The sequence below is a fragment of the Cervus canadensis genome, chromosome 1 (genome assembly GCF_019320065.1).
Source record: "Cervus canadensis isolate Bull #8, Minnesota chromosome 1, ASM1932006v1, whole genome shotgun sequence".
Taxonomy (NCBI): Eukaryota; Metazoa; Chordata; class Mammalia; order Artiodactyla; family Cervidae; genus Cervus; species Cervus canadensis.
Genome location: NC_057386.1, coordinates 71,043,143 through 71,618,957, shown reverse-complemented (window position 1 = coordinate 71,618,957; position 575,815 = coordinate 71,043,143). Strand labels below are relative to the sequence as shown.

General features: G+C 42.4%; 4 protein-coding genes, 3 long non-coding RNA genes and 3 other non-coding genes across 30 annotated transcripts in view; 6 read left to right on the top strand and 4 right to left on the bottom strand.

Annotated features, from left to right (window-relative positions):
- Positions 1 to 64,412, top strand: part of SMAD1 (SMAD family member 1) — an 88,125-nt gene extending 23,713 nt beyond the window's left edge. For 5 of the 7 annotated variants that reach the window (XM_043485288.1, XM_043485243.1, XM_043485294.1 and 2 more), the window contains exons 2-7: positions 18,246 to 18,824; positions 47,034 to 47,291; positions 50,049 to 50,165; positions 53,043 to 53,264; positions 58,670 to 58,926; positions 63,039 to 64,412. In XM_043485288.1, coding sequence (XP_043341223.1) covers positions 18,425 to 18,824; positions 47,034 to 47,291; positions 50,049 to 50,165; positions 53,043 to 53,264; positions 58,670 to 58,926; positions 63,039 to 63,182 — 1,398 coding nt within the window. In that variant the 5' untranslated portion in view covers positions 18,246 to 18,424 and the 3' untranslated portion in view covers positions 63,183 to 64,412. Of the gene's footprint in view, positions 1 to 2,071; positions 2,092 to 12,818; positions 12,838 to 18,245; positions 18,825 to 47,033; positions 47,292 to 50,048; positions 50,166 to 53,042; positions 53,265 to 58,669; positions 58,927 to 63,038 lie in introns of those variants that run through there. The other 2 variants (XM_043485279.1, XM_043485260.1) reach the window with 2 other exon arrangements.
- A 24,636-nt stretch (positions 64,413 to 89,048) lies between these two features.
- On the top strand, positions 89,049 to 143,368 carry MMAA (metabolism of cobalamin associated A). Of its 6 annotated transcripts, XM_043485210.1 has the most exons (9): positions 117,833 to 117,852; positions 118,465 to 118,617; positions 120,451 to 120,616; positions 130,851 to 131,354; positions 134,230 to 134,352; positions 137,485 to 137,655; positions 139,819 to 139,904; positions 141,840 to 141,989; positions 143,016 to 143,368. In XM_043485210.1, exons 4-9 carry the CDS (start codon positions 130,910 to 130,912, stop codon positions 143,301 to 143,303), a joined length of 1,263 nt encoding a protein of 420 aa, XP_043341145.1. In that variant the 5' UTR covers positions 117,833 to 117,852; positions 118,465 to 118,617; positions 120,451 to 120,616; positions 130,851 to 130,909; the 3' UTR covers positions 143,304 to 143,368. The 6 variants fall into 6 exon arrangements, with proteins under 6 accessions (XP_043341135.1, XP_043341164.1, XP_043341153.1 ...); XM_043485200.1 differs by lacking the exons at positions 117,833 to 117,852; positions 118,465 to 118,617; positions 120,451 to 120,616 and adding exons at positions 89,049 to 89,132; positions 111,459 to 111,592; XM_043485183.1 differs by having other exon boundaries at positions 117,812 to 118,617.
- TRNAW-CCA lies at positions 131,616 to 131,687 on the top strand. The gene has a single exon. It is a non-coding gene; the product is annotated as a tRNA-Trp (tRNA).
- Positions 143,369 to 147,094: 3,726 nt separating the features above from the next.
- On the bottom strand, positions 147,095 to 160,767 carry LOC122453794. Its single transcript, XR_006273184.1, has 3 exons — positions 160,681 to 160,767; positions 151,594 to 151,752; positions 147,095 to 147,212 (listed from the first exon to the last, which is right to left on the bottom strand). It is a non-coding gene; the product is annotated as an uncharacterized LOC122453794 (long non-coding RNA).
- On the top strand, positions 157,937 to 205,615 carry C1H4orf51 (chromosome 1 C4orf51 homolog). 2 transcript variants are annotated; one of them, XM_043487806.1, is made up of 7 exons: positions 157,937 to 158,486; positions 163,643 to 163,704; positions 180,769 to 180,827; positions 183,075 to 183,138; positions 183,713 to 183,786; positions 186,133 to 186,300; positions 205,405 to 205,615. In XM_043487806.1, exons 1-6 carry the CDS (start codon positions 158,260 to 158,262, stop codon positions 186,235 to 186,237), a joined length of 591 nt encoding a protein of 196 aa, XP_043343741.1. In that variant the 5' UTR covers positions 157,937 to 158,259; the 3' UTR covers positions 186,238 to 186,300; positions 205,405 to 205,615. The 2 variants fall into 2 exon arrangements, 1 of the variants encoding a protein (XP_043343741.1); XR_006273150.1 differs by lacking the exons at positions 157,937 to 158,486; positions 163,643 to 163,704; positions 180,769 to 180,827; ... (1 more) ...; positions 183,713 to 183,786; positions 186,133 to 186,300 and adding exons at positions 187,002 to 187,401; positions 200,455 to 200,570.
- On the bottom strand, positions 173,384 to 186,651 carry LOC122453761. Its single transcript, XR_006273173.1, has 3 exons — positions 186,359 to 186,651; positions 184,489 to 184,529; positions 173,384 to 173,400 (listed from the first exon to the last, which is right to left on the bottom strand). It is a non-coding gene; the product is annotated as an uncharacterized LOC122453761 (long non-coding RNA).
- A 2,286-nt stretch (positions 205,616 to 207,901) lies between the features above and the next one.
- Positions 207,902 to 394,421, bottom strand: ZNF827 (zinc finger protein 827). 9 transcript variants are annotated; one of them, XM_043485114.1, is made up of 15 exons: positions 393,759 to 394,421; positions 357,149 to 358,198; positions 346,082 to 346,254; positions 339,775 to 340,255; positions 322,428 to 322,661; positions 294,638 to 294,877; positions 292,169 to 292,223; positions 274,472 to 274,575; positions 229,019 to 229,156; positions 225,132 to 225,303; positions 224,109 to 224,275; positions 215,879 to 216,070; positions 215,340 to 215,517; positions 213,344 to 213,355; positions 207,902 to 211,831 (listed from the first exon to the last, which is right to left on the bottom strand). In XM_043485114.1, the coding sequence occupies exons 1-15, from the start codon at positions 393,799 to 393,801 to the stop codon at positions 211,003 to 211,005; spliced, it is 4,068 nt and encodes a 1,355-aa protein (XP_043341049.1). In that variant the 5' UTR covers positions 393,802 to 394,421; the 3' UTR covers positions 207,902 to 211,002. The 9 variants fall into 9 exon arrangements, with proteins under 9 accessions (XP_043341049.1, XP_043341042.1, XP_043341067.1 ...); XM_043485107.1 differs by lacking the exon at positions 393,759 to 394,421 and adding an exon at positions 391,397 to 391,549; XM_043485132.1 differs by lacking the exon at positions 393,759 to 394,421 and adding an exon at positions 369,996 to 370,019.
- Positions 394,422 to 402,456: 8,035 nt separating this feature from the next.
- Positions 402,457 to 406,069, top strand: LOC122437672. The gene is made up of 3 exons (XR_006268386.1): positions 402,457 to 402,575; positions 404,927 to 405,088; positions 406,010 to 406,069. It is a non-coding gene; the product is annotated as an uncharacterized LOC122437672 (long non-coding RNA).
- A 116,292-nt stretch (positions 406,070 to 522,361) lies between these two features.
- Positions 522,362 to 522,465, top strand: LOC122425265. Its single transcript, XR_006264806.1, has one exon. It is a non-coding gene; the product is annotated as a U6 spliceosomal RNA (small nuclear RNA).
- Positions 522,466 to 571,614: 49,149 nt separating this feature from the next.
- Positions 571,615 to 571,805, bottom strand: LOC122425840. Its single transcript, XR_006265022.1, has one exon. It is a non-coding gene; the product is annotated as a U2 spliceosomal RNA (small nuclear RNA).
- Between the last annotated feature and the right edge of the window lie 4,010 nt (positions 571,806 to 575,815).

Here is a 575,815-nt window from a genome sequence, read left to right as displayed (position 1 = left end):
AGAGCGGGGGTCGTCGGCAGAGTAGCCTGGAGAGGTCGTCGGCAGAGCCTGAAGGAGAGCGGGGGTCGTCGGCAAAGCCTGGAGGAGAGCGGGGGTCGTCGGCAGAGCCTGGAGGGGTCGTCGGCAGAGCCTGGAGGAGAGCGGGGGTCGTTGGCAGAGCCTGGAGGAGAGCGGGGGTCGTCGGCAGAGTAGCTGGAGAGGTCGTCGGCAGAGCACTGAAGGAGAGCGGGGTCGTCGGCAAAGCCTGCTGGAGGAGAGCGGGGGATGTCGGCAGAGCTGGAAGGAGAGCGGGGGTCGTTCGCAGAAGCCTGGAGGTGGTCGTCGGGCAGAGCCTGGAGGAGAGCGGGGTCGTCGGCAGAGTAGCCTGGAGAGGTCGTCGGCAGAGCCTGAAGGAGAGCGGGGGTCGTCGGCAAAGCCTGGAGGAGAGCGGGGGTCGTCGGCAGAGCCTGGAGGAGAGCGGGGGTCGTCGGCAGAGCCTGGAGGAGAGCGGGGGTCGTCGGCAGAGCCTGGAGGAGAGCGGGGGTCCTCCGCAGAGTCTGGAGTAGCGCTTGGGCGTCACAGCTGTGGGGAGGGCAGCGCTGTTACCACCAGCATCTCATGGGGAGAGGCTAGGGATTGGCCAGATGTCCTGTGACGCCGAGGGTGAGAAGCCCTGGGCCAGGGGAGAACCAAGGGGACCAGGAGCAGATAGGACCCAGACGTGGCTGTGTCCCTGGCCGCTGCCGCCGCCGCACCTGTCTGCCTTTGGCTGTGTCGTTGTCCTTCCCCCAGATCCTCCGAGTTGAGAGCACTGCGTTTTGCCCCGTCTCTCCATAGCATTGTGACTGCCAGCTATGTAGGAGCCATTAAAATGCATGTCTTAATATTTTCTAGAATAAAATGTGATAGTTGGCAGAGTCCTTTAGTTATTTTCCATCTCTCCATTTACTTGAATGGAACAGTGTTAACCTCGTGGAAAAAAAAAGAGCCAGTAATTTTTGTCCTGTTTTGTGTATATTTTCAGTAAAGGACCTGAAGTAAAACTGGAAGAAAACATTAAAAAAAAAAATCTAGTCAGTCAATCTCTGAGGAAATCAGAATGAAAGGAAACTTTACAATCTTAACAGAGGCTGGCTACTAAAAACTTATTTTTTAAAATATTATTTCTTAGTGAGTTAAAGTTGCTCAGTCATGTCCGACTCTTTGTGACCCCATGGACTGGAATTCCTGGGGGTTCCTGGAATTCACCAGGCCAAAATAGTGGAATGGGTAGCCTTTCCCTTCTCCAGGCGATTTTCCCAACCCAAGGATTGAACCCAGGTCCCCTGCATTGCATGCGAATCCTTAACCAGCTGAGCCACCAGGGAAGCCCAGGATTACTGGAGTGGGTAGCCTGTCTGTTCTTTAGCAGATCTTCCTGATCCAGGAATTGAACTGGGGTCTCCTGCATTGTAGGTAGATTCTTTACCAGCTGAGCTACCAGGGAAGCCCAAGTTGTTTCTTAGAGCATCATTTATAAAGGAAAGGTTTGAGATAGCCCAAGTGTTTCCCTTTTAGGAGTGGATAAGAAAATACAGCCTGTGCTTCTACTTTTTTAAAAAAGAAAAAACCTTGAAAAATTCTGGAGATGATGATTGTGATGCTTGCTTAATGGGGTGAACATACTTAATGCTACTAAAGTGCACACTTAAAATGGTTAAAATGAAAATTTATGTTTTGTATATTTTCACACAATAAAAAGTGGCATATGAAAGAGGAAAAAAACCACTACACAGTAATTGGTAAAAATAAACTAGATTTCAAACAAAAAAGAATAATCAGTGAGAATGTAAAGAAAATGAATTTCTTTAGAGGAGTATAATTGTAATGTTCCACAGACTCATCACAAGAAAAGAATATTAGTACTCAAACACATATGTGGGCTGTTAGTGTGAAGTAATGGTGCTAATTGCCTTGTGTCTTTGTTGAGTTATAACTTTTTATCCCTGTTTTAGGCTCTTTAGATGAAAATGGACTTAATCTCATACTTGCTGCCCTGGTAGAACTCTTGGTTTTTCCATATTCTAGGAAAGTGGCAAGGTACCAAGAAGGAAAACACCACCAAAAACAAAAGTAAGTTGGGGCGGGAAGGAGCTAGAGGGATTAAAATAAAACTAAGCAAATCCTTGCTTGTCAGTCCCTCTTCTTTATGCATGAGACAAAGGAGGAGGTTATTCAGGAGAAGCAGGATGGTAGACGGGTTGCCTTGGCAAGCCCTTAACCTTGCTGCACTTTGGTTTCATCATCTCTAAAACAGTCTTTACGTCATGAGATTCCTGTAAGGATTAAGAGAGTTAATAGGTATAAGTGCTTGGGGCTTCATTGTGGCGGCGGTGGTGGTGATAGCAGAATGATTTTCTTGCTCTCTCTGCATGCTTGAGCTGTTTTGGAAATTGACGGCAACCATGGATACACTCTTGCGTGGTGTTCCCCATAGAACCACCGGCATGACAGTCCTTTGAAGTGGGTGGTGAGAGTTTATGGAGTCTTCGAACTGGGATATTTCAGATATTCTGTTAAGACTGCTGCCAATAGGATGAATTCGAGAGGAGGATTAGAGTGATTCCTGTGACAAAATAGGTTTTTAAGTTTTTATAATATAATAAAATCACTATAGTTAACTCTGTCGTCTACGTATTTTCCACAGCAATATTAGAATCTTGAACAGGCATTTCTTTAGAATTTGCTGTATTCTCAGAGTATAGAATAGTTTTATGATTAGTGTAATTAAGCAAAGTGTGCTAAGGAATGAAAAGCTTCTTTGGTAAAAGCATAATACCTATTTGAGAAGCAATGGTTAATTTTTATTAAGGCTGCTTTGGATTATCCATTCTGTAATTCATCCCCACTGATGCACATGGTTGATAGCTGAAGCTCGTTTGGATTTCTGCATCAGGGTAAGTAACAGAAAGCCCGGGGTGCACAGGAGATGGAGTTGTGGTGAAGAATTGGCCTAGGTTTTTGTCCACCCTCCCTTAGATAATTACAGAGCCTGAACACGTCCTGCGACTCTTATCACAGTCAGCCTGACGATGTGGTTCTTCCACCCTTCACGCCTCCCCTCCTCTTAACAGCTCTGAGCCTGGTGATGCTGCGAACTGCAGCCTCCCCAGTTTTTCCTGCTGTACCTTTATGTAAGCACTTACAGAATTGTTCAGTTAAATAGTGAATTAGTGGAGAATAAAAGTTTCTTAGAAAGTTGAGCATACAGAGGAGGAGAACTTGCATTCGGAAGCCTTCTAAGTGCACTCTGTTTATTGGGTTTTTCCATCCCCATTGGTAAATAACTGACTCTGGGGAGGCTACTAGGTAGAACTGGACTAAATAACTGATCTGAGGCGAAAGAGGCCTAGGTTTATGGTGCAGGTCTCACCTAATCTGTAGGTGACGCCTGCTCGTACCCACAGCTTTATTTCCCTAACCCGATGAAAGACAAGCGCCTCTGCTGCTGTTTTGCTCTTAGCTGGAGGGAGCTCTTGCTGTGGGGTAAAGCGGGCGGCCGCTCTTTGCTCAGTTTCTCCTCTGTGAAGGCCTATGAAGTCCAGCTTGGGTTTTTGGCAGATTGAAAACAAGATGTCATTGATTGTGAAGGGGAGTGAAATCTGGCCGATCTCAATGTTTGTCTTAGCGGTTATGTAAACTTAGATTTTAAGGAGTTATTTTATTCTTCCAAACAACAGACTGACACACTGGGAAAGGACAGGACTGAATTGCTTTTGAGGTATCTGATTAATGCAGAACATTTCTTTGGTAAAAAAGTTCATGCATTGAAAAATGTGAAGGAGATTTGAATTATTAATGGGAAGGGGACTAGAACGGGGAGGAAACTTATTTTTTGTTATAATATGCCATTTTGTAAAATTGAGTTTTTTGATCATGTGGTTGAATTGCTTAATAAAAAAGTACATTCCCATCAAATATCCTGTTCACCCAGAATTAGGTCATATATCCCAAATCCATAAATAGGAATACATTTCTGTGAAAATCCTACTTCAGTGATAATTCTCTTCTATACAGAAACACTTTCAATGATTTTTTTTTTCTTTATAAAAAGATAAATCTTGCCACCTGTTAGTCATAATATTGTCTTCTGGGGCCATGTAGAACAAATCTGTTAACCTACTTTGAGTTTTTATTTGTTTTTATTATTGGGGCTTTAAAATTGGAAACAGTTATTGGTTGTAAGTAAAAATGGTCTGCTCTCCTGCTCTCCTCTCCACCAGCTCACTCCCTAAAGTAACTGCTTGTTCAGATTTGTTTCCTTCCTGGCTTTTCAAGGTACACATATATTTTACATGTACAGGTTTTGTTTCTGTTCGAGTTTTTAAAATGAGATTGTACTGTGTGTAGTGTTCTGCAGCTTTTTTTTAACTGAACAATTATCATATGTTTTTTTTTTCCATGTTAGACATGAAAGGCTGTCCTTCCCCCACTTTTTTAACAGTTAACATCTTTGTCGGATGTACTATAAGTTAATCATTCCATTATTGTTAGACCTCTGGGTTATTTGTTACGTGAATGGTCTTGAACATAGATCAGGCTCATCTGAGGATGTTGCTTCCCTGGGAGCTGTTTCTCCGGCTGTTTTCTCTCATAACCCTCATACCACAGAGTCTACAGGAGTGGGGGTCTCCCCACTGCCCGCTTCAGACCATTCTTCCAGCATCCTCCATAAAAACACCTAGCTGTGACTGTCATGGCAGACTGTGCCACACTCCCCACCCTCCTCCCTCATTACTACAGGATTTACTGTCCTTATTCCCTTCATTGGGGCTACCTTGGTGGCACAGACAGTAAAGAATCTGCCTGCAGTGTGGGAGACACAAGAGACATGGGTTCAATCCCTGGGTCGGGAAGATCCCCTGGAGAAGGAAGTGGCAACCCACTCCAGTATTGTTGCCTGGAGAATCCCATGGATAGGAGCCTGGTGGGCTACAGTCCATGGAGTCACACAGAATCAGACCTGACTGAGTGACTAACACACACACACTCTCTCTCTCTCCCCCGCTCCCTTTCTGCCTCCCATGATCATTCTTGAGAGAAGCCTGGTGGGCTCCAGTTCATGGGGTCGCACAGAGTCAGACATGACTGACTCACACACACCCACTTCCTTTCTGCCTCCCATGATCATTCTTGAGCTACTTCTCTGGTGACCTTTGACCCCCACCTCAGGTACCCCATCTCATAGGGCTATGATATGGGATTTTAAGACCCCAGAATTAAAAATTAAACAGACATCACCAACTTTATGGTTAGGTATTTTCTTCATAAAATGTATTTGTTCATAGCCATAACTTCAGAATGTGTTAATCATTCAGTCATGTGACCCCATGGACTGGATAGCTCTCCAGGCTCCCCGGTCCATGGGATTTTCCAGGCAAGAATACTGGAATCGGTTGCCATTTCCTCTTCCAGGGGGTCTTCATGACCCAGGGATTGAATCCCGACCTTTTGCATCTCAGGCAGATTCTTTACCATTTGAGCCACCACAGTGGCCAAGGCCTGACCCTTTCTGCTGGACTAATGCCAGCCTTTATCATCTTGCACTACAACTGCTGTAGCTTCCTCACTGGTCTCCTTACTGCTTCCTCCGCTATATCAGTCCTCTTCCTCCTGCTCCCCCACCTTCAGCCTGTTCTCAGCCCACCCACACCATAGTCACCCCGTGAAGCTGGCGGTGGGACCACGCTGGCATCTCTGCCCCCAGCTCAGTTCAGAGGGAAAGCTCCAGAGTCCCAGTGGCTCTCCTGTCTGCTCCTCCCTCTTTCCTCTCTCCATCCGGGCTGTGTTGGACTCCGTGCTGCCCCTGGAACAGTTCAGGCACATTCTTGCCTCTTGGCCTCTGCCCTTCCTTGCTCCCACTCTGCTTGATATGTGCATCCTCAGATTGGCTCCATCCCTCACCTTTTTAGGCTTCTGTGGGAAGATCACCTTCTCAGTGAGATGACCTGACCACTAGAATGTAGGTCTCATGAAGGCATGAACTTTTTTTTTTTTAAACTGTTTTTTTTCCCTCTTGTTCAGTGCTGTGACCCAGTGCTTAGAATAGTGTCTAATATAGGGGGCCTAGGTTTGATTCCTGGCCAGGGAACTAGATCCCATATGCCGCAACTAAGACCCGGAGCAACCAAATAAATAAATATTTAAAAATAAAGAATAGTATCTCATATATTCTGGGGGTTTGTCAAATGAGCTGAATGACTGCAGTGGTTATCAGCTTTTCTTTTTATCATTTTCTTTGTACAAAGTTCAAACTTCACTGGACAGATAAAAACTAGGACACAAACTTTCTTTGTGTGTAAACAGAATATTAAAATTAGCTTACTGTGAACCCGCTCTGTAAATATGTTACATTTCTCAGCATGTTAGAATTTTCAAATCAATTTTACGTATTCCTATTTAAGGCTGGTAACAACCCAGTGGGGTAGGTGGTGAAATCAAAATTTCATGGAAAAGCAAATTGAGGCTCAGAGGTGTTTTATTCAAAGAACAGCTGCTAAGTGGAAAGCTTCCATTTAGACCTGCCTTTTTTCATTCCAAGTGAAGCTCCTGTTTTCTCACTTAGAAACATCTTAAAATGACAGAAACATGGTGGGGATCTGATCTGAAAGTCTGGAGACGGGGTCCTGATTTTGCCTGCCTTTTGTGTCCATTTCGCAAGCGCATAAAATAAATGGTTCGCTTTAAAATTCCTGACAATGACAGAGCAACAAGTTTTATTTCTCTCACCTGTGGAGGAAGTGGCCTCCACCCAGTTTTACTGAATTAGGAGGGAAGTGATTTTTTCAAGTGATAAAAAGAAATAAAATTCCACGTTCTTCCCAGAGGAGGAGTTAACAATTGGGAGAGTGGCGTGAGACCGCATGTTGGTTTGTAAAAGGATATAACTTGTAAAGATGTTTCCTTTGATGCCTGTGATGAATATGGATGTGTTTCCCTTTTAGAGGGTTCTGATTAAATGACTCAATTAAGAGCAGAGCTGGAGGATCTAAATATAGGGAGAGGGCGCAGGCGGCCTGCCCCGCGTATGTCACTCACCCCTGCAGATGTGCGTGTTTGTGGTCATAAACAGCACCTGTGAGATTGGTGCAGGAGCAGCAGTGTTCCAAACACTGAAATACAGCAGGATTGGTGGGTTGTTGTTTAAGTACAAAGGATAGTTTTTTTCCTCCTCTGGCCTATTCTGTTTTCATCTGTGAATTTAGTATTTGAATTACTTATTGTTTTAACCTGATGAATAGACTTCAGTATCTGTTCTGGTTTAAACTGTAGAACTACCGCTTACTAGAAAATGATCTGGAAAAAAAGAAACTCAACCTCTGATCCTCAGGTTTATTAGTAAAATGGAGATAATGATATGCATCTTGAAAAGTTGGTATAAAAAGTCAGTATGAGTGTGAAAACTACCAATACAATCCTTCCAATAAGGTAATAGCCCAACTAAAATAGTTTCTTCCATTTGTTAATGATTGAATCATTCATAACTGGTCACTTAATGGAAATTTACCACATTTAGCATTCTTTGCAAGCTATAAAATTGCTCTTTTATGATAACTTAAAAGACTCAAAAGAAATTTTTTTCTGAGAGACAACTACTGCAGACCTTTTCCTCTTGTAGACAGACAGTAAAGTTTGAAAATGCCTCTGCTCTTCCAGTGTTTGAGTAAGCAGTTGCAAGCCAGTAACTTTACAGTTCTTGAGTTGAGGTGACTACAGAGAGATTTATCAGAGTGAGGTTGTTACGACCTGGATATCTTGGAAGGCTTACCACGTACAGAAGGACAGTTTTCCATTATAAGCATAAAAGAGGAGGGACATTCAGGGGGAATAAAGAGTGCTATACAGCTTTTAGGAACTTCCCTGTAACTCATACGGTAAGGAACCTGCTTGCAATGTCGGAGAGCCGGGTTCGATCCCTGGGTCAGGAAGATCCTCTGGAGAAGGGAAGTGGCAAGGAGATGTAGAAATAAGCCAAGTTTCTTGAAGTTGAGGACAGTGAGGAAACTCTACTTTAAGCATCTACCTAACTAATAAACAAGTATCATCTGGTGAAACAAAACCAAACTGACACTATTCTGCAGGGAATATCTGTGACTAAGAAAAATTGATCAGGTGCCCTGTCAGCAGCCTGAATTTGTCAGGATGGAAGGACTTGTGTATGCAGAGCAGAACCAGAAAGAGTTCTTGTCTTGAAGAATTTTCCAACACAATGAACATATATTGAAGAGCATACTTAGTGTAATTGAATATGTAAACTACAGCGCTATCGTTAGAGACACATCTAAGTGTGACATCCATAAATCCTTGATTCCTTTTCATTGAGAGGATGGTGCTTTTGAAATCATTTGGCTGATATATTACAGCTTGCAGTGAACTTCCAAGTGGCAGGTGGTAAGCTCGTCCTTTTCTTTTTGATTCCTGCTATTCCCGCTCACTTCACACTCCTTTGAGAGAGACCGCATCTCGGCAGCTCTGGCTGGCTTGTCCCTCAGATAACACCTAAGAGACTGGAAGAGAGGCTGTTGGTGCCTGTGTCCGGTACCTGCATGATTGCATGATGAAAATCAGCTTTCAAGAGCTGGTCCTCTCTTCCACCTTCACCCCCTAGTTTCTCCAGATTTGGAAAATTAATCTCTGAAAAAAAAATTTTAATGAAAAAGAGGCAGACTAGCTATTCTTTGTCATCAATCTCACATTTAGAAAGTGGGAAAAGGTTTGGAAGTAACTGAAACAGGCTTAATAGTAAGAAACTCAGGAAAGTTAAATCTGTCCTCTGGGTGTTTGGGCTTCCCTGGTGGCTCAGCTGGTAAAGAATCTGCCTGCAATGCAGGAGACCTGGGTTTGATCCCTGGGTTTGAAAGATCCCCTGGAGAAGGGAAAGGCTACCCACTCTGGTATTCTGGCCTGGAGAATTCCATGGACTGTATAGTCCATGGGGTTGCAAAGAGTTGGACACGACTGAGCAACTTTCACTTTTCTGGGTGTTTGTGACAACAGGACATTGCTGCTGTTCCAAGACCAGCGGAATTCCTCTGTGGTCTACAGTGGATGTTCATATTACTTTCTTGTATAGGAGCTATAAATATGTATATTTATAGCTTTTATATATATATATACATGTATATATATACACACACGTATATATATTTCCCCCCTAAGGACTCAGTCAAAGTAGAGTTCCTTTTAGCCCAGCTTGCGAGCAGAGAAATAGGCGGTTTAAAAAGTGCCTTCAAGTCTGCCAAAAAGATAGAGATTTTAGTCATCTGCACTTTCTTCTTGTTCTAGGATTTTTTTCCCCTTCATTTTGATTAGTGGCAAGCTTTATTTAGCTGCGTTTGACCTGTTTGGAATTGGGAAATGTTGAATGGAAGTTGAGGTCTAACTGCTGCTTGTTTGATATAAGAAAAAGAAATGCAGAGGGACTTCACCTATTTTCTCCTACAGGACAAGTATCTCAAAAGTGAGTTCCTAGTTGGAGTAACCGGGAAAAGGAAACATTTGAACAGATGATTTGTTGAAATCAAATCATAGACGATTTTTACTTTGGGGTCTTTTCTGAGACTGAGATGGCTAGAGAAAACCCGTCTCTCTCTCTCTCTCTTTTTTTTTCCTCATTGGGATGGCATTGTACTTGTGTAGCAATTTTAAGTTTTTTTTTCCTCCCCTGTTTGCCTGGATGGTGGATAATGGTGTAACATTTTCCTTAAGGAACTGTGTGATCAATAATCTATGGTGCTTTCATGCAGAGCTGTTTGGAGTTGGCACCATTCCTATTGTGTCCTCTGTGTTTCCGGGGTACTCTCTCTGCCTGTCTTCACTACTGGTTTTCCTTGGTACCCTTCCTAGGGTTGGTTTTCCAGCTGGAAATGTGAGCATGTGTGGCTTCAGCCTTCCTATTCAGGCAGTCTGTGGGGTGTCCTTGGTTCTTCTTTTCAGTAATAGGTATTTTAGCTTTATCCAAAGCTTGGTAGTTTCCCAGTTCTTCATAACTTTTCATTAATTCTGTAGCCTAATTTTATTTAGGCCTGTTTGGTATGGTTCTCCCCTTCTTTCTGTGAATTTGCCATTGTACTCTTCCCAGGAAAGCTCATGGCAGTTCTTGGATTCTTGGCTTAAATGGGTTGCTCTTTCTGATTTAAAATATATTCTAGCATTGAGTCTCTGGAATATTTTTCTTTGTGGGTCTTCATCTTTTTAGGCATTTTCAACCCAAATCTGTAGTGTCTCGTCTGTGATTCTGTGGTTTCTATGAGTGTCAGGAATGTTTGGGTGTCTGTTTTATCCTTCTTGAAAATCATGATTTGTTTTGAGGCATTTGCTCTTGGTTAGGAGTATATATGGAGAAGGAAATGGCAACTCACTCCAGTGTTGCTGCCTGGAAAATCCCATGGAGTACTATGGGGTCACGAAGAGCCAGACGCAGCTGAGCAGGAGTATGTGGCTGACGTTAGTAAATGAAATAAAGCAGGTTAAGAAAGAAAAAATAGTCCATTTTGGAGTAATGAAAAGTTATATTACAGATTTCCTGGTATGTTCACTTTTTGACCCTTTTTGATGTTTTAATTCAAGCATCTCAGGGGAGGTAAGAGTTCTCATCAGGCCTTGAATCCTGTCTAAAATTGGATGTTAGGGTAGAGACACCTTTCCACAGTACTAACTAATATAGCTGCCAGTCACTTCATGCAGTACGCTTCTGAGGGACTTCCCGTTTCCATGGCATTCTAGGGAGGTGTGTGGTGAAATAATTTAGACTTGACAACTACTAGACTGCAGGAATCGTATAGTTTGCTGATGATTTCTCAAAAGCCCCACGGTAGCTCTTTGAGAACTGGAGTCTTTTTCTGTTTCTTCACAAGGTCATCTGGAAAAGGCAATGGCAGCCCACTCCAGTGTTCTTGCCTGGAAAATCCTATGGACGGGGGAGCCTGGTGGGCTGCCGTCTATGTGGTCGCACAGAGTCTGACACGACTGAAGCGACTTAGCAGCAGCACAAGCTCATCAGTTTAAGAAGAGCTGGTGCTATATGTCAGGAAATACGAATGCAGTTTATTTAGTTACTTGGAAATACTTTCTCCAGCAAAATGGATCAGACTTTTTCATAGAAAGACAGTCTTTACAAAGTTGTCTTCTTTCTCAAGTAACTTATCCAACGGTTAAACAGTTCGAAAGCGAAGTTAATCAATATCCCATACTTTTAGTTCCTTGATTCTTTTGATCTTTATGCCTTGATGTTTTACCATTAGAGTTAAGACAGTAATGAACCAAAGAACAAGAAGTTGGGGGCTGGGGTGAGTCGCTTGCTTCACTGACAATAGACCATTTATCTGCTTTTTTTAAGGTACCTGGAAGGAGTCTTTGATACTTCTGCCCCAGTAGCTTTTGGAACCTATATTTTATGCTGATTTTGTTGAATAATTTAGTTATTCTCCAGTATTTAAAGGGATCATTTATTTTGTCTAGTGCACTGAATTCCAGCCAGTGCACGAATTGTAATAGCACTAGTCTGAAGCTGCAGAGGGCGACTGGCCGTCATCTGTCCCCCCTTCTCGTGCTTTCCTTGATTTGTAGTGCTTGGAACCCCCCACCCCACCCCACCCCCATGTCTTTTTATCGTATCTTCTGATACAAACTAGAATAATTTTCCTTTGAAACTTTCAGTGGGAATCTGGGATCTGAGGTATTGCCTGGCAGAGAGTGTATTTTGTTGATATTCACACAGTTGGATAATTACATGTTTCTTTACTAGATGAGGCAGAGATGAAGAAAATGCCCCTTGTGCAATTGGCTAATGAGGGTTCCTTTCAATATAGAGCAAGTTCACACAGCAGTTAAAGTTATTTTACAGCTTTTTTCTTTTTTTCTTTTAACGTTTAGAAATACCACATAAGTTGCAGAATTCAATAGCCATGTCAAAAGGAGCATTATAAGAGTATTTTTCGCATTTGGTTCTGATAGTGCTAACAGAAATCCTTTCCATGAGTGAGACTCCGTAGGGAAAGGTACTGACTTTAGAACCCTGTCTTAAACTGCATTTTTATTACATCCCAAATTGGGTCACACTGTAAGTCTAATCTGATTTATAAGCAGACTTTGTATGTGGCTTGAATTAATGAATTGAGGTGTTTTTTTTTTTTGTCATTTGGAAATATTTGTGTATAGAGGCTTTTAAAATTTTTTAAAGTTATAGATTTTCATTAAAGAATGTTTGAGAAGTTTTAACAAGTAGGAACGAGAGGGCCTTAACCTTCCAGACCCAGACACTGTTAATACTTTTATATATTTACATAGTTGTTCAAGCTATATACACAGTTTTATATTCTGCTTAAGGTTTTTTCCAAGTTACCATTTTTATGAAAATAATTTTTAAGGACTACATAACATTCTTTTGAGTGGGCTATACTACAGCTTCCTTAACTATTTTCCAATTTTTAGATATTTAGTTTTTCCCTTACAGTAAAGAATACTCTGATGAAAATCATTGTGCAAAAACAGTTTTACGTTTTCAGTGCAGAATATTTCCTTAGTGTAAATTTCTAGAAGTGAAGCTACTGGAACGAATCTTGCCCTTTTTTAAAGACTTCTTGGGGGTTCTTTACGAGTTGAGTGCTTTTTCTTCTTTGTCAGTGTGAAATGTTTGTATTTGGAGAAGAGGGAAGGAAATCTCTGTTTGCTGACTCATGTTTTTATTTTGCGCTTTAAACTGATAAGGCCACTTAGCTCTTGACATAAACTAAAGCAGGAAGTACCAAAAGGGGCAGAAAAAAATGAGTTGTCTTGCCAAGGCCATCGTGTCATGGACTCTTGAGTTCCTGATGGGAGGTAGGTTACTTGTTCGACTTGAATATAAAAAAAATGCTTAACCCAAGGAGGCAAAAATCAGTCATCAACCTGTGTTTTGTTCCATATGCACATTTATATGCAAGAGTTTGTGATCATCTTCTCATTTTAATATTTTTAGTGGCATCAACCCCCCCCGCCCCACAATTGGCCCTAACTGTTTGGAGACAGTATTATTATTTTGTTGTTGTTGTTTTTACTTTACAGGGAGGCCTGGCGTGCTGTGGTTCATGGGGTCGCAAACAGTCAGACTGAGAGAGTCAACTGAACTGAACTGATTAAGAATGTTGTGATTCAGTTTTTTGATGTTGTTGTTTTTGTTCCCTGGGTGGAGAAGCCTTCTACATTGAGGATATCACCTTAGCTGTCTTTCTAAAAGATGAATCTAATCACAGTGATGCTCTGATTTAAAACCTTCCATTTGTCCACAGGATAATAGGTATCACAGGCCCTTCACGGTCTTGCCCTGCCCTTATCAGCCTTGTATCATCTACATCAACCTTGAACCCTAGCATTTCCCTGATGTCTGTTAGAACTAGCTATTTAGAAAAGTGGTTTAAAAAATTGAGCCTCTAGAGCCAGAAACATGGGTTCCCACTCTAGCCGCACCACTTACAACCTTGTGCATAAACCTTGGACAAGCTAATTAACTTTTCTGTATTTCACTGTCCTTACCTGTATAGTAAGGAAAACAAAATGCTCACTAAAAGGGGTTGTCACCAAGTTTAAACTCGGTAATAAAGGGAGCAGTGTCTCTCCTATAACGATCACTCCAAATATTAGTTGTATTGTTTTGCAAAATTCTGCTCATCCTGTAATGATATTTCCTCTTTGGGAAAGCTTCCTGAAATCCCTGGAATTAATTGTTCCTTCCTTTTCTTCTCTCCTTTTCTGCTTTTACACGTCGGCAGCGTTTTTCCCTGCGGTAGAGCTTTTGTGACTCAGTGTTGTGGTTGGTTCACGGTTGGCACACGCGCCATCCGGGGCCGCCTCTCCCGTTCCTGCGCTCAGAGCTCACTTGGTCCACTCGGGGAACTCCATTCCCACTGAGACCTGCTCCGCACGGTCCTTGAACTTGGCGTGCGGGGGGCCCGTCTGCCTCCGGTGAGCTCGCTGTGGACACCCTGGCTCTTCAGGTGGAGCCGTCTTCATCTCCGGCTTCAGAGGGGTAGCTCAGTGCAACTTCGGTGAATGAATGTCCATTTGAATAGTTAAAGCAAAGGTCTGAAATTGTGGTCCTCAATCTCCCCAACTCCCCCACCCCCCACCCCCCCCACACACCTTCTGTGATAAATCCATCAGTTCTGGAGTTTAAAATAGCCCCAAGTGATTTTGATAGAAACTCACCCCTTCAATTTGAAAACCATCAACTGAAATATAAAAACGCAGTTTTTGGAGTTGAAGAAAGGACATACAGGATAAGAAGAAATGTATTCCGTTGATAAATTGTTACTAGAGGACAAGGAAAAAAAAGTTGTCTTTCTTGTTCTTTTGTACGATTAACCTTTAGTAACAGTAAATAATCGTTTCAGGAGGTACACCCTGACCAAGTGTGAGTCTTGATGGTAGCTTAGTCGTTTATTTTCTCTTAGTGTTAGGCATAAATAATGCCACTTTCAAAGGATTGGTAAATCTGAGTAAAACTCTTCACAGAAGGGAACAGCTGAGCCCCTATAGCCTATTGAGTAAGTAAAGCTCCACCTGGGCCTTCTGATTCCTTCAGGGAGCTAAATCAGTCATCAGACATTTATTGAGACTCTGATATGTGCCAGGTACAGGGCTCCGCTCCAAAGACAGGAAGACAGTCAGATAGAACTCCTTTCTCCTCTAGTGAGGAAGTAACTGTCGGCATGTACAATTTGCTGTGACAGCAGTCCATCATTATTATCCCTTTCAGTTCTCAGAATCAGTAATGATTTCCCCCTTTTATTCCTGTTACTGGTAATCTGTGCCTTTTCTTTTATTGAGTAGTTTTGCTAGAGGTTTTATTAGTATTTTCAAAAAGCCAACTTTGATTTTGTTTTCCTATTTTTTATATATATATATATTTAATTTTTGCTCTCATTTCCTTTTACTGTCTTTGGGTTTAATTTGCTGTTCCTTTTTTTTTTTCTTTTGGTAGATACATAGAAAATTAGTTTTCAGCTGCTTTTCTTTTCTAATATATGCACTTAAGATTATAAATTTCCCTGGATGAGCATGGATTGAGCCACATCCTATAAGTTTGATGTGTCAGATTTTTATAACCATGCCATTTAAAATACTTTGTAATTTCCCCTATATTTTCTTCTTTGACTCACAGGTTATTTAAAAGTGTAATTATTTTCAATAACAATATTTATTCTTAGTTGTACTATGATCAAAGGGTGAATTCTGTGTAGTTTGGTTCCTTTGACATTTGTCGAGATTTGCTTAACGGCCCATTATATGGTCAATTTGGATAAGTGTTCATGTGTTTTTTAAAGTACTATGTATGCTGCAGTTGCTGGATGCATACATGAATTGAGTCAAGTTTTTAAACATACAGTCTCCTATACCTGTCAATTTTTATTTTCTTGTTTTGTCATTTACTACGTTGATCTCCCGCTAAGACTGTTTGTCATTTTAATTATGTCAGTTTCTACTTTATGTATTTTGAAACCGTTACTGCTTGGATAAAAAATTAGGATTGTGATATGTTCATGGTAGAGCACCTCTTTTAACATTATGAAATGTCCCTCTTTTATCCTTGGTGATACTTCTTTGAAGTCTCTTTTGTCTGATTTATAGCTATGTGAACTTTTTTGGTTAGAATATGCACAGTACAGTTCTTTCCATTCTTTTTCTTTCAACTTTTCTCTGTCCTTATATTTGATGTGTGTCTCTTGTAAGTACACTCTATGTTTTCATTTGGCTTATTTAGTCTCTTGATTTGTAAGTAATTCTCGAGACTTTGAGGATTATATCTGAATCTTACTGTTTTCTATTTGACTCACCTATTATGTACTCCTTTTTGTTCTCAAGTTTTTTTGGTTAATCATATTTTTAAATAGAATTTCATATTTTTAACTCCTCTATTACCTTTTTATCGCTTTTAAATTATTCTTTCAGTGGTTGCTTTATTATGACATGAATTCATAATTTATATCAATAATAATTTAATGCTTTAGCATGGCCTGGGTAGTATAAGGACCTTAGAACTCTGAATTCATTTATCCCTTCTGCTTTTTTGTTATGCATTTTAACTCTGTATTTTAAACACCACGAGGTATTCCTATAATTGTTTTGTAAAGTCAGTACCCTTATGGAACTCTTCATTCTTTCCTGCAGTTTCTTGCCTTTCCCTTGTGCTTGAGAATTCCTCCTGGAATCCAGTTATTTCAGATTTTGTTTGTTATAAAGCATTTTTATTTCACAGTCATTTTTGAATGATTTTTTCCCACCAAGTATAGTGTTCTGAGTTACCAGCTATTTATTGCATTTGGCATGCTAAAGATATCATTTTACTATCGTTTTGTTTTCATTGTTCCTGTTGAAATGTCAGCTGTTATTCTTATTGAACTCATTTGAAAGTATTGTGTCTTTTTAAAGATTTTTGTTGTAGGTTTTCAGCAATTATACCATGATATGACACATTAAAACTTGTGTATTTCTTTCTATTTCTCCTTCTTGGGATTTGTAGGGCTTCATGAATCTGTGGCTAGATGTCTGTTGGCAGTTTTGGAAAGTCTTTGGCCAGTAACTTTCAATATACATACATCCTCTCTCACAGTTTTTCTCTCCTCCTTCCTTTCATCTTGATCTAGTCTAGCATTAAGATTCTAGGCTGTGTTTCTAAACACTGTCCATTTCAGTTTAGCCCGTGCACTAGGGCATACCTCTTCAAGGGTCTCAACAGAAAACCTGGTATGTTCACCAGTTTCTCCTTCTTGGCAGGCCCTCAATGCTGGTTTTTTTTTTGGTGGGGGGTGGTACTCCTCAACACCATGAGACTCCTGAAATCTCTGCTTGGTCCTTTAGCTTCTTTTGTCTTGGCTTCTTACAACGTAGCTTTGGCAAATGCCTTGAGAAGAAAAGCGGTGAAGATTGTTCAGCTTATAACTTCATCATTTTTCACGTCTTTCCAGATGTGGCCCCTGATGTCCTTAGTACTTTGATTGCTTGTTGATACCTTTAAAAAGTTGGGCTTCCCCCCCACCTCGATTTATTTATTTGTGTTTTATTCAACTTTTATAGTTGTTTTGGGGAGGAGATTGTTTTGATACCTGCTAGTCAATCTTAGCTGGAGTTGGTGCAGAGTTATCATCTTTAATCTTTTTAACCATTTGCGTTTTTATCTAGTGAAGAGTAACTGGAAGGTTTAAATGAAACAACTTGACTAAAGTATTTGGTACAGTATGTGTTCATGTGCTTCATTCATTTCACATCAGTAAAAAGCATATTTGAAGAAGCAGGGAGTGAATTTCCTACCTTAATTGCCTAACAGTCCAAAGGCATAGATTTATTTACTGAATAAAGACCCTAAAATGTTGCTACATTTATCTAGTATAAATATAACTACCTTTTCTTTTAGCATGAGATAATTGAGCAAACCAAAAACAAATGCTAAGACTGTTGTGCTTTTAGTTTTTCCTGTTGCTTTTAATTTTTGTTGATTGAGGTGTGTTTCGAAATAAATATTTTAGAGCCCATGAGTGACCCTAAATATAAAATATCACAGTATCTGTTGAGAACTTGAACTTTTTTTGCACTAAGGGGTATATTGCTTCTACCTCATAACTCATATAAACAGTAGCATACTTCTTTTTAAATTGCATCTCAGTTTATTCATCTATAAAATTGCAATGATTGTATTACCAAGTGGAAATAATTATTTAAAGGATTAAATACTGTGCTAGTCTGCTGCCATAACAGAATACCACTGACGGAGTGGCTTAAACAATGGAAATGTATTTCTTACAGTTCTGGAGTCTGTGAAGTCCAAGATGAAGGGTCCAGCCAGGGTGGTTTCTGGTGAGAGCCATCTTCCAGGCTTGTAGGCAGCAGCCTTCTCTCTGTGTCTGCAGGTGGCCTTTCCTCAGTGGGTGCACATGTAGGGCAGGGGAGAAATCTCTCCCTTCTTCTTATGAGGCCACTAATCCTCTCAGGTTAGGACCCCACCCTCATGACCACATTTGACCTGAATTACTTCCTTGAAGGCTCCAGGTTCCATCTCCAAATATAGTCACACTGAGGCTTCAATATGAGTTTGGGCGGGGTGGGGGGGGGGCTTGCATAATTCAGTCCATAGCATACTGTAATACATAAAAGCACTTAAAATAGTACCTGGCCCATGGAAATTGTTTAATAAATTGTGATTTTGTGGTAGAGATGATTTTAAACATCTTCTTCCCCTTTTTTTTCTTTTCTAGGTGCTCACTTTGGGTTCCTTTTGGAAACACCAGGAATGGTCATTTCTACTTTTCAGGACCTCGGCATGAAGAAGCTAAAGAGAATCTTATGTAGATAAAGTGAAGCCTCTTTCTCTGTCCTTTCACATTTGGGGACGTCTGTATTTCTCCCTCCACAAGGAGTTGTGCACAGCACCATCATGAACGTGACAAGTTTATTTTCCTTCACAAGTCCAGCTGTGAAGAGACTTCTTGGCTGGAAGCAGGGTGATGAGGAAGAAAAGTGGGCAGAGAAAGCCGTTGATGCCCTGGTGAAAAAACTGAAGAAAAAGAAGGGTGCCATGGAGGAACTGGAAAAGGCCTTGAGCTGCCCGGGCCAGCCCAGTAACTGCGTCACCATTCCCCGCTCCCTGGACGGCAGGCTGCAGGTCTCCCACCGGAAGGGGCTGCCGCATGTCATCTACTGCCGCGTGTGGCGCTGGCCCGACCTGCAGAGCCACCATGAACTGAAACCCCTGGAATGCTGCGAGTTTCCCTTCGGCTCCAAGCAGAAGGAGGTGTGCATCAACCCCTACCACTATAAGCGCGTAGAAAGCCCTGGTAAGTGAGTCCTTTCCTGTAGATGCATTTAGCAGATTTGTGTTGTTTCTCAAAATCTTCCCTTTCCATGTTTTTTTGTTGTTGTTGTAATTTTTAAGTATTAGGGGAAAAGTCATGTCTGTCAGTCCTTGAAAGGGTCATACGTTCTAACAGCACAGTCTCTAGTTAACTTTACTTCTTAGGAGCTGCTGCTGCTGCTCAGTCGCTTCAGTCGTGTCCGACTCTGTGCGACCCCACAGACGGCAGCCCACCAGGCTCCGCTGTCCCTGGGATTCTCCAGGCAAGATTCTTAGGAGCAGGGCTGTGAAAACTGTCATGGAGGTATTGTTGATACCTCTACCTTTTCATAAATTGTTTTCTTGCTAAATTTATTCTTTATGTTTCCCTTTGGTTCTATGCATTTCTTGAGACAGAGTTACCTATGATTTTATTGCAAGGAAAGAAGATCAGGAGAGAAGCATGGTGTTGCTGTCTACATACTTGAGGGTGGTAGCCAGTGACTTATATCACTTTATCCTTAAAAATAGCACTTTTTATCCTCTCCAGTAGATTTTTGCTACTGCATACTCCCTGTGGAGGATATGAAGGAATTATGTTCTGCTGTGGAATCATTTGATACTATTACTTTATATGAGATACTCCTAGTTTTTACATGTGTGACCTTGGAGGGGGTGGAGGAAGCATAATAAAGGAAATACTTTTAACATTTACTTGGTTTTGACTTAAATTAGAGTCCACATTCTAGACAGTGGCATCAGTTGGAAAGTGATTAGGCAATCTCAGGCACTTAAATATCTCAGTGTCAGATTGGAATCAAATTTGTTGATGGATTAGTTATTAATAGCTAATGGTTATGAGGGGTTCCCAAATGAGGCTGTGTGTTAGATTCATGTGGCTGCCTTCCAGAAATTCTGATTCTGGCAGAGCCCAGTTATCCGTGGTTTTTTTTTTTCTTCCTGCTCCATGTTTAACATGTACTCCAGGTAGTGTTGATGGGGGCTATTGGATTGGTGTTTGGAAACTATGCTATATCCCATAATAACCTGGTTGTCAAAAGGCATTCTGGTTTCTTATGGTTTCTAAATATGGTTACTAATATTTATGACATTTAAAAAGGGAATAATAAACATCTTTGTATCCACCACCCAGTTGCCTTCAGTAACTACTGTTCTGAATTTGATGGTTAGATTTGATGAACATCATTGCCAGGCATGCTTTTTACTGTTGTTTTATATGTATGAATCCTTGACAGTATGTATGTCATTCAACAGACAGTATGTTGTGTATTTAAAGGTATTGTATAGTGATATTAGAGTATCCTTTTACAACTTGCTGTATTCATTCAACATCATGGTTTTGTGATTTCAGTATTAACACACTTTAGGGTTATCTTGTCAAGGCCTGTGAAAAATCCTTAGGAGGTTTATTAGAATTTCATTGATTTCATTTGGGGAAGGATTGACATAGTTCTGCTCTTGAGCACAATATTTTTCTAAATTTATCTAGGTTTTTAAGTTTTCTCCATGAAAGTTCTTGCACATCTTTTCTTAGATTTATCAGTATTTCTAGATAACCAGGTTTTATTGTATCCTTTTAAAAGTTACATTTTGTTACAGTTGTTCATGGCTAGAACTGTACTTAATTTTTTCCAACAAGCTTGATGAATTCTCCTTGTTCTAATATAGACATTCTTTTACTGCTTGTTATACCCACTGTGATGTAAATTTTAATGTATAATATATACAACAGGGTCATTCAGGTACATGGCTTTTTGATTCCCATAGTAACTTTAAGAGGTACAGAGGGAAGATTCTAATCCCACTTTACAAACGGTGAAACTGAGGTCCCTATAAATTAAGTGACCTGTGTGTCAGACAACTAAGAACTGTATTGAGGAAACATTGTGGATCGGTTTTCTCCAGCCCTCTCCCTCCATCCTGACAGCTCATTCTGTGCAGCGGCACTTGCCTCCTGACTGGCGCCCCCTGCAGGGGGACGCGTGCACTTCAGAGAGTGTTCTTTCAGGATGCACGCCCTAGCCATGTAACCTTCCTGCTTCCCATTCCCTTACACACAGCTTTGTGTTCTGGTCCCCACCTACCTTGCCAGCTTCTTTTCCCACCTTGCTTCTTTGATGTACTTCCCTGGTGATGCAAGTGGTAAAGAACCCGCCTGTCAGTGCTGGAGATGCAAGAGAGGCAGGTTTGACCCCTGTGTTGGGAAGACCCCACAGAGAAGGAAATGGCAACTGGCTCTAGTATTCTTCTTGCCTAGAGAATCCCATGGACAGAGGGTCCTAATGGGCTACAGTCCATGGGGTCACAATGAACTGAGCTGACTGAGCACACACACGCTTCGTGTGGTTGAGTCACATGGGAACACTTGGATGCACTCCGCCTATGCACCTCATTTCTTCTCCTTTGCCTCATTCACTCTTACATAAGACACACTTTTATTTACCATTTTGTTGGTCTTCCTTGCAAGATAGTAAATCAAGCTCCAAGATGGCAGGAACCATGTGTATAATTAACATCTTTACTTTTAATAGTGAGCACAATTCAATACATTTCTGATGTTAAAGGCAAAAACTGCTTTTAATTTCTGTTTGGCCATTTTTTTTTTTTCTTGAGAGATGAGTTTTTGGTTTGTTTGTACCCTCTGACCATTATCTTCCCTGTTGTTTCATTTCATCGCCATTACTGTCGGACGTTAGATGAATATTAAAACATTAAAAGTTAATACAGAAATGATTTTGTTACTCTTAATAATTTAAAGACCCTGATCCTGGGAAAGATTGAGGGCAGGAGGAGAAGGGGACAATAGAGGATGAGATGGTTGGATGGCATCACCAACTCAATGGACATGGGTTTGGGTAGACTCCGGGAGTTGGTGATGGACAGGGAGGCCTGGCGTGCTGCGGTTCATGGGGTTGCAAAGAGTTGGACACAACTGAGCAACTGAACTGAATAATTTACATGTAATTTTAATATATGTGCTGCCAAAGTGAGCACTAATTTACGTGTAAAAGGCTTGACAGGTAGGAGTTGGAAAACCAGCTAAAATAAGGCATTTTGAGACTCCACGGATATCACTTCATCCTCCCCTTTAGCCAAGAATCTGGGGAGCCATGTGTAGGCCAGTTCTCAAAAACTATGAGGCCAAGATTTGGTGAATTTGAACATGTCAGGATTTTCCTTATGTTTTTTATACTGTGAAGAGGATTGAGAACAAATGGACTTTCTCAGAGACCACCATGAAGCACTGCCTGCACTTTGAGGGGGGGGAGCTCCACTAAATAAAGTGTCTGGGGGGCCTCAGCCCCGCACACTCCCAGTTACACAGGCATGCGGCAGGGCACACTCGTGGCTGTTGTGTGAACTGGGAAACAAGGGGGAGTTCTACGCTGCAGAGGCACCACTCAGCACTGCATTCCTTTGAACTTTGTTTTTACCTTTGAACTGGTTTACCTCAGATACAGTATTTCAAAGAGCAATTTAGCAGTTGAACCATAAGTTAGGTCTCCCAAATTTGTTTTCTGCCAAAGCCCCTGTTGAGACTTCAGGAGGAAAATCCAGGAGAAACTGCAAGTGTCTGGAAGGTTTAGAGCAGTGGGTTTTCAAAGTGTGTGGTCCCCAGACTAGCAGCGTTGGCATCACCTGGGAACTTGGTTGAAATGCATATTTTTAGATCCTTGCACAGACCTACTGAATCAGACTCTGGGGATGGGGCCAGGAGTCTGTGTTTGGACAGGCTTTCCAGGTGATCCTGATTCAGGCTCAGAGTGTGAGAACCACTGGTTTCCAGGCAAGTCATCAAGTCCAGTTGACAAGATGAGGTCTCTTATTGAAAAGAGATGCTAATGAGTTAGAGTTTGAAATCCCTCTTTATTTAGAAAGTTGCATCTTGTTACGGGTATAAAATTGACTTGCTCTCTCCAGAATGTCCCTTCCTGCTGATATTTATTGAGATTAGCATTCTGATGCAATGTGTCTCTAAGGGGGTGGGAGAGTAGAGGAGGAGAAGGGAATGCTTTGTTATTTGATCCAGTAGACATTTTCTAGTTGTTCTTTTGGGTATCTTACTATCTCTGTTTCTTTGACCAAAAATAATTTTAATAGATTTAAGTAACTGCTGTTTTTCTTTAACCTATGCCATTTGTTTTGATTTTTTTAGACACAAAAGAGTCTAAAAATTGTAGTGGAGGGGGCAGGAAACCAAAAGTTATAGAAACATTTGTACTCATCACAGTTAACAGTGGGATTTACCTATGGCTGATTTATGTTGTGGTTTGACTTCCCTGGTGGCTCAGACGGTAAAGTGTCTGCCTACAATGCGAGAGACCCGGGTTCAATCCCTGGGTCGGGAGGATCTCCTGGAGAAGGAAATGGCAACCCACTCCAGTATTCTTGCCTGGAAAATCACATGGATGGAGAAGCCTGGTAGGCTATAGAGTCCATGGAGTCGCAGAGAGTCGGACACGACTGAGCCACTTCACTTCACTTGACAGAAAATAGCAAAATTCTGTAAAGCAATTATCCTTCAATAAAAAAATAAATAAATTTTAAAAGCCCCAAAAAACAATGGGATAGAGTGTGAGAGGCAAGAACCTTTCTTTTGGGCTTCCCTGGTGGCTCAGACAATAAAGAATCCACCTGCATTGCAGGAGACCCGGGTTCAGTCCCTGGGTCAGGAAGATCCCCTGGAGGAGAGCATGGCAACCCACTGCAGTATTCTTGCCTTGGAGAATCCCATGGACAGAGGAGTCTGGCGGGCTGGTAGTCCATGGTGTCACAAAGAGTCCGACACAACTGAGCGACTAATTTCTTCTGTTCTTTTTTTGTAAGTACTTACCAGAGGTAGTACCAAGGTCCAGAGTAACTTGGCCATTAGTGAAACATGCATCTTTGGGAAAAGTATTGATAGAAAGCAATAAGACTTGTCTGCAAGTGTGTGGACAGTTATAGGAAAGAGGAAGTTCTTGCAGCTTCTGAAGACTAAGACCCTGCTGATGAGGTAACAGGTGACTGTTTACTTGGACTTTTGGTAGTCTTTAGAGTCCAGGCTACTTATTAGTGGTTGGGTTAAATGGCGGTCTTCTTTTTCTTGACCAAAGAAAATGCTGATGTGATGAAGTCAGTCGTCTGGCTGTGAGGTGAGAAGCCATTCCGTCGCTATCTGCTGCCATTAAAATGCCTTCGTGGAGATTTCCTGTCATTTTTTTTTCTTTTTTTTAAATGTTTTTCACATGGTTCCTGAGAATTATCTTCCGTAGTTTGAACTTCAAAGGCCATATTGAATCTGAGCTTGAAATTCTGACATTTCAATTTTGATTCTGATCTCTAAAGTAACACCCTGGTGTTCACTTCCTAGTGTTCCTTTCATTTTCAGCATCATAGCTCCCAGCTGTTTAAAATTCACCTGAAATCCTCTTCAGAATTCACCTGAAATCTTCTTCACCTGTGGACTGAATGCAGCTTTTGCCCCTTTGGCTGCCTCAGTCAGCGGGTGGTTCCTAGCTCCGTAAATTTTGCCTTAAAATCTTAGAAATGGACACCGAGTCGGTGGTTACTGGGGTCTGAAGGGGAGTGTGCGTGGCTGTAGAAGGCAGCATGGGGGAGGGACCCTCGGGTGGACGGAAGTGCTCTGTGTCTCGGCTGTATCTGTGTCCGTGGCATGACTACCTGTTCTAGTTTTGCAGGATGTTACCATTGGAGGATACCGGGCACAGGGTAGGCAGGATTTCTCTGCTATTTCTTACAGCTGCATGTGAACCTGCCATTATCTGAATCTAAAAATGGTGATCCCTGAAAGCAGCAGCTAGTCTCGAATCAGTCACCTGAGTGCCCCTCCTCAAGACAGACCGTTGTGTCTGGCAGGCAGCTGAGGTGCTGTGTGTGAACTTTCATTTTGTCACACAGAGTATACTGAAGGCTCAAGATTTAATAAAGTTAATGTTCAAAAATAGAATCAAAAATTTTAATGTGTTCCTTCACGTTGTAAATGTGGTTTTTCTTGAGCCAATGATGACAAAAACCTCTATGTAATTAAAGTGTCTTTTTTTTACAGTCTTGTATTAGTATATCCATTTGGAGGATGGGGAAGGGTGGGAGGGAAGTATTGACTTTTCCTCCAAGTTTATCTGAGTAATGTGGATATCTTGGAGTCTGGTAACTGAGGCTGTAAGCCAGATACCAAGATACAGCAGTTAGAAGCGTTGTGAAGATTTGGGATTAACCATCAACAAATCAACTATAAAAATTAAAGCTTTATGACCTGTGTATTATAGTCAGTGTTCTCCAGAGAATCAGAACCAATAGGATAGATATGGATCCTATGTATTTATAAGACCCTATTAAATTTAAAAATTTATTAATTATCCTACTAATAAGTCTACTGTTGGTGCTTCCCTGGTGGTCCAGTGGTTAGGATTCAGTTCTTGGTGCTGAGGGCCTGGGTTCAGTCCCTGGTCGGGGAACCTAAGATCCCACAGGCTGAATGGCATGCCCCCCTCCAAATAGATTTTAATAAGTTTAAAAAGAAGTCTTAATATCTATTATAGATTTATTATGGAAGCTGGCTCACATGAGCGTGCAGGCCGAGAAGTCCCACAATCCGCTGTCTGCAAGCTGAGCAACCAGGCAGGCTGGTAGTGCAATCCCAGCCTTAGTCCAAAGGCCTGGGAACCAGGAGCACTAGTGTCCAAGGGCAGGAGAAGACAGATGCTCCAGGCTTTTGTTGGCAATCAGCATTTGGGTGCAGTCCACCCACATTGGCAAGGGTGATCTCCCTGACTCAGTTTGTCATTTCAAATGCTTCTGTCCTCTGGAGACACCCTCAAAGACACGGCAAGAAGTACTGTTTCACCAGTTCTCTGATCATCCTTTAGCCCAGTCAAGGTAACACACAAAATTAACCATCACACCCCATGAAAAAAAAAAAAAAACAAATAAAATAGAAGCAATATTGTAACAAATACAATAAAGACCTTTAAGATGGTCCATATTAAAAAAAAAGAAAATTTCTTTTCACTCAAACATCTACAATTCATGTACAACTGCCCATGAACTGAGTCTGCCCCAGAAAGACAGTAAGGAATCTGCCGGCAGTGCAGGAGAGCCAGGTTCAATCCCCCGGGCCCTGGAGAAGAGAATGGCAACCCACTCCAGTATCCTTGCCTGGAGCATTCCACGGGAAGAGGAGCTTGGAGGGCTACAGTCCATGGGGTTGCAAAGAGTCAGACACGAATGAGCGGCTAACACACACACAGGAAATACAGGCACGTGAGTACAGCCGTGTGCTAAATTGAGTGATACAAGTGTGTATGGGGGACACAACCAACGCTTACAGGCCTGAGAGTGGCCACAGAACTCAGCTCGCCTGACTCTAATGCGTCGGACGTTGTGTTCCAGTCTGTGTGGTGGTTCAGATATACGTCTTAATGTGTATCTGTATATTTCATTGTACAAAGGATTTAAATCAGTTTACAAGGAGACTTATAGTAAAGTAGAAAGTATTACTAATAAAGTAGGCCAGGGGAAAAAAAAACTTCATAAGGAAGGTCAAGACTAAGGAAAATCAGCACATGTGTGTCCAGGAATCACTTGATACAGATGTAGTGATACAGATGTAGTGCCGTGCAGAGTTCCTGTGTGTGTGCGGTCCTGGGCTGGATGGTTGGCTCCTGCCTTTGGTGTGGGAGAGAGGTGTGTTTGACCCTGAGATGAAGGAAAAATGTTCTGAAGGTTGTAGAGCATTTGTGCCTGAGGGTGGATGGTGGGTTAGAGCCACTGAGGCAGTTTGCAGAGAATTCCTGCTGGAGGGGGTCCTTGGGGCAAGAACGGTGTCCTCAGACTACAGTTCCTTTTCCATCGTCCACTCAGGGCTCTATTCTCCCATCCACGTGGAAGTTTTGTTTTGCAAAAGCATTTTGCTACTACTTTTGCTTCCGTCCATGCTGGAGGCACAGCCAAGTGGACGTGTACTTTAGATGGTAAACTTTTTTCCCCTATATTATCATTGGCATTTGGCTTGTATCTGATAATTCATCACTGTCATCTGCAGTTTTATTAGAAACAGATGAAGTAATGTAATTGTGCGTGGGATTTTATACCCAGATCTCTTAGTGGATTCCTTTATCTTAAATCCAAGACAAAATATGAAGCTTATTATTTTGCTCTTCTTTCCTTGAGCAGCTGTTCTTTGTGCATGATTTGGGGCACTGGTTTTGTGCTATTTATGAATGGATGAACTCATGGTAAGCTTTAGCAGTTACTATGTATTATTTGTACATAAAATAGAAAAGTACATAAACTACAGAAGTTGAAGCAGATATCTAGATAATTATTATGTGACTTGTTTCTCGGTAGAGTTTTTTTTTATTGCCAGATCTTTCCCAACTTGAAATTTTAAGACTGTGATCCAAGATACGAAGTATCTTGCTCATACTTTTGTTTTCCTGACCATTATCCTCTACTTCATTCCTTTTCTGTCTCTGCAACAGTTAGGTGGACTAGAGAAGATATTTTCAGACCTTTTGGATTCACTTAAGGTTCATCGCCGTTGCATGGCCGTTCCTACAGTTCATAAGGCTGTAGGAAAACTAGCCAGCCAGCAGCTGTTAAAACCCAAGCACACACACAAAGAACCATAGCTGATGGAAAAGCAGTTTTGAAAACCACAGAGAAACACTTGTGATAAAGTAGTTCACTGATTGCAGTTGTGAGGTCGTAATGTTTTCAGTCAAAAGGAAAAGCCTGGCTAATAACTTCCGAGATTAGCTTGGGGTGAACTAACATTGAGACCTGTGAGTTGTGTGCTGGGGCTTTTGATTCCCACATGTGGCTACTCCTGAAACAGCAATTTCTTGTGGGTCTGGGAGTGTTTTGTGTGGTTGTGGTGGGGACGGCTGCAGGTGACTTGCCCTGGGTTGGTGCAGTGCCTTAGGCTCTGGATGGACACTTGAAAAGAGAGAGAGATAAGGGTTGGCTTTTGTAATGATCTCAGGCTGATTCTCTTGGTTTTACTTTCAGCCTCCTTGGTATTAGCTGTTCAAAGCTTCAAAGAAAAGACTGGACATGTCTTTCTCCCGAAACTGTCCCATCTCCTTGTCTTTTTCTACTTTGAAATGCAGTACTCTCTCAAATGACCCAGCCTCATGCCTGACAACCCTGAGTTAGCCAGATCATCAGACCTCAGCCCTGATATTTGGAAAAACGAGATTTGTTTGGGGAGGAGGTAGGGAAGGAAAGAGTGGAGGTTTACAGAGCAGGACTGAGGGACTTCTGGCAGCTGGAAGCTACCCTGACTACTGTGTTAAAAATCTCAAGAGGGCCTGGAGAATAGGAGAACTAAAAAACAAATTTTGTTAATTTGCTAGCTTGGCACTGTTAGATGCTGGTCTCAGGACTGGTTTGAAAGGCTGCAGTCTCGTTTGCCCTGCGTTTAGGCTGGTCTAGGCACTCACGACGCCAACAGCAATTCTTCCCTGTGGGTGAAGATGTGTTCAGGGACTGAAACGGTCCCTTAACCCATTTCACCTTCTGAATTACCAGCGCCCTCAACTGAACCATTGTCGTGACCTTCAGCACCGAAGCCTGCCCTTTAACATCCATTCCATTCAGTTTGCTCTTCATGATACTGGTATAGGCCACATGGGTTGTACCACTAGAAGTAATGTTAGCCTCTCTGAGAAAGAAAGAAATCTGGAAACAGACTTTGTTTAAATAAAGAGATTGAGATCCACAAAGGACTGTTTGGCATTTTTCTCCCCTGGTTATTTCTTTATTTTTCTTTTGTTTTTTGAGAGAATCTAGTTTCCAAAATTAGTAAGCTTTGATTTATTAGCTATGAGGAGTAGACTTTTTTTTTAATTAAAAAATTTTTTTTAAATTATTTATTTATTTTTGACCTCACCAGTGGGCATGTAGGATCTTAGTTCCCTATGTGCATGCTAAGTTGCTTTAGTCATGTCCAACCCTTTGCAACCCTCTGGACTGTAGCCCACCAGGCTCCTCTGTCCATGGGATTCTCCAGGCAAGAATACTGGAGTGGGTTGCCATGCCCTCCTCCAGGGATCAAACCCGCATCTCTTATGTCTCCTGCATTGACAGGTGGGTTTTCTACCACTAGCGCCACCTGAGAAGCCCTCAAACCCATTCCTTGCATTGGAAGCGCAGTCTCCCCACCACAGAAGTTCTGCCCTCCGCCCCCACCCCATTCTTTAAATGCTTGTTTTTATGCTCTGGAATCCATTTAGCAGACCTTACAATGAAAGATGAGGTGTCCGTCCTACTACCTCATGACGTCATTTCCAAAGCAGCTCTCAGAGATGCTGCTGCTCTCAGCTCCCTGCTCTCTCACCAAGCAGCCGTTCCTTATCTGAGTTAAGAGTGTGGCTCATATGGTCGCACATCACCTGCCCACCTGCCCACTTGCCTGGGTGGGATCTTCAGTCAGGAAACGGCAAAAGGAGAGACTGTGCCTCTTTGAGTATTATTCGGGCAGCTTCTTGTAAACTGAAGGTAAACATATATAGGACAACAGGGTGAAATTAATTGTCTTGTATGTTTTTTCCTGTGTGTTTCCCTATAATTCCATCTAGCTAGCTCTGTAGCAGACTCAGCATGATCTTTTCTGTGATAGTATTGTTTCTTCAAGCATGTAAAAAGTGTCTCCAGGGTATGGTGCTGTACTGGACGGGTTTTTTTGTTTGTTTGTTTGTTTTAAAGAAAACATTTTTTAAATTTATTTTTTAAATTGTCGGGAAATTGCTTTACAATGTCGTGTTGGTTTCCGGGCAGGTATTTAGGTACAGTGGTTAAGTTAGGAAAGAGTTGTGTGCGAGTGCTTTTGAGACACCTGACTACAGCTCTTCAATAGGAAAAAGAACAGCTGATGTTAAAATGAGTTATTTTTCAGAGAGAAAACTGATGGGAGCATGTCCTAAGGACTCAGGTCAGCTTGAAGGGGCTGTTCCTGTCTAAAGCAGATAGTATGACCAACAAGATGATTAAGGTCAGAAATGAATTATCAGCCACTGGAGGATAAAAACAGGGATCCAAGCTGATAATGAATGAGGGAGAGGGCTTCCCAGGTGACTTGTGGTAAAGAATCCACCTGCCAATGCAGGAGATGCAGGTTCGATCCCTGGGTCAGGAAGATCTCCTCGGGGAGGAAGTGGCAACCTGCTCCAGTATTCCTGCCTGGGAAATCTCATGGACAGAGGAGCCTGGCAGGCTATAGTCCATGGGGTCGCAAAGAGTCGGACATGACTCAGTCACTAAACAACAGTAAATGAGAGAGGAGGGTTGTTGCTTACAGTAGAATGCTGACTGGTAGATGTGGAGTTCTCTAGGAAATTCAGGACAAATGGGAACTATTAAAGGAGATGCTTCTCTGTCGTTGTAGGGTTAAAATGTGGTGGGGCAGAAGCTCAGGTCAGAAGGCTTGGACTAAAATTTGGCACTTGGTATTTTTGACCTTGGGCTGGTTCCTTCTCTGCTTTGAGCTTGTGTTTGCTAACCTGTGAAATGAGGAGTGATAATATCTACCTTCCAAGGTCATGCTGAGGATTGAATCATGCACGTGAACAGGCTTTCTGCACTCTTGGGAACATTAAATGTGGCTGAAACAGTGATACAAAGAGCATAACTTCTATGCCCATCTTCTTCAGAATAAGAACAAAATTCATAATGTTAAGTTTTCACCAAACACATCTTCAGAAAACTATACTACAGTTGATTAATGAACAACTCCAAGTTTAGAGCCCTCCACACTGTGGAAAATCCATGTATGAATTTAAAGTCAGCCCTCCGTATCCACGGTTTTGCATCCTGGGTTTCAACCACCTGAAGATCATGTAGTACATATTTAGTGAAAAAAAAAATCCATGATTGTGGATCTGTGCAATTCAGATCTATGTTATTCCAAGGGAATATTTATGGTATTAATAACAGTAGCAATAAAAATTAAAATAGCTACTTTTTATGTGCCAGACACCATGCTCATGGATTCATGTGCATGCTCATTTCCTCCTGACCTCAGCTATAAGAGGTTCAGAGAGATGCCAAGCAGCTGGGCCTCTGAGCTGCTATTTGTGTCACATGGCTTTAAGGGGAGAGGCGGCATTCAAACTTCTACTTCGTAGTTGAAGTCTAACCACAAAATCCATGCTGCCACTCACCACACTACTGCTTCCCTAAAGGAGTCATTCCCCACACTTAGTTTTCTTTCTTTGACAAAGGAGAAAGGGATCCAAAATTTTCAGTAGCAGAGGATTTAATCTAAAATACATATGTGCACCAGCAGGTTGATTTTGGGATTGATAGGAGATCAAATCAGTCAATTCTAAAGGAAACAACCCTGAGTATTCATTAGAAGAACTCATGCTGAACTCAGATACTTTGGCCACCTGTTGGAAAGAGTTGATTCATTGGAGAAGACCCTGATGCTGGGAAAGATTGAAGGCAGGAGAAGGGAATGACAAAGGATGAGATGGTTGGATGGCATCACCGACTCAGTGGACATGAGTTTGAGCAAGCTCCAGGCGATGGTGAAGGACAGGGAAGCCTGGCGTGCTGTAGTCCATGGGGTCAAAAAGAGTCGGACACAACTGAGCGACTAAACAAAAAATGATAAATTGAGGGTCTACACCTGTGCTTCAGATGTTTCTGGAGGTTTTATTGGTATTTAGTTTGCATCAGTCGGTCTTCATCATTAGATAACAAGTGTCTGTTTCCTGGAATATATTTAACAGAATCAAATTTGATCTCAGAATGAGAACTAATTGCAGGCTGCTGCAATGACAAATGACTGCCTGGTGTGACACCTGGGGAATGACCATTTCCGTCCGTATCAGTAGCAGCCAATAGATGCTTAGGCCCACTAGGCTGGGTCTGACCAGAGCCCAGGAACTTGTTAAAACTGACCTGTGTAATATCAGGGGACACCTGTCTCCACTGCTGCCTGGTTGTATTCGTGGGCAAGTGAGGTAGTCTCTACCTCAGTATTCACCCTCGATCAGAGTTGTCATGAGGATTGTTACTGTTCTGCAGTCGATAAATTGTGTCTGACTCTCTGCGACCCCATGGACTGCAGCATGCCAGGCTTCCCTGTCCTTCACCATCTCCTGGAGTTTGCTCAAACTCATGTCCATTGAGTCAGTGATGCCATCCAGCCATCTCATCCTTTGCCTCCCCCTTCTCTTGCCCTCAATCTTTCCCAGCATAGATTAGTTAACATTTGGTACAGCACCTGACATAAGTCAGCAAAATATAAATGATGAAATACAGAGAAACTTGTGAGAAGTACTCATGTTCCCATTTTACTAGTAAGAAATAGGTGTAAAGAGTAAATTCCCCATCAGTTGGCTCCTAAGTAACTGAACAAGACTTCCATCCAGAAGTCCAAAGCTAAAGCCTGCTTCTTCCTTTTAAACTTCCTGTGAACTTTATGAAGGACCTTTTCCTCTCCTGATATTTTAAGCTGACACCCTGACTTTTTTTTTTTTATCTCTAACAAGCTATGAAGTCTCTGATAACATAGCACCTTCCTTCTGTGGGACTTAAGCAAATAAATATTGGGCAGAGGAAAGGAACCTGGGGTAAGGATGGAAGAGGAACTGGAGAGAGGAGCCGGCCACAGTCGGCCTCCCAGAACAGGGTCTCTAGCCCTGCGGGGAAACGGAGGCTCCTGCATCTGAATTCACCCTGCCAGGACCCTGGGCTTCTTGATCTGAAGCCATTGCTTTTTCTGTGGCTCTAAGCCTTCTGACCAAAAAACCTGGACACTGAATTTTCTTGTCAGCTTAGTATACAGCTATGCTGGTCTTCTCTGTATCATTCTAACTTAATCTTCATACTTGAGGATTGAGACTTGCTGTGTCGGGTTTTAGAGGTGGAAGGGATGCTGCTTAGACATCTAACAAGGTGAGAAAATTGCAGTCCAAGTTCCACAGCTAGTTAGAGAGAGACAGGACAGGAAGTGTGGGGCTGCGTTGCCAATAAATACGGTAACCACTCACCTTCCCCACCCAGGCTGCGTTCACTCAGACACCAGAAGGTCTCATCTGTTGTGGGCGGTGAGGTAGAGGAATCTGCCTCAAAACAAGTGTCTTCCTAATTGACTGAGGACTATGCTTCGAGCAAGGTCTATATTAGTCAGCTTATAATAGCCAATCCAAAAATAGTAATATAATTCACAAACATAAATTAATTGAAAAAAAAATTTATTAGTGACCTGTTATATACCAGGTGCTGGATGATGCAGAAGAAAAAAACTCCATTCTCCCCTCCAAGGGGCTGATTGTCTGAGTGACGTAAAGTCAAATTAGCAGTAAAATGTTGCTGATGCCATGATAGCCTAAGCCGCAGTGGGCCACAAAGAAAAGAGAAATTCATTTCTTCTGGGGGTGGGTAGAAAGAACAGGAAAGATACCCTAAAGGAAATGACACCGAACCTGAGATTTGGAAGTATATCAAGTGAGCACAAATACAGGAGCATGAAACGAGCAGGTGGAAACTGCTGGCAGCCTGGGGTGGTTGGGTGAGGAGCAGGGGGAGAGAGTGACCCCAGAGGGTGGGTTGGAGCCTGTGTCTGAGTCTTAGAGGACATCCTGTGGGCGCACATCTTGCAGATAAGATGTTTCAAGGGGATCCCCTTTGGTGTTTGGAAAGAGGGAATCCCCTATTACTTAGGAAATTGGGTTCTCAGAAGTTGATTTCAATTTAGGCCCTTTTAAACACATTACTGACTGGAGAATTTTTGCAGAAACTTAATGCCTGTTATGTGTCTGATCAATAAGGTGTTAAGTAAATTTAACCTTTTTTCGCAGATACTTTTATTGAATACAGTTCATTTCTTTGTTTATATTTAAGTTTTATTCACATGTTCATCTTCTGTTCATGTATGTGTCCTCAAGACTGACTCAGTTCTAATGAGGTAGATGAAACTGGAGCCTATTATACAGAGTGAACTAAGTCAGAAAGAAAAACACCAATACAGTATATTAATGCATATATATGGAATTTAGAAAGATGGTAATGACAACCCTATGTGCAAGACAGCAAAAGAGACACAGATGTAAAGAACAGACTTTTGGACTCTGGGAGAAGCCGAGGGTGGGATGATTTGAGAGAATAGCATTGAAGCGTGTATATTACCATAGGTGAAATAGACTGCCAGTCTAAGTTTGATGTATGAAACAGATCACTCAGAGCCAGTGCACTGGCACAACCCAGAGGGATGGGATGGGGATGGAGGGACACGTGTACACCTGTGGCTGATTCATGTCAATGTATGGCAAAGCCCACCATAATATTGTAAAGTAGTTAGCCTCCAATTAAAATAAATTAATAAAAAAAAAGAGTAATTGATACATTCCTCAAAAGTAAATAGTACAAAGTGAAGGAAGTAAAGTTGCTCAGTCGTGTCTGACTCTGTGCGACCCCATGGACTGTAGCCTACCAGGCTCTTCCGTCCGTGGGATTTTCCAGACAAGGGTAATGGAGGGGGTTGCCATTTCCTTCTCCAGGGGATCTTCCCGGCCCAGGGATCGAACCCCAGTCTCCCACATTGCAGGCAGACGTTTTACCGTCTGAGCCACCAGGGAAGCAAATACTACAAAGTTGCTCTCTTTAGACAAAAATCATCTTAACTTTTAAAAAGATGTTCTCTCCAAAAACTAAGCAGAAGAATGAAAAGAGAATGTTAAATACACAATCTCTTTCCAGTCTTACAGTACTGAGTACAGTCATCTGGTGGTTATTATAAGCAGACATTGATTCAAACCCTGGCCCTCCGCTTAGCAGCTGTGTGACCTCGGAAGTGTCCCAGAGCTGGGCTGAGCCAGCTTCTGCATCTGCCATAAGGATTCGGGATCTGTTATAAACTCCGGGTGGGCGGGGACAGTGACTGTACCCGCCGCATCCTGCCCAGAGCCTGGCCCCGGGGTTCGGTGAGCGTATATGGAGTGCCCAGCTTCACACCCTCCCTTCTGCCACATCACTACCAATACACACAGAAGATAAAGTGCCCCCATTCAGGGACTTGGGGCTCTATTTGCGTTAAAATTTAACCTCAATTAAGTGTCCTGAGAATCTTTTCTTCAGTGTAGTTTCCCTGACATATCCTGAGATCAGGAATTTTATTTCATAATTGCATATACTATTAACTTTTAAGTAGTTTTACCCTCTCCACCACTCTTTCCTGGAAATGTTTCTATTGAGGAGGTCACGAACACACACCGAATCGAGGGACATCTGCTTGGTACAGTTGTGATCCTGGGCACAGCTGCTCTGGCAGGTTGACTACCCTCCCCCCCCCCCCCCCCCCCCCCCCCCCCCCCGCCACCTGTTTTCAGGAGAGAATTGAGGCCGTGGGACCTGATCCCAGGGACCTAAGCTCCCATTAGCCCTGGACCACCATCCTGCTCGCGGGTGACCTCGCTGACTGTCCTGAGCAAGGTATGGTCTGGCACTTGGGCACCATGATGCTCCGGATGAGCAGCAGCAGCAGACTTGCCCAGTTCACGACTAGAAGGGCCCTGGGCCTTCAGACCCCTTGCTCTGCTGAGTGAGGAAAATTGAGACCCTGGGAAATAAGTGACTTTCTCAGAGTCACAGAACTAATAATTATCATCATCAGGCTAGAACTTGGGCATCTCCAGTGTAACCTGAAGTCTGTTTCCAAGTCTTCAGAACTAAAGGGTGTTTATGTACTGCTGGGTTGCAGTCAGCTTATTTGCCATCCTGTCTGTGTGGACAGCCTGGCAGCTTGGTTATCAGAACTCTCTTGTGTGTGAAAAAAAAATTTTTGTCCATGAACATTTGGCCAGTCGTAGCCTCATCTGCCTTCATCTGGTTACAAGACTACTTTATGCAGATGACTTAGTGATAGAATTTCAAATACTTCAAAATCTTAAAAACGTTCACAAATCTGGAGGGTATACAAGAATACCTTCCACAGCCCAGCCCCCGTCTCCGGTGTTAACTGTTGTTGTTTCTTTTTCATTCCTTTTGCCTATGCCCTGGTAACTCAGAGAAGCTGAGTCCAGTGGCAGAATCACAAATGTCTCCTGCATCTTGGTTCCTGAAACAAAAATACATCCTGAAACTTTCTTAGTTTGGTTTCCCTATTGACTAGAAAAGGGATTTTATTTCATTTTTTAACTGAATGGTGGTGGTGGTTTTAGTTGCTCAGTTGTGTCCAGCTCTTGCACCCCATGGACTGTAGCCCACCAGGCTCCTCTGTCCATGGGAATTTCCCAGGCAACAATACTGGAGTGGGTTTCCATTTCCTTCTCCAGGGGATCTTCCCGACCCAGGGATTGAACCCACATCTCCTGCCACTGGGGAAGCCCCAACTGAAATAGATGCATAAATACTTTGAAAGGCAGAAATTTGACTTTTTTTTCTCACGAGCGATTAGGAAAAGATACATACAGCAGTTAACTAGGAATTTTTGAGTCGGTGGAGGGAGGTGTAGTGAAATTATCTAGGAGCCTTCCCCCTCACCCCTCAAACTAGAATCCACCTGAAGAGATGGTGTGAAAACAGCTCAGGTTTTTTGTTTGTTTTACCCAGGGTTAGGACTTCTGAAATATAAGGATGTTACAACACATTCTGATTTTTAAATGATTTAATTCAAAAAGAAATTTATGTGCGTAAAGAAAGTGTTTAAACATTGGGCCCCTCTTCCAGAGGAGATTCGCAATTCAAATGAACCAGCGGGAACGGTCCTTAAAGGGAAGCTGCAGACTTGAGCCGTTCTCTCAAGTTGCCAAGTAGGAGTAATTTTATCAGTGTGCCGAGGAAAAGGGTTCCCGGAAGAGCCAGTGCTCCCCTGTTTCTCTTTTCCCTAAAATAGAAATAGACTGAAACCTGGAAAGAAATACTAAGGAAGATATTCCTCACTCTTTCCCTTCCTATTTCTGACCTGAGTCAGATGTAGACTTTGCACATCTCACTCCTCTCACCTGGCTCATCAGCCTCTCACCCAAGAAATAAGAATTTCATAGAGGTTTGTTTACACGTAGATAATTGGTCTGAGTATTTTTTCTTTGCTCTTCCCCCAGTAGCAAACATAGCTTCATACTGAAATATTGGCTGAAATGAAAGGAAGAGGAACTGGAAGTCAGGGAGACTCTGGGTCAGAGCATGCATCTCCTGTCCTTCAGGAGTCAGCGCAGGCGAGGCGCCTGGGCCTTGGTTTAGAGCAGCTTGTGTGTGTAGACCTAACCCTGCCTAGCTTGCTCCCCCCCCATCTCTTCTCTTTCACATTAATACTTCATTCCAGGACTAGCAGCTGTTTCAGACCCCCATACCATTCCTAAATTTAGTCAGTTATTGTTTATAATTTGGATGACCATAAAATTTGCTGTCCAAACTAGAACACTTTGGAGAGTGATGTGCTAAGTCGCTTCAGTCGTGTCCAGCTCTTTGCGACCCCGTGGACTGTAGCCCACCAGGCTTCTCTGTCCATGGGATTCTCCAGGCAAGAATACTGGAGTGGGTTGCCACTTCCTTCTCCAGGGGGTCCTCCCAACCCAGGGATTGAACCCGTGTCTCTCACGTTTCCTGTATTGACAGAGGGGTTCCTCACCACTAGCGCCACCTGGGAAGCCCTTTTGAGAGTGACATTGGGTCCCCTATTAATAATTCCATCAGAAAACAGCTACAGGCTGGGACTGTCCCAGGCAAGCCAGAATATACAGATATCTTATTTATAATTTTCAAGCTACACGAATCAGATTTGATAGTGATTCACCTATTAGCATCATCAAGGAGTTAGAAATGTTTCATAATTGAACTTACTCAACTAGACTGGAGTTTTCTCCTGTGAGTTGTGTGACCTTAACTTTAATTTGTCCAGAAGCACTGCTAGAATTTATTCTACTCACTTATCCCTTAAACAGACTGCATCAGACAGAATTTAACATTCTTGGAAAGTTAGTCATCAAGACAGCAGAACCTCAGGGGTTGAGAGTGCCTGTTGCCTTTGTTTGATCCCAACTCTCCACCCTTTCTCTGGGACCTTAGGTAAGTTATCCCCTCCAGCTTTCTTATTTGCAGGGTGTGATAATGTGCCCAGCGTGGTTCCAGGCTTAAAGTAAATATCAGTGGTGGTAATCTGAACTTTGTAGATTTTAGTGATCGCCTGAAAACCAATTTGATGAACGTCTCCTTGCTTCTACGTAAATACTCTTAGTTCTAGAATCTAGCTTTATATCTACCTCCCTCCTTGCTGTTACTTTTTACTGTAATTTTCTGAGAAATTGTAACTTGCTAGTATTATGACGACGAGTAAATAGGAAACCCGTACATTCACACCACCCCAGCACAGCATGCCTTGCCAGGTACTCAGAGCCACAGGTAACATGGCAGGAGCGTCTTCCCAGAGGCCAGTTATACTGCCTTGTAAGTGGTTTAAGACACCACTTTCATGTTTGATAAATAATGAAGAGTAGAGTGTAAGCTGTATATGGATTGATTCAGATCAATCAAAATGTCAGTGTAATTTCAATTCCAGTGGTGCTGCTGGGACCCCAGCTGGATCCACTGTCCTCTGTCACTGAGGCGTACTTTGGTGGAAAATGTTGAGAAATCCTGGGGAGATGGATCTCAGAAACATCCTAAGGGTATTTTAAGAGGGTTTGAAGCACTGGTTGCTGCTGTTATTGGAGGGTTAAATTGAACTTTTGGTAAATTGGACAAAAATGTCCTCTTCCTAGAGTGTATAGGAGGATATCCATTTATTTTTTTACCTTGAAGTTCTGCTTAGTAACTTTGAACAGCCCACAGAAGACGTTGCATGCTTTAAATGTTAATCGCCACTTTAGCGTGAGACTTCTTGCAGCTCTTTACTTTTGGTATCTTCAGTTGGATTTCACTGTAGGAGCTAGTGTATCTGTGGTAGCAAACTAAAGTTCCTTTCCTGAATGGGGATTCTGAATTGGGAGATGTACATCTTACAGCCCCAGAAGAAGACTCGGTAGGATACAACTGTCTTATTTGAAAATGTAGTAGAATTTGAGAACTCCAAGGAATGGTTACCAAACCTTGAACATAGGGTTGGAAAAGGAATAGATAATGGAACATTTTAACCGTTTATTTTTTTAACTCGCAAAAGATGGTTTTGAATTGCCTCTTTACATTTATTTTTTGACCAGCTTTATTGAGGAATAATTGGCTCAGAATAAACTATACATGTTTCAAATGTACAGTATGATTAGTTTTAACATGTCTGTGAGAGCATCAGCACAGTCGAGACAATGAACTGACTCCTTGCCTGCAGCAGTTTGCTCCTGCTCCTTTTCAGTCTCTCCCCCCAGCCCCAACCCTCCTCCACAGACCGCTGCTGTGTTTTCTGTCCCCATACACTGTTTTGCATGTTCTAGATTTTATATGCGTGGGATCACACAGTATATAGTCTTTTTCTATCTCCCTTCGCTCAGCATATTATTTTGAGATTGACCCATGTTGCTATGTGAATCAGTATTTCATTCCTTTTTATTACTGAGTTGTTACTTCATTTCTAAGTCCAGCTCTTTTTGTGACCCCGTGGACAGTAGCCAGCCAGGCTCCTCTGTCCGTGGGATTCTCCAGGCAAGAATGCTGGAGTGGGTTGCCATTTCCTGCTCCAGGGGATCTTCCTGACCCAGGGACTCTTGGGTCTCCTGCATTAGCTGGTGGATTCTTTACCACTGAGCCACCAGTTGTTCAGTCACTAAGTCACGTCCGACTCTCTGCGACCCCGTGGACTGCAGCACGCCAGGCTTCCCTGTCCTTCACCATCTCCCGGAGTTTGCTCAGGTTCGTGTCCATTGAGTCGGTGATGCTGTCTAACCATCTTACTCTTTGCTGCCCTCTTCTCCTTTTGCCTTCAATCTTTCCCAGCTTGAGGGTCTTTTCCAGAGTTGGCTCTTCACATCGGGTGGCCAGAGTATTGGAGCTTCAGCTTCAGCATCAGTCCTTCCAGTGAGTTTTCAGGGAGCCACCAAGAAAGTCCCTTATTATTGAGTAGTGCTCAATATGGGCTTCTCTGGTGACTCCGCTGGTGAAGAATCCCCTGCCATGTGGGAGACCTGGATTCGATCCCTGCATTGGGAAGATCCCCTGGAGAAGGGAAAGGCTACGCACTCCAGTTTTATGGACTGCATAGTCCATAGGGTCACAAAGAGTCAGATGATAATTAGAAGGTACTGTTTAAAACTGACCCACCAGACAGTGTAAGGTTAAGTAAGGAAAAAATGGAAGACATTAAAAGATACAAATAGAAAAATCATCATATAACAGCAATATAAAACCATCTTTAGAGTTTCCTTTTTAAAAAACACAAAGACAAATAATTACATCACATAGAGAAATATAGTAAATATAATACAATAACTAACAAAAAATAACATGACAGAGTTGATACCAAGCATGAGTCATATCAATAAATAGGCTTAATCACCTATTAAAATTAAGAGATTTTCAAGTTGGTTCATAAAGCAAAACTTTATGCTGTATTCAAGAGACCCATCCCTCCCCCCACCCAAGAAAAGTGATTAAAAAGCTAAAAATCACGGAATTGGTAAAGATATATCAGGCACCTGTAAACAACAAGTGGAGGGTTGTGATTGTGACGTCACACAAAACAATTCAGAAGCCCAAAAGGCACTGACGCAGACACTTCAGCTCATTATTGACTGGGGCGTTTTTGCAGAAACTGACATGGTGGGTGATTGTTTTGTAAGTGAATATTGAAATACCCTCGTTTGAGTAAATAACTTTTTTTGCACTTAATGTATTTATTTGAAACTTTGTATGTCTCACTAAAGCATTCTCATGTTTCATTGGAGTGTGATAGCAATATAGCTGACATCTCTGTGCAGAACAGAACGTCTGTTACACATACACCACGTGTCACTGCACTTTCTCTTAGAAGAGCAGACTCTACACTTTTGGGCAGCATTTTTCTTTTAGTCTTCTGGGTATTATTTCCTCTGGAATATGTTCATTTATTTTACCTGATAGTTGAGAAGGTGGATTTCTTCAGGGGCTCTTTTAGAAATGAGAGATTTCGTGATGTGTCATTTTTTAAGATGTAAAGTTGCATTTACAATCTACACAGGTTGGAACAAAGACCTAACAGAGTGAAATGTGAATGATTATGACAATCATGAGTTGTGTAATGAACGCTGAATCAGTTTTAAGCTCTAAAACTTCATGATACGTATGGTCAATGATATGTTACAGTGAACATATATGCACCAAATATCACAGCAACCTCCTGTATAGAGTATGGGAGGAAAAACAAATAGAAACACCCCAATAATAGGAACTTTAATACACCAGTCTAAGTATATGACAGGTTATGTGGGAAAAACCTAAGTAATCAGAGCAGCCAGAGGTTGGAAAACTGCCCACAGGCCACGTCAAGTCTGTTGGTTGTTTTTAGAAGTAGAGCTTTTTAACGCAGCCACACCCAGCTGCTCTCCAGGTGCAGTGCCCAGACTTCTCCCTGCAGTGACTTCTGGTGCCGGGCACAGGCTCTAGGGCTCATGGACTTCAGTAGTTGTGGCACACGGGCATCGTTGCTCTGCAGCGTGGGGAATCCTTCTAGATCAGGGACTGAACCTGTGTCTTCTGCATTGGCAGGCGATTCTTTACCCCTGGGCCACCAAAGAAGCCCCATTTCCATTACTTTTGAACGTTGTATTGACACTACCAATCAGTTCCGTTAGGCACAAGAAAATAATTCGAAAGGAAGAAGTAAAATTAGCTGTGGGAGACATGATCATTTGCTGGAGAACTAACTCTACAGTGAGTCAATGATAAAAATGACTGAGACAACAAAAGAATTCATCCAGACAGTTACATATAAAATAACATAGAAACGTCAATAACCAATATAGAAATAATTACCAGATAGAAGGTATAAGTGAAAGTGAAAGGTATAAGGTAAAAGTGAAAGCTCCATTTAAAATAGCAACAGAAAAGATAAAATACTTAATAAACTTAATAATACTTAATAAACATAATACAGTGTTATAGATTAAATTCTGTCCCCTGCAAAATGTATCTGTTGAAGCCCCAATCAGAAGTACCTAAGAATGTGACTGTATGTGGAAACAGGGCCTTTAAAAAGTTAAAATGAGGCCATTGGGCTGGACTCAAAACCGACTGGTATTCTTGTAAGAAGAGGAGAGAGGGACATACATACAGAGAGACACCAGGGAAGTAATATGGAAGAAGCACGGCAGGCAAGTGGCCGTCTGCAAGCCAAGAAGACAGGTTTCAGAAGAATCCAACTTGCCAACACCTTACTGGTAGACTTCCAGCCGCCAGAACTTTGAGTAAGTAACTTTCTGTGGTTTAAGCCCCACGGTCTGTGGTATTTTGTTACGGGCAGGCCTAGCAAACTAATACAGATAGTAGCTATGGAATAATCCTGAAAGATGCAAAAGTAGACCTAACCTCCCCAGTTCTTGAATAGAATATTTTGACATTATAAGATATTAATTCTTACTAAGTTAATGTTTAAACGTAATGTGATCCCAGTAAAAGGACCAATAATCTTTTTTTCTGGAGGTCGACAAGGTGACCATCAAAGTTCATGTGAAAAAGTAAGCATGTGAGTAAAACTGTGAAGTGGACTGTGAGAGGGGACCAGCCCTACAGATATTAGCATATACTGTAGTCTCTGCGGGGCTTCCCAGGTGGCTCAGTGGTTAGAATCCGCCTGCAGCACAGGTGATGCAAGAGACATGGGTTCAATCCCTGGGTCGGGAAGATCCCTTGGAAGAGGAAATGGCAACCCACTGCAGTATTTTTGCCTGTAAAATTCTATGGATAGAGGAGCCTTGCAGGCTACAGTCTGTGGGGTTGCATAGCATCAAACTCGACTGAGCACACATGCACACATAAAGTCGCTATAATTAAACCAGTGTGATACAGGGCAGTGGACTAGAATGGAATGGGATGGAATGTCTGAAAAACACACCCCAATATACGTGGAAGTTTATGAGAAAGGTGGTACCTCTGACCACTAGGACAGAGGTGGGCTTTTTAATAAATGGTATTGGGGCAGCTGGCTAGCCATTTGGAAAGATAAAATTAGATCTGTTTCTTATGGTATAAATAAACTGGGCTCCAGATGAATCAGAGATTTAAATAAATATGATACCTTACATGCATTGGAAGAATGCTTGGATGAATTCCTCCTTACAACCTGGGTGTAGAAAAAGACTTTCTATGACTCAAAATCCACATGCAATTAAAAAAAAAAAATTTGATTACCAAAAAATAAACTTGCACATAAGCAAAATCAAGAGGCAAACTGACAGACTGTGATAAGTTATTTGGAACATAATATATCATGGGCTGATATCTCTAATATATATAAGATATATATATATAAGATATTATATAGATAATAATGTATCTTATATAAGATATTATTATATCTTATATAGATGAGATACAATATCTATAATATGGATAAGATATTATATATTTGTCTATATGTTTATATGATTTATCTTTAATGAAAAATGGAAAGACCAAAAATGAGCAAAAGATACAAGCAGACATTTCACAAAAGAAGACTAAAATAGGTCTTCTGAAGTACATGAAAAGATGATCAACATGAAAAGATATATATAGAAATATAAAAGGGCACCAAAATGCCTACCATTTTTTCACCCATCCAATTGTCAAAAACGTAAAAAACCTGACAAAATAGTCTGTTCAGGAGACTTTGGGGGAAAAATCATTTTCATTTGTTGCTTGTAGCTATGCAAAATGGTACAACCCCTATGCATAGATACTTGATGATAACCAAATTATATCTGTATTTACCCTTTCACACAGTATTTCCACTTTGAGGATACACCTTTAACAGTACTACAGTACATGCATGGAGTTACTCATTGCAGTATTGTATATAATGGTTAAAATATTGCAAACTACCTAAATGCCCAGATATAGGAAACAGGTTGAATAAACTATGGTGCTGTTAGCTATAAAAACAAATTAGGAAGATCTCTATAGGTAGTATGAAGTTAATTCTAGAATATGCTAAGAGCCATGTCACTGGTAAAGATGCTGGGAAAGATTGAAGGCCAAAGGAGAAGAGGATGAAATGGTTAGATAGCATCACAGACTCAATGGATGCGAATCTGAGCAAACCCCGGGAGATAGTGAAGGACGGGAAAGCCAAGCGCAAGTCCATAGGGTCTCAAAGAGTAGGACACGACTTAGCGACTAAACAACAGCAAACAGCTGAAAAAAGCGAAGTGCAGGGGCTGCCTTTCTTCTTAGTAATAAAGATGAAATAAGAAAGCAAACATTTATCTTCTGATTTCCTCAAGAAGATGCACAGGAACCAGAAAAAAAAAATGAAATAGATTATGCTCTGAGGAGATTAGATGGGCAGACTGAGTGAATTGTAATATATGCATATAATGAGGTGTTGCACACAGCACTGGCTGGATCATGCAAGCAGCATGTTGAGCTAAAGCCAGACACAAGGGTGTATATGATTCCAGTTATATGATTACATTTTACTATAGATGTGTGATACCCCAGTACCTTTTTTAAGTTCATTAAAATATACCTGTACCTACATCAGGAGTGGCAAAATCATCTCACCTTTTAATTATGAGAAGTGAGGAAAAGGGTATTGATCTTGTCAAGTTCATCTGTAGAGTGCTGCTTTGTTATAGCTGGTGGTTCACTTCCGAGGTCACAAAAGCTGATTGATCTCACCTGTGGTGTACACCAAGGGCAGACCTGTGCTTTAGAGCCAGACAACAGACAACAGGCACGTACGCAGAGCATCCACCGGAGGTGCAGAAATACATGGCCTTCCCCTGCCACTGTCGTCTGCAGGCAACGGGGACGAAGGAAACGCCCAGTTCTAAAACCCTTAGGCAATAGGAGTTGCTAAAACAGGAGCCCAAGTAAGGTGGGAAGGGGAGGGTGAGAGAAGAGAGATGGAGAGCTGAGTTTTCTGTTGCTGTCTGGTGCTCCTGTTGGTAGGAGGGTTTAGAGGCCAGTATTTTCTGGCTGTTAAAGGTAAGCATCAGAATGGTGACTATAAAGGCAAATTGGGAAGCGGTAATTCAAGTTGTAACAGCTGAAAGAAAAAGGGAAAGTGATTGTGTGGGTAGTTTAAAGATATTGCACTAGTTCAGGGCATGTGTCTTATTTTAGAATATATTGGGTTGACCAAAATGTTCATCTTATGGAAAAACTCGAACCTTCTAACCAACCCAATAGATTTCTATTGGTGTTGGGAAAGTGCTTATGACTATTGGAAACTTTTTCTTCAACCAAAGTAGTTTACATTTCAAGTGATTACTGAAAGGTAAAAGGAAGAATTATGTCTTTTCATCTTACTTTTTTCTCTTCATGGGTTGTTTTTTTCTCTTAATTGTAGTATAGTTGATTTCAGTGTTGTGCTCGTTTCAGATATACAGCAAAGTGATTCTGCTATATACATACATACACACACACACATTCTTTTTCAGATTCTTTTCCATTATAAGTAACAATTATGCTTTTGATTCAAACTCCGTCACTGTGTGAAAAAGGAAATACATTTATTACACTAAAAAGATTTGTTTCTAAGGGATAAAATTGTAGGGAAATCAGTGAATCTTATGGAGAATTGTGGAGACCTTTAAGATACAGCATATGAGACCTTTTAACACCTTCAGAAACCGATTTTTACTTAAACAATTTTCAGCTCATGAATCAGTTACAATCCAAGTGTTAAGAGCACTTTTTCCTGTAGAAATGGTATAAGCCATGGGTAGATTGACTGGAAGGTCCTCAAAAATCTGCTTAATTCCTAATGCCACTAAACACGATTTCTTGGGGGAAATGCATTCTGAGTCCTAACTCCCAACAACATTAACAGATTTTAAATCTCCCGCTTTCCCTCTCATGCAGCTTACCAGATGGACTGTTCTCCTTCTAACCATGGCCACAAGAGCAGTAGGGATTCCGGGGACCTGTGTTATTGGGGAGGAGCCGTCTGGTGACCCTGGCAAGAAGCTTGGGAAAACCCAGTTAGGGTTCTGGTAGCTGGCCCGTCCCTTCCCTTCTCATCGCCCTGGTGGTGGCTTTGCCTCTGGAGTTTTCTGGAGATTGAGAACCACCATACTAGTTATTGACTCCTTAGGTTCCTAACACATGGAGCTTTGGGGAGTGATTTGACTTGTCTTATTTCCTTCTCTACTAGTGCATACATTTTTTGGACCTTTGTACCTTGGGCATTCAGTAGGGAAAATGCAGATTGTATTGCTTCCTTTGCCTATCAGGTAGTGATAAGGATTGCTGAGAAGTGGCAAATACATTCAGATCCTCAGAGGAAGGTGTTCATAAAGTGTGACTACTAGGACACGCTATGAAGTCTTTTCCCACAAAACATCATATTTTATCTAATTAATTCTCTTCATTGGCGTTTGGATTTTATACTGCTCATTGTATGGATCCTCTCAACTTTAGTTACTATTAGCACACTTTCTGTGGTTTAAAGTGAGCTGATGTGTCCATTTAAAACATCTGTGGTGAGTAGGGACCACCCTGCTGGTCCAGTGGCTGGGATTTTGCCTTCAAATGCAGGGGGCACGGGGTCAGTCCCTGGTGAGGGATCAAGATCCCACGTGCCTCGCAGCCAAAAAAATCAAAACAGAAGCAATATTGTAACAAATTCAATAAAGACTTAATTTTAAAATGTTTGTGATGACTAATTCACAGCATTCAATAAATATTATTAACTCCTAAGTGTGAAAGAGTTAAGAGTTACCTCCCTTTTCCATCGGGGAGGTAAACTGGAATTGTCGATGGCAATGAGTGTTCTTAGTTGTGCCTTGGTTTTTAGTGGGTGAGAAAATTAAGAATCAGGAAACTTTTAACATTTTTCACGTAAAAGAATGTATTTTGCGGACTTTGCCTGGGCACTCTGTGATGCTGCAGCTCTCTGGCTAGGCCATCAATGATTCTGAGCAGACCATCGTTTTTACCGCATTTGTTCCCGAGTGGGAAATGGCTTTTCATTTGAATGGTGCTTTTGAGTTGGCAGTGCAACAAGGTTCAGATAACTTGTGACTTACAGATGATGTTTCAACTTTGTTGTGTTTTAGTGTGACCTTATTAAAAGCTTTTCATCATTCTGATTTTGTACCCTCTTTTTTTGTTTTTGCCCTTTCCCCCTTTCCAGTTCTTCCTCCAGTACTGGTTCCAAGACACAGCGAATACAACCCTCAGCACAGCCTCTTAGCGCAGTTCCGCAACTTAGGGCAGAACGAGCCTCACATGCCACTCAACGCCACTTTCCCGGACTCTTTCCAGCAGCCCAACAGCCATCCGTTTCCTCATTCTCCCAACAGCAGTTACCCCAACTCTCCTGGAAGCAGCAGCAGCACGTATCCTCACTCTCCGACCAGCTCAGACCCAGGAAGCCCCTTCCAGATGCCAGGTAGGTCGCCGCGTTCGGTGATGTTCTGTGGTCAGTGAGACGCGTCATCACAGTGCCGTGGAGAAGCCGGGTTTCCTGGAACGGGGAGAGCTCGCAAGCCTTGGGCCATGGCACCGTGCTCTAAAACGCAGGATACAACTTTGAATGAAAGGAGACACCTCGTAGCCAAGCAAGGCGGTGTTTTATTTGTCCAGCACAGATGCTTGAATATGTTTTCGTGTTTGATTTTTGGAAGGTTTTGAAACAGCTGCATCCTTCTGGGAGTGGCATGGTTGTTCCAGCCTTTGCTCTTGATAAAAGCGAGCGGAAAAAAAATAGCACGCCACACACATTTGCTGTTTTCATGCAAGGGGAAAAAAAAACCCTGTCATAAGTGCAACCTCAGAAAAGATATTTCCTGGGGGATCTAACACACACACACCCCCACACACTTAATTAAATTCGTTTAAGTGGTGATGTAATCCTGAGAAACATACACTTGAACAACAAAGGACTTGCAACAGAAGTACTGGAAACCATCTGCTTGTTTAACTTAGCAAAGACAAAAGACCATTATCCTTTTGTAGCCTTCTCTGAGGGTGTAATGTCTGTCAATTAAATGATTAATTAGGACATTATATTTTTCGAGTTATAGGTTAATAAGCCAGCATCTCAGAACAATAAAAATGATTAGTGCCAGATTTCTAGCCAGTCAGCCTCACAGGGGGTGCATTAAGCAAAGATACACTTGACATCTATTAACATTTCAAGAAGGGAAAAGGAGTGGGCAAGCATGTTTAACATATTGAAATGTTTGGGGGCAAATTTGAATCCAATAGCAGAGCTAGTGTCTTCTCAAAAATTGAAAAGTGGCCCATACTTGATATTCGTGTCTTTTATTTATGTATTTAGTGCTTTTTTACATTTTAAGCCTGTTTATATTGAACTTGCTTGTTTTTCAATCAGAAACTGTTTAAGATGAGGATGGGAGATAGATTTCTTTCAAAATCCAACTCATATCATCTGGTGATTTCCTGTCCCCTCCTGGACCCACTGAGTTTGAGGAACAGGTTGGAGGCAAGGAGATTGTTTGGGGCAGCTTTGAAGCAGTGGCAGACTCAGGGTAGCCCCAAGAGTGGAAAATACTGAAGATTATTGCTTGAATTTACACCTTGTCCCTGGCTGTCAGGGATTAAGGCCCAGGCCAAGTAGAGAAAACTTGGAGCAGAGAAAGCTGAAGGGGTGGGAGGAGGGCCTCATGGAGAGAGCAGAGCATCACCCATAGTATCCGGTCCTTCCCACCGGAGCTGATGCCACAGGGGGTTGATGAAGTTTTCACCAGCCTGCTTGCAGAAATTTATTGGATTTGGTCTCAGAGGAGGCTCTTTGTCTTCGTTTTTGGCTGGAAATAAAACAGAGGCAGTGTTACAGCTGCAGGGAAGAAGCTGAATTTTAAAAAGCTGTAGAAAGGGTAGAAAAGGCATCCGGATCAGGTCCCCGGGGTCCTGTCTCTGTGCTCTGGGGCCTAGCTCATAGCAGCTGGGGGCTCAGAGGGTGGGGGTTGGGGGAGACGGTGGAAGTGGCCAGGGTGTGATTCAGCAGGAGAGTCATTCTGGGAAATCACTGAGAAACTCTGCAAGAGCCGTGTTGGCTTTTTCTCTTTGACGGTTGCCCTGAGTGGTGTCAAGTACTCATCCAGGCTACGGGTTAAGGTAAAACTCTCTCCTGCTCTGTCGTATGTGCTAGATGGTACCATGGGCTCGCCATGGCCCTTGAGGAGTTTGTTTTTCCATCACAGAGGATTATTTGTGGGAAAGCCATACCCTTTATTTTACTTAAGAAAGTACAAGGCTGGGACTTCCCTGGGGGTCCAGTGGTTAAAACTGCCTTCCTGTGCAGGGGCTGCAGGTTCAATACCTGATGGGGAGCTGAGATCCCACATCCCCCTCATGGCCAAAAAAAACCAAAACATGAAACAGCAGCAGTATTGTAACAAATTCAGTAAAGACTTAAAAATTGGTCCACATCAAAAAAAATTAAAAGTGAAAAATGTGAAAGCACAAGACTTGTGTTAGTGTTGTTTCAAAAATCACGTTGTTTGCGTCTTATTTGCCAGTTGATTGTGAACTTTCCAGAAGAAATGTACGCAAAAATTCTGAAATAGATGATTGTCTGACAAACTGATTTATTTCCTCTTATTCTGCTGCTAGAGGCTAGTGATAGGAGTGGATAGGAAGTTAGGTGGTCCTAGCAGACTTCTTGAAGTCATGGAAATTCACAGTTTGAGTCAGTAAGTTGGCTGTCATGAAACTCAGTTGGTAAATTCCTAAGAGCCCATAGATTTAATGCATGAGACCCTGAAGCTCCTTTTCTGAAGAAGTCCTGTGTAGCTTTCAAAAGTTTTCCATCCACCAGGGAAATGACAAAATGCAGAGGTCCTTTGAAAGTGGGTTGTGTGCAAGCACGTTTAAATGCTCTTCTGATTGTTTTAAAGAGGAGTGATCCTGGGTAAGCAGACAGCTTCTAGCACTGGTATACGATGCTTTCCTCCCACTGAATTTTCACTACAGTCATATAAGAATATGAGATGGTAGCCATTTTCAAAAAGCATACACCAAGCCCAATGTTTGTATCATTCAGTCTTCAGATGGGGAGGGTGAAGTGGCTACTTAATTTCTTAAGAATTTCGGCGTGGAAGAGAATATATGTTTTAAGCTTGTGTGCTTGTGTGTTTACTAAGGATAAACAGATCTTTTTTTTTTTTTCCAAATTTTGTAGCAGATACACCCCCACCTGCTTACCTGCCCCCTGAAGACCCTATGACCCAGGATGGCTCTCAACCCATGGACACAAATATGATGGCGCCTTCTCTGCCCTCAGAAATCAACAGAGGAGGTAAGATGAACTGCTGCTTATTCTCTTTTTAGAGTCTGAAGTTCTTTGTCCAAATGTTGCTTTCTCTCACAAATTTTTATTAGTCTTGAAAAAGATAGCTGTTTGAAAAACAGCACTTACAGTAAGAGAATTTTAGTAGGAAGATTCCTTGGATTACAAATAAGCCTTTTATATGAAGAACAGACACACCGATTTAGCTAATGAAAGTCTAAATATAATTGTGCAGCCATCTGTTTAGAGCCTTAGTACTTAATACTTCCAAATTGATGATAAAACAATATTTTTAAGTGAAAGACAAAGGGATGTTGAGGGGGAGAAAAAGTCAGTATAAAATTGAAGTAGAGTTTTCACTGGTGATTTCCAAAATGAAAAGTTCATATAACAAGGCTTTCCAAAAGCTTCTTTTGTTGTCAGGATAAATATTCATAAGCCCCATCTTCTTTCTGGCCCTCATCTAGCATAGTGGCAGCTGAACCAAACTAATAGCATTTGTTCCCTGCGTGCATGTTTCAATTAATACAAATTGAAGGACTTCTCAGGTGGCTCAGGGGTAAAGAATCTGCCTACAATGAAGGAGACACGGGTTCAGTACCCGGGTTGGGAAGATCCCCTGGAGTAGGAAATGGCAACCCACTCCAGTATTCTTGCCTGGAGAATTCCATGGACAGAGGAGCCTGGCGGGCTACAGTCGGTGGGGTCACAAAGAATCTGACACGACTTAGTGACTAAACAACAACAATGCAAATTGAAGTTAAAATAGAAGTTCATTATTAGGTATGTCTTATTTCATTGTTAGCACTTTTTTAAGTAAAGGACTGGAAATAACCTGAGACTTTGTCAGAAGTCGCTGATATTCTTTAAGTTTTTCAAAGTTGATGATGAACTCAGAGAACTTTCCTTCAATGTGCAGTGCAATAAATTGGAAGTTACACCTTTTTAAGGTGTAAACATTTCTTATATCTTTTTTATTGGCTATGTGTTTCATTTTTTTACTGACTCTGGATTTTTATAATCTGTGAAACATCCTCTCAAACATACAATTATGAGCTGACAAAGATTCTGGTTGGGGAAAATCACTCCTATCTCACACATCTTTGGAATGTGTATTTGGGGAACAGAAGAGAATGGGCACAGCCTGAAATGGTTACGAGCATGTGCACTTGCGGCCATGGTTGTTAAGCCCATACTGTCTGATTTCGGAAAACAGACCTTTAATCGGCTTTCAGATTTTTCCTTTAAATGGCTTAAAATTGCTTCCCCATTAGAAAGTAAGTTTACAGTTAATGTTTTTCTAAGGACTGCTGGCTTTGTTGAACCTTGGTGGTTTTCCTGGAACAGGGGGTCAGCACACTGCAACCCACAGGCCACGTCAGCCTGCTGCCTATTTGTATAAATAAAGCTTTATTGGGACACAGCCATGTTTATTCATTACGTATTATCTGTGACTGTTTTCGCACAGCTAGGGCACAGTTGAACAGCGGCCTCAGAGGCCATATGGCCTCTAAGACCTTACTGGCCTTTTACAGAAAAAAATTGTCAGTCTCCAAGCTAGGTGAATAGTACTTTGATCCTGGTAGCTGATTAAAGCCTTCTTTTAATGACGTTGCAGCCTTCTTTAAGATTTGGCACCTGTAAATCTCAAAGAACCTTGCTAATTGACAGAACAGCTGATTGACATGGGATGACACTTAGCAATCATGGGAAGATGGTGTTTGTTTTCAACTCACCTGCTTAAGTGTATAAAGCAGCTAATGTATGGATGGATTTTTTTAATGATTATTTTTCTTAATTTCTTTACCGTATTCTAAAGTAAAGGGCATTTTAATATTCATGGAGGTTGATGTTCAGAAAACAGAGGTCATTCTCCTTTAACAGAGTTCATGCTTCCAACATGGATTTTCTTTCTTTCTTTTTTTTTTTAATGATTGTATACTCCAGGCTTCATAAAAAAACTTCAGATCATTACATATTGGCACAGTGGAAATATATGGTTTGTATTCCTGGAATCTCTAAAGCAGTGATAGAAGAGGTTTTACTGCAGAAGGAACTTATCTTTAGAACCTTTTAGCTGCAAATGTTTAGAAGTATGTTCTGTTTGGAAATTTGTTAGTCTTAAGAGATTTGACTTAACAAGCTGCATCCTGTCAGTAAAGTTGGGTAATTTCCATTGTTGGCCCATTCTGGGAATGGAGAGACAAAACACACCTGCTCTGCATGACTTAAAGCAAATATAAGGAAGTTAGCATGAAATCTGGGTGAGAGAGATATGATTCATCCAGGAGGAATGGCCAGCTGGCAAGATTTCTTCCTGAGTTTGAGGACTGGAGCACGGCTGTAACTGTGAGAGTTATTGGCGGCGTGAAGTCAAGTAACTTCTTATCAATAATTAGAAACTGATTTTTCATTGCTTTGAACAAGCATCGGCATACTGAGGCGTTGTCCAGAGTCATTCCTTTTTTGTGCCAGCACCTTTGGCATATTTCCTGTCCTCTATTGTTCTCTCTCCACTTGTTTTTTTTTCATTTGCCACTTGTTGCCTTTCTTTAGATGGTGAGCCAGGGTCAGTGGTGGGGTCATTTCCATTTTGGCAAATTATAGAGCCAGCAGTGTCCCGGGAGTGTCCAGCACATACCGCTGGAGTGCTTAGCTGTCGTCTTGTTGATCCGATAGCCATCAGAGAAAATTATCTTCCAATGAAAGGTGAATGCCCCACTTAGCAAGGAGTCCCTGCTTCCGAGATCAGAGATAAACTCTGTACCTGAGGTGGCTGTGTCCCGTCTTCATTCCATGACCCTGAGCCAACTTTACGCCACAGTTTCAGTTTTCGAACGCCCGGGGCACTCCTCATGGCTGACTCTAAGCTTTCCTTTCTTACAGATGTTCAGGCAGTTGCTTATGAGGAACCGAAACACTGGTGCTCCATCGTCTACTACGAGCTCAACAACCGTGTGGGCGAAGCGTTCCACGCCTCCTCCACTAGCGTGCTGGTGGATGGTTTCACCGATCCTTCCAACAACAAGAACCGCTTCTGCCTCGGGCTGCTCTCCAACGTTAACCGGAATTCCACCATCGAAAACACCAGGCGGCACATTGGGAAAGGTGAGCCTTCACTGGAGCTTCCCTTGAACGTCTGTCTGTCGTGTTCTCCTTCCCCCAGGACTGAACGACAGTCATTCTTGGAGCCAACGCCAGATAACATACACCTGCTCCAGTTTATAAATAGTTTTTCAGTTTGTGTCATCAGGAAGTTCATTTCCCAATCAGTGATTTTTGTGATCTACTGACTCATAATTGTTATTTAATTAGTTGAAATTGTGATGTGCTATTTGGGGATACTATTCTGTCATATGTTTTGCTGCAGAACGAAATAGCTGTTAAAAATTCTTTACAACCTAAAACTAAAAGCAAATGCAAACAAGTAAACTCTAATGTATTTTAAGTGGAATACATTAACTTACTGGGGAAAAAAAAATTCAAAATAACATGAATATAGTAGTAATGCAGGAGACCTGGGTTCAATCCCAGGATTGGGAAGATCCCCTGGAGTAGGAAATGGCAACCCACTCCAGTATTCTTGCCTGGGAATTCCCATGGACAGAAGAGCCTGGTGAGTTGCAGTCCATGGGGTCGCAAAGAGTCAGACACAACTGGGCGACCAACATAGTATTTGCATATCCTTGGCCTGGGCCAGGTAAGGTAGAGTGCCAACAAACATATCCTGAGCTCGCTTGAGTAGTCTTGATTATTTAGTGGCAGAATGAAAGAAACAGTTATGAAACTTTAAGATGTATTCATATTATAAAATTAAGCAAATGACTAAATGTGTGGATGTTGTGGGGACCCTGGATTTTCACTGTGGTATAAGAGACGTAGAGGTGTGGAGGAGGGGAAAAATAAACCCTGTGAAAGTTTTATTGCTGAAAGGGTCAAGAGGCAAAGATACCCAGCAGTAGTAAGCACATCCAGTGATCAGATCAACTTTTCTTGACACCATGCTGCTAGAGAGGAACCCAGCCTTTGGAGAAAGGGCTGATTTCAAGGCTGGAACAGGTGGGCACAAAATGAGCGTAGAATGTTTTGTTATGTCCAAAAGTAAAGAACTATGTACGCACGATGGAGACATGTCACAGGAACCAACTCGGAGTGATTTCCACTGCCAACTTGGATAATTGTAACACTGAAATAATTAAATACAGTGATGAGTTTTAAACCACTGGAGAACAATAGTAATTCATAAGTCCATACCAATAATAGGTAAGTAAATGACTGGCGAAAGCTGATGGCTAAATATAGTGTGAGGTGGTGGAAAGTCTCCATTTTGCAGCCCATCAGGCAAGAATTGTCAATGGATGCTAAGTATAGAGAGAATTTTTTTATGAGAATCAGGGTATTTGTATGATTTTTAAGTATCTCCTCACAGACTGCCTATTACTTACAAGGGAGAGTAAAAATCAGTTATTGTATCATGGAGAAATTGGAGAACAGCTTGACTAGGTGATCAAAATAACCATCACCAGTGAGAGACAGATGGCTGTCATGTCTGCAGCTGTGGTACCCTGGTGAGGAGGTAACATCACCTACAGAGAATTCCAGTTGAGAATGCAAATCTGAATCTAATCATAGGGTACCTTCAGACAAACCACAGATGAGGAACACTGTATTAAAAAGGGTGACGAGGGACTGTATTCTTCCAAAATCTCAATGTCAAAAGACAGAGATGTGAGAATATTCCAAATTAAAAGACGCTAGTGAGATAGCACAGTTCTGTAGTAATCTGACCCTGGACATGATCCTGTACCAGACGGGGAAAAAATACTACAAAAGTTATTCTTGGGGTTAGCAGACAAAGCTAGAATATGAGTGGTAGAAAGGATAGACATAGTATATCAATGTTAAGTGTACTGGCATTGCTAACTGTACTGGCTTGTAAAAGAAGACTCCTGTTCTTAGGACATACATAGGGGTAAAGGGCCATCGTGAAATGGTTCAGGAAGAAATCATATATGTCTTTTACATTTATAGATCAATAGAGAGAGACATCTATCCATCTGAGAGTCCTCTGTCAGAATATATACACACGTGTGTGTATATGAGGGTGTGTGTGGAAGAATAGATGGAGGGTGGTACCCGTGGTGAACATATGGAGTAAATTGTCACAACAGATGAATCTGGATAATGGTTATATGGGTGTTCTTTGTTCTGTTTTTCTTTGTTGTTTGTTCTGTGTCTATAAGTTTGAAATTATTTCCAGAGTAAAACTTTTTAAATGACCTCTTGTGAAATTTAAACCAAATTAAAAGGTTATTTAATAGATCCTTAAAAGACATTGGAGATGCAATTGAGCATTTAATCCTGGAAACAAAAATAACTCCTCTTAAAGCAGGAATTGATAGATAGTTCCTTAGTATGGTTAAGGCAAAAAAAAAAATCTAAACTACACATTTAATGATGGAATGCCAGAACTTAAGGTTCATAGCATATAGATATCTTCCTGTGGTCTGTAAACCCCTGAAACTGTATCTAAACACAGTTTTGCATGCATTTGGGACAGAGGAACATATTTTTCATTACGTTCTAAAGTTGACCATTACTGCACAGTAGTAAAAAGCCATTGTACTCTGGAACATTCCTAATAACAATTAGGAAGAAAACACGGATTCTGAGAATGCTGCTAAAATTGTTCCATATGCCTTGACTAGAAGCACTCAAATGAAGATTTATAAATAATGGAAATAAGCCAAATTACCATTATTTGTAGATGATATGATTGATTGATAATATTCGTGGGATTGGGTTTGAAGTGAAATTAGAAGGCCAAAAACTCTTGATGTATTTTGCCAAATTACTTTCCAGGAAGTTTTTATTAATTTTCAGTCATACCAGAAACTTATGAGTGTCTTTCCATTTTTACTCATTCAAAATTACTTACGCTGATTGTGTCTAATAAAATGATAGGATTGTTTATCTAGAAACTGCTAAAGAATCTATTTTTAGAAATTGTATGCCAGTTTTCTTTAATCTGGCAATAACCAGTTAGAAAAATATAATGGAGAGAAAAAAAATCACATTCTAAGTAGCAACAGAATGCATAAATAACCTGAACCAGCGATATATGAGAATTATATAAAGAAAACCAAATTTAACTGAGAGAGAAAGAAAATTTGAATAAATAAATGGCAGTCGGTGTTCCTTAAAGAGAAGACTTAATATTGTGAGAGCATTATAAGGATATTCTAATTCTTCCTAATTTAATTCGTAGTTTAAAACAATCCATGTCAGAATCACAGTGTGATGTTTTCTGAAAGTTGGAAGATGTATATTATGCATATTTTCTGGGAGTGTGTATTAAAGGGGCTTCCCTGGTGACTCAGATGGTAAAGAATCTGCCTGCAATTTGAGAGACTCGGGTTGGATCCCTGGGTATAATTTAGTGAAAATAGCTAAACTTCTCAATGGAGGAGTAAAGAAAAGAATCTTGAGGTGAGGGTTAATAAAAGATTATGAAGCTACAGTTAAATTAGTAGACAAAGCAACTGAATAAAATAAATTCAGGCTGTACTATATATAAAAGTTTAATGTGTGTTAGGTAAAACATAGCAAATTGGTAGACTGTTTCAACGGTCCTGTAATAACAAAGTTAGCTTTGCAGGGAGACTAAGAGTAAGAATCCTGACCTCATTCCACATATGCAGGTGGGTTAATGAGTTGAATTATTTTAATTCAAGCTATTGAAAAGGTTGAAGAAAACATGCTGATCAGAGAGGCAGAGATTTTCTAAGCATAAAAAGCAACAGAAAAGTTTACAAGAGATTTGTCTGTTTAGAGATTTCAGACTTCTGTGGGTTAAAGAAAAACAACAGCATGAACAAAATTAAAAGACAAAGGACTGGCAGGGAAACAAATAGGAAATAAATTATTTATATCTTTCCTATATGTGCAGCTCATAAAAAATATTAAAATACTGGAACTCCAGTGGATAAATAGGTAAGAAATATGAACAGTAAATCCACAAGAGAAACACAGGTGGTGAGTAAGCAGAGGAGCACATATCCAGACTCACGTACAAATTAAAACAATGTTGTTTTCCAGCTATAAATTAAGGGAATTTTGTTGTGTTTTAAACTCAGTACTGGCATGGGTGAAATGAGAAAGGTATACATCTGCTGCTGGAGACATGTAAATTGACATGAGCACTCTGGCAAAGTGAATCAAAAGCCTTCGATCCAATGACTTAACTTCCAGGAGTCTCTCTTAAGGATATTACCAAGAATTATGCGGCAACATTGATCATGGCATTGTTATCAAAACAGAAAATTAGCATTGACAGAATGGTCCAGTAACGGGAGAATCCTTTAAATAAATTGTTGTATTCATTCAGTCATGGAAATGTGTTAAATGTTTTGCAAAGAAAGTTTGGTGATACCCAAGACCCAAAATGATGTGTATTCATAGTTATTACCTCTGGGCCACTAAAGGAGTGATCATGTTTTCTGCTTCTTTATACTTTGCTTTACTTTCTAAATTTCCTAAAATGAAAATTCCTCATTTTTATAATCAGGAAAAAAGTAAAAAAACAAACACACACCCCCTCAAATTGTTTTCTCTACATCAGACAGAAAAATGGGCTTCTGCTCCAGCAGCGATGTAATTGTTACAGGAATCTTAGCCATTGTGTGTACTTATAAACACAGCACACGGTATTTTGGATGAGACAATGGCTTTGGCGCTGACTAAGCCTTGCCAGAGTTACCTGCAAGGTCCGCTGTTGAAACACGTGGGATGTGACTCTGCTTGGTGGCCTGTAATGATACGGGGCTTTGTCAGAGTGGTTTTTTTTTTTTTTTTCCCCTTTCATTTTTTTTTTTTTTTAAGATTGAATAAGATCAATTTCCTACACTCCTGTCACTCAAGATCTCACCGGAAGAAGTTTGGAGCAGATGATAATTCAGCGAGATCATATTCTACCCTGAAAGATTTTTTCTGGGCTTTTTTCCCTGGACCTTTCCTCCTTTCAGCTCTCAGCAATACTTCCTCCACCTGTGGTTTTCTGGTTCTTTTACTCCTCTTGATCCTCCCTTTCCTTACCCTGAAATTTTTTGAACGGCTTAGCTGCAAAATAAATACAAGAGAGCTTATGTGATGAATATGTGTAGGATCCCATAATCAAGTCCAGCTTTATTATGCTCTGTTTTTTAAGTGAGACTGTGCTCTCAATCCATGGCCAAATAGGGCATTAAATGCTTTTCAAAATGAAATTGCTACCCTCTGTTAACAGGTTAATACACTTTGCTGTGTTATTAAATATTTTCTAGAAATTGTCTAGACATGCATGTTGACATATGGACTTTGTAATAACTGATATTGTTAACTAAGATTTTATCAATTGTGCAAGACTTAGAGAATGTTTATCTAATAACCGTGTAAATTTACATTCTGAAGCTACAGCGATGCTTGTCAGCTGTGAAAAGCAATAATAACCACCCCGTATGCTTGTCTTCCTGCAGGAGTTCATCTTTATTATGTTGGAGGTGAGGTATATGCCGAATGCCTCAGTGACAGTAGTATTTTTGTGCAAAGTCGGAACTGCAACTACCATCACGGATTTCACCCCACTACTGTTTGCAAGATCCCGAGTGGGTGTAGTTTGAAAATTTTTAATAACCAAGAGTTTGCTCAGCTACTGGCACAGTCTGTGAACCACGGCTTCGAGACGGTCTACGAGCTCACAAAAATGTGTACTATTCGCATGAGCTTTGTGAAGGTAAGTGGTTTTGTTCCTCTGGTCAGGGTTTAATGCACTTCTGCATTATATGTAAATCTGTATCCTTTTGATACATGTCTGTAGACACCAACTTATCATCTAGCCATTTTAACCTTTAATAAGATGTCAACTATTGGGAAAATATCATTGGAATGTAGGAGTGGTTGTGTTAAATGTTAATAATAGCAGGTTTTTAAAAACTTCCTTATTTGAGTAGCGCTATTTTATCTATTGTAATATTATTAGAATATGTTTTATATATATAACATATAAACTCTAAATGCATGGTTGTCTTATGAGATCAATCCTATAAACACACCCCTCTTTTTTTTAATTCTATATTTGTTAGTATTTTTATGATGATAAACACTTGGTGCTTTTGTTTTAACAATAAGCAAGTGATTTTTTTTGTAGAGTCAAAGTTTTTTTTCAAAGCAAAAGTTCATCACACTGGGATTTATGTTTGATTGGTCGAGGATTTTTTTTAGTGGTTCCAGCAAAGCTTGTGATTTTGTTATAATTTAAGAGTTTAATAAAGCCCTTGCCTCAGCGCTAAGATGGTGCTGTTAGGTTTGAGGAGGGTGAAGGTTACAGACATTGTGCACTACAATTGACCTCTTTGCTGCCTCTTCTTCTGCCTCTGAGAACTAAAAATTTTAAGATGCCATCAAAGTATAAAAAAAGTTCAAATATCTGATTAAATTTATAAGTCAGTAGGTAGCTCAGTGGTAAAGAATCCACCTGCAACGCAGGAGACACAGGTTCAATCCCTGGGTCAGGAAGATCCCCTGGAGGAGGAAATGGCAACCCACCCCAGTGTTCTTGCTTGGAAAATCGCACAGACCGAGGAGCCTGGCGGGCTTCAGTCCGTGGAGTCACAAGAGAGTCAGACACGACTTGGCGAGTAAACCACCACCAACAACAACTTACTGTGGCTGACTTGTCTCTGAATTCTCAAACATAGATTTTCCTCCTCTGTTACCCTGAGTAGCAAAACTAATTATATATTTGGGCGAGGCAATCACCTTTCATGTCCTCTCCTCAGAAGCTCACTGAACTTGTTGTTAGACCTGTTCTGTGATGAATTTATTACAGAGGATAATTTCAGAACCTTACTTTGTTAATCATCCTTTACATCAAAGATAACTTTCCCTGAAAATCGTTTTTTCTCTACTTCTCTGAGTCATGTTAGGAGTTTCACTGTGTTCTCTTAGTGTTTGTTTTCTTGAAACATAATTCAGCAGTTTCTTATAGCCAAGTCTGGTACCTTTCAAGTATTGAAGAAGGTTTTCCTACCTTTTAGAGAGGTTTTCCTATATACTGTATACCTATGAGACTACCAAGAGCTTTCTCATCCATTATTAATGTGCATGGTTTAATTTTTTTTAAACTTTATTCTTTTTTTTTAATTGAACCATTTTTAATATCTTTATTGAATTTGTTACAGTATTGCTTCTGTTTTATCATTTGGTTTTTTGGGTCACGAGGCATGTGGAATCTTAGCTTCCTGACCAGGGATTGAACCCATAGCCCCTGCATTGGAAGGCAAAGTCTTAACCACTGGACCACCAGTTATAGTTCTTCAATCACTAAGTTGTGTCCAACTCTTTTCAACCTCTTGGACTGCATCTCGCCAGGCTTCCCGGAGTTTGCTCAAACTCATGTCCATTGAGTTGGTGATGCCATCCAACCATCTCATCCTCTGTCATCCCCTTCTCCTCCTGCCCTCAATCTTTCCCAGCATCAGGGACCACCAGGGAAGTCCCTCATTTTTGACTTAGCATTTTGACTAAAGTGAATTTTAAAATTAGGACAGTGACTTGCCAGCATTGTTTGTGTTTATTGTTTTTATTGATAGGGAGGAAATATAATAATATAAATATAATAAATAAATATAATAAATATAAATAAATAATATAAATAAATAAATATAAATATAATAAATGAAGATCCATGTTCTAATTCTGTCGTGTGATTAAGGCCCAGAGATTCCTTCCTGATCCCCCTGTTCATTATCTTTAAAATGGGTGGCTGTAGTTAGGTAACTTCAGTCATAACTGGAGTCCCTTGATGAGTCCATTATTATTATCAAAGGACCAGTCTAGGAGAATTTATGACTATAATGCTCCAGTTGGCTTTCTTCTCAAACTTATTTCTTATTGATTACCCAATCAATTTTAATGATTTTACTTTTACAGATTTTTAATTATTTACTTTTACACAAGTGAAAACCACCTTTACACTAATAAAAAGTGTTTATAATCAAAGATATGCATTAAAAATAGATTAGCATTTCATTCATTCTGCAAACATTTTTTAGCACCATTCCAAAATAGCAATACAAAGATGATAAAACACCTAAAGTCTCTCCCTCCAAGATGCTGATGGCGTCAGTCTGTGTTTAATTGTAATATAAATTGATAAGTACTGGAATGAAGGGTTATACAAGCTACAAAGGACAAGACTGAGAAGCTAGATTTGGAGAGTTAAACATTTTAACCTCTTGCTGACATGATAAAGGGCAGCTACTTACTACATTAGCAACAAAAAATGTGATCACTGTGCAGCCTTGTTCTTTATTAGCATAAGCACAACATACTTTTCCCTCAGCATCTTAGAGAAAGGATATAAAACATTTCAATAATATTAACAGCCGATTTTGTACTATTTTGTGATGATGATCAATTTTGGACTTTAAACATGTATTTTATAAGTTATTTGCACAGTAAACTCCCCATATCTGACAATTCTAAGTCATTTCAGCTCAACAAGCATCTCTAAAGCTTCTGCTTTGCGCCAATCACTGCGCTAGATGTTTGAGATAAAAAGTAAGTGAGATCCGGTCTCTGCCTTCAAAGAACTTACTGTCTAATGCAGGAAACATGCACTTAAACAAACCTTTTAATTAAAATTAGCAGTATGTTGATATATGTACAGATGCATGGATGTTTGTACCTATGCAGTTCACATATTTCAAGTTTCTTCTGAAAGTTCTGATATTCAAATACATTTCTTAAAATTCCTGAGATGGATAAAGAGAACCCAGCCTTCTCTGACATCTCTCAGGAAACAAGGGTTTATCAGTATCTCATATGCCATTGTCCACCACACCTGTAAGGATTTGATGTTTGCAGTAGCAAAATTATTTTTCTCTTTTTCATAGAGACTTTTCTTCTGTCAACTTTCATGTCCTACTTCACTAATCCTGAAGGTCTCTGGCAATCTACCCTCTCATACAAATGACCTGAGTCACTGGTTAGGTGTTACTAATAGATTTTTGGATACTTATGTGCTTCTGCCAGATTTGCTTAGAGATCAAAAGGTCAGGAGCTCTGTGTTTGCGGGGGAACTGTCAGTGGCTGAATAGGGAGAAACAGAATGTCAGTTTGTCTTACATACCTTTTTTTTTCTTATTTTCTTGATGATAAGAATTTAACAATACCTGTCATCATAGTATCAATAACATAACGGGCAATGAAAATGAAAGTTACAAAGTGGCTATTACAACAGCCTTATAATGTAGTTTGGGCTTCTGTGGTGGCTCAGACGATAGAGAATCTTTCTGCAGTGCAGGAGACATGGGTTCAATCCCTGGGTTGGAAAGATTCCCTGGAGAAGGGACTGGCAACCCACTCCAGTATTCTTACCTGGAGAATTCCTTGGACAGAAGAGCCTGGCGGGCTGCAGTCCTTGGGGTCACAAAGAGTCAGACACGACTGAGTGGTTAACACTAAATGTAGTTTAAAACTTTCATTCCCTGAGACTCGTACTTTTTTTTTTTTTTTAATATTTTTTTTGGCCATCCTGCATAACATGCGGGATCATAAGTTCCCCAACCAGGGATCCATCCAGCCCGAGTCCCCTGCAGTGGAAATGTGGAGTGTTAACCACTGGACCACCAGGGAAGTCCCCTAAGACGTTACTTCTTAATCTGGAATCCACATAAGGTCTTTGGGGAGCTGTGACATTGTCTGCCAAATCATGTGTCCACATCTGTGTTGTGAAGAGAACCATATCTTTAATCGGAGCGTCTGGTTGTGTGAGCTGTTTTTGCTCCGTAACGTTGAACCACTGAGTCAAGCAAGTTCAATGACTTCTGCTGTTGTTTCTAGGGCTGGGGAGCAGAATACCACCGCCAGGATGTTACTAGCACCCCCTGCTGGATCGAGATCCATCTGCACGGCCCCCTCCAGTGGCTGGATAAAGTTCTTACCCAGATGGGCTCACCTCATAACCCTATTTCATCTGTGTCTTAAATGCCTCAGGCTTCTGCCTCTGGAAAACTATTGAGCCTTGCATGTACTTGAAGGATGGATGAGTCAGACAACCATCTGAACTGACAAAGGAGCCTTGACAATACTTGACCTCTGTGACCAACTGTTGGATTCAGAAATTGAAAAACCGGGGTAACACACTGTTGATATCAAGAACCTGTTTAGTTTACATTGTAACGTTGGATTGTAAAATCAACTAAAACGCATACTTTTTAGCAGGACTTTGTGTATAGTTAAAGGAGAGAAGGCCAAGCCAGGGACAAATCACCTATTGGAAAAACGATCCTAAGAGTCTTTTGTGTTTGGCACTTTAAGGTCATCGTTTGGCAGAAGTTAAGCATTAATAGTCTTTCTGACGTGTGTTTTTATCAGGTTTAGAGCCTGCGTGGAGTCTTCTCTTCGTGGGTTTTCATAATATTTTAAAACTATTCGTTTAGTAAAGGTTTTTGTTTGTTTTTTAAGTAAAGGTTAATCTTGGTGATATACATAGTAATCTTTCTAAAATTGTATGCTGACCATAATGCTGTCAGAATAATGTTAGACATACGCTCTTTGCTAAATATATATGTACAGAATATTTGAAAGCTAAGAATTGATTAGACTAGTGGGTTTAGGAGTATTGAAGGGGGCGGGGGGAGAGGGAAAAGACAGATGTAGAATATACTGTAAAAATTCAGTTTGTTGCTTTAAAGAAACAAACTAATGTCTGAATTTTGCTGTGTTTCAATTTTTTAGAGATTTTATCCTTTTTTTTTTTTTTGCATCTTCTATCTCATCCTCTCCCAAAAAAAAAAAAAAAAAAAAATTATGCAGCTGGTTAATTCATGTAACTGTGAGAGCAAATGAATAATTCCTTCTATTCTGAAATTGACTGCCTATGTATTTCAATACCAGTTGAATGGAGTTGCTTGAATTTAATAAGGAGCTTTTATGGAGTTTACAATACAGAAATAGGCTTTAATTTTCAAGTGAATTATTTGCCAAACCTAGTAACTCTGTTAAATATTTGGAGGATTTAAAGAACATCCCTGTTTAAACCAATTTCAAACTTAAAAAAAATTTTTTGTACTATGTTTGGTTTGTTTTTCTTCTGCTAATCTTTTATATTCACTTACGCTCTCATACATTGAGTACTTTTATTCCACAACTAGTGGGTTTTCTCTACTGGAAATTTTAAATAAACCTGTCATTATTGCTTACTTTGATTAAAAATTTGTTGTTTCCTTTTTTTCACACACAAGATTTTAGGATTCATAAAATTCACTACTCTCTTGAGAGATTTTTCTCAAATATTCTTTGCCAAACATAACTAAATGACTAGAAAACTAAATTGCAGAGGCAGGGAGACTTAGTCATGAAAAGAGCAGTGCATGTCTGCTCGGTCACTAAATCATGTCTGACTCTTTGCGACCCCATGGGCTACAGAGGAGCTCCTCTGTCCATGCGATTCTCCAGGCAAGAATACTGGAGTGGGTTGCCATTTCCTCCTCCAGGGGATCTTCCCAGCCCAGGGATGGAACCCCAGTCTCCCGGGTCTCCTGCGTTGGCAGGCAGAATCATTGCGCCACTTGGGAAGCCCCAAAAGAGCAAAGTCACTTTAAATCAGAAAAGAAAGGATATAAAGGAACTTTAAATGTGAAGAAAAAAACAGACTTGCTCAACTTGGAATTCCAGATCTAAATGCACAAGATTTTTTTATGTGAGGAATTTCAGCAGCAGCTGTTATTGGTGGATACCTCTCAGTCAACCAGAAGTCCCAATCAGATGAGGATGCAAGGGTGACTGTGAAAGGATGTGTGTGACACGGGGAGAGGAAGGAAAACTAGAATTGCAACAGGACAGAATGATTGCCTCTGCCCTCTCCTGGGGACTGGCTGATCCCATTCTCTCTCTCAGCCCCAACACTGAGTTGGCCCATGAAGGACACAAATTTGGGGAGACTCAGATTCTTCCCTGGCCAAACAGATCCCCCTGTTTCTCCTGTACATTTTTGTACCTCTTTCCCCGGGGTATTTATCAGCCTCATTTATTCTCCAAACTATGACCAAGCAGAAATTTCTGCTTCATCTTGTTGTCTCCAAACACATCATGGTATAAGCGTAGGGAGTCAGATGGAAGACCTCCGTCATAACACATTCATACGTGCATTGCTGGTTGGTTTCACTGCTGTGAACCTCTGTACCTTCATATGTAAAATGGAGATAATGTTGTTATGTCCTCGCCACAAAGGTGAGGAGAGGATCTTTTGGAAGGAAAATACGTGTGAATATACCTTGGAAACACAGCTGCCATGCAAGTACGTGGTCAGTGTTTGCTTGGATCTTCTCCGCACTGTTTTCCCCCTCACCTACTAAGTCATTCCTGGCACAGGTGATCTGGATACTCGATGGTGATTGCTATGCATTTGTGCTAAGTCCCTTCAGCAATGTCTGACTCTTTGCGACCCTATGGACCATAGCCCGCCAGGCTCCTCTGTCTCTGGATTCTCCAGACAACAGTATGGGAGTGAGTTGCCATGCCCTCCTTCAGGGTATCTTCCCAACCCAGGGATCCAACCTGCATCTCTTACATCTTCTGCACTGGCAGGCTGGCTCTTTACCACTAGCGCCACTTGGGAAGCCCATGGTGATGAGTGAGCTATAATAAAGAGATTAACACAAACTTCCCTGGTGGTCCAGTGGCTAAGAATCCACCCTGCAATGCAGGGGACATGGGTCCAATCCTTTTTTGGGGAGTTAAGATCTTCCTTGGTTGGGGAGCTAAGATCCTATATGCCGTGGAGCAGCTAAGCCTGCAAGCCACAACTAGAGATTCTATATGCTGCAAGGAAAGATCCTGCATGATCCAACTAAGACCTAACAAAGCCAAGTACATAATTAAAAAATGAAAAATTAACAAAGTTATCAGGCTTCAGCAATGAAGTATAACTGGAAATTATCTAAGAATAAAGAGCTCAGGTCAGGATTTCTCACCTTGTTCTTAGTGGACAGCTATTTTTCACTTTTCCCATGTTCCTGGGGCTGCCTATTGGGACAGTTGTGCAAGTGGTGTTGCTACGCAGTCAGCCAGCTTGGAAGTCTACCAGGTGGAACTCCCAGATGTTCCAGGGCCCTAGGAATTGGCAGTATGGAGCCTCTAGCAGCCCTTCATGCTCAACGGCGATTATTGGTAGTTTTGGAAAAATCCTGGGACCATTTTCATCAGCCATGTGTGTGCTAAGTCATTTCAGTAGTGTCCAATTCTTTGTGACCCTAGGGACTGTAGCCCACCAGGCTTCTCTTTGTCCCTGGGATTCTCCAGGCAAGAATCCTGGAGTGGGTTGCTATTTCTTCCTCCAAGGGATCCTCCTGACCCAGGGATCGAACCCATGTATCTTTACCACTAGTGCCAGCTGCGAAATCCTATGTCATCAGCCACAGGAGGCTTTTAAGTCTCCTGGAAGTTTTTCATTAAAGGAATAAAAAAGCCAAGCAACCATTTGTTTGGTTTACTAGGAAAAATGTAAACTAGTTCAAACAAAAAGCAACTAATGTGAAGTGTTACATGGTAGCTGTGTTTTCCACCCCTAAGAAACCACTAGCTGGGCTGATTAGAGGTGGAGGACCCTGGAGCCACCGCCTCACCCTGCTACTTCACAGACTGGACTTCCAGCGAATTCCGAACTTCACTGCACTTGTTTTCTCAGCTGTAAAAATAGAGATAATAAAGTCTATCTCACGGGTTATTGTGGCGATTTAGTCAACCTCTCATGAGTATTAGTACTACTGGTTAAATCTGGCTCAGAAGACAATCTGAAAGGAATTCAATTCAACAAACATTTGATGAAGACCTACTTACCATTAAGGCATTTAATAAGCACAATGGAAAATTCTGAATTTAAGGACTTTTGAGCCCAGCATGGGAAAAATGGGAAGAGAAAAAACTAGCAATTCATGAGTATCTACTGAGCCAGGCTCTGTGCCTAGAGTTCCCACACAATGTCTTCCATCCTCGCAAGAACATGTGAGTTACTGTGTCTTTGACTCTTTTTGTTAAATGAAGAAACTAGTTTAGATGTGAAATAACTTGTCCAAAGTCACCTAGCTAGGTATCGTTGTTCAATTGCTAAGTTGTGTCTGACTCTGTGCCCCCATGCAATGCAGCATGCCAGGCTTCCCTATCCTTCACTATCTCCTGGAGTTTGCTCAAACTCATGAAGTCGATGATGCCATACAATCATCTTATCCTCTCTCACCCCCTTCTCCTCCTGCCCTCAATCTTTTCCAACGTCAGGATCTTTTCCAATGAATTGATTCTTTGCATCAAGTGATCAAAGTATTGGAACTTCAGCTTCATCAGTCCTAGCTAGGTAGCACAGGACTGATTTTAAAATTCTAGAATTAGTTTCATTCTGATCTGATTTTAATATCTAGAGTTAGTTTTATTATATTCTTACTCTTGTCATTTTGCAGACATGTAAACTTACTATAAAATAAGGCAAAATGAAAAGCACAGAGAAGCACAAAGAAAATTTTTAAAAAAGAGTTCAGACTTGGCTGAGTGGAGATCAATGAAGGTTTTACAGAAAAAGTTGTGTTTAAGGTTGAACCCGGAAAGCTGGAAGCATTTTGAAACTGAGGCAAGAGAACAGTCAAAGTCTGTATGATAGCTACCTGGTATTTGAAACACACCAGCATCTGTCCACCAATTTCTAAAGACCCGCCTCCAACCCACAGGCTTATTGTGGGGTTTTCCGTACAGTATAACGTGATATTCCTTCTGGCTACTATCACATGGTCCAGGCAGGGGCCTGTTCAGGGACTGGAAGTAGGAAAGTGCCTGGCTGAAGCTACGGTAAATCTTAGAGAAGTTGCCTGCTGCCATCTCTTGTACTATCTGGGCTGGAGATGAAAAATGAGAGAGACAGAGTTCTCAGGGAATCTGGGTTTCCAGGCCTAGGATGTCCCAAGTGCTGCCACAGTCCTGTTCTTGGCTCTCTGGGGACACGCCAGAATCTGTGAAGAATCCCCTCTTCTGCTTCATGTACTTTGATTTTTGTTACCTGCTGACGAATGTGATTTAAGCAATTGACTGTTTAAAGCCAGACCATTTTTATAAATAATTTTGAAAGTGAAAGTTGCTCAGTCATGTCCAACTCTTTGCAACCCCATGGACTCCAGGCTAAAAATACTGGAGTGAGTAGCCTTTTCCTTCTCCAGGGGACCTTCCCAACCCAGGGATCAAACCTAGGTCTTCTGCATTGCAGGCAGATTCTTTACCAGCTGAGCTATCAGGTAAATTCTTACTTACTCAAGATTTTAAAAGTCCAACAAAAAGAAGAAAGTGAAAGTCACCTGTACTAACCCTTGATAAGTAAATTAAGTTTATCCTTGACCTAGGCGATTATGATAACTTGGCAGAGAGATATGCAGCAGGTGATGAGAAACTCAGGTCTGAAGGTTGGTCTTTTCAGAGACGATAATTGGTATTTATTAAGCAGTTACTGACACCAGCCATTGTACTGGGTGTTACAAGTGAATATATCCTTAGCCCCGCCCTCAATTTTGGACTGGCTCCAGATTGGGAAAGGAGTACGTCAAGGCTGTATATTGTCACCATGCTTATTTAATTTCAATGTAGAGTACATCATATGAAATGCTGGGCTGGATAAAGCACAAGCTGGAATCAAGATTGCCGGGAGAAATATCAATAACCTCAGATATGCAGATGACACCACCCTTATGGCAGAAAGTGAAGAGGAACTAAAGAGCCTCTTGATGAAAGAGGAGAGTGAAAAACCTGGCTTAAAACTCAAGATTCAAAAAACTGAGATCATGGCATTCAGTTCCATCACTTCATGGCAAATAGATGGGGGAAACAATGGAAACATTGAGAGACTTTATTTTCTTGGGCTCCAAAATCACTGCAGCCATGGTGACTGCATCACTGGTCATCACTGGTCATCACTACAGAGGCTTACTCCTTGGAAGAAAAGCTATGACCAACCTAGACAGCATATTAAAAAGCAGAGACATTGCTTTGCCGACAGGGGTCTGTCTAGTCAAAGCTATGGTTTTTTTCTAGTAGTCATGAATGGATGTGAGAGTTGGACCATAAAGAAGGCTGAGTGCCAAAGAATTGATGCTTTTGAACTGTAGTTTTGGAGAAGACTCTTGAGAATCCCTTGTACTGCAAGGAGATCAAACCAGTCAATCCCAAAGGTAATCAGTCCTGAATATTCACTGGAAGGACTGATGCTGAAGCTGAAGCTTCAATACTTTGGTCACCTGATGCAAAGAACTGATTCATTGGAAAAGACCCTGATGCTGGGAAAGATTGAAGGCAGGAGGAGAAGGGGCCAACAGAGAAGGAGATGGTTGGATGGCATCACCGACTCAGTGGACATGAGTTTGAGCAAGCTCTGAGAGATGGTGAAGGACAGGAATTCTGGAGCGGGTAGCCATTTGCTCCTCCAGGGGATCTTCCCAACCCAGGACTTGGTGCCTCTGGGCTCAGTTGCAGGATGCTCACTAGGGATGATACTGGCCCGGGATGGGCGTGGGGGAGGATGTATACTGGCAGAAGGGGCAGATGGAGAAGAACTAGTCACGTCTGGGGGCAGAAGATGCAGTGTAGCTGGACTGTAGGGCAATTTGCAATGGTGAAGAAAAGAAAGCAGAAAGGGAACCAGTCATTAAAGATCTTGTTTACGTTACACTGAAAAAGTGAGATGTTTTGCCCCTAGGATTTTAGCTCTTAGAGATCTCAACCTACAAGCGGTTCAACCACCCAAGGTCCAGGAGAGAATTTACAGTGAAGCACACACCCGAAGTGCTTCTCTGGTGGTTCGGTGGTAAAGAATGCAGGAGACGTGAGAGACACTGGTTCCATCCCTGGGTTGGGAAGATCCCCTGGAGGAGCAAGTGGCTACCGGCTCCAGAATTCTTGCCTGGAAAATCCCATGGGCAGAAGAGCCTGGCAGACTGCAGTCCACAGAGTCCCAAAGAGTCAGACACAACTGAGCGATTGAACACATACCTACACACGAGGATGAGAAAGGAACTAACAGTATGAAAGAATCACTGAAGCCAAACAGTGACTGCCAACAAGGGGGGTTTAATGAACAGCACGAAGAGAACAGATAGAGAAAGGGTGAGAACTTGAAGGTTTACTGTTGTTTCTCAGAAAGTCCCTGGTGACCTTAGAAGTTTTGGTGGGGAGGGTTCATAAAGCCAATAGAGAAGAGTTAGAGAGTCTGGACTGAAAAAGTGGAAGCACAGAGTTCTGATTCTAGAAAAGCTGAGTGGTGAGTAGGAGACAAAGAAGGAGAAGTGAATATGTTGAGTGGGGACAGGAGGAAGTGAGGAAGGCCGTGTTAGAACAGAGAGCTATTAGGTGCCTGCGAGATGATGTCTGCCCCCACTGAGGTCGGCCCCGAAGGCTGGACTGAGGAGGCGTGGAAAGGTTGAAACAGATGCTCTGAAGAGAGGATTCAATCAGCAGTAAGTTGAGCCCCGGGGAGCGCATCAGTGGCAAGGCTAAGGCAGGGGATGTGAACTGGAAGTAGATCCGATCTTCATGGTTCCATAAAGGCTCTGGAATTGGGGGCGGGATTAGGGAAAATGAGCGTGGTCACCTTCCCACATTTCCAACAGCTGAAGGAGGACTATGGTAGAAAGGATGACAGAGGATGAGATGGTTGGATGGCATCACCGACTCAATGGACATGAGTTTGAGTTGGCAGTGGACAGGGAGGCCTGGCGTGCTGCAGTCCAAGGGGTCGCAAAGAGTCAGACATGACTGAGTGACTGAACTGAACTGAAGGTAGAAAAGCTGCTTGCCCACTGCCATTTCTAGGGAGCATGGGTGTGGAACCTTCAAGTAAATTCTGGACTGGTACAATATCAGCTGAATCACTTACAACCATAGGTATTTCTTAAAAGAATATGTTTCATGTATTGCCTGCATTTGATCTGCAGTGTTTTCTAACACTAGCAAAATTTATTAAAGAAGATCAATTTGCCCAATCCCTCGCAAATTATTGTACTAGATTTAGGTTTCATTACTGTTTCACCCAACCTAAAAGATGAGCTGTTAGCCTCAATATTAGTTGATTCTTCAATACATATACTTTTTTTTTTTTCTGGGAGAATTGGGATTGTAAAAACTGTAGGCAGTTTACTGAAAAGCTTATTTATATTGAGTCCAAAGATTATATAAGTGTTATATTTTTATCATTCTTAAGAGGTTTCAAGGCAGTGGTCCCCAAAGAGGATGCCTCTAGGACTCCTCGGGGCTGCAGTTTCCAAGCGCTGAAACTGGAAACCTTTCAGCAGATCTGAAGCCCAGTGCTGGCAACTGAAAGGCCGTAATCCACGCCAGCTGAAATCTAGCATGGTATTTAAGAGGCAGGGCCGTATTATATTTAAAAGCTTGGGACTGACTTTATGAAAAGCTGACAATGTATAAATTCTCCACCTCGGTCAGCAAACCAGTTAATCAGAGTAACACACGTCTTTTTAGCCCTTAACATGGAGTAAGTGTTAAAAAGAAGGAAAAAAAATTGAAATTGAGCTGCTGTTACCCTTTAGGACCAGATCCCCTTTGAAAACCTGAGAGAGAAAACGTTCTTCTTTCCCTTGATCTTGGGTCAGGTGGAGTCACTTCCATCTTATTTCCATCCCGTGTGGATGTGGCCGTTGAATCAGGGCACCTGAGTTTTAGGGGCCAGTTTTCAATGCCAGCTCCGTCACTCTTGAGCTATGTTTCAGGCAGATGAATGAACGTCCAAGCTTTAGTCTCATTATCTGTAAAAGAGGAAGATGGCTTCCATGTTCTTGTAGGTTGTGTGATGCACTCTGATTCACAGGCACACTATGAACATCTGGTAGTGGCTTGGTGGCCCTGGGGATGCTCACCAAGCCAGCGTCATAAATGCAGGCCTCTCAATAAAGGGGGTGGTAGGGTTCTAAGTATCTCTGGGAGATGGGAGATGATTTAAAACTCAGAATTTTTCAAATCCCCACAAAATAATAAACATTCTAGTAAAGAAATGGCAACTTTCTAGAAAACAATGTTCTAGTAAAGAACATTCTAGAAAGGAAATGGCAACTCACTCCAGTACTCTTGCCTGGAGAATCCCCATAGAGAAAGGAGCCTGGCGAGCTACAGTCCATGGAGTCACAAAGAGTTGGACACAACTGAGCGACTAAGCACACAGAAATAAATATGCAGTGAGTTCTGGCAAAGAAAAAAATGAAGGAAAAAAACGCAGTGCCCAGTGTGTGCCATAACTAATGTTAATAAAACAAATCCTGTCCTTTTCTTCTGATGCTTCCAACAAGAGTCCCATCTGTTGATTCTTTTTTATTTTGTTTTTCTGCATTTTTCCCTCTTTTAATTGAATGATTCTTTGAATTCTATAATGCTTTACAACTTTCCAAAGTTTCACACCCATGATTTCATATGTGCTCAGTCGCTCAGTCGTGGCCGATTCTTTGTGACGCCATGGACTGTATCCTGCCAGGTTCCTCTGTCCATGGTATTTCCCAGGCAAGATACTGGAGTGGGTTGCCATTTCCTCCTCCAGGGGATCTTCCCAACCCAGGGATCGAACCGGCATCTCCTGCACTGTGGGCAGATTCTTTACCACCGAGCCATGGAGAAAGCCCTATGATTTCATATAATCCCGTAACAACCCCCTTTTCCTCCACCCCTGTGCTGCCCCTGCTTCTCTCTCCTCACTGGTAATAGCTAGTTTGTTCTTCATATCTGTGAATCTGCTTCTTTTTTGTTTTATTCACTCGTTTGTTATATTTTTTAGATTCCACATATAAGTGACATCCATCTATGGATTCTTGACTAAAGAATCTCAAGGTGACTATACTGCAAGTTTTATCCTATTTACTAAAGAATTTTGCCTTCAAGGTGCTTATAAATACTGATTTTCCGTTGGCTATGCTTCATGGCATGTGGGGTCTTATTTCCCTGACCAGGGATCAAACCTGCGCCCCTTGTGGTGGAAGCCTGGAGTCTTAATCACTGACCCGCCAGGGAAGTCACTGGTGAAATGAAAATAGTGAAATGAAATGAAAATATTGATTTTCATTTATATTGCTTCCTACATTACCCCTAATTTAGAGACTAGCTCTTTGTTAGGACATCTCTTACCCTGGTGATTTCCAGTTCTACAATCCTTTCTTTAATCCTAGCTCCCTCCTGGGCTATTTGACATGGATGTTTACCACCCTGGATCTCAGACCTGTAAGTTGCACCACCAGTCTTAGGGTGCTGCTAACCCCAAAGTGTTCAAGCCACTCTTCTGTGCTCCCTCTCCCCCAGATTCTACTTCCTCTGCTGAAAGAACACCCCACTGGGAATTCTCACCCAGGGTACCCCTTTGCCACAACCTCAGCCATTGTTCTTCTGCACAGTGCCACATTCCACATTCTTGTTTATCCCTTTGTAGGCAAGGCTTTATTTTGGTGGTGTAATTCTGTCTCCACCGGTCAGGACATGGACACCCGCTGTTCCCTACTTCTGGAAGATATGATTCCTAACTGGGTAAATTGGCGGCCACTCTGCCCTGGGTGTCTGCCTAAGTACACAGCAGATTCTCCCCTTACCAGTCATCAGATATTAATAGCTCATTTGTATCTTATAAAACCCATTAACTCAGGGCCCTACCAATTTTCCTACTCCACCCTGCCACTTGCCTAAATATATTTAGAAACGTTGATGAGCATAGGTCCTTTGGAGAGGAAGGTGACAAGATAAACCAATTTAACCTTTATAGGACACGTAATTCTACTTAAGTATAAGGCATTAAAGGTAACACCATTAAGAAATGTTTCTGGAGTTCAAAGCCGTAGGACAATAAAACACTTTAAAATTTGAGCCATTGAGAAGCCAATCCTAATGGGTTGTGACATTGATCTATCTTTAAAATGGGTGGATGGTTTCTACATATATTCCAGGATCTAGCTTCTGGCTTTTGGGAGACTGGGACTGGGATGAAGTAAGGGAGAGGGAAAGGCTTTGAGTCAGAGATTGCGTCCCCATCCTGCCTCTGAGCTCCCCTCACGGTGGCCTCTATAAAGTTCTCCAGATCCTCAGAGGCCATATTTTCTCTGTAAAGTGGAAAACACTCCTCAGAAATGTTGTAAAGATCAGGAACAATTCTGTAACATGCTGCTTGCCATGCCTGTCACCTGAGTTGATGCCCAATAAACAGTAGTTGCCATGATTATGTTTACTTAAACCAGAGGGGTAATCTTTTTTAATTGAGGTATAATTGCATTATGAAATGGTGTTAGTTTTTGCTGTACCACAAAGTGAATCAGCTGTATGTACTATATGTACACATAGATCCCCTTCCCCTCGGGCCCCCTTCCCACCACCCGCCTCCCAGCCCACCCATCTAGGTCATCCCAGCATACAGGGCTAGGCTCCCTGTGCATACAGCACCTTTTAACTTATATGTTTATTTGACAATTCACCATAACTGCCTTCAAATTCGAAACTATTAAAATTGTATGGTATGGGGTAAGGAAGTTGTATATGCGTGCATGCATAGTCATATCTGACTCTTTGCAGCCCCATGGACTATAGTCCATCAGGCTTCTCTGTCCATGGGATTCTCCAGGTAAGAATACTGGAATGGTTGCCATTTCCTCCTCCAGGAGATCTTCCCGACCTAGAGATTGAACTCGTGTCTCCTGCACTGGCAGGCGAATGTTTTACTGCTAATCAATGGAAGTTGTATACACATCTCAATAAAGCTACAAGAAAGAAAGATTGTTAAAATTTAGAAAAGGCAGTCTATCAAATTCCATTAGGAAAGATACAGGTGATTTTTAAAATGAAAAATCTCAGGACCTATTCTGCAGGTGACCTGTAAATATTGATTAATGTACTTCAACTGTAGTTTTTCATAAGGACACAAGCCCAAGTTCTCTCTTATATAGCCTGCCCTTAATCCAAGCATTAATGACTATTTTTCTATCATAAGATTGTTTTGATAATCAGGCTTTACTCATTGGAAAATAATTTGAAATGCGTGATAAAATACATCCTCGTGCTTTGATAAATGAGTATAATTAGCTTCCAAAATTTTTGTTCATGAGCCCAAAGTGGTGTCAGCAATCATTAAATATTCCCATTTAAATTAATGGAAAACGTCAGTGTTTCTGCTAATGGAATAATTAGTAGAGTGCCTCGTTTAGCGGTGTTGGAGGACCCCAAGGCTCTGTCCTGGCCGCCCTGCCTTCCTCCAGCACCCCTTCTCTTCTTCTCCTTTGTAAATAGCATCACTAATTTCCTGCTGTCTAAAGCCAAAACCTTTTTCTCATTCCACAGCAGCTCAATGAGTAGATACTGTTACCTCTCCTCTCAAAACACATCCTCAAGCTATCCATTTCTTGCCACCTTTGTTCCTTCCATCCTCGGCTCGGGCACTATCATCTCTTGCCTAGAATACAGCCATCCCTTCCTGACTGGTCTCCCCGCCTCCCTTCTCACCCCTGCTACAGTTGATTCCCCACATGGTGTCCAGAACAAGCTTTTAAAAATGCTAATAGTTTTTTTCTCTTCCTCGTGCTTCCAGTGAGCTCCCCCTGGGCACAAAGAATCAAATTCAAACTCCTCCCACTTGCCTCAGTGGTTCTTGTCTCTGGGGGGTGACTGGAATTGAATAGGAGCATTTTTGATTGTCATACTGATTAGGAGGCGGGCAGCTCCTGACATTTAATGAGCAGGGTAAAGTAATCCCATGGACGGGATTTTCCAGGCAAGAAGACTGGAGTGGGTTGCCATTTTCTGCTCCAGGGGGTCTTCCCATCCCAGGGACTGAACTCAGGTCTCCCACATTGCAGGCAGACTCATAACCCTCTGAGCCACCAGGGAATCCCTAAAGTATACCAGATGTCCCATAATTGTGGGACTCTCTTTATTCTGCCTGCTGATCTGTATCCAAGCCTGGATGTGGACTAAATATGATTTTTATTTATTTATTTATTTTTGGTTGCAATGGGTCTTTGTCGCTGCTTGTGGACTTTCTCTAGTTGCGGCTAGCAGAGGCTAATTTTCGTTGCGGTGCATGAGCTTCTCACTGTGGTGGTTTCTCTTGTTGCGGAGCACAGGCTCTAGGCATGTGGCTTTCAGTGGCTGCAGCCCTCAGGCTCAGAAGTTGTGGTACAACTTCAGAAGTTGCTCTGAGGCATGTGGAATCTTCTGGAACCAGGAATTGAACCCCATGTCCCCTGCATTGGCAGACGGATTCTTATCCATCACACCATGAAGGAAGTCCCTGACTCACTATTATACATTAAACACAAAGTAGAAAGGATGTGCTTTGTTTGGCTCTAAACTTTATCAAAAGATGTTAACCATTTCAGAAATCACCCGTCTCCGGGGGAAGCCACTGGCTGTGTCTGAGTCACTGTGGCAAATTTCCTTCACGTGTACACTGATCCTACTTAGATGGGCAAACATTCATTTACTTCTTATCTTCCAATAGAGCTGTGCCTGAGCATTTACATGTTGAAATACAAAATGCTTTATTATAAATTGCCTTTTAAAATTATTCCTTTAGCACAAATTAGATTGGTTGATGATACCAGTCTAGGCTTAAGAGTAAGACTTTTGGACTAACTAGGTTCACCCTTTGAGGGACGAGATGAGGGCCCTTAGATGTAAGGCACAATTCGTTTGCCAGTGTGTGGAGTATGGTGGTCATAACAACCTTATAACAAAATAAACAGTAACTGACATGGGACCTGTAGGAGGGGCCTTACTCTTCTCAGGAGAAAAATTGCAGATGAGGTCCATTAATCTATGGACCAACCACAAACTTGGGGCTGGAATTTCAGTTTTACTATCACTTTTGTTTCCTTGGAGGACTGGATAGATTTGTCTTCTCAATATGTTTTTAAATTCAAAAAAAAAGTTAAGGTGAAAAAGGAGCCATATTATCTGGGAACTTCATTTTAGGGCAGGTTCACGGGGTTGCAAAAAGTCGGACACGACTGAGCAGCTGAACTGAACTGAGCTGGAGGACCACTACAAAGTATATTTTTTAAGGAGGCATCAGGTCTCAGGTTTGAGAACCACTGTGAAATATAAAGAGCATTCATCATTTGATCATGTCTAAAACTATAAATTTTTGCATTATGAAATAAAATGTTAAGACACTTGAACCCATATTGTGGCAGAGGTGGTACCCAGAATCACTGTTTCAAGACTGCACATCAGTGCTAACTGAAAGTGATGTTCACAGTATTTTGCAAGCTTTTGTTTTCCAATTAGGTGTGGTATTTCTTGTGATCAATTGCTTCAGTTGTGTCCAACTCTTTGCAATCCCATGGACTGTAGCCACGCCCCCCCGCCCAGGCTCCTCTGTCCATGGGATTCTCCAGGCAAGATTACTGGAGTGGGTTGCCATGCCCTTCTCCAGGCGATCTTCCTGACACAGGGATTGAACCTGTGTCTCTTATGTCTCCCTGCATTGGCAAGTGGGTTCTTTACCACTAGCACCACCTGGACAGCCCAGTGTTTCTTAGTTAAATTATATTTGTGGGCACGTGTGGAGGACATAAAAGCTCATATATGTGAGATCCTGTTCAAACTGGGGTGGAAAACTGCCGGGGTCCAGCCTCGGCAGGATCCAGGGGGTACCCTCAGGATGAACGGCGTCGGCGAGAAAGAGAAGACACGTGAGACCAGCCTGGATGGGGCCAAGTCTGCGAGGGAGAGAGAGAGAGAGAGAGAGAGAAAGAATGACAAGACGGGGGTGTTTGCAGGGTCTGGCAGAGTCTGGCAGAGTCTGGCCATGCTTTATTTTTTACCATAGCTTTTATACGCTAAGTTAGTACATTTCTAAGGGGAAGATAGTTTAACATTACATCAGCTTGTTCTTCACGAAACCAGGGTGTTTTCTGTATACTTCTTTGTTTATGAGGGTCTTGTACATTATCTTCTGGCCTTGGGGCCTATTAACATTTTATGCAAGTCAGGTGAATGTAAACCTATTTTCTGTTTCTATGGTGACCTTAACTGAAAGGTAGCAGTCTCATAAGGCAACAGTACAGAGGAGAAGTATAACCTTGTTAGCACAAAAATTAATCCTTCTGCAGAAGTTGTCAGTTGAGTTTATCTAACAAGTTTATCCCACACTGACTCTGCGACTTTGGTGAGGCAGCCTCTGCCTAGCACTCCTGGCTGACAATTAACAACCATCTCATTGTTACCACACTAGGGCTAAGCTCTTATTTTTTTAGATCTTTAACTATATTAACAATAGTTTCCATAACACAACCTTAGCACATCAAGAGTAAAAACACAGCAAGCAAATGTTAACCCAATAACCACCTTTAGAATAATTTTTCTTATGTTTTCTAATAGGACTCCTTCACCCCCCAAAAAGGCTCTATGTCTATTAGGGCTTTTATATAATCAGGTTCTTTATGCTATTTTATGATTAGGATATTATAAGCAATCATGCATATTAGTACCAAGGCATAAATGCATTTGGCTAACAAACTACCAGCAAAGGAGTTTAAATTAAAACATTCCTTTCACCCTGGATAATCTCATAAAATACCACCACCTGGGAAACTTATTGATTAAAGTTCTAAATTGATTCTTATTTGGGAAGAGATCGGGGAAGGCCTTCTGCCTGTGTCACAGAAATTAGGGAGTAGTCTATTGAGGCAGGCATCAGAAAGACAGATATCATCTTTAAGGTGAGCGCCGGGGGCGGCTTTTCAAAATCCCTGAAAACCTGATCTGCCTTGCCTGTCAGGCTTTCTTCTCATGACCTTGTCATGGGTGGGATCTCATGAGCTGGCCTTTTCGAAACCCCTGAAAACCTGATCTGCCTTGCCTGTCAGGTTTTCCCCCTCATGACCTTGTCATGGGTGGGATCTCGTGTGCCAGCTCCCGGCAGAAAACAACATCATAATGGATGAACATGAGGTTAGGTAACTCCTGGAAAATGGGTGTGTGTGTGTGTGTGTGTGTGTGAGGAGAGAAAGAGTCATGTCTGACTCTTTGTGACCCCATGGACTGTAGCCTGACAGGCTCTTCTGTCCATAGGATTTCCCAGGCAAGAATACTGCCATTTCCTTCTCCTCTTCCAGACCCAGGAGTCAAACACATCTCCCTCATTGGCAGGCAAATTCCTTACTACTGAGCCACCAAGGAAGCTCAGGTGGACTTGTAGATTTCACGACATTCTCAAAACCATACGTGACCAGTAAGGGGTTAAGATCCAGCCTGCTATGAACCCCTGTCCCTTTATGAAATAAACTGAGGACCAAGCAGCCGAGTGGCTTGCCCAAGGCCCAGCAGCACCTTGATGTCTTAGCTACATCTAGAACCCAGTCTCCAGGGATCTTCTCACCCCTTAACCATGTTGCCATCCTATCAGAGGGCTGATGCTCTGACAGTTTTCCTAGCAAGGTTTCTTGAACTTAAATTCTTAAACTGATGTCAAGATCCCACTTGTCCTAAATTAAATATAATATGAAGAGGTACCACTTTAAAACTGGGGGTAAATGTCTGTTACATTGGTCCCTGTTTTACACCAAGACTACATAACTGTACTACAATTAAGTGCTATTGAGTACTCCATTTTTTTTTCCTGCGTGCGTTTTGGAGACACTGTGAAATTTCATTTAAATTTGTCTTACAGGTCAGAATGCAAATTTTGTAATAAAGTTACTGAGCTGTGTTTGAGCTTTAAAACTGCAGTTGCATAGGCTCTTGGTTTCTAAAATCGAAATGACTTGCTTTATTTGTACATGAACCAAGTTATTTAACTCTTTTAAAGGGACTATGAATTTTATTACTTTGTTTTCTCTGTTGGAAATGACCATCAGAAGTTCCCTGGAAAATTCTTATTTTGACTCCATTTTTATGCTTTTAGAAAGAGGAACATCACTGCTCTTTGATTGGGGACAGTAAAAAGAGTTCTGTGTTTCCATTCCTTGTGGAATGGGACCCTCTTTAGAATTACTAGCTTGGTGTAATTGCTGTCAAAAGCAACAAAACAGTCTATTTTCACATGCCTATTTTCTTCGCTTTCTTAAAAGTTGGAGTACAGTTAATTTACAGTGATTCAGTTGTGCAGATGTGTGTGTGCGCTCCGTTGCTGCAGTCCTGTCTGATTCTTTGGGACTGTAGCCCACCAGGCTCCTCTGTCCATGGGATGCTCTAGGCAAGAATACTGGAGTGGGTTGCTATGCCTTCCTCTTCCCAACCCAGGGCTCGAACCCGCATCTCCTGTGTCTCCTCCATTGCAGGCAGATTCTTTACCCACTGAGCCGCCTGGGAATTTATACATACACATATATTATACATTCTTTTTAAAATTTCTTTTCCATTATGGTCTATAGTAGGATATTGAATATAGTTCCCTGTGCTATACAGAAGGACCTTATTGTTTATCCAAGCTGTAGATAATAACTTATATCTGCTAACCCCAACCTCCCACTCCATCCCTCCCCAACCCCCTTTCCCTTGGCTTTTAAATAACGCTGAAGAACAGGCGTTTCTTCCCAGGTTGCATAACTGCCTGCGCCTGCGGTGATTCTCCTGAGATCTTAGAATTATTGCTGAAAAAGTCTCACTTAGAGGGCTCAAATCAATCAGGGGTGTGAGAGAGGGGAGGGGAAAGAAAGCTCCTGGTTGCAGGAGAGCTCTGTGAAGTATGTCACTATCATTCTGAAACACCTGTCCTCTCTGTGAGATTCCGAAAAATGACTAGATGGTGTGGAAGAAGAAAGGCCGGAAAGGAAATGATAAGAACCTTATGTAAATATGGAGAAATGAAGCATTAGCATCACTTCTGTAGGAGGAACAGCTGGGGGTACATTGCAAATGCAGAACAGAACGGAGTAGAGCAGGAGGGGCCCCCAGAAACCTCGACCAGGGGCAAAGACAGGAGACAAGGCAGGAGACAAACAGGAGCAGAGTCCAGAGCTGAAGCAAGAAGAGGAGAAGGAGAAGACTGTAGTCTGCCCTCCACTCCCCATACCCCGCAATACCTGCCTCGCGTGCTCACCAGGCACCCCCCACCCTCACAGAGACACCCTCAGGTGCCCACGTGCTGCCCTGCTTGTTTGCAAACCCCACGTGCAAGCTGCTTCCTCATTCATTCATGTATGCGGGCATCCACCTAGCAAATGTTTACTGAGAGTGGCTTCTGGTAAAAGTCAAGATTTCATCTAGCCTTGGAACAGGGCTGCCAGGAAATTGCAAAGAGATGGCTCCAAGGAGATGGTTCCTTGGGATGGTTCCAAGGACAGCCTTAATCAACTGCAGTGTGGGGTGACACTCTGATAGAATTGGGGTCACTGGCAAAATGGTCCCCCCCTCCCCAGGTTCCATCCCACAGTAGTCAAGTAGTTGTTTGCTCTGGGCTGACCGTAAGTGTGAGCAGCCAACAGGCAGATGACCTGACGAGGACTGGCGATTGGAGAAATGCCCTCTGATAGTGATTAGGGGTCAGATGCTAGGTGGTGTTAATGATAAAGAACCTGCCTGCCAATGCAGAAAACGTAAGAGACTTGGGTTCAATCCCTGGGTTGGGAAGATCCCCTGGAGGAGGGCATGGCAACCCACTCCAGTATTCTTGCCTGGAGAATCCCATGGACAGAGGAGCTTGACAGGATGTCCATGGGGTTGCAAAGAGACACAACTGAAGCGACTTTGCTCGTTATGGTATTGGACTTCCCAGGTGTCTCAGTGGTAAAGAATCCACCTGCCAATGCAGGAGATTCAGGAGACTTGGGTTCGATCCCTGTGTCGGGAAGATCCTCTGAGGAAGGAAATGGCAACCCACTCCAGTATTCCTGCCGGAGGAATCCCATGGACAGAGGAGCCTGGTGGGCGACAGTCCATGGGGTTGCAGAGAGCAGCCAGCTGAGCACGCACACACGTTTAGTTATTACGACTTTATACTTGACTTCTTCTCTGGTGTTCTTCCCCCGTCTCCAGCCCGGGTGTGTGCACCACCGTACTGAATATTGAGCCCCCAAAGGTGAATCTTCAGGGGCCTTCATTGAGGACACAGGCAACAGAAGACTAGGTGGAAACCCTGGATTCCCCTTGTAAATACTGTGACCACCACAGTTCTCTCTTGTGCCTACCTTTCACCACTTACAAACCTCGTGTGACCATTTGCTTTGGTTTGAGATTTTGTTTACAAATACAATTATTTAAGTTCTTCATAAAGATAATGAGCACATGGTTGATTACCCGTCAAAGAGCACAGAAGGACTCATTACTGCAGAGCAGCTGTCTGGGCTCTGCTCGCCTCTGTCTTCACCGTCCTGCCCAGATGCAGCCACTGTGCCCTCTGTTGGTCCCTGTTGGTTGCCATCTCCAGGGTCTGAGGAATAAGCTTCCAGAGCCCCTTATTGCCAATTCAGACTTAAATTGAAGAAAGTTGCGAAAACCACTAGGCCATTCAGGTATGACCGAAATCAAATCCCTTACAGTTATACAGTGGAAGTGAGAAACAGATTTAAGGGACTCGATCTGATAGACAGAGTGCCTGATGAACTATGGACGGAGGTTTATGACATTGTACAGGAGACAGGGATCAAGACCATCCCCATGGAAAAGAAATGCAAAAAGGCAAAATGGCTGTCTAAGGAGGCCTTACAAATAGCTGTGCAAAGAAGAGAAGCAAAAAGCAAAGGAGAAAAGGAAAGATGTTCCCATCTGAATGCAGAGTTCCAAAGAATAGCAAGGAGAGATAAGAAAGCCTTCCTCAGTGATCAATGCAAAGAAATAGAGGAAAACAACAGAATGGGAAAGACTAGAGACCTCTTCAAGAAAATTAGAGATACCAAGGGAACATTTCATGCAAAGATGGGCTTAATAAAGGACAGAAATGATATGAACCTAACAGAAGCAGAAGATATTAAGAAGAGGTGGCAAGAATACACAGAAGAACTGTACAAAAAAGATCTTCATGACCCAGATAGTCATGATGGTGTGATCACTCACCTAGAGCCAGACATCCTGGAATGTGAAGTCAGGTGGGCCTTAGAACACATCACTATGAACAAAGCTAGTGGAGGTGATGGAATTCCAGTTGAGCTATTTCAAATCCTGAAATATGATGCTGTGAAAGTGATGCACTCAATATGCCAGCAAATTTGGAAAACTCAGCAGTGCCCACAGGACTGGAAAAGGTCAGTTTTCATTCCAATCCCAAAGAAAGGCAATGCCAAAGAATGCTCAAACTACTGCACAATTGCACTCATCTCACACGCTAGTAAAGTAATGCTTAAAATTCTCCAAGCCAAGCTTCAGCAATACATGAACTGTAAACTTCCAGATGTTCAAGCTGGTGTTAGAAATGGCTGAAGAACCAGAGATCAAATTGCCAACATCTGCTGGATCATCAAAAAAGCAAGAGAGTTCAAGAAAAACATCTATTTCTGCTTTACTGACTATGCCAAAGCCTTTGACTGTGTGGATCACAATAAACTGTGGAAAATTCTTAAAGAGATGGAAATACCAGACCACCTGACCTGTCTCTTGAGAAACCTATATGCAGCTCAGGAAGCAACAGTTAAAACTGGACATGGAACAACAGACTGGTTCCAAATAGGAAAAGGAGTACGTCAAGGCTGTATATTGTCACCCTGCTTATTTAACTTATATGTAGAGTATGTCATGAGAAACGCTGGGCTGGAAGAAGCATAAGCTGGAATCAATATTGCCAGGAGAAATATCAATCAGCTCAGATATGCAGATGACACCACCCTTATGGCAGAAAGTGAAGAGGAACTAAAAAGCCTCTTGATGAAAGTGAAAAAGGACAGTGAAAAAGTTGGCTTAAAGCTCAACATTCAGAAAATAAGATCATGGCATCTGGTCCCATCACTTCATAGCAAATAGATGGGGAAACAGTGGAAACAGTGTCAGAGTTTATTTTGGGGGGGGCTCCAAAATCACTGCAGATGGTGACTGCAGACATGAAATTAAAAGACGCTTACTCCTTGAAAGGAAAGTTATGACCAACCTGGATAGCATATTAAAAAGCAGAGACATTACTTTGCCAACAAAGGTCTGTCTAGTCAAGGCTATGGTTTTTCCAGTGGTCATGTATGGATGTGAGAGTTGGACTATAAAGAAAGCTGAACACCAAAAAATTGATGCTTTTGAACTGTGGTGTTGGAGAAGACTCCTTGGACTGCAAGGAGATCCAACCAGTTCATCCTAAGGGAGATCAGTCCTGGGTGTTCATTGGAAGGACTGATGCTGAGGCTGAAACTCCAATACTTTGGCCACCTCATGCGAAGAGTTGACTCATTGGAAAAGACCCTGATGCTGGGAGGGATTGGGGGCAGGAGGAGAAGGGGATGACAGAGGATGAGATGGCTGGATGGCATCACTGACTCGATGGGTATGAGTTTGAGTAAACTCTGGGAGTTGGTGATGGACAGGGAGGCCTGGCATGCTGTGATTCATGGGGTCGCAAAGAGTCGGACATGACTAAGAGACTGAACTGAACTGAACTGAACTGATGTCCAGGTCTTGATTTATCAATTCTGGACCTTGTGTATTGATTCCCTCCTGTGATAGAAGATTTAGCTAATCTGTATGGCTCCCACATCCCCTTCCTGCCTCCTGCTGTCAATGGATTCCAAGTTTGTGCTCTCTCTGCACTACAAGCCAATAAATTGAGAGACAAGTTGTTGGAGGCAAGAATAATGACATTATTCAGAAATCCAGCAGACCAAGAAGATGGTGGACTAGTGTCCAAAGCATCATCTTGCCCAGGTTTGGATGCTAGTATCTTTTCTAGAGCAAAGAGAGGGAAGTGAGGAGATAAATTAGACAAGGTGATGTTGTTAGTCACTAAGTCATGTCTTAATGTTGTCTAAGCTATAGGCAACATCTCTTTAGGGACTGCATGCATGCTTAGTCGCTAAGTCATGTCCCACTCTTTGCGACCCCGTGGACTGTAGCCCTCCAGGCTCCTTCTGTCCAGGGGATTTCTCAGGCAAGAATACTGGAGTGGGTTGCCATTTCCTTCTCTAGGGCCTCTTCCCAACCCAGGGATCAAACCCACGTCTCCTGCATTGGCAGGCCCACTGAGCCACCTGGGAAGCCCTGTTTTTGGTGATTAACTTGTAGAAAAAGCAATAGCATGCAAAGGTTAAAGTCAAAGAAAGGGATCCAGTATGGAGTCAGATTTGTTCTTCCCCATTACACTCCCAGTACAGCAGTTTCACAATTCTTGTCTCTTTCACTTCGCCCTCAACTTCTCCTCCCGGCCTTGTAACCTGAACCTCTGTTTGTACAATGTCAAGGTTGAAGCATTTACGCTGTGTTCCTTAAACAAAGTCAAGCGTCCTGTGATTTGCCCACAGGTTGATTCTACATGTTCCAGGCCAGTAAACAGTGTTTACTATCATTACTAGGTAAATAGTATCCACCTAGAGCCAAGTCCCAAGCTTAGTCGTAAGATTGCCCAGCCTCCTCAATGGCTCCAACATCACAGATATGCCACTCAACGGAAAATGTGTCTATGGTTAAGTTCAAATGGATTCTCCTCCTCTGTGTTCTATCATGTAACCAAAATAACATTTAATTTTAGTTTGCTTTTTACTTAGATGTACTTTTTTTTGATTATCAAAATTTTATGTTTTTAAAAATTTGTATTGGAGTATAGTTGGTTTACAATGATATGTTAATTTCAGGTGTATAGCAAAGCAAAACAGTTATCCATACACATATCTCTCTTCTTTTTCAGATTGTTTTCCCATATAAGTTAATACAGAAAATTGAATATAGTTCCCTGTGCTACACAGTAGTGGACTATAACCTTCTGATGATGGGAATTTTTTCCTTGTAGTTTCTGATTCCTTTTCTTCTCTTTTCTTTTGCCTACGTGGGATGAGGTTTTTGATATGTCAGCTTGTCTAGTCTGGAGTTCTGATATTCAAACTCTAATCAAGGTGTTGCTGTGAAGAGATTTTGGTAATTAAAGGCCCCAGGCAGTTGGTTCTAAGTAAGGGGGATTAAAGTGGATGGGGTGAAGTTTCTCTCAGAGAAAAAGAAGACATCTCTCTGGACCTGTGCACAACAGCTTCAGCCTGTGCCCATGGTTTCAAGCCTGCCATGATGTTTTCTTCCTGACAGCCTGGCCTATGGACTTGAGAATTGTGTACCCAACCCCTCAATCCAGTAAGTCAATCCCTTTGTAATCTATCTATTCTTTCATCTATCAATCTTCTATCATCTCTAACTGCTTCTGCTTTTCTCTTTGAACCCTGCTGTTCTTTTATCACAATTTCAAGATTTACCAGTGTTTTATCATACTGTTTAGTCCACCGAATCCCCCATTCTCTGGAGCAGTTCCCCCCACCTCCAATCCACATACATCATTCTCTAGCCCCAGTAGACAGCCACTTTCTCAGGACTTACCTTCACTGCTCTCCCAAGTTGAACTTATGTTTCCTGGATTCATATCATCCTGTCTATTGGTTTACCTCCTCATTTTGTTGGAGTTCAACAAAAAGTTATTTCCTTTAAAATAAAAAAAAAATGAAGGTAAATTTTGAGAAAATGTTTCACATTTTGCTCTCCCTGTTGATGGACAGTTTGGGTACAGAATTCCAGGTTGACAATGACTCCCCCCTAAAACCTTTGAAAGCACTGATAAGAGTTTTTCTTTCCTTTCTAGAATTGCTGTGAGAAACCCGTAGCAACAGATTATCAATCTGTTTTTAGATGACCTGTTATCTTTCACCACTGGAAGCTTTTAGCTTTGTCATGCTAAACTCACAACAACAGGTCTCATTGTTATTAAAATAATTCCACAAATTTTGCTAGGCATACCCTAGAACCTGTGAATATGTTATCTTACAAGGCAAAAGGGACTTGGCAGATGTGACTACGTTAAATATCTTGAAATGGAGAGATTATTTGATGGTCCCAATGTAATCACGAAAGTTCTTATGAGGGAAAGAGGGAGGCTAGAGAGTCAGAATTAGAGGAGATGTGACAGTGGAAGCAGAGAGGGGCGCCATCCAACCTGTCGAGGGCCTGAATACATTAAAAAGGCAGAGCAAGGGTATATATTCTTTTTCGTTTGAGCTGAGAAATCCACCATCTCCTGCTTTTGGACACTGGTGCTCCTGGTTCTCAGATCTTCAGATTGGGACCAATTATACCACCAACTTTCCTGGTTCTCCATCTTGCAGATAACAGGTCAAGGGATTTCTTGAACCTCATAATGCATGAGCCCACTCCTATTATATATAATAAGAATATATATATGCATATATATATATATATATATATATAGAAAGAGATAGAGAAATACAGATATATAATTGCATGTGTATATGTTAACTCAGCATTAATTTGTTCAATCATTAGCAGAAATGTTCGCCATTCATTTGATAAATAATTAAGCATTAATTCTGTGCAATATAATATAATAAGATCTATTTGGGGCTGGATGGTTAGGATATAAAGGTGAGCAAAAGTAGATATATTTTCTGCTCTCATAGAGTTTACAGTCTTGAGATCACACAAGCAAATGTAAAATTACATCTGTGGTGAGTGCTTTGAAGGAGTGGCACAATAGTCTAATGACTGAATGCGGGCTTGCTGGCCAAGTCTGAGAGGTAAGTGACGGTTTCTTTAAGGAAATGACTCGTGAGTAGCATAATTTTCAGTAAAGGCCATTTTATATTTTGTAAACATATATATATTATTGCTATTGCACATGTAGATTTCACCAAACATATAGCAGAAAGATGATAGAGTAGAAGTGTAAAGTGGTTAGCACAGGGTGTGGGGAGACCTGGGAGGCCTGAAGTCTCTCAGTGTCAGCTTTGCCAGCAGATGGCTGTATAGCCTAGGATAGCTCAACTTGTCTTCCCTGGGCAGGAGTTTTTCAGCTATACAGTGAAGGAGTTGGATAAAATGATCTGTTAAGTCATTTCCAGATCTAAACGTCTGTCAAAATTTGTATATTTTCATTAAACGTCTTGTCTCTCTTAAGTGTTTTGATTTAAGAAATAATTCTACTCAGGTCATGTAGAATTTCCTAAGAAAAGATCATTTGTTCAAGAAATATTTTGGGGTACTTGTTGTCTAATTGTGTGTGCATGAATAGGTGTGATAGGTGTGTGTGTGTGTGTGTAGAGAAAGGGGAAAACATGTGAGTAAGATGGGTCATTTTAAGTGAAAATAGAAATATATTTCTGTTGACAAATACATATTTTTTGTTTGTTTCTGGGAGATGCATTGACTGAAGAACAGGGTTTCAATCAACAATTACTTTTTGGAGCATTAATTAAGTATTTCTTTGGGACTTTTTGTATGAATCCTGACTTTGTTTTCAATTGTAAAATTTCTCAGATGTTTGCATGCAACAATGTTAACACCTGCTCTGAAAATATTATTGGAAACTGGATGAAGAGTGCATGCATGTGTGTGTGTGTGTGTGTGTGTGTGTGTGTGTGTGTGTAGTTCATTTATTGGTAACAAAAGCCCTCTTTGGGGGAACCACAAGATCTATTTTCTAATTTCACAGAAATATATTTAGAAATGGCTGCATGATTTGGGAAAGTTATATGTAATAAAAAAACTAAAATAGATTTTAGAATTAGACTAGCTCTGTTTCTTGAAGTGAGTGATCTTTAATATTTTGTTTATCAGTTTGTACTTATTCTGGTATGTGATTAGAGATGCTTATGATTTAGAAATAGTAATATAATCCAAGTGAATCAATTGCCCATATTTTTTAAAAATAAGGACATACTCTTCCATTTTTTATTTAATTTAATGTCAAAATATCCTGTTCACAATTTTAATTTCTACTTTGGGCTTCAGATTGCAGGGAACTTGTTCTTTCACCACTGAAGCAGTCCTTCTCACCAAGGACAGCGTGGGAACTCAGCTGAACTCACAGGAAGCGTGAGTCTGCCATGATTTCTGTGGGTAGTGTTGAGTCAGTGAGGAAAAAGGAAGCGTAACTGACAAGGGAAGGAGCCTCACTGGGGTCACTGAAAACAGTCAAGAGAGAAATGGCTCATTTCACCGACACATTCTTTCCTTCCTGGGAAACCGAGGTTCGCCAGGGGAATGCAGTCCTCAATCCCTTTTGATCTCGGAGGGCCTTTGAAATACACACATAATTACAAATAGGCTTTGGGTGGCATGTGGAAATACTTAGGTAGCATCACCTTTGGAAAAGTGCTGGTGTCCCTCCACAGATCTCAGTTCAAAAGCCGAATTCCTTTCCTGGAAAAAATTTTGGATTTTTCCCATTTTCCATAAAGAACTTTGTGTTTCAGTTGCTAACTACCATTTATAGTCTGGTCACACAATAAGATGACTATTAATGCATAAATAAATACATGTGAACTACTAACAGGTGTCTCTAGAAACTGAGGTCCCTTTCCACAATTCATCTGAGAACTATAGTATAGGCAAAAATAGTAACACACATAACCTTGATCAGCTGTGGGTATATCCAAATAGCCAAAATGCAGCTGTGGGGGGATTAGGCCACATGGACTAAATCCTTTCTTTATAACTGCATTAAAGTGCAAGACAGAAGAGATAAAATAAATAAAGGCATTTACATATTTCCTAAAACTACAAAGTCTGTGCCAATAGTTCAGAAATGCATTTTATTACTATGCATATATATTTGTAAATATGGAATTTTTTAGCCTCTAAAAATTATACCAGTCACTCCTAAAGGAAATGTACCCTGATTATTCATTGGAAGGACTGATGCTGATGCTGAAGCTCCAATACTTTGGCCACCTGATGCGAAGAACTGACTAATTGGAAAAGACCCTGATGCTGGGAAAGATTGAGGGCAAGAGAAAGGGTGTCAGAGGATGAGATGATTGGATGGCATCACTGACTCAATGGATATGAGTTTGAGCAAACTCCAGGAAGATAGTGAATGACAGGGAAGCCTGGCATGCTGCAGTTCCTGGGGTCTCAAAGAGTCAGACATGACTTAGCGACTGAACAACAAAAATTATACTGTGGATGAATATCTGTTGCAATGGGGACAAGTTTGTGGTAGACTGTTAATTTAAAAATCAGATTCTTAAAACTGTATACTGGATGGTCTGTTTGTAGTAAATAAATGTGTATATATTTATAATAAAAAGAGAGCTGAATTGATAACTAACAGTTGTTAACAATGATTGCCCCTCAGTTCAGTCGCTCAGTCATGTCTGACTCTTTGTGACCCCATGGACTGCAGCATGCCAGGCTTCCCTGTCCATCACCAACTCTCAGAGCTTACTCAGACTCATGTCTATCGAGTCAGTGGTGCCATCCAACCATCTCATCCTCTGTCGTCCCTTTCTTCTCCTGCCTTCAATCTTTCCTAGCATCAGGGTCTTTTCCAATGAGTCAGGTCTTCGCATCAGGTGGCCAAAGTATTGGAGTTTCAGCTTCAGCATCAGTCCTTCCAATGAACACCCAGGACTGATCTCCTTTAGGATGGACTGGTTGGATCTCCTTGCAGTCCAAGGGACTCTGAAGAGTCTTCTCCAACACCACAGTTCAAAAGCATTAATTCTTCGATGCTCAGCTTTCTTTATGGTCCAACTCTCACATCCATACACGACTACTGGAAAAACCATAACATTGACTAAATAGACCTTTGTTGGCAAAGTAATGTCTCTGCTTTTTAATATGCTGTCTAGGTTGGTCATAGCTTTTCTTCCAAGAAGAAGCGTCTTTTAATTTCATGACTACAGTCACCATCTGCAGTGATTCTGGAGCCCAAGAAAATAAAGTCTGATTACCCGTAGATAGGTGTTTTATTTACTCTTTTTACTGATCTGTGTTTTGCAATTTTTCTTCAATAAGATTGCATTGCTTTTTCTAATAAGAAAGAAACAATGAATATTACTTTAAACATATTATATCACAAAAAGTGTTAAGATCATTTGAGAGCAACTGAGCCACTGATAGATAACCTGCAGTGATCATATAAGACATGAGTGAGAAGCAAAGAAATAACAGTATAAATTATTTTCTTAATTCTGAGACAAATTCCAACGTGTGGGTTTTGCCCTCATCACCAAGAATTTCTCTGACACCAGCTGGGTGTATTGCAATTTAAATCATTTCTGACACTTACCTACCAAGAACCCCACAGGTTAAGGGCTCAGTTCCTCAAGACTAGCTCTCACCCCAACATATGCATACACACATACACAAACACATCACAGACGCATACATACCACACACAACTGTTTACATAAGCATGTGTGTGTGCTTAATTGCTCAGTCGTGTCTGACTCTTTGCAACCCCATGGACCGTAGCCTGCCAGACTTCTCTGTCCATGGGATTCTCCAGGCAAGAATACTGGAATGGGTAGCCATTCCCTTCTCCAGGGGATCTTCCTGACCCAGGGATCAAACCTGGGTCTCCCACATTGCAGGCAGATTTTTTACCATGTGAGCCACCAGGGAAGCCCCATCACATAGGCACGGTTGATTAAATCATTGGCCATTGACAATTGATTCAATTTCCAGTCCCTCTCCCCTCCCCAGAAGTCAAGGGATGAGCTTGAAAGAATGATATACTGCTATTTGAAGCAACATGGATGGACCCACAGAATATTATGCTTAGTGAACTGAACTGAACTGAAAAGGGACAAACTACTATATACAAAATAGATAAGTATACACTGTATAGCACAGGGAATTATACCCATTGTCTTATAACCTATAATGGAATATAATTTGCAAAAATATTGAATCATTATGCTATCCACCTGAAACTAACATAATATTGTCAATCAACTAAAAAAGATACCTTTATCATTCTTATCAGTTAGAAAATATGAAGAGTTTTAAGTGTTCTGTGTCAGAAATGGAGGGGAAAGCCGAATAAATATTTCTTATCACAGCATCACAATTCCTTAGGGCCAATCTTCCCCAGGATGTGCTCCCCAGAACACACATGCCACAAAACACTCTGTAAAAAGTACAAAGGAGTTCAACTTTAAGACCTACTACAATATCAGCAAGATTTAAGAAAGGACTAACTTACACTATTGGGTGTAAGACAGGTTCTATTCTCCACAATATGGAGAATAGAGCTAATACTTTGCAATAAGCGTAAGTGAAAAGTAACCTTTAAAACTTGTATTAAAATTGTTTTAAATTAAAAGAAAGGGCTAACTTTTATTGGGGCTTCCCCAGTGGCTCAGCTGTAAAGAATCCTCCTGCGATGCAGGAGATGCAGGTTCAATCCCTGCACCTGGAAGATCCTCTGGAGGAGGGCATGGCAACCCACTCCAGTATTATTCTTGCCTGGAGAATCCCATGGACAGAGGAGCCTGGCAGGCTATAGTCCGTGGGGTTGCACAGAGTCGGACACAACTAAAGCGACTTAGCTTGCACGCACACTCTTTTACTGATTCAAAAAACACTCTGGAAAGTTCTGCAGTGGAGAAACCTGCAGCAACTACTACTTACTGGACCATAGATAGCTTTCCTCATAAAACCCTTATTAGCATTCCATGGGTTACTTGAGGAGCCTGTCTTCCAGTTAAAGCCAAGGAGATGCTCCTCTTTGTTTTAAGCCCCAAAGGCCTCTTGTTTCAATTACTGCAGTTGCCTAAAGAAGAAATTCCGTAGCCAAAGGTTTCCAGTTGAACATGCCTAAAAGAGTTAAAGTGCAAGTAAGGGACTTCCCTGGCAGTCCAGCCCATACGCTACGAGGTGCAACCAAAAGTAAAATAGAAATTAAAAAAATTATGAAGTGCAAAATAAATACAACTGCCAAACAAAGAGCCACCAGTGTGTTCTGTTGCCTGACACTGAACAGAATTCTCCTTGGTGAGAAACACACCAAACATTTAATTTCTTTCCAGACTCTAGAGGAGAGTGGACTCTCCACAGCCAACCGCAAGGGGCTCCGACTTTCACCTCCAGCCATCATTCTTCAAGACCTCCTCTTGGCTTTTGCCAATCTGTTCTCATATCCTTTGGTCTGTAGAAACTGATGTTTCAACAGGACGTGATGAGAATTTCCAGAGCTGGCTTCCAGTGTACCCAGGTGCTTGTTGGGTGTTTGGCTTACATAAGACTAACCACGTGGGGTATATGTTAAAATTAATTTTTGTCACAGTTCTAAAATGGCAATAAAATATCATTTTTCACTGTGGTAAAATAGATATAATATTTACCATTTTAACCATTTTTGAGTGTAACAGTTCAGTGGCATTAGGTATATTCACATTGTTATGCAGTTATCATCACCATCCATTTCTAGAAATTTTTGATCATCCCAAATAGATACCGGTACCTGTATCTGTACCCATAAGACACTAATGCCCCACTTCCCTCCTCCCACCCCCACACCCCTGGTAACTTTTATTTTACTTTCAGTCTCTACAAATTATTCTTATACTTTGTATAAATAGAATCATTAATATTTGTCCTTCTGTGTCTGCCCTTATTTCACTTTGCATAGTATCTGCAAGGTTCATCTGAAATAAAATAGTTTTCTATGAATGATAATAATTATTATTTTATATCAGTGAAAGGGACAATACTGTTCATAATCTTTCACCAAGATTTCTTTAACCCACTAAAAGAGGGAGCACCAGAGGCACACATCCGGTCAGATTCTTTTTTTTTTTTTGCCACACCAGGAGGATTGTACGGGCTCAGTTCCCTCACCAGGGACTGAACCTGGGCCATGGCAATGAAAGCAATCCTAACCACTAGCCCACCAGGGAACTCTCCAGATTTTTTTCTTACTCTATTTTGACTGAAATAGAAAATCTAACCATAATTACTGGCCATCAGAATTAGTAAAATTTTTCATGACCTCTGATACTCCTAAATCTGTCTCAAACATATACCCAGAAAGTATATATCCTGGTTTCTCTCTCAGCAGTAAGTCAGTTATTAGGATAAAAATTTTTTTTTAATTTTTAGGATAAGAAAAAATTTAGGATTAAAAAAATTGCCACACGTAATATCCAGAATGTTCTCTGTCGCAAATTCAGTGTTCTGGAGACGGGAATGGCAAGATGACAATAAATGGAGTAGGTCTCCACTTTGATTTCATTTGGCTCTGGAAAGTGTTTCTCCAGATTTCAGGACGGCATTTGCATTAGTTTCTTTTATTTATCTTATTTTCAGGGATATGACATACAAGCACATCCCATAATGTCTTAAATTTCTCCAATGAGTGAAAAAAAATCACATGTTAAAATCAAACTTAAGATATTTATACCATAATTTGATCCTTTTAAGAAATCCTGAAGGCCACAATATTTTATATGATAAAAATGTATACTCTGATGTGATAGACTAAGGCTGTTAAAAAATAGAATATATCATTGAAATATGCTACTTGAAAAAACTACTTTTAAAAAATGGCATTACTAGTGTCATGGAGAAATGCTTTTATCTCATCCATGATTTTAAGAGCTTGTTTAAACACTTTCATCTCGATAAACAGTTTACTTCTATGTGGAAAAGAAGGCTTGTACTTACTGCCAATTTCTTCACAAAGCATGCTTAAAAGATAAACACTCAGTGACCACAGTTTAAATATATTAACTACTTTCATCAACTACGTTCTGGAGATGAAGCAAGGGCTAAAAACACAACCATTTTATCCAAACAAGTAAACACTTCCTCCTTAAATTCATAACCAACCTTGGCAGTATCTTTCCAGTTTACATCATGGCTCACAAAATAATTGCCAACTACATGAAAAATCTCTAGTGTGGGGGTGGAGCAATGAACTAACCAGTAGGTCATTGAGCACTTCCCTTTCATTTATTTCTGCACATTTCTGCCAAGCACTGATTGATACTCTGCACATCTTTGATTCTTTCCAAATGTAAGCCAAGTGTCTGCCAGAAAGCGCTCATGACAGACATGGCCCTTCTATGCTGAATGGCATTAATATTATATGATGTACAACAGTCCACTCGGATTATGAAATTCCCAGTGGCTAATTAAAGTTTCTTCCTGAGCATGGTAATTATCATTAGCCTTATAGTTGGATTTGTAAACTTTTCAGCAGTATGTAGTTTCTATATTTTTGGTTTGTTCATATGTTTTGTTTTGTTTGGTGTACAACTTTGATGAATGCTTCTTTAGCTTTGGTCTCTTCTCCACCTTTAAATGACAAAAATTTATCAATTTCATATTAGAAAGCATTATTTTGTGCTTGTTCAAGAAAAACTCAATTGGTTTATCAGAAAGGTCACGATACTTTGAAAGCAATGCAAAAGCCCCTGTGGCTTCTTGCCATTCTTTAACAAAGTTTTGTAACAGACAATGCAATAGAAACCAGAGGCAAATTGATTGCTGGTCTGATAAAATCCAATTTTCACTTATTCATCAAGATTCACTTGTTCTAACATATATGGCCTCACATTTGCTGTTTGCATTGGACTCCTGTTCACTGTTTACATTTATGCTACTGTGGTTCTATTTATATTACCATTTTCATCACTACCTCTATGTTTTACTTAACTACCTCTAAGCATGTGATTTCTTTCTGTGACTTGCCTATCGTAACACACAATTAAAAATGTAGAATTAGAGGTAAATAGCATTTAAATATATAAAATCTAATAGGGCAGAAGTGAACCATTAACTGGTGCACTAGTTGAGATAAACATTTTCGGAACATAGTGATTATTAAGCACGCAACTAGATTCCTATCCAAATGATAAATTTATCTTAACATTCAAACCTGCAAAACAAACAAGAACTCAAGTGTTCCCTTGCTCTTTCCTTCTGTAGCTAGCCTGGGAACACAGATGATCCACAGTGATCATCACAGATGATGCCTGTGACCAAGAATTCCCCCTGGGGTGGGATTTCAGGGTGTTGGGATGGCTGTCTGCCCTCCAAAATAGCTCATCCTCTAACTAGCCTGATAGCCAAAGTCCTCAAGTCATTAGTGATTCCTCCTAGGAGCAAGATAGATCTGGCTCGCAAAATTCAAGGTGACTTTTATTAAATATCATGAAGCCCACAGCATAAAGGTGGTTTATAAATACAAGCAATATATGAAACAGACACAGTCCCTTGCTTCTGGAGCTTATGATTCAGACCTTAAATAAAAACATATAAATTGCAAACTACTGATTATGGTAAGCGCTGAAGGAAAGGAAGAACGAAAGAGAGAATCATAAAGTGGCAGGTGGAGGAAGGGAGATCTAATTTAAATTGATGGGTCGAGGGGAAGTGCTGTGTGAATTATTCTCTTTGAGATCCTCAAAAAGCAGAATAATCCACGGGTACTATATATACATACATTCTTTTTTCTAATAACATTTGTGTGGTATAGGAACACCTAAGAGACAACAGCCTTTGTTCTTTCAAGTATTATTATTGTCATTGTTGCTTTTAGTGTTTGCTATGTTCTAGGCACTGTTTTGGGCTCTGGTGTAGAGTTGTGGATGGGATAGACAAGATTTCTGTTCTCATGAAACTTAAAGTTGATATGCTCCTCAGAATATGAAAGGAGAAAAATATAACTGAACTCTGGAGTAATCTGTTTAAAAAAAACATGGAACTTCCCTGGTGGCCCAGTGGTTAGGACTTTGCTTTCTAATGCAGGGGGTGTGAGTTTGATGCCTGGTCAGAGAGCTAAGGTCCCATATGCCTTGCAGGCAAAAAACCAAAACATAAGACAGAAATATTATAACAGATTCTATAAAGACTTTAAAAATGGTCCATAGAAAAATTTTAAACAAAAAAGCTTATAAAGCCTCATTTCATCAATAATGCAAGATCACCATGGGGATAAGAAATATGCCCTTGCCTGACAACACCTGGCTGTAACCTGACTGCATGTTAAATCATACATTTTAAAAAAAAGGCATATATTAGTCAAAACTAGAGAATAGCTATGTTGAAGATAAACGCCCCCAAATGGAGCTGCTATATCAAGTTGTATAGATCAGTGACACCAGCCATTAATATCATCTTCCTCTTGTGATTGAAATTTGGACTCAAATGGAAATTGGTCTGTAGAGAGAATTGTTGACAAGTCTATGTTACATTTTTATAACTGATCAATACATTGGCATTCTGGTCAATCTGTAGAAGTATGTTTAACCTGAGTGTTTACAAGAGAGATCATACATCAAGTCTGCAAGGCCTAGTAGCTGCCCATCAGGGTGGCCCCAGGCTTTCTCCCTGAGACCACTGGCTTTAGGGTAAGTTCTCTTTCTGATCAGCAATTTGCATTAATCGATAATCATAAGATATTTGGAAGATACCTCATCAACTATCCCTAGTGAGGAAAATAATGATTTGGGATGTGAGGCAGGAAATGGTTATTTCAAGGTTTATAATAAACCATTTTCAACAAAATTGGCTGATATTCCCAAGAACTGTCGAATAGACTAGAAAAGGAAGGAGCAATTGAACCCACAACTTTTGATCCTTTTGTCAGTGTAGTTGCCTGCACTTATCAGTAGGAAGACAGGCTAACACAGTCAGTGGAGTGCAGACGTTTCTCATTTATCCCAACAAGCTGAAATAGTACGTAAGATCAAAAAGGAAGCATTCAGCAGTTCAGTCTTGTCTCCTTTTTGTGAAACTGAAAAGAACCAAAGTAAGCACATTTGAATTTGGCATAAATGGGACTAAGAATATTTATCGTAGACAGTTGAATATTAGTCATAAGATCAAAGCTGTTCCTTCCAAGTTTAGCAGAAAAACACAAAGAATTTGATAAATATTGAATTATACTATAAGGCAACTGCTCATACTTTTAATATAATCTGCTTTTTATGAATTTCTTTCCTTCTCCTTTAAAATCAAAGCCCATCACCAAATACAATTTTAAAAATACTACATTGAATTGCTTTTCCTCTCAGCTTAGGGAAGGGTTTTACTTGCTTTCATACCATCATCTTTAGCAGTTTTTCCCCTGAATAAAAGGGGGAAAAAAGCTTGAAATTTCCAGAGAAATGTAGTGAAAAATAAGCTGCTTGGAGAATGATGTGGCCATGTCAGACATATCACATATATTACTCTTCAGTTAATGTATTTAAAGACATCAAATTAGATTATGGTAATTATTTTGGAAATTTGGTTTTCCATTTTATGGAGCTTTCTATAAACTGGAGCATATTTAAGCACCTGAAAACATCGGTCAGGTTTTCTAAACTTTGCACATTAGGATCACTTGGCTGGGACACAGGTGGATGGTGGAGAGGGTGGGGAAGGGTCAATTTTAAAATTACTAATACCTTATTCCCACCCCTGAGAATCTAGCCGCCTAGCTGATCATAATCTTCCATCAAAATAAAGAACTACTATTCTAAAAAGGAATTGTGGTAACATAACCATCAAAATTCTCGAAATTCAAAAGGCATTTAAGTTTAGGTTAGGTTGCCAGATAAAATAGAGAATGCTTATTTAAATTGAATTTCAGATAAACAACAAATACAAATACTGCAAAGGCACCCTATGTTTTTATTTACTGACAGCCCTAAATTAGGTTTTTGGTTTTTTTTGCTTAAAAATTCTTTGGAATAAAGTTGTTTACCTACTCTTGGAGCTGCTTAGAAACAGACTTGATTTAAAACAAAACAAATATCATGAGATATCGCTTATATGTGGAATCTAAAAATTGGTACAAATGAACCTATTTACAAAGCAGAAATAGAGTCACAGATGTAGAAACAAACTTATGGTTCCGAAGGGGAAAGGCAGGGGTGGGGATAAACTGGGAGATAGGGATCGACATATACACACTGCTATGTATAAAATAGCTAACTAATGAGAACCTGCTTCATAGCACAGGGAAAGCTCCTCAGTACTCTGTAATGGCCTGTATGGGAACAGAATCTAGAAAAGAGTGGCTATGTGTCTATGTGTAACAGATTCACTTTGCTGTTACAGCAGAACACATTGTAAATCGACTATACTCCAATAAAAATTCATTTAAAAATGAAAAACCAAACAAAAACTGGGTAAAGGTGCTAGATGTATTACTTTCCTAGATCTTAAATCTGTTCATCTCCTCTTAACACTTCCAAGTTCTCCCTTGGCTGTGTCTTGACGTGTGTCCAGGGTTTATAGTTGTCCTTAGCAGGGAGGGGCAGGGAGAAACAAAGCTACATCATCTTGTTGAGGCCCCAAAGCAAAGTACATCTCTGCTATCATAATTGGAAGTTACTTTTCATTCAGAAAAGTAAAAGAAGTGCTCTTTGTAGGTTAAGTGAAAACATTAAGAAACTGGGAGATAGCTGCTGCTAACATTATATATTCCTTTAAACCTGTGTGTGTGTGTGTGCTAAATTGCTTCTGTCATGTCGGACTCTTTGTGACCCTATGGACCTTAGCCCGCCAGGCTCCTCTGTCCATGGGATTCTCCAAGCAAGCATACTGGAGTGGGTTGCCGTGCCCTCCTCCAGCGGATCTTCCCCACCTAGGGATGGAACCTGCATCTCTTACATCTCTTACATTGGCAGGAAGGTTCATTTCCACGAATGCCACCTGGGAAGCCTCTATTTCTTTCCAACTTCTAAATAAATACATTAGATAGATGTAGACCTAGGAATCAGTACTGGGAGAGTTACTAACTGAGGCAGAAAACTCTCAGATCTGCTGTCTTCTCTGTATTATGTATCTCAAAGTGGAGGAGCAGTGACCGTCTCAGCTTCACATACTTCCTCGCTGTTTCTTCCCTGCCTAAATATCCAATTCTCCCTAGACCATTGATTATGTAACTTTTCTCATTTATTTGTGATGGTGTCTCCTATTTACAAATTTTTGTTCATATTGTGAACCAGTTATTTTTTTTATCATGCCTTGTAAGTAGTTTTGCTGTTATAAAGAAAAGTTCTTAATGTTTGTCAATTTGTTTTATTTTAACTTCCTTAGTCAAGTTTTTATGAAAGAAGCTTGTCAAACTTATCAACTGCTCCCCTTCTTTAGTGAGAGTTTATTCCATCTGTAGAATCTCATCCTAGTGAGTGGAAGTGTTTTGACACCAGGAAGTAGGGGACCAATCCAGGGGTTTGGGTCCCTTTTGTGTGTGTTCGCGTGCTCAGTGTGTCCGACTCTTTGTAACCCCGTGGACTGTAACCCACCAGGCTCCTCTGTCCATGGAATTTTTCAGGCGAGAACACTGGCATGGGTTGCCATTTCCTCCTCCAGGGGATCTTCCCCACCCAGGAATCGAACCCACGTCTCTTTCATCTCTTCCATTTGCAGGCGGACTCTTTACCACTGGGAAGCCTTTTATTCCTCATCAGATACTACTAAGTACGTTCAAACAGTCCTCATGCTTGCTTCCAGCCCTCTTGTGAAGGAATGGTTTCTTGGGACCACTGCCTTACTCCTCACAAAAGGGGGGTGTGCAGACCCCTGTTACTACCTCCTTTGGGTCAGAACCTGTGTGCTCAAGGTATCCTTCACTCTCAAGACATTTACCAGTGATACATGTGCTGTGGTGATTTCCAAAAACCTAACGTTAACCTCATTAAGGCTAACTTGTAAACCTACACACGTTCTCCTGTGTATTTCAAATTATCTCTTGGTTACTTATAATACCTAATACAATATAAATGCTATATAAATAGTTGCATGGCAAGTTCAAGTTTTACTTTTTGAAACTTTCTGGAATATTTTTTTCCCAAATATTTTTGACCTGTTAGTGGTTGAATCCAAGGATTGGGAATCCATATGGAGGGTATGGAGGGCAGACTGTACTGACTTTTAAAAAAATCACTTTTCTACTTTTTTCCCTTAGTTTTCACACTCAAGTATTGATAATATCCATAAGTACTATAGTTTTTTTTTTAAACTTCATAGAAATGGAATCATATAACATAAAGTATTTTATATCTAGATTCTTTCACTAAATATTGTGTTTTTGTGATCCATCAGCGTTGATATGAAGCATTCTTATGGTTACAACTTTACAGAAACAGTTTTTATTTCCCACCCCTGCTCTGCTCCAAACCAAGGCAACCTACTTGTGTACGTATGGCTGAGTCCCTTCACTGTTTGCCTGAAGCTATAACAACATTGTTAATTGGCTATATACCCCAGTATGAAATGTTTTTGGTGTTAAAAAGAAAATTAAAAAAAAAAGAAGTTGGGTATGTTCATCGCCGATTCATCCTTCTTTTGGTATCTTGGCTTTAAGAAGGAAGGATCTCATCTTAGATCTTCACCTTGGGTAGACCCTGGGCTTTCGTTTCTGTTTTTTACACTCTTCAAAGCTACTAAAGCCAACATTCGCCTGGTTTAGGAAATGTTCTTAGGCAAAAGCAGTTCAAGTGCTCTGCTAATATTTCCGGGGTCCCTTCACTATTTAGATTTTGGCTTGGAAATTCACCATTTTAAATTGCTCTTCCCTCCAGCTGGGAGAGTTGGTCTAAGCAATGTAACCTTCCGTATTATGGGAAATGGAGGTCTTTTATAATAAAAAATTATATTCAATCTGTATTTCTATCCCCTTTTTCATTCCAAATGCATTAATGTGTGTTTATATGTGTGCATTTCTTAATTAGAATTTCCTAGTGCATTTTTGTTGGAGAAGGCGATGGCACCCCACTCCAGTACTCTTGCCTGGAAAATCCCATGGACAGAGGAGCCTGGTAGGCTGCAGTCCATGGGGTCGCTAAGAGTTGGACACGACTGAGCGACTTCACTTTCACTATTCACTTTCATACATTGGAGAAGGAAATGGCGACCCACTCCAGTGTTCTTGCCTAGAGAATCCCAGGGATTGCGGAGCCTGGTGAGCTGCCATCGGTGGGGTCACACAGAGTCGGACACGACTGAAGTGACTTAGCAGCAGCAGTAGTGCATTTTTGTATTATTTTTTTCTCCAGAGATATAACTTGACTCATTTACAGCTCTAATAATTTTTTATTTCCTAATTCTTTAATTTCTGCTTTTATCCTTATTTCCTCTCTCATTTTTTAAATTTATTTTTTTCATTTTTATTTTTTCCCATTTATTTTTATTAGTTGGAGGCTAATTACTTTACAATATTGTAGTGGTTTTTGCCATACATTGACATGGATCAGCCATGGATTTACATGTGTTCCCCATCCTGAATGCCCCCCCCCACCTCCCTCCCTCCCCATCCCATCTCTCTGGGTCATCCCAGTGCACCAGCCCCAAGCACTTGTCTCATGCATCCAACCTGGACTGTCGATCTGTTTCACACTTGATAATATACATGTTTCGATGCTGTTCTCTCAGATCATCGCCCCCATGCCTTCTCCGATAGAGTCCAAAAGTCTCTTCTATACATCTGTGTCTCTTTTTCTGTCTTGCATATAGGGTTATCGTTACCATCTTTCTAAATTCCATATATATGCGTTAGTATACTGTATTGGTGTTTCTCTTTCTGGCTTACTTCACTCTGTATAATGGGCTCCAGTTTTATCCACCTCATTAGAACTGATTCAAATGTATTCTTTTTAATGGCTGAGTAATATTCCAACAGCTTTCTTATCCATTCGTCTGCTGATGGGCATCTAGGTTGCTTCCATGTCCTGGCTATTATAAACAGTGCTGCAATGAACACTGGGGTGCACGTGTTTCTCTTTCAGATCTGGTTTCCTCGGTGTGGATGCCCAGGAGTGGGATTGCTGGGTCATATGGCAGTTCTATTTCCAGTTTTTTAAGGAATCTCCACACTGTTCTCCATAGTGGCTGTACTAGTTTGCATTCCCACCAACAGTGTAAGAGGGTTCCCTTTTCTCCACACCCTCTCCAGCATTTATTGCTTGTAGACTTTTGGATAGCAGCCATCCTGACTGGCGTGTAATGGTACCTCATTGTGGTTTTGATTTGCATTTCTCTGATAATGAGTGATGTTGAGCATCTTTTCATGTGTTTGTTAGCCATCTGTATGTCTTCTTTGGAGAAATGTCTGTTTAGATCTTTGGCCCATTTTTTGATTGGGTCATTTATTTTTCTGGAATTGAGCTGCAGGAGTTGCTTGTATATTTTTGAGATTAGTCCTTTGTTTGTTTCTTCATTTGCTATTATTTTCTCCCAATCTGAGGGCTGTCTTTTCACCTTGCTTATAGTTTCCTTTGTTGTGCAAAAGCTTTTAAGTTTCATTAGGTCCCATTTGTTTGTTTTTGCTTTTATTTCCAATATTCTGAGAGGTGGGTCATAGAGGATCTTGCTGTGGTTTATGTCGGAGAGTGTTTTGCCTATGTTCTCCTCTAGGAGTTTTATAGTTTCTGGTCTTACATTTAGATCTTTAATCCATTTTGAGTTTATTTTTGTGTATGGTGTTAGAAAGTGTTCTAGTTTCATTCTTTTACAAGTGGTTGACCAGTTTTCCCAGCACCACTTGTTAAAGAGGTTGTCTTTTTTCCATTGTATATTCTTGCCTCCTTTGTCAAAGATGAGGTATCCATAGGTACGTGGATTTATCTCTGGGCTTCTATTTTGTTCCAATGATCTATATTTCTGTCTTTGTGCCAGTACCATACTGTCTTGATGACTGTGGCTTTGTAGTAGAGCCTGAAGTCAGGCAGGTTGATTCCTCCAGTTCCATTCTTCTTTCTCAAGATTACTTTGGCTATTCAAGGTTTTTTGTATTTCCATACAAATTGTGAAATTATTTGTTCTAGTTCTGTGAAGAATACCGTTGGTAGCTTGATAGGGATTGCATTGAATCTATAGATTGCTTTCTCTCTCTCTTTTTTTTTAAATTTTCTAACTTATTGAGTGGAATACTTAGTTCATTTACCATTAGGCTTTCTTTTTTAAATATTGAAAAATTTTAAATAATGAATTTGTTTTTGAGTTTATCTTTGTATGCATCCCATTAGTTTTATTATTTCATATCCTTCTTTTGTAAAGGGTCTATAATTATAGTTTTGATTTCCTTTATGGTCTAAGACTTATTTGGAATAATTTCCTTCCTGAATTTCCAAAGGATTGCTTTTTTCATCTTTGTTTGACCACTTATTATTAAATTGGGATGTATTATACTATTTGTAGAGAATGTGACCTTTTCAATTTCAGATTTTTTAAAAATTTACTGATTTTTTTGTGGCTTAATATATTATCATACATATATCATATATAAATATAATATATACATCATATATAAATATCATATATATATCATATATCATAATATGATAATATATTAAGCCACAAAAAATCAGTAAATTATATATATATATTTGTATTTATATTATATATATTATATTATCATATGAAAATATATTAATATATAATATATATTAATATATGAAAATATATTAATATATAATATATATTTATTATATATTATATATGATATATATGATAATATATTAAGCCACAAAAAACTCAGTAAAATTTTTATATATATATTTATATTATATATAATATAATATATTATATGTTATATATATTTATATATGTGTGTGTTTATTTAACATATATATATTTATTTTATATATACATATTTAACATATATTTTATAGATCCTTGTCAAAAAGAAGTAATGATACATTGGGTCTAACATTCAGGATAAACATAACATAGATTAGATAGATAGATAGATACACAGATACTAATTTTTAAAATTATACTCATCTAAGGTGATTTTTTTCCTACTTGATTTGTATAGTCATTGTAATTCAAACGACAGGTAGAAAATATGAATCTTCTTAGGGGTAATATGTTCAAGCCTATACCCTTCTAAATTTGAAGACATTTTCCTTTACATTAGGGGTGTCCCTGGTAGCTCAGCTGGTAAAGAATCCGCCTGCAATGCATGAGACCATGGTTGGATTCCTGGGTTGGGAAGATCTGCTGGAGAAGTGATAGGCTACCCACTCCAGTATTCTTGGGCTTCACTGGTGGCTCAGCTGGTTAAGAATCCGCCTGCAGTGTGGGAGACCTGAGTTTGATTCCCAGGTTGGGAAGGTCCCCTGGAGAAGAGAAAGGCTACATACTCCAGTATTCTGGCCTGGAGAAATCTGTTGGACTGAGCGACTTTCACTTTCCTTTACATTACTTTAGAAAACTTAATTTTTTCACTAACTGGAAAGAGTAAAGCACATGATTATTGTCTGTTAAGTTTTTATTCCCTGAACCTCTTTCAAACTAAATGTATACCAACTATACCACAGTTGAATACATATCAACCATGGTCTTTATGTATCTTGTCTCTTCAATAAATAACATGATGACTATGTTTTCCTTCATGCCTTGGACGGTCACTGTGTCCATTTTTTCCTAGTAACCATATGTTTAGGAGAGAAAATGAGCAAGAATGGTATCTCTAACTGGTATTTGACTTTGGAAAGTCCCTCCCTCTCTCTTTACTTCTTCTTTAATCATTATATTGATAAAATATAGGAATAAAATAGGAATTTAATAGGAATGAAATGACTTCTCATAGAAAATTTGAAAATAGTATCTGCAATATTAAAAAGCAGAAAGAAATGGTATGCAACTCCATCACTCCAAGGCAACAACTATTAACTAGTCGTCCTTGTTTCCTTCTATTTTTTTTTTTTTTGAGAATTGTTTTTACACAATTGAGATCAATTTTGTGTCCTGACTTTTCTAGTATTTCTTTATTATTTTTTATATCATGGGCATTTTCCATTATTTAAAAGTTCTCCATCAAACTCATGTTTAAATGCTTCAATAACATTCCACTATTTACTAAACATTTGTTTAATGATAGAGTATCATTTTTAATATCTTTGTATTATAAATAACATGTTGATAAAATTTCTTCTTTTTTTTCCCTCCAATAATACAGTGGACCCTGAAATTTCAGGTGCATCAGAAGCACCTGCAGAGCCCCTTGTCCAGAGTTTCTGAGTCAGTAAGTCCAGAGCAGGCCAAAGAATTTCCATTTCTAATAACTTCAGGTCATGCTGATGGTGCCAGAACCACAGCTTGAGAGTCACTGGGATCACTGTAACGAATAGAATGTGCAAGGATTTGCTTCGATAAATTTCTGAGAAGCAATGCTTCTTCCTTCCACAGTAGGTTGTATCTTTGACATTGCAGGGAAAAAATTGTAATGCTTATTCTTATTAGAAAAGGAAGCAGTCATATCTATTTAAAGGTTCTCTAAAGTCTTTTAGTCACTGGCTTTTACTAACCCATTTGCATTTGCTGTGGAATCTTACTGGAACATGCATTCATTTGACCCTGGAGCTCCATCACTGTACAGCTGGTCTCTTTCTTTATTATTTTTTTTTGGTAGGTCACCTGCTGTCATTTAATTCATTTCCTTTGGTGTTTTCCTTCCTGGGGGAAGTCTCTGACATCTGTCCCACATACTTCTCTATGAATACAAAGGCTCATCTTTTATCTTTGTATTTTTAACTTTTATGAGTCAATTACTCTTAACCTTTTTATAGTTGTGTTTTTTTCATGACATATGTTTTAAAAAGACACTCTAGACTATAATTCTTTATGGCCGCTTTTTAAAAAAGAAATCTTATTTTTTAACACCTTTAATTACATTCTGTTGACATTTATATTTAGGTCTGAGCCTAATGTCAAATACTAGGAGCACATGGCTTCTCACTTCATTGGCTCCATCATGTGGTGAATATGTGTATCACACTGGAAAAATCTGCTGTGTATAGTGAGTCGGGGTGTCATATTATCACATCCTTATGATGAACTTAGAGAGGTCATCATAAGCTGGGGGATCTACAGTAATCCCGTTACTTTAGTAAATAGACAGCAAAATGAGACCTAATAAACATCAACCATTAAGCATGTGGACACGAGTCAAGGACATGAACTCAAACCCTGGCTCAAACCACTTATAATAAGTGTGGGTACCAGGTTAATCTCCTTGAGCCTCCGTTTTCTGCACAGCATGGGGGTACCGGTAGCATCTATCTCGCAGGGATGTGAGAGGAGCAGTTAGCATTATGATAATAGTTCACCGTGGTCATTAAATAGTTGAATAATGTTAGCTATCACTGTGTGCTGTGCTTAGTCGCTCAGTCGTGTCCGACTCTTTGCAACCCGGTGGACTGTAGCCCGCCAGGCTCCTCTGTCCATGGGGATTCTCCAGGAAAGAATACTGGAGTGGGTTGCCATGCCCTCCTCCAGGGAATCTTCCCAACCCAGGGATTGAACCCAGGTCTCCCGCATTGCAGGCGGATTCTTTACCATCTGAGCCACCAGGGACGCCCATTAGCTATCATTAGCTGTTAACAAACCCTCACGTTTGGTTTTCCCTTTACATTCCAACTTAATAGGAAGAGTATCAGGAAAGAATAATTCCCCTCACTTTTTAGAAAATTATACCACAATGGTGTATTGTTAGAATGATCAGAAGTAGCTTGAAAGGGACTTCCCTGGTGGTCCAGTGGCTAAGACTTAGTTCTTCTAATGCGGGGAGCCTGGGTTTGATCCCTGGTCAGGAAACTAGATCCCACACGCCACAACTAAGATCCTGCATGCTGCAACAAAGACGGAAGATCCTGTATGCAGCGACTGAGACCCAGTGCAGCCCAATAAATGAATAAAGAGAAGCTGATTGTGAATAATTATATTATATTTAAAAGTAGCATGAAGTTAAAAACTGCAAAAGGTAGATACTAAAAAAATATTTAAAATGAATTTTTTTTTTTTTTTTTAGAAAAGAGGAAGGAAACTACTGGGAAAAAAGGTCTTTTTAACTCTACTTACAAAGTGAAGTTTGAAAAGCATCTGGCTAAATTAACTATAATTCACAGTCAAAAGAAATAATTATGAAGGGAGCAACATAACATCATTTTCAAGGGTGGGAAAAAAACTTTCAAATATTAAAAACGATTTATAGCCCCAAATCCTTTCAAAGGTCTATTAAATAGAAATGTTTACTTTTATAAATCCTTGAAAAAAATACACTTAGGACAAATCTAGGTGTTGGAAATTTTTCTATTAAAAATGAATTTTAATTATTTGATTAGAAAAACAGGATGAAAAAGTTACTTAAGATCAGTGAAAATAAAGCATGTGAGGTATTCCCTACCCCCCATAAAACCATACATCATGACTGAGTGGAATCGGGGTTCTTGCCAGAACCAGTCTTACATGCAGTTTCCAACTGTGGTTTCCTCAGATAGTTAGCATCATTCAATAAGTTTTTGTTACACCATTATGCAAATGTACTTTGTGTTCATTATCTTTCTACTTATTAAATTCATCAAAAGCCGTCCAGTACCAGATTTTTTGTTTTGTCAGCTACACAGTCTTGTTCCCACATTCTTCATCAGCATTTTCAGACTGTGAGGGAAAGAAAACAAGAAATGAGAACGATTTCATGAATTTTAAACATGCTGTAACTCTGTTTCAGTGCAATATTCCAGGGTATAACAGCCGTCTGCCACTGCTCCCAGCATACCCAGTCTCAGGGCGGTGCCGAGCTGGTTGGAATGGGGATTAACATGTCCATAGTCAATTCTTATGTCATTCAACTGGTTGTGCAGAGCAGAAAAATGTCTTCTGTGTCAACCTGAACTTCTGTGGCAAGCAGTCTAGAAAATCTATGCCTTTGATTATTGAAATTTGGGGATTTTCAGAAATCCCTCTATTACTGACTGCTATTTTAATTTCATTGTGGCCAGAGAGCAAATTTTGCATGAGTTGAATCCATATAAATGAGTTGAGATGCCTGAAGCATGGTCTGTCTTGGTATATGTTCTGTGTGCACGAATATGGTATATATCTCCATTTACCTAGATCTTCTTTCATTTCAGCAATGCTTTGTAGTTTCAGAGTAGAGTTCTCACCTTTCATTGAATTTATTCCTAGGCATTTATAATACTATTATAAATGGTACATTTAAATTTTTAATTTTCTAATTGCTGCTTGTTATTATATAGAAATATTGATTTTTCATATACTGATCTTTTACCCTGTGAGCTCACTAATTTCAGTGATTAATTCTAGTAGATTCCAAAGATAATCTACATGGGCAATTTGTTAATTTAAAGACAATTACTTAATTTAATCTATTAATCAAAAGGCAATTAATAGTTTAAGAATTAGACTTTCTATGTAGACCACTGTGAAGAGGCAGTTTTACTACTCTTTTCTAATCTTTATACCTTCTATTATTTTAGTTATTTTTCATCTATTGTACCATCTAGACCTCTGATACACAGCCAAATAGAAGTGGTAAGAGCAGACAGTCTCACCACCTTCCTCAGAATTGACTAATTGACCACTAAACATGATAGCAGCTGTTGGTCTTACAGTACCTATACATGTCTTCATAACATAAACTCAGTTCTAATTTCTAGTTTTGTGATTGTTTTTGTAATTAATTGGAAATATATCAAATTGTTTTTTTCTGGATTCACTGAGACATCACAGAATTATTTCTCTTCTATTAATGTTGTTAAATTACATTGTTTGATTAAATGTCAGGCCAACCTTGCATTCTTGGAAAAACTCCAGTTGACCATTGTATCCTTTTCTATATTGCTGTGTCCAATTTACTAGTATTTCGAATAGGATTTTTGCCCTTATGTTTATAGATGTGATGGTGGTCTGTGATTATTTTCTTCTAATGTTCACTTAGATATTTCTATGAGGGTTATCCAGTTATTATAACATTTATTGGTAATATTTTCTCCTCTCTTTTCTCAGAGAGTTTATGCAAGATTGACATTATGTGCTCTTTAAATGTTGAGAGAGTTTACCAGTAAAGTCACCTGGGTCTGGAGTTTTCTTTGTAAAATGGTTTTTGGTCATGAATTCAGACTCTGTAGTAAATGTACAACTACTCTGATCTTCTATTTCTTCTTGGTTTTGGTAGATTTTGTTTTCCCAGGAATTTGTTCATTTATTCTAAGTTATCAAATCTTATTGATCTAAATTTGTTTATAATATTCTCCTCTTAAGATGTGAATTAGAATTTTTTGACCTCAGTACTACCGATGGAAACAGTGACAGACTTTATTTTCTTGGGTTTCAGCATCACTGCAGATGGTGACTGCAGCCATGAAATTAAAAGACGCTTGCTTTTTGGAAGAAAAGCTATGACAACACAAGACAGCATATTAAAAAGCAGAGATATCACTGCCAACAAAGATCCATATAGAAGGCTGTGGTTTTTCCAGTAGTCACATACAGACATGAGAGTCAGGCCATAAAGAAGGTTGAGTGCTGAAGAACTGATGCCTTTGAACTGTGGTGTTGGAAAAGACTCTTGAGAGTCTCTTAGATGCAAGGAGATCAAACCAGTCAATTCTAAAGGAAATCAACCTTGAATATTCATTAGAAGGACTGATGCCGAAGCTCCAATACTTTGGCCAGCTGATGAGAACAGCCAACTCATTGGAAAAGACCCTGATGCTGGGAAAGATTGAGGACAGGAGAAGGGAGCGACAGAGAATGAGATGGTTGGATGCCATCACCAACTCAATGGACATGAGTTGGAGCAAACTTGGAAAGATAGTGACAGACAGGGAAGGTGGCGTGCTGTTGTCCATGGGGTCACAGAGTCAGACACGACTGAGCCACTGAACAGCTATTGATATTTGGGGCAAGAAAACTCTAGTGGGAGACTGTTCTATATGTTGCAGAATGTTTAGTAGTATCCCGACTACTCCCCAAGGGATGCTGATAGTGTGAAAATCAAAAATGTCTCTAGACACTGCCAAATGTTCCTTGGGGACCGACAGCTCTGGTTGAGAATCAGTGTTTTAATGTCTATAGGATCTTTAGTGATCTTTCACTCCATGTACTGGCAATTTGTCTCTTTATTTTTTAATTTTGTTAGGAGCTTTGTATTGTGTACTAAACAAAGCAGGCTCTGCCCTAGATTTGGCCCATGGATCATTTTGCTGACCTTGACTTAGAACATTAACTCTTTTGCAATGGTGGTGATTGATGGTTTAGTCGCAAAGTCATCTGACTCTTTGTGGCCCCATGGACTGTGGCCCACCAGGCTCCTCTGTCCATAGGAATTTTCCAAGCAAGAATACTGAAGCAGGTTGCCATTTCCTTCTCCAGGGGATATAATTTTTCCCTCTAAGAATACTTTATCTGTCTCATAAATTTCAAAATGCTATGTTGATGGATATTAGCCAATTAATGGCTATGGAGAGTACTGTTTATCTACATAGATAACATATGGGCATTATTATTCCAACAAAACTGCTTACAAATGGATTTTGGGTTCTATGAGAGACAAGCAAGGAACAATATTAATATAACAATATAATACAATTTAATCACATAAATATACTCCCACAACTAGTTGATATAAATTCCTATAATTTGGCAATATTGTTTTTGCTCTTCTAGCTAAGAAAAGCCAGTCTGCAACATCAAAGAATGTTTACCAGGATGAGAAAACAATGATTTTACAGCACCTTATCGAGTATTGATTTGCTGCCACCTGCTGGGAGGCAGATATGGGTTTCCAGCATCCTTAAAAGGTGAGAATGATGACCTTAGAAGTTGTAAAACTTTGCTTATGCCATAAAATGAAATATATGTACTTTTAGGCTTGGAAGAAGTCACTAACTCTAGGATAAATTAACTACATGTAAGGAAAATACGATGTGTATAAAAATGAAAGTATTATTTTCCATTTAAATAGAAGAAACGGAGAAATTACATGGCATTTACCATGAAATGATATACAATAGTTCCTTAAAACAGTGAGCTCCTCAGGTACTAATTGTGGATTTGTGTAAAGGTAATTAATCACTTGACTGGGGCTTATGGAGAAGCTTAAGATCTGAAGAACCACTGCTAAATGAAGATTATACAAAATAAAACTAAGTCTAATGATAACATTGATTGTAATAGGCAGCAGAATAATAGCCCCTCAAAGCCATCCATGCCCTAATTCACAGCGCCTAGAGGGTGAAGCCTTGAGCCCAGGGAGCAGAACCAAGAGCCACAAAGGATGATTCCTGGGCCTTGAAACTTAATGGAGACTGCCAGATTGGATTTTGTAATTGTCTGGGCTTCTGACTCCTTCCTTCCATTTTCTCCCTTTTTGAAAGGTAATGGTTATCACTGCTCTCCTGGAACTCCTCTATGGTATTCTGAGAGCAGAGGGCTTGTTCTCTAGTTTCACAGGTCTACAATGGAAAGGGATTTTTGCCCCAGCGTGGATTATACTCACTTATACCTTAGATGTAGGTGATGTTTGGGATTTTTGAGATTTAGATGAGATGCTGTAATGGGTTGAAAATCTGAGGGACTTTATGAGGGGGAGAATCGATCTTGCATATGAATGGACATGAGTCTTTAGGAGCCAGAGGGTGGACTGGGACAAGCAGAACAGACTCTCCCAGAGATGTCCGTACTCCAATCACCAGAATCTGGGAATAAATTACCTTATGAGGAAAAGTGACTTTGCAGAACCCTGAAATGGAAAGATGATCTGGGTGGGCTTAATTTGATCACCCAATTCTTTAAAGTTCTTTGACCAGTGAAATCTTTGACCAATGTTACTAGCTTTGAAGATGGAAGAAAGAGGCCAAAGCCAGGGGATGTTAGAGGCCTCTAGCATCAGGGAAGGTCAAAGCAGCAGCTTCTCCCTAGAGCCTCCAGAAAGGAAGCAGTCAGCTGATGCCTTGATCTCACGCCCAGAGACACCTGTATTGGACTTTAGACCTGCAGAATGTTAAGATAATATATTTGTGTTCTTTTAAAGCACCAAGTTTATGGTAATTATCTTACAACAGCAATAGAAAATGAATCCAGTAACAACAGCTAACATGCTACGCTCTTTCATTACAGCACTACATCCATCTAACTCTCTTAAGAAAGGAAGCTAAAGCTCATCCGAAATTATATTACGAAATCTGGCCTTGGTTACCTCTCTGATGTCATCTCCTACTACTCTCCCTCTTGCTTCTATTATCCATTCACTCTAGTCTCCTTACTATTCTTCAACTATGCCGAGTAAGCCATTCCCTATTTTTAGTATGTGCTTTCCTTAGATATCCACAACTCACCCCTCACCTTCTCAGCGAGGTCTTCTTTTTCACCCTATATAGATCCACACTTACCTGGCACTCTCTAGTCCCTAATTAATTATTTTATAACACATAGCAATTACAATCATTTTCTTTTGTATTGGAATGTTTATTCTGTGTTTTTTTTCTTGCTCCCTAAATATAAACTCTATGTGAGCAGGGGCTTTATCTATATTGATGACAGTTGTATCTTCAGAACCTAATATAGTGCCTGGTACATAGTAGTCACTCAGTAAATATTTGTAGGCATAGAGGAACATTTTTAAAACTATTGACAGATTACAAGAATTCATTTATGCTAAAATTCTAATGTAGAATACACAGCATAAAGTGGGGCAGATAATACACATGAACATTGCTTTGGTTGGCAATTAATGGACCTCAGGGTACAGATGCAATATCATGCCTTGAAGAATGAGATCATTTCTCAAATGACTTCCTATATATAGTTCTTAAATATGGTACACCTATCTCAAGGTCAGATTATAAGAGAACTAGTATATAAATGAGGGCTCCCTGGTAGCTCAGCTGGTCAAGAATCCACCTGCAAGGCAGGAGACCCCGGTTCAATTCCTGGGTTGAGAAGATACCCTGGAGAAGGGATAGGCTACCCACTCCAGTATTCTTGTGCTTCCCTGGTAGCTCAGAAGGTCCACCTGCAATGCAGGAGATGTGGGTTCAATCCCGGGGATGGGAAGATTCCCAGGGGGAGGGAGGGCATGGCAACCCACTCCAGTATTCTTGGCTGGAGAATCTCCATAGACAGAGGAGCCTGCAAGCTACAGTCCATGGGGTCGCAAAGAGTCAGACACAACTGAGCAACTAAGCATAGCATAGCATATAAATGAATTTTTCATTTTCTTATAAATAAGCAGAACCTATGCATTTTTAAAAGGTAAGTGCTAGCTACATTTTTTCCCAACATTTTAAGTGTTAAAAAAAATTTCAAACCTATAGAAAATTTGAAAGAAAGAACCACAATAATTAACATAATGCCGTATTTTCTCCCTGGGCTTCCCTGGTGGCTCAGATGGTAAACAATCTGCCTGCAATTCGGGAGACAGGAATTTGATCCCTGGGACCGGAAGGTCCCCTGGGGAAGTAATGGCTACCCACTCCAGTATTCTTGCCTGGAGAATTCCATGGACAGAGGAGCTTGGCAGGCTAGTGACTAAAAAAATCCATACTCCTATCCAAATCACAGTTGCCCACTAATGCAGACAAGTACTTCTGTCTTGCTTGTCTTTCATGATACTGACATTATGGAAAAGTCCAAACAAATCACATTCTGAATTAAACTGTTTCTTCACAGATTCAAGCTGTGTTTCTAAATGTTAGAACATCAGAACAGATTCTAAATGTTCTGACAAGAATGCTACACCACTGTACTTCCAATAATTTGTGTTTTACTCAGTATTGATGCTAGAGTTTTTTTTCCATGAAGTAATTATTAACGTTTTGCGAAGTACTAATGTTCCATGGAATATGCTTCAGGGAAAACTTAGATAAGGGGAAAAAAAAGTGAAATGCACTAAAATATTTTAGAGTTTGAAGTGAAAAAGCAGGTAAGGATTAAAAATCATTTTAAAATTACAAACTTCATTTCCTTACGGTATGCAAACTGAGCTTTCATAAAGTTTTCCAAAACCCACCACAAAACACTGTCCTAATGCTCAGCTCCTGGCTTAAAGAAAGAAGCTTCTCCCAAATTCTATCGTTATTTTATTCAGTGTGTTCAGGAGCTAAGATCTAAAACCAGATCTGACTGCTTACGTGTTCTTTCCATCAGCCTCTCTGCCTTAGCCTTCAGTTTTAGTTTCTGTAATTGACTTTTCTTGGATCTACAATTACTCTGGGATAAAAGTGGCTGTCTTTTAGTCTAAATAAGAATAATAAAAATGGTAAGGAAGACTTAACTCATTTTTTATTGTTCCATATTCAGTAAGACTCAACATCAAGTAACAGAGGAAGGTCTAATCCCTCCCATGGACATGCAATTATGCAAATCATATGTGGGGCCTGGGGTCTCGGCTCCAGACGCTAATTATAATATTATAATTAGGAACCTATTTACAACTATTTTTATTCACTGTAATTTGATCCCTGCTATTGCCTAATGATTGTCTTTACTACATTACAGCAAACATATGGGAGATACCAGTATTTCCTAAAAGTCCTAGAACTCAAGCTCAGGTTTTACTACTCTTCCTCCTGAAAGTGAAAAGTGAAAGTCATTCAGTTGAGTCCGACTCTTTGGGACCCCATGGACTATACAGCCCATGGAATTCTCCAGGCCAGAATACTGGAGTGGGTAGCCTTTCCTTTCTCCAGGGGATCTTCCCAACCTAGGGATCAAACCCAGGTCTTCTGCAATGCTGGCGGATTCTTTACCAGCTGAGCCACAAGGGAAGCTCAGTGGTACAGACCCACCTGGCAACGGCAGAAACCAGAGGGAGAAACCAGACCAGAAGGCAGAAACCAGGAGGAGTTCAAACTCTGGGCAACAAAGATCCCCTGGAGAAGGGAATGGCAGCCCACTCCAGTATTCTTGCCTGGGAAATCCCATGGACAGAGGAGGCTGACAGACTACGATCCATGGGTCCCAGAGTCCACCACGATTTAGCTACTAAACAATAACAACAACAAAGGATCTAACAGGTTTCCAAAAAACTTAGTTACTATTCTGACTCGCAGTGAGGTCGCAAATATTAAGCATGTTCATTTTCACCCCCATTTTAGGCGAGAGCCTTCCCTCTTTGGGTGACTTTCCAGCAGCGGTGAGCGTGTGTCCTTGGTTTTGGCACAAATTAGGAAATAGTAATCCGTAATTAAAAGACGCTTACTCCTTGGAAGGAAAGTTATGACCAACCTAGATAGCATATTAAAAAGCAGAGACATTACTTTGGCAACATCTGGTCAAGGCTATGGTTTTTCCAGTGGTCATGTATGGATGTGAGAGTTGGACTGTGAAGAAAGCTGAGCGCCGAAAAATTGATGCTTTTGAACTGTGGTGTTGGAGAAGACTCTTGAGAGTCCCTTGGACTGCAAGGAGATCCAACCTGTCCATCCTGAAGGAGATCAGTCCTGGGTGTTCATTGGAAGGACTGATGCTGAAGCTGAAACTCCAATACTTTGGCCACCTGATGCAAAGAGTTGACTCATTGGAAAAGACCCTGATGCTGGGAGGGATTGGGGGCAGGAGGAGAAGGGGACGACAGAGGATGAGATGGCTGGATGGCATCACGGACTCGATGGGCATGAGTTTGAGTAAACTCCAGGGGTTTGTGATGGACAGGGAGGCCTGGCGTGCTGCGATTCATGGGGTCGCAAAGAGTCGGACACGACTGAGCTGAACTGAATCAGTACAAATGGGTAACTTGTAAGAGAAAAAACTGAGAGCCCTTCAGCTGTTACAAACCACGCCATGCTTTAAAAACTCGAGTTCTATTTCAACTAAACACTGAGCATTTACTCCTACAGGTTGGAAATTGTTTGCCGAGTTTTAGTTCCCTTAATTTCACCAGATTATCAAACGACCCATATCTCGCCCTCCACCCATATACTTATTTTTTAATTAGAGGATAATTGCTTTACAATATTGTCTTAGCCTCTGCCATACATCAATATGAATCAGCCATAGGTGTGTATATATACATATATATATATGAATACATATATAAATGGGGGAACATATGTACACCCATATATTTTTAAGCTTCCAGGAAGCCTTAGGAAAAGATCTGTGGCTGGGACCGCCGCTGGCTGCACGGATCCGGACCGGATTAGACCTCCATCTCCCCGGCTTCGCGAAGCGCCGAGGCCGGGAGAGGAAGGACTTTACTTTCCGCCTTTGTAGCCGACGGAGAAGGCAATGGCACCCCACTCCAGTACTCTTGTCTGGAAAATCCCATGGGTGGAGGAGCCTGGTAGGCTGCAGTCCATGGGGTCGCTAAGAGTCCGACACGACAGAGCGACTTCACTTTCATTTTTCACTTTCATGCATTGGAGATGGAAATGGCAACCCACTCCGGTATTCTTGCCTGGAGAATCCCAGGGACGGGGGAGCCTGGTGGGCTGCCGTCTGTGGGGTCGCACAGAGTCGGACACGACTGAAGTGACAGCAGTAGCAGTTTGGAGCCGATGTGAACATACAGGAGGGCAAAAGCTATCCGTAAAGACCGTCAACCGCCCTTCTCTGCTGCACTTCTCAGACAGATGTCCGACGCCCCATGGGGAGCCCCGCGGACTTCCCCACCGTCGACAACGCCGCCAGGCCTTCAGGCTCCCTGGACCAGCGTCACACACCGGAATCCCGCGGCCACGCCCGCCGGGACCCAGGTCACGCCCCTCGCCACCGCCCGGCCCTGGGTCGCTCCCCGGGGCGCGACACCCGGCAGTGGGCGCTGCGCCTGCGCGCGGGAGAGCGCGGGGCGGGGCGAAGCGGCCCGCCGGAAGGGGCGGGGCAGGAGGGCCCTGCACTTTTACGGCCGCGGGCGGGTGAGTACGGGGCGGGGGCTGCGCGCCGCGTCCGGGTTGGGGCCAGGCTCGTGCCTCAGGCCGCCGGGGGCTCTCTGCGTCTGGGGCGCCCCCTGGAGAATTCGGGGAGGGGAAAGGGAGAGGAGACTGGGATTGAGTCCGATGATGATAGGGGTGCGGGAAACGTGTGAACGAGCAAGCGTCGGCAAAATGGGTTCACAGGGAAGGTTGGTTGGTTTTCTCCTGAAAAAGGAGATTCTCGGTGAACAGCGTGTTAAATCTTTCATTATTTTGGACAAGCTTGTGATTTTACCGTTGTGCCGCGGTAAGACAGTTTTTATAAAGTGACTCCTACTTCGCCGCTGGCAAATGGTTAACCAGACGGTGGCCTCTAAAAAGGCACTGTAGTTCAGTGTAGCAACTACCCAAGAGGGAGGTTAAAACTCGTCTTTAACGGAATAAAAATCTGTAAATAAAAATAGGGCTTAGATAGGAAGTCACAGCATCGAGGTTCGGTGAAATACCGTGCTGGGCGTGGGCTAGATCTCTTCCAGCAGACAGACTGTATTCAAGTAATTTGTGTTTATCACTATGAAAGATAAATACAAATTGTTATTATGAAAGACAGCCTAAGCCAAAAGGGCATGAAAATTTTTAATTACCTTGAGAGTTGTGCCCTAACATACTTTGGAAAACAAACACTACTATAGCTTTTCCAAATTGGTAGAAAATCAAGAGTTTCCCAAAAGCCTGTGTACACTTCTGCTTGTTTGGGGGTCTATAATGTCCAGAATATATTCTTTTGTATAGTGAAAACCTCACATCGTTTTGTGTTCAAGGTAATGAAAGCCAGGACAGTTCAGTTCCTTTAAGGGCTGTATTCTATTAAGAGAGCCAAAAAACAACACATAAAAAGTTGCATAAGAAATGTAAGTTATGGTTTAAGATATTTGAAGACGTCTAAAAACCTATATTTGGCATGGAAAGAGCTGGTGAGTACTGGAAACATTTGCTCCTCCGCTGATTGTTGCCATGTGGGAATGTGGGTCCCTCATGCACAGATCTGACTTTCCCCATCTCAGGCCAAAAATCTCTATCTTTGTAATATTTCTTGATTTTTATTGTTATTGGCAACCAATTCGCTATGCACTCACATACCCTCTATGGGCCAGGAACAGCCAGTTTGTGACATCTGCAGATTATCACCTGAGTACTCAGAAATAATTGGAATTAAAAGAGAAAAAAGTTCCTGGAAACTGTCAGGAAGGGATTTAAGAAAACAGTGGGATTTAAGCTGGGTGAGGAGAGGCCTCATGGAGGAGAAGAATGTAACCAGTGAAGACTTCCCTGTTGGTCTAGTGGCTAGGACTCTGGATTCCCAATGTAGGGGTCCCTTGGATTCAATACCTTGGTGGGGGAACTAAGATCTCACAACTAAAGATTCTGCATGCTGCAGAATCAATGTGAAGCAGCTAAGTAAATAAATATTTCAAGAAAGAAAGAAAAGAGAATGTAACCAGTGAGTAAAATCTCAGTTGGGAAAGTGAATAGGAGGTTTGGAAGATCATAAGTAAACTCTTCTTAGTAGAAGTCTGAGAAGGCCAGTACAGTAAATGGAGGAAAACTAGTTTGGGAGACCCTTCAATACCAGACTAGACTTTATCCTCAGGCACTGGGTTCTCAAATTTGAGCTTACATCATAATCACCTGGCAGGTTTGTGAGAGAGTGGCAGGCATGGCCCCCACCTCCAGAGTTCTTGCTTCAGAAGTTCTGGGGTGGGGCTTGAGAATTTCACTCTTATCCATTCTTAGTTGCTGGAGTTGCTGTTGGTTTGGGGACCACACTGAGAACTACTGTCCTAGCATGGGGAAGCTATTGGAGGAATTTGAGGTGGATTAGTAAGGAGATCCCATTCATAGTTCACTATAAGTCTTGCTGTGTCATCCAAGATGGAGGATTGGGGAAGGGAGGAAAGAGAGAGAAGAAAAGACGATTCCTTACAGTTGGTTAACACCTGTTGGTGCCAGGCCCTCTCATGCACACAATTTCATTTCATAGTCTGGCTCTGATGTGTAAGTCTTAATATTTTCATATGGAGAGTAGTAGAGATTGCCCAGGTCCTATAGCTAGTCTCAGAGCCCCTTAAAAATAGTTCAGATTTAAACTAGGGTAATAGCAGTGGAAATGAATCAAAACATTGGCTGGTGATAGAATTTAGAAAAATCGAAACTTCTCCAGAAGACTGAAACCTTAAAGTAGAAGTTGGGAAATCAGTCCCAACTGGAAAAGTGATAAAAGGTAAAGTGGACAGAGAACTTTTAGAATATTCCCTGCATGAGTTCAGTGCATGTTCTGTATGACTCTTCTATAACAATGACCTAGTTAAAAGTTGCTTATTTAAAAAGCCATTCTGTTCTACCCAGATTTTCTGAAAATTATTTGAAAAGGAGAAAGTAAAGCCTCCAATGGGGGTGGTGATGGTGGTTTAGTCGCTAAGTCATGTCCAACTTGCAATCCCATGACCTGAGCCCTCCAGGCTCCTCTGTCCATGGAATTCTTAAAGCAAAAATACTGGAATGGGTTGCCATTTCTTTCTCCAGGGGATCTTCCCAACCCAGGGATCGAACCTGGCTCTCCTGCCAGGTGGGAGATGGTAAACAGATTGATGGCATCTGATAGCCTAGCTTCACATTAAAAGTAATTAGCATGGAGAAATGGAAACACATGGTGTAACACCACTTTGCCTATATGAACTGTTGTGCCGCAGACACTGACCTAATGTATTGATTTTGGAAATCCTCTCTGCTTTTTCTTGCCAGAGTAGTTATTGAAATTAAGAATATTCATTGGATCAATTTCAAGACAAATAATCCAAGTCAGACTGGCTGCTGCTGAACAAATTTTTAATGAAGGAAAACATCCATATATTGAAATCAGACTTTAAAAAGGAAGTCCTAAAAATATATTTATACAGTGAAATCTAGAAAAATGTAAGTTTTCAAACATCAATCAACTGAGTAATCAACATAATGGAGTTATACATACAAAATTATAGCATACATTCATTTATTCTGTGACTGATAAACTATATTGTGGATCCCAATGATAACTCAGTCTAGGAAGACTGACATTTTTTTAAAAATGGTCACAAAATGATGTGATCAGCATTGTAATGCTGATTTCAAGAGTTAGAAATGGTGACTGAAGGAGTGTAGAAAGGAGGCCACAGAAATGTTTTTAGAGGAGACCCTTTTAAGTTAATCTTGAAGGCTGAGGAGGAATTGGTGAGGTGATTAAGGCATTCCAGTTAGAATGGACATCAAGGACAGTGGCCACGATGTATAAAAGACTGAATTTTTCTGGGACCTTCTTGAAGATCAGGATAGTTATAGCAATATGATAAGAGTGGAGGAGGGGGATGAATTCAGTTGGAGAGGTGGATAAGAGCACTCATAAAGAATATGAAACTTATTTAATGACTGTCCGGGCTGGATTGTAAACTTCATGTTAGGAGCCATGTTGGATCCGTATACCAGTGTATGCTAAGGCCTTAAGAGGGCACCTAGCATATGGTGGACTCTCAATAAATAGTTGCTCAATGAATGAGTGGCTAAATCACAGGGGAAAAAAAATTTAACAGGTAATACACAAGGAACTTTTAAAGTATTTTAAGCATTTTAAAGTATTTTAAGTGGAGTAATATAGTCATTTTTACATTTTATGAGGATAAGTGGTAGTATGGAAGATGAATTAATAATGGCCATAGTTAGCAGTCATTCTAATGGGTGTGGGGTGGTATCTCATTGAAGTTTTAAATTGCATTGTCTTTATGATTGATGATGGTGAATATCTTTTCATGCGCTTATTGATCATTTGTGTATCTTCTTGGAGAACTGTCTGTTCAAGCCCTTGGCACATTTTTGATTTGGGTTGTTTCTGTTGTTGAGTTTCAGAAGTTCTTTATATATTCTGGATATTAATCTCATGTCATTTGCAAGTATTTTCTCCCATCCTGTGGGTTGCTTTCTACTCTGTTGACATTGTCTTTTGATGCACAAATTTTTAAAATTTCCATCAAGACAAGTTTGTTAAAAATACTGGCCATAGCAATGGATATAATAGGTTGTGCCCATTGGTAGATTACAATCTTCATTTTAAGAAAAATTTGAAAAGTATTAGCATATAGCACATGGAATAGGAATTAAAAGTGATTTGTGAAGCTTGTTTCAAGTATATGTCTGTGTATTGACTGGCGTAAGTGTGTTTCTTTCTATGAACTTCTATTAGAGTTTGAAAGCCATTATAATAGAGAAATATGGGCATGATGGTAAGAGAATGGGATGGATGTAAAAGATATTTAGAGGAAAACAAGTGTGAAACCACACACCTTAAAATTCTGCTGTCCATGTGCTGTCCTCTTGGAGGCGAGGGGATGTACTTACCCAACCTCTTTCAGTATTTTTGCCTACTTGGTGCTTTCATTATATATTAATAAGTAGACTTTCTGGTTTATTAGGAATAGTGGTGCTTTGAGGTATCTTACTGAGTGTTGTAAGTGCTAGAAAATTTATTTTATTTTCCTGGTGCTCAGTGTAAAATTGTAGGATGAAACCATACTCTTAGGAATTGTGAAAATTCATTCCAACAGTTTGATTATTGGCCAGGGTCTTTGATTTCTTTCCATAAGAAAGCAGGAAAAGGTGCCTAGATACATGAGCAGGTGAGAAGCCCTTCTCCCTGTTTTTGCTTAGTTGCTAAGTCGTGTCAGACTGTTCTGCAGCCCCATGGACTATAGCCCACCAGGCTTCTCTGTCCATGGGATTTCCCAGGCAAGAACACTGGCGTGGGTTGCCATTCCCTCTTCAGTGGATCTTCCCAGACCAGGATTGAACCCAGGTCTCCTGCATTGGCAGACAGATTCTTTACCCCTGAGCCCCCTGGGCCTGAATGATTTTGCCACTCTAGTAGACTTAGTCTATTCTGCCTATGACATGTACATACAGGCAGAAAGGTCTTCATAGAAGGCTGAGTCATATTGGTGCTGTTTAAAAATGTGAGCAAGAGCCTTTGTTGTGATTTATTTATGTATTATTATTTTTTTATTGCACTTCATCTTCATTGCTGTGTGCGGGCTTTTTAGTTGCAGTGAGCACGGGCTACTCTTCATTGTGCCCAGGCTTCTCATTGCGATGGCTTCTCTTGTTGCAGAGCACAGGTTCTATGGCTTGCAGGCTTTGGTAGTAATGGCACACGGGTTTTATTTGCTCCAAGGCATGTGGAATCTTTCGGGCTAGGGATTGTTGAACCCATGTCCCTTGTATTGGCAGGCAGATTCTTAACCACTGGAGCAATACAGAGGGGAATCCTCTATATTGGCTTTTAAAAAGTTTATGGACTTTAAAATCCGGTTGGTTTTGTGAACTTAATGGGTTTAAGTATATTATGCATTTAGTTATCAAGTGGAATTATTCTGTGTAGAACAAGAAAACATTAAAAATTTTAGAAATTTGGTCTATTCTTTCACCTAATACATTATTAGGATCTCCTACTGATAAGGTTTGCCCAGAAAATGTAAATTAAGTTTTCCTTTTGGCCTAAGCCAAAGAGAGAGAAAGAAAGAAACAACACGGAGATAAACAGCCTGTGCCATAACCAGATAGGATTATTTGGTGTTCCCTTAATGCGACATGACACCACTCCTCTTTTTATACGAGAATCTAGAGTGGATACTCTATAGATCTGGCTCAGTGAAATCTGTAGTTTCTCCAGATTCTGCCCCTAGTTGTGAGGCGTTGGTCAGTCAGCCTTGTCTTACCAGCCTCACCTGTGAAATGGACTCTCGTCTGCTGTTCTGAGGCTTAGCTGAGGGAATGCATGCTCGATAGCTCACACATCATCAACATTCAGTAAAAGGTAGCAGCTGCTGCTACTCTGCCTTTCAGAAGGTCCAGAGGGTTTGGAAGCACCAAGAAAATTAGCCCTCGGGGAGAGATTTAAAAGTATAAAATTCTGGAATTATATACACGTGGATAGCTTTCTAGTTTTGGCAAAGAATGAACGACCTAAAATGTTATCCTCTTCCTTCTTCTTTTCATTTAAAGACCTTTTCAGATTTCTGTTGGCATGAAAGGACAGGGAACTTTACAATCCCAAATTGTGATAAATCCTACAATATAAGCCATAAGCTTGTCAGGTAGCTGGCATGGATTTTCTGAGAAAAACTACAGATAAATTGTTGTAAGAAATCACTATTCTAAATGTTAGAGCAAAAATCTATATTCTATTGATATTTATTGTTGTCGTTCAGTCACAAGTTGTGTCCGACTCTTTGCCACCCCATGAACATCAGATCAGGCTTTCCTGTCCTTCACTGTCCTTCCCTGTCTCCTGGAGTTTGCTCAAACTCATGTCCACTGAGTCAGTGATGCCATCCAACCTTGTCATCCTCTGTTGCCCCCTTCTCCTCCTGCCTTCAATCTTTCCCGGCATCAGAGTCAGAGTGAGTCAACTCTTGGCATCAGGTGGCCAAGAATTGGAGCTTCAGCTTCAGCACCAGTCCTTCCAATGAATATTCAGGGGTGATTTCCTTTAGAATTGACTGGTTTGATCTCCTTGCTGTCCAAGAGACTCACAAGAGCCCTTTCCAGCATCACAATTCAAAATCATTAATTCTTCGGTGCTCAGCCCCCTTAATGGTCCAACTCTCACATCCATACATGGCTGCTGGAAAAACCATAGCTTTGATTAGACGGACCTTTGTTGGCAAAGTGATGTCTCTACTTTTTAATACTCTGTCTAGGTTTGTCTAGCTTTTCTTCCGAGGAGCAAGTCACCATACGCAGTGATTTTGGAGCCCAAGAAAATTAAATCTGCCACTGTTCGCATTGTTTCCCCATCTAATTACCAGAAAGTGATGGGACTGGATTCCATGATCTTAGTTTTTTGAATGTTGAGTTTTAAGCCAGCTTTTTCACTCTCCTCTCTCACCTTTATCAAGAGGCTCTTTAGTTCCTCTTCACTTTCTGCCATTAAAGTGTTAAATGCATTTCTAAGGTTGTTTATACTTCTCCCAACAATCTTGATTCCAGTTTTGATTCATCCAGCCCAGCATTTAGCATGATGTACTCTGCATAGAGGGGGCTTCCCTTATAGCTCAGTTGGTAAAGAATCTGCCTGAAGTGCAGGAGACCCGGGTTCCATTCCTGGGTTGGGAAGATCCCCTGGAGAAGGAAATGGCAACCCATTCCGGTATTCTTGCCTGGAGAGTCCCCTGGATAGAGGAGCCTGACAGGCTACAGTCCCTGGGGTCGTAAGAGTCAGACATGACCTAGCGACTAAACCACCACCACCACTCTGCATAGAAGTTAAATAAGCAGGGTGACAATATACAGCCTTGACATACTCCTTTCCCAATTTGGAACCAATCTGTTGTTCCATGTCTGGTTCTAACTGTTGCTTCTTAACCTGCATACAGGTTTCTCAGGAGGCAGATCAGGCGGTCTGTTATTCCCATCTCTTTTAAGAATTTCCCACAGTTTGTTGTGATCCTAACAGTCAAAGGCTTTAGCTTACTCAATGAAGCAGAAGGAGACGTTTTTCTGGAATTCCCTTGCTTTTTCTATGATCACTCGATGTTGGCGCAAGATAAAACCTGTACCTCATCCTTGCGTGTTCTCTTTCTCTCCCATCCATGTCCCATGTGTTACCAGGTCCTCCAGAATTCATCCAGAATCTAACTGCAGCCTACCTGGTCGAGGTCACTGTTACCTCATCTGCATTTTTGCAGTAGTTTCTTAGCGGCTCTTCTCCTTTCTGTTCTTGCATCTGTATCAGATCCCGTTGATCTGAAGGGAAGTCAGATTGGGTTCTCCTCTGTCCCTTGACTTCCCCTCTCAGGCAAAGTTGAATTCCTTCCAGTCATCTTTACGACCCCCTCTTTGGCCTTCTCCCTTACACTTTCTTGCTCATTCACCTCTGGCCAACTGACCTTGTTATTCATAGCCTGTTGTCTATTTCCCTTACTTGGATGTTAGCTTCATGGGGGCAAGAACTACTGTTCTGTCAGATCACTGTTGCATTCCTGGTGCTAAACTACTGCATGACATATAGCAGATGATCAGGTACTTGTTGAATGAGTGCTTTATGATCTTGTTTCTCTCTCTTTCTCTTTATATTACTTTGCTCTTTTTGAAGAGCATAGCTCTGCTGGGCAAGAGATTATCATGGTAAGAATTAACTAAAGAATTAATTTAAAAGATTAAAAAATTAAGTTAATTAAATATTTTAAATGCAGCTTGTTCTTTGGCTCCTCCTAATGCTACCCCATCACTGTACACTGAAAATGCTTCTTACCACTTTGGGAGGCACAGAGTTACTAATATCTATTTTCCAAAGGAGCTCCTTTATTCTCAAACAATTTATGGAGAAAAAAATGCCACAGAGAGTCAAAAACCTGGGTTTGAGTCCACTGGCTATAACTGTAGTCAGCTATCTCACTCCTGATTTCTCTTGTTAAATGAGAATAACTATCCAATTGTCTTCATGGAATTGTCTGGGAGAATAAAGTGAAATAAAGTATTCGAAAATGGTTCATACACTCTTGAGTGACAGGCAAGTGGGAAATGAAATAAGATCAGATTAGCATTCTTTAGAATAATTGCAGTGTGTCAGACTCCGCAGCAAGCTTTGAGGCTCCTAACACGGAAGTTCAGTTCAGTTCAGTTGCTCAGTCGTGTCCAACTCTTTGCGACCCCGTGGAATGCAACACACCAGGCCTCCCTATCCATCACCAACTCCCAGAGCTTACTCAAACTCATGTCCATTGAGTTGGTGATGCCACCCAACCATCTCATCCTCTGTCATCCCCTTCTCCTCTCGCCTTAGATCTTTCCCAGCATCAGGGTCTTTTCAAATGAATCAGTTCTTTGCATCAGGTGGCCAAGGATTGGAGTTTCAGCTTCAACATCAGTCCTTCCAATGAATATTCAGGACTGATTTCCTTTAGGATGGACTGGTTGGATCTCCTTGCAGTCCAAGGGACTCTCAAGAGTCTTCTCCAACACCACAGTTCAAAAGCATCAGTTCTTCGGCACTCAGCTGTCTTCATAGTCCAATTCTCACATCAGTACATGGCTACTGGAAAAACCATAGCTTTGATTAGATGGACCTTTGTTGGCAAAGTAATGTCTCTGCTTTTTAATATGCTATCTAGGTTGGTCATATCTTTCCTTCCAAGGAGCAAACATCTTTTAATTTCATGGCTGCAGTCCCCATCTGCAGTGATTTTGGAGCACCCCAAAAATAAAGTCTGTCACTGTTTCCATCATTTCCCCATCTATTTGCCATGAAGTGATGGGACCAGCTGCCATGATCTTCGTTTTCTGAATGTTGAGTTTTAGGCGAACTTTTTCACTCTCCTTTTCCACTTTGATCAAGAAGCTCTTTAGTTCTTCTTTGATTTCTGACATAAGGATGATGTGATTGGCACATCTGAGGTTATTGATATTTATCCCGGCAATCTTGATTCCAGCTTGTGCTTCATCCAGCCCAATGTTTCTCATGATATACTCTGCATATAAGTTAAATAAGCAGAGTGGCAGTATACAGCCTTGATGTGCTCCTTTCCCTATTTGGAACCAGTCTGTTGTTCCATGTCCAGTTCTAACTGTTGATTCCTGACCTCCATACAGATTTCTCAAGAGGCAGGTCAGGTGGTCTGGTATTCCCATCTCTTTCAGAATTTTCCACAGTTTGTTGCGATCCACACAGTCAAAGACTTTGGCATAGTCAATAAAGCAGAAGTAGGTGTTTTTCTGGAACTCGCTTGCTTTTTTGATGATCCAGCAGATGTTGGCAATTTGATCTCTGGTTCCTCTGCCTTTTCTCAATCCTGCTTGAACATCTGGAAGTTCATGGTTCATGTACAGTTGAAGCCTGGCTTGGAGATTTTTGAGCATTACTAGTGTGTGAGATGAGTGCAATTGTGCAGTAGTTTGAGCATTCTTTGGCATTGCCTTTCTTTGTGATTGGAATGAAAACTGACCTTTTCCACCCCTGTGGCCACTGCTGAGTTTTCCAGATTTGCTGGCATGTTGAGGGCAGCACTAACATGGAAAGAAGGTCTTGGATCTGGCTTCTCTTTTCCACCCCTTAATGCCTTGCCTTGGTCCAGGTCCCCATCCTCTCTTTTGTGTCTTTGCTAGGTTGGCACTTCTCTCCACTGTTCCTAGTGTTATCTCCTAAAAACCAAAGTTGATTAGGTCACTTGCCTCCCCGAAGATTTCTTCTGTAGTTTCTCCTCCACCAACAAGACAAAATCTACTTCCTGGGTCTCAGTTTCCATCCTGATTTGGTCTCATTTTCAATCACTAGTTCCACATATTGGGTTGGCCAAGAAGGTCATTCATGTCTTCCCATAACAGCTTGAAAAACCCAAACAAACTTTTTGGCCAGCCCAATATATCTGTCCAGTGTCTGCTTCTTTGAGTTCCTCTGTCTCCTCTGATATGGTAGAGACCAAGCTCAGCCTCTGTGCAAATACGTCCTCAGCCTGGAAGGCCTGCCTCGTCCTGCAGCTTTCTTTAACCTTTCAGACCCAGCCCTGGCGTTGACTCCTCGGTGACTTTGAACCTTCTCCTGCCCCAGGAAAGTTCTTTTCCATGACCTTGTCTGTTCTCACATTGCACTGTTCTTTCTCCGAACACAGTGTTTATCGTTCTGTGAGCTGTTGAAGTGCTGGGTTTAGACCATTTAGAGTAAGATAATGAGGCAGTCCACCAAAGGAGGTATAGTGGATTGAATGGTGGCCTCCAAAAAGATTTGTCCACGTCCTAATCCCTGGAACTGGAGAATGTGATTCTTTTTGGAAAAAGGATCTTTGCAGATGTAAGTAAGTTAAAGACCTTGGGATGAGACCATCTTGGATTATCTGAATGGGCCCAGTTCAGTGACAGATCCCCACACAGAAGAGAGACACAAAGAGTAGGCCATGTGAAGAAGGAGGCGGATATTGGAGTCTTGTAACTGTGAGCTGAGGAGCCCCTGGTGCCCAAGAAGCTGGGAGGAGCAGGGAAGAGTCCCCATCTAGAGCCTTCAGAGGGAGCAACGTCCTCCTAACATCTTGATTTCTGACTTTCCACCTCCAGAACCATGAGATGATAGGTTTCTGTGGTTTTAATCCACCAAGTTTATGGTAATTTGTTACAGCAGCCTTAGGGTGCTAATATAGAAGTTTATAGTACAGTGACTGGAACATAATAAAACATCATTCTCACCACCATCAAAAACGTTATCATCACTGTTACTCTTGTAACCTGGCCTGGGACAGGGAGGGTAGAACTGCTCAGAAAATGGGCTTGCCTGTGCAGGTCCAGTTTGGTGGTACTGACAGTGGGGTGGATGGGAAGTGTGGTTAACGTGGTCCCGAAGGGAGCTTCCAAAGTAGAACCACTCTTTGCTTTTTTTGTTTTAAATGTCTCTTTGTGTATTTCTGCAAAGGGTAGTAGTGGATGTTTTGAAATTGTCTTTTGGATACATTTTTACACATTTTAAATTAAATTGTCCTTTTAGAATAAGACTAATAGAAAAATGATGAGCAGCTCTAACAATAAAAATTTTTTTAATGTTTCTTTTTTCTGCTACTAAAACTGTTATTTAGTTAAAATTAATTTTCTGCTGGCCTTGGAATATAATTTAGAGAGGTACTTTAGAGCAATAAAGTAATTTATTTCATTGTGCTACATGGTATTTGAAAACCAAAAATTTCAAATGATCATGAATGAAGACTTAAGTATTATATGTCATTTGCCTGACATTAAAGTTTTATAAATTGGCATCTCAATAATAAAAGCTTATTAAGTTTATTAAGCTAATAAAGTTTATTAAGCTGTTACTCTGTGCTAGGCACTGTCCCCACCTGTTTATATTAATTAACCCATTTTATTCTCACAGCTTTCCTAGTCCTTGTTCTGTTGTCTTAACTCAAGAGGAAGCTGAGGCACAGGGTGGTTAAGTAACTTGCCCAAGGTCATTATTGCTTAAGTGGCAGAGATGCCGAGTGGCCACGGCCCATAACCTCTGCACTGTCCTGACTCCCAGTGGACCCTGTGAGCCTTCATTGTCTAATACAGTCTGAAGCAGAATATCAGTAAATCTAAGTAAAACACCCTTGTTCACTTCCATAGTTGTTCAGACTTTAGTGTGCTTACCCACAGAGATTCTGATTCTTGGGGCTGGGGTGCGTAGTTTTAATAAGCACCCAAGTGCTTCTTTCCATACAGAGAGCCCTCAGTTCATTGCCAGCAGAGGCTTGTGGGTGGTTGTGCTGGTTTGTGTGGAATGTTAGACCATCTTGGCGTGTGTTCCAGGTGAGTCTGTTGAATGCATGCTGTGCTGCGCTCAGTCGTGTCCCACTCTTTGCGACCCCATGGACTGTAGCCCACCAGGCTTCTCTGTCCATGGGATTCTCCAGGCATGAACACTGGAGTGGATTGCCATGCCCTCCTCCAGGGGATCTTCCCAACCCAGTGGTTGAATCCACATCTCCTGCATTGTAGGTGGATCCTTTATCATCTCAGCCACCAGGGAAGCCCCAATACTGGAGTGGGTAGCCTATCCCTTCTCCAGGGGATCTTCCCAACCCAGGAATCCCACCGGGGTCTCCTGCCTTGCAGGTGGATTCTTTACCAGCTGAGCTGTCAGGATGGCCCATTGAATACGTACATGGATCTAAACTTATGCCTTAATGTCTGTATTACTAGGCACTTTCATTTTGTGGAGATGAATAAAAGAGGGATTTTTTAAATTTAACGTATTGAATGAGTTTCCAAACAGGGTATATTTAATCTGAGGAAATTGTTATGATAAATAAAAGGTTTGTAGATAGAAGGAAATAACCATTATATAAAGTTTCTATCCTAATGGATTGTGGGTTTTTTTGGCGGGAGGGGGTCAGTTTGGTTTTTGTTTAAAAGAAAATTTTAATGTGCTGTGCACTTCACAGCAGAGCAGCAGTTTCATGGTTTGGGTTACTGTGAATATTAACTCTGGACGAGGTGGGAGTCTTCGCTTTTAAGTTGGGGAAGAAACTTTTATGCCTTTGTACTATCAAAATCCCTGATTCTCTGTGTTTCAGAATCTAGGGAGGACACTAAGCTTACCGCTTCACCACTTTAATATCTTAGTTGGATGTTGAACTGGCGAAATACGTTTTTTTTTCTCTCTTAGGGAGTCACAAATCACATTGAACCAAAAAACGTCCAGCATTTTCTTCCATTACAAGCGCAATGAACATTCCCATACTGCTCCAGTGTCCTCACCAGCACTTCCTAAAAGGCCTTTTGAGAACACCTTTCCGACGTTACCACTTCGTCTTTCACCCAAGTCCTCACCTCGGCTCTGGAATCCCATGTGCTCAGCTGCTCAGTTCTCCTGGACTCCATTGTGCAAAGTGGATGCTGCCATCGAATGGTTTACCAAGAAAGTTATGTCTGCAAGCAACCTTAGAGGGACACACAGAAGGACTTTCTGATAAAGAACAAAGACTTGTGGATAAGCTCTATGCTGGTTTAATCCAAGGCCAAAGGGCCTGTTTAGCGGAGGCCATAACTCTTGTAGAATCAACACACAGCAGGAAAAAGGAGTTAGCCCAGGTGCTTCTTCAGAAAGTATTAGCCCACCACAGAGAACAAGAAAAATTAAATAAAGGAAAACCACTAGCATTTCGAGTGGGTCAGTCTTTTTTTTTTTTTTCAGTACATATTTTTCAAAATTCTCCCTCTTCTTTTAAAATAAATCTAATAGCTATGATTTAAAGGGGATTTTTTTTTTTCTTGCAGAAGTTTGGAATGAATTTTAGAGGCCTTTTCTTTGCAAATACTAGTCTTGTTATGTTGGTGTGTAGGGGAAATGCCATGACCATTTGAACCAAGGCTCTGTATTTTAAGAGAATAATATGAGATTTCTATTTTGGCAGAGACCTTGCTGTGAACTTCCCTAGTGGCTCAGATGGTAAAGCATCTGCCTCCAATGCGGGAGACCCAGGTTCAATCCCTGGGTTGGGAAGATTCCCTGGAGAAGGGAATGGCAACCCACTCCAGTATTCTTGCCTGGAGAATCCATGGCAGAGGAGCCCCGAGGGCTGTGGTCTATGGGGTCTCAAAGAGTTGGACACAACTGAGCGACTAACACTCCTTTGTTGTGACTTCCAGAGTAGAAACAGGTGTAGGAAGAAGTGTTCACCGGTTTCCTCCCTTCTCTCAGCAGAATTTCTGCTTAATAGTCTAAAGTGAATTCTTTGTGGTTGTGGTTATATCGACCATAATTATCCTCATCCCATTTCAAAATTCTGCTTCTTAGGTGTTTCATTAGTCTTTCTCTAGGCAAGTTTCACTTCTGTCAGATACTTTATTTTATTAGAGTTTGGAAATGGCTTGGCTCTAAGCATAGTCATCTCAATACCCAAATGCATTTTAAAGGAGACTCCATGTTCACTTCATGAACAGTTGACCTGTTTCTGTAGTTGCAAATAAGCTTGTTATATTTTCCAAATTATAGATTCTAGAGCAATGTAGATGTGTTTGACCAGAAGGAATTAAGCAGATCAGTTTTGGGTAGGATGAGTGCTTTTCATGATGGCAGACTAAGTGATTCCAACCAACCCTCCCACTTAAAACAACTAGAAGTGGTGGACAAAGTGCAGAATGTTTTTGAGGAGTGAGTAAATATGCTTAAGAATGGATTGGCATTATACTCATATCTCAGTTTATTTGCAGTATAGAGCCTAAAACCTCCTAGATTTTGGGGGTAATGGGGCCTGAATACTTTAAAGATAATTTCAAAAAGAGCTCACCAACTGCTGTTTATACTAGTCCACATTTTTCCTACATCTTATTCTTCCGCCCTCACCAAGAGGTGTCTCTTTTTGAAGGTACTACACTGGACGTTAATAATCATTATGTACTGTAGACAGATAAAATAGCAAACTCCCATAGAGAAATTCCAGTTATGATCAAGTGTTTACGTATTGGCTGTAGAGAATCTTTGAAGAGAAAATGTCCAGAAATACGTAGAGTTAATGAGCAACTCACACATAGCTGCTGTTCAGTCGCTCAATTGTGTCTGACTCTCTGCAACCCCAGGGACTGTAGCACGCCAGGCTTCCCTGTCCTTCACCATCTCCTGGAGTTTGCTCAAGCTCATGTCCATTGGATCGGTGATGCCATCCAACCATCTCATCCTCTTGTCGTCCCCTTTCTCCTCCTGCCCTCAATCTTTCCCAGCATCAGGGTCTTTTTTGATGAGTTGGCTCTGCATCAGGTGGCCAGAGTATTGGAACGTCAGCTTCAGCATCAGTCCCTCCAATGAATATTCAGGGTTGATTTCCTCTAGGATTGTCTGGTTTGATCTCCTTGCTGTCCAAGGGACTCTCAAGAGTCTTCTCCAGCTCCACAATTTGAAAGCATCAGTTCTTCTATCTGGACCTTTGTTGGCAAAGTAATGTCTCTGCTTTTTAATACGCTGTCTGGGCTTGTTATAGCTTTTCTTCCAAGGAACAAGCATCTGTTTTAATTTCATGGAAATTTACAGCACTCTTCTGGTTCTTTCTTCTTGATCTTATGAGGCCAAGTAAACCTGGGTCTTTGTTGCAGTTGTTTTATCACCAGCATAAATTAAAGCAGCAAATGTTTATTCAGCACCCATTAAGACAGAGACCTGCCCTGAAAATTATGGTATGGAGCCAAGCATGCCATATGGCATACATCCTTTTGAGTGTAGTTACAATTAAGTGCTTATGTTTTATAGATTTTATTGAACACAGTTATATATCTCTCGACACCATGTGCTGTTCTAAACGTATTGCAAAATTAACTCATCTAATCCTCACAATAACCTAAAGGTGCTCTTATATCCATTTTATGGCAGAGTATACTCAGCGTACACAATGATTAAGTGACTTGCCCGAGATTACACATCTCATAAGAGGCAGGGCTAGAAACAGAACTGGCCCACTGACTGCAGTTTGTGTTTGCACCTTCCATGCTCTATGGACCCTCCAAATAGGGGAATTTCTGTCTGTCTTAATGTAATTTTTCCCCCAGGATTCAGTTTATATTATCTCTTTGAGTTATGGGTGAGATGAAAAAATTATCTTTCATAAATAGAAAGTGAGTTTCTCAGTTACTGGGAATTTCTGGAGTAAAGAGTTGTTTTTCAAATGGGAACATGGCATTGGGTGGGTGGAATAATTCCTGATCATGGTGAGAGGTGGGCAGATATTGTAGAAATTGAGCACAGTCACAACATAGGAAATGAAATCGGCCCCCAAAGATCTACATTATAGTAAAAAAAGCAAATCACATTTAGTAATTTTTACAAGTGAGTCTGGTGAACACATGGAACTCAGAATCATTTCCTCTGTGTATCCCTGTTACTCAGGGAGTAGATAATAGGTACATTTTCATCTACTGCTTTAGGAAATGTTAAACTGAATTAATGGTGGTTTTAATAAATTAGGTGAAATAGAAGGTAGCCTAATATTTTAGTCTAATGAAACTTAACATGCTGATTTCATTTATTTCATTAAATTACAAACTCTCCACCGTAGGGTTGTCTGGGCCTCCTGGTGCTGGAAAATCAACCTTCATAGAATATTTTGGAAAAATGCTCACTGAGAGAGGACACAAATTATCTGTGCTGGCTGTGGACCCTTCTTCTTGTACCAGTGGTGGTGAGTATCACAGGTTCTTTATAAATTGCAGCGCAGGGGCGTGGACCCTTCTTGTACTAGTGGTGGTGAATGTCACAGGCTCTTTATAAATTGCAGTGCAAGGGCTCATGGGGCCAGCTCTCTGTTAGAGTTTAGGGGCAAACTGAACCAGATTTGAGTTTGGTCTCAGTCAAGGTAGAGAGTTCAGGGGGCAAGGTGGAAACTGAGGGAGATGGTTCAGGTCCTTGGGTTCTCCAGAGGAGGTTAGCTTCCAGGTCACCCAGGAGTAAGCTGGGTACTGAGAGAACTAGGAGAACAAGGGCCAGAGGTTGAAGATAATCAAAAGCAAATGTCAGTGCTTTGTCTGTCACACCTGGGGCTCAGCCCCTTTTCCCTCCTGTTGTCTTTCCTGCCTGCATCAACCCCTACTCACTAACTTCCTCATATTGTAACTTCTCTTAAGCTTAAAGAAAAAAATCTTCATGCTCTATCTAACCTGTCACCTGTTTCTACTACTTGTTCAGTTAAACAGAAAGCTCTTAGAAGGACCGTGTGATATACTGCGGTTCCCCACGGCACTTAGCCTAGTACATTGCACATGGTGCTCTGCAATTACTTACTGATTTGAGGTCATGCAGTCACTCAAAACTTAATTTGCAGCTCATCAGAGATAAAATGGATAAACTTAGTTCCCAAAAGGATCATTTAAGGGAAACATAAAGCATGCTATATAAATACTCAGGAAAGCTTTTTCTTCCCTTCTCTTTATGATTTAAGCATCTCACATGGCAGTTACTCATTTAACAAGTATTTTAGCACATACAGTGAGACCCTGGGCAAAGAAGGTGCTGTGTTGTTTAATGGTGAATAAGACACAGTCCTCTTGGCCTTGTGGAACTTTATATCTTATGAGGAAAATAGGTGCACACAGGCCATTACAGGGTAATGCGTATTCTGAAGGGAGAAATTCAGCATGCTTTGTGGAAGGGTTTTATATCCTGTGGGTTTAATGCTAAAAAAATAAAGATATCATCATCATATTTTAGGGCTTTAGATCAGCAGAGAGGTGGATAGCAATTCCTATTACCACCCATTGAGAAATTTAGCTGATAACATTCATAGTTTTTGATTCACTATAATGAAAAGGTTCGCCATAAAATAAAATTTATACTTGCAAAGTTCAAGATTAAATCCATGTCAGTGCATTATCTCTTTTTATAGTCTAAGAACTTTGTTAAAGGTAAGTACCAGCAGGTGTAAAGTACTAAGGTGTAAAGAATTTATTTACAGTGGCCTTTATTTCCATATAGGTGCTAAGGCTTTTCTCCTCACCTTCATAAATACTCTACCATACTTGGAATAGCAAAAGAAAACAGTAGCTTGAGATGAAAGTAGCAGAAATGGTGACATAAGATAATCTGATTGGGACTTCCCTGGTGGTCCAGTGGTGAAGACTCTGCACTTTCATTTCCAGGGGCACAGGTTCAATCCCTGGTTGGGGAGCTAAGATCTCAAATGCTGCATAGTGCAGCCAAAAAAATAAATAAAAATTTTAAAATAGATGTCTTTTTTAAAAAAAAGATAGTCTAATTAAAGCTGCATAGCTATGTGGTTCTTGACTTTTCTCAAACCAAAAATGATCCCTTTTTCAAGTGACAATACATAGACTTTGAAAGAAAAAACTACATAAAGATAAACAGGACACTCCAGTCTTACCTTATCATTGCAACAATACAGAAACATTTGAAAATAGCATTCCACTGAAGTTTGAGAAGCCTGTTGTCAATCCTTATTGTGTTTTAGATTCACAGGCCCCCTGCAGTGGAAGTTTGGAGACCTCCCTTAGGGCCTGCAGTCAACAGTTTTGGATTTACTGACAGACAGCTCTATGGGACAGTGATTTCATAAATGTTTAGTTTGGCGTGTAGGGAATCTATAGGATAATAATTTAAAGTATAGTTTTGGCAGATTGTTGACTTACACAGAGATGATTTCACCCAGAAAATTACTTTAGAACAACATTTTCTGTACAGTAAACATGGTAGTTGAGCTCTGTCGTAGGTATATGCTCTAGAATTAGAACCTATGAGAATTTGAAATTGGACTCAGCAGGGAAAAGATCATCTCCTTAAGGAAATCCTCAGTGTTTAGCATCTGCCTTGGAAAAGTCAGCTCTTAAGCTGAGATTAAGATTCAGGTTAGCACAGCACCCGCGCCCTTCAAATGTTGTTGTGTCCTTAGTCGTTCAGTTGTGTCTGACTCTTTGCGACCCCATGGATGGGAGCCCGCCAGAGTCCTCTGTCTGTGGAATTCTCCAGGCAAGAATACTAGAGTCTGCCATTACCTCCTCAGGGGATTTTCCTGACCCAGGGATCAAACTCGGGAAATGTTACTATGTGACTAACAAAAAGAAGATACAAGGTAATCTCACTAATTCTAGAGCTTTCAGTCTTCTAGAATTTGCAGGTACTGATGTTTGCCAAAAGAACTGTAGTAAGCCCTGAAACAGCACCGGTTCTATTCCATAGGTATTGCATTAATTGCCTACCGTGAACAAGCGTTAGGTGTACAAAATATGTAAGACATGATCCTACAGACAATGAACACAGGTTAGAGCAGAGTTTCTCTTTAAACGGCACTCTCTGTTGTGGGCAGTTGTTAATGACATTCTATGTTGTGGGCAGTTGTCCTGCACACTGAAGGATGTTCCGTATCCTTGGTCTCTACCTGCCAGATCCCAGGAACACCCAACCCCCCAGGTGTGACAAGTACATGTATCTCTAGATACTGATAAACCTAGACACAACGTTAAGATGTCAGTAAAGAAACCAGCCCAGCTGCAATGGAAGATTTGTTTGGGGACTAGCAGAAGCTGAACTGGACAAGCAATTAGGCGGCAGTCTCAGGGCCTGCAGTGCAGGGCTGGAGGGTCTAGATTTGAACCTCTAGTCAGCGAGCCATTGAGGGGCTGGAGACGTTACACAGATTAATTTGGCATCATTACAATACACTGTTGGAAAAAAATTTAATAGTATGAGATATAGTTTGAGGTTTGGGGAGAAATGTCCTAAAGCATTTCCCCTAAGAATTGGCTGATTGATCATTGGCCCTTATAGGTGTTCTATGATTGTAAAATGTAACTGTGTGTTTCAGGATCACTCTTAGGTGATAAAACCCGAATGACTGAGTTATCTAGAGATATGAATGCATACATCAGGCCATCCCCTACTAGAGGCACTTTAGGAGGTGTGACAAGGACCACAAATGAAGCTATTCTTCTGTGCGAAGGAGGCGGATATGACATCATTCTTGTTGAAACTGTGGGTGAGTGTGTTTTCTATTTCATAACAATAAAGTACTATTATAATGGACGTTCTATAGAGATGAGTGACGACTAATTTCATTTTGTTCATTCAGCAGATATTTACTAAAGAGATAATTAAATATAAGCTATCTCAGATTCTGTAGGAGATATGAGTATATAGGTTATAATCCTTTGTTGTTGTTGTTCAGTCGCTAAGTTGTGTCCAACTCTTTGCAACCCCATGGACTGTAGCATGCCAGACTCCTGTCTTCTACTGTCTCCCATACTTTGCTCAAACTTCTGTCCATTGAGTTGGTGATGCTATCTAACCATCTCATCCTCTGCCACATTCAGTCTTTCCTGGCATCAGGGTCTTTTCCAATAAGTCGGCTCTTCGCATCAGGTGGCTAAAGTATTAGAGATTCAGCTTCAGCATCAGTCCTTCCAATGAATATTCAGGGTTGATGTCCTTTAGGATTGATTGGTTTGATCCCCTTATAGTCCAAGGGACTCTCAAGAGTCTTCTCCAGCACCACAGTTCAAAAGCATCGATTCTTTGGCGCTCAGCCTTCTGTATGGTCCAACTCTCACATCCATACATGACTACTGGAAAAACCATAGCTTTGACTAGACGGACCTTTGTTGCAAAGTGATGCTCTGCTTTTTAATACACTTGTCTAGGTTTGTCACAGCTTTCCTTTCAAGGAGCAAGTCTTTTAATATTATGGTTGCAGTCAACTATCCACAGTGATTTTGGAGCCCAAGAAAAGAAAATCTGTCACTGCTTCCACTTTTTACCCTATTTACCTGAAGTGATGGGACTGGATTCCATGGTCTTAGTTTTTTGATTGTTGAGTTTCAAGCCAACTTTTTCACTTTCTGCTTTTACCCTCATTAAGAGGCCCTTTAGTTCCTCTTCACTTTCTGCCTGTAGAATGGTATCATCTGCATATCTGAAGTTGTTGATGTTTCTCCCGGCAGTCTTGATTCCTGCTTGTGATTCGTCCAGTCCAGCAAAGAAAAGGATAAGCCTCATGTCCGGGTAGTGATGACATGAGGTGGTATGTTCTCAGTGCTGGAGGAGAGCTGTCAGCATTAGGATGACCTATGGAAACGCTGCTTTACACCCAATTTGGGAATTCCCTGCTGGTCTAGTGGCTAGGACTCAGCACTTTCACGTCCATGGCCCTGTTTCAATCGCTGGACAGGGAACTAAGATCCCACAAGCCTTGTGGCATGGCCAATAAAAAAACACAACCAACCAAACAAAAAGCATAACACCCCATTTTCTTAAAGCAGTCAAAAACAATATGTTTTCATTAAGAAAACTAATGTACTTGGGCACATCATGTTTTATTTTATCTTTATGTCCCTAGGACATAGTTATACCCAGTGGATATATTGAAAAGGAAACACTGAGAACCTCGCATTCCTATGGAGAGACAGTCTGTTGTATTACTGTGTGATCAGCGTTTGTGACACAACCTCTGTCAGATTTAGGGGATGGGGAAGACTTTGGGGAGGAGGTGACAGATGGACTCAGTTTTAAAGGGAGAGTTAGAGTTAAGTATAGAGGGGCTAAAGGACCTTCTGCTGAGACTCAGCAGTGATTGCATGTGGCCCCAGCGGGGCACTGCAGTTTGGCAAATGGGAAGGAAGCTGCCTGAGGGCATCGAGGGGCGTTGGCTTTTTCCTGGACCGCGAGGAAGAAGTAGCTGGTGTTGGAGCCCGCGACCCTCTGGCGGCGCCTGTGCACACAGTTGAGGGATTTCTCTGGGAGAGACGCAGACAGTAGGACGGATCCATGGTGGGGTTTGCAGGGCTAGTAGAAGGATGAGAAGGCAAGAAAGCTGCCCTGTTGACAGGCCTGGTCTAAGGTTAGAATCAAGTGCTCCCGCTGTTCACCCACAAAAGGGAAGCCGAGAAGGAGCATTGCGAGCGAGGAGAAAGCGCAGGTCTCCACGTTCTCTGTTCAGAGACTGACCCGGTGGGAATGGGGGCGGGGGTGAGGTGGGGAGAACAGCTTTGCCCATCAGGTGAGGCAGCGGCATTTAATACACTGTTCACAGGTGGGTGTTGAAAGTGGGATCAGGATGAGCATGTTATGCTGAGTGATTCATGAACGAATGGAAGTGATGGTCAGGGCAGTCGGGAAAGTCAACAGTTGTGACTTACAATTTCAGGTGTGGGACAGTCAGAGTTTGCTGTCGCCGACATGGTTGACATGTTCATTTTACTCCTACCGCCAGCAGGAGGAGATGAATTACAGGTAATTATTTTGACTTTTTCACCCCCCCTCCCCAAAACACAAAGTATACATCTCTGAAAGTACGAGTTCCCAGTGTTGTGAGTTTTTGTCAATTAAGTTGATATTAGTGTAGGGGAAGCAACATCATTCTCTTTGGCTAAAATACCTAAGTCAGGCACAGTCTTCATGTTTTATTTTCCCGACTTACAGTTGTAGAACTTATGACCTTGAGCTAATCGTGCAACTTAGACTTTTCTACCTGTAACATGCGAGTGTGCCAATTTAGCAGTAGCTCCAGCCAAGAGACTACTGTTCATGGTTGTTTGTGCTACAGTCGGTTGAAATACTCCGCATGAGATATTCCTTTGATGTTAAACTGGGATCCCACTGATATAGTTTGTGTATTATAGAATAGAATTCTTCCTCTGGCCTGCAGTGCATATCTGGAACTGACTCCCTGAGTTAGCACAGCCTTCACAGAGTGGGGGCCCCAGGCTTCACAAGACTGGCTTCTCTCCAGATTCCAGCAGCAAGCCTGGGGTTCCCAGGCTCCCCATGCCTCTCACTGGCTGCGAAGGTGGGGGTTTGCACTACCCCTCGGGTTCAGTAGTTCACTAGAAGGGTTCCCAGATCTCAGGGAAGCACTAAGTTACCAGTTAGAGTTTTATTATAAAGGAGACAAGTCAAGACCAGCCAAATGAAGAGACACAGAGAGACAGGTCTGGAAGGGTCACAGCCTCGAAGATTTTCTGTCCTCAGGACACATTTGCCTCTTGGCACACTCGTGTGTCACCACCCAGGGAGTTCTACGCTTCAGGGCCTATCGTTTTTGTTGGGGTTTATTATGGAGGTGTGATTGACCAAATTGCCATCCGCATGATGAAACTCGATCTGCAACCCCCACCCCCAGAGGCCATCAGGCTGCTATCACGTGGCTCAGAGCCCCTGCCCCCTAATCATGTGGTTGACTTTCTGGTGCAGTTAGCCCCTGTTCTGAATGATCTCTTTGCATAAATGCAGGTACCATCCTGGGCACTCACTGTGAATAATGGAGTCGCTCCTGTCACTCAGGAGACAACAGGCTCTAGAGGTTACCTCCCAGGAACCTTGGACAAAGACCAGTTGTGGCTGTTGTTGTTCAGTTGCTAAGTCACGTCCTGCTCTTTGTGATCCCGTGGACTGTAGCCCACCAGGCTCCTCTGTCCTCCACTAAGTTCTCTATTATACAACACCTCACTTTCAATTGAAAATTCTGAAAAACTAGTGACATCAGACTCTGGTTGCTGCAGTTTAGAAACATTAGTAGAATTTAATCATTGAAAGTTATGTTTTTAAAATGCTTGAAAAGGAATTTTAATCTTAGATAGCAAAATATTCCTTTTCCATATAAGGTTTAGCCTTAGGATTTTTCTAGTGTTTTCATGCAATGTAATTTAAATCAAGAGATTGAGACATTTTTAGCCATCAGGTTATTTTTTCCTCAGATGCAAATAGGAAAAAAAAAATGCTGCATCTATTTAAGGGAAACTTCAAAGACTTTGTTTCTGGAAATGCATATGTTAGTGACAGGGTGTTTTCTTCTTTAGAAGCACCTGAACGATGATGATTTTGCTTCCTGCAGGGTGAGCTCTGGGAGAAGTGGAATCCATCATGAGACCGTATGAACTGTCTCCTGTCATTCAATCACATTGTGTCTGAATGATACATTTACTCTAATTCTGAATGTATTCCAGCATGTTAGTCTCCACGTTTGAAAGAGATAATACAAATGACTTTCATAATCCTGAGACTTTATGCTTTTGAGTAAATTCCATCAAATAATTGTGATTCCTAGTAGAAGATGCAGAGAAAAAGTTATAGTATTTGACTTTAAAAACCCTAGCATGAACTGGTGTCCCATTGTTTTCTAGCATTAAATATTTGGGATAAGTCACTTTCCTCTCTTTTTCTCATGAGGGCATCAAAAGAGGAATAGTGGAGATGGCAGATCTGGTGGCTATCACCAAATCCGACGGAGACTTGATCGTGCCAGCTCGAAGGATACAAGCAGAGTATGTGAGTGCGCTGAAATTACTGCGCAGGCGTTCAGGAGTGTGGAAACCAAAGGTTAGCTTGCGTTCCGTTCTGCATTTTTCTCCCCGAGTAGACTGTGCACATCAGAAGAGAGGATGTAAGTCCCAAGCTAGACATATAATCAATCTTTGCTTGTATGTGAGATCACAGTTTTAAAAATTATGACAAAGCCAGAGCTCATAGTTATGATTTTAAGTACAGTCCGTCAACCACCAGATGTCAAAAACTGGATGTGAGGTGATAGATTAGATTGCTTCATGCTGGGCTCGCGCTGTTTGGAAGTGATGGCAAATCCATTCTGAAAAGATCCACCCTTAAGATTATGGCACAATTAATGACTTGATTATCTATATTAGAGTTTGAGTAAGAGAGAGAAGTCTTTTGATATGGTATCTTTCCTTCCCATTATGTTTGTTGGGCGATGTTTTTAATAAGGAAAAAAAAATCCGGTAGGAAGTGATGCAGTAATATTGATGGGGGCGCTTTATCTGTAGAAGGACACCGTGTTGTTAAAGAAAAGCTGTCATCGCTCTGATGAGAACGATGGTGACGTCTCTTGCCGTTGGCTCCCAGCATGTTGTCTGTTTTGCTGTGTCTGGAGCCGCCTTGTCTGTGTGGGCACTGATGCTCGGTTCACAGCACCTGCTGGACCGGGCAGTTTGACGGAACAGCGCCGTGTTCTCTACTCGCTTTCATTGTACGGCACTCAGGCCGCAGGGAAACCTGCGTAGCATCGCCTGTCTCATCCCAGAGACCCTCCCACTGTTCACCTCTGTGACCTTTAAAGACCGTGCAAGCAATCCTTGGTCAAAATAAACCTCTGAGCTAAAAACTTGACCTAGAATCCATGTCTGATTTCTGCCTTGCACTGAGTAATCTTAGTAAGTTATCTTAGTATATTTTTCAGCATATTTACTTTGACACAGTGATAAAATACCTTATTTTTGTCACGTACCTCTTTCCATAGACTGTAAATATTAACTGGCAAATGCCAGAGTCCCCACGAAAGTGTTTTCTATCATTGTGAGTAAATAATTCTGGTTCTTCCCTTTTCAACAGGTAATTCGTATTTCTGCCCGAAGTGGAGAGGGGATCACCGAAATGTGGGATAAAATGAAAGAATTCCGGGAGGTGATGCTCGTCAGTGGGGAGCTGGCCGCCAAGCGGCAGAAGCAGCAGAAGGTCTGGATGTGGAGCCTCATCCAGGAGAATGTGGTAGAGCATTTCCGGACCCACCCCGCAGTCCGGGAACAGATTCCTCTTCTGGAAGAGAGGGTTCTCAGTGGGGGCCTGTCCCCGGGACTAGCAGCGGACCTGTTGTTGAAAGCTTTTAAAAGCAGACACTAATGAAGTGCATCCTACACAGTGATTTTAATGTATCTTTGAATAAAGTATTTTAATATTAAAAGTCACCCGTGTGCTTGTCTTTCCAGCAATTCTCTTGTGGTGCCCCTCGGCCTCCTTACTTGTGAACCATGCTTGGAAAGTTGACACGCGTTAGATACAGATATCACAGGTCAGGCGGTCAGCAGCATTTGCAAGGAACCTGTGGTGTGTTTCTCAGCCCCACTTCTTCCTGTTCTCACACCCTGACACGGTGGCCTGTAGGACGGCATCTTCTCAGCAGTCACAGGCAGAGACAGCTGAGGACCGAAAAAGATCATGTACCTTAAAGTGCTTTCTTTGGTTCTCTGTTCTCTTGAGTTTCCAGGGAAAATGTAAGCCAGAGTGACTGCATTTTTGAAGTCTTCCTTGAAGCTCGAATAATATACACTGGGTTTCTAAGAGCTGGAAGTCATGTCATTTAGCATACCAGACTATCCTAGGAATTTCTGCAGTGGCCGTGTACACGAGTAGCACGGCAGTTGGAATGGGTAGGGCTGTGAACACAACTTTCAAGCCTGCTTGTCTAGACTTGAGGATCCCCCGTGGCAGGTACGGGAGCCCAAGGGACCTGGAGAAATCAGCTGCAGATAACGCGGGTCCAGTCATCCCCAGGAATCAAAAGTGCATCGTGCAAAGGCCCAAGTGAGGCCAAAACGATTGAAGGGTTATTCAGTTTGAATGTTATCAGAGTTTTTGCTTCTCTTCCTTCTGGGCCATTTGACTTCATATTAGCATCTTAAAAATCTACTTGATTCTTGATGATGAGGATCAAGTTTTGTCCTCTGGAGGAAGCCTGGCACAGTGATTAAGACCTTGGGTTCTGGTATTGGGAGTGGTGAGTTTAGATCCAGATCAGTTACCTACTGGCTGTGTCAGTTTGGACAAATGACCTACTTTTCTTTTTATTTATCATTATTTTTATTGGAATATAATTGCTTTACAGTGTCGTGTTTCTGCTATCAGCCATACATTTACACACCTGCCTTTCTGAGTTTCCTAGTTTCTTCCCTGGTAAACGTGCTGGTTCAGACGATAAAGAATCTGCCTGTGATGCAGGAGATCCAAGTTTGATGCCTGGGTTGGGAGGATCCCCTGGAGAAGGGAATGGCTACCCAGTTTCGAATTCTTCCCTGGAGAATTCCATGGACAGAGGAGCCTGGTGTGCTGTAGTCCATGAAGTGGCAGAGTCAGACACGACTGAGCAACTAACACACCAAACGGAACTGACATGGTAACTTTATAGGGTTGGTGAGGATCAATGAGCTAATAGGAAAGTCATTTTGCTGTCGTGATGGATGGAAATGCTCAGAGTCTGCTTGACATTATCATCCTGTTAAAGTTACAGTACATGAAGCTGTGCAGACCGTATAAAAACGTTCCGTTTTTTTCCCATGGTCTTATTACTACCATTACACTCTCATGATATTTTATGATAGTCTTTAAAGTACCTGCTCTAGTTAATTCTTTGAGTATATTTTATAGTATTTGATGGTAGTTATGACTGTGTACATTTAAGTAAAATTATTTCTAGCCATAAAATTTCTCCATTATTACTATTTTAGCAAACATTGTTTTACTTCTTTTTTTTTTCTTAAGGTTAGTGTTATTGGCATACCTACCTGATATTTTAGGATTAGGAGAAAATTGAAAAGGTCACACAGTCAATTTACCTAACTTTAAAAAGGACCACTTATCAGACCACCCTATCAGATGAAAAACCGTTTCTAGAATCTTCTGGAGAAGGAATTCCGTGATTTCCCTTGGTAAGTAAGCTGTTACAGGGAATAGCAACCCTGTCACTTGTGGTCCAGTGGAAGCAGCACCAGGGCACAGACACACTGTTACGAACAAGACAGAGAAAGGCTGGCATTTGTTAGTCCTAAATTTTCCTATGCATTTATTTCTCAGCTTGAACTGCCTTTATATGTTATATATGCAGCCATAAAAAGCATTGGAAAACCTTCCTTGTGTTTCTTGGGTGGTTTTTACACAATTGGCCATGATACAGAGACCAATTTCCAAGGTTCACATTTCTGTTATTTGCTATACTAGAAGCTATATAATACATAAAGTATATATGTACTGTATAATATAGTAAAATATTCGTGACCTTTAAAAAGAATTCATGTTCCCTTTTATTAAATGCCATCACTCCTCCCCACCTCTGATTTTAGCATGCTGGACCCCTGACCTGGTCAGAAACAGAGGTTTTGACTTAGATACCCAGAGTGAAGTCTCAGCTCTGTCACTAACCAGCTATATGATTGGAGGCAAGTTATTACTCCTCTGTACGCACCAACCTCCTCATCTGTAAAATTGGGGCAAGAATAGCTACTTTATGGGCTTAGGTGACTCAGTGGTAAAGAATCCACCTGCCAACGCAAGAGACACAGGAGACACGGGTTCGATCCCTAGGTCCGGAAGATTCCCTAGAGGAGGAAATGGCAACCCACTCCAGCATTCTTGCCTGGAAAATCCCAATGGACAGAGGAGCCTGGCGGGCTATAGTCGGTGGGGTCACAAAGAGTAAGGCTTGACTGAGCAGACACATGCATAGCTACTTAGAGTGGCTGGAATAATTCAAATGAGATATTGTATTTAAGTTGCTTGGCACTCAGTAATTAGTGTGTGCTGCATGCTAGTGCTTCAGTCCTGTCCGATCCTATGGACTGTAGTCGCCAGGCTCCTCTGTCCATGGGATTCTCTAGGCAGGAATACTGGAGTGGGTTACCGTGCCCTCCTCCAGGGGATCCTCTTGACCCAGGGATTGAACCCTTGTCTCTTAAGTCTCCTGCATTGGCAGGTGAGTTCTTTACCATTAGCACCACCTGGGAAGCCCACAGTAATTGGTAGGTGTTGTTAGAGATGTTACAGTTGACACTTTATTTTCTTTTCTTTTTTTTTTGACACTTTATTTTACAAAACAGATTCACATCATCTAATTTTAGTTTGGCCAAACTACTTAATCTCACTGTGCCTCAGTTAATGAATGGGATTGATAATAGTATTCACCCGGAGTTGTTGAAGGGACTGTCTTGCAACTTCCCTGGTGGTTCAATGGCTGAGACTCTACACTCCCAATGCAGGGGGCTCAGGTTTGATCCCTGGTCAGGGAACTAGATCACTCATGCCACAATTAAGAGTTTGCATATGCAGCAATGAAGACCCGATGTGCCAAATAAATAACTATTAAAAAAGAGAGAGAAAGGATTGTGTTAGCTAATATACATACAGTACCTGGATATAATAAGTGCTAAATAAATATTTAACAATGGAGAGTTGCTGCCTGTTAGGGTTGTTGTAAGAATTAAATGAGCTCATCTCTCTCTCAAATGGATAATTCTTTTCTGGGAAAAATATAACAAACCTGACTTCACTTTTGTCAAAAGCAAAATTATCATTAATTTCTGTAGACGGGTAAAAATGTGCTGTGTTCCAAACTGAGCTCCAAAATTGACAGGCATTTTGCTAAAACGATACCAAATTTCATTAAAATGTCTGGACTTTTCTTGTAGAGGTATAGCTGTAGTTAACAGTGGCTGCCACAATACAACCTAGCAGGAAATTTTCTCCATAATCACTAGGCTGGCTGTTTACCTCTTTTCCTAAGCCTTTGTCACTATTACCCAGTATACCCTGGAGACAAAAGATCAGGAACAGTGAGCTTGTTTACGTAATGTTTACATAATTCAGTGTTTAACACAGCAAATAACAGGAAGAATCAGTGAGAACAGTTCTGACATTGTACTCACCCAGTAGATTGCCATCATAGGAGTCAAAATGCTACTGCCAAGAACGGTCAACTGCAAGGACTTTGAGAAGCAAAGACGACTGATCCATGCAGACGGTGGAGCCCAGCTGCCCCTAGAACTTGAGAAATCCACATGGGGCTTCATAAACACAAACGCTTTCCAAGTCAGACTTTCTGAAACTCTTTATAAAGGCTAAGTCTTATCTAGGGATACATCTTGGGGTTATAGCGTGACTCATATAATGTGTTAGAATACTCACTAAATGTCACCATCGTTATTCAGGTAAGACAGACAATGATGAACAAGTGGAAATTTTCCTTGAAAAAGAACCATCAGAATGAAACTGTAGACTATTTGGTTTTCTTTCCTTCATTGTAGTATTTTGGTTACTAAATTTAACACCCATGTGACATGAATATATGTTGATAATTCTGCCCTGTGACATTTTTAGAAGTTCACTTTTGGGGGTCATCAGGGACATGTTTGGTAATAGAGTATTGGAATGGCACAAAAGCAGTTATATAATATTGGATGCTTTTTTTTTTCCCCCCAAGAAAAAATTCACCTTCATCATGTAAAATGTAGATGATCCTATTGTGAGTCAAAGTACATGAATATTTACCTGAGAGTTTGATGCATAGAGGTAACCTGGAGGTTATTAACTTTGCTGAGGCACCTCAACTCCTTGACAGAATGAGGTGTGGGCACATCCAAGTCAGTAAACGTTTCCACTCTCAGCAAGTCCAAATGCTTCATCTCAATTAACGCTGCTGTTACCTAACACAGACACAGTCAGGCAGCCTTGTCCTCAGGGCCCTGTACCATCCACCTGGCCAGTCTGAGTTGCGGTGAGAATTCCACAAAGGGATGTCTTGGGGCGACAGTAAAGCCATTTACCAAAAGTAAGGCTCACGAAAATCGAAAGTGTCAGTCGCTCAGTCATGTCCGACTCTTTGCGACCCCATGGACTGCAGCCCACCAGACTCCTCTGTCCATGGGATTCTCCAGGCAAGAGTACTGGAGTGGGTTGCCATTCTCTTCTCCTGGGGATCTTCCTGACCCAGGGATCAAACCTAGGGCTTCTGCATTGCAGGCAGATTCTTTACCATCTGAGCCACCAGGGAAGCCCATACTTCAGTGTCAAATCTTACATATCAAACCCAGGATCGACACCCTCTTCTTATGAGTAAAGTTGCTTTTACACCTGAATTTTGATGACTCAGGATTCCATCATATCAGGCAGGACCACGGTCCCCTCAAGTAGCTTGGACGTCCTAGGGATTCCTCACTGATTCACAAACAAGCTCAGCTCTCAGGTGCAGCTTACTCCCACGGGCTTCTGTTGGGCTCCACTGTTTCGGCTGGGGCTCCTCCTGCAGGAGAATGCTGCCTGCTTAAATGTTCCTGAACTGTGAAGCTCGTAAGTTGCCAAGATAGCGCTGTTCCCAGAGCATAGAATCCTTGCCTCTCCTCTCACGGGGACTGGTCCACAGGCTGGGGTCGGGACCAACTACCATAGCAACTCTCACTGACCTTACCTCTCCTGTCTCTTCCCCAGCACACAAGCCCACAGTCTCTGCAGAAAACTTCCTCCACACCAGCCCCCTTTTCAAAATGTCTATCAGCTCCTGCAAGGATGGTGGGTAGTTGGCAGTCTCTCCTTGTCTGGAAGTATCACCTTCAGTTGAATCGTATCACCCAGGTTCACATATATGTCCCATATGTGTCCCCGCCCAGGGACACATAGTATGTCCCCTATGTACGAGGGAACTCACGAGCACATCTGTAAGTCTCAGTTCGTTCCTAAGTCCCACAAAGTTAGCCTAGGTTCCCAACTAACAATCACCTATATAGCACTGTACTGAAATAGGTTTATAATACTTTTTACACAAATAATACATAAACAAAAACAAAAAACAAAACCCTTTTAAATCTTACAGGACAGAACCTAGAAAAGTACAGTAGTACAGAACAACAGCTGGCATACAGGGGCTGGCCTCGAGTGAACAGGCAAGAAGAATTACTCTAAGTGGAGGAGGGAGAAGAGGCGGGAGATGGCAGAGCTGAGGATCGTCGGCAGTAGCAGACGAAGGGCACGCTCCAGTTGCACCCAGGCCTCATGCAGACGGCACAGGTTCTGGTTCCTTGTTGGAACCAGGTGCATGTTCACGTCTTTGAAAGCTTGTAACCTGAAGGTTCACATGTAGGGGACTTACTGTGCATGATTGCCAATACTGTCAGCAACTCTTTAAAGGTATCATGGCCCCGTTTTACAGAAAAACAAATTGAGCAATAGGAATATTAAGAAATTTATCTAAATTCACTATCCCTAAATGTGATATATATATTTATTTTAAAATAAATTTATTTTTAATTATTATCAATCATTTAATTAATTATTTTTAATTAATTAAAATTAATTATTATATTTAATTATTAATTATAATTTTATTTTAAAATATATTTAAAATACATTTTTAAAAATACATTTTAAATACATTTAAATGTATCTAAATACATTTAATTTAATTAATGTAAAATTACATTAATTGATGTAATTAATTAATGTAAAAATACATTAATTTAATTTTTTAAATTAAAAATTTTTTTTTAATTTAAAAATTTTTTAAAAAATTTGAGCAACAATTTCCAGTTGCTCAAAGTATTTTATGAACCTCATTTCATACTTTCTGTAAGATGGTTCAGATATTATCTTTTGTCATGGATACCTCTGTTGTACAGAATAAGAGATTTGTACATAATTCAGATGGTAAGATCCTGCTTAGTATGTTATCTTTAAGACCTTTCTTCACTGTAACCTAACATCTTATATTTAACTCTTTTGGAGAATGGTGCCTCATGGTATTTCTTTTCCAGTTGATTTTTCTGCTTATGGTTGAAGATAATATTGTAGACATTAAAAACCAAGCCTCCCAAAATTTAATACCACCTTCTGTATTAGCCAGCACTCTTGTCTAGAAATGACAGAAACCTATTAGCTTGGGCAAAAAGAAGAGCTTATTGGCTCATCTAGTCATCCAGGGAGAGGGACAGGGGTACAGCAAGCTTCAGGGCCACGAGTGATACTAGGATTCTTCATCTCTTCTTCTCTGTGTTTTGAGACCATTGTCTAGCTTCCTCCACCTAGCTGGAGAAATGGCAAGCAGCAGCACCCAGGTCCAGAGGAAGGACTGCCCTATCTCCAGAGATTCAATTCTGAGAGTCTTGAGAAAGCACCACACTGGTCTGCCTGACAAGTCATATGTCTGTCTCCACGGCCAGTGGTGTGGTCTATTACAATTGATTGCAACTATTTGAGGTTAGATCTGCCTGCCAGTGCAGGAGTTGCTGGAGATGCAAGTTCGATTCCTGGGTTGGGAGGATCCCCTGGCGGAAGAAATGGCAACCTATTCCAGTGTTCTTGCCTGGGAAATCCCATGGACGGGGAGTCTAGGAGGCTACGGTCCATGGGGCAGCAGAGAGTCAGACACGACTGAGCATGCATGCCCATTTGGGGTTGGGGGAAGACCGATTCTCCCAAGACACGTGAGTCATTAGTTGCAGAACGAAGTAGAATGCCAGGCAGACAAAACACATGTCTACTGAACATACTTTAATCTGTTTTGGAATAAGGTGAGATGTAAATAAATGTGACTGATGTACTATTATAAAGTGTGATCCTGCAGTTTTGTAGATGTGATTAGCCAAGACGAGGTGGTATTGGAGTTGGATGGGCTCCCATCCAGTGTGACTGGCATCCTTAAAAGAAGACAGTCACTCGGGGGCTAAGACACACAGAGTGAATGCCACTGATGAGGCAGGCAGAGACTGGACTGATGCAGCCACAAGCAAGGGAATGCTGGAGATGGCCGGGAAGCCACCAGCAGATAGAAGAGGCAAGGAAGGATCCTCCTCTGTGTTTGAGAGACGCCTGAGCCTTGCTGATACCTTGATTTCAGACTCGTAGCCTGCAGACCTGAGGCATTACATTTGTTTTTCAAATAACACATTTACTTATCTACTTCTTTATTACGCCAGGTCTTGTTGAGGCATGCAGAATCTTTTACTTGTGGCATGTAGGATCTAGTTCTTTTACTTGTGGCATGCAGAATCTTTTACTTGTGGCATGTAGGATCCTGCCCAGGGATGGAACCTGGGCCCCCTGCGTTGCGAGTGTGGAGTCCTAGCCACTGGGCCACCAGGCAAGTCCCCATTTCTGTTGTTTTAAGCCACTGAGTTTGTGGTACTTTCTTAAGGCAGCCCTAGCAAACTCATATAATCATCAATTTCTGTCTGAGCCTAATTCAAACAGGGAAACTTCTGCAAAGATTTTACTGCATTCCACCCCCCACTTCAAATAAGAACATAGTCTTGACCTCCCAGTTCTGCCTTCCCTCAGTACCTTGAAAACCCATAAAATAAAAGGAGCACGAGAGACTTCTGCTATTTCTCTTGTCAAGGTACCAGACTTCTGTTTACACTCACAGTTTCTACCATACCTTGGTGTTGAACTCAGCATCCGGCTTTGACTATCCCAAAGGACAGGGTGCAAGCCTGGGAGATGGGGTTCCTGTGAGAGGGGTGGGGACATCACAGGAAGCACTTGGCCACGAGCAGCAGAAAAGCCAGGGGGAAATGTCCGGCTGCTCCAGGCTGTCCTGCCAGGAAACGAGAGAGAGTGAAACCCGCGAAGAGTGCGGGAAGGCTGGCATGTACTACTGTGCTCTGCCCTTCTAAACTCACTCCGGTTCTTTCAAAGCTGTATCACGTGCATTAAGCTTCTCTAGCATCCAGCCCTCTCATTTGACTTTGGATTGGCCAAAAAAGTTTCTTTGGATTTTTTTCATACTGTCTTATGGAAAAACCCAAATGAAACTTTTGGCCAACCCAATATTCGCAATATGAACACTTAACTCAAACTAATTTTTCTCAGATAATCTGTTGGAGAAACAGAACATCTTAGAACAACAACAAAAGTGACTTCACTGTACACGGTTTGCCTACTTCCCAATATTTAGAAAGTGTGCCCCATTAAATTTGCATGGTGTTTGTTGCCTTTTAACACAGGTCTCTACTTAAATAGGTCTTCATTAGTGAACAAATCCTAATCAGGGTGACAGGAAAAATGCCGCTGGTAGAACATATATCACTGTGTTTGTAGGAGGTAGGCTATATGGTGCAAAATAGTAGGTGGTGTTGCTCAATGGCCCAGAGTAGGTTCACAATAAATGTTTATTCAATGAGTGGATGAGTGAACAAATTTTGAATAAAGCTCATACATAGCCACAGAGACAAAGCTACATAATGAACAGTCCTTACAAAGACTGGTACATCAAAGAGCAGGAATACATTGAGTTAGTCCAATTCCCCAGAGCACCCTAACATTGCGTCTATTGGGATACTAAAAATTCTGTAGCACAAAATACTGTTGAGTGTCTCTTGGTTCAAAACATAACCTCAGAATTGCTAACAGAGGCCTGTAAATACCTGTGCACATTATAAACCTGTTATTGTCACTTTGTATACAAAGGAGGTGGGATGAAGTATCAACCTTGATCGTTCCAGGGTGGCCTTTTCCCAGGCCTTGTGCAAATCCCTAAACCTGTGGCCCCCAAATCAGCACTCGGTGCAACTAACAGGAAATAGGGAGGAGACCTTAGATTCCCATTTGACTAAGCCAACAGCATAGGCAAATAACCCCGCCTCAGTGAACAAAGAGAGGATGAAGGGTCAGTTAAATCTCAAGAGGATTCCTCTTCTGGTCTTTGCTCTCCAACAAACATGCATTGACTGATGATTTAACAACCGTATTTTGTGCCTTCCACCTACTCCCACTGCGATATCCATATAGGAGTCCACTTGGTTAAAGCTGTGAGGAGTTTATCACCTTTTATTTGTCTTCAAGCATTTAGCAACTAATCCACTAGGATCAATCCCTTCTTTTAAAAAAAATGTTGATTTATTTTTAATTGAAGGATAATTGCTTGGGGTCCATTATATACCTGATCTTTTTCTACTTCCCTATTCCCTCTTCCCCCACCAGTACACAAACACACACACACACACACACACACACACACAAAATGAAAGAGAAAAATAAATGTAAACTCAAACGAGACCCTTTGTAGGATTAGAGAGATTGATTATATATGGATGTATTCCATTTGCCTGCATTTTTGTAGTATAACATGTTGACTCTGTGAATTACATATATTCATCGCAAAACATTTAGAAAATAAAGGAATGTAAAATATAAAATCACATGTGATCCTGCTACTCAGCTGTGATAAGTATTAACATTTGTGTATATAGCCCACTAGGCCTTTTCTTATATATACATATACTTTTCATTAAACAAAATTTGGATCACAGTATCTACACATTGTAATCAATTTCAGTTTTCAAATGGTAAATATAACTAACAAATTTCAGGAAAGGAAAGAAAAAGATCCTTCCTTTAGGCTTCTCTTCACTAATTGTATCAATTTCTGTTTCCTGTTCTTTTGTATTTTACCCTCTTTTATTTCCATCCAATTCTGGTTGCAACTAGCTCCTTGTTTTCTATGTCTTGTAGACCACCTACCACACAGTTTTTGATAAGTTACTAAAATTTCCAAATCACCCAGTGGGTAAGTTTGAAGAAATTATTACAAGATCAAGGACTGAAAATTAATACTATTGTAACTGACAGACTCATACAGTTATTAACTATAACGCATTCCATATGCTCAGTCAGCTGCTGGCAGTGTTTATCCAAATATCAGAATTTGGCACCTTATGGGCAGGAGACAGATTCTTGTTGAGATGGAAGCTCAAGCTTCATATGGGTCTTTTTTCTCAAGAGAATCCTGCTGGGTTTGGGCCTTTCTATAACTTGGTTTCTTCCTGGGTTTCATTTTGGAATCATATGGGTTTCATCAGTAGGTTTCTGCCTGACGTATCTAGTCTGTGTGATGAAAATCAAAAAGTAGTGACCTGTGTGTGTTTGTTGAACTCCATGCAAACTACTGTATGAACACACACATAGGTCACTTCTATTTTGATTTCTATCAAACTACCATACAATTGTGCTCATTTCACATGCTAGCAAGGCAATACTCAAAATTCTTCAAGTTAGGCTTCAACAGTATGTGAACCGAGAACTTCCAGATGTTCAAGCTGGTTTTAGAAAAGGCAGAGGAACCAGAGACCAAATTGCCAACATCCGCTGGATCATCGAAAAAGCAAGAGAGTCCCAGAAAAACATCTATTTCTGCTTTATTGACTATGCCAAAGCCTTTGACTGTGTGGATCACAACAAACTGTGGAAAATTCTGAAAGAGATGGGAATACCAGACCACCTGACCTGCCTCTTGAGAAACCTATATGCAGGTCAGGAAGTAACAGTTAGAACTGGACATGGAACAACAGACTGGTTCCCAAATAGGAAAGGAGTACGTCAAGGCTGTATATTGTCACCCTGCTTATTTAACTTATATGCAGAGTACATCATGAGAAACACTGGGCTGGAAGAAGCACAAGCTGGAATCAAGATTGCCGGAAGAAATATCAATAACCTCAGATATAAAAAGCCTCTTGATGGAAGTGAAAGAGGAGAGTGAAAAAGTTGGCTTAAAGCTCAACATTCAGAAAATAAGATCATGGCATCTGGTCCCATCACTTCATGGCAAATAGATGGGGAGACAGTGGAAACAGTGTCAGACTTTATTTTTGGGGGCTCCAAAATCACTGCAGATGGTGAGTGCAGCCATGAAATTAAAAGATGCTTACTCCTTGGAAGGAAAGTTATGACCAACCTAGACAGGATATTAAAAAGCAGAGACATTACTTTGCCAACAAAGGTCCACCTAGTCAAGGCTATAGTTTTTCCAGTGGTCATGTATGGATGTGAGAGTTGGACTGTGAAGAAAGCTGAGCACCAAAGAATTGATGCTTTTGAACTGTGGTGTTGAGAAGACTCTTGAGAGTCCCTTGCACTGCAAGGAGATCCAGCCAGTCCATCCTAAAGGAGATTAGTCCAGGGTGTTCATTGGAAGGACTGATGTTGAAGCTGAAACTCCAATACTTTGGCCACCTGATGCTGAGAACCGACTCACTGGAAAAGACCTCGATGCTGGGAGGGATTGAGGGCAGGAGGAGAAGGGGACGACAGAGGATAAGATGGTTGGATGGCATCACCGACTCAATGGACATGAGTTTGCGTAAACTCCAGGAGTTGGTGATGGACAGGGAGGCCTGGCGTGCTGTGATTCATGGGGTAACAAAGAGTCGGACACGACTGAACTGAACTGAAGTTTAGAAAAGCCGCCCCCTTTGATAGATTCACAAGGCACATGGAAATGTTAAAGGCCCTAAAGTTCTGCAGCAAAGAATCATGTTTATCCCAACTTGTTCTAAACTTACTTAACCATGAAACTCCTAATTAATACCTATTAACAGCTCATTAAAATAATCAGCCTTTTAAGACAAAAGCCTGGTCAAGACCTGCCGATTAATACCCCATCCCTACATCAGGTGACACGGGCGCCACCTGCTGGTTATATGGGGTATGAGGTCACTCACTCGGGAAGCTTCTACTAAATTGCACTCAAAATCCAGAATTCATTGTCACAGTGCGCTTAATTATGTCTTTTCACATTTAACAAACCAGGGACTGAACAACATAGCTTGCCATAATTTAGTCACAAAAGGAAGTTTTTCACACAGACCATCAACATGGAAGTCAAATGATACAAATCAGTACTGAATACCATGTCCAGGAAAAGTGAAGCATCTGATACAATGGGAACAAAGAATTCTAGGGTTTTATAGACTAAATACTTGTGATAATAAACTCAATTAGTCCATTCTATTTATCCTCTAATTTCAGGTCCAACTGATTTTTAGCCGACTTAGCCAACGTCTAATAGACTGATGAACCAAGCTACAATCCTATCAAATCTGATATTAGACCTTTTCACTTACATTGTTAAGTTTCACAACTCTTGGTTCTCAAGGTTTTAATTGTTAAAATGATATCATAATTGATTTGGGGAGAAGAAAAGAAATAAATAAAAATAAAGGACAAGAATGTGATCATAAGGTATATTTATACCATAATCATTTGTTGAAGAGTTTACATTTGTTTAATCATACATTTGTATAATCATACATTTGTTTATAGACAACCACACAGTCTAAGGAGAAAATTTTTAAATGTTTTCTACAAATAATGTTTCACAATCTGTTCTATTTATTTTCCTGCCTCAAAAAATATTTAACTAGCAGAGTTTGTTTGTTTGTTTTTTTACCAGAACATCACATCAGTTTATTTCAGATGTAACAGCAATTTAAAAATCAACAAGTTTAAATCTTAACTGCACCAAGTAAACTTAGCTAGTTAAGTATTTTTAAAGTTATCCCCTCCAAAAAAACTGAGGGAGCTTTTCTTTTCCACCTCACATCCCACAGTTTCCCAGTAGTTCTATTTTTAGAGGACTTTCAGTTGATGAGTAAATGCTAGCAGAGGCTTCTAAACCACAATTTTTACTAGAATGGCTAAAGGTTTAAGCATCAAAGCAGTTGCCACGTGACACTGGGTGCACTGAAAAGCATTGGGCAGCCTGGTTTCCGCTTCCCTCCTTGCCTCTATCTCCATCTTCCTCGTGTTCCATCTGGGTTTCTCCAAGAAACCTTCAACTCCCCGAGAAAAAGCAGCATGCTCTGCGACCATGTGCCTAATCCTTCTACAGCAAATATGCTTATGTTCCAAGTTTCAAATTTTTAAAGAAAGATACTCCTACTTTGACATGCTAACAAGTATCTGCAAGTAATTTTACCCTCAAAGAAGCATACCTTGTGTCATGTCAGCCTCACTTTAAAAGACTGTTGAGATTCAGCTCTTGGAGCAGTCTTCCCAGCATTTAAAGTCAACAGCCACACCCTCATGTAACCACGGAAATACTGGATTGGCCAAAAGTTCGTTTGGATTACTCTGTAAACTGGTAAGGAAAACCTGAATGACCTTTTTGGCCAACCCAATATGATGATTCCAGGGCTTTATTCCTATAGTCTGTGCAGGGCAGGTGAGCCTCTGCATGTTTAAGGCGCCCAATGGGTGCTGATCCAGCCACCTATGGAGACTCTTTCTTTCAGGCTGATGATGGATCCACCCCTGGAGGCGCCGATCAAGGTGAGGCAGGACCCCTGTTTCTATAGAGCATCCCACAGGTCACGTGAATGAGCGCAGAGGGCTGAGAATTTCTGCTCCAAGAAGTGCTAGGAGCAAGGACACATGTGGAAAGATCTATTTCGATTTGCCAGTGAATTGTTTGTGCAGAGAAGGAGAGGCAGGTGTGCTAACCAGCTTTAGAGTAATTATTAGTGAAGGATGCAGGGAATCAGCTGAACAGAAGATAGGATGCTATGACTTCTCAATCTAAAAAAGGTTCACAGTGGCATTTCAATGACCTTAATTCTTAACCCCAGCTGCTCTCTAGAAGCTTCCAGGAGTGAGCTTTTAAAAATGACCTTTGCTGTTCACTTGAAACTACCACAACATTGTTAGTCTGCTATACCCTGATACAAAATAAAAAGTTTAAAATATAAAATAAAATGAGCCAAGTCAAGGCCCTACTCCAGACCAGTTAAATCAGAATCTATGGCTGGGGGTGGGGTCTTATTTTACCAGCCCCTGGGGCGACTCCAGAGGGCCACCAGCTTCAGTCCCATTGCTCTATGACACACGAGAAGCCGCTCGCCTCACCTGCTACTGTTGACATCACAAACAGGACACACTTGCCTCCAGACCCTTGAAGGTCAGTCTTTAGAAGAAATGAATGTTTGGCACTGTCCTCTCGCTCCACGTCTTAAACCATCATGAGTAGGACTCACTTATTTATAAAAACAGTGGCCACCTGCTTTCTTTCCAGGATTCGTAGCTGTGTATCACTTAAAGCAAAAGCCAGAAAGTTCTAAATTTGCTAGTTAAAATTGGAGGGAGGTAGGAAGTAGAACTTGTGGAATTATGCAACCTGTTGCTTGGCAACTTTGAGTTCAGCTTCTAAATTCTCTGAGCCGTGGGAGTCACAAAGTTTGCTGGGCTGGGTTGATTACTTCCCACTACAAGAAGGAAATTAATTCTGCATGACAGAGAGGGCTCGAAAAGCTGTCCTTCAAAGCGGGCCATGTCACACTTCTTCTACTTGACACCACAGATTCTTCTGCCTTTCAGCCCTCTCACTTCTCAAGAGTTTGACATGATCAGACGGAAGGCTGCAGCATCTTGGCAGGATGAAGCGAGGTGGTCAGATTTGTCAGTGACAACGTACACGGGCAGTTACAGGAAAAAGCGGCTGGACGAGTCCACGGGCGGCTGGCTCAGAGCAGGACAGCCCTGGCCTGACCGTCGCAAGTAAGATCGCCTTGTGATTTGCCCCTGGCTATGTCTCTCTGGCTAGATGAGAAGGATACTAGAAGGAGGAGGGTGTTGTCAACCCCGAAACACTTCCCGGACTTTCGCTCTGTAAATTTTCCTGGGTAAATGTCAGGGGGCGTGCATGTGAAGTTGCTTCAGTCCGTGTCAGACTCTTTGCAACCCCAGGGACTGTAGCCTGCAAAGCTCCTCTGTTGACGAGATTTCCCAGGCAAGCATACTGGAGTGGGTTGCCATTTCCTTCTGCAGGGAATCTTCCTGACCCAGGAAGAAGAGCTAAATATCAGTTACCAGCTGAAACTATGAGTGTTATTCTGTTTAGTCCTTCTAAAATTGATGCACAACTGCCTTTCCTCTTGACAAGGTAAAATGTGAATATTTGGTTAAGATGGGCTTCCCAGGTGGCACAAGAGGTAAAGAACCCACCTGCCAATGCAGGAGACAAAAGAGATGCAGGTTCGATCCCTGGGTCAGGAAGATCCCCTGGAGCAGGGAATGGCTACCCACTCCAGTGTTCTTGCCTGGGAAATCCCATGGACAGAGGAGCCTGGTGGGGCTGCAGTCTACAGGGCTGCGCGGAGTCAGACACGCCTGAGTGACTAACCCTAATAAATGTTAGTTATTTTGCCTTCTAGGGCTTTCCAAACTGTCGAAACAATACTTAAAGCTGAAATGTCCCAGGGGTACTTTCCAATTGGATACCTTGTCTGGTGTATTCCAATGAACTACACAGTCTGCATTTTCAATAGCTCTCAGGTTTGTTTGGAGAAGGCAATGGCACCCCACTCCAGTACTCTTGCCTGGAAAATCCCATGGACGGAGGAGCCTGGTGGGCTGTGGTCCATGGGGTCGCTAAGAGTCGGACACGACTGAGTGACTTTACTTTCACTTTTCACTTTCATGCATTGGAGAAGGAAATGGCAACCCACTCCAGTGTTCTTGCCTGGAGAATCCCAGGGACGGGGGAGCCTGGTGGGCTGCCATCTATGGGGTTGCACAGAGTCGGACACGACTGAAGCGACTTAGCAGCAGCAGCAAGTTTGTTGGCACCTCAATTAACTTTGGAAGCCCCTTTGCTAATTCTGTGAATTTTGAGGCATCTCTGGGCCACCTGGGGGAATCTTCAAGGCAATACTTGCCTCCCCATCTCATCTTTGGACTCTCTGAGGTATACAAACCCAGAAGAGATGAAAACTGTGAGAGCCCTGACTGGGCCTTTCAGAAGCATCCCAAATTATTTGAAAAGCAGTGATTTTCCTTTCTGCATTAGTACTAATAGAGACAAATCCCTGAGTGAAAAAGCATCGTCATGTTGGATCACGCTTCTGAAATAAAGAGGCACTGTGCCCAGGGCTTACTAAAAAGCCACAGGACAAATAGGGAGCATTTGTTTGTTATAGCAGAAACAGGAAAGTACAGGTAGACCTTGGAGATACTGTGGGTTTGTTCTAATAAAGTGGGTATCCCAATAAAGCAAGTCACACAAATTTTTTGGTTTCCCATACATACACTATACTGTAGCCTGTTAGGTGGGCAATAACATTATGTCTAAAAAAGAATGTTCATGCCTTAATTAAAAAATACTTGGTTGCTAAAAAAATAAAATGTAACCAGGCTTGCCACACACTTTGAATTTGTAAAACACACAGTATCTGCAAATTGCAATAAAGTCAAGTGCAATAAAACAAGGTATGCCTGTAACACAGGTAGAACAGAGATCAGAAACACGTTTATAATAAAGTGAAAATGCTTATAATAAAGGAAAGCACACAATACAAAATTTTCATGAATGTTAAAAACAGGAACTATAAAACAAAATTAGTGCTTACCGGTAAGTTTTCAAACGAAATTTTTTAAAAATGACACTTTGCTAAAATAGTCAAGATTTTAGAATAAAGATAGTCAAAGATATGTAAGATCTCCAAACAGAAAACTCTAAGACCTTAGTGAGAGAATATAAAGATCTAAGTCAATAGAGAGGTGAACCATGTTCATGGATTGGAAGACTGAATATTATAAAAATATTACTTCTCCCCAAATTGATTTACAGATTCTATACAATTCCAACAGATGTTTTTGTGGAACTTGACAAGATGGTTCAAGGCCAGGAAATAGTCAGGACACTTAAGAAGAGCAAAGTAAGAGTGTTTGCTCTACAGATGACAAAACTTACCATAAAGCCTCAGTGATTAAGGCAGAATGGCACTGTGGCACCAAGATAGCCAAGAGATGACTGGAACAGAAAAAAGGGCTCAGAAACAGAACCTTGCATACATGGGCTCTGATTTATGTAAAAAGTGGCAGAACAGTGGAGAAAGGTCGTGTTTGCAGTTCCAGGTAGATTCCTTCCAGGTGAATTAGAGGCCAAAGTGTGAAAGGCACAATAGCAAAAACCCATTAGATAATGACACAAGGAATATCTTGATGATCTTGAGGTTGGCAAAGATTTCCCAAACAGAACACAAAAAGTCCTAACCACAAAGAAACAAGGAAGTAAATGAGACTAGCCTAAAGTAGCTCTGTTTAACAAAATACACCCTTAAAAGTATGAAAGTTGAGCTACAGTTAGGAAGGTGAGATTCTCAACTCAGTGACTGACCAAGGGCTCATTACTATGATACATATTAAAAAAAAAAACAAAAGACAAAAAACTCCTGGGGACTTCCCTGGTGGCTCAGTGGCTAAGACTCCGTGCTCCCAGTGCTGGGTGTCTGGGTTTGATCCCTGGTCAGAGCCACAATCTGCAACTAAGAGTTCACGTGCTGCAATTAACAGTTTGCATGCCGTAACGAAGACCTGGCACAGCTAAATAAATAAATAAAAATATTTTAAAAAGAAAAACTCACACAAATTAGTATGAAAAAGACAACCTACTAGAAAAATAGGAAAGAGACTTTGAAATGAAATTCATAAACCAAGATAGCCATGTGATCAATAAAATGTATCAAAAGTTCCTTAACCACATTAATAGTCAGGACATGCAAATTAAACCCACAATGAGCTTACTCTTGTAAACTTCCAGAATGGTTAAAATTTAAAAAGTGATTAATACAAAGTGCTGGTGAAAGTATAAAACAATGAGGTCTCTCATGTACATCTGGTGGGTATATGCATTGAATTGTTTTCTTGAGGAAAAGAGTTTGGTCTTGTTTTCTAAAGTTGATGCTATAGATATCCTAGGACTTAGCAATTTTAAGTATATATCCAGCTGAAAAGTGTTGTCACATGTGCACCAAGAGATATGTACAAGTAGTTCATAGCAGCACTTTTCACAATAGCCAAAAAGCTAAAAAACAAGCCTAACGTAGAATACATACTATTCAAATATAAAAGAACGAATAGACAGTGGTGTGATTATACAATGCCAGTGTAAATGAACAAACTATGGTTGCACCCTGTAATGCCACAAACACTGTATGCAGCATATGCATACAACCAGATGCAAAACATATGTGTATTATTCTATTTATGTAAAAGTTTTAAGAAACTGTGCATGCCAAGTTGTGTCTGACTCCTTATGACGCTATGGACTGTGGCCTGCCAGGCTCCTCTGTCCATGGAATTCTCCAGGCAAGAATACTGGAGTGGGTTGCCACGCCCTTCTCCAGGGGATCTTTCTGACCCAGGGACTGAACCCGAGTCTCTTAGGTCTCCTGCATTGGCAGGTGTGTTCTTTACCACTCGCGCCACCTGGGAAGCCCTCTTAAAAAAAACAGCCCAAGCCAAACTGCGGTGTTTGGTGTATCTGCTTGGGTGATAAAAAATAAATAAATAAAAAGAGACGCTAAGAAATGATTCCCATAGAAGTCAGAAAACTGGCCCACTGACTATCTGACTTTCTGCTCCAAACCTAATGGAAAAATAATCACTGGGGTTGGGCTTAGAAATGTGCATTTGGTGGTCTTCCCTGGTGGTCCAGTGGTTAGGAATCTGCCTGCCACTGCAGGGCACATGGGTTGGATCCCTGGTCTGGGAAGATCTCACATACCATGGAGCAACTGAGCCCATGCACCATGAAAGGAAAAAAAAATCAGAAATGTGCATTGAAAAATTAATACCCCCTGGTGATTCAGTTGCTGCTGTAGGTAAGGAGAAGAAAGATGCAGGGTGGGCCACCAGCCCCTGTCTCAGGGATGATGAGGGCTAGTCTGTGGGCTCAGTACATGTCGGGAGCATTTTAGAACTCTTTTTTTTTTTTACATTTTTTTCAAATTTATTTTTTGAAATATAGTTGATTTACAGTGTTGTGTTAATTTCTGCTGCGTGGCAAAGTGATTCAGTTATCCACATGTATACATTCTTTTTCATATCCTTTTCCATTATGGTTTATTACAGAGTATTGAATACAGTTCCCTGTGCTATATACAGCAGAACCCTGTTGTTTATCTATTTCTATATATGATAGTTTGCATCTACTAATTCCAAACTCCCAATCCATCGGTCCCCCAAATCCTCCCTGTGTCCCACCTCTGCACTAGGACTCTAGGCTGACATAATTCCACTTTACCCTAACACACACATATAGTTCCAGGTCCCCGGAGCTTGAAAACCCTCCTCTCCTCAATGAGAGGCCCTAAAACAACAGTCATCCTCTAGAAATTCATGACTGCACTTCCCACCAAGCTAACTGCTTGCCTGAAATGAGCATTATATCTGGATTCAGAGACACTGAGATACAGATACATTTTGAAGGATAGACACAGCATCTGCTAGTCCCCAAGTTACCCCGCCGCTATTAAGTTCTAAGTTTTCCTGGGAAACCAACATAATTACTGTAATATTTCCTATTCCATTCATAGCACTTATTTTATTTTGAAAACAGCTCCCTAGAGAAAGTCTCAAATTCTGTGAAAACAATTATGAACTTACTATTTGAGCTTTTCATGTACAAAAGTTGAACAGTTTACCCTGTTATGACAAATTGGGGAACAAACAAATCACTAAAGACAATGAGAAAGTCCAACTTGGGTTGATTTAATGGGGTTTTACTGTTGGGAGAGTGGAAAGGGGGAAGAAAAGAAACCAAAGTTTAAGAAATCAAATGAAAGCATGAGTGAAAATCCCCGCAAGCCCACAGGCTGTGGCTTATAAACCCCATAAGCTCAAAGCTTGTTTGTCGCACTTGCTTTCTGCAGGATGGCATTCCCAAACTGCTTTGCTGGCAGGGCTGAGCTCCACGGGACCGCAGATGCTAAAGGTGAGTGCGCTGTGATCAGTTCTGAGCACAGCCACTGTGCCAAGGTTGCTGCCTTGATAACTTTTATGTTTGAGATTGTCATCCAAATAGTTTCCATATGCCTACTAAAGGCAAGCCGCCTCTAGCAAGAAACTGAGCATGTTCCACTTTGGATCAGTCACTCTTAAAAATAATAGTTATTCCAGGGCAAAAAACTTCCTCCTCAGAAGGTACCTCCTCCCAGAGCCTGAAGCCCTAAGTAACAGAAGGTGAGCTTTACTGGGTATGTTAAAGAATTAGGAAGAGAAACCAAACCATTATAAACCACCAATTAGGAAACTCCATTTACTAATTGATACCACCTCCATCCCATTTCAGTTAAATCAGGATAACACTTGCTGCTATAATAGATAAACCTCCAAATTCCAGTTGCTTAACATGATAATGGGCTTCCCAGGTGGTGCTAGTGGTAAAGAACCCACCTGCCAATGCAGGAGACATAAGAGACGCAGGTTCGATCCCTGGGTGGGGAAGATCCCCTGGAGGCAGGCGTGGCAACCTACTCCAATATTCTTGCCTGGAGAATCCCATGGACAGAGGAGCCTGGGGGGCTACTGTCCATAGGGTCACAAAGAGTCAGACATGACTAAAGCAACTGCGAATGCAGGCAAAATGATAAAAGATAGCTTTTTTCTTCATATAAAGGCCCAGGAAGGTGTTTTGCAGGCAGACCTTAGATCTAAGGACACAGATGTCATTCATCTGGGAGTTCCACCATCTCCTGGGGCCCCAGAATCTCCATCTGGCAGGTGGGGGAGGATAAAGGGTCGGGATGGCATGTAGCTTTTCTACCATTTCAGCCTGGAAGCGACTCACGTCTCATATGCTCACATTCCAGTAGGGGAAGCGGTCACAGGGCCCCACCTAAGGAGCGTTCAGATTCCTGGGCTGGGCAGCCCCTGTCGAGCAACAACTGCGCTCGGCGGAGGGGGACAGCCAGCCCTCCTACCCCACACTCTGATTTTGAGGAAGAAACACAGTAGGTTTTTCCCATTTAATTTCCCAGAGAAGACAATGGCACCCACTCCAGTCCTCTTGCCTGGACAATCCCATGGACAGAGGAGCCTGGTAGGCTGTGGTCCATGGCGTCGCTACAAGTTGGACACGACTGAGCGTCTTCACTTTCACTTTTCACTTTCATGCATTGGAGAAGGAACTGGCAACACACTCCAGTGCTCTTGCCTGGAGAATCCCAGGGACAGGGGGAGCCTGGTGGGCTGCCGTCTATGGGGTTGCACAGAGTCGGACACGACTGAAGCGACTTAGCAGCAGTAGCAGCATATAATTTCCATCTCTCTGGGTTCAATCTTTGAAGGTTTAATAAGACCAATGAGAGTCATCTCAGGTGAGGATATTAAAGCACTTTGTAAAATATTCTATTAATTCTTTCTGTTACATTTGTTATTCAGTATGTGCCGTGTGTTGTCAGTATGGTGCCTCAGGGAGTTCTCCTGAAAAATGGAGTCAAGGTTTTTAACCACTGCCTTGGACGGTCACTATTCTTGCTGGCTTTCCTAATGACATTGGACTGTATGGGAATAGTACATTTGAAATGGGTTTGATGCATCCCTCTATGGTTTGTTGAGGCAAGAGGACAGGACGGTAAACCGTTTGCGCTATTGTTAAAATCAAGAAAGACTTTCTTTCTCTCTTTGCAGTAATAAACATAAAATTGAAACACACTACCTAGCTTGGCTGGAGAAGGGACTGGCTACCCACTCCAGTGTTCTTGCCTGGAAAATTCCATGGACAGAGGAGCCTGGAGGGCTGCAGTCCATGGGGTTACAAGAGTCAGACATGACTGAACACACACACACACACACACACACACACACACACACATGCCTGGCCTGGAGACAAGTCTAGGGCAGGGGAAATTAATTTACCACTGTATGAAAGGTATTGCTTTTTTCCTATCTTCTCCTGTCTTTATGGTAAAGTATGGTAGGAGAAATGTAAAAAAGACATAAATGTACAGATGTATTCATAATGATGATTTACTAGTGGAGACTTTGCCCATGTTGCTTTTCTCATTTTCCTCAAATGGTCATTTTAGTTTAACTGATGCCTACTCTCATCATTAAGAGGTGAAAGTATATCAAGGTCAGTCAGTCAGTTCAGTCGCTCAGTCATGTCCGACTCTTTGCGACCTCATGAATTTCAGCACACCAGGCCTCCCTGTCCATCACAAACTCCCGGAGTTTACCCAAACCCATGTCCATTGAGTCAGTGATGCCATCCAACCATCTCATCCTCTGTCGTCCCCTTCTCCTCCTGCCTTCAATCTTTCCTTTTCAAATGAGTCAGCTCTTCACATCAGGTAACCAAAGTATTGGGGTTTCAGTTTCAACATCAGTCCTTCCAATGAACACCCAGGACTGATCTCCTTTAGGATGGACTGGTTGGATCTCCTTGCAGTCCAAGGGACTCTCAAGAGTCTTCTCCAACACCACAGTTCAAAAGCATCAATTCTTCAGTACTCAGCTTTCTTTATAGTCCAATTCTCACATTCATACATGACTACTGGAAAAACCATAGCCTTGACTAGACGGACCTTTGTTGGTAAAGTAATGTCTCTGCTTTTTAATATGCTGTCTAGGTTGGTCACAACTTTCCTTCCAAGGAGTAAGCGTCTTTTAATTTCATGGCTGCAGTCACCATCTGCAGTGATTTTGGAGCCCAAAAATATAAAGTCAGCCACTGTTTCCACTGTTTTCCCATCTATTTGCCATGAAGTGATGGGACCGGATGCCATGATCTTATTTTCTGAATGTTGAGCTTTAAGCCAACTTTTTCACTCCCCTCTTTCACTTTCTTCAAGAGGCTCTTTAGTTCTTCTTCACTTTCTGCCACAGGGTGGTGCCATCTGCATATCTGAGGTTATTGATATTTCTCCCAGCAATCTTGATTCCAGCTTGTGCTTCATCCAGCCCAGCGTTTCTCATGATATACTCTGCATATAAGTTAAATAAGCAGGGTGACAATATACAGCCTTGACGTACTCCTTTTCCTATTTGGAACCAGTCTGTTGTTCCGTGTCCAGTTCTAACTGTTGCTTCCTGACCTGCATACAGATTTCTCAACTTTGTGCTAGAAGCATCTAATGAAGGGAGTTAAAATGTGAAGCCAAATCCATACAAGCCCACTGGATAAATTCGCTCACCACTCGTGGACATGGGTCTGTTGATGGTCTCCTTGTAGAATGTGTCCCTCCCTAGATATGCAAATCAGATGGGCTGTTCCTAACTGTGATTCACAAGCATCAGAAGAAAAACGTTCTCAGATTTTTTCAAGACTGCCTTTCGAAGAATTCGGTCTTATTCTGCCTGCGCTAAGGTGGGTTTCCCTTTGGAGTTACTGTTAATTTTCTTTCCAAGTGACGTGGCTGTGGCTTTTCCCTTCTTGGGCGCCCCCCATCTGCTCCTTTCTCAAGTTCAAAGAACAAAGCAATGACTAAGAAAAACTAAAATCAAGGGTCTTAAAACTGCAATACAGACAGAAATTGGTCAGCAATTCCTCTCTCTTTACATTCTGCTAAGACAGATTCCAGCAAGGTTTATTTAAAAACCTCCTCTCCAGCAGAAGCAGTTTACGAAGAGCGAGGTGGATGTGGGCCCCGCTGCTTCCGGGGCTGCGCTTAAGGCAGTCCCTGTCCCTTCTCTCCTTCTTGGTGCCTCTGTACGTCCCTCCAGGATAAGCCCGAGTTACTCTTGCAAAAGGGCACACGGGCCTCTTTGATTCTAGCTGTTCTAAGAGATGTAATATGTACTCTGGAAGAGGTTATCTACAGACTGACATTATCAGAGCCCAGATGTGACAGAATGTATGAGAATGTGCATTCTTTCTTGGGATATTCCCTAGTCACACATAACAAATTCCAAGTCCCTAAAGGGCAACCTGGAATCGTCTTTATGGCATATAGCCTTTTTTTTTTTTTTAACTCATTATTTATTTATTTGGCTGCACCAGGTCTTAGCTGATGCACGCGGGATCTAGTTCCCTGACCAGGGATTGAACCTGGGACCCCTGCACTGGGAGCATAGAGTCTTCGCCACCGAACCACCAAGGAAGTCCCATGGTATTATGGCCTTTTACAAGGATGACAGCATCCAGGAGAATACTTATAGGACCCAAATAATATTCTAAGAGGGCAACATGAAGATGATCTGTCATGTTCCTTCAAGAGTGTGTTCATTCTCAACATCATCTTTTTCTCCTGTTCTTTCACTCTCACATCTCCAAACCTCAAAACACTTCTAAAAGTAAAAGGAACAACCAGAATACCCATGAGTCCTGTCTTCACACAGGGAGATCTTCAAGCATAAACAAGATGATATCACTTTGTTTCCTGTGACGCTTGCAATAAAATCCTCCACTCCCATTTCATGCCTTTGCTTTTTGATCACTCTGTTCCAGTTAATTGGCTTCTTTCAAGAACTTGAAACTGCAAAGCCATTTCCTACCTCAGGACCTTTACACACATATTCTCTTTGCTGGAATCCAATTATCCCAGCTCCGCTGAACTGTATGCTTCAGGTTTGAATTTAAATGTCACTTCTTCAGAGAAGTTTTCCCTGGCCACTATATTTCAAGTCAGTTCTTCACACATTTTCCATTTTTAGTTTTCACCTTAATGCCTAGTTTGCTATGTATTATTATATCTGTTTACTCGTTTATTATCTTTCCTCTTCTAGAACATAAGCTTGAAGAGAGCAGGAATTTGTCTGCCTTGTTGGGGTCTGTATCTCCAGCACCCAGGACAGGGCTAAACACAACCCAGGTGTCCTTTAATTGTATAACAGTGGTTTTTATGGTCCTTCTATGGTTGACTTTTTCTTTCCCACAATATATTTCCTTATGGAGACAATTTCTTACATAGAATTTCTCTTTCCAAAGGAAATTTATAAAAGTACTTTTAAAAATTAGAATGTAGTTTTTATAGAAGCAACCTTTCAAAAACTTGTGTTTCCAGTGGCAGGATTTAGTGTGTTCAGTGGCAGGATTTTGAAGTATTACATATAAAATACCTTAAAAATTGAGTAAAAAATAGCATATAGCACTGTTGCATTTTGTATGTGGTTTTAGTTGTATGGGGCTTCCCAGGTGGCGCTAGTGGTAAAGAACCCACCTGCTAAGGCAGGAGACGTGAGACACAGGTTCGATCCCTGGGTGGGGACGATCCCCTGGAGGAAGGCATGGCAACCCACTCCAGTATTCTTGCCTGGAGAATCCCATGGACAGAGGAGCTTCGTGGGCTACAGTTCATGGGTTGAAAAGAGTTGGACAGGACTGAGGCAACTTAGCACGCACGCACCCACCTTAGTTGTATACACTCCTCCACCCTGCACCCAAGTTCTGTAATGAGCAGAACGAAGCACAGCCAGGCAAACCCCAAATCTGAAACAGACACAGCCCTATAAGCAAGGGCTGGCGAGTGTGATCTGGGGTGAGCGGCAGAGAGCAAAGAGAGCAGAAACGTTGGTGTCCAAGGGCCTGCCCTTTCTTAGTGATGTGGGTGTCTTGCTTCCAAAGCTTTGTCCACCTTCTTTCCGTAACATCAGAGGGATGTGCGTCCTTGTGCTGTTTTGGGATCATTCCCCAAGCTTTTTGCTCCTGGAGGCTGGGGCCCCAGAGTGAAGGTGGGAGCAGATGGGTTAGGGCATGCCTGAAGAGAGGGGCTTATCCAGTTCGCTGGATCCGGCAATCCTTAGCAGGTTTACTAGAACCAGCAATCCTTAGCAGGTTTGCTGGGAAGGATTATCCGGTTTGCTGGTAAGGTAAGGGCTTATCGGATTTGCTTATCCGGCAATCCTTAGCAGGTATGCTGGTCTGCCTGGGGACGGAGCAGTAGGCTGGCCCCCGGATGGCATGGTAAGTGGGTAGATGCCCATCAAGCCAGGCAGCCTTCCCCAGCCGTCCTGGGAGAGACTTCCGGCTCCCCGTCCAGGCTCCCGGACACCCAGGCTATCATTTCCCAGGCAGAGGCACGGGGGAGCTTCCCCTCCCCGGAATGAAGCTCCCCCCATACACACCCACCACCTTCTTGCCCTCACAGAAACCTAATTTCTGGCTCCTCCTGCCTGTGACTTCATGCCATCCTGCGCCTAGCACCTGGGTCGTCTCCCCTGAGTTTCCACACTTTCCACTCCTACCATCTGCGCTGATCATGTTCTAGCGCTTTCTCCACCCATCCCTCCCCTCCCCCGCCTCACCACACACCGGTGGCCTGACCGGACTGACGTGAGCACTCCCCTCCCTGGAGGCACAAGCCTTCGGGGTCCACTGTGTTGGGGGAGAAGAGGGGTGACGCCTGCGGCTTCCGCACGCATGTCCTCCCTCGCTCCTCCCAGGGCGGCTCCGTGTGCCTGCCCTTGTTAACCTGATCCCCGCCCTCCGCCTCCTCCCATGGACAGCGCGGCTGCCCACGGGTACGAGGAAGCGAGGAAGATGCCTTAGAACCAGCCTTGCCCGCCACGGGTCCCCCAGCTCACTCCCGGCGTGGGCGGCCATGGCAGAGAACCTGCTAATGCCAGGACTTCATTTATCTGGCTAATTCGTATGCCTGGCCGTGGGAAGTGCATATGCTTCTTTTAAACTACAGAAAGAACAAAGCTTGTGTTGCTACCCTGTAAATCTAGACAGCCTGGAAAGTAGTTTACTGGGACTGAGGTCCTCCCCACCCTAAAAAATGCCAGGTACATCAGCTGATGGCCAGCACACCCCAGTGAGTCCCAGGACAGGCCCCCAGACCCAGGAACTACCACCGTCCCTTCAGGTGTTTGGGAATTTTGTTTTGCTCAATTTGAAATTAGGAAACAGTCTAATAAATGGTTAAAAGTGTTTGCCAGGAAATATTCAAGTGTAAGGCAACGGCCTCCAAATTCCCTGCAGAGACTGGACACAAGGGAACGTTGGCAGCTAAGCCTGTTATTAAGAAGGTCACAGAATGCCATCTGTTACCCTGCATACTTTACTGTTCAAGCATATCCTCCACTAGGAAAAGACAGCACTACAGTAGGCTTCCCAGGTGGCGCACTGGGAAAGAACCGGCCTGCCAAGGCAGGAGATGCAGAAGACGCTGGTTTGATCCTGGGTTGGGGAAGATCCCCTGGAGAAGGAAATGGCAACCCACTCCAGTATTCTTGCCTGGAGCATCCCGTGGACAGAGGAGCCTGATGGGCTACAGTCCCTGGGGTCACAAGACAGTTGGACATGACTCAGCACTGAACGCACGGGCATTGCCGTGATTTCAGTGGGCTTCTCTGAACAAACCACCATCTCCCTATGGGGTGGGCTACAGGGATGTGGGGAGAAGATGGGAAGAAGGCGTCGTTTTTAGGTCTGTTCTTGGTTATGGCTTCAGTGTAATTTGCGATGCTGCCTGGTTTTCCGAATCTTTTTCTACCTGGTTTTAGTCGTCTATGAAATATGATAATAGCACTTTGTCTATCATTATGAAATTGAGGCAGATAAATGAATGCCTTATTCCTTTATCTGCAATTTTTTAATTCATAGAGAAGTTGAAGGAATAGTAGAATCAGTATTTGCCTACTCCCTGCCTTGATTCACCAATTGTTAACATTTTGCCACATTTGTTAACATATAATTTTATCTCAGTCTCTTTTTATTGATACTTGTATGTAATACTCTGCAGAACTATTGAGAGTAGATTTACAGTATTGATAGGATATTCTCACCTAATGTTTAGATCATTAAATGCCTCATAACAGTCTGTCAGAAAAAGATTCACTCTGTCATCTATCCCCATGGTTAGCAATTCTCTCTTTAAGACATCTCATATTTTTTGAGACACTTTGAAAAGTCTGATGAAAGCTCTATCTTCAGAAAAATATCCATCAAGACACTTCTACAAGCCACCAATGCATACATCTTAGATCCCTCCAGGGTGTCCATGGACTCTTGGTTAAGGGCTGTTAATCTTTTATCTAAATTCTCCTCTTTTGTATGCATACAGTTTAAGAAAAGGTTAAAAGGTACTCATAAAAGGTTAAAAACAATTTTTTCTTTACTTTCCAACATTAAGTTTTTGTGTTTATGAAGCTTCATTTTAAGGAACTCGAAGTTCAAGGAACATGGCGATGGGTAGGTCAAAGATCACATGATCCCCAAATCTAAGAAAACAGAATCACAAATACAGCTGAGAACTGTACTATCACAGCACCTAGTAGTGGACTCCATGATTAGAAGACCCAGAATATTTCCAAACTTGAGATTCTGCTAGAGCAGGTGCTCACAAACCCACACTTGCTTTCTTGGTAACTTATTTTTAAAACCATATACCTGTAGCATTCCATCAGGATTGGCACAAGATTTATGGACCTAATATGTAAGAGAGAATTTGCTGGCAGTTACTGACACTGTTAGTTTCATCAACAAAACTGCCCAATTTGGTTACAGTTCTAGGACTACAAAGTGGAAGCAGGGAGGCGGATACACGCTGGCAATTTAGGGGAATGTTAAATGTCCTTAATTGAAAGGCCAGCTGAAACTGCCAGGATAATGTTGAACTGTGGGCTCTATTTTGTCAACTGTTAACTTGCAAAGAAAAAAATCAACAGACCATACACCAGCATATGCAAGCTTGTTGGTATTCTCCACAAACAGACTGAAGAAAATGAGAGCTGTTTCTAGCTCAATGAGAAAAATGTACAAGTTTGGCTAAAAGATGGGCATAAAATCCCAACATATCCCTCATACGTGGTTCAGCACAAATTCTAATCCCCATTTCCCCCCATAATCTATCAAATGCCTCAAAATCACCTTCTATAAAATTTTTATATTTTAAAATCATATGATTTGCTAATTAATGATTCTCTTACATAATTTTTGAAAGGAAGGGTGACAAAAAACTAGTGAAAGCCTCTGGCAGGCCTATGGGATTTATAAAAGTCTTATAGAGCTTTGAAAGGCTAAGGATTTACAGGAATAATCAGAGCTAATTGTGCAGGATAAACTGTATTTACCTGCTGTAACCGTCACTGTGAAAAAGTGGTTTTTTCTTGAATTTAGGTAAATAATTATTGAACTCATCGATTTTAGCTTAAGATACCCTGCTTTTAAAAGTTTATCAGCATAAAACAGCACAGATAATGAGTATCTGCCAAACGCGATTCCTCTCCCTTGCCTCATCCCTGCTGACCAAACCCCATCATATTATGCCAAACCAGACACTCTTCTCCTTTTTAAATCAATTTAAATTTAATTTTTTTCTTACTTTTTTAATCAAAATAGTCGAGAGAAATGAACATGATTAGTCATTAGCAAAATGCAAATTAAAACACAATGACATATTTCCTTACATCTGTTCAGTTGAGTTCAGTCTCTCAGTCATGTCCGACTCTCTGCAACCCCATGAATCAGCACGCCAGGCCTCCCTGTCCATCACCAACTCCCAGAGTCACCCAAACCCATGTCCACTGAGTCGGTGATGCCACCCAGCCATCTCATCCTCTGTCATCCCCTTCTCCTCCTGCCCCCAATCCCTCCCAGCATCAGGGTCTTTTCCAATGAGTCAACTCTTCGCATGAGGTGGCCAAAGTACTGGAGTTTCAGCTTCAACACCAGTCCTTCCAATGAACACCAGGACCGATCTCCTTTAGGATGGACTGGTTGGATCTCCTTGCAGTCCAGCAATGGCTATAATCACAAAGACAGAAAATAACAAATGTGAGCCAGAATGTGGAGAAACCAGAACCTTCATTCATTGCTGGTGAGAATGTAAAGTTAGCACAGATACTTTGGAAAACACCTTGACAGTTTCTTTAAAAGTTAAACATAAATTTACAAAAGGATCCAGCAATTCCATACCGAGGTACACACTTCTGTGTGTGCTAAGTCGCTTCAGTTGTGTACAACTCTCTGCAACTCCATGAACTGTAGCCCACTGGGCTTCTCTGTCCATGGGATTCTCCAGACAAGAATACTAGAGTGGGTTGCCATGCCCTCCTCCAGGGGATCTCCCCAACTCAGGGATCAAACCCGCATCTATTGTGTCTCCTGCATTGGCAGGGGTTCTTTATCGTTAGCACCACCTGGGAAACCCAAGTACTCACTTAAGAGAAATGAAAACATATGTCTAAAACAAAGATTTGCACATGAATATTCACTACAGTACTATCTCTAATAGTGAGAATTGGAAAGAATCCTGACATCCATCAATTGGTGAATGGATAACGAAATTTGTTTTATTTATACAATGGAGTACTACCCATCAATGAAAAGAATAAAATATGGAATGTGGATGAATCTCAAAAACATTATGCTACATAAAAGAAGGTAGACATATAAGACCATATAGTGTATGATTCCATTTACATGAAATATCCAATAAAGGCAAACCTATAGATAGAGCAAGCTAGTAGTTTTCTGTGTCTGAAGGTAGGAAAGGACATTAGCCATAAATGGGCATGAGGGATCTTATTGGGGTAATGTAAAGGCTCTAATACTAATTTATAGTATTATGATGATGGCTATATAACTTGATAAGTTTACTTGAAATCATTGAACTGTTTGGGTTGGTTTTATGACATGTAAGTTATACCTCAAGAAAATTATTAAAAGTACTCTAGAGCTTCTTCAGACCTTGAGAAGAATTTATAGCTTTAGAATCTTAGCATAGTCTTGGTGTTCCCTCTGATTCTAAGAGTATAAGTTGTGTGGAAATAGAAGGATGTTCCGGGCATAAGTTTACCCTGAATTCTGGCTTCCATTTCTGTACCCAAGGTACTTGAAAGAGTCTACTCCACCCTAACAAAAGGTAAAAAGATGAAAAGACTGAAAAATCAACAACTGTCTTGGATCTATAAGAGAGGTAATGACCCAGAGCCAACCACCGTTCCCAAGATTGAAGAGAGAGATGAATACAAAGAGCCACAGCTTTCCAGAGCAGAAGCTCACAGGTGAAAACCACCAGCAGGAACCAGTGCTAGGGTTGGACTATCTGAACAGTAATTGACAAACTGCTGAAGGCTCAAGGTAGCAAACAGTCCACAACTCTGAGCATGCAGCAATGCAATGCAACAATTTGTCAACAAAGTAGACAAATCCGAGAGTTACAAATTCTAGAAAGACCCAGGAGTAGGGTAATCCTTACAATGTTGTGTGAAATTTACCTCTACGAACTTGACCAGGTACCCACAGTAAACATCAGAGAACAACTCCCTCCTGCTTCCCGCAGGGGGAGGGGGAAAAAGAACCATTTTGAAATACTCCAGAGTATTCTTTACTCCAGTGGTAAAGAATCCACCTGGGTCAGGAAGATCCCCTGGAGGAGGGTATCACTACCCACTCCAGTATTCTTGCCTGGAGAATTCCCTGGATAGAGGAGACTGGTGGGCTACAGTCCATGGGGCTGCAAAGAGTTGGACAATATTGAGTGACTGTACACACACACACACACACACACACACACACACACACACACACACACACACACACACACACACACACACACACACACACACACACACACACACACACACACACACACACACACACACACACACACACACACCCCCCCTCAGGAGAAGATAGTTAACCAGAGCCTAATCTGCCAGGGTATTAGCATGGCCTAACTGAGCTGGGAGAAGGGAAACTGACAACTCCAGTCTACTCTACCCTTCTATGTGGGAAAAGAGAAATACCCAGCCCACTTCAGCCATGCTGTTCCATCTAAGATGGGAGGAAAAACCTTAGAAAAACGTGTGAAGTTCACAGCCCGGGGGCACAGGCTCCCCAAAAGGCTGACACCTAACCACAGGACGACAGAATGCTTCTCTTCCCCCACAACTCACCACCACATTATTAAGGTCCTTTTACAGCAAGTCCTGTTACCTGGTACATCATGTCCTTCTATCAAGAGAAAAAAAAAAATCACAAAGCATGCTAAAAGGCAAAAACACAATTTGAAGTTTAAGAGCATCAGAACCAGATATAGCAGGATGTTGGAATTATCAGCTCAGGAATTTAAAACAACTATGGTTAATATTCTAAAGGTTCTGATAGACAAAATAGAATAGATGAGCAATATGTGCATATAGGGGCTTCCCCGGAGGCACTGGTGGTAAAGAATCCGCCTGCCAATGAGGAGACATAGGAGACGTGGGTTCGATTCCTGGGTCAGGAAGATCACCTGGAGGCGGGCATGGCAACCCACTCCAGTATTCTTGCCTGGAGAATCCCATGGACAGAGGACCCTGGTGGACTACAGTCCATAGGGTCGCAAAGAGTTGGACACAACTGAAGTGACTTAGTGTGTGCGTGTGTGTGCGTGTGCGCACACACACATGCACATAGATGGAAATCTTAAGAAAGAACCGAAAAGAAATGCTAGAGGTCAAAAACGGTATAATATAAATGAAGAATGCCTTTGTTGGACTTATTAGTAAACTGCTCACAGATTGAGGAAAAAGACTCTAACTTGAGGCTATCTCAGTATAAACCTACAAAACTTAAAGACAAGGAGGACAAAGACGAAAAATACAGAACACACCATGAGACAAGTATAAAAGACGTCATGAGAACACCAGAAGAAGAAGAAAGACATACAAAAAATATGTAAAACAGTAATGACTGAGAATTTCCACAGATTAATGTCAGACATCAAACCACAGATCCAGGAAGTTCAGGGAACATCAAGAACGATAAATGTAAAATAAACAAAATAAGCAAAGAAGCCCTATACCTAGATATACAATTTTCAAACTACAGAAAGTAAAAGAGAAAAAAAATTCTGAAAGAAGCCACAGGGGAAAACCTTACCTATAGAGAAACAAGATTAGAATTATATTCCACTTCTCCTGAGAAACCATGGAAGCTAGCAGAGAGTAGAGTGATATGTTTAATGTCGCTGAAAGGGAAAAACCCACTAACCTAGAATTCTGTGCCCTGTGAAATTATCCTTGAAAAGTGAAGGAGAAAGAAATACTTTCTCAGACAAACAAAAACTGAGGGAACTTGTTGCCAGTAAGCCTGCCTTGCAAGAAATGTTAAAAGTTCTTTACAGAGAAGGAAATAATATGAGTCAGAAATTGGATCTGCATAAAAAGGAAGAGCACTGAAGAAGGAATAAGTGAATGAAACTTTGTTTTCTTATTAATTTGTTAAAAAATAATGTAACAATGTATTCAATAATATATGCTTATGTGTATGTCTAATGTATATATGTGTGCCTATGTATGCTTATATAACTGAGATGAATGACAGAAATGATACAAGTAACAGGAAGGAGGAATATTTTATTATTATAAGATATACCTGCGTCATGCTATAGTGTAAATGTACCTGCTAGTGCTAAGTCACTCAGTTGTGTCCAACTCTTTGTGACCCTGTGGATGGTAGCCCGCCAGGCTCCTCTATCCATGCGGATTCTCCAGGCAAGAATATTGGAGTGGGTTGCCATGTCCTTCTCCAAATGTAAATGTATAGTTGTAAACATATGTTGAAAACTCCAGGGCAGCTACTAAAAAAGCTTTTTAAAAAGCTGAATAAATATACTAAGAAAGGAGAGAGAGAGAATCATATAAAATTAAAGCAACAGAAGGCAGAAAAAGTGGAAGACATCAATAGAAATAAGGGCAACAAACAAAACAGTAACAAATATGGTAGATGTTAATCCAGCTGTACCAATAGTCATTTTGAACATCAATGGTTTAAATACACTAGTTAAAAGACGGAGGTCAGTGGATCTGAATACAAGATCCTATATGTTATCTACAAGAAACCCACCTTAAATATAAAGACACACACACACACACAAAAAATATATATAAAGACACAAATAGATTAACAGTAAATAAATGGAAAAAATATACTATGTTAATACCAATTAAAAATAAAGCAGGAATAGCTATATTTCACACAGAACAGACTTCAGAGCAAGGAAATTTATCAGAGATAAAGAAGGGCATTTAATAATAATGATGATATAATAATAATGATTAATAATAAGGGGTTAATTCTCCAAGAAGACATAATAATCCTTAACACATATATACCAAACAACAGAGTATCAAACTATATGAGGTGACAACTGATAAAACTTTAAGGAGAAATAGATGAACCCACTATCATGCTTGGAAATTTCAACATCTTTCTATCAGAAGTAGACAGATCTAGAAGGCAAAAAGTGAGTAAGGACATAGTTGAACTCAACCACATATCAACTGGATATAACTTCATCCAACAACAGAAAATACATTCTTCTCAAGCTCACATGGAACATTCACCAATATAGGCCACATTCTGGCTCATAAAATGCACCTTACTAAATTTAAAAGAATAGCATTCATAGAATATCTGCTCTTAGACCACAGTGGAATTAAATTAGAAACCAATAACAAATATTACTGGAAAATCCCCAAATACCTGGAGATTACACAATACACTTCTAAATAACACATGGATCAAAGAAGAAATCTCGAGAGAAATTTAAAAAATAGCTTGAACTAAATGAAAATACAACGTAAAATTTGTGTAATGCAGTAAAAGCAGTGCTTAGACAAATTTATAGCATTTTATTGATTTATCAGAAAAATCTAAAATCAATTTATTTTCCATCTTTGGAAACTAGGAGAGAAAGAGCACATTAAACCCACAGTAAGCAATAGAAAATAAATTAGTAGTAGAGGAGAAACCAATGAAATTGAAAATAGGAAATCAAGAGAGAAAATCAAGGAAACAAAAAGCTGGTTCTTTGAAAAATATCAAGAAAAACCAGTAAGACTCTAGAAAGGCTAAGAAAAAAGTAGAGAAAGGACATAAATTACTATCAGAAATAAGTCAAAGAAGGAAAATCACTACAGAGTTCACAGACATTAAAAGGATACTAAAGGAATAGTATGAAAAATTCTATACTGACAAACTTGATACCAAGATGAAATGGACCAATTCATTGAAGACACAAACTGTCAAAACTCAATAAGAAAAAATAGACAATCTGAATATGCTTATATCTATTAAAGAAACTGAATCAATAACCTTCCCAGGCAGAAAGCAATAGGCCCAGATGGGTTCACTGGTGAATTTTATCAAACATTTAAGGAAGAACTTATACCAATTATCTACAATTTCTTTCAGAGGTTAAAAGGTGAAGGAAGTCTTCCTAATTCATTCTATGAGGTCAGCATTACCCTAATACCTAAGCCAGACAAAGAGATTACAAGAGATATTACAGATAAATACATTTCATAAACACAGATTCATAAATCCTCAGCTAAATATCAGCAAATAAAAGAATTATACACCACATCTAAGAGGAATTTATGCCAGGCATACAAGGCTAGTTCAACATTCAGAAATCAGTGTATCCATCACATCAACAGGCTAAATAAAAAATCACATGATCATATCAATACATTCAGAAAAAGCTTCTGACAAAATTTAATACCCATTCAAGATTTAAAAAAGTCTTAGTAAACTAGGGAAAGATGGGAACTTCCTCAACTTAATAAAGAAAACCTACAAAAAAACTATAGGTAACATCACATTTAATGACAGAAGCTCAAAGCTTTCCCACTAAGATCACGTACAAGGCAAGGATTTTCTTTTCACCACTCCTTTCAACATAATACTGAAAGTACTAGCTAATGCATTAAGACAAGAAAAGGAAATAAAAGGTAGGGAGATTGAGGAGGAAAAAATGAAACTCTCTTCATTCACATATGAGTCAATTTCCTGTGTAGGCAATCTAAAAGAATTGACCAAAAAGAAAACAAAGTCCTGGAACTAATACGTGATGATAGGAAGATTGCAAGATACAAGGTTAATGTACAAAACTTGATTGCTGTCCTATATACTAGCAATGAACAAGTAGAAATTGAAATTAGATTCAGTGCAATCCCAATCAAAACCACAACAAGCTATTTTGTGGATATCAACAAAGTGATTCTAAAGTTTACATAGGGGTGGATAAATAGAGTACAGAGGACTTTTAGGACAGTGAAAAAACTGTAATAGTATAATGATGGGTACATGCCTTTATTTGTCCAAACCCATAGAATGTACTGGCTTTCCTGGTGGCTCAGTGATTAAAGAATCCACCTGCCAATGCAGGAGACGCGGGTTCCATGCCTGGGTTGGGAAGATCCCCCAGAGAAGGAAATGGCAACCCACTCCAGTATTCAGCTGGAGGATTCCATGGACAGAGGAGCCTGATGGGGTCGCGTGGGGTCACAAAAGAGTCAGACACAACTTAGTGCCTAAACAATAACAGAATGTACAATAGCCACAGTGAACTGTAATGCAAACTGTAGACTTCAGGAGATTATGAGGTTATTAATACATTGTAGGTGTACCAGTTGCAACAATGGTTACTACTCTGGTGGGGGAATGCCAATAATGGGAAAGCTATGCCTGTATTAGGACAGGGAGTATATTGGAACTCTGTATCTTTCAGTTTTGTTGTGACGTTAAAATTGCTCTAAAAAATTAAAATTTTGAAAAAAGAGGAACACTTAAAAAAGGTTAATTTTTCTTTCTCATGGGGGAGAGGGGACATAAAGAAGTATTTTGTAGCTAAATTAAAATTTAAGAAAATTAATACTGAAACACAGGCCCTATTTTAGACTTACTTCAGGAAAATCTTATAGAGAAAGCCAAAGACATGTAAAACTGAATTACTCTGATAACATTTTAAAGCTGTAAATTAAAAAAAAAATAAAGCTGTAAATTCAAATAATTTCAATGTCTTCTTGGCTGTTGCCAATATGATTTTCTTTTAAAAATAATGTTAAAGTGGTTTAAAATAAATAAAAACATTTTTACCCACTCACCCTGGGAGCTCCAGAATGTTTACTATATGAGTTAACTTTTAGTCACAGCTTTGTCTTACTTCTTATTTTTCTGTTGATCAGATTCTAAAGGGAAATAAGTGATGTGTGTACAATTTGCCTAATTGTACATAATAATAAAAGCCTAATAATAATAATAATAGCCTAATTGTGAATGTAAGGAATTTTATTCTGACACTGGGTTTGATCCTGGTTTTTCTTCTTCATTTGCATGCAGGACTGTTACCGCATATAACCAGTTCCTTTAAAAATTCATTTATTGTCAAGCACGGAGTGGTAAGCCCAACATTTCTCAGTGACTGTTTACATGGAGAGCTTAAACGATTGCATGCTGCTTTGTTGTTATTAACTAGGAAACAAACAAACTGGAGCAGAATGAAGTTGTTAATATATTCATTCACGGAACATTTATTTTTGAGTGCTTATTATACATTTAGCTTTCTTCTAGGTGATGGAGATATAAGATTACCAGCATTAGTTGTGAGATGATGATTCTCTGCTTCTTTCACAGTCATGAATTTTTCCTCTTTCCCGTGTGTGACAATAACTATACATACTACATGGACAGTTAAAAACAAAAGCAGCTCTCCTCTGATTGAAAACTTTCAAACAATCCAGAAAAACAGAGACACAGTAAAAGCTACCTGAACCCTTCCCCTCCTCCCAGGGATAAACCACCATTAATGTTTTAGTGATCTTCCTTAGAAATAGCCCTCTGTACTTAGGTGTACATAAAGACGCTCATGGGGGCCTCCCTCGTGGCTCAGAGGTAAAGAAAACAGCAGTCAGGGCAGGAGACAAGGGTTCGATCCTAGATTCGGGAAGACCCCACATGCTGCAGAGCAACGAAGGCCCTGTGCCACACCTACTGAGCCTGCGCTCCAGAACCCGGGAGCTGCAACCACTGAAACTCTCAGGCCGAGAGCTGGTGCTCCTCAACAAGAGAGGCCAGGGCAGTGAGAAGCCTTGGCGCCCCGACTGGAGAGGAGCCCCTGCTCACCGCAGCTAGAGAAAAGCCCACACGGAGGCCCAGCACCGCCAGAACAAGTGAAAAGTTTTTTAAAGATGCACACAGTCATATACATAGAATACACAGATGGGGTCCATTGTCCTCTGTAATCTGCTTTCATCATTTAAGGTTTTCATGGACCTCTTTCAGTGTTAACATAATCATTATTTTAATAGATACATAATATTCTATTGACTGGATGTATCATCTTAAAAATATGCCATAATGCTGGGCATTTAGGCTTTTCAAATTTGTAACTTACAAATTATGCGGGAATCAGTTAATGTGAATGTAAGTTTTTTATAATTGTTCCATCATCATCTCAGAGTACTTTCCCATAGGCAGAATTCTTGAGTCAGAAGGGATACTTATTTTAAATTCTGATATATGGCCAAATTGCCTTTCAGAACATTGGTTTTATGAAACAGCAGCCCACAAGAGTGCCTGTTTTCCTATATTTTCTCTAATGCTGGTTTTAAAAATAATTTTAATATTTTCTAGTTTGATAAAAGTAGTTCAATCTTCTTTCGATTTTCATTTCTTTATCACTGAGGTTGAGCATCTTCTGTTTACTATTCATACTCTTTTCGTGAATTATAGTCAGTTCTCATTATTCAAGGTAGTTATCTTTTTTAAAGTCTCTACTAACATGATTCAGGGAATACAGAACTATTGCTCCTAAGAGAAATATAGGGTCTGTTTCCTGTGAGCCTCATACGATTTTCACCAATTGATCAGTACGTAAGTTTGTTTTCCATGTGTTTCTGTTTAACGGCACCTTATTTAACATATATTGTTGGTTCATTAACATTGATCCTCCAGCACTATAACTTGTGCCTAAACAAAGCTTATCTAAACAACCGCATTTTCTCTGGAAGGCACTTCAGCCTTCTCGCACTTAGAACGTTAAGCAGCATATCAGCAGTGCACCTGGGGGCCGTTTAGAACAGTGAGATCATTAACAAAAGACAGGAAAATACAGGTGTGGCACTAGATAGGCTGCAAAAAGGGCACTTGTTTACAGGACCAGAACCCAAACAAGAAGGCAGAGTGTGCTCTTGTTGGGCCTCCACCAAGAACATGCATGCCAAGTGACTCAAACTTTGCCACTTTGGGCACGTCCTTGAATGATCTCAAAAGCACTGTGAGTATTGATTTTGAATGGAACCCATGAACAATGAGGATCGACTGTATTCACTTCCTTTGACCACCTTTCTATTGGGGTGTTTAGCTTTTTCTTAACTACTTTGTATAAGCTATTTGCATATAAGGATAGTTATGTTATATTTGCATATAAGGATAGCTATATTTGCATATAAGGATAGCTGTCCAATTTTATAAGTATTTTCTCCAATTTTGTCTTTTCATTTTAGTATTAGTATTTTACTATGGTGGCTTTTGACAGCAGTATCAAAGTATCTTTTGAATGGGGAGGACGACAGTGGAAAAAGAATGTTATTAAATTTCTGTTGTTGTGAAATTGGTTGATATTTATTTTCATCTCTTCTTCATAGGCACATCAAATTCTGTCTGGGGATTCTCCTCCAGCACCTCCACCTCCAGGTTATGAAAGACCATGTAAGTCTGATCCAAAACTACCACTTTTCATCCACATTTTGCTTTTAGTTATGACCTTTATCGGATATTTTCATACATTCCAGAGTCTGAAGCCATTTAAGGCCTTTCGCATTTCTGCCTCCTTCCTCCCATCACACACTTTATTACTTCATTGTACATACCTCTCCTTGGAGAAGGGAATGGCAACCCACTCCAGTCAGTGTTCTTGCCTGGAGAACACCATGGATGGAGGAGCCTGGCAGGCTACAGTCTATGGGGTCGCAAAGAGTCGGACACAACTGAGCGACTAACACACACATAAATACCTCTCCTAACCTAAATGGAAGGATGGTAGGATGCAGACATAAAAAGGAAATTCCCACAGAGGCACTTGACGGCGGCAGCTCTGAAAAAGACTGTACTTGTGAGAAGGTTGTGATGGTGGCAGAAGCTGGGGATGGGGGTCAGTGGGTAGTGTGTGTGCAACTATTGATTAAAAAATGGCTTAGGAATGTCAGTACAGTTCATCTATTCATATTGTAATAGACTTTACCATGAGTACTTAACCCACTAGCAGTCTGTCTGTTTACACTAGATGTCAGACTTAAAAAGCCAGCACCAAAGAACCTGATGAAGTACAGTCTTCTAAGGAGAGAGCTCCTGAAACATGTAAGAATCTTTTTGCTTGTCACCCAACAGTGGCTCCTTGGGAGTGTCAACAATTCTGCACAGTGTATCCTCGAGGGTGGAGGTGTGTGTATGTTTAGAGTCGGTGTGAAGGTAATCCAACATTTATAATCATGTGACACATAGAAACAACTCTGGAAATAGACTGTTTTGAATCTTCCCAAAAGTATCATGAACATTTCTTGTGTAGGTCTCTCCAGTTATTTTGGAAACAAGCCTCAAAACAGGCTTAGAGCGACTGGAACTTCTCTTGTACCTTCTTGTCTGAATGCTCATCAGTGATGGCAGGGATCTGCGGGATTCCACCTCATGAGAAAAAGGCAATAAGTTCTCAGACTGTCCTTCCCTTTCGGGGACCCACCCTGGGTGCCCAGTATCCTGGATTCACCCTCCTTACATGTCCATTCTGCTACCTGCTATCTACTGGCCCTGTTCCCCCTGACATGGCCCTCTAGAGCCCAGGCTTTGTCTTGCCTGCTCAGACTTTCTCCAAACCAGTAATTTTAAGAAGAAGGTGACAATGGGATCCTTCCTCTATCTTAAGAGTTCTGGCAGAGACTTCTAGAGAAAGAATAAAAACTGGTTTCTACAAGCACCCTACTGACTTTACTTCATTTAATATAAAAGTTACAGGGATTTCCCTGGTATCCAGTGTTCCCAATGTATAGGGCATAGGTTCCATACCTGGTTGGGGAACTAAGATCCAACCTGCCTCACAGTGCGGCCTAAAAAAAAAAAAAAAAAAGATTAAAAAAAAAGTTACAATGACTTTTGCTATCTTATTACTTTTGCTTATTAAGATTTCTCTTTAAATTGACTTTAAAAAATGTGGCCTCACCCTAAGTAATTATATTTACAGCACCATGGGTTTGGTATGCTAGTTATGTGCATTAGAAAAAAAAAATACTCTGACCATTAAAATAAAAAATGTTATTCAAGTACCACCTAACATTATCACAAGAACTACCAGTACAGACAGTATAGATAGATATCACTTAAGAAAATGCTAGTCTATGGGCACCAACTAGCTTATCTGATACATTTAGCAAAGGGGACAGGGTTGAACAGCCCACTTTGGCTCCCAGGTAACTAGAATGGTGGTATTCCAGAAACGGCGTATATGTCTTCATTTTTTTTTTTTTTTTTTTTGGCTTAGGACTTGGTAACTTTCCTAGCTCAGGAGGGCAGTGCTGGGGTAGGCTGTGGAAGGAATTACTCCGGGGCATTTGAAGCTGGGCAGTCCACTGAATGTTGTATTATGCAGATAGCCAGGGACCTCCCTTCACTGTAGGGTTGGTGCAGGCTTCTAGGAAGGGTAGCTGATTTCCTGAAAGTGTATTTACTGCTAGCTGGCCTCCTGGGAGTTGCCTGGGCAAATCATTAACTATTGTTAAATAAATAAGTCTCTCTCGCTGCACAGAGCTGTACCCGTGCCAAGCCATTCCACGGCCAGTGTCCGCAGCTGTTCTGGGGAACAGTTGTCTGTCTCTCCGAGGGGCTTCCCCGCCCTCCCTCCCCTAAAGTGAATGTTCTATACTCACAGTAGCCTCTTTTAAGTCAACAATTCCGGACAAATTAATGACATTACATCCTGCTCTTGTTTTTATGGTACAAGAAGCTGAAAGTACAACACACACAGACACACCCCACACAGTTCACACGGGCTCCTTGTTTGGGAAACCCTGGGCCTAAAATTCTCAATAAAGGAAATCACGATTTTTAATTTATATGATAAAGCAGAATCAATTTTTATATTATATTCTATACCAGTAGCAAGTAGGAACTGAATGAAGTTTTTAGCAACAAGTAAGGACTGAATGAAAATTTTAACCATCATTAACGATATTCTCATTTTAAAAAGTATTTGCTTGGTGTCTAATGCCTTTGGTAACCATCTTCTAAATATTTATATTTCTGGGTTCTATCTTCAAGTTCATGATGTAACACTGCAAAGTAAAGAAATCCACACCCAGGGCTATCTGGACCAAAAGGATGGTAGGGAAGAAAGGGGAAAGAATCTTACCGCTAAAGGGTGATTAAAGGGCAGTAGCAGTGAACGGGTGCGGTTATTGATTCCAGGAAATCAGTGGTTCGGTTATTGATTCTAAGAGTTCTTGCCCCCCTTTCCTCTCCTGCTTATTGATCTGGCCTTCCTGACACAGACACGATATATGAAATAGACAAATTAAAGGAGATGGAGGAAAATGCAGGAACAATCCCAATTTCTGCTCGTTATCGATGTCTTGGCAATTTAAATCCCAACTGTGCAAAAACTAACCTTAGTGGATGGGCGAGTGCTGACAACTGGGCTATTTTTTTCCCCTCCAGTTTCGTGAACCAAGTGATTCTATAAGCAAGACTAGTTCATCTGGAGGCTCAGAAGTTGATCAAGTCGTTTATATTCGGAAAGGACCACTGTTGTCATTCGTTTAGCTGAGTTGGAAAGCGAAGCCACAAAGTTGGAGGCTCCAAGCCTGCTTAATTAACGACTTGGAGGTATGAGTGGGCCCGGGAAGACACGGACCTAGGCAGGTTGGTTTTCTTGGGCACTTACCGGGCTTCAAAAGCCTTCATCCCTCAATTTGTTTTTTCTCTCAAATTGGAGGAGGGGACCAAAGTTATCGTTATACTGATCATTAAACTTTCCTGTAAAGACTTGGAAGCAGGCTTCTCTGCAAGAACCACAGAAATGGTGTTGTGGCCCCGACAGCTGTCGGCTCTAGTGTTCAAGGAGCCAGTGCCGTCCATCTGGGCGCCCCAGGCGGGGAAGGGCGCAAGGGCGTGAGAAAGGCTCTTTTGTATTCAGAGCAATCGTCGCCTGAGCCGCAGCCTCGCAGAACCAGACTCGCCTCCCCGCGAGGCGCCGCGGGGAAGCAAGTTGGCTGGAGGGGGCGGCTGGCGGTGCGGCGGGGGCGGCTGGCGGTGCGGCGGGGGCGGAAGTGGGGGCGGAGCGATTCGCGGCCTTTCTCGCCCCGGGTCCCTCCAGAGCGGCCTCGCGTCCCACAAGCCCCGCCCACCTCCCGCCCCGCCCACATCCCAGCCCCAGCCCCGCCCACATCCCAGCCCCAGCCCCGCCCCACGGCGGTCTTCCTGTCGGAGTTCCTAGGGTCTCTGAATTCCGCCGCTCTCTCGCCTCTCCTCCTCTCCAGATCCGCCTCCTGCGTCCACGACCCCCCTCCTCCTCCGCACCGCGGGCCTCCGCCCTCTCCGGCTCCTCCTCCTCCAGTTCTACGACCCTCCCCCACTGCATTCCCAACGCCCCCTCTGGCCCCACCCGGGCTCGACGTGCCAGTCCCTTACCCCGCCCCGCACTGCCCACCACCCCGCCGCCCCGGCCTGTGGCTGTGCGTAGCGCCCCGGAGGGAGGTCAGCCCTGCGGAGACCCTGTGCGGGGGAAGTCTACGCCGCTGTCCTGGGAGCCAAGGGCCTCGGGGACTGCTGTCCCACCGAGGGGCAGGCCGAATCCCGTGTGGTTACGGAAGTAGCTGTCCCCTACCCCTCTTCCTCTGCACCCCCACCCTGCTCTCTGCTTGCTGCCGGGTTTACTCCCGTTCAGCGAACAGACCTTCTCCACATGGTTTCTGTTAAATAGAAAAGGTAATTAAAAGTCGCACCACCACCTCTACCTCGTCCCTCCCCCAACCCTTCCCAAACCCCCTAGTGGTTATTTTTGTTCTTTAGCCCAGGTTAGGCTAAGTACTATCCCCGAAAGCCTTCTGGTCTGATTCCCAGGATCCCTTCGTATGGTTTCCATTAAGGGCGCCAAACTGCTTTAAAACTGCTGCCTTGGAGCCACTCAGAAACCTCCAGGATTTTTGCTCTGGCCAGCTTCATGCAGAAGCTCTTGAGCAGAGGGAGGTAAAGGCTCTGTTGAATGTCGACTTAAAGAATGCTGCTGCTGCGGCTAAGTCGCTTCAGTTGTGTCTGACTCTGTGCGACCCGTAGACAGCAGCCCACCAGGCTCCTCTGTCCACGGAATTCTCTAGGCAAGAAGACTGGAGTGGGTTGCCATTTCCTTCTCCAGACTTAAAGCATATACACAATCTAAAACTTGAGTGTTATATTTTATTTGGTGGGCAATTAAAGACTTCAAGCTCAGGAGACAGCATGTCAAGTGACCCTGGGAGAATTGCTTGGAAGAGGCAAGGGAAGGAACCCCGTTATACGGCAGTTTTACAGCAAAGGGCAGTAGTCTATCAAATGATTATTGTTAACTAAAGAAAACCAGATATCCCAAGTTAAGGAATTTAGCGCTTTTCTATGTATGGGAAGATACATAGATAGTCAAGGTACAAGATAGTCGGTTGTTATTGTTCAGTTGCAAAATTGTGTCCAACTCTGAGAACCGGTGGACTGCAGCACGCCAGGCTAACCTGTCTTTCACTGTCTCCCAGAGTTTGCTCACATTCATGTCCATTGAGTTGATGATGCCATCCAACCATCTCATCCTCTAACACTCCTTCTCCTCTTGCCGTCAGTCTTTCTCAGCATCAGGGTCCTTTCCAGTGAGTTGACTCTTCATATCAGGTGGCCAAAGAATTGGAGCTTCAGCTTTAGGGTCAGTCCTTCCAATGAATATTCACTGTTGATTTCCTTTAGGATTGATTAGTTTGATCTCCTTGCTGTCCAAGGGACTCTTGGTTCTTTTCCAGTATGCGTGAGTGCTAGGTCGCTTCAGTCATGTCTGACTCTCTGCGACCCTTTTGACTGTAGCCCACCAGGCTCCTCTGTCCATGGGGATTCTCAGGGCAAGAATATTGGAGTGGGTTGCCATGCCCTCCTTCAGGGGATCTTCCAACCTAGGGATCCAACCTGCATCTCTATGTCTCCTGCATTGACAGGCGGTTTTTTTACCACTAGTGTCCAGCACCACAATTCAAAAGCATCAGTTCTTCAGGGCTTAACCTTCTTTATGGTACATCTCTCACATCTGTACAGGACTACTAGAAAAACCATAGCTTTGACTATATGGACCTTTGTTGGCAAAGTGATGTCTCTACCTTTTAATATGCTGTCTAGGTTTGTCATAGCTTTTTTTCCAAGGAGCAAGTGTCTTTTCATTTCCTGGTTGCAGTCACCGTCCGAAGTAATTTGGAGTCCAAGACAATAAAGTCTGCCACTGTTTCCACTTTTTCTCCTTCTGTTTGCCATGAAGTGATGGGACTGGATGCCATGATCTTAGTTTTGGGTCACTGAAATCATTCCTTTCATCTGCATCTCAGCGATGTGGGGCCAGTATCTCGTGTTTTTTTTGTTTTTTTTTTTACATCCTGAGCATCCTTGGGGGTGGCTGCAGCCTAATGGCTGCCAGGTTGCACGCAGTATGCTCCTTCCGGAGTGCCCTCAGGGCTTACGTTGGAGGGCTGCGATCCCTGATTGTTACTTCCTTGTTTACTGATATGGCAGGAAATACTCCATTTCTTATGAAGGTCTAATTGCCTAATGCTCCTGGTCTTACGCTTTAATTAATGTTTTACTACTCCAAGAAAATACAATTCTCTCTGTCAATAGGTATTATTTGTTCTTTCAGTATTTGTGTGTGTGGGTTTTTTTTTTTTGCTGTATGCAGGCATAGCTTATTAGAATAACACTCTTTAAATTAAAAAACCCGATGTGAACAGTTTTAGAGATGATTTTGCAGACTATCCTGGCCACAGAAATTCACTTTAACCAGCAACATTTATATGGCTGGGTCTACACCACCTCCTTTGCTGGCCCCCATTCCTCTACCAGCCCCTGACAAAGTCAAAAAAATAAATGTTCACTTCTGGAAAAATAGTCCCTTAATTGGGGTTGGGGTTTGTGGTCTAAGAAAAAAGGGAACAGATAGGTTTGTAGACTCACAGTGTTGTAACTGAAAAGTTCCTTAGAATTCATCACGAATAAGTCTGTCAGTTTATTGAGGAGATTCCCAAAGTGTAGGGTTTAGGGACAATCCACATGGCTCATCAGTAAAGGACTAATTCAGAACTGGGGCCTAATGTGGGGAAAGACTTGGACATCAAGTGCTTTATCATGGACAGAAAAAGGACGGATCAAATTCAGTTCAATTGTAACACATTCTCCATGTTTCTCTCTCCTGCCGTTTGCTGTCCTGCTCTGGGTCTTGCATATTTGGGGAGTTCCAGCTCTTTCTTCCATCCCATAACCTAGGCTTCACTCCCTTCTTTCTCTTTTTTCTTCCTCCCTAACCCCCCAGCCTACCCGAGCCCCATCCGTGAGATTTTTATTTGGATTTTTAAAATGAAACCAGGTGCTACATAAAACAAAAGCAAAGTAATAACAAGGAAAGACTATCCAACGCCTAAGGAATGTGCTGAGTTTTATGACTCAGGCTGTCCTGGCAAAGAGCTCCGACTTACAGAGAGAGGTGGGTGGCACAGAGCAAGGACCATACATGGCAGCCTCAGCCTCCCCAGATAGGCACGGTCAAGGCTGCCTGTGACTCACCGCCCCAAACCAGAGACTCTTGTTCTTTCTGAAACAAGACTTCCCAAGACTAGAGCCAAAGGATCATCACATTTTCCCGAAGAGGCCAGTTCAGGCTGACATAGCAGGGGCCACCCTGAGGTTTGGAGGGGAAGGGAGCCTGAGCAGGAGGCCACCCCTGGGAAAGGAACCAGCTTGATGGACTTGGGCTAGGGCTTTGGTGTATCGAAGTGATGAGTAAACTGCAAGTGACAGGAAACTCAGCAAGAACTGTTCTGGAGACAATGGCTTGGGAACTCCAGGTGGCAGGAGAGTCTTGGAGGAGGGGAGGGTGGCGATGGTGCTGGGAGCCCACAGTAGTGGGGGGGCGGGGGGAGGTCCCCTTGACAAGTGGTGTGAGGTGCAGAGTGCAGGAAAAGTGCATCAGAGACTGGCAGGGTTTCTGGGGGTGCCCTGGCTCATGTGCTCAGGAAGAGCAGATAAGAGCGGCAGTGGTGGACTTTACATAAACACCCCAGACACTCAGGCACACATCTTGGAATCCTGAGAATTCTTCTCCAATGAGCACAGTGATGGGCTGAAGTGTACATTTTTTCTGTTACTAAGGGGCAGGTGGAGAGAGCTGAGAGAGCTAGGGTGCCCGACTCTCCTGGCAGAGTGGGGGCAGGGGGTCTGAACTTGGGTGACAAGGGTCTGTCGGAGCTCATTTCATTACATAGGCCCCGGGTCCAATGGAGACCCGTAGAGCTTCCTCTGGTGTCGGCCACCCTATTGAAGGCTGTCACTTTCTGCAGGAGAATGAAACTTGACTGGCATAAATGAGATCCCACGCAAAAGCCTCATGGAGGGCAGCCTGATTTTCCCCTTTTTTTCTTTTTTTTTCCTTCTCCTTGCCAGTGGAATACCATGTCAAAAAGCTACAGTGACTATTCCGTAATGGCAGGAAAAGCTCTGCTTAACTTTTTCATTAAAGTCTACTTATCTGGAAAAATAAAGTCTTTTAAGGACCATGACTACATAAATATTTATAGTGTGAACAGGCGTCACTCTTGGTTCTGAGGGAGAATGGGCTCATTCAGTTTTATTTATGATGTGACACTCTGGTGAATGACATCCGTCATCTGGGTCGGCCCTACACTCCCTTCCACTGAAGCATGTTTATGGAGTGATTATGCCTGCAAATATTTGCTATATTTAGTCCCTCTCCTCCCCTAACCCCCCCTTAGCCTTTTTTTAACACCCCAAATGAGCAAAAAGCCAAGCTTATGGTCTTGGGAAGATATGAACCCTAATGACAAGGCGCAGGGGCTGGAACAAGCGGTGCAGAAGCATTTGACAAGTTGGGAGGCAATTAGGGTGGGAAGGATGAGTTATTACAGCATCACCCCCGCCTAGGGTGCTTGTGGGGCCTGCAGCCAGCAGGTGAGGGCCCTCAGCGGGGCGTGATGGGTTTTGACAGGTGATGGCCATAGCCCCGAGTAATGAATGCAGATAGATCCCGGTGGAACTTTTCTTCCCAGGCAACTTTCTCGGGACAAGACCCCACAAGCCCTCAGATCTGTCACCGTGCACCCTGAGGGCTCTGGGGGCAGGGGTGGTGGGAACTCTGTGACCTCAGCTGGGTCAAGGTTGCTGGGGTAACTCGAGTGGGCCACACCTGGTCTCTGGCTGGGGGCATCGGAGCTGCCCTCCATCCTCTGTGGAGAAGGGAGGGCCCCCTCTGGCTTCTAGCTGAACAGCTGCACACGCCCGCTCTTGGCATTTCAGGCTGGACCTAGGCTTACTTCAGGGCCCAGTGCCTGCCTCCGGTCAGCTTGGCTACCTATTGTTTATCCTGGGAAGGGCTGGGTCTTGGCAGCAAGGCCTGAAGTGGTGCCTGCCTTTTATTTTTAGAGATGGGAAAATGCTTGCTTTTTGGCAGCCTCTCTTTCTCTGGCACACATCGGGATGGCGTCAAAAAGTTCAAGCAAGAGATTCCAAGCCCTAGATTCATGGTGTGTGTCATCATAGGTAGTAGGACCACGGGCCTTTCAACAGAAGCCTCTGCATAGCCCGAGATCTCTCATCAGCAAGCCTCTTGAATGAAGTGGGTCCCACTGGCTTCATCCTGGCAGCGGGAGGCTTTTAGTCCTCCACCCTCTTAGCCTGGTCTTCTAACGAGTCCCTTTTCAGAGCCTCAGCTGGCCTGCAGTGTTAGAGTTCTTACCTCTCTTTAGCTCCTCCCCTACCAATCCATACTCTAGTCCAACTTGATAGACAGAGTAAGAAAAAACCATCAGTCTGCTAAACCTGACACTCACCACCGCTTCTCAGAGCCACCGTCACTGTCATCACGGTGACTGGTGCGAGGCAACCAGCTTCCACAGCAAGAAGAGCATTACCATCCCCAGGAAGGGCATTTTCAGACTTTATTAGAATTATTGTTTGTCCCAGCATGGTCTTAGAACATATTTTTGTAGGTCCTGTGATTACAGCTACTGATTGTTTATCTGAAAGCATTTTGTAAACTGTAATGACATGTTGTACAAAGGTAAAAAGGAATGGAGATAAAAGTAAAGAATTAACTTCCATTTCCAACTTTTTTCCCCAACCGTTTAATGAATTACTTTTTAATTACAAAAATTAAAAAAATGAATATATTCTCCTTTGCCCCCTTGATTACCTTTTGGGTTCATTTTTCTTCTTGCTGGAGTACATCCTCTGGTAGGTTTTCCTCTCTCCACCAGAAAGTACCTGTGTATAATAAATTTTCCTGAGGGCTTTTGTGTCTGAGACTTCATTTTCATCTCTCTCTAGTATTAAAAATTTGGCTTATTATGAAACTCTAAGTTCATATTTATTTTTCTTGAGCATATCAAAGCTATTTGTCCTATTATTATTTTTTTTTGAAACTTCTATGATTGATCTGACTCATTCTTTTGTAGACTCTTTTAGGACTGTCTTTGTCATCTTGATTCTTCGGGAGTTTTATTATGATATCTCTCTGTGTTAATTTAGTTTGTAAGCTTATCCTTCTCAATAGGCTCTTTCAATCTGAGGGCTCAAGCCTTTAGTTCTAGGATGTGGGGTGGTGAGGAACAAACCAGAAAGGTTATATTGACCTATGTAATAAAGTTCTGGGGAGAGAAAAGGGGCCATGTGGCCTGAACATGGGGGGAACTCTAAGGGGTTCTAGAGAGAGGGAGAAGAGTAAAGTTTGGAAGAATTCATTGCCGGCGAGGTGAGGACAATGTCCTCAGAGGGTCTTTAAGATCTTTGGATATACATCAAGAATGTACTCCCTTCTTTGGTATTTTATGAAGAAGCTGAAGCTTGAATTGCTGTTAATTATATTTTTTCTGTGAAACTATTTTTTTCTGTGATTTGATGCTGAAACTGAACCACAAGACTCTCTTGAATTAGTCTGAGTTATAGAAACAATTATTTTTTTTATAAAATTTTAAGCAAATATCTTTGTTTCATTCTGTGTCTCTCTCCTCTCTGACCTTCTCTCTCTTCTTTTATATAATGAGGAAATGAAATTAGATGCTTCAAAGTCTTGCATTTCTCTGTAACTGTCTTTCTCTCTTTTGCTCATCCTTTGTCTACCTACCTAAATATTCTTTTTTTATGACTAACAGCTTATAAGAAGCGTAGGCAAATAGTTTGTTCACTCATTTCTGTAATCTAATTTGTCACCAAGTGAGCTGTTCTGAGTAGATCATAAATTTAGATAAAGAGGACAGCACAGTGACCTAGCTTATAGCAGGTCAGGACCCTTGGCTTAAGATCTGGTGTATGAAGCTCTGCCAACCCCCACCCCACCCACACCATAGAAGCTTATTATTCTAGCCTGAGGAATTCATTCCATAAATTCTCTTGGGTCACCCATTGGAGTTGATATGTGGCGTACAGGAGGGAGACTTGGGAAAGGCTCCACCCAAAAGAGCATCCTTGAGCAAACAAAAGCAGAAGATGCAAACAGGATTTATTCTTCCATAAACATAGTCGTTGGGTCGATTTTTATTTATCATGTGTGTGTCTTACCTTTTGGACAGCACAAAAGATGGTTACTGAACATTTTAAACTATGAAGAATATAGATGTTAGCATTAAAGGTCCAAGTTCTCCTAGGAGGTTTGGATTGTGTGTGGGCTGTTTCTTCCACCTCTGATATACACACTAATGTGGTTTCTGTGAATTGACAGTAAGCATATGCAGCCTGTAAACTGAATTACTCACTCTCCTGACTGAACAGTGATTAGGGCTTGAGTGGACTTCGCTGGTAGCTCAGCTGGTGAAGAGTCCACCGGGAATGCAGGAGACCCTGGTTCAATTCCTGGGTCAGGAAGATCCAAGGAGAAGGGATAGGCTACTCCACTCCAGCATTCATGGGCTTCCCTGGTGGCTCAGCGGTAAAGCACCCACCCACAATGTGGGAGACCTGGGTTTGATTTCTGGGTTGGGAAGATCCCTTGGAGGAGGGCATGGCAAGCCACTCCAGTATTCTGGCCTGGAGAATCCCCATAGACAGAGGAGCCTGGCAGGCAACTGTCCATGGGGTTGCACAGAGTCGGACATGATTGAGTAACTTAGCACACAGCACACAGGGCTTGAGTAGCCCCACTAGCCATGCAGCCCCAGTGCCCAGACAGATTCGGACCTCTGTTGACAGACGCTAGTGGTACTCTCACTGGCATTTGAGACTGGCCTAGGTAAGGGGAAATGCAGTATATCCTATGAATACCATTTTGATGTGTCACCCTTTTCAGGTCACTCCATACATAGCGACTGAACTTTGGAGGTAGATGCCTGCTGGTCTTGGGTTAGCACCAAGGTGGGAATGAATTCTCAAGTGGTAGAAGCCTATCAGGGTCAGCTCTGCCGACCTCTGCTCTTCAAGACTGAGGAATTGTTCTTCGGAGATTCTCTAGGTCCACCCAGGGATTTGATGTGTGACATGGGGAGAGAGATTTGGGAAAGGTGCCAACATAGCACTGGTTACCAACAGTTGGACCTCAGAGCAAGTGAAGACACAGGATGTGAGCAAAATTAAGATCAGAGTCTTCTTTTTTTTTTTAAACTTTCATAATACAGATTTTATTTTATTTTATTTTTATGTTTTCCATTTATTTTTATTAGCTGGAGGCCAATTACTTTACAATATTGTAGTGGTTTTTGCCATACATTGACATGAATCAGCCATGGATTTACATGTGTTCTCCATCCCGATCCCCTCTCCCTCCTCCCTCCCCATCCCATCCCTCTGGGTCTTCCCAGTGCACCAGCCCTGAGCACTTGTCTCATGCATCCAACCTGGGCTGCTGATCTGTTTCACCCTTGATAGTATACGTGTTTCAATGCTATTCTCTCAGAACATCCCACCCTTGCCTTCTCCCACAGAGTCTAAAAGTCTGTTCTATACATCTGTGTCTCTTTTTCTGTTTTGCATATGGGGTTATTGTTACCATCTTTTTAAATTCCATATATATTCATTAGTATACTGTATTGGTCTTTATCTTTCTGGCTTACTTCACTGTGTATAATGGGCTCCAGTTTCATCCATCTCATTAGAACTGATTCAAATGGATTCTTTTTAATGGCTGAGTAATATACCATGGTGTATATGTACCACAGCTTTCTTATCCATTCGTCTGCTGATGGGCATCTAGGTTGCTTCCATGTCCTGGCTATTATAAATAGTGCTGCGATGAACATTGGTGTGCACGTGTCTCTTTCAGATCTGGTTTCCTTGGTGTGTATGCCCAGGAGTGGGATTGCTGGGTCATATGGCAGTTCTATTTCCAGTTTTTTAAGGAATCTCCACACTGTTCTCCATAGTGGCTGTACTAGTTTGCATTCCCACCAACAGTGGAAGAGGGTTCCCTTTTCTCCACACCCTCTCCAGCATTTATTGCTTGTAGACTTTTGGATAGCAGCCATTCTGACTGGCGTGTAATGTTACCTTATTGAGGTTTTGATTTGCATTTCTCTGATAATGAGTGATGTTGAGTCTTCTATTTTTAATGAGCAATCTGTGATGATCTTTTATTTATTTTTGCCATGCGGCCCTATGGGACCTTAGTTCCCTGATCAGGGATCGAACTGGCATTCTTTGCATTGGAAGCTCAGAGTCTTAGCCACTGGACCGCTAGGGAAGTCCCTCCGAGTCTTCTGAGAATGTAGGGCAAACAGTGAAAACCATTCATGTGGATCATCAAGGGAATCGGGTGTTTCTTCAAGCTGCCATCAGCATTTCTTCCTTTCTGGAGTGCAAGATTTCCTCCACTTTCTGTGTAACCACTGTTCTATCTGTCTCCAGGGAGGGGCATGTTTTCCAAATTATAGATCTCTCCTGCCTTCCTACAAAAAAAAAAAAAAGAAAAAATGACAGTGGGAGGTTTTTAAAACTGTGCTTTACTGAAAAAGAACCATGCATTTGCTTTAAATTTTCAGGATACTATATTTTCAATTTTTGGTTACTCTATAATTGTGTCTTCTCTCTGAATTTCCTACACTTTCTTTCATCTTCTCACCAACATTTATGTTAAACAATGAAAGCTCTATACATTCGTGGGTAAAGACGCTTCTGGAATTTGGTCCCCATGAAGAGAATCCAATTTTATTTATCATTATTTTTTAATAACTTAAAAAGTATATATTTGGCTGCACCAGGTCTTACTTGCAGCATGCAGAATCTTTAGCTGCAAACTCTTAGTTGCAGAGTGTGGGATCTAGTTCCCTGACCAGGGATTGAACCCAGGCCCCCTGCATTGAGAGCTCAAGTCTTAGCCACTGAACCAACAAGGAACTCCTGAGAATCTAATTTTAAAGGGAGAAATTCTGAAATAATCACCACCCCTTGTCTGGAAAATTTAAGTGTTCATAGAACAGCATTTGTAAAAGCAGGCCTACCTCCAGAGAAACATGTGACAAGTATCTGGCAGATGCCATCACTGTAATAATGTACTCCCCTTAAAAACCCTTCCATTTTCACTTGCTCTAATTTACTGCTTTAATGGAAGAGCCCGCCATGGTGACACATACACTCTTGTTTGTCAAAGTGTGAGGCCCTGCCAGATGGTCTTCTTCAGAAGAAACGCTTTCAATATGATAATGTTTATATTTGTGTTTCTGGCATGAATTAATAATTTTCTCATGATATTTAATAAGAAACAGATTATTTCATTTCCAACTCATAAAACCCTGTACCTTTCTTTCCATTATGTCTGATGAGAGTTATTTTCTTCCTGTTGGCAAGGTGGCAGCAGGTAAGAGCAGGGTCGCTAAATTATAGCTCTTTTGCCTCAACTGGAGTGTGTACAGCCCAGAAGGGCTGGAGATCCACTGCTCCATATAAAGGTGGACTTTGCAATGCATCAGAAAGCAACAGTCAGGGTAGCATGAGACCAGGCCTCCAACATAAACAATCTCTTTTAAGTTTCAAGATTAGACCCCCGTGGTCTAGTATTCTGGATGTTGGTAACTGAGTCTGTCCTCTCTGGCCATATCTATCACGTTTTGTTTTATTAAAGTTAGTCCCTTGGACTGCAAGGAGACCAAACCAGTCTGTCCTAAAGGAAATCAACTCTGAATATTCACTGGAAGGACTGAAGCTGAAGCTGAAGCTCCAGTACTTTGGCCACCTGATATAAGAGCTGACTCCTTGGAAAAGACCCTGATGCTGGGAAAGATTGAAGGCAGGAGGAGAAGGGGATGACAGAGGATGAGATGGTTGGATGGCATCACCAACTCAGTGGACATGAGTTAGAGCAAACTCCAGGAGATGGTGAAGAACAGGGAAGCCTGGAGTGCTGCAGTCCATGGGGTCACAAAGAGTCAGACAGGACTGAGGGACTGAACACAACAAAATTTATTTTATTTATTCATTTTTAATTGGAGGATAATTGTTTTACAGTGTTGTATTGGCTTGTTGTTGTTGTTTTTTTTAATTTAAAAAAATTTTTGACCGCACCATGTAGCCCGAGGGACCTTCATTACCCAACCAAGAATCGAACCTGTACCTCCTGCAGCGGATGTACAGAGTCTTAACCACTAGACCCCCAGGGAAGTCCCTCCGTCAAGTTTTTTAAGAAACCTATCATATTACCTTCTAACCCTGTAACTTTTCACTCTGGAGTCCTTATCTTATCAGTCTGGGCATAGTGGAAAGGTGGGAGCAGGAATGACTTTCCATTCTTTGACTATTTTTTTTTTCAATTCTCCAGACTCTTGTAATTTAATGTGCTATGTGTATTTGGTCACTCGGTCATGTCTGACTCTTTGCGACCCTATGGGCTGTAGCCCACCAGGCTCCTCTGTCCATGGGATTCTCCAGGCAAGAATACTGGAGTGGGTTGCCATTCCCTTCTCCAGAGGACCTTACCAACCCAGGGATCGAACCTGGCTTCTGCTTTGCAGGCAGATTCTTTACCGTCTGAGCTAGAGGGAAGTTGTATTTAGAAGCACTACTGAATTTTACCCACGCAGTCCATTTCCTGTGGATGTCTTTGACTGACAGAAACTTGTCCAGGCAGACAGCAAGAGCAGGGCATGAAGACAGACCGGATGCACTTCAAAGGATGAATTATACCAAAAAATGATGTGGAAAATTGGTGTGGAGTGTGGCTGGGATTGTAGATTATTCTCTTCTTCGAAGGACTGTGAAGTGGGGGTCAGGAGAGGTTAGGGCTCCCCGAGAGGGAAGGGAGGGTTCAGTATCTTTGGGCAAGTATGAGGCACATGTGATTTTTTTCTTTCACTATCAAACTTAATAGGGCTTCCCTGATGGCTCAGTGGTAAAGAACTCACCTGCCAATGCAGGAGATGCAGGTTCAATCTCTGGGTCGGGAAGATCCCTGGAGAAGGAAGTAGCCACTCACTCCAGTATTCTTGCCTGGGAAACCCCGTGGACAGAGGCATCTGGTGGGCTATAGTCCATGGAGTTGCAAAGAGTTGGACCCAACTCGGTGACTAAAAAATAACAACCAAACCTGATACAAGGGCAGACTCTTCTCCTTGTCACCAGCTGCTTACCAGCAATTCATTCTGGAACATGTGGCAATTTGGTTTCCACCCCTAACCTGTCACTAACACTGTATCCTGAAAAATCACCAAGGGCTGGAGATCATTGGTCAAGGCTGTGGGATTCAACCTCAACCTCCTCTTCCTTAGGGATTTCACTTAGAGGGCCCTCTCACCACAGCTCCCCTGAAAGCACTGTGCTCTGCCGTGACTTCTCTGATTGTCGCTCTTTGGTCTCCCGTGTTGCCTCCCCCTCCTTCCCCTGGGAAGCTGGCATCTCCCAAGGTTCTGTCTTTGGTGCGTTTGCTACTGTTGCTCTTGCTGCCATGGTGTTATCACCTGCCCCACTGGCTCCAAAAACCACCTTTGGGCCCACAAGCCTGATCATGAGCTTTGTCTGAGCTCTAGAATAATAACATTTTCCACAACCTTTATGACCCAGGAATGACCTACTCAGAGAGGAAATTACTTCTGGACCCTAGGCAAGGATGCCGAGGCCCTGCACCCAGATGTTAAGAGGGGAAAGGCAGGAGAGATTTATAAAATACTTGGCAGATAAAATGAACAGGACTTTGATGCATTAGCTGTCCAAAGAAAGGGAACAAGAGAAAGGAAGAGGAGAGATAGAAGGGGCAAAGTTGACCCCTGTAGCTCAGGTAACTTGGAGGGTGGATGTCCCTTATTGATCTAGAGCAGTGGTCCTCAACCTTTTTGGCACCAAGGACTGGTTTTGTGGAAGACAGTTTTTCCACTGACTGGGGGCGGGGGGGGTGGTTTGAGGAAGATTCAAGCACATTACATTTGTTGTGCACTTTACTTCTATTATTATGACAGCAGCTCCACCGTGGATCATCAGGCATTAGATCGCAGAGGTTGGGGACCCCCCGTCTAAAGAGCACGCGGTTAGGTGGCACATCTCAGGGAGAAGACGGTGGTTCCAGTTTAGCATATCTGAACCAACCATGTCTCTCTGCCCGTTTTGTCCTCCTTCCCTGTAGCACCGCTAGAATTATCTTCCTAAAATACAGGTCAGATCCTGCCATTCTCCTTCTCAATTTTTTTTTCTTAGTTCTTGTTAACTAGAGAGTCATTTAGATGTTCAGACTCCTTAACAAGGGATTCAGAGCCCTACACAAGCTGGCTTTGTTTGGTTTCATTATCATCTTCTAGCACAACAGAACCCACCATGCAGTTTCTCACCTTCTTGCTTTTCCTCAAGCTGTTCTCTCAATCTGGAATGCCCTCCCCACTCTTCCCGCCTCGGAGAATCCTACTCAGTCTTGAGACTGCAGTTGGCTTTCTCCATTCCCCAGAAAGCCTCCTGTCACCCTGGTGGTAAGTAGTCGCTCTTTATTCAATATTTCTATAGCAATACATGCGTATTTTTTTCCTGCTATTATAGTGCATTTGCTCAAGTGTGCGTTTCTTCTGTGGGTTGGCAAACACTTTGAAAAGGGCTTCCCAGGTGGCTCAGTGGTAAAGAATCTGCCTGCAATGCAGGAGATGTGGGTTCCATCCCTGGGTCAGGAAGATCCCCGGGAGGAGGAAATGGCAACCCCCTCCAGTATTCTTGCCTGGAGAATCGCATGGACAGAGGAGCCTGGCGGGCTACATAGGGTTGCAGAAGAGTCGGACATGGCTTAGTGACTGAGCCCAGCACAGCCCAGCAAATGCCTAAATTTAGGGACTGTGTCTCATTTATCTCTGTTTCTTCCCAGCTGCCAGCACTTGACTGTCCACGTATCGATTGCTCACTAAATAATGAAAGAAAAGCGAGAAATTGGTCAAGGTTAGAGTGGAAGTGGACTCTGGGGTGTGGGGGAAGAAGTGATGGGTTGTGTAGGCTTGCTTTAGAACCTGGCGACGGGGATGGAAACTCTGGGTTGTGGAGAACAGGTGCAGAGGATAATAATGAGGGAGGCAGTGGATTATGGGTAATGTGAGGGGTTCACATATAAAGACAGGATCCCATGAGCCAAATCATTGTGAAAATGTTAGTCCCTGAGTCGTGTCCAACTCTTTGTGACCCCATGGACTGTAGTCTGCCAGGCTACTCTGTCCATGGGGTTTTCCAAGCGAGAATACTGGAGTGGGTTGCCATTCCCTTCTCCAGGGGATCTTCCCAAACCTAAGGATCAAACCCAGGTCTCCTGCATTGCAGGCAGATTCTTTACCATCTGAGCCACCAGGGAAGCCCCACAAAATCCTGGGTGAACACAATTTAGCCTACCTTATGGGCAGACAGGTCAAATTATAACGTCCCTTCATCAACAGGGAATTTTTATTCTGCCCATTTAAAAAGACATATAGCCTCGTCGTGTAACCAAAACCCTTGCATATTTGGTGATGGCTGCTGTGTCTTTGTCTGATGCTGTTAAAGAGATGGGACCTTGACCAATAGTATGATGATGACCCATTGCTATGCCCATTTATTTAATTGTAGAAAAGATAGGCAAGAAAGTATTTTATTAATAAGATTTCTTCGACCCTTAATTATTCTTTTCACATGATACTCTTTCATTAGCCTGTATTTATTTTTAGCAGCACAAAGGAAGAATGAAAAATATTATCTTTTAATAGTGTGAATCCCAGAATAAAATGGTCTTCCCTCTGGCTGCTCTCACACAAATGCAAGTCTATTATGTTTGTATCTGCACTGTACGCTGTGCGTGCTGTCTGCGCATGCTCTGTGTAACCACGCTTAGCCCAGTCTTAGTAAAAGGACCGCCAGCTGTGGGTTCTTGGTGGTGGTTTGTCTCGGTCGTGTCTGACTCTTTGGCAACCCCATGGACTGTGGCCCACCAGGCTCCTCTGTTCAAGGGATTCTGCAGGCAAGAATACTGGAGTGGGTTGCCATTTCCTTCTCCAGGGGATCCTGCATTGGCAGGCAGGTTCTTTACTGCTGAGCCACCAGATAAAGCCCAACTGTGGGTAACAGGTGGAAAAAAAAAAAGATGAAATACCTTGAACATTTCAATTTTCAATTGGGGCTTCCCTGGTAGTCCAGTGGTTAAGAATGCACCTTGCAGTTTAAGGGACACTGGTTCGACCCCTGGTCCAGGAAGATCCCACACGACCGTGGAGCAAGACTCGGAACCCACACACTGCGGCTCCTGCAGCCGGCGCGCCCAGAGCCCACGCGCCGCAGTAAGAGAAGCCCACACACCGCAAGGAGGAGCAGCCCCTCCTTCACAGTGGAGAAGGCCGTGGGCAGCCAGGAGCTGAAATAAATAAGTAAATCTTTACAGAAGTTTTCAATTAGCTATTTTCCACGAGAGCAGATACCTCCCTGCTCAGCCCCACGTTCGTTCCTCTGGGAGGTTCATGTATAAAGAAAACGCCAGGTGAATGCAGCGCTTTTATTCTCAGATGAGTTCTGGCTGCCAGCCCCTTCGTTGGACCAGCATTCGTGATCAGTTAGGACCTGTGAGAGCCACCAGGATGCTTTTTGCTTGGGCTTGAGGCTGGCCGCGAAGCCTGAGGCGTGGCTGCTTTATGTGGCTCTCAAGTGGCTTTCCCAGTCCAGGAGGCTGAGGTGGGGGACAGCCCACGTCCCTGTCAAGCAACTTCCTCTCAGTCAAGTCCCAGAAGGACTCAGTCTCATTAGAGAAATCAAAAGGGGAATCCAGAGGAGGGAGGGCTCTAAAGAGACTTTATAGTTTCTCTCTGGATATACAGGTGGGAGAGCCTTTATTAATACCTGCTTCTCAGGCCCACCTCTTTCCTTCCGAAACACCACAAGCCAACACTGTCTTAGTTCTTCCCAGCTCCCAGTGGGGGAAAGGAGAAGGTCAACAAGCTAACCGAATAGGTTGGATGTACAGCCAACATTGGTTTAGAGGCTAATAAAGGGATGTCAACGTTTATGCCAAATATGACTATCTTATCAGATACCTATGGCTCTGCCTCTCACAGACTTATCTGCTTTTTTCCAGCCTTTGCTGCAGTAACGGTCAGGTGTGGCTGACAGCACCTCTCCAACAATCTCTTACATTCTGCACCAGTGGCTTCTTTGCCGCCTCTGTGGCTGGCTGTGGGGAACTTCTCAGTCATTCCAAATCACGGGCAAAGCTGGAAGTGCGAGGGAACTGACACAGACTGCGGCCACTCTGGCCCCTTCTGCCTTCTCTCATGTGACTTGTCAATCCGGAGACACTTTTACACGGCTCCTCAGGAGGTTCCCACGGTGACTGAATCCAGTTGCTCACTGCAGTAACTATCTTGCCAAAGCGCCCTGGGATTGGCTCTCCCCTCTTATCAGCTTCACTCTTTCTAGTTTCCCACTTTTGTTTCTGGAATTACTTCCAAAAATAAATCTCATCGTTCACTTTTTTAGGGGAACCCGGAAAATACCAAGATAAAAGAAGGGAAAGTGAAAGTGAAGTTGCTCAGTCGTGTCCAACTCTTTGCAACCCGGTGGACTGTAGCCTACCAGGCTCCTCTCTCCATGGGATTCTCCAGGCAAGAATACTGGAGTGGGTTGCCATTTTCTTCTTCAGGGGATCTTCCTGACCCAGGGATCGAACCTGGGTCTCCCACATTGCAGGCAGATGCTTTAACCTCTGAGCCACCAGGGAAGCCCCTAAAAAAAGAAGGGGGCAGACTATAAATGTTGATCAAACTCATTGTGTGGAGAATGTTCTAACAGACCTTCTATTTGAAGAGGGGCATAAGGGAATGAGGCGGTGTGATTGTCCTCTGAAATACACACTGAGAAGTCTGTGGACCACTAATTAGAAATTGCAATTAAAAATAAAAGAACTCTAAAGCCAGGTGATGACATTTCCTATCTAGAAATCTTTGAGACTGGAGAGACATTGTTCTGGAATTCAGGCTGAAGGATGGCTAGATAAATGTCCCTGGTTCTAGCCCGGTGTTTGCTCTTGGTCTTACTTGTCTGATGAGGGGCATAGGTCAGTAATTTTCCTGTGTCTCTGGAAAGCACGTGCAGTCTTTCCATCCAATGAAAGTGCCTGTAAGCATTGATAATGTGCTTAGAGTACTTGGGTCCAGAGTCTTTCTGAACAAGTGGCAAAATGAGAACAATATATTCTTTATGATAAAACTAAAGTGCCTTTCATTATCTATTAAAAGAAAAGCATTTGCTCTTCTCCAGAAAACACCTGACACCTGGTTGGCAGAGAGCTTTCACCTGGTGGAGGTTGGAAGCAAGTGGTGGGAAAAGGAGGGGGTGGATTAGAGAGATGATGATGGCCAAGGCAAAACCTTTCCATCGCACCTGGCTACCCCCAACTCATCTAAGCAGATTAAGTACCCATACTTAGGTGAAGCTTTTTTTTTTTTTTTTGGTGGTGGTGTTTAATTGCTAAGTTGTGTCTGACTCTGCGACCCCATGGATTGCAGTCCACCAAGCCCCTCTGTCCTTGGGAGTTTCCAGGCAAGAATACTGGAGTGGGTTGCCATTTCTTTCTCCAAGGGGTCGTCCCAACCCAGTGATCGAACCCACCTTTCCTGCTTGGCAGGCAAACTCTTTACCATCTGAGCCACCTGGGAAGCCCGAGCCACCCTCAAGATGACTGCAAACAATCCAAGCATGATGCTTAATGTTTAATCAGAAGACACACATTTTAGATCTCCCTAATTCTGAAGTGGGCAAAAAAAATATTTTTAGGCATTGTTTTCTCCCTTAAGTCTCTTGTGGCTTGAAAATGTTGAGGTGCCATTTTTGCTATAACTGCCTTGCGAGGATTCTGCTTGGTGACCACTTTTGCTTCAGATTGACTTTTGCTTGTTCAGAAAGAGTCATGGAATCATCATACATGTTATCTGTTAGGGTGGGAAGGGATCTTAGAGACCATCTAGTTCAATCTTCCTTTTTATAAGGTGCTTCCTAATCAGACTTCAAATTCAGGTGATCTAACTCCACGGGAATGTGTTTCATGGTTGGAAAACCTTCTCTGTCATCCAGACATTCTCACTAAAGAGGCTGGAAGGCTACCTCTAGGGACTGGTGTAGGCGAAAATAATTGACGTATGAACTGGGATAAATTCTCTGCTCAAGTTCTATAACTCTGTTGAAAACGAATTAACTTACACTTACCTTCACTCCATCAGAAAAGAATTCCAATGCAATATAGCAATTGACTTTTCCTTTCTCCTTTGCAGCTCCTACCAACATAAGCAGGATTTACATTTTCCTATTTTACAGATCCAGCTGGCAAGAATTATGGATGGGAGAACAGCTAACTCATAAAGAAGAGGCCCTGATGGATAACCTCAGACCATTCAGACCTTGGACAGAAGAATGGGCCCCTTAGTCCACAGAGCCACACTTTATTTACCCCGGGGTCAGCATTATGGGCATTTGCTTTCTTAGTGAATTGTAATTACTTGCAAAATAAACCTCATTTTGTGTGGGATTCTTCTGTTCTGAGAGCCCTATATGTAAGAGTGTTGCTGGGGTCTCTTGAACATCTGAGGTCGGTAACACCTTGGAATGCAGTCTGAATCCCAAGAGTATTCCTATGATTTTTTGCTCACAGGTCCTAAGGCACTGTTGGGAAGGATTCCAGTTTTACCTTCTCTTAGTGGGCTTTTCAGGTGGTGCTGGTAGTAAAGAATCTGCCTGCCGAGGCAGGAGATGTGGTTTCCATCCCTGGGTTGGGAAGATCCCCTGGGGGAGGACATGGCAACCCACTCCAGTATTCTTGCCTGGAAAATCCCATGGACAGAGGAACCTGGCAGGCTATAGTCCATGGGGGTCACAGAATCGGACATGACTGAAGCAACTTGGCATGCACGAATGAAAAAGCTGATGAAGTTATGTTTATTTTGTATGCGCCCCAGGGCTGCTTATGAACCACTTCGAACAGATGAAATCACCCAGCTGCTGTCCCCTCCCACTGCTCCCTCCCCTTCTATGAGTTACCCCTAAGGATTGAAAGCACTGAGGTGACTTGATTGTGTGTTTGGGCCACTAAGGAGATGTGCCTTCGGCTGCAAATCCTTCACGAGCCCCCTGTGACCTTTGGCAGCAAGGGGCTCTCATGTGACGCTTCTGACGGTGGGTATGGAGGTACCAGTGGTCATCAGCCTTGACATCTCTCCTTGTTCCCATGACCTGCCCTGTGGCTCTCTGAAATGGTCAAGGACAGTTTCTGGTGTCCACCATACGGGACCAGTCAGCTGTAGACACACTATAGAAAACATGGCCTTGAGTCTTAGCGTACAGTCTATTTAACATGACAGTAGTAAAAGGATGTATGATGTTGGATGAAATCCCAACAGGGGCCACATAGCTGGGTGGAGGTGCCGGGTCCCTGAGCATGGATCTGAGTAAATGAGGATGGAAGAGGATGAGGCCTGTCCTGTCCTGGATGGCTCCCATCCCATCCGCTTTTCAACATTACTGAAAGCTCATTAGCAGGGGAAACAATTACCAAACTGATGATTATTTTCTTTCTATTTCTGGCTTTTCTCAACCGAAGGGAAAATGTGAGGTAGATGTGAAATCTAAGGGAAAAAAATACATACACAAAATGAGATGTCATGTCTGCCTGTGGTGCTAGCAAAAAGCGGAGAAGTCTGACTTATTTTAATGTTTTCAATAAACACCAACCATCCCCCAACACAACTGAGTATTTGAATCAAGGGAGAGAAGATTATTCAGTCACCTAAGACAGTTACTGGATGAAAACATGAAGGGGAGTATAGTGTCTGATTAATGATTGGCCATTTTCAAAGTGGCTTCTCCTACATTATCTCATTTTATAAAAAGTCAATTTCATCTTTTAAATGTTAAAGTGAAGCAGTTTGTAATTTCTTGCAAGTAAAGGATGTTAATAAGCAAGTTGTGAACCAGCAAATTCTTCTGCTGCCTTGTATTTTTCATCGACCATCACAGATTCACGGGGAAGCTCTAACAGAACTTTAAAATGGGGTTTTAAAACATTGTTTGCATTTATCAGTGTGCTTGCTTGCTTGCTGTCACTCTCGCTTGCTCTCTCTCTCTTTGGGCCTCAGTTTCTTTCTCCAGTACCTTCCTTTGAATGGGGAACTAGTACTTGCATGTGGATAGATTATTATTTAGCTTATAAAACATACCACTTTAATTACAGTTCTTATAGTTGCTAGACTTCATTAAGACAAACAATCTGTAGTCCCCTCTTTGGCCATGGGGTCAATAAGATGCTGTGAAGCAGGAGAGGGTAAGGCTGGTGTACACTTTCCAAAGTCACTAAGTGTTTTCTGGAAGGAGCCGGCTTGCAGCTGCACTGATGGATGAGATGGTCTCAATACCAATGGCCTTGAGTGATTTACATAATAGCAGTTTGCATTAGAACCTTGGCTGTTTAAAACTTGCATTTTGCAATAGTTGTAACTAGCAGTGAGCACTTCCAGGGCTTTCCTGGTGGCTCAGACAGTAAAGAATCTGCCTGTAGTATAGGAGATCTGAGTTCAATCCCTGGGTTGGGAAGATCCCCTGGAGAAAGGAATGGCAACACACTCCAGTATTCTTGCCTGGAGAATTCATGGACAGAGGAGCCTGGTGGGCTACAGTCCACGGGGTCGCAAAGAGTCACACGTGACTTGGCGACTAAACTTACCTAAAATACACTGAAATTCGAATATCAGAACACAGCAAGACAAAACTCAGATTAACAAGTAGCCAAGAATGGCACCCAAGAAAGAAAAAGAAACAAAAGTATAGCCAACCTTTTTTTTTAATTAGAGTATATTATACTTCCAAACTGGATACACTAGAAATTGGCAATGCAACATAAGATGCAAAGGAATATACCAGTTACTGTCAAAATGACCCTGTACAGCCTTGTAATGCAAAAAGCTTTATACAATACAAATTTTCAGTAATGTACATAAACCTTGACAGTATGATCATCTGAACATAATACGAGGAGTTAAAAAAAGGAGAGAAGAAAGTGCAGAGAACTCTAACTGTATCACTATATGGAAAAATAAGCTAGCTTTCATTGAAGAATGCATAGTGAAAACAGAATCAAAGTTAGTTGGCAGGTGACTATCTCAAAGACATTAGTGTTTTACGCGGAAAGGATATCTATGGAATACATCCTTCCCTGAGTATCAAACTGCAAACCAAATTCAGGGGTATGTATTACCTCAGTGGAATCTGAAAAATGCTGTAGATTTTTCTTTATTAATAACAATAATAATAATATAAAAAGTCAAACAAACTCCAAACACACCTTTTCTCACTCAGAAAACTTTTATAATTTACCAGAAAGATTGATGACTCTTTCCAAAGTGCTAAAAAAGTTGCCCAATTACATTAAGCATCACTAAGTCATTCAAATACAAGTTCAGTGGCACACATCTGAGCGGTAACTGTCTCCTTCCAACACCCCTCTTGATCTTGAAAGTTTTACCCTAGGACCTCGTATTGCACAAGTGGCACGCTGTGAAGTCCGCTGTCCCGTCAGGGCCACCCTTCAGGTTTTTAACCTGCCGTGGCTCACGTGGGGCTCGCCCTCCTGCCAGCCTCTGTGGGTCCCCATGGCCCTCCCTTCTGTCATCACTGAACTTGTAATTGTGAAAAGCACGTGATTAGCCAAGTGGCACATTCTCCATTACATGGGGGTAAAGACGTGACTTGAAAAAAACACCAACCCACCCACAAGCCCAGTATTCTTGGAGTGTGTTGCCCATACCTGTCTATAGCGCCTTTGCCCGAGGCACTGTATGCCATGTCTGGCCGAGGCGACAGTGTGTGACATGTCAAACGTGGCCAGGAACAGACATCTCTGCTGGAGAGGGACCCAGGGTGCGGGAGCTTCCCGCCCTCGCTGGCTCAGCCTCCCTGCCCCCCGGGGACAACTCCGTAGTGTAAACAGGTTTGCCAGGGCTGGATGACTGGCAAGGGAAGCGCAGCATACCTGCTGGGTCTGGGGGAGGAAGGGTGGGTGTGGGCAGGACCGTGGTGTGGACAGAGGTACAGACTTCCGGCTTCCTGTAGAACTGTACAAGGGGGAGCTTTCGGTGAAGCAAACCCACTAGAGGAAGAAAATTCCGGATGCTTTTATTTCCCTCCGGATGAAACAGATGGGGGAAAAAAAAAAATCCCCACCTCTAGGGTAACACATGATGGAAAACAGCAATGCAGTAAGAAAGCATTCCTCCTGTACACCGGTTCTTCAACAGATAAATAATATATAAACTTTTATATTCCAAACTTCCCATTATCATACAAAGCACATTTCTTCCTGCTCTTTTAGCCTGTTTCATACTGGAAATTCTGTTGTCTTAAAAATACAAGCCATTAACATGTTTCGCCAAAGATTCTTTCCTTCTTTTTACATCACCCCTGACTTTTTAAGAATAGTGAGGGGTTGTACAACCAATCCACACCTGCTTCTTGCTGCAATAAAGTGCTGCACATAAGTTGCCATTTTAATGACCACAAAAGAAGAGCTTTAAATAAGTATAAAGTTAGCCTCCTAGCAGGTTATATCTACCAGGCGTTAACAAAATGGAATACAGAATTACTAATAACATGGAGAACACCGCTATAGCCAGACAATTTGCAAACACAATGGAAACGTCTCAGGGGCATAAACTGAATGGTAGGACTAAACAGCACCTTTTTGTTGGGTTGTTATATGTCAAAGAGGTTATGACAGAAGTTTCAAACATACAGTCTACTCATTCCATAAAAAAGGTACATTTTCTTCCTTTTAGTTTACTTTTTTTGCAGATGAGAAACAAAAACTAGTGCAAGACCAAAGCACTGTGCAAAACTGCCGTTTCTTTTTTTTTTTTTTTAGTCTGAGCATTTATACCCAGAATCTATCCAAACCCCTTTTAATCTCCTTGGCTGGATTTATCAACCATAAAAATTTTCACTCATACATTTTTTTTTTCTTTTCCTGCAAACAAATGGTAACCACTGACTTAATACATCACACATATATATATATTTAATCTGCCCTTAAAAAATGATGCACTGTGTGTGTACCATACACATTGTATACGTATGGGCACACACACAAATCACACTTGAGTTTTGTGATGTTGGCTGCAGTGCTGCAAGCTATTTCTTCCAGGTAGGGGCTCTCGATTGCTCTCTTCATAACCAGAGATGCGAGCACAAGATCTCCAGGACTCTGGCGAAATCGCAGGCAGCACTGAGCTGTCTACCATTCCTTCATCGAGTAAGCACCAGGCCCTACCACTCTGCAGCCACAAAATAGAGAGGGGAAAGGTGATGAAGGAGCTCCGGGAGCGACTGCAGCGCATGAACCACCCAGGAGGGCAAACAACGTTCATCGCTGTGAAAGAAGCCAGTACAAAGAAGGTGCAAATGTCATGGCACGCGACACACGGCTGTCTTTTTCCGAATCCACAAACGCCCACATGCCCCATTCGCCCAACAGAAAACAAAATGCACCGGTATGGAAGCTTACAAGTGCTGACTGCTATTAAGGACACTCTCTTTAGGGTTTAACAAGACAGGTTTCCTTTCAAAGTAAGGAGAAGGGCCGAGAGTGGGAGTGGGTGGCTGGGGAGGCATGCCTCTGAAGGTAGACGATGTAGTAGGTCACCTCTCTGAAGATTGGATAAAGCAGCTTTCAGGTCAATGCAATAGGTATACACACAGAGCCAATTCTCTATTCCTTACTAAAGATATACAGTACAGGTGGTTCAGACCCGGGCGGGTCTGTAGGTTTTTGCAGCAATGTACACCTGCTGGGGTTGTGTTTTAAGTTTCATGGGTTTTGTCTGTTTTTGTTTGTCTCTGTCTCTTGGTTTTTGGTACGGAGCCCGGCTGCCCTCAGACAGTCTCGGCTCTCTCTCTCAGTCCCAGATAGGCGAGGAAGGAGTGTTTGGGCGAGGGGATGCTGGGCGGCGCAGTCTGAGGTCGGGGAGGGTGGAATGTGAGATCCAACTGGTTCTTAGGGTATAACATCGTCAAGGGAATGAGATGGGCGAAGTCCGAGTTCCGGTACTTGTCAAAGCGCAGAGGGGAGCCGTTCAAGGGCATGGCCTTGAGTGCCAGGTTGGGCTCGGAGCCGCCGCCGCCTCCGCCGTGGGCGGCCGACAGGGCCACGGTCTGCAGGGCCTGCGAGGCGGACATGACCGACAGCGGAGACAGCAGGTGGCGGGCGCTCCCAACCACCAGCAGCGGGGCCCCGGGGCCGCCGGCTTCCTGGGAGGCCGGGCCCGGGCCCTTCTTGTCCTCCTCGGGGCTGTCCGCGCTCTGATGCTTCTTGACGTGGCGGCTGAAGACGAAGGGATGAGTGGTCTTGAACAGGCACTCTTCGCAGCTGAAGGTCTGGCGCGGGGCGTGCTTCAGCTTCTTGTGCAGGTTGAGATTGTCCTTGCGTTTGCAGCTGTAGCTGCACTGGTCACAGTGGAAGGGCCGCTCCCCGGTGTGCACGCGCACGTGCTCGATGAGCTTGTTGGCGGTCTTGGACAGGTAGCCGCACTGGTCGCACTTGTAGTGGTTGCCCAGGCGATGCGCGCGGGTGTGCGTCTCCAGCTCCAGCTGGTTGGCCTTCACCGTCTGGCAGATCCGGCACTTGTACTCCATCTTGTAGTGGGTCTTCACGTGGCACTCCATGGCGGCAGGGCGGTTGGTGGAATAAATGCAGAATGGGCACCTGCCGGGGGAGGGGGGGAAGCAAGTACGGGAGAGGGTCAGCCCCGCGGGGTCCGGGAGGTACCCTCCCCGGCTGATCCCCGCCTCGCCAGCCTGCCCTCGGCCGCCCTCCCGGCTCCGAGACCCGACCTGCCCCCTGCCCAACCTGGCCCTGCCACCTCCTGGGGACCCTCGGTGGCTCTGCTGCAGACAGAGCCATCCCTTAGCCTGCTCGGGGGGTGCGGGGTGGGGTGGGGGGGTCTCCTGGCTGCACCTGCGGATGCCAGCCCCCAGGAAGGGGAGCAGAGCCAGTGCCGGGTTGGAGGGGGGCGCCCAGCTAAGCTGTTCTCCCCTCCAGGACCCCCCGCCCGGCCCCTCGGAGCCCTCCCCGCCTCCCACCAGCTGCGGCCGAGGGCTCACCCTCAAGACCTCCCCTCTAGATGGGAGCAACACAAAGAATCGACTTTTCATGCACCACATCAAGCACACGCAGAAAGGCTCAGAGTTTTGAAGAACAGCTTATAGGGGAGAGCTACCTCCAGCAGAGAGTCGTAGGGGTCAGAATCGTGCTGATTAAAGGGTGGTTAGGATTGAGAAGGCCTGTGTGTGTGTGTGTCTGCGTGTGGGAGCAAGTGTGCTGTAGATACAGAGATCTGGACTCCTAAAACCTGTCTCTCCTACAGCACTGGGTTTCTCTCCACCAGGGAGGGGAGGTGAGAAGCATCACTGGGGCTCAGGAGAAGGAGACCCACCCACCCGCCTGTCTAGGAATGAGGGATCAGGGCGAGGGAGACAGCTGCTATCTGGATCTTGAAGACATCATTAATGCATTATTAATGATTAATGTTATTACATCATGGAAATAATAGTCATCCAAAGGGATCATAAGCTCTCAGCGGGCAGGACTCCCCTTCCTTCTGCATTCTCTGCAGTGCTCGGTAGAGAAGCCCATAGTGGGCACGGATTCCTTACTGGACTGGTCTCTACAAGTCGTTTAGGCAGATTCTAGCAGGGCCGATTGCAGGCCCAGCTCCGTCACCTGATGGGCGGGCTGTGCCCCGGGACAAAGTCTGGGCCTCTCCATCCTAGGCAGTGAAGCTACGCTGCCCCCGGGCCCCCTGGCTGTCCAGAGGGGCATGGAGGGCAAGGGAGGGGCAGGTTCACAGAGGTTGCTGAGCGTCGCTCTGTAGAAGCTGCCGGGCTCGAGTCGGTGGTTGGTATGATGGCTGTAGCGTGTATGCTCTCTTTACCAAGAGGATGCAAATGCAAAAGTGGCTGCCTCGGCTCTGGACTGGCGCCTGCAAGGGCAGGGCCCGGGAGTGAACTGTCCCCGGAGGGTTTGGAGAGGATTTCAGCAGAGCCCAACACACCCAGTGCCCGTGCACTGCTCCTCAGCGCCAAGCCCGCCGTTAGCCTCGGAACCTCAGCTCACAGAAGAGTGCACGCAAGAGAACTATAAAGCCCATTCCCAGGTCAGGTGCACACACAACCCCTACGCCAAGCTGGGCCTTACCTAGAGGAGTCTGAAACTCACCACTGTCCTGAGCTACGGCAAAAGAAAAATAATAGTATAATCTTATTTGATCTGCATTATGAACAGGATATAGAGTACAAGCAGTCCCATCACAGAAAAGCAATTTAGACATCGGCAGTCTGTTTCACGTTAAGGACGTTTCTGTGACCCACGGCTCAATCTTTCTTTCGCTGCTCAGGCAGAGGGAAAGGGTTTTCTATGTTCCCGTTATTTATCATAAAGGCACTCTCTGACAAATTACTTCTCTGAGATGGTGAAGGGGAAACAAAAACAAAAAAGACTCACTGTATAGCCAGAAGGCATTAGCAATTTTGTCAAAGTATTCTTCTACTTGGTCAGCCTAGAACATAAACTATTACACAGGGGACCGTTAGCACTGCATGGGAAGTCTACACCTGCAAAAGCATCAGGGTTCACTCGGCATCCTCGCCAGTGGGTCAGGCTTGGGAACTCCTTAGATCCCGGAGGAAAGGGGGTTCTAACTGGCAAAGCCACAACTGGCTGGGGCCGCAGGTAATGGGCGTGACTGGGCTTCCAGGAAGGGCAGTGAGCACGAAACCAACCAAGGAAATACATGGCTTTTTAAAAAATACGTACACTAACATTTAGAGGGGGACAGTGGGAATAAACCACATTGAATTCCCAGATGAGCACGTGCTAGGCATTTCCCATTTACTGGTAGTCTTGAATGATCATCGCCCCACTCCCCTTCCTCTTACCCTCCCCCCATCCCACCTAATCAGCCCCAAGAGTGAACCAAAATGGGATCTGACGGTGGGTGCCACTTCCTCTGTCTGGGGGAGTGTTTGAGGAGGGCTCCCCTGACCGGGCAAGAGCCTAGGGACTCCCCACTGCACTGCCCCCCGACACTTGACTCCCGAGCTCCTGCTGGGTCGCTCCACCCCTCGCCCGTTCAGGACAGTCATGCCACCTCTCTTGGCAAGCTGTGAGTTTCAAAGATAAACGTGTTTTTAAAAACAAGAGGTGTTCTTGTTCCTGTGTTAAGTAAAATGTCATTTTTCATTCTTTTAATTACACCATCAGTTCAGCTAAACATGAATAATTATGCTTTGAAAATGGTGTGTCTTTCTGTGCCCAGTGACAGATGCTTCTTTCTCTTTCTTAGAACATAAGTGCCTTGTGAACGGGGCCTCTGATTCAGAAGCGCCAGGAAGATTAAACTCTGGTAGAGCTTGGACGTACATTTCCCGAGGGTGGAATTATGTTTTATTCCTTGTTTGCCCTTTAGCACCTATTATCAAGCCAGACACACAGCGTGTTTTGATAATAACGGATGGGTCTCTCTTCTGACCAGAGGGCTTGTTGCAAATGTTGGTTAATGATGACGCTCATTGTCTAGGTCTTTGGGGATCTGCGAAGGACATGTGACCGGAGGTGTCAGATCTCACGAAGGCGACACCAGCGAGATCCCAATTCCAGCTCCTGGGAAGGCATAAGGCATATTTGCAGGAAGACACGAGGCACGTGATCTCTGCACGAAAAGTGTTGCCTCTTGCCTGTTCACACTGGCAAGTATCTGATATCTGGAGGCGGGTGTGGTTGGGGTAGTTGTAGTGCTTATTTAAAAGACTTGTGGCAAATCATCTAAAAAATAGAGATGGTGAAGTGCAGTGACAGTGTAATGATTTGCACGTGCGGACACATCATAGCCCCTCAGTCCCTTACGATCCAGTCTGAACAGAACTCAAGTGGTGTAGGCTGAGTTTACTCTTGCATACCCAAGTTGGGCTGCTTCAGTGAGTTGACTGTCTTGGGGAATGGGAGTCTTGTGCTGACATCTGCTGACCCCCTGGGGGACAGGTCTAATTCCTATCCAGCTAAGGGCAGCAGAGGTGTGCCCGACTAATGTCCCCGCCCAGGCCAAGCTCCCCCTCTCCATGACCCAAACACTTTCAGGGGAGGGGACGGGGCGGGGATGGAGGCAGGGTGTTCAATAAAACAACACAGTAAAAGGTTCTGTACTTGCTTTCCTTACTTCAGCCCACCGGTGGGGACAGTGTGGCATTTCTTATGCTCCAGCAGCTGTTCGGGGGTCTTCATGAACTTGTGGCACACGTCGCACTCAAACATCCGGGTGATGAGGTGGATCTGCAGGTGGCGCTCAAACATGTTCTTCGTCTTGCAGACAAAGTTGCAAAACACGCATTCGAACCCTGCAAGGACCGAGGCTGGGTGTAGGGGTGCAGGGGGCAGGGGGAGAGGAGGGCAGGAGTGGGACGGAGACCACCCTCCTTCTTCTCTTTCCCTCCAGCTACACTCTTCCAGGCACCATGCCCTGCATCGCTGAGCTAAAATGAGTTAAAGACACAGTCTTGGAATCAATGTCACACTCCCCATCCTTTCATTCCATTCCATATGCCGATGCAAACCAAGTAAAAAAACCGTATGCAAATTTTAGAGGCTATGTCTAATATCTGTTTCCCAACATCACTTCTCTCCAGGGCTTTATCTCAAGACGGGGTCATCCCTGTGGAGTGGATAGGACTGAGCAGACCAGCCCACCTCCTTCCTTACCTTTCTCTGGCTTTTCTTCACTATTCAGGGAGGGCTGGCTCCCAGGCATGACAGAGATGACCAGCAGGTTGTTCCCACTCTTGTTCTTCTGAGAGCTGTCTGAATCGTCCTTGCTGTTGGCTGAATCACTCAGAGCTGAGAGGGATGAGGAAGAAGGGCTATTTGATTCACTGGGGGTCTTCCTGTCTTCCCCTGAAAAATTAAGAAAAACAAACCAGGTCTGTTATTTAGGAGATAAAAACCCTAGAATAATAGCAATCATGGGTGGGGGAGAGCTGGGGCCTCCTGGCTGCACCTTCATTCAGGAAGCACACGTTGAGGTGTCCTGCTTTACCAGTGCTGGGTCCCAGGTCCCAGTCACCTATGGTGATGACACATATGGTTCTTGGGCCAAGAGTAGATATTCAATTGGCAAGTATTTATTGGGGTCCTAAAATAATAATTTAAATTATAGCTAAGATGAATGTGTTACCGTGTTCTAGGAACTGTGTCATGCTTTAAATGCATGATCTCGTTTTAGCCTCTCAAAAATCCAATAAGCCAGGACTATCATCATCCCCATTTTACAGACACGGGAAGGGAGGTGCAGCCAGGCTAATGCGGCCTCGGTGGTGTGGGTTTAAGTGCTGGACCACACTTCACCTGGTCTGATTCTAGTGCCTATGCTCCTCATTAGGGCACTGGGCTCTCCCTCAAAGCCAGTAGTAAACAAATCAAGAGACCAAGAAAATCTAGCGTCAGGAGACTTCTGCTTCTCTTCAAGATAGAGTGCTAGAGACTGGACTGACCACTGCTACTGAAACAATGAAAAAAACAGACAAAGTTTATCAAACAATAATCTTCACAACATTGGACATAAGGCAATGAGGAGTGACCCCTGCCAGACAGGGAAGAAAAGAGGTGTGCCCTAGGACTGCCGGGCTTCTCGTCTTGAGTAACTTCACCATCCAGGCTGCGGTGCAGGGACGGGGAATCACCTGTCAGACTCACTGAACTGCGCAGAGAGAGCTGAGGCTCTGAGACTAACACGCCTGGACTTTGCAGGACAGAGCACCAGAGAGGAAAGAGAGGCACAGGAGGAGAACCTGGGGACCTGAAGATGGTCCCCCAAGGACACACAGAAGAGTCGGGATCAGAGCACGTGTGTGAGGAAACCACCCGAAGTTAAAGGGGAAAAGGCCATCTGACAGGCTTAAAGAACAGTGTCTGTGTCCACTAGACAAATTAGAAAAGCATAATTCCCAAGGCGTTGAGTAGAAAAACAAGGAAGATCTTTTACTAGTGGGTAATGACTAACTGCTCCAGACCTGCCTAACAAATCATAACAGCAAGAACCTCAAAAGATCAAAGTTGCCAAATAATGCCTAAGACAAAAGTCAAGAGTATTTATAGGAACATAAAGTATACAGCACCCAACAAGGTAACCATCACAATGTCTGACATCAAACAAAGATGATCAGGCATGCCAGGAAACAAGAAGACACTACCCAAAGACAGAAAGAATAATCGACCAATCAAAACTTACCAGGAACTGACAAAGTTGTTAGAATTTACAGAAAATGACATAAGAGCACTTATTGTAACTGTATTCTATATGTTCAGAAAGTTAAGTGGAGATAGAAACGATATAAAAAAGACCCAATCCAAATTCCGAGAGATGAAAATCATAGTGTCTGAGATGAAAAACAGATTGGATGGGATTATTAGTGACTTAGACATGGCAGAAGAAAAGATGAGTGAACTTGAAGATAATCGCAATAGAAATGGTCTGAAATGAAACAGAGAGAAAAAAGAATCACAAAAATGAAAAAAGCATCAGTGAGCTGTGCGATGCCTGCTGGTGGCTCAACATAAGTTCCACTGAAGTTCCTAACTGGGTGGGGAGGGCAGAAAAAATACTTGAAAAGACAAAAATTTTTCCAAATTCGAGAAAAAGCCGTAAATCTACAGACCCAAGATATATAATGAACTCTAAGCATAAGAAAGATAAAGAAATCCATACCAAGAGACATCATAATCAAATAGCTCAAAACGAGTGATAAAGAAAAAAGCCTAAAAGCAGCCGGAGGAAAAAAGCTACATTGTGCGCAGAGGAACAAAAGTAAGTATGATGGCAGATTTCTCACTGGAAGCAATGCAAGGGAGAAGTAATGAAGTGACCTCTTTAAAGCACTGAAAGAAACTGTCAACCTGAAACTTTATACCCAGTGAGAATATGTCTCAAAAATGGAGGCAAAAGGGACATCCCTGGTGGTCCAGTGGTTAAGATTCTGTGCTTCCACTTCAGGGGTCATGGGTTCAATCCTTGGTCAGGGAACTAAATATCCCACATGCTGTATGGTACAGCAAAAAAAAAGACAATGAAAAAGCTAAAAGAAATCATTACCATAGGCCCAAATTGTAAGAAATGGTAAAAAGAAATTCTTCAGGCAGTAGGAAAATCACACCAAATATAAAACATGGATCTACACAAAAAGAAAGAACACTGGAAATGATAACTGCATGAGTAGACAGACAAACTTTTCTGACTATTTAACAGCTCTTTAAAATATAATAAAAGTAATTTTGTTCAAAACTAAGGTAGCAATTATAACAGGTAAATATATGAGGACAGTAACCTGAAGGCTGGGAGAGGAGAAATTATTGTGAGGTTCTTATACTAAATGAAGTGGAATATTATCACTTGAAGGTAAATGGTAATAAATAAAAATGGACATTATAAACCCCAAATAACCATGATTGATACATTGTTCATGTTCAAGAGACTCAATATTAAGATGTCCATTGTCCCCAAGCCAATTCAATGCAACCTTAGGTTGTTTTAGGTTAGTTTAGGGTTGCAAATATAAGGAGACTGTGCTTCAGTTCCTTTCAAATCAGCCAATTAAGTAATCTGGTGATTGTAAACTCTTAGAAACAAACTTTATTAGAGATTAAAAAAATAAGTCATATTTTGTATATAGGCATAAAAAGTCCAGACTTAAACAAAGCTGTAAAGGTGGTGACATCTAGTCTATCAAATGATCAGCCTTAGGCTTGTTTTTTTTTTTAATTTGGCTTTCAACATTTTCTGGAGTGACCATGAACTACTTGTCCAATTAAAACATGTGTGTAAAAAGAGGAAGGAAAAATATTTACCAGTTTACAATGTTTTCAATGTTTCTGTTTTAAGAGCTGTGCTTATGCCTAGCACACCCAACTCTTACTTCAGTTGACAATTTAAAAAATCTTGCTCCTTAGCAGAAGTGAACTTGGTTCCTGGACAGACGAGGTGACTTCACTTACTGACCCATCGTGGAGAGATGGAACATGCCTTTAACCCACATCCCTCCCCTGGTACCCGGGAAGCCAGCACCATGATTGCCAGTCTCTTATCTAAATATTGAACCAGTTCAGTCACATTTTGTAGACAAACAGAATATTTTCAGTGGAGGCCCTGAGTCCCCGGCATTGCCTCAGCAAATCCATCCTCTAAGACTGGTCTTACCAACAGAATATTATGGATGCTTAAACTAGCTTTTAGAATTAAAACAGATAATTCTAGGGATTTTGCTTGTGATCCAGGGTTAAGATTTTGTCCTTCCACTGCAGGGGACATAGGTTCAATTTCTGGTTGGGGAACTAAGATTCTGTAAGCTGCACAGTGTGGACTAAATAAATAAAAACAGGTAGTTTTAATTACCATCTTTAAGAATAGCTCCAAGTACCCTCAGGCTTATGGCACTGGGGAGAGCTACCTAAATGAAGAAACGCGGATTCTCCAGGCAAGAACACTAGAGTGAGTTACCATTTCCTTCTCCAGGTGATCTTCCTAACCCAGGGATCAAACCCAGGCCTCCTGCATCGCAGGCAGATTCTTTACGGACTGAGCAGCCAGGGAAGCCAACTATACAGGAGCCATGGCAAATACTCCGGGCTACAGCATGGGGACACAAGCCCAGCCCACTCACTCTGTAATCCTGTTGACACAACTTCCTTTCCCCTCAGTCCACATCCCCCTTCACTGTATCCGTAGGGAGGGAGCCAGGGTGCTCTCGTCAGCCCAATCCAAGGCTCACTGTGATCCCAGCGGTCACTGACCTTCAGCATCGCAAAGATTTCTGGTGAAGGACACCTGTGCGCAGGTAATGCAACCTCAAACTCTAGGACGGCCAACTGAAGAGAGCATTACAAACCTAAATATTTTGTAATTTAAAATGACAAAAATTGAGCGATGAGCCCAGAAAAAGCACCAACCCTCTTTCTGCCTCAATACAAATACCATTACATTTTTGGTGTCCTTTCAATTTAAAAATTGTTGCCGTTAATTGCATAGAGGTTAAGAATAAGGACTTACGATCCAGAATACCCGAGTTTGAATGCCATCTGCCCCACTCAGGAGCTGTATAATCTGGGACAAGATATTTAACTTTGTGCTTCAATTATCTCATCTAAGAAATAGGAATAATATCAGTATTTCATATATTTGTTGTGAGACTCAAATGGGTTTTTATATGCAAAGCACCAAGAACAATGTCTGGCTCATGGTAAGCATTGTTGAAGACTATATTATTGTATTATAAAATATAACATACAATATTTATAAAATATAATAATATTAATAACTTTTTGTATTTCCCCATGCTGTTGTATATACCTGACCTACAGTTGCCTCTCAAAAAACTTATAGAAATAATTATGAATTAATAGTTTTAAGTGATAGTACTATATCCAGGGAGTAAACTTATTCTGTATGCATGTGTAAACATGCTAAGTTGCTTCAGTCATGTCCGACTCTTTGCAACCCTATTGCCCATGGTCTGCCAGGCTCCTCTGTCCATGGGATTCTCCAGGCAAGAATCCTGGAGCGGGTTGCCATCTCCTCCTCCAGGGGATCTTCCCGACCCAGGAATTAAACCCACATCTGTTAGGTCTCCTGCATTGGTAGGCGGATTCTTTACCATTAGTGCCACCTGGGAAGCCTTCAACTTATCGTACTCTCCTAAAATATTTCCTTAAAATTATATTTTAAATTAAAATTAATATTCTACTGGCTGCTTTTATTTTTCCTACAGATAAATTCCCAGAAGTGGGATTACTGGGTCATAGAACATTACATTTTCAAGGCTCTTGGTATATACTAATTAGTTTTCAAAAGTTCCACCCCTTTGCAAGGCCATGGCCACAGGAGGATCAGCAGCTTCTGGCAACAGTGGAGAACATTATAAGATATGCTTCTGACTTAATAGGTGAAACATAAGCCACTTCTGAGTTTTAGTTTGACTGCTAGCAAGGTTGAATATTTTTCCTGATGTTAAGTGATTAGTTTTTCTTTCTTTTATTGTGAGTTGACTGTTCATGTCCTTTGTAAATTCTTCAACTGGAGGCTTTAAGTGTTTCTAACCAGTTTATGTGAATTTTCCATGCTGTAAATACGTTAACCTTTGGTCATTTTTATAAACACATTTTACAGACTGTGTTTTTTTTTAAATTTTCCTTCTCTTTTGCTTTTCTTTTGCAAACAGAAGAAACTTTCCTGTGTCAAATCTCTTAGTTTTTTTCCTTTGTGATTTTGTGTGTCGCTCAAGCTCTTACAAATGCTTCTCATTCTGGAAATTTGATAAATATTCTATTTTCTTCAAGCCTTTCTAGGGTTGATTTGTTAACAGGGATGGGGTAAGTTATGTGGAATTATTTTGGTGTCAGTGTGACGTGAAGACAGATGGTTGCATTTTCCAAATAGCTGTTCAAATTCCTTAATGCCATTATTGCAACATTTAGAGACTGCAGCAAAATTTGCATTGAGAAAGCACCAGAGGGAATGTCTTCCCTTCCTGATGTTCTCCGCAGGGACAAGGAGCCAGAGAGGAAGAGGGTAAGGAGGAGTCAAACACTGAACAGCAGACAGTTCCCCAAATTCCTGCTCAGCACCTCATTCACCAGTGTGTCTTGGGTAAGAGGAGCCAGTAAGGAAGTGTGAAGAAGGACGTGGATTCTAAGGGAGACGACGTAACAATCTGCTACTCAGGAGAGCTTATCCTGTAGGTCACGACTTCACTTAGATAACGAGAAAGCACTCCAGACCTCCCGGGGCACTGAAACACAGGAGGCCCGTTTTTATGACAGGTAAGTCAAATGACCAGGCTGCCCCGGACTCGGTGGTAAAGAATCTGCCTGGGTGTATCTTCCTGATACCGGGATCGAACTCATGTCTCTTGCACTGGCAGATGGATTTTTTTTTTTAACCACTGAGCCACCAAGGAAGCCCCACTATAGAGTATACATGCTGTTTTATATCATAACTTTGCAGTCACACAGCCTGTTGATTACAGATGTAGACTGACGTATTTTGGGGCAAATTCAAACGCTTTAAAGCAGCAGCTAGATATAAGAAACCCCCCTTGTGAGACCATTAGCTTATAACTAGGGGTCAGCACACTGTAACCCTTGGGCCAAATTTAACTTCGTGTTTTTGTAAATCAAGATTTAGTGGAACGCTGCCATGCCCACTCTTTTCCATATTATCTGTGGCTACTTTCCATCCAATAGGACCGAACGGTACTGACAGCAACTGTATGGCCTGAAAGCCCGAGATACTTACTATCTGGCCCTCAAGAAATACGCTGCTTAACACCCTGAGCTTATAGAATAGGATAGAACCTTATTCCCTAACAGGAGCAGCACTAAAGGCTTCTACTGTGTTAAAGGAGAAACATCTTTAATGCATTTCACTCTGGGCTCTCTGTACTAATAAACAGGAATCTTTCTCACAATCTCAGAGGGAACAAGATCTTGCCATGTTCCCCATGGCAATGAGGAGAGTGTCTGCAGGGGTTACTCGGGAAAGTGAAGTTTCCAGTGATGACAATTAGGTGACGCCAAGTCCGACTTTTCTCCAGGCATTAGTTTCTATGGTTTCCTTGGGGAGGTGTGGCAGGGGCTTGGATCAGGGCGGGAGGAAGAAGGTTCTCGTCTGGATTGAGGCGCACTTTGGGGTGGAGAGGGAAGAAAGGAAAGTGTAACAGAAAAGAGAAAAAAAAAATCTGAAAGCCAGTGGAAATGGAAGCGAGGCTGGCCTTTCTCTCCATTGGCCACTTCAGAAATGCTGAATTTAATTTGTCTTGGATGTGGGTTTCCCAGCTCACCTGCTGCCCACGGTGCTAATGTGGTTACAGGCAGAAAACCGACTGTAAAGATGCACCTCCTCACTCAGCATAACGGCTCTCTGCAGACCTCCGAGTCAGAGCTGCTCAACTTACTGACAAAAGCAAGCTTTTATTGCTGTTGGCACCACGGAGCCAAGGCGGCCAGTACAGCAGAGAGAGACGGTTCTTGTCCATGCACACCGCCGGCACAGCTGTCAGGGAAATGCCCCTTCCCAAATCCTTCACGGGCCGAGGATGCAAAGGGCAGATCCACTGCCTGGGGCTGGCGGTCAGCAACCTCTGCTAGGGACTTGTAAGCAAAAGGCAGGGGGAGCTCCTCTTCGTGGTCACTTAATGACTGCACGCTGGTGTCATTCATAACCACCACTTGGGAGAGGGTGAGTGCATGGTGGAGTCAAATGTTAACATTATCAAATGGACGGAGTTAACCAGCATGGCCTTAAAGGAAAGGAAAGCGCTGGCCAAAGTCTTGGCTGCAGCCTTGAGTGGTTTCAGGAGAAGCTGGTTTTCTTTGCGCTTGAACAGAGCTGCCGTTCATCACTCTGGAGGGGGCAGGGCTGCAGTTTCAGGGAAGAGGAGGGGAGCCCGCAGAGATAGGCGCGCTGGGCTCTGACCCCAGAAAACAGACAGGGGAGCCCTCTGCCCGGGGCTGCCAGGGGCCATCAGAACAGCGTGGACAGAGCGGGCTCCAGCAGGAGCGTGCTCAGGGCTGCTTGTAGACCTTGAAGAGAACACCTGACCCCTGGTAAGCCTCCGTGTCTCCCCTGTGTGGTACACCCACAGTAATATGGACAGCGGAGGGTGGTTATAAGAGATCCAGGGTGCAAAGGCACGTCGTCAAAGCTCCATGACTGTTACCTATGATGGTGATGACTGGGATGAGGAACCAGCAGAGCCTCTCAACTGCATCTGAGCCTGTGACTGTGTCAGATTGGCGGGGCATAAGCCGGGCCAGGCAATGGCCTTGGGGCTACAGGGTAGCACCCTCTTGGAAGGAGATGTCACGGCGACGCGGACGCCCCTGTCAGGCGGGGCGGCGAGGGGCGGAGAGAAGGGAGGGAAGGGCTGACGGGGAGGGTGGTCACCTGTGTGCTTGCTGCTGATGTGCGCCTTTATCTCCGCCTCCTCCATGGTGACAAAGTCGCAGGCCGTGCAGCAGATGGAGAACATCCACTGCTCCTTGTCCACGTGGAGCGACATGTGGCTGACAAACTGGACGTTGAGCTCCGTCTCAAATCCACACACGTGACAGCTGGACCGAAAGAGAGATGTGTGAGCTTCCAAATGGAGGCTACTCGGGAGCACGCGGTCCCCTCCCAAATCCCGACCTTGACATGCGTTGGTCCCACCAAAGGGCTAGGCATTAGGAAACCCCTCCGCTTTCTGGGATGGCTTGGAAGTGGTCACTGTGCCAGACAGATTAAACGCCCGCATAATGTAACAAGCCCATGCATGCTATAATGATACTAAATAATCATACAGTTAATTCAAAATTACAGATTCCAGATGCTCTACATCATCTAACTGATTCCTTTGGGCAAAGGGATGCAAAACAGGCTGGCCAAGATATTAGCGGAGCTGGTGTGCCGATAAAACTCGCCAGCCTGACAACTCGGGCTGTAAACAGTAAGCACACCAAATACTGATTCATGGTTGAATATGGAAGAGAAACAGGCACCTCTAGGTCCTAAAGGATAACACCACGAAGGGAAAGGAGGAAATACTTCCAGGGCTATTTGCTCACGGTTCTCAGACTCATTTTTTCCTTAGGATAATTCTCAGGAAGCAGTGAGTTGCTCAATGATAAAGGCGGGAGCTTCCCGGATGTAGGGACCTCCCCGCTAATAACCCCCGAGCCTTCCTCTCTCTGGACCCCACACAGCGCCACCTCCATGACCATTTCCCTTTTAACTAACTCTCCCCGGGCTCCCAAGCCAGCAGAGGAGTCAGCCCCACACAGGCTTCAACCCAAGCAAAGTCAATATGAAAAGGAGGCTCAGCCCTGAGGCTGAGACGAGACACTTGGTCACCTGTGCCCTAGCAGATGTGCAGGGCGTGTCCGAGAAAGTCTGGGCAGCCCGGACCAGCGGGCTCCGCTGGCGGCCCACCTGTAATAATAAGGGTGCTTCTTCCCATCACTGCCTTCGGAGGTGACGGCGCTGACGATGTCCTCGGCGTCCGTGCTCACCAGCTTCACCGAGTGGACGGTCAGGTGCTGGTTCAGGTTTGCACGGCACTTAGCAGCATAGGGACACAAGTGGCATTTGTATTTTCTTTCCTCTGGGGGCGAAGGGACAGGAGAAAACCCAAACCACGCTCAGAAATGGGAGCCCAACATCTTGCAAGAGACCACTCAGAGGTATCAAGGATAGGAGGGCGCAAATCTCAGTTCCAGTGGGGTCAAAGTGAACCCTCTGGGATTGTGAATATCGAAAGAGAATTTCGTGATGGATCAAGTGGTAAAGAATTCACCTGCCATTGCAGGAGACACAGGAGATGTGGGTTCAATCCCTGGGTTGGGAAAAAAATCCTCTGGAGGAGGGCATGGCAACACTTCAGTTTTCTTGCCTGGGAAAGCCCACGGACAGAGGAGCCTGGTGGGCTACAGTCCGTGGGGTCGAAAAGAGATGGACACAGCTGAGCACACATGCACATACAGTCTTCACCTGGTGGCGCCTGCATTTATACTTTCAAAGATAAAAGAAAATTCCAGGGCGACTGGACCATCTGCTTTTTTTGGATACCCACAGGCCCCTCTTCCTGATGACGGGAGCCGCGTGCAGGCTACAAGAATACTGTATGTGTGTGTGTGTGTCCAAGCTCCCAGGTGTGTAGGTCCAGGGTGGGTGCTGAGCTGAGGAAGGGCATGTGAATCAGCCGTCTCAGGGCTGGTGTGTAAGAGACACACCATCATTTTCCCTAAGCTCCAGGCCTGGGTCAGTCAAGAAATGAACCCGAAGAAAATTAAAGGGGGAAAAAAATGAATCAGATGAAATAATTGAATTGGAAATTTTCATGGTACATAAATAAAATAAAAAACTTTAATTATATGTCTTAATAGAATCTCTTTCATAAAACTGACAATGTTTTAGGGCCATTTTCATAGTGGCATTCTGAATTCATTTGACTAATCAAGTAAATTCAAGGAAAAGGAGCCGGCTTTGCTTTTAGGTGCCGCTAAAGATGACAGACGGCAGCAGAGGATGAAAAGGACAACTTCCTTTTCTGTCCTTAGTTCTGACTTTGTAATACTGGGCTTGCCTTAAAGAAAATACCTGTCTGTCTTATCTACATCATAGGGTAGAGTGCAAAAAAAAGTTTTTCTGCCACAAAATTTAAGGCATCATTATTATTATAAGTGGCCCCCAACATCTGAGGGGCTGGTGGCCTGGGCTCAGGTAGAGCTGGGGAGGAGCCCTACAATGTAGAGAGAATAGTCTTTTCTTTAGAATTTTGGCATTTCTAATTAATAAGCGAGGTTGTTAAGCTTTGATATTAAGATTGTTAAGGTTTGGTAGTAAGGTTACAATTTCTCCATAAAGTTAACCGTTGAGCTTTCTTTCTCTTTTTCCTTTTTCTCGGCCGTGCCCCTGTGGAATGTGGGCTCCTAGTTCCCCAACCAGGGATCAAACCCTCACCTCCTGCAGTGGAAGCATGGAGTCTTAACCACTGGACCACCAGGTAAGTCATTATCTTTTTCTGTCATTTGGAGTAGTTTAACAATGTCAGAACTTTCTAGTCTTGACAGGTTAAAAAAGAACCCTGCTGGAAAAGTTTCTGGACCTGATACTTTGTGTTAATATTGTCTCCTCATCTTTCCAAATTCCCCTTTGGGAATTTGAGGAGGGCATGGCAACCCACTCCAGTATTTTTGCCTAGAGAATCCCATGGACAGAGGAGCCTGGTAGACTACAGTCCAAGTTTCTCCCCACCAGCTTCGGTGAATTTTGGAAATTTTGCTTAAATTACCTATGTCATTTAAAATTTTCAGCTTTTTTTTTTTGCCACTGAGTTGCCTTTATTTTCCAGTAATTCTTTAATAACATCTGTGTTAGAAATCAGGCTTCCCAACATAAATGTCCATTAATAGATGAATGGATAAGGAAGATGTGGTAGCTACATCAATGAAATATTGCACAATGCATGCTAAGTCACTTCAGTTGTGTGTGACTCTTTGCGACCCCATGGACTGTAGCCTGCCAGGCTCCTCTGTCCATGGAATTCTCCAGGCAAGAATACTGGCGTGGGTTGCCATGCTTTCCTCCAGGGGATCTTCCCGACCCAGGGATTGAACCTGCGTCTCCGGCACTGCAGGCAGATTCTTTACCACTGAGTCACCAAGGAACCTCTAAAGAAATATTACTCCGCCATAAAAATAAATGAAATTTTGTTACTTGCAGCAACATAGATGGACTTGGAGGGTATTCTGTTAAGTGAAATAAGCCAGACAAAGACAAATATTGTATAGTATCAATTATATGCGAAATCTAAAAAATAAAGCAAACTAGTAGTTTAACAAACAAAGAAGCAGACACAGATTTAGAGAACAAACCAGTGGTTACTACTGGAGCGGAGGGGAAATTAGGGGCGGGGAAGTGGGAGGTACAAGCTACTGGTGTAAGATAGACTCAAAGATGCATTGTACAACATGGGGGGAATATTTTGTAAGAACTGTAAATGTATAAGAGAAGAATTAGGCTTCCCTTTTCATTACTCATTTTGAATACTTCTGCCTCCTTTGTTTTTCTTAAACAGACTTAAAGGGATTTATCCATTTATGATCTTCTTCCTAGAATTTGTTCTTTTACTAATTCTTTACGATGAGTGCTAAGTTACTTTATTTTTGTTTTTCTTCCCTTCTAATTAAAACATTTAAGTCCATAAAGGTTCCTCAGACCAGAGCTGCAGCTGTTTGTTCCAGGTTTAGGTATGAATGTTCTCCTTTCATTCCTCCTAGATGTCTGGAATTTGTGATTTTCTTCATTTCCTTTGATCCGATTAGGTAGGACATTTTATGGACGCTTGGTTATTTTAAATTTCATTGAAGTATATTCAGAGAATGTGGCACACAGAAGTTCTACTTTTTTGAACAAGTGAAAGTTTTCTTTGTGGCTAAGTATATGACTAAATTTAGTCTTTACTGGTTTAAAAGATTAAAAATATTAAAAAATAGATATATAAAGAGAAAATTAATCTTGTTATACTAATACTGTCTTGCTTTTTTGTTTTGTGTGACATATAAAACTTTTATTTTATCATTTTCTGTTTGCTTTAAATAAGACACATCTGAATTTTTCAACAAGGCTGATCTTCAGTGTAAAAATTCAAACACTTCATTTTCTTATTTCCATCTTGCTTTTTGTTTAATATTGATTTTACCTCACTTCTTTTTGCCCTAGCTTATTATTGTTGCATTGATGAAGTTACTATTTATTGGGGTTTCCACTTCCCAATACTCAGAATCAACCATAATTCTCTTACTATACATAAATAAAGACAGACACTATTTCTCCACCAAGGTGCTCTTTCCCCTTCCTCCCACCTACCACAATGAGATGAATCCAATAAGATAGAGTGCAGTCACCCACCCCCTATGCGTTCAAGATGAGAGCAATAAACTCCTTAGAGTTGAGGAATTTCCCCTGAACACACCTAAATGTGAATCTTTTCTCATCAATCCTCCTTGAATGCAACAGATCCTTTCAGTACAAATAAAAAACTCTTTCCAGAGCCTTATTTGAACATGCCAGGTAAAATGTCTTGAAAAGGTCAGGATAAAAACATTTATACCACTTCCTGGTTTAATTAATTTTTTTTTTTTTTTTGTCCACACCAAGTGGCATGTGGGACCCTAGTTCCCTGACCAGGGATTGAACCTATACCCCCAGGATTGGGAGCACGGAGTCTTAACTACTGGACTGCCAGGGAAGTTCAGAAACACAGATTCTTGATCATGAAGAAGCCAGTGGTCCAGAGGGGGAAGGCCCCGACTCACCTGTGTGCAGAGACAGGTGTCGGGACAACGTCTGCTGTCGGCCAAATACTTTCCCACACACGTCGCAGGGGAAGAGCTGGTCGTTGAACTTCCAGGAGGGCAACCCGTTTCCTGCCTCGAGGACTATCTTTTCTGTTTCTGGGCCAAAAGAACAAAGCAGTGTGAGGAATAAACAAGGCAATGGAAGCACGTTTCAGCTTGGTCAACATTCAAGTTAATGTTCAACATTCAACATTCAACTTAAGCCAAGGCTTCCTTCTAAAGAAGGTGGCTGGTAAACTACAAGTAACCTCTGGTCTTCATGCTTATCTCCTGTCTCTAAGAAGGCCATTCTTGAAAACTGTGGTGGGAAATGGATCCCAATTTTAGTCAAGCTCCCATGGTTTCTCTCCTTCCTCACTAAAGGTCTGTGGACCCAACCCTTCAGCAGGATGACAACATGGCTTAGCACTCTGCCCCAGATACAGCAGGGACTCTATAAAAGGTGCAGAATGGGTGAGTGGTTGAGTTGCATGTTAAAATTCCAGAAGTGCAGACTCTTGCCTGTGTGTGTGTGCTAACTCACTTCAGTCATGTCTAAATCTTTGCAACTCCATGGACTGTAGTCTGCCAGCCTCCTCTGTCCATAGGATTCTCCAGGCAAGAATACTGGAGTGGGTTGTCATTTCCTCCTCCAGGGGATCTTCCCGACCCAGAGACTGAACCTGCGTCTCCTGCATTGGCAGGTGAGTTCTTTACCACTAGCGCCATCTGGGAAGCCTGCAGACTCTTGCCACCAGACAGTAAATCAAGAATGCCAAAGCTCAGATTCTGATGTAGAAACAGATGGTTCCATCTCTTGAAAGGATTACACTTTCATTGTCCTTTATGCACAAAACGTTTTGCCCTATGTTCTGGGTTGTGCAAAATCCTTAATGAGGAACCAGTGGTACACAGACTCAAGGATGACAACTGTGTATTGCTCACTATGGTCTGAATGTATGAGTCCCCGCAAATTCATACACTGAAACCCTAATGCTCAAAGTGGTGGAGTTTTAGAGGTGGGTCCCTGGAAGGTGATTAGGTCATGAGGGTACATTCTCACGAGTGGGATTAGTGTCCTTAAAAAAGAGGCCCCGCAGGGTTCTCTGCCCCTTTGCTCTGTGAGGACTCAGCAGGACATAGGCAGTCTGTGTCCTAGAAGAAGGCCCCTGCCTGCCCACGCGGGCATCCTGCTCTGGGGCTTCCAGCCTCCAGGCCTGTGTGCGGTACATCTTTATGTTTATAAGCTACCCAGTCTATGGTATTTTGTTACAGCAGCCTGAGTGGAGTCAGACTCTACTCCACATAAAATGCCCTCATGGAAGAGTATACAACCAGAAATTCCCCAAAAGTCTCACGATGCTTGGGAAAATGAGAGCCACAAGTCACCTGTAAGTAATTCAGAGCCACAAATCACCTGCGTGGACCTTAATATCTTCTTTTGACATCTTAAAAAAGGTTTATTTTCTCATCATCATCCATGGTGTTACCTTTAATTTCCTCATCTCTCCTCTGGCCGTGGGATTCTCCAGTCAAGAATACTGGAGTGGGTTTCCATTTCCTTATCCAGGAGATCTTCCTGAGCCGGGGATCAAACCCACCTCTCCTGCACTGCACATGGATTCTTTACCAATGAGCTGCCAGGGAAGCTCCATATCGCTTCTCACTGAACTTAAGGACTCCATAAACATTCCTTCAACAGTAAGATAAGGAGAGAGGTGACAAGAGTACCAAAAAGAGGGAAGGGGACACCTTCATGAGGACACATGTCTGGGCCCACTACGGCTTTCAGCCTCACCCTGAAGAGCAAGACAGATAATTCACTGAGTCAGTATCTTGTCCTTTATCTCAGTAAATTACTGTGAATGTTCCTACAGCACGGTGGTGCTTGTACAACCAGATACCATGTGGCCATAATTAAATGGTGGAAGGAACTTTCCATCAAATCAAGCAGATGAAAACATTCAGACCACCGGGCAGAGACAAACATCAGAACAAAGAACTTGATTTCCCCCAGTTTGGTGAAAACTGCTTCCCAAATACAAATACAGGCTTCCACCTGCATTTGGGTGAGTCAACTGGATCAATTTTCATTTGAATTCAGGCTTGCCAGATAGTGTAATCTCAGGAAAGAAGAAGCAAACACAAATGTATGTTTGGAAGGGGTGGGGGACTGATGGTGAAACTGCAAAAATGTTTGCTGCCAGTAATCCTAACACTGATAAGGCCCATGTATTGATTGATCCGTGTTTGTTAAACGTAGCTCTTCGGGCCTCAGAGACAAGATCGAGTCTTCTTATTAGAGTAGGAATGTGTGACTACAAACCTCTGCAGGGGAAGAGGTGGAGTTGTGGAGGAAAGAAAGCGCAAAGGGGCTCTGATATGTGAGGACAAGACCCACTCTCGGATGGCTGTCCTTGAGACCGAGCTGTGAGCATTTCTACACATGGCATGAGAGGGCATTTCGGTAGCTCGTTTGAAGTGTGTAATCACAACAGGCTTCAAAGGAGGATGACAGTAATAATTATAAGGAGAGATCAAGAGGGTACAGGGTCTTCCAATACACTCCCAACAAGAATGAACTAATTGGGTCACAGACCAAACAAGCAGATGCAATTATAAAGAGAGAAGTCTCTTAGTAACTCTTTCAAGGATCAGTCATGTGCTTGAGAAGTTGAAGCATCATGAAAAGTCCAATTGCCTCCACTGGTCTAGAAAAAGGTTAGAACCACGAAGGCTATGCTATGGGGAAGCAGAAGGACTGTCTGCAGACACGGTGAGGCAGGGTGGGGGTGTCCAGCCCTGGTCAGTGGCCCCCCCTCCACCCCCCGTGGCCCCGGCCTGGGCCTCAAGCCCTGTCCAGGGACCAGCTCCTCTCCCTCCTTGCTATCTGCGTTTGCTTTGGGCACCCATTGTCATTTCACATGCAGGAGCAAGGGAACCAGGCCATCGCAGCCTCATCCCAGAACATGGCCTTGAAATCAGACTGGGGTGAGGCTGGGGATGGAGGTGCAGGGGCAAGAGGGGAATTAGAACTTTGCCCAAACAAGTACTGAAATCAAAGTACTTGCTCTTCTTTCCCCTGAGCTGAAATGGAGCCCAAGGGATGCCAGGGTCTTCCACGTTTCCTGGGGATGGTATCACCTGCCTGCCGTGAGAATGACCTCAGAATCTGTTTTGATCCCTCCCTCCCTCCCTCTCTCTGTCTTTTAACACATCCAATTGGTCACCAAAAGCTGCCCGTCTGGTTGGAGAGCGATAGCTGAATGTGACGGATGCCCTGCAAGGCCACGCTTTAGGACCACTGTCTGCCTTCTGGAAGCAGGGCTGGTTCCAGCACCATGGAGGCCTCGCAGCTGGGACCGCCAGCTCTCCAGGACACGTTCTGGAAGAGATCCGAGCACTGCCTGCAGCTCTTGAGGATCAAAAGTTACCAAAGATACTATAAACTACTTAAAGTGTGAACCCTATAGATAAATATTTATAAAAATGGATGTGGAGGCCTATACTAATTTCTTTGCATTAAGTAATACAGACTGTAGCCCTACATTAAGAAAATCACTGTGGGGACAAGTGGCACGTGCCCCCAGCGTGTGCATCTTTCAGCTCGATTCATAGTCACAGGTACTGTGCTCCATCATCTCCTTCCCCGGAAACCGAATGAACTGGCCTGGCTACTGCTTAACTGAGTCATGTCTCTCACCAGGAACACTGCCAAAGCCTCCTAAACAGACTCGCGGGTCCCATTCCACCAGCCCCTCCTGGAGGTTCCCAGATGACCTTTCTGAGGCACAAGGCAGGTCATATCTCGTCTTCTGTTCCCCGTGCAGGCCAAACTCCTCCTGCACAGGGCTCCTAAGATCGTCCACACACTGACTCCAACCATCTCCCCACTTTGCTTCCCAAAGGCTCAGTGGAGTGAGAGACTTGCCTTTCGGAAACAAGCTAGTCCCTCTGGAGCCTTCAACGCTTTTGAATCAACTGTGCCTCCACCAGAAGCGACTCCCCACCTGTGGCACCTCTTCCGCACACAGACTCCAGCTCATTTTCAAGCCCTGTCTCAGACAGAATCTCCTTGGTCAAGCCTTTGCCAGTTCCCCAGCTAATGTGTCCTTTTCCCTTCTCTGTCCCAAAGCACTTTTATTGAATACGCTATTGCACCACCTTACCTGTTATATCATGTTTACCTATCTTCTATTAATATATTATATGTATCTTTTTAATATAGAGCACCCAGTGAGTTTGACATGTGACAGTGTTCAGTAATTATGTTCTCCGGCTTCCCCTCCCTATTAGAAGGTGAGTCATTGAGGGAGGGGGTTCTGGAGGATTTATTTATGCTTCCTGGGCATGGGCACAGACCTGATATATAGCAGGTGGGTGTAGACAGTTGTTGAAGAAGTGAATGACTGAATGAGAGGACCCGAGTTTGGCAGGGAATAAACATTATTCTTATTTTATACTGTGAAAGACTGAGGCTTGGAAATAGCATTAGTTAAAGCTAATGGCCAATTCAGGGTAAAAAATAAGGCTACTTGCTTTCTGAATGGTGTTTTAACTCAACCCGAGAACCATGATTTAATGATTTTTATTAGAAATGTTTCCAGTCCTGAGCCATATCCCCAGAGGGCCTCTGTCCTTACTTCTTCCCAATAACAAGCCACAGGATTATTCTCTTCAAGACACATTCTCTGGCAGACACTGTTTTTTGGTTAACCCAACAGTCACTCTCAACTTTCCTCTCCCTGTCTAATTCCCACTGTAGAGGCAGCTGGGGTAGTCATGTGCTAAAGTTATGACCAATAAAAAGGCTTTTGCTTTCCTGATAAAGAGAAAGATATACTTGGTGTTGGCCCTCTTCTTTTTCTTTCCTTGAACACAGAGACAATGCCTGGGATTACGGCAGTCATTTTGAGGCCTGAGGTGAAAGCCAACGTGTTAAGTATGTTGAAAGGGAAAGATGAAAAATGTCTGGGTCCTGGATGGCATCTTCCAGTAGCTGAATAAATGGCTAAAACCACCCACTCGGGACTTACTTTTTAGATAAGGAAAATAAACCACTATTTGTTTCAGCCACTGTCAGTTGGGTTTTCTTTTACTTATGATGCTCTTAATTGAGACTCCTCCCATGATTACTCTTTAATTGAGGACTTTGGAAGTTAGGTCTGCCTTTGACAAGCTGTATTCCAAAATTCCCGTATCCCGTGAAGAACTCTCCATATTCACTGTAAACAGCAGTTAAGTGTACAGCCAGCTGAGCATATTTCCATCTTAATTATCTTTTGTTCTCCTCAAAAAAAAAAAAAACTTTTTAAATTAAGAAATTTGCTTTTAAAAACTTTTAATTGAAGCATAACACATAACGGAAAAATTCACATAACACTAACTGCTTTGTAATCAGTGCAAAATTTGGGATACAGGTATTGTTTTTAAAAACTTGCTCTTATTTCCACATCCCTTAATATTTGTTTCATTATTTTAAGAAGCTGTGGATAATTTTCTTCATTTCCTTTATAGCAAAATACTTAGTTAATGATTAAGCCTGGTGTGCTGCAGTCCATGGGGTTGCAAAGAGTTGGACAGGACTGAGCGACTGAATGGAACTGATACTTTTTAATACAGCGTCTCAGAGGATTCTCTCTCCTACAAAGCATTTTATTTCCCTTTATCCTCTTATACTCTGGTTCCTGAGATATCCATAAATTGTTCCCATAAATTCCTGGCTACTTGGTACTATTTGAGTAGATGTTTTCCACTCTATTTTTCCACCCATGATATTCGCTTTGAATATCATTTGGATCTTTCCCTCTTTCTTAAATACATTTTTGTTTTAAGTGAAGCAATAACTAGGTATGCAGGAGTAAGCACTTTTTATCTCTTACAGTGTGGTTCAGAATATAGAAAGAGGGTATTTGGAGAGTCACCCCATCTTAGCAGTCCCAGTACAAGGCTCTTAGCTCCTCCCCTTTGTGGTGAACTGAGAACCCTCATTCATAATGATGAGGCTCAACAGCCAAGAGACAGGATGCCAAACTCGCCTCTTGTGATCCAGTGATCCGAGGGCACTGGTCTCATTTGACGCACAGGTCCATCAAGTATTTCTCCAAAAATTTCCATGTGATAAACCCATCTGGTACAGATTGGGAGGGAGCTTCATCAAACTCTGTGTGACAGAACATTGGATCCAGTAGAGGACTCGGCTTTCTTTGAATCCAACTCTTTCATTTCCAGGAGGATGAAACGAAGCATAAAATTCCAGGGCCTCTTCCATCTCACTGCACCTCAGAACAGTACAGGTTTGGATAATAGAATCAAGGTTTCCAGCATACCTAAGGCTCAGGATCATTCTATTCAATTCTCTCTTCTTACATATAAGGAAACCGAGGCCCAGAGGACTGAAGTAATTGCTCAGGTACCTGGCCAGTGACTCTGAGAGAGGAGTGACCAGACTGGGCCTCACTGAAGCTCCTGCAAGCCACGTGGAATCACAGACGATGTTTACAACTAACAAGAAGGGATTTTTCTTTCTCCTCCTGTGCTTTGGCTCAGGGTTTAAATTCTTGGTTACAAGTGGACATATGTAATTTAGCAACAATTCACAGACACTAGGATGTATTTCCACCTCTCTCTCTTTTTTTTAAATTGGAATATAGTTGCTTTACAACGTTGCATTTGTTTCTGCTGTCCAGCAAAGTGAGTCAGTCACATGCATACATACACCCCCCCCCCTTTTGTGGGCTTCCTTCCCGTTAGGTCACCACAGAGCATTGAGTAGATGTGCTAACCCACGCTCCATAGCAGGTTCTCACTAGGTTTCGACTTTGTATGTCTGTATGCCAATCTCTCTTTTTGACGGTGTCAGCCTAGAATATTCCCAGCCACAGAGAAGTTAGAGACCAGTATGTCACAAAGCAGAACAAAGAAAGAACAAGAGGAAGATCAAATGGGAAAACTAAAAGCCAAGCCCCTCGGAGGTAAACTGACTTCCCTTTGGGCCTTTCATTGACTTTTGGGGAACATTTTTGTTAAACAAACAAAACCTCTCAAAGAATGAGAGGGGCAAAGGAAAGGACTTGAGTTTGCTTTTCAGCTTTCACATCATTTAGCTCCCTGACTGGTGTATCATCAGGCTTTGTTACTGTGTTTGTGTGAGAGGATCCCCGGATCTCCTGCCAAAATAATCCTCTCAAAGAACCATCTCTCAACCTGACTTTGGCAAGAGACATGTGGAGAGAGAAGGCTTTATTTGGTTAAAGGCGTAAGCAAAAGATTGGCCAAAGTGTGACCTCAACGCATAAATAACTGTCCAGATTGACTAAATCCGCATCAGCTGTTCAATGTGGAAGAGGCTCTGGGGCCCCTTGGGTTTTCCGTGGTGACAGATGGTACTCTGAGTCTTTCTTTCATCATCAAGCCCGGAGAGTTGCGAGGCATCTCTCAAATGAACTTCTGAAACCCTTGGCATTTAGAGTCCATTCTCTTCTATAGGTTAAAACCTACCCGGTCACTTCCAGGCAGGGCACGTGGTTTATCTGGTAAGTCCTTTCCCTGCCGGTTCTGTCCTTTGGTTTCATGGGCTTAAGACAAGCTGCTGCCTTCTGAGGGTTGCTTGTGAATTAAGGAGAGCCAGTCATGCTTTAGGACTCTTTGGGGGTCAATATCTTTGCAGGGCCACTGTCCACAGGGCCACAAAGAGCTGGACACGACTGAAGTGACTTACACCATGCACAGAGGCAGCATCTCTGCTACGGTGTTCGCAGGTCTATATCCTTGACAAATTTCTTGTAAGGGTCACTGCAACTTAGGGTAATCTGGCAGGTCCTAACAGATCATTATTTTTTTGGGGCTCCCAAATCACTGCAGATAGTAACTGCAGCCATGGAATTAAAAGACGCTTGCTCCTTGGAAGAAAAGCTATGACCAACCTAGACAGCTTTTATAAAGCAGAGACATTACTTTGCTGATAAAGGTCCATGTAGTCAAAGCTACGGTTTTTCCAGTAGTCATGTATGGATGTGAGAGTTGGACTAAAAAGAAAGCTGAGTGCCAAACAATTGATGCTTTTGTGGTATTGGAGAAGACTCTTGAGAGTCCCTTGGATGGCAAGGAGATCCAACCAGTAAATCCTAAAGGAAATCAGTCCTGAATATTCACTGGAAGGACTGATGCTGAAGCTGAAACTCCAAACTTTGGCCATCTGATGCGAAGAACCGACTCCTTGGAAAAGACCCTAATGCTGGGAAAGATTGAAGGCAGGAGGAGAAGGGGACGACAGAGGATGAGATGGCTGGATGGCGTCATGGGCTCGACGGACATGAGTTTGAGTAAGTTCCGGGAGTTGGTGAGGGACAGGGAAGCCTGGCGTGCTGCAGCCCATGGGATCGCAAAGAGTCGGACACGACTGAGCAACTGAACTGAACAGATCTATTAGGTTCCCTACAACCACCTCTCTGTAGGTCTTGGTGCCACCAAATTCCATTTTAAAGATGATTCCAAATACTTTCCCAAAGTAAGGGATTTTCCACTGGTCAAGATGTCAGATCAAGGAATAGCTAAGCTAGCAGAATTTAGCAAGAGTCAATCTGTGCTTGATTAAAAATACCGGGCGGAGATTTTTTAGGTATAAAAGTGTTCATGGTCTTGATCTTTCTTGGGGCTCATTTCAAAATTCAGTTCAGTTCAGGAGCCCTCATCTCTATATAACTTCACCTCATCAATCAATCCATTAGGAATTTGTAGGAATTTGGATGTTGCTTCTACATTTTTCCTCTACTTGTATTTCCAAGATCAGTGGACACTCTATAAATGCTTACTGAATAGATGAGACCATCATACCCCCAAGATCATAACAGGTGAACTAAATGGCAACCAAATTTTATATTGCAACATGGAAGCGAACTGACAATATTGATACAGGAGAGACAGCCAAGGGGCTCTGGTTATTATTCTTGCCAGTTACACAGACCAGTGAATCCTTCTCTTCTTAATGATGATGATAAGATTTGAAGTCTTAGCAAATGCCCTCAGAACGTCCCAATGTTGAGAACATTCACAAATCTTTGTTAGAAAACCATCAGGCCTGGGAGCTGTCATTCTTGTGTCTGTGGCAGACACTGCTCATTGCTTACTCAATAGCTAACAGAGCTACAATCTTTTTCTTTAGGGGAGCACTGTGCCTCGTTAAAAAAAACAACAACATGCATTTCCCTTCCCAGCTTCCACTGCTGTTAGGGTGTAGCCCTAAAACATGATTCTGGTCAATGAGATTCATCCTCTTTGGGCAGCTTATCTTCATTATGCAAAACAGCGTCAGAGTTTCTTAAAAGTATATTAGAACCTGCTACGTAGCATAGGCTGCTCAGCTCAGTGGTCTGTGGTGACCTAGAGGGGAGGGGTGGGGGTGGAAGGGAGGTCCAACAGGGGGGGCATGCATGTATACTTATAGCTGATTCACTTTGTCGTAGAGCAGAAATCAACACAACGTTGTAGAGCAAAGATACTACAATAAAAAAAAGTCCATTCAGAAGATAACGCATAATTAAAGCCATAGGTTTCGTGTATGGCGGATTTACCACTGTGCCGGGCACTGTACCATGCATGTACACATATTATATAGGAACTTATAACAGCACTATGGTGAGACACTACTGTTACCATTCCCATTTTACAAAAAAAGGAGTATCAGGCTCAGGGAGGTTGAACAATGAATTCAAGTTCTCCCAGCTGGTAAGTGACAGCCTAGCCCAAACCCAAGTCTATATGGCTCCAAAGCCCAAACCCCCAACCACTCATTAGATTACATAATTATACTAGATCAGTGAAGAAAATTCAAAGGTTCTGATTTATTTCACCGCAGACAAATCTATCTGCTACAATCCCGATTTGTTTGAATTTAAATTTTCCTAAATTTACCAGCCATAAAGAAGAAGCATCAGGATAGCGTAAATTTAAAGGGGGGTTTGTTGGGGCAACCCAAATACTGACCCCAGGACCCAGACAGAGAGAGAGTGGTGAAATCTGGAGCCCCCGTCTTCTTTCTCTTGCCTGAATTCTCCTGGGTGTCCTTCTAGGTCTTTACTGCTGATAGGTTGCTGGGTATCAAAAATATGAGCATCAATTATGTAAATTTTAATTAAATCCTTTCAGGTCAGTTTTCACTGGCCCCAGAATAAGATCCTACAATGACTGTTCTTTCAACTTTTCTTAGAAAAGGAACAGGCATTCAAGTGTGGTGCTACCCCATGACTATATTAGGTGATGGTGAATCTTTATATCTAAAATAGTTTTCTTCTACAGATTATCATGAAGTGTGGGCACATATGAGAATATCCTGAGGGATAACATTACCATTGCTAGGGCAAATGGGAGAATCATCTCTTTTCCCCCTTGTATATTGCTGAACTTGGTGTTCCACATTTATTTATTGAATAAGGGAGGGAATGAATAAACTAAAAGCAGATCACCATTGTTAAAAAATTTAAACTTTCTATAATACTCTAAAATGTGAAAATTCTAAATATTTTAGACTTCCTAAAATAAGTTCTACAACACTAAGGAATTTAATGTTCATTTACTTCTACATGTGATCGTACCCAAAAGGCCAAGAAGCATGTTCATTTACTGCTAATATTATATGATGTGCTATGTATCATGCCTATAGAGCATTTTAAAAATATTTAATGTTTCTTTTTAAATTCAAGTCACAGTCATTTCCAAATATTATTCAAGTAAGCCCCTAGGTATTCTGTCATTCCCTTCACTGAGACTGGAATCCGCTGGTTGTCTCAATTATTCTAGTTCTCTTTTCTTATGGACAAGTCTTGATCATATCATCCATTCCTTTAAAGATTTCTAAATTTCCTTAAAGCCCTTATCAGTTCCCAGACACTGCAGTATTCTAGTGTGACCACATCCAGTTTCAAATTTTCAGTCTTCTTTGCTCTCTGCTCCTAATCTATTGAATTCTGTATTAACAGAAAATGTAACTCTTCAGTTTGTCTTTCTCTTGACCTTGAGTTTTAGCACATTATATGATTTGTGTTAAATGATGGTAGATTTAACATTTGAAGGCAACACTCATCACAAATATTTTTCTCCTGGACCAGAAATACTATCTATTTGATTAAGCAAAGTTATATGTTTTTATGTGATGAAGATTTCTGTTTGTTGGTTTCTTTAATTACTTTTCTCCAGGTAGGGCTTACCAACATGGGATTGGGAAGTACCTCTATGAATAGTATTTTCCTATGAAAGTATGTAAAAATGATTGGCAGCATTGACAATGTGTTACCAATAATAATAAGTAACACCATTGGCAAACATTTTATTTTTAAATAAAATAAAACAGGATATCTCCACAATAATATCATTGTCAATAATTTATTCATGGCCTTTAATGAAGGAAAAAGCTGTGGATTTAGATGTAGCTGAAAGAGGAACTGGGCTTCCCAGGTGGTGCTAGCGGTAAAGAACCCACCTGCCAGTGCAGGAGACATAGAGATACAGGTTCGATCCCTGGGTTGGGAAGATCCCCTGGAGGAGGGCATAGCAACCCACTCCAGTATTTTTGCCTGGAGAATCCCCATGGACAGAGGAGCCTAGTAGGCTACAGTTATGGGGTCACAAAGAGACAGACATGACTGAAGCGACTGAGCACCCATGCATGCATGAAAGAGGAACAATAAATACAACTAGTTAAGATTTACTTAGCACTTATGTTGGGCTTCCCAGGTGGAGCAGTGGTAAAGAATCCACCTGCCAATGTGGGAGATCCAAGAAATAAGGGTTTGATCCCTGGGTTGGGCAGATCTCCTGGAATAGAAAATGGCAACCCACTCCAGTATTTCTTGCCTGAAACATGTCATGGACAGAGGAGCCTGGCAGGCTACAGTCATGGGGTTGCAAAGGGTCAGACACAACTGAGCGACCAAGCAGACAAAACACAGAGCATTGATGTTCTTCCAGGCACTATGGCTAAATCTCTTATTTACATTATATCATTTAATCCTCAAGGCAACATGTTAGGGTTGTTCTCACTGCTATCCTCATTGTGTGTGATGCATGTTCAGTCACTTCAGTTGTGTCCAACTCTTTGCGATCCTATGGACTGTAGCCCACTAGGTTCCTCTGTCCGTGGGATTCTCCAGGCAAGAATACTGGAGTGGGTTGCCATACCCTCCTCTAGGGGATCTTCCTGATCCAGAAAGTGAACCTGTATCTCTATGTCTCCTACATTTGGCAGGTGGGTTCTTTACCACTAGCACCACCTGGGAAGACATATCCTCACTGTATGGATGAAAAAAAGAAAAAAAAAATCAAAGCTCAGGATACTTAAGGCATCAGCCCATTCTCACACAGTTGGTAAGAGGTGGAGCTAAGGTCTGAACCCAGGACCCCTAGTCTGGAGAGTACGTGCCCTGGCTTCCCTTATACTGCACATTAACATTCAGCATGTTCATCAGGTACCACCCTGGTTTTGTGAAGGATCTTTAATCTCTGCTTCAAAGCAGAAAAAGGCTGAGAGCTGATGACCTTGACTTAGTGGGTTCTAAGGAAGCCAAAGTCATGTATTTAATTTTTCTCTTTCCTAGATGGCAAGTGTCACTGCATTTTACGGTTTCAGATGAAAGTACAACCTTATCCAGCTGCCTTAGACACAAACATCCCTGTTAAAGAACAGAATGCAGCTACAGCGTGGAAGGTTTAATATAAATTTAATCCTTTGCCAAACACATATTTTATCCATAAGGTATCTGAAGAATTGGACTTGCATCTTTGCAACCCCATGGACTATACAGTCCATGGAATTCTTCAGGCCAGAACACTGGAATGGGTAGCTGTTCCCTCCTCCAGAGGATCTTCTCAATCCAGGGATTGAACCCAGGTCTCCCACATTGTAGGCAGATTCTTTACCAGCAGAGCCACCAGGGAAGCCCATTTGAAAGTTAGGGCGTTACTATTATTAATATGCAGGTCAGGAAGCAACAGTTAGAACTGGACATGGAACAACAGACTGGTTCCAAACAGGAAAAGGAGTACATCAAGTCTGTATATTGTCACCCTGCTTATTTAACTTATATGCAAAATACATCATGAGAAACACTGGGCTGGAGGAAGCACAAGCAGGAATCAAGACTGCTGGGAGAAATATCAATAACCTCAGATATGGAGATGACACCACCCTTATGGCAGAAAGTGAAGAAGAACTAAAGAGCCTCTTGATGAAAGTAAAGGAGGAGAGTGAAAAAGTTGGCTTAAAGCTTAATATTCAGAAAACTAAGATCATGGCATCCGGTTCCATCACTTCATGGCAAATAGATGGGGAAACAGTGGAAACAGTGGCTGACTTTATTTTTGGGGGCTCCAAAATCACTGCAGATGGTGATTGCAGCCATGAAATTAAAAGACGCTTGCTCCTTGGAAGGAAAGTTATGACCAACCTAGACAGCATATTAAAAAGCAGAGACATTACTTTGTCAACAAAGGTCCGTCTAGTTAAGGCTATGGTTTTTCCAGTGGTCATGTATGGATGTGAGAGTTGGACTATAAAGAAAGCTGAGCACCGAAGAATTGACGCTTTTGAACTGTGGTGTTGGAGAAGACTCTTGAGAGTCCCTTGGACTGCAAGGAGATCCAACCAGTCCATCCTGAAGGAGATCAGTCCTGGGTGTTCATTGGAAGGACTGATGCTGAAGCTGAAACTCCAGTACTTTGGCCACCTGATGCAAAGAGCTGACTCTTTGGAAAAGACCCTGATGCTGGGAGGGATTGAGGGCAGGAGGAGAAGGGGACGACAGAGGATGAGATGGTTTGATGGCATCACTGACTCAATGGACATGAGTTTGAGTAAGCTCTGGGAGTTGGTGATGGACAGGGAAGCCTGGTGTGCTGCGGTTCATGGGGTCTCAAAGAGTCGGATACGACTGAGCAACTGAACTGAACTGATTATTAATATATTAGGTTGGTGCAAAAGTAATTGTGGCTTTGCATTGTTGAAATTTGCTGTTTGATATTGGAATACATTCTTAAATAAATACAGTTATGTTATACATCATTTTATTGCACATTTCTCATTTTATGTTTTTTTTGCTATTGACTTTTTACTTGCTATTTATTTTATATTTATTTTAAACTAGGAAAATAACATTACACAAAAAGTAAATTTGAGTGATTTTCTTATTAAAATTCAAAATGGGTCATAAAGCAGTGAAGACAACTCACAGCATCAACAATGCATTTGGCATAGGAAATGTTAACACACATACAATGTAGTGTTGGTTCAAGAAGTTTTACAAAAGAGACGAGAGCCTTGAAATGAGGAGCATGGTGGTGGGCCATCGGAAGTTGATAACGACCAATCAGCTTTGATGATCCTCTTACAACTACATGAGAAGTTGCCAAAGAACTCAACATTGACCATTCCACAGTCATTTGGCATTTGAACAAACTGGGAAGGTGAAAAGCCTCGATAAGTGGGTGCCTCATGAGCTGACCAAAAAAATCACTGGTTTGAAGTGTTGTACTTCTCTTATTCTACATGACAGCAACAACCCATTTATTGATCAGATTGTGATGTATGATGAAAAGTGGATTTCTTAAGACAGCTGGTGATGACCAGCTAAGTGGTTGAACTGAGAAGGAGCTTCAAAGCACGTCCCAAAGCCAAACTTGCAGCAAAAAAAAGTTACGGTCACTGTTTGGTGATCTGCTGCCTGTCTGATCACTAGAGCTTTCTGAATCCTGGCGAAACCATTACATCTAAGAAATATGCTCAACGAATCAATGAGATGCACTGGAAACTGCAACGCCTGCAGCCAATATTGGTCAACAGAAAGGGCCCAATTCTTCTCCACAACAGTGCCCAACTGCATGTCCCACAACCAACACTTCAAAAGGTGAACACACTGCATGACAAAGTTTTGCCTCATCTGCCACATTCACCTGACCTCTTGCCAACTGAAAGCCATTTCTTGGAGCATCTCGACAAGTTTCTGCAGGGAACATGCTTCCACAACCAGCAAGAAAATGCTTCTACAACCACAACCAGAAAACGTTTTCCCCTTGTTTGGGAAGATCATCTTAGGGGTTGGAATCAAGCAATGTTTAGAAGATGGCTGCTCACCGTTTACGGATCCTGGACTTCAGTTGCAACATTTCCAGCCCCTGGCCACCCTAGCTCACTTCAGGCTGGCCCCACAATCCAGACTGACTCTGGCCATCCCTGTAACTGCTTGTCCTGAATTCAGTGGTTTTTATACACTCACAGACTACCTCAGTTTGTCTCTCAAACCTGAAGTCGACGGTTGAGCCTGTCAGCAACCAATTCTCTGTTCAGTCCTAAATGGTGGGTATTCCCTCCAATTCCAGGGCTTGGCCCTGTACTTGTGCTCCTAAATACATAGTTACACCACCCTCTAGGTTGTCTAGTTGGTTAATACATTGTGCAGTGTTCACTGCATCCTAAAAGATTTGTGCACTTTTTAAATCTTTATTTCAAAAATCTGAATACAGCTAAGCATATACTCTTTGTCAATTTAAAGTGTTAATGAAATAGTAAAAAAAAAAAAAAAAAACCGGGAAAAAAAAGAAAATGCTTTCCAAGAGTTGGTTGAATCCCAAAGCACTGATTTTTATGCTATAGGAATAAGCAAACTTATTTCTGGTTGGCAAAAATGTGTTTACTGTAATGGTTCCAATTAGTAAAGATGTGTTTGAGTCTAGTTATCAATATAATGATTTAAAATTCACAATTTGAAACTGCAATTACGTTTGCACCAACCTAATAACTAAATGAAAACTTGAAACCACTTCTACTTAATCATTTAAGGATAGAGAGAGAAGAGGATTTTCAGCTCACAAACCCAAAATGTAAACATCCAATAGCGTAAAGGATATGTTAAGGAACAGAAAATACTCAGTAATACAACTCCAAAGTAGCTGAGCAAGAGGAGAAATCTAAAAGAAAAAAAGGATATTTTCCTTCCATTTCACTTTTCCAATTGAAAAGCAAACAAATTAAATACAAAAATATCAATGCAATATTTCAGTTACAAATCAAAACTGAGAAAAACCAAATAATAGATTTGGCAACATGGAGACAGAACCCTACTCCATATTGGAAACAAACTGTATTTTACTCATGTGCCTTGTATTACTGTAGGTTGGTATGTATTTTTTCTCATATATTCTGACTTGGTCCTTTTTGAAAGCATCTTTTCCTAGCCTCTCTTCTGACAGCGATCTTAAATACAATAGATAATAAATAAGTATTGGTTGATTTGATTAAAATTTCACCAGCTACAGGCAAAAGAGAGGAAATGTGCACGACTTGTGTCAATTAATGTGAATCATCTGCAAACAGATAAGGCTGAGAAGCCCTAGCCTGTCCAGAGTGGCACCACATCCTAACCCATGACAGAAAGTCACCACCTCAAACTACTGGGTTGGCCAAAACGTTTGCTTGGGTTTTTCCTGCTGCATCTTATGGAAAAACCCAAACAAACTTATTGGCCGACCCAATATGATGACAGAGATTCAACATCCTTTGGAGACAGCCTCCATAGAATCTTGGCCCCACCTTCTGGGAAGCAGGTGGACTAGGAAGAACGCTTCCACTACTGCTTCTAAATTACAGAGAACCTGAGGTGTGGGCCGGCTAACTGCCTGCCTAGAATCCGACAGTAAAATCCAGATTGAGAGTGAACCAGTCTTGGCTCAGTGCCCTCCTCACCTCATCCCTCTGCCTCCCCAACAGGCTGAAGTTCAGGTTCTTAATCACACTACATACCAAAGGCTTTGCATATCTAATCAGTCTTCAAACCACACACTGTACTACAGAACATGTACATGGTGGAGAACAGATGTCACCATGAGAATCTTATTTTCTGCTCCTTCCCAGTTTTGGCATGTGCACATTTGTAACCTTAATGCTGCAAAAACAAAGAGTCTTGCATTCAATATTAACATGGGAACACACAAATGCTCCCCGTGCTGGAACACTGCCTTATTCCGATTTCAACAGTGCTCGCCTGCTTTTCTTGCACGTGATTTGCCTCAGGGTCCTGTTGGTGTTGTCTGAGCTGCAAATGTGGTCACAATCTCATCTCACAGGAGACAGGGCCAGGTGAGAGTCCTGGAGATCTACACTTCTCATTTAAAAAGCACACCCACACCAAACACCCGTAAAGGCCAGTGGGAAAGCTCTTTCCAGTCAAGACCCAATTCACACAACTGTTTCTACCATTAAGGAAACCAGTAACATCTTCAGCAGAACAGAGCAGTGAGTAACACCGAGGCCCAAATACTGGTCTGACGGGGAGCCATGGGTAAGAAATGAGTCTCCAGTGGAACCTATTTCCTCTTCCAAAGTGAAGGTTTAGCCAAAATATTAATAGCAAACTGAAACCTAGACTAAGCCTTTCAACCACACAGTTAGAATCACCATCAGCTGCTTACAGAGAGTGACTGCGTCTGTTTCCCTCACTGCATTATTTATAAATAATATTAACCACAGTACTTAGGCACCAGGACCATCAGAAGTATGCCTTTTAACCTTTTTTTTGTTTGTTTGTTTATTTTCGGCTGAGTTGGGTCTTAGTTGCGGCATGGGGGCTCTCTAGTTGAGGCATGTGGGCTCAGGAGTTGCGGTGTGCTGGCTCAGTTGCCCTGTGGCATGTGAGATCTTGGTTCCCCAACCAGAGTCCCTGCATTGGAAGGAGGATTCTTAACCACTGGGGCACCAGAGAAGTCCCAAAGCTAATCATTTTTGCCCTAAGTGCCAGAATGTGGGAGAGCTAAATACGATTTGATTAGGGGGGCAAAGGGAACTTATAAGAAGGGAAGTGAGAGCAACCGTCATTTTTCTGAAGTTCTTTGCTCTACCCGACCAGCTAGAGTGGGATGAATTACACCAGTGGCTCCTCAACTAAGGCTTCTAAGTCCCCTTCAATTGAATTTGGAGCCTGTCAGTCAACAAAGCACATAAAAATATGTAAGAGAGACTTGGTTGTTGATTCTGGGCACCCGTACATTTGGCCCACGTGGTTAAATGACCATGTCTCTATATGCAGATGGGCTTCCCTGCTGGCTTAGATGGTAAAGAATCCGCCTGCGATGTGGGAGATCTGGGTTCGATCCCTGGGTTGGGAAGATCCCCTGGAGAAGGGTATGGCTACCCTCTCCAGTAGTCTTGCTTGGAGAATCCCTATGGACAGAGGAACCTGGCAGGCTACAGTCTACAGTCCACAGGGTCACAAAGAATTGGACACAACTAAGCGACTAAGCACAGCACAGACTATATGCAGATAAAACGACCTGCTCAATGCAGCACTAAACTCCAATGTGAACCATTCCCTGGGTCTCGGTGTCTGTCCACTCAAAAGGGTCCTCTATATCCAATGTCTTCTTTACCTTGTTAAATCAAAAAGGATGCACCAATTTAATTCCACAGGGTTGAAAACTTGCCATCTGCAACCATGGAGGGAAGAGCCTCTTACTTCATTTCCCAGTTTCAATGACTGGCTTGAAAGGAGGTTCTTTATTCTTTGAAGTGGAGGGCTGCTTAAGAATAAATGTTCCAAAAATAAATATGGATCCATGCAGATACACAGATAGGTTTTCACTTGTCTGTGCAAACAATATCTCTGGAGGGATGCCCATGGAAGTGGTAACACTGGTTGAGTGGCGGAGAAGGGGGAAGTGGGGGAGGAGGGGGTATGGTCAGGAGCAGGGAATAGTGAACTGGTGGTGGGCAGAAGGGTGGGGGAAGTACTTATCTCATCACTTTCAAATTGAATTTCTAACCAACTCTGAACATTTAATATCATGTCTCCCTGTACCCTTTAACAGCTGTGCAAGAAATATGGTAGCAATACCAATAATAAAATTTACTACTGAGAGTTAACAATGCATTGGGCACTCTCTGTAAAGTACCTGAAATAAATTATATCATGGGCTCCTCCCAACAGCTACTGTGGTAGGTACTGTCCCCCTTTCATAGATACTAAACTGAGCCACACATACAAAGGGTATCCTCCCAAGGGACGTGCCAAGTCAGAAGCAAGGTCAAAGGCAAGCACCCAGTTATGTTTTATTAAGAATTTTGGTCTTTTAGGGGCAGTAGCCCTGAGTCACACAATTCTTGGACCACATTTGCAATGATTATCAATCAATGGAACCCTTATAAAATATTTCAAAACGAAAATTAGAGGTCTTGAAGAGTCTCCCACAAACAAACCATATGTGGCTCAAGACAGAATGTGGTAAGTTATTATCTCTGTACTAAATAACAGAGACCCCATAGAACAAAGTGCAGATCTTGCTCTTAAAGGTAAACTCTTTGCCTTTAGGTAAAATTGTTGCAGAAAGCTTCACATTTGACCTTCACAGTCATTCCATCTACCGCTTGGATATAATAATAGCCAGAGGATTATATTCCTATCAAGTTACAACTGTTCACCTTGTCACTCACATGAGTCTTAGGCTTCTTTCAAGTTGGCCAAAGAGAGGTTTGTGAAGTCCTTGAACTTTAAGAGATTTGCAGCCTGCACGAGCCTTCTGAAACCGCCCTCTCCCCATCCCGTCAACAAACGCTGCATCACAGGGAAAGTTACTTCTCTCCCTTTCCTCTGGAGCTTGTTCACCAGTCATGTTACCAGCCCTCATTCACACCTGTTCCTTCTGTGCTTTTCTGTTTCCTGTTTTCATTTACTTTAAAAAGAAAGAGTGGAAGCTTTCTTCTAGGGCTTGTTTCTTTAAGTCCTGAATAATTTTTTAAGCCTTATAATGCAATATATTGATCTTTAAGAGACCCAAGCTTCTGTAGCAGAGATGGAAATGATTTATTCTGGAAAGTCTCACTGTAGTGCTGTTAAACCCACATGCCCTCTGAATGCTTAAAGCTTTAGCCGGCCTAGTAAATATTTTGATATGGGTCAGTCTAAATAACTTCCATTTCCATGTGAAGTTGCGAAATTGTCTTCTCTATCATTTTGTGGATAAAACAGTTAAGCATTGCTATAATTAGTCACCATCATTCTCCTTCACTGAGCTTAAGAATAAATGGAGGTAGAATTAGCCATTAAATTAAAAAAAAATCATTTCGTTTTGGTTGTGCTGGGTCTTTTCTTGCTGCATGGGCTTTTCTCTAGTTGTGTGCCTGGCCTTCTCATTGCGGTGGCGTCTCGTCGTGGAGCAGGAGCACTAGGGCACCTGGGCGTCAGTATTTGCAGCATGTGGGCTTAGCCGTTGTTGCAGCTCCCGGACTCCAGAGCAAAAGCTTCATAGTTTGTGGTCCATGGGTTTAGTTGCTTCGAGGACTGTGAGATTTTCCTGGACCAGGGATCAAACCCATGTCTCCTGCATTGGCAGGAGAATTCTTTACCACTGAGCCACCAGGGAAGTCCTCCATTAAACTTTCTGTTGTAAGGAACAAAGGACTTTGAGAAGAAAATCAAGACAAAGGTTTGTTTACTGGAATATGGCTGTCCCACTAACTTCATATTCACATCAGAGTATGTTACAGCCTACAGAAAATATGCCCTGTATCCCATATACAATTTATATGATGTGCAACTCTCTCATTTCATGGAGAGGTAAAATATCAACCCACTTTCAAAATTTATACTAGTAAAAATAAATGACCTAACAAAGAATATGTATGGTTTGGGGGCTAAACTATATGACCACCCACACAGGATTTTCTCTAATACACCCACAGGTAGGTATGTACACTTGCAGCTTTAAAAACATTCTAACCTTATTTTTAGTGACCTGTTCAGAATTCAGGAAAGGATATCTTCTCTAAGATAACGAAATCTGAAATACTGTAGAAAGGATAACAATTACTGCCACGTGTAGATCTTCTGAGCTGCAATATTTTCACTATGGCTTCTAAAATTCCTTTACTGAAGAGTAAGGAAAGAATTGAGTTTAATGAAATTCATTGGATCAAAGCAGAAATCTCATATCTGTAGAGAAATCAACACACAGTTGACAAAGCAGTTGGATCAAAGCAACTATACTCCAATAAAAATTAATTAAAAAGAAAAAAAAAGCAACTCATCAGTTGTCTAGCCTGAATTTCTAGCTTGTCCACCAACTTGACTCAGACATAAAGTGCTGGCAATCCATTGGTTCGTGAGTTGGCTCAAGCTCATGTCAATCCTGATTTAGCTTTATTTTTATTTCAAATCAAATCTCATGTTTTGATAACTTTATTGGGGGTGGGAGCTACAACTCAAAATTAGATCAAAGCAACAAATCTTTATGGGATTTCAAAACCAAATGAAATCGACAGACGTGTATGTATTTAATAAGTTAAGGCTCAAATCATTGGATAAGAAATCAGCACAGGAACCCCCCACAAAGATAAAAATGTTTAGAGCTCTTAGTAGGTCCTGTTGGTGGGTACTGTTCTGAGTGCCTCGTGTGTATGACTTCACTAATCTTCACCACAACCCCATGAGTGCTAAGTCGCTTCAGTCATGTCTGATTCTTTGCGACCTTATGGACTGTAGCCCGCCAGGCTCCTCTGTCCATGGAATTCTCCAGTCCAGAATACTGGAGTGATGCCTTCCTCCAGGGGATCTTCCCAACCCAGGGATGGAATCGAGTCTCTTATGTCTCCTGAATTGGCAGGTGGGTTCTTTACCACTAGCGCCATCCAAGAAGATGAGTAAGCTTTGAGTTACATATTATTACCATCAACAATTTACGAAGGAGGAAATCCAGGCACAGAGGGTGGAAGGAAGCTTGCTAGAATCAACTCAGCCAGCAAGTGGTGGAGCTAAGATCTGAACCCTGGCCGTTCAGCTTCTGAGCTAGAAATGCCCCGAGAGTGATTTAGGATTAACGTAACAGAATGAAATAACAAACCATTGTGGACATCATCAGAGTCTGTGCCCTCTGTCCTGACCAAAGGCCATCTGGAAATGTTAAACAGTCTTTGGGTTCCTTGACCTTGAATTAACCACAGACAAGACATTTGAGGCAGAGGCTGCTAGTGTCCTCTTTACCTGCATGCTTTTCTTCTTCCTTAATAAAGGAACCCTTGAGGTCTTACTGGGCACATGTCTGCCCACCAAAAAACACTGACAGTCTCCCTAACAGCTAGACATAGCCACGTGACCAGGTTCTGGACAGTGGGATGAGCAGAAGTGATATGCACAACCTTTACGTAATATCCTTAAAATGAGGGCCATGCCCTGGACTCCCTTCTTCCCTGCCTGCTGTTCAGATTGTGGACATGATGATGGGAGATTGAGCAGCCACCCTGGATGGTAACATGGAAGTTGTATGCTAAGGCTGGTAGAACAAGATAGAAAACGTCTGGGTACCCTGGGGCCAACACATCAGCCCCAGATGGTTCACACTCTGGCTGCCAGAGCAGACAGGAATACACTTCTACCTTATTTAAGCCACTGTTGTTTTTTTTTTAAGCCACTGTTGTTTTGGCCTTTTTTATAAGCCACCAAAACTGCATCCTAACTAATATATGTAATTTTTTTTATCGTTTAGGCTTCCCAGGTGGCGAGGTTGCTAAAGATGCAAAGGACAAAAGAGATGAGGGTTCGATTCCTGGGATGGAAAGACACCCTGGAGTAGGAAATGGCAAATCACTCCAGTATTCTTGCCTCGAGAATCCCATGGATAGAGGAGCCTGGCGGGCTACATTCCGTGGGATTGCAGAGTCGGAAACGAGTGAGCGCGCGCGCACGCACACACGTACAGTACACACACACACACACACACACACACACACACACACAGAGCTACTTTACAGGGAATAATGCACCTTCTCCATTTCCTGAGATTTTAATAATTCGTGAGCAAGGTTCCGTTCATGTTTGATGCTTGCTTTTCAGGCCACTGTTATACTGAAATGGTGTCACCACTGCCTAGCTGTTTATGATGAAACAGGAACAAGTGTTAATGGAGCCATTAAATAACAAAACTCTAGCTTAGAAACTTGAAAAATTTCCAGAAATCTGTGTTTATACACAGGTGAAGCAGTACCATTTAATTGGTATATCTGGTCTATGACTTTCAGTTTTCAAAATGCCCTTTAGATACACCTGCCAACACCTAAGGTGGGATTTCTCAACCTCAGCACTATTGACATCTGGCCCAGAAAATTCTTTGTTGTTGGGTCTGTTCTGTGCATTGCAGGATGCTTAATAGCATCCCTGGCTTCTAGCTAATAGGTGCCAGTGGTACCTGCCTTCTAGTCATGGCAATTAAAAATATCACCAGACACTCCTAAATGTCTCCTGAGGGGGCAAATCACCCCCGGTTGAGAACCATACATCTCATACAGCCTACATTGCAGACTTTGAGAAAGCAGACTGTGACTATTTAAATTCTAGCAGGAACACAGGCAGGTAGGTCCTTAACACATCTCCAACGAGAGTGGTGCCCTGGTGATTACCAGGGGCAAGGAGCATGAGCCAATTCTTATTTTTTGAATTAAGAAGTTCAACTGAGCTTTCAAGAAGAAATTTCACAAGGTAGCAAAAAAAAGTCACAGGCATAATTCCAAGCACATTGAACTATTAGTCCAACTTTCTCTATCCAAGGTTAAGATGGAAATAATTGCCTATGTGAAGTTAAAAAAAATCTTCCAGGTCTGAATAGGATTCTTTTGTAGAAACTCCAATGAGAGAAGAAAATTTGACCCTCTCAGAATGGAGAGCATTACCCTATTAAACTTTCAATTCCTTTAGCCTTTCTACGTCTCCGGCACTGTATTTTCAGACATTTGGATATTACATATGGGCAATAAGTGAGAATTATTATCTTCAAATATGTAAACATTTTTAACCCCATCAGTCAAGTTCTTCTACTCCGATAGCCTTCACATTACTTAGCATTATGAATCTATTTATTTATTTTTTCCTGGGGTATAGCTCATTTACAACATTGTGTTAATTTCAGGCGTACAGCAAATTATTCATATACGTACACCTGTATCTCTTCTCTTTCAGATTCTTTTCCCTTATAGGTTACTACAAAATATTGAGTATAGTTCCTGGTGCTACACAATAGATGACAAACGGAAATATTTCATGTTCCATGGGATGAACTCATTCAAAGCAAACAATATCGCCAAAATCTCTTTCCCACTGGACAGAGTGGGGAAGAAGTACACTGTAAAAAAATACGTCAGGCCCATCACCTTCCTGAGATGGGACTTTGGGGGTGAGGTGAGGAAAAGGCTGTCACCTTACATTTCTTTCAGATCACTGCACGCATTGGGAAGGTCCCCAGCATCTCTGGCATAACTGATGATTGTCAGGGCGTGGGAAGCCAATCAATTTGCTGTTCATTCTCATCAACAGAGCAGAAGTAATACCCCAAGGGTGGGATGAAATTTCCTTGTTTTAATTGAGAGAATACTCTCTTTGCTGATTCCTGGAGTGGGTAGAATCCAAGACATATCTTTTTCTCCCTTTAATACACATGCTTTAAAAAGCTTAGCTGATTATTACAATCCATCAGTTCCAGCAACCGAAAAAATTCCATTATTTCAATCTGAGCATTTTAAAATTAACATTAATGTTGGTGGTGGTGCTGGGCGGGGGGATGGTGGAGGGGGAAGACAGGAAAGGTGATCTTCTATTCATAGGAAGAGATTATTTTAAAAAATGGGAATTAGAAGCAACATACTGGAAAGATGGGGTTCATTCAACCCCTGTTTAATACACTGATTAAGAATCAAGGTTGGACATTGTCAAAGCTACTTACACCCAAGAAGGCACAAAACTGAAGACTAGTTTCAGACTGCAATGATTCAATTCAGTTGATGGCTAAATGCAGAATTAATTTTTTTCTTCTTTTTCCTCCCATGTGGGTTTACTTTGCCATTATTTTAAAATTTGGAAAGCAATTTAGAGACGTTTGGTCTTCCACGAGATTCATTCAAACATAAAACATCATTACTTTCTAGTTCCTCTTGAGATACAAAGCCCAGTAGTGCGAGACCCCTCTGGGAAAGGTTTGATTCCTCTCCTGTTTGGTTTGTTTTTAGTACATCGGGGCACAGCTTCAGAGGTCTGGTTCCGGGGTGATCCAATCATCTGAACAGGATGGGAGTTTGGATCTGCAAAGCATTTGGCACAAACCAGCCTGCTGAGTCAAGACCAAAGCAGTTGGCACCAAGGTGATAGTTCTTGGGTTTGCCAGAAGGGAACTCAAAGGCAATCCTCCAGGTATGCTTATCAGTTAGCCCGGGGATGATTGGATTGCTGGGTGTAACCTGGCTGATCATGAAATGAACTGGGCTCAAGCAGCACTTTTTTTTTTTTTTAAGGTGAAATAAAATAGGGTAGACTAGAAAATATCAGACATGGTACATGGTGAAGACTGTTTCATTTACCTCTCTTAATCAACCAACCAATCTATCTCTCCATACTTTACATTGTCATTTAACACACACATATACATACACATGTACAAACACATGAAATTTACCCTGGGTTTTTGTCCAGAAGTTTGAAAGTCACCGACTCAGTACGTGGTTTCACCTACTTTGTTATGACAAGGTATTTTTAAGAGTGCAAGTCTATCAAAATGATTACATAAAATGACAGCAAATATCTTTTTCCTAGTGCAGATTTTTAAATGCTTTTTGGAGGGCTTCCCTGGTGGCTCAGTGGTAAAGAGGCCACCGGCCAATGCAGGTGGGAGACACGGGTTCGATCCCTGATCCAGGAAGAGCCCACAGGCCGTGGGGCAACTAAGCCCGTGCATCACAACTACTAAGACTGTACTTCAGGGCCTGGGAGCCAAAACTACTGAAGCTGGCATGCCCTAGAGCCTGTGCTCTGCAACAAGAGGAGTGACCACAACGAGAAGCCCAAGCTCAGCACTTAGAGAGCAGCCCCTGCTTGCCACAACTAGAGAAAAGCCCGAGGAGCAACAAAGACCCAGCACAACCAAAACTGATAAATAAAAAAATCCCAAATGCTTTATTTAAAAATCTTTTTCATGTTACCCATCTGAGCAATTTGGGGAAAAAAAAAAAAAAAGAGCCCAAGCTGGTTACCATCTTCAAGAGGGTAAGAAAATCACTTCTTTGCTGGCAGGGTAGTATTGGGATCGCTCTCATTCTTCCATTGAGCAAATAAAGGCGGTCATGCTGGAATCCAGCTGTTTTCAAAAGGATTTAGAAAGTGTCATGGCCCTAATCTGAGAGGAGTTAATAGCATCATGTGAGAACCTCAACCCGCACAAGCTGACCTATGAGACTTCTCTGTCCTCATTCCGAGAAGAGAGAAGTTCCTCCAGTTGATCAAAGAATCCTTATGAAACAGTATATATGACTCCCCAAGATTTCAAGACCGTAATAGAGTCAGCAATATCATTTACCTTGAGCCAGTAATGATTTCCCAAAGGTCTTACTGCAGGTTTATCCCAGCTCCCCGGTAAAATGAAAATGACTTAACTGCATTCACCGTGCTAAGCACTCAGGGACATCCTGGTCGAGTTACTGATGCATACCAAAAAAAAAAAAAAAATCCAGTTTCTCAAAATGGACGTAGATTTTCTCAAATGAATTTTTCTTTGTTATTATTTGTTCTAACACATGATGTGCTCCCCTGAAGAGAGGCCACTATTGCTAGGAACAATGAATCAATTAAGGACTTTCTAACAACAAAGTCTCTTAAGTGGACATTTCTATTTAAAATAGCAAAGTCTGCAAGTCATACAGAGAAAGACAAATACTGTATAACTTTTATGTGCAATCTAAAAAATACAACAAACTAGTGAATATAACAAAAAAGAAGCAGACTCATAGATATAGAGAACAAACTGGTAGCAACCAGTGGCAGAGTGGAGGGGCAATCTAGGTGGAGAGGGGATTAAGAGGCATAAACTATTAGGTATAAAATAAGCTACAAAGAAAACCTAGAGGGGTGAGATGGGGAGGAAGTGGGAGGGGTGTTCAAGTGGGAGGGGACATGGGTTAACCCATAGCTGATACATGTTGATGTCTGGTAGAAACCAACACAATACTATAAGGCAATTATCCTTCAATTAAAAATAAATAAAATTTTTAAAAAGATATATTATAAAACCCAGGGAATATAGCCAATATTTTATAATAACTATAAATGGAATATAACCTTTAAAACTTGTGAATCTCTATATCGTACACCTGTAAGTCACACATTAATATGGTACAACTATACTTCAATTAAAAAAAATGTTAAAAAAAAGCAAAATAGCAAAGCCCTTTTAGAGATTTTTGACCAGTTTTGTTCTCACACACCAAAAGAAAATGAACACACACTCACTCATGAGTGAAAATGGATATAAATGGACTGCTTATAAAGGTTTCTCCTTCTCCACCCTCAACCCTTCCCCCAGTGAATTCTGAAGCTTGCATCACCCTGGAGGAAACTAATTCAGACTCACTCTCCAACTTGATATTAAGTAGTCAACCTCACAGCTTGCCAGCAAGGAAATGGACTGCTTCTTTATCACTGAGTCATATTATCTCATTCCCTATCTCAGCAAATGGCTTGGCTGAAAAATGATATGGTAACAGGTCTAATCTAGAGAACCCTCTGCTTTATTCTGGTGGCTGGAAAGAACTTAAAAATTTAGCCAAACAATGTATTTATAGGATGCGAGTCTTGAAAAGTCTAAGAAGAATCTCCATTTCCTCATATATTATGGATGACATTAAAATATTGTTAAAAGGGGATTTCAGCAACTGAGAATTGCTGGAAATTGGGGGGCAGAGATACATATTTAGCTGGAAGGTCATCTTGAACCTGAGTTTTTGATGGGTTAGTACTTGGTTGTGTTGCTAATAAATTTCTTACTAAGTGCTATTTCCATGAAAGGGGAAAGGCACCCTCCCCCACCACACACACCTCATATTAGGAGAACCCCTCTGGTAATACAGTGGTGAAGAAACCATCTACCAATGCTGAGGACGCGGGTTCGATCCCTGGTTGGGGAACTAAGATCCCACATGCCACGAGGTAACTAGGCTTGCATGCCAAAACTACAGAGCTAGAGGTGAACAATTAGACAGCCTGAGGGCCTCAGCAAAGAGCAACTTAAAATCCCACCTGCTGCAACTAAGATCAGATGCAGCAAAAGAGATAAATAAAATTTTCAAAAAAAAAAAAAAAAATCCTGTTATGTATAAGCACATATGACCTCTTCTGATCATCAGTAATGCATGTAGCTTGGCTTTCCTCCTAGCTCAGTCGGCAAAGAATCTGCCTGCAATGCAGGAGACCAGGTTTAATTCCTGGGTTGGGAAGATTCCCTGGAGAAGGGAATGGCAACCCACTCCAGTATTCTTGCCTGGAGAATCCCAAGGACAGAGGAGCCTGGCGGGCTACAGTCCACGAGGTCACAAGAGGCGGACACGACTTAGTGACTAAACCACCACCACCAATGCATGTAGGTAACAAATATTTAGGAGTTCCATGGTAAATAACGGATGTTATTGTTTTACACAATATAATTTGGTATAACATTTGGAAAGAGCCATCATTAGTGGTTTTACGACTGTAAATCAGGTCTCCAATGGCAGAACTGGCAAAAAACACATACACAATAGCCTCTAGGCATGCTTTGTAAGCGTCTGTTAGAGTAATTTGCAGTTTTATTGGTGAATTCATAGTTCCCTGACATAGCTCTTTATAAATAATGCTGGAGCAATTCTTGGATGAAGCTAAATTCCCTTCTCTTATGAAGGCACTCTCTTGTCTACAATGAATTCTAAATAATATAAAAATCTAAATAATAGATTTGTCTTGTCATTTTGTTTGAAAAATTATGGCTTCAAATTCTGTAACTTTCCAAGCTTTTTTATTATTGAATTTTGTAGACTTTCCTCCATAAATATTCACTTGGCTATCTTGATAGTCATTTTTAACTGATTAAGGAAAAAAAAAACCAAACTGAACTAGGCACAATAAAACAAAATATTAACCCTCTTTTTTATTTTTTACATTAACATTAAAAATTTTAATTTTTACTTTTTATTGAAGTATAGTTGATTTACAATATCATGTTAGTTTGTATGTGTATCTCACATACGCACACACATATATATATTCTTTTCCTGATTCTTTTCCTTACAGGTTATTACAAAATATTAAGTACAGTTCCCAGTGCTATATAATCCCTCTTTCATAACTTAATAGTAAGACAAATTAAATGAGATAAATATTGGGCAACGCTCAGCACCACTAATTAATTATAACAGCGATATGCACAGACTCCGTCCAAAAAGATACCCAGCAAATTAACTTTCTCTGACTCTCCTATCATTATTCAGGGTCTCTCTGTTTCCATTAAGCCTTTCAGGGGACTTTATTAAGCCTTTAAAGATTAAACAAGAGTGAGTCAGATTAACTTTTTAAAATGGAAGTGAGATTCCGTCATTTCTCTGCTCAAACATCCCAGTGGTTCCTGAGATAGTTGCAAGAAAGGCCCATTCCTCGCTAGGCTCCTCCAGGCTCTATAGGCGCCCCTCTGCCTCCCCTCCAGCCGCCTCTCTTCCTGATGCCACTTCCCAGAGCCAAGCCCATCCTCACCTCTGGGCCTGTAGTAACTGCTCCCTTTCCCCAGAACGGGACCTTCTCAGGGGGAACTTTCTCCGACCATCCTACCTTTGATGGCCTCTTCCCAACCCCCCTTACCTAACAGTTTAGTTTTTTTATGATGTTATTAAATAATATAGAAATAAAATTATACATTCCATAAAATATGTTATACAATTTCATAATGCTATGATATATGTGGGTGTATATATTATAATTATTTGTGTATGACCTGTTTCTCTCTCTAGAATGTAAACCCCATAATGACAGGGACTTTTTTCTGTTCACTGCTATGCTGGACCTAAAAAAGTACTCCATAATATCACAGCTGCTCCATAAGTGTTTGTTGAATGAATAAACTTTCTTTTCACCCGAGGGGTACAGAAAACTCCTAATAGTGTCTCGGATGCTCACCAAATACTTAATGTTACTCAGGCCCTTTTATATTTAATCCCCATTTCATAGCATCTCAGCGTCCTCTGACACTGATGGAGAATGAAAATAATCTAAGGGCTGGTGAATCTGTCTGTAGCCACAAAAATCATTTTTCTAATTGACCTCTTCTATTGGGAAACTAAATAGGTGCAACAAAAATGTGAATGCTCATTCTACTTCTTGATAAAGCTACTGAAAACATTCTCCATCAGCAGCTATTATTTTATTAATTATATCTAAGTGATTGATATTTATTTAGATATAAGTAAAGTACTATTTACTTAGATATTAGATATTTACTTAGGGACCGATAGGGCAATGTAACAGAACAAAGGGCCATTACATTACACACTATTTTCAACAACCCAGTTGAATAAGACTTCTCCAACAGCTTGCGCTCTAAGATAAATTTAATTCATTAACCTCCCTTGCACGGTTAAAAATAAGTAACCATCCTCAAACTTCCAGTCATTCCTTAAGTGACCTTAGTAAGTAGCCAAACTGAAATATATACATATAAAGGCTATGGCCATATTTATATTTCATATGAAGATTTTACAGTCCTTTGTTAATAACTTACAGGATATGTAACTTAAAATTTTTGAAGTGACTCTGCCAGTATTTGTTCATTGTCACACAAGATGTTTGGGAACTTTGTATGTGACCATGAGAATATTATGATGCAACTCAAAGCACTATGACTCTTACCTTTCTCCCTTAACAACTTACTCACTCTAATAAATTTGATTTTTTTAATAAGCGTTCCATGCTCATTATAGAAAACTAGAAGAACACAGACAAATGGGGGGAAAAAAAACCCCAAACCATGACAGTTCCCATCATTACCCAAAGACAACTGCTATGAACATTTTGGTGAACTTTCATTTTATTCCTTTTTCATGTCCAAATGCCTCTTAAAAAAAAAGACATTAATTACTATGAAAGACTTGTAATCCAAGGCAAGTCTTAGTATGACACCAGCGATGATATTTTTAAAATACCACATTTTCGAGTGATAAAAGTAACAGTTGGGAGATAGACCGGAGTGCTTTAAAAATTAACATTTTTCATAAAAATGAAAAACAATTTGGCCAAAAATAGTGTCAAAAATAACTTTCACATACCGAAAGCATGCCTACATGTTAAAAGCATTTGCAAGAGTACACATTTTTTTTTTCCTGAGTAAAATTTTCCCCTGCTTTTCTTTTGGCAAGTACCTACACAGTACATACAAAATTAGTGAGCAAAAAAAGTAATTTGTATGAGTCATCTTGCCTTTAAGACAAAATAGTTACCTAAAATCCACATAACCCATTAATTCTTGCCTCCACACTCCAGCAAAGATTGACAACCGGAGTTTGGACCTAGTCTTCTTTATTTTTTTTAATCATTCTACCCCTGGGCTACCTGACTCTCTAATTATTCTGTTTCCCATTCCTATTATAGAGCTCATTTCCTTGATAACCTCACCATTCCCTTTCCTGGGACTCACCCATTCACGAATCTTCCAACTAAACATCCCTAAGCCTAATTCCATTCAAGTTAAAAGAGAAGCAACTCATCTGAAGGACTCATTTCTGGATACTTAAGGCAGGAAACTCAAATCTTGAGATGGATGAGTCATTTTGACTGGAAAGCCCTGGACGGGAAGAAGGTACCCAAGGGTGCATGTAACAGAAGATGAGAAAATCATGAATGCCTAAGGTGCCAATCAGGGCAAGACAAGAGACAGGGTGGCATCCCTTTGTCTGAAGTACTCTGACATCTTAAGATAGGTTCTGTGTTCCAAACATCCCTTATAAGATTTTCCCCAACATTTTCATCTCTTCCAGCTGAGAGTATCTCTGTTCATTTCAGTAGATCTACCATTTTTTTCTGGGATCACATTTAAATGTGGTTCTGTTGAAGTTGATTGCCTTGTCCAAAACTCCAGGAGTTATCGTCATGATAAAAACTTCCAAGAGGTGTCCAGTGTTCAGTACCAGAACAAACAACATAGTTTCACCTTTGTTCAAATGATGTGTCTGATGATAAAAATAATGCACGCTTACTGTAAAAACAAAAGTCCATAAAATATAAGTAAAAGTCACCTGAAAGTCTAATAACCCTGAGATAACAATTAACATTTCTACCTATCCTTCCTGAATTTTCCCCTATACACACACATGTTTACAAACCATGTGATCACACTATGCACAAAGATTTGTAACCTGATTTATATTCTCATGAACTGTATGAAACACTAAATTAACTCTGGCATCTAGCTAGGGGAGTTTACTAAGGGAAGATGGCTAAGAATCACTGCATTATGTGTATTTTTCTGAGTTCATTTAATCTGGACAGTATTAGGGATCCAAGCCATCATATTTGTAAACAATAAATTCTTTAAAAAAAAAAGTTATTTGAATACATAGGTATCTCTACTTTTTTTAACTTTAAAAAATTATATAAAAGTAATGTAAATTAATGCTAAAAAATAGAACAAAAGATATAAATTGAAAAATGAAAGCACCCCTCTCACTATCCCTCTTCTCCCAATCTTCAGTTTACTCCTTGTGGCAATTCATCACTGTTCAGAGTTCATATGTGGGGAGATCATGTCCACATATGCAAGCATACTATGTGTACATGAAGTGTACCACCTCTGTTTTTAAGAAAAATACATATGAGACTGTGTCAAACATGTTGTCTAGCTAGCTTTTTAAAAATCTAACAATGTATCTTATACATCTTTTCAAATTAAATTCTAAAAGATCTCCTTCCTCCTTTTTTAATAGCTGTGGCATTTTCCATCAAATATCCTATGGTTAATTTCACCAGTTCTCTGCCTATGGACATTTGATTTGTTTTCATATCTTTATGCCAAAAGCACAGCCTTGTCCATATACCTTTGTGCTACTTATTCAAGTCTGTTGGTATATGAAATTCTTAGAATGGCACATCAGTGTCCAAGTTTGTAAAATAACAGGAAGCGTTGTATTTCTCTGTAACATAGAGAATGCATTTCTTATTGATGTGTTTAGTAGAGTTTTTAATGTAAAACTTGCCTCAAAAAAAAAAAAAAAAACACTTGCCTCATGTAAGTTCCACAGTGGCTCATAATAGAAAAAGAGGAGGAAAAGATAGGGATGAGACAGAACGCAAAGCACTTTGTTGTTGCTCAGTTGCTCAATCACGTCCGATTCTTTGCAACCCCGTGGACTGCAGCACACCAGGCTTCCCTGTCCTTCACCATCTCCCGGAGCTTGCTTAAACTCATGTCCCTTGAGTCGATGATGCCGTCCAACCTTTTCTTCCTCTGTCGGCCCCTTCTCCTCCTGCCTTAGATCTTTCCCAGTATTAGGGTCTTTTCCAATGAGTCAGATCTTCGCATCAGGTAGCCAAAGTATTGGATCTTCAGCTTCAGCATCAATCCTTCCAATGAATATTCAGGATTGATTTCCTTTAGGATTGTGGGGTTTGATCTCCTTGCAGACCAAGGGACTCTCAAGAGTCTTTTCCAACACCACAATTCAAAAGCATCAATTCTTCGGTGCTTAGTCTTTTTTATGGTCCAACTCTCACATCCATATATGACAACTGGAAAAACCAGAGCTTTGACTATGTGGACCTTTGTCGGCAAAACAATGTCTCTGCTTTTTAATACACTGTCTAGAAATTGGAAAAATTTTAGTCGATCAGTTGTGTCTGACTCTTTGCAACCCCATGGATATAGCCCACTAGGATCCTCTGTCCATGGAATTCTCCAGGCAAGAATACTAGAGTAGGTAGTATCATTTCCTTTTCCAGGGGTTCTTCCTGACCCAGGGATTGAACCTTGGTCTCTTGTATTGCAGGCAGATTCTTTACTGCCTGAACCCCAAGGGAAGCCCAGGAGGAGACAAGTAACTGAGGGCAGAAAGGGCTGTGTGTGTCGGGGAGGCGGGGGTTAGAGGGCAGTGGGTGGGTGGGTGGGGGGATCTCCAACTCCAGGGGGCGCATCTCAGCTGATTTTTGCAAAGGTGAGAAGGAAGGTGTAAGACTACGGAGGGGTGTAGCCTGACAGCTGTAGAAAACTGTCTCTTCAGGTGTAAGAAACAATTGAGGAAATATCAGAAAACTCGTAGGACATTCCCTAAGCAAGAGGAAAAAGCCATGGATCACTTTTTAATAATTTACAAAAAAATATATTTCCTTTCCTTGAGCTGCCCATGTTCCAAAGGGCTTCAGGCCTGAATTCAAATCTGACTCACACAAAGTTTTCCATTAGTATGGATGAGAGACTCCTATGGGAACTTCTGCCTTATTTGAATCAAAATATAACACTGTCTTCTCAATAAAATAATTAACTCAAAAAGAGAGGCTGACCTGATAAAGCAGTTGGCACATGGATGAGAAAACAATTCTATCTGAAATAATTTTAAGCTTTGTAAGACTAATGACATAGGGAATTTTATCCTTGGGAAATTTTATTATTACACATGAAAATCAGTATCGGAGTTTCACATTAATTCCAGTGTTAGCCTTTCACATCAAACCACTGAGTGTTCTTGGACCTCCATCTTCCACTGTCTGCTCTCAGAAATGCTGCTCCAGAGTTTCTTTAGTCGCAGTCAGATCTATATCTAAGGTGAAAAAAGGAACACAAAGACCCTACAATCTTTCTCCCATCAGGCTTAACCATTTAATTCTAAAAAGAGAATTATGTCAGGTTAGTCACCCACATTAGCAAGAGAAACCAAACAGATTTGAAAAAAAGCTATACTCACACCTTACATCTATAAAGGGGTCCATTTTAACCTACAGTCAAAAAACAGATCTGTGTCATAATCAAAGTCTTATCGGATCTCTCTTTAGAACATTTAACACTGGCTCTACAAACAACAGAGTTTTTCAGTGCTATGCTTTCATCCAAGATTGATGAGCAGTTACACTTGGTGATGGCTTCTGGGTGATGTCGTGGTCAGCACGTCAGCCTATGCCCACCAGGGAGTTTACTGCTAAGGGTAGAAGGCTGATGCTTAAACAGGAAATTCTAAATATCCAAGGAGATCGAAGGAAGTGGCACCTGATCCAGTTTTGGAGTGGAAGGGAATGATTTCCAAAGAATGCAGACTATTAAAAAAACAAGCAAACAAACAAAAAAACAGCCTATAGGGAGAGACTTGCAGGTATCAGTTAGACTTTATCCTGAGAGCAATGGGGCGCCACCAGGGCAGAGAGTGAGATGAAGAGGTATGCCTTACAGAAAGAGTATGGCCCAGGATGGGAGGAAGAGACCGTCAGGAGTGACACTGGCGTCAGGAAGACCAACCAGAGGCCCCTGCTGTAACCCAGGGGACTCATGATGGAGACGTGAATAAGGTTACTGGCATTTGGGATAGACAGGAAAATACTCACTTAGGAGAAATGGAGGAGGAAGAATCACTGTGGGAACACAGGGTAACTGGGTGGAAATGGAGCGTGGAGAAGAGGCAGTTACAGAAGATGATGAAGCAAACAGTGCCATCCCCGCTATCACCCAGGCTTTACCCCTTCAGCACCCGCAGGGCTTCCTCTGGCCCCGGGAGTCTGCTCTGCCCTCCTGCGTGCTTAAGACCAGGGTGTTGGGGAACTGACTTCCCCCTGGAGCGGCATGAGTCCCAGCTCTCTCAGCCCCGCAGGCAGAAAAGCCCTGAGGTGTGTCCTCCACAACTTCCCAGGGTCCCCGGGGACAAGAATCCCCGGGTGTCCACCCAGGAAGCCTGTCTGAGAAGGAGCCCGGGGCTGGGTGTCTTCCCTTCCCTGACTGGCCTCCCCATCCCTCTCCCAGGGCCTCCTGGTCTCGCTGCCTTAAAAAAACTCCTTGCACAAATATCTGTCTCAGGATCTGCTTCTGGAGGAAGCTGAACAAACGGTGTTTAGCCTTAGGATCTGTGCCACGGGAGGGTGGCGATGCTACTCTCTAAGCGAGGAAAGAAGACAGAGGAGAGGGTTTTCATCCACTCTCATTATTTGGGGAGGGGAGGAAAAATGATACATTTAACTGGGGACCTGTGGAGTCTAAAGAATTTGCAAGAACCCCTATGTGGGATGTCTCAACAGAACATGAGAGAGGGGGTGTGGGGCCTGGATTTCATGGGGCCAACGCAAAGACTACCCATACCTCTGTGCTTCTAGTGCACATCTTTCTTTCATGGATGATAAATTGAGAACAGAAATGGTAAGGACTCTGCTAAAGGAAACAAACTGCACGAGAGAGAACGGCGCCCAAGTAAAGCCCCCGACTGTCATTCCAACAACTGCGCGGAGAAGGCTGTGGTGTGACCTGGGGGGCGGGAGGGGGCATCTCTTACCACGGAGAGGTCCCTGTTTGGCCTGCATGTGGGAATACAGAATGGATCAGTTTGAATGAAAAATAGATGGTCTAGTTTGCAAGTGGAATGGCTTTTCTTTTTTCCTACCCTGGTTACTGGAGGGCAGTTGCTGCCGTGCAAAGGAATAAACACAAAGAAGAAATTGCCTGAAATGAGAATATGTATTTTTGATAGCAAAGGAATGGAAGAACGTATTGTATATACAGAAAAGGCCTTGTAGATTGAATTAGCCTGTCCCAAACTGAAGCCAGGGTCACCACATGGCAATTTTCAAACAAATACTCTCCATCGTCCATTACACATACTCGAGGATTTGACCTTTTATATAGCACTATTCATTCTCCAAGCATCTCAATAGTCTTTGCAAAAGTAAAACACAACCATGGGCACTGCATAGGTCTTATAAATGGCATGCAGAAAATTTTATGCTCTGCTCACAGGAAGATAGGAGGCCAGGGCCGAAGTGTTCACAGCCCCAGGGGAAAAGTTGTACCTGAGAAATAAAGTCCTTAAACTGGGTTTTTCTCTTTCCCATGTAATAAACTTGTAATAGTTTATTACAAGATATTTAATATAGCTCCCTGTGCTATACGGTAAGTCCTTGTTGTTTATCTGTTTTATATATAGTAGTTAGTATCTGCTAATCCCAAACTCCTAATTTATCCCTCCCCACCCCTTCCTTCCCTAGTAATCACAAGCTTGTTTACTTAGTCATAAAAAAAAAAAAAAAGAAATAATGCCATTGGCAGCAATATGGATGGACCTAGAGATTATCATGCTAAGTGGGGTAGGTCATACAGAGAAAGATGAATGTTGTATGCTATCACTTATATATGAACTCATTTACAAAACGGAAAACTGGGTTTTTAAAAGGGCTTTTGTATGTCACCATTTCCCACAAAGTACAAACACAAAACTGTTGATGATTATCTTCAATACCAAGTGACTCAACCCTAGTGCCATCTGGGCAGAGATAAAGGGATTTGGCCCAAAAACCACAGTTTTTTTTTTTCCCCCCTCCTCTGTCTTTGTGGCTTCCATACACAGCTCAGGTGAGGCACTGAAGCTGGAAATAAACTCTTCCTTTGGAAAGGTAACCCCCTCAAAACAAGTAAGCCTCCCCTTCAGTATGTCAACACCACAACCGCTGGTCTGCAGAGATTGATTAGTTATATTTTTGAGAAGATTAACTTGGACACACAGCTGACTGTGGTTAAAGCAAGACCTTTCTCTGCAAAAAGAAATTTCAGTGGAGTCAACAGCTCCTCTTTGGAATTCATCTACACTCTAAGACCAAACTAGGCTGGTGAGGGGCAAATGGGGCTAGGTGTGAGCACATTGTTCTTGGTCTCAAAAATCTAGACTTCCCAGGTGGTAAAGAATCTGCCTGCCAGTGCAGGAGATGTAAGAAACGTGGGTTTGATCCCTGGGTCAGGAAGATCCTGTGGAGAGGGAATGGCAATCCACTCCAGTATTATTGCCTGGAGAATCCCATGGACAGAGGATCCTGGTGGGCTACAGTCCATAGACTCGCAAAGAGTCAGACATGACTGAAGCGACTTAGCACACAGGCAACATTATCTGGATCAGGACGTTCCATAACAATGAAAACTTCTCCCTCTAGTAAACAGTTGGACAGACTACGTAGCTCATCTACTGCATGTACATCAATGAAATTCTATAAGCCATACAGAACAGTTTCCCAACTTGAAACACATTTTATGCTACAAACAGAGATATTCCTATAAACTAAAAGTTGTCTGATTGAAGGCAGCTGGCATCATCATCACTTTCATGTCTCTGAAGTGAAGGCACACTCCTACTGATGGTGTGGAGGTGGCCATGTGGCATCGAGACCCATCTATTTGTGAATAAGCCAGTTAGCCCTAACACACGCAGACACAGTCATAAGTACAGAGCCTGATGAATTTTCACAAAACTACCTATCATGTAACCAGCAGTCAGATCAAGAAATAAAACAGCCAGCTTCCCAGAAGCTCTTCTTGTGCCCCCTTCTCAGTCACTACCACCCCCAATACTGTCTTTCAAGAATTATGTTTAAATACTTGTTCCTTCCCCAACTCTTAGCAGAAGTGGTAGAATTTCTAGTTGACTAGACTGATGTTCCCTTGGACCAGCATACAGTTTTGGCTCTACAAAGAAAAATAAAGGAACCAGAGCTGAAGTTACAGTACCACTACAGGCGGCAGGATTTTTGAAAAAAAGGGAGATGTGAAAGAAGCTTGAAGCTCCTATATTCTTTCTACTGGAACCTTAGTTAGGACTAAACCTGGCTTCTTCTGATTCCCAGTTAAGAACTTTTTCTTTTGCGTCCCTGACCAGATCACAACTCATTTCAGTGCTGTGTCTTATTTAACTAGGAGGTTTTAACCCAGTTTCACAAAACTATTTCCTATAGCTCAGACAATCCATGAAAGATTACTGAAAAAAAAAACAAAAAAACATTGTTTCTTTAAGTTTCTTGACCAAAAGATACACTTCAAGTGACATTGATTACCAAAGTATTAAAGGAAGAAAGGAAAGAAGTAGAAGAGAAAAGGACAAAATTAGAATCATAGTAATAAACAGGACATTCTTATCTTGTCACTGCTTTGAAGTATCTTATTTAAAGGACCACTTTTTATTCCTGACTAAAAGAGGGCCATCTTTCACATGTCAACTGGGAGTGTGTGTGGGCAAACACCAGAGAGGCATTCTCCTGTGCTCACTGCTGGGGACATGTTACCTGACTTAGGAGGCAGACTGACAGGGCAGAAAGGCAAAAGATGCACTGTGGAGTTCTGGGGCTGCTGCTCACCAACTGGATGGCCTTGAACAAACAATTACAGGTATATCTCGCTTTATTGTGCCTCACAGATTCCATTTTTTTTTTAAACAAATTGAAGGTTTGTGGCAACTTTGCGCTGTCAGATGATAGCATTTTTTAGCAACAGGTAATCTTTCACATAAGGTATGTACACTATTATTTTTATGGCTTCTCTGGTGGCTCAGACAGAAAAGAAGCCACCTGCCCGTGCAGGAGACTCGGGTTCGATCCCTGGGTCAGGACGATCCCCTGGAGGAGGAAATGGCAACCCACTCCAGTATTCTTGCCTGGAGAATCCCATGGAGGGAGGAACCTGGCGGCCTCAGTCCATGGGGTCACAGAGAGCCGGATACAACTTAGCAACTAAACCACCAGTACCCTCACACTGTCTTTTAGAAACAATGCTACTGCATATTTAACAGACTACAGTATGGCATAAATGTAACTTTTATAGACACAGAGAAACCAAAAAATCTGTGTGACTTACCTTGTGGTGCTATCTGCTTTATTGTGGTGGCCTAGAACTGAACCCACAAAACCCATCATCTCTCCGCAAAAGGCACAAACTTCCAGTTACAAGATAAACAAGTTCTGGGGATGTGCTGTACACCGGGGTGCCAGCAGCTAGCAATACTGTACTGTATATTTGAAAGGTTCTCAGTCACAAGAAAAAAAAATTTGTGACAATGAAGTGATGGCTGTTATCTAGGCTTATTGTGGGGTTCATTCTCCCATATATATATAAATATAAAAATATATATATATACACATGTAAAATCATTAGGTTGTACATCTTAACCTGTCAATTATATCTCAATAAAACAGGGGAAATGGTATTAAATCTCTCTGAACCTCATTTAGTTATCTGTAGGTTCAGCTCAACTCCTGCATCTCAGGGATTCCCAAGTAGTGTAGTGGCAAAGAATCTGCCTGCCAATACAGGAGACACAGGAGACGCAGATCCGATCCCTGGGTCGGGAAGATCTCCTGGAGGACGGAATGGCAACCCACTCCAATATTCTTGCCTGGAGAATCCCATGGGCAGAAGAGCCTGGGGGCTACAGATCATGTGGTCACAAAGAGCTGGACACAATTGAGCATGCCATGCCTATGTCTCAAACAGTTTTTTCAAAACTAAATGAATGACACAGATCCTGGGCCTGACAATTTAGCAGGTCCTTGATAACCATTAACTTCCTCCTCTGCATAGGACAAATTTGTTTAATCAAAAAGGAGTTTAAGCCACAAAATGATACACACCAACAACACCCCATGTTCTACAGTTTGTCCATGACTTAGTCTGAATTTTAAAAGAATCTGCTTTGTTTGAAAAGGGATTGAAGAAAACACTTTGCTGTAATCCAGAAAAGCTTGGTACGTCTCTCTCTCGAGAAAGGAGCTGGGAAATCTTAACATAAAGAAAAGTGACATGCATATCTTTTAACCCACTGCCTGAGAGGTCATTCCTATCTGGCCAGTAGCATGGCAGGCCATCACTTAGTTGCTGGTGGCATTCTAATGCAAGGCACCATTAATTTAGATTTCAGAAAATTATATATGACACGGTACAACTTGTATTAGATTGATGAGCAGAAGAGAAAGAGGAAAATGGATCAAGAATTGGCCTGGGGACAAGGCAGACCATTCCAAATCCATTTTTTATTTTACATCAAACCTGACTGGCACATCCAGTCTTGAAAAGAACTAGATTCGCCCATGTTCTTTTCTTCTTGTTTGAATGACATAACCAATAACCAGAAAAAAGTTTCTTTTTTCAAAGGGAAGTTAGCAAATAGTGGGGGGACGGATTGACAAATACAATTGCTGATATGTTTTGCAGTGTCTGACTCTAAGCTCCGTTCGAAATAACAAACAGAAGCATCGGTGACTCCAAACACAGTGCAAGAATTCCATGGAGACCTGCATTTTCCTTTGCACCCGCTCTGCTTGTGTTTTTGTTTTGTGGCTTAATACACAGCAAACATACTGTGACTTCAAAATCATAATAAAACAGAACTGAAGCTCCACATTGCTGAAAAGCAGTGCTGGGATGTAAATCTTTCCTTTAATAGCCTTTGCTTCAGGAAGAGGATGGGAAAGCAGACAGAGCTGCAGGTACAGTGCTTCTGGGGCTACTCCTCAAACAGATCTGCCCTTCACGCTCCCACCCCCCACCCCAGACCTCAGAATCTTTCCTCTATTACTGTAAATCTTTTACAAAGTGAGACAACTATCAATTAGACAAAGTACATTAAATTATGCACAGTCTGTAATTTTATCTCCGTCAGAATAGGAAATCTCTTTTATTTCTTTTGTATAATCCCCATCAGCCACAGCACTGCCCAGGGAGCACTCAGCCATCTATTCACAGCCTTCAGGAAGATATTTTGTCCTCCCGTCTCTCCAGCAGAAGGGGACAGCAGCTTTTAACTTATTGTTTTATTACAGATTCCTGGTGTTACCTCTGCCTAAGACGTTCACAGCAAGTAAAAATGTTAGGTCTTGGCTCGTGAGCCTTCTTTGGTTCTCAGGAAAGTCAGTCTAGAAATAGTGGCAACAACCGGGGCCAGGACACCATGCAGCTCTGTGTTTATTCTATTTCTCTGGGATGGTGGCAGCTGTGTGTCTCAGAGACCATCTGCCGGAGGCAAATGCCTAGTTAACTGTGCTATTCTCGAGTTCCCCATGATCCGCGGTGCTACCATCTTCCCCACTTTGCTTTCTCCCACACCGCTTGCTTCGTTCATCCACGGGCCTGAAGCATAATCACCACCCACTGCTGGCACCCCTTTGGCCTGGAGCTGCCAGACCTTGAATGATCCTCTCTCGGGATATACTCCCCTGCCCCATGGTCTCACTCCAAAGGCACCTGGGAGACGCCTTTTCATTCCATTGATAGAGGTATCTAAACACATGCCAATATATATTGTTGAATGAAAGCCAGGGGTTTTCAGCATTTGCAAAGGGCTTTCTTGGATCTGGACTAGGCACATTAAACCTCATTAATTGTGGTCTTCACTAATTGAGAATCTGAGATCATTCTCCAGGCTGACATTTATCTTTGCATGATCTGTGGCAAGAAGTTTGCTAAGTAAATAAAGAATAAAAATAATATTTTAATGGTGACACTTAAATTACTCAAGAGAAGGTATCTAAGGATGCTGAGGCTCTTATTTATATACTAACAACCAATGATCTTCTGCCTAGTCACTAAAGCGGGCTTTTTCCTTCCTGGCTTCCCCATTTCTGCTCAGTCACCATCAGTCCCTAATTCAACATGCTTGCAACAAAGCTAACCAGTCTTCCAAACTAGTCAGCTAGCTTGTTGCCTGCCTGACCTATCCCCCTCTTTCTTTTCTCAAATCCAGGCCTTCATTAGACTTTTGAGGGTCCCTTGGACTGCAAGGAGAGCAAACCAGTCCATCCTAAAGGAAATCAACACTGGAAGGACTGATGCTGAAGCCGAAGCTCCAATACTTTGACCACCTGATGTGAACAGCCAACTCTTTGGAAAAGACCCTAATGTTGGGAAAGATAGAGGGTAGAAGGGGGCAACAGAGGATGAGATGGTTGGATGGCATCATCGACTCTATGGATATGAGTTTGAGCAAACTCAGGGTGATAGTGAAGGACAGGGAAGCCTGGCGTGCTGCATAGCGTGGGATTGCAGAGCCGGACACAACTGACTGACTGAACCACAACAGGCCTTCATTAACAATGCTAACCTGGTACTAGAGCATCTCCACTGGGCAACTCCTTCTATTTCCTATAGGAATTCATGATTCTTATACCCTAGAATCTTAAGATCTTTAACTGTAGCTTCAAAATTTCTTTGTTTCCAGCACTGCACTTATCAAAAGTCCCAGAATAGGTTTATGATATCTATCTGAGACCTCTGAGGCCTGACACATTTTGGGATTCACACTTCTTCTGATTTCTGGGTGATAATGTGGTACATAAGGCATGATTTTATGTTATACTCCACTGGGCCTTCATCATCAAGCACATTGATATTTCTGCAACAAAATGTATGAATTTCACCCTTGGTATAATATGTAAAGGCTATAAATAGCCTCCCATAAGGTTTTGCCACCAAGCAACTTATTCAAAAAATTGTGCATTTCAGAACTGTGGGTAAGGGTTTGGGGAGCTCAAGTAGGTGGCATACAAAGGCCATTTATCACTGTCCAGATGTCAAAGGCACGTTTTCTTGAAAAGTCTCCATACTGCAAAATCCTTTGTTTAGATTGATTTTCTCCACAATTAGTCCAAATTATCAAGGTTTTTTCTTACAAAGCACATCTTCAAAGAGATATGACACATACCTCATCTGAAGCAAAGCGTATCATTCAAAGCAGATAATAAGAACTTTGTGGTCACCAGGCTGTCTTTACCACTTTTAATTTTTCTAATTTTAACTCCATTTCTACAGTATATTTTACAAAAGGCCCCCTTTTAATGGTCTGTTTTGGCAAATTTTAAATATCGTCATTTTGCTTATCCTCTGCCTAAAGACAGGCTCTTTCAAGAGCAGAGATGGGCTATCCCTCAGAATGGTGGATTTGCATTTTAAAAACCCAAGTTGTGCTGATTCTTCCCCTCAAAATAAAAGTTAACTTTTTTAAAGTGTGAGTTTATCTAATTTGTCATAAAAGTCTGTCAAGCAAATCACAGGAAGCTCTCCACTCCCCCCTCCACACAACACACACAGTTAAACATATTACTCTTTGAGGTCGAGCTGTAACTTGACTAATAAACCCTTCTTAAAATACAGCCAAGTCAAACGTTAAGCCGGCAATGCAGGGCTTGTGTATACATCACAGGATGCTGGCTGTATGGGTCACAGCACTCTGACAGGCAATTCCCAGGCAGTTATTTTGACATTAGAAAGTCACAATCCATCAACTTAACAGCAGGGTGATAATTTGGGGACCGGGGAGATAGCTATTCAAAATGACACTGTGGGAAGTAAACAGTAGTTCAAATAGCCCCTGTTTGAGAATGAAGACATCAACTAAGCGGAATTTCTTTCCACCTCTAGAACCAGGTATTATGTAATATGTTTTTGTGTAAGCACGTTATTTATGGCGTTTGAATAGCCCTGCGAGGCTAACAAGCCTGCAGGTACCGGGACTCTTTGGAGATGAGGAGAAATAGATCTGCCACCACAAGACTAAAGAATGACAAAGAGTGGCTTCTTCCCCATGGTTTGTCACGAACCACTTCCAACGACCTGTGATACCCACAAGCCAGTATCTCAGAAGATGCAACTCAGCTCTTTCTGAATCGAAAAACGCTCAGCTTTACAGCCATCTGCATCCATGACATGGGTTCCTTGCATGTGAGGGGGACCCTGGACTTTATTCTTGTGGGAATTCCCAGCCAACCACCCTGCTGTGAGCCCTTCCTGCAAACACATTGCCTTGGTTTCTCCTGGACAAATGGATGGGTGCAGACACCACTGAGAGCTTCTGAAATTCTCTCAGTTCCTGGGAGTTGAAAGTTTCCTGGCTGTTGGCCTGCTGTTGGGATAGTGATGGGGAGTGGGTAGGGAGGGCGGGTCCCAGGACAGGGGTTCTCAAACGTTCTCATTTCATGACAACCCTAAGAGGGCACATAGAAGCCCTGAGGGATTGTCAGGTTGTTGGTAAGAGGAGAGCAAGCACATCTTTCCTTCTGCTATGGAAGGGAGCAATGAAAAAGGAAGCATGATGAGGAAATTGTGCAACGATGCTGAGGTGGCAAAAGGGAGAGGGAGATGGATCTATGCAGATCCTTTAAGAAGAGAGGCAATATCTGGGTGGCAAGACTGTCTTAATAAGCTGTGTTGCTGCCATGGAAACCAAAGAGGTCTTTGTGGTGGCCCACACTCCCCCAGGGTCATGACCTTCCCTGTCTGCGATTAGCAGTCTTGCCCTCGCCCTCGTCTATCTTCCCGGTTGCCTGCCTAAAATACTGACAACGTTGACAGCAAATTATTTCCAGGTTATACTTCGCTCTTTCAAAGGAATTCACTCTACGAATGAAGCATCAGCTGGTCAAGAACAAAAAGCTCCTGCAGCAAAGAAGAATAGCCTTATTACTGTCTGCATTTTCTTTTAGCAAACATTTGTGGCTATTTAAATTGAGTTTCTCCCTCTTTTCAAAAACCAAACTTCATATGAATACCTTCAACCTATAAACCGAACGTATCTGAAAATCCACGCATTTCAGAAAAGTAATTTTCAAGCAACCAATAGTAGAAGCAAAAGCGACAGTCTCTCCATACCTGGAGCTGATATTCTTCCGTGAAGCACAGATTCACTGGACAGCAGGTCTTTTGAATTGGAGGTGAATGGTGATTGTCTAAAGGTATCTTCTGAAAAGAAAGGGCTGGGGATGGGGGAGGAGGAGGGAAGTTTAGTAAATCAAAGTTATTTAAGATACCCAGGCCCCCAATATATATGCATACACACAAACAAATAGGAGATAAAGTTTTTTTTTTTTAAATGGTGTTTAGAGAATACAAGATTGTGCTTAAAATGAAGAAAGAGACAATATATTACATCAGACAAATGCCATCTGCACACTCTGCCTACTGGTTTTACACTTAGGGTGATCGTATGAAACAGCATCTTTGAAACACTGTTAAACCCACAGTCAGGACAGCCGAGCAGTATACTGTATTTCTGCACTATATGCTCTGTGAGTGTGCTGTGCCCCAGTGAACACCAATCCCCTGGGTCAGGTCAGAAAAGACCGTTTGAGGTTCTTTCCAGGGCGGAGACAGAGCGGCCCTAGCTCACCCACATTCTGTCCCCTGGTCCCTGGGGGACCAACGGCACGTCTCAGAGGGGCAGATGGCTGGAGTCAGGACCCACTGCACTGATGGAAAGAACTCGCTGGTCCCCACAGAAACTCGAGTCTGCATCCTACAACTCCTCTGGTTTGGAAGGAGTTACAGCCAGCTAATGGGGCTGCCAGGAAGGACCCCGAGGAGCACTTCCATTTTCCAAGAAACTGAGGCTCTGACTTGAGTGATTCTAAACTCCCTGAGTGACTCAGCTAGAACTAACTAGACACTGGACACCCCAGGCAGGGTTTTGCCCTAATACCACAGCCACGGTGAACACAAACACTCTGGCTTCTTTTAATCGGAGGATTTTAACCCAATCATATCATCCATCTTCCATGCCTCCAGAACAAACGGCACTGCAATCACGTGTGAGAATACTGGAATATACAACAGAGTCCAACATGGAGAAAGGAAAGCCCTATTTATTTACAACAGAGAACATTTCACTGAAGCAACTGGGTGCACAGGGGTGGAAGGTTCCCAGAGGAAAACAGTACAGCCCAGAGATAGGAGGAGCAGGAAGCCACCACCATCCTAAGGCTGGAGAGACAAAAGGAGGAGGTAAATGGAGCCCAAGGGGACTGGGTCACCTGGTGGAAGCTGGGGGCAAAGTGAGCCTGCCCAGCAGGAAGCTGGAACCACAGCTGCTGCAGGGGGCAGAGAGGGAGGGAGGGAAATGCCCAGGCTCTTTCTTAAACCCCGCCCCTCACCCCACCAAAGGCTCCGATTGGCTGATAAGTCAGAGGCGTGCGGCCGGCAGGGATCAGGCTTCTACAAAACCATAGATCAGAGGAAGGAATGTATCTGCGGGCGCACAAGCCTAGGACCCCCATGACTGATGCTGCTTTTCTAAACATGCTCAATGGCCATGGGTAACTAATTAAATGTTAAGAAGGAAACATCAAAATAAAAATGGAAGACATACCTATCTGTTAAAAGTAAAACACAATTAATATAATTTCACAGGACTAGACTTGATGCAACTTTGTGTGCCATGCTTTTTATTTACATCTTAAACACAAAACAGCTTAAACAGGCTTAAAAAGTGAACTGGCTACAGGCTAGTCCGTGATGGGGAGCAGGAAGACATGCTGCTTTGTGCCAAACATCTCATAACCTGCAAGTGATCCAAAAACCTGAGGAAGGCAAAGCAGCGTGGGAGCTAAGGGCGTGCACTTGAGAGCAAGCAGTTCTAGGCCCGGATTTCAGGTCCCACTGATGGCTGCGTGACCTTGCATAAGTCACTTAAGTTTTCTGAGCCTTCGTTTCTCTTCTGTAAAGCAGGCAGTGAACAGATCTACACCTACTCACAAGGACTAAGCAATCTAGTCCACGGAATGTGTTTCTCATGGTGTCTGGCAAACAGTAAGTGCTCAATCAACATAAGCTGTTTTTATCTGTATCTCTGTCTAGCCCCCCCGGGGAGCATAAATTAATTACCCTTTCCTTACAAATCAACAAAAAGTATAAAGTTTCCTTGTATAAAATGCATGAAGAAAAGGTTGCTCTGATAATGAAGGGTCAGTGGACTGCTGGGATGACTGGTTACTCATCAAAGAACTTCCAAGGAGGTGGAGCCCTTGGAGGACTGTTGGTCAGACCAAGAGTGTGGGAGTTCATGATTCCCCCCCCTCCTTAGCTCTGAAGCATCTAGACAAGGTGACAATGACATCCTCACATCCGAGTGGACAGGTCACTTGGGAACATCACTTGGGAACAACCACCAGTTGGGCCAAGGGCAGAGGGGAAAGATCAGACAGTGTGCCCTCGGTTACAGTGGAATGAGCCTGGCACTGGAGAGTTCAGGAAGCTCATGCAGCTGTCTGGTCTGGAATGTGGACACTTCCTTAGGGGACACCAAGAGTCCCTAGAGGGGCCCCTCTGGGTATCTAGGAATATCACCTTTTTTTTGCCACGGAGAAAGGTATGCACGGCCTTCTTTCCGTCAGTGTCGCTGGCACTGGGAAGATAACACCAGCGAAACGGGCTACAGAGGCAAACAGCAGAGGGGCTCGAAGGCCTGAGTGGGCACTAGGACTAGACCACGGCTGTGGAGGAGAGGGGCGTGGGGTCGCGGTGGGGGGCATATGGCTCGGCCTGGAAGGACAGGAGCAGCTGCACAGGCCACAGCTGAGTGGGGAGTAGCACTGTCAGGGTTCTGGGGGTGGGGGGGACAAAGAGGGGGAGCGTCCCCTGCACAATGAGAGAACAAAGCCAGTCTACGAAGGAGGATGAGGCTATTGCTGCCGTGAGGTGGGCACGTGGCAAGCAGGGATCACCGCTTCGTCAACCTGCCAGTGTGTTAAGGAAGGGGGCACGAAATACGATTTCAGTTTCCGGAGGCTCTGCCTGGTGAGCTGGAGAGCATGAGGCAGGTGGCCAGGGCAGCAGCCCCCATGGGACCTGGGTGACTCTGGCGGCCAACACTGCAAGGCGGCCTCGACACAGGCAGGCTGAAAAACTGTTTAAGCAGCAGGTCAGGTAAAGACCACAGGGACATTTCCAACCAGCCCCAAAGGTTTTGGGGTGAACAGAACAGAGGGTGCCACGCTACATGCCGGGAAGAGCATCTTAGGTTTTGCTAGCTCTGCATCTTCACGTGCTCTCTTCAGATTTCCACCCAGGTGTGGAATGAAGCCCTATTACCACCCAGCTGCTCAGAAGAAATTGAGTCAATTGCTGAGGGAAACAACCTTCCAAGTAATTTTCTACCCTGGAGGCCAGCTTTATTCTGTATAGAAAAGATTTCTCCTGAGGGAGCGGAGAATTAGAAGGGAGTCAGGCTGGATACTGGAAAAGCACAAAAGGTCTGGCAATGTGAGGGGCAAAGAATTGACGGAGAAACTTCGGCAAGTCTAGGCAGCTGAAGCCTGGTGTAAGATCTTATCTATAAAGAGAGGATACCTCGTTAACAGAGCATCAGTCCAAGTCCAGATCCCACTGCAGTGCTCGGCATTCAGATCCGTTCACACTGGGAGCGCTGTGGCTCAGCACCGAGTTGGGAATCAGAAGGATCTGAGTCTGAATTCCATACTGGTCACTTAATGGTTAAGTGACTTTGCTACGTCTGAATTCCATACTGGTCACTTAATGGTTAAGTGACTTTGCTACGTCAACAATCTTTCTCTAGCCTCAGTTACTTCTTTTTTTTTTTGGCTCCGCCAAGAGGTCTGTGGGATCTTAGTTTTCCGATCAGGGATTGAGCCCTCAGCAGTGAGAGCGCAGAGTCCAAGACACAGGACCACTAGGGAATTCCCTCACACTCAGTTTCACTACTGGAAAAGAGCTTTTAAAATATCATCTTTATAGGGGAGCTGTAAAGGGTTAAGGAGGAACTTCCCTGGTGGTTCAGATGGTAAAGAATCTGCCTGCAATGCAGTAGATCTGAGTTCAGTCCCTGGGTCAGGAAGATCCCTTGCAGAAGAGAATAGCAACCCACTCCAGTATTCTTGCCTGGAGAATTCCATGGACAGAGGAGCCTGGCGGGCTATAGTCCATGGGGTCACAAAGAATCTGACACGACTGAGTGACTAACACTTTTACTTTCTTTTTACTTTCAAAGGGTTAAGTAAGATTTTTTATGTCGAAGTTCTTAGTACATAGTGCATGCTCAATATAAAATGGCAACTAACACAACATCACTTACGAGTATTTGGCACTGCTCTGAAGTGCTCTGTGTGTATTAACTTCCCTGAATCCTCACAAGGACTCTATAGGGTTACGACCATTATTATTATTATCATCTATATTTTACAGATAAAGAGACTCAGGTACAGAGAAGTTAAGCAGTTGCCCATGCGCATGAGCTGAGACGGGATCAGAATTTAGGCACATTGGCCTTGCATTCTGCATCCTTGCCCATTAAGCTAGGCTACACTGCCTTTTGCTTGATATCTTAACATCTAGGGAACGCATAGACAATACAAAATCACAGATTCTTCTTGGAACAAACAGAACAAAAAGAAGAGAGAGCAGAAGGGGGAGGGGTGGAGGCAGGATGGGAGCACCGTTTCAGTAGGCAGGATCCCAGGTAACCAAAAAAAGGCTTTTTCAATTGAGAAACAGAACATGATAAAATGATTTTAACTTTTAATTCTCTCTAGAAGGGAAGACATGCCCCTTCTCTATAGAAAAGAAAACTTTCTTTTTCTCAAGAAACTTCTGCAAGCCAAGCCTGATCACTTTGCAATCCTAAACATGCCCCTCTGCCTGTACCCACTGCTTCTCAGGGCAAGCTCATCTTTGCCACTAAGACCAAACGACGAGGCAAGTATAACAAGGGCGTCAGGTGTTCAGAAACCTCTATCTCAGTTCGAGATATGGCCACACTGACATTGGTATATTCATCTTGCGGTCTCCTAGATTGGCAACCATGTTTCAGGCAGAGGAGAAGGAAGGGAAAACTAAACTGGGAGTGTGCCTTGTATAACATGGGCTGGCTTAACGGGATTAGATCTACAATGCTGGTCATCTTTAACCCTGCCGGTGCTCTGAGGACAGAGGACGCTGTCCTTGTAGCTTAGCACCGAGCACTGTCCTTCTCAGAATGTGGAGAAGGTGGTCCTTAAGCCCCTTTTCTCCTGTGCCTCACAGGGTCTGTAAAGTGCAGCAGCCCATCTGCTCTCAGCGGATGCCCAGCTCTGCGGTGGACAAACTGGTCCCTCATTCAGGCTGCAGGGTCTGTGGACGCTGGGAGAGGGTGGTGGGCAGAGGAGGGAGGCCCAGGAGGTTGCCTAATACAGCATGAACCGAGTCTGCACTTCCCAGGAAGGAAAACAGACAATGAACTGCAGACTTTATGGTCTACTTGACTCTGAGGCACGTGTGCACTGTTGTTCAACTGCTTAGATGGTCACTATTCTTCCAGAAAAAAAGGAGCTGGCCTCTGAACGCGGCACAGTTCTCGCTTCAACTCCGTTTAGTCATTTCACTGTGAAAAAGCCCCTCCAACAGAAAGAGTTTAGGAAGTGGAAAAAAGGCAGAATGTATCCAGAAGATGATGTACTTCTGGTTCATATTTTTGGTAAAAAGTTGGTAGAGGAGCTAATGCCTTGTGGGGGAAGGAATTGTCACTTATTCTCAATTAACAACATCACCACCTACCACCTCATCTCCCCTCTGGGCTCACATAAGGACAAGTCACTCCAAGACTAGCTAACTCATATAGATACTGGATGAATACTGAGACACTGCATCTGGAAGCTGTAGGTATAGACTTAGAACTGTCCAACTCCTCCATGACTTTTCCTGCCTCTGTCACTTAGAAAAGACAAAACATTGCCTCATGTGAACTCCTGGTTGCACCATATGGGATCTAGCCCCCCGACCAGGAATCTAACCCTGAGCCCGCTGCACCGGGCATGCAGAGTCTTAGCCATTGGATTAAAAGAGTGCGTGTGCTGCAACTAAAGATCATGCATGCTGCCTCGAAGATCCAGTGCAGCTAAGTAAATAAATATTTTAATAATAATAATGTTTACAAAAAAGAAAAGAAAAAAAATTTGTCCTATTCAAGTTTCTTTTCTGGACAACACTAAAAGGGACAATGAATGCGTATTTTGATTTTTCTCCGGCAGAAAATCTAAGAGTTAAACATGAAAGGGCCCTGGCGTCACAGTGCCTGGACAATTCCAGGCATTCTGTGGCATGGGCTGTGAGGTCACCAGCCCGGGCTGCAAAAAGAAAAGATTTAAAATAAATAAGAAAAGAGTTCGTAAAAGATTATGGCTCTAAATAGTGATACATTTTGCTAAGTGGCACAAATATTTCCACCTTTAACATATAAATGGCAACAGGGAACTCAGCTTCCTACAAAACAGAAGACCCAGCTACTTACAAACCAGTCCTCCTCCTGGGCCACCACTGAAATCAACATGTTATGGGAATTCTCACTCCCATGATGATAGCAAAACAAAGAAGAAAGGAACAGAAAAAGAAGGTGGATACAGTAGGTAAGAGAACATCAAGGAAAAAAACTTCACGCTTAGAAATGGCACTGTAATTTTAAAGGAGCAATAGAGAAGAAATAAACGTTTTCCTCCTAAAAGAAATAGTAATGACTTTAGGGACTGAACCTGGGGAAAGCAAATAGAAAACAGAGATTAAGCAAGAACAAAAGACAGCTCTGTAATGAATTTGTCCTTAGAATCTATGAGGATCTACTTATTTCAGGATTATTTTATAGAACAGAAATCTACTTATTTCTATTAAATGTTAGAGTTTTGGGCAAGTCATCCCGAAGGGATATTCTGCCTTCAATCCACACATAGACAAAATTTTCTTCAATCAGTATAAATAGATGATGTATTTTCAAGTGAAAAAGTGAAAATGTTAGGTGCTCAGTTGTGTCTGACTCCTTGTGACCCCACAGACTGTAGCCCGCCAGGCTCCTCTGTCCATGAGATTTCCCAGGCAAGAGTACTGGAGTGGGTTGCTATTTCCTTCTCCAGGGGATCTTCCTGACCCAGAGATCAAACCCAGGTCTCCTGAATTGCAAGCGGATTCTTTACTGCCTGAGGTACCAGGGAAGCCAAGCAACTACTTTCAAGTAAAAGTACTTAATGATCTCTTCAGCTATGTGTCACATAATAGGGCTTCTGGATTTTTTCCCAAGAGCTGAGTAAATTATGTCCAAAAGAATGTTAGTTAATTTTTATTTTGCTTTGTTTTAAGGAAATTTTAAGACCAGATGATCTGACTTAGATATTTTGGAGAAGTTATATATTGTGAAAAGAGAGCCGGAAGCCCCCTTCTGGGGTGGAAAAGTCCTGGGGGAGACAAAGTTCTCTCTCTGCAGCCACGAACTGCCTCCCAGGACACGCCTGCCCCTGGGCCACCTCACCAGATGGCCCTGACCCCCTCCTGGGAGCAGCGCTGCCTCAATCTCCACTCAGCCCCAGCTCTCAAGTCAGGACACTGAACTACTAGTTTCCTGTATTGATAGATCAGGTTAATTTTTTTAAGAACTGGAATTCCATATATTTGTCTACAACCATTGTACTGATATTTTAAAGATAATCAAATTAATGAATTATTTAATTAATTAGACCTTGAATTACTGAATTACTTAGACGTTGAGACATATACACCCCAGAGTGACTCGCTACATTTATATTTTGAAATGAGCAGGTGGCACTAGTCAAGAAAACAATCCTCTATGCCTCCAGAAGCCTCAAGCAGAGACAGACTGACGGGCTAAATTGTTCCCAGAATAAATCTTACTCTAGTTCCAGGACTTTCTGACCATGTGAAATATGAATGCTGCAGACTGAAATGGATACCAGTAACTTTTATACGGAATCTCCACCTATAAATCATGAAACCAAAGGAAATGAGAAGAAACCGGAAACATTTTCTCTCAATACAACTGAGGCCTTGCCAACAAATAACAGGTGATAGTCACTGACACAGAACACAAAGCATCGTAGTTTTTTTTTTTTTTTTTTAAAGCTTTCAAACATATCAAAAAAGAAAGAATTATTTGAAGATAAGGGGAACTATCTGGATTAGTTATAACTATCTTCTCAACATTTCCTCAAATACTTTAAGGTCAGACGAAACTCTCTGAGAAGCTGGACTAGCTTGCATGAAACTATGCAACAACTATAAAAACACTGCCACACTTTATTTTTACATATGCCATTAAAAAAAAATGATCAAATGTCAATGATCAAATGACATTCTTTCATTTTCAACTTAATTGTCATGACTAATGCAATTTTCTTTAGGGAGTGCTTATTTTTTCTCAAATGGTACTGTCCTTGGGTATTTGCTATAATTTATAATAACGGATACTTGTTATTTCTTGTGCATAAGTTTATGTAACTCTATGTTTTGCAACAGATTTATAAAATGATGGTATTTGAAACATATTAACTGCTTAGTTCTACCGATTTTTGTAAGAGGATCTTGAGCACTCTGTGCAACCTTGGCAAGGTCCTTTTGCCTCAGTATAGTGATCTATGTGGCACTTCAGAAGCTACGTGGTCATACTAACTGCTCCCTTGGACCTTCATTTCATTTTGGATGAGGTTGCATAGCTGCTTCTTCTGAAATGGGCCCAGATATCAACATTTCAGATAGAAAAGTCACTGCCAGTCTCCCTGTGACAACTTCTTTGAGGTCAGTTAAAAAGGTAATATACAATGAAAGAACACAAGGTTTTAATGGCATTCATGTACACGGTCCCTCCCGAGGACCCTTACTCTTAAGTGATTTTATTTATTTATTTATTTGAATAAAAGAACCCTGGGTGGCAGGTCAGGGGACATAGGTGGAGCAGAGTGCTTGAGATGAGAAACAACCGTGAGTCTCTGACCTGAGGACAACCCGAGCATGTGAAACAGCATACTCCCTATTCCAGCTGAAAAGGGACGCAACAGAGAAGCCCTCTTATGACCCCTGTGGGCTAGGCCTAGAAAGCCGATCATTCATCATGTTGGGTGCACACATTTTCAAAGAAAGAAGGATTGCAGTGAGCAAAACTTGAAGGAATCACATTTATCTACAGATTGAGCCTTGGCACTGCAGACTCAGTGGGTATCTAAAGGGGCCTGTGAGTCACGGAGAGTCACGGTCACTCCATCATTGGGCACCCATACAGACCCCCAGTTTTCTTTAACTTTTGGAGGTGATAAGAAAGCCAAGATGTCGTTCCTCTTGCTCCTCATTGGCATGGCTGTATACTTGGCTGGGGCCAATCAAACTGAACCTTAGGGCTTCCCTAGTGGCTCAGAGGTTAAAGCGTCTGCCCACAATGCGGGAGACCCGGGTTCGATCCCTGGGTCGGGAAGATCCCCTGGAGAAGGAAATGGCAACCCACTCCAGTATTCTTGCCTGGAGAATCCCATGGAGGGAGGAGCCTGGTAGGCTACAGTCCACGGGGTCACAAAGAGTCGGACACGACTGAATGACTTCACAAAGCAATTATAAACCAATCAAACGTGTTGTTAATTTATAAGGTATGCAATGGTATTGCAGAAAATGCCCTTATTTTTTAGAGATACATATCTCAAAGAATGTGAGAGTGAATGTCATGCCTGAATTTGATCTAAAATATAAGGAAAAAAAGACTGGTGAAATAACTGTGACAAATATTTATTCAATCTGGGTGGTGGGGATGTGGTGGTTTATTGTATTATTTCTTTCTCTTTGTTTTAAAATTTTTCATAATAAAAAAAATCAATATCAACAATCAAACAAAAAGTTCAACCCAGACCAACTACCAGACAGAAAAATGTGACAATAAAAAATTGAAAAAAAAAGGCTCCTCATGAACAAAATGCTTGATATCACCAGAAATCAATAAATGAAAAGGTCTTAACTGTAAGATATAATTTTTAACCTTCCAATTGGTAAAAAAAAATTTTTTTAATGATAAATCAAAGACCTTTAAAATATTCTCTCTCTCATTAGCTTCTAGTAAAATTGTAAATTCAACCTTTTTGAAAATCAATTAGACAATTCATAGAAAAGCCTGAAAACTGTTCATCTTTCTTGAGTCAGTTTATCCTGGCATTGTTTATATTAGCAACAACTTGGGAAAACAAAACCAAACCATTAATACTCAATAATTAAGGAGATATAATAAATAAATTAGGGCACATGCAAATATGAAAAGAATACTATTGGATTATGTTTACTGATACGAAGAGAAGTTCTAAATATATTACTAGGTAAAACAGAAGATTATAAAACACTACATATGGTAGGATCCAGTTTTGATAGGAAAGTATACATCTATGAATAGATAAAAATTCAGCCAGGATACACACCACCAACCTAGCAGTCAGCGGCTGCCTCAGGGTAGCAGGGTTGATTAGAAGTGGTTATTATTTCTTCTTTATGGCCTCCTACATTCTCTGGAAACAAGTTACTTTTTAAAACTTAAAAAATGATTAAGTTTTACAGTTTGGAATTCTTTCTTTTTAAAGAGACTCTGAAATTCTTTCTTTTTAAAGAGACTCTGAGTCTTTTAAAGAATAAGCCAAGGATGATATAATTGAAGCAGTTGTAAAACACATGGGCAAAGGAAATTGTTATCCAAAATCTGATTCCATTAATATCAGTTGACTTCAGTCGCAGAAGGCTGAAAGTCATGGAAGAAAAAGACTGTTTAAAATATTGTAGAAGAAAAGTAGGGTATTTTACGAAGAATACATTTTGGTAATGCTTTTAAATTTTTTTCTCTGAAAAGTACTTCTAGTTAGTGTATCCTAGAGGCAGGCCTCTACCCCATATAACCTAACACCACGTTTTCAAGGAACAATGCCTGTTGCTGCAACTCGAGCATTCATCCACCGCCGAGCCAGGAAACTTCTCGGGACAAGGAGCACAATGCCAGGCCTTGTCCACGGTGGTGGAGACAGGGAGGCCAGACCCTGGGGAGCCGGAGCCAGGCGCAGCCACGGAAGTGGACCTGCACGTCCAGATCCCTGAAATGTCAGCTCGTGGAGGGACCCGGCCCTCCCGCAGGAAGCCGACTTTGTACGTGAATGGGGACAATGGGCTTCTGCCGAGGTGAGCAGAGCAGAGATGAACTCGGTCTCCTCTGCGGTGACGCGAGAGCCCTGCGATGCCCGTGGAACGTGGACAGGCCTCGGGCTGCTGTGCTGTCCACCAGGGCTTGCCCCTCTCGTCAACCCCGGCCTGTTGGAGATATTTCTAGTAACTATGGAGACACCCTTGCAGGAAAACCCCAGATTAGCAGAGCAGGAGTGAAGGCGGTGCCTGAGCCGCATGTCACATGGCCCGTGTGTGATCTGTCAAACAAGGATGTCTACTTACAGAGATGTACAGATGTACATCTCGTTCCTGACTGCTCTGGGCTCCACACACAGAACACTGTTGTAAGCCGGTAGAAATAAAGATGAGAGAGACCATGGAAATGAAGAAAAGAAAGGCACAGGCCTCTCCAGATCCCTGAAAGGAAGACTGAAACTTGCCTCTCCAGAGTGACACTACCTTAGCAGTCCTGGAAGCACAGTGTCTCAAGGATAACGGCTTGACGGTGCGGTCACTGATGGGAGGAAGAACGGCAGAGCGTGATACCTACAGGACGACGGCGTGCAGGAACAGAGGAAAGTACTGCGGAAGGTGTGGTGCCGTAAGAAGGGGAAAACCTCAAAGGGCAGCGAGGCACAAAGGAGTTTGCAGCTCTACGTATTAAACACAAAGAACCCATTGTTTAAGGGTGAATTTTAGCTTCTTTGAAAAATGAAAACTCAAAGAAAAGTTGAAAAGGATGGACTGCCAGTGGAAAACACTCCAGTCAACATTTATGTCAGGGCAGCTACAGACAGTGGTGCAGGCTGTGTACTGAACAAGGGTACCTTATCTGGGGGTGAAAGTGAAAGTGAAAGTCGCTCAGTTGTGTCCGACTCTTTGCGAGCCCATGGACTATAGAGTCCACGGAATTCTCCAGGCCACAGTACTGGAGTGTGTAGCCTTTCCCTTCTCCAGGGAATCTTCCCAACCCAGGGATCAAACCCAGGTTTCCCATATTGCAGGTGAATTCTTTACCAGCTGAACCATAAGGGAAGCCCTATGTGGGCATGGATCAGTATTCAACATCACAGACATCATAGATTTACATATTTATTAAGACAGTATTCCAGTAGATGGCAGTGTCTTGACGAAGGGTGTTTTTAAAAATTTGTAATGGCCCAAAAGCCTTGACTTGATCAAAAAAGCACTAAAACTCATAACTAGAGGGACTTCATGAAATTAGTAGCAATTTTCATTTTTTAGAAACAAAGTTCTATGCCTTTAAAGTCAGAAAATATAAAGGGTAAAGCTACTCAAATATCAATTTCATTTGCTCTGTTTCCTGTTTATTTTCTTAATTGCTTCCATGTAATCCAGTGTTCTTTATTTGTAATCTTTTACTTTTTAAGGTAATGGAACATTGTTCTCTTACGCCTCTTAAAAAATGAAAAGGGGAAATTGCACAAATTGAAGCAGTGCATCGCACTCTAACAAATTTGCGCAATTTCTATTACTGACTCATAAATATTTAAGGACAGGCATCCTAACCACCACCCAGGCAAATTCTATATTGGACACTTTCAAGTACATATGTCTTTTAGTAAACACTGTAAGTGCCTTTATCTAGATCACAGAAAAATAGCCCGCATTTCAAATTCTGAAAATTGGGCAAATTAAATATTGGTTGGCACAGCATGATCTGACTCTATCTTTCTGATTTTCCCACTTCTGCTTTGCATCTAGTAATGGAGAGGAAAAAAAAAAAAAAACTATTCAGGTAAATACTTCCTGGCTCTTGGAGCAGAGCAAGCCAGGTGTGAGAAGGTTTTCTTATAGGCCTGCAATCTGATATCCCCATGGACACTGAATTATTAATGGGGAAGAGAGAACAAATAACCAAGAGAAGGTTCTTGGCAGCCATTGTTTGAAGTTCATGGTGTTACACAACATCAAGCATGTCCAATTCACTTGCCAGGAGCTATCTGATTCTTACTCTAGGGTTCCATTTTCCTACTTCGATCTCATCCAGCATCTGGCTGGGTGATGGTCCATGTCAGAAGATGTAGATCTTCTTTTTATTCCATTAAACTTTGGGATCTGGTTATGATATCATGCCTCATGTATTTTCATCTACAAATGATCATATTAGCTGGTTATCTACTCCCGGCAGAACCTAGGGTTGTGCCGGGAAAGGAAATCGAAAAATCAAGATTGTATTAGTCTCTTAAGCCTCCAGTCTTTCTGTTCTCCTGGGTCCGGGTAGACCCATCTCATTTGTCAGGCAGAATGGCATTAAGAATGCCACACGCTATCTCAAAGGGGACACAGAGACTTCTTTACACTTAGATTGAATTTTCTCCACTCTAAGGTTAAAGAGGCAGAAGAACTGCTGTTTTAGCATTTATAGTGAAGCTCCAACTGAAGGACTGATTCAGTGGAGGTGCCCCCAGGAGGGCACAGACATGGGTGGAAAAGGGGTAAGTTCAAGGCATGGGTGAGCAGGACCACGTGATCCAAAATCCCAGCTGCTAAGCAGATTGATTTCGCTGCCTGGCCACATGGGGTGCCCTGGTGGACTGTTTTCTGCTTTGCTTTTGGGAAGATGATCCTAATTTAAGCGGCTGAGTCTAAGTTATTAGGATGATTTTTTTAAAAAGGCATTTTCAAGCTAGTTCTTTAAATGATGTCTAGGATTTGCTTCAAAATAATCTAGGGGAAGGAAGAACAAAACAAAGGGATGGATGAGACAACATTTGTGAACTAACATGAACTGCTAATTGTTTACACTCTATCCTGGGTACATTCTCTGCTTTTGCCTATATTTGAAATTTTCCATTGTAAGAGGTTTTGAAAAATGAGACTGAGAGTCAGTGATCCAGAAACCTGCCAGTTACTGGTTTCAACCCTTAGCTTTACCTAAAACCTCTTTTATGAAATAGCTAACAAGGAATGTTGTCTAACATCACTTTCTCTTTCCATGTCTCCCGTCTTGTAATTGAGATATCGACAAACAGAATTGCCAATGGACAGCTGTGATGAGGGGGGATTGGATGAGGAGGGGGTGCAGTCATCAGCCTTTATGGGATGGGCTTCCTGTAGCCTGGGTAAACCAGCACACATCGGAATGCCAAGCTACGGAGTGTCTCACCCTGGGCTGCTACACTTTGCCTCTGTTCTTGTGGTTGCAATTACACTGAAGATTAATAATGATAATCAACTGCAGGGGAAGTTGTGGGTTGATAAAGGACAGGGAGATAATTGTGGAGAATCAGTTTCTTACTTCAGCTCTGCACATCTCTTTTCTCCTCTGGTTCCCCCGGATCTCCAGACCTCAAGAGCAGACCCCAACGTGTAGAGGGGCTCAGGCAACCACTGGCATTTGGAAACGCCTGATCCCAATACTGCATTGAGGCCAGCATCCAGGGCTGCCCTTCACAAGTAAAGGACCTCACATGTCCAGGAACCCTTAAAATGGACAACTCCAAACTCAAACTTCAATCATTAGCCATCCTTCTGGACGTCAGCTTCTTCTAGGAAATCAAACATGGGAAATCAGGTAACTAACCCAATGTTCCACTTAGTACTTAAAAAAATCAGGAGACATGGAAATTTGGAGGCTTGATGCAAATCTTTTTGGAAAGTATCACAAACCATACCTTAAAACATAACCCCCATTAGTTGATCTTGTGCAAACTTCTTATAAAAAACATAGTTCTTTCTAAAACAGGAATCAAAAAAGAAGAGATAGAACTAGCATTTTTTTTCTTATTTCTGCTATCAGTAACTCAGGTTATAGAGGATTTCTTGGCACAAGGCAGCTTGATTCTATTCCACCTTAAGTAATGAGGTGAGAAGAGAAAAAAAAAAACCAGAGATCTCTTTGAGGAGAGGCTAGTTGGGCAAGTTGCCCAATCAAAGGAAAAATAAAAACACACCAAGGATATTGTTGAAGAACAATAAACCGAGAAACCTGTAACACTGATTTCTGAACGCTATCATGGGTGGGGTGGGGGGCCCATAGGAAGCATCTCTTCCTTTGCTTTGGGCAAAAGATCTGATTTGGATTTCTTCTTACTCATAATCTCCCAGCAACAGGAGAATTTAAGGATTGCTTCATATTTGCCAAATGGCTTTAAAAAAAAGTCTTTTCTATCCTATAATTATGCTCCAGCTCCAGCCAAGGGAATTGAGGCTATGAGGCATATTTCACTTGTTTGGGGCTAGTTCAAACCTCCTCTTACCTCTTCCCAGGGGACATCTGAAAAGCATGCCATAACAAGGTCTCTCAGCATACCTTTCTTTCACATAAGTATCATCATGCAATCTTAAAGAGTCAGCAGGAAACCTCCAAGGAGACGCTGCTGGGGTCCTGCCCAGATCACCTTTAGTGCACCGGTGCACCCACCCCCATGGTGCTGGGAGTGTTGGCTGCTAACAGCGAGATCTACCCTCATGGTTGCAGTGGTGGGCCACACATTCCCTGCTGAATTAGTAGATAATAAGGGGGTACCAAGAGCTGGCTCCTTTACCTTGAGGCAGGATTTACTCTGTGGTGCAATCCATGTCTCAGAATTCTCCGTGGAAGCAAACTGGAGCTAGAATACAGCTCACAGCCTGTGCTCGCTTAGCAACCCTTCCCTCTCCCAACCCACTGCACCCCGGCAGCTGGCCCTGAGAGCACGCCCACATGAGCATCCTGTCTCGGGCTCTGCTTCTAGGGAACCTGACCTGTGACACTTCAGGAAGACTATGGAAGCAAATTGACACCTATTATTTTTAATCTGCTGTCGACATCTACCAATCTGGCCAATTTCATGTGTTTAGACAAATGAATATAGCATAGACACTAAAAAAATAGCCCTAAGATTACATTTTATGCTTTCAAATTATGGTGCTGGAGAAGACTCTTGAGAGTCCCTTGGACAGCAAGGGGATGAAACCAGTCAATCCTAAGGGAAATCAACCCTGAATATTCATTGGAAGGACTGATGCTGAAGCTCCCATACTTTGGCCACTTGATGTGAACAGCAGACGCATTGGAAAAGACCCTGATGATGGGAAAGATTGAAGGTGAAAGGAGAAGACAATGGCAGAGGATGAGATGGTTGGATAGCACCACTGATGCAATGGACATGAACTTGGGCTAACTCCGGGAGATGGTGAAGGGACAGGGAGGCCTGGGATGCTGCAGTCCATGGGGTCACAAAGAGTCGGACACGCTTAGTGACTGAACAACAAGATCACATGGCGAAGGCAGACGAATGTCCAGCAGCTTGCACCTCCTACTTGGGCATCCAACTAAACACAAAATCACTTCTCTACCCCCCAGACCAATTTCCCAACACAACGCACAGACCAGATCAGGTCGCGAGACTAGCTTCCCATCTGTACGCTCACACGTGGATCAAGGCCAAGACCTTGATCTTGGGTTCTGCCAGAGGCAGATTCTGTCCCTAACACGATACAAACCCTGTGTAAATCAAGCTGGCTCTGTGTTAATTACTATTTAATACGTGCCAGTCCCACATTTCAATTCACAGGATTAAAAAGAAACAGCTCAGGCAAAGGTTCAAAGGGGCACTGATCCTGTGTACTCTGAGCATCCTGTGTGATGTTCTGAGCCTGAGTCCCGTCACATCTTCTGCCCCAAGAATTAAAACCACAAAATCCATCAACAGTTCCCACCAGGAAGAATCTATGTTTTCTCAGGAAAGTAAAGTTCCTTGACTTAAAGCTGTCCAAGGGGGAGAAACATCCTTCTCTGGTGGCCCAGTGGTTAGGACTCTGTGCTGCCAATGCAGGGGCACAGGTTCCACCCCTGGGTGGAGAACTAAGATCCCACATGCTGCATGGCATGTCCAATAGATAAATAAAATACATTTTTTAAAAAGCCTTCCAAGGGGGAGACTGTCTCTCCCCAGAGCTCCTTTTCCAGTGATGGGGTCTGCGCTTGCTGGCACTTGCCTGCCAGCCCAGATCTGGGTGGTTATAAGGCTCAGAACGGGTGGCAGATGGGCAGGCAGCCCCCTGGCTAGCCTTCTCTTAAAACTCCTCTGGCAAATGGGGAAGCTTCCTTACCTACAGTTGTTAGTGATGTCAGTTTTCCTGCAAGTTTTGAAAGCACTGTCTTTCTTCTACATTTTTGCGCTCCCAACAATGCCGTGAGTTAAAAAGTTGGGATGTCCCCGGTGACAAATGATCAGCTCACAGCTGCAAAGCTCCTGAGGAACACAGCTGGACTCGGCCTACCAACCGAGTGAGGCTTTCCCTGAGACATAGACCCAGCTCCCAGTCACAGTCCGGCCACCCGCTTCAACCCTCAAGTCAGGAAACTTCTGCCCAAGAGGATAATAAATATCCATGTCACAATATCATCAAAAGGAATTAAAAAAACCCATAGCATAAGGAAAACTGGCAGCACAGTGACAGCCTCGGATGTTTAATAACTGTGAACAGTCTTTCCCCTTGGGGTCCTTTGCTTTCTCTACTGTTTCCACCAACCAAAGTTCAAACCCAAAACAGTGAAAAGGGGGTGACTGCTGAACCCAGTGAAAGAAAAAGGTTTGAGGAACGCCGTTCAAGCTGTGATGCAGGCCTGATGGCCCCCACAGAGGGCATCCCCAGGGGGCCCCACAGTGGCCTTACCTGGTGGTCGTCCGGAGGGTGTTTTCTTTCTGAGTGTGCTCTTTGCTCACCTTCTCTGTAAAGAGAGAGGATGAAACAGACATCTCTTAGGTTGTTCTGACTCAACCTGTGTGTTTAAGGCTGAAGCAGAAACACCATCCACACCTCTTTCTCTCTTGTGGTTTTCTTTTGGTTTCTCTTTCAAGCATTCAAACCCTTCCTGTCTTACTGGTAAAGACAGGCAACAGAATCATGTCAACAGTACCTACCAAAATAGTTTATTAAAAACCAATCAAAGGGAAAGAGTTACTAACAACGCACAAGCGTGTGTCTGATTTTCATCAGGCCTCAGTAAGTACATGTACATAACCCCCCCACACACACACAGAGATGTGCACAAAGATAGTTATTTCAATTATATTTTCCCCCCAACTGAAAAATGTCTGCTTTTCTCTGATTCAGCATGAAAAGTGCAGTTGTTGCAACTGTTCCGCTTCTGACTTTGATGACAACCTTTAAGCATTCCGTATTGTCAGGCCCCTTTGTGAGGCAGGCTATAAAAACAGTCGTAAGACCTCTGGGTGTGAGAGTCATTGAGCGCTTATTCTGATAAATGTCACAGGGGACAAAAAAATATCATTAGACGAGGGGAGGTAAACTCTCCCTTACTCCGTCTTGAGGTCTGTATCTACCAGCTGTCAGAAATTATTTAATTAGCTTTCAGGAGCACAAAAGTTGACCTCTGGTCTTCTCTAACCAGTTCAAATGTGAGGCTTCTGACTGTCACAGCTCTCAATGGCTTCTTTTAAGTCTCCAGAGGAAACCTGGCCACCTCTACAAGGGTTTCAGATTTCAACGGCAGGGCAAGTGAAAAACCCCTAATCTCATGGATTCGGGGAGAAAATGTAAACAAAGATTAATGCTATCTTTCCCATGCTTTTAAACACTGGTCTGAGGCTGCTGCATGCATGTTTGCTTGGACGATTCCTTTCTGTCCGCTCAACAGTGGCAATGAGGGTGAATTTGGATTCACAGGCAGGGTTCTTTGAAAGAGCAGGAAATCGGGGCTAAATGACTTGCTTGAGGTCACCAGGGCATTCAGTGACAGCGCCAGGGTGAGAACTCTCAGACACAAGTTTTGAGCTGATAGTAAGACCGTGATAATGTACTGCTGGAGATAGAGACTTCTTGAAAAGAACCATACTGGCCTCACCTCTGCAAATTTGAACTGCCAAATCACTCACAAAATTACATTGTTTTTAGAGATGCATTCAGCCTGTTTTGCTTTTTTTTTTTTTTTAAAGAAAAACATCTTGCATGTTTGGAGCATCTTTGGAACTTGCAAAGAACTATATGGCCTATTCAGTTTACTGACTTCACTATTTCCACCTCTCTGAGCTCTGCACAAACACAGTTCTTGTTTGAGAACCCAGAGCCATCATTTTCAGCACCAACCAGTAACTTCACAGCTATGGGTGGTGTCACAAGGCCAAGGAGAAAATGAGCTATCAGAATGGCATGCAGATCCTAGCTTCTTTCCTTTTTCTGGGGTTTTTCTTAGTGGAGAAAAGTTAGCATTTAAATAAATGTGGCATTTAAATAATGGGTGTTTTAAATCTGCAAGTCACAGCAAAACAGACTTTATGAAATATCAGTGACAAACGCTACTGATGCCTGAATTTCAGTATGTAGGCCAACGCTTGACCAAAGATAAAGTATCTGTATTTCTATATAAGTCTGCATCTTGTATGAATCTCCTTCATTCATCTCAATCACATTCAAACAGGAATAGCACATTAAATTTGATAACAACGAAGAGGATGCTGCTTGAAAGAGGTAATAAAGGGAACAACTTAGGTTCTAGGACCCTTACCTATTCTATTAAGACATTTAGCTGAGCTAGCAACTGACTTCTAGACTTTGAATTCTAAGTAGTCAAAGTAGAAAAGGTTGGTTTACAGAAAATGTTCTATTAGGTTATAGCTGGGGAAAGAGTCCTTACAGTTTTATCTTTTACTTTTCCCTTTCCTTGACTTTTTTTACAGGGGCAAGATATAGTAAAATCTCATTAATTTCAACCACACTACTTTGGAATTCATGGTAATTCAGCCACTGTTAGAGTAAATTGAAGTTAATCTTTTGCACATTAGGAAAAAAAAAAAAAAAGGCTGTTAATCAGATCAACTGCCTAAACAAAACTAGAGGTGAGATATTTCATCCATGTAACAGGGGTCTTTTGCATGGAACTAAATAGAGTTCTAATTTCAAATGATTCTTAACTATTTATTAAAGAAAGTTTGCCAGGAGTTTGACTTGGCAACATCTGATGGACTGTTCATTTGAGTGGCAGAATCCATGTTAAACTAACAAAATGGATTTCTGTCTAAAAAAGCCTATAATGCAGGTGTTTTTTTTACTTTGTTAGAGTGGCCTTCCCTCAAATCAGTCTCAACTATTGACATTTTGTTTTTTTCCTGCAAGAAAACATACCTGACAGTTGAAAAAGCAGCTCGGAAGCCATCTTCACGGAGATGTCCTGGCTGAATAGGTTTCTCTCTGGGGGCACTCTGCCTTCTGGCAGCTTCTGCAAGGGTTCCGTTTTCTCTCGCCCGATTAAAGTGCTGTAGCCAACGTTGCAGCTGGGTGAGATGGAGACCTGCGAGTCCTGGATGTCAACCTCCATAGGTTCCTCTTTAATCTTCACCATCTGAGTGTCCTTGTAGCTTTCCGCTGCAACAGGTGAGTGAAGAACAAAAATGCTAGAGTTTCTTAATTCTGAACCAAACCCAGTCTTTCATCACAGAGAGAACTACAAGGGAGCGGTTAAGAAGAAAGCACCGGAGCTTTTCAAACAAAGTTTGGAAACCTCCCAGTTTAACCTTATGACCGACCTAGCAATCCTTACTCCTGGGCATATGCCCTGAGACAACCGTAATTCAAAAAGACACATGTACCCCAGTGTTCACTGAAGCATTCTTTTCTTTTCTTTTTTTTCCCATTTACTTTTATTAGTTGGAGGCTAATTACTTTACAATATTGTAGTGGTTTTTGCCATACATTGACATGAATCAGCCATGGATTTACATGTGTTCCCCATCCTGAATGCCCTTCCCACTTCCCTCCCCATCCCATCCCTCTGGGTCATCCCAGTGCACCAGCCCCGAGCACTTGTCTCATGCATCCAACCTGGACTGGCGATCTGTTTCACACTTGATAATATACATGTTTCGATGCTGTTCTCTCAGATCATCCCACCCTCGCCTTCTCCCATAGAGTCCAAAAGTCTGTTCTGTACATCTGTGTCTCTTTTTCTGTCTTGCATATAGGGTTATAGTTACCATCTTTTTAAATTCCATATATATGCATTAGTATACTGTATTGGTGTTTATCTTTCTGGCTTACTTCACTCTGTATAATGGGCTCCAGTTTTATCCATCTCATTAGAACTGATTCAAATGTATTCTTTTTAATGGCAGAGTAATATTCCATTGTGTATATGTACCACAGTGAAGCATTATTTTTAATAGCTAGGACATGGAAGCAACCTAGATGTCCGCCAGCAGATGAATGGATACAGAAGATGTATACACAATGGAATATTACTCAGCCATAAAAAGGGATGAAATTGGGTCATTTGTAGTGCTGTGGAGTGAACCTAGAACTCTGTCATACAGAGTGAAGCAAGTCAGAAAGAGAGAAGCAAGTTATCATATAATAATGTATATACATGGAATCTAGAAAAATGTTACTGATGAACCTCTCTGTAGGGAAGGAGTGGAGATGCAGGTGTAGAAAGCAGACATGAGGTCACAAGGTGGGGAAGAGGAGGGTGGGGTGAACTGGGAGGGCAGCACTGACACATACATACTATCAAGTGTGAAACAGGCAGCTAGCGGGAGGCTGCTGAGTAGCACAGGGAGCTCAGGTCAGTGCCCTGTGATGACTGAGGGGTGGGATAGGCGGGGCAGGAGCGAGGCTCATGAGCGAGGGGGTTCATGCATACATAGAGCTGATTCACTGTGTTGTACGGCAGAAATGAACAGAATATTGCAAAGCAATTATACTCCAATTTTTTTTAAAAAAAGAAAACTAGTTTAACTCATCTAACTTCTGGAAAAGGTAGGAAAGTGAAGCTCAGAGAGGTCATGTGACCTGCTCAAGGCCACACGAACGGCAGCAGAAGCAGGCTGAATGTCTCCAGATCTAGAACCAGGTTTCCTGACCACAGTCTCGTGATCACTTTCACACACTATTTCTTCTCTGCCGTGCTGCTTCTAGAACGTACAGAGAACACGGCAAATATCTGCCCTTGTTTTATATTTATAACACACTCAGCTTCAGTGAAGCAAGTAAGAGTGAGCGTATTCATACTATGATTTCCTCCCCCTCTTTCGAAAGCTCCGATCAATATATTTTTCTTTCTTTTCCAGAGCACCTAAATTAATAAAATAAATAGGGTTGATGCAACTGCGACATTTACACCTTGCTGGGAGCTAGTAATCCTCAAGACCACCTAGGAAGTTAATTGCAGCCCAAGGATTAACACTTAGAAAAACAGCAATCTTACAAGTTATAATAACAGTTCAACCTGCTGACTGCTCTAGCTTTAGGTGTGGCTATTGAACATTTGGTCTCTAGGTTGAAGCACACATTTACTTTGGAAGGCTAGAGTGTCTTTATGGACATGTGTTCCTTACAGTTAATGACAGAACACCGTGGAAACAAGGTGGGACAATTAGCCCAGCCGTTAATCTGGGTCACTTTAAAATAAGGCCACACTTTCAAATCAGTAAACATTTGTTAGCTATTACTGTATACTGTACACTCAAGCATTCTGGAAAACCTAAAAAAAACCCCAAAAGGGCTAGATAGATAGATGACAGACTGGATTACCGAGGCAGGCCCTGAATCCAATGACAAGTGTCCATATCACACACAGATGAGGATGGAAAAGGCCACGTGAGGACAGACCCTGTGCTGGAGACCGAATGCTGGTATTAACATGTGGAAGCCTCGTCACCAGTGTGACAGTGTTTGGAAGTAGGGCCTTTGGGAGGTGATCAGGTCATGAGGAGCCGTCCCCCATGCACTGGGTTCGTGCCCTTATGAAGAAAACCCTGGAGAGCTCCCTTGCCCCTTCTTCCATGTGAGGACACAGGGCAAGGGTGCCTGACAGTGAACCAGGAAGAAGGCGCTCACTTGACCACACTGGCACCTTCATCCTCGCCTCCCAGACGTCAGATCTGCAAGAAGTACACTGCTGTTGTTTACAAGCTACCCAGGCCATGATGTTCTGGTACAGAAGCCCAAACAGACTAAGACAAACAGAGAGACTAGAGTTTTGCAGTCACAAGCTAAGGACTGCCTGGAGCCAACAGAAATTTGGAAGGAGTGAGGAGTGAGGAAAGATCCTCCCCTAGAACCTTCAGATTTCAGACTGCTGGCCCCGATTTCTGTTGTTTTCAGCTACCAAGTTGGTGGTAATCTGTGATGGATGGATGGATAGATAGATACATACATACTGGGTTGGCCAAAAAGTTCATTTGTGTTTTTCCTTAAGGTCCTGAGGGAAAACTGGAATGAAAATTTTGGCCAGCCCAGTGGATGGATAAATAGACAGATAGACAGACAGACATAAGAGTAAGAGGCAATAGTAAGCAAGTGCAGATCTATGGGACAGTTAGGAGATACGACAGGGAAATCTCATTGCTCTAAGCGGGGTAGTCAGAGAAAGCTAGGCTCTCCTTGCCAAGTATGAGGCAGGTGAAAGTAAAGTATATGCAAGACTATTGATTTGCAATAAAGAAGATAGAGGAGTATTTTTAATGGAACGAAATTAATAAGATGCTACCCATAAGATTTCATGTAAGAAGTGTGCTAATTGTGCTTTTTTTCTTCCTGACGTATTACACATGCTTCTCAGAGAAAACGACCTGATTTTTGTCAGCAACTAAACTACAGGCTACAGTTATATTTAATTCAGATCCCTCTCCCCACATTCCTGCCAAGCTGTTTTTTTTTTTCTTTTCTTTTATCTTTGCATGTCTGTGACGCTCATAAAAACCAAGTCCATTGATTTGATTATCCTAAAAAGAGAAAAAAAAAAGGAAAAGAAAAGAAGAATATAAAGCTTTCCAAGTTACATGCCTGGCTTCTATGCCTTTACTTCTGGCCCATCTGATTCTTTCTCTGGTCCTGACTGCACCCTCTGACCCCTTAAGGGATTTGGGGACTTGACAGCCATCCTGACCTTCCCTTAGATCACCCATAGGTGCAGTCACCACACACAGTGCCCTCTTTGTGTCCCCTCAAACTACTCAGGATTTGGAAAATAAACAGTGGGGTCAGTGTCACAGGTACATAATGATGTCTCTGAACCTTGCCAGTCATTCCAAGGCCTGAGGACAAACACAAAGGGATGCTAGAAAGGGATTCATTTCATTTAAAAAAAAAAAGAAAGAAAGAAAGAAAGAAACTTAACAAACAAAAAAAGAGCAAAGCTAGAAAGAAGCTCTATTATTTATCTCCCCTAAACCCCCTTTTCCCCAGCTTTGCCCCTGGATTAAAAATCACCTATTTCCACTCCTGGATTTAATGAAATCAGTTTTGTCCACCAGCTTTCAAATGTTTTATTTTTCATATTTTTAAACATTTTAATGCAACAAAGATAAAAAATAATATATTAGTTAAATCTGGATTTAATTTAGAATCAAAATATTTACCGAAATACAACACCGTGCTTCAAGGTATGGCTAACCACAGGAACTATCACATCTTCAAGTAACACTAAAATTACTTGAAACACTAAAGTAACTCTTGAAGTTTCTCTGCAGCTTGGGTGACATTTAGGCAGAATTCTTAGAAGAAAAATGCCCACTTTCTGCTGTGTGCTTAGTCGCTCCATTGTGTCCAACTCTTTGTGACCCCATGGACTGTAGCCTGCCAGGCTCCTCTGTCCCTCGGGATTCTCCAGGCAAGAATACTGGAGCGGGTTGCCATGCCTTCCTCTAGGGGATCTTCCCAATCCAGGGATTGACCCCAGGTCTCCAGCATTACAGGCAAATTCTTTACCGACTGAGCCACCAGGGAAGCCCAAGCTAATTTTGCTTCCCCCATTAGGTACCAGTTCCATGCCCTTTGTTTCATATCAAAAATACTTCAGTCATCCTAACAATTCATAGATGCTCTGAATAACAGATTGTTAAATTCAAGCATTTTAAAGATGATATTACTAACTGGTAATATTACTTGGCTAGTTCAGACAACCCAGTAGTTCAGATTGAAACAGACCTGAAATAACAATGAAATTAACATAGTATTCCTTCTCTCTCCATACTGGGCACAAAGCTTCCTTATGTTTAAACATGCGTACACTGAATAAAAGTCCACTGGATATTTTAGGGTAGAACATATCCTAAAAAACCAACTTTGGGGGGGAGCTGAATTATGACTTATACATTTCACAGATGTTTTTATTGAACTTAATGCAAAATAATAGGCCACATTTTAGTTACTTGAAACTGGTGGCATTTACTGCAGGATGAGGAAAAGGTGAGAGGGGAACCACGGTCATTTCAGTCACTCAAAGCTACTCAAAGACAGAGAAGGAAAACACCTTCAATCTCTTTCCTTTCTCATTGGTCACCTGAAGCAATCTGACTTTTGATGTTACTAACAAATCAGTTTTTTAAAAGCTACTTGGGATAATTTCAAGTATGATTTTTCCATGAAGTGCTTTCTTTTCTTTCTTATGACAACTCTTGACCTTTCAAAACTGCCCAAAACACTGATGGCTGCTAAAAAACCTTTAGCATTTGTAACCTACCTGACAGACTCCAGACTCACTGAGAAGTTTTCACACTGACAGCTCAATGGGCAAGTGAAACATAATGCAATAAATATTTTTATAGTCCTTACACTTCCATGCATTAGCATCCTTGCCAAGTGTTTCCTTACCTTTTTTAAAAAAGCAGGGTTTCTGAACCTATGGACATCTGAAGCCAGATACTTCCCTGCTATGGGAGGCTGCAGGATGTTTAGCAACTTCTCTGGTCTCTAACCACTAGACACCAGAAGCACCAGTCCCCTAATTGTGACGACCACAAATAACTCCAGACATCTATCTCCAAAGTCCTCTGGGGAGCAAAATCACCCCAATGGAAGAATATGGCTGTAAAGTTTTGCCATACTCTTTGTTTTTGCCCCTTCTCCTCTGACCCCATTTAATTAGCATCCAAGGCAAAGAAGAAAGAACGCTCCTTCTAAGTTCCAGCTTGGTTCAACAGTATCTCAGCCCAGCTGGCCCAGGATGCAGGAGGCAGGCTGACTTGGGAACAAAGTTTCTGCTACATTTCTTTCTTGGTCAGCAGCTCGCTCTCTTTTGTGTGGAGCATCCTGATAGAGGGCTTCCCAGGTGGCTCGCTGGTAAGGAATCCGCCTGCCAAGCAGGAGATGCGGGTTTGATCCCTGGCTTGGGAAGATGCCCTGGAGGAGGGCCTGGCAACCCACTCCAGTGCTCCTGCCTGGGAAACCCATGGACAGAGGAGCCTGGCGGGCTACAGTCCATGGAGTCGCAAAGAGTCGGACACGGCTGAGAGACTAACAGCAGCAGCATTCTAACACAACAACCGTTGAATTCATCACTTCACGCACTCTAAGCTTTGACATCCCCACCCAGGGACATGTCTACACATCCAGGATTCTACTCTTTCCCGACATCTGCCCCCTTCACACACATTTTCGATTCCTCTGGAATCTCTTCCTAAAATGATAAGACAAATATTAATTTGACTTCAGTGGTCTCTACTGATATTTCAACAGAGAACTCAGCATATGGGAAGAGATGGGAGAGTGTCAAAAGTAGGTGATGCCTGAGAGATGGATTGCGGGTGACTCTTTACTGCAATGCTTATTTGTATTTTGTAATTTTCTATGATGAATATAAGTATCTTGTCATGTCGTGTAGTTTTTTATTTTTTTTAATTGAAAACAATTACATGCACCGGTACAAAGCTGCTACTTCCTCTTTAGAGGTACACAGAACAGTGTGCACGCCTGGAAGCATCAGAAGAGTTGTTTGTGACTCCAACAAACCGCATTCAAACCCTGCTTGGCAACAGAGGAGAAAAAAGCAATGGGAATGCTGTAACACTGTTTTCTTTCCCACCTTCATAAACACAAGTATATATTAGCTATCAAACTGGGTTATTTCATTCATCAGTCACTCAGTCATTCTATAATCTTTTTTTTAAAACATCTGCCATGTACTCAGAACCATGATGGCTGATTCATGGTATTCAGAGGTAAATAAGATGAGGTTCTTGCCCTCAAGCAGTTTAAATCCAAATGGATGGATGATCAGACAAGTATCAACAGCCCTCTCATACAAGAAGTAAAATTCAAATGTAGGGTGGGAAGAGGAGTCGTGGAAGATCAGAAACCAAAGCACAGAAGTGGAATTGTACTCGACCAGGAGCATCCAGGGAATATCACACTGTCTGTCTGTCTGGAGCATCAAAGCTGGAAGGTGCAACTGGCTCCCTGACTGAGCAGGACTTGGAGGGTGTCAATGTAAGACCAACTCTATCTCTGTCTGCCAGTCTTTAAACCTGCCTGGCAGGAAAATGTTCTTCTCTTGTTCCTGGGTGAAAACTCAGGCAGGCTTAAAACCTGGTAATGCTTAGATAATGCAAGGCCTAACAACCCTTTAAATAGCAAAAAAAAAAAAAAATGTTCTTGTTTCAGGATACAGCAGGCTCAACCCCATGTGTTAATCCACAGCTCAGCCCTTTCATGAAGGCGATCCCTGCTCCTCCCTGGAAGGGTCCCCAGGATGTCCGAGATGGGGGAAGTGGTGGGGTCGGCTCCCACTCCCTGTCGTGTTGCCTTCTCCTGATCACACTAGCTGTTCTTCCAGACCCCAGAATCAGAGAAGCGGGGAGGTGGTTGGGAGGAGAGAAGAGAGGAGGAAAGCTCGCTGACCTGTTCTAGAATGGTTTCACCCTCTTTAGGTCGGCATACATCTTTCCCATGGGATTTGCCCTTGGGGTCTTCTGAGACCTCTGACTTGGTGGTGATTATCCCCAGCATTTGCCTTTACCTGGCTGAATGCCCTTCTAGCCTGGGCTCACTGATTTCCCCCACTGCCCCTGGGGACACCCCTGCAGGCCTCTAATCTCACGAGTGGGCAAGGGTACCCATCAAGTCTCTAGGCAGCTCCTAGACAGCATTTTTGATAACATCCCTGTTGACCCTTCTGTGGGAATCTGGTCCATGCTGGGGCCATGGGAAACACCTGCCTCTTCATTTGATCAAAGAGAGTGAGTTCAGGCCCCATGAAGAGCCACACCAAGGCAGTTTGCCATCTCTCACCCTGTCAGGAGCCAGGCCACGAGGCTCCCCACTGAGGAAAACATGTGACTGACTCTGCAGATGACGTCCCTCTCAGATTTGAGCTGAGAGGCTGGAACCCCTCCTCCTGTCCACATTACCCTACAGTGGGGGAATCACAGCCCCGTTCTCCACAAAATCCCCTCGCCCCAACCTTCAATGACCTCTCACTTTTATACTCTCTCCATTTGGCTAAGAAGGACAAGGCGTGTGTGTGTGTGTGTGTGTAAAATACATGTAACATAAATGGATCGTTGTAACTATTTTCAAGCACACCATTCAGTGGCAGTAAGTACCTTCACACTGCTGTGCCATCACCATCACCCAGCTCCAGAATTTTTTCATCTCCCCCGGGAAACTTTACCCATAAAACACTAATTCTCCATCTTTCCCTCCCCTCAGCCTCTGGCAACCATCATTCTACTTTCTGACTCGAGGTCAGGAGTTTTCACATTTTTAAAAAATTCTTCATGCGCTAACCTTGTTGCTGAAGCCAGACCTTCTATCTTAACATCCTGTTTAGCAAAGAGCATCAGGTTATATTCCAGAGAAATCACACTGGAGGGGGCAGGTCAGAGCAGAACATGCAATCTTAAAGGCTGAACCTCGAAGCCTGTCCTAAATGGGGATCCTGTGAGGAGCCAGCCTTTAGCGGGGGTTTGCTTGGAGAAGCAGCATGATCAGATTACATTTCGAAGGGCAATCAGGCAGGGATGCTTCTACAGGAGGAAGGGACTGGCAGAAATGGAAATGGGGAGTGGATGGGGACTTTCTGTATTAACAGCAATCCAAGCAAGGAGATGATGAGAGCCTGAACTGCTGTTCATAAGGGGAGAAAAGACTCCCAAGATATTCCAGAGGCTGAATGCTGAGGCACTGCTGGCGGAGTCTGAATCAAGAATGAAGACACCGGTGTGACAGTAATTGTGAAGAAACCTGGTGTATGGTCTGGATAAGCAGGAGGTGAAATTTTTAAAAGGAACAATTCTATGACTCTTAAGCCTCTGAAATTTGGAAAATGCTATGAATAAGAATGGGCTTCCCTTATGGTGCAGCTTGTAAAGAATCCGCCTGCAATGCGGGAGACCTGGATTCGATCCCTGGGTTGGGAAAAATCTCCTGGAGAAGGAAAAGGCTACCCACTCCAGTATTCTGGACTGGAGAATTCCATGGACTCTATAGTCCATGGGGTCACAAAGAGTTGGACACGACTGAGCAAATTTCACCACATTCTTCTTCACACATAAACAAGAATAAGGAAAGTTGGGTTGGGGAGAAATATGAAGGGAGATTTTCAGCTCTATGTTGGCTAAGTATCTGTGATTCCCACAAGAAGAGGAGGTCGTGATGGCTTAGAGGCAGTAAGAGAATAGACAGACGGGAAGTCATCTGAATCCAAGGGGCTAGTGTGAGATCAGAAAGGGAGGGTAGGTAGAGAGTCGAGGATGGGGAAGAACTGTTCCTGTCCACTCCTACAGAGGAGGAGGAAGAAAAGAAGGGGGAGAAGAGGTGGAGAGGGCGGGGTCCAGCACAATGGCCATGCGCACAGAAGGTCAGTGGGGGAAGGTGGTGGTGGGGGTAGTGCAGAGGCGCTGCCCACTCCTGCCTTTGGGCATCCACACCCTTACAAGGATTCCTTTCCCTAGTGTCTGCCCCATATAAACCCTCAGTTCCACTCTCCCTGCAGTACTGAAATCCGCCACCTGCCCAAACACACCCCACCATTCCTCACCTTGTGCTCAGCTGCTTGGTTGTGTCCAACTGATTCTTTGTGACCCCATGGATGGTAGCCCGCCAGGCTCCTCTGTCCATGGAATTCTCCAAGAATACTGGAGTGGGTTGCCACTTCCTACTCTAGAGAATCTTCCCAACCCAGAGATCGAAACCCCCGTCTCTTGCATCTCCTGCACTGGCAGGTGGGTTCTTTACCACTAGTGCTGCCTGGGGTCCCTCACCTTATTCCCTTCTCTCGATAATAACCTAGGCAGGTTTCAAAATGACTTAGACATCCCTCTATGAGGCTTTCCTTTATCTCCATCAGATGGCACCCTTCCCTCCTCTCTCCTACCTCTAGACGGTTCAGACCTTGCTAACGTTTTATTATTTACAGATTTGTTTCCCCTGTGGACTGAATGCTTGGCAAGGGCTTGGTTCTGATTCCCCTTTCATTCCCAGGACTTTGAAGATATTGGATTAATATCTGTTTGTCACATGCATCACTTAAGGCAGAGCACACAGTAGGTGTGCAATGCTTCTCCCTTCCCTGACTCCTCGGTCTGCTGTGGACACTCACACATGCCATGAACTTGAAATACAGAAGGGCCCAGCACTGGCAGTGGCACCGAAATAAACAGCACTAATTGGCCGTGCTGTCTTTGGACTGCCATCGTGATCCTGAGCGAGTGTTTTTGAATAACCAGACGCTTAAAAGAGTCTCTAGAAGCAACACCAATGACTCCACATGGAAACATTTCACTTTCTAGAGTGATACCCCTGTCAATCAGATGAATTGAAAATCTTTTGTCTTCAACTTGCCATTCTCAGAAAGTTCTGGGCTGGGCACAAAAATGCAGTCCAGGTATGTATGAACTGATTCCTGGAGGTGTCAGCTTTATTGCTTAAAACTTTAGAAGCGTGGGTGACAGCTCTCACTGCATTCAAGTGATGCACTTTAGGTAGAGCCGAATCACATTCAAATCCAGCCCCAAGTGGCCCTGAAACCAACAGTACGAAGTGGAGAAGGGGAGGGGAGGGGGCGGATGGGAAGACTCCCCCCACCCTCTTCCCTTCACTCCTCAGATTCAAAAACCTGGGATCCAAGTAACACTGACCAAATCATCTCTCCGTGGTACAAAGATAAACAACAAAATCAGATATTCTATCTACTCCTTAACCCATAATCCAGTTAGGATGCTGGGAAGTGATGATATTCAGTTCAAGTGAAAAGCACACAGAGGCACCGTCTCTCCTGTTTCTAATCCATGCAGTAAGAACAGAACTTGTCCACCCTACACATCCATCAACAGATGAATGGATAGAGGAGATGCAGCATGTACATATGGGCTTTCTAAGTGGCTCGGTGGTAAAGAGTCTACATGCCAGTGCAGGAGATGCAGGTTTGATCCCTGGGTCGGGAAGATCCCCTGGAGAAGGAAAGGGCAACCCATTCCAGTATTCTTGCCTGGGAAATTCCATGGGCAGAAGAGCCTGGTGGGCTACAATCCATGAGGTTGCAAAAGAGTCAGAAAAATATAAATATAATATATTTATATTATAGTATAAATATAAACTAGAGAAGGCAATGGCACCCCACTCCAGAGCCTGGTAGGCTGCAGTCCATGGGGTCGCGAAGAGTGGGACATGATTGAGCGAGTTCACTTTCACTTTTCACTTTTATGCACTGGAGAAGGAAATGGCAACCCACTCCAGTGTTCTTGCCTGGAGAATCCCAGGGATGGGGTCACACGGAGTCGGACACGACTGAAGTGACTTAGCAGCATAAATATAAATGTTTAAATACACACACACACACACACACACACACATATATATGTTAAAGTTGCTCAGTCATGTCTGACTCTTTGAGGCCCCATGGACTATACAGTCCATGGAATTCTCCAGGCCAGAATAGTTGAGTGGGTAGCCATTCCCTTCTCTAGGGGATCTTCCCAACCCAGGGATCCAACCCAGGTCTCCCACACTGCAGGCAGATTCTTCACCAGCTGAGCCACAAGGGAAGCCCACATATATATACACACACACAGACACACACAAACATACATACATACATACAGACATACATGGTGGAATATGACTCAGGCATTAAAGAGAATGAAATAATGCCATTTGCAGCAACATGGATAGACCTAGAGATTATCATACTAAGTGAAGTAAGTCAGACAGAGAAGTCCAAATATCCTCTGATATCACTTGTATGTGGAGTCTAAAATGTGACACATATGAACCTACGGAACAGAACCATGGACACAGAGAACAGACTGGAGGCTGTCAAGGGGGAGGGATGAGGGGGAGGCTGGGGTTCGCAGATGTAAGCTTTCATATATAGAAAGGATACACAACAAGGTCCTACCGTATAGCACAGAGAACTATATTCAACATGCAATGATAAACCACGATGGAAAAGAATATAAAAAAAGAATGCATATATATACATGTATAACTGAATCACTTTGGTGTTCAGCAGAAATTAACACAGTACTGTAAACCAACTATACATCAATTAAAAAAATAAGAAACTTCATGTGTCTCCACAGTGGTCCTCAGTTGGGTAAAAGCTCCCTAGTCCTGCTCTGAGGAACAAAACTCAAGCCTGGGGCTTACCCATGGCAGCTTCCACATCCCAGGAGAGGAAATTCAGGCTCCTACTGTCCCTACTGGATGTACCAATCATCTCTTCCCAAGGAAAAAGAGAAGAAATGCTCTCCACGAAGGGAAACAGTGGTGCAGCATTTTTTCTCTAGTTCTCCTAATACCCAAGAACCTTCGAGAACAGCATTCCACTGCCTCTTCCTGGAACAGCAGAATAGGAGACTTCTTCTCTGGAATGGATAACATGCACGGTCTCTGGACTTGAGGGTAACAGGCACAGCTGAGGGCAGGGCAGACAAATGGTGTAAGGTAGGGAATTGAATTTCCCCCCCTCAATTAAAAAAAGGAAAAAAATAGCATTTTTCAATAGAAGAGCCTTACAATGACCTCCGGTGCGCACACACTCACTCACACACACACACCTCCCACCCAGAACTGCACAGGAGTACCTCAGCAAATCACGAGAGCAAGCCAGTATCCATGAAGAAGAAACACAAAGCTGGGCACACCTTTAAATAATTCATCAGACAATTAACTGACTAATTAAATGAGACTGGGACTTCCCTGCCAGTCCAGTGACTTTGCCTTCCAATGCAGGGTGTTCGGGTTCAATCCCTGGTCAGGGAGCTAAGATCTCATGTGCTGTACAGCCAAAAAAAAACCAAAACATAAAACAGAAACAATGGTGCAACAGTTAATAAAGAGTTTAAAAATGGTCCATGTCCAAAAAAAAATTAGACCATCTTTTCCAGGTGAAAAAGACGCACAAGAATCTAAACACTAGGAGAATCATGTTTAAAGTTATGGGGTTAGGTTTTCGGTATGCCCTCTTCCTTCTCTCTCTCTCTCTCACATGCCCGCCCCCCCTCCACATGTTTTATTCCTATAAAAACTTCAAATATTTGATCAGAATTGGCCCTTTGAATTGGACCACCAAAACCACAAGTGAAGTTGCATTTCCCCTCTCTATCATGTACTACTTAGCAACTTAGGAAGGAGAATGAATGAATGTCCGAAGAGTGAGCTATGGACACTAGAATTCACAGTTAGGTGGACAGGGCTAAGTAGGAGGTCAACTCAGAAAGACACCATAAGGAGCACTCAGCGTTTCATTTTATTAGTTGTTCTGAATCTGCAAGGAAAAACATGCCCTAAAAAAGAACAGAACCCAAACTTTAAAGATCATAAAGAGTGAAATGAGACCTGGAAGTTCCCTTTCAGGGATCCAAGAAACATATCCTTTTTCATCAGAGCAAAGTACACTTGAACTTTATTCTTCCAAGCATTCTTCAATTAGTTTTTGCCTCCCTGACATCAGTAAGTAATGCAAGAGGTTCTTGCCCGAGATAACAGCTGGGCATTTGCCAATGTTTCCAGCCACAAAACCAGGCTCAGAGCAGCAGCACAAATTCTGAACTCGCTTCAGAGCCTGACACTGCTCAGGGTTAAACTATGTAGGGGGCTCCCTGACACAGAGGAAGGTCCCTCAGACCGGCCACGTGGTGGATGATCACAAGTCAGAATACGAGCATCACACACAAGTGCTGCATTCGATTTCACTTCTATCCAGAGGATAAGAATTAAACTCTGAGTCACCGAGGGCTCCGGGAGATGAGCTTCTCTGGCCAGCAGAGGCTGTAGAGGGGGCCAGTCATTATCGGTTGAACTCTGAGTGTCCCGGTGTTAATGTAAAACCTCTCCCAATCATCTTGTTTTCATTTGATGATTTCACGAGAAATTAGCTAAAGAGGTGCATTTAAACTGTATGTCTGCCATTTGGTACCATTCCAAATGATCTCATTTTTAAAAAATTAACCTATTTTTCATCTAATGTCCAGAATATACTTTTCTTGTCTCACATTTAAAAAAAAATAGAAAAAAGGGTCAATTCAAGTATCTGATCTAAACCTAAAGCGGTTTAACATCATTATTCTTTGCCACTTAATAAATCTAAGTCCTGTCCACCTCATCTGTTGTGATTAATAGGCCTCTGTATACCCTTCTATGAACCTGAATGCAGGAAGGATGGGGTTGTAGGGGGGACGCACAAGTAGATTTTAAACAGAACTCCTGAAAGATTCAGAAGTCCTGCTGACATAAATTAAAAAAAAGACCTAAAAGCAAGGTCCATCTCTGCCTGGTGATGGGTTGGCCATTGCCTGACCCTCAATGAGGAAGACAAAGCAGAGTGAGCCCTTAATGCCCAACGAGAGGAAGGAGCACACCAAGGGTTTTATTTCAATCACTTAAGAGTTTTACCAAACTTTTAAATATTTTCCACTAACAGATGGTAAAAGGGCTTTAGTATATGCAGACAAGTTTAAAATGCTTTTCTTAGGTGGTGCTAAATATTACTGAATCGTGTCCCAAGGATATCTCTGTTGAGAAGCCCTGACGGCTTCTCTTCCATCGGTCACTGTTTCCAGAAGGCAGGGAAGGGCTGGGTGAGATGATGCAGAAAGCAGAACACAGCATGACAACATAATAACTGGAACCCAGCGTGAGCACGAGCAGGGGGATGAGATGGGAAGAGAAAACAGGGTCACACAGGAAAGGACACTGTCTTGTCCACTTTGGTAGCCCTAGTGACCAAAAGGGGCTTGGGAATTAGTAGCTCAGTTCAGTTCAGTCTCTCAGTCATGTCTGACTCTTTGCGATCCCATGAACCGCAGCATGCCAGGCCTCCCTGTCCATCACCAACTCCCAGAGTTTACCCAAACCCATGTCCATTGAGTCGGTGATGCCATCCAACCATCTCATCCTCTGTCGTCCCCTTCTCCTCCTGCCCTCAATCTTTCCCAGCATCAGGGTCTTTTCCAATGAGTCAACTCTTCACATCAGGTGGCCAAAGTACTGGAGTTTCAGCTTCAGCATCAGTCCTTCCAATGAACACCCAGGACTGATCTCCTTTGCAGTCCAAGGGACTGGTTGGATCTCCTTGCAGTCCAAGGGACTCTCAAGAGTCTTCTCCAACACCACAATTCAAAAGCATTAATTCTTTGGCTCAATTAAATCAGTAATTAAATTGGAAATTAGTAAGGGCTCAATAAATAGTGCTGAGTGAATGAATAAGGGAAAGAAAACAAAGAACACTGTAAGAAGAGATAGAAAGCTGTGATGAGAAGTAGAGAAGAGCTAAAGTATAGGGTTCGTTGAATCCTCCAAGAAAACTTGACGAACTTTTGCCAAAAATCAAAGCCTTCACAGCTGAGGACAGGTGAGCCTCTGCGTCCCTCTGGGCTCTAATTCCCCATACTTCTAGGAGACGCTGGTGCATGGATAGTCTCCCAATGCATTCTGGCTGGTTTTCAACATTCTTTCCCACATGTTTTAAAAGCAAACCTACTTGCAAGTAGCCTGAGTGACTCATCTTAATGTCCCTTCCTCTCTCTGTTCCCGCGTCCTCTCTAGCACAGGTGGTGAAGAGTGACCCAGTACACTGGGGCAGCAGGATGAGGAGCGGGGACGCTCGACTGAGAACTTGGCCCTCCTGCTTGCGCTGGCCCCGTTACACACGGGGTGAGGACTTCAGCCTCAGGGTCTTCAAGAAAACGGAGAAGGAGTCGTCCCAGCCTTCTGCTGTGAGCATTTTAGGAGAAACTCTTTTAAACTGTATTGTATGTGCAAGCTGTGCATGCTCAGTCACCCGGTAATGTCGCCCCTTTGTGACCCCGTGGTCTGCAGCCCGCCAAGCTCCTCCGTCCATGGGACTCTCCAGGCAAGAATGCTGGAGTGGCTTGTCAGTCCCTTCTCCAGGGGAGCTTCCCGACCCAGGGGTCGGGCCCAGGTCTCCTGCATTGCAGGTGGACTCTTACCATCTGAGCCACCAGGGACGCCCTTAAACAGTATCAGGGTAGGATAAGCAGGGTTTGAAAGGTTTTAGCACAAGTGGTTGAAAGGAGACAACCATTCATCTCATTTAAATTATCCCAATCCCCACTTTTCTTTATTCCACAGCTTTTAAAAAAGTACAAAAAATATTACCTACATATCACCCAGTAGCTTGGCTACAAAGGCACTGGTGAATCCCAAGTAAAGACTACTACCAATATTCACATTTTTAAATTTTTCAGCCATGCTGCACAATCTTAATTCCCTGATCAGGGATTGAACTGCGACCCCTGCTTTGTAAGTGTGGAGTCTTAACCACTGGACTACCAGGGAAGTCCCTCCTACCAATATTTAAATGTGGAGGGAGGCACAATGATTCTGCTCCCAAGATAAGTCCCACAGATCACTGCCATTTCCCCTTTAGTCCCATTAAGGCTTCAGCTTTGCTAAGGGTCTCTCTTCCTCTCAACCAGAAGGCTATTACGTTTGCCTTTGGCAACACGGACATGGATCACAGGAACTTCCAGGAAGGCTGTCCTGATGGCTGTGACTCCAAAAGGGCAGGAAAAATCTTGGCAGCAACAGGAGGGAAGTGTGTGTGTGTGTGTGTGTGTGTGTGTGTGTGTGTGTGTGTGTGTTTAGGTGGGTTTACAGGGTTAAGACCGGCAGCAGGAGGAATAAGGAAAGAAGTTCGTGACGTATTCTTTTAAACAGTGAGGCTCACCACTCGATTTTGAGATTACGATAAATGGTGGCAGGTCACAGGTATGTCTGGTCATTGCCCCCACTTCTCCAGCTGTGGCAACAATGGGAAACCAGGAAATAGGCTTGAATCCAGCTGCTGGCCCACACTAAGAAAATAGGAAGTAAACCAACGCACAGCACAAACTCAAGACAGCCTACATATGGGGAAAACATACAAAGTCAAAGTATCTGTCGCTCTGTCGTGTCCTACTCTTTGCGACCCCGAGGACTGTAGCCCGCCAGGCTCCTCCGTCCAGGATTTCCGAGGCAAGAATACTGGAGTGGGTAGCCATTCCCTTCTCCAGGGGATCTTCCCAAAATATATACACGTGTAAACAGAAGACTTATTAGGAAGAAGACTGAGCGTGTGCTAGGTCCTCACACTTTGATAATGAGAAGATAACCACTCTCCAAGCCTTCGCCTTCCTAGAAGAGTGACAGAAGTCATAAGGCAGAAATAGTTCTCTTCAGGACAGCGTTCCCTTCTTGGGCCGACACGGACACTCCCCTGCTCAGAGGAAACAGCCGCCATCGCTCTCACCCTGTGTATACCTTCGGTGTTCTGTGTGTGGACCGGCCCGGGTACCACCACCCCTATTGAGCCCCAGCCCGGTGGGATGTGGCCACTTGGCAGCAGACAGAGGAGTCTCTTCTCCAGAGGTCGGTCTGGGATCCCAGCCTGTGCCCACATGGGCACAGAGGACATGGGGTTTAATTATACATGCAAACGTTCCCCTTCTGTGACATGAATAAGTTAAAAGCGAAAGGTTAATATGGCAACAAGAAGAAAAACCATCATGGAATGAGAATGTTTTAGAGCTCTCATTGAGGAAAATAACGGCTATGCTCTGCCTCACAAGACCACGGCTGCGCTAACACCGCACTAGAACGTCTGAAGGGAGGAGCCGGAAGACGCTAGGGTGGTGTAAGAGATTCTAAGGCATGGACGAGACACACCGTTTCTACCTGGCAGGGAAATCTGTCCTGTGAGTGAAAAATAGAACAGAATGTTTGACTGGTTACTTAAATATTTGCAGTCGGCTCCCTAAGAAAGTAAAGCTTCCTCTTAGAGTCGTCACCATCAAATACTATTTACTCAAGGCCTCTCGTGCCACTGTTTGTGTCCTGGATAAAATAATGTCTGCAGAAATGGTTCTGTATTTCTATCAAAAAACAGAAATCAACGCGGGAATACAAGAGAGACAGGCACGCCAGCAGTGAACACGTTTCCTAGGTGCCATTCGCAATTCTTTTGCTCAGTATTGGAAGGGACCTGGAACCCCTTCACCAGTCCCGACTCCACCTGGCACCTCCTGCCCCGAGGCCCTCTCTCACCCAATCTGGCCAAACAGAAAAGGAATCTGTAATGAAGGTAGAGCCCATGACATTCCCTTCCGAGCTTTTGCCCGATTTCTGGAACACAGGCCAATACAAATGTTCATAGCTATATTAACAAATGAGCTCTGCACCAGGGAGATGATAATAAAACAAGAGCCCTTTTGAGTCCAGCCTTTCGGAGGCCCGGGTCTCAGTGTGGGAGTGAGGGAGCTGGGACAAGAAAGCTAAAGGGCGGCCAAGGGATGAGGACCTTAAGGGAAAAAGAAGTTCCGTCTTCTAGCCCTCCCAGAACTGCACGAAGCTCTTTCCCAGCCTGTCTTGTTTAAGCAGCCAGGTAAATAACACCAAGGTACATCCTTTGAGCTTAACAAGATCTAGACCTTCAAGAAAGGAATTCTCTGGGTACATAAACAGGTCACATTTTTATCTTATTAAAGCAACCTATTCCCTGTTTGTATAAGAGAGAGTTTTGGCACTTGGAGTGCAATTCTCACTGAGTTTTCAAGTGCTTAAAAAAACATTTTAATTCCTTATTTAAGATCTAACTTCCCCAGTTATGGGTTTTCTGTGTATATGTCTTATGTATACACACACATACATATATCCTGAGAGTTGCTTAGGATACATATATGGCAATGACAGAGTGACCTCATTAGTGGTAAGACCACTGTTGGTTATATTTATTGAAAGTCATTTAAAAAGCTGACAGAGAAAGGCAAATGTATGCTATCACTTATATGTGAACTCTAAAAAAAGGAGTACAATGAACTTATCTACAAAACAAACAGAATTACAGGTGTAGAAAACACACATATGGTTACCAAGGGGAAAGCAGGGGGAAGGGATAAACTGGCAGATTGGGACTGACATGTATATACTACTATATAGAAAACAGATAACTAGAAGGACCTACTGCATAGCACAAGGAACTCTATTCAATACCCTGTAATGACCTTTATGGGAAAAGAATCTTAAAGAGTGGATACATGAATATGTATAACTGATACACTTTGCCGTATACCTGAAACTAACACAACATTGTAAACCGACTATATTCCAATAAAAATTAAAAAAACAAAGCTGACATATAAATATTCCTTGCTATCAGCTGAAGTACAGAATGTTATAGCAAATACAGAAATCACAGAGGTCAACCCCACTGTGGAGCTATTTATTCAATAAATTAGGTTTCATAGTCTTTATATGGGCTTCCCTTGTAGCTCAGTCGGTAAAGAATCTGCCTGCAGTGCAAGAGACCCGGGTTCGATCCCTGGGTTGGGAAGATCCCCTGGAGAAGGAAATGACAACCCACTCCAGTATCCTTGCCTGGAAAATCTCATGGACAGAGGAGCCTGGTGGGCTGCAGTCCATGGGGTCGCAAAGAGTCGGGCATGATTGAGCGACTAACACACTTAAATATGGTGAAAATGTACATAAAGACAGGCTTTCGTGTTAATATTAAACAAGTCTGCATTTTTTACCCAATTTTTGGAATTACGGAAATGTGATAATTCCCTATCACAAGCAACAAAAGAGAGACAAATTGGATTATAAGTAAAACATTTTGCACCGCAAATAATACCATCAAAAAAGTGAAAAGCAGGATGAGAGAAAGTATTTGCAAATCATATATCTGATAAGAGACTTATATCCAGAATATATAAGAAAATTTTACAACTCAAAAATAAAAAGACAAGTAATTTAAAAGCAGCGAAAAAATAAAAAATAAAAATAAAAGCAGCGAAAGAACTTAAGTAGACATTTCTCCAAAGAAGGTATACAAATGGCCAAAAAGCACATGGAAATATGCTCAACAACATTAGCCATCTGGGAAATGAAAATCAAAACCACAATGAGATACTAGCTCACACCCAGACGATGGCTATAATAAAAAAGACAGACAATAACAACTTTTGGCAAGGATGTGGAAAAACTGAAACTCCCATACATTGCTGTGGGGATATAAAGTGGTGCAGCTGCTTTGGGGAACAGCTTGGCAATTTCTCAAAATGTTAAACATAGAGCTACCATTTGACCCAGGAATTCCACTCTGAGGTATATACCCAAGAGAAACGAAACACATGTCTACACAAAAACTTGTACATGAATGTTCTTATCAGCAAAAGCTGGGCAACAACCCAATTGTTCAACAACAGGTGAATCGATAAACAAAATGTGGTATATCCATTTTATACCATGTATAAAATTAGTATTGTTGGTGTATTCATTCCAGTAACATCAATGGAATATTATCCTGCCATAAAAAGGAATAAGGTACGGATGCATGTTACAAGAGAGACGGGCCTTGAAAATGTTATGCTAAGTGAAAGAAGACACTTATTGGGTGATTACATTCACATGGAGTGTCCACAACAGGAAAAATCTACGGACAGGCAGTGAATTATCAGCTGGAAGGGTATTGGGAGAAGAAGTTGGTAAGGAGTAACTGCTAATGGGTACAGAGTTTCTTTCTGGGGTGATAAAAATATTCTGCCACTGGAACTGGTGATGGTTATGCAACTCTGTGAATACACTAAAAGCCACTGAATGGTATACTTTAAATAGGTAACTTTTATGGTATGCAAATTAGATCTCAATAAAGATGTTGAGAAAGTAGGATGGTGTTTACAAAAGCAGTTTAGAAGTCCCCTCTGAAACATAACAATCTAAAATATATACATGATTATGGGACTTCCCTGGTGGGCCAGTGGTTAAGACTCTGCCTTGCGGTGCAGAAGACACAGATTCCATCCCTCGTCAAGAACTAAGATCCCACATGCCACAGAGCAACTAAGCCAGCATGCCAGAACTAGGGAGTCTGTGCACTGCAACAAAAGACCCCGCATGCTGCAGCTAAGACCCAGTGCAGCCAAATAAATAAACAAAATCAAATAAACAAAATACATGCATTATTAGAAAAGTAGGGTACCAGGTTCAATAGGTTTCTCCAGGTTCTTAAAAAAAGTTGAAGTGGAAAAAAAAAAGCATTTTTTCAATTTCAGACTGATTAGACTAGGCCATTTTTACATTTTCATGCTTTCAAATTCCTCAGCATCACGTATTTGACAATGTGCTAAACAGACAGCATTAATAAAATACTTTCTTTTACTGACGTTTCTAAATTACTCTTTAGCTCTTTTCTCTCTTTTTTTTTAAATTACTCTTTAGCTCTTTTATAGTTTGTTAGCATGTCCAACGTGTTCACTCGGGAGTTCCTTTCCATGGAGTGTAAGCAGGGAGAATCACGGGAACTAGGGAAAACCAGGCCTTCTGGGTTCTTTCCACTATTCAGTGAAATCACTTGTAAGTTTGAAGGAGGGCAATATGAGATGACATTAATATAAACCGAAAATACCTATTTTCCATCCCTATAGATTATTACTGAAGTCATACGGAAGTCATAGCTTATAAATTTTGATAGACTACAATTTTCCAAGGGAGAAATACTATATAGAACAGTGAATAGTTTTGCCCTGAGAACTTACTTAGCTAAACTCTCTACTTTATCTCAATGAATTCTTTAGAGTCTCAGACATAATCTTTGATTTGCTGGGGGTGAGGGTGGGGAGATTCTCTCCCTTAAAAGAATGCACACGTTGCACAGAAATAATCATGAAATTTCACAGCAAAGAACATGGAAAAAAATAGTATTATCTGAGGCTCACCAGCAATGCCATCCTTGATTTATTAGGGACACATGCCCTTCTAAAAAAGATTCCCAGTTACCATTTTTTTCCTAATAAATTAAAAAGAATCTCCACTGAAGAGAGATGATTCTTTTTTAAAAGTAAAATGTGCATTTAAGATAAGGGTGGGATGAGGGGAGGGGAGGGAGGCTCAAAAAGGAGGCAATATATGTATAATTATGGCTGAAATAAACACAATATTGTAAAACAATTTTTCTCCAATTAAAAAACAAAACAAAAAAGAGAGCTTTCTTCTCCGTCAGTTTCAAGCTGAGGCACGCTTTTCAGATGAACAAAACTTACATCTCTAATTAACCATTTCCTTGGCACAGAGCTTCTCAAAACTAAGCTTTCAGAATTACTTATAAAAAAACTCAGCGTTTCAACTGGGTCCATAGAAGAACTCAAGAATTTGCATTTCTATAACTTGCCTAAGGCGCTTCCCTGGTATCCCAGACAGTAAAGAATCCATCTGCAATGCGGGAGACCTGGGTTCGATTCCTGGGTAGGGAAGATTCCCCTGAAGACTCCAGTATTCTTGCCTGGAGAATTCTATCTTCGCCAACTCGTTTTGACTTGGCTCCTCCAGGGACCACACTTTGAGAAGCACGGCCTTAGCATATAGAGTTGCTACTGTCTAGGTCAACTCCTGGCTGGGCAGTTTTTTCCAAAACTCCACCAGAAAGGAAAGACAAACATCACCCAAAGGCCAAACACATTTACATCCAATATTTAAATATCAGCAGTAACCATTAACTTTTAGGGGCTCATACATATTGCTTCTCTTCCTGATTTCACACCACCCTCACTCTTGCCCATCTGAGGTGTGGTTCTAGGGATTCTTCTCCTTCCAGCTATCCTACAGGACTGTAGCCAGGTCTGTTCAACATGTCCTTCTCCCCAGATACAGCAGGAGTTTCCACTCGTGGGCTCCCACCAGAGTGGACACAATCAGCTGGAATTTGTAACTGGGACTAAGACATTTCTGTCCAGTTGCTCTTTTGAACAAGAGGTATACTCAGAAATTGTTGGCAATTGCTATGTTCTACCATATGCGCTGGGTATCAGAAAAAAAACCCATTTATGAGCAGAGAAGCAGGGATGAGCAAGGACCTTCTGGGCTCCACGCCGTTCCTACCCCCAACCCCTGGCTTCAGTGGAGGCCTGACGCCCTGCTGCCCCCTGCCCTTGGGTTCACCCCATGAGTCAGCCCCAAAGGTATATGTGTGCATGCTAAGTCACTTCCATCGTGTCCAACTCTGTGACCCTATGGACTGTAGCCCTCCTGGCTCCTCTGTCCATGGGATTCTCCAGGAAAGAATACTGGAGTGGGTTGCCATGTCCCACTCCAGAGGATCTTCCCAACCCAGGGATCGAACCTGTGTCTCCTGCAGCTCCGGCACTGCAGGCAGATTCTTTACCACTGAGCCACTGGGAAGCCCCCCCGCCCCGCCCCTGCAAAATGTGCACCTCCTATTGAATTCCCTTTCTTGTCTAAACTGGCTGAAGAGGATTTGTTACTTAAAAACCAAAGGGGCCCTAATTAAAACTGTTAACAAAGTCAACCTTTGGGTACCTTTCCTCTCTGTTTCTGCTCACCTTGGAGATTGAATTCACCTTAAAACTTCATCCTACCCAAGTTTACCTGCTTCTCAATATCTCTGCACTGAAGCCCTTTTTTACATAGATGATTCCCTGAACTCTACATCACTATGTATTTCAAATCCAGGACCTGCCTGGATTCCTCTGTAAGAGGCAATGGTAATTTATATTTCCCTCCAAGACTAGGTAGGGATAAATGAATATAAATCAGAAATGAATATAAATCCATGTGGCTTCCTTCTTTGAGCATGGAAAAAAGAAACCCAATATACATGTTTTGAATTAAGATCTAATGGGAGATTTTATTTACCATGTTAGATCAATTTAAATGTCTAATTTTTCATTAATGTTTCTGAAAACCTCCAGCTTTCCAGCCACTTATTTTTATGGGATTCATATTTTAAAATGGCATCTTATCTGCCTACTTCTTGGTTCAACCATACATGTGGTGTATTGTACATATGCATGACCAGGGAGAGGGGGGTATTTCTTTGTTGCTTTGAGTCTAGCTACTTCTCTTTTTCTTCTTTTTCTTTTTAAATTTACTGAGGTATGGTTGATTTACATTACAGCTACTTCTCTTAAAGCGCAAGAGACAGAGTCACTTAGGGCACTACGTCATACCTGGGATAACACATCTGCTCTTTAGGTTTTCAAAGTCACTAGACGCTGCAAAACCAGAGGTTAAGAGTGACTTGACTCTCTTAGTCTGTCTGATGTTATGTAGCCTCTGATTTTGATTTCAGGATTTGGGTCTTTTTAAATCAGGACTTCTGGGGATTATCTTTGGCAACTATATGCTTAGCAGAAAAGTCTGATTATCTTGGCTGCCTCATGTCACATAACAACACGTAGTCCCAGACACCCAGTGGTTTTCTTAGAGTGGGTTGCTTTCTTTATGGTAATCAATTTACTTGGCCCAGCTGTCAGGCACTTGACTGCCCAAGGAACAACTGGAAATAGGACTTGAGCCACAAGGAAGGGAGAAAACTCAGATTTTCCTAAACACACAGTGAATGAAAAGTTTTGCCTGGTCACTAACACATCTGTGTTTTCCTCATGAAACAGAAATGTCAATTTGGAAAACAATATAACTACAGAGGTTTCTCCACCCAGGAAAGTTTCACATGATATCTGACCTGGCCATGAGCCCAACATCCATCGTGAAGGACTTAACATAAATTAATTTAAAACCGGAAATGAGGCAGCTGACATTATTGACTAGTTTCCTCTTGTTAATTTAAGGAAAAGATTGAAAGGACCTAAGATATGGCAGATGACAGCACTGAAAAGTCATAGAAATAAGTAACAGAGAATAAAAATTCTCTTATTCCACATTTTAGGTATTCCTTGGGTCGAAACTGAAAGAAAGGGGGAAAATGTATGGTAATGCATGGGACATACTTTTCTCATCCAACTCTTCTGCACCATATGGATTCTCCCCAGGGGAACAGAAGACCATAAAAGAAAATTAGCAAGGCAGGGACTCCCACCCATAGGAATACCTGTTGGGATCTCAGATGAGAAGCAGCACTGACTACCTGCATAGACGCTACTCCTGTCTATACGGGGACAGGACACACCACAGGAAAGGGGGGCCTGAGGACCCAGACAGGTCCTCTCCTCAGATGCCTTTTAGGGCAGAAACACTGAATTGCTAAAATTATAACTTGAGGAAACGCACCTTAGGAGGTTTTCTTCCTAACATCTTCCTTCTCCCAAGAGCACCAATCTGTCCATGATTAGAAACCCTAATGCCCACTTTAAACCTAGTAAAAGGTGAGGTCTCTTTACCTTTGTGGCTTAGGAATGAAAAGACACTTGTTATTTTTAAGTCACACTCCCTATTTTTAGGAATGACTTGGAGACTTCTTCACAGTTTCCTGGCCACAGTCTGCTAGACTGTACAAGTATGAAGTTCCAAGTGCAAAGCACTGATTGAATGCATTCCACTGCCCTGGATTACTTCTGACTAGACCACAAGCATCTAGAAGGTAGGGACTGCGGTACATATTTCTTTAACCTAAGTCTAAGCACACAGAATGCTTGGGAAATTTTTTCAGAGCAAAACAATACTTATCTTAGTCTTCAAACAAGTTTTCATTTCCACAGCAAGAAGCAGAGGAGATGCCTTTGGAAATATGACCATGTCATCCATTCAACTATTGTCTTTTTTGTTTTCTTTTTTAAAATTTTTGGTTGCATCCTATGGCTTGCGGGATCTTAGTTCCCAGACTGGGGATCAAACCCGTGTCCTTGGCAATGAAAGCAAGAAGTCCTACCCACTGGACCGCCAGGGAATTTCCAATTCAACTATCGTGGAGCCCCACAGCATGTGTATTCACTAACACTCAACATAAGCATTTAGAAGAGCCATTACTGACCACAAATATCATTAAATGTGCATGGCTGCCTAGCCGTATTCTATTTCGGGGATCTCATTACTACCCAGGAAATGATTTCATACTTCATTGTCTCAAATCGCATCATCCAAAAGAATTAGGATAAAACGGTTTCCTTAGAGAACGTCTTTCCTTCTATCTTGTTTTTGCATATTATCTTTTGGGGCCACCCCAGCTTTCTCAGGTCACAATGCTGGCTACACAGCAAACTCTGAAATAGAAATACTACACACTAGAATCCTACCATTAGGAGGGGACAGGAGTCACTGTTGTAAGAGAGTTAAAGTCATAATATGTAAGTCCACGTTATCAGAGAAGGAGGAGAGAGCGTGTGACCTCCCTGAATTGACTGGAAAGCCAACAGATTACTGTATGTCACCAAGACCTTTTGACATAGGACGGAGGGTTCAAATTATGAAAGCATATTGGCCTGAACAAGTTTTTTTTTAAACTTGCAGCTTTTAGCAATTAGCACAACCTTGTGAGATCTCCCATTTACATAGGAGAAACTGTACCATCAGTTTAGAAAAATGGGGTGATAGTAAGGATGTAGTAATTGTATTATGCTTTATCTATAACAAATTATGTCCCCTGGAAGTTCCAGTGTGTTTTAAATTCACATCAAAGGAAAGAATTCTTAATCCCACCAACTGGCAAATACAGGAATTTCAACTGTTCTGATGCAATAATTTTAAGTAAATAATTATTAATTTCTTACTTTCCAACCTACCGGTCAACCAGAAACACGCAACTGCTGGTGAAATTACACTGGGAAGGGGTCTCACTAATACATTTCTTGCTTTCATCCTCCAAGCATCGTGAATTACAAAATGAATTTACCATCCTCCAAGTAGAATCCATACCAGAATTCTGAGTTTCTAAAAATTATCTTTAAGCAGCAATGAACTAAGGATGGGATATGATTTGGTAAGTAGTATTATTAACGTAACTTTTCCTTCTCTGTTTTTAAAGTCATACATTTGAATTTTATACTACATGTATGTTTCTTGCTGTGTGTGTGTGTGCTAAGTCCCTTTAGTCATGTCTGACTCTTTGCAACCGTAGGGACTGTAGCCCGCCAAACTCCCCTGTCCATGGGATTCTCCAGGCAGAATGCTGGACTGGGTTGCCATGTCCTCCTCCAGAGGCTTTTCCTGACCCAGGGATTAAACTTGCATCTCTTACATCTTCTGCATTAAAGAACCTACAGGCGGGTCCTTTACCACTAGTAACACCTGGGAAGCAAATACTTCAAAACACACTAAATTTTTCAAAACACACTAAATTTTTATCTGTTCTGAAGCTCATGGGACAGATAGGAGACTGGGTGGGAAAAGAAATCCAAAATACATGAATTTCAAATTCTAAACCAATCTGCCAAAATTGGATAAGCTGAAATGACATTTAGATACTAATAAAAATATTATTTGTCTCAAGAACTTAGATTAATTACTGTAATATTCCATTATGAGAAATTTCTATTTATAAAATCTCATTGCTACTCTATCACTAATCACTTCAAGTGCCATCTTAATGGTTTATTAAGTTCAGAAAAATATTTTTAATGGTTCGTAAAGAAAATAGTACAAAAACACCAAACAGTGCAAGGTCCTCTATTAGGAAAGAAAGATATTTTGATCAATTAACAGAAGTGCTTTGCATGTCATTAAAACCCATTTAAAATTATGACCTACATCATCTTAGAAAAGCAGCAGTGTTTCCCAACAATTTGCAGTCATAATCAGGAAAAGAGGAGTGTATTTAATAAGATAGATATACGGCTAACATCCACAAACTCATACATGAAACACATGAATTTAAGGCAAGTAATCCAGTCATTCCCGACTTTACCTTAATAATGCGATATTGCTGCCAACAGGCTAATGTAACCCATGGGTAGCCCAGCTGGCTTGCAAGTGATGGTATCAGTATGTGAATATTTTAGCAGAAATCAAGTACCTGATAGTTTCATGAGAAGTTCAGATGCTGCTTTGACCGACATATCCCGTCTCAGTACGTTGCCCTTTGCTTCCTGGGGCTTAAGCGTGTCCTCAGAGATGCTCGGGGCTGACACTTCCGACTCGGGGCTGAACACATAGCTGGACCGAGGCAATGTGACGCTTAGGGCCTCCTCTTCCTTAGGCTCCTCTTTCACTTTAAAATTGAGATTCATGGGCTCCTTCTGATTTGCAGCTGTCAAAAGAAGAAAGGGATTACATACATATACATATACGAGAGACCACTCCCGCTCTTGGCTACTCCCAACTTAATGAGGTTTGAAATGCAGGAACACGCCGAGCTAACACCGGAGGGACCACAACCCTATCAAAATAGGCTGAGCCCTTGGCACGAAAATACAAGACACTCCATGAGAGCAGGACTTAGGAGAGTGTGGACTTCGGAATCTTTGGAACTTACCGTATTTCAAGAAGTGCTGCCTCTACAAAGTGTCTGGGCGTTTTCTCTTTGGTTTCCCTCAATGTCTTCTTCGCTGCACATGTCACTGCCTCTCTGACCTCTTAGCACTCTCCCTACCTAACCCTGTTATAGAATAATGCATTCAAACAGTTACTCTGCCATAAAACACTGAATATAAACATGTTAGTCGCCCAGTCCTGTCTGACTCTTTGCGATCCCCATGGACTGTAGCCGGCCAGGATCCTCTGTCCACGTAATTCTCCAGGCAAGAACACCAGAGTGGGTTGTCATTTCCTTTTCCAGGGGATCTTCCTGACCCAGGGATTGAGCCTGGGTCTCCCCCATTGCAGGCAGATTCTTTATGGTCTCAGCCACCAGGGGAGCCCCTAAACATGAGTTCACAGCAATAATCCAAGCAAAAACCTAGACAGCAGTGGTCAGGTGGGGATGGAGAACCTGTCGAAGAGAAAAGCTCAGCACAGAGATGTGCTACTTTGGCCTTACCATAAGCTGACGCTACAGCCCCACAAAGGGTGGGGCATGTATTTGGCGCTGTCTTTCTGGTCTACATCGTGTAGCCCAAATTATCTCCTAGTCCACAATGGGCAGTTTTAAAGGAAAAAAAAATATTATTTTCTAAATGTAACTTTAGTTTTGCAGAGAAGCTGCAAAGATGATACAAAAAGTTCCCATACATCCTTCACCCAGAGTTTCCTAAAGTTATCATCTTACGTAACCATGGAGCATTTGTCAGAACGAAGCAATTCCCATTGCTGTGATCTAAGATCCAGACTGTAGTCAGATATCACCAGTTTTTCCACTAATGTCCTTTTCCATTCCTAGCATGGTTGGCTGGTGTGGCGTGTGTGGTCAGAGCAAAGCTGACTGGCCTATTATGGGATGGATTCTGTGGCTTGGCTATACCACACCGCACTACATACAACTTCCTGATCTTCCTTGGGAAAAACCAAGAAGGAAGGCAAGCAGCCTCATGTACCACTTGCCACTTTCACAGGCATCTCACTTCCTGTTAAACGGTCATAGTAGGAAAACTTTAGGTTGGTTATATTAGGTATACTGGTATTTTGAGAAAGAAGATCTCATCCCAATACAGAAATTTTAGAAATGCTTACGAAAATGAGCCTTGAGCCCACACCTGCTTAACAAAGAAAAAAATAAAAGGATAAATTGCCAAAGCAAACACCTATCACCCCCTGCCCACCCCCTGCCTCCAGCCAACACATAAGCACAAAGTCTTTTCTTTCTGTCTCATGCCCCACTAAGAACATTTATTCTGGAATCAGAAGTCCACACAGACCAGCATACTTGGAAAGTGGACCCCAGAAGGCTAAAGTGACCTTTAGAAGTTTTACTACCAGAAAAATAAAGTGTGTGTGCATGCTCAGTAATGTCTGACTCTTTGAGACCCCATGGACTGCAGCCCACGAGGCTTCTTTTTCCATGGCATTTTCCAGGCAAGAATACTGCAGTAAGTTGACATTTCCTTCTCCAGGGGATCTTCCCGACCCAGGGATCGAACCCACAGCTCTTGTGTGTCCTGCAGTGACAGGCAAGTTCTTTACCACTGCGCCACCCGGGAAGTCTAGACAGATAAACAGCTAGAACTAAAACCCAGGTCCATGGATTGTCCACTTTGTATCCCTTCCTACCTCCATCACACCATCCCTCCATCTCTGGTCTCTGTTAGACCAACACTTGACTGGAACTTGACCTTCACGTCTTGGCTAAAACACCACCTTCTCAATGAAGACCCTGACCATCCTCATCAAGACTGCAACCCCCACCCCACAGGACTCCCAATCTGTCTTACCCAACTTTACCTTTCCTTTCTACTCCAAAATGTTTATTAGTGGAAAACACTTCACTGTGGACTGAATTTTGTCTGCCCACCTCCCCAAATACATATATTGAAGGCCTAACTACCACTGTGACTGTATTTGGAGACAGGGAGGTAATTGGTTAAATGAGGTCATTAGGGTTGGGTGTGACCCTTATCCAATATGATTGGTGTCCTGAGAATAAAAGAGACACAAAAGATGTGCACAGCGAGTAAAGACCATGTGGGACACAGAAGAAGGCAGTCACCTTGAAGCCAAGGAGAGAGGCCGCAGGAGAAACCAAACCTGCCAGCACCTTGATCTCGAACCTCCAGAATGACGAGAAATACATTTCTGCTGCGTGAGCCACCAAGTCTGGGGTATCTTGCCAAGACAGCCCAACAGGAGAATCCATACTACATCATTTTCTTGTTTATCAGGTTAACCATTTATGGTCTACGTCTCCGATTCAAAGATAGAGGTTTCATGAAGGCGATGACCTTTATGGGATTTTATTTCTTTTTATTTTTTTACTTTCTCCCTCAAAAAATTCTTTTCATTGTGAAATAAAATGTCATTAAAAAATGTGCATAAAACTGATATGCAGAGCTCAACAAGTAGTTATAAAGTGAACGACACTGTAAAAGTCCTTTTGGGTCAAGAAATAGAAAACAGCCCTGTTTACTTAACAAACAGGAAGCTCGTGTGCCAGGTTGGTGGGCCTCTGGGCTCCGCTTTATGAAGAGAGCTATGCCTGTCATGGGCATCCTTCCTGAGGTCTGGGGAGTATGTCTGTGCTCAGTCGCTTCAGCCGTGTCTGACTCTTTGTGATCCCGTGGACTGCAGTCCACCAGTTTCCTCTGTCCATGGGATTCTCCAGGCAAGTATACTGGAGTGGGTTGCCATGCCCTCCTCCAGGAGACCTTCCTGACCCAAGGATGGAACCTGCATCTCCTGCACTGCAGGTGGGGTCTTTATCCACTGAGCCATCTGGGAAGACCAGAGAGTACGCTAAACCTTTCAAAAATGAGCTAGGATAGAGAGCAGATGCTCGCTGCATCCCGCCCACTTCCCATCATCACAGGCAATGGTCCTTCTTAAAATGCTGATGTACCTTGAGTGTGCAGAACAGGGCCTGGAACAACACATAGTAGGTACTCAACATATAGTGGTTGAATGAATAAAATAGGTTGGTCACAAATCAGTGATATCTGTTGGCACTCCATTATAACTCATGGTAAACAAGAACTATGACTTCCAAAATATTTTACTAAAGGCAATCAGAAGTGCTTTCCCAAGGTATCATTAGATCTGGGATAAAACTTCCCAGATAAAGCTAAAGGCTCTGCTACTACACTACAACTCCTCTGGAGGTGTTTCTGAATGATCACTTGGACTCTGGCATTACTAAAGGCAGAACCCAGAAGAATCTCCAGAAAAGTGCTGAAAATCTAGCCCACTGGGGACAACGCCATTGGAACCTGAACCCAAGAAGACCAAGCCGTGTCCAGAGCAATCTTCAAGCATGCATTTTGGACCTCTGCAGAAGGTAACTCCTAAGAGAATCCTGTTTGGTTAGCACATTTCTCCCCTTCCAACTACTTCCGGAGGGGTTTTTACCAGCCGTCTCCTCAAGTCTCTCTCACCTCAGCCTTTCCTCCAGAATCCTGCATAAAACCTTTTCCAAGAGTACCCCAATTTAGTGGACACAGAGTAATTAAATGGATGCTATCTATTAAGTCTGTAACTTCAGTTCTTTGGGAAGGAAAAATACAAAGTGAGTGGTTATGTATTTTTAAAAATGCTTTAGATCTGCATATTTTATTTTCGAAACTTTAAAAAATTCTAAGGTGAGGCTAGGAAAGAGATAAGAAACTGCTGGAGCCCTAGAAGCAAATCCCAACTATTGGAGAGGACAACCATTGAGCTAATGTTCTCTGAAGGTATAAGGTAGCTTTTGGGAGCATTAGTCAGAACACATGCTACATAAGATACAAGGGGAAAAAAGATATTTGGCATCGTTTGCACAACCCAAATTTAACAGAATTGCAATGACACTTAAAAAAAAATACACAAGCTGTATGTTGTTGTTTTTGTTGCTATTTTATAAATTTGCAAGGTACTTCATACCTGGTTTTCATTCTGACAATGTCAAGAATGGCATAAAATGAGCAATGTGCTAGGGAGATGTAAATGTAGCTAATGACATATCAAAAAATATGTGGGAAACCCTCATTCGTCCAAGTTTAATTTCCCAAACATTTGGGTCTAAATAGATGATATAAAAATAGCAATATGAAGGCTACACTGCTGTCTCTCAATTACCAGAAATATTTGCACTGAGAATAGTATATAAAGCCCTATATTTTAAAATTAATATGACAATAATTGCCATCATTTTTTACTATCATACTTTTAAAAAGCCTATTATCTTTTACAGAGAAAGGTGGAACTAAAGATGTTTTCTTTCTCTTTGGGGAAATTGCTAGAGAAAAGCAGTAATTTATGACTCACTGCCTAATCTTTGCTTCATTCTCACCACTAAGAAGATCTGTGCACATATGGAATTCAATTCATAAAGAACTTTCACAGCAACTGCCCTGACTTCTGTTTATGTATCTTAAAGCTTTAGACACTCTACTTAATGCAGCAAGGAAGCCCAACTAACCAAGAGACCCACTTCTCTCCCTGTTCAAGTATTTTGTGACCTGAGAAAATTATGACTAAAAATTAAGTATATCTGTTAAGTCAATGCACTCAACAGAGCTCGGTTGCCATTGAAATGAAATAAATCAGTTTTTTCTAAATCAGGATTTAGAAAGGATTCAAGATAAATGCTAGTATGGGAAGGGGATGGGGAAGCCACTGGGATAAAATGATTCCAAGTTTCTAATTCTAATAGGCCAGCATGCACGAGCTGTAAAAGGAACTGCCATTCTAGCGAAGTGTCCTCAGCATCATCAATACACACTGACCTTCTGTCTAAGCCCCTCCCATCTCTGACCCCAGGACAATGCTATATAGCTTCCTTAAAGACCGTTATTTGGAGACTTCGCTGGTGGTACAGTGGCTAAGACCCTATGCTCCCAATGCAGAGGGCCTGGGTTCGATCCCTGGTTGGGGAACTAAATCCCACACATCACAACTAAGAGACTGCATGTCACAACTAAAGAGTCCATGTGCTACAACTAAGACCCAGCACAGACAAGTAAGTAAAAAAATTTTTTTTAGCAAAAGACCACTATTTGTTTCAACGACACACACAACTAGCATTTGAATTGTTATACAGGAATCGCTCCTTCCATCAACCACAGGAGACAAGTATTATTACCATGTTCATCTGAGAAGTGAAGGAAGCAAGGCCCCAAGAGGTTAAAGGACTGACACCTTCAAATCAGACACTAGACTTTCAGGGTTTCTTGCTGAAAACGCACCCAAGCTCTCTCCTTTCTCTCCGACACAGTCCAAGTGCCTTTAAGGATACGGAGCCAAGCAGTTGCACCGTGGGTGTTGGACAGAAGTGATCTGGCGTGAGCTAAGCATCGTTAGTGAGAAATGAGGAAAGGGTGGGATGTAACCTGAAGGAAAGGGACATTTTCTGGTAGGGAGGAACTTTCTAAAGATTTAAGAGGGCGGAAGAAGAGTCTGCAACATGACTGCTTCTGTTTTGCCTTGTCCATTCCCTCTGGTGAAGGAGAATGACACTTTCCTTGAGTTTAATAAGACAGAGCACTCTTTCAGTTCGGAGTCTGGCAATTTTGTGACTACTGAGCTGCTCCATGAAAAAGTTAGGCCTCGTTAAGAATTTTATTTACCACCTCCCGCTAAAGCAGAGTCAAAGACTCTTGGACCAGGAAGGAACTGCAGATTGGTGGTTTTCAAAAAGTATCCCAAGGAACCCTGGGTCAAGCTTCAGGGGTTCCAACAAATATCGGTTTCAAAGTGAAGCTTTAAAAATTATTTAACTTAATTTAAAAGTTCATTTTAAAATGTGGAGCCTTAAAAAAAATAAATAAAAAATAAAATGTGGAGCCTTAACTCTGTTATATATAAAATGTCATCTTTCTGGAGACCACTGATAGCTTAACTTATGTTAACAAGTTAATTCAGTCCTGTGTATCACTTGTTCTTCCTGCCTCATAGGAGTGGCAGCATTTTGGTTATATGTGGTTTCCCCAATGGCTCAGTGGTACAGAATCCACCTGCAATGCAGGAGACACAGGAAACGCGGGTTTGAGCCCTGGGTCAGGAAGATCCCCTGGAGGAGGGCATGGCAATCCACTCCAGTATACTTGCCTGGCAAATCCCATGGACAGAGAAGCCTGGCAGGGGACAGTCCATGGGATCACAAAAGAGTCAGATACGAATAAAGTAACTGAGCAGACGCACAAATCTTTCCAAAAATTCAGGCCTATGCATGTAAAATGTACAATTATGGCATCAGTAGGGTCTATATGCATGCCTTAAATCAGGCTTTGTCAACCTCAGCAACACTGACATTCTGGGCTGGATAATTTGCTTTGGGGGCTATCCTATAAATAGAAGGAGGTCCAGGAGCATCCCTAGTCTCTACCCATTATATGCCAACAGCATTTCCCAGTCGTGAAAACCATTTCTCGAGACACTGAAACTACCCTCTGAGCACGCCTCTGGTGGAGGACCACTGTCTTAACCTAGATGTAGGAAACGAGTGTGTCTGCTGTGATGAAGCTTCCGATCATGGCTGACAGACAGAAACATGCAGACATTTAGATATACTTGGTGCTATCATTTATAGAGCACTTAATATGGGCCAGTATTTGGATTAATTTATCTGATCCTCTCAACAATCCCTTGAAGTAGTACTACCATTATCCCCACTGTGTAGATGAAAAATGAGACTAGAGAGATCAAATAAATTTTCAAATATCAGTTAACTGAGTAATGCATACTCGTGTGTGCTCAACTGTGTTTGACTCTTTGCGACCCCATGGACTGTAGCCTGCCAGGCTCCTCTGTCCATGGGATTTTCCAGTCAAGAATACTGGAGCAGGTAACCATTTCCTTCTTCAGGGTATCTTCCCAACCCAGGGATCAAACCCACATCCCTTGAGTCTCCAGCACTGGCAGGCAAATTCTTTACCAGTAGCACCATTGGCGAAGCAACTGAGTAATAATCAAGTAGTTAATATAGAATTATAGACGGCTTTAGTGCCTATTGAAAGTTTAGGATGTTTCGTGTCTGCCCTTTATTATGATAAGGAATAAGGGCAGTTGCTAAATGTGTCAACTTAAAAGCAAAAACTTTTTATTATCATACTCTCCTTTCAAGCAGCTGAACAAATTTAATTAAAAGGATCATGAGATTACAAGGCGAATTGTTAAAAATATTATCTCATTTGTCACAATGCCCTTGTGTAAATGATATTTCTTGAAGCTGCAATCAGCAAAATAAATTTATAGAAACATACTAGATGCTAACACTGCTCATAACACTCATCCTAACACTAATTTCATGTTCAGGGCTTATCACTTAGCAACTTTTTTCTAATTGTTGGACTTTTAGAAGAAATAAATATAATAAATGAGAACATAAAAGATAAAATTAAATTTTAAAATACATAAATTACGTATTTTTGTGCTTTATATATTGAGTCTGTACTTTAAGATTTTGCTTGATAAAAATGAATTCAATTGCTTAAAAACACACAAAATGAAAACCATTACTGTTTTTCAATCCATTATTTTACAATAAGAAAATACAGTCTCAGAGAATGATACGACCTTTTTAAAGTCATACAGCTCATTCATGATTCAGAATCAGAGCTCAACTCTCCAGATTACAAATCAGGGCTGTTGGAGAGACCCAAGTTCCCTTGTAAGCCTATGTAAGGATGTATGATCTGTTTGGGTATCTGGGATTTTTTTTTTTTTTTTTTGACAGCTTGATGTACTTGGTGTGAGAAGAAAATAAATTGCCTCCTGAAGTCATACGGAAAGCCAAGAATTCATTAAATAATAGCTAATAACAGTGAAGAATATTATATTCAAATAGAAGGTTTAAAACATTAGCTAAATGTTTTCAGATCTTGTTCTCTCATAATGTAGACCACTTAACTGGTCTTAAGTCATTTTATATTTAGTGTTGGGAAAAGTCTTAACCATCTTATATTTCTCATTATATTTCATTACATTTGTTATCCCCATCTGAGCTAATCCTAAGTTACACTTCAGGATCTATGTCCCCAGACTAGGACCACGCAAGTCCCCTGTGAAGCTACTGCGATTGCAGACGTAGTAACAGAGGGAAAACAAAAGTGCCTCTGGAGCAAGGTCGAGGGTAATAACAATAAGCAACGCCACAGACCTTTAAAACAAATAAACAAGGCTTTTCTCTGTGAACCAAACTATTCCAAGCCACACACGACGAGCAAGTGTGGCTATCTGCAGTCATCACTTAACGGAGATCTCTCCCTTGTCAAAAGCAGGAAGAGCCAGTCCTGAAAAACCAATCAAGCCTCAAGCCAGGAGTACATGGGAAAGAAAACTGCATTATAAATTCACACTATTAACATATCAAAAAAAAAAAATTGCACAAACAGCGGTGAAGTGACATACAGCTCGAGGTGACTTGAGACCAGAAAAAAGAAAAATTAATGATTGGATAATAGATTTCCAACACTTTCCAGGGAAGTTGGTGCCCATCTGCCCCAAATGACATCTCCTCTTGATGGTCCCACCTGTCATTTTAAGTGACTGTACTGACATTCTGGTTCATACATGGAGATTGTAATGTGTTTTTGTCTTCATGGAACACCCACCCAGAGAGTCTGAGGAACTCCACCAAATGATGACTGTGATTCCTCTCCCTGAAAACCCACCCCTTTTGTCACGTGACTCCACAGCGCCTGCCATTAAGAAGTGGAGATTCTCCTGCCCTTTGAATCTGGGCTGCAGTTGTGGTTGGCTTTGGTCACTGGAAGGTGGCGGAAGTGATGCTGGGCCGGTTCTGAGTCCAGCCCCCTGAGGCCGGAAGCATTGCTGCTCTCTCCTTTGGAACCAAGGACAGTCCAGCTGCCACATGGGCAAGCTCAGGCAAACCCACTGAAGGATGGAAGACCCTGGAGGACAGAGAGAGGCCATTCTGGCCAGAGTCATCTGAGACCAGCCATGCCCTGGCAACCTGGCAAGGTCCTGCAGACCAATGAGTCAGCCCAGGAGAGACTGGAAGAAGCACCCTGGTCAAAGATGCCCAAACTCGTGAGTTAAGTGAATGGCTATTGTGCTGAGCTGCTAAATTGCAGACAGGTTGTTACTTAACTGTATGCAAGACTCTGGTTCCTAGACTTGGCCCTACCAGCTGAGTTCCTGGTCAACACCAAGGCGCTCACACTGTTGGAGGCTCCCTTTTGCTTTCTTTCCACGGATCATCTTTTCCTTCCAGCCTCTTGACAGCACTATAGAGTTGGTTGTGAATTTGCAAATCTTTCTCTTTCTAAGTGAAGTAATATCACAACCTCTGAAAACCTGACTTCCAGAATAGATATGACTAATAAAATATCTTTCTTATCATCTACCACGGAATGCACTGTGGATGATACTGTGCAAAGAAAAAGACATTAAAAAGGAAATATTATCTCTTCCTGAACACTGCCCGCCCCCCCACCCCTGGCCCAGCAATCTGAAACAGAGTTGAAGAGGCAAGACTAAGACACAATCAATAATACAAGTCTCCACCTGGGTCTTAAGACTCAGCGGAGGCAGCTGAGCACAGTGAGCAGAACTGGGGCAGGGACAGTGGGGGCAGGTATCAGCAAGGAGGCTCAATATTGCTAGAAATTCTCTACAAAGACATAGAACCACTGGAGGTCAGAGGTGCATTAAACGAGTTTGTTGTTTTGGGTTTGTTTGCGAGGATCTTTGTTCCTCAACCAGGGATCAAACCTGTGCCCCGTGCAGTAGAAGCGCAGATTCCTAACTGCTAGACCACCAGGGCATTTCCTAGTTATTTTAGTTTTAATAACATTATTAATTCTTTTTAAAACCTCCCCCCTCCCTTTTATCTAACAGGAGAAGGATACATGGAACTCCATGGTTCAAATGACCAGACTCCTAGAACATGAGTGAAGGCAGGTAAATGGAAATGACGGGGTGTGTCTATGAGCTGGTGAAGACTCAGCATTTTTCTTAAGAGTAGAGGGGATACAGTCACTCAGTAGAAAGGAGCCAGGCAGGGGCACAACCTGATGCCCGAGGTATTGGGAGTGTCCAGGAACGCCTTGATGGCCTGGAAGGGGGGATGCTCCTGGGGTGGCGAGAGGCATCAGGGAGGGAGCTGGAGGGGCAAGCTGATTACGTGTGAGGGTGACAGCCCCCGGAGAGGCTGCCCTCCAAGGGACAGATTGTGGGTGTATTTTGAAGACACAAAAAAGTTAACCAGATTAGTGACTGAATTAGCATGCATTAAAAGGGATGCCACGGTCTGAAGCCAAGGAAAATAAACAGTAAAGCAGACGGAGGTCAAAAGACACTTCGCTCAACTGAGAAAAAAAAAAAATTAGGTAATAGCTCATTAAGTGTTCAGCAGCCAAGCTTTGCCGTTAGGCAGTTAGCTCTATCCCTTGCCCCTGAAACTTTCTAAGCCTCAGCTTCCTCGTCTATAAAATAGGTTTAACATTAATTGGGCTATTGGGAGGGTTAACTGAGAAATTACATTGCGTCGTTGGCACAGCGCCTGGCTCACTGTAGACCCATCTGATCAGTAACAAGGCTCAGGATGATAATAGTAGAAGTAGCAACAAGAGTAACAACAGTGGTGAGTAGAAGAAAATGTGACTTCTGAGGGAAGGCAGAAAATGACCTGGATTCAGTTTTGCAGAAATACAGACTTTGATCAACTTCCCCAAGTCTATCAAGATAAAAAGTTACTCTGTGGACAATTCTAGAAGGAGGTAAACCTTATCCAGCACAGTGAGGAAAGAAACACCTGGATTCCAGTGGCAGCACCTCTAAACTACTGACTTGCCATCTTGATTTCCTCAACTACATGCCTGTTACAAGATACAAGTGTATTTGAAGATACACTGTAACTGGCCTTACCATCACTGCTCTATTTGCACTAAACAATGCGTGAGAAGCCTAAAAGCCTTAGTACAATTTCTAAGCTATGAGATTCAGAGAATGGCTCCCTTGCTGGGGACTCTGACTCTACTACAACAACCAGGACGGAGGACAGAGCCAACTTCCGGTTTTACCACTTCTTACTTAGTGATTTGGCGGAAGGGATGCTGGAGCCTGACTGCCTGGCTTGGAACCCCAGTCCCAGCTCTTAGTAGCTGTGGAAACATGACCCGTGTCTGAGCCTCTGTTTCTCAGTTTCCATCTGTACAATGGGAACACGAACAGTGTCTTCCTCTAGGGTTGTTAGAAGTTCAAGTGGGTTCGATGGCCTGGAGCAGGCATAGTGCTAACTAGTGTCACTGACTCAGTGGACATGAGTTTGAGCACACTCCAGAAGACAGCGGAGGACGGAGGAGCCTGCAGTTCTCGGGGTCGCAAAGAGTCGGATGTGACTTAGCAACCGAACAACAATAACAAGGTACTAAGCAACTGATTGTTCAGGAAAAACCATAAACAATTAGTCAGTGTCGCAAATCCCCCGTCCCTGGAAGCCTGAGCATGTGAGTGTGTGACTCCAGGCCCCATCTTCTTGTAACAACCACCTGCTCCCTTTTGTGACTCAGATCAGCCCTTGTCTCGTGGAGCTGCAAGTCAGGAAAACCGACTTGCAGGAAAAGAGGAAAAACAGGAAAAGAGCCACACACTCTCTCTCACACGAATCACCCACCACTTTGGTAAAATCCAGGATTGCAACAAGGCATTTGGACTGCCTGCACATATGAGGGAGGCCCCTTCTGACACGAAGAATTTTAGTCACATGATCAGTTGAGTGCTCATCATGAGAAAAGCCAGGCAGGGTTAAGAAAGGCCACACTGAAGATGCGAAGGAAGGCTGCCCAAAATAAACCTTTCCAGAAGGCATACTTAGGCATAGGAAGAGCTCCAGTTAAGGGCAGTGAAACCTGAGGTCATGAATGGCAGAAAACTGACTTTTCTTTGGAAGAAAGATGCTAAGATGTTTGACAGCCAATCAGAGTCAGCAGATAATAAGGATGCCTCGTTTACCAGGCGTCTGCTGGCTCCCACCTTCTCTGGCAGCACAAACAAAGGTATCACTGGATAAGGAGCTGCCCTTTACAGACAAATGGTATTGTAACTACAGATGCATAAAATTCTGGGAAATAGATGGAGGTGGCAGAGCAAAGGCCCATGGGAACCCGCAAGATACAACACAAACACTCACCAGCTCCCCGTTGTTGATTCAAGAAAACCTTTGCCATTTTACCGCTGAGCTCCTAACACATTTGAAACAATTCAGCTTGGACTCATTTGCAAGTCATTGCTTTCTGAAATCCACCTCTCATGGTTAAGATGTTTTCAGCCTCAATTTTATGAAATTAATAGAATGCGGGAGACAGAACATTTTTTTGGCCAGTTTCCAAACTAAAAATAGTTGAAATGACTTGTATCTTTTTATTTTCAAAAAACCCAGTACAAGAAGATTAAAAAGATATTCCCAGCCAACAACTGAGGTGCCAAGTTTCTGTCAACTGCTTGGTTCTAATTTGGAGAGTTAGATTTACATGTGATATCTTGAAAAGTGTGGTTTTTCAGAAAGAGAAGTGATGTAAGGCCACAGCAGGCAACTTTTAATCAGGCGTCTAATGACGATACTCCCAGTTCCTAGATGTTACAGATGAGTCTCAAGATTTTCTAATTCTAACTGCAGAACATCCAGATGCTTGTTTTAATTCTCCTGTCATGTGGCCCCACGAGGGGGAAACATGGGGCTCAATGACCATGACTCAGCCAGGCCTCCAGTTCAGGTCAACCTTGACCTACGCTGAATGCTTCAGACCCAGCCCACAGCACCAGGCCCTTTTCATGGTCTGGAACAGAGAGTGAGGGAAAAGGGCTGTACTGAAAAAAACTATAACTGTACTGGAAACAAACAAACCAACCAGGTATCAAGTGCAGCTTCCACATCAGTGGTCCTTAGGCCTTGCTGCATTTTTAGAATCATCTGAGGATTTTAAAGAAAACACCAATGTCTAGGTCCTATCCCAGACCAACTAAATCATAATTTCTGGCAGTGGGGCTGGACCCTGGCATGTAAAATACAAAAGCTTCCCAGGTAAGTCTAATGTCAGTCAAGGTGAGCTCTGCTGCTAGATTAAGAAGAGGTGGCACAGAAACTGTAGGAATTTAACCTCCCCTCCCTTGCAAAGCCCCAGTCATGCGGCTACTGAATCCCTCGCCCTGACATGAGACAGTCTGCCTTCTGGATTCCAAGAAAGATCTGGGCAAACATGCAGGCTGCAGCCCTCAAAGGCTTGTCTCCTAGGCTGAAACGTAGAGCAGAGTTTTCAAAATTATCTTTGCCGTCATCCCAGAAAGCCATCAGCAAGGGCTGCCCCATCTTCTCCTCTGGGGCAATTACAGTGCTGAGCCTGGGAAGCCTTGGTCCTAGGAAACATTAATCGCAAAGGACTAAGGAATGTTAAGTGTGGGCTCAGGCAGGAGAAGTCTCGATGGTTTGGGGAAGGGGTTTGATGTCACAATCACAGATGCTGGGAATCCTCAAAATGGGGATCGGGATGGGTGGCCTTCGAGTCCCCTTAAAACAGCATTCCACCAGCGATTTTTACTACTACTGTGTGTGTGTTCAGTAGTGCAGTGAGTCTGTGGTTCCCTGGACTGTAGCCCGCCAGGCTCCTTTGTCCATGGAATTCTCTAGGCAAGAATACTGGAGTGGGTTGTCACTTCCTACTCCAACGGGATCTTCCCGACTCAGGGATCAAACCCACTCTCTTGCATCTCCTGCATTGGCAGGCAGATTCTTTACCACTAGCAACACCTTGGAAGCCCTTTAATCCTCCTGGGTTCCCTTAAAGTCATTTGTGTGTTGAATGTGTGTTGAAGGAGCAAGAAAGACTCCCCTTAATCAGCAAGCAAGAAAGAATCAAGTGTTTTCCATCTCGCTTTTGAAAACAAGAAGATACGGACACGCTTGAATTTGTCTCTGTGCTCCGGTTCTGCAATGACGTGGCTGGCAGAGGCTCCCAGCCCCGGTGTCCACAAACAGCTGCACCCTAGGGTCCCAGCAGGTGCACGCACAGAGCCTGGCTCAAAAATTCAAGACGAGAACAATGGCACCGTTATGAGGCTGGGGGACAAGGCCCAATGCTAACCCAACATCTGATAAGGGAAAGAGCTAGAAGCTCAGCCACAGCTCCCCGGGGTCTGGCCCTTTGGTCCCGGGATCACAGCCACGGACACAGCCAGGTGGAGTACCCTGGCACGAGCCGATATCAATTATAGGGCCTGATCAACCATAGAGCAAGTGGAAGAAAAAAAATAATAATCTCTCCCTCTCCCCCGAAAATGTATTCCTTTCCTTTTCACATATCTTCTCCCGTGGGCTGCGCTGCCCCTGTCACCAAGTTTACATTTACATCCAAATATGCACACACACAAAAAAATTACCGATGCATCTCACTCCCCGGTGACTTTGTAACAGGTTGCTAGGTAACAGTGCACACAAGTCAGGTTTCAGGACCTCTAGTAAGCCACCATAAAATAGCTGCACGGGCCTTTTGCATAAACAGCGTGCATTTGTTATCTGTTTTCTTATGCCCGTTGATCAGTCAGTAAATACTGCGACTGCCAAACCCGTAAACAAGTCCCCGTTAATAGCCGGCTGAGGAAACAGATGACAGGAGAAGGCTTGGGCGCATGGTTTTCCACCCCAGCCTCCTGACTGGCTTTTCCTCTTGTGTTCCTCCTGTTTGCAAGCCTGGCTTTCAGCAGCCACAGGTCTTATCTTACACTCCCTGAGAATGGGTCTGTAGCTAATTACAGACTGATGTGGGGCACCCATAGCTAAGCCCACCAGAAGTCGTGTATTATCAAGCCTTCCTCTACCCTCTCTCACCTTCCTCAGGATTTAAAAACTTTCTGGAGTCCTGGAGTAAAGAAGACACCTTCTTCCTAAGAGCTACTCACCCCTCCAGTTTCCCCCTTGTCTGCTAAGTAAGGAAATGTCCCATTTAGCCATCCTAAGTGAACACGCCCACCATTGCACTCCTTCCCTTCAGGAAGCACTAGAAGAGCCCAGGAAACGAGCCCCTTTTGCTCTGACATTGGTGGGACATACTATCAAGAAAGAACCAGTGCTCTCCCAGAAGTGAAAATTGAAGGATCTGCAGCAAAACGAAACCCAGAAGCCCATGTTTTCCCCACATCTCCAAAGATGTTTATGTGTAAAATGCAGAGTTTTCAAGAGCACATGTTCCCTTGGCTGGGATGGGAGAGGAGAAGGCAGGGACAGATCTTTGTTCATTGCCACGCTCAAGGCACCTGACTTCCTGCCACTTGACCATTCACGGCGTAGGATGTGCTCACCGGTCACGCAGGGTGGGGTGCCTCCCTGTGACATTCCATCTCAGTTCTTTCTGCGACGCCTCACTTCCATCCCCTGCCTTTCCTTATTTCTTCCAACCAGCCCTGAGCACTCCTGAGGGGCACAGACCTGGGGTGATGGGAACGTTCCAGAAGACCTGACTGACGTGTCACTGAGCAAAGGGACTTCAGAGTGAAGCAGAACCTCTAATTCACCTGGCGATGACATTTAGTGAAATTTGACTCACAGTCCATTTAAAGGAAGGTGGTGACCAATTATTCTCCATTTAAAAGGGTATTGTCAATCTCCAAAGAGCTGAAATGGCATTTGGAAATCATCGTGGGGCCTGCCGTCTTTACTGAGAGACAGAACCAATTCTCAGCCGACCTTTCCCCACCCTCTACATCTCTTTTAAAATTTAAAATCAGACTTTAAAAAATATAATGAGTAGCAGCACAGGCCCACAACAAGTTTTCTCATTACAAAAAAGTCAGGAAAAACAGTGCTCCTCCGGCATCATGACACTCCCTATTCAATTCCACGACTTAATCAAACAAATTGGTGGCTGATGGGGCGGTGTGGGGGTGGGGAACTAAATGAAACATCATGTATAATTTGATGGTGAAAGTGGTATCAATTAGTAATACATTTTTATGACATACTACCACTTCTTTCTAAAAAGCACTTGAGGCAGCTGCAAAAGAATATTAACAATTTTTTTTAAATTCCACTTTACATGAGGTTCCTAGTGTAGTTATGTTCACAGAGACAGAAGGTAGAATAGTGACTACCAGGGCAGAGGGGAGGGAAGAATTCTTGGTTAATGGGTACAGGGCTTCAGTTTGGGAGGATGAAAAAGTTCTGAAGACAGATGGTAGTGAAGATTACACAACAATGTAAATATATTTAATGCTAAGGAACTGGATACCTGAAAATGGTTAAGAGGGCAAATTTCATATTTTTTTTTAACCACAATAAAAAACTTTCCATTAGGAAAAAACAAAACCTAAAGATAATTTTATCATTTGCTCAGATTTTAAAACTCTAAAATTTTTCTGATAGTACTCTGTGTATATGTCCTTTAGAATCTTTCACATCAAGGCAATTAAGAACTTGAGTATATGCAAAGCAAGATGTCCCATACAAGCCCTTTCAAAGAACCCAGTGGAGAGACAAGTTAAATAAGGTTTAAGGTCAATGGAGAGACAAGTTAAATAGGGTTCAAGGTCACACAAAGAACTAACTGTCACCAACCTGGCTGCCTGTGACCTGTCCCCCACAGCAGGAACCCATAACAGGGGGAAACCAGAAAGAAATCAACCATCTCTGTTGTTTCGAGACCCAAACCACAGCCATGCCTACTTCCACAGGACAGTTTAAAAAAAAAAAAAGTCTCAAGGAGAAAATGTGTGAGGGTGCAGACAGCTGTCATGTAGAGGGACCTTGAAATCACTTAGTCCTACCAGCTCATCGTATAGCTACGAATACTGGTGGATAGAGACAAAACGGGGGAGAGAGAGAGAGAGAGGGGACACCCCTCTTCAAGTACCTGACAACTTCATGAGAAAATCAGACGCCATCTTAACAGAGATGTCCTGGCTGAACAATGCGGACGCACTGTTGGCCGCGAACTCGGAGGGCTCTCTCAGCTTTGTGTGGTTGGCTGGCCTGTCGGTAGCATTCAGAGGAAAGGAGGTTGGCAGGCCGTTATCTTCCTTGGGCTCCTCCTTCACCAGCAAAGGCGAGACGCCAGCCCCACCCTGGCTAGTCCTCTCTGGAGTGCTGGACTTCATCATGGTCCCCACTAGCTCTGTCCCTCCTCCTTCCCTTTGCTGCCCCAGGCAGGCACTGTCACTGAGGTGGGGAGGCCCCTTGACCTCGGGGTCTGGGAGCTCCTCCTTCACCTTGGCTTCTGTCCTCAGGAAGTGCTGATGGCAACGCATGTGGAGCTTCAGGCTGAAGTGGCGGGAGGAAGTGAACGGGCAGAGCTGGCACTGAAAGGTCTCTCCCCGGTCCTGGTGCTGATGAACCTGATGGAGAAGCAACAAGAGTGAGCTGGCCACTGCGTGCCGACGGAGGACGCCCTGCTGGGCCTCCACCCTTTGCATGTTTGCATGGCTGAGCTGCTGGGTCACGTCTGACTCTTCGCGACCCTGTGGACTGTAGCCCGCCAGGCTCCTCTGTCCGTGGGATTCTCCGGACAAGAATAATGGAATGGGGCTGCCATTCCCTTCCTGGCCCAGGGAATCGCATCACCAGAGGAGCACTTCATCGCGTATTTCAGGTCATGAGGGTCATCCCTAAACACAAAGCGGGTCCACACAGGTTAAGAGTCCACTAGGAGATCCACACTCAACAACCGGGGATGCTGTCTGCCCACGGAGGCTGTCTAGGGTAGAAACCTCTTCATGTTCTAGTCATCCCACCTCCGTTGATGTCTTCAAAGAAAACATTATAAACCCAGCACAATTTGAACTAACGTAATTACTAGTTGGGGGGGGGGGTGGTCAAAAGAGGTACCCTGTCAAGTCATTCTTCCCACAATATAATATGTTACATGGACCCAATGATTACCACCCAGAGAAGTAGTTATGCTTTGCAAACATAATTTCCACTTTCAAAAATGCTTCTCTAGGTAATTAAGACTGTGGAAAATAATGCCTCCAGGGCATTCCCGTTTCATAGAGAAATTGAGACCCTGGAGCACGTGGCCAGAGCAAAAGGACATATAAAGAAAGCAGACAGGGAGGGACTGCCCTGGTGGCCAAGTGGTTAAGAATCCGCACTCCCACTGTAGGGGCATGGGCTCGACTTCTGGTCAAGGAACTAAGATCCTGCATGCTGTGCAATGTGGACAAAAATAAATAAATAAAAACAACTCTCTAAGCTTCTAAGACACCCTTCCTTTCTGTATTCCTCCAGCCATCTACAGGCAGCATTTAAAAAAAAAAAAAAAAAGGAGCACAGGGGAAGAAAAACCAGAGGCTGATGCCCACCAAACAGTCTCAGCAAGATGAAACCAGAGGTGCCAAATATGGTTCTTTCTAGCAGGGTCTAGATAGGCATGTCTACCACGAAAGAATGCAGACTTGGAAACCCAGTTCCAGCCTTGCCTGCACAATACCTGTAAAAATGGGAAGAAACGTTTTTCTTTCCTTCCTGTCATGATCAAATTTAGGGCTTGAAAAAGTGAGGAAACCGCTGCATTGGCCTGAGCCAGGCGTGGAGCTGGCAGGTGTAAGCTTGTAACTTCCCCATTCATCTCTGCCAATGTACTTGAGCACTGACCTGCTCCACCCTGCTATTTCAGGACTGGCCCTCCCTCGAGCAGAAACTGCCAATGGCGTAGATTTGGGCCAAAAGATTTGGGGAACTGTGTGATTTTGGAAAAAACGAGGGAAAGGAATTCAAACCCAGAGTCAAACCGACCTCTCCTCTTTGGCGATCTAGGCAGGATTTGAACCCGGGTCGAATGAAGGTGAAAGGTTAAAGGTTCCTTAATCCACTGGGCCACCTGGCCCCTCTGCGTGGGCTTCCTTTCTAAGAGAGCAAGTTTTACTACAGCTGTTTATGCATTCTGAGTGCAATCCAAAAGCATTATTCACCAGCCAAAACATACTTTTAAATAATGTTCAGTGACCAACAAAAGCAAAGAAATTAAGTTAATGGTGAGATCCTGTCGCTACAGCACCCCACTGTGGCTTTTTGAAAAAAACAACAGAAGAGATTCTGGGTCCCCCAAAGCATGAATTTCTCCAAAGAAATAACCAGATACACTTAAATTCAGCAGCTCATTAAAAGGCTTTCCGCCTGCCAGGTGGGGAGAGGCTGGAGGGTGCCACACACCCTTTGTTGCTGGCTGAGGACTGTCTCAGTTCTTTCACAACAAAGGGACTTCACTCTGGAGTGGATGGGTTCACTTGCTTTCTCCCTCACACAGTCGGGAACATTCCCCACCCTCTCTTCTACCCGGCTCACACGGGAGCTGGCGCTTTGTGGGGCCTCCGGTCACAGCCCCGGGGGACCCTGACAGGTGCCACCCACTGCTTGCCCCGGAGCCAGGTGGTAAAGGTCACTAGGCAGAAAGCTTCTGCCATCCCCGGGAGCAGGGTGGTGGGACAGATCCCGTTTCAGAAATGTCCGGACATCTATTGCCCCGGCAGAGGACAGGCGCTAATCAAGAAGGAAGCTCCGGAAGCAGCTTCTGGAAAAGAAAAAGGATGGAGTCCAGGTTCTAAAATCCAAAATCCTGGATTCAAAAGAGTTCATGCCCAAGCCCCATGCACAGCTCCTTTTCCACCCCATCCTGGCTTGGCTATATTTAGTTGCAGGAAAATGAGTGAGTGTGGAAAAGAAAAACAGTGGATGTGGTGCTGACGGTCACACTTAGCATTATATTTGAGCTAGACCTGCCCAGAGGGGCTGAAGCTCACATTTGGCCGTGGAGGGAAGGCTCGCCCCTGCTCTCCTGACAATAAAAGCCCCTTCTGGGAGCATCTGTACTCTCTTTAGCCTGACATTGCCTTCAAAATCGCTCTCAGTTGGCTACGGTCAAGAAACCCTTGACTAAAGCGTGTCATTCTTTCCAGGTCACGTAGAGAGGGGCTGCCTGCTGGTCACCCTACACAGACAGCGCATGTCACCACCACAAGAAGTTTAAAGACTGTTGTATCACCGTGTCCCTCTCCCGTGCAGCAGTCGGACAGTGTAGGGAACAACGTCTCCTCCACTCACCCCGCTTAGGGGGCCAGGCAGGCTCGGAGGGGGCAAACCTAGCGGCCACTGCCTTACCTAGCACATCTGAGACTAGAAAAAGTCAGCACCCTGACCCCTGCCTGCTTCTTGCCATTTCTTCACCCATGTTCCTGTCCTCCTCACCTTCTCTGTTCAATTCCAGCTTACGAATTCCGTATTGAATTCCTGTATGCTCACTCATCCAGGAAAGTTGTAAAAGACTTAATGGAAATCTAAGATAACCCCGAGGAAGCTGGAGGCATTTACAAGCTCCTTCCGAAGCAAGCCATAAAAACATTTGCATGATATATTAAGGAGAAAAGGCAGGCTTTCAGAAAATGTACAGTGCCTAGAACCCAGTAAGTACTATAGTTGAACAAATCCGTTAAGAATCCCATTGTTCCTTAAGTAAATCTATATAATAAATACAGAAGGCTATACAGATTAGCATGGTAATAATGGTTATTTCTGCGTGATGGGATTAAGGACCAATTTCAGATTCTTTTCATCAGTTTTTCTAAATTCTCTTTGTGTCACAAAGAGAGAAAAGCAATAAAATTTAGAGTCATTCTTTTATGCCGTGTCATTGATTTATTTCTAAATGTAAATGTTAATATATATTCAGATGGCTTTTGGATAGTAATTACATTTTGGATAGTAGCCACATTTCTTGAGGGCTTCTCCATGCTGGGCATCAAATTAAGTGCTTTATATCCATTATTTCATTTAACCCTTAAAACAACTCCACAAGATATACCATATGATTACTATCTCCAAGAGCGGAAACAGAGGCTTGGAGAGGTTAAATGATTTACCCAAAGCTCCACAGCTACTGAAAGTCTAACTAAGGCTTTTTGTTTTTGTTTTTCTGACCACAGGGTTTGAGATATTAACCTTTAGGCCATACTGTCCCTGCTTCTGAGGCAGGACTCAGACTAGGAAATCTGTTCCTACCATAGCCTCTGGCGAACAGAGCAGAGAGTATCTATTCCTAAGGAAACCACCATGATGTTTCTCTGTAGACCATGTTTTCAAAATCTAGCAAAATTAAAGTCTATCTCATCAAAATTAAATCATGAGCTCTTTGATGAAAGCAAAAAACACTAGCCCATAAGTGAGGTGGAGAAGAGAAAAGAAAGTGTGCACCATCTGAGCAAATTAAACTTGCGTGAGCCCTTCTCACATGTCTCTCCTCAAAAGCTCAACAGGTTAGGACACCATGGGTTTGAATAAAGTAGTCACTTCACACAACTGCTTCATTGTACTGGTTATTGATTTGTTCTGAAAGCATTCTAGGACCCCACGACCTGCAGAGCCCTGGCTGTTCTCATCTGTAACGCTGTCGTGGCCGACCGTCTGTATCACCAAGGCACCCCACTCATCTCCCTGCAGTTTCAGGGTCACTAGTTCCTGCTATTGAAAACCCAGCTTTTTTTTTTTTTTTCCATGAGTTTATAAATAGGTTGTTTTAAGTGACCCTGAGCTGAAACCAGGCTTACAAGGTGTCAGGCCAGAAGCAAGTTTTCTGCTCACTGAAGCTTTAAATTTGCCAGGCCTGATTTCTAAACCCCAGTGTAAGGGCATAGTAACGGAGCAAATTTTAGTTTTAAAGGCACTTCTTTGAAAGTCTCCTTCTACTTAATGAAATCCACTTATGCCGGTGTAAAATACAAGATTTTTCTTTGGGAAGAGGTGACAGAGAATGAGGAGGGTTCAAGTAAAACACCTGAGTTGGCTCAGTAAAATTCAACCAACCAGAACCCCTGGTTAAATGGATTCTGATGATGAAGGGCATGGTATACTCCCCAGAGACAAAGACAAAGGGTAGAAAACAAATTATATTATAGTTTTTTTTTTTAATTTTCCAAGTTATTTCCTAAAGTCAATAGAGGTTCTGATCACATTCTTTTATATCTTCAGTTCTAAACAGTGATTCCTGATCTATTCATAAGTATGAGACTACAAGAATTTGAGAAAAGCAACTATCTCATTATGTTACACTTTACATTACACTTCCTATGGCAGGATAGTAAACACTTTACAAATAATGTTAACAGCCAGACCACTGCAAATATCAGTAAAAATGATGGTTATTACTATTAAGGTGTTCAACAACCGTTACTGAAATCAAACAACTACCACTGAACATTTCTGTGTTGAATACTTTGCCATTATTTCCTTAAATATTAATGATATCCCTTCCAGACAGACATAACTGTTTCCCTTTAACAGATGAGAAAATTTAGTCTAAAGATGCATTTGCTCACAGCCACTTAGCTAGTAAGCTGCGCAATAAGGTTTAAGGGCAGGTCTGTCAAAATCAAAAGTCCATGCTCTTTTGATTTCTTGCATCTCAGATACTGGATCTCTATGCATTTCAGGCAAAATTAGCATTAATAGAGTCTGCTAAAAAGATTGCTAGCTGCCTAAGTTTTCCCCCAGCTCACTTAAGAGTGACATGTAGTCTAGACAATTCCCGATATGCTCCTTACAGGCATAAGCCTCCCAACTGTCCCTAATAGAACACTGAAAAAAGTAGCTTCCAATGTTTGCTAAGTGTGACCCTGGGAATTATGACAACTCAAACCCTGACAGCCTCAAAGGGACCCAGTCTTGTCAGGAATGGCCCCCAGGCCTGCCACAGCGTGGACGCTAAAGCCAGATGACTTTCAACTTCCTCACGCTTCCTATTCGAAGTCTCTGGGTGTGCCTCTGGGTTTGAAGCTGGAGGGCAAAGCAACAGAAGAGGGTGCTCCCTCCAGGAAGAGGGGCAGGTCCAACAGCTCTTCCTGAACCTGTCTCGCCCTGCTTCTTACTCCTCCCCAAGTTTTCCTCCACGTGCCCCCCAAATGCGTCACCCTGCAAGGCCAGGTTAGGCTGCCGCTCCCCAATGGGAAGGGATGGTTCTACATGACCTATATTATCTGGCTGCTGAAGCTGCTCTCTGCCTTTAAGTTCTGGGCTGTCAAATGGACATGAGGACGCTTATAACGAGATCCTTTCCAATACGATCCTTTTATCCGCATCACGCTCTACCTTACGACCCTGAGCTCAGACCCCGGTTGGTGCGAGGGCCCTGGCTGTGCCTGCTTCGCCTTCAGGCCCGTCCGCGGGGGGCTTACCTTCATGTGGGATTTGAGATTGTCCTTGCGAGCACATCGGAACGGACAGAGCGGACACTGATGACTTTTTAAACCTGTGTGAATCACCATGTGCCGCTTCCAGTAACTCTTCCTTTTTATAACCAGACCACATATGGGACACTGGAAAGGCTTGCCGCTTTCCTCTTCTGAGGCTTGGGAGAAGGAGAAAGACAGGAAAATTAAGGAAAACAAAAAGGCACGTTGTATCCAGCACTAATTCACATGCATTGCTGTATCAAGAAAACTAACGAGGAACTGGGGGGCTGGGGAGGGCTTTTTGCTTGTCCTTTTGTTTTTGTTGTTTTTTGTTTGGGGGTTTTTTTTGGTTTGGTGTTTTGGAGGTCTTTTTTGGTTTTGCTTTTTCGTTTGTTAGTTGTTTTTCTCATTCCAAGACTTTATCTGTGAGGAAGCTTTATTCCTGCTTTTCTTCAGGTGGAAACCCGTGTTCATCTCATGACTTCAACCTGGGTTCCATTCTTTCAAAATCGGCTCATCCTGCCTTGGAAAAGTCCTGCTTTCAGAGGCCACCCACCACGCTTCAGAAGGCATCCCACACCTCAGCCCAGAGAAGCCCAAATCCAGGGCCTTTGTTTCCTGAAGGCAAGTGCCAGACTCGAGTTCATATCTGAATTTCTGACCTTGGAAAATGGCAAGAAATAAAGACAACTCAAAGGGACCGAGAAGAACGCCACGCTGGAAACCAAAGGGCCATTGTAAAGCTCACACGCCAAACCCTAATGGAGACAGACTTCACTGACTTGTGCTGTGACGGCTTGGGCAGAAGCTGCTGACAATTTGGCCATCGGGGGCCTTAAGGTGAGAGGTTGTCACTCTTATTTTTGACCCTCCACTGGCCACTAAGGTGTGCTGCCCTCTGCGGAGCCTGGGGCCCACAGCCCACTTTGGGAAAAGCTACAGTCAGGCGGCCACAAATGCTTCCATTTTTCAGGAATGCAAACAAACCAAGTACTTCCTGCAAGGAAAGCTGAGATCACTCCTCCACCGGCCCCAAAGGGGAGGGTGTCTGCTGTGCCCCTGTGTTGCTACACTTCTGGTCCACCAATTTATACTGCACAGGGTCACACAAGCCTCTGCTATTTGGGGATAGAGGAAATAAAAACAGAATTAAGGACTCAGGCTTTCCCTTCATGTGGGATCAGAAATTTCCAAACTGGTTAAATACATTGTAATACACTCATGAAATAAAATGTAAGAAGCCCATTTTAAAAAATAAATTAGATCAATAGATGCTGACACAGAAACATGTCCAAGATAGTAGTTAGTGGATAAAGCAAGAATTGAAACTATAAGTCTAGAAGGATTCTATTTTTATTCTCTAGAAAATAGTAACCAATTGCTGCTCAGACCACTAGGTGAAAGGTTGATAGGGGACTTTATAAAGGATGTATCAAGCTGACAACACCTAGCAAACCATTACTCAATCTCAGCATCACTAAGAATGGATGCACGTTGGGTGCCCTTTGATAATCCATGTATGAAATATTCTTACAAAATATTTAATCAAGCTTCTAGATAACTAGTGAGTTTCCTGGAAATACAGGTGGTTTTAATAAAAAAAAAAAAAGTTACACATACTAAGAGGGATGGAATCAGCCAAATTCAGAATGTGGGACATTCTATAGAACAGATGACCCAGTTTCTTCAACAAGTAACTGGCATTTTAAAAAGGGAAGAGGTTATAGATGAAAAGACACTTAAGAGACAGATAAAGCAAATGCAAGGTGTGAAACTTATTTCTGCTCCCGATGTGAATGAAACAATTATAAAAGGACACTTTTGAGATAATTAAAGAAAATACTGATTATAGCCCTGGTGTTCCATAATATCATATGACAATCGTTGATCCTATTACATGTAATGCCAGTTATTGTTACTATGCGTTTTTAAAGTCCTTAGTGGTGCTGGTGCTGGTGGAGGTTTAGTCGCTAAGTCGTGATCAACTTGGGACCCTACAGATTAAAGCCCACTAGGCTCTTCTGTCCACGGGATTCCCCAGGCAAGAATACTGGAGTGGGTTGCCATTTCCTTCTCCCCTGGGAGATCTTCCTGACCCAGGGATCAAACCAGTGTCTCCTGCATAGGCAGGCACAGGCAGGCAGATTCTTTACCAGGGAAGCTACCAGGGAAGCCCTTAAAGTCTTTGTGTGCTATGCTTACTCCCTCAGTCGTGTCTGACTCTTTTCGACCATGGACTGTAGCCCACCAGGCTGCTCTGTTCATGGGGATTCTCCAGGCAAGACTACTAGAGTGGATTGCCATGCCCTCCTCCAGGAGACCTTCCCAACCCAGGGATTGAACCCAGGTCTCCCACACTGCATGTGGATTCTTTACCCTCTGAGCCACCAAGGAAGCCCCTTAAAGTCCTTATGTATACATAAATACTTGCAAGCAAATGAATATGAGGTCTGGGATTTGCTTTTAAATACTTGGGCAAAAAAGAAAAAAGAGAAATAGGAAGAATGAGATGAATAAATGAAACAATGATCATCTTTTACCTGTATGAGAATTATCTAGAAATGTACATAGAAAACCATTAAGCAGTTCATTTTAAAGGACTGTGGATTAAAAGGAAGGGATCATGGTGGGAAACTTGTTTTCATTGTATATTTCTCTGTACTATTTGAATCTTTTTAATATATACATTACTTTTATAATTTTAAAAGGAAATATTCCCAAGTGTAAACTTTTAAATAATCTTATTATTTATTCATGGAGTCAACTGAATCTCCACATGCAAAGAACCACTTAAAATGAATGGAATCAGAAGAGTTCTGGAGTAAAGCCAGGGCATTCCAATTGTTCTTACATTGCTTATAGGTATAAGCAATATTGGTTAGCGCAACGAAGGACCTTGAAAAAGAACTCTCTATCTGAAAACATATCCCTTAAGTCTGGAAATTCCACTTGTGACGGGTCCCATCACAGAACTCCCTTTTCTGACTGGGGGACAGGGTGGAGACTGAGGATTTCCTCTGACTCGAGGAAAAGCACACTTCGTGAAGGCTCATCAACACGCTTCTTCTCAACCCACTCGCACTCTCCTCCCACCTTACTGATCGCCTCTGCTGACCTGGACTCCTAGCCCTAATTCAGCCTCTCATCGCCTATCCTTTACCATCATTCCCTCCACTCTGACATCTGGATCCCAAAGACGGCATGGTGAATAACAGATTTGAGAGAAAAGACTGACTCAGGGCTTCCCTGGTGGCTCAGAGGTAGAGAATCCGCCTGCCAATGCAGGAGACACAGGTTCAATCCCTGATCCAGGGAGATGCCACATGCCACAGAGCAACTGAGCCTGTGTGCCACAACTATGGATCGTGTGCTCTAGGGCCCGGGAGCTGCAGTCACTGAGTCCACGAGCCCTAAGTACTGAAGCCGGCACGCCCGTGCTCTGCAACAAGAGAAGCCACTGCAATGAGAAGACTGCACACTGCAGCTAGGAAGCAGCCCCAGCTCTCCACAACTGGAGAAAAGCCCACAGGGCAACAAAGACGCAGCACGGCCAAAAGTTAAATAAATTAATAAAGCTATATACATATAAAGACTGAATCAGGCCCCTAGGTGATATTGCTGTCACAAGCCAAAGGGGGAAAACGATAATAATGTCTATTTGGGGTTATTAAGAACATCAAAGTAATATGAAAGAGATATACAAACAGGCTGCCACTAATCCCCATCTTCAGGAAGTACTTCCCACTGTCTAAACCCTAAACTGCCTGTCACACAATTGTCTGGGAGAGGAGAGAAAAGCTGAGATGTCATACCCTGACCTGAGATTTCATGGCACATCACAGGAAGGCAATCAAAAGGCAATTCCTCACAGAAGGAACATCTCTGGCTTTGCCTGGACAACTGGCTTTGCCTAATGTGACCAACAGGCTTCCTGTTTTTTCTGACACTCTCTACCCCTGCCCTAATCACCTTTTCTACATTGTATATGGATCAGACTACACTATGTTAAACCCTGCATATTCATATTTCATATAAATTTATTTTATTTGGGAGCTATGCTTTCTTAGGTTTAATTAATATCAATTATACATAAACAGTGCACAAATTAGGGTGCCCTTGGACTGACTGGGGGGAAAAGTTCAAATAGTCATAATGAAGAGAAACTAAGTGCAAGATAAGCGGTCCAATAGCCAAACTACTGTAACTATTTGACAATTTTAACTTATCACTGCAGGAAAGGAAGACAGAGCCAATGTAACCGGAAAACAATGACCGAGTTTAAAAATTGGAATTTCCCCTGGTAATACTTGCATTTTTATTTATTAAAAATTTATATTTTGGTAAGATGCTTTCCATACATATACGATGTTGTTAACTACTTTTGAGAAAGACAGAAGCAAGGATGGACTCTATTTTGTATGCCAAAATATTTTCAAAGAACTGACAGCTGTAAATTTCACTCAGATTTAGAGTCTAAAGAAATATGACCACTTCCTCAGAATGAACCACAACATGTTTTCAAGGTAACAGGATTGAAATGTTCATAATTTTACTGAGTTTACAACTGTTCGACGAACAACGTCCCCCCAGTACACCACTAGTTAGCATCACTGCAAACAAAATTAAGTGCTACGAGACCTGGTGCAGTAGACAGCTGCTAATTTGCTCCCTTGGAGAAAACATGTTCTCTTTATAAGCAATAATATTATTGGAATAAAAAAGATAATAAACGTGTATAAAATGCCTGTCATGGAGGCTCTCGGTAGGAGCTATTGTAATGACTGTAGTGACAATATACTCTTCCCTCCGAAGCAGAAAACTTACCATCAAAGCAGGTATAAATGTAAACAACTGACATCACACAATAAATATGTAGCCCATGTTGGGCTTAACCCAACATGGCAGATTATTCTTGGGGCCAAGAGGAAATAAAATTCAGTAGGAATCCACAGTGCTGTTCACATAGGTCCAGTTCAGCCTATGCAGAATTCTGATGTCAAGTTCAGCTCAGCAGGGAAAAGAGGAAGATGGAAAAGACGGAAGGAGAGAAGAGCAGGGTGGAGGCCGGAAAGGGTTGGGGCAGAGCTGGAAGTCCTTACCACCCAACACAGGGCCAGGGACCAAGTACAATTCAGCAATTGTATGTTGGACCATAATGAAATTCAGTGGAAAGGGCTGGGTCAAGATAGTATCCCAAAAAATGAAACAAGGACTGGAAATAGAAGAAAAAGGTACAGGAATCTGCCCGTAAGTCCCAGCAAAATAGTGCTAACCCAAGAGCACATGCTTTTCACACATTATGCCAACACACATCTTGAAAGAATGGGTAGGTAAACCACGATGATCACACAGAGATGTTCACATACTCATAGCTCACTTGTTTCCAAAATTAACTCCCAAGCAGCTTATAATCAAAATGTATGCAGTGTGACTACCTCATTAATAAAGTACAATCAGGTATGTCCATCTATTTACAATGGACAGGATCTGTCCTGCAGAGAGATCATGCAGGAAGTTTGAGAGTGAATTTTAAGAAGCAACATATGTAATTCAAAAATTGGAGAAAAAAAAGTTTTGTTTTGAGTGGACAGACAAATAAAATGAAAGAAAGTAAAAGTAAGGAATTCTAAAGCAGGGAAGAACCTTGAAGATAAATCTTAACCAGTTCAGGGTGCAGTAGAAGCAACTGAATTGGGATAGATGCTTACGATGGTCCCTCTGCTCATGAGTGGCAGAGTAGTGATGACAGACAATCTCTTCACTTCCGGTTGGTGCTCTGCCCTATTGCCTATATATAAAAATTTCATTGTGCTAAAAAAAAAAAAAAATGGAGGGTTTTAACTGAATCACTGTAACTCAATGTAGGTATTTTTTTAAACAAATAATTGCTTTGTAGGCTTTGAAATAAAACTTTACCTTGCTACATCCTAAGTGGCAATCTGTAGAAAATCAAGATAATTTGCAAGTGCATAGTTTCTGCAAACAGACCCCTCCATACACAGCGAAGGAGTTTAAGATGACAGGTGACCCTGGGTGTCTGTAATCCATGCACCATCCATCTCAACTCTAGGCCCACTAACCTACTAGTGCATATCTGTGTAGGATAAGACACCCTCCTTCGTAACAACATACAGGGATTTGATATCTTTCCATGGAATTTATTGGGCAAGTCTTTCAAATGCTATTTCAGGGAAACACAAAACTCTGTTGGTCATGGATGTCACTGGGTCCTTCTGTTGTTACTGACATTGAGATCATTGAGATATTGAGATAATTGATGCATATTCTAACAACTGGTAAATATTCAGTAAAACTTACAGAAAAGCCTGATATCTTGAGACAATCTAAGTTTAAGTCACTGGGGAGATATTATGGAGATGAGCGACAGAGAATTCTGAATCTTGATTAAAAAGCGGATTCCTTTTCTAAGAAAGTCCCTGTATGCGATCATCCCCAGATTATGGCTCTAATAATGATGGACCTGAGGGGAGTATCAGAAAAGGTGACCTGTCTTTCTGGACTTTCTCTGCTTTTGCAATAATGTTAATAACATCTCATAAATAGGAATGAAAACAGCAACCAGAAAACCCTATCTATTGACCCAGGAAATATTCTTAGCTCCCAGCTGTACGAAACCAGCTTGCTCCTAAGCATATTTAAATTTTATTCAGGAAAATAAGATGTTTTGGAAGACATTCTCTGGAAAAGGCTCCTCCTGATTTCTTTTAACCAGGAGCCTGGCATCCTGGGAATCTTGGTAGCCTTCTATAAGAAACTTTGTCTTTAAAATAAAAACTATTTATTTTGTTCTGAGCTGCAGCAGAACAGTAGCTTCAAAGAGAATTGAGTCAATGTGTGACATTTATCTTTAGAGCAAACGGACATAATCTTCTCTCTACCGTGTCCCCTTTCAGAAGAGCAGTGTCGCATGTGCCGGGGCTCAGGGTCACATGAAAGAAACCTCCTACTTCAGCAACACCTCTCTTTGCAGGGGGAAAGGCTATCAAGTGATGGACTCTTTAAGGAATTAAATACACTATGACCTGGCAACAACCGAATCCTGTTCAAAAAAGAAGAATAAGGCCAGACCTAAAAGACACCTTTTTTTTTTTTCATGGTTTGGACTTCCCTTGACCTAAAGAAGGTCAAAGAAACGCTAGTGTCTAAATGACTCAACACAAGGCTGGCTTTTCTAGCACATCTTGCTTTGTAACTCCAGAATCAACTTTATATGCCCTTTGTGCAACATTTTGAGAAAGAGCTTCAAAATATAAGTCCTGCTTAGAATCAGGATAGTGTGTATTTTTGTGGATTCTTTTGGGGTGGGGGGTGGGCGGTTATTACTTGTTTAAGTCAGTGGGCAACAGAAACCATTTCCCTGTGAGAAGTCAGTCCACCCACCTATTGTGAATTAAACCTAGACTTCTTACAAACATAAAAAAGAAAAGAGTCATGAGAACTGTTTCGAAGCATGGGTGACAGCTCTCACTGCATCCCTGTAATGCTTCTTAGGTAAAATGGAGTCACACCCAAACCCATCCCCCAAGTGGCTCTGAAACCAACAGTACCAAGTGGAGGAGGGGAGAAGACGGGAGGCGGGGACAGATGGAAAGACTCACCTTCCCTCCCACTCCTCAGATGCAAAAACTGGTGAGGGACCTAAGTAACACCAGCCAAATCATCTCTCCATGGTACAAAGATAAACAACAAAACCAGATATTCTATCAACTTCTTAATCCATAACCCAGTCAGGATCCTGGGAATTGATAACATTCACTTTAAGTGACCAGTCAGTGCACAGAGGCACCGCCTCGCCTGTTTCCAGTCCATGCAATAAGCAACAGAACCTGTCCGGCAACCTAAACATCCACCAACAGATGAGTGGTTAACAAAATGTGGTCTATACAGACACAGACAACAGAATAATACTCAGCCATTAAAAAGAATGAAATAATGCCGTTTGTAGCGACATGGATGGACCTAGAGACTATCATCCTACGTGAAGTAAGTCAGACAGAGAAAGACAAGTATCACATGATGTCATTTATATGTGGGATCTAAAAAATGATACAATCAACTGGTTTACAAAGCAGAAACAAATTCACAGCCAGAGAGAACAAACTTATTAACAAAAGAGGAGAGGTAGGGAGGGGTTAATGAGGAGTACAGGATTTATAGATAAACAACACTACATATAAAATAAACACCAAGGATTTACTGGATAGCACAAGGAACTATAGGGAACATCGCCTAAGAACCTATAATGGAAAAGAATATGAAGCTATACAACTGAAACTAACGCAGTACTGTAAATCAACTATAGTTTAATAAGCAGACTGCAGTTAAATAAAAAAATTTTTTTTTAATTTAAAAGAAACAGAACTTGAACTTAGGATGCGCCCACATGGATACACAGGGGATCATTTTAAGAGCCCTTGTGCTTTTCTTTGCGGCCATCTTTTCTCTTGCCTGAGTTCTGCAAAATGAATATTTCTTTTTAAATACAAGTACTCCGTCAGCGGAGCCCCCTCTTGGAGTGTGAACAGAGGCACATGGAAAACAGGGGTCCCTGTCAATCAGCAAAAGAGGTGGCAGGGTCCCGTTTTAAGTTCTTTTCTCTCCTCTTTCAATTGGAACGTGGTCATTGATTCAAATAGTAAGTGTTTCAGTAACAGAACACGTTCAGTAAAGAGAAAAGAAAAATCGATTTCTTATAGACCTCCACAGTCACTCCTGCTGAGGAGCCTGTGGAGATGCGGGCGTGGTCTGCACTGTGCTCAGTCGCTCTGTTGTGTCCGACTCTTTGCGACCCCGTGGACCGTAGCCCACCAAGCTCCTCTGTCCATGGGATTCTCCAGGCAAGAATACTGGAGTGGGTTCCCATGCCCTCCTACGGGGGATCTTCCCAACCCAGGGATAGAACCAGGGTCTCCTGCATTGCAGCTGGATTCCCTATCGTCTGAGTCACCAGGAAGCCCGTGGACATTAAAGCAAAACGGGAGCCCATCTTGTCCCTGGGTTGTAGATCCTATAACAAAACAGGCAAAAACAGTCTAGCCCACCCTGGAAGCTTGAGACCTCCCCTCCTCCTCACATGCATCTAGTCACCTGAATGAAAAGCTCAGACTTCCTAACTTGCTGGTTATACCCAAGACTCTAAAATGACCAAGCCATTACAGTCAGCCTTCAGGAGACAGTCTTATCAGGTCCTTCTTTCCAAGCCACCAACAAGCTAAAGTTTATTACTATTTTGTATAAGCTTTTCCAAATAACTAATGTCCAGGTGAGTTTATAGGAGAAACACCATTTAATTCAGCTATTTAAGAACCATATGAAGAATATACATAAAGTAACATTTTATATAGACGGCCATACCTCTCTTTCTGCTGCTCCCCCTAAATGAAATTTTTATAAACCAGGAATGATTTATTCCCCTATAAAAATTACTCTGGTCCCTCTGTTTGTCTCCTTGTTCCCTAATTTTAGCCATTTCTCTCTGTATCTCACCAGATGGCAGGTGAGAAGTGAGGAGAAGGGAAACTCAGCATTGATAAAATTTTAGGATTTTATTGACACTTCAGAAACCTTGGACTGAGTGGTCTGGATCACTTAAAGAGTCATAAAAGTTCCAGATATCCATTTTCCTAGTTCTAGTCTGCTGTTTACACAAGTTTTAAAGCAATTATAATGAGTACATAGAGCTTATTCAGCAATTTAAATGGAAATTTGTCATAAACGCATCAAACTGACATTAGCTGTGATTGTTCAGTCAATGATTTGCCATTCTAAGCCTCTCTCATCAGTGTGGCTGCAAATAATCAAAAGTTGGCTAGACACACACAATGGCAATGTTTCTACTGACAAGGACACACATGGCCCACTTCCTGCTCAGGTCTGGCAGGATATCCTCCAGAGACATCTGAAACTCCATACATCCATCTCCAGGACCCTGTTTTTTACCATGGGCATCATTTAAAAACAAACCAGTACAAGAAATGATGCTTCCACTGTGAGGACCCAAGTGACTAAGTTTCTCCCTCAGATGAGTAACTGTAAACATCAAGGCTCTAGAAGATCTCCACTTCTCCTTTGGAAAGACCGTCCCCATTAGAAAGACCCATGATTCACATTTTCCACATGCACATTCCTTCAGAATCTGATTGGACTGGAATAAAATAAACAATTTGTGGAAATGCTTTGATTACATCTGAATGACAATATTCTTTAGAGTTCTTATACAATAAGAAATTACATAAGAACAGAGTATGTAAAGGCTTATGTCCCACCAAAATATTAATAAAAATGCTAATGTAAGGGTATACAAAAGGGGTGACATGAATTTCGAGACTGGGATTGACATGTATCAGTAGTGATATAAAAGAGATAACTAATGAGAACCTACTGCAAGACAAGCACATTGCTCTGTGTATGACCTAAAGGGGAAGAAAATCCAAAAAAAAAGGGGATGTATGTATACGTATAGATGATTCACTTTGCTGTACAGTAGAAAGTAATACAACATTGTAAAGCAACTATACTCCAATAAAAAATTATTTTAAAAAGCATATAGTGTGATAAATTAGGGCAGAATAGTTACTGATGACACAAAAGTCCATTTGTGATGGAAGCTGTAGGACAGTAAGCTCTCTCTTGTCAACTATTTCAAAAGCAGCGAGTTTTTTTCTTCCCCCCCGTGCAGTGATGCCATGCACTCCATGACAAAGATACTTTGATCTTCCTCCATTAAATATATCTTGTGTGGACCTAGCCTGAACTCAGTAAGGGGAAAAAAAAAAATCGTTTCTATGAAAGGGAAGGAGTACTGTATGTCTCTAAGATTATTCATTACCTTTCAAAAATAAAGCGATTGGTGAAGTTTTTGTGTCATCCACACATGAAAGACCCACCCCGAGGCTGCTTACTTATTTTGTCGTTGCTTCTGCTTTTTTATTCCTGCCTCAGATCGGATGGGGAACCCACGCGAAGGAAGAAGGCAATGAATTAGACATTGCAATTGACAGGCGGAAGAAAAAAAGACTTAGAGGCTGATGGAAATGAAAGCGTCCATACCTGAGTTGGAGGGCTTAGAGACTCTTCCCTTGGGAACGGGGAGCAACAGTAATTCCAAGGACTGTGGCGGTGGTGGAGGCGGCGGAGGCGGCGGCGGAGGCGGCGGGGTTACTTTCTCTTGCTTCTTCTCCGAAGGCGGTGGCGGTAGAGGGTCCTCAGGCACCAGTGACGATTTCTCAGCCAGAAGGGTCCCGGCAGCCCTCGCGGCGACCTCTTTCAGAAGGGCCGCCGAGGAGGTCATGGAAGCCAGGGAAAGGAAAGAGCTGGCCGGGGGCGGGTGCTCCTGGCCAGGAGTCAAGCTTCTCTCGCTGACTTTCTTGGATAAAGCTGCCAAAGTGGAGCTGGCAGACTGGGAGCTGAAAGGGGGGGAAAAGGACTCAAATCGCACGGTCTCCTCCGTCCTGGTCAGCGACTTGTCCTGCAGGACGGCATTGGCTGCAGCTTTCAGTTTGAGGATGGCGGAATCCGGGGACAAGCCGCAGGTGGTGGTTGAGTTTGGCAACCACTTACCTTGATTCCATAGGAAACGGTTACTTGGAGGGTATTGGTCATTCTGTTCCTGCTTCTCGGCCAGCTTCCTGGCCAGCACGCTGAGCTGCTGGGCGTGGTGGGACGGCGGGGAAAAGGAGAGATTGGCGCCCGCGCTGACCGGGGACTCCACCCTGCCGTTGGCCGTGGCCGCGGCGTCCAGTTTGAGGGAGCCGGCTTCCAGCAGCCGCCTCAAGTTGCTGCTCAGGGGCTTGGTGGAGCCTGGGTGGTCCTCGTCACACAGAGAAGACACGCCGGGGGAGAGGTGATCCGCGCACTGCAGTGGGTCTCGCAGGACCTCCCCGTCGAGTGCCACCAGCTCCAACGTGTGGCTGCTGGGGGTCGCGCTTCCCAAGGAGGTGTCGGGGGACGTGGACTGCTCTTGCATCCGGTCCTCCAGGCACAGCTTATAGTTCTCCTGCACTTCTCCATAGGAGGCTTCCGACGGCGTCTCCGAAGAGTTCCCATACCAGTGCTCTCCTTCACTGAGTTCTCCCTCCGCCTCGTCCTGCCTACTAACATCTGGGGGAATTAAGAAGATCAGGTTTACTCCCAAAGCAAGCAACAAGCAAGCCTGAAGACAGACAAAAATGGAGTCGTGGACATGCTTCCTCTGCCCTGCCCCTCCCGCCCCAAAACCACGCGAAAGACAGACAACCTTCCGGCAGGTCAGGGGCTGGGTCAGAGCCTCTGGACCTAAGCTTGAAAGGATGCTGCCTGGGCCACGGATTAAAGCACTGCCACCTTCTACACACGCTCATCCTTTTCGAATTATTCCAAATCAAGGGAAATGGAAAAGGAGGAATGAGAAAAACGGAGCTGGTAAAGAAGAAACTGGATGCAGAAAATGCTTTTCAGTGAATGGGGGAATCGGGGAGAAGCTTGTGCCCAGGTAAAAAGCGAGCAGGAGATCTTCAAGATCGTGTGGGAAGGAAACTGACAGCCAGAATAGGGGGAAACTGGGTGATGAGACCCGAGGCAGTCGGAAGCTGCTTCTCACTTTCTAACTCCACCACCTCAGGCCAGTCACTTAGCTGGCTTGATAGAACATGCAATTGATTTAAAAAAAAAAAAAAAGGATCAAAATATGTAAATAAAAACTTGCCTATTAGATATTCTACCAATTTCACAGAGTTGTTCTGAAGCTTCCATCATAATAAACATGCAACCATGTTTTGAAAAAACAGTCGAGTACTATACAAAAATCAGATCTCACTAGCAAACACTATTCACATTCCTGATTTCTTAAAGGGACAATCTCTCCCTGACTTCTTAAAAGGACAACACAAACTGCTTGTCTGAGATCCCAACCCTCAACTTGCCGGCCCTCTCAACACAGGCAGTGATTAGTCATCTGTTCCCTCATTCCACCGGAGTCCCCTTTCCTCATTTTCTACCCATGAGTGTATCTGTCCACCCTTACTGCTCCCACTGGGCCCCGGCACCAGTCAGCTGGGACTCTCTGCCTTTCCAGGAGCACAAATGGGCTCGGCCACTCCTCTACCTTTGCACAAAATATTCCTTCAACCTGCGATGTCTCCCCCCAGAAGGCCTGACTGTCCAATTCTGCCCATCCTTCAACACCCAGCTCAAAGGATTCCTCATCTTATTCTCCCTAGAACCCAGTGTCAGAATTAATTTCTCTTTCTCATTCATTCACTCATTTATTCAACAGCTAGTGAGGGAGTGCCTGCCACATGGCAGGTGTTGTTCAAGACTGAACAATGTTGAACAAAACGAAGACCCTGCCTTCTTCGAGCTTACATTCCGGTGAGGAAAACATGTTAAACAAATGAGTAAATGAGTAAATCCCAGAGAAAACCAGAGAGCGGTAAGTGTTGTGGAGAAACATACAGAAGGACACAGAGGACTGGGGTAATGGGTAGGAGGTAAGTTGTCATGTTCAACAGTCACGGTTAGGGTGAGGCTTCACTGAGGTCGTGACACGGGTGCAAAGACTTGAGAGACACCAGCAATCGGCCATGCAGCCATCTCTGAGAGTGGGGCCCAGGCAGAGGAGGGCCACTATAAATGCCCTGATGTGAGAGCTTGCCTGGCACATGCATGGACCATCAGGGAAGCCAGTGAGTGTCAGAGCAGCAGGAAAGTCAGAGAAATAACGAGAGAGAGAGATGTAAAGGAGGGAGGCCGAGCCTATCAGAAGGATGCTGTAAACTACCGAAAGATTTTTTTGCATCTTTGGCAACTGGTGTGACTGGGAATCACTGGAGGGGCAGCGGCGGGGCAGTGACATGGCGCGACTTGCGGTTTCCAAGGTTTGTTCTGGCTGCCTGTGGAAAAGAAAATGCAGGTACAAGGTGGGAACAGGGAGGCCGCTCAAGGTGGCTGCAGGTGGGAAGAAGCAGTCAGGTTCTGTACGTATTTTGAATGCAGACCCAACATTCCCATTTTTAAAATACTGATACTGTATCAGTCTAAGTGATCTGTCTACTGTGAACTTATCTTCTAAAAAATTAAGTGACCAGGTTCCTGGAAGGTGGGGATGGTGGCTTACTATGTACAGATTCCACATATGCCTCACACAATGCCTGGTCCCTAGAGAGTTTGATGACACTTTAGGGACGGAGCCAAAATTCCCCACTGTGCCAAGTTTTGCTACATATATCGTGCTGTTTCTTTTCCGAACAGAAATAGCTGGAAGTAGTAATGCCCGAACTACAAGCTAATACATCGATCTTCCCATGCTCTTTAGAGAAGAAATGTCACAAATGACAAATTCTCTTTCACTAAGTTACAGTTCTGCAACTCCTTCCTGAGATTCCTTATTAAGTTATCACGAAAATATAAAATATCAAATGGGATTTGCTGGAGAAAAGCAGGCAAAATTGAGTTTTCTCTGTTAAAAACAGTCTGGCTCCTGGTGATTTGCCACATTTCCTTCTTCCCATCTGATTTCAACATTTGTCATCTTTCCTGAAACCAGCACGACCCAGAACCACTCATCTCACCAACGGCTTCTCGAAGAGATGCTCTTTACCAACCACCAAGCAGCCAACGTCAATTTCAACAACAGGGTTAATTTTATGTTCCTTTTTGTAAATTATGCTTTTGTCAAACTAGAGTAGCTCTCCATAGTCAAGACTGGTGTAGAACCTTGTGTGCATGCTAAGTCGCTTCAGTCATGTCCAAAGGCCCACCAGGCCCTTTGTCCATGGGATACTCCAGGCAAGAATACTGGAGTGGGTTATCATTCCTTGCAGTCTGGGGCAATTAATAAGGTACATAAAATCAGGGTTTTGAGAACCACAAAGAATCACAACCACATCCGTGTACAGTCTTGTCATTTTACTGAGACTATTAAATATTCTTAAGGTTACCAACTTGGATCTAAGGCACACACAGAGCTAACCTACTGCTAACACTGGAACCAAAAGCCCAAATCTCTCAACATCTGGCCCAGTGCTCCTTTTCAAAGCCCCTGCCAGATGCCCTCTGAGTAGCATCTTCTAGAAAATCTGAGCAGCTGTCCTTCCACCCTCTGGAAAGAGAAATCAGCAAGTGAATTCTCATTGATAAAGATATCGTTCACTCTTATTTTCAGACAGACCAATAAGAGCTAAGTACCAATTAATTCTATAATTTCTCCATTCCCTCTCTGCCTGTTTTTTGTTGCTGTTCTCAAAAATGGATTCAAATGCCTAAAAAATTCGGCACACCTTTTGGCAAAGCCCCAAAGGCAAAGTTTAATTTCCGGCCCACTCCAGATGTGAGAAGAAGATTCACCCCCTCCAGATGTGCTGAAGCCGGTGAGTGGGTCCAAAACTAAAGAAGTTGTCAATTCAGGCTCTAAGCCCATCAAACAGTGATAAGGAGATCCAAACTTTCCAGAGTGATACAAACAGCTGATAACTACGTTTAAAGCAACCTCCTCAACCTCACCAAAACACAAGCCCAGAACATGCAAACAAAGCATTTCTTAAATAGACCAATTTAAGTCCTCTAAAATATCCATATATTTCTTAACCATCTACCGCTCTGTGCTTTGCAGATACACTCACTGAGATACATACACTCTTTTCTGTACTGCAAGAAAACTCAAATACCTAAAGAGTATTTTTAAACTCATTTTGTTGTTGTTGTTGTTTAGTCGCTAAGCCGCGTCCAACTCTTTAGCGACCCTACAGACTGTAGCCCACCAGGCCTCTCTCTCTGTCCATGAAATTTCCCAGGCAAGAATACTGGAGTGGGTTGCTATTTCCTTCTCCGTGGGAATCTTCCACACTCAGGGATGGAACTTGTGTCTCTTGTATTGGCAGGCGGATTCCTTACCACTGAACCACCAGGGAAGCCCTTTTAAATTCATAATATTCCATTAATCGCTTTTCGAAAGATGCTGCTACTGCAATCGTGGTTATTTAAGTAATAAACCAGCAAATAATTGTAGTGCATGGCCTCGAAGGAGTCAGACCAGAAACCTGAGGAGAAACATCTCTGAAACTATTCTGTCATCATCTGAGGTCAAGTAAAAGCTGGGGTATGCACTCAGAGAAATGAACACAAGAGAGGCTGGGACCCACAGAGGGTGAGAGAAAAACCCTGAAAGTCTCCAACAAATGTGTTTTCACTTCATAAAAGAGCAGCAAGATTTTCTCCCACGCATAAATTAATTTGGTTTCCTTTCTGCTGGGCTGCTGTTTATTTTCACATTCAGTTTTATCCAAGAGGTGTTCCTTGGTCCAGTTTTGCGGAGCTCCCCTTCAGCAAGGTCTGTGGGCCACCCCCGCCCCCAGCTCCTTTCAGGCTGCAGGATGAGAAAGGCTTCTGTCACTGGGATGCTCAAACAGCATTCCTGCAATCTAAGGGATTAATTTGTTGGACATCGCAAAGTTTAGAACAAATGAGGCTTGTCTTTTGACCCTCTTTCACAATTTGAGAACTCACCCCCATCCCCAGTTCCTTCTCCTGTCCTCACCCCTCTCCCTCCCAGAGCTGTGAGACGCCCTCCTAGAAATGCTGTCTGCGCATCCAGCATCCACCATGGATTTCACAGTTTTTCTAACTAAGTCTCCAGGGGAAGCCTCTGAATGGCCAATGTAAACAACTCCCTTCTAGATGCATTATTTTTAACCTCTAGAATAGGAAGCTATTTCCATTGCTAATTTTACGACAACCTATGTCTCTGACAGCCAGGTTCACACTCATTCCTGTCAATTTTACACAACAGTCTGTTTCTGTGTTTTTCCCTTTAAATCAGAAACTCAGAAAGAATTAAGAACAGAAGCAGCGCAATTACAGAATGAAAACACGCTGAATATATTTTGTTTCCATGTGGCAAATATTTCTCCTTTGGGGAAAACAAAACAAAATTTCACTACCTAACACATTTATTTACAATTCAGTTCTCAAGCAGAGAAACTGAGTAACTTGAGATCTGCCACTCTTGCTGCAATTTTTTTTCAGCTCACTCCCTTTTTGGTTTGACAGTTTTAATCAGGTGCATTTAATTGGACCGATATTCAACTCAAAAGATCCTTGTTCAGAAAGAACAGGAGGAGAGAGAGAAAAAAATAAAAGGAGGCACCTATTAATTTTCATGCCTTTTGGCTGAGGTTAAAGCTAGTGGAGACGGAAGCCGAAAAGCCTCAGTTCTTAATCTACCCACAAACCATTCCCACCAGTCAATACACATGAATCTCATTGGCAGTTATTGAAGAGCATCAGGATTAGGTTCCTAGGACTCGCCTGGAGGGAGCTGACTCATGGTCAGTCCTCTGGCAGCCAACACCCTCTTCTTGTGACCACAGGTGTGTTCACCTGATCCCTAACCTTCCGGTTCATCTGCATCTAAAAATATTGCATGTTTTCCATTTCCACCTAATATGCATCCAAAGCTAAACAGGCCGCTATCAGTATTATCAGTTATACCAGGAATACCCACCTTAAAACATACAATAGATTTTTCCTTGCAATTGTACACGAAAGCAGTTGGTAAAGTTTATATAGCAGTGTACAAAAGCTATTAGTAAAACTAATGCTGATAATGGATTTAATTCAACACTTACTGAGCATTTACTATTAACATAGTCAGGGAACTGTTCTCTGCAACAGAGAGCCTCAGAGACAGTGACAATGTCTAGGCCAACAGTTTATAATTAACAGGGGAGCAAGGATTGCACAAGCCTATGAAACACAATGGCTGGTGCCATCGCAGAGTCCTGTGTGCCTAAGACACCAAATCATTCATTCCAATCGTACAGGTGGCTTTGGAAACGGACCTTGGAGGATGAAGATTTCAACAGAGGACACTGGAAATTCACTTATATGAGGGCTGCCTCTTCTGCAAACTATCAAACAGGAAATAGCCCAGTCGTGGAGTAAGCTAATATTCTGGTGACCTTGTTAGATAGTTTCACTTAAGGAAAATGTTTTCAGATTCTCCCCTCTTCACATTTTAAAGACACCCCATCTATTGACTGGGTAAGGGCAGATTGACCAGTTACGTTACCCAACTCACTCCTTTTTAAATAAAAAAACCATTAGGTTATACATGGCTGAAGCAGGACAATGAGGCAAGCCCTGACCAAAGCAGGGGTAGTTGGGCTCCTGTGGTTGTCAGTGATGAGGACCGCGTGCATGAACGTTCTCAGGTCACGTTCTCAGTCCCTCTATCAAACCTGGAGAGGGATGCATGTCGCTAGCCCCAGAGAGGGTGTCCAAAGCACCACCAGAGCTCCCTCTCATTCGCGCCTAGTCTCTCCTGGGAGGTGAGCCTCCTCTCAGGCCACCTTTGCTGGGCTGTGCTTAGTCACTCAGTCATGTCCGACTCTTTGCGACCCCGTGGACTGCAGCCCTCCAGGCCCCTCCGTCCATGGGGATTCTCCAGGCAAGAGTACTGGAGTGAGCTGTCATGCCCTCCTCCAGGCCACCTTTTCCAGCAGGCTAAAAATCTGGTGTACAGGTTCTGGAGTCCACTGTCAATGACGTTATGTATCACAGGAGAAAGGTCTTTCTCCTTCTGATTGGCTGCTGGAGGTCACGTGCCACTCCCTGGACCTATCGCTGAAGCCAAGGGGCGGGCTCTACAACTGGCTCCACGTGGGTCACAGAAGAAACAGAAGAGGCACCCGGAGGACAAAAGCAGTGACCTCGGTAATGCTTAATGAAGGTTTAGCATGCTGCACATCAGGTTGTTCTGAACCAATTTTATGATCCTGAGCATAAAACACATCCTCATTTAGGCCGCTTTACTTGCCAATTTTTCGATCGTCCTTTTGTAGCCTGAAAGCTTCAGCACATTCCCCACACTGGTTCTGCCCTCAGTGAAGGCACCTCTCAGGGGTCCAGGCCTCCAAGTCCACAGTCTAAATGACAGGCCTGCAATCGGCTCCGCAGGACCAAGCCGCAGAGACCACGGTTATTGAACCTGATGCCCAGGGGCACCCATCCCTTCTCAGCATGGCCAGGAAGAAAATGTAAGAACTGCTAGGTATTTCAAACTGCCAGAGTGGAGAAGACAGCCAGATCCCTGTCACCAGTCCAGCTGGGGAAAAGGTGCCATGAGGGCAGTGGGAAATGAGTGGAAGTCTGGAGAGGATAAGAGTCTGCAGACTGAGATAGCAGGGCTGCCTCCTGGGTCAAGACGACCATTTTGCACACAGCAGTGTTTGCAGATTACTGCTGGAAGTGTCCACGAAGAAAACAAAGGTAACACACATTAACACATTGCTCCTTATCTTCAAAGAGAGGTCCAAACAGTATCTAAGCTGGTTTCAATATTCTCATAGAAAGTTGCCAGGTCCTCCAGTGACCCAGGAACAACCCAAACTCCCCCATCAAACTGCCCATCTCAACACGAATGGCAACTCCTCCACCCCTACAACTGCTTGGACCAAACTGCCACGGCCAGTCTCCACTAGCTTCTTTCTCTCACACCCCTCATCTAATTAATTTGTGGATTCTGTTGGTTCTGCTTTCAACATACATTCCAAATCTTGCCACTTTTCAACATTTCCACCACTCCCACCCTCGTATACTGCACTGTACCCCTGGCCTAGACTATGGCAGTAGCCTTTTGACTGATTGACTTACTTCCAATTCTTGCCCCCACCCCCCCCACCCCATATTCTTAACCAGTAGCCAGAGTAAGCTTTTAAAAATATTATGTCCAATTCCACTGTGCGTGCTAAGTCACTTCAGTCATGTCTGACTCTTTACAACCCTATAGACCATAGCCCACCAGGCTCCTCTGTCCATGGGATTCTCCAGGCAAGAAAACTGGAGTGGGTTGGGATGCTGTGCCCTCCTCCAGGGGGGATCTTCCTGACCCAGAGATTGGATTCTTTACCAGTAGAACCACCTGGGAAGCCCCTAATTCCACTGCTTCATCCCTAAAGCCTCCACAATGGCTTCTCAGGCTTCAGAATAAAATCCAAAAAACCTTTACCTTGACCTAAAGGCCCTACACCTGGAAAATCCCACGGACGGAGGAGCCTGGTGGGCTGCAGTCCATGGGGTCGCACAGAGTCAGACATGACTGAAATGACTCAGCAGCAGCAGCAAAGGCCCTACATAATCTGCATCCCTCTGACCTTGTCTCCTACCACTGCGCCTGGTAAGCTCCTGCCTCAGGGCCTTTGCACTTCCTATTCCCTTTGAAATCTTTCTCCCCCAGAAGACCAACATGACTGATTCCCTTACTTCCTGAGGTCTCCCCTCAAATATCACTGTTTATTAGAATAGAAGCCCCCTGAGGGAGAAGATTTTGTTCTGCTTGCCACTGTATCCTCAATATTTAGAATGGTACCCACCAGAACAGGTGCTCAAATATTTGTCACATGTATGAATGAGAAAGAAAAAATGGGCTTAACAATCAGAACGGTGGCCCTTGTCAGTACTGGAAATGAGAATGGTTTTCAAAATTACAAATGACAATTCTATTTTTCTCATGTGATCAAACACAGAATAGGGCAAAGAGCCTGCTTTGCAAACGTTTCCACCAGAACCTCCCTGCTGGCCAACAAGAGACAATAGCAGTCTAGGGGAATGAGGGACTGAAGCAGAAGCCCCCTCTAGGAAGTCCCAAATTTCTTTGAGTTTTAGCTTAACATTTGAAGTGAATTCTGCACTCTATACTATAGATGAGCTCATCCTTACTTAACAATACAGGGGTGTTTCTCACAAACCATCCAAGAACATTATTCTCCTGGAAAGTGCACCATGTCTCTCTGGATACCCATCTTCTTTGGAGAAACATGTACCCTAACAAGAGGAACAAGAATGTACGAAAAGTATGTAGTACAATGTCAAGAGCTCAGTAAGGAGTGGCTGGCATTGTTACTATTATCAGAAAACAGCACGCATCCTAGTACCCCCATCTTCAGAGAGCAAAGCGAATGCCCAGAGGGTACTTGCCAGGCTGATCCAATGGATCTGGGGGATATTGAGAACTACAGCTCTATTTGTTGAAGTTGAATTTTGTTATAGGAATTATTTTAGAGATGGAAAAGCCTTGGAGAGCTAGTTCCTAAGTCTAGCTTCTAGGCAGAGGCTTAGAGTGGGCTGGTGATCTTTGAGCTCAGATGTCCCAATGCAGAGATCAGTGCTTCAACTACTACATCACTAAGTGATCATCAATGAGTAAATGAATGAGTGAATCCTAGAAAGAGGTCTAGAACATGACAGGTTTCCAACAAACATTTGCTGAATGAGCAAACAATTATCTATAAAGCACCCGAAATATACCTGGTTCTGTATTCGGTGTTTTAATATTCAGCAGCAAATTTGATCCTCACAATAATTTTAGGCAGTAGACTGTACTCTTTTAAATTTACAGACCAGGAAAGCAAGGTTACAAAAGGCTTACTTAATATTCACACTTAGTGACAAAGTAAGGTTTAAACTCAAACCTTCAGAATATGAATAACTTGACAAAAAAGTAATATTTCAGGTAACCAAAAAGTACCAAAGTACTTTCACGCAGTTGATGTATTTTTTTATCTTGTTTTGATGAGATTTAAAAATGCATACATACTCAAACATGATGTGTGAAACATGATTATTATGTTTGTAATATGATTATTATGTTCTGAGAAGTGTCTCAGAAACTACTGAGCCTTTGCAGCAGCTTGCCCCCATATCAAATAGCTCCAAGCAATGGCATTTTAAGTCATTATTCCTATTTTAACAGTTCTTACGAATTCTTTTTTTTCTCTATTATGCCTATGCAGAGCCCTCTCCTTCTAAATTTGAGGCTTTTTGTCTGCCATAACTGAAACAACAATCACCAGGCTTATTAAAATTCTGTGCAAACTAAAGATGAAAGCCTTGTGTTGTAGGGTGAATTGTTGTTGTTTAGTCACTAAGTCATGTGGGGCTCTTTTGCGACCCCATGGCCTGTAGCCCGCCAGGCTCCTCCATCCATGGGATTCTGCAGGCAAGAATACTGGAATGTGTTTCCATTTCTTTCTTCAGGGGATCTTCCCGACCCAGGGACTGAACACTCAGCTCCAGCATTGGCAGGTGGAATCTTTAGCACTGAGCCACCTGGGAAGCCCCATAGGCTGAATTGCATCCCCCATAATGATGCTCACGTCCAGTTCGCAGTACTCGTGAATGTGACTGAGTTTGGAAATAGGATCTTTGTAGGTGATCAAGTTGAGAAGAGGTCATTAGGGTGGGCCCTAACCCAATATGACTGGTGCCCTAATAAAAATGGGAGATTTGCACACAGACAGACAAGCCACAAGTGAAGAAGCTACCAGAAGCTAGGAGAGAGGCCCACAACACACCCTTTCTTAGCATCTTTGGAAGGAGCATGGAGCCGCCGCCACCTTCATCTTGATCTTGAACTTTTGGCCTCCAGCAGTGAGACAATACATTTCTTTTTTGACCTCCCTTTGAATCATGGGAATACAATATCTATTTGCTTTGTGTTAAAAAAAGACCCTGATGCTGGGAAAAATTGAAGGCAGGAGGAGAAGGGGATGACAGAGGATGAGATGGTTGGATGGCATCACCGACTCGATGGACATGAGTTTGAGTACCTGGCATGCTGCAGTCCATGGGTTGCAAAGAGTTGGACACGACTGAGCATCTGAACTGACTGACAGAACATATAATTGTTACATGATCTTACTAATTAAGAATAACTAAAACAATTTTTCCCATCACCGAAGCCATTCAATTGGTGGTACTCTGTAACGGCAACTCTAGAAAATGAGTACATTTAAGTTGGAATGAAGAAGGCCTGAGATGCCTGAGATTTTTTTCTGGGGTTTCACCTCTGAATTCTAACCTGTAGACTCAGTTAGTACTGAAATTTTTGTGTAAGCTAGGCTTATTGTACAGAATCGGCCACGCTCACCACTCAGTGTGAAGTCCCCTGAGGCTACAGAGACTATAAACAGACTAAAAAGCTATTTTTGACTCTCTCTAAACTTTAGCCAAATTTCTGTCAAATGAAAGATTTTGAGAAAGGCATTAATCAAGAGAAATCTTCTATTACTACAGTAACTTAGAAATCTCCAAATAAATACATATGTGTGTATATATGTGTGAACTTCCCAGGTGGCACTACTGGTAAAGAACCCACCTGCCAATGTGCCAATGCAGGACACATAAGAGATGCGAGTTCAATCCCTGGGTTGGGAGGATCCCCTAGAGAGAGCATGGCAACCCACTCCAGTATTCTTGCCTGGAGAATCCCCATGGACAGAGGAGCCTGGCGGGCTACAGTCCATGGGGCCGCAGAGTTGGACATGACTGAAATGACTTAGCTCGCATACACATATATATGTATGTGTACTCATCACCACATATGTTGTGGCCAATTAATAAGAAAGGGATAGGTGCAAATATAGCATGAATTCGCCGCCCTATCGAGAGACCAAAACAGTACTGGTTAGCCCACGGATTGATTCCTTACTGCTTCACCCTTTCAGGCATCTCCATGTTACAAAAAGCATATAGAATCTGTCCCCTCAAGCAATCAGAAGTAAATTTACCATGGCTACCATGGCATTATCAGAAAAATTGTCTGCTAAGGCTGATAAATCGGTCGATTATCTGCTTCCTTGACTTTTATTTCCTCTTGTATAAATGTTTTCATCCCAACATTACCAATACCTGTTCTAAGATGAGCGATAAATTATCAAACTGCTGAAATCACCAGGAAATTATTAATAGATCAAGAAAGAACTTAACAACAACAACAAAAAGCCGTAATAACATAATAATGCACTCAGCAGTCTAAGAACAGCCCTCTATGGGAAGAAAAATGGCTACTTAGTAGAATCTTAGCTTATACATAAAATGATACATTTCTTTGTGGATACATTTACCAAGTGTTGACAGCACCCACCTTGGAATGAAACATATCACGGTCATAATCGTTCTGCCTGCCAACAGAAAAGTTCACACAGTAAGTCCTTTATTGACTAAAAATATACCTATTCCAGAAGGAAAACAGCCTAGGGGGATAAGAGAAGTTAGCAAGGGAGAGGAAATTGATTTTTATTTAGTGATTAAATACACATAAAACAAAAGCTGCCGAGGAAGCCGCTCCCAACCCCCTACATGCTCATGAAAGTAGATGGTGCTGTGGTGTGAGGATATTTCTTTGGGTTATGCACAAGAATCCATGACACCAAAGAACACCACTTACAAGGACAACCCTAATTCAAAGTCAACTTTAAACACTGATTTAGGTCAACGATTTTAACCTTTACTCGACCAGGCTTTGTGCCAGAGCTGCTATCTAGTGGTCAAATGTTCACTTATTTGCTATCTCCTTTCCCTGCTCACCTTCTGGCACATACAAACAAAGTCGATGATAGCAGGTCGAAAGACAGTGGATACAACAAAAACCACACGAAACCAGCAAACAAGGGCAATTCCAAGGGCCACAATACCCTGGAGTCAGATTAACAGCCCCTTAACAACTTGGAGTCCACTGGTTTTGTCCACTTCATTCTCTTTTAAGAATTTCAGGGGGGACTTCCCTGGTGGTCCAAAGGTTAAGAATTCACCTTCCAGAGCAGAGGGTTCGATCCCTGGTCTGGGAAGATCCCACATGCCATGAAGCAACTAAGTCCACTCGCCACAACTATTGAGCCTGAGCTCTACAAGAGAAGCCACTGCCACTCCAATGAGAAGCCCGTGCCCCGAAGCTAGAGAGAATCTCCTGCTCCCTGCAACTAGAGAAAGGCTGCAGGAAGCAACAGAGACAAAAAAAAACATTCATTAAAACTGGATCCTATTATATATACAGTTTTAGAATCTTCTCTTTTACCTAGTAATATGTTTCAAACTTCTTTCCAAGTCAGTAAACAAAAAAATTAATTAATATTAATTTAAAAAGGCAATGGATATGCCTTGTATCTCTAATCAGCTTTGATTACACTAACCAGTTTCTTGTTCTTAATTCTGTCCAAAGAAGTTGCTGACCTTTGGAGGTCCACTGACAATGAAGACCAAGCACAGTCAAAAAAATAATAATAAATAAGAATTTCAGGGATGATTTCCTCTCTTCCTGGGGTTTTCTTCTGGCATGCCCACGTGGGGTTTCACTAAGAAAGCTTTGCTTAGTCTTTCACCTGAAAGAAACCTGGCACTGTTTTCTAGTTCTCTGTCTCCAGGAGCAATGCTCCAGAGGAGAAAATATTCATTCCACTTCCCAACAAAGCTTGATCCTTCTGGGAATGCATTAAGTAGTAACGCTGAGGTCAGGGAACATGTCTACTGTTGCTGCAGATGAAGGTTCAACCCCAAGGTAAATGTTCAACAACAACAAAAAATCCCTCTGTCACGCAGAGGTCTGGCCCCAAAGTGACCCTGGCCATTTCCCGGGAGTGACCTCTTGCACTATCAGTCAGTTCCTCTTGTTAACCTTTTGGGAGTCTATAAAATGCCCCCCTTCTCTATTTGAATAACCACGCCACTTCTTTTTCATCTTATAGGTCCTATAACTCTCTGCAGCCCTCTAGCTGCAATATTCTTCCACATGTTATAAGGACTTAGTTACCCAGCTGATCCTCCAAGCAACAACTAGCATTTGAAAAGGAGGATGAAAGACTGTGTGTGGGGCTTCCCGGTGGCTCAGACAGTAAAGAATCTGCCTGCAATGCAGGCCATCCGGGTCAGATCCCTGGGTTGGGAAGATCCCCTGGAGAAGGGAATGGTAACCCACTCCAGTACTCTTGCCTAGAGAATCCGATGGGCAGAGGAGCCTAGCGGGCTACAGTCCATAAGGTCCCAAAGAGTTGGACACAATTGAGCAACTAACACACTTTCACTTTTCATGAAAAGCTACAGAGCCATTTAAAGCTTTCATTGGAAAAGCTTTTTGATATAAATATTCTCAACTGCTCAGGCTTTGTTTTCAATCTACATGGTTTGAAGCTACTTAGAGAAAGTCAAATTCTTTTGGTATTTCCACACTAACGTCAACAGTAGTGAATCCTGTAAAGCAGGGTCGGCAATCTTTTTCTGTGAACAGTCAGGCAGTAAATATTTTAGGCTTTGTGGTGCACATACGTTCTCTGTCCCATATTCTTTGTTGTTGCTGTTACCATTGCTTGTTTTTTTTAAACAACTGCTTTAAAATACAAAATCCATTCTCAGCTCAAGGGGCTGCACAGAAATAGGCCATGGTTTGCTGACCCTTATTCTAAAGAATAGACATTTTTTTTTCTTTGTCATCAAAGCAGAATGGCATTTAAAACAATATTGGAAATTCGGAGAGATGGCCACAAGTTTCATCACCATCGTCTTAATCTAACCTTATCTGTGGGTCACTAAGCACCTTGGTGCCTCGGTTTCTTCATCTGTAAGAGGGATTAGAAGAGATCTGTGATTTATAAACCCCACTCTCAAAAAACCCTAGGTCTCCAGGGAAGGGCTTGGTTGTATGGATCCATTTACCTCCCACCTTAGCACAGCTAACCTGCAGCCCTGCTTTTTCCTCGTCTGTACAGAGGCATTCTCTTTAAAGAAAGCAGTTCCACTAATTTTTTAAAAAATATTTATTCATTTATCTATTTGGCTGAGCGGGGTCTTAGTTGAGCACTCAGGATCTTTGATCTTTGTTGCAGCATTCAGGGTCTTTAGTCATGACAGGCAAACTCTTAACTGCAGCATGTGGGATCTAGTTCCCTGACCCGGGGTGGAACCTGAGCCCCCTGCATTGGGAGCTTGGAGCCTCTGCCACTGGACCAGCAGAGAAGTCCTTTCTTTTGAGTTTTAAATACACTGTATTAGATGATCTCGGGGATCACCCTAGTGCTCATCCTCCATGAATCCATTATTGGATAATGGGTCCTTTTCCAATCGTACTGGGAAGTGTCAGATAGAGAGGAAATGATTTAAAATCCTATGCTGAAGTTAAAAACAAGAGATCTTATTCTAAGAGGCCACATGTGCTTACTTAGATTTGTAGAAATCCACCAGATAGCCGTATCATATGTGTGCAAACCCCACGCATAATGATAAGAGCTCACACTGGCATCTCTCTGCTTAGGGCTCTGGAGAAGCTGGATGGTTTAGCACTGGACAGGGCAGTTAGCTCAGATCCAGAGACCCAGCTTCCAGGCTGAATTTGGTACTTACAGGTTCCCACTATAATTCCTGGTGTTTATTTAACAAAAAACTGGGGAGACTACTAAATACCAACCCTTTGACTGGGTGTTAGGGCCACAGAGATGAACCAGACAGATGTGAACAGTCTGTCCCCCATTACTCAGATCCCTCATCTGTAAAGTAGAACAATAACACCTGCTCCCTCTCGCAGGCCCTGGGCTCCTACAGAGATGGCAAAGTTTGTGTCAACTGCCAAGCACAGACAACATTAAACTAGAAAACTACAGATTCTCCTCCTCTTAAGTATATAATGTATATGCAACTTCAAGAATTTACCCAACTGATGGGACTCCCCTGGGTGCTCAGTGGTTAAGAACCCACCTTCCCATCCAGGGTACGCGGGATCCATCCCTGGTCAGGAAACTAAGATTCCACATGCTGAAGGGCAACGAATCCCACGCCGCAACTAGAGAAAGCCCTCGTACCTTATACAAGGTACCTTGCACCTTGCAATGAAGAGCCCAGGCAGCCAAAAAAATTAAAATTAAAAAATAGAAAAGAATTTACCCAATTGATAAAATGAGGCCACAACACGTTTTGCCTAACCAAAAAACCACAGCATTTCTAGAACATGAAGCACAAGCCTTGGCACCAGAAAGTCCCACTCAAATCCCACCCAGCCTCCTACTAGACCCTCCCAATATCTACAGGCCTACGGTTTCATTTGCAGAACAGGATATTAAGGCCTGCAATTTCACAGGGTCACTGTCAAGGTAAATCAGAATTATATGAGTAAAGCATGTAGCATACTGTTAGCACGGAGTGAATATAGTTTCTCTTTTCCCTCCCTCCCAGGCACCCAGAAATCTCAGATGAGAGAACACTGTATTTTAAATAGTAGAGCCTACCTCCAAATTGTTGCTGTTGCTACCCAGCTCTATATCATAATCACCTCAACCAAAGAGGACAGGAAACTTCTGGTTGTTATGACCATGGAATCCAGATGTAGAACATGCCCCGTCATCAGGAAAATCTTACAGTCTTGGCACGGTTTGAGGACACAGAGAGAGAGAGAGCAGAGCCAATGACGGAGGGAAGACTCTACAGTCTGGAATGTGCCCCAAACTTCCAACCACAAAAGTGCTCGCTCGCTCTCAGACTGCGGTATCTCTGTGGTGTGGGCCGCAGCCTCTGCTCCTCTCGGCAAGATGCCCCAGAAGCACATGACTTTCTCCAGTCATCACTAGGCCACATCCATGGGAATGCTCGTGGCACTGCGCATCACCTCCACCCAGTCCAGTGAATCAGTTCAGGCCAATCCTTTTCTCATTTCTGAGAGAGGAAGACAGCAGGAGATATTTCCCCAAGTCCTTTCTCTCCCCCAAATCCTTTGATTATTGACGCATTCTTAACTTCTCCATTCGTTCATTCATTCATTCAAGCATGTTGATGGAACACCTCCTATGTCTTGTATTCTGTGACCCATTCTTTCATTCATATATTCAATAATGTGTACAGATTAGCTCCTATCTTTGATTCTGTTCTTCTCTCATTCACTTATTCAACATATTTACCGACCATCTACTATACACCAAGTACTGTTATGTGCAAAAGTGTACCAAAATGAGTAAGAGATATTCCATGCCCCAAGCTCACAGTCAGTAAGGACATAGATGAATAAGCTATTATAACACAGCACAAAAGGTATTATGAGAGACCCATGGGAACCAGGAGACAGGATGCCTAATTTTGCCCAAGAGGTGGGACAACGGTGGGAGGAGGAGAGGGACGAAAGGCTTCTCTGAGGACTGAGTGTTGAAGGGTAAGAGAAGGTTGTCAGGCCAATCAGATGAGTTGAAGACATCCCAGAAGTAGGAAAACAAATATGCCAAAGTGAGGCTTCCCTGGTGGCTCAGATGGTACAGAATTTGCCTTCAACGCAGGAGATGCAGGTTCAATCCCTGGGTCGGGAAGATCCCCTGGAGAAGGGAATGGCTACCCACCCCAGGATTCTTGCCTGGAGAATTCTAAGGACAGAGGAGCCTGGTGGGCTACAGTTCATGGGGTCATAAAAGGAGTCGGACACAACTGAGCAACTAACACACACACGTACACGTGCACACACACACACACAGATATAAGCATGGTGGTCTGCAAAACAGATCACTCAGTATGACTGAAATAAGGGATTATAGGAGGACAGAAGAAAAGGGGCTCAGATGATGAAGCATCTTCTATACTTTGCTAAGAATAACAAACTTTATCTTTTTAGGGAAAGCCTAAAAGATCCTAAATAAGGATTATCTAGATTACAGGAGTGTTTTAGGAAGTCTACAGTGGCAGCAGGGTGAAGACTGGATTTATACCGGCTGAGGTGGAGGGAAAGCAGGCATGAGAGTGAGGCAAAAAAGATCTCAATTCTTATGAGAAAAACTAAGAACATAAATGAAAGCAGTGGCAAGGAATGTGTGCGTGATGAATGCTAGGGAGATTCTGAAAGGAGAATCAACAGGCTTGGTGGGTAATTTGATGTGGGAAGACAGGAAGTGGGTGGCATGTAGGCATGTACCCAGGTGGTGGGTTCATGGACCAGCCCAGGGACCGCAAGACCAGAAATCCTCCCAGCTCCCAGGGCCTGAAAAGCTCGGGCATCTCTGTACCCAACAATGCACTCTTCATGATAAAGCATGCTGGACCCGTGGTCCCCACTAGAGTTCTCCTTCTCGAAGTGGGGTAACCAGGAAGTCACAGGGTGGACACGGAGCATCTTCACAGATCAACATTTTGACATATGTATTTGTGGAGATGAAAAGCAATTTAGCTGCCAAGTTTATTTACAATATTATCTTAAAACAAACATATGTTATAGAGCAAAATGCTGATTTCCATCCAAATTTTCAGATCAAACAAAAAGACTTCGAAGATACTTCAAAGAAATCCCCTGTAGCCTGAGCACACTTGTGAGGGAAGGGTCCTCTGCCTCTGGGGTTCTGCAGTGCGAACAGTCGTACAGTTCTGCACTGTAACCTTACCAAGCCAAGCTGAGGACTCGGGAACACCAAGCCTTGGCATTTCTATTCCCGTGCAGGCATCTTGGAAAGGTGGTTCTCGAAGTGTGAGCTGTGGACCCCCCGGGATCTCTCTGAGAGCCTCTCAGGGATCCTCAAGATCAGAAGTGTTTTCACAATACTACTAAGATGCTATCCGCCCTTTTCACTCTGCTGACATTTGTACTGATGATGCAAAAGCAGTGGTGGAGAAGATGCTGGCACCTTGGCTCTCACTGGGACAGTGGCACCAAACCACCCTTGTAATAAATCATTGTACTCTTCACCACCACACACCCACAGTAAACACACACACAACAATCTTGCCAGTTTCACTTAAGAATGTCTCCGATGAGGGACTTCTCTGGTGGCCCAGTGATTAAGACTCTGCGATTCCAATGCAGGGGACACGGGTTCAATCCCTGGTGGGAGAACCAAGAGCCTATATGTCAGTTGGCGCAGCCAAGAAAAACAAAAGAATGTCTCTGATGAAGCAGCAGTAGAAATTATTCATTTTATTAAAGGTTGACCCTTGAGTAAGCTTCTTAAAAATATTCAATGTGATGAAATATGTGCATAATGCATTTCTGCTATGACTGAAGTCAGATGGCTGTCTCAAGGGAAAGGACATGTGTGACTGAGCTGGGAACTGGACCAGTCACTTTTTTTGATTAAAACTTTATTTTTAAATCAGAGGATAATTGCTTTACAATGCTGTGTTGTTTTCTGCCATACAACAATGTGAATTACACATAAATATACATATGTCCTCTCGAACCTCACTCCCACCCACGGAACATCACTTTTAATTAATAAAATAAGTGATAAGTAACTGAATGACTTTGGTCATTCAAATCTGGGTATTTGGCAATTTCTTGGAAATAAATGAAGCAGGGTTACTATTTTAAGGGAAAACTGACAGTATTTGTAGCCAATGATAAAATCCAAACTTTCAAGCCAGAATTAAAATTTTGGAAAATTTGTACTGTACATCATGAACTTAACAGTTTCCCAGTAAAGACTTTTTAAATAAGATCAGTGTTGACAATACACTTTTTATACTGTGCAATAAAATGTATCAACATTTGGTAGGTCTTATATAACTCAGTGAGCCAATAGTTTCCAAATGACCCGTGCATGATGTACCTACGGGGTGGTCCATTCCAAATGCAATATAGACCAGTACATTTTAATGCAACTGAATACAAAAGTCCACTGAAGTGGTTTCAGATTTCACAGTACAACTAAGCTAAGAGGTAGCTTTAAGAAGCTCCCTCTTTTTGAGTCTTGGTAAAGTATCAAAGATAGCTGTAATTATCTGAAAAGGCTGTTACATATCTGTGTGAAGCCAGATAGTCTTCATATATTCCATCCAAAACAACGTGCTGCAGTTGACTGAACGCAGCAGCAGATATTAGAATCTTTCTATTAAGTCAGATGTTAAAGAGATTATGAAATAATTTCACTCTCCTCACTAAATTTATTTTTTAGAAAAAGGTATTTTTCATAAAAATATCCTATATAATTAATAAAAATGGATCATAACCATTGTTTTTAATAATAAAAATATAAATTTCTCAATTTTAATCTCATATGAGATGGATACAATGCATATATACAAAAGCTCTTTGACATCCTCAATAACTTTGAGGAGGTCCTGAGACCAAACTGTCTGAGAACCAGTGTCTTAGAGAAATTTCCGCTCAGGCTCAAGTCATATGTACTTGCACGTCCACAACAGCACTGTTCCAACAGCAAGAAGTAGCAACAAACCACACACACACTGCAGTATGTTTCTCCAGGACAGAACTGGGGAGCAGTGAAAATGAATGCACCACAGCTAAATACACCGACGTGAATACATCTTACAAAGACAATAGCTGGATGAAAATCCAAAGTACAGAATGCGTGCTACTTGCTACCTCTTTATATTTTTACATTTATATTTTTATAAGTTGCAAAGACAAGTAAAACTAAATATGGTAAAGCTATAGAGAAAAGGGATTCCCTAGTAGCTCAGACAGTAAAGAATCTGCTTGCGATGCAGAAGATGTGGGTTCGATCCCTGAGTTGGGAAGATCCCCTGGAGAAGGGAATGACAATCCACTCCAGTATTCTTGCCTGGAGAATTCCATGGACAGAGGAGCCTGGTGGGCCACAGTCCATGGGGTTGCAAAGAGTTGGACATGACTGAGTGGCTAACACTTACTTACACTTACTTAAAGAGAAAAAACAAGGGGAACAATCAACAGAAAATTTAGGATAATGGGAACAGGTAGCAGGAGAAGGATACAAAAGAAATTTGATAGTGTTGAAATTCATTAGATTGGACAGCAGGTTTATTAATGTTCATTTAACCAGAATGCTTCATTATATATGTATGAAGGTTAGCTGTATTTTGTAAATGGCACATACTTTAGGACTTGTAAAGGTAGGCACTGCATTAGAGCATTCTTTGGCGAAGAAACCAAAGAAGAAAGGGGATGGGGGCCCTAAGCCCTGGCTGAGCGTCTGCAGCACTGGCCCCAGAGAAGCCCGTCACTGGGCAGGTCTCCTCCTCAGACACCTTCAAAGCTCACGTACACTGCCATCCATCTATTGGGTTGGCCAAAAAAGTTCATTTGGGTTTTTTTGTAAGATTAAGGAAAAACCTGAACCAACTTTTTTGGCCAAACCAATACTTTGGTTTTTCAACAGCCCTCCCTACTTAAAAAGGCTATTTCTTGCTTCAGGCCATCATCCTCCACCTCCATTTATATAACACAATGAAAAAACTATCAAACTCCACAGTTGATCTCGTGTTGTACTCAAAGCAGTAAATTTAGCCATCGTAATCTCTTATCACCTGGGTTAGCTCCTACTATAATTTTCCTATCTCCTATCCATACATCACCAATATGCTCGCTCTGGTTCAGCCTAGATCCTTAGTGTCTCCTGCCTACTTTTGTTTTACTTCAATCTCTTCTGGCTGATTCCATTCCTGCTGTTTGGAATGCTTTTCTCTCTTCTCAAGATCTAAATCCATCACATCCGTGAGGATGCTGGAGGAACCCCTCTTCTCCAAGAATCTCCTACCCATCAGTCTTACTCTGAGCGTCCGCAAACAGTTACACACCTAACTCGTACTATACTGCCTCGCACCTGTTAGCACATTGATTTGTACTTAGGCTCTGTGGTTGTTCTGTGTCAACGTTTAAAAGAACTGTCAGCAGAGACTGCATTCCATACAACTTTTATGAGCCAGGTAAATGATCAAAACTTCTCAATGAACAAGCACCAGGTAGGGACTCCAACTCTCAACTAATCAAATCCTCATGGCTCTAATGTGTGTTGACATCCAAGTATAATTCTCAAAAGGCTTTCAATTCAGTATATTGAAAGATATCCCCATCCCCCCATGCCCCCTTCCCCTCCCCCACTAGAGGAGCAGATTTCCCATTTTATAATAGAAACCAAGCAAAGAAGCATTTGCTCAACAGATTTCTCAACATTTCTGCTCCCCATCTCACCCCCTCTTTACTTGCAATCTTTAAAAAATCACCCCTGACATGTGGTTAAACCAGCTTCTTCATAACACACAAGATCTTGTTTCATTTGAGGGCAATTTTATTTACTCAACAGATCCTTATCTTAAGAAATAAAAGTTATTTTCCCTCTAACTTTTATCCAATTGGTCCTAGTCTCTGTTTCTTGCTCAGCATTTCAGAAATCTATGGAAATACTTTTCAAACTGTATTTTAATTATTTGTTTGCATCACCTCTGCCTGTGAGGCTCTGAGATCCTTGCAAGCTTGGACCATACCCTATTCAGCTCCACAGATCCCTAATTCCTGGTAGAGAAGCACTCAGTTACTGCTGCTTGAATGAATGAATGAATGAATCAAGTATCAGACACAAAGTAAGAATTTAGATGAATGACAATTCAGAGTAAGTCTACTCCCTTTTTCACTTGACAGAACTTCAAACATTTGAATTTAGTTACCATGCACAGCTTTTATCCACTCTCATTATTTTCTTCATCCTGTGTGTGTGTGTGTGTGTGTGTGTTAGTCGTTTCCGACTCTTTGCCACCCAGTAAACTATAGCCCACCAGGCTCCTCTATCCATGGGATTCTCCAGGCAAGAATAGTGGGGTGGGCTGCCATTTCCTTCTTCAGGAGATCTTTCTGACTCAGGGATCAAACCCACGTCTCCCGCATTGCAGGCAGACTCTACTGTCTGAGCCACCTCATGTTAAGTACTCCCATGATGTACTTAACATGGGGTAACTAATTCTTCACATGATGATTTCATGCCAGTTGCCTCTGTTCTGGTAAGCAGTTTATCAATGAAAGTGAAAGTTGCTCAGTCATGTCCGACTCTTGGTGACCCCATGGACTATATAGTCCATGGAATTCTCCAGAACAGAATAATGGAGTGGGTAGCCTTTCCCTTCTCTAGGGGATCTTCCTAACCCAGGGACTGAACACAGGTCTCCTGCAGGCAGGCGGATTCTTTACCAGCTGAGCTACCAGGGAAGCTCAAAAATACTGGAGTGGGGAGCCTATCCCTTCTCTAGCAGATCTTCCTGACCCAGGAATCGAACTGGGGTCTCATGCATTGCAGGCAGATTCTTTACCAGCTGAGCTACCAGGGAAACCCCTAGTTTATCACTGTCCCTCTTAAAATCAGGGCACCTGAACTAGGATCCTCTATTTTGCATGTAATCTATTCAGTTTTTAACACCTTTGTCCTAAATTCAGTACATACATTAATTCAGCCAACTCTACTGATATGCATCCATTTTTCAAATGATGGCTGGATTTTAAATACTGCTTGTTCATTCATAGCAGTTACTTCTGGGGGGTGTAAGCTGCGAAAGGGGACTTTCACATTTTACTTTAAATGTTCCCACGTTGCTTTAATTATTTATACAATATGCATTCTTCCTGTCATTAAAAGCCAATATAGATTTTTTAAAATAAATTAATAAACTATTAACTAGTTAACTCCACGGTTCTAGCCTTATGGAGTACACAAGTCATATTTAAAATATGTGTACTCTCTACTCTGTATAAAATAGATAACTAATGAGGACCTACTGCATGACACAGGGAACTCTGCTCAATGCTCTGTGGTGACCTAAACAGGAAGGAAATCTTAAAAAAGAGGAGATGTATGTAGACATATACCTGATTCACATTGCTATACAACAGAAATTAACACACTGTAAAACAACTATACTCCAATAAAAATTAATAAAAAAGAAAGAAAAATAATAGAAAAATAAAATACATGGACTCGTTCTTCTCTTTTGTATATATTTTCTTATCTATCAACATGTATTTGAGTAGCCACTGGTACACAGCACTTCTAGGATCCAGCAGTCCAGCCAACCCAAACCTTCTAGATTATGAAATTCCTCCCTTTCTATAAATGTCAGAAAGCAGCAGCTCACTATAATTTGATTTCCCTCTTTCTTAAGGTCAGATTAAAACCCAGTAAGATGTTATTTGAGGTTTGCCTTCCCCTAGAAGAGAGAAATCACACAGCACATTTCAGGAATATTTCTTGAAGCATAGGGTGTCCCAGCTTCCCAGGTGGCTCAGTGGTAAAGAATCTGCCTACCAAGGCAGGAAACGACGGAGACGGGGTTCAGTCCCTACGTCAGGAGGGTCCCCTGGAGGAGGAAATGGCAACCCACTCCAGTGTTCTTGCCTGGAGAATTCCATGGACAGAGGATCCTGGCGGGCTACAGCCCATAGGGTCACAAAGAGTCGACACGACTGAGCGACCAGGTGAGCACGCACAGGTGTCCCCGCTTTGCTTCCTTCCAAATACAGCTGCATTTCCTGCTCCGGAGAGGCTGGCTGGATGAACAAGTAGGCTCATACAAGCACAGATTAGAAAACAACTCACAATTCTAGGCCATTACACGAAGGCAGTGTCCTCCGTGTGGAGTACATGGTTCACACCTCAGAAAGCATCATTGCAAGTGACTCTATTCTGTGACTTTCTGATTAGTCTAAGGTGAAAATAAATCTCTGAGGAGAGCAATATTCTGAATCACCGGGCAATGCACATGCTCCCTCAGGACCAAAGGGGCGTCCTGCAGCAGAGGGTGTGGGAGGATCTGCAGGTGGTGGAGGCATGTTCTCCAGGTTTGCAACCCCATGAAGCTTTCACAGACCTCTGAGCCCAGAGAGACCCGCACACCTGGCCCTTGTTAGCACCCATGCTGGTGACATCAAGCTAGCTTCTTCCTCCCTGTAGCCCAGCTGCCCTTGTCTCTCTAGTTGGTAAGAGGAGGAGCTCTTCCCTGCCTGCCTCATAGGCAGATGATATCAGTGAAAATGTTTTGTGGATAATAAGCATTATGTAAAGAGAAGGCATCATCAATGAAATGGACACGAACTTGGGCAAACTTCGGGAGATGGTGAGGGACTGGGAGACCTGGCGTGCTGCAGTCCATGGGGTCGCAAAGAATTGGACACAACTGAGTGACTGAACAACAACAAAGAGAAGGCATGATTAATGTACTATTATCCACTTACAACGTATCTATTTACAATATAAAGAAAGCTGAAAGCGGAGTAATTGAAGCTTTTGAACTGTGGTGTTGGAGAAGACTTTTAAGTCCCTTGGACAGCAAGAAAACCAAACCAATCAATCCTAAAGGAAATCAGTCCTGAATATTCATTGAAAGGACTGATGCTCAAGCTCCAATACTTTGGCCACCTGATGTGAAGAACTGACTCACTGGAAAAGACCCTGATGCTGGGAAAGACTGAAGGCACAAGAAGGGGACGACAGAGGATGAGATGGTTGGATGCCATGACCGACTTGACGGACATGAGTCTGAGCAAGCTCTGGGAGTTGGTGATGGACAGGGAGGCCTGGCGTGCTGCAGTCCATGGGGTTGCAAAGAGTCGGACACGACTGAGCGACTGAACTGAACTGACTCACTTTACAAGATGGCACTCCGTAAGCACAGAGAAGTCAGGTGACTTACCAAAGGTCACAAAGCTAGTGAGAAAGCCTGGTGTCTGTGGTGGGAGAAGGTGACAGTGAAGACTGAAATCTGTGCCTTCTGCTTAGTACGGGTCCTTCCCTGAACCTCTGGCTTCCAATCTGGAGGAGTTGGAGGCAATTACTCAGATCCATGAGCTATTTTTAAAGGTTTTAGGAGTCTAACAGATTCTCATCAATAAGCTGCCCAGACTCAAAATCACATGTCTTTATTTTTGGCTAAAATGGCATCAGTCCGGAGTGAGAGCTCTTGTTAGCTCAGGAGTCCTCAACTTGGGCTATCCATTTACACCACCAGGGGAGCTTTTTAAGGACGTCCGGGCCCAGACCCCACTCTGAACCAATTAAATTTAAACCTCTGGGGGTGTTTGCATTTTCTAAATCTCCAGTTACAATTGACTGCCAGAATGGAGAACCACTAGGTTGGCTAAAGATGATCAGAAACAGATAGGCAGCAATAGTTGTCTTTAACTGATTATACAACACAGTTAAAGCAATCTTAATTATCTTTAATCTTAAAGATCCTTAATTGAAAGAAACTCACAAAACAAGAAGGAAATTAACATCTCGAGTGTCTTAATGTAGCCAGCATTTATTGTACACATACTATGTGCCAGACATGAATGTAAATATCTCCATGCATGAACTCACTTAGTTCCCATAGAACCTATAATGCGTTCCCAATTTACAGATGAGGAAACAGGCAAACTGCAGTAACTTGCCAAGGCCACAGCTAAAATGTGGTGCAGCTCACGCATCTGGTGCCAGGATCTTTCTCTTTCATCGTTGCTCTATAGTGTTGTGTTAGCTTCTGCTGAACAACAAAGTGAATCAGCCATATGTATACATAACACCCCCTCCCTCTGGGACACCCCCTCCCACCCCCACCCCCATCCCACCCATTTGGTCATCACAGAGCAACCCAGCTGAGCTCCCTGCATTACACAGCAGGTTCCTACTAGCTATCTATTTGACCCGTGGGTCGGTGGGGAGGGTGAGATGAGAATTGGGAAATTGGTAGCAGGATCTAAATTCCCACCCCTGGCAGCTTCCTGATATTGCCATCAGATGAGGTTGACAGAATCCTGGCCTCGGCGATGACATAAAAGATCACACAATACTGGGGAATACAGAACAATTTCTAATCCAAACGCCTGCAGGGGCCAGGACGTAAGACGCTTCGGCAGGGGCGGGCAGGTGTACACGCAGGCAGGGACACGGAAGCCCTGGGGTGGGAACTGTGGCAGCCTGCCGAGCACACGCCAAGGAAGGGAGACGGCCGCCACCGAACGCAGCAGATTGTGGCCACGTGGGGAGGTGGCCCGCGCCGCTGACTCGTCCAAGTTTCAGAAGAAGCTGGAAGCCTGGACTTGCATGTGAAGCCGCCTATTTCCAAATGCTGCCTTGAGTTTTGAACATACTGTACGAGGCAAAACATACCAGGAGGCCAGTAGCTTGTGACCTCTAATGTCATCTATAGCACATATATACACACACACACACATACCCCAACCTTTCTTCTAAAACTTTTGAAGAATAGATACATGTATGTGTATAACTGAATCAGTTTGCTATACACCTGAAACTCACACAACACTGTTCATCAACTATGCTCCAAGAGAAAACTAAAAAAAGGTTTAAATAATAAAATTCACTTAATGTGTCCTCTTGGCTTGGTTCTCTGCAATTAGAAACAGCAGACCCTGTCTTCCCTTTGTTTTGTGCAAAATGTGAACTATTAGCTGTGTGACACATGGAAAACCCAACAGAAATTTCCCCTGGGTAGTTTTAATTGGTGGACTTACTGGTAAGTCAATGGATAAATGAACTTTTATTAAACACCTATTTTCTCATTTGAATCTCAGCCTAAGTCTGGGAACATGGATTTACTATCCTCACTTTATAGTAAAGCTCAGTCATAATTCATATGATTATTACACAATTGAGATATAATTCAGGTCAAATCATGCACACAGAAGAACTTGTTCCCCTAGTAAAAGCTTAAAGTAATATTGTTGGCCTGTGAAACAAGCACTTGTCAAGCCCTATTATACAGCCTTATAAAAGAATTTTACCGTGTCATATTATTACTGTACGAGGTACATGGAGAATTTCTTAAAAAGAATAATAAATACAGACATCACCAAAAAATTCTGAGTCAGAAATATCTATAGTCTAATCACAGGCTATGCAAATTAACACTTATTTCATATACTTAATAATAGCGAATCCTTCTTGAGCTCTTTCTACAAAGCAGCCACTAATAAGGTATGGTTTTGTGTGTGCACATAATACTGATACTTCTGTATGTATTCAATTATTCATACAATATCCCTGTGATATAGGAACTGTTGTCATTATTGAAAGATGAAGAAACCAGGGAACAGGGAAGTTAAGTAATTTGCCCAAGGTCACACAGCTAGTAAGCAGCAGAGGTTGAATCTAAACAAGCTGCTGCCAGAGGCTGTACACTGGATTTCTACTCTGTGACCTTAAAAAGCATGTTCAGTCCCTGCTTGTTTGTTTGTTTCTCTTAAGATGTACAGTAGACAGTGCTATTGGTGGTTTAGTTGCTAAGTCGTGTCCGACTCTTTTGCAGCCCCATGGACTGTAGCCCACCAGGCTTCTCTGTACCTGGGATTTCCCAGGCAAGAATACTGGAGTGGATTGCTATGTCCTCCTCCAGAGTATCTTCCCAACCCAGGAATCAAACCCACATCTCCTGCATCACAGGCAGATTCTTTACTGCTGAGCCACCAGGAAGCCCACTGTCTACAGGAGACCTAGGGCAAGGAGGACAAATCGCACGGTATTTCTCCCCCCTGGTCACAAAACAACAACACAAGCTTTTAAAAACACACCAGCAGACAACCCAAGACACTCGCCCCGTGTAACTTTAGAAAAATCTATCACACTCCTCAAGTACAGTAGCTTGTTTCAAAAGCATAGATAAGCAGGCTGCTGCTGATCAATCATGGAAAAGATCACCTTCCCTGGCCTTCTCCAGTCCGCTTGGAAAGCCAACCTCTCCAGAGCACTCAAAACAATCCAATGGGAGATACAGATCTCTCTCATCCCTCGTCCTTTCCCCCCACACCTCACTTCTCATGGGATCTAACCACTTTTCTGACCCATGGAGAAATTACAAGGAAGAGAAAGAGACAGACACAGGGATTATTCTGGAGCCTGCTTTTTCAGGCCCCAGCCTCGGAGAAGCCTCCTTCCTTGTCGGGAGACCGAACTTGGCTGAATTTGGACTTTTCTTAAAAACAGAAGCAAAGAGCACCTAAGTCTTAGTCATTTCAGAACCCGAGAGGGAGAGCTTCGGTGGTGGAGGTTTGTTTTTTAATAAGAAGGGAATGGCCGGCTGGAAACAATATCCTTTTTAGGCACACAGAATCGGCTGCATTTAATATAACCCTGGGTCAGTCTGTGAAAAACAGGGTGGCTAAAGGCCTCATGCTGATTTCAGACCGTGGGCGTGTATCACTGTACATTTTATAAAATTAGCTACAGTGCAGCCTGTGTGTGTGTGTGTGTGTGTATGTACACGCAGTGAGGCTGACTTTTACAAAGTAAACAGCAGTATGTACCCAGGAAGCTAAAGATCAGTATCAAGCCAAAGTCTGATTTTAATTTATGAAACTACCTGGTAACTACAGTGATTCTATCCCAAGGTGGGTCCTTGAGGAATGATAAAGCCACCTGAGAGGCCCTGCTTCAGCACCTAGTCACATATACTATTCTCTAATATCATAAAAGGGTAATTTACAGATGGAGCATAAAAATACAAAACTTGCTCCTAAACAGAAAGGGGAAAGAGGCTAGAAACTTCAGTCCATCAAGTCTCTTAGCTATTTCTAAGGTCTGTGCTTAGTTTCTTATAAAATATGACAAAAGACATTTCGGTTACCAGGAACCATAAAATATTTTGTACACATGGCCCTAGATGGCATGCATTACTGAGCTACACCTAGAAAGCAGGAAATAGAAAAGAGCCCATCAGAAACAGGGCACAGAGGGACTTCCTTGGTGGTCCAGTGGTTAAGACTGTGCCTTCCACTGCAGGGGGCGCAGGTCCGATCCCTGGGTGGGGAACTAAGATCCCACATGCCAGCAAGGTTAAAAAAATAAGAAAAAAAAAGAAACAGGACACAGCGACTTCACTGACAATCTGCATCTCTAAAATGTGATTCTAGAGTGCCTTTACTAGGCCAAAATGGGAACGAAATCTGAGGAAGAAAAGCAAAAACAAAACCACATGTCTTACCATCACTAGGCCTGGTCTGCATTTCTTTCGGATAAGAGGAAACTGAAAATCCACTCCTTTACCACAAAGCTCACGGTCTTGTGAAAAACCTTATTCTGGAAAGCCTTTCATGCCCCCAAAAGTCCTATTTTGTAGGTCACACTCTCATTACCTTGTTCTGCGATCAGTCTGATTAAATTATAGAAAATTACTAATACATCACTCAGAACAGAGACAGAAGCTTCCAGCCTGTTGTGTCTGTTTCCCCATCCTCCTCTCCTAAGACTCCCGCAGATATTCAAAAAAGAAGAGTGGAGGAGAGACATGGCAACTTGGAAAGGGGACGGCAAAAGGATGTATCAACCTCCTCCCAGGACTAAGCTGCCCTCAGCGTTCACAAAGGGCGTTATTGACCAGTCACAGAAACCAAGAGAGCTTTTTACGCTGTGACAATCGGGGTTCCACCATCATTTCCTCTGCGTCTTGTCATCTTTTGAGTCCAAAGACACCACTTTGCATGAAATGGCCAGGCTTTGTGATACTGGCTGAGTTTTTCTCTTTGGGGAAACAAAATCATTCAGACACAATCTCAACTACTGGGATTACTAAATAAATGGGTTTACCACCAGCCGGGGTTACCGCCCCCTCCCCCCCATTTCAAATCCGGTCTTTCCTATAAGGATATCTTGACATTAATTAATTAAAGCCAACTTTTAACACCAGAAGAAGCCTGCCTGGTTACTCCACCAACACAACACAATCCCTTGGCTGTCTCTATGGCTTTTGTCCATCTAATTTTATAAGCCTCGCGAGATGAAGATTTTCCACACCTCCCTAGGAACTCTCCTAACAGGCCATTCAAAGACTCTAAAACCTCAAATGCACAGCAAGCTTTAACACTGGCCAAAAGCTGTCCAATTTATACTTCCCCAACGTGATTTATTAACACTTGGTGCAGGAGACTTATCAATTCACACCAGCTGTGTCATCCCCAGCACGAGATGGCAACACATAGACAAATTAAAAATCAATTTTTTTTATTAGAAACTATTTTGAAGCATTAGAAGGAACCCAATTTTGAGCTATCTTCCTCACTTTTAGCAGCAAAGCTCAGTGGACCTACTTACTGTATGAGGAATACATAGAAGAACAGATGGTCATTTTTGCCTAGAATCAGGCAAGCCTGCTTTGTGGTGTTGCAGAATCATCCACAGTGAAAGACTTTACTCTTTCAGATTCAGAAAATTTCCCCATGGCCCTTGTCTAGTCAGGAGGTATTGTCTGGTTACTGAAAAAATTTAGTAAGAATAAGTAAGGGAAAGATTCAACCTTCTGTCTTTCAAGAGACATACAAAGACACAAAAAATATAACAATAAGGCATCCTGTTGCTTTTTAGTCATTTTGCTTCCCAATTTTACGAGAAGGCAAGAAAGAATTTTTACAAAGTTTTGTTCATGACAAACACAATAACCTGTTCTGGTCTTGACCCGCAACTGAGTAAACAGTGAAAATACTGGAATAACAAAACAACTGTTTTATGAACTTTTCCTTTGTGCTCCCCCTTGGGAATAGGCATTGGGCAGCTTTCCAGCAATAAACAGAACAGGGTCTAAACGTGTGCACGTTTAGGGGTAAGTTGAAGCTAATGAGGAAATCTTAAAAGTGCTGATGGCACCAACGGTCAAAGGATTTACAGATGCAACCAACACACCCCTCTCCAGTTTGTGATCCCAAATGGAATAATGTTCACAAAGGGCTGAGCCCCAGGCCTGGCCAATAGTCACTGTGTCAGTTTCCCTCTCTTCCGCTTTCTTAGGCTGACAAACATTTTTAAACTCTTCAGTTTGGGGATTCTGCTAAAGATAAGCACATGATATAGCTCCAAGGACCTCCAGGACACGGTATTGGACCCTGTTAATGGAAAGAACTTTTGTAAAAGAGCCATCAATCGCAGCAGAGTCATATTTAAATCCCCAAACGATAATCACTGCTCTAGGCCAAGAAATAAAGGCCTTGTTTTGAATAATAATTTTGAGAGCCACTTCTCAAAAAGAGTTTAACACCCTTGGTTTGGGGTCACCTCTGAAACCTAGTCCAACTCACCTTTTTCACTCACAGCCAGTAAGATCACCATTCAATTCTACAGGACAGACCGTTTGTTTTTCTGCCCATGTATGAGGCCCATCTAACAGAAAAAAACGAACCCTCACATACACTTACTTCGGAGGCCCAGGAGGAAAGGACTGTGCAGAATTTTAAATCAGAAATCTAACGCTTAGGTTAGTAGTGTCAGGTTAAAGGCTCACCCATTCCCCAAAGCTAATTCGGTTCTGAATGGTCCCATGGGTGTCTAGCTGAACAGAAGCAGCTAGGAAACCTTAGCAGGCCGAAGCCCAGCCTGGGGAATTGCTGGGACTCCGTGCCAGAGGCTGAGGCTCACCCCAGACTTGGTATCAGATAATACCAACTGCTAGTCTGGATTTCCAGGACTAATCTACTCGAGGTTGGAACTTCCAGGTTCCCTGGTGTCTGTGCTATACAGTGGGAGGACTCTGGGCTTTGTAGATTCACACTGTGGTTGGCTACTATCATATTTAATAACACACAGAAAGAGTTTATTCGTAGCAATGATTCACAGGGAAGGGAAACAGAAGCATGGTGGCGGGGGTTACCTAAGAGGAAGTAGAAAGCATTCTAAATTTTCTAGAGATGTAGTTACCACAAGTTTCTTTTTCTTGTAATTCTAACGTGAGTTTCTTAAATGTGTTTACAGGTTCTCTAAATTTTAAAGACATTCTATCAATAGTAGCTCTTAAGCACCTGTATTTACTCAGAAGGCTCTTTGGTTTCAAAAGCAGTTCCTTCCCATCTCATCCCCCTCTGACCCTTCTCACCCTGAAACTACTCACATCACTACTTTCTTCTATGGAGAAATGCGAAGTCTGCCTCTACATAACTTCTTAAAAACTCATGATGACTTCTATTAGGGCAATCCATCCCCAACTCACTATATTTTAACTTTGATTCAAAACGGTTCTCCAGAGAAAGAAAAATCCTGACACCCTCCCTCCCCCACATACACACAAATAAACAAAGAATTTAGCAGTCACACCAGAATTTAGGACTACGATTATATTCTACACTAAACACAAATGAACACTAATTTTACCAAAGTCCACCTCACTACAAGTTCCTTCAGCACTCACTCAGCACTTAAGGCAGTCTGGGGTTACTGTCTGAATTGCAAAATACACCATTTGCCCAGAAACTGCTCTCAGCTCAAATGCAAACTGCTTACAAAACATGTGTAAACCATGCTTAAAACAGGCTGCACACATCCACAAAAATCCATTCAAAGCAAAGGTAAGTGGGAAAAAAGCATCACAAATTGGGCTTCTCTTTAAAAACTGGAGGCACTTTTACGGTGTTTCCAAAAGGTAATTGCTTTTTACTTCGGCAAAAGTCGCTTTATGTGACTGGGAGAAGGAGTTGATTTTTTTTTTTTTTTCCTTTAAACCGAGTGTATAACAGTATTCAATTAGAAAACTGGGTGGGTGGGAGAGCCCACTGGCAAAATCTAACTCAATCACCAGGCCCCGGCGCCCTGGAGAGGCCCACCCAACACACGAGCTAAAATGGAGCCTGAATTTCCTCTCAGACGGAGAGGGTAGTCGCACGAGGTCAGGGTCAAGGTCACCAGCAGGGCAGGCTGCAGCTGCCCGGCTGCAGTACCCACAACGGGAGGGAAGGCGTTCCATCTCCGTCACCACTGAACAGATAAATCCCTTCTCCGCTCCTACCCTCCCTCTCACCCCGCCAAGATTTTTTTTTTTTTTTTTTTTTTAAGGAGAGAAGAAAGGAAAATGACCAAATAACCTCACCGCCCTGGTTTTCGCACACCAGCTCATCAGCGCCCAAAGTTGCCATCTAAGGGCAAGTTCGCAGAGAACACTGAAGCCCGTTTTGTCCGAGCAGGGCAAGCCTCTCCCGACCGCCGCCCCCCTCCCCAGGATTCCTGCCTCCCGTCCCTGCCCCCACGCGCCCCCGAAAAGAGCTGGGAAGCGCGGCGGGCCGGCCATGTGCACGCACACACTTCCACCAACTGCTGCGAGTTTTCTGTGAATCGCGGCGCGGAGCCTCCCAACTCGCCCTCCCCGACTCCGCCGCCTGCTTCCCTCGCACAAAATTTCCCGACACACGCAGCCGCCTGCGAACGATTTTATGTGCATATATATTACATATGTGATATTATCCTCAGAACCTCTAGCGGGCAGGCGAAGAAAGGACTGCACAGGGGCATTTTTTTTTTTTTAAAGGAAGGGGAAAAAAAGCACAACCCAAGCTCTGTGCGTCGACTCCTGCGTACCGGGAAGGGGAAAGAAAGAGGAATGTTTGCCGAGCGGGCTGCCTGCAAGTGCCCTTGCTCGCCACTTCGGCCGCGGCCCGGGTGACACGGAGGCGCCGGGGGGCGCCCGGCCCGAGTCACCCGCGCCCCCTGCCCGTCCCCCCGGGCCGGCACCGCCGCGGAGATTTCGCGAGGGGGAGATCGATCGCGCTGCCTGTCTGCAGCGGAAACGCACACGCTCACACAACCCGAGCCCGAGACACCATAACCTTAACCCTTCCCCCACCCTCCGTGAACTTCAGGTGACCGACCACGTCGGCCTGACACCCCGGCGGGCGGGCGCTCCGGCTCCGCTCCCGCCCCCAGCCCGGGTTTTGCAGGATCGGGCTCCGAGCAGCGCCAAACCGCCGAGAGAGGGGAGCAGTGCGGGGTGGGGGGGGGGTCGAGGGGGGAAGAGAAGAGAAATTGACCCTCCGTCTCCCCCGACCCCTCCCTCCGGCGCCTCCGGCGTCCCCTCCTCCCCGTCACCCCGCCCCACGCCTTCTCCCCTGCCCCCTCCTCCCTGCATTCAAGGAGCCGGGCGGCCCCGGGGGATATTTTTAGTTGCTTCTTTCTCCTTCACTTTTAGCTTTAGCAGCATCTCGGAACACTCAAAGCGGAGAAAGATGGGGGTGGGGGGTGGGGGGTTGAGCTGGAGAGGGAGTGGGGGAAAAGTTAAGAGACTCGCAAAGAAAAGCCGGAGGGAGGGCGGAGAGGGACCGGGGGCGCGGGTGGAGGAGGGGACGGGGACCGGGCCGTGCCGGCGGGTGTGTGTCTCCAGTTGGTGTGTGTGGCTGCAGCCGGGGAGGGCTACGATGCACTTTAGTCCTGGACTCTGCTCAGGCTCGCCGGGGAGGGGGGTCTGAGAGCCCGAGTCTCGCCCGGCTCCGTCTGCTCCGACTGACCCCGCATTTTATTGCGGCCAGGAGCCCTGCTCCTCCCTCCCCTCGGCTCTGCAGGGACCTCGCGCGCCGCGAGCCGCCCTGCCTCCTGCCTCCGCCTCGGCACAGCTCCCGCACCCCACATCCGCCCGCCGCTGCCCGGCCTCGCCCCCCGCCCGGCCGCCCCGCGCCCCGGCGCGCCCCCTCGCCCCGGCGCCGCGGGAGCAGCCGCCCGGCGGCGCGTGTGTACCCGTGTGTTTGTGTGCGGTGCCCCCACACCCTCCTCGCCGCTCCCGCCTCGCCCGCCCCCGACTCCCCTCCTCCGCCGCCACCTCCGCCTCCTCCTGCTCCAGCCGCCGCCGCTGCCGCCGGCGGCTCCGGGGCCGACCAACCCCGGCGCAACCTTTAGCCGGAGACGGACCTCTCCCTGGATCCCGTCCCCGGCAGGCGGCCGCGCGCCCTCGCTCCGACACCCCCAAACGCCATGTCACGGCCCCCCAGCCCTCCGCGCGCCCCGACCCCCGCACCTTCGGGCACCGGGGATCCGCAAGGAATTTTTTTTTTTTTTTAAAGATTCCAACCTCTCCCACCTCCCCTCCACCCCCCGATTAAAAAAAAAAACCCGGCATCCACACTACTCCCCTCCTCCCGTCTCTTGCCCCCTCCCCCCAGCCACCCGGAGTGAGGAGGGGGAGGGGGAGGGAAAGGGGAAAAAAGCCCGATCGCAAGGAAAAAAAGAGGGGGGTGAGAGAAAGAAAGAAAAAGAGAGAGAGAATAGAAAGGGCACGGAGCTGATCATCACCAACATGGCTGCCTCAGCATAGACCTAAGCGAGGAGTAACCCGGGCTGTGTCTTTGTCGGTTTCACCTCTGTAACCCTAAACTAATGCAGAAAACAACGGAGGAGGCTGCGGAGAGGAAAGAGGAGAGGGAGGGCGAGAAAATGGCACGAGAGGAGGTGGAGAAGGGATGACTTACGTGAGGGAAGGCGCTTGGGCTGCTCCTGCTTCCTCCTGGGCATTTTCCCCCTTTTCTCACATTCTCCTCCTTGGTTAATGTGAGATCAAATAAACCCCCGTGGGGGCAGAGAGGCAGACACTGGCAGGAGCGGGGAGGTAGTTGGGGGGCGGGCGGGCGGGCAGGGGGAAACCCCTTCTCTCCGGTGTGTGCAATGGGTTGAAGCTTGTTTCCTGGAGCCAGAAGAGGGGTTTTCTTCTTTTCTTTCCTTTCTTTTTTTTTTTTTTTTCTTTTCCCTTTTTTTTTTTTTTTTTTAATTTTTCGGTCGTGCACCTGGCTTGTCCCCGAGCGTAATATTCTTCAATGGAAACAGATCTAATAGGTGTGAGTGTGTGTGCATGCCCTGTGCTCGCGTGTGTGATGGGAGGTATAAATAAATGAGTGCCGGTGCGGCGGCGCCTATGGCCGCGCTGTGTCTCCGAGCCCCTAACACTAATGTCGGGATCAAAGGGCAGCGGCGGCGGCAGCACAGCTCACAGCTCGCTCTCTTGCTCTCTCTCTCTCTTTTTCTCGCTCTCTCTCTCCTCTCGCGCTCTCTCTCCCTCTGTCACACACACACACTCACACACACACACAGAGGCACAGACTGAAGGAAAGAGCGAGAGCTAGACACGCGCACACACACACAGCAAAGAGGAAGGTGCCCTAAGGCTCCCAGGACGGACTCAGCCTGGGATTTGCAATCGCTCTGTCTGGAAAGAATGGGGGGCGCGCGTGCGGGGGTGGGATGGACTTCTGCGAATTTATCCCGCTACTCGCCAGATCTAGGGGGAGAAAAAGTTTTTCCCACTCTTGAAACGAAGATTAGTTCATTATTCTTCTTGATTTTTCCAGAGGAAAAAAGGGGTTTCTCTTAACTTTCTTTTTGTTGATTAAACTACATTTTGTTCTGTGTAAAAATTCTTCAGGCTTTTGCCACTCAAAGAACTGCTCTCTCACCTCATCACCTGAAGTCTGTGGAGGTGACAGTCTTCCACGCAGTCTCCAAAAACGTTCCAATAAAAATAACGAGAATAAAAAGATAACATATGGTGAAATCAGTAACTAGGTGGATGGACTACGCGCCCGGTCTTGAACTGTCCAGTGGAGTTAAAACTGGAAAATGCCTAAATGAAAATTACAGCTTCTTGACAAAGGGGGGATAAATAAGATTAGGTCACCCCTGATGTTTGATTTAACTGCTACATGATACTCCTACAGTGCACACAACAATCTTGACTTCTGAAATTTACTTTTTTCCCTACTATAATGGAGGTGTGTGAAGCTTACCCTAAAGCAATTCCAGTTTGCATTATGAGCTCAATATAGCAGTTTTCATTAACTGATACATACTTTCATTACTTTACAAATCACACATCTTTCTTCAAAGAGAGACATAAAGGGGAAAAAATAGAAAAGGATGGGTCTCACTCCAGCACAAAAGGTATTTGGTGAAAGAGGACTGTTCTCTTTGTGACTTGCAGTCATTTGGATAAAAGTTCACTCAGAGGTTGTTAATGATTTAAACTCCAAAATCTGCTACTATAATTGAAGTAAAAAACGGTCTGAAGAAGAGTTGTTTCATAAAACTCTCTTTGTAAGAGAAAACTTTGAACTTAGCAGAATACATTATATGTCATGAGTCAGATGTAGCGAAAAAATAAAAAAGGTGCATTATTTAACTACATCTTCCCTTTTTAGCTTTTTAAAGCCTCTGACTCATCATCTTATTATGTTAAATATTTTCTTACAAATTTTAAAATAGACTTTTTCATCAAAGAAGGTGGAGGCACGGCAAAGACACAGAACATTAAAATGACACTCCATACGCTTACATGGATAGATAACGCCTCTTTGAGGTTCTGACTGAGTTTTCACAACTGGAGTGGTGTTCAAGACAGTGATGGGGGTAATTCTATAAACACCCCTTCAAGAATAACAATAAGCTTTCGTATTGCACAGTTTTCTTAGAGAAGCTTAAAAAGTGTTTTATCTCCCAAAAGATGTTTTTCATTGATAGTGAAATCTCAGGATGAAACTCTCACTGCTAGCTCCCCCGAAAGACCTAGCTTCCCAGTGACAAGTAATGCTATGTGAAGCAGGTTTTGAAACACCTGCTTGAATTCAATCTAAAGCCAAACAGAGAGCAGTCAGGTTTGAAATGGAGCATCAGTGCTTAAACCAACTCTTACTTGAATATTGGCTTAAGTGAACTGATGAGCTTGCAGACTCGGGTTCAATCCCTGGGTTGGGAAGATCCCTTGGAGAAGGGAATGGCAACCCACTCCAGTATTCTTGCCTGGAAAATCCCATGGACGGAGGAGCCTGGCAGGCTACAGTCCATGGGGTCTGAAGAATTGGATACAACTAAGCGACTAAACAGCAACAAACTGGTAGTTAAGTCTCTTCAAGTTCCAACTTGAAGTAGAACTATCTTCCAACCCAGATAAAATTCAACGTAGGCCATGATTTTTGACTACCATTGGTAGCATTGGGCATGATATTAGTATATGAATGGTAAATTAGATAAATTTTTACATCGACTCATTGCCTTGAACATGTAGCATCTCTTGACCTAACACAAGATCAGCAGAATGGTCACAGCACTTCACCACTGCTCACTCCAAGCCTGTAGCTGAGCTATGGAGGACTATCACTCTGTACAGACACACCATCACCTCTTTTTGAATTGCCAGCTCTTTCCAATGCTTCAGTTCAGTTCAGTTCAGTTCAGTCACTCAATCGTGTCTGAGTCTTTGCGACCCCATGCTTAGTACCTTATAAAAGAAAACACACTTTAGGCCTTTCCTCAAAGTAGAGTACATTTCCTGCAACCTTTTAAAGGCATGCAGACAAATGCTATCAACATTTAATTATATAGGTGTTCTATCAACAGCCAAAACCATTTTAATTGAATTTGTTCATACCTCTGCCTCTTTCCAAAAATCATTTGAAGTAGCTCACAGCAACAGAAAATGGAAATAAGGACAGAACAACTTATGTTTTAATCTCAGCTTGGAATCTCGGCTACAAAGCACCCTTCAAGGGCCCTGCATCTCCCCCTCAAAGCCTAGATGTTTAGGGAACACAAACTAATTTTAGCATTTGACTAACCTAAAAATATTAGGAAGATAAATAGCTGGAGGTTACTATAATGGATTTCAAAATCAAGTGGATAAATAATTCGGGAAATATGTACCTTTTGGATGCCTTTTCCCATGAACTTGGATTACTGTTGACTATGGTCATCAAGTTGTAATATTCTATATGATTCACCCTTGTGGCCCAAGCTTTTGAAAGCATATTTTATCTTAATAATTAGAGTACTCTCTCTACCTCCATCTCTATCACCTCTCAAATGTAAGATTAAGATGGATTTTCTCAGAATTGTACATTCTAAGACGATGTTTCATAAACACTCTCTCTCCTAGGAGTAATTCTATCCTTCCCCAAATATTCCTAAGGGTGGTAGACAGGGGAGCACCCTCCCTAGAATAATGTGTGGGCTAGAGAAGTCCCTGAGATCAAAACTCTTTTCAGAATATTATTTGCCCTTTTATCTGTGTTGACTGATGCTTAAAAGCAATGGTAATAAAATGCTGGCAACTTAGCAGCTCAAATCAAGACAATGACACAAAAATGTGTTGTATCAGTGGTCATTCTCTTCTTCACTTAGAGAAAAGAGAAGAGGTTCATTTAAGAATGTCCTTGATGGAGCAGTAAAAGTTATTAATTTTATTAAATCTCAACCCTTGAGTGCAAGACTTTTAAATATATTCTTTGTGACAGAATGTTAGGTACATATAAAGTACTTGTGCTGCACACTGAAGTACATTGTTATCTCAAGGAAAATCACTCTTGAGATGGTTTGATATAGCTGCTTTTTCCATGGAATATTATTTTTACTTGAAAGAATGACTGACAAACTGTGATTATCCAGACTTGAGTATTTCTCCAAAAATGAATGAAATGAGCCTGTAACTTCAAAGAAAACAATTCATGATATTTTTTGGTAATGATAACATTTGTAGTTAGGAGTGAAAATTAGAATTTTAGACAACTGTGTCTATCACTGTGACTTTCAACAGCTTCCTGATATAGACTTCCCTGATGAGATTCATAGTGATATTAATGAATGTGACTTTTTGATATTGTGTCAACCTTTTGGAAGAACTGAAGAACTCAGTATTTTCCAAATGACCAATACATGATGTTGCAAAATCATATTGTAGTAAAGATCTATTTAAAGTACAAGATAAACCAAAGGATTTTAACTTAACAGTGTAAAAAGGTCATTGACGTGGTTTCAAATTTCACACTGTCAGTAACTTTTAAGAAACTACCACTCATGAAGTTTTAGTGTTACATCAAAGAAAAATATCTACAATTATCTGAAAAAGCTATTAAAATCTTCCTCCTTTCTTCAACTACATATCTGTGTGAGGCTTGATTGTCTTCTTGTGTATCTTTAACCAAAGCAGCATATCACAACCGATTGAATGCAAAAGCAGATAGGAGAATCCAGCTTGTCTTCTAGTAAGCCACACATTGTAGAGATTTGCAGAAATGTAAACTAATGCCACTCTTTTCACTAATTTTTTTTGTCTTGAAAAATATATTTTTCATAAGAATGTGTTAACTTGAATTACACTTATTGTTGTCATTATATAGGAATTAATAAATAACTATTTTAGAAGTTCCACAGTTGTTATGTAGTATATATCAAGTCATAACCCACATAAACAACAGTTCTTTGGAATCCTCAATAATTTTAAGCATATAAAAGATCCCTAATTCCAGAAAGTTTGAGAACCACTGCCCTAGAAATAAGTTGAGATACAATTAAGGGACAAAAGAAATTCTATGGGTATTTTACTTGTCTCCAAACCCAATTGTAAATATGATACACTTCTGAAAAAATGAAGCCCTCTTATCTTCAGGAAATGAAAGTTGGTTCTGTGGGTCCCAAGACTGGCTTCTCTTATGTGATTTCTCATGAAATGCAGAGAGGATGTATTAGAATTCTCCAGAGAAAACCCAGTTAAAAGAATTTGCCTGCAATGCAGGAGACGCATGAGACACTGGTGTGATCCCTAGGTCAGGAAGAGCCTCTGGAGGAGGGCATGGCAATCCACTCCAGTACTCTTGCCCGGAGAATCCCATGGACAGAGGAGCCTGGAGGGCTACAGTCCACAGGGTTACACAGAGTGGGACTCAACTGAAGCAGCTGAGCACACACTTTTTCATTCATTCATTTACTTATTTATTTATTACAGATTGACTCATGAGGTTATGGAGGCCAAGAAGTCCCATGACCTGCCAACTGTCAGACAGAGAACAGGTAAGCCAATAGTATAATTCAGTCAGAGGCAAACGGCCTGAGAACTGAATTCAAAAGGCTGAAAACCAGGAGCTGCAGTGTCCAAGGTCGGGAGGAGAGGGATGTTTCAGTTCAAGTAGCGAGACTGAATTTGCCTTTCCTCTGCCATTTTGTTCTGTTCAGGCCCTCTGTGGGTTGAACTATGCCTACCTTCGCTGGTGAAGACAATCTTTTCTACTCAGTCTATGGATTCAAATGCTCATTTCTTCTGGAAACACCCTCACATACACACCTAGAAGTATTAATAATACCAGCTATCTGGGCATCCCTTAGCCCACCCAGTTGTATGGACACATAAAATGAACTATCATAGAGGGCAGGCTTCCCTCATAGCTCAGTTGGTAAAGAATCTGCCTGCAATGCAGGAGACCCCAGTTTGATTCCTGGGTCTGGAAGATCCCCTGGAGAAGGGAAAGGCTACCCACTCCAGTATTCATGGGCTTCCCTTGTGGCTCAGCTGGAAAAGAATCCTCCTGCAGTGCGGGAGACCTGGCTTTGATCCCTGGGTTGGGAAGATCCCCTGGAGAACGGAAAGGCTACACACTCCAGTATTCTGGTCTAGAGAATTCTATGGATTGTATAGTCCATGGGGTTGCAAAGAGTCGGACACGACCGAGCGACTTTCACTTCACTTCATAGAGGACATGTAGGTATTCACCAAGTGCTGTTGGTACAAGTTGTTCAGCTGGGTGGAGAGGCTGGTTACTCTGAACAGAGGACCCAACCCTCTTCCAATCTCAGACCCCTTAGGACAAGAACATCACCTCTCTCTCTTTCTCAAGGCCTGAGCTATCTGCCTCAAGAGTTAAAGCAGGGACTCTCTTAACCCCCAAAGTGCTCCAAATCTGACATTTTAAATAATGAGTGGCTGTCCCAAGGCAGAGATATGGGTCTGGCGTCTCTCCTGGCCTGAACCTCACATGTTATAAATCAGTATCTGGTGACAATGACCAGCCATCACACACAGAAAGGGGAGGCCTTTGTTATCATGTGTGCATATGTTCTGAAGAGGCCAGGGCCTCGCTGGGATCAGCAAGTTTTGTCACAATTTGGATTCACCGTGTTTTCAAAGGTTGTGGACGGACAGGCACATGATCTGACAGAGAACCTGGCAAAGGTAACATTTCTGGGCATTTTGGAGGTCTTCCATCCAAATTCTTATGCTTGAGGTCTTTCCCTTAAACTTCTTCCCCATAGTTCTCCAACTCAACACCGTCTCGGAGTGCAAGTCATATTTAGATTTAGTAAGTTCCTGATCTCTGCCCTCTGTGATCTTTATTTCTCTTACCTTCCTATAGTGACTAAGTCACTCAGTCTTTCCTTATTTATTCCAAACTTGAACCCCAGCTGAATCTTAAGCCCCTGTCTCCCAAGTCTCATTGCTAGGATTCATAACGTATCTATCAGTTTAGCTTCCCTGAGCCTCATTTTTTTTTTTAATCTGCAGTGGATTAAAAAACTCCCCTAAGCAACTGCCCCCCACCACCATTTTCATGCATTTTTCCAGCTGATTTGTCTGGTCACTTAATGTACTTCTTTGCTGCGTGACCCAGTCACCCTCTGACCTGCCTCAAATCATACTGCTGTCTCCTTGCAAGACTTGCCTTGTGGCTTCTCTCAGAGCCCCTCTCTGGCTACAGTCATCTCTGATTCAGTGTCTCTACAATGTCTGTCTTCCTTGAGTCGGTTCTTCTCGCCACCTTCTTCTCCCACCATGGGGCGCCCACCCAGGGCCTCTCGGTAAGGTTGTTTACCCAACTCTCAGGTCAAGGAACGCCCTGCTTAGACTATAGCATCATAGGGCCTACTGCTACAAGAATAGCACAGAACAGAATGATAACACTTTCCCGTTCATGATTGTTGGTGATCAGCAAATAAAATGGGAGCAGAAACCAATCAGAAAGTTTTCTGTGGGTTTGCCTATATTCTTTCCTCCATGATTGCTATCTTTGTAGTCAGTAGTCACACCCATCTGCCTCTATCCTTTTGTGATTTTGCCAAATTTTATGTAGTCAGATATCTCACTGACAGAAAGACCAGTTTACCTTGAGCTTCAGCGGTGTCTTCTTGGTTATTGAAGGATTGGCTATTTCTTTTTTATTGGATTACAAGTCATTTCATACAAAACAGCAAATGATAATGCCATGGGAATCAGCTATTACATGCTCTCTCACTTCCATCACTTAACCTCATACTTTATTATTTTTAATAAAGAGGTAAATAGAGCTTTGAATTAGAATCACAGAACTTTGTGGCCAGAAGGTACTTGCGGACCACTTGGTTTATCCCTGGTATTTCACAGACAAAGAACTTAGAGGGACTGAAATAGTGGGGGGTGATGCATCTAGCTGAATTCTCATTAGCAGCTGTCTGCTATTCCAGAAAAGTAGAGCTCAAACATAGGATAATGTGATGGCTTCTTTGTCCAGCCTAATGGATTTAAGTAAACCTGCAAGAACTTACAAGCATTTAATATAGCAACACACAAAATGAGGAAACTGAGTGCCTTTAAATATTGTACCTGGAAAACTCAGCCTAGATTTATTATTTTGCTAGCTTCTGGAAGGTTCTTTTAAATATGAATAAAGGACAGCTGTGGGGACTACAAGAAACTTTTAAAATTGCAAAGAAAAATTCACAAATCGTAGCGATAAACTCTACCTAGAGAGTACAGATGCTGTTGATAAAAAATGGAAATCTTCAAAATAAAAGCAGAGGAGAGGAAGTTCCCATTCTGAGCAGAAATGTTATAAACATTTCAAAATAAAATGTTCATACCATCATGAAGAGAGTGTTTATGAAGCCCAACTTCAGATCCCGTGTTACCCCATGGTACACTTGGCCTTGGCTAATTGTCTTACAGAAGTCTTTCAGTGAGGGTCATAGGTACTTTGGAAGGATGTCAATGTACCAGTGCAAATGTATTACCCTTAAGGCAGAAACCATGAGTCACCAGCCCAGCTCCCTGACAGCAGGTCAAAGGGTCATTTTCACGTTGGAAGAATGGGCCCTCTTATGGCAGCAGCTTTGGAAACCTCATTCTCCCTCCACGTTGCATTCATGAGTCCCATTCAAGGGACACGGGGAAAGTGGAACATTGTGAAATGTTCAGGATCAAAAAAAAAATGATACCTCCTAATTGCTCAAAACAACAGGGAGGAACAGCATGGCTAAACCACAATACACACACTTGTTTTGGCATCTGAAGCCCGACTGGTTCAGCAAGTGTCCTCTTAGTAAACAGACTCTGGTGAACGGATTAACAAGTTCGTGTGGAGTTACACTCTGACAGAGGAGCTGCACCGGACATTTTACTGTGGGAAACCAGGGACCCGGGGGACTGGCCGCCATACAGCTCCCGCTGAAGATGTCCTGAAAAACAGACTCCAGGCATCGCAGGAATTACTGAATTTCCAAAGGTCATGCCTCTAGAAATTTGCACCCCAGGAGGTGCGAGCTCCTTTTGCGCCAGGTTATTTGTTGTTTTAGAGAAAGGTTAGGTTGCTTCAGGCATTTTTCTTTCTTTCTTTTTTTTATCTTTAACATATTCCAACTTCTCAGAGACTTTGCTTCTTTGTAGGGTGTCTATGAGAAGCTTTGTTGTGCCTTGGCATAATATAAATGTTTTGTCCAGCAGTATTTCTGTCTGAGATCAACACAGTGACATATGGCAAAGCAGGGATGGGGGAGGGCACACTCTACCGACAAGGGCTGTCTAATTCATCTTCACATCGACTCTTTGAACCGTTTCTTTTTTTTTTCACTTAATGGCTGGGGAAACTGAGGCACACCCTTTTAAGACGCTACTCAAGGCCACTTTCACTTGCGGCTATAGACATTATAATTTGATGACCAGTGATCTCTCGCCATCAATCAGGCAGAAACCCTAGGAACAGATGGGCCAGGTGTCATGCCCTAGAGGCCAAGAGATTCCAGCTTCTTCTAAAACTGAAGAATAGTTGATTTACAATGTTCTGTTAATTTCTACTGTGCAGCAAAGTGACTCTGTTATACATAATATGTACATTTTTTTCACATTCTTCTCTGTTATAGCTTATTACAGGCTATTGAATATGCTATACAGTAGGACCTTGTCGTCCATCCATTCTATATAAGAGGCTCTAACTTTTTGTCTAGGGAGAAGGGATAAGCCTAGATGCCCTGGTACTCTCTCCAGGAAATGTTGTTTCCAGTTTCCTGAAAGACAAGTATGAGCTCCCATGTAGACATCCACTGTTACAAAGAAGAAAGTCATCTCTGCAAGCAACCAGAATGGTTACCAGCAGAGATGGACATGGACCTCACTGTTGAGATCACATTGTACTGGCTTGTCCATCTTCGCCTCCTCCATTCTCCTCCCTCCCTGCCAGATTCCAAGCCCTAGGAACTGACCTTTAGTGACTATATCACCCAACCTCTCTGTCCGGCTTGATGTACAGTTGGCTCAGCCAATAGGAGGTATACTTGTGGGAGGGAAAATGGTAGGAGGGCAGAGGGTTAGGCATATTTCTTTTTTCTTCCTCCCTGCTTTGATGCCTTGTCTCTGAGTGTAGCTCTATCTCTTCCTGAATACAGTGCAGCTCAGACATCACTGAACTTGGGATAGATTATTTCCTCCCCTTGTTTTTTCAGCCTTAGATGTGGTAATGGCTCTCCATCATTGCCAGCCTCTGGATGCCTCATCAGCCCTCATATATTCCCATAACCTAAACTCACCCACATCCTGATAAGCAGTCCCTTGGTTAAAGACTCATCATTTGAATTATCTGAGGTGAATTTCATTCACTGCCCAAATCTGGACTGATCCAAGCTCCTTTCATTCATTCCCCAAATATTTAATAAGCATTGTCTTTAGTCACTCAATTGTGCCCAACTCTTTACAACCCCATGGACTGTAGGCTCCTCTGTTCATGGTGATTCTCCAGGCAAGAATACTGGAGTGGGTTGCCATGCCTGCTCCCAGCAGATCTTCCCAACCCAGGGGTTGAACCCAGGTCTCCTGAATTGCAGGCAGATTGTTTACCATCTGAGCCACTAGGGAAGCCCTTAATAAGCATTACTCTGAGCCAAACACCACACAAACTATTAGGAATGCCATGGTGAGCAAATAGATATTATCCGTGACCCTGAGAATTTACAGAACTCCAGGGCTTATTTTAGTTAACCCTTCTTTGCTATTTCCCATGAAACTAACCCCCCCACCACCTTTTTTTGTGGTTTTTAAAGTATGGAAATTTTCCAGGTCAGCCAAGAACTCTGAGAACAGGGAACAAGGCTACATGAGAGGTAACAATAGACCCTGGCCCAATATTGGCTTCCCGGATGGCACTAGTGGTAAGGAATATGCATGCCAATGCAGTAGACACAAGAGACCCAGGGTCAATCCCTGGGTTGGGAAGATCCCCTGGAGAAGGAAATGGTAACCCACTCCAGTATTCTTGCCTGGAAAGATCCCATGGACAAAGCAGCCTAGTGGGCTACAGTCCGTGGGGTTGTAGAGTCAGATGCAACTGAGCACTTGTGAGCTCAATTGCCTGATATTAGGCACGTAATTACTAGAAGCTATGAACTGAATTTTGCCTCCCGCCAAATTTCTATGTTGAAGCCCTCAATGTGATGATATTTAGAGTTGGTGCCTTTGGGAGGTAATTAGATTTACATAAAGTCATGAGGCTGGGTTACTCAGGACAGGATTAGTGCCCTTTGAGAAAGACACACCAAAGAGCTCTCATTTTCTCTGCCTCTTTGTCTCTCTCTTCCTCCTTCTCAGGAAAGGCCATGTGAGGACACAGCAGCCTGACAACCAACTGCAAGCCAGGAAGAGAGTCCTCACCAGAACCTGGGCATGCATGCTGGCATCCTCATCTCAGACCTCCCAGTCTCCCGGACTGTGAGAAAATAGACATCTTTTGTTTGAGCCACCCAGTATATGGTATGTTGTTATGGCAGCCTCAGTTGACTGATACAGTAAATGAAAAAAAAGCAAACAGAATCATTTTCCCAAAGGAAGTCTTGACCCTCTGCAATCTAGGACCATATCAGTTCTGAGCTCTGAATAAATTCTGAGTGACCTAAACAAAACTGCCAAGTGGGCCATATTTGTCTCTAGGACCCATTCCTTACATTTCCTCTGTCCTTTCTCCTACCCCCACTCCCACATATTTGGTGACTTTTTACCCTCTCAGCACTCCTTTTAGCCCCGGAACACCCACTGTGCTGCTCACCAAAACTACCCTCTCCTTTTTTCCTTTTGGCCATGTTTTGAGGTTTGCAGGATCTTGGTTCCCTGATCAGGGACTGAACCCGTGCTCCCTGCAGTGGAAGCGTGGAGTCTGAACCACTGGATGGCTAGGGATGTCCCCAGACCTACCCCTTGCTGACAGGAGGAGCTCACAGTCTTTCTTCATCCAGAATATAACTGCTCCCTTGTTCCCCATCTCCCAAGGTAGCATCATGCTTTTATTTCCCCCAAAATTATAGCCAGTGGAATAAAGAGGGCTATTCATTTTTTTTCTTTTTTACTTTGGGCATTATTGAAATATATTGCCATAATTAAAGTTTTTTTAATTTAAAAATTGTAGGCAGTTAAGTGTATTAGCTGCTCTATGCCAGCGTCTTCAACAGTGCAAATAGCTTATACTTTTGTTTCTTCCAATAGGGATACACATAGAGGAGCCCAAAAGTACAAGATGTCACAGAATAAACATGGCCATCTTTCTGGAATGCTCCTTTCACCCAAATATTTGTTGGCAGAGAGTTACATAATCTAATGTTCAAATAACTTAAAACATGCTTTAGGTACCTTGGGTTTTCTCCTAGAAAATGGGTAATGACAGCCTTGTCTTTTCCCTAGGACACCGGCTTAAAGGAATCCAGTGTGTGAAGCCGTGAGCCCAGTAATTGTTCCTTGTGGCACAGACTCTGTCATGAGGGCCAAACTCTAAATGCATTTTAAGTTACAATTCAAGGTCTTGGGACTTCCCTGGCAGTCCAGTGGTTAAGACTCTGGCTTCCAGCGCAGGGGGTGTGGGTTCGATCCCTGGTTGGGGCATTAGCATCCTGCATGCTGCAGGGTGCAGCCAAAAATGAAAGAACACTGGAGTGGTAGCCATTCCCCACTCCAGGGGATCTTCCCGACCCAGGGATCGAACCTGGGTCTCCCGGATTGCAGACAGATTCTTTCCTGTCTAAGCCACCAGGGAAGCCCAAATACCTACACACAACATTGTAAATCAACTACACTTCAATAAAAAAATTTTTAATGCAAGGTCTCAAAGAAATTTTTCCCGGAACCCTCTTCAGGCTCTATCCCTACATTCCCAGAGGATGAGTTTTCATTTTCTTTGGCTACTAGAGGAAAAGTTTGAATATATTACCTCTGCTTTCTAGACTCCCCATGCTTTATCCCAGAGCAGCAACTTTAATAGCAGGAATTTTAGGCATTGTGGCATTCATTCAGTTATAAATTTCACTTATAAAACATTTATTGAGGTTTTCATGATTTGATTTGTTTTAAACCAACCTATTCTCCCTCTTCAACCCCCATTGTTGTGCCCGAAACAAAATAAATGACCCAGTATTATTTGGCATTCACCTGACATAAATCATAACCCACGTTGGATTGCTTGCAAGTCTGTGTTACAGTCCTATGGAAAAAGTATAGTTCTCAGTGAGGACAGCTCTTTCCCTTTTAACACTTCTCTTTGTCTAAAACAGATAGGCAAGCAAAATCTAAAAATATAATAATAATATAAAAAACAAAATTTATCTTATAAACCCGGACTTTCTCTGAATTCAGAGAAGGAATGTTACACCAGAAAACCATACCAAACCCAAACAAAACAAAGCCCATATATACAAATTTTGATAATGTTTAACCAAGTCTTAGGTTGGAATCTTATCCTTGAAAGGACTAAGGTCACGAGACAAATACAGTTGTCTCCATGCACTTTCAATGAATGAATGCTTTTAGTTATACCCTATTTCAAGTACCTATGTCACCCTGTTAGTTACTATATCAGACAACACATTTATCTTGACGTGAAACATACTCAATAATTAATAGCAGAGAATGCAGGGCAATCCCCAATAAACATCCCAGGCCAACTAAGCTTTGGGAATACAGTATGAAAAAGGAAACATGGTTGCTACTGTCATGAAGCAAATATAATGACAAGTCACTGTCTTTTTACTAAAAAGCATCTAAGGAAAACACATAAGGATTTAATCCAGTTATTTTTGTTTAAAAATTAACAAAACAAAATAACTAAATGTATGAAATTTGGGAAAAATGATAAACATGATAAAATCTATTTCAGATGCTTTGGTCAAAGAGTTTGTATCTTATTGAAAATTATTTAGGTACATTAATCACCTAAATTCACAATTCATTTATAACTGAGTAACTTATCTAAATGGACAGCTAGGGTTGGAGGGTGGTGGGTGGGTTGCACACTGTTGAACAGGTCAGTGAGGCCACCTCTGGTTACTCAGCTCCAAGAACTGTGGACCCTTTGTCACATGCCTTCCCATCTTTTAAGAGAAGCAGGAAATCTAAATTTTGTTGCAAAATCTCCAAGCAGTGAGACATATATACCAAACAAATTATCAGTTCAGTTCAGTTCAGTCGCTCAGTCGTGTCCGACTATTTGCGACCCCATGGACTTCAGCATACCAGGCCTCCCTGTCCATCACCAACTCCTGGAGTTTGCTCAAACTCATGTCCACTGAATCGGTGATGCCATCCAGCCATCTCATCCTCTGTCATCTCCTTCTCCTCCTGTCTTCAATCTTTCCCAGCATCAGGGTCTTTTCCAATGAATCAGCTCTTCACATGAGGTGGCCAAAGTATTGGGAGTTTCAGCTTCAGCATCAGTTCTTCCAATGAATATTCAGGACTGATCTCCTTTAGGATGGACTGGTTGGATCTCCATGCAGTCCAAGGGACTCTCAAGAGTCTTCTCCAACACCACAGTTCAAAAGCATCAATTCTTCGGTGCTCAGCTTTCTTTATAGTCCAACTCTCACAGCCATACATGACTACTGGAAAAACCATAGCTTTGACTAGACGGACCTTTGTTGGCAAAGTAATGTCTCTGCTTTTTAATAAGCTGTCTAGGTTGGTCATAGCTTTTCTTCCAAGGAGCAAGCATCTTTTAATTTCATGGCTGCAGTCACCATCTGAAGTGATTTTGGAGCCCAAAAAAATAAAGCCTCTCCCTGTTTCCACTGTTTCCCCATCTATTTGCCATGAAGTGATGGGACCAGCTGCCATGATCTTAGTTTTCTGAATGTTGAGCTTTAAGCCAACTTTTCCCTCTCCTCTTTCACTTTCATCAAGAGGTTCTTTAGTTCTTCTTTGTTTTCTGCCATAAGGATGGTGTATCAGCATATCTGAGGTTGTTGATATTTCTCCCAGCAATCTTGATTCCAGCTTGTGCTTCATCCAGCCCAGCATTTCTCATGATGTGCTCTGCATACAAGTTAAATAAGCAGGCTGACAGTATAGAGCCTTGATGCACACCTTTCCCAATTTGGAACCAGTCTGTTGTTCCATGTCCAGTTCTAACTATTGCTTCTTGACCTGCATACAGATTTCTCAGGAAGCAGGTCAGATGGTCTGGTATTCCCATCTCTTTCAGAATTTTCCACAGTTTGTTGTGATCTACACAGTCAAAAGTCAATAAAGCAGAAGTAGATGTTTTTCTGGAACTCTCTTGCTTTTTCAATGATTCAACAGATGTTGGCAATTTGATTTCCGGTTCCTCTGCCTTTTCTAAATCCAGCTTGAATATCTGGAAGTTCATGGTTCACATACTGTTGAAGTCTGGCTTGGAGAATTTCGAGCATTACTTTGCTAGTGTGTGAGATGAGTGCAATTGTATGGTAGTTTGAGCATTCTTTGGCATTGCCTTTCTTTGGGGTTAGAAGAATTTTTTAGTCCTGTGACTAATTTTTTAGTCCACAGATTTTCTAGTCCTGTGGCCACTGCTGAGTTTTCCAAATTTGCTGGCCTATTGAGTGCAGCACTTTCACAGCATCATCTTTTAGGATTTGAAATAGCTCAACTGGAATTCCATTGCCTCCACTAGCTTTGTCTATAGTGATGCTTCTTTCCGAAGGACCACTTGACTTCACATTCCAGGATATCTGACTCTAGGTGAGTGATCACACCATTGTGGTTATCTGGGTCATGAAGATCTTTTTTGTATAATTCTTCTGTATATTCTTACCACCTCTTCTTAATATCTTCTGCTTCTGTTAGAAGCAAATTGTATCATAGGTCAAATCTGCGGACCACCAGTTTTCAGTCTCCCCTTTATATATGCATAGCTCCCAATTATTCATTGTAACTCAAACATCATATTTAACTTATATACATCAGACCAAAAATAAATAAGGCCCTCAAATACCATGGTGTATTATAGATTCATAGACTCTTCACATGAGGAGTCAGTTAATACTTATCTAGTCTAACTTTCTAGTCTAACTTCTGATTTGGTCATCCCAAGTAATAAGGCTGACTGTTTCATTGGACTTCCCAGGTAGTGGTAAAGAACCTGCCTGCCATAGCAGGAGATGTAAGAGATGCAGTTTCAATCCCTCGGTTGGGAAGGTCCCCTGGAGGAGAGCATGGCAACCCACTCCAGTATTCTTGCCTGAAGAATCCCGTGGACAGAGGAGTGTAGTGGGCTACTGTCCATGGGGTTGCAAAGAGTCAGGCAGGACTGAGCACCTTAGCACGGCATCACACATCTCATTGGACAGAACTTACTGTGAGATGGTTCTTTTGTAGAGTCAGTCAAAATCTAACACTTCCCTCACACTCATTAGGATGGTTCTTATCAAGCAAACAATAAGTAATGGTGAGGAAGCAGAGAAATTAGAACTCTAATTCATGGCTGGTGTGGAAAGCAATATGGCAGTCTCAAATAATTAAATATAGATTTAGCATTTGGTCCGGCAATCCCACAGGCTTCCCTGGTGGTTCGGTGGTATAGAATGTCTTCTGCCAATGCAGAAGACATCAGTTTGATCCTTGGGTTGGGAAGATCTTCTGAAGAAGGAAATGGCAACCCACTCCAATATTCTTGCCTGGGAAATCCCATGGACAGAGGAGCCTGGGAGGCTACAGTCCATGGGGTCACAAAAGAGTTGGAGATGACAGTAACTAAACTATAGCAACAATCCAGCAATCCACTCCCAAGTATAAACTTGGAACAATTGAATATAGGGACTCAAAGTAGATATTTGTACACCTAAGTTCATAGCAGCATGATTCACAGTGGCCAAAAAGTGGAAATAATCCCAATTTCCATTGATGATTAAACGGTGGTGTAGACATACCACGGCATATTGTTCAGCCTTAAAAAGAAAGGAAACTCTGAGAATGCTACAACACGGAGGAAGCTTAAAGACTTTATGCTAAGTGAAATAAGCCTGACACAAAGGGGTAAAGGCCATGTACTTCTACTCTTATGAGCTACCTAGAGTAATCAGATTCATAGATACAGAAAATAGAACAGTGAATGCCAGGGATTGTGGGAAGGACAGAATGGGGAGGTATTTTTTTTTTAATTCTATTTTTAAATTTATTTTGGTTGTGCTGGGTCTTCATTGCTGCTGGCTTTTCTCTAGTTGTGGCAATTGGCAGCTACTCTCTAGTTGTGATATGCTGGCTTCTCACTGCGGTTTCTTCTCTTGTTGCAGAGCACAGGCTCCAGGGTTCAGGGGCTTCAGTAGTCGTGGCTCATGGGCTCAGTAATTACGGCTCCCAGGCTCCAGAGCACAGGCTCAATAGTTATGGCATATGGGCTTAGTTGCTTCCTGGCATGTGAGATCTTCCCAGACCAGGGACCTTCTGCACTGGCAGGCTGATTCTTTACCACTGAGCCGCCAGGGAAACCCAGGAGTTAATGTTCTTTTTAATGAGTACAGCCTCTCAGTTTGGGAGGATTTAAAAATTCTGGAGACATATCGTGGTGATGGTTGCACAACAACGTGAATATACTATTTAATGCCACTGAACTGTACACCTAAGATTGGTTGAGATGATTGATTTTATGTTATATATATATTACTACAATAAAAAAAATGTAAAAAAGAAATCTAGCATTTCCACTCTCTGCTCTTTCCTCTGCCCTCTGAAGCTACACTGTGCAGGTCTGCCCTTTCACATGACCATTCCTCAAATATTGGCAGAAAGCAGTCCTGGTACCTCACAAATTCCCTTTTTACATCTTTGCAATTTTCCTCCAGAGTCCGTCCAGTCTCTCTGGGCCCCTGCACCCAGGCCAGAACCTAGTGTGTGTGCAAAAGGTGGGGCAGGAGGATGACCACCCCTACCCTAAAAGTAAAGTCTGGGAGGCCGCCTCTGACTCAACTGTCTTAGGTCTTATCTCATTTTCTTTGGGGCCTCTGAGGTTGGTTCACTTATTTGCAAATGCTAGCTAACCTCAAAGGAAAAAAGCAGAAAAAAGGAGACATCCAGAACTGTTATTCCCTGATCAAGCAGTTTCAAAGCCCATCTATAAACAATGCTTTAATTTCTTTCTGGATTCTGGAACTGTGGCTTGAATGGATTTGAATTTCCACTGCGGATTAACCTACAGTTGAAAAAGTCCCCAAAGAGGGCTTTCCGGGTCATCTGTGGACTTAACTGTCTAGAAGCTGTGTCCATCAGCGCCCCGATGAGGCTCAAAGAGAAGCCTGAAAGATGCTAAAACAAAACTTTTTTTTCCTCTACACTTTGCCACCCACTTTCCCAGCACTTTCCCAGCACTTTCCCAGCCGTCTAGTAAGTTTAAAAGTTAAAATTTCCAACCGGGCTCCTCCTCCCCTTTGGTATCAATAAAATCAATTGTCCCCCTTGCTGTAAAACCTTCTCTAACCCTAGAATATAGTGACTTTTAAATCTTATTTCTAATTTGCTACTTGCCCATCTAGGAGAATGTAATAAAAAGTGACTTTCTAAAGACTCTCTGACAAAAATCCGTGAGCCCTTTTGACCTGCCGGACTTTAAGGCATCCCAACTAATTTCCTTCTAAGAAGAAAGGCGGAAGAAAAAGCTTCCTTGCTCACACAGCCAGCTATGCAGAGGACCTTGAAAGGTCTGGGGGATGCTGGGAGCTCCCAGCTGGCCGGCTCGGGCTCCGGTTCCACTAGGTCATGTTCAATGTGAGTGTGCACAGAAGAGGAGGGAGGTGACCTCAATTGTCTCAACAGGATGTAGGACAGCACAGGGGCGAGGCAGCAAGTGGCCCAGGCCTTCGCTCTGAAGAGCTTTAAATATCACCGGTATTAGTAAATGAGCAGCTACAAGCCGTGTCATAAACTTTATGGGTTCACAACACGGTGTGACAAATCCTTCTTGAAATATTGGTTGTGGCTGAGGGATTCCTGAATGTGCTGGGCCTGGACGCAAGGCAGACGAGCCAGCAAGAAATGTCATTTGTCTCTCAGCCAAAGTCCATCCCCGGGTAGAGACATTATTACTTCTTCTTACTCACTACGATGACAAGAAGACACGTTTTTATGGCATTTGGATATTGCAAAGTACTTCAACTTTGTTCTAAGTTATTCTGCTCCACAGTGAAGCAGGTGGAAGGTCAGAAGGGAAATACCAAGCTTAGACGTAGCAGCTGAGTCTCAAAATTTGGGTGGAGTTGGAAGTCCACAGGAAGTCTTCGTTTCCAAAATGGTATGCATGCCTGCGTGTTCAGTCTTGTCTGACTCTTTGCGACCCTGTGGACTGTAGCCCGCCAGGCTCCTCTGTCCATGGGGTTCTCCAGGCAAGAACGCTGGAGTGGGTTGCCATGGCCTCTTCCAGGGGATCTTACCAACCCCTGCCCGCGATCAAACTCACATCTCCTGCGTCTTCTGCATCGCAGATGGATTCTTTACCACTGAGCCACCAGGGAAGCCCTCTGAAATGGTATAGATGAATCTATTCACAGGGCAGGAATAGAGACCCAGAGGTAGGGAACGGATATGTGAACATCCACTAGAGAAGCAGGGACAAATAGGGAGATTGGGATCTGAAAAATGTGCACGGCCATGTGTAAAACAGTTAGCTAGCAGGAATCTACTGTCACACAGGGAGCTCATTTCGGGGCTCTGTGGTGACCTAGATGGATGGGATAGGGGGATGGGAGGGAAGACCAAGAGGGAGGGGATATTTGTTTTGCTTAGTTGTGGAAATAACACAGCTATACCTACCCCCCGCCCTGCCCCATCCCCACCAAAAGGAGCTATACCTACCCACCCACCAAAAGAAGTAATTGGTTTCCATTGCTGAAAAATAGGATTGCTCCTATTGTGTTTTCAGCTTTTCAGCAATGGAAACCAATTACTTCTTTTGGTGGTATTGGGAGGGGCGGTTGGTATAGCTGTGTTATTTCCACAACTAAGCAAAACAAATATCCTCCACCTCTTGGTCTTCCTGCCATCCCCCATCCCATCCATCTAGGTCACCACAGAGCCTGGAACTGAGCTCCTTGTGTGACACAGTAGGTTCCTGCTAGCTGTCTGTTTTACACATGGCGTGGACATTCTTCAGATCCCAATCTGCCAATGTTGCAATTGCAGACTTCAACAAAGTGTCAAAAAATCCAGAGCCCTGGGATTTTCACTTTGCCTCTTCTTTCCTTATTAGCAATTCATTTCTCAAGTCTCAGCTTCAAGCCAGGACTCCAAACTCTACCTGCCAGTTCACTTAACCAACTTCTCTGAATTCACTTCTGGTCCTCCTTCCTCTGCTCAGACGTGCCTGGTCACAAAGTCTTGCTTTTCCTTCAGCAAGATCCATTCTTTCCTGCATCATAGGGCCCAAGCCTGCATCATAACAGGTTCTTCCATTAAAAATTTCAAATTAAATTTTATGACTGCATGGGTATAAGGATGAATGGATTAATGTCGCATATTAAACTAGTCCCTTTGATCTGAAATTTTATGTTTCCTTTCCAATTTTAAAAGGAACTAAAACATTTTCATCGGCTCCTAAAGGAATTGTGGCCCTGTGTCTACTGGGCCTGGTGGAGAAGTCAGCCCTGAGGTCTTCGCATTTGCTGTTCCCTCTGCTAGAAGTGCTCTTCCCCCAGATAATCACACAACCCAAAAACACTTCATGTTCCTGCAGAAATGGCCCTTTTTTCAGAGAGGCTTTCTCCCATCACCTTATCTAAAACAGGCCCCATACCTCAGCTCCCGACAATCACTTACATCCCTCAATCCTACTCTACTTTTCTTGTAAGCATCTGACATCATTTTAGATATTTATGTTTTACTAGTTTGTAGTCTGTCTCTCTCACTAGAATGTACGTTGTGTAAGACTAGGTATTCTGTCTCCAGGGCCTATTGTGCCAAGACTCACAGTTGAAGCTCATAAATATTTGTAAATGTTGAATGAATTTGTGCTTTCTTGATTCTAAACCCTTAATTGTCCCACATAGAAAGAAGATTGAAAGTGGGCATTAAAGAAGAAGGAAAAGACTTTCTTGATCAAATATCCAACCTTATGGAAGATCTTGGAAAAGCAGGAGACATGCTGGGAGCCCTCAGGTCTTCCTCCCAGGCCCTGAGCTCTGGGCTCTCCATCACCTTGTACATTCCCCTACCTCGAGGCACATCTCCTGGTTCTGTAATGACTCATGGTTGATGAAGCTGGGATTTTCATCCCTCATGCCTTCCCCTCCTCCTCTTCCTTCCCCCTCCCCTCTTACCACCTTCTTCTCCTTCTCCCTTTCCTCCTCCTCCTTCTCTTCTTCCTCTTCCTCTCCCTCTTCTTCTTTTTCGAAAGTGAGTGTTAGTCGATCAGTCGTGTCTGACTCTTTGTGACCCCATGGACTGTAGCCCACCAGGTTCCTCCTCTGTCCATGGAATCCTCATAAGAATACTGGAGTGGCTTTAATTGCATTTTATTGTGGTAAGAATACTTAACATGAGGTGTACCCTCTTAATTATTTTTTTAAGTCTATAATACAATATTGTCCATCAACTATATCCCAATAAATTTTTTTTAAAATGCAGTATTGTTAACTATAGGTACAATGTGGTATAGCAGGTCTCTAGATCTTATTCATCTTTCTTAACTGAAACTTTATGCTGAGTATTATTACCGCCCCATTTCTCCCCTCCCCCTATTCCCAGATTCTAGCAACCATCATTCCATCATCTGTGCATTTGCCTGTTTTAGATACTACATATAAAAAGGATCACTTAATATGTGTCTTTCTGTGACTGGCTTATTTCACTCAGCATAGTAACCTCAAGATCCATCTGCGTTGTTGCATATTGCAGAATCTCCTTCTTTTTTAAGACCGAATAATATTCCATTGTATGTATAGACCACATTTTCTTTATTCATTTATCTGCTGATGGACATATGATTTGCTCCCACATCTTGGCTATAGTGAATCATGCTTCAGTGAATATGAAGGCGTGCAAACAGGTCTTTGAAATTCTGCTTTCAATTCTTTGGGAGTATATACTCAGAAATGGGATTTTGGGGTTGTACGTGGTTCTGTTTTAATTTTTTCTGGAAATGCCATACTATTTGGCATACTGGCAGCACTGTTTTACAACCTTACTTCCAACATGCAAAGGTTCCAATTTCTCTGCATCCTTGCCAACACTTGTTTTATATATATATACTTATATATATATATATATATATATATATTTAAATAATAGCCATCCTGAGAGGTATGAGGTGATGCCTCACAGTGGCTTTGATTTCTGATAATTAGTAACATTGATAATGTTTACATATACCCCTTGGCCACTTATGTCTTCACAGAGAAATGTCCATTTAAAGTCTTTAGCTTATTTTTTATCTGGGTTACTTACTTATTTATGTTTTTGCTCATGAGCTGTAGGAATTCTTTATATATTTTGGACATGAATCCCTTGCCAGACAGTCGGAAAATATTTGCTCCCACTCTGTTGGTTGCTTTTTCACTTCATTTCTCGCTTCCTTTGCTGTGCACCTCACGACTTCTAAGAACACCTACTGAGAACTCAGTAAATTGCTGCTGAATCAAAAGTGAATGAACTGGAAAGAGAGAAAGATACAGAGGATTCTGTAAAAGTTTAAAGAACTTATACTCCAACACCAGATTGCACAGAATGAATGAGGATGGCTTCAATAAAACGGGGACATATGTTGGCCGAAGCGAGAATATTTAGTGTGCAAAAAAGAGAGCTTGTAAATATCACAGCTGTCTAGACCTGTAAATATCACAGGTCTCTGGAGTGATCTCCAGGTAGCACGTATGACTCTTGGTTGCAAAATTCTCTCTTGAGCAAAGAGGAGACTTCACAGCTCTTTGAAAAGTCCAGGGGTAGGTTTCCGTCGGGCTTCCCAGATTTTGAGCTCTGCCGACTCGCTGGCCTGTGCCGCTCCTCGCCCAGGTGCAGTGTTCTCAGCTCAGGCTCCACGCTGCAGCAACACAGAGGCGCTGCTCCAGTCTTTCTGTCCTCTCAGAGCCAGCACCCAAGGCAAGTGAGTCCCTTTCTCAGAAGTTAGCGTGAGGTCTCATTGTATTTCACTGCTGGTGATTTGCCCATTTACTACCTTTGGCCAACCACAGCACCTTGGAGGAGTGTGCTGGGGCTCTTAGGACTGGGTCACCTCATGGAGTGATCCTTGGTGCGGGGAAAGGCAGTGGGAGCGCCCCAGAGCCCTGGGGAGCAGAAATGAGTGTGCTGGGGGGTCCCCAGACCACAGTTACAGGAAGTAGGGTGTATGGGTGCTGAGTGGCCAAGAAACAGAAGTCCATTATGCTTGGCTCCAGAAAGAGTCATGAGTTGTTTCACATCAAAGGCTGAGACTTGAACTAAGAGGTTGCAGGGAAATATGAATAATATTAAACCCCCGAGGGACAACAAGAAGTGATCATTAGCAACTGCGGAGGAAAAATAGATTCCTATCCTCACAGTTCCAGCGCCCTGTTATGTTAGCAATTCCTATGATCTCAGGAATGAAGAGGGGAGAGTTTCATTTTATTGAAACATTAAAAAAGACACAAGACGTTAATTTAGTTTTAATGCAACTTCAGCCTTGAGACATGGGTGTGGGTGTGGGTGGGGAGTGAATTACCTTTCTTCAGGGAAGGGAAGGAATCTTTCACCCAGGAAAGCTGCTGTACAGAAGGAGTAGTTGGTTTTTCTATAGTTGTTTCTGACCAGATTATCTTAAGTAAGTCATTTCTGTGCTTCCGAGAAGTCGGGTCAATGCCAGATAATTTTCTACTTAACCTTAAGTGTTAGGCAAGAGAGCTTGGTAGATGTCTTATTTTATTTATTTTTTGAAATTGAAATATAGTTGATTTACAATGTTTCAGTACAGCAAAGTGATTTAGTTTTATATATATATATATACCTATATATATATTTTTTTCCACTATAGGTTATACTAAGATATTGAATATAGTTCCCTGTGCTAAAAGTAGAATCTTCTTGTTTATCTTTTCTATATGTACTAGTGTGTATGTGTTGATCCTAGACTCCTAATTTGTCTATCCTCCTGTTTCCCCTTTGCTAACCATAGGTTTATTTTCTCTATCTATGAGTCTATGTTCATTTTATATATATGTTTGTATCATTTTTTTTAGATTCTACGTAAAAGTGATATCATATGATATTTGTCTTTCTCTGTCTGACTTACTTCACTTAGCATGATAATCTCTAGGTCCATCCACATAGATGCAAATGGCATTTCATTCTTTTTAATGGCTGTGTAATATTCCATTATATATAATATATAAGTATATTATATATAATCATTATATAACAAGTATTATATATTATATATAATAATATATAATAGTATATAATTATAATTATATGTAAAATATATATAAAACAACTTCTTTATCCATTCAGATGTCTTATCTTACTATGTCTTATTTTATTCAGTATAGAAAGGAGACAGATATTCACCTAGGCTCCCTGGTAGCCACAGCTCACTCACACAAGTACACTTTACTTCTTCCAGGTTTATGGTTTGGAATCAGGTGAGCAAGAATTCCATGTTTGTTTCTGGAAAGTCTATCGGTCAGAGGCCACACAGAATTGAGAGGTCCACTCACCTCTCAGCCTGCTCCAAGGAAGAAGGCCACTGAAGACCTGATCAAGCCAACATATACTCCCAAGTTCTCCTCTTCAGCACCATGAGTGGTGGTTACCACTGAGTAACTACCATAATTGCTGTATTTTGCCTGTTGAGAGGAGCAAGAAAAACACAAAACAAAATAAATCCAACCCAGGGATTGAACCTGGGTCTCCTGCATTGCAGGCAGATTTTTTACCATCTGAGTCACCAGTGAAACCTCTATCCCCCCAGCTCTCCCTCAGTTTCATCTCTACTGAACACCTCAACCACCAGGCCTTAGAAGGGTCTTCGGAGGTTACAGTCCAACAGCACGCTACCATACGCAGCCAAGATCCCGCAGATACTTTCATGCTGTAAATCCCCTTTCTCTATAAAGTGCCCTTCCTGAAACTATGACACTGTTGTGGTTCCACTTTATCTCCCCTTGTCCCTCATCTACACATTTCTCTAAAGAGCTATTTCCTGATATTATTTTCTCCTCGCTTTTTGTTTCAATCTTTCACAAATACTTACTGAGCACCTACTACACACACCCTTTGAGGGATGGAACAGTGAATAAAATAGATAATGGCTCTGCCCTGCCTTTATGAAGATGACATTCTGAAGAGGGAATCACAGGGAGATGGAAAATAATCACAATGAAAGCAATCAAATTTATAAAGTCAGATGGTGATTTGTGCTTTGGAGGAAAAGTAGAGCTAAGGCAGTGAGGTCAGGAGACTGCTTCCCTGAGCCCTGAGCCTGTCTCCTCAACTCAGCATTTTGCTTGGGTTCCCCTCCAGAATTGGGATCCAGTGAATGCCTCCAGGCAGAAAGTTCGGGCTCCCCTGGGCTTCCTTCTCCTAGGGGTGACAGTTGCCCATTGTCCGATGTCTGAAGTTGATTCCTATGTTTTTGCCCAGTTTTCTAGTTTTTTTATGGTGGGAGGGCTAGTCTGGTACCAGGATCCCCTGGTGGCTCAGACAGTAAAGCTTCTGCCTGCAACGCGGGAATCCTGGGTTTGATCCCTGTGTCGGGAAGATCCCCTGGAGAAGGAAATGGCCACCCGCTCCAGTACTCTTGCCTGGAAAATCCCATGCACAGAGGAGGCTGGTGGGCTACAGTCCATGGGGTCGCAAAGAGTTGGACACGATTGAGCGACTTCACTATCTAGTCTGGTTCCAGTGACTCTTTCATGGTCAAAAGCAGAAGTCTTCTTGCTCAAATTTCAGAGGATGGGTCTGGCTGCTGTCCTTGCTACCTGCTGATTTCTGCCCTCTCTGTCCTCATTGTTACTTTCTCATCCGTTCTAGACACCAGGTCCAGGGGACTCTTCTTAAGCCTCATCCTTCTAGCCCTTTCCATAGCATTTTATTCTACTGGTCGCCCTCTCCTTCCTGAAATCCTCTTTTCTTGTGGCTATTATGAGACTCAGAGTTACTTTTGTTTTTGTTTTTACGATCACACTTCAGTTCTCATGCTCATTTGAATGCATATGCTCTTCCCCAATTGACTGCAAGCCCCTCAAAGCAAAGATACAAAATGTTCATCTTTGTGTACCAGGCCTACTATAGTGCTCTTGACTTCAGCAGGGGCTCCATAAATGCTTGTTGAGAGAATGTGAAATACAGTCATAGAAGACAGTGTATGAGAAACACCCTCGGAGGGGCACAGACCTGCTTAGAGCTTTCTGCGGGTGGCCGACTTTACGTGTAGGCCCAAGTGTTGAACTTTCTTTCTTTTTTTTTTTAATTTATTTTTTTTATTTTTTATTTTTTTCCTTTATTTATTTATTTATTTTTTCAATGGGTTTTGTCATACATTGATATGGATCAGCCATAGATTTACACGTATTCCCCATCCCGATCCCCCCTCCCACCTCCCTCTCCACCCGATTCCTCTGGGTCTTCCCAGTGCACCAGGCCCCGAGCACTTGTCTCATGCATCCCACCTGGGCTGGTGATCTGTTTCACCATAGATAATATACATGCTGTTCTTTCGAAACATCCCACCCTCACCTTCTCCCACAGAGTTCAAAAGTCTGTTCTGTACTTCTGTGTCTCTTTTTCTGTTTTGCATACAGGGTTGTCGTTACCATCTTTCTAAATTCCATATATATGTATTAGTATGCTGTAATGTTCTTTAGCTTTCTGGCTTACTTCACTCTGTATAATGGGCTCCAGTTTCATCCATCTCATTAGAACTGGTTCAAATGAATTCTTTCTAACGGCTGAGTAATATTCCATGGTGTATATGTACCACAGCTTCCTTATCCATTCATCTGCTGATGGGCATCTAGGTTGCTTCCATGTCCTGGCTATTATAAACAGTGCTGCGATGAACATTGGGGTGCATGTGTCTCTTTCAGATCTGGTTTCCTTAAAAGCTTTTGCACAACAAAGGAAACTATAAATAAGGTGAAAATATAGCCCTCAGATTGGGAGAAAATAATAGCAAATGAAGAATCAGACAAAGGATTAATCTCAAAAATATACAAGCAACTCCTGAAGCTCAATTCCAGAAAAATAAATGACCCAATCAAAAAATGGGCCAAAGAACTAAACAGACATTTCTCCAAAGAAGACATACAGATGGCTAACAAACACATGAAAAGATGCTCAACATCATTCATTATCAGAGAAATGCAAATCAAAACCACAATGAGGTACCATTACACGTCAGTCAGGATGGCTGCTATCCAAAAGTCTACAAGCAATAAATTCTGGAGAGGGTGTGGAGAAAAGGGAACCCTCTTACACTGTTGGTGGGAATGCAAACTAGTACAGCCGCTATGGAAAACAGTGTAGAGATTTCTTAAAAAACTGGAAATAGAACTGCCATATGACCCAGCAATCCCACTTCTGTGCATACACACTGAGGAAGTGTTGAACTTTCAATACTAAAACCCACAGTGCCCTCAGCTGCTCAGTCATGTCTGACGCTTTGCACACCCATGGACCCTGTAGCCAGACTCCTCTGACCATGGGATTCTCCAGGCAAGAATGCTGGAGTGGGTCACCATTTCCTCCTCCAGGGACTCTTCTTCAACCCAGGGATTGAACCTGGGTCTCGTGTGTCTCCTGCACTGGCAGGAGGGTTCTTTAACACCAGTGCCACCTGGGAAGCCCATGAAGCCCGAAGAGGCCTAGGCAAACCAGAGTGATGGGTCTTCTGGGGACCTCCCAACCTTGTCAAGTCATGGTACATGGACAGTGGTTATCTTTCTGAAGCATCCTGGAGTTGATGAGTGAGACCCACTCTGGCAGAAATGGTCTGGGAGCTCTCCACTCCTCAGTCCTGCAGGGTCCTTGGGAGAGCCACAGGGAATTCCCAGCTTAGCACTCCTCCAGCCTGGCTGGGGAGGCAGGTGTGCCCTCCCCACATGGATAACCCTGCTATTCGTAGTTGCAAGGAAGAGGAGGCGGCTGGCAGGCAGGATGGGCCTGAATTAGGAAGGTTTGCGTTAGAGTCCTCATGAAGGCACTCATCACTTGTGAACGTGAGCAAGCCCCTTATCTCTCAGAGATTTAAAAATGGGAAAACAGGACTTCCCTGGCAGTCCACTAGTTAAGAATCTGCCCGCCAAGTGCAGGGGACACGGGTTCTGTCCCTGGTCTGGGAAGATTCCACATGCCATGGGCAACTAAGCCTGATGCTGCAACTAGTGAGCCTACTTTCTAGAGCCGGTGCTCTGCATCAAGAGAAGCCACTGCAATGAGACGGCCTCACATCGCAACTAGAGAGTAGCCCCCACTCTCTGGAACTAGAGAAAGCCCTCACACAGTAATGGAGACCCAGCGCAGCCAAAAGTAAATAAAAATAAAATAAATAGATAAATAAATAAATATTTCTAAAAGACTTTTAAAAATTAAAATTGGGAAAGCAATAATACCCATTTCTTTTCTTTTGTTTGTTTGTTTTTTTTAAGTTGTGGGGATTTAAAGGAAGTTACGTGTGCAAGAACATTTCCTATACTAAATATATCATACAGGTGTTATTTCTTCTTCTTGTTGCTTCTATTACATAATACAAATATTTAGAGGAAAAGGAACTGGTTGAAAGGACAGAGCCACAGAAGAATTCAGGACAAAGATGAACGGGTGAGGCTGGAACTGGGAGGGCAGCATCTTTCCTGGGACAAGAGGGAAAAAAGAAGAGATGAAACATATTGAGTTGGGGCCAAATAACAGGGGCTGTTTAAATTCAACCACTGAACTTCTCAGGAAAATTAAAAACAATGTCGTTTGCGAAAACTTAGGTGATGCTGGAGCTGAAGGTCCCTAAAGAGTATTTGAAATGTCTCTGTTTTTCTTTTGGCCACCCGGCATGCAAGACCTTAGTCTCCCAACCAAATATCGAACCTACGTCCCTCATAGTGGAAACGCAGAGTCTTAACCACTGGACTGCCAGGGAAGACCCCCAGAGTGACTCTGTTTTATTAACACAAGTGTAGTGGTGGGTGGCAGGGGAGGGAACTGAAGATATTTGTGGGATAAGTAGAGAAAGGAGACAGCAAACCGCCCCGCCCGCCCCACCAATAGTCCTTCAAGTGGGGCAGAAGTAGCAATGTCTAAGAAGAAAAGCCACTGACTGAATATAATCAACTTATTTTCTTCTCTTTCTTTCATTTCCTCATTTTTCTCATGCCTGCCCCCCTGCCCCCACTTTCTTTCCTTCATTGGCCATAATAGAGGCAGTTTTAAAGACATTAGTCTTGCAACTTATATTTATTGAACTCACGATTACTTTAAAAGCTTGGAAGTTGAATGCTTTGTCCTTCTCTCTCTCTTGGAAAAAGAAATGAATAATGAGAGTGTTTTCATTTCCATGCAGCCAGTAATGATTTTTTTTTTTTTTTTTTTTGGTGGATCCTTTATTACCCTTGTAGTGGGGGGGTGGGGAACCTCCCCATCCTAAGACTATTCCTATAACAGTTAAAACATGGGGCATTAATGACTCTTCTTTAATATTCATTTACCACATTTTTGACTTTTATTTCCTGTGCAACTCATTTCTGGAGAGACAAAAACCTCTCTTTTTGACCATTTCCCACCTGATGCAAAGAACACACAATGGTTGAAAAATCAGAGAAAATGTTAGTTGCTCATTCGATCTGACTCTTTGCGACCCCATGGACTGTAGCCCACCAGGCTCTTCTGTCCATGGAATTCTCCAGGCAAGAATACTGGAGTGGGTGGCCATTTCCTTCTCCAGGGGATCTTGCTGACTCAGGGACTGAACCCAGGTTTCCTGCATTGCAGGCGGATTCTTTACCGCTGAGCCACCAGGGAAGCACAGTCCTCCCAAAGATCATCTGCCTTGAAGTCTGTCCCATCAGTGCTGTTCTAGGAAGAGGAGGCTTTAAGGTTCAACAGCTGGTAAATGCCCCTGCCCCAACTCTTGGTACATTTTGAGTTGTTGTGATGATTCTCATAAATAATGCTTTGATACTCATACTGTAATTTATTTTTATTAAATAAAAAATTTATTGGAATATAGTTGTTTTACAATATCGTGTTAGTTTCCACTGTACAGCAAAGTGAACCAGTTATACGTATACATGTACCCCCTGTTTTTTTGATTTCCTTCCCATTTAGGTCATCGTTGTGAAGTGAAGTGAAGTCGCTCACCAGGGATGGAACCCAGGTGTCCCACATTGCAGACAGACGCTTTAACCTCTGAGCCACCAGGGAAGCCCTGCATTGAATAGAGTTCCCTATTTGCTATACACTAGGTCCTTATTAGTATCTATTTTCTAAAGAGTAGTGTATATATGTCAATCCCAATTTTCCTATTCATCCCACCTCCCACCTCCCCCTTGATGTGCATACTTTTGCTCTCTGCATCTGTGTCTCTATCTCTGCTTTGCACGTAGGTTCATATGTACATCGGGTGTTAGCACACATTTGTGGAAGTTCATGGCTTCCCTGGTGGCTCAGACAGTAAAGAATCTGCCTGCAACGAGGGAGACCTGGGTTCCATCCCTGGATTGGGAAGATCCCCTGGAGGAGGGCATGGAAACCCACTCCAGTACTCTTGCCTGGAGAATTCCTGGACAGAGGAGCCTGGCGGGCTACAGTCCATGGGATCGCAAACAGTCGGACACGACTGAGTGGAATCTCATGAAATCTCACGCTGTGATTTAATTTGTCCGTTTTCTTATGACCATGCCCTCACTATTATTACGAATACCTTCACACAAGTACACCTTCTTGGATGCTTTCTCTAACATTCAGGACTACCTCACTATCTTTGGCCTCCAATAAGCTAAGGATTAACCTTCTACCACCTCTCTGTGAAGTCTGAGCCAAGAGATCATTTCTAAAGTTGAGTTTACTTATTTGGCTTTGCTGTTTGAAGTTAATTTATGATGTAGCCCAACTAACTTATCTCCGTACCAGTGGTTTAACTTGTAAAATAGCAAGAGAATATTAATAGTATAGTCTAGAATGGTCTCAGGCTTCCAAATGCTGTATTTGTCTTTTTACCGATTCCTTTAAATATCAACCATGAAGTCAACAAGCCACTATTTGGCATTACTGGTCAATATGCAAATATATCTTCATCTGAATGAGCATTTCTGATAGAGTGCATTGAGCTACTGGACTATTTGTTAAATTCCACATTTATACAGGAATCGGTTCAAGACTTTAATTATGTGGAGTTTGAAATACCCAAACTCAGATATTTGCATAAGTCTATTCGGTTTAATCCACGGTTCTCTATCAAGATTGAATTCCCTAGGAATCTTACTTGGTATCAAGATGGGTGAATGTCAGAAAATTAGACTAAACTTTTGTCATTGCAGTGCATCTAATCTACCATAATATCAGTTCAGTTCAGTCCTTCAGTCGTGTCCAACTCTTTGCAACCCCATGAATCACAGCACGCCAGGCCTCCCTGTCCATCACCAACTCCCAAAGTTTACTCAAACTCATGTCCATCGAGTCGGTGATGCCATCCAGCCATCTCATCCTCTGTCACCCCCTTCTCCTCCTGCCCCCAAATCCCTCCTAGCATCAGGGTCTTTTCCAATGAGTCAACTCTTCACATGAGGTGGCCAATGTATTGGAGTTTCAGCTTCAGCATCAGTCCTTCCAGTGAACACCCAGGACTGATCTCCTTTAGGATGGACTGGTTGGATCTCCTTGCGGTCCAAGGGACTCTCAAGAGTCTTCTCCAACACCACAGTTCAAAAGCATCAATTCTTCGGTGCTCAACTTTCTTCACAGTCCAACTCTCACATCCATACATGACCACTGGAAAAACCATAGCCTTGACCAGACAGACCTTTGTTGGCAAAGTAATGTCTCTGCTTTTTAATATGCTGTCTAGGTTGGTCATAACTTTCCTTCCAAGGAGTAAGCGTCTTTTAATTTCATGGCTGCAGTCACCATCTGCAGTGATCTGGGAGCCCAAAAAAATTAAGTCTGACACTGTTTCCACTGTTTCCCCGAATCTATTTGCCATGAAGTGATGGGACCAGATGCCATGATCTTAGTTTTCTGAATGTTGAGCTTTAAGCCAACTTTTTCACTCTCCTCTTTCACTTTCATCAAGAGGCTTTTTAGTTCCTCTTCACTTTCTGCCATAAGGGTGGTGTCATCTGCATATGTGAGGTTATTGATATTTCTCCCGGCAATCTTGATTCCAGCTTGTGCTTCATCCAGCCTAGAGTTTCTCATGATGTACTCTACATATAAGTCAAATAAACAGGGTGACAATATACAGCCTTGACATACTCCTTTTCCTATTTGGAACCAGTCTGTTGTTCCATGTCCAGCATATAGGTTTCTCAAGAGGCAGGTCAGGTGGTCTGGTATTCCCATCTCCTTCAGAAGTTTCCATAGTTTATTGTGATCCACACAGTCAAAGGCTTTGGCATAGTCAACAAAACAGAAATAGATGTTTTTCTGGAACTCTCTTGCTTTTTCAATGATCCAGTGGATGTTGGCAATTTGATCTCTGGTTCCTCTGCTTTTTCTAAAACCAGCTTGAACATCTGGAAGTTCACAGTTCATGTATTGCAGAAAGCCTGGCTTGGAGAATTTCGAGCATTACTTTACTAGTGTGTGAGATGAGTGCAATTGTGCTATAGTTTGAGCATTCTTTGGGATTGCTTTTCTTAGGGTTTGGAATGAAAACGGACCTTTTCCAGTCCTGTGGCCACTGCTGAGTTTTCCAAATTTGCTGGCATATTGAGTGCAGCACTTTCACAGCATCATCTTTCAGGATTAGAAATAGCTCAACTGGAATTCCATCACCTCCACTAGCTTTGTTCGTAGTGATGCTTTCTAAGGCCCACTTGACTTCACATTCCAGGATGTCTGGCTCTAGGTGAGTGATCACACCATCGTGATTATCTGGGTCTCGAAGATCTTTTCTGAACAGTTCTTCTGTGTATTCTTGCCACCTCTTCTTAATATCTTCTGCTTCTGTTAGGTCCATACCATTACTGTCCTTTATTGAGTCCATTTTTGCATGAAATATTCCCTTGGTATCTCTAATTTTCTTGAAGCGATCCCTAGTCTTTCCCATTCTGTTGTTTTCCTCTATTTCTTTGTATTGATCGCTGAGGAAGGCTTTCTTATCTCTCCTGGCTATTCTTTGGAACTCTGCATTCAGATGGGAATATCTTTCCTTTTCTCCTTTGCTTTTTGCTTCTCTTCTTTTCACAGCTATTTGTAAGGCCTCCTCAGACAACCATTTTGCTTTTTTGCATTTCTTTTCCATAGAGATGGTCTTGATCCCTGTCTCCTGTACAATGTCACGAATGTCCATAGTTCATCAGGCACTCTGTCTATCCGATCTAGTCCCTTAAATCTATTTCTCACTTCCACTGTATAATCATAAAGGATTTGATTTAGATCATACCTGAATGGTCTAGTGGTTTTCCCTACTTTCTTCAACTTAAGTCTGAATTTGGCAATAAGGAGTTCATGATCTGAGCCACAGTCAGTTTCCGGTCTTGTTTTTGCTGACTGCATAGAGCTTCTCCATTTTCGGCTGCAAAGAATATAATCAATCTGATTTCGATGTTGGCCATCTGGTGATGTCCATGTGTAGAGTCTTCTCTTGTGTTGTTGGAAGAGGGTGTTTGCTATGACCAGTGTGTTCTCTTGGCAAAACTATGTTAGCCTTTGCCCTGCTTCATTCTGTACTTCAAGGCCAAATTTACCTGTTACTCCAGGTGTTTCTTGACTTCCTACTTTTGCATTCCAGTCCCCTATAATGAAAAGGACATCTTTTTTGGGTGTTAGTTCTAGAAGGTCTTGTAGGTCTTCATAGAACCATTCAACTTCAGCTTCTTCAGCATTACTGGTTGGGGCATAGGCTTGGATTACAGTGATATTGAATGGTTTGCCTTGGAAACAAACAGAGATCATTCTGTCATTTTTGAGATTGCATCCAAGTATTGCATTTCGGACTCTTCTGTTGACGATGATGGTTACTCCATTTCTTCTAAGGGATTCTTGCCCACAGTAGTAGATATAATGTCATCTGAGTAGACAGGTTTAAAAGTTCTTCCTAAGAATTCAGAAATTCATAAATAAATTTATAACAAGTTTGCCTCCTCTCCTCATCCTTATTTATTGCAATCTTCTGACCTCCAAGCGAGTTTCCTGCTTATGTGGAGCAATTAGAATTTCTATTTGTTGTTTTGCTCTTCACCCCAATTCTTACCATCAATTTGGGTTACATCAGTGTCCAGATGAGGACCCACTAGTCATCCTACCTTATAGCTCCTTAACCTCCTGTAGGCCAGTGATGTTGGTTTCTGTCTCCCCAAACCGTTACCAAGACCATCTCCTGGACGTTGTTATAGCCAAAAATCACCCCACCTCTGAAACACCTCTGTTCTTTTTTCAAACTACAATTTCCTATTCGTTCAGCTTTTGTTCTCATTCTATACCTTGAAAGGCTTTTTCCTCTGTCTTCTTCACCAATGCCACTTTATTTCTTACTATGCTATTCAAAAAGGAAGTGCTTGGTTGTAAAATACATCATTATTTTATGTACCACTGGTGAAAATAACCATGTCAATTAAACAACAGCTCAGTGATTTCTTATCACTTCCAATTTTTATTTTATATTTACTGAAAAAGCTCTTTTAGACTTACGTGTTATTTTTATTATGTAGCATTCTCATGCATCTATTAGTAAAGGAACTCGACCACAATAAGTGTCTGAATTTTCTGAATCACTTTTCAAAGTAGTCATTGATACCTATGGCTTGCTATGTAAAGTCCTCTGGGTTAACCCCAGCACTGGCGATGGAGCAATTTTTAAGGCCATGTCACTACCGTCTCTGTAGCTTTCTCCAAGACAATGACAGCCATTCTGCAAGTTTTGATGCTGACATGTTATTGATCATATCAGAAAGTATCAATAGAAGGTTTTTGACAATGATAAGTGCTCATATTTCTTTCTCAAATGGTCTTCAAATGATCTGTTGATTGAAATGTCAAGGAGATGTCATGTCCAGTTGTAACATCAGAAAAAGCCATCATATCACCATCCCTTCCAGTGAACTTGTCTTTAATTGTTAATATACAAGTCTGTGAAATGGATCAAAAGCTAATCATTGGGTGGCTTAAGTGAGGTTCACAGAAGCCTATTCCAGGTAACAGTTAGTGATTTCTACTTCTGTTTTTCCTGGTGCTCCTAGTGAAGCTCTTCTGGCCGAGAGGAATCCACTTCCCTTAAGATTGAGAGGAGTTCTTATGGCTGTGAATCCCTTTCTCCTTTAGGCTAAGCCTGTATTTTACATTCCTCTTTTTCTTTCTCTTCCCCTTTCCTCTGTTCCTTTCTTTTTTTTCCTGAACAGTTTGGTCCTGGAGCTGTTACTTGGGGGCAGAACAAGGTAGATGTCTGAACCTGAGGTGAGGCGGGGGGTATACCCCAGACCTTGAGCAGGGTACCCACGGGAGGCCGTCCTGCAGGAAGTGTCGGAGGACGCCTGTGCAGGGGAGGGGACAAAGGAGAGCTGGGGTTTGGGTTACACAGGTGGACTAACCAAAAGTGACCAGAGAGCCAGTTTTTTTTTTGTTTTGTTTTTACTATTGGAGAATGGACTTACAGATACAGAAAAGAAGAAAATTAGAACAAACACCGTGCTATTGGATTGGAATCAGCAGTAACAGTGTGTATCAAAAATGTGAATAGAAGAAAAAAATAGAGACATGGGGAATTTCCTGGTGGTCCAGTGGTTAAGACGTGGCATTTTTATGGCCATGGCCCGGATTCGATCTCTGGCGGCGGAACTAAGAATCCACAAGTTGCATGACATGGCCAAAAATAAATAAATAAAAAAATATATATATATAAATGTGTGTAAGAGTCTCTGTTTGTATGTGTATAGGTGTGCGTGCATGCCTGCTAAGTCGCTTAAGTCGTGTCCAACTCTGCACAGCCCTATGGACTGTAGCCCTTCAGGCACCTCTGTCCATGGGATCCTCCAGTCAATCCTGGAGTGGGTTTCTGTGCCTTTCTCCAGGGGATCTTCCCAATTCAGGGATCAAACCCATGTATCTTACATCCCCGGCACTGGCAGGCAGGTCGTTTGCCGCTCGTGCTGCCCAGGAAGCCTGTACAGCTGTAGACACACACATGTATTCCCTAGTTCTGTACATGGAGAGGGCTTGAAACCACTCATCTGAGCACATCCAGCTCTCAGAATGCACCTCCTAAATGTTGTTCTTTCACCAAAGGAACCAAGGATCCTTAGAGAAATGACTGATTTCAGGGCTGGTAGGGAAAGTACAAGATGAGTCTGGAATATCTTATTTATGTCAGAAAGCAAGGAAGTGTTTCAAGAATGGTAGGTTTATGTCAAGAAAAGACATGGAAGCTAGCCTAAAGGGACTGCCACTGGCCAAATCTGGGTTAGTCTAAGGACATCCATAAATAATGATAGCAGTGGATTATTACCAACTGAGTAAAGAAATCATGAATCCATTCTGATATAAATGAATGAATGAATAAATTGAAAGTTTTATGAGAAATAGCAAATTTACTTATTAATTACATAGGGGAGAAGCATAGCTTTAAAGTGAAGAAAACTGGTGGATACCACTTTTAATCAAGCAATCAAAGCCAACATCATCAGTAATAGGACAAACTGAAATCACCTGATATGTTGCAATGAGGAGAAGGTAGAATCATGGTGATTTTCCTGCCAAAGACACATAAGCTGAATCTCACATCAGGAGGAAACAAAAGGCAAGCCCAAATCGAGGGACATATAACAAAATAACAAACTCGTCATCTTCAAAAGACTCCAGGAGGAGAAAGGCCAGGGAAGACCGTGGCATGGTTCCAGACAGAAGGAGGCCTGACAACGAAATGGAGCTTGGGATTTTGGACAGGATCCTTTTGCTGAAAACGACTGAAGGGACATTTGGCAAAACTTGACTGAGAGTGGAGGACTAGATGGCAGTAACCTCCCTGCCAATGCAGGAGCTACAGGAGACGCGGGTTCCATCCCTGGGCCAGGAAGAGCCCCTGGAGGAGGAAACGGCAACCCACTCCAATCTGCTTGCCTAGAGAATCCCATGGACAGAGGAGCCTGCTGGGCTACAGTACACGGTACAGTCCATGGAGTCGCAAAGCGTCGGACACGACTGAGCCTGCGTGCACAGACACATGGGCAATGTCTCGAGTTAATCTCCTAATTTCGTGGCTATCTTCTGCTTACGTGAGGGAATGTTCCTGTTTCTAGGAAATACATACTAAAGAATTTTGTATTCTCTACATTCGGTTATGGTCGCAAAGAGTTGGACACGACTGAGCGACTGAACTGATGGTTCATCAGATCCACAATTTACTTAGACATAATTAATAGGGTTAAAGGGGTAAAAGTTTTATTTTTCTTTTGTACTGTAATCACAGCTTTTCTGTAAGTTTGGGATGTTTAAAGATTGAAAATATATAAAGAGGGAGAAGAAAAAATATTGCCACCCGGTTAAACCTCAGGTACTTACAACTGAATGTACCCCAGAAATGAGACAGAAATGAGCGCTCTCCCTTTGATCCTTTCCTGATTCACAATTTTGATTACTGGTGTTTTCACCAAAGCATTTCCTAAAGCTGGAAACCTTAGGCTCATTCCTAATGTCTTCTTCTCTCTCTCCCATATCTAAGCTTTATCTCTTCTGCCTCAGAAATATCCCTTAATTTGAACACATCTTCTCCACCCCCATGGCCACAATCCCTACTCCTTGTCCCGAACATCACCCACCAGTCTTTCTGCCTCCAACCTCTCTCCTCTACAGCCCTGGTGGCAATTATCTTACTAACAGGGAATGTTTTCATGTCATCCCCCTGCTTAGAGACATGTCTGGGCTGCATGTCTGCGTGTTTCAGGATAGAATCTAGCATTGGTTATAGTAGTTTTCCAAGGCTTCCCCAATGCCAGCCAACCACTGTCATCTTCTCTCCTGCACCCCCTGAAACACTGCAGCCAGCTGCCCACACTTCTGCACCTTCCTCAGACCTACCTGCCCTTCCTTGATTTTGTGTTTTTATGGATGTTGTCTGATTCCCTAAAATGCCTCCTGTGCCACCTTTAGAGTAGGGGACATACACTGGAAGGCCCACAAACTGAATCTGGCCCCCAGAATATTTTGTCTGTCTCCCCACTAAAACGGGGACCATACATCGTTGAGGTGGGGGAACTTTGCTCCGCAGGTCATCATGAAACTATCCACGTGGACTTTGCAGGTTCGTTTGACTTTCAATACTCATCTCTTCTGAAGCCTTTCCTGACTTCTGCTCTTCAAGCCTCCATCATCACCTCCCAAAACCACTGACCACATCATCCTGAGATTTCTGCTGCATGTTGCTCAGTTCTATGGGAATTGCAGCAAGAACCAACCTAGATTCTACAGAGCGAAGTCTGTCTCGACAGACCCTGGATTGAGAAAGAGTAGCCAGGGATTCAGAAGTGATTCGGCCCTTACGTGGAGCACTGCTGAGCTCCAAAGGTAGAATCTTGAGCCCTCATTTTCATACGATGCCAGAGCATACATTTTTTAGAAGAAAGTTCCAGAGGGAAGCCAGTACTTTGAAAGTTTCTTTTATCTTCTTTGGGAAAGTGGTGACCCTAAATATTTGGCCTGGACTACAGATTTTGTCTAATTATGTCTTTTGGTGAATTGTGAAGCAGAATGTGAGCTTTTTCTTAATTTGGGTGCTTTCTCATTCCATTTCTATTTCAGATCTTCTAGCCTTCAGACAGAGAGCAAGCAAATGAAGAAGCATTATCTCTGTATAAGATTATCCCACCCAACAAAGCAACAGATTTGTTAGGACAATTAAAAAGCCTTTAGGTTGTGTGTGGTGTGTGTGTTAGTCACTTTAGTCATTCCTATGTCTTTGCAACCCTGTGAACTGTAGCCTGCCAGGCTCCCCTGTCCAGGAATTCTCCAGGCAAGAATACTGGAGTGGGTTATATGAATCAACATCAAACTTTGGCTCCCATGGAAATGGGCAAAAGGATTTACATGATTCCACCAATCCTGTATGAATCCTTATGTTTTGCTAAATTTTTTGGATTTGAATTATGTTCTCTTGTGACACATTCTTAGAGGGTTTGAGAAATTAAGAAGCATAACATAGCAGATGAGCAGAAATGCAAAAGCAAGAAGAGTGCTCACCAGGTGGATTCCCTGGGTGCGTTCATAGGTCTGTTTGCTCCCATCAGAAATCAGAGCTCATAAATGCCAGTCATCACAGGGATGGCAAACAGATGCCAAACACATGTGGTTCCCCTTCAGAACTGTCTTCTGTGGGATGTTCCCTGTACGTCTGACAGGGCTCTCTCTGCGACCAATTCTCAGATTCCTTAGATGAAAGCAGGTTCCTTTCCTTCCTGCAGTGGGAAAGAGGGAGGCGGGTTAAAAAAGGAAGGGGGTGTGGCTTTTGTAAATTATCAGGGAGTGACACTCAATTTCTAAATCAGGTCTCTTGTTCATCTACTGAGAAAGCCACAAATGGCTGAGTCAAATTCTGGGGGTAGTCAAAAGTCAGCAAATTCTATTTTTTCAGTTTATTGTTTTCTATTGAATAGAGCTGGGAGAAAGTTCCGATTTCTCAAAATCTAGAAACAGGGCTTAAAAAAAAATTGGTTATAGGACTTCCCTGGTGGTACCATGGATAGGAATTTGTCTGCCAGTGGAGGGGACACAGGTTTGATCCCTGGTCTGGGAAGATTCCACTTGCCAAGGAGCCGCTAAGCCCGTGCGCCAGGGCGGCTGAGCCTTGTGAGCCTTCAGCTACTGAAGCTCATGTGACTGGAGCCTAGGTTCCACTGCCTGTACAACACAAGGAAAAACAGTCCCCGCTCGCCACAGCTAGAGAAAGCCCGCGCACAGCAGTGAAGACCCAGCACAAACAAAAATAAATAAATAAATAAATTTAAAAAAATTCACTCTATAATTAAGGATGGTGACGGCAACTCCTAAGAATGTTTCAGATGGGACCATCTGTATAGACGTTTTGGTGACAAGTGGGCTTATTGGTTTAAAATGTTGAGCTCAAATAAATACAATAAGCCTTGGCTCCCAGTTTTTTCTAATTACCTGGAAATTTGTCATATACATATATATGCTATTATAATTATATATTAACGTATCTATAATAAATACATATATAATTCTAGATGTCTCTGCCTAGACCTATCTATTAAGACCTTTTTAACTTGTGATGTGTGTGTATGTGTGTGAACTCAGTCCTGTCTGACTTTTTGGCACCCCATGGACTGTAGCCCACTAGGCTTTTCTGTCCATGGAAGTTTCCAGGCAAGAATGCTGGAATGAGGGTACATAGCATGCCACTGACCAAGCAAACCAGTGGCCTTCGTTGGTGTTCTGTAGTCTCCAATTCTGAGATGCCATCACATGCAAGATGTACCTAATAATCTGCCAAGAGGCAACATCTCCATTACATTGAATATGCATTTGATTTTATGATAAATCCTTATTTTAGAAATTTTGTCAAGTCGTTGGGAGAAGAAGGGAGAAATGCATCTTAAAATGGGGGTAGGAAAATACTTGGAGAGGGTTTTCTCTTACAAAATGGCATATATTTTAAGGTAATAGAAAGATCTAGAATCCAGCAGCAGGAAGCATAGGAAGACGGTGTAAGAATCAGGCAGTCACTCAGCAGCAGGACTGAAGTGGTGGTGTGGTGTTCTCTCTACCCCTCTTTCCAGTGTATCTTTCTGCCAATCTTTCCATCCACCACTCTGAACTTCTGCCTGCCCATCATTCCAGGTTTGATTTTTCATGGAGCCAAATTTGGGCTCCATTTGACTGATGCCTGCTGCTCAGAACCTTATTTTTAAGGTGTTCCAAAATTTAACAGGAGGAATCTGATTGGCTCAACTTGGGTTAGGTAGTCTCTCCTTGTCCAATCAGGTTTGGTCATGGAGTTTGGGTTGCCTAATGAAAATTGGGGCACACAGACTCACTTCATCAAGGTATGGGTGGATCTAGGCCTTGGAATATGGGAGGGGAGATAATGGTTATCACTGTATGAAAATCATGGATGTGTAGGGAAATTTTCAAGTCTGTAGATTTTTGGAGTTAAATGAAAGGTGGTCATAAGCACCTTGGCTTACATTTTAGATGGCAGAGGATGTAGCTTATAGTCTGTAGGATGGAGCTTCCCATCTTAAAGCAATAGGCACTCGTTAAACAGAACTGTTCTGACATCTAAAATGTCAAATAGTTAAAGCTACAGGACACTGGGTTTATATAATATACAATTTGTGTGACACACTCTCCTAAGTTTTTAATTTTAACACAAGACACATAGTGAAACAGTTTTCTTCCATTGCTTGTGGGAGTGCCAATTGTCTGAATCCTTTTAGAAAGCCATTTGGAAATGTGTATGTATCAAGAACTTTAATGGTCCATAACTTCATTTTGAATTAAATTTGAGGCTTCTTTGAACTGGTTACATAGTTGGTGCTCAATGAAAGCTTGTTGAGAAATTACAGTTGACCCTCGGTATGTACAGATCAACCAACCGGGGAGCAAAAATATTTGAAAAAAGAATTCCAGAATATTCCAAAAAGCAAAACTTGAATTTGCTGTGTGGCCAACTACTTATATTGCATTAAGTATTATAAGTAACCTAGAGGTGACTTAAAGTACACAGGAAGATGTGTGTAGGTTATGTGCAAATGCTGTCCCATTTTACATAAAAGAATTGGGCGTCTGTGGATTTTGGTATCCGAGGGAGTCCTGGAGCCAATCCCCCTCAGATACTGAGAAGTGACTGTAGTTTACATTTTATTTGCTTTTAACATCCTGTCCTTTCATACTTTTCTGTTTAACTTGCCTTACTGTGTGAGGCATATCACACTTATGTTTGAATGAATAAAACAACATTTTCGAGAGCAGGATAACTGTGTGCATGGAGTTTGGGCAATTGAATCCAAATTGCATGAAAATGGTGCGCTGTGCTAGTTGGCTTGTGAATACAGGTGTCCAAGGTGAGCTTTAGGATGTGATGATTGAAGGCAAACTTGGGCAAAGGGCACCGATGAGAGGTTGAGGTTTTATTATGTCCACTCTTGAGTGAAATTTCATCGTCCCAGAGTTTTCTTGGTCTGGCTCAATTCACTTTCTTGGGCAGCCAAAACTCATCACCTCACCCACCGTGCAAAAGGCGGGTCTCCTTCCTTTGACACTGGCTCTTTGTCAGCAGTTGGAGAGAAGACTGTGGAGTAGGCTATTTCTCCCCTGCAATAGGCCTTTCCTTTCCCTCCTCCTGCTGCCACATGTTTTAGGGTGTTCTACACCAAGTTGTTTCTGTGGAAGTTTCATGTACAGAGTCATCCTCGAGGGATATCACGTGTTGTTCATTCCAGGCTAATATGATAGAAGATCTTCCCCCTGCCCCAGTTTTATAGAGATAAAATTGACATGAAACATTATATTCCTTTTAAGTGCATGACATGATGACTTGATATATATATATATTGCAAAATGATCACCACAATAAATTTAGTTAACATCCATCACCATTCATAGTTACGATTTTTTTTCTTGGGATAAGAACCTTCGAGATTTACTCTCAGCTACCTTCAAATATACATATAGCATTAAAAACCATAGTCACCATACTGTGCATTATACCCCAAGAACTTATTTATCTTATAACTAGAAGTCTGTACCTTTTGATCACCTTCACCAATGTTTCCCATCTCCTACTTCTTGCCTCTGGCCACTGCCAATCTGTCAGCAGGAGGTCTTATGATCTGATTCCAGGCATCCTTTGACAGAATTGCACAAAGGTTGGTCCCTGACTTTGGAGAGAATTTGTCATCATGCTTTCCTTTTCTAATTTTTAAAAATATTTTTAAAATTTATTTTTTAATTTTAATTTTGGTAGCACTGGGTCTTTGTCACTGTGTATAGGCTTTCTCTAGTTACGGAGAGCAGGGGCTACTCTCTAATTGAAGTATACAGGCTGAGTTGCCGCGAGGCATGTGGGATCTTCCTGGACCAGGGATTGAACCGGGGTCCCCTGCCTTGCAAGGTAGACTCTTAATCACTGGACCACTAGGGAAGCCACATGTCATCATGCATTCTTGTGCACACATCAACGTGTAGATCATTCCTTGCTTACTTTAGGACTGTTGTTCCTAATGCAGAGATTGGTGAATGCCAAGGTTCTGCTTCCTCATTATAGGCAAGTTCAGCTAGACTGCCATCTTTACCTGTGGTTTGTCAGGAGCAAGACAAATCTAACTTGAGCTCCCCATCCCTTGGGGTATGCAGACATACATATGCATGATAATAACATTTTCTGCTTGACATATTAAATTTAGATGTTCTTAACATAATGTGGAAAGTCATCACTGAGTAAAAGAACTCAGCATTTGACTGTGAAATTGCTTAAAATAACTTAAAATTTCAATATTAATTGAATTTAGAGTTTTTTAGTTATTAGGTTTCCAAGATTCCAATGAAATCTTTAACAACATTTGTCATGAGAAATGCCAGTTGCCATTGACAGGTTTGCATGATCTATACTAAAGAATCCTTTATTAAAGGCCACTACAGATCCCGTACATGTACTTCTTTTCTTATCAAGATTCCTATGTCTTTATATTACAGAAGAAGCCAGTTAGATTGAGGTTTGGGGTATTGAGAATTTGTGAGGAGAAGTAAGGAAGAGAAGAAAATAATTTTATCTACATTGGTTGTGAAACAAAAGTTCTAAGTGGACCCCTGCCACACATCAGCATAAAGGTGAGTTGCTGTAGGTCAATTTATACGTACAATTTATATGTTAAAATTGTAATTCTAACTCCTTTCCTGCTAAAGTGTGTAATTTCTAAGACTTGATGATAGAGTGATAAGATGACCCTTCAGGTCTCCAGTTAGTCCTAGGTCTTAATGTGGAGAGCCCCTTTCTCCCAAGGCCAAGGGATAACTGCAGGCTTATCTACCCATTCCAGACTCTTTAGCATCCCAGGAAGCCTTGACCTTGTACCCCTTTGTCCTTGAACTCCAACAGAATGGGAGGCAGATCTGGCTACCGGGTCACCATGCAGAATGTTAGCCTGCCAGGATGCCATGAAGACTTTTATTAAGATTTCTGTCACCCACCTGTTTTTGTTTTCTTTTTAAATACATATAATTTTATGTATTTATTTTTGTCTGCACTGGGTCTTTGTGGCCTCACGAGGGCTTTCTCTGGTTGCGGCGAGCGGGGACTACTCTTTGTTGTGGTGCGTGGGCTTCTCACTGTGGGGGCTTCTCCGTGTGGGGGCTTCTCCTGTTGCTGAGCACAAGCTCTGGGCCGACAGACTCAGCAGTTGCGGCGCATCGGCTCCAGAGCGCGGAATCAGTAGTTGCGGCGCAGGGGCGCAGCTGTTCCGAAGCACGTGGAATCCTCCCAGGCCAGGGATTAAACCAGGGTGCCCCGCACCATCCTAGCCACCGCACCATCGGGGAAGTCCCTCATCCACCTGTTTTTTGCGGTCAATGCCTAAGTGCAGCAGCAAAGGGGAGCTTCCCCCTGTCCCTGCACCGCGCTCCTCCCTGGAAGCGACAAAGCCATCGGCATCGGTATGCACGTTCAGAACGAGAGGAACCGGCTTCCTGTGCTTGTGATCACTGAAGGTTTGAGGGTGAACAAAGAGCTTTCCCTGGGAATCACTCTGAGGCCCTGAGACGAGATTTGAAACTAGTTCAAGGTCAGGAGATAAATAAGAGCTGATGTCAACACCAACTGCGTGTGTAAAGTCCCCTCAACCCCGCATTCTGCCTTGAGTCATGTGGAAACAAGGCAGAATTTTCAAATTCAGGGTACCATAGTTTTCAATCCAGCTTAAGTAAATAGTTCCGGAAAAGGTAAACATTTCACTCTTCCTGTCGAGTTTGAGGTGCTTCAGTTTCTCCTCTGGCGGGTACAGCAAGAAACAGTGGGTGTACGTATTCAGCCAGGATGAAGCATCTGTACTTAAGGCCATTTCTCTGTCACCATGCAAAGTTGTAACAGAGAACAATAGATTTTTTTTTTCATTTATTTTTATTAGTTGGAGGTTAATTACTTTACAATATTGTAGTGGTTTTTTATCTTAACTACTTGGTAAGCCACATAAACTCTTAAAATCTAAATAAAGTTATGTTAATATATATGGCTACAGAGGGGTATTTTTGTTTGTTATTTTGTTTACTTTGACTTTAACCATTTTTAATAATTTTTTAAACATGGATATAAAAACATCTTTTTGGTAAGTGAAAGTGTTTATTCTCTGGGAAATTTTAACAGAAGGCTTTCCTGAGTTTTATATCTTTAGCAGGTTTTTTTTTTTTTTAAGTTTTCTATTTTATTTAGCAGAGGAGAATTGAACAAAGTTCTGCAAAACATCGCTTTAACTTGCAATTGGCTGTGATTACACTTGAAACGCTTACTTCTCTTCAGTTAAATGCATTAAATACTGTTGTTTCAATGGTCCTTGCTGTGTCAAACTATTATTTCTGGCATTTCAATATAAGCATAAGGTCAAGAAGAATAGAGAACACCAAATAAATTGCTCAGCAGGAATTTCAGCTTCCCTTCTCCTATATGTTCAGACTTCTGATATCCAGGAGAAAAAAAGGAAATCTTATAGGCAGATAAAGTTGTCTAAATTTTGCTATCACTTCTGCTCATGGCTTTAAGAACACTGAGTGTATGAGAGTCTATACCATAGTGGATAGTTTTATACAGTAGAGGCTGACTAGAAATCTTGCTAGCTTATACAAGGCCAAACAAAAATCTGAAAATAAAATGGATTTTAAATCCTCAACTCATACTCTCTCTGAGTCCTTTTTTATGTAATTCTCCTACAGGAAAACATACTCCACAACATCTCATTTCCAGACCCATCATTGACTGGTGCTTTCCAAACTTCGAAGTCTGAATGTCTTTAAAAATGTTTAATCACCATAATGCATAAAACAGTGTGGAGCAGTCTGACATTGCATGTCTCTGTGTGGTTGAAAAAAATGCAAAAATAAATTGTTTGTATGGTGCTGAAAATGGAGGTTGGGATTAAATTGACCTCAGGTTAATGATAGGATGAAGATCAACTGTCAAGTAGCAAGAAAACGTTATAGCCTTGGCAATAATTAATGTTGAACAATGACTGGAGTTCAGATTATTGTAATGAGAGATGATACGCTGTTCTGACGGTCCAGAGGTCAATGTTACTTGGTTTCCTAGGCTTAGGAGTAAATAAGGAGGACTTTCTAGTAAAAACAATATGACTGGATACAGTGAGCCTGGGGTGACCCAAGGTTCATGGGAGACGTTGTTAGTATGTATAAAGAGTTTATAAAATATGTAACAACCACTGTCCTACGGAAGTTGGTGCCTGATGGGGTGTGGGTGTGTGGGTGTGGGAGCCTGGGTAGCTAGAGAGGTGTTTATCTAACTGTAGAAAACTGACCAAGATTACAGTTTCCAGAGTCCCCATGTGTTGGCAGTTATCCTATAATTTTAATGAATCGTTTTTTGAATCCTTCATTTTCTGAATGGCACCATTCTTTCCATCATATATCATCATTGTCCTTGCTCTGATAATGTATTACATTAAAGTATCATTAAAGCAACAGATGTATTAGGGTAATACATTATCAGGGCAAAGCACTCTGGTGGTGATGCATTTCACAAATGATGGCTCCATCTTGGACAGAACAGGTCTGGAAGCTAGGGTCAGATCAACAAGACGAAGTTGAGTCCATGGCACGTGTTCGTTGGCACCGAACACATGTTTCCAGTTGTACGTTGTGACCCAAGGATAATACTCAGTCTTGTTTCATTTGGACAGTGGACTCTTCATCAGAATCCTTGGATATGGTGAGTCCCATTTCTGGAAAACAGTGTGGAATGAAAGTCTGCTATGGGAGGGGAGTGTTAGCAGGCAGTGGATTGTTCAACACTGCTCCGTTGCTGGGAAGTCCATCTGGGAACGCAAACCTAAGTCTCCCAGTCAGATTGACAGCTGTACCATCTGCTGACACAGAGAGGCCTTCCCTGCCTGTATTTGCCTTCCCTGCCACCTCACTGTAAGCATCATTCTCCCTCAATACTTCATCAAGTCCTTTAACCAGGACAGGCGCTTTCAAAACCAAACATTTGGTCTACACGTAAAGAGAAGTTTACAAGATGCTCAAGATCTTCAGGAAAACTAAAATAGAAAAAAAAAAAAAAGGTAAAGAGAGAAAACCAATATATTTCATCTAAGATGGGCATATGTGAGTTCTGCCACCACTGACCAGAGAAATGGCACGCAGATGGGAGGAAAGATGAACTTCAGTACTTAGTGCACTTTCAGATAAAGACGGGTGTGTCTTTAATAGTTTGTCTTTCATCATCTTCATTCTGTCAAAAGTGCGTTTAGGAATTCAGGATATGCGGAGGGTTGGACCAGCAGGATCTTGAGATTACAGTTGGGTATGCTGGCATGTTTAATAGGCAGATGGTGCCATGATCTGTGCTGGGATTTTTCTGGCAAGACCCCAATCACATTACTGCCATCATGGTGCAGGAATCAGATTTTTCATTCGCTGCAACCCTTTTGCAGCTGGCTTGCCTGGTGTGTCAGTGGTAAAGAATCCGCCTGCCAATGAAGGAGACGTGGATTCGATCCCTGAGTCAGGAAGATCCTTTGGAGAAGGAAAGGGCAACTCAGTTCTGTGTTCTTGTCTGGAGAATCCTGTGGACAGGGGAGCCTAGTGGGCTACAGTCCATGGGGTCGCAAAGAGTTGGGACATGACTTACCGAGTGAGCATGCAAGCACACATGTTTTACAGCTACTGGACCTGTAAAAAATTCAAAGAAAGGAACCAAATATTTATTTATAATAACTCAAAGGCAAACGGGCTAGAATCTGCAATTGAGGGGTACATTCCCATTATTTAGGGTGTGTGTGTGGGGGCGGTTAATACTAAGTAGTGACCTCTTGCATCTAAGTGAGCCTGAGAAAAAGGGTTTTTCATTTTAATTCCTTCTCTTTCAGAATTGTCTTGCCCTCTTTCTCTCTGTGTCAGGGGAAAGCAGCAATCACCTCCTACAGAGCCTGCAGCAACAGCCAGTACCTTGAGAAACTAACCCCAATGTAGAGAATGGCATTGTAAGGGGTTTCCTTGGCATGTGAAGGAAGGATTTGGGCGTGTCCAAAGCAAGGAGAGTATGTACTTGCTAATGCCATGTTGTGGTAGTTGTTGTGACTCTTTGTCATGAGACTTTTGCCTAGACTCTTGGTGTGAGACGTTTGTTAACTCACTGGGCATTTTCTGAGCGGATGACTTAGATGAAGAGATGGATCCATCCCTTATTGGATTGATTAACTCTTGATGCTTCAAGACTGGTGCCTCAGACAGTAAAGAATCCACCTGCAATGCAGGAGACCTGGGTTCGATCCCTGGGTGGGAAGATCCCCTGGAGAAGGGAACAGCTACCCACTCCAGTATTCTTGCCTAGAGAATTCCATGGACAGAGGAGCCTGGTGGCTACGGTCCACGGGGTCACAAAGAATCAGACATGACTAAGCAAGTAACACACTTTCTCTCTTGATAGATTGCCAGACATCCCAGGAGAGAGAAGTAGAGGGAGAAAGTGACTGTTTTGCTAACTCCAGTTCCTTGCCTAGAAGTTACGAAACACAATACACATGATTTACATGCCTGAAAGAGAAAGAACTCTGAGTGGGACTCATTGCAAAATGCCAGCCTTAAATATTAGACACAGAAACAGGCTTGTGAGAAGAGACGGTTATCTCCCACATGAACTTGGGTCCCACTGTGTGTGTATTTACCAGTGACCTTACCACTGTCACTTTGTACTGGATGATATAAGAAATAATTGAGTGCCAGTGTTTTACATTTCACCAGAATAGACTCAGTCCCCCACAAGGGGACTGATCTAGCCAGTCCCTGAGGTCCCATAGATTAATTCATCGATCTTAAATATTTTATAAAATGCACCCATCAAAAGGCTAGAAGCATATATCCATCAATTAAAAATTAAACAATCAAGGCAAAACAATACACATACACACACAAACTCAGCCATGCCATCCATTACTATGAATAAGCCATCAACAGGAACCCAAGGAAAGACAAATAACTTACATCAAGCCTGCAAGTGAAATACATTTATCAGCCCACTTAATAAATGCTTTTTGACATTTAAGAGCCTGTTCCTATGTGGTCCTATATGAGAGAGATTTACACATGTATACTGTGTGCATTCTCAGAACTTACTGCCTAAGAGAGAAAGGAGCAGAGTCCGCTGAGGACTCTGTGGCATGCTGTACTAACAGGAAATTGTTTTCAAATATAACAGGGGTTGACATGTACACACTACTATATATAAAATAGATAACTGATAACAACCTACTGTAGAGCACGGGGAGCGCTACTCAATACTCTGTGATGACCTGCAGGAGAAAAGAGCCTAAAAAAGAGTGGGTATCAGTTCAGTTCAGTTGTTCAGCCATGTCCCACTCATTGAGACCCCATGGACTGTAGCACGCCAGGCGTCCCTGTCCATCAACTCCCAGAGCTTGCTCAAACTCATGTTCATTGAGTCGATGATGCCATCCAACTATCTCATCCTCTGTTGTCCCCTTCTGCTCCTGCCTTCAATCTTTCTCAACATCAGGGTCTTTTCCAATGAGTCAGCTCTCCACATGAGGTGGCCAGAGTATTGTAGCTTCAGCTTCAGCATCAGTCCTTCCAGTGAATTTTCAGGACTGATTTCCTGAAATCATTCCAAAGAATGACTGGTTTGATCTCCTTGCAGTCCAAGAGACTCTCAAGAGCGGATATATGCAGATGTATAACTGATCCACTTTGTTGTACACCTGAAACTAATAAAATATTGTAAATCAATTATACTCCAATAAAATGTTTTAAAATAAAATATAACAAATTAATATGGTTGCCGTTAGGTTTTTCCTTACATCATAAACTGAATTTGGAAGATAGATGAGTGAGAATAAGATAAATGAATTAGAGGACTCACATCATATGAGTATGCAGTGACTCACAGATATTTCTAAGGGGAGTGCAAATTGTTTCCAACTTCCTAGGGCCGTTTGGCAATGTATATTTAAAGCCTTGAAATTTTTCATTCCCATTGGCCCAGAAATTCTACTTGCAGGAATTTGTTTTAAAGACATAGTTGTGGAGTTTGCAAAGATTTAGCAGCAAGAATATTCATTTCAGCATTGTTCACAGGAGCTCCCATTTGTAAACAGTCTAAATGTTGAAAAATATAGTATTATCCTGATCTATTAGGGGATACCCAAATAATCAAAGCCTATTAAGTTCCTAAGAAATGATGAAGAACAATTAACGAGATTTTACAAAGAAAAAAGTATGCTGTAGAACAGTATCACCGAATCATCACTTTGTGGTTAAAAAATTACACATACAAATATACATGCATAGTCTGATTTCTGTGTTCATGTAGACAGTGCAAGACTTCAAGGAAACATGACCAAATGTTAATAATGACTATCTCTGTGTGAAATTATTGATGAATTTTATTTTAGTTTTGCTTGCTTATCTTCATTTCTAAATTGAGCTATTTAAAACTAATAAAAATGTACTGAGGTAGGCGAAAACCAGTTTCAGTATGGCTGGAGTGGAACAATGAGATAAAGTTGGAGTTGAAGCTAGAAGAGCCTTGAAGCTAACAAACGAGACATTTTCTTCATATGGAGGAAAAAAAACAAAAATACACACACACATTTATATATATATATAATGGGCTTCCTAGGTGGTGCTGGTGGTAAAGAACCCATGTGCCAAGGCAGAAGACAAGAAACATGGGTTCTATCCCTGGGTCAGGAAGATCCCCTCAAGGAGGGCATGGCAACCCACTCCAGTATTCTTGCCTGGAGAATCCCATGGACAGAGGAGCCTAGCGGGCTACAGTCCATAGGGTCTCAAAGAGTTGGACGACTAAAGCAACTTAACATGAATGCACGCATATATATAATATATTCCCTGGTGGCTCAGATGGTAAAAAATCCACCTGCAATGCTCGAGACCTGGGTTCGATCCCTGGGTTGGGAAGATCCCCTGGAGGAGGGGATAGCAACCCACTCCAGTATGCTTGCCTGGAGAATTCCATGGAGAGAGCAGCCTGGCGGGCTACAGTTCATGGGGTTGCAGAGTCAGACACAACTGAGCAACTAGCACACATATCCAGGGCATGTTACTGAAGCTACATAAAATTGAACAAGTGCTGTGTAAAACATTGGCAGTCTTGCTTTATATTCAAAATTTAAGCTAATTGGAATCTCCTTCCCCTCCCCCACCCCCGCCATTAAAGCCCTTCATCGAGAGTCACACGCCATCAGAGCCGGGAGGCTGAGCAGTCTGGAAGCTGTGGTCCTGTGGTCACAGGACGGCAGACCGTAACCACCATCCTTTGTAAGTGCCCACTGAACCGCAGCTCTTTACCTGCGTGGGAATGTCTGTGAGAGACCTTATGGCTTTTCCTCTGTTATTTTAACATTTGCTGCCATTATAATTTAAAATGTTCTTTATATCGAGCCTATAATCCTGTAACAAGGTCACCCAAGAGTTCATTAAGTGGTAGAGCTGTAAAACACTCAGGAAAGTCGGGAACTTTGGAACAGAACTTGGATGTGCTAAATCTCGATTGAGAAGGCCAGACAACTCCCATGATGCTCTGTGCTGTTAATTTTAGAGAGAGCACTTCAAAATATTAGAGGAAATACAGGGAAAATAAAAAGCAGTCTTAAAGGAAATATACATTGCCACGTTCTCAGATTTATACGCTTCAAGATTCATCTCCCTCCTGCGTGTACTTTCTATTCAATCCTGTGGGAAAAGCAGGCTTGAATTATGTAAGTTTTGAATTATAGGAGGTCTCCAGGAATACATTCTCTGCATGAAATGTAACCATCTTGTGCAGTGGGGCTGGGGTGGGTTGAGGGTGGTGGCGGAAGGCAGAATGAAAAGCAGAGGGGATGCTGAAAAGAGGGTGACAGGAGCACAGGGATTTAGAAGCTCAGAGGGGAAACTCAAGGGAAGAGGAGATGGGGGCTGGGAGGCAATGGGGAAAGGGCAAAAAGGAATGAAAAGTGATTCGTACAAGGCACGGGAGAAATTTACTTACGTGGATCACACGGCTTAACGTTTACTATCAGGAGATGGTACTGTTTCTTGACCAGAAAGACAATGGAGATCCCAAAGAGGCTTGCATGGAAAGACTCCTTTATTTATCCATTTCTTTTTCATTCTTCTGATTGTTCTAAAATGAAACTTTTGATTATAAAAGTAACATGTTTAATTTTCTATGTGAAGTGAAGTTGCTCAGTTGTGTCCAACTCTTTGCGACCCCATGGACTGTAGCCTACAGGCTCCTCTGTCCATGGGATTTTCCAGGCAAGAGTACTAGAGTGGGTTGCCATTTCCTTCTCTAGGGGATCTTCCCAACCCAGGGATCGAACCCGGATCTCCTGCATTGCAGGCAGGCTCCTTACTGGCTGAGCCATGAGGAAAGTCCAAAAAACTGAAAGTGAAAGTTGCTCAGTCATGTACTCTTTGCGACCCCATGGACTAGTCCACGGAATTCTCCAAGCCAGAATACTGGCGTGGGTAGCCTTTACCCTCTTCAGGGGAGGATCCCAAAACAGGGATTGAACCCAGGTCGGCCGCATTGCAGGCAGACTGTTTACCAGCTGAGCCACCAGGGAAGCTTAATTTTCTATACTTAATCTTTAAAAACCCTTAGAAAAAATTTCATGAAGATAAATACATCTTGGAATGTCAATACAGAAAGCCAATAGAAGTAAAGATCCACTAATCGCTAGGTAAGACCCTGTTCTCAAACTGCCCCTCTACCACAATGCCCTGAGTTATCTCAAGGGCACCCTTGGGATCTCTGGATGCCTAAAAGGGATTACAAAAATTATATTCAGCATCACAAATGGTGATCTAAACTGCAAAAATAAAAACTAACCTCAATTTAGGGGGAAAAAAATAACACATGCTTTGAAAATGTAAGTTTAAATCATGAGGAAGTATTTATTGGGTTGGCCAAAAAGTTTGTTTGAGTTTTTCCGTACCATCTAAGAACAAACTTTTTCGCCAACCCAATAAAATACAATGTGGAAGTCCACCATCCAACAACTTCTCTGTCTCCCACAACCGAATTCTCTCCCTTAGAGAGAACCGCTGTTAACCACTGAGTTATGACCTTCTAGACATTTTTACACACACATAAGGATCATTCTATATCTACTGTTCTGAAACCTGCTCCCACCCCCATCAAACAATGTGTTTTGGACACTGAAGATATGAACCACTTTATATTTTTAAAAAAATCCATATGGTTGTGCCATGACTCAGTTGCAGCATGTGGGATCTTTGGTTGCGGCTCACTGACTCTCCAGTTGTGGCATGTGGGTTTAGTGGGGGTCTTAGTTCCCTGACTAGGGATCGAACCTCTGTCCTCTGCATTGCAAGGTGAATTCTTAACCATTGGGCCACCAGGAAAGTCCCCCCTCCTTTTTTTTAAAATGAATAAACTTAGTCTTTTAGAGAAGTTTGGGGTCACAGCAGAACTGAGCAGAAAGTACTCTCTGTTCCCACATGGCCCCATACACGTACAACTTCCTCAACTACCCACATCCTGAAGCACAGTGGTCCCTGTGTTACAACCCACGAACCTACTCTGACACTTCAATATCACCTAGAGTCCACACTTAACATTAGGGCTCATTCTTGGTGTCCGTTGTACCTTTTATGGGTTTGGACCAATGTATAAGGACATGTATCCATCATTATATATACACTATAAAATAGGTTTACTTATTTGGTTTTGCCTGTGCTGGATCTTTGCTGCTGCGTGCGCTTTCCTCTAGTTGTGGCGAGCGGGGCTCCCCTCTAGTTGCTGCGTACCGGCTTCTCACTGTGGAGTCTTCTCCCGTGGTGGAGCACGGGTTCTAGAGCGCACAGCCTTCAGTAGTTGTGGCTCCAGGGCTGTAGCGAACAGGCTCACGAGTTGTGGCACGCAGGCTTAGCTGCTCTTCTTGGGTCAGGGATTAAACCTGTGTCTCCTGCCTTGGCAGGTGGATACCTCACCACTGAGCCACCACGGAAGCTCCTATCCACCTTTATATGTTACACAGAATGGATTCACTGCTCTAAAATTTCTCTATACTCCGCCTGTTTATCACTCCCTTCCTAACTGACAAACAAGTGAACATTCAGGAGTTAAAAATTCCAGGGGCACCAGGTCATCAGGAGGCCCCCACAATATTATGAGTTGTATCTCCAGGAGCGTGACCAAATTCCCACAGTAAATATCACAGAAAAATCCCCTCATCCTTCCTGCAGAGGGAGGGGAAAGAGGAACCATTCTGAAGTAACACTGGGGAGTTCTGTTCTTCTTGACAAGGTCTGCCCTCAGGTGAAGCTAGTTAACCACAGCCTAATTGCTTGGGGTATTATCAAAGCCTGACTGACCTGAGGAAGGGAAATACCTCAATCCAACCTTCTAGCCATCCTGACACACCCAAGAGGGGAGAAAAAACTGAGAAATGCTTGTGAAGTTCACAGTCCAGAGGCACAGCCTCACTGAAAGACTAAAATCTAGTCCAAGGATTACAGGATGCTTCTACATGTATCTTTACTTTTCAAGAGGGTTTCTTGTAGACCCCATAGAGTTGGGTCTTCCTTTTTGATCATCTCTGGCAGTTTCTGCCTCTTGACTGGTATATTTAGACCATTGACGTTTGAAGTGATTATTTATAAAGTTGGATTCGTATCTGTCACATTATTACTGTTTCTGTTCATTACCCTTATTCTTTGTTCCATCTTTGTTTTTCAGACTTTTTCTACCTTTTGTGATTTTAATTGAGCATTTAAAACAAGTCTATTTACCTCATTTCTTAGCATATTAAAAAGTCCACTTTCAATGGTGTAAGTACTTTGCTTGCCTGTTTTGCTTCAGTTGTGTCCAACTCTTTGCGACCCCATGGACTGCAGCCCACCAGGCTCCTCTATCCATGGGATTCTCCAGGCAAGAATATTGGAGTGGGTTGCCATTTTCTACTCCAGGGGGTCTTCCTGACTCAGGGATCGAGCCCATGTCTCTTGAGTCTTCTACATTGGCAGGCGTGTTCTTTACCACTAGCACCACCTGGGAAGTGCCTTAGCATAACAAAATAATTTCATTTCCTCCCTCTTGTCCCTTGTATAATTTCTGCGATTCATTCACTTATATTTAAGCATACAGAAGCAAATATATATCACATATATACACACATAAGACATACATATATATATAAACATAATCAAATACATAGTGGCTATTATTAACAAACTTATCTGTTACATCAATTAAAAATAAGAAAAACAAAAGTTTTATTTCCCTTCCCTTATTCATTCCCTGATGTTCTTCTTTTCCCTATGTAGACCTAAGTTTCTGAGCTATGTCATATTCCTTCTGTCTGAAGAACTTTTTAACATTTCTTACAAGGCAGGTCTACTTATAAGAAATTCTCGCAGTTTTGGTCTGAGAAAGTCTTTGTTCCTCCCTCATTTTTTCAAGAGTGCTTTTGCAAGATAAAAAATCCTAGGTTGGTTGGTTGTTCTCTCAACACTTTATTTCCCTCAATTCCTTTATTATCTGTATGGTCTCTGAAGATCTAATTTGGATATGATTTTTATCTTTGCTTCTTGCTTATCCATAGTTAAGGTCTTTTTTCCCTCTGGTCTCCTTAAGATTTTTTTTTCTTTATCTTTGATTTTTGAAGTTGGATGTTGATATGCCTAGGTGTTTTTTTGTTTATCTTGTTTGGGTTTTGTTTCTTTGCCATATATCCTTTTTGGTGTTCTCTAAACTTCATTGGAAGGACTGATGCTGAAGCTGAAACTCCAATATTTTGGCCACCTCCTGCAAAGAGTTGACTCATTGGAAAAGACCCTGATGCTGGGAGGGACTGGGGGCAGGAGGAGAAGGGGACGACAGAGGATGAGATGGTTGGATGGTATCACCGACTTGATGGACATGAGTTTGGGTAAACTCCGGGAGTTGGTGATGGACAGGGAGGCCTGGCGTGCTGAGATTCATGGGGTTGCAAAGAGTCAGACATGACTGAGCGACTGAACTGAAATAAACTGAAACATCTTAGATCATGGTTTGGTGTCTGACATTAATTTGGAGGAAATTCTCAGTCATTATTGCTTCAGTGATTTGTAAGGGCCTAATTCCCATTTTAAATTCCTTCTGTTTAACACATCTGGGTAGTTTCTGTTTCTGGCAACTGACCCTACTAATTCCAAAATCTGTAAAGTATTACCTGGTAATACAAGATAGTCAGAGTGTCTGGTTCTAACTCCCCTGGAACAACTATTTAGTGAGATAAGGATTCATAAGCAAGTGCTTTACTAATGAAGTTCTTCCAGGAAGGACCTGTAAAGGTATAGGAGAAGCAGACAGGGGAGGGAAAGATGCCAAGCAAGGATGCTACTGCTGCTGCTAAGTCGCTTCAGTCGTTCCGACTCTCGCTGCGACCCCACAGACGGCAGCCCACCAGGCTCCCCCGTCCCTGGGATTCTCCAGGCAAGAACCGTGGAGTGGGTTGCCATTTCCTTCTGCAATGCATGAAAGTGAAAAGTGAAAGTGAAGTTGCTCAGTTGTGTCCAACTCTTCGTGATCCCATGGACTGTAGCCTACCTGGCTCCTCCGTCCATGGGATTTTCCAGGCAAGAGTACTGGAGTGGGGTGCCATTGGCCTTGTCCAAGCAAGGATGGGATCTCAGTAAAGCCAGGCAGAGGGTGGTTTCCACCCAATGCCACCAGGGAAATGACTCTAAGTGTGAAAAGTGACAGTGTTATTCGTGTCCTACTCTTTGTGACCCCATGGACTCCTCCCACCAGGCTCTTCTGTCCATAATTCTCCAAGCTTGGAAGAATTCCCCAAGCAAGAATACTGGAGTGGGTTGCCATTTTCTCTTCCAGGTGACCTTAGGGATCAAAATGGCATCTCCTGCATTGCAGGCAGATTTTTTTTTTTTTTACTGTCTGAGCCACGAGTGATACCTCAGAGTTGTCTTGCCTCAGGGCAAGGGGCTAGGTCTCACATCCCAACCCTGTCATCCCAAGCGACTGGGGGCAGTTTTCAGGAATTTCCAGCTCTCTGTGAAGGAACGCGTGCTAAGTTGTTTCAGTCATGTTTGACTCTTTGTGACGCTGTGGATGGTAGTCCTCCAGGCTCCTCTCTTCATGGGATTCTCCAGGCAAGAATACTCGAGTGGTTAGCCATGCCCTCCTCCAGGGGATCTTCCCAACTTAGGTATCAAGCCTGCATCTCCCACACTGGCAGGCGGATTCTTTTACCACTAGTGCCACCTGGGAAGCCCTCCAACTGAATGTATTTGTGGGCAATGTGGTTCTAGTAGAAATGCTAGTCCTCCAAAGGAAAACCGCAGGTGCTGACTGTTGGAAGTGATGGTGGGTCAAGGACAAGAAGGGTCCACAAACATGGTAGGAAGGGGACTGAGGAGTCTGGGCAGTGCTCAGGGCTGCACTGGGCTTGCTGATAGGAGCTCCATTCTGGAGCATGGGCATTCCTCAGGCATAGCTGGTTCCCTTTTATCTTGGTTTGATTGAGGAGTTAATCATAAAACTGATGACAAGGGGACAACATGAGCCACAAACAAGAAACCTGACTCAATCCTCACTTTTTAATTAGTTAGGATTTTCTCAACCATCAAGGCTAGTTTGTTTTCTCTTTTCATCTCAAGAACCATTAACACTTATTGGGCATCTGCTTTTATCAAAGTAGTCTTAATGTGCTAGGGATACAAAAAGATGGAGAACCCAGACTCATTGGCAAGACCCACAGAAGTCATCCTGCTTCAACTCTGCCTTCTTCTCCCCGTTTCCCATTTCCCTGCTCACATCCAGGCTCCAGGAACATGAACCCGCATAAACAATTAGAATATGTTGCTCCTTCCCCGACTCTGCCCTTTTACCCATCATTTCTTTAGCCTGAATACACTTCCTTCTCTATTCCATACATTCATTAGAATCCAACTTATGGCAGATGCTTGGAATGGACACAATCATGCTCCCAGATCCTTCTCCCTTCTTTGTTTCCCTATAAAATAGAGAGATGGTTGCTTTTGCATCCTTCTTTGCTGACGTGATTGACTATGTACTCAGTCCTGGCCAATGAAGCCAGGAGAAATCTACATCCATTTGGGACAGTTGGGAAAGCTTTGCTTTCTAACAAAAGGGACAAATACAAGAGGACAGCTGCTGGGGTTGCCTCTTCCTCTTTCTTCTTGTCTTGAGCATGGGTGGACTCAGTGCTGGAGCTATTGAAGTCATTCTGTGTCATGAGACAACAAGCATGAAGGAAGGCAGAGCTGACCGATGGAAAGAGCCTGGGATCATAATGACAACCAGGAGTTCCCAAGCTAGAACCAATAGCTACATATCCCTGTGTCTCTTTACATATACATGTATAGACTTTCTATTTGTTAAAACCAGAGCTCTGCAAGTTATGGCCCTGGATATGATTGCCTGCTTTCCCTGTTACTTGCAACCAAAGAATTCTTAATGGAAACTCTGACTTCAGGATCACCTCTTCTGAGATCCTCTTCCACACCTCAATGCTATTAATGCATGTGTGTCTTTGTAGATTATTTTATTTTTAAAGGTTTTTTTTTTTTTGATGTGGTCCATTTTTAAAATCTTTATTGAATTTGTTACAATATTGCTTCTGTTTTGTGTTTTGGTTTTTCGGCCGAGAGGGATGTGGGGGTCTTAGTTCCTGAACCAAGGATTGAACTCACACCCCCTGCATTGGAAGGTGAAGTCTTAACCACTGGACCACCAGGGAAGTCCCTGTAAATTATTTTGTTGTTCTTATCCATGGAGTCAGAAGAGCTGCCTTTTCCCCTCACCTCTACATGTTGGGTCTGTGAAGGTGAGAGCCTGTGTGTTATTAATGTTTAGCATCATTCCAGCCTCATGCTCCGCTCTCAGAAAGACTGTTGAAAGAAGGAAACACAGTCTCCGCTCTGCGGCAGACCCTGAGTGCTGCCGCCCCGACAGCCAAGTCACCCCATGCTGCAGTGTTCTGTCCAACGTGCTCAAGTCTTACTGTGGCCACTCTCTCTCCTGCTTCATTCTCCCAACACACCACTACCGTCAGGCTATTGGGTACATCCACACACTCTGAGAGTTTGTGGGTGATGGATGATGACCTTAGTGCAGTTCAGGACATGAGCCAACTTCCAATGAAGTTCCACACTAGACATCACCAGCTGAAGCTCTTCAGTGACTGTCGGAACATCACACTGATCGTCTTTCCTTTCTTTCTCTCTTTCTCTTGCTCTGGAGACCTTCTCTTTTTCTCCCTTCTTTCTGCCATTCCAGAGCTTGCTACCTGATGACATAAGTGTGTTAACCAACTTAACTCTCAAGGGCTTTCCAAGTGCTCTGGACTTACTCTGGGGCACCAATTGGATCTTGCTAAACAAAAGTGACAACGGTCTCTGATGACACTTGGGAGAAGTTCTGAAATTCATTTTCCTTCTACTTCCTTCAATTTCTTAGGCAGGGTTTCCTGCAGCCCATAATCTGTGCACTAGTGGGTGGAATGTAGGTGGAGTGGTCCTTATTCTTGAGGCAGTTGGGGAAAAAATGAGATGGTCTATCTGAGAAAGGAGAAAGCTGGAAAACAAGTTAATAGGCTTCAAATACAAATTTTATTTGTATCTTGAGAGAGGAGAGTGGTAGCTCTGATCATCTCAGATTTATGAATAGCATTGCAATGTATATGCTTGTATACTTGATGCAGCTAATTTTATAATGAGTTGGCACTCACCTGCTTTTTTGAGAATATACTAGCTGAGTCAGAAAAGGAGATAATGCTATGGTAATGTGTAGGATGGAGGGGGAACTTTACCTAGGAGTTTTTTTTTTTAAAATGTCACAAAGTGGATAATTAAGAGCTATCAACAAAGAGATATTATATAACCATTCATCAACCCTAGGAAGAGAGAAGGGGGATGAGACAGGGGAGAGAAGAGGAGGGAAAACACAGAGGGCCTTGAGCAAGCTGTTCTGTTTCTTTATGCCTGTAGAGCTAGAATTTCCTGCGTCTCTGCTGAGAGGCTCTGGGAGTAGGGATATTCATTACAACATACTGGGCTTCCCTGGTGGCTCAGCAGGAAAGAATCCGCCTGCCAATGCAGGAGACGAGGGTTCAAACTCTGGGTCAGGAAGATCCCCTGGAGGAGGGCATGGCAACCCACTCCAGTGTTCTTGCCTGGGAAATCCCAGGGACAGAGGAGCCTGGAGGGCTACAGACCAGGGGGTTGCAAAGAGTCAGACGTGACTTAGGGATACATACCACCTCCACCCCGTGTGTCTGCCTGGCATATGAAGGGTCCAGAGTCCATCCAAGGTTCAGCTCAGCATGGCCTTGAACTTGCCTCCATCCAAGACAGCAGGTTTTCTAAATTCGAAAGAATTAAAGAGACAAAATGAAGGTTTCCTTGGGTGAAGGGAGGCAAGGGGATTAGGTGGGTGGATGCAGAGGAGGGAGGCTGGAACCTCATGAGATACTGTGATAAAGGCCCTAGCTTTCGTTAAATGTAGTGAGTTCCTAGGTGCTTATGACATTATTAAAAACAGTTAATTCACCAAATAAGCAAAAGCAGGTTATGCCTGACCTCCAAGGATGACCGTGTGTCATGAATCAAGGATTATGATTAATCTGATGCTGAGATTAATTAACAGAAAGAAAGGGGGAAATGATAAATACTGGTTCTTTCTCATGGCACTACTCCTGACTCATATCCTGCAATTAAAAAAAATAAAATTTTAAAAAAGTGAATGTAATTTTAAAAAGTAAATAAAGAAAAATCACTACTCTAAAAAAAAAAGATAAGTATCCTGGAAAAAAAAAACAAAACAACAAACTTGCAAGCAAACAAAAACCTTCAAATTACTGAAAGGGACTTAGGAGGGAAGGGGGCACGCTGGGGCTTCCCAGGTGGCACTGGTGGTAAAGAATTCACCTGCCAACGAAGAGACATAAGAGAGACCTAAGAGACGCAGGTATCCCTGGGTCAGGAAGATCCCCTGGAGGAGGTCATGGCAACACACTCCAGTATTCGTGCCTTGAGAATTCCCATGGACAGAGGAGCCTGGTGGGCCACAGTCTGTGGGGTCATAAAGAGTTGGACATGACAGAAGTGACTTAGCATGCATGCACGTACAGGGCACTGCGGATTGTGATAGGTGATATCACAGTGAGTTCTATGACTGTACATACAGTGTGATCCCACTCAGTCCTGGCAGAGTCCATGAATTTGGTGTGATACCCGTTTCACAGATGAGAGCACGGGTGCTCAGGGAAATGAGATGGTGTGCTCAAGGTTGCAGCGTCAGGATTTGTGGGTTTGTGTCCCAGATGTGACTCCCAGAACCTGAGCTATCCCTCAGCTGTGCCATGCCAGTGGCCAGGGGCCCACGGAGAGCAGGGCTGGGTGGGCGGGAGGGCCTACACTCTTCTCCCATGGGTCCCAGCCTGGCCCTGGGTTGGCGAACAGTGTTAGTACTTTGATAATGATCCTTTCATAAGCACAGTGAAGCACAGAAACAATAATAATCCAGCTCCAAACAGTGGACTGGCTCAATATACCCAGCTTCCCAGAATCATTTATTTTTTGAGTAATTAAACTTTCCCGAGAACCACATTTTATCAATTTCTAATATTAACAATATTAAAATGATACAACATTATCATCTGTTAACCAAAATGTCAAACAAACAAACAAACAAACAATAATAGCAAAGCCCCAGAGTAGGCAGAAGTCACTCTTAGAACTTGCAAGAAGAAAATATGATAACAAACAAGGCTGTGTGAACAACACAAGTTGTAGACTTCTACCCACAGGACTCACAATAGTGTCTTAAAACAGCCAATCCTGAGTCCTTCGGTTCAGTTCAGTTCAGTCGCTCAGTCGTGTCCGACTCTTTGCAACCCCATGAATCGCAGCACACCAGGCCTCCCTGTCCATCACAAACTCCTGGAGTTTACTCAGACTCATGCCCATTGAGTCAGTGATGCCATCCAGCCATCTCGTCTTCTGTCATCTCCTTCTCCTCCTGCCCCCAATCCCTCCCAGCATCAGGGTCTTTTCCAATGAGTCAGCTCTTCGCATGAGGTGGCCAAAGTACTGGAGTTTCAGCTTCAGCATCAGTCCTTCCAATGAATACCCAGGACTTATGTTCTTTAGGATGGACTGGTTGGATCTCCTTGCAGTCCAAGGGACTCTCAAGAGTCTTCTCCAACACCATAGTTCAAAAGCATCAATTTTTCAGCACTCAGCTTTCTTCACAGTCCAACTCTCACATCCATACATGACCACTGGAAAAACCATAGCCTTGACTAGACGGACCTTTGTTGGCAAAGTAATGTCTCTGCTTTTTAATATGCTATCTAGGTTGGTCATAACTTTCCTTCCAAGGAGTAAGCGTCTTTTAATTTCATGGCTGCAATCACCATCTGCAGTGATTTTGGAGCCCAAAAAAATAAAGTCTGACACTGTTTCCACTGTCTCCCCATCTATTTCCCATGAGGTGATGGGACCAGATGCCATGATCTTAGTTTTCTGAATGTTAAGCTTTAAGCCAACTTTTTCACTCTCCTCTTTCACTTTCATCAAGAGGCTTTTTAGTTCCTCTTCACTTTCTGCCATAAGGGTGGTGTCATCTGCATATCTGAGGTTGTTTATATGTCTCCCGGCAACCTTGATTCCAGCTTGTGCTTCTTCCAGCCCAGCGTTTCTCATGATGTACTCTGCATGTAAGTTAAATAAGCAGGGTGACAATATACAGCCTTGACGTACTCCTTTTCCTATTTGGAACCAGTCTGTTGTTCCATGTCCAGTTCTAACTGTTGCTTCCTGACCTGCATACAGGTTTCTCAAGAGGCAGGTCAGGTGGTCTGGTATTCCTATCTCTTTCAGAATTTTCCACAGTTTATTGTGATCCAGACAGTCGAAGGCTTTGGCGTAGTCAATAAAGCAGAAATAGATGTTTTTTCTGGAACTCTCTTGCTTTTTCGATGATCCAGCGGATATTGGCAATTTGATCTCTCGTTCCTCTGCTTTTTCTAAAACCAGCTTGAACATCTGGAAGTTCTCGGTTCACATGTTGCTGAAGCCTGGCTTGGAGAATTTTGAGCATTACTTTACTAGCGTGTGAGATGAGTGCAGTTGTGCGGTAGTCCTTAGTGAGGTCCTTAGTGTGGTCCTCAATTAACCTAGGTTTAAGTCAGCAGTTTTTTTAAAGAAAAAAAAATAGAAAATAGAATTAATCTGTACAGTAAAGATAATATCATTTTATAAGGGCTTTGTTTCAGTCATATAGGTGTGTGTGTTTGCATGTGCATGTGCGGGCCCGTGTGCACGCGTATGCACTTGGTGGTGGATTTCTTACTGGGGATAGTGGTCGAAGATGGCCCTTGGGTGTGACCCTCTCAGAGCATTAATGAACGCCTCTGAGGGGTTAACGAGAAGGTTGTGAAAAATATACCCTAATCGTGTGTGTGCACAGGGAACATGGACTATACATTCATGATGTGTTTTGCAGGGTTAGAATTAGATATTGAGGCAAGCCATAAATGCAGGCCACTTTAAAGCAGATGGCACCCGGGTATAATTTAGAACACGAATAGTCAGCAAGAGAGTTGAGCTGGACAGAGCCATTTGGACCAAGTAATTGCCTGAGTTATAAGAGGCTAGAGAATTGCAGGTCTTTAGAAATATTGTGGCCTCACTGCTACCTTACTGCCTATAGATATGTTGGGAATGTCTCCTATTATGAGAAAGAATGTCTCCTACTTATTGTGGACAGAAGTTATTTATTACTCCTTTTAAGAGCATAGTGTATATTGGATTTGGGATGCCTGCAGGTACCAAGATCCACTGATGCTCAAGTCCCTTATATAAAATGGTGAGGTATTCACATATAACTTGCACACATCTTCCCATATACTTTATTTATTTATTTTAAAAGACTTTTTTTGATGTGCAACATTTTTTAAAGTCTTTACTGAATTTGTTACAATATTGCTTCTGTTTTTATGGATTTTTTTTCTTTTTTTCTTTTTGGCTGTGAGGCATGTGGGAACTTAGCTTCCCAACCAGGGATGGAACCCCTACCTCCTGCACTGGATGATGAAGTATTAACCACTGGACAGCCAGGAGAGTCCCTTCTCATATACTTAAAATCATCTCTAAATTTCTTATAGTACCTCACACCATGTAAGTGCCATGTGACTAATTTTAAGTACAATGAAAATGCTAGGTAAATAGTTGCCATCCTGTGACAAATTCAAGGTTTGCTCTTTCAAATTTTCTGAATTTTTTTTTTTTTTTTTTAGTATTTTTGGTCTGAGCTTGGTTGAGTCTGTTGATGTGGAACTTGCAGATAATGGAGGTTGACTGTAATTCAAGACATGTACAGTTATCTCTAAAATGCAAACAAGAACAGCAGTAACTCCCATATTTATTGTCTACCTGGTGTCAGGCATCCTCTTAGATGCTCGGCCTGCATTATGGTTCATCCTCTCAGCGACCTTACAAGTTTGTCCTTGCAGTTTTACATATAAAAGGACAGCAGCTACTGATGGTTCTGAGGGTAACAGGAAGCTAGTTGCTCATGCACAAGTGCACAGGATGCTACTGATTTGGTGGCATTTGCCCAGTCCTGCCCTCCACAGGCTCAGATGCCCACTTTCATCAGCAACCTGTCTAAAGCTCACAGAGAGGACAACCAGAGTGTCTGTTGATTAAATTACGATGAGAATAAGTGACACAGCCTGGACCACCAAAGCAAGCAGAAGCAGAAGCATGGAACTCAAAGCCCAATTGAAGCTTGCGTGCTGAACACTAAATTAGAAAAGGAGATGAGTACTGTATAGCACAATATTAGGGAACTCTGCTCAATATTAGGTAACAATCTAGACAGGAAAAGAGTTTGAAAAAAAATAGATACATGCATGTGTATAACTGAATCACTTTTCTGTACACCGGAAACTAACACAACTTGTTGATCAACTATACTCCAATATAAAATAAAGCTTAAACAATAAAAATAAAAAATAAACCAAAACAAAATAAACAGTGAAAATAACAACAACAAAAGAAATTGGGGCCAGGGGTAGGGATGGGGGACGGTGACGACCAACGATGGACTGCCCGCAGGTCAGAATGGCCTGAAGCATCTCTTGGAGGTGACCGTTGCTGGCCCTCACCCCGCAGTCAGTGAGAAGAGAATGTTCTAAACATGGAATGTTCATGGAGAAAAGCAGTGTCTGTCCTTTGAAGCCCCCAGGCTCCAACTCATCCAAACTGAAGGGCATGGTTAAACGGACTTACTCCTTCACACCCTATGACACCTCCCCAGATGCACCCCAAAAAGCCAGAGCAGGAGAAGGCAGAATGCAGGCTACTGGGGATGTGAGGTTCACGGGGGCCCCAGCGCTGGGCAGGCGGATCCAAGTGCGCAAATGTCTTTGAGGTGCAGGGGCGGTTCCCTGACTCCATGACCCCGCCCCCTGGGGCATGAGGCCAGGACTTGATAGGCTGTCCCATGTCCGGGTAGCCCCGCCTCCTTCAGGGAGACAAGAATAAAAGGGTGGAGCGAGCGCACCCACCTGGTCTTTGCAATAGTCTGCAAGCTGGGTGGTTCAGGGTCCTCCATCTATGAGCATCAGCTGATACAGGAAGAGGAATAACATTGGTAGCCACAAATGGGCAAACCCAATGCCTGGACTACTGGATGTTTTTGATTAGGTTGCCTCTTTCCCTCCATTATTTTTAGATGGATGCTGTGAGCTTGGCATGGGACTCCATGAAGGCAGAGCAGGCCCGATTTCGTTCACTACCTTGAGGGCAATGCTTAGCAAACTTTCAAAATGCAAACAGAGCTCATAAATTTTCCTCTTTGTTCTCTCCTTTTCCTTCTCCCATAGTATTGATCGCTACTTCAAATTGACCATTATTCCTTTAGCTGTGTTAATATCTTCATTCAGGTTAGTATGTTCAGCATGATGACTCTGCATATCTCTGCTGCATATAATGTTTATATATATCGATTCTAAAAATTGAAATATAGTTGATTTACAATGTTGTGTTAATTTCTGCTGTGCAGCAAAGTGATTCAATCAGTTATGTTGAATACTTATATGTGTGTATATATATATTCTTTTAAAAATTAAAAAAAAATCTTTTCCACTGTGATTTATCACAGGATATGGACTACAGTTCCCTGTGCTATCCAATAGTTGATTTGGTTGTTTGCTCTTGGAGGAAAATTTCATTTTCCTTCATTCCCCATACCAAGTTCTTTAGAAGGACATTTCCCTGTGGCTGTCCAGTGCTTACCATCTCTTCCTCATTCTGCAGTCATTTAAGAGAAGAGGGAAAGTTGAGGTCCAAGGTCACAGAGGAAAAAAAATCCTGGATGCACTGTTTGAACCACCCCATTAGACATTCATGTTTCAAGAGAACTCATTGCAGGAACCCAAGTCTTCACAAACTCTACATGTATTTCCACCTCCCACAGCAGTTAGCTTGCCCAAGAGAGGAATAACTTCCAATTTACAGAGCCGATCCATTGGAAAAGACTCTGAAGCTGGGAAAGACTGAGGGCAGGAGGAGAAGGGGGCGACAGAGGATGAGACGCTTGGATGGCATCACCAACTCAACAGACATGAGTTTGAGCAAACTCTGGGAGATGGTGAAGGACAGGGAAACCTGGTATGCTGCAGTCCGTGGGTCACAAAGAGTCGGACACAACTTAGCGACTAAACAACAAACAACAACAGGTGGTAAAGGGCACCTCCTAAAGTTTCCTGTGAGGGTCAGAATGTGATCTTACTATGGGGTTAATACTTTTACTGGGGCAGCTCCTTGGCCTGAGTTAGTGAGCAACACTTCCTCCACCACCCCTTTCGTAATCGCTGTGGAAAGAGGCTCTGGTGGGGTTGTGGCAGAGGCAGTCTGGGGGAGCCACTGAAGTTCGATGTGCTGCCTAAAAGCAGGAATGCCCTGTTCCATCTCCGAGTCACCAGATCCTGTCACCAAGGAGCTGAGCGGGGTGAAGGTGGATGTCTCTCTGCCTTTCTTTTCCATTTCCTATTCTTCCACTGCTTCCATTGCCTTTGCACAACTAACCCAGGCTGCCCCTTTTCTTTTCTCTTCTCTTTACAAGTTCTCAAATGATGTGATAACTTTTAAAACTTTTCTTTCTTTCCTAATTCCTTACATATCTCCTTAGCTATTCAAATGCACAAAGTTCACCATCCAGCCAAGGAGACAGTGCAACTTGCAAGGTTGAGAAGATAGACTGTAAAACCAGACTTCCTGAGGTTGAATCCCAGCTGCCTGGGAGAGTAATTTAGTCTCTTGTTTCCTCAGTTTCCACATCTGTGAAATGGGGGCGATCCTAATAGCACTTTCACCATAGGGTTATTATGAGAATCAAATGAGTTAGTACATGCTTATAAATGTTGCTTAATACACATAAGAGTGTTTGCTGGGATGGGGGACCCAAGACGTGTTGTAGGTGGGTAAGAATGTGAATAGGAAAGCAAAAATGAGTTTTAAAACACAAATCATATTCCACACTTTGTTTCTCTGATTGAGGACGGGGGAGTACACTTATATTTAACTCTGGATCTGTTCTTTTTATGTAAGGTAAATTTAGTCCAGAAGTATTTGCTCTCTCTCTTTTTCATTTGTTTTTCTCTTTTGTTCATATTTGTAACCATTTTTTTCCTGACAGGGTGAAAAGTCTGGTCCTTTTTGTGAGGAGATATCTCTGGCCAGTTTACTGATGGTGTTAATATTAATGACTATTTTTTATGCCCATGTGATATGTAACCTGAATGACTGCCCCTGCATTATATAATTCATGTCCTAGGTATGGAGGTTAAAATGCCAGGATATTATGGGGAAGAAAGAAGTAAACATCACCAACCCACTGGTAAAGTCTCCCCTCCTCCCATATTCACTCTTTAATTACAGAACTGTATTTATGTACATATTTAGATAATTGCATGTTTACATGTCTTGTCTCCCCTAGATCACAAGCTGGTGTCTGTTCTATATTATGTTAGTCTCAGTGCTCAGAACAGCGCTATACTTACCTGTGGGGGCCTAAGTACAACTTGCTGACAAGCTGAGGTTTTTGATGCAAGTCTATATAAATACACCATACATTAAGCAAGTTTTATAAATGTAGAGCACATTAAATTTATGAGTTTCAAATGAGAAAAATGAAAGGAAAGAATTAAAATGAGAATGGCTTGCATTTTTCTAATCACATTCTTTTACAGAAAGATCTGAGAGGCAATATCAAAAATACTTTTGTCCTCATGTGCACATGGAAGGGATATATATTGTATGTACATATGTATATATATATATGCACTGTATCTTGACTTACCTTGTCAATTAAGAAATGTAAATTGAAAGAAAAACCTGTTTTGATCCAGTTGGGAAAGACTTTTTAAAAAATGGTAATATTCATATGGTTTCCCAGGTGGTGCAGTGGTAAGGAATCTGCCTACCAAAGCAGGAGACTCAAGAAATGCTGGTTCGATCCCTGAGTCAGGAAGACCTCCTGGAGGAGCAAATGGCAACCCGCTCCAGTATTCTTACCTGGAAAACTCCATGGACAGAGGAACCTGGTGGGCTACTGTCCATGGGGTCACAAAGAGTCGGGCATGACTAAGCATGCACACACTCACTGTTTTGAGGGATGGGACCTCACTGTGTAACAGACATTCTCTCAGCTGGTGGATATAAACCATTTCAATCTTGCAAAATGCAACTGAGTGTTGTATATCTCAGTTCAGTTCAGTTCAGTCACTCAGTCGTGTCCAACTCTTTGCAACCCCATGAATCGCAGCACACCAGGCCTCCCTGTCTATCACCAACTCCTGGAGTTTACTCAGACTCATGCCCATTGAGTCAGTGATGCCATCCAGCCATCTCATCCTCTGTCGCCTCCTTCTCCTCCTGCCCCAATCCCTCCCAGCATCAGGGTCTTTTCCAATGAGTCAGCTCTTCGCATGAGGTGGCCAAAGTACTGGAGTTTCAGCTTCAGCATCAGTCCTTCCAATGAACACCCAGGACTGATTTCCTTTAGGATGGACTGGTTGGATCTCCTTGCAGTCCAAGGGACTCTCAAGAGTCTTCTCCAACACCATAGTTCAAAAGCATCAATTTTTCAGCACTCAGCTTTCTTCACAGTCCAACTCTCACATCCATACATGACCACTGGAAAAACCATAGCTTTGACCAGACAGACCTTTGTTGGCAAAGTAATGTCTCTGCTTTTTAATATGCTATCTAGGTTGGTCATAACTTTCCTTCCAAGGAGTAAGCATCTTTTAATTTCATGTCTGCAGTCACCATCTGCAGTGATTTTGGAGCCCATCTATTTCCCATCTAGAACCATAAAAATGTTCAAGGCTTTGGATCTAGCAATCCAAACCCTAGAAAAAATTTTCAAAGATAACCAGATATACTTGCAGATTTATGATGATGAAACACTGAAAGTCATATATGTTCCCAAGCAGAATGGCTTGATCAATCAGTGTAAACTTACGTGATGTGATATTACACTGCTGTTAAAATAGTATCTTTGAATGTTATTTGATAGTTTAAAAAACGTTTATGCTAACTGAAAAAGAGAATCCAAATATATATAAAATCTGATTCTTATTTTTTTTTTCATTTTTTTAAAAGTCTTTATTGAATTTGTTACAGTATTGCTTCTGCTATTTATGTTCTGGTTTGGGGGAAGTGAGGCATGTAGGATCTTAACTCCCCAACCAGGGATCAAACCTGCACCCTCCGCATTGAAAGGCGAAGTCTTAATGCCTGGAGCACCAGGGGAGTCCCTGATTCCTGTTTGATTATCAAGAGTGCATTGAGAAAAGGGGCCAGAAGAAAACCAGTTAGAGGCGAACATTTCTGGTTGGTGAGCTTTGAAACATGCTGCCCTGCTCATAGTAAGGTGTGCAATTTTGTATATGTGTTGCTCAATTAAGCAAATGAATGAATTGTGGGATTATAGATAATGGAAATCTTCTCCATAGTTTTTGAAATTTTACAGATTTGGTACATGAGAATGCATTCTTTTCATTATTATAAAAATTTACCATTATAGAAAACTTATAGTGTGTTGACTCTGAATAAGACAGGAAAAACTCGTTTTTTGTTGTTGTTGTTGTCGTCCAGTATCCTCCATTTTTATTGCTTTTCCAAAAAGCAGAATATGAGGACTCAATATTGACTTAGTAACCTTTTCATGGTGAGGCTGGATGAATCCCCTTAAAAATTAGCTTGCGCTCCATTCTTAACTTAGTGATTCTAGTTGATAGAATTTATTCATTCAAGGTCATCTGAAGACAGATATATGATATCACTTATACATGGAATCTAAAAATAATACAAGTGAACTTATTTTTGAAGCAGAAATAGACTCACAGACACGGAAAACAAACTCATGGTAACCAAAGGGGAAAGGAGAGGGGGGGAGGATAAATTAGGGATGTGGGATTAATGGGTACAAACTACTGGACATAAAATAGATAAGCAACTAGGATTTACTGTATAGCACAGGGAACCATATTTTCAATGTCTTACAGTAACCTAAAATGGAAAATAATCTGAAAAAATATATAACTGAATCACTTTGCTGCCTACCTGAAACTAGCACAATACTGTAAATCAACTGTACTTCAATTTAAAAAAGACCATCTGCTGAAGAGCACCTTTGTATTAGTCAGGGTTCCTCACAGAAATAGAACCAGTAGGAGATGATTTAGCTACAGATATAGATGATACAGATATAGCGATTGATTTTTAAATTTTTTATACTATTTTTAATGATTACTTTCCATTTAGTTATTACAAAATATTGGCTATATGCCTCACATTGTACAGTACATCCTTGAGCTCATCATACACTCAGTACTTTGGGCCTCCCACTCCCCTTTTCCTCCCCCACCCCTCCCAGTGGTTACCACTTTTGTTTGTTTTCTATTAGATACAGAGATTTATCATGAGGGATTGGCTCTCATGATTATGGAGGCTGAGAAGTCTCACAGTCTGCTGTTTGCAAGCTGGAGGCTCAGGGAGACCAGTGGTGTGGCTCCCATTTCCAAGCCCCCTGGTCCAAGAATGAGAGCAGGCAGCCAGGGTGGGGTGATGGCATAGGTCCCAGGCTGAGTCTGAAGATCTGACAACTCGGAGGAGCACTGACGGCTGAGGGTAGAAGACGGATACTCCAGCTCAAGCCCAGAGAGCAAATTTGCCCTTCTGACTTTTGTTCTATTCAGGCCCTCAACAGGTTGAACAATGCCCACCAGCACTGGTGAGGGCAATTTTTTTCACTCAATCTATTGATTCAAATGCAAATTTCTCTGGAAACACCCTCACAGACACACTCAGAAATAATGTTTTACCAGCTATCTGGCATCCTTTAGCCCAGCCCAGTGGCCATATAAAATGAGCCAGCCCTGCCAACAGAATTAAAACCATTATAAAAATTTTTCCAATTTTGCAAAGATTTTTGTTTCGTGGCATAACTTTTAGATGTACCCAAGCTTTGTATCATTTCCATATGAATGGAGACGTGTGTCGCAGAGGGCAGAAGGTAGCTAGGGCTGTGATCATGCTATGTTGACTTTATATAAGCCAACTGTCCTGCATGGAAATAGGACTTTTGATATCAGGCTCCTTGGCATTATATATTAACCAAGTGACTTCCTGGGTGGTAGAGGTGACAATGGGAACTATTAATGTAGAGTTACGGATGGCTCAGCTCAACCCATTTCTTGCTTCTGAAAAACAATTCTAATCTCAAAGCCAAGATCTGGAAGGCAGTTGAGTTATATTCATACAAGAGCAGCCCAATGTCCTTCCAGGTTATCATTTCCTTAGAACATCAAAAATAAGTTGCCGTGCATTGTTACAAACATTGCAAATTGGTGTGGAAATCATAAAAGAACATGTCTCTTTAGGAAGAGCCATCTCCATGTATTTTTTATAATTGAGTAATCTTTCAGAATTTAGTAGGGCAGAAATTGCCCCCCAAATTACTGGAAAATTATCATTGACTTTCTTGCAAAGGCAAATGAGAAATTTTTACTAAACCTGGGGCTTCAAATTGGGACATTACTGAAGAACCAAGGGGAACCTTTGGACCTGTTTGAAGCAGAGAGGTCATATGAAAATGATTTTGACATTAAAAAAAGAGAGAGAATCAGTTACGCGACTGAATCAAGATACATTGAAGTCAAGTAAGACATTCTCATGTCAGCACATAAAGCAAGATTCCATTAGTTCCTACTCTCAAGGAGTCCATTAGAACTTACTGCATATTTTATAAGGAATGGAGCTATTAAGATTATTTTGAAGAGTGAGGTTATCTGCCCATTGCAAGTTTTTTTTTTTTTTTAAATCTACATCTGGGACTTCGCTGGTGGTCCAGTGTTTAAGAATACACCTTCCAATGCAGGCAACGAGGGTTCAATCCTGATCAGAGAACTAAGACCTCACATGCCGTGGGGCAACTTGAGAACCTGATCTCCACAACTACTGAGTCCCTGCGCTACAACTGGAGAAGCCCAAGCATTGCAACTGTAGAAACACTTGGGTTGCAACTCGAGAGAAGAGCCCTTGTGCAACAACTATAGACGCCCTCAGGCAGCAACGAAGATCCAGCGTAGACTGGAAAAGTTTTTTAAGAAAAAAAGTTTAAACTTACATCTATATATAAATTAGCTAAAGATGATATTGGATTTGTTTTTTATGACCATCCATGTAAGAGTCAGGCTGAGGACAATATAGAGTTATTGCACTTGATCAATCAAAGAGATTTCCCAGGTGGTGCTAGTGGTAAAGAATCCACCTGCTGGTGTAGGAGACGCAAGAGACATGGGTTGGGAAGATCCCCTGGAGTAGGAAATGGCACCTCATTCCAGTATTCTTGCCTGGAAAACGCCACGGACAGAGGAGCCTGGTGGGCTATAGTGCATGGAGTCTCAAAGAGTCAAACAGGACTGAATGGCTGAACAGACACACAGTCATATAAAATGGAAACTCATGGGATTTCCCTAGTGGTTCGGTGGTTAAGACTTCTGGCTTCCACTGCAGGGGGTACCGATTCAAACCCTGGTGTCAGGGAACTAAGATCCCACATCGGTTAGGCATCTCCAAGCCACAAACAGTGGCCAATATATTGCTTTTTTATTTCTGAGCCGAAGTGAACAGTCTTTGGCATAAACAGTTACCTGTATGATCAGAGGATGAAAAAAGTTCCTGCTGATGGAAGAGTACTCACTCCCGGCAAGACTCAGTGCAGAGTGGTTTACCTCAATGACTTGTCAAATAATGAAATTGCCTGCTGTGATCCTTGGTCCTAAAGGCCTTCTAGACACTCATTTTCTCTTAATTTCCAAATAAATTTTTGATGAGCACCTCCTATGTGCTAAGTGCTAGGGGAGATAAATACTGAAGCAATCAATGAAATGATTCAAACCCAAATTCTGTCCACAGTATGCTTTTTCTCAAGTCCATAGGAGGACCACTCATCTACTCAAGTAATTGTAATTCAAGAAGAAAATAAGTGTAATTAGTAGAAATCACAGCACAGTTATCTTCGAGTTACAGCTTGGGAGTTTAAAGGAAGGCGAGATCATATTTTAATTTGGTTAAAGCATCAGATCATCCAGGAAGATTACTAAATTGAGAGGGATTAGATTATTTTATGAATAAATTGCAACTACCCTCTATCGTCTTCAACAATGATTTCTAAACACTTCTGATTGCACAGGCTAGTAGTAAATAACATTTTGAGTAGTAACCCCCAAAGATGTCTATTTATATTTTGTTCTATATATGTATTGCTGTATTAAATCATATGCATATCATAGCATATACAAAATAGGTATTTTTAAAGGATGAGCTAAGTTGGAAATGAACAATATTTAAAAACATTTATGTTTATTTGTGACAAAATTTTTTCTTGAAAATGTTATTTTTAATCAGTGCAATGCGTTTGAATATGCTTTATTATTTTTGAGAATTGTGGTTTGACATTTTGTTATATAGCAATTCAAAGGTGTGCTTCTAAGTTCAGTTCATTTTGTCATTGGTTTTAACAGCTGTCACAGTCGAAAAAGACATTTCACAGTTGCAATATAAGCTCAGTTCAGTTCAGTCACTCAGTCGTGTCCGACTCTTTGCGACCCCAGCACGCCAGGCCTCCCTGTCCATCACCAACTCCCGGAGTCTACCCAAACCCATGTCCATTGAGTCGGTGAAGCCATCCAACGATCTCATCCTCTGTTGTCCCCTTCTCCTCCTGCCTTCAATCTTTCCCAGCATCAGGGTCTTTTCAAATGAGTCAGCTCTTTGCATCAGGTGGCCAGTAGGTATACCCAAAGTAAAATTTAGGTGCTTGAATGTAGATAGCCTTCCATAGTTCTGGTAGTCTTCTGGGTATTTTCAGTTTGGTGGGAACCACTTTTTCAATCCAACTAGATCGTCCTTATTTTTCCTGTGTAATGTGACTAAAGAAACCTGATTTTAGGACCATAAATGTCAGCTCTGTCATTATCTGGTTTGCTTCTGCCTTAGGCAAATCTTCAAGCAGCAGGTTTTTTTTTCCTGTAATCTTTTAAAGTCCTTTGTATATATTGTGAGGCTAGTTTACATAAAATTAGGTGCTATGATCTATGCGTGTGCACTAAGTTGCTTCAGTTGTGTCTAACTCTTGCAACCCTGTGGACGGTAGCCCGGCAGGCTCCTCTGTCCATGGGACTCTCCAGGCAAGAGTACTGGAGTGGGTTGCTGTGTCCTTCTCCGGGGGATCTTCCAGACCCAGGGGTTGGATCCACGTCTCTTGCATCTCCTGCATTGGCAGGCCGGTTCTTTACCACTAGCGCCACCTGGGAAGCCCACTATGCTCTGTAAATCCACTTAACCTAACATAAATAAATGTCTGTGTGTTGCCAGACACTGGGAACAGTGGGATGCCACAGCTGTGAAGCTCCTACTTTTCTGTGGACACATCCCCCACAGAGAGTGAGGGCTGACAGTCACACATCTCTCCCAAGGGCTGGTGTTGGGGCCACTCTGAGTCCGTATATTGAATTTTCATAATGCTTATTTCCCCTTTTGTGAGGGGCATGTCACATAGCGTGGCTTATAGAACTTTAGTTCCCTGACCAGGGATAAAACCTGTGCCCCCTGCAGTGGAAGCACGGAGTCCTGACCACTGGACCACCGGGCAAGTCCCTCCCTTCTTGCTAAGATAATCAGTTTTGAAAAGTTCTAACACTTTCTTCTCACAATGCAGTGACTACACTGCGAATCCATTGAGGGGCAGGCTCACACCCCACTTTGGAGACCTTCCAGCTGGTAGCCTCTCCTCTCTACCCCGGCTTCCTTGGCGGCTCAGTGGTAAAGAACCCGCCTGCAGAGCAGGAAACATAAGAGACACAGGTTCCATCCCTGGGTGGGGAAGATCCCTTGGAGGAGGAAGTGGCAACCCACTCCAGTATCCTTACCTTGGAAATCTCAGGGACAAAGGAGCCTGGCGGGCTACAGTCCACGGAGTCACAAACAGTTGGACGTGATTTAGTGACTAAACATCAGCAGCAACAACCCCTCCACAGGAGAGGCAGGGGCCTGGTGTGCTGGATACACCAGGATGGAGCTCCAAAGCAGCGCTCTTTCCCGATAAAATTCCAGGTGTTTACAAAGCCAGATAACCATGATGTTGCAAATACACTACATTTTTGTGTGTTTGTTTGGGGGGATCCCTTTTGATTAAATTAGTGAATTAACTCTGTCCTAATCCTCAAGGCTCCTGAAGTCTTAAACCTATGTGGGTTGATTCACTAGATGGATGGATTAGAGCTCCCCTCCCCTCCAGGGATCACTTGGGCAGCACGGAACATGAGGCTTCTACTTGTTCATCATCATCTCTGGGAGCTTGATCAACAGTTTTAATACTAAATGCCAAATATCTGTGTTTGTAGATCTATCAAACAGATGGTCTATGCTGTTCTTTTCTTATTTCTCAGACTCAAAATGAAACACTGCCCTCTCTAGGATGTCACTTATTCTGAGGATGCCCCCTTGGCTATCTCCAGGGGCCTGAGACCCGCTTCCTTCTTGCTTCTTCAAAGGCCGGAGAGCCTTTTGCTGTCTGATGCTGGTCTCTGATCACCCCTGGGGCCTCCAGCTGTGTCCCCAGCCCTCTTAACTCCATCAACTAGTTTTCGTTTGGCCTGATAATGTTTGTATGACACTCAATTAAAATTCAGTTAGGTAAGTTGTTTTGGTGGTGGTAGTGGTTTAGTTGCTGAGTCGCGTCTGACTCTTTGCGAGCCCATGGGCTCTTTGTGAGCCGGCCAGGCACCTCTGCCCATGGGCTTTTTCAGGCAAGAATGCTGGAACAAGTTGCCATTGCCTCCTCCAGGGGATCTTCCCAACCCATGGATTGAACTTGCGTCTCCTGCATCGGCAGGTGGATTCTTTCCCACTGAGTGCCCACGAAAGCCCAGGTAAATGTTTGGCATCTTCCAAATAGGCACACCACCTAGATCCACGGTTATTAGCCTGTTTGGGTCATCAATGCCTTTGAGGGTTTATGCAACATTTAATTAGAAAAAATGCTCAAACACAAACATTTTGCATAGAATTTCAAAGAGGGGTATTTTATATTCCTTCTGAAGTTCATCTTAAACTAGAACGATTTTTTAAATTGTTTTTAAAAGTTGAAATGCAGTTAACTTACAGTGTTGTGGTAATTTCAGTTGTACAGCAATATATATGCATAAATATATATTCTTTTTCATTTTCTTTTCCATTTTAGGTTACTACAAGACATTGAGTTGCCTGTGCTATACAGTAGACTAGCTCCCCAGGTGGCGCTAGTGGTAAAGAACTCGCCTGACAACACAGGAGACTTAAGAGACACGGGGTTCAATCCCTGGGTTGGGATGATCCCCTGGAGGGGGACATGGCAACCTGCTCCAGCATTCTTGCCGGGAAAAGTCCATGGACAGAGGAGCCTAGTGGGCTATGGCCCATTGGGTCGCAAAGAGTCAGACATGACTGAAACGACTTAGCACACGTACAGTAGATCCCTGTTGGTTATCTATTTTAAATATGGCAGTGTGTACATGTCAATCCCAAACTCCCAGTATATCCCTCGCAACCTTTCCTCCCTGGTAACAGAAATTCATTCTCTTAAGTCTGGGTGGGGGTCTGTTTCTGTTTTGTAAATAAGTTCATTTGTGTTAGTTTTAAGATTCCACATATAAGTATTATGTTTATCTTACTCTGTTTGACTTACTTCACTTAATATAATAATCTTTATGTCCTTCCACGTTGCCACAAATGGCATTACTTCATTCTTTTTTATGCTATTGTTGCTCATTTGCTAGGTTGTGTCCAAGTGTTTGTGACCCCATGGATCACAGCAGGCCAGTTTTCCTTGTCCTTCAGTACCATCTCCCAGAACTTGCTCAAACTTGTGTCTATTGAATCAGTGATTCCATCCAACCATCTCATCCTCTGTTGTCCCCTTCTCCCCCTGCCCTCAATCTTTCCCAGAATCAGAGTCTTTTCCAGTGAGTCAGGTCTTTGCATCAGGTGATCAAAGTATTGGAGCTTCAGCACCAGTCCTTCCAATGAATATCCAGGGTTGATTTTCTTTAGGATGGACTGGTTTGATCTCCTTGCAGTCCAAAGGCCTCTCAAGAGTCCTTTCCAGCACCAATTCCTTGGTGCTCAGCCTTCTTTATGGTCCAGCTCTCATGGTCCAATTCTATTTTATGGCTGACTAATATTCCACTGTATGTATGTGACACACCTTCTTTAGCCATTCATCTGTCAATGGATTTTTAGGTTGCTTCTGAGTCTTGGTTAGTGTAAACAGTGCTGCTGTGAACACTGGGGTACATTTTAAAAACTATTTTTAGTATATTTTTAGGGCTACTTGTAAGCCTAAATATACTGAGTTGATGTCCTATAAATCAATTCAGAGTAGAACTGATTGTTTTAGGTTTTAAATGTTTATTGCTGGTTCTACAAAGGTTAGCTTTGAACAGTTATAAAATGTTTATGATATGTCTATTTACATTGCCTTGAATGGTTAAGGACTGTTCATTATGGCATAATATTTATCCTTAAAGACATAGCTACAAAGGCCTGTGCTTTATGATTTGGTTGTTACTGAAGCCAGAACACAGGTACAGGTGCTAATTATTTACCCAAAATCTATCCCTCTTCTTTTTCTTCACTAAGAGAACCTTGATTTTGCTGGAGGATGTCCACGTACCCAGCTGAAAACCTATATTTCCCAACCTCCCTTGTGGACAGAGGTAGCTACAAGACTGGCTTATTGTCAATGCCAATTTAAAGAATGATCCTTTAAAGGGGCAGACTCAGCAGAAATGTGTTCTTTTGTCTCCTTCCCCCCACCCTATCCTTTCTTTTTCTTGCCAAGAATACAGATGTCATGAGCTCCTGTGGCCATTTTATAGCCATGTGGCAACTTAGGGAATGAAAGCCATGCTTTCTGCAGATGGCAGAACAAGAGAGAGAGAAGGAGACCGAGGAACTTATAATCTTGAAGCCTCTAGCTGGCCCTGGACCCCTTTCCTTTGGACTTCTTGTCTTCAAGTTACACAAGGAAAAAAGAAACCCTCACCTTCATCAAATAAATAAATAAATAGGTATATTTACACATGTACACATAACTATACTGCTTAGCACATTCTCTGACTAATACAAGCCATATATATACACATACATATATATATGACATATATATATACATACACACTTCATAAAAGTTTATGAATATTAAGTAGCAAATTTTCTCTCCTTAAAAAAGCTAAGAATTTTGACAAATTCAGCAAATTCTTTCGAAAATGAGTTATTAAACAACCTATTTGTAAAGTATCATCAGAAATATGTATTAGTGGTTAGCATACAAATGATATATTCTTGCAAAAATTCCCAGTTTAGAAGTTTCAATGTCCTTTGATGTTTCCTTTCACTTCCCTCTCCTGCAAAACCTTGTTCCCAAGAATAACCACTTGCATCAGTTTCCTGCTGATGTAACAAATTACCACAAACATCGTGGCTCCAAAAAATCCCCCACAAATTTATTATCTTACAGTTCTAGAGGTTGGAAATTCAACATGTGTCTTTCTGGGTGAAAATCAAGATGCTGCCGGGGCTGAGTTCCGCTCAGGAGGTTCCAGGGCAGAATACGCTTCTTTGCCTCCTGCAGCCTCGACTCCTGGCTCCCTCCTCTCTCCAAAGCCAGCAAAGCCGGTCCAGCCTTTCTCACACCTCGTACTCGGACACTGACTCTCCTGCCTCTCTCTGTCACTTATAAGGACTCTTGTGATTATACTTGGACCACCTGGATAATCCAAGCTAATCCTCCCATCTCAGATTCTTAATTTAATCCTATCTGCAAAGTTCCCTTTGTCATGCAAGGCAGTACATTCACAGGTTTGGGGGATGATAACGTGGACACCTTTGAGGGACCATTATTCTGTTAACCACAGCACTATTACAAATTTGCCACGTAATCAAACCAAGTCCATGAAGACTTTGGGGTAACTTGTTAAGTGACATTGTATTTTAAAATATTTTATCAAAATGACATTACATACTGTTCTGAAACTTGCTTGTTTTCACTTAGCCACGTGTGATGTACAATTTTCCACGTTGGGATAGATAGATCCAGTAAGGAAATACTTTAAAAGAAAAATCTCCTGGAATTTTGAAGTGCTTTTTCTTTTCTGCTGAAAAACTGAAAAGAAAAAAAGATTCTAGACATCCCTCTTAAGGCTAACTAAAGTGAAAAATGACAGTGAGAATTTCACAAGAAACATTCTCATTTATTTACATATTACAGGTGAATGTGCTATTTCACGAAGCAGTTGACAAACCCAGTTGGGTTAAGTTTGTCCTGTGTGTTGCGTTTAGTTGCTCAGTCGTGTCCAACACTTTGCAACCACATGAACTGTAGCCCACCAGGCTCCTGTCCATGGGGATTTTTCAGGCAAAAAACACTGGAGTGGGTTGCCACGCCCTCCTCCAGGGGATCTTCCTGACCCAGGAATCAAACTGGGGTCTCCTGCCTTGCAGGCAGATTCTTTACCAGTTGAGCCACCTGGGAAGCCCTGCTTTCAGTTTAGTTCTGTTGAAATCTTGGAAGCTGTCTGCAGTGGGCATTTGTGGTTATTTAACTGCTTGGCACTCTTTCCTCTTGCTGATAACATTTGAATTCCCTTAGAAAATTACCACTTCCCAATGGAAAAAATTTGTTGGGATTAAAATAGGTGCTCAGCCCACCTCTTAGCCAAGGATGGCACAGGACTCAAGCTATACCAATCACATTTTCCCTCTCTAAAATCCAAATTTTGATCAGAGTTACTTTGGACTATGTATTTGCATCCGCTCCCCTCCCCCCTCAACCAATTCATATGTTGGAACCCTAAACCCTAATCTGATGTTATTTGGAGATGGAAACTTTGGGAGGCAATTAGAGTTAGATGAGGTCATGAGAGTTAGGTCCTCATGCTGAGATTAAGAAAGAAAGTGAGAAAGTGAAGTCACTTAGTCCTGTCCAACTCTTTGCGACTCCGTGAACTGTAGCCTACCAGGCTCCTTTGTCCATGGGATTCTCCAGGCAAGAATACTAGAGTGGGTTGCCATTTCCTTCTCCAGGGGCTCTTCCCGACCCAGGGATCGAATGCGGGTCTCCTGCATTGCAGACAGACGCTTTACCATCTGAGCCACCGGGGAGGTCCCCATGATGGGATTAGTGGCTTTATAAAAGGGGGAAGAGAGAGATCCCCTCCTCACCTGCCCTGTGCCCACAGACCAAGGAAAGACCATGTGAGCACACGATGAGAAGGTGGCCTTCTACAAGCCAGGAAGAAAGCCTTCACTGGGACTTGAATCAAAGCCTACACCGTGATCTTGCCCTTCCCAGTCTTCAGAACCATGAGAAACAAACCTCTTCTTTAAACTACACAGTCTACACAGGTATTTTGTTATGGCAGCCTGAGCAGGCTAAGACACAGAGTGACGATCAAACTGAAAATGGCTGATACTCATGCATCATTGTGGAACTCTAAAAAGATCAAAAGCATGAGGGAATACTCAGTGAGATAGAAAACGCCCCTGAAAACAACTTCGAAGCAGGTCTCTAGAACTGTACTAAAAATGTTAAGAATTGTCAGTCCTGCTGTGTTAAGAACTGTTTTGGTGAGCTCTCTTGCTTTTATCATTGGGATTAAAAGGTCAAGACAGTCCTAGGAATGGCTCGGGTACTCCTGAGAACCCTGAGCTTCAGTAATGTGACAATTCAGGGAGATGGGTCTGCTACAGCACCTGAGAGATGGTGTCCACCTACCTCTGTAATCTGGAGCCAGGCCAGCAGTGTTGGACGGCTTTAGTCAATATCTAAGCTGGGAGAGGAGAGAGCCACAGGTAAGAAAAACCCAGGAAGGGAGCTTCCATACCTGAGAAATCTATGACTGAGAAATCCAAGTGGAAAAGTAGTAGAAGGCTTTGCCTAACTAAACAGTGATTTTATAACTATTTGATCAAATAAAAGTAAATGCCAGACATTCATCAGAGTTGTTGGTTGTAAACACCAGATACCCCACTTGATTTACCTTCAGAACAAAAGAGGAATAATGGGAAAGATATTCATTAGGGGAGCTTCCAGAATAGAAGGAAAGTGGGGACGGTCAAGCCCCCAAAGGCAGTGGAGGCCAGCAGATGGCAGTGGGGACCTCAGGCTCTGAAACCAAGGACTTGAGGCTTTATTTCACCTGTCTCCACAACTTTCAGACCCTGATGCTGGGAAAGATTGAGGACACGAGAAGCAGCAGAAGACAGAGGGTGAGATGGATGGATGACATCATCGACTCAGTGGACATGAGTTGAGCAAGCTCTGGGAGATAGTGAAGGGCAGGGAAGCCTGGCGTGCTGTAGTCCATGGGGTTGCAAAGAGTCAGGTATGACTGAGCAACTGCACAACAACAACAACTCCACCTTGATTTCATTCTTACTGACTCAGACTTTCTCCACGTGGTGGAGTTCCACGGTTCTTCCCGGCATCATCACTAGAAAACAAAGGGCTTCCCTCCACCCTTGTCTCTGCTTGGAAAACCTGGGAGAAGACCTCTTATTGGTTTCACCTCCATAGCCTCTTAGAGCTATCACAAAATGCGGTGTGTGATACATGAAGATTAACAATATTCCTGCCACTATGAAGAAAATCAGAACACTCGCTCCCAACATGGGATTTCTATGTAAGCTACCTTCTAGAGGAAATACTGCATGCCATACCAAAGTTAAAATGTCTGAGTCTGTAGAACTGCTCTTTGAAAATATGTAAAGTATGAAGATGTGTATGTGTGTGTATGCATGTATATGAAAACTCTTCTGTAATGAAAGATAAATGGGCCCTTATAACCTAATAGCTTAAACAGCTTTCAAAGAAAAAAACGCCCATTAAATTTGAATTATGATGTTTATTTCTCCTGCATCATGAAAATGTTGATTTCATTAATCATTGTAGTTGGCCAATGATACCAATTTCAAAATAATCCCTTGATAGCTGACAGCCCTGCCAACTCTTTTCATAGTTATTCAAATATTCTTCTTCTTATGGTATAAGTATGTATTCCTGCATATTTTTTCAATGTTCAGTTTCCTCATTCTCTATAAACTAGTGAAAATAACATACTTTAAAAGCTGTTCTTTTACTATTTCTACAAATAAGTATTACTTAGGCAGGCCTATCAACTAAAATGGTATTTTCTCAGCAAATTTTTTTCAAAGCAAATAACAAATAAATATAGGTAGGGAGACTTACAGTGAGAGCTCCTTGTCTTTGTTGGGTCTCCCCCAAAAGCAGATCCTGTGAGAAGCACTGGACTGTGGGTTGTTTAGTTGGTCATCACAGAAAGCTCGAGGGATGGATTGGGAAAAGGACAAAAGAAAAAGAGGAAAGTCGAACGGGTGCATTAATGAGCAGACTACCCCTTTGGACAGCTGGGGTTCAGCTCCACTGGGAGAGCCCTGAGAAATCGAGTAGAACATATCCCAGAACTAATTCACCGGAGGGTAGGGAGGTTGGAGCAGTTATCCTCTGACTCAAACTTTATTGGTTAAGGGTTGATCTTGGAGCCCTCCAAAGACTGAAAACAGCAGAGTCAGAGAAGCCGTACTCTCCCCTGCTGTGGCTGGTCCAAGGCCATAATCTATACCCACCGTCTCTCCCCTCTGCCAGGCGTCCTAGATTTCTCTTTCTCTCAGCCAGTACTTCCACTGATCTAAGTTGCTTGCTGGTAGGATGACCAGACCTTCATCTTTGAGCAGCGGAGTCCTGGTCATCTTGCCCTTGACGGGTCCTGGTTTCTTCAATCACCACTTTACCAAATGTAGATGCGCTAAGGAGTGACCTGGGAGCCCTCCAAGGAGGCTTTGTACTGTAGTTTCAGTCTCCCATTGTGAACTGATAACCAGGTGATGTATTTGCATCATTCTCTTTCCTCAATGCTTTTGGCCAGTGAACAAAAGCCAGACACCTCTTCAATTCCTAGGATTACCACAACCCCCCTTACTTCCAGGCATAGCACCATTGCCTGATCAAAGCATTTCCTTTTACACTGACCTCATTCCTGTATACCACAGGTGCATGTTTGGGTAATTATGATTCTATGAAGTGCCAGGGTTTATCATCACCCAACTTACCGCCTTCAATGGGATTTCTGTTACCTCCATATCATTGAGAATATACTTTCCAGGGCCACTTCCACTACCAATTCCCTTAGTTTGAGTTCCTTCAGAAGCTGACTTTGAGACAAGGCCTTGGATACAAGGAATTTATTTTAGAAAGGATTTCAGGAAGCATGAGAGAGTATGGAAGATGAGAAAGGAAAAGGAGAAAATACAATCAAATTGGATTGAATTGAATTAATGAATACTAATAGGCAACTTGGGCTCAATTCCACTGGGGAGTTCTGAGACACCATAAAGAATGTCTTATAATAATCTCACCAAGGTATGGGAAAGTTAGCTAGTAACCCACTGATTCCATTCTTCATTGGGTGAAAGGTGTCAAATGCCCAGAAATTCTAGGATACCTTATGTAAGGGCTGAGCAAGTGTTTTATGATACCACAGAAAATCCTTGATTACAGAGGCAGAATGATGCAGTTGCTTCTGTTGAGAACCTGTCAGTACTGTTAGGCAATGTTCATTGCAGTTACAGGTCAACTCAAAAGGGGAGTTGGGACAGGACATAAAGACTGTCTGTTATGCATACTATTCAGTAATCCATCTGAGAAAACCAGGAGGAAGTCCCTGTTAAACATGGTGGGTGGAACAAGTGCATTTACCACACCTCCTCCTGAAAGTACACAATGACTGACAAGGAGTAGAAAAATTTTTTAGAGAACCTGCAAGGATCAAGAGAATAGAAGAGACAACAGCAGATAAGACCTAACAACAAAATGTTGGAAGACAGAAGGCAGAAGGATGAGTGGTAACAAAGTTAACTGAACAGCAAAAGAGTCTGCTTTGCTGTGGAAACCATCAAAAAGCAAATAGATCCCTATGAGAAGACCCTGGAAAGGCTCAGAAATTGGAAATAGTTGTTATCTCTGTATGAAGGAGTTCAGGGTGGGACTGAAGAAAAAAGAAACGGTAGTTGGATGCTAAAATTCTTCTCTTCTCCTGTGCAAGAAGGGGCCAAAAGTATCACTGGCCAGCTGGCAACAAGAGGATGAATGATACCATGTTTGATAGGAGATGGCAGTAAGACTGAAAAAGACGCCAGAGAGCTCCCCTCCCTGTCCACTACGTGAGGATGCGTGTGAAGAGTGCACTCTACGAACCAGGAAGTGGGTCCTCACCAGAAACTGAATCTGCCAGCACCTTGATCTCGAACTTCCCAGAGAAATACAATTTTGTTGCTTAAGCCACCTCCTCTCTGGTATTTTGTTATAATAGCCCAACTATGACAGTGCCTCACTCTTTGATATGAACAGTCAAATATCACCAGACAAGTGTGGAAAGTCTAATAAAATATGGAGATTAAAACAAATGGACAAATGGACAAAGATAACTTGGGGTAAACAAAGACAATGAGCGAAAAATAGATAACATTTAAGACAAATTTACTAATGACCTCAGGAATATAAAATATTGCATCCATGAAATAAGAACATGATGTTAAATGAAAAATTAACATCTCAAAAGGAAAATTTTTAGACTAAGAAATAGCTGCTGGAAAATACAAGTAGGACAGATAGTAGAAATAATAGAATCAATGAAAGGGTTAGAAGACCAGTCTTAAGAAGCTGAACAAAGAGATGAAAAGAGACGGGGAAATGGGAGGGCCAAATGAGTTAGAGCATCGGATCAGGGCATCTGTCATTAACAACAGGCTTTCAGGAGAGAGGAAGTGTAGTAAACAGAGGAAACAAATTACCAAAAAAAAAAAAAAAATGGTTCAAGAAACTCTCTCAGAGCTGAAGGATATGAATCTCCAGGTTAATAGACCCATGAGTACAAATACAATGGATGGGAGAAGATCACCTCCTGGCTTACAGTCACTCTCCAGTATCTACGCCCTCATGGATATTCTGGCAACTCAATATCAAAGTAGATATTCCTTCCAGAATCCTGACCTCTCAGCTCCTTGACCTCCTTTCCTTCAATTATTTGTTTAATTAAGTCCCACCATTTTTTTCAGGCGGCTTCTCACTACTCAGATCCTAGACTTGAACAATACCAAATAACCACGTTGATATTAACTTGATATTCAACTGCAAGCTTTCCTATTTTTCCAATTCATTCCCACTCCCATCCTGACTCCTTAAATATTTCAACTCCTTTAGGACCGAAAATCAATAAATCTTATCCTACCACTTTTTCATAGTCGCTCATCCACCTCTGGTGCTTACTTAACTTAGACTGCACACTCTATCATTATAAACAGTCCTTTGCATACACGTTTAACTCTCTTGCTCTTCTGCCCTTTAATTGTATTTTCTTGACAAGAGCCTAATCCTGGTTTTAATCCAACTTTCTACCTTATATGGTCTCACATGCATGCTACTTAACACATGTATCCATGCTAGGTCGTCCCATTTTTAATTCATCACCACTCACCTCCCATGAGCCTTTGGTACTAGTCAAAATCCCATCATATTTTCCTAGTCTATTTATGGTCCACTCTCCTACTTTATTTCCTGCCCCATACTCCTAAAGGACTGTTTGCATCTTCTATATACTCCCCTCTTCCACGCTCTTTTCAAGGTGATGACCAGGGGACTTCCCTGGGGGTCTGGTTGTTAAGACTGCATCCTTCCACTGTGGATTCAATACCTGGTTGGGGAACCAGATCCCACATGCTGTGTGACATGGCCAAAAAACAAATTAAAGAAAGAAAGGTAGTGACCTTGCTTCCTATTTCTCTGAGAAATCTGAAAAGTAGCCCTCTTCATTCTCAACACTGCATTCACTTGCATCTCTTGCATATTCCACCTGTGTGTAGACTGTCCACGCTCTGAGCTAAAACAATCTCTGTACTTTCTGTTACCTTTTAATAACCCCTCACGCAGCCTAGTCTCCATCTTCAATCGGCAACTCTAAATTTTGAAGACGTACTTGATACAAGTATTACTTCTACAAGGTGTGTGTTCCCCTTGCTTGTGGTTGCCAAGGGTTATTTTGCATAATTGAGACTTACTAGGCTGAAGAGAATTTAGGTAAACACTGGCCAAGATGACTGGGAGTAAAAAACAGAACACATTAAGGTGTGGAAAAGCATCCACATGGGGCACTTGAACCTCCATTGTACCTGCTTGGAGGAAAAAAATATAAAGAATGTGTGTGTGCTAAGTCACTTCAGTTGTGTTTGACTCTGTGCGACCCCATGGGCCATAGCCCACCTAGGCTCCTCTGTCCATGGGATTTTCCAGGCAAGATTACTGGAGTGGGTTGCTGTGCCCTCCTCCAGGGGATCGTCCAAACCCAGGAATTGAACCCGTGTCTCTTAAGTCTCCCATGTTGTCAGGCTATTTCTTTACCACTAGTGCCACCTGGGAAGCTAGTGTACTAAACCTAAAAAAATCCTTTAGATATCATCCACTTGGTTACACATTCCAGCAATGGTCCCTTTTCTCTCCTGTGTCATTAGTTTTTTTTCCTCTATTGGATCACCCTCACCAGCCAACAAATGTGCTATAACACCTTTCACTGAAAAATTAAAACCCTCTTCCTTACATCATGTCTCTACTCCTCTTTAGGACAAAATGTAAAGAGTTATCTCTATTTCTGCTCTTCCACTTCCTGTTGAACACTCTGCAATAATGTTTTAACTCTTGCAGGCAGATCTAATCAAAGTCACTGATGATTTCCACCTTGCTAACTCCAAAAGTTAATTCTCAGTCTTTTCTTACTTAACCAGCGATGGATCACCCTCTTCTTGAAACTCTCCGCTGGTTTTCTTTCTACCTCTCTGATCACTCATTCTTAGTCTCCTTGGCGGACTCTTCTTCTGATCTTGACTATATTGACATGCCCCACAGCTCAGTCCTTAGACCTCTTCTCTTTTCTGTATTCCCCCTCTCCTTTGTTGATATCACCAACTTTGTCATTATTTATTTGCTGATGACGTCAGAGCTTAAACATCTAGTCTAGACCTTTCCCCTTAACTCCAGACTCTTGTGTCCAGCTGCCCACTTGGGATGTCCATTCGTGCCCAGTAGGTATCTCCAAATGAGAGATCCAAAACTAAGCCCCTCTTTTTGCTACAGACTTCTCCATTTCAGCATCAGCAACTCTTTCCTTCCATTTGTTCAGGTAAAAACACTGGCGTCCTCTTTGACTCCACTCTTCCTCCATCCCATTTACAGCCATTAGCATTTCCTATTAGCTCCACACTCAAAACATAATCAGACACTAAACACTGTTCAAAGCTTTCAGCAACACTGTTCAAAGCTTTCAACGCCACTACCTGGAACACACTTGGCTCGCTTCCTGTAATCACCCCCTAACTGGTCTCCCTGCCTCTGCCCTTAGCTCACTCAGTCTTTTTTCTACACAGCAGTCAGTAGGATCCTTTACACATATAATTCGGATCATGACATTTCTCTGCTCAAAACCCTTCAGTCCCTCCCCAACTTATTCAGGATAAAAGCCAAATCCTTATAAAAAACCTCTGAAACCTGATATAACCTGGCCACTGAGTACCTCTTGCACTCCACATCTAACTTCTACAAGTTCTGCCCCAAACTCCACAGGCCATTACTGTTCCCACCTCTTGCCCCGTGGGCACTTTACCCTGGGTATTCATTGTGTGGTAGGTGCTTCCCTCAGGGGCCCACTCCCTCACTTCCTGAAGATCTATTTTTTTTAACACTTCAAGCAAAAAGCAAAATATTAATAGCAATGCCTTTTTGAGACTGAAGCCACTACCTGCTGTGCTAATGAGGCACCTAGCGATGCCTTTATAAACTTTGCTGGAAAAGACTCCCGATCTGTAATTCTCTACGTTTCTCTAATACTCATCAAGCTTGAGGGTAGACATGATATTTTAAGGTAGGCAAGGTCTCAACAAATTTCCCTTCTAGTTCTTTCTCAGGAAGTTCCTGGAGGATGTGCCCCACCAACGTGATATAATAACCTGAGAAAGAGGAAGCGGGCCATCCAGCACTGGAGAGAGGCACTGGGAATTCCCAGGGTGATGGACCGGAAGTCCTGAGCGCTGGCTGTGCAGCCAGCCTAGAAAGAGGACAGAGGTCTCCGGGAGGAAAGCGCCAAAGGGGCAAAATGGAACTGCGAGGTCGCCTGACGTATTGCATCATAATAAGGAGAGGGATGCAGTTTTCCAGTTTGGCGGTGACACGTGAGAGTTCCATAGAAAGCCAGGGGCATGGTTTTCTGCAGGAAAGAAAACAATTGGGCAAGAATGATAAAAGACATTCACAATATTCAACATGCCTCCACTGGTAACAGTTTTTTTTCATGATTTAATTTTAAAATGTATAATAACTGTATTGGGAGGATGTAAGAAGAGTGTAGAGGGTCTCCCAGGTGGTGCTAGTGGTAAAGATTCCATCTGCCAATGCAAGAGACCCAGGTTCAATCCTTGATCAGGAAGATCACCTGGAGGAGGAAATGGCAACCTGCTCCAATATTCTTGCCTAGAGAATCCCATGGACAGAGGAGGCTTGTGGGCTTCAGTCCATGGGATTGCAAAGAGTCAGACATGACTCTGCACGCACGCACACACACACACACACACACACACACACAGTGTGGAGAGGAGAGGGGGTTGGGAGAGACCTAGAGCTTCCACTACTAGGAGGCTAACACACTGAATCTGAAAGTGGAAAAGTCAAGACACAACAATGGAGTTATGTTTCTGAAGAATGTGTAGGTAAACGCTAGAGATGATAGCTAAAAGATTTCAAAATGGTTCTTCCTAGGAGCAGAAATCAGGATAGAGGGGCAGGGTGGATATTGCTTTCCTTTCTTGAATTAAAAGCCTTGTGATAATTGACTTTTAAAAACTAAGTTGTGATGGTTAATTTTATGTGTAAACTTGACTGGCCACAGGATGCCCAGGTTAAACATTATTTCTTTCCTTTTCTTTTTAAAAAGTTTTTAATTGGAGCATAGTTGCTTTAAAATGTCATGTTAATTTCTGGTGTATAGCAAAGTGAATCAGTTATAGGTGTCTGAAAGCATGTTTCTGGATGAGATAAGCATGTGAATCAGTGGACTCAGTAAAGTAGATGGCCCTCCCCAGTGTGGATGGCATCACCCAGTCCTCTGAGGATGAGAGTAGTCTGTAAGGCAGAGGAAGGGAGAATTTGCTCCTATTTCCTGCATGGTAGATTGTGGAACTTCTCAGCCTTCATAACTGCATGAGCCAGTTCTCATAATCAGTTTCTCAGAATCTATCTATTCATGCCTCCATCCTATTGTTTTTTTCTCTTGAGAAATCTGATATACAAGTGTAATCATTTCTTTGAGAAGATTAAAATAAAATAAAAAACAAAGCAAAAGCTCCTTCTCTTCAAATCACCCAAAGAGAAGGTCAGGAATTATGTAAATCATATTCAAGATAACTGATACATAAGTGGTGTAAATGTCTCATAGATGGAAAGCAAAGGAAATCATCTCAATGTGCTATCACCCTGTGGTTATCTAATAACTCAGCCAACATTCCTCCTGTCTTCTAGGAAATGCATGTCCTTTGCTTTAGACATTTCTTCTTTCTCCAACCTAAACACGAGCTTTTGGACATGCCTATCATAATATCGCTTATCATGTACACAAGACAATCTGAGTCTTGTCCTGGAAACTTCTGAATGGTCTAGAGAAAAGCAGCTCTGCAGAGGCAGAGCCAGAGTGGCCAGCAGGTATGTCTTCTCTGTGGAAAAAATCCTGTCTGTACTTCAAGTTTCCAGTGCTGCAGGAATTTAGAAGTTGTCACTTCATCCTAACAACAAGTAAAAAGCTGATGAGACTGAAAAGTCAGCAGCTCTCCCTGCATCCATAAGCAAGGGGAAAACGCAGGGCAAACCTCTGCCCTCAAGACTGGAGAGACAGACAGGCAAACACAAGTTGTCAGGGCTTCCCGGACTCACAAGCAGAAACCACTGTGGGATTTACCGCCTAATTGTTGAATTGGTGCAGGCTTAATGAGGACAACTCTGAGAGTTAAAAATGCCAGGGTACCCAGTCTTCAGACCCCCCTATACTTTTGTGGGTTTACCTCCAGGAGCTCGACCAGCTTCTAACAGTAAATATTGGAGAAAAATTCCCTGAAGCTACTGGCATAGGGAAGGGAAAAAAAAAAAAAAACTTTTGAAAAATGCCAGAGAACTCTGTTCTTTTTAACAAGGCCTCCCCTCAAGGGAAGCTAGTTAGTCAGAGCTTAACTTGCTGAGGAATTATCAGAGTACAACTCATTTGGGAGAAAGGAAAGATCTAACTCCTACCCAATTTAGCAATCCTGTTCCCTCTAAGGGGGAGGGAAAAACAATGGAAAAGTCCTTGTGAAGTTCACAGCTTGGAGGCACAGGTTCACTAAAAGACTGAGGTCTAATCACAGAACTATAGAATACTTCCCCTCCCCCCCACGTCATCACCATGTTACTGAAGACCTACTTACAGTGGTTCCTCTTACCTAGTATTGTGTCCAACTATCAAGAAAAAATAACAAGGCCTACTATTTAGAAAAAAAAAATCACATCTGAAGAGAAAGGGCAAACATCAGAGTTGGATGTGGAGGGAGGTTGGCATTACCAGATCAGGAATTTGAAACAACTATGATTAAAAGGGAAGGGCTGGAATGGATAAAGCAGACAGCATGCAAGAAGAGATGGACAACGTTAAGTGGAGAGATGGAAATCCCAAGAAAGAACAAAAAAAAAATTGCCAAAAATAAAAAACACGATGACGAAATGAAGAATGCCTTATAATGGGCTTATTAGTAGACTGGACATGACTGAGGAAAGAATCTCTGAGTCTGAGGACATGTCAGTAGAAACTGCCAAAATTGAAAAGCAAAGAGAACAAATACTAAAATAAACAGAACAGAATATATCCAAGGACTGTGGGGGCAACAATGAAATATATAACATATACATAATGGAAACACTGGAAGGAGAAGAAAGAGAGAAAGGGGCAGAAGAAATATTTGAAACAAAAATCACTGAGGATTTCCCTACATTAATGTCACACACCAAATCACAGATCCAAGAAGCTCAGAGAATACCAGACAGGATAAATGGCAAAAAAAAAAAAAAAGAAAGAAAGAAACTCCAAAATCAAGCAGACAAAAAAACCCTACATTTAGTCATATCATTGTAAAGCTACAGAAAATCAAAGACAAGTAAAATTCCTAAAATAAGCCAGAGGGGTGAGAAATCTTATCTATAAAGAAATAAAGATAAGAATTACATCTAATTTCACCTAGACACCATGGCAGCAAGAAGAGAGTGGAGTGAAGTATTAAGTGTTGAGAGAAAAAAACCCACCAACATAGAATTTTCTACCCTATGAATTTTTGTTCAAAAGTGAAGGAGGGGTGTGTGGGGGGTGGGGAGGGGGGCACATGCCCCTGCTCAGGCGTGTCCGACTCTTTGTGACCCCATGGACTGTAGCCCACCAGACTCCTCTGTCCATGGGATTTCCCAGGCAAGATTACTGGAGCCGGTTGCCATTTTCTCCTCCAGGAATCAAACCCACGTCTCCTGCATTGGCAGGCAGATTCTTTACCGCTCAGTCACCTAGGAATCCAGAAGGAATGATAGACTCTTAAACCCAAATTGAGGGAATCTGTTGCCAGTAAACCCGGTGAAAAATTACAAGCAATGTGAAAAGAAGTTCCTTAGAGAGAAGGAAAATAAATCAAAAATTCAGATCTATGTAAAGAAAGGAAGATCATCAGAGAAAAAATTAAATGAAGGTAAAAAGAAAACGTCTATAACATACATGCTTGTATATAAGTGAAATGAATGACAGCAAATGAAATAAGGGATGAGAAGGAGGAATTAGAAATAGTTTGTTATTATAAGATACTTACACTACCTAGGCAGCAGTATAGTTATTTGAAAATTGACCAAAAGCATGATGCATAAAGGATATAATTTACAAATTGAAAACTTCTGCTGCAAAACACAATGTCAAGTGAATGAGAAGACAAATCACAGACTGGAAAAAAGTATTTACAAGAGACACATCAGATAAAGATCTGTCGTCTCAAATATGCAAAGAACCCTTAAAATTAAATAATAGGAAAATAAACAAGTGATTAAACAATGGGAAAACAATCTGAACAGATACCTCATCAAAAAAAAAAAAAAAAGCAGGTGGCAATAAGCATATGAATAGATGCTCCGTACCATACAGCACCAGGGAAATGCAAATTTAAACAAAGATATACAATTACACATTTATTAGAATGGTCAAAATTCAGAAAACTGACAACATCTAATGCTGATGAGGGTGTGGAGTGAAAGGAACTCATTTTCATTGTTGGTGGGAATGCAAAATTGTACAACCACTTTGGAAGACAATTTGGCTGTTTCTTACAACATGATCCAGCAATCGTATTCTTTTGTGTTTACCCTGAGGAGCTGAAAACTCATGTCCACACAAAAACCTGCACAGGGATGTTTGTAGCAGCTTTATTCATAAGTGCCAAGAATTGGAAGTGAACAAGACATCCTTCAGTAGGTGAACGCGTAAGTAAAATGTAGTACATCCAGACAATGGAATATTATTCAGGGATAAAAAGAACGCAGTCATCAGTCCATGAAAAGATGTGGAGAAAACTTAAATGCATATTGCTAAGTGAAAGAAGTCAGTCTGAAAAGGCTACATATCACATGATTCCAACTACCTGATATTATGGAAAAGACAAGATTAGAAAGACAGCAGAAAAGATCAGTGATTGCCAGGGGTTGGGGGGATGAAAGAGGATGAATAGATCACAGAAGATTTGGGAGCAGGGAAAATACTCTGTGTGACATCAATACTATAACGATGGGTATGTGTCATTACATGTGTATCCAAACCCACTGAATATACAACACCAAGAGTGAGCCCTAATGGACACTATGGACTTTGGGTGACTATGATGTGTCCGTGTAGGTTCATCAGTTGAAACAAACGTACCACTCTGGCAGGGGATGTGGACAGTGGGGGAGGTATGAAGAGAAGCAGGGAGTATATGGAAAATCTCTGTCCTTCTTCTTGATTTTGTTGGGAACCTAAAAATATTCTTAAAAAATAAAGTCTTAGAAAAAAATCTCTTTTGAGGTAGGTAGTAGGTAACAATGACTCCACCATGCAGAGGTATCTGGGTAAGAGATGAAAAGAAAAAACCCACAAAGTGGGAGAGAAATAAAAAGCTGACAGCATTAAAGTTCCTGGTTCAGTTGTCCCAGCTGGTTGCCTGCATTCCCAGTGTACAAGCCAAAAAGGCCCTCCTCAGCCGCTTGAGCTGCTTCAGGTTGGATTTACAGCAACCTCCAAAAGCATGAGGAACACGTGTTACTCAGGCAGAAGAGGCACCACCAACAAACATTTATTACTCCCTCGCTGGCTGTGGGGCACCACGCTTGACTCTGGGTCCACTCGCAAAAATACATAAGCAACCAGGACACCAACACAGGTAGAATCCCACAGAGTCTCACCTGCAGGGTGATCTGTGTAGGTAGCAAGTGCCCTAAAAAGGAGGTATGGTAATCCAGGATTCGGTGACCCGATGGGGACAGAAGGTGTCCATGGGAGGAAAAAGAGAGAAACAGGAAGTGTGTTGTGGGCAGAGCACCATGCGACCCAGGGCTGCACACTCAAGAGCTTACCAGGGCCGAGTGTGAAATGAGCCAGGCTGTGGGGGATCACGGGGAACCCAGGTTCTGTCTGCAAAGAGCTCCTCTGCCCGGTGATTAAACACTGCTAGGGGACACCCCAGTGCTACCAGACCTTTCTGTTTTCAAGGAAAAGTGAGAAATCTGAACTTTATTGTGAAATTTATTACTTTTAGATGTTGACAACAATTTAAAAAAATTAAAATACGGTGTGAGCCAAACATCACATGTCTGTTGGCTGACTCTGGGCTGCAGACCTCCAGTGAGAGACGGAGGCTGTGAGCAAAGGCAGAGCGGGAGGAGAAGTTCTTCTCTTTGTGGGTAGGAGACCTGGAGCAGGTGGCTGGTGGAGAAGAATAGCAGGAGAGAGTGGAGACTCGCTGGAGTCGAAAACCCATTAACAGGTTATTCAAGAGAAGTGTGTGCAGAGCAGCATTTTAAGAGGACAGAGTTAGTAGCCAGTTGAAGAAAGCGTCAGGCACGGGAAAGATCAGAGCAGTGTTTTATCTGAAGATATAATTTTCTGGAATTGGTGCTTTGCATTTTTTTTTAAATTGCAAACTGGGCTCCCGTTTATTTTCACGTAAAATCAGAAGGCTTCTGAAGCAAGACTGATCTCTTTGTCGCTTTTAGACAGAGCAAGACTGAAATGACAGTTGATTGAGTGGGGAGATGGTGGGGAAGATTTACACGGTCCGGCACGTGGAGACGAATCTAGTGAAATTCTCATGTGATATTTCTATACTCTCCATAAAGTCCTTCATTAATGTCTGACCACCGAGTCTCCTTCTGAGTCAATTCCAACCCCTCCATCACTACATACATAATCCTTCTCCCAAATACAATAAGTCCTCTACATTTGAATGAGTTCCATTCAGAGAGCATGTTTGTAAGGCCAATTTGTTCATAAGTTCAACAAAGTTAGCCTAGGTATCCAACGAATCCAGTTGGCTATGTAGTACTGTATTGTAATAGGTGTATAATACTTTTCACATGCACAAAAAATAAAAAACAAATACAAAACCAAAGCATTTTAAATCTTACAGCGGAGTACCGTGAAGCAGCTTCCCAGATGGCGCTAGTAGTAAAGAACTTGCCTGCCAGTGCAGGAGAGGCGGGTTCGATCCCTGGGTTGGGAAGATGCCCAGGGGGAGGGCAAGGCAGCCCGCTCAAGTGTTCTTGCCTGGAGAATCCCATGGACAGAGGAGCCTGGCGCGCTACAGTCCACAGGGTCGCCTAGAGTCGGACACAACTGAAGTGACGGTGTGAACGCATGCGGAGTACCTTGAAAAGGTACAGTACAACGGCTGGCATACGGGGACACGTTGGAATCTTTGAGAGTTTGCAGCTTGGAGGTTCGTGTGTAGGAGACCTGCCGCAGAGCTGAGGGAGTCGATGGAATCACACTGCCCGATCTCGCTTCTAGAATCTGCTGTGAGCCTCCACCAGCAGTGCTCCCCGGGACTCGGCGCGGGGCAGACGCCGAGGGCAGGCTCTCCCAGGCTGCTCCCAGACAGCCCCCCAGTGTGGCATGGGTCCTAGAGCTGGTCCTTTGGGCCGACACGGGGCGCTCCTCGTGGCCAGCTGGGGCTCCCGCTTGGCCGGGAAGTTCTCAGAGCTGCCCTTCAATTGTAACCTCTTTCTACCCGCGCCTCCTTCCTTCCCTGTTTCCTTTCACGGAGTCTGACTTGCATCATGATCTGAAGGTTTCCCTGCCTGTTCCCACTCTCTCACCCCTGTATCTTTCAAAGGCATTTCTCCCAATAAATCTTTGGCGTTTATCCAAATATGTGTAAAGAAATGTTACTAATGCCTCCCAGTCCCTTCCATCCTCACCCTGTGGTTAAGCAGTGGTAACTGTTCAGTGTACTTTAGTCAACCTCGTTACTTAAGCTCATACAGAAATGCAAAAACAAGGATACTTGTGTGCTGTAAATTTTTGTTTGATTAAAAAAAAAAGTCACATTTAAGCAACCTGATTTTTTCATTCTTCTATCTTAGTAAGTGACACTTTGGCTCCTTTTATTTAAAACTACATCATATTCAAGTTATTGGTAAAACCACATTTTATTCAGTTTGTTGATCTCTGAGTTTTAATGACTTGGAGCATATTTTCATAAAACATTTAGTTATCTCTTCTGTGAATTGCAAGTTCATTTTCTTTTTTTCTTATGTTTAAATCCCCAAGCCATTGGAATCCTATTTTTGTATATGGTGGGAGTTATAACATGAGTTTGTTTTCTTCTAGATTGATGGTCAGTTTGTACTATCATCTCCAGAATAAATCAAACTTTTACCTCTGAATTGAAATATCAACCTTTCTATAAGATCTCATTTATATCTGCATTTATTTGGGGATCAATTTCTAATCCACTGATAAATTTTTCTAGTCCTCTTTTAATATTGTTTGGATTACAATGATTTTATAATATATATTAAGATTTGGTAAGGAATGTCTCCCTATCACAAGCCTTTATTTTCACAATTTTCTTTATTCTTGAACATGCGTCCTTTTGCTTTCATATGAGCTTTAATAGTTCAGTTGGTAAAGAATCTGCCTGCAATGTAGGAGACCTGGGTTCGATCCCTGGGTTGGGAAGATCCTCTGGAGAAGGGAAAGGCTACCCACTCCAGTATTCTGGCCTGGAGAATTCCAGGGACTGGAATTCCATGGGGTCTCACAGAGTTGGACATGACTGAGCAACTTTCACTTTCACTTTAAATTCAGTTAATCCAGCTTCTTAAAATAACTCAATGTGATAATAGAAATTGCATATAGTTATATACTGATTTTTATAAGAATTAACATGAATGTTATCTGTCTGAAGCAATGACATGCTTGTCCACTTATCTAGAAGATGTTTTCTATCTTAAAAAATATTTTACAGTTCTTTCATGTAGGTAATGTTCTTTATTATTAAAAAATTCTTAGACATTGTTGCTGTTGTTTATTATCACTTTTTTCTCTTTGGCCACACTGCACAGCACTCAGGATCTTAGTTCACTGGCCAGAGATTGAACTGTTGACCCTTGCAATGGAAGTGCAGAGTCTTAACCATTGGACTGCCAGGGAAGTCCCCATATCATCATTTTTGAGGAGGTGTTTTAAATTTCAAATTGTCTTATTAAACATTTAAAATATGTAGAAAACTACAGAAAATATTCAGGCAACAAGTTCAAGGCAACAAGTTCCCTCCTCTTATTAGATTTTAGCATTTTGATATATCTAAGATTTCCTTATTTAACATATAAAAAAATAAAGAATATGAAGAAGACATTCTTTTATCTTCACGCTTCCCAGAGATATAATTATCACCCAAAAGGCTGTGTGCGATGCATGTAAACTTTCACTCCCTATCAGTGTATCCTTAAATAATAGATAATGTTTTTACCTGTTACAATAAGTGAGACTTTAAAGTCAGTTCTATCAATGACTAGTTACTGCTAGTATTGAGAAAGGCCAATGACTTTTATGTATTTATCTTAATTGTAGATAGTCTACCCCCAATTTTTTTTCATTGTAAGCAGTTTTATTAGAATCTTAGGCTTTCTTTGTTCACAATCCAATCACAGGCAGATAAATGAAATTTTATCCTTCCTCATATAATACTCACCAATTATTTCATTTTCTTTTCTGTTTAATTAGATAGGTGTTCTAAATGTTATTGAATAAAGTTGTTCACATTATGTGCAGGGCATAGCTAGATGGCTCACAAAATGCGCTCCCTGGGCCAACAGCATCAGTTAACTCCTGGGAACCTGTTTGAAATACAAATTCTTGGGTCTCATACTAGACCTACTAAACTAGAAACCCTAAGGGAGGGGGCCCATCAAAGTGTGTCCCCACAAACCCTCTGACATACACAGAAGTTTGTGAACCACTGGTCTGGAGGACATCAGGCCTCAGCTTCTTTAATTTTTAAAGTTTTCTCTTGATCTCACTTTTCCCACCAGTTATCATCCCATCTCTCTTTTATTTTCAGAAAAAAAAACCTTCAAGAATTGACTATTACTTGGGATATACAATATTAATTATAATTATGTTAATATTGTTGCCATTAATTATTAATATAATCATAATAGTTCATACTTATATTAAGGAATTAATTACATATCCCGAGGAGAAGGAAATGGCAACCCACTCCAGTATTCTTGTCTGAAGAATCCTGTGGACAGAGGAGCCTGGCCGGCTACTGTCCATGGGGTCACAGGAGTTGCACGTGACTTAGAGACCAAACCAACCAACCAACCAAAGCAGTATTTGGGACATACTTACACTTAAAAAGCACTTGTTGTTTATCTGAATTTCAGTTATCACTAGGTGCCTGGAAACTAGTACTCCCAAATGATATCTCCAGTCCAGATACTGATCTAAAACTCCAGAAATTGTTAACTATTCAAATCTCCACTTAGATGGCCAACAGACAATTCAACATAACTCACACTGTATTCCTGGTATTCCCCATCCCCAGATCTGCGTTACCTCTACCAGCCTGCCCCTATTCCAGCTGATGGCAGTGCCTTCCTTCCAGTCGATTCGAACAAACACTTGGGGCCATCACTTTCTTTCTCTCTTTCTCTTACAACCCACATCCACTCAGTCAAGAAGCCTTGTTGTGTCTACCTTCAAAAGGTATCCAGATTCCAGCCACTCCTCACTATCTGCATTCCACAACCATCCTGGTACAAGCCACCACCATTTCTTGCTTCCATAGGCTCCTAGTTGGTCTTCCTCCCCTCCACCTCCCTTTTTCTGCTACAGTCTGTTCTTATTACAGAGACTAAAGGGGATTCTTTATAAATGTAAGTCAGATGTTCCTCTTCTGCCCAACCCCATCTAATAGCTCCCTCTCTTGCAGAATCAAAGCCACACTCCTTTCAAAGGCCTGCAAGGTTGCATCTCCTCAAGCCCTCGTTGCTGCTCTGATAACATTTCCTGTGGTGGTGCGAGTGGTAAAGAACCTGCCTGCCAATGCAGGAGACATAAGAGACGCGGGTTTGATCCCTGGATTGGGAAGATCTTCTGGAGGAGGCCATGGCAACCCACTCCAATATTCTTGCTTGGAGAATCCCCATGGACAGAGGATCCTGGTGGGCTGTAGTTCATGGTGTCACAAAGAGTAGGATACAACTGAAGTGACTTAGCACAAACACACATCCCTTCATATACACTCTTCTATTCATACTGGTCTCCTTGGTATTCCTTTGTTCATTCTAGACATGTTCTCCCCTGAGGCCCTCCTATTGGCTATTTCCTCTTGTCCAAGATAGTCACATAGATAATTTCTCACCTCCTTCAAGTCTTTGCTCAAATGTCACCTTCTCATTGAAGCCCAAACTAACCACTTGATTTAAATTTGTGACTTACCCTCCACCACACCCACATACCCTCAAATTCAGATAGCTGATATCCCTCACTCTGCTTTATATTTTTCCACAGCACTTACCATTTTAACATAATGCAACTTATACATTGTGTTTATTAATTAGCATCTGTTTCTTCTCCCTCCCTTGATCACCCAGAACAATCAAAGGAAGCTCCTTTTTTATTTCTGTGAGTTGGACTTGTCCAATATTCCTTACACCTACTTCTCTCAGAATATTTTCTTTTTTTTCATTTATTAAGTAGAAAGCATATACAGTATTTCTAACATCTGGAGTAGATGGGTCATTTTTTTTAACTGGAGGATAATTGCCTTACAATGTTATGTTGGTCTCTGCAGTACAAGAACGTGAATCGGCCATAGGTACACACATCTCCTCTCCTTCTTAAACCTGCCTCTCACCTCCCACGCCATCCCACCCCTCAAGGTCGTTACAGAGCACCAGGCTGAGTTCCCTTCCCACTACCTATCAATTTTATATATGGTAATTATACATTTGAAAGCTACCCTCTCAATTCGTCCCACCCTCTGCTTCCCCTGCTGCGTCCACAAGTCTGTGAACATATTTTCTTAATACTGATAGGATCCTTTGATTTAATTTGGTCCCTCTCCCCAGCACTCAGCAGTAAAGAATCTGCCTGCAATGCAAGAAACACGAGTTTGATGCCCAGGTGGCAAAGATGCTCTGGAGAAGGGCATGGCAACCCACTTCAGTATTCCTACTTGAAAAATCCCATGGACAGAGGAGCCTGGCAGTCTATAGCCATGGGGTCACAAAGAGTCGGACACTCCTGAAGTGACTCAGCATGGCACAGCGCTCTTTCCAGCAAGATAATGCAATTCATTCAAAGAAATAAAGTGCTGAAGAGTTTTGATATCAGATGAGTACTTTGCATGTCCAAGGACCTCAAGATTAGATAATGTCCAATACATTTTGCTCCAGTCAAACTAGAATGTTACCCACAGACATTTCTTCACAGAAACTTAACATAAATTAGTATATGTTCCCCTGCAGAATTTGCTTCTTATTTTAAAAGACCCTAAATGCCTAATTACCTGGTTTTTCACTAACAAGGTATTTCAGCAAATTAAATATTAGGAAGCAATGCTTTATAGAGTACATGACACATGGTAGGTACTTCATAAATACGTTTTGACACTCTCATATTCTCTCTTCCTTAAAATGTACTACTTATTTAATCTAACATCTTTTTCTTAAGAGCTCTTAGCTCAGCAGAGCTCAGGTGAGTTCATAGCTATTACACCATTAATTCAACTTGTGAAGCAGAGTTACCAGTGGGTATTACCCTCATTCTGGGGACAGGGAAGCAGAGTTCCTTGTAAGTCAAAGTGATTTGCCTTAACTTTTATGTGTCATTGTCACAGGTTTTCTTTCCATCAGTTCTTGGTACCTTAAAGCCAATATTTGGTTGCAGTTTCAAGAGAGCCTTTAAGGGAAACTAGCTGTAAGAAATCAGCCTAGCAAAAATCCTTTATATTTATTACACTTCCCTAGGACCCTTGAGATTCAGCATCTCAGTACTCAAGAAACGAGCAGTAAATTCTGAGGTTCATTTCATGCTGAGTGAAATGATTGAAGTCAACAGTCATTAAAGGTGATGAAAGTGATAAATTCTGCTCCATATTTCAACTGTTTATCATCACTGCTGTTGCTCATTAATCAACAAATTAAAAGATAGTGCCAGTATTGATATTGCCATTTATTCAAATCATTTATTTAACCACTCTCATAGACTATTAATACAGGAAACGGGCGATTTTTTAAAAACTCCACCAAATTTATAAAAGAGATAAATATAAACCTAATTCAACATGTTAGCAGCCTCAGAAATTACATTTCTAAGAACTCTAAAGGAAAGCTATGAATTCCCAAATCTGGCCACATCTGACTGATCTGCTTCAGCAAATTAAAAAATGAAAAGCATGAGCCCAATCTCCAAATATTCAGATTCAGTACGTTTGAGTTGATGGTTCAGGAATCAGTATTTGAAAACACCTCCCTCACTGAATCAGATGTAAGCAGGTTTGGGAATCACTGAGTTAAAGAAATAGATTGTTAGAATGAAGAGAGAGTGAGCTTGAAATTTCTCACCAACTGGCTGATTATTTTTTGAAAATTTATCATCTTAACCATTAAAAAAAATAAAGACTTATTCATCGATTTCATTTTTTGGTTGTGGTGGGTCTTCATTGCTGCATGCAGGCTTTCTCAAGTTGTGGTGAGTTGGAGCACTGCCTCCAGCTGCAGCCCACGCATGGGCTTCAGAAGTTGCGGCTCAGGGCTCTACAGCGCTGGCTGAATAGTTGTGGTGCGCCGGCCCAACTGCTCTGCGGCATGTGGGCCCTCCCTGCACCAGAGCTCAAACCAGTATCCCCTGCATTGCCAGGTGGAGGCCCAACCACTGGACCAGGAGGGAAGCCCCCAGTTGGCTGATTATTAATGGACCCAAGCTGGATGGTGCAATTCCACTGGAAAGTCTTCATTCAGAATGTCAAGCAGGTATCTTAGCATCTTAGATTTCCTTTACAGACTGCTGATCTATGCCGTGTAAAGCCAATGTGGCAACTTCTATACACGCTCAGGAGAGAGGGCTGTGTCAGGCCCATCTCTTCTACCAGCATCCCTCAGGTGTGTTCCCTTCCTGTAAACTTGCAGGTGCTTTGGCTTTGCTTTTCCTTTCTACTGGCATCCTCGGCCACACTACCTTGCCTTCTCCCACTGGGGAGGTGTGCACAGAGTCCAAATATGAACTGAGAGGAGGAGAGTATCAAGTAATAGGCCTCCAGGAAACAAAGAGCTCTTGGTGGTCCTGAGTACCTGATTTGTTTTGACAGTCTTTTAAAATAATCACCTCACATAAGGTCATACTTTTCTTTGCTGTATTCCTCCTTAATCCTTTCCCTCTGCTTAATTCAGACCTTAAATCATTACTATCTTCTGAGAGCTCTTCTCTATTCATCTAGATTAAACTCCTTTTATTGATCTCATCCTTTGCTCTAATTTTATACATTTTAATTCAATTTCTTCTGCAGGTGTGGTCCCTCCAGCATCATACCATCTTCAAATTTTTATTCATATGGTCCTCAGTCTATCTTCGAGGCTGATAGTTACTACTAATATTATGTGATGTTAATGAGACTATTTAAAAATATTGTGCTATGGCAGCACCTTATTAGAAAAAATGGCCTTAAATTGACAGAAAGTCATTAATATTAACTTTTATGTTTAATTATTATTATTATTATTAGCCAATTTGGCATTCATTTTACAGCAGAGAATTGCTTGATTCACATGTCTCTAGTTTTCCTCTGGGTGTTGTGTAAAGGACAATGCTTTTCTAACACAGTGAAATAATACCATGAAATGCTCACTTTGGCACTATATTTTTTTTTACCTACAGAACTTCTTAGTTCATCCAGTAGATAAATCCTCAACTTTCTTCACCTTCATAAGTTAAGGTAAAAAACCAAATTCAAGGAAATGTTAAAATAATTGAAAGCCTTTGACATAAAACTACAAACTCTTGACATTTATAGGTGATATTGATGCTACAGCCTAAATTCTTTCTGTGGAGTCTAAGTTCTAGTCAATACAGGATTTTCAAGTTTCCCCAAAGAGCTGCTTATCATGGATCCTTACTGTACATAAAAGAAGTGGGTTAAGATAAATGAGTGGATTAAGATATAGATGTCCCAGAGGTTTCTGGCAATTCCAGTCAAAATATTATATACCCACATAAAGATGATAAACCTCAACAGTGACACTCTGCCCTTGTTTGCACCTTCTAGTTACAAATTTCAGCTCCTTCTAGAATCGTTAAATTTCAGAACACTTGAGAAACAGTGTTAAGCAAGGTTATTCTCTATTTCCAAAATTAACAGAAGAGTGAGGAATGTTTATGTACCCCAGGGTTTTTATGTTTCGGGTTTTTGGCCATGAGGCAGGTGGGATTTAGCTGCCCAACCAGGGCTCAAACCTGCACCCATTGCATTGGAAGTCTTAACCGCTGGACCACCAGGGAAGTCCCTTATCTCGGGGTTTTTAAGCCAAGAGACTCACCCCACTCCTGTCTCTAACACTGCTGCAGAGTTCTTTCTGGACTGTTTTCTTCATGATAATCTCAGGGCTTTGCTTGCAAACTGGGCTTTTGACAACATGACCAGTTTTCAGGCTGAAGATCTCACCATTGCCACTTGCTCAGTTTTGACCTTTTAATTCCCCATGGCTTAAAATTCACAATGGAGAATCTCCCTCTTATTGGGCTTGTCAACTACGTCTGCTAATTGCATTTCTGGGTCCAGCCTCTAGGGCATTTCATCTCAGCAGGACCTGGGTCTGGCGCCCGGCTGTGTTTACCTTGGATCCTTCTGGAAAATCCAGATGGTGTCCATGCAACCGCAGCTTAATTGGCCTGAAATGAAAACTGTGGTTATTTCAAATCAACTAGTTTGATCTGTACGATTGAACCCTGTGGGATGGCCCTTAATGATGATAAGGCCTTAAGACACCCTCTGCCACACCTGAGAATGTAAAAAAAAAGAAAAAAGAAAAAGGCATTTTATGGTATACATTTAGTTTTTTTGAGTAGAAAAGGCTTAAAGTATCAGTGAACTAAAAGAAAATTCAAAGTCAATTTGGCTAATGTTTTCAATTACTGAAGAGGCTGTACAATGCAGACTTTCAAAGATGGTCTCTTGAATTCCTTCCAGTCTCATTAAATATTAGAGTCAGGGGAGAGGAACCTAGAAGAACATATAATTGACCTTCTCATTTAACAGAGTAAGAAATGTAAATCGTTGTTGTTGCTATAGTTGATAAATCATGTCTGACTCTTGTGACTGCATGGACTGTAGCCCCTCCAGGCTCCTCTGTCCATGGGATTTTACAGGCAAGACTACTGGAGCAGGTAGCCATTCCCTTCTCCAGGGCCTCTTCCTGACCCAGGTATTGCACTCACATCTCTTGCATTGGCAGGCAAATTCTTTACCACTGAGTCACTAGAGAAGCCAAGAAATATAAATTACAGAGAAACTAAGTAAATTTTCTGGAGCTTGAACTATAACCTAGATCTCTAGTATTCTCTAATCTCTTTTATCTATCACTCTGCCTGACCTTAGTGTGAAAATGTTTCTATTTTCCCAAAGATTAGTAAAATGAGACCATGAGTAACAAAATACAGGCATTATAAGAAAAATAATCTAGCATAAATTGGAAATTTCTGGAATGTTTTATGAATCGTACCCTATTATGAAATAGGACCATGGCATCTTACAATTGAAAAAAACACATCATCTTCTCCATTCCAGCCCACATAAGAAGGCCGTGGACAGGCCTTATACCTTTGTTATCTTTGACTTCACTAACTACTTTCTTGTTCTTAATTCTCTCCAGAGAAGTTGTTAACATTTGGCGTTCTCATGAGAATGGAGCTGAAACAACCACATGGAGAATTTTGAAATTCTCAAGTTCATCCACTGGAATTGTATCTTCATGATTCCAAATAGTTTCATTCAACCCGTTAAGTCAAGAAAATCATACCTCTAAAGTTCAGTTGTGCCTGACTCTTTGTGACCCCATGGACTCTATCTAGCCTGCCAGGCTCCTCTGTCCATGGAATTCTCCAGGCAAGAATACTGGAGTGGGTAGCCCTTCCCTTCTCAAAAGGATCTTCCCAACCCAGGGAACGAACTCGGGTTTCCTGCATTGTAAGCAGATTCTTTACCATCTGAGCCACTAGGGAAGCCCATAAAATATAATAAGCCAGTCCAAATGCATTTCAGAATTTTAAGCAAAGGGAAAAAATCTTCACAATATAGATTAAAAAGTGACAATAAACAAATAAATGTGGTTCTTCTACAAATGGCCGGTACTGGTATTTTAGTTTATGGTGATTGAATTGACAACGCTCTGACACCATCTGTTAGGATAGCCACTAGTCTGCGCTTGCTGTCCTCAGACACCTGGCCCCAGTATTCTGGGCTCCTTGACAATTTCGTGTGGCATTTTCTCAATCAGGTATACCACCATTGCTCTTAGATTGATCACATCTTAAAGATTCCAGTAAAAGACTCACTGTCTTCACCCAAGATAATTAGGTTACAACCACTCGCAGGTCAGAACATCCTTTGGAGGAAGTTGAGGGGGGCTGGTAGAGCATTGAAATCAGGTAACTGGAGAGTTATGCTAGGCCAGTGCTGTCCAATAAAAACCATAAATCTCCTAGGAAAGAACATAGGCAGAGCACGCTGACATAAATCATAGCAATATATTTTTGGATCTGTCTCCTAATACAAAAGAAACAAAAGCCAAAAAAGTAAAAACAAAAAAATGGGATCTAATTAACTTAAAAGCTTTTACACAGCAAAGGAAACCACTGACGAAATGAAAAGACACCCTACTGAATGGGAGAAATATTTGCAAATAGGATGACAGATAAGGGACTAATATCCAAAATTTATAAACAGCTCATACAACACAATAAAAATAAAAGCCAATAAGAAATGGGCAAAATACCTGAATAGACATTTTTCCAAAGACGATATAGATGGCCAACAGTCATGTGAGAAGATATTCAATATCATTAATCATCAGAGAAATGCAAATTAAAACCCCAATGAGATATCACTTCACACCTGTCAGAAAGGGCTATTATCCAAAAATCTACAAATAACAAATGTTGGTTAAGATGTGGGGAAAAGACAGCCATAGCCATAGTACACTGTTGGTGGTAACATAAATTACCATAAAAAACAGTATGGAGATTCCTCAAAAAGTCCAAAAATAGAGTTACCATATGACCAACAGTCCCACTCAAGGATATATATCTGAAAAAAACAAAAACACTAAATTGGAAAGATACATGTACCACAACGTTCATAGCAGAATTATTTACAGTTGCCAAGATATGAAAGCAACCTAAGTGTCCATGAACAGATGAATGGATAAAGAAGACATGGTATACATAAAGTGGAGTATTACTCAGTCATAAAAAGAATAAAATTCTGCTATTTGCAATAATGTGGATGGACCTAGAGGGTAGTGGAATAAGTCAGACAGAGAAAGACAAATATCACTGATATGTAGAAAATAAAAAGTAAAACAAACAAATGAATGGGAACAGATTCACAGATACAGAGAACAAACTAATGATTACCAGTGAGGAGATGGAAAGGATGAGGGCCAAGATAGGAGCAGGGGGTTAAGAGATGCAAACCAAAACAAACAAGCAAACAAACAAAAAAAGAGATGCAAACCACTATATATGAAATAAATAAACAATGAAAATATATTATTGTACAGCACAGGGGATGTAGCTATTATTTTGCAATAAATTTAAATGCAGTACAATCTATAAAAATATTGAATTACTATGTAGCACACCTGAAACGAATAAAATATTGTAAATAAGCTATACTTCAATTAAAAAGAGAGAAAATGAGGACTTCCCTGGAAGCACAGTGGATAGGAATACTCCTGCCAATGCAGGGGACATGGGTTTGATCCCTGGTCCAGGAAGATTTCACATGCTGCAGAGCAACTAAACCACAACTACTGAGCCTGTGCTCTGGAGTCCTGGAGCCACAGCTCCTGAGTCTGCATGGGGCACCTGCTGAAGCCTGCACACCCGAGATCCTGTACTCCACAATGAGAGAAGCCAATGCAATGAGAAGGCCAAGCACTCAAAGGGAGAGCAGCCCCCGCTTGCTGCAACTGGAGAAAGCCCTCACAAAGCAACGAAGACCCAGCACAGCCAACAAATAGATCAATAAAATTATAAAAAGATAAACAAAATGAGAGACATATATGTAATTTAAAATTTTCTAGTTGTCACTTTGTAAAAAAAAGAAAAAAGAAACACATGAAATTAATATTGGTGGTACATTTTATTTAACCCAGTATATTCAAAATATTATCATTTCTAGAGGCGGCATAGCCATATTTTAAATGCTCAACAGCTACATGTGGCTTGTGGCAACTGCATTGGAGAATGCAGTGCTAGACTGATCTCCAGGCAAATCATCTTCTCCTGTTGACCCTAAAGAGCCCACTCTTTACAATGAGCTTGCCATGATGGGAAAATTTTGATGAGTCATGACTTACCAATTGTATGAGTCAGGGTTCTCCAGAGAAGCAGAATCAATAGGGTGTAAGGAATAATGCACACAATTGTGGAGGCTGGTGAGTCTAAAGTCTGCAGGGCAGGCCAGCAGGCTGGAGACAAAGGGAAGTTGAAGTTGCAGCTTGAATCTGACAATGGTCTGGAGGCAGAATCTCATTTTCCTGTGGTGACCTCGGTTTTTTCCTCTTAAGGTTTCAACTGATTGAATGAGACCACCCACATTATAGAAGCTAATCTGCTTTACTCAAAGTCAACTGATTTAACATTCATGATAATAAAACTATAGATACAATATCACAGCAATATCTAGACAGGTGTTTGACCAAATATCTGGGCACCATCACCTAGCCAAGTTGACACATAAAATTAACCATCACTTCAGCCAAAACAAAGGAAGAGATTTGAAGCAATAATAAATGGAACTCAGGGAACAGTCTTGATCCAAGAAGTCAAGATAGAATTGAGTTTGTCTTTGGCTCTGATAACCTGGCAGAAAGGAGGTCCTTTCCCAGCTTCTCTTAAACTGCTTATTATTCTCATGGATGGCCTCATTTGAAACATTTTAACTGTTACAAATAACTTAATTGGATTGTATTTGCAAGGAGGACATTTTATAAATTAAACTTATAAAAGAAACTAGGAATGCCAATTCAGTCGATAGCTTTTCCTCTGGAACTTGGATAAGCCACAAGAATATGTTATATATAAAACATCTAATGACACCATGGGAAAATACAGAAGATGGGTATTGATCCTTTTTCACACTTTCTTTCATACAGCACTGATAAATGTAGAAATCACACACTCTCATTGCTTGACTGCTTCTGTGTTCCTTCTCAAGTTAAGATTTGGATAGTGTCATTTTTAATAGCCTGGTACTATCTCAAACCCCCCAGAAAATGTGGAAGGCAGGTCTTCTTTGGAACCTGAAATAAGCATATGTTTTCTCTGCCCAGCCCCTGGATAGGGGGATAAGGACATAGAAATGAGGTTTAAGATTTTTGCACAACTCTATAATCTCTGGCAGAATAGGAGACAATAGCATTCTCAGATAAGCTTCTGCATCAGTCTGTCATATGTTCTTTGAGTTAAAATATGAAGAAAATCCAACCTCTCTTGGGTATGTAATTAGAAAAGAGAATTTTGATAGCCTTTTCAGATAATTGCAGATAATTTTTGAGACCATGCCAAAACTTGACAAGTTCAGTTCTGTTTAGTCGCTCAGTCATGTCTGACTCTTTGGGACCCCGTGAACTGCAGCACTCCAGGCCTCCCTGTTCATCACCAACTCCCAAAGCTTGTTCAAACTCATGTCCATCACATTGGTGACGCCATCCAACCATTTCATCCTCTGTCGTCCCCTTCTCCTCCTGCCTTCCATCTTCCCCAGCATCAGGGTCTTTTCAAATGAGTCAGTTCTTCACATCAGGTGGCCAAAGTATTGGAGCTTCAGCTTCAACATCTGTCATTCCAACGAATATTCAGGACTAATTTCCTTTAGAATTGACTAGTTTGATCTCCTTGCAGTCCAAGGGACTCTCAAGAGTCTTCTCCAACACCACAGTTCAAAAGCGTCAATTCTTTGATTCTCAGCTTTCTTTATAGTCCAATTCTCACATCCATACATGACTACTGGAAAAACAATAGCTTTGACTAGACAGACATTTGTTGGTAAAGTAATGGCTTTGCTTTTTAATATGCTGTCTAGGTTGATCATAACTTTTCTTCCAAGGAGCAAGTATCCTTTAATTTCATGGCTGCAGTCACCACCTGCAGTGATTTTGGAGCCCAAAAAAGTAAAGCTTATCACTGTTTCCCCATCTGTTTGCCATGAAGTGATGGGACTGGATGCCATGATCTTAGTCTTCTGAATGTTGAGTTTTAAGCCAACTTTTTCACTCTCTTCTTTTGCTTTCATCAAGAGGCTCTGTAGTTGTTCTTCACTTTCTGCCATAAGATATGCCATCTGCATATCTGAGGTTATTGATATTTCTCCCAGCAATCTTGATTCCAGTTTGTGTTTCACCCAGCCTGGCATTTCTCATGATGTACTCTGCATTGAAGTTAAATAAGCAGGGTTACAATATACAGCCTTGACGTACTCCTTTCCCAATTCGGAACCAGTCTGTTGTTCCATGTTCTGTTCTAACTGTTGCTTCTTGACCTACATACAGATTTCTCAGTAGGCAGGTCAGGTGATCTGGTATTCTCATCTCTTTAAGAATTTTCCACAGTTTGTTGTGATCTACACAGTCAAAGGCTTTGGTGTAGTCAATAAAGGAGAAGTAGATGTTTTTCTGGAACTCTCTTGCTTTTTCAATGATCCCATGGATGTTGGCTATTTGATCTCTGGTTCCTCTGCCTTTTCTAAATCCAGCTTGAACATCTGGAAGTTCACGGTTCATGTACCTTTGAAGTCTCACTTGGAGAATTTTGAGCATTACTTTGTTAGCGTGTGAGATGAGTGCAATTGTGTGGTAGTTTGAGCATTCTTTGGCATTGCCTTTCTTTGCGATTGGAATGAAAACTGAATTTTCCAGTCCTGTGGCCACTGCTGAGCTTTCCAAATTTGCTGGCATACTGAGTGCAGCACTTTCATAGCATCATTTTTTAGGATTTGAAATAGCTCAGCTGGAATTCCATCACCTGCACTAGCTTTGTTCGTAGTGATGCTTCCTATGTCCCAGTTGACTTCACATTCCAGGATGTCTGGTTCTAGGTGAGTGATCACACCATTGTGGTTATCTGGGTCATCAAGATCTTTTTTGTATAGTTCTTCTGTGTATTTTCTTAAAGGTTAGTTGTAGTATAGAATCTGAAATTATACCAATAAACATTCCCTGTGGTGTGGCATCAAAATTTATTTAAAAATAGTTTTGCAACATGCATTTTGTTGTTGTTTAGCTGCTAAGTCATATCTGACTCTTGTGACCCCATGGACTGTATTGCTTATCTGCAGAGTATGGGTTTACTGCATTATACTCATCTTCTAAAGGTTGACACACCTAATTATATGATATCAGAGCATTCATTAATGTCACTACCGAACTAACTTAAAAAATCTTTAAGTATTAGGAAGTTGTCAGGCTGACAGTGGCAAATATAGAGTTTTTTAAATTCTGATTTTCACTTGAAAGCTCAAATTTTATCACCGGCCACAAAAACTCTCAACCGTTTTCCTCAAAGTGACAGGATCATTTCATTCACTTAAAAAAAAAAGAAAGAAATGTCTACCAAATACATCAATACATCAATAGGAAAACCCAGAATTAGTCTGAGAGTAATTTTTTTTAAGTAAAACTGGTGTTTTATGAAAAAAGTGACTAGTTCAATTATGTTCAAACTCATGTACTTTTCTGGAAGATATTCACTGTACTTTGGAATGCGCAGAAATGCTTTGTGTGCCCATTTCTTCACATAGAATATTTCTTCACACAGGATATTTAAAAATCCTGTATTCAAAAGTCTTGATCTAATGAACTTAATAATTTTTGATGCTTTTTAAGCAAATCATTTTTGCTGCTTAAGTGAAATTGGCATTTCTGCCTTGCAAGCGTGTGGTGGTAAAGAATGCAATGACCTAGTGGGCAGTCTGGAGTCATCGCCTTGATCCCACTGGGTCACTAGCAGTTTTACCTACTGTCAATGCAGACACCAACACAATACAAAGGCAAAGCTTTAGCAGTACTATAAAAATAGCTTGAGGGCCCTTAAAGGGTCTCAGAGCCCCCGGGGCCTCCATGGACCATACTGGGAGAACGGGACACTTATGAGCAATAGTAACATTTATCTTCAGCAACAAAAGGAGAGGCTTTTTAAGACTCTATCACACAGAAGGAGGTGAATAAGAGTTGTCTGCTTCATTTACACTCTTCTCTTATAATTTTATCTAAGTAAAGAGTAACCTGACTGCTTTCTTAAAAGATTCTTTTCTATCTTACTCTAAGTATACGCCATGTAAGATTTTAAAAGCTGGAATATTGGGGGTTTTGGTACCTTGCAATCCAACTGTTTTCTTGCCCTCTGACTTCTCAAACTGTGATAGGTTATGCTGTAAGCATCACTCCATTGAGGGATGAGGCTCCATTGAGGGATCATCAGGAAAGGTTAGTTCATGTGAGGTCTTATAATGATCTGTGGGTGTGTTTGTTTAGGTATCAGACAGTCCAAGAGGTGGTATTGGTGAAACCTCTTCTGAAATCTAGCTGTAATGGGTTCTGACCCTTTGATTAAAGGCATTTAATGTGCAGTGAAATAAGAGGCAGTTGGTGAGAACTTTCCATGAGATAGCTTGAAAGGATGCCAGTGACAGGAACCTGGGCTAGACCATACTGGATTGACAATGACAAGAAAGATCTCTAGTAAAAGTCTTCTTTCCAAGAATAATCTGTTAGAATAGAGTATCAGTTACAAATCTACACTTAGGTTGAGCTTTCGCATTGGTCAGTTTGAATATTTTAATTAGCAAGTATTGGAAACCTCCTTTTTTCTCCAGAGAAAATACATTACAATTTCTTTTGCAGACTAGGTCTGATAAAGACTAGGGGAAAAATTCTTTTTCAGTCCCAGTTTGAAAAAAAATGTTGATTAGATAACAAATAGAGTTAATCACAGTTTACTATACTCCCCAGATTAAAACGTGTGAAAAATATTCTGAAGAGATATATTTGGTAACTGAATACCTGTCATGTTATGAGGTTTGTTATTTTTATTTCAAAGAAGTTAAATAATGAAGAATTGATGTATTTAAAAGGTTGGACACAAAAATTCTTCAAAATACCTCTAATAGAGCACAGCTAAAATTACAACATGTCATTATGCAGTAATTCCTGCATATCTTGACCTGGGGATAGAATTCAAGGAATCCAAGTCTTTGGCCTGGCACAAGTCAAGGTCAGGAGCAGGCCAAGTGCTGATGAGGCTTGGAAGTCATGAGAACTGTCTTCCTTGCTGGTGGGGTGGGAGTTGGTCAAACATGAGAAACAGTTTTCAATACCCCAAATCTGAAAATATACATACCCTATAGAGCCAGAAATTCCATTTCTAGAAACATTTCCTAGAGAAACCCTCACATATGTGCACAAGGAGAAATGTAGAAAGAATAATCACTGCAGCCTTATTTATAATAGCAACATTAAGAAAAACTCTGAATAGCCACTATTAGGAAATGAATAAATAAGGGGTGAAATAACCAAACAATAAAATAATAAATAGTTGAAAAGAATAAGTCAGAGTGGTATGTTGTAGATCTCTCAACAAGAACAGCTGCTGTTGCTGCTAAGTCGCTTCAGTTGTGTCCGACTCTGTGTGACCCCATAGATGGCAGCCCACCAGGCTCCCCCATCCCTGGGATTCTCCAGGCAAGAACACTGGAGTGAGTTGCCATTTCCTTCTCCCATGCGTGAAAGTGAAGTCTCTAAGTCGTGTCCAACTCTTAGCAACTCCACATTTATTAAATGGATGGTTGGTATGTGTAAAGTTGATGTCCTATTTCTATTTTTTGTTTATATTTTCATAATGAAATAACAAATATTTAAAAGGAGAATGGGCCTGAGAATTAGACAGATCTAGGTCCCAGTTGTGGTGCTGGAGAAGACTCTTGAGAGTCCCTTGAACTGCAAGGAGATCAAACCAGTTGATCCTGAAGGAAATCAACCCTGAATATTCATTAGAAGGACTGATGCTGAAGCTGAAGTTCCAATACTTTGCCACCTGATGCAAAGAGCCGGCTTATTGGAAAAGACCCTGATGCTGGGAAAAATTGAGGGCAGGAGGAGAAGGGGATGACAGAGGATGAGATGGCTGGATGGCATCACGGACTCGATGGACATGGGTTTGAGCAAGCTCTGGGAGACAGCGAAGGACATGGAAGCCTGGCGTGCTGCAGTTCATGGGGTCGCAAAGAGCTGGACATGACTTAGAGACTGAACAAGCACAAACAAGGATAAGGCCCCAGTTTAGTTCCTATATGTGTGTCCAGGAGTAAGTTATGTAACCTCACTAAGTTGCTTTCCCTCATCTCCAGCTGTATTTGCCTCTTGGGGATATTGTAAAATCTAATGGAGCTCACATAAAGCACCTGGTACACAGCATACAGAACAAATGCTTGGTTCCTGTTTTATAATGTACTGCTTCGTAATATTGACTCAGGTCAGTTCAGTCGCTCAGTCGTGTCTGACTCTGTGCGACTCCAGAGACTGCAGCACGCCAGGCTTCCCTGTCCATCACCAACTCCTGGAGCCTACACAAACTCATGTCCATTGGGTCAGTGATGCCATACAACCATCTCATCCTCTGTCGTCCCCTTCTCCTCCCGCCTTCAATCTTTCCCAGCATCAGGGTCTTTTCCAATGAGTAGATTCTTTGCATCAGGTGGCCAAAGCATTGGAGTTTCAGCTTCAGCATCAGTCATTCCAACGAATATTCAGGGTCGATTTCCTTTAGGATGGGCTGGTTGGATCTCCTTGTAGAACTCCTTGAAGAACTCTCAAGAGTCTTCTCCAAAACCACAGTTCAAAAGCATCAATTCTTCGGTGCTCAGCTTTCTTTATAGTTCAACTATCACATCCATATATGACTACTAGAAAAACCATAGCTTTGACTAAACAGACCTTTGTTGGTAAAGTAATGTTTCTGCTTTTTATTATGCTGTCTAGGTTGGTCATAGCTTTTCTTCCAAGGAGCAAGTGTCTTTTAATTTCATGGCTGCAGTCACCATCTGCAGTGATTTGGAACCCAAGAAAATAAAGTCTCTCACTGTTTCCACTATTGTCCCATCTATTTGCCATGAAGTGACGGGACTGGATGCCATGATCTTAGTTTTCTGAATGTTGAGATTTAAGCCAACTCTTTCACTCTCCTCTTTCACTTTCATCGAGAGGCTCTTTAGTTCTTCTTCACTTTCTGCCATAAGGGTGGTGTCATCTGCATATCTGAGGTTATTGGTATTTCTCCCAGCAATCTTGACCCAAACTCCATACTTTTGTATAAATTAGAAAAAGGTTCTGTAGGGAGAGAGGGCTGCAGTGAGCCAGCATATTCTTACTATTTGTCTTATCATGTCCTTCCTTTCCTCTGAAACCCCTACCTGGCTGCTGGTGTTTAAATACACATGTGCATACATGTGCACACGAGCAATAATTCACAAACTCCTTAGAATAGAAGCTAAGATTTCAGAGAGTTTAATTTCATGTAAGCATGATGCGTCTCTTGTCTCACAGGCTCCCAAAAATTATATCTCAGTGAAACTGGAAATTATTTAAACTTATTTTAAGAAAAACAATGTCTTGTTGAAGTCTCATGGTGTATGCTCTCATTTTCACATAGGCTTTCATAGAAATATAATGAAGACAGCTGAGCTTTCAATTACTTAAGCTATGGAGATACCAGAGTGTTCAGAAAAATCTAGAAACTTCATCTGGATCAATAGTTTCCACTTTGTTTTCAATTGCCATTTGAGCTAGCAGAAGCGATAATAGATTCAAGTCTCTACACCTTTTTGTTATTTTGTTTTTTCTTCATTCTAGAGAATTTGTTAAAGAAAAATGTAGATGTCAAAATATCAGCAGCAAGAAAGATGAAAAGAAGGAACCGATCAGTTAAAAGTGCTCTGCTACTTGGGCGATGTTGTAAAATGCCTACTGAAAATCAAGCTGACCAAAACGGTTGCTATCAACTCTCTGGTATATCTCTAGACTGAAGCTCAGAGCTTCTTACAGCTAAGCTTGTCCCACGGAGGAGGAAGGGGTGCAGAGAACAGGTAGGAAGGAGGCTAGATTTCCAGGGCCTGCCACGTATGTTGTGCACTGCACAATACCACAGAGCACCATTGGTAGGAACCGCTGAGTGTGCATATTCTTGAAAGACGTCAAAGTAAAAAACAGAAAAGGCCCCTAATGGCACGAGAGTACATCATCTCTGAAAAAGCTCACAATCCAATTCTATGGATGGAGCCCCCCTCTTTTTTTTTACCTCCTTAAACAAATAAGTAACAGATTTGTTGGAGAATCAATGTCTATAATGTAGATAATATATAGGATTATTCAGTGGGATACCTCCCAAGAACGTGAGAATAAAGAGAATAAAATGAATTGGAACCACACATAATGAATAAATTTACCCACTTGGAAAAGTTACCCAAAATATTGAAATTAAGTAGCAAATACATGTGATAAACAGTTAAATCTAATTTAAAACGTAGATCAAACAGCCCCTGATGTATGTTGTGTATGAAGTGTTAGTTAGTTGTGTCTGACTCTTTGAAACCCCATGGGCTGCAGTCCACCAGGCTCCTCTGTCCATGGAATTCTCCAGGCAAGAATACTGGAGTGGCTTGCCATTGCCTTCTCCAGGGGATCTTCCTGACCCAGGGATTAAACCCTGGTCTTCTGCATTGCAGGCAGATTCTTTACTGTCTGAGCCACCAGGAAGCCCCATATACTGTGTAGTTTCCAAAGATGAGAAAAGGCAACAGTAATCAGTATTGGGAGATGAAGACGTGGAGTAACTCATCTTTAATGAAGCTCCATTATTTAATGGAAAACCTCATCTTTCCATTAATAGACACGTGTGAGGAGTCCAGTTTATACAGTTTTTGCAACTCTGAAGATACACTTACTAAACATGAAGAGAGAAAAAAGTACTGGAGAGGTTGGTAGAGTATCTTGAATCTCATTGCTTTGGTTGGAAGTGTAAAGTGGGTAACCACCCACAGAGGAACTTCTATTTATGTATGCAATTGAAGGTAAATTCACCAGCTCTTTTTAACTTTAATGCTTTGGTGATTCTGTTACATGGATGGGTGATTTATAAGGAAGAAGAGCTGAAAGAGATTGTTACTTTCCGTGAGTTGCTGCTACTCTTCTTTATCAATGTATTTGTGGGTGATTACATTTTTAAATTTTGGTTAAAAAATATGTTATTCCAAATGTTTTGCTTCAAATCTGAATAGAGGGCCTTTGATGTAAGCAGTGCAGGACTGTTGTTTAATAATGTGATTTGGAGATCAAGCTCTTTACCTAATATGGTCAAGGTCTATTTTGAACTCTTTTATTTGAAAGGAGCAACAACAGATTAAGGACAAGTTTACACTGAAAATTGAAAGTAGGAATGTCTTTTTGACCAACACTTAATTTCTGGCTCTTTCAGATTCCACTTTGGTGAGATTTGGGAGGTTAAGTATTAAGATTATATTACTGTCCTGTGTAGAAAAATAATTCTAATCTGTGTAAGGGTAAGCTTTCAGAGAAGTCCACCACTTGTTTTCATGGCACATTGATGGCTATTGGCTTGTGACACATTAGGAGGTCAAGTTCATTGTCAGTTAACCATCATATTATCCTAACCACTCCTGCTAACCACAGAGCAAATGAACCAGAAGATAAGGTTCTTTCCTGGGTCATTAAATTTTTCCATTTTGGCAAATTTATATCTTTCCTGATGTAGCAAAGTAGCATTAAGCACTGTAATTTCAAGAGCTGAAGCACAAAAAGAAGCCAGATGACTGCCGATACAGTGGTGGTGTTGTGGGGAGTCTCCCTCTGCCCCAGTCTGTGCTCAGACTTTCAGGTCTCGAATTGGTTGTTTGCACAACCAGATGTGATTGGGCTCTGGGGTAAGAGCGAATAACCAAACTCACAAGGAACTGATGTAACAACAAACATTCCCCCTTCTTAACCATAGTGGTAAATATTACCATATCATGAGCAGATGACTGATGCTGCATAGTCAGGACCCACTCTTTCAAAGAATGTTGGTTCCCGGGAAGTTGAGTGAATTTCACAAAGATGCTTGCTGTAATCGCGAGGGTCCAATAAAGAGAGAGGAAAACCCACACATTAATTCAAACAAGGAATGTTGAATATACAGCATTATTAACTATAATGGGACTAGACCTAAGAAATTAGCTAACAAGAAACAGAACAACTCAGAGGCATCTGGGAATAGCAGAGACCAGGAACAGCCACTAGCCCTGAGTCTAAGATAGAGAACCCAAGGAAGAAGCACCCACTGCTGGAGAGAGTGAAACCACAGCTCACATGATGACTGACGGGCACTGGGACGCTTTGCCAGGAAGACCTTGCTGGAAACCCAGCCTCCAGGCTATGGGGGAAGCCATTCACACAGAGGCATCACACCTTGGAATTTACTGGAAAGCCACGTAGGGAGGTGCTACTGGACCCTGGGCGCCATGGGCTGCTGCATGCTACAGGGGCCTGGCCAGGGCAGAGGCCACACATCGCAAAGGAGTCTGGGGAAGAGGGCAGATCCCTCCTTCCCCTCTCCTGGCATAACAGCCTGACAGATGGAAAAGGAAAAATATTTACAGGGCCCGTCTCAGTGCTCCTAGAGCAGGTAGCGGATGGTGGATCTGGAGCCGAGAGGCAATACATTGACCACCGGCACACTTATCAAGTCAGTCAGCATGAAATTAGTTCATAGAAAGGGAGATAATTTTGAATAATACGTCATTCATGCCCAGGAAAATTCAATAAGCTCGCCCAGTCCTAAAACAGAGCAAAGGCCTCTGTTCGAGGAAGATGTTTCTGGGTTCCAGATCGTCACTCCTGGGAGGCTATGATAACCACCTTCCAATTCCTGTCTTGTTTCCTAAGATCACTGATAACCATCTTGCTACTTGGGCGGGGTACAGTAAAACCAACCTGGTTATAATTTTCTTAGATTTCTGTCATTTCATGGCCTATATGCCCCCTATTATAATCATATTACTTTGGTTAATCTTAGGTGTTTCACGCCTCTTCAACTATGATGATCATCTTTAGGTAACAGTTACACGTGGTGAACTTTCCCTACCAGATGTTCTGAACTTTCCAGGCCTTAAGTTCCAAGATGACCTTAATTCCAAGTGATAAAATACCTCTCATTGTAGTCCCCTTTATGCCTATAGAAGGAACTCTAATGCCCTCCAACCTGACCTGAGAGAGGTAAAATCATTTGTCTTTTTAGGCCAATAGTGTCTGATTCCATGAAATACTGAAGAACTTAGTAGCCTTCCTAACAACCTTTCTTATTCCTTGGAAATAAGCTTTGCAAAGGATTATTAATAAAATGAAAGGAACACATACTCAGAAAGATAAGTGTTTATTAACTGTGTAACTTTAGTCACTCTTTGTGCCTAGTTTTTTTCACAAAGCTAAATGTATATTAAGAGCAACCATTTTGTTGGGTTATCATGAAAATCAACTGTGTTGATTTTGCTAAAGCACTTATGCCAGTGCCTTATACAGAGCAAGCATCTGAAAGTGATATATGTGACATGATATGAAAATTAAAAAATGAGGAGAGAAATTATGCCCATCTTGGGGAAAAAGTTCAGTAAGAATAAAGCATTGTAATAAGTTTTTACAATAAAAGGAAAGTATTGTACCCATTGGTACTAAACTGTGTCTACTTCCATTGACTACAGTCAAATATGTCCTATTTATTTGACTTTTATTTGGACATGTGAGCATGTGAAAATTTAGACGACCTGGCTATCTAGGACCTAAAAACCTTGAGGGAAAACACTGTCTCCAGTGGGTTCATGAACTGCAATGTTTGGTGCAACATTCTGTGTCACTAGATGGCGGTGTAGAGCAGTTAAAATTTGTACTTAAATGTGATTTTTTTTTTTTAAGCATTTTATTTATTTATTTATTTAACACCAAAAACATTTTGTATTGGGTTATACCCGATTAACAATATTGTGGTAGTTTCAGGTGAACACTGAAGGAACTCAGGTATACATATACATGTATATTCTTCCCCAAACACCCCCCTCCCAACCTGGCTGGTACATAACATTGACCGGCGTTCCATTTGCTATACAGTAGGTTTTTGTTGGTTATCCATTTTAAATATAGCAGTGTGTACATGACCTTCCCAAAGTCCTGAACTATCTGCTACCCCCAGCAACCATAAGTTTGTTTTCTGGTCTGTGAGTCTGTATTTTGTAAGTAATTTCATTTGTATCATCGTTAAATGTGATTTTGATTAGTTTTTAAAATTTAACTTTCAAATAGCTGTGTGAACTGAAAATAATGCGGGTAGGTTTACCACGCTTTTTACTTTTACAAAGCTTATGTGGCAAGGGTGAAAGCCTTTGAGAATGAGTGGACTAGGAGGAAGAAAAGACTTTAGAAAGATAACTGAACACAAACCGAAGTTACACTCAGTCCTAGTTGGGATCATTACATGATGATGGAACAAATATGGTTCAAGGTCAAACTGTCAGAACAGAAACCAACTCACAGACTTAGAAAATGAACTTATGGTTACCGGGGGGGAAGGGTGAGGTGAAGGGTTAGGTTGGGAGTTTGGGATTGACATGTACACACTGCTTTATTTAAAATAAATCACCAACAAAGATCTACTGTATAGCAAAGGGAACTCTTCTGAATATTCTATAATAACCTAAATGGGTGGATAGGGTGCTTCCCAGGTGGCACTGTGGTAAACGATCCACCTGCCAATGCAGGAGATGCAAGAGATGTGGGTTCGATCCCTGGGTTGAGAAGATCCTCCAGAGTAGGAAATGGCAACCACTGCAGTGTTCTTGCCAGGAAAATTCCATGGAGAGAGGAACCTGGTGGGTTACAGTCCATGGGGTTGCAAAGAGTCAGACACGACTGAGCACAGACACACACTCACAACCTAAATAGAAGAAAAATTTTTAAAGAATAGATACGTGCGTATGTGTAACTGGATCACTGTGATGTACATCTGAAACTAATACAACATTGTTAATCAACTATACCCAACATAAAATAAATGTTTTATAAATAAATAAAGGCTGTAACACTAAAAAATGTTCTCATCACAGTAAAGAAAAAATTTGTAATTATGTGAGGTGATGGGTATTAACTAAATTTATTCTGGTGATTATTTTGCAATATACACATATATCAAACAATTATGTTGTAAACCTTAAATTAATACAATATTATTTGTCAATTATACCTCAGTAAGACTGGGGAAAATAGAATAATGAACTATGTTGGCATAAATTTAAAAACTGAAAGACTGAAAAAAAAAAAGGTCAAATTGTCAAATCTAAGCTGACATTGCCAAAATGGAAATGTAAGCTAAACAAAATGGAAATGTGAGCTAAACAAAATGGAAATGTGAGCTAAAAGAGAGCACTGGAAGAGTATGATTTGATATTATTATTTATATGTTACTTTCCAACAGTATTACCTAATGTTTCACTCTCTAATTCACATAAACCATGCTAAATTGAAAAGATGTTTTTTCTAGTCTTACTTTGGATTAGTGTCTTCAGTCTGCGAAGGACATATTTTAGAGGGGTGTAAGAAACGAGATCAAAAGTTGTGTTTAGGATAGAGTAGTGGGTGAAGGAATGAGGCAGGAAGCCCAGCAAGATAGGAATGAGTGTTATAGATGGATGTTAAGGAGGCTATAAAGAAAGAAGGTGCTGGCCGTGTTCCGATGTTTGACTCACACTACGAGGCAGTAAAACTAGTTGCTTCAGCTCATTGCCTTCAATCTCCTCAATCAGTACAGCCTTGCCAATTTTTAAACCAGCCAGCAGAGAACAAGAACGGCTGGACTGCCACGCTACAATTCATTTATTGTACGACACAGACCTACAGCTAGATTCCAACTATGCCATAACATCAGAAAGGAGCAGATTTCACTTAACCTGTATATGAAAGGCTTTTGATGGGGACTGAGATGGAGATAAGGGAAGTCAGCAGGCTCAGCTCAAACTTCAGAAGGGGTGGGAAAAGGAAACAGTCTAATAGCCTTGGGATAAAGAAGTAATGGAGATAAGAGATTCACAAGGTCAAGAAAGGAAGAGGAAATAGAAAAGAACTTAAAAGGAAATTATCCCCTGGCTTCAGGAAATTAACTACTGATTCTTCCCTTGGTAAATTAGAGCCTTGTATAGTTGGCAATGTCTGTGGTTTGAGAGGAATGTCTTTCTGACTGTGTTGTAACTCAGGACCCTTGTTGACGCCCAAAGGTATAACATTTCAATAATCTGGACCTTCAAGCTCCGAGTTTTAAGTGATTTTAGTGTTGTAATTCTTTTTGGTCTCCACAAAGTTCATCACAATTGAGCATGAATACTTCATTATCTTTGGATTATTAGACTTTGCCTGAGTTATAGAATTCCTGCTTTAGATATCTTCTAAAATTAACCAAGGGCAAACGTGTATAATTCTGAGGTATTGCCCTGGCACTCATGGTTCAAGTGATAATTCAGTTGGGAAACAAAATATCTGTTACTGGGTCTAATGATACATAGAAAATGTTACTTCTGTTGCAGCTGGTATGATAACCTTCTAGGAGGTTTTGTTTAGCAAGGACTGGGCCATTCATTCTAGAGACTGTGAGTGTTAAGGTGGGGGTGGGTCATTGGGGAGGGCCCTAAGGCAGAGGAAGAAATGCTAGTGAGAGGGTTGGAAGTGAAGCAATTCTCATTATTGTCTCTCCTGTGGCCTGTCAAATCTTCTACCACGTTTCTTAATGCACGACGTGCTTCGTGTCAGTAGATCTAGGGTTTAGGACAAACCCTGAAGGGACTGGGCCTTGTGTCTTGTTGGCATGTTTGAACTTGGGGGTAAAGATGAAGGAGGAACCAGGAGAAATTATGATATTAAGAATTACACCATTGGCTTACTGTTGTCATTTATTTAGAGCAGACAATAGGTCATCCAGCTAGAGTAGGGCAGAGCTGCCACACCACACTTATTCTACATTGGAAGCAGAGGTCTTAGCCACTGGATCATCAGGGAAGTCCCTTCACACTTACTCTGCTGTTGTTCAATTGCTAAGTCGTGTCCAACTCTTTGTGATCCCATGGGTTGCAGCACGTCAGGCTTCCCTGTCTTTCACTATCGCTCAGTTTGCCCTGATTCATGTCCACTGAGTCAGTGATACTATCTAACCATCTCATCCTTTGTCACCCCCTTCTCCTCTTGCCCTCAATCTTTCCTGGCATCAGGGTCTTTTTCAATGAGTCGGCTCTTTGCATCAGGTAGCCAGAATATTAGAGCTCCAACTTCAGCATCAGTCCTTCCAATGAATATTCAGGGTTGATTTCCTTTAGGATGGACTGGTTTGATCTCCTTGCTGTCCAAGGGACTCTCAAAAGTCTTCTCCAGCACCACAGTTAGAAGGCATCAATTCTTCAGTGATCTTACTTTAATAGAGGGCAAAATAAACTCTTACACAATGAAATGAGTGAATGTGCAAGTTCCTTCTTTTTCAAGGCTGAAGGGTACTCTGTTGTATGTCTATATCCCTTTTTCTTCATCCATTCATTTGCTAATGGACATCTGAGTTGTTTCTACATCTTGACTGTTGTGAATAGTGCTGGCAGTGAAGGTGGGAGTTCTAATGTCTCTTTCAGAATAATATGCCAACAATACGGATGAACTTTGAGGACATTATGCTAAATGAAATCAGCCAGTCACAGGAAGACATACTGCATGATTCCACTTATGTGAGGTATCTAACAGAGTCAAATTCATAGAATCAAAGAGTAGAATGGAGGGACTTCCTTGAATGTCCAATGGTTAAGGCTCTGCACTTCCCTTGCAGGGGGTGTAGGTTTGATCCCTGGTCTGGGAACTAGGGTCCCACATGCCATATGGTGTGATCAGAAAAAAAAAAAAGAGTAGGATGAAGGTTTCCCGGGAAGGGGGAAATGAGGAGATACTAAGCAATGGGCAATTTGGTTAGTTTCAAATTAAGTGAGATAGTTTTCAGTTAAGTGAGATAAAAAAGTATAAACAAGTTCTAGAGATCTGCTGGACAGTGTTGCGACTATAGTCGATATTTGTGCTGTACATTTAAAAATCGCTAAGAAGGTAGATCTCACATTAAGTGTTCTGATTGTAATAAAATAAGTAAAAAGACATGAACAACCACAGAGACTGGTGAGGCTCCCCCTCTGTCACACTCTGTCCTCTTTATTGCCGTTATGTCAGCCAGGGCCTCCCTGCAGCTTGGAGGGTTAGGTAAACCGGATAAAGGAGAAATTGTCCCCTCAGTTTCCCTTATCTGTGAAATGGGGACTTAAAGGAGCCTCCCCTGTAAGACATGATGATCGTGAATAGAAAGCCTTTAGATATTTCTGATAATATGGCTGAATATGGAAAAATGTTACTTCTTATTATCCTTAAAAAGTGAATTGGGGGGCTGTTAGTTAAAAGCCATAAAGTTTCAGCTATGCTATATTAACAGGTTCTAGAGATGGGCCACATAGCACGGTGCCTGCAGTTAACAACGTGGTATTGTGCACTGTAACATTTAAGAGGGTGGATCTCATGTTAGGTGTCCTCAACACACACATACACACACACACAAAAGGAAGGACTCAGTAACTAAGTCTGGGAGGTGCTGGATATGTCTGTTACTTTGATTGTGGTGATGGTACAATGGGTGTTTGCATGTGTCTAAACTCATCAAGTTGTACACATTAAATATGTGCAGTTCTTTGTATGTGAATTATATCTCAGTAAAGCTGTTATGTATTTTAAAATACCTAGTCCAGTACTCTCTACTGTAGCAACAGAAGAAGGAGACATTATCCCCGTTGTTTAAATTTTCCTCACCTTGTGTTTTATCACCACAGAGCCTGAACACCGGTCAAAAGTGCCAGTTCTGAAGAAAACCTTGGGAATTTAGAAAGATAGTAACGATAACCCTATATGCAAGACAGAAAAAGAGACACAGATGTACAGAACATAATTTTGGACTCTGTGGGAGAAGGCGAGGGTGGGATGTTTCGAGAGAACAGCATTGAAACACGTATATTATCTAGGGTGAAACAGGTCACCAGCCCAGGCTGGATGCATGAGACAAGTGCTCGGGGCTGGGGCACTGGGAAGACCCAGAGGAATCGGGTAGAGAGGGAGGTAGGAGGGGGGATCGGGATGGGGAGTACATGTAAATCCATGGCTGATTCATGTCAATGTATGACAAAAACCACTACAATATTGTAAAGTAATTAGCCTCCAACTAATACAAATAAATGGGGAAAAAAAAAGAAAACCTTGGTGCTCTACTGTGGGGAAAGACCCAGAGTTCTTTTTTTAACTGATTTTTTGTTATCCTATTTATTTTTTTATTGAAGTATAGTTGATGTACAATATTATGTTACAGGTGTACAATAGAGTGATTCACAATTTTTAAAGGTTATACTCCATTTATAGTTATTGTAAAATATTGGCTACATCCCCTGTGTTGTACAATATATCCTTGTAGCTTATTTGATATGTAATAGGTTATATTTCTTACACCCCAACCTCAAATTGCCCCTCCCCACTCCCCTCTCCCCACTGGTAAACACTAGTTTGTTCTCTGTATCTGTGAGACTGCTTGTTTTTGTTATATTCATTAGCTTGCTAGGTGGGGTTGTTTTTAGATTCCACATATAAGTGGTATCATACAGGATTTGTCTTTCTGTCTGACTTCTTTCCCTTAGCATAATCGTGAAGTCCATCCATCTTGCTGCAAATGCTATTCGGCCATAAAAAAAGAAGACCCACAGTTCTTTTTTTATTTTATTTTTTTTATTTTTTTTTTATTAGTTGGAGGCTAATTACTTCACAACATTTCAGTGGGTTTTGTCATACATTGATATGAATCAGCCATAGATTTACACGTATTCCCCATCCCGACCCCCCCTCCCACCTCCCTCTCCACCCAATTCCTCTGGAAAAGAAGACCCACAGTTCTTGAAGCTGGACAGTCCACCTCTCAGCTGTAGGCACTGTGGCCAAATGCCAAGCATTAAAATATCCCAAGAAAGGGGCTTCCCAGGTGGTTCAGTGGTGAAGAATCTGCCCGCCAAGGTGGGAGACATGGGTTCCATTTCTGGTCTGGGAAGATCCCACATGTAGCAGAGCAGCTAAGCCTCTGCGCCACGCCTATTGAGCCTGTGCTTTATAGCCTGGGAACTGCAACTACTGAAGTCCACGCCCCTGGAGCCTGTGCTCTGCCATAAGAGAAGCTGCTGCGATGAGCCTAGAGAAGGAAATGGCAGCCCACTCCAGTATTCTTGCCTGGAGAACCCCATGGACAGAGGAGCCTGGCGGGTTACAGTCCAGGGGGTCACAAGAGTCAGACACGACTAAACCACCACCACCACTGCAATGAGAAGCCCGAGAAGGCAACTAGAGGGAAGCCCCTGTTTGCCAAACTACAGAGAAGCCCGTGCAGCAACAAAGACTCAGCACAGCCAACTATAAGAAATAAAGAAAGTTATTTTAAAAAATACTCTGAAAAAGATGAGGATGAAGCTAAAGCAGAAAGAAATCAGAAAACAATCATTTGAATGACACTCCGTTACAATTAAGTAATACAGAATTAAAACTGAGCAAATTTTTTGTTACACTCCCGATGAGAAATGTTTATACTTTGAAACTTTTGAAATATTTAAGGCAAGAAGAAATAAAATGCATGGTAACCAGGTAAGGTCATACATTTAGGACAAAAAATAAATGTTTTAAGTGAAATACTGAGATTTCATGAAGATTAATTATTCAGAGTTGGAAACACATGGGACCTCTAATCTATTAAGTATCAGAGGGACATGGCAGTAAAGATCAAGTGGAGAGCCAAACGCCAAGAAGTGAGGACATGATGGCTGTAGGTACGGCTTAATAATATTCCAACTTTGAGCTTCAAGTCAAGGGAAGGGACTTCAAAGAGAGAAGGGGAATGGTTGGCGCGGTGGGAGTACCAATCTTGAGGGCTTGAAAATGGTCCTTTCATTTAGGACACTGGAGTAGTCAGGACAGGCTAGGTTGTAGAGCAGTAACTGGCAGCCCCACGCCTCAAGATCTAGAAACGTTCCCTCCCTGCTCACAGCAGAGGCCTGTCACGCGCTGTTAAGTCCTCTGTTCTCTGTCACTTTAGGGAGTGTGGTTGCCTGTGTCACAGTCACCATCTTGAACTTGGCCAATCTCTGTTTTAAAGGGAAGAGAGAGCCCAGGGTTTCAGATCATATAAAATGTTAAGGTCCAGAAGTCTCACAGGTCATTTTTGCTCACTACTCCCTGGTTCGGACACATCAAGGGTTCAGAAAGTCCAACCTTACCCTGTTCCCCAAAGTGAGGAAGGAACAAAAAGATGGGGTGAACATTCCTAGTGATTCCCATGAAGCTCAAGACAGCATTTGTTGGAAGGGAAATCTTGTTTGCTTGGTTGGAGGCTTCACACCTTCTTTGCTCATGAAAAAAAGAATATGGCTCCTGACCCCAGCACTTAACGTGAATAGAACATTTGTGGCTGAGATGTTCATAAACTGAGGATGACTTTAAAGAAAGGATATTAGCTTTAATTTTAGTACTAATTGCCATAGATGTAATAGAAATCCAATAGATGATGGGAATACCAAGGGCTTTAACAGTCATCTTGCCTCAGGATCTTGAACTCAAATGTCTCCAGGGTCAAGGCCGGTTATGTGAATGAGCGGGGAGGGCCCAGAGTCATACAGGAGGCGGGGTGGGGGCCGGGTGACAGAGAGGACACGTCTTGGCTAAAACCAGCAGCTGTTTCTCAGCACCCGCTAATTGTCATCATGACAGATTGTGAGGGGACTGTTGCCAGATTTTCTGATTTTTTTTTAAAAACTAGTCAATATGGTTTTATTTCAGCATTTACTAAAGCTTTAATACAATCACATAGAAGACCAAACGTTTCAAAAAGTGCAAAATATTAGAAAGCTGATCAGTACTATCAATCTTTCCATGCAAACAGTCTCTTTTGCTGAGATAAAAGAATCCAGAGACACAAGGTGTTTTGTTGTTTAAGCTTCTAAATGTGAAAATGCTTTTTAAACATTGGTTTCAAATTTTAACTTTTGGTAACACCGTTTGGAGCCAACAAAGCCTGGCTAGAGCCCACCGCCCTCCAGTCTGTGATGATGAATTTAGCCATGTTTTTCACAATCTTTTTTCTCCCCTCACCTCCCCACCCCAGCCCCCCACCCCCCCTCAAACCGCACAGCAAATCTTTGGTCGAAATTGAACTCAGAAGCCCCATCTGTAGAGTGGCTGTATCTGGGGAAATAGTCTGATTGGAGCCAAGTAAGGGGCCAGACCCTAAAATTCAGCTCTTTTCCATCTTCGCCCAGGACTCAAGCAGCACAGTTTGAAAACCAAGAAAAGGAGCACAACCTCTTCTGCAGGAGAGACAGGCCAGCCACCTGAATTCTCCATCCACGCCCCTCGCAGAGCATCAGCAGCTGTTGCAGAGAGCGTGCATCTGAGTGTCTGCAGTAGCTCTCTGTTTATTTAGAATCACTGGGGACTCTGTTAACAGACAGAATTTTGGTTGGCAAGGTCATCACCACCTTCACTATCACCAAACGTGCCCTGAAAGACTTTTATGTAGGACATTCTGCTGGCAACATGTGAGGCAAAAGATGTACACATTGGTGTCACCAAGAAACTGTGTTCTAAGAGGTGCATTTCCATCTCAGCAATCTCAGTGACAAACATCCAGGCACTATCCTCCAAAGAAGTTAAGCTAATAAATTAGGGGCATGCTAGCTTTGGCACATATACTAAAAGTGGAATGGTACAGGGAAGATTGGCATGGTCCCTGAAAAAGAATGACATGCAGATTAATGAAGCAATCAGTATTTTTATAAGACAGATTTGATAGCAGAAAAATTGTTAATGGCTGGGTCAAAATATATGCAGATAGCAATGGTAAAAGACAAATGGTAGCCCTGGAGACAATATTTGCAGCACACATAAGACACAATTTAATAGTTCTTGTACGGAGAGATTCTCCCATATCAGTAAGAAAAACATTCCAGTAGGAAAGTGGAAACAGGAAATGAGCAAAGCAATTGAAGGAAGAAATATAAATGGACAATAAACATATGAAAAGATATTCAACTTCACCAAGAATCAAAAAGGTGCAAGTAAAAGCACTTGATCGTTTTTAGCATCTCAGATTGCCCTCCACCAAAAGAAAAAAAACTTAAGAAAAAGAAAAAAGAAAAAAAAAGGTGCCATTTATCAAGTGTATTTTGATTGCATTCTACTCTAAAATAAAAACTACACAAACAGCAAATAAATTAGGGGAGCAACAGGTGTTTGTTGTGTTGTGGGAGCTGGAAAGTGTGGTATAACAGATTCGATGGCAGGAGTGGGAAGGAGAACATGGAATCATTGGTGTATGACAGTTTGAATAAATTAATAACTGGAATCCTTACTTCGCAAAGAATTCCATATATCTGTACCCAGATGCCTCGGGTCTGGAAATATATGTATAAACTTAAAGATATATATATAATTTTCCCAGTGAGTTTTATTTTTAAAAAGGAAATGATTTTTCTAATTCGAATATGAATTTGCCCATCAAAAAACCCCAAACGTTGGGACTTCCCTGCTGGTCCAGTGTTAAGAATTCACCTGCCAATGCAGGGGTCGTGGGTTCCATCCCTGGCCTGGGAACTAAGACCCCACGTGTCCTGGGGTAACTAAGCCTCCCTGCCATGGCAACTGCTGAAGCCCATGCACCTGCAGCCAGTGCTGGGCAGTGAGGGAAGCCACCGGGACGTCCACAGAGAGAGAGCAGCCCCCGCTCGCAGCGGCCAGAGAAAGCCCGTGCGCAGCAGCGAAGACCCACCGCAGACAAACCTAAATTAAAGATAAAACCCGCACATCACCAGTTGTCTAATCCAGAGGTCTCATTGTGGCCTCTGGGCCAGATTCAGTCTACTACCTGATTCTGTTTATAAAGTTTTATTGGGACAGAGTCATGTCCATCCGCTTACATGTGTCAATATAACAGCAGAGTTGAATGGTCACAGCACTGCCTGTCCGGCCCACACAGTCTCAATCTTTACTATGCGGCTCTTTACAGAAAAAGTTCATTTACCTCTTATCTAGTCCAACCAAACAAGATCATCACAATTATTATTGTGCATATTTCTTTTTCTAATTTTTCTGTGTGTGCATATACATTGGGGGAAAAAAATAAAACCATAGTCTTTATTAGCATCCTGCAACAGAATTTGCTGCAAATGTCTGCAGTGTCCAATATGATAGCTATTGAATACTTGTGCTTTGTGCAACTGAGAAACTGGATTTTACATTTTAATTATATTTAACAAAATTTAAATCGCCGCATGTGGCTAGTAGGTGCCATAACTGAATAGAACTTTCTTGAAATATTTTTTACAAAGCAGAAATACTCACAGACATATAAAATAAACCTATGGTTACCAAAGGAAAATGGGGAGGGATAAACTAGGAATTTAGGATTAACATATACACACTACTATATATAAAATAGATAACCAATAAGCACTTGCTGTATTACACAGGGAGCTCTACTCAATATCTTGTAATAGCCTATAATGGAAGAGAATTTAAATTTATATATATATCAATATGCTGATATATATATATATATATAAGTGAATCACTTTGTTGTACACCTGTAACTAACACAACATAAATCAAGTATATTTCAATAAAAATTAAAAAAATAAAGAGTCAGAGAATGAATGAGATACAGGAACAAAATTGCTTAGGTGAAAAAAAATGTGATTCTGGAATGAAAGCAAAAGAACTTTCTTGAAATATTTTTATTTGCATAATATCTCAAGATAATTTTTCCAATCATTAAGTATTCTTTGTAGAGCCCCTTGCTCTGACTGTATAATATTATAATGTATGGATGTGTCATGGTCTTCTTAACCAAGCCCCTATCACTGACACAGATTATTTCCCATTTTTCACTATTATAATCAATTTCTGTGATAAGCAATTCTGTGCATACAAATATTTGTACATGTCTATGACGACTGACTTAGAATAAATTCCCAGATGCAGAACTGTTTGATCATAGAGCAATAAATACTGTTCAGATTCTTGAAATGTATCATCAAGTTGCTAGAGAGGTCTTTTCACACTTCTTAATCAACAGCAATGTAGGAAAATGCTTGTTCCCCACACTCTTCCCTGTGTATTTGAAAAATTATCTCCAAAGGCTCTCTCCCTTCTCTCCTCTACCGGGCCTGAAATCAAAGGAATAATTGAGTAAGGCATTCTATGACAACCCATCAACGTGCTGAGAGAGGTGGGGCAGAGAGCAAAATGGAACATTTTCCATTGAAATTTTCTACACAATCAAGGCTTCCGGCAACTTGGTTAATTTGGGCAATCACTTCTGAGCTTCCTGCTGAGGAAAATGTCCTTATTCTGTGGCAGATTGCAACATTGAAATGTTCTTGCTTGGGGGTGATTAAGAGTTAAATGAACTTGTGTGGGGGAAAGTGAAATAGGTATGCAAACGGGAAGGAGGAAACTAATTCCTTTTCTTCCTCCAGCCCCCATCCCCCAGGGTGGAAATTTTAAGCAATACTTAACATAGAAATTTGAAAAGACCCTGATGTCGGGAATGATTGAAAGCGGGAAGAGAAGGGGACGGCAGCGGATGAGATGGTTGGATGGCATCACTGGTTCAATGGACGGGTTTGAGCAAGCTCTGGGAGTTGGTGATGGACAGGGAAGCCTGGCGTGCTGCAGTCCATGTGGTCACAAAGAGTCAGACACGACTGAGCAACTGAACTGAACTGAACACAGAAATCTGGATAGAGAAATGAGGAAGTTAGAGGTAAACACCAACAACAAGTGGTATAAATAAAGGTGAGATGAGGTGAATCAGAGAAGCGTTTTCTGGTCAAACACAGTCTTGAATCTTACTCTGCCATCTCATCATGGAATCTGTATCTCTCTGAGCCTCAGTTTTTTTTTTTTTTTCATGAAAATTATCAACTTTATGATAAGGATTGGGCTTCCCAGGTAGCTCAGTGGGTAAAGAATCTGCCTGCAATGCCGGAGACGCAGGAGATGCGGGTTTGACCCTTGCATCAGGAAGGTCCCCTGGAGGAGGGCATGGCAACCCACTCCAGTATTCTTGCCTGGAGAATCCCCCTGGGCAGAGGGGCCTGGTGGGCTACAGTCCATGGGGTTGCAAAGAGTCAGACACGACTGAAGCGACTAAGCCCACACACACACGTACACACACGATAAAGGTTGTTAAAAAGTATCTATGTGAAATGTTCAATGGAGGGCCTGGCTCATGTTTATAGCACCTACAAGGATGAGGGAGCACCCTGAGTAGGGTAGAGCTAACTTTCTCTGACATCTAAAACTGGGTGCTGCATTCTCCTGGGTGTGGGGCCACCCACCCCTTTTCACACCGAGCATCCTTACCACCAACTGGCAGGTGCCTTTCCCCAGGGTTTATAACACAGCTGTAGCCCACGTGGTTCTCAAAGAGCAAGGGTCCTTCTTGTAATATTCCTAAAAGTCAAATAACCTAGCTTTAGGATGGCCTGGGCTACTCACTGACCTTGAGATTTGTGGGTGGGGGTAGCTGTCCCCTTCTCTGCCTTAACAATCACTTTCTTCCCAATAACTGATTATAAGGACGTGCCCAAGAATGCCTATACATTTAGACTTTCTCCCATCAATGTCTTTAAGATGTACCAGTTTCATAACTGTTGGTGTAATCTGGGGTTCTCATTTCTTCCATCCAACACCCCGAAGAACACCAGTACTATAAGACCAAGTGACACTGTTTTATAACATAGAAAGAAGACACATTGATTCCATTTGTGGGCAAATATATTCCTCTCCTGTTCTTACAGATCTTTCCACTGCTTTTAAATCAACAAAGGTCAGCAGTGACTGGAAAAATGTCCACAGGGAAGAATAAAGCTGGTATGAAAGACAGTCAAAAGCAGGCTCACCAGAATTCCAACCACAAGGTCCCCCCTGCCGCCCTGACACTACCCATATGTGTACACACACACACACACACACACAATCTGTTTTTAACCAATTCCTCACTTAGCACAATGCTAACATCTCCCAGAAGCCTTGTGTGATTTTCTTTAGGAAATAACAGTCAATATGCTATTCATAAGCTAGGGAGTTCTCTCTGTCTCTTGCATTGGTAATATTGTATTGGCAAAGATGAAATTACATAATCTAGACAACCTCGTGGCAACCAGAGAAATCTTCTACTGCTCTGGTCAAGGGTCAGATACTGCAGGAGTAGCGTCCGTCTTTTACCAACTTCACAGTGGTTGCTGGAAGCACCAGCCAAGTTTCTGAAGCAAAAAGTCAGCCATGAAAAGCACATGAAAAGCACTGCAACCCAATCTAAGTATTACGACAGCTGGTTTAATTACTAACAGGAGAAAGCTGATTTTTTTTCTCTGTAGAGCCCAGAAAGTGAGTGAAAAGGTTACATTTTCATCAAGCTGTGTGTGGGTAGGGCAGGCAAAACCAGTCCGGGCTTGCTTAAGAGGAAACAGAAATCCTGGGTGTGGACAGACTTTCAAGTTCAGGCCTGGAGACCAGTGATGGGATTGCCCCAGATTGTCTGCCTTGTGAAGCCTTTCCTGGGTGCACACAGGGGAACAGTCCCCAACCTTCAGGGCAATCCTTTGGCTGTCCTCATTCACCATGTTCCCCACTTTATTTACCTAATATGTTCCCCAGCAAAAAAAATTAGTTAATACATTCACACATGAAACTCATTATGATGGAATTAAAGTTTTGCTTGCTTCTTTCCACAAATTGAATTACTGAGACTCAGATTGAATTCTAAAAAATCTCTTCTTGAGTCATTCCATGAAGAAAATGAATTACACGTGTTGCAAGCCTTGAGTGCCATGGTTTCCTTATGTGGCCGCCACAGCAGGGAGCTACATGCTCTGGGGAAGCGGGTGACCCTGTGTGACAGAAATCAGAAAAGGGGTGGGAACTTCCACCGCATCTTTAAAATAGCCCCTCTGGAGCACAGAACTCCAGAGAGTGACACAACTGATCTTGTAGCTGAGATTTAGACAGTCTTAAGTCAACCAGTCATAGACTGGTTTAGTTGTGACTCCCTTGAGAGATTGTAATGTCTGTCACGTCTTGGACATTTTGCAGGTTCCAAATCATAAAATAGAATGTCCAGAATATTCTCAATGGCTCTATTTACATCATCCATTTTAACCAGCATGTCAGCATTTATGTTGCTGGAGAATAGCTTTGGGAACTATTGCCCTGAATACAAATTAACAATGGAATGCACCGACCCAATAGCACAGGGTAGGGGGGAAAACGAAATACTTTCCCCCCAAACTCTAGATGAACTATGTGTGAGAGTGTGCTTGTGTGCCAGTAGGCATTAATCAACTGATATTGGCCAACACAATTAAAACTCAGTTCGTGGGAAGCGTATACTACATTAAGATTTTCCCCAGTGGTATTTCTGAGCAGGATGCTTTTATCCAAAGTACAATGAAACATGCAATGATGAAATTCTACAGCTCGTCACTATTTTCAAGTACCTTGTAGGTTAGAGGTACCATGGGAAATACAAAATAATCAACCCCAGGTCCCACCTTCAGGGTATTAAGAAATTCTAGATTTTCCCCAATAACAGAAAAAATTAAAATACAGCCAGTTCCCACCCACCCCCCACTGCCATTTGTGGTCAAAAATAGAAAGAAAGCCATACTCTGTTGAAACACATTATTATTTGCTTAAAAAATTATATAAACAGATGCCAGCATAGTAATCTTAAAGTATGGTGGAACTGGATGTTCTTCGTTCATACCGACCGACAAATAGAGTCAAAGAACATTTGGACGACTTGCCCAGAGTCCCACAGCTATATAACGGATCCAGTGGCACAGGAAAGCAGCTTTTAGACCCTCAGATGGAGACCCTTGGATGTACACTGTGAGTACCAGTCTGGGATTTGGTCTGGCTCTAAAATGCTGGGACTCTCCAAGGACTCTGTGACCATTAACCATACCCCTGTCGTTCCTTTTTAATGAATAAAATCACTCGCATGAACAAAAATAATAGTTTCATTAAGATGGAGAAAATGGCACATTTCATCACTAAAAATGATGGCAGGCCTTACTCACTTTAGGGAACTTTTTATAGTTAAAATTTTAATATTAAGAGATCTTAGCTATTTGCCTAATGAGGAAAAGCAACTAGTCTATTATTGCATAATATTTGTGTGCATGCTAAGTCGCTTCAGTCGTGTCCAACTCTTTGCGACCCTATGGACTGCAGCCCTCCAGGCTCCTCTGTCCATGGGATTCTCCAGGCAGGCATACTGGAGTGGGTTGCCATTCCTTCTCCAGGGGATCTTCCTGACCCAGGGATCGAACCCACATCTCTTATGTCTCCTGCATTGGCAGGCGGGTTCTTTAGCCCTAGAGCCATCTGCGATTACCTATTAACTCTCCTTCTATCAGTGAGCAAACTGTTGTGTCCTTGTACTGAGGCATGTGTAGAAACTGCCCTGTTTTAAACTCTGCCATCCTAGTTGATAGAATGCATTTCCCATCATTGGAATGATGTTTTAAACTGACCATTTGATGTTAATATCATCACCCATTGAAAAATTGCTAAGCGCTTCCTAAGAATGCAAGGTCAAGGGAATACTTTCAAATCAACACGTGAGGCTTGGTTAGCAATGGTTTTGGGTCCAGCCTTAAGCTCAGCTTGTGAGGTGCAAAAAGAAACTTTGAGCCTGTCTCTATGACATGTGCTCAGTTGCCTTTGCTTCAGCCTGCCTCCTGGCCCCTGCTTGCTAGGTCCTGGGAAGTCAGTAATTGTATTAGCAGACAGCAGTAATAGTGATAAAATGTGACATTTGTATTGATAGTACTCTGAAACCTTGTTTCAATGCACTTTTCCACACTATCTCTGTAACCCTGAGGGAGGCAGAAAACAATATTATTATGACAAAACTGAGGTTCAGAAAATGTAAGTGGCCTGAAATTTGACAGAGGGCAGACCCAGGACTAAAATCCAGGTTATCAGAAGCTCAGTCTGGGGCTATTCCTCCATGGCGAGGAAGGACATGTAGAGATCGTTCAGTCTTAAGTCACCTTAGGGATGGGAGATTTCTATGTCTGTTCCCCTGATGACGCCGAAAGCGGGTCTCTGGCTTCTGGGTATCCCTGACTGCTCTTATCTTACCTGACATGGGTCATGCCCACATCTTACCCTACAATGTTCATGAACTTCCTTCTCTGTGCACTAGTCTGTCTTTTTGGCACTTTGATATGTCAATCATGGGCTACCTTACTGCCCCAGTTTTAATTTTGGGATAAATTGGAGGAAACAGAAAACTTTGGACCACAAGTTTTTGAGTCTGTCCCTTGATTCTCAGTCCCAACCCTCTGTCAAATCTGAAAACATCTCATTGTAATAGGAAAACAATATCATTAGCATTTATTGGGCACTTAAAATGTTAGGTATGATGCTGAAAACATAGAATGTTCTTAATATCCCAACCAGGTATGAAATTGCAGGGATTTAATCTTAGACCATCTAGTTCAGAGCCCAGTCTTAGATGGGATGGTACCATTGTTTTCCATGAAGACCATATTTGTAAGTTTTGTGTAACTAGAGTATTTAGATATCTCTTCAAAAGCATGGGATCCTGGGACTTCCCTGACGGTCCAGTGGTTAAGACTCTGTGCTTCCAATGAAAGGTGAGTGAGTTCGATCCCTAGTCGGAGCACTAAGATCCCACGTGCTGTGCAGTGCGGCCAAAAAAATAAAAGAAAAATAAAGAATTATAAAGATACATTCTTTTTAAAAAGTAAGGGATCCTGTTTTCTTCCCCGGCTGGGGCATAAACACAGACTACAAACATACATAATGAACAGCTGCCACTGATATTTCCATCATAATTGGGGGTTAAATATCGAATAAATTGTTCCATTTAGAAGGATTTATTCTGTCCTAACTTTTCCAGTAGTTTGTTTCAGACAGATTTTTTTAAATAGTGGGAGGAAACAGTATCATGGTAGCTTTTGAAAGTCTATGTGGGAAATTAACTGCAAATATTAAAAAGATCACTCATGCACTGTTAGCTTTCATTTTTAACCCCCAAACAACAATAGGAGTATATATGACTCTTTTTGCTCTGTTATCTTTGTTATACTTTCCTCTCTGAAAATAAGCCCATTAATAAGGAGGCATGAAAGGAAAATGCAGACGTCTCAAGACAAATGACACTCCAAGTTTTTTTTAAGAAACAATTTTATCAAGATGAGCTTGCGTATAAAAACATAACTAGCAAATGAACGTATTGGGGAAGCGTGGCCATTAGGCATGTTTTTATTATGCAATAATTTATCCATGAACAGTTTATATTTCATCTCCATATTACAGCATTTCTCCCCTGTCACTGGGAGTACTCAAGCAGAATTGAATGTATTTATGCTCATCAGTCTGGAAAGTTTCTGAAGGGAGTTTGCAGTGGGTAGGAAATTGAGTTAGATTGGACTACAAGGTCTTTTCTAATCTGAAGATTCTATAATTTCCAGCTTGGACAACTGACATGAGGTCAGTGTCTCATAGACTTCATGTCATAGTGAAAGAGAAGGATCTGGTGATGGGACGCATTCATGGACTGTCCTGGAACCTGAGCCAGTCTGCTCAGCTTTACCAGTTGATTCCACCACTTACTAGCTCTTTGTCCCTGTGCGAGTTACGTCCCCTGTCTCTACCTCAGTTTCCTTATCTGTAATTTGAGGATAATAATAATATTAATAGCACTGACCTCATAGAGATGCTGCGAGGAGTAAATGAGTGAGTGTAAGCAGAGTGCTTCAAATGGCCCCTGGCACATGGGAAATGTTCTGTAATTCTAGTTATGCCATTATTTTCCAAGAACAATGGGGTTAGATTGTTCATTTCAAAAACAAGGTCTTATCAGCACCTTCTTGTTGCCTCTGACATGAAACAAACGGCAGTCCATTCTGAGCTTAATGAAGGTGAGGTTAGAGCTCATAGCTTGTCGGAAGGAAAGGAGATAAGGAGGAGAAGGGGAGAGGTAAAACGAGGGATTATATTTAAAGGAAACAGAAATGTCTGACGTTCAGGGAGAGAAAGGGCATATCTCTGGACTTGAGAGACTCTGCTACAGTACTGAGCACCGTGTGAGGGTACTGTGGAGGAAAGAGGATGCGGTCCTGTGGTGCTCAGCCTGGAGGGGACCCGAGAAGGCAAATCCTGTAAATTTCACTCAGGGTGACAAGGGCTGTGATCAAGCTGTGCGGTATACCGTGGATCTCCGAGGAGGCCCCCTGACCCATCTTAGAGGAACAGGACAGATGCCCAGGAGGAGGGGAAAGCCTAGCCTTGAGCCAGCTCTAAGGCTGACGAAGAAAGGAGCCAAACAGACAAAACAAAGCAAAACAAAACCCCAAGGAAAGTAGACTTCTGATAAGTTTGTCATTTTCTCCATCAACTTTGAAATCTAACAGAACTGGTTCTGCTACTTATGAGTTATGTGATTTGGGGTAAGATACTTGATTTTCTCTTAACTTCAGTTTTGTCATCTCTGAGGCAGCCTCTAGCTCACTGGGTTGTTCCAGGAATTAGGGAGACAATGTGCTCAAAATCAATGTGCTTGACACAAGGGGTGGTTGTTCAGTTGCTAAGTCATGTCTGACGCTGATCTGACCCCATGGACTATAGCCTGCCAGGCTCCTCAACCCTCCAGGCCTGGTTTCCCAGGAAAGAATACTGGAATGGGTAGCCATTTCCTCCTCTGAGAGATCTTCCCGATCCAGGGATTAAACCTGTGTCTCCTGCACTGGCCGGTAGATTGTTTACCACCTAAACCACCAGGGAAGCTCTGACATAAGGGGTGTGTGCAGGCTTATTTTGAGTATCAGTGGCATTAAATCACTCATACTAAAATATGATAAAAGAGTAAGTGATCATTTGTTGAATTTAGAGTAGGAAATAATGTCAAGGAAAGCCAAAAGTAGCATAAGAAACTCAGTGTTAAGGCCCACGTGTCAATTCTTGTCCTAGCCAACTTGTTGCCAGAATTTAATTATCAAAAATCTCTACATTATAAATTTGGCCTTTGGGGATATTTAACACTGCATCTTTGACTATTATCTTCTGCTTTAACCAAAATCTATTTTTAAAAATAATTTTATTTATTTGTGGCTGTGCTGGATCTTCGTTGCTGCTCCGGTTTTTCTCTAGTTGTGGCCAGTGGGGGCTACTCTCCAGTAGAAGTGCGTGGGCTTCTTATTGTGGTAACTTCTCTTGCTGCAGAGCGCGGGCGCCAGAGCGCAAGCTCAATAGTTGCTCACAGGCTGAGCTGCTCCGCAGCATGCGGGATCTTCCTGCATCGGTGATCGAACCCGGGTTCCTGCATTGGCAGGCAGACTCCTCACCCCTGAGCCATCAGGGAAGCACCTTCTAAAGTCCATTTGAAGATTCCAGTCTTCCCTGGGCCAAGGAAGAAAGGGAAAGGGACTTGTATTGCTACTCATTGAGCTCGTTTTACTTTGTGAAAGAAAAAAACAGCCGTGTCCGGGGTCAGGTTCTTAACTCCACTCACCTCTGAAGAATTCCTCTTAGTCTTTCCTCTGCCTGATGGGAGGTGCTTTGTCTACGTCTACAGTAGGGAAAATGGGGGCCACATGCCCCAGGGGGGATGAGACAGAATGTAAGGAATCTAAAGAAAGGAGGAGATTCAGGAGACAGAGTCAGAGGCTCCTTGTGCACTTTTCCCCCCCAAGTCCCCTTGGAGTGGCTTGTCCCTGAAAGTTACCTGCTTGTTCCCTTGATGATTTTTTGCCCTGTCTTGGCTCTCAGTAGAGCTCAATCTGCTCGTGGCTAAACACCTGACTGCTGCTGTCTGGTGAGATGACCTGGGCTGGGGAGGGTCAACTGGGGAACGTGTGAGCTCCTGACACCCCGTGTCCTGATCACTGATGCAGGCCAGCCCGGGACGCCGTCAAGCACCACAGCCCTGAAAGGTGATCGTCCCCAAGGAGGGCTGCCACATAGCGAGCCACTTGACCTAGAGCAGAGACCAGAGGGTTTGAGGGTAGGGAGAGGATGCTGGGGAGAAGGCAATGGCACCCCACTCCAGTACTCTTGCCTGGAAAATCCCATGGGCAGAGGAGCCTGGTAGGCTGCAGTCCATGGGGTCGCGAAGAGTCGGACATGACTGAGCGACTCCACTTTCACTTTTCACTTTCATGCATTGGAGAAGGAAATGGCAACCCACTCCAGTGTTCCTGCCTGGAGAATCCCAGGGACGGGGGAGCCTGGTGGGCTGCCGTCTATGGGGTCGCACGGAGTCGGACACGACTGAAGCAACTTCGCAGCAGCAGCAGAAGATGCGGGCCACTGTTGCAAGCCAATATGGAAATAGGCAGTTATCTTTTTATCTTAGATAGGCACTATCTATCTAAGGAACCAGAGATCAAATGGGAAATGATTTACAATTTATCTATATCTATTATCTTTCTTTCTATCATATATCTATCTGCTGCTGCTGTGGGCATGGTCAATCATGTCTGACTGTTTGCAACCCCATGGACTGTAGCCCACCAGGCTCCTCTGTCCATGGGGATTCTCCAGGCAAGAATACTGGAGTGGGTTGCCATTCCCTTCTCTAGGGTATCTTCCCAACCCAGGGATTGTGTCTCTTGCGTCTCCTTCATTGGCAGGCAGATTTTTTTTTTACCACTGAGCCACCTGTGGAGCCCTAATCTAGGGTCACTCATCTATCTTTCTACCTATGATCTATTTATTATCTATCAATCAATCATCTACCTACCTACATATCTATATATGTGTGTATGTTTGGAGGTGGGATGGTGTAAGCTAAGTTTGGAGACACTGCTGTTTTTTAAATTGAAGTACAGTTGACTTAACAATGTTGTGTTAGTATTTGGTGTACAGCTAAGTGATTCCAATTCATATATATATTATATATAATTTATATATATATTCTTTTTCAGATACTTTTTATAATAAACTATACTATAAATATAGTTTATATATAATATATTGTGTTTATATTTATATGAATATTTACTAATAAAATTAAATATTTATTAATGTTTATATAGTATAATACATTATACTATAAATATATAGTTTATTATAAGATATTGAATACAGTTCCTTTTGCTATACAGTAGGACCTTGATGTTTATCTACTTTATCTATAGTAATGTGTATCTGCTAATCCCAAACTCCTAATTCCCAACCTCCTTCCCCACCACCGTTCCCCTTTGGTAGCTATAAGTTTATTTTCTAGAGGCACTGCTATTTTAAAACCTACCTATAATTTGCACCCATTAGTCTAGAGGTGGAGACAGACTTCATCTTCAGGGAAATCATCCTTATGATTGGGAAAACACTGTAATAGGCTTTTTGGTCAAACAAAGACAGGAGCATGCTTCTATTCTGGAAGAGACAGGTTAAGACAGGGGAAAGCTAAACTGCTCTCCAGGGTTGTTTTTTTTTTTCTCTAATAGATTTGATGACTTCAGAGGAGAGAGAGGGAGGGCAGAGCAGAGAGGGAAGGGCGCTCCCAGGGAGGAGGGAAGCAGGTCTAACACCACAGTGGCTGGCAGGGGTTCAGAAAGGAGTTTAATTGTGAGGGATTCCTGTGAGATGACGATGACCAATGGGCTTAACAAGCGATGGTATCAAGTTTTCTGTCTGCTCTGTCTGTGGTGTGACTCTGCAGGCTGTCCTGGACTTTTGGTAAAGTCTGTCACCATCTGTAGCAGTGTCCCCCTTCCCAGATCACTGTCTTATCATGGCAAAGGGGCTTGCATAACTCGATGACACTATGAGCCATGCCATGTAGGGCCACCCAAGACAGACGGGTCATAGCAGAGAGTTCTGACAAAACATGATCCACTGGAGGAGGGAATGGCAAACACCCCGGTATCCTTGCTGTGAGAACCTCATGAACTGTATAAAATGACAAAAAGATATGACATGAAAAGTCCCCCAGGTCAGAAGGTGTCTAAGATGCTACTGGGGAAGAGCGGAGGAAAACCACTAACAGTCCCAGAAAGAATGAAGCAGCCAGGCCAAAGCAGAAATGCCGCTCAGTTGTGAATGTGTCTGGTGATGAAAGTAAAATCTGATGCTGCAAAGAACAGTATTGCATAGGAAGCTGAAATGTTAGGTCCGTGAATCAAGGTAAATTGGATATGGCCAAACAGGAGGTGGTAAGAATAAACATCGACATTCTAGGAATCAGTGAACTAAAATGGACGGAAAGGGTGAATTTCACTCAGATGACCATTATATCTACTACTGCGGGCAAGAATCCCAGAAAAGAAATGGAGTAACCCTCATAATCAACAAAAGAATCCAAAATGCAGTACTTGGGTGCAACTTCAAAAATGACAAAATGATCTTGGTTCATTTCCAAGGCAAGTCATTCAACATCATGGTAATCCAAGCCTATGCCCCTACCACTGATGCCAAAGAAGCTGAAGTTGATCAGTTCTTTGAAGAACTAGAAGACCTCCTAGAACTAACACCAAAAAAAAATAATGTCCTATTCATCATCGGGGATTGGAATGCAAAAGTAGGAAGTCAAGAGATACCTGGAGTAACAGGCAAGTTTGGCCTTGGAGAACAAAATGAAGCAGGGCAAAGGCTAACTGAATTCTGCCAAGAGAATGCATTGGTCATAGCAAATACTCCTTTTCAACAACACAAGAGATGACTTTACACATGGACATCAGCAAATGGTCAATACTGAAATCAAATTGATTACATTCTTTGTAGCCAAAGATGGAGAGGCTGTATACAGTCAGCAAAAACAAGACCTGAAGCTGACTGTGGCTCAGATCATCAACAGCTTATAGCAAAATTCAGGCTTAAACTAATGAAATCAGGCAAAACCACTAGGCCAGCCAGGTGTGACTTAAATCAAATCCCCTATGAATATACAATGGAGGTAATGAATAGCTTCAAGGCATTAGAACTTATAAACAGTGTGCCTGAAGAACTATGGACAGAGGTTCTTAATATTGTACAGGAGGCAGCGAACAAAACTATCCCAAAGAAAAAAAAGCAAGGTGGCAAAGTGGTTATCTGAGGAGGCCTTACAAATAGTTAAAGAAAGAAGGGAAGCAAAAGGCAAGGGAGAAGGGAAAGGTATATCACCTAAATGCAAATTTCCAAAAAACAGCACAGAGAAACAAGAAGGCCTTCTTCAATGAAAAGTGTATAAAGCTAGAAGAAAACAACAGAAGGGGAAAGACTAGAGATCTCTTCAGGAAAATTGGAAAATCAAGGGAATATTTTGCCCATTGATGAGCACAATAAAGGATATAAATAGTAGAGACCTAGTAAACTTTGAAGAGATCAAGAAGAGATGGAAAGAATACACGAAAGAACTGTACAGAAAATATCCAAATGAACTGGATAACTACAATAGTGTGGTCAGCCACCCAGAGCCAGACATTCTGGAGAGAGATGTCAAGTTGGCTTAGGAAGAACTGCTGTTAATAGAGCTAGCTAGTAGATATGATAGAATTGTAGTAGAACTATTCAGATCCCTAAAGGACGATGCCATCAAGGTGTTTCATTGAATATGTCAGCAAATCTAGAAGACCCAGCAGTGGCCACAGGACTGGAAAAGGTCAATCCTCATCCTAATTTCCAAGAAGGGTAGTACTAAAGAATGTGCTAACCATTGGACAATTGCACTCATCTCTCATGCTAGTAAAGTCACCCTTAAAATCTTGCATGCTAGACTTCAGCATTATGTGAACCAAGAACTTACAGATGTCCAAGCTGGGTTTAGAAAAGTACAAGGAACCAGAGATCAAATTGCCAACATTTGCTGGATCATAGAGAAAGCTAGGGAATTGCAGAAAAACATCTACCTCTGTTTCATCAACTACACCAAAGCCTTTGACTGTGTGGATCATAATAAACTGTGAAAAGCTCTTAAAGAGATGGGAATACCAGACCATCTTACCTGTCTCCTGAGAAATCTATATGTGGGTCAGGGAGCAACAGTTAGAACCCTGATGGAACAATTGATTGGTTCAAGATTCAGAAAGGAGTACAACAGGCATGATTTTCTCTCTGGTTCTAAACACCTCAACTCTCTTCTACTTGTTTTCTGAGCTTTCTTCTCAATGCTCCCTTGTGTTTCTGTGGGCTTCTTTATCACCTTTCTAAAGATAAATATTTTATTTAAAAATTTTAAAATTTTATATTGGAATATAGTTGATTTACAAAGTTGTGTTAGTAGGTGTACAGCAAAGTGATTTAGTTATCCATGCACATGTAACTATTCTCTTTCAAATTCTTTTCCCATTCAGGTCATTACAGAGTATTGAGCATAGTTCCCCATACTATACAATAGGTCCTTGTTGGTTCTCTATCTTATATATAGTAGTGTGTGTGTGTGTGTTCATCTCAAGCCCCTGATTTATCCCTCCCCTGCTGCCTTTTCCCTTTGGTAATCCTAAACTTTGCTTCTAAGTCTGGTTTCTATTTCAGCTCACCTTAAAAAAAAAATTATTTCTTTATTTCCCTTTTGGCTGTGCCGGATCTTTGTTGCTGTGCAGGCTTTTTTTCTCTGATTGTGGAGAGCAAGGGCTTCTCTCTAATGGGGGTGTGCGCGCCTCTCTGGCTGCAGACCGTGGGCTCTGGAGCACAGGCTCAGAATTTGCAGTGCCCTGACTTGGTTGCTCCGTGGCATGTGGCGTGGTTCGATCCCAGATCAGCGATCGAACCCATGTCTCCTGCATAGGCAGGCAGATTCTTTATCACTGAACCACCAGGGAAACCTTCTGTTCACATTTTAATGTTTCTTTTCTTCTTAAATCAACAGGAGTCAGTGTGGTGAGTTGTTGTTTCCCAAAATTTATTTTCCCCTTTTTCTTTTAATAATAGAACCTCTTCCCCAAAGCTCACCTGGGCAGATAGCCACAGGGCTAGAGCCTAAATTTTCCAGTTTTCCTTGTGGCCAGGCATGACCAAGTGGCTAAATGGTCTTCAAGGGAATGTAAGCAGAAGGCATGTGTATAGCTCCCAAATGACTTCCTCCAAAGGGACTTGTTTGACTTGCCTTCCTCGTTTTCCCTCTCCTTTGTGGGCTAGATGCGTGTGTGGTACTGGTGAGCTGGCTGTGGTTCAGTGAATAAGAGCAACATTGAAAGAGATGATTGGGCAGGTGGAGAGAAACAACCAGGATCCCTGGGTGACTTCACAGAGTTCAGAGACCTGCCCACCCCAGATTGCCTGTCTTCTTCTGGACTGCTAGGGACAAAGAAATAAACCTTGTATTGACTGAGCCACTGCATTTCAAGTTCTCTTCTGAAAGCCACCATGTCTATTACAGGTTGAGTGAAAACAGTGAAAGTAATGTACTTAACGAAAACAGGGAATTCCTGTCTCATAACCCTGACTAGTTCGGAAACGGAAACCTAGAGTAATCCCAGTTCCTCAGGGGAGGGGAGAGGAGAGATTGCGGCATTAATTACCTGGGAAGTCGGGACTAAGGGCATTAAAATCCCAGTCGCAGTATATGAGAATGGGAACTTGTTAGGCTATAGCACGCAGCAGTGAAACAATCGAGTGTCGGGGATCCACAGAGCCACTGCCATCAAATAGGACAGACGGGAACCGGCGCACAGGACCGTGGCCAGGGCTGTTGTTCACTCACTCAGTCGTGTCCGACTCTTTGAGACCCCGTGGACTGCAGCACACCAGGCTTCCCTGTCCTTCACCGTCTCCCAGAGCTTGCTCAAACTTATGTGCACTGAGTCGATGATGCCATCCAGCCATCTCATCCTCTGTCACCCCCTTCTCCTTTTGCCTTCAATCTTTCCCAGCATCAGGATCTTTTCCAATGAGCTGGCTCTTCGCATCAGGTGGCCAAAGTATTGGAACTTCAGCTTCAGCATCAGTCCTTCCAATGAATATTCAGGATTGATTTCCTTTAGGATTGACTGGTTTGATGTCCTTGCTATCCGAGGGTGGGGTGATTGCTACTAACAATGAAAAGTAGCTTAAAAAAAAAAGATAACAAACTTGAATCGCTAAATTCTAAGCTCAAATAACACACACACACACACACACACACACACAAAAAGCAGGACCATGTATAACCATGCTAATATAATCTCCTGCAGTGGAGCCAACATGACTGCAGACCAAAGGCAATGACTAATTCTGAAGTTTGCTTTGATCTGTTGAATCCTTGGCATTACCAGTAGAACGCTGCACATCAATGTGTAGGATCTTGAGAACTTAAATGGGGGGGATGGATAGGACGATGGAGAGGCCTCAGACTATTCTGATCCCCCAGTGGCCACTGGGCCTCTGCAGGTCACCAAGGAACATATGCCCATAGGTAACAGACCACGGGACACTGCAGAAATCAGCTGTTGGAAGTTCTATTGAATTTTAACAGACAAAGAAGGGGAAGGCCTCAGTCTACATCCTGATGAGCATCACTTTCTGAAGAGGTTGTTCTTGCTTATTTGAAAACCCTGTAATAACCTTTCTCAGGATTTACTCTACAAGGAAATGTCAATTGTTTATTTCCACACTCTCAACATCCTTCATTGCCTACAGACCTATAATTAAAATGCCAGCATGCCTTGTGGAGGGAGAGGAAAGCAATTACAAAGTCAAGTAGTAAGGGAAAAGGCTTTCTAGAACAAAAGAGTAATTTTTTCCTATTTTGTAATATCAGAAATATTTTTGGAATATGATTGGGGAATGGATTCTGGGGTGCTAGGTCAAGGAGGGGGAAACATACATTTAAGTTAAAGATTTTAGTCTTTATCTTGGTAGGAGTTGGTTTTTCAGGGCTTCCTCTAGGTTCAGTTTAAAAAGAGTTCATCAAACCAACCTAACATTCATGAGAGAATTGCTGATTAATGATGAAATTAGGTATTAAAAGCATAAAATGTTTTCGTTATCCATTTAACTTTCTGGTTTGACTGGAGTGGAACATGGGTGGATCTTAGACAGTACAGTGGATTCTTGTAAGCTCAATTAGGCAATGAGTCTAATTACAACTTTTACTCCAGATGTCATCTTCTTAATGGAGGCAGTTTTTAGAGCCCACATGGGCAGGTACTACTTATTCTTTTTTCTCTGTTCCAGGGTTTGGAAGACTTTTTCCAGACAGTATATATATTACAGGCTTTGCAGATCACATGCTGTCTGTTGCAACTATTCAGCTCTGCTGAATAGGGCAGCATGAAAAAAGCCATAAAGCATGCATAAACAACTGGGTGTGGCTGTGTTCCAACAAAGTTTTATTTACAAAAATAAGCCAGCTGTAAGTGCATAGCAACAAGCTATACCCAGATCTTGATTTTTTTTTAATTTTAATTAATTAATCAGCTAGTTTATTTTTGGCTATGCTGGGTCTTCATTGCTGCACCTGGGCTTTCTCCAGTTAGTTGTGAAATCTTCCCCAACCAGGGATTGAATCCATGTCCCCTGTGTTGGCAGGTGGGTTTCTAACCAGGGAAGTCCCAGGTCTCTCCATAAAAGGAACTAGGGCTCTCGGGGAAATGTCTGATTCTAGGACTGGGATAAGAAATATATAAGATGAACCAAAAAGTAAGAAAGCGCTCAAAAAAATAAATTACATTAATGGAGATATGTCAAAGAGCCAACTAAAAGAGCTTCCAATGGCCAAAGCTGGAACAAATTTAGTAAAAAGTTAAAATAGTACTGAATTATAGCCCAAAAGATACAGTAAATATCCATGAACTGATGCTGATAAAAATAAATGATTGAATAAATTAGTAAATGGAGAGAAGAGACACATTCCTCATGCAGGAGAATTCTAGATAAATTACGTAGACACTCCATCCTAAAGAAGGAGGAGCATAAGTCCCCATTCTTCAAGTGTGGGCTATGCGCAGTGACTTCTTTCCAAAGAGTACATATGGAAGGTGGGAAAAAGTGACTTTATAGCATAGAAACCTGACAAACATGGCTTCATCAGGTGACTGAGGTCAACATCAACAGTTATAAATCAGGGTGATAATATGTACCCTTGATATGATGTGATAAAAAAGGGCACTTTACATCTGTAGTGCTCCTCTCCAAATCCATAACCCCAGTCTCTGAGATCATCAGATTCCAATAGAGGGACGTTCTACAGTATTCCTGACCACAACTTCTTAAAACTGTCAAGGTCATCAAAACTGGGGAAAGTTTAAGGAACTGTCACAGCTATGCAGCCTAAGGAGACAGGACAATGATAAGGAATGCTGTATCCTGGATAGGATCCTGGCACAGAGAAAGAAAAACAGTAGGTAAAAAGTGAGGGAGTCTGAAAAAAACTATGAACTTTAGTAACAGTATATCAGTGTTGCTTCGTTAACTGGGACGAATGAAAGGTAAGATGTTATTAATAGGAGAGACCATGGGGAGGAAGGATTTATAATGGAGCTGTCTGTACTATCTGCTCAATTTTTCTCTAAATCTAAAACTCTTTTTAAAAATTAAGCCTATTACATAGAAAACAAACTCATGATTACCAAAAGGGAAAGGAGGAGAAGAGATAAATTAGGAGTATAGGATTAGCAGGCACAAACTACTATAAATAAAATAGATAAACAGCAAGGACTTACTCTATACCCTAGGGAACTATAGTCAAAAGAATCTGAAAAAAAATAGACCTCCATCTATACCTGTATCTATATTTGTTTAACTGAATCACTTTGCTGTACATCAGAAATTAACATAACATTGTAGATGAACTGTTCTTCAATAAAAGAGAATTTAAAAATTAAGTCTGTTAATAAACTTTAAAAAAGGTGACAAGCTGGATTTTACCTGCAGACTCTACTTTGCTGACTCCTGCTCTATGCCATTAAGTGGAGAAAAGAGTCAACTTTGTGTTCACCTGGCAGGAATAGAACACCTTTACTGTTTTGCCTCAGGGTTATGCCAGTTTTGGGGCTCTACACAATACAGTACACCAGGACCTTGACCATCCCATTATTCCATAGGACAGCACTGTGGTCCAGTAGATGGGTGACATCCTGCTGTCATGAGTTGAAGAGCAGAAATTAAGAGGTAACCTGAATACCTTAATAAGATACATGTCTACAGGTGGAAAGGAAATATATACCCCATAAAAACAGAGGAGAACTACCACTTCAATGAAGTTTCCAACAGTTTTCGAGTCCAGGACATAGTGGAATATCTTCTTTAAAGGGAATGATAGATTGAAACATATGGTAGCACCTGCTTATCACAACAGGTACAATCTGGGGCTCTTTTAATTTTATTGCATTTGATTGGGTTGCCCTGAACCATTTAAAGACAACCTGAAGAATGCTAGGATCTTACAGGATGCAAGGAATACAGAATGGCCTACTATCTCAGTTAACAAGGTTTATTGTTAGGTTACAAGGAAAGTAAAAAAAGACTAGAAAAAGTCACAATAACCCAGGCTAAGCCCCTAGAGAATCAAAACATTATAGCTATTTAAGATGCACTGAAACCTCCCATCCTATGTCTACTGACTTAACAGTTATCCCTAGCCGTCAGACATGCTCCTGATTCAGATCTTTTACTTCACTTGGAAGAAACACTATGACCAGGCTAGACAGCATATTAAAAAGCAGAGACATTACTTTGCTGACAAAAGTCTGTCTAGTCAAAGCCATGGTTTTTCCAGTAGTCATGTATGGATGTGAGAGCTGGACTATAAAGAAAGCTGAGCACCAAAGAATTGATGCTTTTGAACAGTGGTGTTGGAGAAGATTCTTGAGAGTCCCTTGGACTGCAAAGAGATCCAACCAGTCAATCCTAAAGGAAATCAGTCCTGAATATTCATTGGAAGGACTGATGTTGAACCTGCAACTCCAATATTTTGGCCGCCTGATGCAAAGAACTGACTATTGGAAAAGACCCTGATGTTGGGAAAGAGTCTGGAGGAGAAGAGGATGACAGAGGACGAGATGGTTGGATGGCATCACCAACTCGATGGGCATGAGTTTGGGCAAGATCTGGGAGTTGGTGATGGACAGGGAAGGCTGGCTTGCTGCAGTCCATGGGGTTGCAAAGAGTCAGACATGACTGAGTGACTGAACTGACTTCACTTATTGCTTTTCCTAGAATTAATTCTCTACTCTCTCTTGGCTTCTGTTTCTGCTCCTGTAACTACCATAGTTAAATAGCAATTTTAATCTCCTCTATTTATCTCAAGATTTCTGTTTACTCAGAGCTTTTGCTACCACCCAGCTTTTGCTTACTGCCTTCTTTTTGTGCCTGTGTCTCTTGGCTTCTCTTGCCTGCTGACTCTCTCTGAGTGCTTGGCACTCAATCTCTCAAAAAGGTTTCTGTTTGGACCCTTAACCCCCATCCAATGCCCTTTTATGGCAGAGCTCTTGTGCTAGATTCTTTCACAGGCCCCTAGCTAAGTTATAGATGTCCTACCAATACCAACCTGTGGTCCAACTGGCTTTGGCCATGGCCGTGATATCACCCAATACACACAGGAACCCCTTGACCTATGCAGAAGAGGCTGTCACTGTGACGGGCACACTAAAGCTTCTCAGAATGAGGACATTATATCCAGCAGGCACTTTCCCTGGCCTGGCCAGACAATTTAGTTTGCCATTTTGATCCCAAATTTTAACACCTTAAAGAATTAGGGAGGGATTTACCTGATGGTCCTGTGGCTAAGACTCTGTGCCCCCTAGTGCAGGGGGCCTGGATTGGATCCCTGATCAGGGAACCAGATCCCAACTAAGAGTTTGCATGCCAAAACTAAAGAGCCTGCATGCCTCAACTAAGATCTGGTGCAGTCAAATAAATAAAATACTTTTAGGAAAGAATTAAGGGAAAAAATTAAAACTCTTATTTCAAATCGGCAGGTGAGTTAGGAAGTTTTGATTGAGAGGAAGGAGCTCTGGGAGGCGGCGAGTCACCGGCACACTCTCCATTTGTTTATGGAAGAAGGGTTTCCCCCCAGTGGGTGCTCTTGGTTTATGGTGGGAATATGAGTAGGGCTGTGGAAGAAAGGAGCACAGTGGCTCCAAACTCTACCCGGAAGTCTGGTGGTCACCACACTGTTACAGAAAGCTATACAGTTAGATCTCAGCGGGTACTTTGTTAGTCCCTGTCTGGGTTGGGTCCTGGGTACAATGATCAGCTTACTTGCTTGTCTTTATTTTTCCTGTAAAAAAATTAACCTGAACTTGGTGACTGTGTTTTTGCTCATGGAAACCTGCTCATCAGAACCCTCGGCACAGTTGGTTTGATATCTGAGTCGCAGCACCCAGTCTCCCTCACTCCTCAGACCGTCTCTGGCACAGCCTCCAGGGCTCTGCAAGCTGTGAGTGCATCACTGAGATTCTGTCTTTGGCTGCCTGTCACAGGAACTGCCATCAACCCCTGGATTCTTCTCTCTTTAATTCTCTGAAACTCCTTAGTCAGTCAACGTGAAAAGAAGAAAATTTCTTTTTCCTCATCTAGTTTTTTTTTTTTTTTCCCTTAGTGGGGAAAGGTTTATTAATTATCTTTTTAACAACAAGTGAGTTTCATCAATATTTCACATTATACCTGGAAACACACATTACCTTTCGTGCCTTTATTCCTGCCATTTTTCATATTAAAGTTAAGAGAACATTGAATGGAATCATCTTTCAATCACCACTCACATTAGCACTTATTTTGTTTGCAACTTTGAAACTAAAGATCTATAAAATTTTAGATATAAACTCCCTAGACATGAGGTTCTCAAACACTCATGAGTGACTGAATTTAGTGTTAAACTTATAATTCAAAGAAAGAAAGACTGTGAAGTATACCTCAGAGACTCAGAAATCGTATCTTGGAAAAGCAATCACGTTCTATTTGTTTCAAATCAAAGTAGCATCATTACAGGATTAATTCAAGTTATTATCTAAGAAGATATTAACCTGTGTATGGTACAGAGCTTCAACATTCAGTTTCATTTTGCTGCATGCACATTTGCATAGTCACTTAGTGGAGTCTGACTCTTTGCAATCCCATGGACTGTAGCCCTCCACTCTCCTCTGTCCGTGGAATATTCCAGGCAAGAATACTGGAGCGGGTTTCCATTTCCTACTCTAGGAGAAGTCTTCCCAAATCCAGGGATTGAATCCACATCTCCCGCATCTCCAGCATTGGCAGGTGGATTCTTTACCACTGTGCCACCTGGAAAGCAAGAAACTATAAATTTTACTGGACAAGCACACAAAAAGCCTGTCATATTATTCATCACCCCTCGAAGCAGGTCATAGAACAGCAAAGTAATGTCACTAACAAGAAGCAGTTTTCTGTAGTAGACAGCAATTTTTACACTGCCATGAATTTATCTTACTAGTGACAGCAAGTTTGGCTGGCTCTGACCAGAACTGGTACTTTCCCCAGCCCCATACCAGAGTTCAAATATGAGATAAGCTTAAACCATGTTCAATGTTTGTCACATGTTTCCTCCACTCAAAGTCCCATCCCTCTTCTGATGTAAATGATTAAGCAGGATGTTTAGGAACTGACATTTCTATGCTTTGTCATAGAGTGGTCGGTAAGCACTATTTTGCAATGCCAACACTTGTAAGAGAAGACAGCAACTACTTTAATATGATTAAAGGTAGCAAATTCACTACAACAAATGAGACCTTTCATTGGCCACCATACGTTTCTTTGTAGCTGGCTAACTCTCTATTTACTTTGTTCAAGAAAATGCCAGGTCAGTTAGTACAAGAATTTGCTGGGCTCACAAATAACCCTGTAAGGAGTTGGCATTCTATTTTCCTAGCTCTATTATTTCTGTTGTCTTCTTAAGATAACGCTGTATGGTAAAGCTTAACGCGACTCTCATTTCTTTAAAGTCATTTGAGCGATGAGATAGCAATGAGAACCTGGGGAGGTATACAGAGGCAGTAACCAACAAAGCTTACTTAAGTAACTGGGCTCAGGGTATGCAAATTAGTAGGGAGAGGGATGTGCCTCTCAGTGAGCAAGTGTCTTGGTGAAGGCTGCTGAGATGGGGAACCTTCCTGGGGTCAATGGAGGGACTGATGAAGCGGAGATGGCCCCAGGAAAAATGATACCTGCCTCTCAACAATATCCATTTCCCCTCTACAGAGCTAGTAGGAGGGTTAAAAGACAGAAATAGTGAAATCATTCATATCCTCAACAAGTAGTTAAGAGATACACGAAACAAAAAGATGTAAAATATAATGTCAAAAACATTAAATATTGTGAGCATGGGAGTAAAAACCCTGGATTGTTAGAATGTGTTTGAACCTAAGAGATCATCAACTTAAAATAATCATGAAAAGTGAAAGTGAAAGTGAAAGTCACTCAGTCGTGTCTGATTCTTTGAGACTCCATGGACTATACAGTCCACGGAATTCTCCAGGCCAGAATACTGGAGTGGGTAGCCTTTTCCTTCTCTAGGGGATCTTCCCAACCCAGGGGTCGAACCCAGGAGTCAAACCCAGGTCTCCCACATTGCAGGCAGATTCTTTACCAACTGAGCCACAAGGGAAGCCCAAGAATACTGGAGTGGGTAGCCTATCCCTTCTCCAGCAGATCTTCCCAGCCCAGGAAATAAACTGGGGTCTCCTGCATTGTAGGCGAATTCTTTACCAACTGAGCTATCAGGGAAGCCCAATACATGATACCAAAATCAAACAAAGATACAAAAAAAAAAAAGAAGAAAGAAAGAAAATTATAGGCTAATATCATTGATAAACATAGATGCAAAAATCATCAACAAAATATTAGCTAACAGATTTTATCAATATATTTCAGGGATCATACACCAAGCTAAATGGGATTAATCCTAGGGATTCAAGGATGGTTTAATGTCCATAAATCAATCCATGTGATATAGCACAGTAGCAAATTGAAGAATGAAAATCATATGATCATTTCAATAGGTGTAGAAAAAGTTTTTGACAAAATTCAACATTCATGCATGATAAATACTCTCAAGAGAGTGAGTGTAGAAGGAACATCGCAACATAATAAAGTCCATATATGGCGAACCTATAGCTAACATCATAGACAATGGTAAAAAGTGGAAAACATTTCCTCTAAGATAAGGAACAACCCAAGGATAATCACTCTTGCTAGTTTTATCCAACATAATATTTGAAGTCCTAGCTAGTCACAGTAATCAGACAAGAAAAAGAAATAAAAGGAATCCAAATTAGAAAAGAAAAGGTAAACCTGTCACAGTTGCAGATGACATTATACTATATACAGAAAATCTTAAACGTGCCACCAAAAAACTATTGGAACTAATAAATGAGTTCAGTAAAATTTCAAGATATAAAATTAATATAGAGAAATACATTGCATTTCTATACACTAACAACAAACTGTCAGAGAAATTTTAAAAACCACTCCATTTACAACTGCATCAAAAAGAATATAATACCTAGGAATAAATCTAACCAGGGAGGTACTAGGAAAGCTTTAATAGGATGAAATTGAAGATGACACAAACAAATGGAAATGTACATCATGTTCATGGATTGAAAGAATTAATATTGTTAAAATGATGATGCTCTTCAAAGCAATCTACAGATTCAATGTAATCCCTAAAAAAATATCAACAGTATTTTTCACAGAACTGGAACAAATAATTCTAAAACTTTTATGGAAACACAGAAGGCCATGAGTAGCCAAACTAATCTTGAGAACAAAGAACAAAGCTGTAGGTATCATGCTCCCTAATTTCAAACTATATGACAAAACTATAGGAATCCCAATAGTATAGTACCGGCGCAAAAATAGATCAATGGAACACTGAACATAGATCAATGAAACAAAATAGAGCCCAGAAATGAATGCAAATTTATAGGGGAAATTAATCTATGACAAAGGAAGTAAGAATATGCAATGGGGGAAAAAAGAATATGTGATGGGGAAAAGACAGCCTCTTCAATAATGGTGTTGTGAAAACTGAAAAGTTGTATGCAAAAGAATAAAACTGAACTACTTTCTAATGCCATATACAAAAGTAAACTCAAAATGGATTAAAGACTTAAATGTAATACTTGAAAACATAAGACTTCTTCTAGCAGAAAACATAGGCAATTTTTAGAAAACAAAGGCATGCTCTTTGACATCAGTTTTAGCAATATTTTTTGTATATGTCTCCTCAAGCAAGGGAAACAAATGCAAAAATAAACAAATGGGACTATGGAAAGCTAAAAACCTTTTTCATGGCAAAGGAAACTCAAAAAAGAATCAAAGAGGTTGCCTACTGTAAGGTATGCATATTGGTATTGCTCAAACACCCGTGTCTGACTGTTTGCGACCCCATGAACTGTACCCTGCCAGGCTCCTCTGTACATGGTAATCTTCCAGCAAGAATATTGGAGTGAGGTGCCATTTCCTCCTCCAGGGGATCTTCCAGGGATCAAACCCACATCTCTTATGTTTCCTTGCATTGACAGGCAGATACCACTAGCACCACTTGGGAATATGCAGTACCAATACATAATATTTGTCAATATACAAAATACACAAAGAGCTCACACAACTCAACATCAAGAAACAAACCACCCAATTTATAAGTGAGCAAAAAATCTAAATAGACTTTTTTCCAGAGAAGACATAGAGATGACCAATAGACACATGAAAAAATATCACTAGTCATCAGGGAAATGCAAATCAAAACCAATAAGATAATTATCTCACACCTATCAAAGTGGCTAGTATCAAAAAGACAGCAAATTACAAATGCTGGAGAAAAGGGATCCCCTATGCACATCGATGGGAATTCAAATTGGTAGTTCAGTTCAATCACTCAGTCGTGTCCTACTCTTTGTGACCCCATGAACCGCAGCACACCAGGCCTCCCTGTCCATCACCAACTCCCGGAGTCCACCCAAACCCATGTCCATTGTGTCGGTGATGCCATCCAACCATCTTATCCTCTGTCATCCCCTTCTCCTCCTGCCCTCAATCTTTCCCAGCATCAGGGTCTTTTCAAATGAGCCAACTCTCCACATGAGGTGGCCAAAGTATTGGAGTTTCAGCTTCAACATCAGTCCTTCCAATGAACACCCAGGACTGATCTCCTTTAGGATGGACTGGTTGGATCTCCTGGTAGAGCCACTATGAAAAACAGTATGGGTTTTCCTCTGAAGAATTAAAAGAAAATCTGCTAGATGATCCAGAAATTCTACTCCTGCTTATTTTTCCACAGAAATCAAAAACAGAAAAATTGAAAAGATACATGCATCTCTATATTCATTAAAGCATTATTTACAATAGCCAAGATATGGAAACAATCTAAGTATCCATTGATAGATGAATGGATAAAGATGTGACATATATATATTAAATATATATTTATGTATTTTTATAAAATGAAATATTACTCAGTCATAAAAAAGGATGAAATCTTAACATTTGCAAGAACATAGATGGACCTAGATGGACCTAGATGTATTATGCTAAGTGCAATAAGTCACAAAGAGAAAGACAGATAATGCATGATTTCTCTTATATGTGGAAAATAAAAAACAAAACAAATGGACAAATAATAAAACTGAAACTGACTCATGATACAGAGAACAAGCTGGTGATTGTCAGAGAAGCATGTAGGTCTGTTGGTGGGGGGATAAGTGAAATAGGTGAGGGAGATTAAGAGGAACAAACTTCCCATTATAAAATAAATGTCACAGGGATGCAATGTATAGCACAGGGAATAGAGTCAATAATATTGTAATAACTTTGTATGGTGACAGATGGTAACTTATTGCATTGATCATTTTGTAATGTATAGCAAAATTGAACCACTATGTTCTCCACCTGAAACTAATATTGCAAGAAAGAAAAAATGTGCTTTGCACAATTTAAAAAAAATCCACCCCTTATTTTATATAATACTATCTTGTTTTCCGGAGCGTTTTCCCATCAGCATGCCACTCTGTTGGCTACTCTCAGTTACCTGACTGATGGAGGCGGGAACCAAATCCATTGAGTCTGTCTCCTATAGCACTTACAAGGCTACTATGAAGCTGTCACAATTAAGATTACTATTAACAGGATTTCAAGCAGCAGGATGAGGGCAACCTGCGATGCTGACTTCAGCCATGCTGCCCAGAGTTCTGGGCCAACCAGCTTAACAAAGGTCATAAACCATCAGAGTCTACCTTAGAAATCCAGATGTCTTTCTCCTTAAGTTTAAGCATTGACCTTTCTACCTGGCCCTGGCATTACTCCAAGTACAGAAGAATGTATTAGCAATTGCATAGATTTCTCCTTGACCCATGAGGAGGAAGTTTACAGAAATTCTATCATCCATAACAGGTCTGACCTGACATGTCTTCCAGACCCTGGGTGGTGTTTTTTTTTTTTTCACTTTTTTTTCTTTTCCATTTATTTTTATTAGTTGGAGGCTAATTACTTTACAATATTTTAGTGGTTTTTGTCATACATTGACATGAATCATCCATGGATTTACATGTATTCCCCATCCCGATCCCCCCTCCCACTTCCCTCTCCATGATTCCTCTGGGTCTTCCCAGTGCACCAGGCCTGAGCACTTGTCTCATGCATCCAGCCTGGGCTGGTGACCTGTTTCACCCTAGATAATATACATGTTTCAATGCTGTTCTCTCGAAACATCCCACCCTCACCTTCTCCCACAGAGTCCAAAATTATGTTCTGTACATCTGTGTCTCTTTTTCTGTCTTGCATATAGGGTTATCGTTACCATCTTTCTAAATTCCATATATATGCATTAGTATACTGTATTGGTCTTTATCTTTCTGGCTTATTTCACTCTGTATGATGGGCTCCAGTTTCATCCATCTCATTAGAACTGATTCAAATGAATTCTTTTTAATGGCTGAGTAATATTCCATGGTGTATATGTACCACAGCTTCCTTATCCATTCGTCTGCTGATGGGCATCTAGGTTGCTTCCATGTCCTGGCTATTATAAACAGTGCTGCGATGAACATTGGGGTGCACGTCTCTCTTTCAGATCTGGTTTCCTCGGTGTGTATGCCCAGAAGTGGGATTGCTGGGTCATATGGCAGTTCTAATTATACTACCTTTTCTAACTGTACCACTCTTATCTCCTATCCTAGATACACTGCCTGCAAAGTGTGCACAGATGTGAAGACATCTACCTACCTTAGAAGTAACCCCAAGTAACCAAGGGTCTCTGCAGCCATCTGAGGGTGGTATGATCTACTCATGGCATTTTCTTAAACACTTGAAGATCTCTGTGATACGCTTCTGCCCCCAAAGTGCAAGTCATCATATTTTGAGAAGGGAGGCAAATTAATGCTTGACTCCCACACAGAAAGTACAATCCTGAGGGGGTACATGGTGTGCTGGAAAAAAAAGTTTTGTTTCCAATTGTTGGGGACCCCCAAGGAGACCTACATCATTTGGGGGCACAATTTGATAAAGCTTCTAATGTGGCCTGCTAGCCAAATGGTAAACCTTAGCGGCCCCAGGTCAGTTCAAATAGCTGAATCTCATCCTTGTTTTTGGAGGAAAGAAATCTGTACCTATTATCTAGTCTATAGATAAATAGATAAGTGATGATGCTTAAGAGTTATCCACCTATGCTTTGTTAAGAATCTTGTTTTGCCCAGAGTGTATTTGAACTTGAGCAAATGTTTTGAGTAACTATAGAGATAATCATATGGTTTTTCTCCTTATATGTAATAGTATGGGAAAGTACATAAAAAGTTTCTAAATATTGGCGTATTCTTATGTTCTTGAAACAAACCTTATTTACTCGTGCATCCTAATTTCAGTATGATGTTGTATTTTGTGTGTTAATATTTTATTTAGGATATTTTAATTGATATTGACAAGTCTATTTGGTCTGTAGTTTTATGTCCAATCTTTGTTAGACTTTCTATGTTATGCTCACTTCATTTAAAAAATGTGGTCTGTACATAGTATATGGAATTTATTAAGTTTTTCTTCATGGTCTACTATGTAATAACATTTAAAAAATATTCACCAGGGATTTGGAAAGATTGTGTAATTTTGTATATTGGGTAGCTTGTTAATTGTGTGTGGCTTAAATTCTCTCAAATGTTCCCCTGCTTGCCTCTGACCTATATCCCCTTTCTCTTAAGATAGCCAATGTCAACAGTTTCTAGTGCATAATTTCAGAAAAATATTTATGTATTTAATATCATATATGTGAATATCTTTTAAATATAAAAATTAAATTGTTGTATATAACGTTTTATGACCTATATTATTTTAATTTCACTTAACTTGGATGTGTATTTTTATAGCCACACACATAGATGTACCTTATTGTCAATAGTTCTTTCTATGTTCTTTTAAAGAATAACTAAGACAGTCTTTCCCTCCCATGTATTTTGATTTATTTTAAATGCATTTTGTCCCTAACATCTAGTTTTCTTGCATAATGATCACAGAATGTAGCTGTATATAATAGTTGGGGTTTATTGAGAATGTATGATTTATACATAATAAAAATTTTAAATATCCCATGGGGATTTGGAAAGAATGTGTAGTTTCTGTATCTTGCCTGGCTTATTAATGGTTTGTGATTCAAATTCTCTATAATGTTGTAGATTTTGATTACTTGATCTGCCAAATTTTGGAAGTATGATTGTCCCATTATGATTGTGATTTTGACAATTCTTGCATTTCTAACTTTTTTATTTTTACATATATTTTGATTACCGTTGCTTAGAATAAAATAGTTCTTGGCTCTTTTATCTTCTTTGTGTATTGTATTTTAAAATTAATATAAAATATCTCCCATTGCATTAATGATTTCTGCATTAAAATCCATATTTGTGACAGATATGCTTTTACATGTCATTTAGTTTACATTTGGCTGACATTGCATGCTTTTTATGTCCAAGCAGTGACAGTCTGTTTTGAGTGTGTTTCATAGAAATAGAGTGTAGCTGAGTCTAACAGCTATAAGAAGACTACAGAGCATGTAGTGAAATTTTTTGGCATCTCCCAGATCTAAACCTCAGCTCTACCATTTACTGGCCATGTGACCTCATGCGAATTATTTAACTCCTCTGAGACTCAGTTTCCTCATCAGTAAAATGGGACAACACACTCAGAGTATTTTGGATTGTAATAAAAAGGCAGCTCAAATGAGATTATGTGCGAAGGAAAATTTAGTGGTTTCTCATAAGAAGCAATAAATACCAGACCATGAGGAAAGACTGGTCTACCGCTGCCCTTCATTCACTCCTTCTCTAAAGCAGCCTCTCCTCATGCCTTTGTTATTTCCAATCAGAAACCCTGTTTATTCAAAGACTTTCCCTCACATGGCAGTTTGTTTATGCCTGCCTTGGCCTTACAATGTAAGTCTGATGAGGGCACTGGACCCACTGTTCTTCACGCTGCCTTACTACTGTGTGGCACATAGTAGGTATGCAATTCAGCATATTTGTAGAACAAAAACAGATGAACCAGACCAGCATGGTGGAGGGTCAAGGGGGAGACTTATACGTTGAGTTGCGTTCCCACAAAACGATGTGTTCAAGTATTAATGCCCAATACCTCAGAATGTGATCTTATGTTGTGATAGGATCTTTGCAGATAGAGTAAGTTAAGATGCATGTGTGCTAAATCACTTCAGTCATGTCTGACTCTGTGACCCTATGGACTGTGCAGCCCTCCAGGCTCCTCTATACATGGGATTCTCCAGCCAAGAATACTGGAGTGGGTTGCCATGGCCTCCTGCAGGGGATCTTCCTGATCCAGGGATCAAACCCTCTTCTCTTTATGTTTCTTGCATTGCAGACTGATGCTTTACCACTAACGCCACCTGGGAAGCCCAAGGTGGGAGGAGGTGGGCCCTACTCCAATATGACTGGTGTCCTTATAAAATGGGCAAAACTGAACACAAGCAGAAACATGCACAGAGGACTATGTGATGACACATAAGAGCTCCAGGGGAAAATTATGCTGCCACGAGCCAAGGAACATCAGGGGTTACCAGAGCTGGAAGAGGCAAGGAAACACCCTTTCCCTGTATGTTTCAGAGAAGGCGTGCCCTTGTCAATAACTTGATTTGGGGGTTCTAGCCTACAGAATCAGGAGACAGTAAATTGACGTTGCTCTAAGGTACCTAGTTTGTGACACGTTGTTATGGCGGTCCCAAGAAACTAACACAAGGAGGGGGTAGCCCATTCAGTGGGTCTCAGATACCGGAGATCCATTGTTCACCCAGAGTATCACGGTTAAGAATCCGCATGCCAGTGCAGAAGACACAGGTTCAATCCCTGGGTCAGGAAGATTCTCTGGAAAAGGAAATGGCAACCGACTCCAGTATTCTTGCCTGGGAAATCCCAAGGACAGAGGAGCGTGGCAGGCTACAGTCCATGGGGTTGCAAAAGAGTCAAACACGACTTAATGACTAAACAACAACAACAGTATCCCGGATGGTGCATGTCTACAAGGTAATCACGGACCCCACAACTGGTGACCTCAGCGGCTCTTGAGTCAAGACAGACTCAGGAATGGCAAGCGTGAAACTGCAGGTAAGAGACGCAGGGGAACTCAAGGTGCCCTGCCTGAAAAACACCTGCCTGACCACTGACCACTGAGTTCGGCACCGCGGAGGATGGCGCCTTCAAGGAAAAAAGAAAGTTTTTTGTTCCGCACAGAATTGGCTGCTGAGTGTCTGAGAAGTCAGGATTGTGAAGGAAAACACCTAGATCTGAACGTGTAATCAACCACACACTGCCCCTGTTTCAGAAGTAGAAATGATCAAAGGAAAAACCACCCAATGCATTCTTCTGAACAGCATCTGCCATGTCAGAGATGATTGTGGAATTAGGATTTTCAAGGTCATTTAGGCAGAATAAATTAAATAGATTACTTGAGGAAAATGACCTGTTTCCCCTACCTCTGACCTTAATTAGCCATGAATAGATGCTTGAAAAAAATCCCATATTTTTCCGACCAAACTGGGACTTTTCAAAGTACCCCATGAACAGTGCTGTTTGTGTGGAGAGATTCTCAGTGATGGGCAGTTTATTTTTATATATTTATTATTATTATTATTTTGGCCGTGCCTGGATCCCACTAAGATCCATGTGGGATCTTAGTTCCCCAACTAGGGATTGAAGCCACACCCTCTGCCGTGGAATCCTAACCACTGAATCACCAGGGAATTCCCTGACAGTCAGTTTAGAAAGTTGATTGGACTGATCAAAATTTATGTGATTTGAATCCCAGATAAGGAAATATCCACAAACATAAGTCATTCTAATGAGCACCACTGGGAATTATGGACGCACGCTTTTATGCAAGAAGCTTAGAATACATCCACCATTAGAAGACATTAGAAGTAGAATCATTCAATTCAAATGATTTTGTTTACCTTTCAATAAATGCAGTCGAAGCCTGTTCTCCAGTACCATCTCCAAATATCATCTCCAGGTATAACCCTAAGGGTTTTCTTTTGGTTTTTGTTTCCAAATTCAATCCTTTCCATTGCTTACAAGTGAATAATTGGAGAGAAAAAGTAAACTTAGTTTCAATAATTTTAATTTAGTTGAGGTTAAGAAGCTTTTGGTTTCATTCCCATTACCCTATCCTGATTTTGTTCTTTGAGGTTGATGTTTAAAAAATACTATACAAAAAAAAGTAGGGGAAGCTAAAAGTGGGTTAATAGAAATAAATTAGAAGCTTGGGATTAGCAAATATACACTACTATATATTCAGGGGTTTCCCTAGTGGCTCAGATGGTAAAGAATCAGTACTATATATAAAATAAGCAACAAGGATTTACTGTATATCACAGGGAATCAGACCCAATATTTCAAAGTAACCTATAATGGGAAAGAATCTGAAAAAGAATATATATACATATAACTGAATCACTTTGCTGTACACCTGAAAGCAACAGAACATTGTAAATCAAAAACTATACTTCAATTAAAAAAAATAAATTAAAAAAAAAAAAAAACTCTTGCTACTCACTGAGCATGGAGAAGGCACACGCTCAGGAGAAAAAAATGTGAGTTAAACATGATCACATTTCTTTTGACCACGACGAGATTTTTCATCTTAACTTCATGACTTAAATATTAGAAAAGCATGGAGCATTTTTATAGTCAGGAAGGGGGAGATGATATAAAATCAGGCTCAGAGTGATGGCTTCCTCTTCTCTTGCTCTGTGCAGAAAATTCAGTTGTTAATAAAGTGGGGTCAGTTCAAATACTGAGGGAGGCTCAACTGATGGGTCCATATTCTGGTTTGTTGTCCATGAATTCAAATAATGATGCAACAGTTCAAAGTGTGCATTTTTAAAGTCTTTAGACAGGCACTTTCTTGAGGTTGAATCAGAGCTCTGTCTTTGACTTTGCTTGTTACCCTGGGACATACAGCTACACTAAGGTGCAAATCTCATCTTCACCAGTTTCTGTGTAGCTGTCACCTAGGTCCTGCATCTGATGACCCACCAACTCTGTTACTACGTGTTGCAGCCCTTCACCTTAAGTTTCTCTTAGGCTGTTTTTGGGCTGTGTGCTGAGTTGCTTCAGTTGTGGCCGACTCTTTGCGATGCCATGGACTGTACCCCGCCAGGCTCCTCTGTCCACTGGGATTCTCCAGGCAAGAACACCGGAGTGGGTTGCCTCCTCCAGGAGATCTTCCTGAGCCAGGGGTCGAAATTTTGTCTCTTTAGTCTTCTGCATTGGCAGGCGGGTTCTTTATCACTAGTGCCACCTGGGAAGCCCCCTAGGCTGTTTATCACCAAGTAATTTGAAGAAGGTCCTTGCCAGCTGTAGAGAGAAACAGGTAGTCTGTGCTAACAATCCTTTAGAACCTTTCCCAAAGTCTTGGAAAGTTTCTCTTTTATATACTAAAATTGGGTTGTTACTGAGCCACCTTTCCATTGGAGGGACACTTCTGTATCAAATATGCAATTAACAGGAGGACAGGATTGATGGCTATGCTTTGAGGGCTGGCCTGCTTGCTGGACCTACTTGCTGGGGAGACAGTGGATCCCATAGGACAGCTGGGGCATTGAAGACAAGCGGGAAGAGTCACTCCCTAGGTAGGGAGTGGTTATCTGCATCCATCCTCAGCAGTTCTCACTGTGACCGACCCAGAAACCCTCCATACAGTGGCTCTGATTCCTTAAAGCTGACCAAAGTACTCAGCTAGAAAGTTACTCTTATCAAGAACTCCTGCTTGCCTTAAAAAACAACAACAACAACAACAAAACCTTCTTGCATCCCAGCTGGCAGATAATAGCTATATCTTTTGAAAGTCAATGACCTTGCCCCTTCCTGCTGCCTCTCAGGCCCACACTTTTCTTGTTTTGTCAGCTATTTGGGGGCATTTAAAAATAAATCTAACTCTGGACTGCAGCCGTCACAGTGATACCATCTTCTCCCTTTCTCAGGCACAGGAACTCAGCACCACTGACTGTTTTGATATTTCTGGCCTGAAATCCTTCTCCTATCCCGATCTGATGTTCATTCTGGTTCTCTGACATGTCTGCACTCATACCCATCAATTAGTATGGCGGGATGCCCACTTCAACAAGGTGTGGAGCCAATTTCAACAAGGCGATGTGCCAATCCCATCCTGGCTCAGACAGGGACTGGAGTAAATGACACAGCATGTCCATGGAGATCCTTCCTGCTGGAGAGAGCTGCCAAAGTGGGACCTCGTGCTTCTCTCCAGGGAACCGTCGCCGTGGAAATCTTTAATCACTGTACATCATTTTCAGATTATTCTCTGTCTTGTTAGAGAAGAAATCTGCATTCTTGGATACTGTGGATCCGTCTTGTTCAAGCAGAAGATGTCAGCTTCCCTGGTGGCTCAGATGGTAAAGAATCTGCCTGCCATGCAGGAGACCCAGGTTTGATCCCTAGGTCAGGAAGACCTCCTGGAGAAGGGAATGGCTACCCGCTCCAGAATTCCTACCAGAATTCCATGGACAGAGCAATCCATGGGGTAGCAAAGAGTCAGACACGACTGAGTGACTTATACTTTCACTTTGCAAGCAGAAGATAGACGTGTGAGTGTTATCAAGCATGCAAGGGTGCAGTAAGGAGCTTGGGGCCGTCTTTCCTCCCCAAATCTGAGAACTGCCCTGACAGAAAGACTTGATCACAGTGAGCAAAACCCTTTGTGAGCTGGTGTTGTTACCTAGGAAAGGTGACTCTGGTGGCATTAGAGAACAGAGAAACGCTATTATAAAAACACTGTAGAATTGTCCTTTCCCAAGAAGTTGCCTCTGGCTCATGGAGAAAAGCCTTGAATGAATTAAGATGCTCAAAGAGTGGAAAAAACAGGCAAAATCTAGCAGTAGAATGAGCAAGGTAAACTCTCATTAGTTTAAGTAATGTTTAAAGAAAAAAAATCTGTGAAAAAAAATTTGCCCTGACTGCCCCCCACTTCTCCCCAAAAGACACAAAAGGGCCCACCCACGTGAGAACTGTCCTCAAGATGGAATGAACTTTTTTTTCAGTAGTGAGACTAGTTCAGATAAGTGACCAGAGACATCTGGATGCAGGAAAACAAGGGTAATAATATTACTAGTGCTTTCAATTTTAGTGAAGAGGTTTGCTTTATAAATTCTTCATTTAAGTCTATATTCCTGTTTTTTCCTGAAATAAATGCACGATTTTTTTTTGACAAGGAAAAACATACAAAAAAATATCACTTAGGAAAATTAAGACTGCAAGATATAAAAGTGAGACAAGATATAAAAGGAATTTGGAAGGTAGGAGCAAAGGTCACAAGGCATTTTTGGCAAGAAAAGGCATTCAGATATAAGGAAGACTGGCAAAGAGGAGGAATCACCAATGAGACTCTTCTAGAGCTTGCTGCTTGCTGTCTGTCATAGCGTAGAGATAACGGAGCTCTTGTTCACAGAGGTGAATGAGAATCAGGGACTTACGGCCACTGACCCAGCTCAGGAGCATTTCTGGCTATCCTTAGGAAGTATTTGCCAATGCAAACCCTGTGCATCAGGAGCCCTCTGCACCCCAATTCTGGTGCTCCTGAGGCTATGGCACCTGATGCCCCAAGTGGGCTGTGCCCTGGGGCCCCGAGTCAGTGGTGTGCTGGAGCAGGATAGACTGACAATGACTGGAGGTGACATATTCGGGAATTTGGCCTGCGGTCATCAAGCACACACATTACCAAAATCTAAGTTCAGTTCAGTCCAGTCTCTCAGTCGTGTCCGACTCTTCGCAACCCCATGAACCGCAGCACGCCAGGCCTCCCTGTCCATCACCAACTCCCGGAGTCCACCCAAACCCATGTCCATTGAGTCGGTGATGCCATCCAACCATCTCACCCTCTGTCGTCCCCTTCTCCTCCTGCCCTCAATCTTTCCCAGCATCAGTTACATAAACTATAATTAAATAGATAATATTAAAAACAAAAGCAATTCATTCTCAAAAGTCATCAGTTCCTCATTATTTTACTATGATCATAACATTTACCTGCCTCTATTGAATCTGTAAATGACAACCTACTCCAGTATTCTTGCCTGGAAAATCCCATGGACAAGGAGCCTGGTGGGTTACAGTCCATAGGGTTGCAAAGAGTTGGACACGACTGAGCATGATGGATGGATGGATGGATCAAATCTGTGATTGAAATTATTATGTGTGGGGGGTGGGGAGGGGGTGTTTCTGCATCTTCTCCCAGGTCTGTGTTTAACGACATCACATTTGCAGCTTGAAACTGGCCACGATGGAAATGTTTATACCCTGAAAATTAGCAAGTTCTGCACATTGTGGCTTTTATTTCTTTATTTTCTAGCGAGCCAGTTATTCAAATATATATATTAGCATACCATTGCTTGAAGTTCACACAAGCCGAGCTTCTGTGTGCTATAATCAAGTGGCCAGCCTTGATTCACACCACTTTCTACATTCTTTGACTGCATTTTCCCAAAGCTGAGGTTTGCTCTGGATTTTCAGAGCCTCAAAAGGGTGGTGGAAAAGACCTTTGTAGTCTTTTTGCTCTCCTGAGGACTCCGGCACTAGTGTGATGATGAGGGGAAATGACACCAAAACATCCTCAGAGCTCCCTCTGTCTGAACCCGAGGGGCTGACCCCGAGCCACTCTGCATTGCTGTCTCCTCCGTTAGAGCCATTTTCCCCAGGAGGTTCTTCAGGTCCCCGTGGGTACCCACGCTGTCCCCCAGCCCTCAAGCTCTGCTTAGCCTCAAAGCTTCGGAGGCCAGGGGTGAAGGTAAGGTCGAACTAGTGATGCCAATGGGAGCAAAAGCGAAAAAAACAAAGCAAGACAGATCTGAGCAAGAAGGAGGAAATGGTGACTATATCTCACTAGTTACAGGTGATGAAAGAGAAGATTGTGTCCAAGATAACTCTGTTTCACAACCTTACTAAGAGCTATCAGGATTACAGAGAAGAAGAACTGTCAGGAACACATACCCGGGAGTACAGCATTTCCATTTGCCATCCTAAGAACAAGACGTGACAATGATCAAAGTGTGAAGGTGTTAATACTGGCTTGAAATACTTCTCAAAAAAAACCCCTATTAATACGATAGGGAATATGAATACATATAAGCTGTTCACTTTGCCGTACAGTAGAAACTAACACAATATTATAGAGCAACTGTACTATACCCTAATGAAAAATTAAAAAAAAAACAACTGATTTTCTTTATCCATGCTGCATGTGTGCTAAATTACTTCAGTTGTGTCTGACTCTTTGTGACTCCTATGGACTGTAGCCTGCCAGGTTCCTCTGTCCATGGAATTCTCCAGATAAGAATACTGGGGTGGGATGCCATTTCCTACTCCGGGGAAATCATCCCAAATCCAGGGACTGAACCCTCGTCTCTGATGTCTCCTACATTGTCAGGCAGTATCCCACCTCCAAGAAAAACAAAACACAGGAAAAATTTAAATGTCCGTTCAGTCGGATGACATTCCTTTTGCTCCTTATCTTGACCTCTTAGGGTATCAGACAGTGGGATAGTGCTGGTCATGACCTCTTTGAAATATTCTCCTCACTCAGCTTCTGTATCAGTCAGGGAGGAAAGAAGGAAAGAATTTATTTTAAGGAGTCAGCTCACAGGGTTATGGGGCTGGCAGACCTGAAATGTGTAGGACAGGCCAGCAAACTGGAAACTCAGGCAGGACTTCTATGTTAGTCTTCTTGTTTAGGAAACGTTAGTCTTTGCTTTTAAGGAAGGCCTTAAAAAGAACTGATTGAGAACTATTTATGTTATCCAGGGTGATTGCCTTTGCTTAAGGATTGTAAAGATAAATCACATCTATAGAATGCCTTTTTGGCAACATTTAGACTAGCGTTTGACCAGATAATGGCGTCACAGCCTTGCCAAGTTGACTTAAAATTAACCTTCACAGCTTTCAAGCAAGACCTCCCTCCCGACTGTTGGGGTTCTTCCCCAGAGTCTCTTGCCAGTCTCTTCTGCTGGGTCCCTTTTAAATGTTGATGTTCTCCAGCATCCATCTGAATTTGGGGTACAGCTTTTAAGAGTTAAAAGAAATTTTATAAATGTATGAATGGACACAGAACTGTGAAAACCATATAATGTACCTATGAAATGGTGAAACTTTAGACAGAGTATTTCGTTCTGAGGCAGCATAGCTTTCATTGGAATAGAAAAATAAAATAAGGAATCAAAATAAGGCATTGCTTGTTCTCCTTGCACTCTTTGGACGTGGCATGTCTTAGAGACTCCCAAGTCTCATCTTCAGCCCTCTTTTTTTCCTGTGCAACACTATCTCTTTGGGGATCTGATCGATGCCCAGCCTTCAGTGATACCAGCACACCCATGTCTCCAAAATAATGTTTCAAGGAACACTAGATTTCATGTACAAATAAGGTAGAGAAATGCCAGCTATAGATTGCTTGTTCTTGGAAATTTGCAATCTGTATTGTCAAACTAAAGACTCTGTGAAGTCCTGCAGAAACGGGGAAAACATAGCCCTAAATCTGAGTTCTGAGCCCAGAGCCCAAGTTTCAGAATGGTTGTTTCCAACTGTATATTACACTGAGATATGTCCCACGCAATTCAAAGGTAACATGATAAAAACTGACATTATTTTGCTTGATCCAAACTGTTTCCTCTTCTTTTTCTTATCTTCTTTCATAGCTGGTACTTGAGTTGTCAAAAAAAAAAAAAAGACCTACAAGACCATGTGGACTCTCTCCCGCCTCATGGCTCTCCATTTACCAGTTTACTTACTTCTGCCTTCTCAGAAGATCCTGCATGCCGCACCGACCCACCCCATCTTCATCCAAGTGGCTTCTGCCTCCCCTCTGCCTGCCACATACCCTTCGTCTGTAACAATAACCTCCTCACTGCTTCTACTGCCTCCGGAAAGATGGTCTTCAAACACAAAATGATGACGTGACTCGTGGTCCACGCCAACAGGTGGCTCCTTGCTGACTCCTCGTGATGTCACAGCTCTCCTCTTGGACGATGTTACACATTTAAGATGACGCGCTAAAGCTTTCTTAGTTGCTCCGGAGTAACTTAAAGAAAACTCCTCTACCTTCCTTGGATGTGTGGATGTGTCCCTGTTGGACTTGAAAAGGCATTGCCAGTCTTCAAGTGAGGTTTGGGAAGCAGAAAAGTAGGGAGCATTATTGATGTAAAAAAAAAAATTCTTTTTTGGTCATTTTTTTCTGATCATGGAAAATTGAGAGCTGACTGTTTAGGGAATCACTAGATCAAATAGTCTGAATCAGGTAGTTGACTGATGGGAAAATGGGATACTTAATACTACTAAAGTGGACTTCACAGATCAGAAAAATTCTGGCTGCTCTTTAAAAAAAAAAAGGTGTTTTAAAAATTTCCAATGATACAAGATGTTGTAATATGAAAAAGAGCAGATTGCAAATTAAAAGTTTCACCTTGACACCCTCAAGTGGTGAAACTAGTATATTTTTCCATACAAGGAAACATGAATTCTGGAAGGATGCATCCCAAACTATTAATAGAGTTTATCTCTAGGGAGAACAAATTGGTCATTGTCATATTCTTCTATCTGCTTAATTGTGTTTTCTCACATATCCACAATGAATATGAATTATTTTGGTAATAAGAAAAAAAAGGTGTGGCTTAAAAAAATTCTTTGCAAACCTTGGCAACTTAATAGACTGACCGATCTTAGTCTACTTATGTCCAGGATGACCTAAATTTACCTTTTCTCCACGTCCCTCAGTTTTGTTTTTCTTGCAGCAGAACAGCATGCCAATTTAAAATAGTCAATAGCGTACTTTCAGTGCTCATCTATGTGGTCTGGCATTTAACATATTTTCCAGGAGAAGGTGGTACAACCCAACCATGATGACAACCCTTCTAAGAAAACCCTGGCTACTCTGAGAATTTAAAAGTAAAAACTGCAAGCTGGCTTTATCTCAAAATATATAAAGGATGAACACTGACATGCATAAAAAAATAATTTAAAGACCTCTTATCTAAGCTCTGCTTACTATTTATTTGGATTTATTTGTCTACCCAACCGATTCTAATATCTTAGATTTTATAGATCTTATTATGGCTGGAATGTTTCATGATTAAATTTGTCTTTTTTTTTTCAAATAGATTTCAAGTGTAAGTACCCAAAATGTTAATTTTTTTTACCTTACTTTGAGGGAGTGGGTGTATGTCTTTTTAATTTCTTTTCACATTTTTATTTAATAAGTACTTTCCTTTTCAATATGTTAAAACCAACAATAATTCTGAATCTCTTATACAAGGCTTGTAAGATTTTTTATTTTAAAATCAATTAGGCTGCTATAATGCTGATCCCAGTATCTGAGGAAAAGAAAGCACACATATTTTATTCAATTAGGATGAATATATTATTTCACTATTTTGTTTAATAAATTTAACAGAATTAAAATGCATCCTTTAAAAATTGCTGAAGTAACTCAAAGTGTTTTCTCCTCAAAAGGTTCACAACTCTTTTTACTTCTCCAAATAATATAATACACACTTAATAAAGTTCTCAGGTTCTCAGGCATCTGATGATTGAGTGCCTGAAAATTCAATAAATATGGTAGTTTAAAAAAAATGCAACATAGAAAAAGTAGGCTTAATTCTTAAGAGCATGCTATCCACACAGTGTTCTGCGATGGTGGAAAAGTTCTATATCTGTGCCGTCAATACTGTAGCCCTGGTCACCCAGGACTGCTGAGGACTTCCAGTGTGGCTAGGGTGACCGAGAAGTTGATTTTAAATTTTATTTAACCTTAGTGAATTCACATTTAAGTGGCCACACATGACAAGTAGCCACTGATGGAACTCACAGCTCTAACGTTATAATCAGTTGAATCATAGTCAGACAAAAGTATTCATGGATATTTGCCACTTAGTAACATTCCTTTTGCCTAAATAAAATCAATGTTGGGCCTTGCCTAATTTCCCAAAAAGAGTAAATTAACTGTTTTCATTAGCTCTCTACTTCCAATTCTTATCTGGCAGATGGTAGGAAATGAGAGTTTCATCTATTTCCCCTGAGAACGGGCTGGCATTTCACTCCATCCCAGTAATAGTCTGGTCGAGCTCCTAGGGGCTCTCCTGATAAGCCTCAGACTGATTAAAAACTGAAGTCCTTTATTTGCTACTTATAGGAGCACAATGAACCAATAATAAAACTTTTATTTTTATATATAACTAAAGAGTATCTACTAGCAATCTGCTAACCATTAGTAGGGCTTACTTTGTGGATGTAGGCGTGAAAATTAACTACACTCCTGTCCCCACCTGTATCAGTTAGGATACCCATAGGAAACAGAAGACACACTCAAGCCTGTAATTAAAGAGAGTTTAAAAAAGGACACTTTGGGCTTCCCTGGTGGTCCAGTGGTTGGGAGGGCACCTGCCAATGCAGGGGACATGGGTTGGATTCCTGGTCCCAGAGGATCCCACATGCTGTAGAGTGACTAAGCCCATGCACGACTCCTGAGCCCACGCTCTAGAACTCATGCTCTGCCATAAGAGAAGCCACTGCAATGAAAAGTCCATGTACCACCGCTAGAAAGTAGTTCCCGCTTGCTGCAACTAGAGAAAGCCCACAGCAACAATACCCAGTGCAACCAAAAATAAAATAAATTAAAACAGACACTTTACAAATGTGTGAAGACGTGAAGTGAAAGTTGTTCAGTTGTGTCTGACTCTTTGCGACCTCCGTAGACTGTAGGCTGCTAGGCTCCCCTGTCCATGGAATTCTCCAGGCAAGAATACTGGAGTGGCTTGCCATTCCCTTCTCCAGGTGATCTTCTGGACAAAAGGATCAAACCCAGGTGTCCAGATGTGTGGGCTGTGTTAAAGGAAACCTACAAAGAGTGGTGGGTACCCCAGGATCAGCAGCAGAGGTGAGCTCCTGGACCAGACAGGGCAAGGGAGGAGGTGGCTTTGGAGTCATATGAGAGTTGTTACAGGAGAAGATTGTTTGGTACGAGCTGTGCTCTTTGTTAAAGGGACACAGCCAACAGTGCAACCTTACTCCAGTTTTATCCTCTGACCTGTCCTTTGGTGCATCCTATTGGCTAAACCAACCGAAAGCCAGAAACTTGGAAACTTCTACAGAAAGTCTATAAAGGCAGCCTCTCAAAGCTCAGACAGGTGGACAAATGTGGGTAGGAGATCTGGAGAGACAATAGAAAATATCCAGCTACCCCTCCCAAGTTTGGAACCAGTTGAGAGAGGCACAGATGGTTCTAAGTCAACCACGAGAGACCTTAGATGGATGGAAAAGCATCTCTTTTATGACTTGACTACTTGTGAAAGTTGCACTGAATGGCAATGTTTAAACGTGTGCACTGGACCAGGTTTATGTATTTCCCCAGACTCACTCAGCCTCATTTGCTCTCACTGGAGAGTCTTACTCTCCATCACTGTCACCTAAGTTAACCAGCACGGATTTCTAACACCACTAGTTATTTTTCCACTTCCCCCTTGCCCCCCACCCTTTTGCACACACACATAGGTTAAGGTCTGGCTGTAGAGTGACCCAGCCTACCTACCACTGTCAAGAGCTACAGCCGCTTTCCCGCTGAGGATTGGAGGTACTGAGTCGATCATCCCACTTACTTCCGACTCAAATGAAGGGCCACATAGTGGGTTATGGAATATGGCTTCCCCAGCAGCCACATGGCAAGAAGAGCAAGTGACACAACTCAGGAATGTAGGAGTTGCCGAGTTATATGGCAAACTTTGACAGCGAAAGGCAACACACAGCATGGGGGTGAGGAAATAGCAGATGAAGTCTCCTTTCTTCTCAATAGACTATTCTGAGGTGTTTTTTTCCTAACATCCTATTTGGGACTGAAATGTTCAAATAACTGGCTGTGTTTTCTTGTATAATGCTGGCCCGCTCAGTCATGTAACATTTTGTATTTGCTGGTCCTCTTTCCTGGCCTGTGGACTGTGGTAAATTAAAGATGGCGGCATATTCTTGTCACTTTCCATTGAGAGGTAGAGCTTAATTTCCCCTCCCCTTGAATCGACACCGGCCTTGGGGACTTGCTTAATTAATAGAATGTAGTGGAAGCAGCCTTCTTGGACTTTGTAAGAAGTCTTACAACTTCTGCCTTGTTCCCCTAGAGGGCCTTTTCTTGAGATGGTCACTCTGAATACTGAGCCACAATGCTGAGAGAAGCCCAAACCACATGGAGAATCCATGTACCAGTAGCCCCAACTGAGCTCTCAGCCAAGAGCTCACATCAACTACCAGCTATCCCAGACCAGGAGTGGAGACGCCATCTTGACAATGGATTGTCTATCCCAACGACCAGAGCTGATGTCACATGGACTAGAGATGAACGACTCAGTCCCATTCTTCCCATATTCCTCATAAAAGTAGGGAAAAACAAAACGATTAATTTAAGTCACTAGGTTCTCTCACTAGGCTGTTACATAGCAATAGAAAACTGGGATGTTCCCCTCAATTGACTGTTCTTAGAAGGTATTTCCTAACGTGGATACCTCTCATAAGATCAAATAATTGGCTGTGTTTTCCTACAAAGCTGTGACCAGTTCACTTATGGATCACCTTCCATGTATTTGCCACTCTTCCTTCTCTGCTTCACTTCGCTTTTTTGACTCTTGCTATCTTGGGATTACACTACCAATAAATAAAGCATTCACACACAAGCTTTGCCTCAGACTTTGTTTACAGAGAAAGTTAGCAGAAGTGTCCTTGAAAGACCCTCAGAGTGAGATTTTGGAATTGATTCTGTATTTGATTGTCTGAAATCAATCAGGTAAGTGAAATGGTAAGAGCCCTTTGAAGTGGTATTACAATAACCAACTCATTCACCCATGGTTAATTGGGATGAAGTACAGGTGAATGGCTAAACTTGGGAATATCATGGTGCTACCATATTTGATAAGGAAGGGGCAATGATTGAGGTGTAGGGGTGGCTGATTTCAAGGAATCTGAGGTTTTGATAAGATGATAGGCTTGGGGCACCTATTACCAACTTAAGTCATGCTCTGAAAGTCAAAGGACTTTGAGAGTTGCTTTAAATGAGGCTCGCATGTCCTGCCATTGAAAGGTATCTGTACTGAAAATCAGTTCCGGGCAGCAGAGCTGTAAAGAAAACTAGGAGTATAGCCTCAACATGCCTCTAGGTCAAGGTCAGGACTTCGATAAGGAAAGAGTGGGAAGCTGAACCCTAGCATGGAGACACTGATGCAGACAAACCTGACTCTCCCTGGCTGGCAGAAACAGCCTGTTTCTCCCGGTCAGAGGTGAAGAGTCCCCCTTGCCTGGAGGGCATGCAATGACCTCACCAGAAGCAGGTACCTCCCCATATGACATTCATTCTCAAGTTTTCCCCAAGACCCACTCTGACCCACTTCCCTGCCCCCATGCAAATAATGATACAAGAGGAAGTACAAACCCTGCTGGGGAAGAAACAGCCTGTTTGCCAAAGGAAAGGTCATGCCTGATGACACGATCTGGCAGGAATTGTGGGAACACCGTGGGTGTGTGTCTTGAGATGCTTTGACCAGAGGAGGTAGACAGAGGCTGGATGGGTGAGAATGGACTGCCACGGGCACTTACCTGTGATTCAGGATTCAGGGTTCTGGTGAGGACACCTGGAGCTGGTTCTTATTCACTGCTGCAACAGCTCCTTCCAGCCTAGTCACTGCAATGGCCAGAAGGAGATGATGGGGTGATGTTGGAACTTCCTTGACATAGTTTAGATAAAGGAGTCAGAAATCTCAAGAAGGTGGGCATGTGACAATGGAATCATTTTCTAAGCTTTACCACCTGACTATGTTTCCCAGGCCTGAAGGTGGATGGTAGGGATGATGGGGAACCAGAGGCAGTAGTACCAGCATCTTTGAGAAGCTCAGTGATGGCTGCCTTCTGTAGGCCAGGGATCACAGTGGAAGATGCTACTACGGAATTGGGCTCCCTCTAATCCACGGTGGTAAAAGGTATCTGGACTTTCAAAAACCAAGTGATGGTGCTTTACCATCAAAGGAAAGCAAGCCCCAAGTAACATTAAGAGCAGAAAGGCCTTTGTATGAGCGAGAGTGCCTGCTTTCAGGGATATACGGCCTTGGGAAGCTGACTAGGGTGATACTTGATTTAAATAATTAAAAAAAATCAAGAATTGTTGAGGAAAATGCCATCATTGCCTCCCATGATGGAAAACTGTACTCTATCACTGAGTTTCAAGATCTAAGTCAGGTAACAAACCCAGAGCCCATTGACTGAAGGATTGATAGATGGATCCCCTTGAGGAAGGACCCTCTAATGCCACTGAAAATACAGACAATAATTTCTCCTCTGATCCTTCCCTGGAAGGGAACTGAGGCAAATTGCCTGGGTAACTGTACGCCAGGGTAAGAGTCAAACCTAGACTTTTCAAGGGCTGTTAGTTACAGTGTATGAGATGTTACTGATAGCAGGAGGTCTGAAACACCAACACAGTCTTCTGGTTAAAACAGAGGCTTACAGAGACCAAGTCCATCCAGTTGTGGGTCAGTGGTTTTTGGATACTTGCTTTGTGATTATTTCCTTGGTTCTTGAATGTATAATGAAGACAGAGGTACTTAGCTTCTGGCAGCATCCTCAAATCCATTATCTGTCCTGTGGATTGGGGTCACTGTGGTAGGAAGGTCTAAACTCAGCACTATTGCCATTTGGAACCAGATAGTTCTCTGCTGTGGGGCATTTCCTGGGCATTTAGGATGCTCAGCAGCATCTCTCTCCTCCCCCCACTAGATGCCAGTGACACCTTCTAGTTGTGACAACCTAAACTGCTTCCAGACATTACCAAATGTCCCCTTGCTGCTGTTGTTGTTTAATTGCAAAGTTGTGTCTGACTCTTTGGGACCCCCACAGACTGGAGCCTGCCAGGCCCCTCTGTTCTTGGGATTTCCTGGGCAAGAATACTGGTGCAGGTTGCCGTTTTCTTCTCCAAGGGATCTTCCTTATTTCCTAGGGGGGCAAAATCACCCCTGATTAACAACCACTGGCTATGTGTTAGCTCCTGAAACTCCCTATCTCTTGCCATTTGCAGGAGTAATACCACCTTCCTTGAAGAGAGACCGAGATAAACACCATTGTTAAAGTTGAAGAGCTTCCCATAATATTCTCTTTTGAGTCAACTCTCTGGCTTCTGTAAAAATCAGACAGATCACAGGGCATGGTAGTGAAGCACCGCACTTTTAACTATAGCGCACAGCCACTGTGCCAGACGTGGCATCTTCCATAGCTGCATGCCTCTAAGGCTCTGACACCACTCCTCCATGAACGTCACAGTGAAAGCCACAGCAGCTCTGGTCCCTGGGACTAAGGGATAGGACTCAGTGGTGAGCTGGCTTTTCTCACCCTGTGTGTGTGGGATCTCACTTCCCCATCAGCTGCCTGGAAATTTGAGTGATACAACCCAGAAGTGTAAGGGAGCACACGCCATCTGGAGCAAACTTTGACCAATACGAAATAGTATACAGAATGGGAAGGGGTTAGCTGGTAAACAATATTTATCCCTTCTCCCACCAAAGAGCTTTTCTGAGACAATGGGTCCACACAGCTTGTGACAAGTGACAAGGTAACTAATTATGCTTTAATTTTTTGGTAAAGCCATGGCCAATTTAGTAATGCACCTACCACTTCACATCTGTTCTCCATTCTTCCCCTCCTCGTATGTTTCCCCTCATCACATTTGCTCTGGGATTTTACCCCTCCCCAGTAGAAGTTAGCATGTAGGTTTCACCTCAGGTTCTGTTTGCTAGGAAACTTATGCTAAAACAAAGTGCAACAAAAATAAGTTTCTGGATAATTCTATCAGAATAAAACTTACCCACCTAGCAAAAGTGGGAAAATACGGTACTGCCAATTGAGACAGGCCATCTTTTTTCATGGTAGAAAAGTGCAGAACACAAAAAGAACTGGTGTACTTCATTCCTTCTCCCGAACTCACCATGTAATTAATTACTTCTATTCTTTTGGGAGATATGAGCAAGGGGTAATTACAGCCCAGGAGGGATTCTGTCTGGTGTTACCTTAAGGACACATGAGGTCAGGGGAATCTATTCTCCTTTCACCTTGGTGACTAATGCTTGACATTCACACCTTTTGTAATCATCCCACAGTTTTTAGATATTCTGTTCTTTTCCACTATTTTCCCTTCTTGCTTTTCAGTTTTAGAAGTTTCTATTGACATGTCTTCAAGCTCACTGATTTTTTCCTTGGCTGTGTCCAATCTGTTGCTAAGCCTAAGGTATTCTTCATATCTGTCACTATGTTGTGATTTCTAACATCTCCTTTTGCTTCTTTCTTAGAATGTCCATCTCTCTGCTTATATTTCTCACCTCGTTTTGCACGTTGTCCACTTTTCCATCAGAGCCCTTAGAATATTAATTATAGTTGTTCAGAACTACTGGCCTGATAATTCCAAAGTTTCTGCCATAGTTGGATGTGGATATGCTTGGCTTTTTTTTTTTTTTTATTCCCCCCAAAGAGGAGGGTGCACCATTCCTGGAAGTACTGCAATACAAGGTCAATGCGTGGAGTGGACAGAGCAAGTTCCTATTCCAACTCCTAATCCCAAAATTCCATTTAATATATTGTCCTCGGATAGAGGATGTATCAGATATTAAACTGATAAGAACAGATACTACACTTGATCTTAGACAAAAGGCCGAGAAGCAATGGATATGCTTGTTTTGTATCTTTATGGTGTGCTGTCTTTTAGTATACCTTGTAATTTTTTTTGTTTAAAGAAGAACATAATTTACTGGATAAAATGGAAAAAAATAAATAGGTCTTTCGTATAAAGCTTTATGTTTATCTGGCTAAGAGTAATGCTCTGTTTACTGTTTGCTATCCTGTAGGTGTTAGAGGCTAAAATTTTCCTCTGATGGTTTTTTTTTTCCTCCTTTCTTTCCCTTCTGATGTCATCATGCTTCCCTAGAGACTTCTTCTTAAATAAAGTCTGAGGTGTGGTGTTATTTCTGATGTAGTCCCCTGATATTACACTGGAGTCCTACTGATGTGTTGGTAAAATGTGGGGGAAGGAAAAGCATTCCATGGTCTTAGGATTAGGTCTTGGTCTTTTTTTAAGTAGGAGTATAATTGTTTACAATGTTGTGGTGATTTCTGCTGTACAACAAAATAAATCAGCTATATGAGCGCATATCTCCCTTCTCTCTTGGGTCTCCCTCCCAGCCCACCTCATCCCACGCCCTAGGTCACCACAGACCGCTGGGGTGAGCAGCCTGTGCTGGGCAGCAGCTTCCGACGAGTTCCTATTTTACGCCTGGTGGTGGATACATGTCAATGCCGCCCTCCCAGTTTGTCCAACGTCCCTTTCCCCTTCTGTGTCCACATAGCCTCTATCCCTGCTCTGAGGTCGGAGTCTTTTAACGAGTCCCTACCCTGGGGCTGTGACCTTCACAGCGACTTCTCAGTTTTGTTCTTTTTCTCCCTCTTAGATGAAACAGGAAGGCTGGGTGGGTATTTCTTTACCCCAAGGTCATCAGGCTCTGGTAAAACCCCTGTTGTGTAGGCTTCTGTAAAATAGTTTCCCTGAGGCCAGGTCTTATCGACAACAAGGAGTTCTGGACAGTTTCAAAATGGCTACATTGCTCTCCCCTCTGGTAGAAGCACAAAGGGATTTCTCTCTGCTCTTCAGTGTGAGAACTGGTAGGTCTCCCACAGGTGAAACTCACCAAAGCATAGAGACCACCTAAGAAGGGGCACCCCTGGCATTTTTAACTCTCCAACTTGTCCACACTGAGACTCCAGCAATTATTTAATTACAGTTTAGGTTCTCTGACTCCGCCACTGGTTCCACAAAGCCGTCTGCTCCAGTAAGCTGTGATTCTCTGTCTCTATCTGTCTGTCTTTTCCAACTCTGGGGGCAGAGGTATACCTTGTGACCTCAATTCTCTGATGGATCTAAGAACAGTTGTTGATTTTCTGTTTGGTCAGTTTTTTCTTGTTTTGTGGATAGGTACATCATGAGAAATGTTGGGCTGGAAGAAGCACAAACTGGAATCAAGATTGCTGGGAGAAATATCGATAAACTCACATATGCAGATGACACCACCCTTATGGCAGAAAGGAAGAGGAACTAAAAAGCCTCTTGATGAAAGTGAAAGAGGAGAGTGAAAAAGTTGGCTTAAAGCTTAACATTCAGAAAACTAAGATCATGGCATCTGGTCCCATCACTTCATGGGAAATAGATGGGGAAACAGTGGAAACACTGTCAGACTTAATTTTGGGGGGCTCCAAAATCACTGCAGATGGTGACTGCAGCCATGAAATTAAAAGATGCTTACTCCTTGGAAGGAAAGCTATGACCAACCTAGACAGCATATTAAAAAGCAGAGACATTACTTTGCCAATAAAGGTCCGTCTGGTCAAGGCTATGGTTTTTCCAGTGGTCATGTATGGATGTGAGAGTTGGACTGTGAAGAAAGCTGAGCACCGAAAAATTGATGCTTTTGAACTGTGGTGTTGGAGAAGACTCTTGAGAGTCCCTTGGACTGCAGGGAGATCCAACCAGTTCATCCTAGAGGAGATCAGTTCTGGGTGCTCATTGGAAGGACTGATGTTGAAGCTGACACTCCAGTACTTTGGCCACCTGATGCGAAGAGCTGACTCATTGGAAAAGACCCTGATGCTGGGAGGGATTGGAGGCAGGAGGAGAAGGAGACGACAGAGGATGAGAAAGCTGGATGGCATCACCGACTTGATGGGCATGAGTTTGAGTAAACTCCGGGAGTTTGTGATGGACAGGGAGGCCTGTGTACTGCGATTCATGGGGTTGCAAAGAGTCGGACACGACTGAGTGACTGAACTGAACTGAACTGAACTGATCTCCTATCGCACTTAAAAAATAAGAGGTGGCAACAAAAGATGCTCCAGCCATGTGCACAGCCACAAATATTGTGCCAAGGTTCCAACCATGTCCTCATTTCTTCTCCTACTTCAGTGAAACATCAACAATTCATTCATCTCTTTCCCTTAGGTCACAGGGAAGAGGTGGCCTGAGAAATCATCTGTCTTGTCTCTTCTCTCTGGCCTTCACCTGGCCCACTTCAATTCTCTAGAGTTGAAGTTACCTGCTAAGCAGAAGACAATATAAGTCTTACCAAGAAAGAATAAACAAGCTACATATCCTTCCAGAAGTCCATCCTCTCACTCTTGACAAGTGGGAGGCAGGGCATCATTCTCTGGTGAGCTATTAGGACCCCTATGTACCACACTTCAGAATCAATAGGCTGCTGCTGCTGCTGCTAAGTCACTTCAGTTGTGTCTGACTCTGTGTGACCCCATGGACGGCAGCCCACCAGGATCCCCTGTCCCTGGGATTCTCCAGGCAAGAACACTGGAGTGGATTGCCATTTCCTTTTCCAATGCATGAAAGTGAAAAGTGAAGGTGAAGACACTCAGTCGTGTCCGACTCCTACCAACCCCATGGACTGCAGCCTACCAGGCTCCTCTGTCCGTGGGATTTTCCAGGCAAGAGTACTGGAGTGGGGTGCCATTGCCTTCAATCAATAGGCTACCTATTAAAATTGTGCATGTCTAGATCTTTGTCCAAGTTTACCAAACCAGAATGTCTACATTAATAATACACTCATCTGACTCTCTTCTGCACATCAGAGTTTGAGAGCCACTGGCTTAGAGGAGCATGTGGGTGGGAGGTGAGGTATATGCTGTAGTAACCACCAGTAATATGTGAATGAGTGCACATGTTTATGTCAAGTCTGTCATCCAAGGACCAGTAGTCCATGGACCTATGGTCATGTGTAGTTATTTGAGCTCGAAGAAAAAGATGTGAAGAAGAAAATTCCCACTACAAACTATACACATCAGTTAATTTTATATATTCTGAAATATTACAAATTAGATTTTAGTTCAAGACCCATTGTTAGGGGAAGCACACTGATTGAAACCGCCCACCCTGGCCAGACACCATAGTAACCACCTGCATGAGTTGTTTTATGATAGGAGGTCCTGATAAGGAACACGGAACTAATAAGCCTCCACCAAACAGAAGAGTTCGGGAAAGGTCAAAAGGAGACACCACAGGTCCGACCACCTCCCAGAATCCTCTCTAGCATCTATCCTGGCTGAACAAGGCATGCACCTCCAGGAAGGACTCTGACTCAGAATGGTTGGCTGAAGACAACCCGGAAACTAATCCCATCACCATAAAACCCAAGACTGTGAGCCATGTGGCAGAGCTGTTCTCCTGGGTTCCCTCACCCTCCTGCTCTCCACCCGGGCGCCCTTTCCCAGTGAAATCTCTTGCTTTGTCAGCACATGTGTCTCCTTAGACAATTCATTTCCGAGTGTTAGACAAGAGCCCAGTTTCAGGCCCTGGAAGGGGTCCCCCTTCCTGCAACAACATGACTAATATGGATATTGATTTTATTTTAATTAGGATAGTTATTATATTTATCTTATTTTAATTGTGATGAATATTTAAACAATTTAACTTATTTCATTATCTAACAATCAAATAAAATTTATTAGAATTAATATTTAATTTTTTAAATAATAGTAGCAGTAGTGATAGAGGCTAGCATTTATTGAGTGCTTAACCATGCTTTAGACATAGTGGCAAGTGGTTTTCATTGATTATCTTAATTCTTATAGAAACTGTGAGGTAGGTAGAACAATTATTCCCACTTCACATATAATGAAACT

Bases quoted from the DNA above. Each gene is read 5' to 3' on its own strand.
- ZNF827 (XM_043485107.1), bottom strand. From the start codon at position 391,442: ATGGCAACTTTGGGCGCTGATGAGCTGGTGTGCGAAAACCAGGGCG. The intron at 346,255-357,148 runs GTATGGACGCTT...CCTTCTCCCAAG, and splicing joins CTCTAAGCCCTCCAACTCAG to CCTCAGAAGAGGAAAGCGGC. The intron at 225,304-229,018 runs GTGAGTCGGGGC...CTTCGCCCCCAG, and splicing joins ACACCTGTCTCTGCACACAG to AGGAAAGAAAATACAAATGC.
- C1H4orf51 (XM_043487806.1), top strand. From the start codon at position 158,260: ATGTCACACTTCTTCTACTTGACACCACAGATTCTTCTGCCTTTCAGC. The intron at 158,487-163,642 runs GTAAGATCGCCT...TGCTTTCTGCAG, and splicing joins CCCTGGCCTGACCGTCGCAA to GATGGCATTCCCAAACTGCT. The intron at 183,787-186,132 runs GTAAGAATCTTT...TTTCCCCTCCAG, and splicing joins GGAGAGAGCTCCTGAAACAT to TTTCGTGAACCAAGTGATTC.
- MMAA (XM_043485200.1), top strand. From the start codon at position 130,910: ATGAACATTCCCATACTGCTCCAGTGTCCTCACCAGCACTTCCTAAAA. The intron at 131,355-134,229 runs GTCAGTCTTTTT...TCTCCACCGTAG, and splicing joins ACCACTAGCATTTCGAGTGG to GGTTGTCTGGGCCTCCTGGT. The intron at 141,990-143,015 runs GTTAGCTTGCGT...CCTTTTCAACAG, and splicing joins CAGGAGTGTGGAAACCAAAG to GTAATTCGTATTTCTGCCCG.